General features: G+C 36.7%; 4 protein-coding genes across 16 annotated transcripts; 2 read left to right on the top strand and 2 right to left on the bottom strand.

Moving 5' to 3' along the window:
* Window positions 1-66,323: 66,323 nt before the first annotated feature.
* On the bottom strand, window positions 66,324-117,389 carry SOCS6 (suppressor of cytokine signaling 6). 6 transcript variants are annotated; one of them, XM_040077323.2, is made up of 5 exons: window positions 91,079-91,163; window positions 88,927-89,006; window positions 87,567-87,720; window positions 69,440-69,556; window positions 66,324-68,465 (listed from the first exon to the last, which is right to left on the bottom strand). In XM_040077323.2, exon 5 carries the CDS (start codon window positions 68,338-68,340, stop codon window positions 66,736-66,738), a length of 1,605 nt encoding a protein of 534 aa, XP_039933257.1. In that variant the 5' UTR covers window positions 68,341-68,465; window positions 69,440-69,556; window positions 87,567-87,720; window positions 88,927-89,006; window positions 91,079-91,163; the 3' UTR covers window positions 66,324-66,735. The 6 variants fall into 6 exon arrangements, with proteins under 6 accessions (XP_039933257.1, XP_039933265.1, XP_039933249.1 ...); XM_040077331.2 differs by lacking the exon at window positions 88,927-89,006 and having other exon boundaries at window positions 91,079-91,147; XM_040077315.1 differs by lacking the exons at window positions 87,567-87,720; window positions 88,927-89,006 and having other exon boundaries at window positions 91,079-91,190.
* Window positions 117,390-130,207: 12,818 nt separating this feature from the next.
* On the top strand, window positions 130,208-210,049 carry RTTN (rotatin). 7 transcript variants are annotated; one of them, XM_040082559.2, is made up of 49 exons: window positions 130,208-130,303; window positions 130,916-131,103; window positions 132,344-132,539; window positions 134,205-134,294; window positions 135,451-135,529; window positions 136,793-136,907; window positions 137,416-137,566; window positions 138,490-138,655; window positions 141,129-141,310; window positions 144,171-144,286; window positions 145,971-146,141; window positions 147,411-147,623; window positions 148,922-149,034; window positions 150,144-150,270; window positions 151,270-151,395; window positions 153,463-153,579; window positions 155,376-155,515; window positions 155,736-155,907; window positions 156,827-156,926; window positions 157,944-158,032; window positions 160,078-160,195; window positions 160,468-160,564; window positions 161,357-161,425; window positions 161,748-161,936; window positions 162,617-162,856; window positions 164,225-164,369; window positions 165,133-165,287; window positions 166,549-166,768; window positions 168,413-168,541; window positions 169,837-169,944; window positions 170,568-170,726; window positions 172,100-172,171; window positions 175,506-175,698; window positions 179,007-179,089; window positions 185,712-185,820; window positions 186,578-186,776; window positions 187,702-187,792; window positions 188,778-188,931; window positions 189,083-189,220; window positions 190,062-190,273; window positions 194,150-194,255; window positions 197,061-197,155; window positions 200,801-200,878; window positions 202,108-202,234; window positions 203,986-204,185; window positions 206,036-206,303; window positions 207,524-207,627; window positions 207,965-208,034; window positions 209,605-210,049. In XM_040082559.2, exons 1-49 carry the CDS (start codon window positions 130,273-130,275, stop codon window positions 209,685-209,687), a joined length of 6,693 nt encoding a protein of 2,230 aa, XP_039938493.1. In that variant the 5' UTR covers window positions 130,208-130,272; the 3' UTR covers window positions 209,688-210,049. The 7 variants fall into 7 exon arrangements, with proteins under 7 accessions (XP_039938493.1, XP_039938485.1, XP_039938503.1 ...); XM_040082551.1 differs by having other exon boundaries at window positions 153,460-153,579; XM_040082569.2 differs by having other exon boundaries at window positions 141,138-141,310; window positions 153,460-153,579; window positions 209,605-210,021.
* Window positions 210,050-228,317: 18,268 nt separating this feature from the next.
* On the top strand, window positions 228,318-252,567 carry CD226 (CD226 molecule). Its single transcript, XM_040089464.1, is given in 5 exon segments — window positions 228,318-228,590; window positions 228,592-228,650; window positions 244,282-244,598; window positions 244,601-244,621; window positions 252,422-252,567. Coding segments are annotated over 5 exon segments (816 nt in total).
* A 15,085-nt stretch (window positions 252,568-267,652) lies between these two features.
* Window positions 267,653-512,503, bottom strand: DOK6 (docking protein 6). 2 transcript variants are annotated; one of them, XM_040068295.2, is made up of 8 exons: window positions 512,392-512,503; window positions 415,661-415,768; window positions 391,941-392,055; window positions 361,893-362,012; window positions 351,666-351,855; window positions 328,287-328,425; window positions 307,343-307,460; window positions 267,653-267,996 (listed from the first exon to the last, which is right to left on the bottom strand). In XM_040068295.2, exons 1-8 carry the CDS (start codon window positions 512,455-512,457, stop codon window positions 267,857-267,859), a joined length of 996 nt encoding a protein of 331 aa, XP_039924229.1. In that variant the 5' UTR covers window positions 512,458-512,503; the 3' UTR covers window positions 267,653-267,856. The 2 variants fall into 2 exon arrangements, with proteins under 2 accessions (XP_039924229.1, XP_039924238.1); XM_040068304.1 differs by lacking the exons at window positions 391,941-392,055; window positions 512,392-512,503 and having other exon boundaries at window positions 415,661-415,704.
* Between the last annotated feature and the right edge of the window lie 64,213 nt (window positions 512,504-576,716).

Genomic DNA, 576,716 nt, shown 5'->3' with positions numbered 1-576,716 from the left:
AGGCACAAATTTTGTGGGTGCAATAACAATTACACCACAGCAAAATTTTGCTCCACAATATTGTTAACAATTCTGTTATATTACATCAAGTATGTCTTTTCAAGTAAGGACTTGACAGTAAAACTCTCAGTGTCTGTGTTAATCTGGCTTTCCTGTTTCATAACAAACTGATCACACTTGTCACATACAGTCTGACCTCCCTGAAATTTTTCACTTTCATCATCTTTGCCTATACAATTGTTCAAAACTATTCATAGGGCTGTGTTCTCCTTCTGGAATAAGTGTCTGTATGGGTTTTCTCGGCTCTTTTTTCAAATTTCCTTCATCTTTAATCATACAGAGGAATGTGATTAAATCAGGAATTTTCCTTGATCTGTGACACTGTAATGCCTATTTTCTTGCAATGAATTTCAAAAGTTTGTATCTGTCCATTGAACTGGAAATAAATTTTTATATATTTTGAAGGTCCGTAGACCAAAGCCAAATGTATGGCTCATGATTTCTTAGCCTGTCCCAGCTACAAAGTAAAATTACTTCACTAAAGCTACTGTGACAGTGATTGTTCAGCATCCTGTCCAGGATACAAGAAGGAATCTTACACTCAGTTTCCAGTAGGAGAAATAAAGACATAAAATTTGCAAAAGTATAAGATATAGGGAGGATATCAAGTCATGAGTATATTGCAGTAAAGCTTAAAATCAAACAAAAATTAATCTGATAGTAAACAAAAAGATTTATGTGGGTTTATTGCCAGATGCTGTAAACTCCCTTTAACTGTGAATTTAATTGATGCTCCTTTCCAACATCAATAGATGCTCTGGAAGTTTGACAGTGTCACAAAAAGGGCTCTGAATAGTCCCAGGGAGCACAACTAAGCATTGAACTTCAGAGAATGGCACACAGAGCAAGAGGCTCAACCTCAGTAACCAGGTTTATAACATTACACTGGTTAAAGATAATTACTCACAAAGAAAAGGATTAGAGAATCTTGTTTAAAACAAAAGCTGGCGTTGTGCTTTACAGTTATATATCCCCAAGGAGAGAGGAACAACTGTACCAGCCAACTGCACTGACCAAATGAGCTGAGGTGTTGATGTGGACTGCACCTGTCCTCATATATTGTGAAAAAAAAAAGGTCTCTAGAGACCCTGTCTGTAGAGCGGGAAAAAAACCCCCACACTTCTTCACAAAGGTCCTAGCTTATTAATGTGTTAAGTCTATGCTTATTCACTTAAACCTGTACAAATACACCAAAATCGGTAGCAATAATGGACCTGCATTTCAATGCCCTGTGAAATTTGTGCCTCTCTATCCTCTAACCAGATTTTTTAAACAGGTTTTAATTATAAAACAATTTTATTTTTCTGGTTTTTATTACTGTTTTTTTGTTGTTTATCAATCTCATCCTTGATATTACTCAATAAAGCAGAGCAATAAGTAACAAGAGTAAATATATGCAAGCTTCTCAAAAGCAGTGCAGAAAGGGAAGTCAGGAGTATACATATACATATATATAAACTCATTGGGAAAACAAAATTATTAGAAGCAATACAAAGTTTAGTATCACTGACAATCATGCAAAACAATTAATTTTGGAGAAACTGTATGTCTTTGTACAGTCCTCCCATACTTGGCTTTTATGTCCTGCAGAAACATATGTCCAGAAAATGTAATTCCAGCAACATAACGGTGAAGCTCAAGAAGAGTGCATTACCTTTAAATTACCTTAGACATTACACAAATGCATAGACAGCAGAATTCAGCAACATACTCTGCAATTACATTTGTATTTTAAGTTTTCATGATAGTCATGTGCATAGCAGGATGCTCTGCCTGGAATGTGGCAAAACAACTCAAACAGTGCTGTCTGCAAAGCTATCAGTGGTGAACTATGAGGTGGTGTCATTTTGCTTTTGGTGTTGAATTATGTTAAAACCAGCCTGACTCATCAATCCCAAAATTTAACACCCTGATATCAAGGTGAAGATATGGCAGACATGCTAAATTACCCTTATCAAAAATGCTGAGCTGGTACAGCTGGCCTGAGACATATGACTGACAGTCAATCACTTTCAATTCTGAAAGTCCAGTCCCAGTTTCAAACAGCAGGTTCTTCTTGGAGTGTGTGCAGAGATTCCTCTCTTGGGTGAGGATGCCCCTCAAGGTTGAGCAAAGGAGATTTCCCCAATGTAATTGATATGGGTGAGTAACATCCACCTCTACTTAATAATTTTTCTTTGCTAGCTTTAATATAGCTACTTTAATATAGTACCCGATATTGTGATATTCTATAATTATAGTTTTAGCTTCTATACTGTGTAGCAAATAATTCTGATTCTAAATAAGATCTTTTTTTCTCGTTGTTTATCAAAGTAAGTCATTCTTTTTTACATGATTATATCTCGTTTGCCATCCTTGATCCTACAGCACAAATTTGAACAAAGGTTCAACCACACCTCTGTAATTCATTAGATTCACACCACTGAAAAACTCTGGGTCTAGGATTGAATCCATCTGCAGCCAGGCTCCTCTCTGAGAAGGAGTTTAGAAATAGGGGGGTCCTTCCTGCACCTTTTGACTCAGTGGGTCTCTTCTCTAATAAACTTTGAATCTCTCTCTCTCCACCCACGACAATGTGATACTATTTGTTGATTTATCTGTGACAGATATAAAGTATTGGCAGACACAACTTTCATCCTCATGGCTGCTTTGCATGTCAGATCTCAAAAGAAGTTAGTAGAAGTCCTGAGTTTATTGGTGCACATGAGCTGTTCTTTTGCACTTTGCTCACTATATACTAAAAATTCACAGTATGGTATATATTTGTAAAATATATATACAAAGGCTTCGGTTGCAGACTGTATTCTGACACAGTCCAGTGCGGGTTTTTACTACTTTTTCTCTGAACTAGTTCATAGTCTAATATAAATTGAAATGTCAATACCTTGTATGACATTTACCTTGGCCTAGCAGGGGATCAAGAATAAAATAATGAATGGATTTTCTTCCTGTTCAGACTGACTCTACAGAATGAAGCTCATATTTTTAGCCAAGTGGGTTTTTTAAATACTGATTTTACTTATTTTTTGAAACCATTTTTTCTATCAAAAAATGATCTCCTGGATCAAGAAGCAGTAGCTTCAGAGACGTTGGCATAGCAGTATTCCTGGAAGCATGTGCACTAAATCACCTCTCCTATGATGAAATGCTGAAAAAGCTGGAACTGTTCAGACTGGAGAAGGCTCAGGAGGATCTGATAAATGTGCGCAAATACCTGAAAGGAGGGTGTAAAGCGGATGGAGACAGGCTCTTCTCAGTGGTGCCCAGTGACAGGACTGAGACAGACGAGGTCCCTCTGAACACCAGAGAGCCTTTTTTCACTGTGAGGGTGACAGAGCACTGGCACACATTGCCCAGAGGGGTGATGGAGACTCCCACCTTGGAGATATTCAAAAGCCATCTGGACATGGTCGTGCACAACCAGCTCTAGGCAACAGACCTTGAGCAGGGGGGGTTGAACTAGAACACTCTCTTTCCCCCTTAGATACTTCTGTAATCCTGTGTTTCTGTGAGATCTGTTAAGATGGACTGTGTTTCATAAGACACCCAAACACAACAAACCCAAGGTCTTTTATAGAACCTTTACCTACAGACCTAAATATCCTCGATTGTATGCATGAGAAGAATAACAAGAAGAAAACTAATAAAGGAGGAAAACATTAACTGGATTTTGAGTCACAGTGGAAAAATGCCATAAGAAGACAAACAGGAGTTCCATAAATTAGAATAATATATTTCATACATAGTTTAAAAGCATTTTTCACGATTCAGGATTTCTTTTTTTCTAGCTATTAGTAATAAATAGACATCTGTGGATATTAGAAATGCTATTTTATGGCTTTCAAGGGCGAAATAAAGTTGTACTTACTAAAGAATAAATACATGAAGATTGCCTACTGCTAAGTGATTTAACTTATAGAAAATTTCTGCATTCAAAATTTTATGCGTCCAAATGAGGTGGGTTTTGGGTTTTTTTTTGCTTTATTTTGTTTAATTACCAGGATGTCAATTAATTATATAGGATTCTACTAATAATGGAAGATACATCCTTTTTTATCCATATCCTTTTATTCACTGTACCTATGAAGTGCTACATTTCAAGAACTGCAATGACCAGTGAGATAAAGTACTTATTTTAAATTATTTACTTAATTTGATGTTGTATAACTCCCCAGAATGGCAACCTGCCTAACCAAAACCTTGCAGCTGCAAGATGACACTGAGCACACCCTTCTGTTACATTGAACTGCATCTCCTCCTCCTCAGTACACATTTGGAGGATTTATTCTACAAAACATGTAAGGATGGCCTCAGACGGTGTCCTGTGGACAAATGTTGATAAATTGTGAATTAGTTTAGCTGGTAATATTTCAATCCTGATCTGTGCTGTGAGCCTCTCCTAGCAAAAGCGGAGCTTTTACACTCCCTAGGCAATCTGTCTGCTGCTGAGCTCTGAACTCACAGTTTTCTCGGCAACAGGCAAGAAAATTTGTGTGAGTAAAAAAGAACATATTCCCACCTCTAGCAGGTATGACTAGAAAACATTTTAGCAGGTCCATGGGAACTTCCAAGAGATTTAATTTTTAAAACCAATTAGGAAGTTTGGATTCTCGGGGGACTTGGGGAAAGCAGTGGAAAATGCAGGCAGAAAATCACGGCTTTTAGATTCTCATCAGCACTACAGAAGCATACGGCTGCAAGTTCATAGTGTGCATTAGACTATCTTATGAATAAAAATGGCATGCCCTTAAGACATATTTGCAATTGAGCATGCCGCTTAATAATTTTTAATTTCGTTAATATCTGTAGTTGCTAAATAGATTTTTTTTTCTTATTACTCTGCGGATGAGCTTTTTCACTCTTTCCCCTATTCGAATCCAATCTATCTTGCAGTGTGTAACGTAGAGAGGGCTGACAGTCCCCCGTCTCAAATTCCCGTTTGGAATGGTTCCCGAGCGATCCCGATCCGCGTTGGGGCCGCGGCAGCCAGGAGTTACTGTCAGTGCGCAGCGCCCTCCTGTGGTCGACCCTCGGAACTGCAGGGGATGGCGCTGCTCCCCCGCGCTCGCCCGCGGGAAGGGAAAAAGGATGCTGACAGTGGCCATCCACAAGAGTCGGCAGTTTTCAAACCTCTGTTTTCCCCAGCCTTAAAGCAGCATTAATACAAGAATAGAGCACCCAATCCATTCAAACTAATTGTTTATTTAATGACTAGATAATTTAATGACAAAACACAAACTGGCAGGTTATCCAAAGCCTGCCGAGATACTGATTTTTGTTATGTCCTACTAATCACTCTTCTTGGTACATCTGATTACCAGCCACAGTAGATGACAGAAACATTTTCAGGGCTCTTGTTTCTTATAACAAGAAAAGGATTTTTACTAAGAAATATTACATGGGACATGCTATTATAGGGGAAAGTTGTCAGGAAAAATCTTCATGCTCTGATCTCCATCAGCAGGGTAAGACTGCTTTCAGGGAGGCATAAGCAAGGCAAGGGTAAATTGTCTGGGGGCTGCAGCCTCAGACAAAAAGAGCCTCAGCGGACATTTTTTGGCCTTAATTTGCTGTGCAACAGAGAAAGCAGACTCAGTCACAGCTCTGCATAATTACTTGAATTAATAAGACAGTCCCACAATTTAAAAATGCACAAATACACAAAAGAGATGTTTATTTCCAGCTAATATACCCACTTAAATCAAATCCTGGTAAGAATCTACTTACAGGGCACCTGCAGACCCCCTGGCAGAGAAGGAGAGGGTGTAGTCAGGACACATCACATCCTCATCTGTGCAGGCACCTCTCGAAATCAGCCTCAGTTAGGGACTTCTTTAAATAAGATCAAGCAAAAATGACAAGACTACTCCAGTTTTCAATATTCTCACCCATCCTCTTCCTTTTACTCTGGTGAGAGCAGCTTATTTCTGGTCCAGCTTTATTTAGATCTAACTTGTTTGGTGGAATCAGTGATGAACTCTGAAGGGGTCCAGTTCCAATGACCACGCTGTCTGTCTGCCTGGATGAGTAAACCAGCAAACAAATGGAAAATATACTCGGGTTTTCAAAGGGAGTCAGATCTCTCTGCCAAAAGAAACAAACAAGCAGACAGACAAAGAATCCCACCTTAATTTATCCTTCTTTGGGTACACAGGATTTTAAAGAAAAATACCAACCAAACAAACACAAAGAATAAAATTAAAACAAAACAAAACAAAACCACCTGAGCACACTGCCTGAGAAAGCTCCAGTGAGTCCCTTTTCTGCATGTTCTGCTGGTCCACACTCTGTTTCCCCTTCTATCTCTATTTTTACTATGCCCTTAATTACTGGCGAAACACATTAGTGCCAGCAGAATTCAGGCATCCCCATCAGGCTCTCCTCCAATAAAACAAACAGTTTCTGCATGTAAGTCAGGAGAACCTTATGAGATTTGTCCATTGCTCATGGAGGTGACCAGAACTTACCAAACTATGTTGATCTGAAGACTGCTGTTTCATGCAGAGCAATCTTCCTAGAGGCTGTGTGGAGTGGAATATCAGCAGCAGCAAAGTCAGACACAATTCCTAGTTGTTTTTAATACCAAAGTTTTATAGAACAGATAAAATGTCTGTTTGAAAAAGTAAATTTCTCCCTCATTCCTCACTTTGTTGTAACATTTATTACACATATAAACCAGTGCAGTAACCTCAAAAACCTACAAATTTTACATAGTGTCATGTTATATCAGTCTTTGACAAATTTAGAGCAGTGGTATGTCTGAAAGCTTACAATAAGGACAAGTTTACAAAATTTGGTGTTTACTCTACTCTGCTGTTACAGGACAAAGAAGAAATATTCCAGATATAATTATTAAAATGTAAGAGAAAATTCTTCCAAACAATCAATCTTGGTAATACATTTATATTTTTATCATATACATACCTGACTCTACAAGTATTTTACAACCCTTATTTTTTTTAGTATGACATACATTTTTAAAGGTAAAAGTAATACATCATATGAATTAACAAACTTCTGAAGCCCAGTATATAATTCCCAAAACTGAAGAAGCAACCTGAAATCACTTTATATATTTCACTTTCTAGAACATATTTTTAGGTTTATTTGAATGCAAAAATGAGGAGTCTATCTCTCTAAATGTGACTTACAATTTTGGTACACCTTGTACCATTCTTGCTCATTTATACCTCTCCTGGTGTCTTTAGAAAATGGTCATAATTAAGCTGAGTGCAAATACAAGCCCAGCCCTGTTAAATTCTTTATGAGGAAGTATTTGTAATCTTGATAGTGTGATTTTCCCTTATACTATTGCTTTCTCTAGGAAGATGCTTGAAGAGGACATTCCTGTTGCATTTTTCTCTGGAGACTTCTGCAGCTGTGTCTGGTGAGTTCACTCACCAAATGACCAACTAATGTTAAGCATAACACAGCACGAAAAAGATACCTATCTCTTAAACTATCTAGCTTATGACTAAAATTTCAAAGTTTTAATTTACAAGCATCAGTGCTGATTTCCACAGCCGGTAATGAGGCATGAATGTCCACTTCTCTTGTAAAGTCTTGAAAAAGTCAGAGGAAATAGTAAATACTAGTTTATCTCTCCTGGCAGATTTCAACAGCTACACAGACTGGCTAACTATGGATGTTGGTTTGCTTAATTACTGACTGTTTTCAAAGAGAAATTGAAAGCAATCCAAGAAGTCATCAAGAAATCAGATACAAAACCCATAGGAAACTAGAAACTGGTTGAGAGCAGGAAAAACTATCAAAGGCATCTCCATATTCCTCTAACCACCAGAAATGCTGCCTGGACAATGCATATTCTATATACATTTTCATCACTCATTTAAAAAAAAAAAAAATCCACCTTCCTTTTCATTCACTTTTTCAGAACTGGTATTCACAGCAGTGATATATGATCTAACAAAGAAAGGAGACCACTCCAGAAAGATATTTCGGTCTGCTTCTGATTGCTACTCAATAGACTGACAGAAAATATGATGTTCATTTTAATTGCAACTTTCTTACTGAAAATGTATGCAAGTGACTGAGCTCTGAGACAGCGTGGAACATCTGAAAAGATTCTTGATAAGACACTTTATGCAGTTGCAGTCCCGGCTTTTTGTCTTCACTCCCCCATGAAAACTCATATCCTTTGTTGCAAGTCAGCGAAACCAAACGAGTTCTTGTATGCTCTGGCTTGGGAACAATTTGTACTTAAACTTATCACAGTGATAAGATAATTATTTTTATTTCTGCTTCGTATTACAGCAAAACAGAGTCAAAGAAGACTTTGGACATTTTTTTTCCAACCCGATGCTCAACAAGTTCAAAATCTGACAGGCAATTACTTTTCGCAGATAAAATTAAAGATGAAATGGGAAGGTTTCATGCTTTGTTGTACATCTTTAAGTGCATTTATTTGCAATATAATATGTGCTTAAAAATCTTGCTCTGACTAGACCATTTTTTATTCCCACTACTGGCTTAACTCCTGCGGAATGGGCTGCTTTGCACAGGCTAGCTCTCATGTCCGAACAAAAACTCAACCTCAGATCTGAAAAGTCATCTAGAAGAAGTGCATAATAACCCAGCAATATTTCAAGGAAGGTGGGAAATCCAAAAATTTCAGCATACTTGGTGAGAAATTATCATCAGATCTGACTATATGTGATTATATTCTGTATCAGCACAGTAGCACATGCACATAGTGTGTTTCCAGAGGTCTAGTGCACGAGGTGGAATCCTGTTCCTTTTTAAATACTGTCCTTTCCAAGGATGTAGGCCATATTGCACCCATCACATAAACGAGTTATGATACATAAAAATTGAGAGGTTTGTTGGTGGGTTTTTTTCACATCTGTTTATTGGAAGTTTGCACAATAAATATGTTGTTTAATGTGTCGTTTTTGTGGGCTGAAGTATACAATTTTATGCTCTGTTTTAGATTGTTATCAAAACCAAATATTTCTGGAATCAGCAAAATAAAGACTCTCTAAACACAGAAACATGAATAGATTGTCCCAGAATACCCTAGAAATAAGAGAAAATTATTGTTTTAATAATGTTGAGCACAGAGAGCATGAGTTGTCCCATTTTCACAGGAACCTCTGACATTACACTAAGCAGTCAGAAGTAAAATGTGTCATTTGCCACTTCTGTTTTTTTTCTCATTGTTCCCAAAATTTAACAGAAATCTAGCCAAAATTATGAATTGTCTACATTTAAAAGAGCTTAAAAGTAGCAAAATAAATGTAGCCTGAGAATGTGCAGTGTGTGGAGGGGAAGGGACAGACGGTTTATCTTCAGGCTTGGGAGGCTTCCCATCAATAAGCCAAATCTATTATGGGCATGTCAAGAGTACCGTGTCTTTAGACATCTTCAGTGTATGCAAACAGAAGAGAGAATGTAAAATATTAAAAAAAAAAAAAAAAAAAAAAAAAAAAAAAAAAAAAAAAAAAAAAAGAGAGAGAGAGAGAGAGAGAATTATGGTATGAGAGAAAAAATCACTATGGTAAATTCAAAATCACTTATCTCATGGCAGGTAGTTATTTTCTTTTAAAATGCTCTTTTTCCTATTTTTTTTTTTACCAGACCAATTGTGTAAAAGAGTTTTATTTCTGGCCTATTGCAGTTGGAATTTGTTGTCAGTATAGATGCACTGGATGAATTCCCAGAGTTCATCTGTGACTTTCCAAACAGAAATACAGCAAATAGTACCATTTGCTTTCTGCTCCCTTCTTCCACAGCTGTGAAAATTACATTTTCCTGGAACATGGTTGTACAAATTCTGAACTCAATGTGACTTCCAAGGTCCTCATATGTATGGTTTAGTTTAGTTCAGTGGGTCTACAAATAGTATATCCAGATGGGTGCTGCACTATATTCTTAGAAATTACTAAAAAAAGTGTAAGGGAAAATAAAAAAAATTAATAGACCAGGTAATTTGACAGAAGATTGTTTCTACATAACTTACAGGACTATTTACTGTCAGATTTCAACAGTGTGTCAATTAGAAGTCACAGAAATGCCTGCTGCTGATAGTAAAGTCCTCGTACTTTTGGCACATTGCAACACACACACTTCTCTACTGGATCACAGCCTGAGTATGCATTCAGAAGACACACCTCTTAGTTCTGACTACTGTTTTGATAAGCCTTCTCTCATGATAATGGGTGAAAAATGCTTTCACCACTCCAGTTAAGGGAAGTATCTTGGTTAGATGTTGGATCAGATAGTAGTTTCATTCAAATGTCATTTCATCTTCAAGTCAATTTCAAGTCAATGCAGTGATTAAATGCTTCCACTATGTACTCTTTTTTTCCAGAAAATAAATATTCTTCCTTCCTGTTAGAAGAGCAGCTCCTTTCAGCATCTTCAGAAGCAACCTGGTGAGAAAATAATATAACACCCTTTTTCCTTCACAGCTTGCTTAGGTATTTTAGGTGTGATGCTCAAGTTGCTTACGACTGTGACTTCTTTCAATGCGTAGTGTCCTGTACCACCACTGCTATTTAAATTACATCTCATTTGCTGCCAATTTGAACATTCACACTGATGATTCAGACATCCATCTGAACATCCTTCAGGAAGTAGAAAATCACAAGTGAGCACAATTGCACAGAATAACATTACAAAGAAATCAATCACAGATGCATGCAAAGGTGGGATCACTGCCTGTGACACTTGTAGCAGCATATAATAGCACATAGGAAATGGTGCTTAAAGTCATTTTAAGCACTACAGTTAATGGCATTTGCCATAATACATTTCATCTGAAACTTCAGAGCACGGTGCTGCTCTACTGACTGTACTTTAACCACTAAAGCCAAATGTCAGCTCTTCGTCTGCAATCAAAGCAATGACTATGACACCCCTGGCTGAGCTAGTTTCACCCAGCTGATGACAGGAAGCAAATTTTAGTGTTCATTGAGGATAATCCCACTAGTTATTTCTTGCCATTCCTTCAAGACTCACTATTCTACTAATTCTGAAGTGTGCATTTGTTATTTTCAACAGACTGATGATGTATTTAAGATAACTATTCGCTGTGGTATTTGGTGCTTACTTGGCTTCAGTATAGAAAACAGCATCCATAGGAATAAGATAATTCTTTCATATGTTAAGTCATTAATTTTTTTAGTCATGATTTTTCTCCATGATTCACCTATTTCCTAATTTTGATAATTCATGTTATATTATAGTATTTTTACTTCTCTGAAAGAATGCCAGATACTTTTTATGGATTCCTTGTCTTCTCAGACAATTGTAGCAACTTGCCACTGTGAGGAAAAACTGTGATGAGACAAATAAAAATACTCACACTTAGCACTGAGTCTGAAGATTTAAATCTCTCACAGAAGACTGAAATCATTATTGGTGTACAGTGAGAAGCATTCACAATGAAGTGAGAGAAGAAAATGCAGTTCAAAGTCCTGGAAAATAGGTCACCTTCACTACACAATTTAAAGGACCTACAATGCAAAAAGATTTTCGGAGAGCTCAGGCCCCTGTTGTACAAAAAGAGAGAACACTAAAAAGAGAGTACACCTGAAAGCCAGAAACACACTGTCTGTCCTGCAGAACAGAGGGAAGGGACGTTGCTTGTCACTTCCACCTGATCCTGTTCACAGGTAATCTGAGGCTGGCACCACTACTTAGGCACTACTAAAGCATAACTCCAAAGTGCACAGTACTTTTATCACAAGGTGGTATCTTTATTAAAGGAAATACAAATATTTGTATCATTTTCAGGTGGAAGGAAAATAGATATCTCTCAATAACATGTCCATTTTTTTTTTTCCTTCTTAAAAACAGTAACTCTTTCCAAATACTTTTGAAAACGTTTGGTTCATTTTCAGATTGCATTAACTGAGTGCCTTTTCCTAATAAGAAAAATATTGAAGCATAAATACCAACTTCAACCTTCCTTCTATCTCATGCATTAATACAGGCAAAATTCAACTCTTTGTGGCCCAGAATATGAGAAAACTGAAGAATATATGAAATTTCTGCATCAAAAAACTGTCACATTTAACACTGAAATTAGCAAGGATTTTTCCACCAACAACTTTTACCTGTAATGACTAATTAACATCTTTTGAGAAATCTATTCAATAAAGTTAGCAGTGCCTTTTCTAAACTACTGAAATTGTTATGTGTCTGATGTCTGAGACCTATGTAATCTCTTTTCCTGCAGAACTCACCTTTACCTCCATTTTGTTCAATTAATGTGTCTCCTTTAATCTACTTGCTCTGGCGCTAGGATGTGTTAACTAAGTGTCTGTTCTTTAACGGCTTTGCCATAAATAATTCAACTAATTTAACAAACCCATGATTTTCACATTACTCTCTAAATTTCTCATAATACTATATCTTGGCATCATTAAGAGTATGCATTGCTAAGATTAAAGAAGGGCTACAAGATAGCTGGAGCAGCTGAAATGCTCATCACTATCTGAGAAGTAGAAAATGGACTGTTACACCTAAGTTCACTTCTACGATATACAGATTCTCATTTGAGGAATCTTTTTTCCTTTCATCCCCAGGTTTGAAAATATGTGCATTGGTTAGAAACCTTTCATAAGATATTGACATTTCACTGGGATTATACTCACATCATTCATCATACTGTATCACAGGTGATATGCTGTTAAATACTGATTTTGTAGGTACTGTAAAATGTAGTTTGAAATGCATTACAAGGATATCGACTGTCTACTTTTCAAGAACATTACCTTAATATATCAGTGCATTGTCATTTCATTGTTCTTATTAGTATGAATTTTTTCTCTCATATAAGTGTGGTGGTTTGAAAATAGCTTGGTTTTTGATTTATCTTCATTATTATATGCTTATGTCCAAACTCCTGCTCCTTAGTTTTGCGGTTTAAATTATTCTTGTACATAAAAGTTAAGAGAGTTTTATCTAAACATTTCCAAAATACATTTGGGTTCTGTACCTTCAAAACAATCATTGCCATAGGCCTCAATATAAAGGATAAATACTTTAGCACAAGAAATATAAAGCTGGACAATAGCCAGTCTTCAGAACTATAACATAAACTTATGCATATTGTAAAAAGTTCTGCTTAAGCCCACCTACCAATAAGTAACTGTTTTATTTTCTAATAACTGTTCGTTTGAAACCTCTACTGCCATATTCTGCTTCAGCAAAGGCTGCAGAAGTTGGAAATCCTGGGTACATGAGCAGTCATTCCCAAGCAGATTGTGGGAACACTAGTGTGAATGCCAAGGCTCACAGCAACATCCAAAACTCAGTTGTTCCCCTGAAGCATTTCTGCAGATTTTCTGTGTTGTGGTTAAAAAACAGGACTGCAAGATTTGCAAACATGCCATTTTTTTTTTTTTGCAATAATAGTTTTAAAAAAAAAAAGTCTAGGTAAAGAAGAAGAAAAAGGTTAAAAAAAACCCTACCTAGAACTTCAAAAATTCATTGTCTGTCAGTAATCCCGCACTGATATTTTATGCCATTTTGAAGTCTTGCTGACCATGGAAAGTCCTAACCTTTGAGACGATGAACACAGATTACAGCAAAGCTGACTGTTTCTGACACACATTGAATTATTTTCGCCACATACAAAACAAGTACTCAAATTACTGATTAATTTCTTGACATTGTTCAATAAAGACTGCTTAATAAAGACTTTATGAAATGTTTAGTATTTCATGTAATCTTTTCTATAGGATCCCTTCACTAAACTGGTATTAAGCTTTATCCATCTTGGGTCAACTCTGTAAAATTTTTTGTAATTAGAATGGAAGAAAGGAGGAAACTTAAATAACGTTTTGCGTTTCACCACCGATATTTAACACTTAAAAATTTCTGTAGACATATTGATGTAACGACAATCAGAACTTTATGAATACAGGAAGTACCAATTGTTTGATTAAGAGAGAAACTGGTAAAGTAAAAAAGTTAATTTAGCTAGAGCTCTACAGGGTAGATGTTGAACAGTAACCTCAGCTTTTAATTAGGCAATGAAACAGATTAGGTCAGGTTCAAGGTCAGGTTGGAGAGATGCTGTAATCATCCTGGTCTAATTGAAGATGTCCCTTCTTATCGCAGGGGGGTTGGACAAGATGAGCTTTAAAGATCCCTTCCAACCTAGCCATGCTATGATTCTATATACAATAATATGATGGACCAACAACAATGTGGACCAATCCCATTATAAATCTGCTCAAGTAGAAGTGTATCATCTTGCCCAGATATTAAATGAAATTCAGTATTTTCTGGGGTTTGATGCTTTCTACTGGATTGTATTTGGGACTCTTTTTTTTTATAATCAACCATTTTAACAGATTGGAAATCAGTCAATCAAAATCGCTAAAAAAAGTCTTGTGGGTAAGGTTCCCTGTAAATGTTTAATGTTAAATATTGCTGTTAAATGTCTCTTTCCTTACACTTCTTATGTCCTGTGATGCTGAGGGCCATTCCTGAGCCCATCATTAGTATACTTCCTGAGTGATAATCATTAAGTGTCTTTTTTCATCTCAAGGTTTTACTGATATCTTGAAATCAGAGTAGAGACTTAACTGGACAAATAAGTTACATGTTTTCTGTCAGTGTCAGGAGAAAGTAGATAGTGGAAAATAGCTGAGGATCACTCCAAGACTTTTTAACAAAAACTAAAGAGCAGGAGTTTGAAGGGAGGGCAGGATTGTCATCTATACCACTGAGATAACAGATTGATGTTGCAAATATATTTGTACTTCAGCCTTGATGGGTTTCTCAGCTTACAGCTGCTGTGCTCAAACGGGAACTCAAATAAGTCTCAGGCGGGATATGTAACAACAATTAAATGATCTCAACTTCCAAGTGTCCCAAACAAAATTGGTGCAATCTCAGTGCTGCTTATAACAAGCCTCTTTTTTGGCAATAAGCCAACTCATTTAGTATATTTCATAGATAGCACAACCAACCTGAATGTGCAGTTGGCTGGTGCAATTAATTTTATAATGTAATTCAAGTCCACACCAGCCCAAATTTAAGATACCAGAGAGATATTCACCCCTTCCTTTCTCTTTGTACCGAAAGGAAAAATTCAACAGTACCAAGAAGCCAGACCTATATTTCAGATAAAGAAAAGCTGATATTTGTGGAAGCATGGCCTCCTGCTGTTAGAAGTATAGGAAAATCAAGGATTTGCTGGAAGAGAGGACTCTTGCTTTGAAAATTAATGCCTGAAACCATGATGATTTAACAGTTCGGGAGACCGAAGCTCCCTGGTTTTTCCCTTGTGAAACTACAGAAAAAACAAAGTTGTAAGAGATCAGTCTCAAAAAAATCACCCTAAAAGCAGAAGAAGCCACCTCCTGGAAATGCCATTTCTTGTCAGATGTGTACACAGCTCAAGAACTGTGTGGGTATACTGAACTCTGTGAGAAAGATGATATTCTAGCATTATCCTAACATAGCTCCTTGGAAGCAGCTGGCTTTCCTCCTTGAACCCAAATAGTTCTGTACAAGTTACTGAAATTAAGTCTCCACAGCATTATTCATTCATTAACCCTCATTGCTGCTGCTGGAACTATTAATGCCACATTTCCATTAGTAACTGGTGTGTTTCCTTCGATGTGCTTATACTCACAAATAAACTGGAAATAGCCTTTAATTTTTCACGAGGAACTAAAGAGGATAATTGGATTTTATTAAAATAAATCACTCACAGCCTTTAATGCAAATGTGTGAGTAGCATCAAAGACACTAAAAAGCTTCTGAAAGAAATAATAATAAAACAGTGGATCAGTCTCACAAGTTTAGCTGGCAACTTTTCCCCAGCCAGAGGGTCTGTTCTATTAAAACAGTGCAAATACACAGCAGCAGAAAAAGAATAAAGAGAATTTTCAAGAGGTGACTGCAAGATCAACACCACAAGAATTTTGAGTTTTATAAAGAAATGAGATATCAAGGGTGGAGGGACTACAGAGTTTTCTTTCCTCTATAATTATCGGGGAGGGCAAAATGTGCTACAGTGGGATACAAACCAGGGCAGCCTGAAGGCAGAGTAGTGCTTGTGGTCGCAGCTTCAGACTTAGAGTTAAGATAACCATAATATCCCAATATGGTGGGAAAAAAAAGTTAAAAAAAAAAAAAAAAAAAAAAAAAAAAAAAAAAAAAAAAAAAAAAAAAAAGAGGTAAAACTTCAGAAAGCTGCAGGTGAAGACCAAGCCACCAGAGAGGTGCTAAACTTTTGCAATGATGAGCTCATCATTTGAGATTCACAAATATAAGTCAATGCCAGCTGACATTTACTGGTATTTACATGCTTTACTGAGCTTTCTGATCTCAAACTCCAAAATCTGACTCTTTCACACACTTCATGTCTTTCATCTTCTCTTATTTTTTCTTCATTTCTCCTCTCTAATGATTCCCATTCTACCAGCAACCATTCCATTTCATAAATTTGCATTTCAAAAATAAGTATAGATCAATAATTGAGGGGGGGAAGAAAAAAAAGGAGACATCTACAGTGCAAATATTAATGATTAGAACTTTACAAATAATGTAACAAGATGTAGGGAGACATTAATAAAAATTACTAAAATACTTGATAAATCAACACCATTAAGTAAATATTAATAGCTAGTTTCTTTACTCTTGCCTGTCCTTAAAACAGGTAAAGCATTTGTGTTGATTCAAAGTTTCATAAATATGCTAACTATTTAGTACATCTGTACTTTAACTCTCTTAAACTAAGAGTGGAGTTATTTTGTGACTGGTATACTAACGCTCACTTAACTCATACTATTCTATAGAATTAGGTGCCAGAAAGTTTTCCAAGACTTCAGAAGATAGACTTTGGTTTTAGATTGCTTAAAGGTCACAGAATCCTGACAGGGGGCATGGAAAAGTTGTTATTGCAAGACCATCTGGTGATCTTTGAACAACCATTGTGACTGAGAAAGGTGTCTAAGGGCAGGAAGAAAGAAAATGACACTCCTATCTTCAAGAAGGACAGTAAAGTAGACGCAGAGAATAGACCCTGAGCCTTGGAAGCTGATGGGAACCTGATGAAGTAAGTAATACTGTAAGCCACATGAACAAGAAGCTCATCAAGAGTAGTTTTTAATGGTACTATCATTGGAAAGTGTTGCTAGACAAATCTACTGATAACCTTCTACAGTGAAATGACTGGCTTATGAGGAGACAGCAGAGGATACTGGGTATTTTGACTTCAGAAAGGCTTTTTACACTCTCACCCATAAGATTCTCAGAGAAAAACTGATGAGGTATTCACCAGACAGACAGAGAGCGATGGATGGAAAACCAACTGTCACTTGTCTCTTTTGGAGCTGCTGGCTCTGTTTCACCCAGGCTAGCTCAAGACTGCGACAAGACAGGAAAACTCCCGTATCCTAAAAACCCAGGAAGCGGCGAAGGGGCTTTTTCCCCTTACCACGACAGAGAGACCTCATCTAAGGCAAAGGAAAGGAGTCAGACTTAGTAAGGGGTGAGTCCAAGGTCTTTATTCCAGTCTTTATCCCATCCTATTTGGACAGCTGCCTCCATCCCACAGCTCAGGCCAAGTCCTAGCCCAGCCTCATGGTCTGGGCTTATTTATAGGAGCGGGGGCTAAAGGAGGGGACAAACCAACACCCAATGAGGGATAAGGTGGGAGTGGAACACGGTTGGAGGGACATTCAAAGAAACCAATGGGAATATAAAGGGAGGAACCTCCTCGGGTCTTGCCCTATCATTAGATGTCCTCACCCGAACTTTCCAGAAGCTGGGAGGAACAGCGGAATGATAGACAGGGCCCGCAGGAGGGGACTGGGAGTAACTACATGGAAGAGGGGTAAGGAAAACCCTTGGAACATAACATTTCCTCAGGAGAACAGAGGAGTACAGAACAAACCATTATAACATAAAATATAAAATATAAATATTATATAAATATAAACCCAATATAAAATACAATATGAAAACAAATAACGCAACGCAGCAACCAACTGAATGGACAGACCCAGAGAGGAGGTGGTTGGTGACCCGTAACACAAACTCAAGTTGGAGTGCAATAACTACCACTGTATCCCAGGGTTCAATACTGGCTCCAATCCTGTTCAATTAATGACCTAAACAATGGGGCAGAGTGTAGCCCCAGAAATAACCATGAAGAACTGCATTAGGACTAGCAAGTCTGGAAGGAGGAAGAGATTAGATAGTGGGCAATGAGAGAGATTTAAAACTATCTGAAGTTTTGATCTCTATGGGTTGGGATCAGAATCACAAAATCAGCTGGGGACCACTTACTAGTTGCATGCTCCAAGGATTGCTGCTGGGCACTGCTGTCACTGCTTCACTAATACCTTGGAAGATGGAACAGCACAGATGATATCCAACCAAGACTAGTGGCTGATACACCAGAGTCATCTTGCCATTCAGAGGGACCTCATCAAGGTGGCAAAATGGGATGACAGGAAAATCATGATGTTCAACAAACACCAAATCCTGCACTTGAGTAGGAGTAGCCTCATGCACAGGATAGTTGAGAGCTGACCAGCTGCGAAGAAATTTTGTGGAGAACTGCTACTGCGTTTTTCCTGACCACAGGTTGACCATGAGTGAACAATGCTTCCTCTCAGCAAAGCAGACTAGAAATGACATTGGTTCTGTTAGGAAAAGCCTTTCCCACAGATCAGGGATGGCACTGATGAGCCCACATCGGGAATGGTGGACCAAATATTGGGCTCCTCAGTACAGGAGACGCATGGAAATACTGGACAGAGCTCAGTATAGGGCCACAAAAACAACTAAGAGAGAGAAGTCTCCATCATTCTTATCCACACACACACACACACACACACACACATATTTTATATATTTTATATATATATATATATATACACACACACAGACACACACACATATATATATGCACTCACGATGGAAGAGAAGAAGAAGTCAGACTCTTCTCACTGATGCTCAGTGACAGAAAAAATGCCAATAGACACCAATTCAGAGAGGAATTTCCATTTAAATGCAAGCAAAGCCTTTTTCACCATGACTGTTTTGGAATGCAGGTTGGTCAGAGAAGTTGTGGAGTCTCCCTGCTTGAGAAAATTCAAAATACTATCAGATACAGCCCTAAGCAATTAGCTCTAGGAAGTCCTGCTTTTAGCAGGAACGTTTGGCTAGACCATGCCCAAAACTCCCTTCCACCCTTAGTGGTGCTGTGATTCAAGGTATAAACACCACATATCAGGATTTCAGATTTTCAGAACTAGAGAAAATGACTTAAAAGAAAGCACCAAGAGACGAAGTTGATTTCTATATTGTCATGACTATATAATACTCACAAAATATTTGCCTTGATAAATGATTTTAAATCTTGGTATTACCTATTTATATACTGTGTTAAAACCACTTTCATTTTAGCCCACCAATACTGATTTTCAATTTTCAGTTTCTTTTGGACTTCAGAAGAAGAGAACTTTTTGCTTATCTCAGACCTGTTCAGGTGGGTATACACCAATATTACCAGAGAACTTGATGAAAATAAAGAAATAGTCCTGTGGCTAAAAAAAGATCGTCTGTTTTTTCTAAAAAAGAAAAAAAAAAAAAACCTTATAAGCTTGCCCTGCAGTTAAACTGCTATAGCAAACAGTAGTAGTCCATTCACATCTATTATAAGAGCAGTATCACCTGCAGTTTTATTGACTGTCAGAAAACAGGTCCCATTTTGCGAAACAATAAAAATCAAATTTAGTTTAAAATCTCCCAAGGTTGTAGCCTGTAACCTTATAATATCAGAAATGACAGCAGTAAGCCTTTTCTTTCCCTCCTTTCTTTTCAGTTCAGGCTCCAAAAGAAACTAAAGTTTATATTCCAGAGCAGGGAGTCCTGCAGACATAGACATATTACCACGCAGAGGCACAACAAAGGTACCAGTGTGGTCTACACTTCTAGCCAATACAGAAAGGCACAGCCTCTTAGTCTAACATTCACAGGTAAATTTTAAGGACTAAACGAAATATAAAGCATTACCAACATGATGTAATTTTGCTTTTCTTAGTCTTTAATGTTTCCCTACTTGTGTTCACACGAATAATTATGCAAACACAGTGAAAGAATATATGGGAAGTGTAACAGAACTCTTCAAATACAAGGTCGGTATATTGGATCTGCATGGCAAAATTTTGGTCTAGGAGGGGCTATGAGAGGTGTCTTCTCTGAGAATTGCCCGAAGCTTCCCCCATGTCCAACAGAGCCAATGCCACTTAGATACCTCCGTGGCTGAGCGTTTCACCCCAAAGTACTCAGTAGCAACATTCATTTCAATTCTCCATTTCACACGCATGTTGAAGTTAGATAAAAGTTCCCAAAAATCAGATAAAACATGAAGTAATAGAGATTAATAGACACACTTTAAAGGAAATCCACAAAACAGAAAATTGCACGTTTCATGGAAGAAGGAGAGTTACATTTGAAAATAATGAACCATATTTACAGTGGTGACATATTGCTCTGTCTTTTCAAACAGACAGAGAGTCTTATCTGTAATGGAAAGGTTATTTTTAAAAAAAGGAAAGCCAACTCAGAATCAAATATTTATCAAAAAGTGAAATGTCAGTGTGAGGTGCACATATAAATTTGGAGTAGTCTTTACAGACTTCACACTGCTGATTGCAAGATTGGAAATTGGTACCTGAAGATATACACACAAAATATTATAAGCTTCTGTAGTCAAGTTTTATTTTCCATCAGTCCTGACACAAACAAATGGAGAAGAACTGCATGGGAAAAAAAATTCAGACTACCCACCTAATCCCTACCTGCCTTTCTTCAGCATCCATTTTAGAGAAGAATAAACCAACTTTTCCCTCACTTAATCCAGTGTTGGACCCTTTCTCTAAACACTTTAGGATTGAGTAAAAGTTTGTACCTGAAGTAACAATTTAAATATGGATCATACACCTAAACATGCAGCTAGGATCACTCAGATAGCCCAAAGCTGTCCATCAGGAGCCATTTCTTGTACCTTTCAGAACAGGCACATTCCACTGCAGGCCTCTTGCTAGATCCCAGTTAAGTGTTGCAAGAAACCTTGACCAGGCAACCAAATAAAAATAACTCAGTATAGAAGATGGGCTCATTTGATTCGAACAGAGGTTAAAGCAGGTTATCCAATTTTAGGTTTGCCCAATTATCAGTTTGAGCGTTCTTTTTTAGCCCAGCATGAGTTCAGATTTGAGCCTTAGTCAAGTAAATAGCTGCCTCAAACAGGAGCTGAACAAGCTATCTTCATTAAAACTTCTCTACAGAGAGTTTCAGTGTTTGGGCAAGAAAAGAAAAGGAAGAGGGGAAAGCAAATGAGGCTCTCAGACTGAGAGTTCCCTTTCATCTAGGCAATGTAATGCAAATCCTTTCTATTGCACATTTTAAGATGTAAATTGGATTCAAGTTGATGTCCACCTGTCTTGAACCAGCAGGGATGTCTTCCCATTTTTATCAAAGCATTTCTCTGCCAATTACTGGCTGTTGTGACAGTTGGAGATTTTTGTGTGTGTGTGTGTGCGCAGACTTTTACAAATACAAACTCATTAAAATTAGATCTTTCACATTCTGATTGCAAGAAAAACTCACTGAAAAATATCAGGGGTCAAGTGATCTGTATAGTCTAATTACATCCTAAAAGACCTAGAAGCTTATGTTTATGAGGAAAAAAAAGAGTCCTATATCCTTTGTATTTTCCATTTTCAAAATTTTATTTTAGGAAGAGGGGAAAACATTATGTAATACAGAAAGATATTTACATTGTTTACTCACTGCAGACAACTAAGCCTCTATTCATTAATTTTATTTAATAGCAAAAAGTTCCCAATTAATTTAAGTAAATTCTCTGCCATTCCATAGGAAAATAGATGTTCATTAGAGCAACTCTACAGAGCTCATATACTGGAATTCACCAAATCATTAGCAAGAAACAAGTTCAGATCAAGTTGCTATGATACTTAACTTGTTTAAAAACACAAACTTCCCTCCACTGGGGAGAAAAAAAAAAAAAACAAACAAGTAAAAAAACAAACCAAACCAAACCAATCAATCAAACAAACAAACAAACACACAAAAAAAATACTATTATAAATTGTTTAGCAATGAAAAGGAAAACAGTGGATTTTTTTTCATCTTATGAAATTTTTCAGCAGATTGGCTTTAAAAGTTGTATTTTATTTTTCTTTTTTCCACTGGCTAAATTATTCTATTTTAGCATGAGAAACATTCATGACCACTCTCTTGCTAATGTTTTCTGTTTGAAATGAGCATTGTAAATACATTCATTTACTAAGGATAGGCACATCAGTCACAACTTTGGCTACCATGGTCTCAGAACCAATTTTCCAATGTGTTGAGGCAGATGTAGTCTCAGCATGCAGCAATATTTGTTATACAGATATGACATTGTAGATATATTTATGACAGATTTCAGCTGTTACTTTAGATTTTTTTTCTCACTACCCTTTTGCAGTCTCTCAGCAAAAAACATGCCTGAAAACTCTTGATAGGCAGGTAAAGGTGCTAATGTTAAGGGAAAACTGAAGGAAACTTTGATACTTGGAAGCACCAGAGATGGAGAGGCAGACCTTTCAAGGTCTAGAATATCTTTCTCTGAATCTCAACCATGCTGTATGGTACATACATGCTTATTTAAGGACAAAGCCGGTCTAGAAAACCTTCTGAGAGGACTCCAACATTTCATTTGGCCTTGCAATTCAAACATGCAATAAAATATCAGGAAAAGTTTTGGAAACAGCAAACTCAAAAAAATGTATTCATCAGAAAATTATGCCACAGAAGGTGGAGTTGTCTCCTTTCCCTCTTTGCACATATGTTGCTCAAAATCTGTAGGCTTTTTATTTTGGAAGGGGGAAGAGGGGGGCATGTTTTGGTTTCAGGACATGGTTTTTTTTGGTGTGAGGAGGGGCCCACATTCTCTCTCAAACATACAAATTGGCTAACAGATTACTAGAAATCATTTATCAATAATGCAATTTTTTGTTAAGATGCAAAGAAAAATCTACCAAGATGGTACTGCAAAGAGTATCTGTCGCGTTTCAAGTTCCAGCCCCAGCATGGCCTCCACCACATCCTTCCTTGTCCAAGCATCTGTACCTCCCTCCTCAGAGCATTTCCCTATTTTGTCTCTCACTGTGCACCTCCTTTGGAACCTTAAATAAAACCTTCTTGGCAAAACCTCAGGCCTGATGGAAGGAAGCCTCTGTGGCTCAGGAGAAGCTGCTGGCAGATGTTCCTCTCCATGGAGGAGCAGTACCACCTGCAGGGCTGGCATGGCTGGAGCGGGGTACCAGGTTCAGGAGGTGCAAAGGTGGTGACACAGCACAGTGGGGGAGCATGTAAACAGGAAAGGAAACAGCCATGATCCAGGAAATCTCTTTCTAAGGAGATGGCAACCCAGTTTCTTGGACTGTAATCCCAGCAACTGCAGCATCAGCTGCAGGGTGCTCCTGTGGAGGCCCCAGTCAGGACAGGACTGTACTGGGAATGAATTCCTCCACTGCCTCACAGGGACCTACTGGAAGTCATCGCAACACACATACCTGGTGTCTCATACAGTAGAAGTTAGATAATTCCAAAGTTGTTAAGATGAGAAACAGGCATTTTCCCTCATGTATCACATTTGTTCTCAGATTTGTGACCTCACCTTGAGAAATCTAAGTTAAGGAACTGAAATTCATCTAAACTAAACCTTTTCTTCTGCATTAAAAAATATATTTACACTAGCTCATCTGCAGTTATATACTGCGCTATCTGCATTAGATGTTCCCCAATGCCCACAGGATATTATTTTTTGTTATATAAACTGTAGTAGTTGTTTCTCTTCCACTGTGCCACTCCGACAACATGGAAATGTAAACACTAAACCTCCGTAAGAGGGAGATCAAATTAAGGGATTTAATTTGAACACAGGACAGAGATATTCAAAATTAAAGAATGATCACAGAGACTTTCAAAAACAGGAAGTGATTTGAAACCAGTTTCCAGAAAGGCTGAGTAAGAAACTCTAGGGCAGAATATTAGAGGTCAGTAAAAGTTATCCCGAGTTATCCCAGTGTTCCAAGTCCAGTAAGGACTGAGGTATATATTAGATACAGCAGAGGAACTGCAAATTCTAACCATGGAACAGGCTTACATAAAGCAAAAAGAAATCATTAAACCCCTCTTGTTTGAAAGACAGGCATCAGCACAGGAAAATCAAATTATTATTCTCAGCTGAAACATCCTTATGTACTCAGAGAGCAGATCAAAATTCCATCCACCTCTCCTGACTTTGTATTTCAGAGTCTATTTTCTGTAAACTCTGAAATGTGGTCACATACTGTTATTTTCAAAGCATAGCAATATTATGGAAGAATTTTCAAAACAAGATAGATCTCTACAATAGAATAAAAAATGGACAAACAATATTAACCTCTCAAGCCTTTATATGTATGTGTGTGTCTGCATGGTAAGTGTACAAATACTCACAAATGTACCTACTTAGCTACATACATACATATATATACACACACAGATACTGGCATAGCTATAACAATATAGATATGGATAATGGTTATAAACACAGAGGGGTGGGTGCATACACATATTTTAAAGCAAAGAGAAGAAATAAACATCTAACCACTAAGACCTGCAGCTTGAAGGAACTGAAACTTCAAAACATCTTTGTGCAGGAATGCCACGCATTGATAAGACACAGGTTGAAAGAGGGTGTCCAGCTGGACTGAAGCCCAATACTCATAAATGTTCCTCACAGCAACTGATTGCATTTGTCCAGCTGCTACCAGGACAAGCTGATCAGCTTCAAGTAACAGACACTAGGAATAATTTCTTTTTTTTTTATATTATATAATACAAAACAATCAAAATGTCAGCAGCAGAATCTTTTATAGTAACTCTTCTGAGATGCTCTGCCTCTTCCTGTGTCTTTCCTTCTGGTGTGCAGAAACACAGGGTGACATTTTCTCACTTTGAGAGATCTTTTTACTGTTTTGAGAATTAGAAATTGTCAAGCAATTCTAAAACACCAGTCTGATTATTCTGGTTTTGTTTATTTTTAATTTCTTCTTTCTCAGCAGTTAGTCCTAAGGGATTCAGTAGGATACATACATCCTTCTAAAGGATAATTGTGCTTCCATGAGGTGACTATGTCACTGTTCTACATCCTGCAGATTTATTTTACCTGCATGAAACTACCCTTAATCTTCACAAGGAGCATGTTAGATTTGCTATTTACTGGTACAAATTATGGTCATTTTTTGATCCAGTGGTAGTTTGGAGCACTTAAATCTCTGGCTGAGAACAAAAGGAGGATCACAGAGAAAGCAAGAATGAGAGTCCATAAATGCTGTAAATGTTCTGAGCAGTTTACTGATGCTTAGACAAGACTTCCCCTTTGTAAGTAGCTATAGCTACCAAGCAACTTAATTGCCACTAGGAACGAAATCATATTCCTCATCACTACCCACTGCTCTTGTGAGCACAAAGTAAACTTGGGATGAAGGTCAAATCATTAATAGTCATGCCAAGTCAAATTTGTGCAGCAGCTGCAGAGCAGCTTGAGCCAAGGCATTGTAGGAATAGCTGAAGACCACTATTGGAGCAAGTAGAACATTCCTTTTTCACTTTTCTTTTATAAACCAAAAGATCACAGCAAAGTCCTCAGAAAGCCCTTCATTAGCTGTACTCCTGACAGGCAGAATAAGCTTGGACTTTAAGAGTCAAAAAAATCCTATGCAGAAGAATCAAAGTTCTTCATTTTAATCTTTTCTGATGTTTTATCTGATAAATGATTGTTAAAAAAATTGATTCTTTTAAGGTCAGTCACTGTTGCTTCTTGTCTTTCTTCTAAAGCTTCCAATAATATACTAGCTTTTTCTTACTTATCCCACTTACTAAAACATGCTACCAAGTTTATCCTTTCAAGAGAGGGTTGTTGTGTTTTTTTTCCCCTACTTGTTTTGAGAAGCATATACTGTTGGACCAGTGCTGAGACTTAACTATGACTTAACTTTCTGTGTATAAAAAGCCATGCAGCAAGATGGAGCAAAAAAAAGGGTGTAGTGTCCCAACAGTTAAGGCATTGGAGTTTTTACGTGACAGCTGAAAAATTCATACACAGAAACTGCCATTTATTTTTCTAAAAAGAGTGAAGGGATGAGTCAGCCATGAAAGAATCTGAGGATCTGGCATTAGGGAGCCTTACATCCTTGAAACCAGAAGATTAAACCACTGTAACACTCCCTTGAGCAGAAAAGAGACAAAATATTGAAGCAACCCATCCAACCAACAGTGCAACATCTTTGCCCAGAAAATTAAAATAAAGAAACTCATTAAAGTTTATTGAAAAAAAGGAAAACTTATTTTAAAAGCAAAAAGGTAAACATAGACCATTACATAATTTGGAGTGGAAAGGTGCTCTTGAGGTTTCCTGGTCCCTCCTTCAGCTGAAACAGGGCTAAGTTCAGCATTAAACTGAGCTTCTTGGCTTCTGAGGGTCTTGGCAATAAATTACCTTGTTTAATTGAAACAAATTATAGTAGATGCAGACAAGATAACTGTGGAAGATTATATGCAATATAATTGAATTAATCTCTTATCCTGAAAGCATTTCTGATGGAAATTATTTGTCAGAACATTGGGTACATAGCAGAACTGCAGAAAGCAGCAACAGGATTTCTATAATTCATATTACCGGAGTACCTATTGATCTTCTTCACAGGACATCCTAATCAAAAACATAGTATAAAAACTTAATTTCAGTCCCACAGAGACTGACATATCTACATATAAGCTAGAGCAAATCAATATGGACAGATTAGGGAACAACAGCAAGACAGTCTGGGCCAACATGACAGGAACAAATCACAGCAGATAGGAGTTTGACCTGCTGGCAGGTTGTTTTTTTTTTTTTTTTAATTTAGTTGTCAATACATCCTTAAGTTGTTACAAGAGATTTGAGCACGGAAAATGTTTTGCTGCTTTGCACAGGTTTGTAAAGTGCCCTCCTCACAGACATTTTCAACATGGTCATTCTTTCAAGGGCTCCAGAAATCTTTGAAGAATATTAAACAAAACAAAACAAAACAACAACAAAAAAATTCACCAGTAATGGTGTAGTTTTTATTCTACAAGTCATTTTTTTTTCCTAGAGGCATACTTAAAGCCTCTTAAATTTTCTCTATTGTCCAAAATTTACCTCTTTGATAGATCTTTGTTGTTTCAATGCATATTTGCCCATACTAATACAAAAACACTCTCCCTCTACCAGCTGGTGTAAAGTCAGTCACTTGGGAGGGGAGCAGGTAAGCTACAGATGGGGTGGTCACAAATTCAGAAATTTTGGGACAGCTTGTCCATTTAAAGGGCAGGAAGTCACCCCTCAGAATACTTTAGTTTCTTAAGGAAGATATTATCACTAACTGGAAAAGAGAAAAATAAATCCTGTTCTTAGTTTTGCTCTAGCAATGACTGGTAGTCATAGGTTTGAGGTTTTAGAGGACCTTTCAATAGATATTATGCTCAGCAACTCTGCACCTTCTGAAACACCATTCTAGAGACCTGTGTCTAGCACCTCCTCTTTCTCTCGCTTTGTGTCTTGGATTTTTAGAGCGCTCATGAAAGAGAAGGGGCTGTGGACAGTGGGCTTGTCTGAAAACCCTGGCTGAGAGTCCTGCAAGAGCAAGGAATTAGTTACAAAACCTGTGTCAGCCCAGCTGAGAGACTCTCTCAGCATCCCCACTGCTGTAGGTTGCCTGGCACAAATGTAGCCCAACAGCTTAATATATAAAAGAGATGAGAGCTGTAGCAAGGTCCAGCAGAGGCCACAGCTAGGAAACGAAGTTGGAAATCACAGAGTAATGGGTGATTTTCTCAAGCACTATATCTAAATATAACCAATGCCAATCTCTTAACAAAAACAACAAATATTTATATAATACACAGGTAGTAAATTTTCTGTTTTATTCATAAATAAACAAAAGTCTCCTGAGGTACTGGGTTCAGTTTAAACTATGATACTGCTATAAAAAGTCTAAGACCATGGTCTGGAAATCATTTCTCATAAGAAAACAAAGAGAATAAATTTAAATAGTTCAGATTTGTTGAGGGAAAGAGAAGCAATCTGGTTCTTGAATTCTTAATAAAGTGACTGCAAAGAAATGGGAAGAATTATTCTCCATATCTAGAAAGGAGAGAACAAGTACATTTCAGTTTCAAGTAAGGAAAGAAAAGAATGTCATAGCTTTCTAAAGTTAAGAATAATAATGTTTGGAAAGTAGTTAGTGATGGCAAACTTACTCTTCTGACACTGAAGGTCCAAGAACAGGTTAGACATATCAGAAGTGGGTTAGCTATAGTTAATCCTGCTTAGGAGAATCAAATGGGTTGTAAGACTTTTTAAGGTCACCTTAGGCCTTAGAATCCTGTGAATTTGATCATTATTTTGAGTTAGTTTCAGGCATAAATTTTTGGTTACTAAAAGTTACTTTCCTACATCTGACCTAAATTCCAATTAAAATTGATCTTTGAGTAGTCCAAAGATATTTTACACTGTCAATCATACATCTCAGCATGACCACAATTTTACCTTTAAGAAACATCATATCATGCTGAATTCTACATTTAGTTCCTGTCCTACTTTCAAAGTTGGCACAGTGCTTGTTCCTTACAGTTTTCTCTTTCTGCAGGTTAAGGTTATATTGATTTAAATTCAAAATTTGAGGTTGAAGCACTTTCATGACTGAACTAAAACCCATCGGTTTACCAGCTCAATTTCCTGTATTTCCAAATAAAGTTCTTAATTTGAATTTGCCTGCAGTAATAGCATTATTTTTAAATGTTCGACAAGTAACATTTTAACAAACTGCAATCATCACTTGCTAAAATACATTTTGTACATGCCTCTCTCCATCACATTACCAGTGGCACTCTTCTGATGAAATATTGCTACTGATACAAACATGGGTTTGATTGTATTTTTTTTTTTTTTTTTTTTTTTTTTTACTTTATGATGAGAACAAGTTTGGAAAGTTTTATGAAAGCTTAACTTGAGAACTTAAAAGAAACTGAGAGTCTGCTTAGACTAAAAGTGACTGATGGTTCCCTTGCAATATCAGGGAACCATGTGGCTCCTCCACAGCCCCCAATTACCATGATCCCTAGGCAGAATAAGGGCCTTTGAAACTACTTTGTATTACAGGAAAAGATGAGAGTCTTTAGAATTCACTGTAGTTAGTTGCATCTGTAAGTTACAAGTCCTACAGTTTTTGTGAGTAAGGGCAATAAACACGGGATCTCTGGAGCAAGGTGAATAATCCTAGTGCAGAGAACAAGTTTGTGCTGGCATCACCCAGAGGAGCAGTTTTTTAAAAGTTTTTCATGCCTGAAGCCATGATTTCAACATGTGTTTTAGTCGGGTTCAAGGGAAGAAATAACAGTTGTTGAAAAATGAGGCCGTGGTTATTTCAGACTTATTTGGAAATTCAAAAAATAGTTTAATATAAGTACATTTTTGAGGGTTTCATTTAGGGCTGGAGGAAATAATCTTCTGGCTGAAAGATACAGCGTCTGAATCATTCCTTACACAAGGGGACCCCAGCTGAATCTCATCTTCACTAGAGTCTTAAACTACATTACAGGGAAACGCAGAAATGTCCATGTTATGAAGTAGTGTGAAATAAAATGTTTTCAGTTGCTGCTGTTGACCTTCTTTCATTGTATTCACACAAATGTGGTTTTTAATTTTGCAGGAAATTAGACCCTTGAGAGGTCCACTTAATTAGAAGGCATAAACTTGACTGCATTATGCTAGCATTTCTTTGTTAAGAGTAAGGCTTTGTTAATTGAGAAGTGGGGAAGGAAGGTAGTAACATGTTTGATATCAATGTATAGAACTGGCTTAAAACCAGATATTTTTAGAAAGCCAGCAGTTTCAGTTGCAATAAAAGGGTAATCTATTAATGTAGAACCGGCATATTTTTTAATAATTTAGAAAGAAAACAAATTTGATGGGCTAATATAGAAAATATTTTGCAATTGATTTGAGAAATTCCATGGATAAGAATATGTAAGTGATATAAGAGAAGAGGGTAGATATTGGTGCTTCTTTGGAGCTTTTTTCAGAGAGAAGCTTTAAAACCTTCTCTGCCATTAGCCAACTATGTAATTTTTTACCTCTCTGCAGTGTATCTTAGGTCATGCTGAAGTCAATTCCTCGGACATAAAGGCAGCAAAATAAAATTCTTAGATTAGCGTGAAATATTTTGAGTGAAATAAATACAAGGGTTTGTTCAGCAAGATAAAGCAATTTAAAATCCACTGCAAAGCAAACTATTCTAGACCAGTGTTTGTTTTGTTTCATTTCCTGATTGACAACCAGATGGAGAGATGTGTTTCTAAATAGGACAATCTGGTGACAGTAGCTCTCCACAGTCACAATGAAACAAAATCCTAATTAAAAATCTAGTTCTGTTCTAGGATGTCCACAATTACTCTTTACATAGCTGTGCATAAAGTAGTCCAGCTAAGCAGTACAGCATGGGAAAATGAAGGTAACTGTGATGGGGAGTAAAGCAGATCTTGTTTCCTTTTTCTCAGTTGCCTGAGAATGATCAGGAGAGAAGTCTAGCTGTCACCTGGCTATGGCAGAGTCAAACACTAGATAACACCTGGATGTGAGATATATTCCTTCACCATACCACTAGCTATATTTGCAGCAATTTTCATTTTCCTGATTTCAGATGTTTTGGAAAAGGAATCTAGAAACAACTTTTTTATTATTTTTTTTATTATTATTATTTTAACTTTATACTTGCATTTTCTCTCTTCTGCCCTATTTTTTTATATATATATATATATATTTTTTTTTTATTATTATTATTATTCTGCCTGAGTAGCAGATGCTTCTACACAGCTAGACAAAATTTAGAATCTTGTAGGTAATTTCAATTCAAAAGGGAAATTGATGTTAGATACAGAAAGCAACAACATTTGGATTTCCTCCTCCCACACCTCAGAAAATTACAATAGCCTGCCTTCTGAAATATGGCAGACATCACTCTAGTGTTTTCTTGCTCAGAGCTATGAGCTTCTTTTAGTCACTGTCAATCAAAACTAATCAAGAATGATAACTGACATATTTTGGGATGCCCTTCTGTCTTAGTGTTTTCATGTGCTACTTTTCCCAACTTGGCCCACTCTTCTCTAGCAGCGCCTGTCAAAATCACGCTGTCAAGGGCTCTCCATTCCTGAGCAAATTGACATTTCTCCTTCATTTTTTGGAAGATAAGAAGGGAGTACTCCATGGACTATTACAGCTGTATTAAGTAAAGATTGGTATAAAATTCCTCAAGTTCTGCACTGTAAACTAGCTGTGGGAAATTGGGATTTCCCCGTGTCTCTGGGATAACAGTTCCCATATTGATCACACAATTTGGGTGCATTGCCCCAGCACATTTGATCCCATTTCCCAAGAGAAACTTGTACTTACTACCTCTGGAGGAGTTCAGGTAGAACCTGAAATACTGGGGACAGTTCAAGTGCTTATGATGGTTCCCTGATGCCAATACCAGACCAGGTATCCAGAGAAGGGTGAAAGTGGTCATTGCACCACCACCCCTACACAGAGCAACTGGACTGCACTGATGGCCCTGTGAACTCTTCTGGAAAGAACAATACACTCAGCACTGGTAGAATAAACTATCCATTGCCTTGAGGAAGACAAATTATGAAACAAACCCCCAGACAAAACACAGCCACCAAAACACCGCCCCATGACAGACTCACATAGTAACCAAAAGTGCATCCACTGCACTGACACTTCCTGCAGACTCCAAAGGGGACAGAGGCTGTGGAAAGCAGCGTTGCAGAGGCCACTCACTCACTGCATAGCCAAACTGAGTGGAAGAGAAGTGGCCAGCCACTTTGCAGAAGCCAGAGCTATGCAGGTTGTATTAGAGTGGGATGAGGGGGAAAAGTGGCCTACAGGCCATACTGACAACTATTCCCCAATGGCAACCACAAAACTGTGTGGGAATGAATAAAACAATGGAAAACAGCAAAGGGTGGAAGTGTTAGGATAAACACATCAGGCCTGCTGAGTGTGTCAATGGGTAGCTCATCAGAGACACCGAAGACCAGTGTGCGTTCAACACGTCAGTGCACCCATCCCAAACAAAAAAAATGCAGGAGAAGAGAACAACAGAGGTGTATTGGGTCTGACTGAGACAGAGTTAAATTTTCCCCAAGCAGCCCTCAGAGTGCTGTGCTTTGCACTGGTAGCTGGCAGGATGTTGACAACACACCAGTGCTTTGGCTACTGCTGAGCAGCGTTGTCCCTCTAACATTCCATCCTCCCATCAATGGGCTGGGAGTGGGCAAGGTCCTCAGAGGGCACACAGTCAGGCCAGCTGACCCAAATTAACCAAAGGGACAGCCCATGCCACGTGACATCAGCTCAGATATAAAAGTTAAGGGAGGGAGGAGGAATGGGGATGCATTTGTTATTCTTCAATGTTTGCTTTCCACAGCCGCATGTGCTGGGGCCCTGCTTCCCAGGAAGTGCCTAAAAGTACTGGTAGGCAGTAGAGATTACCTTTTCACTTATTCATGCACAAACTTTTGCTTGTTTCTTTCTTTCTCTTTAATAAACTGCCTTATCTCAACGCACTGGTTGTTTTCTATCTTGTTCTCTCCTCCGTCCCACTGGGAAGGGGAGCGATAGAGCAGCTTAGAGGGCATCTGCACCCAGCCAAGGTGAAACCACTGCAACAGGGCCACTCAGTGTTCCAGGTGGAACAGTGCAGCAGCATGGACTTATTGCAGGGAAACACTGGCTTCTTGGCCTTCTGGAGTTCTCTGAGTGTATCAAGTAGATACGTGGATAAAAGAAATCAAGAAGACTCCTTCTAAGGGATTTTTAAAAATACTTCTATTATCAAATAAAACAGTTGCCACGGAACTGGAGGGGGGAAAAGTATTTCACAGCTTAATATGAATCAAAAGACAAGGCTTAATGAACGCTTTTCAGGATCAAGAGGAGTCAGCTGTCAAGTTCCCCAGGGAATTATGTTTGTTACAGCTTCATTCAACTTTTTTATCATTGATCTGAAGAAACCGCTGTACTGTGAAATCTGCAAGCCTGAAGCCAATTCTATTCTTCAAGGTGGCCCAGAGCCAAGTCACTGGCCCAGAATGCCAAAAGTCCTTGATAAACTTTCTCTGTGGGTAAAAAGGTGGCAGATGAATTAACAGAAAAAAGTGCAATAAGGAAAAGGCAAAACTACCCTAAATCTTGCATACACCGTGCTGCATTCATAAAAACTCAGTTGTAATTTAGGAGGGTTTTAGATTCATCACTTGCAGTTCTCTGAAATCATTGTACAGCCATAGCCTAAAAAAGCCAATAAAATATAGGACATCAACAGAAAGGTGTTCAGAGCAGGACATCACTGTGCCATTTTAAGAAATTTTGACCATGTCCTGATTGGGAGTGCTATGCCTAGTTCTGGTTTCTGCATTTGAGGAAGGAGATAGAGCTAGAGAAGGTACAGAGAAGGGCAGCGAGACAATCAAGGAGCTAGAGAGCTGCCTTACGAGAGGAGGTGGGAAAGGCCGAGAGTGTAGGGCTAAAGAGGTCTTAAGGAATCATCAAGGCTATGGAAGATCTGAAGATAAAAATGTCATTCACAAAATCCTGCAATTGGAGAACAGGAAGCTCTTGTTGAAGCACTAATAGGAAGCTTACTGAAAACAAGTAAAATATTTCTTCACCCAATGAGCATTAAACATATGGAAGACAGGAAGACGTGGAAAGGAAATTATATCATCACACACACAAAAAAAGAGATAGACTGATTCATGGATCACAGCACCAGACTAAAGTAAGAGAGATTATGGATGTAGCATCTAACACTCCTAATACAATTATTGGGAGTGCTGGGCGAGTAAAAGGGGAGTGAATGCTAAATACAGCAAACTGAGTCTGCCTTGTGCTGTCCAAAGTAAAAGAAATATGAGATATAGCCAATATTTTAGCATCTTAAAGGTAGGTTGCACTTTATTAATCAACCAACAGATGAGATATGTGTAAAAAAGTTGTAATACAAATTCCTTTTCCCCACATCATTCCTTTTCTTCATTAACTCTTTAGTTAAATCTGCCTCCACTTTCACACTGGTAATACATGCTCTGAAACGCCTTCTTGACTACTTTAGGGATAGTAGATTTTGATCTACCCCTAATAGGAAGGGAAATAGAAACATCTTTGAAAGGTACTCAGATAAATTACGATAGCACTAAATAAGGTTGTCAATCCATCTTAACCTAGAAACAGATGTTAGTAGGAGCTGGCACTTACTCAACTCCAAATTGTCAGGAAATGATTAGGTGTGCCGCACTGTACTGAAGCTGACAAAATTTGAAGATTTCATTCCCAGAGGAGATGTCAGCAAAGAGGAAAGAATCAGGAGCTGTTCAGAATCCCAAAAACAGAACCAGAAACACAGTATTTGCAAATTCAGTCTCTTCCACGCTAGTCTGAAACCTCTTATACACACCATTTCAACTCTGCCCATCACTTGGGGAATGTTTAAAATAGCTTTCTTATAGTAAGTAAAGAAGGAAAACACATGGAATGAGGTGGGAAATGCAGAACTTTGAGACTATAATGATACTGCAGGGTACACCCTTGCTGACGTTTGACTGCTCTTTTGATATTTACTGTATGTCAGATATGAGACTTCACAGGACACTGAAATTAGTAGTTTCTAGACATATATGCCCCTAATTCTCTGTGGGAAGTTTACAAAACCATCACATACATGAAAATTTGATGTGTCAGGGAACACAAGCACAGTGTGGCCACAGAACACAGTGGCTACCAAAGTTGCTGCACACAACCACAGGTCTTTTAGTGGAGAGAAAAAGAGAAATGGTTGGTTGTATACACCCTTCCAAACCATAACATGACATACATAGTAGCAATAAAAACTTAGGTGTTGTACCTCCATTTTCATTCCCCTTAATTAATAGAATTATCTTACTTTTGACATCTTCACTTTGTCAGAGTGAAAAAGCAGAGGTTCGTGCTAACTGGTTATGATTTTGGACTGCCTTAATGACATTGCAGCTTTAAGCATGTACAGTCTTCTTTCAATATACAAATCTGTTCTGATTAAAAATAGATAAATTCAGCAGAGGAGCCTGAATATCAGTGAAAAATGGTGGAATTCCGTCTCTTGTATCAAGCAAGTCTGCTTTTTAAGTGCTTTTATGTGTTGTCTAACAAGATTTAATTATCAGTTGTGTTAGACATAATGTTTAATTATTCTAAAACGTAAACGAAGTAAAACATAAATAGGCAGCAGCACAATTTCAACATACTTTTTAAAAAGATCACGTTCAACACAGATTTTCAGTTCAAGCCTTTTTTTTTTTTTCTTTTTTTTTTTTTTTTTGTATGTAACACTGAGTTTCAATGCCAGGAAGAAAAAAAAAAATAAGAAAAGCTTCATATAAAAGAATGAAAAACTGTTTTAAACTACCCATCTTTGTATTTTAATTTTGCCACAAGAATTCTTGATTCAAGAAATGGGGGAGCTGTCCCCCCTCCTCGTACTTTTCATGCCCAAAATTAATTTTTAAAATTTAGCAGGTAGAACACGTAAATATTTTTCTTTCCACAGACTGTAGATGTTAAAAGGCATTACCAGAATTTTGATCTACTAATCCGTGTGAGCAAATCAAATTACTTCTGTTAAGAAAACAATGAGCATCACCGCGAGGGGGAGCTGATGGCAAACCAACAGAACTGCTTTGCCTGATACCAGTGTCCTCATCTGATTTTCTATGTGAAAACTTCAGGTTCAGATTAGGATTTCATCCCAAAACACAACAGACCAGACATATTTGGTCAAATTTATTCAGCGAAGTCCTGAATTTAAAAAAAAAAAAAAAAAATTGAAATATCCTTTACATTTAGGAGAACAAGGATGCAAAGAAAATATTGACCCTGAAGTTTCTTAAGCGCTGATATACTGTAATGCATTTAGCACTGTTTCTCATAAATTCGCATTTACATTTATGTAGTCAACTTAAAAATGAAGGTCTTTTATTAGATCTAGGATCTTGGTGAGTAGGATGTACAGAGGAGGAAGAAAAATGCAGAAAGAATTTGGGGGGGGGGGGGGGGAGGGTGTTTAAAATATAGCTTTATTTCTTCCAGTAATTTTAGTTTTGGAAGCTCTTTAATACTAAAATTAAGTCAAAACCTAAACTAATGTAACTGAAGGAGACTAAGTTAAGATATTATTTTACTGTTAACATAAAAACTCATCCACAAGAATCAAATTGAAAAACAATTATCAAATATCTAATAATTCCTGTCAAATCACCAGTGTGGTTATATATCTTGTACATTAGTGTAGAGTTCAGAAAAAGATAAGTATTTCAAAATACAATTTCTTATGAAAGAGGTCAAGATGGCTTTTTCTTCTGGTTTTACCATTAAGATCTTTTTCTTGGCCTTCCAAAAATAAAATCATCTATGTCTTAATTATGTTAGAGTCACTTATCTTTGCTGCTACAATGCTCTTTTCACTTGGAGTTTATAGTCTTTGGAGCCACTGACTTGACATCGGAACTAGCAAGTCCTCGTGATTTGGCCAATTTACACGGCTTCTTAAAAAGAGGAGAGAAAAATAAATTTCTAACTGTAAACTAGTGCTTTCACCCAGCAAACAGAGAAACTGTCCATTGAACCTGATCGAGTACCACATGGTACTGTGAAAGTGGGGCTCACAGCTGAGCTGTGGATTAGCTCTCTGGCCTGGTGCTGGAGCAGAGGAAGAAGCAAAAATGTGATTATTAAAAAAATAAAGCCGTTTCAAAGCTATGCATGAACCACCAGCTGCCCAAAATTCAGGTAGCATACAATCTCCTTCAGAGACAGGTAAAGACAGTGCTACAGTGGTTTGGGATTTACCCCTTTGCCATCTACCCTGTTCCACTTGGCACACCACCTGCTGAGAAGGGAGCAATGCTTTCCTGGGGAAAGGAGAGAGCTAGTTAGGATTTACTAATAATTGGCATGAGGGTTATATGAACATGATCTGAAGTCTCTGGGTGTGTGGAAGAAGACTACTTTGGCTGTTCTGGCCATTTTTATCATGATTTGCTAGCAGCAGATGGAATTCACTGAGAAGCCTTTTTAAAATATTGAAGTAATTTCTCTTCCCTGCTGCAATAAAGTTTGGAAGTGACATTTATAGTCTATAGGTCAGATCCTGAGGGGTATAGTCACACACTTGCAAGAATATCTGTCCAATTCACTATATGAAGAAGAGTCCAGTTCCATAAGTCTTGTGGAACTGAAGTCCCTGTCGGGAGTTCCTTGACAGTTGCTTTTAAGAATGAAAGGCATTCAAGTTAGATTGGACTAGACTTCTGTAGGTTTGTAACTTCCTGTGGAAAGAGAACTTAGGTCTCTAAAACTGTATCTAAAATATTCTGTGTTTCTAAAGCTACCATTACATACTGGTGTTTGTAACATATTCTCACATGCATGTCATGTTCACATAGATTGGTATCAGACTGGTGTTTTCATCTGAAGTCAATTGAAATGATTGAACCGAGCCCAGAGAGACCAGCAGCAGCTGGGATGTTGCTATTCACAATTCAGTCATTGTTTCATTCTACTCAAAACAAAGCCACAAAATTTTGGTGTCACCAAGCTGGATGGGAACAAGTACTGAAACCTGATATTTCTCGTACACAGAAGGATATATATGCACTGTGTGTTTCAAAACTAAGCATAGTCTGTAACTAAGATTTATTGATGGACAAAAACTCACATGTTTCTCATAATACTGATAGCAGAAGAGTATAATGATACTTTACATACTTTCACAGCTGATGTTTGTGAGAACAAGCAAATACATCTTTCACCTTTCTTCCTCTCTTCCTCCAACCTGCCCTTCTCACTCTGCCCCATTAGCTAGGAACTAAAAGAGCTACAAATTGTCTCCTTTCATGGTTTAAGGTTTTTGGGACCTCTTACCCTGTCACAGTCCTTTCTATTGCCCAGTCCCACAACAGGATTTGCAGGCTCCCAATAGCCCTACATGTGCTGTAGTTCTGCTCCAGGATTTTTTTAGGAAGGCTTAGGAGTGGGATAGTCAGGGAGAGGAAAAACACAATTCCCTTCTCCAACCTGCTATTCCAGCAGCAATTGAGGGTGAAGAAAAGGGAAGGAAAAAGGATACCCTGCACAGAAGCAAAAGCGTTTAGGGTTTGCAATATGGTGTTGAGTAGTACTGGTAACATCAACATTAATAATGCTGGCACCTCCTCAGTATAATCTGCATTGGGAACAGTGAAAATATATACTGAGCATCAACAGAATAATGTAGTCATATACATCCACACATGAGGAAATCCATAAATTTGAATTACCCTTTTTTCTCTTTCCAGTACATTTCCATGGATAAAATTTATTCTCTATGAACTTCTTGAGAAGGTGAAGGGGACAACTGCAAAACTGAAAGAGAGAACAAATTCTCCATATGGAGTAAGCCTGAGTGTAACCACCATTTCTTTCGCTCCATGTCATAAACAAGGGATTCCAAATGGACCACTTTATCCCGTTTCTGTTTGTCAGTTTCTACATGAGCCTGCTAAGGAAGGATACAATACATCATCTCTTTAGGCTGCTTGCCTTAGCGTTCTAGTTTTTCCCACTTGCATCTCAGTTCAATCTCAAACAGTTAAGTTTCCATTTATTCAATATTCTGTTAATTCTTTGATTTTTTTTAATGTTTGTAGGATGAAATAAAAACATAAATGATATTATTTCTGTAATTCAGTTATAAGTAAAATAAACCAGAATGCTTTTATCCCAGATGCAAATGATTTATTATGCAGGTCTATTAAATTAAATAGTAAGCTATATAATTTTGTTTCCAGGATGCATATCTATATGTATTTATCTGATTATTTCTTCCAGGGCTGGATATATGTATAAGAGTGATATGCAAGTGACACAGCAACAAGGAAAATTGTCCTTATCTGGTTAGTAACACATACACTTCTGGATATGCTAAGCAAAATAATTGTAAGGACTTCATCCAGTTTGTTAAAACCTTTTATCTCTAAAGCAGGGTGAAAGCAGCAAGACTCATTAATTTCATTCTGCTTTTTAAACTAAAATCTGGCCAGAAATTATCTGCTGGATCTCCACCAAAAAACTCTGTCACAGGTGCAGCCTGATCACTGAAAATACTTACAAACCATAGGGTCATCCTGATCCAGCCCACATGAGTCACCCGTAGCTGCCTTAGAGAAAAATAAGAGAGAGACCTGGAGAAAATTGTCAGTTAACCTGAAAGAGAAACTTTTACAAAAAGGACTCCAAAACCACCAAACCCAAAAAAAAACAGCCAACCAAACAGAAATGCAGCCACCCAACCCCCCACTTCAAAAAACACAAACAACAAAACCAACCCAAGACAATCTTGACTGGGACCTCAGTTGTGAGCAGTGTGGTATAAAGACCACATTTAGGTTCATACACATTTCCCCAGTCATGCCTGTGCACTATGGACCCTTCCAGACTCTGAAATTTAATTCATTCTCATAAAAACAAGGAGTCAATATGTCTGTGTAGCCCCAGTCTCAGAAGTAGTTTTAGATCCTTCTGATTAGAACCAGGTTTGGTAGTTAGCCCTAATGACTGGAGAGCACAATCCTTGACTGTCTGCCAGAACAAAAAATAATTAAAACATATTCTGAGAAGCTTGAAATTGAAATTATTAATGTAAACCTCATTAAATAATTAGGGAGCATTTTAGATTTTCAAAATAAAGGATGAAAAAGAATTAATGAGGGAAAGATCACATGTGTGAAACCTAAAGACCTTAACAGAAATGAAGAGAAAATGAAACAGTGGGAAAATTTATACCAATAATAGCTGTCAGACCTTGCAAAAAAACCAGGATTCCACAACAAGATCAGTACATCTTACCTAGAAGGCAGCCTCTTTCACTTGAACTACTGTTCACATACGATGGTCTTGTAAGGAGTGCTGTTTGATTTTTGAATCAAAGAACCCTTGCTTTGACTGTCTGACGGCTTCAGGATAGTACACCTAAATTATACCTATTCCAGTGCAACTTTTATCTTTTTCCAACTTGCTAAATCTACCCCGAATTCGGGTGTCTTATTAGACCATCACATCTGGAGATTTAAGAGAATAAAAACCACTTGCAATATGTGAATAGTTTTATTCCTCGTGGCACTACCCTGCCAGAGGCAGCGAGGCACAGTTATATAAAGAGAGTCCTCAAGTGTGAAACAATGTCCTCAACCACAAGTTCAGGCTGAATCTAAAGCATCAGGGGCTCCCACAGCTTTAGTACCATGGCTAAACTGGTGAAAACAGACGAGATATTCACCCAGAAAGAGACATGCTGAAATTGGAAATAAAGAAAAATTGCAAATGAGGATAGAAAAGGCATAAATTTCTCTCTGATTAAATGCTCTTGAAGTAAATGGAGAACTTTTCCCAGCAGTCAAGGACTGGAAGTACCATCTTAAATCTCTTTTTGGTCCTTATTGTTGTTAGTTTTTCACAGAGGGTAACAAGAAAATATAGAAGTATTTCCAATAATTAATTTAACCTGCTTTTTTTTTAATACAGTTTCTGTAAGCAGTTAATATCCTTGAACATATTCATTTAATTAAATGTATTTATTACTTTAATTTGCTCAACAGAAGCTGGCAAGAATTATTTCATTTAATCTCTAGCCTGCACACCCACACACACTTTCCTGCAAGAATTTTAGATTTAATGTCAGAAACCTGAGATCATTTTACTTGCAGAGGGTCATGAATATTGTTTATCCCTTTTAACTGGCTCCAGTCATCAAATAAGTGTAGAGGAAAGCAGCTGGGAGTGGGAATCTCTCAGGAATACAAAAGGGAATGGTAGTAAATCTACATCTCTGAGTGATTTGAGGGTAGTAAAGACCTTCCTAGGAAACAGAATCCATTTTAAGATGGCACGCATACATAGCTGCATCCAGAACTTAATTTCTGAAACAGATTTTTTCATGTAACAGTCATGAAAATTTTTGACCTCTGCTGTTTAAAGGCTCTGGCACAGGGACCATTTTGCTGTTCTGATCATTCCTTGCACAGATACTAGAATGTCTGCCATTCACTGAGACATGAATTCTCTTCGCGTTCCTGAATGATGTTTTTAATCGCTTAAAAAGTGAATCAATCAATGCTGTTACATTTCACAGTTACATTTTGAGAGTATTTTTAACATTAGTAGAGCTTTCTACATTGCAAGTGGTTTTGTGCATTTATTGATTAATTTGTCTCTGCCCATGCCATGGCATTTTAACAGCCTGTTCTGCAAAGCTGTGATGTTACATTATTGGATGATATTTCTAGCAGTTGTAGAAAACTCACATGAATCTTCAGTTAATTTTTGAATACGTTTGCTAAAAGCCTTGATTTGCTTGTGATTTAGAAGACTGGTTTGCAGCTGACAACAAGACAGATCGAGTACCTGCACATGCCTAATAAACATCCTCACGGCTCCCAGAGGAAGATCCATTATCAACGAACCTTAAAAAGGGGCATTCAAAGGGCTCTGACGGTGACCTAGGGTGCATCTCACCAGGCTGCAGTGTGGGAACAGACCTGCTCCTGGGAGGCTGTGGAGAAACCTTGACAGAAGTAAAAATATAAGCAGCAATTTCTCTTCTGCCATGGTAAGTAGCTATGGCCTATCAGATCAAAGTGAGTCCATAGGACTGCTGCCTGTCCTTTGTGATGGACACAGGCAATGAAGGGGTTACCGTGTCATATTTTTTCCCAATTGCTGTAAATGTGGCTGGCTAAGGATTCAGGAAATATTTGCTATAGTTCTATGCCAGCACCTGATTGTGAGAGTCTGATTAGATTGAATTACCGAATGTATTGTCTGGTTTGCATAATAGAACAAAGAAAGGACACACCCTTCTCCTAATCCTATACAGAGTCCTGGTGCTGTGTTTCCACACTGAAGAGATTTGCAGGTTTTCTGCTTTCATTTACTACCCTTATTGGGTGAAAATGTAGGTTGTACTTAAAAAGTGTGCCACCACACTAAGTATGACCCTAGCTTTAGAGCTGTTTTCTTCTAGCCAATCCTGAGGTCATCTACCTCCAAGCTATAATGTTACACATTAATGCACCATTCACCTACCACAGTGTAAAAACATTGTTCTCCCTGCCTAGACAAACCCACAGCAGTAGTCCAAAAACACCTAACTAGACCCGAGCCTGGCTATATTTTACTGTGACAATATTAAATGTAGCTCAAGAAGAAATTTTAATTTTGCCAACTACAGGGGAGTGAAAAATAAACTGAGAAATATTCAAAAGACTTTACTTTCCCCCTGGTTGCTTTCAGCCTCTCATTCTCTGTGGCATGAACGCAGTTGGAACATGTTTTCACAGATGAGTGTTGTGTTTGGACTTAGAAACCTGTGAATGTATTGCACCAGTTCTTACAGACACATCTCTCAGGCACTGGGCAATTGAGTGTAAACCTATCAGATATATGATGAATATACTGAGCCTCTTAGTCTACCTTGTAATTTCTGCTGCAAAGTGCCCTGCTGCCTCAATGGAGCTGCTACTTTTGTCCCTCTCATTTGTTTAATATTTCTTGCTTCCTGTCTCATACAGGCAGAGCTGTGTCTGCTGTGATAACACAGATCAAACATTTTTGAAACAATGAAGAAACCCAAATGTGCAACGATTTATTTTCAATATATGTGATTCACAATCAGAGAACTAGGAAGTGGCAGGTACAAGTGTTAAACTGTAAGATTTGAAGTGTAGCTTTATATATCTTGAACGCAAATGACAAATGAAGCTGGGAAGCTGCAGCATCCTGGAGTGAGTACCACAAAGCCAGTCATTTATAGAAGACAGCCACAAAACCATGAATGGGTGGAGACAGGAAGAAAATCCACTGATGTGAACAGAAGAATGATGTGCTTTGGGGCACTGAGGTCATTTCATCAGTTCAAGAGGACAGAATCAAACGAGCAGGAGAAACCCTGCAGGAAAATCGTCATAACTGTAAAAATAGGAACTCCTGTAATGAAAACTGATATAGTCCAAATGACATCAGGGAGGGAGGAAAGTAAATGGGATTGGTGTCATCTGAAATCAGTCAGCTCTACAGTATAATCAATAATTTTTTTTTCTTTTTTTTTTAATGGACTGCAATTTAAAATAACCTCAGAAGGTCTGACAGCCTTACAGAAAATACAGTTGCTCTATGGTCATAATCGCTCTTTTGCCATATAACTCTCATTTTTAAGGTTCAAACCAATAATTTACGGGATAAGCAGCTTCCTACATACTGTGGCAAAACATGTAATGGCACAGTGGTGTTCATGACATGAGACTACACAAACCTAGAAAGACTCACAGAATCATTAAGTCTGGAAGGGACTTCTCAGAGTTATCTAGTTCAACTTCTTGTTCTAAAAAGGTCTACTTCATGTGGACCTCATGTTCTTGTCTAGCTAAATCAAACTCTGAAATAATGGAACTTCCAAAGATGCTTTGGGCAATTTGTTCCAATGTGTGACTATCCTCAAGATTGAAAATTAATATCTCTATTTCTTACATAGAATTATATCTGACAGTCATCACATCTAGAAGAAAGTTCTCACCACCAACTCATGTCTCCCATCTCAAAACCACATGACTCCAAGAGGAATCTCACTCCATCTTCTACACACTCTCCCACTAGGCAGCTCCAGACAGCAATAACAGTATTGTGTCTCAGTGTTTTCTTCTCAGAGCTTTCAGCTAAAAACTGGATTTTTTCAAACCCAATCCCCTCAGCTTTTCCTCATGTGCACACCTTGTGCTGCAGACCCTTGAGCATCTCACTGGTGAGTCCAAAATGGGATCCAGTACTTCAGAATTTATTTCACAAGCACTTACAGAGCGGAAGGGACGCCTCTCTTTGTTTGCTGGCTGCAGTCATGCTAATACAGCCCAGGGTGCAACAGGCCTTCTTCAGTATAAAGACACGCTGCTGGCTGACAGCCAGTTTGTTGTTCACCATGATTCCCAGGGCCTTTCTTCTGAAGCTGGATTCCAGCTACTCATCTGCAAACTGTATCTGTGCACAGGGTTATTCCATCTCACATGCAGGACTGTACCTGGTCGCGTTAGACTTCTCAAAGTACCTGCATTTTTCCAGGCCACAAAGATCCTTCTGAAGGGCAGCCCTGCCCACTATCATCTGCTGAGAGCACAACAAATATCTCCTCTGCCTCATCATTCAGTTCATTAAGACCATATTACACAGAAGCAGCCTCAGAACTGACCCCCAAAGGACATGACCAGTAAGCAGCTGTCAGACGGACTTGGTCCCATTGATCCCTCTGAGACCAGATGACGTGCCCAAATGAAAAAAGGGGCAATTATGGCTCTTCCCCTGCCTGTGACTGGTGAGAGCATATGATTGCATTGGCACAGGCTGTCCTAGGGCAGGAGCTGCTGGACAGTCCAATTCCCCAGCTGTGTGAGGGAATGAATCATCCGAGAATGACGAGACCCACACTAATCATTCATATGATGCCACACTATTCATTCTACAAAACTAGACACAGCTGAAGCAGCGAAGCTTTCTGCAAAGCTCTTATCATCTCCCTGGTAGTCAAAAACATCGTCACCTCTGATCTGGGTTCTGTTCCCAGTTTTGCAGTAGACTTCCTACATAATATTAACCAAGGCTCTCTTGAGCCATTTACTTGGTAAATATCTATGCAAAAATGTTATCACAACTTTATTGAGAAATCAAAAAAAGTGAATTAATAATAGAAAATAGGATTACTTCTTTCACTGTATGTTCCCTTTTTATTAAATGTTATTTATTCTTATTAGTGAAGACCTGAGTCTAATGTTATTTGCAAGGGGTTTGAGATACTTGGTAGAAGAGGTAAAGTGGTACCATTGTTTCTTAATCAAATACTGTGATACTTATTTCTTGGGGTATTTAGATGGATGCATTGACAAATCTCCAGACCAACTTCCTCCACACCCTAGCTCTTCCCCTGATGGTTCAGGGCTTGCAGTGCTCCCATCAGCTAGGCGGGTCCTCTCAGAAATAATATGAGTGAAGCCATCCAGCATTTCACTTTGAAAAAGGAAATACATTTTCCTGAATATGTGCCAGGTTCTACTCCACCCCTAACTCTCTGTACTCTAAGTTACTCATAGTTTAATGGCAGGAAAGCTACAGAATTAGTGATCCATTACTACTCTATCACTGCATTTTCAGTGACAATGACTGACTTTATTGCATTATATATAGAAGTATGAGAATAGGTGTAGCAGTGAACCATGTAGATAAATGAGCCCATGAATCCTAGAAGATTCTAAAACTTTCTTTTGCACCTGAAAAATGGAGAACCAATTGCTGAAATGAGACAGGACGTGTTCTAAATATCAAGTATTCAAAACAATGCGTGGAGAACCACAGAAAACATACTCTGTGTATCTGAATATTAAAAAAGAGATCGGTTTTCTACGATAATAGCTTTGTAAGCTCTACAACACTTAATTAGTAGATACAGCAACTAATATGAAAACCATTATATCCAAGGTAGACCCCGTAAAAGCATAGAGCAATGACGTACTTATAAAAAACTATGAAAAAATGCAGTAAATATGAGACGTAGCTACATAAGTTATAATTCTTCTGTGTTAGTAACATTCAAAAAAAGCCTTAATAATTCTGGAGGGGTCATCCAAAGAAATTAGAAGAAGAGGTAGCAAAGGAAGTTGCCACTGTCTCCAAATTCTGCTCTTGACTACCGAACAACTTAGGCAGAAGCTTTCTGAAAATACCAATTAATTGTATAGCAAGAGTAATCATTGTTCATCAATAATGAATACTCTTGATGACTCCATTTCATTTCAGATCAATCCAAAGCACCTGTTCATCCTTATTACCTCAGCATGATGGAAAAAAATAATAATTTCCTAAGCATTTCATCAAATCTGCTATTCACCCTATTTTCAAAGTGGTACCAAACTAAGTTTCAAAATAAGATAGTGAAAAATTTCATTTGGAGAAGAATGACATAAAATATTTTTACATTCTGAATTTTTTCCCCTCTGCCACACTGTTTTTCAGATAAAACTACATGCCAGATTCAAAATTCCTGAAAATATAGCCAGAACTCTTGTACCATCTGTTTTCTGCCCCTCTGCTGAGGTAACACCCTTTCTGCAAATTTATGTCAGCAAAGATTTTATTCAGACATATGCTGAAAAATATAGCAGTTAATTTTTCAGAGAGGCTAATCTTTAAAAGGTTTATTTATAAGAGTGAAATTTAAGTTAAGAGGGGTAGGTTGAATCTGAGGTCTCCACACAAATATAAAAGGACTAGTACGGCCATATCCATCTGAGGCACCATTGTGAAATGCCACTGACTGGGTGTTAGGCATATCATTTTCTGAACTGTGTATTTCCTTCTATAAGTAAGGTTTCCAAAGAATAATTGCAGGAGAGGGAAAAAAAAACAGAGGATATTTGTTTTTTCATTGTTTGTTTTTTTTGTGTTTTTTGTAAAATAACCTTTATTTAGGTACACACAAAAAAGAAGTTAGCTGTGTTTTTACCTTAGATAAATTTTTAAGTTAAAAAAAAAAAAAACAACACCAACCCTCCAAGTTTTTCTATCTATTGCTCATGAATTCAGAAAAATGGCTATTACTGAAAACTATTCTCTCTAGGCCTTCTCACCAGATGCATAAGTATGTCTTGTCTTAAGGCTCTATGATTTAACAGGAGCTGTGTGTAATGTGCTTCACAGAAGTAATTAATAGGTGTTTTATTTTGTAATTCAAAATTTTGGCTAAATAATCCATAACACAATGGGATCAAAAAGAAAGCACTTGAAATTGAATTTATGCCGGGAGGACACCTGAACATTTTTCCCTGTTCAGCACCGGTTTTTGAATGAAAGATTAGGAGATTTCATTTGAATTTTGCGGAGCACTTCGTTTTTAATTTTCACTCATGGACATTTTGCTCATAAGTTTGAGACTCAAAAAAGTGTCCTAAAGCATGGGACTACAGCTTTCAAGTGGTTTAACTTTCTTAAATCTTTTGGACAAGATCCTGCTTTCAATTATGAGGCCATGTTTACAATGAAATTTCATTATTTTCTCTATAATTTAGAAGATACAAGGCTATTTCTACCTGTTTGGTTTCCTCAGATGTGTCCTTTTCTTCCATATGGGATTTGAAGATTCTGGACACGTACAGGATTTTTACTGACATCCAGTAATGCCATCATATCGCATGTTTGAAAAATCGTAGGCCTCTCAGATCCACCTTGCTGCAGTGGAAACCTGCCCATGTTTATATCTCTGGAATTGGACATTCTCAGTGACTCTGGTTAAATTTAACACAAATCATCTCAGGATTGAAAGCAGTAACATTTTATGTACATGACAGTGGGATGCATGGGCTTTGCACAGATGTCATGTTTCTAGACCTCATTTACATAGGTTTGTATTATCTGTGCTTTTCTCTTGGGCAGCAGAATCCTCCATTACCCAGAAAACTGAGTGTTAATTACAGTTGGTTCTCAAAGGAGATTTGGTTTCCAAGCTCACAGGCACGAGAACAGCAGAGCACTGCCTTCATCTCCCAGAGCCTTCATCTTCTCTGACCCTCGCATCCCAGGGATCCAAACTGAGCAACAACCTTTTTATCCAAAAGAAAATTATAAATTTGATCTCAGTGCTGCAAATTCTTACACATTTAGATAATTTCACAGCTCTGATTATTTCCAAGGAAATTCGTAGCTATGGTACATCATGCCCCTAGAAGCACAGACAAAGCCTGAGTGAACCCATGATCTGGATACCACAGCTTTGAGGCAACTCTGAAAGTAACTGAAAGAAATAAGTAATTTTTCAGAGTACTGAATAACACTGCAGTTACTAATAAAAATACAAAACATAAAAAGATACGCTTTTTTAGAAAAAAAAAGATGAAGTGGTTTGCTCTAACTACCAAGACTACTACCACGCAAAGACATTTTCTGTTCTCATGTCACCAATGACAGGAAACAGGTTTATGACAGCACTTGCCACTGATTGAAGGGACAGGTAAGAAGAGGTAAAGTGAAGAAAAGGCAAAAAATGCAGCTGTGGAAGCAATATTCAAAACAGATGGAACTGAAACACTCTTCTTTCTTGGAATTTGCTTAGAAAAATCTTTGCTTCAGAAAAAAGTAGCGGCAGCAAACAAAGCTGCAGTAATTCATAGTAAAAACCTTTCTTCTAGTTTTGCAGTTCTCTTTCCTTTTCATATTCCCTGTGAATAAAGCCTATATAAGGGCCCTAAGAAACAGAAACCACAGTCTCTGATGAATGCAGTTATTAATTATAATGAATAATTATGAAGTAGTCTAGATTTGAAGATTTTATGTACACAGTCACTGAAGGCTACCAACAAGGTAATTTTTAAGATCCTATGTAACTGATGTTTTTATTAAGGACATCAGAGGAAGAGAGCAAACCACATAAATTCAGGGTTAGCTAAAGGCCCACTTGTGAAAACATCTGGAAAAAGTGATCCAAACAGTAAAAATTACATTTCTTAAGTGTGAATCTATTCCGTTGAGCAAATATGAGTTACCAAAACCTTCTATGCCCCTTTCCCGATTTGAACCTCATCAAGTCAAAAAGCTACTGCCTCAACTTCATACCCTTCCTTAAAAGGCTGTACCAAAGTTCTTACTTTTTTTCTGTTTTTCCTAGATTTTGATATTTGCATATAGTCACATTTTTCACTAACACTTATGGGGAAAATTTAAGAACACACAGAAGTTTATGCTGTGTCTTTGACAAACCTTTTCCATATGATGCCGATAAAAAATTAGAATAGTCCCATACTTCACCCTGTCAGCATTCAGATAATTTACTTATTAAGGGAAGAAGGATAAAGAAGGCAGGGGTAACGTATTTGATAAAAGGACGTTTTATTCTGATTTTTCCTTGTACATAGCAAGAGAGGTGTTGTCTTGCTCAGCCACTTAACACAGGGACTGGTCCCATTTGCCCTTTACAATGTTTTAGGTACATGCCCTGAGCCTGCTATTCTGCTTCTATGCACAGGGTATGAAGAACTGGCATTTTAAAAAATCAACAAATCCCTCTTTGCTGTCATTTCAACCAACTTCCTGCCTGATGATACTTCCCTTCCTGACACAGCTCATGCCAGTGCAGTATCAAAACCATGTTTTTTTCAGTTATGTTTGTGTATTTTCAAAAAGAAAAAAAAAATATATATAATAATCCCCACAGAGCACTAGTTATGTTGTTGCTGCGTCAGCAGGTTCTTGCTTGCTTCCTGTGATCACTAGGCAAGGAGCAGTGGCCACAGGCAGAGTAGCTCCCAAAATCAACAAACAGCCAAGCTGATGGGTAGGATCTGGTTTTGAACTGAGAGCAAAGAACTGAGCCGTGATTTAAATCAGAACTAGTAATAAAAAAATGTGGAAGATGAAAGGGAAATGGGAATAGACTCAAATATCTGGTGACCACCATAACAGCCCTCATTCTACTGCGTACTGAAAAGTATCAGGTCAGCTGATAGCAAGAAAATATATTCTAATCTCATTATTGCTGCTGAATATTGAAGTGGGAATAAGCTAGGTAAGCCTGTCTCAACCTTCCCATTTTGTGTCATCTTAACACGTCAAAGACAGAAGAATTAAAGGCTCTTCCTTGGATAAATTACCTCTTCTGCACATACAGAAATGCTGTATAGGTTACTGTCTCTCTCATTTTCTCTTCCAACCATTCTTCATCACAATCACAAATCTATGGCTAATTGTCAAATGGCACCCTCCATGACTAATTAACTATCAGGGAAGCTAACATTACCAGGAATAAAATGTTTGATAGGATGTTTCCCTCTATTTCACATTCAAATAGCCTGTTATAAATTGATGATACCACAGCTGACTTTTCTTTCAAATGCCAAAGCCTTTCCTATGTAATAGAACGTGAATTAAAAGTAGAAAGGCATTATCCTTTATGAACCGTATCACTGCAACACCATAAATCACTATTCTAAATGATTTCTGCATGTTACAGGAGTAAAATGCTGAACCTATCAATCCCTCTTGCTTTATGAGTCTCAGGACAGCACAAAGGCATGAAAGCTGAAGGAGTATGTATTAATCCTTCTGAAAACTCACGACTCAGCTAATGTAAAGAAGCAAGCATGCCTGACACTGCTCGTTTGAAAGCTACAAAATGAATAACTCAAATGGGGAAGGTAGTGCTATCACATTCTCACAAGGAAACATAACAAACGGCAATCTACTGAGTATATATCAACACTAGTAAAAACATCTGTCATGGAGGTGTCAGCACAACAAAGACATGAACCTTCTGCAGTGGGTTCAGAAGAGCCCACAAAATTTATCAGAGGGTTGCAACACTTCTCCTATGAAGACAAGCTGAGAGAGCTGGAGTCGTTCAGTCTGGAGAAGAGAGGGCTTTGAGAAAACCTTACAGCACCTTCCAATACCTTAAGGGGGTGTGTTAAAAAGACAAACCTTTCAGCAGGGCTTCTTGTGATGGCACACTGGGTAATGGTAGGAATGTCAGTTTAGATTAGATAAAATGAAGATATTATTTACACTGAGGGTGGTGAAACACTGGAGCAGGTTTCCAGGAGAGAATCCCTCATCCCTGGAAACATTCAAAGTCAGGTTGGATAAGGCTCTGAGAAATCTGATCTAGTAGAAGATGTTCCTGATCATTGCAGGGGGATTGAACTAGATGGTCTTTAAAGGTGCCTTCCAACCCAAACTATTTTATGATCCTGTGATCTTCCTCAATATATTTAACTGGATTCTTTTGTTTCACCCTTTCTACTAGCTGGTAATTGTACACTGATGTCAGGCTCCACAGTATTTGCAAAAGCTTATTACATCAAAATTTTAAAATTGCTAACATTTTAACAGTACTACTGAAATTGAAGTGATTATCAGATAAATTCCTTATCCTAGTGATATGATGGTTATATAAATATTCCTTCCCCTGACGATTACATTCCATAGTGACCAGCCTCAAGGCTTTGGGTCATCTCTTTCATCCAGAGATGAATGAAGGAGACACATATCCTACAGCACCTTTGCCTCACTGGAGAAACCTGCTAAACCTTCTTTTTGGGAATTCAGAGATACCCCCTGGATATTAGCTACACCAATTCCAAGTGTCAGTAGGAAAACCCAGACTCCTCAGCCAGCAGCTGCTAATGGTTAGCATACTTTTAAAATTTATTTTAAGTATGTCCTTAACTTCCTCCAAAGAGCAGCCAAGGTTTTGGGAGGGAAAGGTTTTGCTTTTAAAACATATTATCTTTAAAAGATATTATCTTTAATACATCTCTTATATTTATCCTAACCTGTGGAATCAGTACTTGGCCAGCTGTTGGACAGCTTCACAGAGCAGGCCCACTGGTGTGTAACTTCTCCTAAGTTTGAAGGAATCCTTGTCTCACTTTCATCTAAGAACCAGGAGACAGAGCTGTAATTTTTGATAGTGCTTCTTTAATAAAATAAACATCTAGATATATAATAAAGCAAAGACATGCTGTTCAACAGAGATTTCTCTTGGTACACTACAAAGGCTGCATAGAGCACTCCACAGACACGTAAATTACTGACATCCATTGGAGGACATTATCTATGAATAATTTATTTTCAAATTTGAAGAGTGATTCCATGTATCTACTGACCAATAGTGATCTAATAATCTTTCCAAGTACCTGTCCATAGATACTGCCTCTTTGCCAAAATATTCCAGCTGCTAAATTACATAAAAAATAAAATATACTGTACTGTGAAATTTGAAAAAAATCTCAGTGATATTCTAACACCTCTGAAGGCATGTTTGCTTTTGATTTCAATGTGAGTGGAACATGAATTCCCTCCATATTGCTTTCCAAGAATATACAAAATTTATGACATGGTGAAGTAATGAAACTCTAAACTATTTCTCCTTTACTGACCGTACCATCAAAAACTTTGAAACTTCTAATTAGGAACAAAGCTGTCTCATACTTTTATGGGATTTGACCACTTTTAATTTCTTCTGTTCAGCAATCTGGAAAAGCTAAAATGATAGACATAAATTTCATACTTTAAAATACACAAGTGAGTGCATTGTTTATTGCTTTACTTTTCACCTCCACATCACTAAAATAATTATAACCTACTAAGAGAAACCACCATTGGCAGAACCTAAGAGACAAGTTAGCCTGGCAATATGAAGGAAAGGGTAATTTGATATTTAAAATTCTTAGCAAATTCAGGTCCCCTAGAACATGTCAATATCTATTGGCATTGGAATATAATTTAAAAAAATCAAAAAACTCACTACACAGACACAAGTAGTTTCTCATATGGTCTGACAAATTAGCACTTCTGTTAAGCTGGCACAAACATTTGGTTTGAATAATTTCCTAGAAGTATATCCATTACAATTTGATGCCTGTGGCTGCACAAATTTCTCCCTTGAGCAGAACGGAGATGAGTTACTATTGATGCCCACAGAAATGTAATTGCCCCCAAAATCCTGACTAACAACAGCCTCTGAACTCTGCATTGCCCCATCAATGTTGGTCAGCTTACAATGGTTTTAAAGCAATTCACAGTTTGTCAGAACATTTGTCATTATATGAATTGTTCCTGATTTTCTAGCCAGAAAAATCAAATGGAACTACTTGTCTATGTTTTTGGTTCAAATTTGTTTTAATTGTGTTTATAGAATGCAAAAAAAATAAGAGTGTGCCTCAGTCATCAGTCATTAAGTCGTTAATATTTTTTTTCCTTAAGTCATAATAAGAAACACAGGCCCAGAAGATATTCATTCAGTAATTTAGTTTACAAGGAAAATAAGAAAAGGTTTACTAGTTTCCTGAGTTCAAGGAGTCATCTTTTAAGCAATATGCATTTCATATCATTTAGCCAAAACTTTAACTTTAGTGGTAAGCTACCCTTCTTCCTTCTCCAGAGGAAGTTTCTTGCCCTGAGTCTACTTTATACAAGAGAGATCCTTTGCAGCTTAGAAAAAACCCAAACCAAATTAAAAACCAACCAACCAACCAACCAACCAACCAACCAAAAAAAAAAAAAAAAAAAAAAAAAAAAAAAAAAAAAAAAAACAAAAAAAAAAAAAAAAAAACCAAACCAAACAAAAAGCTGAGCAAAACAAAGAAACCCTCACAAGGTACATGCAATGCAGAAACTTTAACTTTTAAGCTATTTTTTTACACTTTCAAGCTATTCATGCACATAGGCAATTACAGAAATTTCCATGCAAAGTAAACATTTGTCTGCATGTTATCATGTTGCTTATGATGGCATGAGAGCAATTCACAACTGTAATCACAACATCTTAAATGCTCCTTTGACCTGTCTGAACTTCTCCAGCATCCTCTCTCACACAGACACGAATGTGCAGAACCATACAAGCACAAAAATGGATGGACATGGATGCACCTCAAATCAAAAACTCAGTGGGAGGATTCCTTTGAGAAAGTCAACTTACTTGGATAGTTTAAGTGATCTCTTTGGAGTCTCATGCAGCCCACTGCTTGCTTCACATCCTCTCCTCAAGTAACTCATCTCAAAATGTAGTGCATTGTGTAAAATTTGTTTTCCTTTTCTATCTGTTTTTTCCAGTGGTCTTATGTTCTTGTCTGGTTGTTCTGCCAAGCTTACTGAGGCTCAGGGAAATTAAACAACTAGTGCAGGGTCATATATGTGTCAGCTAAGCCAAAATTAGCATTGAGTTTTAAAAACAAGACATTTAACTTCATACAAAATAGGAAGAAAAATGTGGAACCTCATCACTTTGAGGGTTGTTGAGTTTGGTTTGGGTTTTTTTCTACAAATAAACTTAGGCAAAATATGATCTTATCAAGAAGTGGTTCTCTTCTCCCCTTTCTCTTGGTAGATCCTTGATTGTGCCATAGAACCATCTTTTTGCTCAGAAGGAGAAAAGTTCATAACAGTTTTCCTCTTCTTATACCACCTCAGAAGGACAAGTTGTAGAAATATACTGTATACAATTTTTAAAAAATTAAAGATATAAGTGGCTGTTGGTACCTACATTAAACCCTCTGCTAGACAGCAGAGACTCACTATTTGCTGTAACCTTTCTTGGAAGCTGAGAGAAAAACAGTACAGCAGTTCACGAACGTGAAGAAAATTGACCTCTTTTTCTGTCCTGATTTTTAAACCTTCCTGCTTTATGCCTGTGAATAACTGCATTTAAGAGAATTGTGAGATGTATAATAACAAGACAAAGGTAATAAAAGGTATGAGGTTATAAAATATTTTCTGTGTTTATGTTACTGTGTGCCTAAGAAAAAAAGGAGCAGATTTGAAAAAGAAATTCAAGTAGGATCTGTGTGAGGCACGGGTAAGCTTCAGTTTGGCTCAAAAGTTGTTCAGATATAGTTCCACAATAAAACATGCATTACTATTAAGGATATATGAGGATATAATACTATACTATCTTACTACTAAGGATAGATGAGATTTTAATAATATATCACCTCTCTATATTTTAAGAATGCTTTTACTTCTTGACATATTCCCAAGATGCATGTCATCTGCCTCATGATTATTTAATATGTGTTTGTAAGTCTAAGATTTGAAACTTGTAAAAGGTCTTCTGAGGAGAAAAAAATTGTGCTCCTCCGTAATTTCTTTTATAATTCCACAACTCTGCAATATAATTTGTGTTTAAAATGAAACACTGACTAGCACCTTCTAGCAAAGGCATAAGCACCTGGTCCCAACAGATTCCTAGAGAAAGGCAAGAATTTCAGTTGATTGCCATATTTTCACAATATCCACCCTTGCAAATTAGAACTTGAGATTAGAAAAAAAAAAGTAATAAAAATTACTTCTTTTATTATATAAAAGTTACATTATTTTTCTTCTTGCAGTGCTATTGACTAGTTAATATGGAACATTTTCAGTATCCTTGACTTTTAAATGGAACAGGTGATGTATAGGCATTTATGGGTCTATATGCATAAGGCTACAGGTTTTCTTATACCTCCCAGTGCTTCAGATTTTTCTAACACCCTTTAAGAATTTAGAAATCACTCATTGTGTGTTTACTACTTTTAATTACTTCTCACCACTTAAAAAAAAAAAAAATCTTGGTGATTTTCAGTTTCTCTCCATGAGAAAACAAAAACCCTGAAGTATTTGACTTGCCCTTCAGCATTAGTACTTTTGGAATAAAATATCTCTTCCCTTTGTTCGTTATCAAAATCTATTTATATATTTCTATTGGGAAATATCTGAGACTCATAAAGCAATGAGAAAAAACACTAATCCATTCATTAGTTGAGCATTTGATCTTTTCCAAGACCATTCAGGACAAAAAAAAATTAGACTTCACTATTTTTCTTCTACAGGAATATAATCTTTAAGAGAAAAGTATCAAACCCACAAAGCTGTTTTCTGAGGGGTCTTTGAAAACATAATCTCTGAAACTCTCTGAAAGCAAGCTGCAAAATGCCTTTGAGAAGAAATACTTACAGGTGGCAAATTATGGCATTCAGACACCACATACGGGGGTGACTTGACCAGACTCAGCCACACATACACTGAAAAAATAAAAAAAATACTAAATCCCTATAATGTAGTGTTAATCTTGACTCAAGATGTCTTCAACTCCTTTAGTAGTATTTCTTCTCTTTTTTACTTGCATATAAAAATAGAAGGATGAAATATGTTTTCCTCATTCCCCTTCCCCCCTTTTTTCATTTCCCCCTGGCTATTTCATCACCTCAGCAACTTAAAACAAACCAAACTCCAATGCAAGAATTAAAATACAACATGAAAAAAAATATGTCATTATGTTTCAAATCAATTTTAAGGATCAGCAGGTCAGAATTTCTTCTGATACTAACTGATATACAGAGATTTCCACCGTTTTCTGTGCAGTTAAATATGCTTAAGCTTTGGCAAACACAGGAAAAAGAACGTAATTTTAGATTTGCTCTCGTTCTTCTTATGTTCTGAAATATTTATACTACACGGATTCTATGCTGGTTCAAATAAAATGTCTCTCTCAGATATGATATTTTTCAAAGCTTTTAGTGCTAGAATGAATCTGAAGCAGATCTTGAATTAATTTTAACACTGTCTTTGCACTAAAAAAAGTACAGAAGAGCTTCATGAAAAATCTGTTAGATGCTCCAATTGAGGACAATCCTTTGTCTTGCAAAGGCCAAATTATTTACTGTTCTGTTTAATGTTTCCTTAAAATATAACAAAAAATGTAACACTTCCCACAATGATCAAGAAGGTACTCATCCCTAAAATTCCTGCTAACCCCAAAACATAGAAACAAGAATTCTTAGACAATATTTCAAGATTTTTAATTTCTCACCCAATGAAAAAACATAAGCACAGATGTAGACTCAGACTGCAGACCCTCACAGCTCAGCATTATGTTTGTTCAGTTAGAAGCCAGTTCTGGAAAGATGACCAGCACAGGAAGTAAAAGTAAATAAAAGCAAGAAAAAAAAGAGAAGAAATACTACTAGAAGGGTTGGAGACATTTTGGGTAAAGATTAACACTAAATGACAGGGATTTAGTCTTGCCTTGCATAAACAATCCGCCCTTCAGACGCCCTCCTAGTCATCCTGTGCCATCCTTGCATTTAGCAAAACAAGTATTTCTAACATGAACTTACCATGTTCTTGTCCACACACATTCTCAGCACCTAAAAAGGCCCACGGAAAGGAGCTTCACACCTCAAGACCTGCTGTATGAAGCACATACTCCTTTCTTTTGAACCTCTTCCTCCTACTTTTCCTTTTCCCCCTAGATCTTGCTTTGGGAAAGACAAAGAATCATTGATCTCAGTTCACACACAGTTCATTAGCCACCTGAAATAATTCCTTTGTCCTTGGCCAGCAACCTGCACATTACATCCACAGTGGGCTGGTTGCGGTGACCCTGAGTAGCTGCAGATCATAACTCAGGGCAGGTAAATTGTGATCAGCAGCATTGGTGCTAAATAGAAGCTCACTTCTCTTTTATATTATTCTTATTCTTGTTATGACAACCCTTGGAAATGCTTGTTTAACCCTTAAGCCTTAATTGTGGAAGTTTTCTACAGAGACTTCTAGAAGGTAATAGTTCATCTGTTCTAACTTTAGGATAACTTCCTTCAGGTTGTCAAGCAACAACCATTGCGACGTTGCTGAAAGCAGACAAGGATTTAAGCCAGTGGCCTTGCCTGGAACCCCTTCCCAGGGCTGCACAAACCCTGGAGCAGCTGAGAGCATGGACGCCAGCCAAATAAATGATGTTTGTGTTGTGCTTCCTCTTCCCTGCCATATGAAGGGAGAGAGGTTAAGTCACATTGCAAGTTTTAATAGGAAGATCCCACATGGTGAGTTCCTCAGAGATGCCGCAAGGACAGCTGGGGGAAATGGCACCAAAACAAGTGATTGAAGCTACAGGAGAGATCGAGCTGTAAATGACCAGGCTGGGTTAATTGTGGGGAGAACTGAGTCACAGTGCTGAAGAGAACTGCTGTCTCTACACGCTGGTATGCCCTAAGGTAGGTAGGTAGATACGTATGATTATGAAGAAGTGTCAGCATTGTAAGGTATAATTCTTCCTTTGTATTTAAAAAAACAAACAAACAACAACAAAAATATACCACATAATTTTTAAAACATTGTTAAGCTTCAGGTAGATTTCCTTAAAACCTGTATTTTATGACAGAAAACAAAAATACACAACACTACAATCTCTCTTCTAAAAGGAAACTAAAAACTTTACTTCAAATTTTTATTCTAGGAGCTCAAAGCTATTATTTTTATAACTGTTTTGTCCCCTTGCATTGTACGTCACATATTCTATACCATAAAAGATTGACAGTTTTACAAGGACAATAACCTTCCCATGACTGAACACATTACCTAAATTTTAAGAAATGCTAATCTCCATTAAACTAAGCAGTTCCTTATCTTGGCTTGTGCCAAATATATCTTAAACCTTCCTGAAACTGCAGAGCTGACAACATTGGAAAAAAGTCTACCTCTACGTCCACAAAAACCCCTCTTAGGTACCATCACAAGTTTAATTCTGATGTAAGTAAATTTATATAAAGTAATCAAGAAATTTAGGTACTACCTAGGAGGCATGACATCTAAAATGTCACTCTCTTGAATAAAATCAAAACTGATACTTGGAAGAACAACTAATTCACTGAAAGTTACTTGAAACAAATTTTTATGTGTGTTGTATTCTTTTTTCAGGGTCATTAAAATTGTTTCCATTTTCAAAATATCTCTCTTTTAAATTACACCATCATTTGTATATTTAACAACTACACGCTAAGACTTCTCTTGAGCACTGATCTATTTGTACGTAATACATGCCACTGAACAAGTTTAGCTATATATGAACAAATCTCAAGGGTTTATTATTCTGTTGTAGTTCTTTCACAATCTGTTTTCATTCACAGTTATGCACAGTGGTCATGTATAAAATAAATTGGGATTTTGGGGTGTCTTGATGCAGGGATTGCTTAATTTGCTTGAAATAGATGTATTTTTGCCATTGAACAATGAGGTTAGCTGATCTTGGGAAGCTATCAGTTCATCTCAGCAGTACACTAGGGTAACATCAGTGAAAGTAATATTTAGTTCTTTCTTGTATATATTACAGTTGGAACTCCTTTTATTATAATAGAACCATATGATTACAACAGCAATTACTATTTCTGAAACAACTCTTTCAGGCTAACGCTCTGCTTCTTGGCTATCAACAGAAAACTGTTCTAGCAGTCCATTTAAAATTAATCAAACTCGAAAATTTATTGAGGTCAATGTTAATTTGAAGTTTTGACAGTACCAACTTTTTTTTACATGTAAGGAATCTTTTTTCCCAAATACCACTGTTGGAGAAAAGGTAATGATCTAATTATGAGAGGCTACGGCTTTCCTTCTGAGCAATAAATTATCTTTGTAAGAAACTTGGATATACAGTAAATTAAGTACCAAAAGATGACAGTGAGGTTATCTTCACTTTCAGTATTATATTAACCAACATGGGTGCACAATTCTTTGACGAACACGTCCTAACAGTTAACTGGTATGAAGATGTTAATGATGTCAATATTGAAGTTTATGTAACAGCCTGTAATCAGAGAGAGAAAAAAAATATCTCCCTGAAAATACAGCAATAGTAACAATATCCACCATTCTATAATTTTTCAATTTGGACTTATCCACTGAAACTGAAAAGATACATGAAGAGAAAGAAAACATAAGGGGAAGTTAGAAAACCTCAAACTGATTTTCACAGATAAGTGACAAAAAGGATCAAGTCTGCCATGAACCTGTGCTGTTATTTCCTACCTTCACTGTAGCCTAGAAAGACAGGAATTTCTCAGAACTTTGCATTTCCAAACTTCATGTTCATAAGAACTACAGAGTATCTTTGAATTTGTGGTACAATGAAGTCTTGAAACTGAGACTTTTAGAGATTTCAGCATCATCAGACTGACAGAAAACACTGCTTCACGAAAACAGTTCAGGTAACTTTTCCATTAGCTCAAAACAGGACTTTTGAAAGAGTTTTGCTTCAGGTTTGAGGAAGGTTAGAACATTCACAGATTTATTTTCTTGGAGTGATACAGAACAGACAGACAAGGAAGAAAGGTGCTCCAGAAAAAAGTAAAGTATGCTTTTCAGAGGAAACATGAGTTTCTGTTAGCAGGCACAGAAAACCTTTTGAACAACAAAAACTCCAACCAGAAACTGAACAAGACAGCTGCTGTATCCTGATGGAAGCAGAGAGCTGGGGCAAAAGAAAAAGGAAGGTATTTTATCAGGAAACAGCACTGACAAAAGTCTCTTCAGCCCAGATAGCTCCATTTGGTGTGGTCGAACACAGAAGCACCCAGTAACAGTTTAAGAAATTCAAGTTGTTTTCCTTTCTTCTTTAGTCGAAAGGTGTATAACTGAAAAGCCCTGTGAATCAAGAAATAGATACAATGATGATCACATGATAATAGATACTCTACCTATTTTACAAAGGGCTGGAGCATCTCTCCTTGGAGGAGAGAATAGAGAATTGGGATTGTTCAGCCTGGAGAAGACTGACCTAATTTTGGCCTTCCAGTACCTGAAGGGAGACTAAGAGAAAGGCGGGAGACTTTTTACAGGGTGTACAGTGTTAAGATGAAGAGGAATGGCTTTAAAGTCAAGGAAAGTAGGTTTAGATTAGCTATTAGGAAGAAATTTATTTTTTTTTTCCTTTGAGGGTAGCAAGGCACTGGAACAGGTTGTTCAGAGAAGTTGTGGATGCCACATCCCTGAAAGTGTCCAAGGCCAGGTTGGATGGGGCTCTGAGAAAACCGGTCTAGTGGAAGGTGTATCTCCCATGACAGGGGTTTTGAACTAGACAACCTCTTAAATCCCTTCCAACTCCAAGCCATTCTATGAAGTTGAACTAAGAATCTGCCCTGAGGCAGAACAACTCCCATTTCTAAGTCATTCCTCAAAGCCTAACAAATAACCAATGGTCTCCACTCTCTACAATATCCTAGTCCTACTTCAATGACAGGAACTAATTGACAGGAACTAATAGTTATTACCTTATCAGAAAAAAATCAAAGTGCATAATAAAGGTGCAAAAGGTGCCAAAATTGTCTGAACCTTATCCCTTGAAAAGGAAAACTAAAAAACTAAAACCAAACTATGAAGACAGACTGCAAGCAAATTGCATGTGCTGGGGGAAAGTAAGAGAATATTGGAATATAGTTTCCTAAGTATCAAGGACTTCCACTAGATCCTGCAGCTTTATACATTTTGAGACTTTAATTGCAGAAGGTCACTTAATTCAGCCCCCGGCTGCCAAGCCCTGCTTTGGTCCCAGGGTTGTGTTATCAGATGTACAGGAAGCATCAGGCAGTGTCTCATTCTTTATCTTCTACCACAACTATGAAGATTGAATGTGGGGTGAAAATAGCACTGTAGGCATCAATCCAGCTCAGTCAGGATCACATGAATTTTAGAGGTGGCTAAAAAATTACTTCTTACTCACCTTTCACCACTTACGGTGGAAATATCTGAGGCTAAGTTTATTTTTCACCAGATTTCTGGAGTGAATAGAACAAACATAAAGAACATCATGCAGACCTAGTAGTGAAAGCCCTGAAAGATTTTGCAGGGGAACAACCCCCAAGGGAACAACCACACAATGCACTGAGCCTAAAGCAATACCAGCCCCAGCAGCAGGAAATAGGAGAATGTGCTTTTCTCTTAAACGGCAAAAGCTATGAATTCTTCCTGGTTACTGTTTGAGGACTTAAGTTACAGAATAAATAGAAAAGTACATATCACTGTGGACAATACAAACACTAATTACTTGCTACCAAGGGTGGACTTTCAGTTTGTTTGCTTAAAAAAAAAAATATACCCAAACCAAACAAACACCACCACAACCACACCTGGTTATAAACCAAGATCTAATGCTGCTGGTATTCACTTGGATTTGAGTAGCGAGTCTTAAGTCCAAACTACATGAAAACACATGAACAATTGCGTGTATCTTAACATAGACACTGTTTGACTTCCCAGGGTTTAAAATTTCATTCTCTTTTTAAAGGGAATCTAGGACAGCATCAAGTGAATACATGATGAACAATACAATACCTAAATTTTTATTTTGGAGCTACATAAGAACTATTTGGTTGCTTGAAAGGCAAGAGGCAATATATTACCTTTGAGGCACATCTGCATGAAATGGAGACTTTTGTTACAAATTCTGCAAATTTTTAATGGAAAAAACTCCACTAAAATGATAAAAAGTTAGTTTAATATAGTACTCATGCAGACCTTACAAAAATAATATTCTAGTTATATCCTGGCAAATTTTTGTTTTGTTTTGAAAATTAGACATTAAAATAATTGGTATACAGAAATATTTTGAAAATCAACTAGCAAGGGTTAAAAAATGCAGAATAGCTTAAATAGTAATGATTAAAATTAAAATGTTTAAGTCAGATATCCAAATTTTACAGCATCTCTCAGGATTTTCTTCTGTTTTACAATGTCATTAATGTATAGAAGACTCCACAAACCTTTATGTGAATGAAATTTTTATTTACACACTGTATCCAGAAGCAGATACATAAATCCTTATACAATTATTTTTCAAAAATGTGCAAGAAATTACTATAATTTTGTTTACAAACCAAAACACATTAAAATCAATGGACTTTGGATAATTCACTCTGTGGCGTGCTTAGTACAAATAGCGCACACCAGGTCTGAAACAGAGAAAAGTGTAAACTACAGCAATCTGGATTGCAAGTATTAACTTCATGGCACTCCATCATCACTATAAAAATTCTTTAACCCAATATGTATTCATAAAAAATTCTTTTAGAATTTTTCATTATCTGTGTAGAATTTAGATCACTTTCCAGATACAACAATGTCATATTTTTTCACATTATGAACTACCATCCAGGCCATTTTTTGTTTATAAAGAATGCCTGTAATTTTTATCCTTTGCAGTCATAGAAAGATTTAAAGAAATTAAATTGGCAATCATTAATTTATCTATAGCTTAGTCGCTTAGCTCAGAATTTGAAAGTTCAGTAACAGAGAAATACTTCTCATCATAGCCCATATATTGCTGGTATGATGTTTTAAATTTATAATTCCAGTATTCACATAGATGAAATACATCAAAACAAAAACTGCTCAGATTTTACTTAGCCCAGCAGAAAATATTCACAGAAAGAAATTTGCTTTAACAAAATGCAAAGTCAGCTCATCTGAGAACAAAGAGTTTAATTAATAATTGTGTTTCTGATCCTTCTGACAGAATTATATTTCAATAAAAAGATGGCATTCACTATGTCAACAGCAGGATAAATGCTATATCCTTCAATCAGATCAAAGAATACACATCACTTTCAGTTTTTTATAACACTGGCTTACCAAAAAAACCACCAAAAAAACCCCCAAAACAAAACAAAACAAAAAAAAAAAAGGGAAAAACCAAACAAACAAACACCCCCCCCCCAAAAAAAAAAATCCCACAGAGAAAATTGTGCAAATATATTCTTTCCAAATACAAGGTGTTGTTTTACACTTCTAATTGGTAAAGTTATCAACAATGTCAATTATTTCAGACACTCAAAAAAGGAGTTTTATTTTAAAGTTCCATTTTCAAAAACATTTTTCCTCAATTCAATTGCATAAAAAGCATACCTTTTGAACCCTTAAACTGTTGTGCTGAATAAATAGCCATATTTCTACTCTATAAGGATCATAGTCTGTTAGCTTTATTCCTAGTGTATTTACTTCCAAAGGTCCCCAAAATATCCTCCATCATCTTTCTTTTATTTGTCAAGGACACTTTGTTCCTCTAATTTTACGAAGCAGAATTCAACACAAATTTTGCAGTTATTCTGAGCGCTTTTAAGTTGACTCATAACTAAATGTTACTGTGTTTCTTTTATATTAATATTTTTAATACAAAATTGTAAATATCTTTAATGTTTTCAAAGTATTTTTCTGGGTTCCTTCTCCTGACTGGCCAGACACCTCAGTATGAAAAAATACTTTGAGGTTCTGATTAAAGAAACCTGTAAAAATAAGTATTCACATTTAGTTACTACTGATTGAAAGTATTTGGAGCTTAGTAGAAATATCACCACCATTTTTTATTTGGAAGCAAAGTGCTCTAGAGTTCTTGCATCCCAGACCTCAACCACTTTTAAGTGTTCCTTTTGTGGTAGCTTTATGACAGGGTGGGTAAACGGCAAAGTCAACTTGGCCTGATTAAGTTCACAGGTGAAGAACACATCAAGGAAGGCAATTCAAAAACTAGATAGCTGAAAGAGTGTTCTTTTATTTTTTTTTTTTAAAGCATCATTTATGAGTGAACAACTGAAATTTATAAAGGCATGGGCATGAATTTTAGCATGTGTGTTCTTGCACGTTTTTCAATTCCACAATAAGACCAGGATATTATAGCTTCAAATATTTAGGTTTCAATGCAATGACTGCTAAATTAATGCATGTGGCATAGTATAAACATACGTTTAATGTATTCAATAGTGGTATTAAATGGCAAAGAAAATATTTTATATACTATAATCTTTCAAAGATTCTGTAGAATGCATAGGCCCTCTAGTATGGGGAAAGAATTTTTAAAGTGAAGAAAATGCCAGAGGTTTTCTTCCAAAAGTATGCATCTGAAGTCCATAAAAATGATTTTCTTTTTCCTCCCCACAGACAGAATCAGAACACTGTACCATACAATAGGTTATTGTGCCTTTTTGAATAAAGTTAGTGATCCTGATTCAGGGGAGGGGGGATGGAACTTGACTGGGTAGGGGGAGAAGTCAGTAGAGGAAAAAAAAGAAAACAGAATTCTCCCTTTCATACATAAATCTCCAAGGCAGAGCCAACAAATTACATGTATAGACTGTTCTAGATTATTTTCTTTTTTAAGTTTAAAACTTTATCAGACTAAAGAGGAAATCCTTATTCTCCCTCCCTTAAAAGCAAAGGCAGTCTTTATCTACCTTTGAATTTTTTTTTTTATTTTTTAGTTAAACATTATGGTCAAAAAAATAAATTAAAAAAATATAAGTTTTGTCTATCAATTCAGGCAACCCAAGATGTAGTGCTACTGCACCACCTTGCAGCAATACTGTATTCACTTCTAAAGACTCATTTTAGGGGACAGAAATGCTAGATTAAATAATGAGAAGAAAATGACCCAAACAAGAAGGATGTATCAAAGATGGACTATTTTCCTAAGGTGATCTTTACTCATTAGCCACTTCTACCAGAGATGGAGAATATGACATTCTAAAATAAAAAACAGGAGGCAGGGGCATGCAAAGCAAGGCCTCTCAGCAAGGCAGTCAGGCCTCTCTCCCAAGCCAGCCATGACCCCTTTAGCAAGTAACTCATAGAAGTGAAAGAAACATGGGAGAAAAGAAAACCAAACTAAAATAAAACAGGAAAATGCCATGGATTTACCTTTCATGATGAAAATATTACAGTGTAGAACCTGTACTCCCCACTGAAAGTCTTTTTTTCCCTACAGAAGGTTAGAATAACTGTAAGCTTTTCAAATGCCAGAATCTTTGACAGATATCATAAACACTTACTTAATTGATTCAATATTTCACATGTCAAAACATATTTCATGACAGCAAACTGAAACATTTTCTGTGGTCACTGTATATCCAAACATCTCTTCCCAGTAATTTGAAAGGCTAGGAGAATAGCACTTTAGAGATGCATTTTAAACATCTTCCATATAAAATGTTATCAGTCCTGTTCCTTCCTCCTCAAAGAATATAGAAAAAAGAGGAAAATGATCCAAAGGACATTAGTGTATTACTCTACTTCCTGAAGTGAAAGAAAAATGTAGAAAAATGGAAATGATAAAATTTCAAGTAGCTTGAATATAAATATGGTAGAAATCATCCTATTGGAAATTTTATCCCATCCCCAAAATGGCTTATTAATTTACGTTCCCATGATAACAATTCCTAGAGACTTCCTACAAATCCAGGAAACTTCCCTTCCTTACTCTGCAAGAGTAGACAGGAGGGAAAAGGAAAGAAAGAGGGGGACCTGGTAGGTGTTCATTTATTAACTGATGGCATGATTGTAAAAGGTAGTATTTTACAAGACCCCAATACCACAATTTCCTTCTTGGTACTATACATCGACTTTCATAGACTGTTTTTTAAAGGCCATTTTTGGAGGACAAAACACTGAGATGAGAAGAAGGCTGAACCAACCTTCTCAAACACAAGAGTGTACAGACAGTACAAGGCTTAGGAGGAAGGCTTTTTTTTTTTCCCAAAGATATGCTGCATAACCATGTTCTTATCACACAGCTCTGTCTATACACTGGGGAATATCTATAGAAATGTCTAATTACGACACTAGGAAACATTTTTTAACTTAGATGTAAAATCAGTAATTTAGAATACCGATATGTTCTTTATCCATGATCATTTTTTTCCAGAGGTTGTTTTAAAGGGAAAAAAAATCCATTCAACAAGTTTAATTTGACTTTTACTTATCGTTGAATACACATGAAATGTGCTTTCAATGCATAAAAATCACAGTGGATAGCAGCAAAGGACTTGGGGGAAATTAAGGAGAATTTGATCATTCACATTGTGATTAATCTGCACATTGATGAAAGATAGCTATTTCACACTTCTAAAAATAAACTTGAGATCAGTCTTTCCAACAAAACGAAACAAGAAAAAAAAGCCTCCCAAAATACACAAAACCCCCCAAAACAAACATAAATCCAAATGCATTACTTTTCTTTTACACACAAAAATGAAATATTTTTATGGCAGCAAAAGATTTTTATAATAATGAAAGTCTGTAAACTGTAATTCAATCTCTTTTTGTTGTTGTTGTTCCCAAAGTGCAAGATGCAAGATTCCCGTAAGCTTTCAGTAGTGCTTTTCCTGTAAATAATCCTTCATTTTGTTTGGCAAAGGCAGTTTTTGAATCAGGTCTATTCTGGTGTACTGACGTATTACAAAACGACACAGGTACTGTAAAGAGCGCACCTGCATAAACCGGGATACTGGATTTGTCAGTCTCACTGGGTAAGTTGCAGATCCAGGCAGCCGGGATCTCGAATAGCAGAAAGCTCCATTTTCAGAGTCCCTGATTGAATGTTCAATTAAGTCAACTATAGACGTATGTCCCTCCACATCTGGCTGTTCATAAAAACTAAACCTACCATTTGAGTGTTCAATTCTAGTGTGAAGAGTTTTTCCATGGGAACGAAAACTCAAACTTAAAAGATAACGATCATCAGAACTATCTCGAACGAGAAACGAGCCATCAGGCACATTAGCTAATTTTCCCTCTGCCTCCCAGCGTGTAATGGGGCCCCAGTACCATCCTTGTTTTGCAAGTTTTTTCAGTTCTTCTGTGAGGCTTGTCACAACCATAGGACCGCTGTTCTGTACAGAGTCATAAACTCTTCCAACTCCTGGGGCAGTGTTAGGATCAAAATTCAAATGGCAGCGCATACTTTCAGCCACATGGGCATCTGTGCCATTTAATCCATTGAAGTTCCTTTGGATTTGATTATTCTGCATTGGAGGTAGCAAAGGTGAGAGTGGAGGGACATCACTATGATTAACTCTTGGGCTTTGCAACATGACTCCTGTGGTACCAATCAACAAACCATTCACCGTCTGGTCCACAAAGATATCCGGTGCAACGACTACATCCTGATCCACTTGGCTCTCATCTTCATGGAAAGCATTTCCCCCCACTTGAGGAGAAACAGTCGAAACTTCCATGGGTGAGGAACTATCCAGACAGTAACTACGTGATCCTTCCAAAGGATACATTCCCTCATCTAAAGGCACAGTATACTGAATGTAGTCCTGAGGCATTAATCCAATAACTACAGGCACATGTTCATCGATATGAAGATGCAAGTCCCCGTTCTGAGATTCCGTACTTTTTAACGCATTGGTTTGTTCCTGGAACACATTTTCTGTCTGCAAGTCATGGAAGTCCTTTCGAACACCATTCAGTGCTGGGCTTGGATTAGAGGAATGGACCAAGGCCTTGACTTTCACTTCCATTTTGATGCAAGTTTCCTCTGAATTTGTAGGTCGAAGGGGCCACGGAGTTGGGCTGTAATGGTGATTACGGAGGGAAGTGGATCTCAGAGGTCTTTGAGCTCGCACATCTTTGAAGGTTATTGGAGCAGATGAGGAAGAAAATGTGTCATCATCTGCAGAGCTTACAGATGGTGTGCTGCCTTTGCCTTTCTGCTTTTGTTTTGCTGAAAGCCTCCTTTTTAATGTACCCATTAAACTTTCACTTTTTGATCTATTTTTGCCTCCTTTTTCATCTTCACTATTGACTTCACAGCTAGCCAAATCTTTACCATAGCAGCTGCCAAACAAGGAGTCATCTTTTCCAAATTCACTTAATGACGGTTGCTGAACCACTACAAAGTCACTTTCATCTTTACTTTTATTTAAGTTAAAGGACTTGCGAATTGTTTTGAGACTAATTTTCTTCATTATGACAAGTTACCAAGTCTGGCTGATCAGCAGTGCTTGCAGTGATATAGCCCTAACACACGAAGAACAGCTTCTGCTTCATTTAGGTGTTTTATCCAGCCTCATTTAACTTCAAGAGCCATTTCCTGGAAACAAATAAAAAACAATTAAATTCACATAAGAAATATTTCAAAAATTATCTAAAAGGGTTTCCCCCTCTCCAAGCAAAACAGAAATTGCAGTACTTTGACAACGGGCATCACATAAAAGTGAAAATAAGGAACTGACTTTGAAACAATCAGGCTCAAAAGATGAAACTCATACATCAGCCTTGGAGATTTCCACAACTTCATTCTGCTTTCAGCATGGTATTTTTTGAAACATCCACACACTTTATATCATAGCCACATATATTTAATGCATTCATATATAATTTTCAAACACATAAACACTCCTCTCTTTCCGAAGGCTCCTAAAAAATCCTCGCACAAGTAACTACAGAAGATAAAACTACAGAAAACATTCTATTCAACAGAATTCCTACATGAAGGTTAAACTGTGGTTGGTCCCAAAAGCAGGGTCTTATAAAGTTACACTTTCTCTACACAAGAAAGTTGAGTAATATTTAGAAGGTTACATATTTATAGGAAAGCTAACTATAGTGAAAAAATAGTTTCCTTAACAGCAAAGTAACATACATTTAGAGCAAGTCCCCTCCTGAACTTCTGTGAAAGAGATTTCCCATCTGTTTTAGGCACAGAAGACAAAGTCACAGGCTCTTATTGCCTAAAATTATTAGAAGTTTTCTTCCTCCAGTATTACTGCCAAGATCTAGTGGACATAGCTGCTCGAGTTCCAGTCAACTGCTCCCATATGTCATCTTGCCGAATCAGGTACCCACAAATTTGATCATTTGGATTGTTTTTTTTCTCGATTGAGGTTTGACTGTGTTGGGGGGGTGGGGGGACCTTGGTTTGTTTTATTTTAACTTTAGTTAGACCTTCCAAAGTAAACAGCTCTGCAAAGAGAAGGACAATGCATGGGAGTTAGAGAAGAGAGGGAAGTTGCTACTCGCACAGAAGTAGGTACTACAAGTAGTAGTAACTGTTATTCCACGTACCTCCAAATATGTGCGATGCTAGCAGCACAACCTGCAGCAGCAAGCCTGGCTCCAGGCTAAGCATGGCAAGCTGAAGGAGTCTAAGATTCTTTCAAGAAATCTTCCAACCTTGGTGGACTGAGGGGAAAGTAAAACAGCCCTTATAGACACACTTCCCACTTTTCTCCCAGAGCATCACAATACAAGCAAACTGAGAAAAACAGTGCAATGCACTGACATAAGTTTTATCAACTAAACAATACAGTTTTCTTAAATAAGCATTCAAAACCTGCATAAAGGCATGGAAAGACAATGATTACTATAGCCAAAAAGCAGTCCATTGCCTATTGCTGTTGTGCAGCCCAACTATTGTAGTCCTCGAGTACACAAAGGCTAAAGAATAATATCCAAAGCAAACTAAAACACAATGGGATGCATCTATGGATTCTGAACTTCAAAACACCTTGAAAAAATATAAGTAGAGCCCTGCTGCTGGAGGGGTGGACACTGCTCCATAAAAAGTAGAAGCAGTAAAGATTGATTGACTTGGATTGTACCCTAGTCCTGTATGCATCAACCTATGTCAAAGACTGGTTCTGTGTCCTTGTCATAACCTCCAGTATTTCCCAAGTACATCTTTAGAGCACATTCAGATCTTTCCACTTCATTTTCTTAATTACCAAACTAAATAACACTTTCCTTTCTTTCAATGGGGAGAAACTAAAAGGTTTCTCTTGTCTCTAAACTGATTTACTTTCTAACAGCAAAATAGAACAAACTTGACCAAACATGACCGAAACACCTCCTAGACAAAAGCCTAAGAATCAATTACTTGCTATAAATGAGTATTAAGACCCTAAAAAAACAGAACCAGAATTTTATATGTTCACTTTTAACATGATACTTGTTGTATCAGGAGTCATGAAATCCTAAAACACCATCCTCCAGTTACATACTTTCAACACAATCCTGAGTTATGGGTATGAATTTTCAAATATTAAAACACTGTTTACTTTCCTACAAGTGCAGATAAAGGGAGACGTACACATCAATTAAAAGTAGTCTCAAACGTCATTGACCTTCTATTCTTAAACCATTTGGATTTTGCCACCTTTCCAATCTGCAGAACTCTTTTTGTTGTATGTAACCAAATTAACCTACAAAATTAGTGAAAAATTACAACTTCTGGATTGCATGCTTCTCTAAACTAACAAAGTCAGAGCACTGATTCATTTGACAAATTTAACTGTGTTTCTGTGTATGCAGTACCAGAAGCCAGGGAACTGTCACATTAGCTCCAGCTGTGAAATCCAGGGTTCTCCAACTGCTTCTGACATCCACAAGCTGATCCTATTTCCACATTTCCAGAAATGTTCCCCCCTCCTCATGGAAGGTACTGTCTGCAGATACCACTCATGACAGTGACAGGACTCAAGGAAACAGCATGAAGCTGAATCAGGGGAGATTTAAGTTGGATACCAGGAAAAGGTTTTTCATGTTGAGGGTGGTTGGGTACTGGAACAGGCTTTCCAGGGAAGTGGTCAGAGCACAAAGCCTGACAGAGTTCAAGAAATGTCTACACAATGCTCTTAAGCACATGGCATGATTCTTGGGGTGTCCTGCACAGCCAAGAGCCGGACTCAATTACCCAGATGGGTCCCTTCCAACACAGTATATTCTGAATTCTATAAAATGCATGGCTTATTAGTTGTATCCTTATAAAAATTCATGTCAAGATATAAGAGAGGTTTGATAATCAATCATAAACTGTAAAGCACATAGGCGACATCCAGAATCCCAGTTCATTCATGCATGAGAAGGTGATAAAAATCTAGTGACAGTGTAAGTCAAAGCTCTCCAAAGTAAACTGAACACACATCATGACAGCAAGCCTCTAACCAAGTTGTCCATATGAGACCCACTCTACGATACCCCCTACACATATTTTATCCAAGACAGAAGTCAAATACTCTGATTGATCCCGATACTCCTCTTTCTTTGCACGTACTCAAAGAGTACCAGCTAATTCTGCATTGCATATCAATGTGTTTAAAAATGCTGTATAAACAGCCCTCAATATATGATACACTCCTATACTTGCAAGTATAGAATTCTTTGAGGTCTGCATCTAATAGAGCTGGAGCAGAAGAACCCAGGCATATACCCTTTCCTGGAATACATTGAGATGAATTATGCAACTTCTTCACAATCCTCACCACAGCAACAGCTTTGTCCGTATTTTGCATGAATTACAGCATGACTGAAGTCTCCCACCAACGTGCTCTTCCAGTGCCATCTGCTGTACAGTGAATTAGACAGCCTAACAAGAGACGACTTTAGAAATTCTTCTGGCAGATAATTGCAACTATAAACAGACTTGAACTCTACCAATGTATTCCCAAAGCCTGGTGGCTATCTGTGCAGAAACACCTGGAACACACAGGCTGAAAATGAGAGATTAATCAAATCCAGAAAGAAAATGAGATCTTAATGCGCAGAATAACGTGGATGAATGAAATTCAAACTTATGAACTTTCATCACAAATTCTGCATCTCAGAATCTTTAATATTATGCAGGTTAAAAAAATACAGGTCAGGCCTTCTGGACGAAAACTACCAGATTACTACCACCCAGCAAACACCATGTCCTCTTTTGCACATAAAAATAATGAAAACTAAATTTGCATAGCTCATTTGGAGGAAGAGCAACATTTATCAATCACATACAAATGTGAAATTATTAGTGAAGATAATTAAGGCTAAAAGTTACAGGCTGCTTCTTGGAAATTTGAAGAGTACGTCATGCAATGGTACATTAATTATTATGGTGGCCAGCACTGATGTATGAAAAATTATGGAAGTTTTAAATATATATTGGTTTCTGCAAATTTGGTTTGAATATTCCAACATTTCAGAGTAGTTTCATTTAGACAGTACAAAATGGTTTCAGTAGCTTGGAATCATATAGCTATCTTGAAGCAGTGTTTGTAAAAGCACACCACCAAAAAAGTTTGATTATACTGTCTTTATTAATTTCTGATCTTTTTCACACTTTTATGTTAGGCATACTCATTTCCTGAGACAAATACTATAAACAATGCTGCCAAAATGCACTACAATAGAAATAAACCAGGACTAACTTTAAGGAGTTTGGATAGACAACATCATACTGGAAACATACAGCAAAATGCAACTCATGTTTGAACAAAGAATTGTCCTTAAAAAGTTTAATAAAAATATCATCACAAAAATTCAAATTATTAGCCAATGCTACTTTAGATAAATTTTCTAAAATAAATGTTGATCTGCTTATTTATTTTCATAAAGTGAAAACAGTTGAGCACTGAACTTCATTTTCTTTAACCCATATCATCCTGCACCATTCCTGAAAAGTCTGTCCTTTACTTAAAAATATATAATATTTATTCTTATACTGGATCATCATAAGACTTATATAACTTACAATTTCAATCTGTTGTATTTTAACATAATTATTTATCTTAGGAAAATAACTAAAAATACCTCAAAAGTTAAAAGTTTTTGCATTCCTGGGTATGAGAAGCACTAGATTTTTATCACAGTCAGATAATGAAGCCTGTTCTAATCTGCAGAAGTACAAGGTGTCATTCTGCTTTCCCCAAATTCTCACTGAAATATATTAATGCATTCTTTGGAAGAGCATGTCAAAAACAGCATCTTAAGGTAATGCAGATGTCAAGTGCTCTATTTTGGAAATTCCTAAGTGTCTACATTTTCTCCAAAGTTAATAAATCTATTAGCATGAATTATTAAGAAGTTGCTCTCCATACCCATTTCCATCAACTTTACTTCAATACTGAAGTATGTCTGTATCACTGGAAGTTTTTCTTCAAACCGTAATACAAAATACTGACTCAAGGTATTTCCTGCTATGTACTTAAGAGTTTCAGGCTACATGAGTACAGAAACTACACATAAAATACTCATTAAGCAAAGAGATTCAGTATCTACTTCAAACACCATCAGTTTCTAAAAGAATTTCCACACTACATGGCAAACTCGCCTTTTTCACTATACATGCCATAAGCACACTGAAGATGGTGAGGTTTTTTCCCTTTGCTGATCTTCAAGAAAATTCCCACATTATACTCCTTTTCAGTAAGCAGAATCTTTAAATGAAGTAATCTAAATTCCATTGCATACTCTTATACCTTGAAAACAACAAAAAAGGTGATTTTTTTTAATAGAGGCTTGCTTGTTAATGGCTGAACACTCTCCTAAGATGATCACAAATTTTATAAAAAGCCCTTCTGACCTGCATTCCTGCTTTTCTAGTGAGTACAAGGCTCAGGCATACAACTTCACATAAAATTGGAACAAGGAAAAAACAGATGAGAAGCTCATCTGACAGTACAACAATGTAACAGTAAAACAATTCAAGAGTACTTAAAGCCTCCTATTTTTAAGCTTATTAATCAAAGACATGAACACTGAGTTATTCACCACAAATTTAAAATTCTACCCTCTAAGATTTGAGCAGCTGAGGAAAGTATGGTCAACCTCTCTACAGGACAATACAATTGAACAGGTTTTATACAGGTTACAATTTAAAACCAACCAACAGTAAATTATGTCATTTAGTCATATCATCTCTCCTATTTTTTTTTCCCCCCTCTTTTTATTAAGCTTAAACAGAAAACAGTCCATGGGCACTACTGTTCTAGCAAAGTATAGAGTAACCCTAATTACCATCAACCTTTAGCAGAGACTAACCAAGGTACACCTTTGGTAGTATGTAGAAAAGTGGGGTAAATCAATAATGAAAACTTGACACAATGGAATTCTTCTTTGTCACTTCTGATTACAGGAATCCAGGAACACAGCCACTGGAAAAGTCCAAATACCTTGACTATTTTTCCCTGGCCTGCTGTTGAAAAAGACTGCCTTTTAACATTTAGATTCCCTTCATTTTTTTCCCCCATTTTCTTTCTTTGAACACTATTTAATCCATGAGTGCTTGCAGTAACTCCTGTTCCTTCCCATATTTGGTTGCGGAATGAAATATTTCTTTCTGATTGGTGGTTTTCCTCTGGGAAGTAACTTCAGGGTGTTAAATGGCATCTCTCTTACGGTTCATATGTGTATATACAGTCTTGTAACTATAATAATTTCATCACTACAATAGCCAAACCCAGTTACTAATATTAGCAGTCCTCAGCCAGAGTTACATCTCTGTTACCCGAGGATAGCTGGCTGGGATCCATGTCTGCTCCTGAGCTACAATGGGCATACTAACGTAGGGGTGTTAAACTCAAGTCTCAAGAACACACAGGACATCAGGATACCAGAGCTGCTGTTGGAGGAGGAAACTCCAGGGAAGCTGGGTGGATGACAGCCAGTAACCACTTTAGCCATTCCTGCTAGATCTCTCACAAATTGAGAACCAACATCCAAACAGGGAACCAAGCAGACTGTACTTTTCATACATTTCCTAAAAGACAGACACAAGCACCACCTTCCATCACTTTTCTTTAAGAAAACATATGATAATAAAGCATACTGATAACAAATTGTTTCAGCATGTGGAAAAAAACATCAGGAAAATGAAACCACAGTTTGGCTCTAAGACCCTGATTAACAGCAAGGCGAAAAGGAGCAAACAAAAATAACCCAGCAGTTCTATATATGCTAAAGCACTGAAAAATAGTAAAAGTGGAACATTTTTTATGAATCAAATGGGAGAAGTCACTAAAGAAACCTGACATGTTTATGTGTTTCACTGCAGGAAATCCCATCTATTGACTGCAAATAAACCTTTTGCTTTTAGTTTTCACACAGCTGTGCAGAAGCTGTGAGTGAGAATAATGCTCAGTCAGGCTCTGTTTTCATTTCTTACTATTTTACAAGAATGCAGCAGCCAGCCTTGCAGCAGACTGTCTGTCAGCAAAAATTACGTTTAGTTTCATAAGCAAAGGTTAGACTTCCTGGGAGATAATGCGTGAGAATTCCCTTCCAATTAAGAGTCCATGTCCCACTCCATCATGACAGAAGAAAAATACACCAAAATGTTTCCCCTCCATTGTAAATTATGGGGTAGCTTCAGCACGATAACAAGGAGGATTTTTGCTTATCCAAGATATTTATGCAATCTTCTTAAACCATAACACAGTTAAGTTAGGAGACTGAAAAGTTGTAAAACTATATAATGCTCTACAAACCAGTGTTTAACAATACGGACCAGCATCACATTCTGTAAAAGGAGTAAATTTTGAAACATTTTTGCTCTAAGATGGCAAGGAACAGATTCTGTGCCTACTTATTTGAGAACAACGTAAGTGTTTGAAATTAATATAGTGAAAATGAAAGGAAGAACAGGAAAAACACAGTAAAAACAACAAAAAAAGCATTTCTGTGCTTCTTTTTATTGAAAAGTATGCATAAATAATTAAATGTTGGAAGGTGTTTTGAAAAGAACATAATATATATAATTGTATGGATGCAGGTACTAAAACCCAATTCCGAATGCAATTTGATTTCTGAATCCTGAATGATACATTTCCAAATGTAATTTTAGAAATGCTATCTATCTGTTCAAAGCATATGACAGAAAGACAGAAATAATAAAGCAGACCATTCTCTCAAAGTGATTTTTTGTGGTCAGGAATAATCTGGCTACTCTTAATGTTAGTGACAAAATAATACAATTGTGAGAAATACTTTTTCAACCCTTCCCAAAAAAAGGAAAGAAAACACTTGGCAGACATGCAACAGCTAAATACTATCACTTCACATTGACTTATATTGATTTTGGTTTTGCTTTAAAAGTTCAGGCTGGTGTTTCTACAGCAAACGCAGAAACACTGTTGCTGTGTGCAACTGCCAAAACACAAACCAAGACAGCTGAAAAGGGCCTGCTGCAAACAAATACTTCGATGAGGAGACATAAAACAGGTACCATGAATGATCTTTTCCTACTGTGTTATCAGAACAGACATTCAGCTTCTCAGGCCAAACCTCTGTCACCAATGAACCCCAGAGTACGAGTGGCACGTCCCAAATGGGCAACACAGAAATGCATCACTCAGTTAACATATAACGCTACATTATGTGTTTGTTTCCTGTTTCCAGGGGAAAAAATCACTAGGAAAAAAAAGCAAAGACACTGTGAGAAGAAAGAGGAAAATACAGAAAAAGTAATTGAAAGAAAAGCCTCATTCCATTTGGTACCATTACAGAGATGATTATTCTAGGAGGTATTGAAAAACATCTGGAGGACAACACAGTTATTTGTCACAGCCAGAACACTGTGTCATGAGAGGAAAGTCCTGCTTGTCAAACCTGACTTCTCCTTATGACAAGGCAACCCACCTATGCAATCAAAGGAAGAAAATTGATGTTACCTTTTTGGATTTCAGTACTTTTTGGTACTGTCACAGGATCCTTCTGGACAAAATGTCCAGCACACAGCTGGATAAACACAGCATGTGATGGGTGAGCAACTGGCTCATGGGTTGGGCACAAAGAGTTCAGTGAATGGCGTGACATCAGACTGGCGACCTCTCACTAGTGAGGCTCTGCAGGGCTCCATCCTTGGCCCTGTGCTTCTTTCAACATCTTTATAAATGATTTGGACATAGAACTGGAAGAGACACTGAACAAGTTTGCAGATGACACAAAATTGGGAGGAGCAGAGAGGTCCTGCAGAGAGACCTTGACAAGTTAGAGGGCTGGGCAATCACCAACCATACAAGTTTAACAAGGGCAAGTGCCAGATTCTGCACCTGGGATGGGGCAACCCTGGATATATGTACAAGCTGGGGAATGAAATCCAGGAAAGCAGCGTCACAGAAAGGCACCTGGGGGTCCTGGTACATGGCAAACTGGTTGAACATGAGTCAGCAGTGCCCTGGCAGCCAGGAGGGCCAACCCTGTCCTGGGGGTCATCAGGCACAGCATTGCCAGATGGGCAAGGGAGGGGATTGTCCTGCTCTGCTCAGCACTGGCACAGCCTCACCCCACCTCTAGTCCTTTCCAACTCAGAATATTCTACCATTCGCATTTCTGCTGAAAGTTATAAGGGTTTGCACAGCATCTTTACATATGTCACCATACTACAAATTTTTAAATATTGTCATTCTCCCTAAATTACGAGTTGTTAATTTGTTATAGTCACCTTTTTTTGCTTCTGCCTGTCCTGGTCACCTGATGTGAAAATGAAGACAGAAGAAGTAGTTTTAAATAACTATAGCACCAAGCAAGCATGACTGATAATTTTGTTTTCTTTAAGGTGCAATATGGGATACTCTCTTCTTCAGGAGCAAAAATGAGAAAACAACATATCAGAAGAGCTATGAAGTCACATTCACAAGCAAAAAAACCCAAACCTAAAACAAACAAACCCCAAAACAAACCTAACTTTTATTTTAAACACCTCACTTGCCACACCATCTAGCCAACAGGTGGCTTCATAGCCCATGTTTGTAAACCAAGTATCTTCATCAGCAAGTGGTAAACTGTTCACTTTCCCACTTACATTTATGTCATTTATGCTTATCTGTAGCACTGTGGCAGGATTGTAAAATGCTGCTACTTTCTCAAAGTGTCTCCTACAGAAGCCGCTCAGAGCAGGCCCCAGGAACAGCCATTTCAAGTCCAAGTACACATACATGCCCCAGCAGGGGAAAGACAGGAAGGGCCTCCTGTAGGATATTTTCCAGCAAGGTTTATTTCAGCATGCCAAAGGGATCATGAAAGGGATCATGAACAGAAGATGCAGACCATGCGGTGCTCAGGGGTTAAGTATGGGGTCAGTGGCCAGTGATCTGAGGGCACAGGGGTGGTACAAAGGGCAAGGCAACCTATACAGGGGTATGAGGGATGAACAATTGGGGAGGGGAAGATAAAGTGACCAATGAGGGAAGCAATCCAGGGTAGATTGGCAGCAGTTCTGCAAGACGCCATGAAGGAAATCTTCTCTTTCAGCCCAGGCAGGGAACCTCTATGGCAAAGCTTCCCAGGGCAAAGCCTGGAAGTTTCCCTGAGGGGCTTTTCAGGGTTCCCACGCTTATCTGACAGACAACCAGAAACACATGTAATTGGCCTTTATTCCTACAAATAGCATCCACCTGGCATTAAAGATATATTAAAAAAAAATCTGCACAAATTAGCTCTAGGTAATACGATTCCTTTCAAAATATCCAGATGAAAAAAAACAACCCAACCTTTTTAAAAATACACCACAAACTTAGTAATTAAATTCTTCAAGCGATAATTCAAATTAAGTTATCTAACATATTCCAGTAGGAACAAAGGAAACATTGTTAAACTCTAAAAAATAAATGTAATAGCAATTTATCTACCAAATACATGAGCTGAAACACAAGCATCTAAAGCAAGTTTTCAAGATAGAGACTGGCTTGAAAATTCACAGCACAGAAAAAGAGGATTCCGTTATTCTGTCATATGCAGCACAGTCATGTTCTGCAACTGGAGAACATGTAATTACAGGAAGATTCATTTTCCTATTTTTCTTCTCTTTCAGCTCTTCTAGAAGGCTGAACAAACAGCAGCATTACACCATCTTGTACCATTCTGCCTTGGATCTCATGACGGAGGCTGACTCCAAATTAACCTCCGCGATATAGTTTTTCACTGAGGCTGAATGACCCTTCGAACTTGTATGACTAGGTAGAATCTCGAACGTTTTTACAGCAATCACCCCCACCTGCTTCCACCAGGACACTTTCAATAAGAATAAAAGCCCTCTTTCCTTAGAAGATAATATTCTCTCCTCTCAATTCAAGCTAAGACGCAGAATTCTTTATGAGACAGTTAACCCTCTACATAAATGGAAGGATTAAATGAACCCATTTATGATCTGAGGGGAAAGAACACAGTGCCTTGATTAAAGAGAAATGAAAGTGGAAAGATCTTCCACAGCATCTGTACAGAGTTCACACATGCAGAGAAATCTCCAAGCATGTTGAGGAGGAAGAAGCAGCTAATAAGGACAATCCCCAGAATCACAAAGAAAAAAGGATTGTTTTGGGACTTTCTTCACTAAATTATCAGAGAGGAATATTTGCTACACAGATGTCACAAAGGTCCCACCATTCCCCTCCAGTCCCACCATTCCCCTCCAGACCATATAAAAATGTTTACTGTCAATACTACATACTCCTTGCCTTGCATTTGGTTGCCATACAACTCAGATTTAATAACCGGCAGACTCTTATCTCTATGGTTTTCCTTTTTTTATGCACATTAAATCAGTTCACATCTCTAAGTTCTAACAGTGGAAGACTCCATGAGAATACAAACAACAACAACTGATATTATTCATCTGTACATTGTGAAAGAAAATTTGTGAAATGATCAGATTGAATTAATTCCTTTTAACTAAAGACAGCAACATTTTTTCAAAGCAATAACCAATTGTGTTACTACAGTGCATACATGACATACACATAATTTTAAAGTGTATGCATCCTTTAAGTAAAATTCATTGAAAAGAGAAATAGATATTCAGTGAGCTAGGGAAGATCTGGGATGAAAAGGCATTGGCTACATTTAAACAATAATTACAGTTAGTCAAAGTCATTCTAATCCCTGCAATAACAACAAATGCAAAAAATACAAAAATATGCAATAGAGCATCTTATATAAAGAAAGAGGCTTCTATTCAAAAAACCAAGTTCCCTAGTCACTTCTCAAAAGTTCAAGGAAAAAAAAAGTTCAAGGGTTAAACTCACATTCAGAGACTATTGTTTGTTTTAGCATTACTTCACATAGAAAGAAAACTCAACCATGGAAGGCTTCTGTGTATGCCCTGCAGCCCCTCAAGGGCTGCCCAACCAAGTTTTATCAAATAAGCAGATAGGCAGTGTCCCAACGGAGAGAGCAGCCATGGCAGACATTCATATATTCTTACATATACAAAACTCCAAGGGCATTTCTAAATACAGGAAAAGCTTTCTCGGGAACTCAAAAGTATTTTGAAAACCAAGGAGAAAAGTGACCTGAAACAACACCATTTCTCAGAGAGATATTGTTCACAAAAACTGTTTCATTGTAACATAAAAATATTTACCTCTGACCTTAAAGATACCACCCACGTTCACTAGAAGTAAAAGTGGTTTGTTACTGTGACCTGTTTTTCAATTCTGATCAACTGTTAAAAAGAGAAAGTCTTAGGAGATACTTTTTATATCACTGCATTAAGAAAACAGTAGCACAAAATATTAAATATTAAACCTTAAAAAAACAAAACAAAACAAAACAAACTCCAAGTTCCACTGGCAAGTTTACTTCCTCCAAAATTTAAAACATCATCAATAAAATAATCACAGTCAACTTCTCTCAGCAAGTAAAATCCTTTGTGGTTTCCCTCTTGAAGAGCATAGTGAGAAAATTCATTTTATATCCTTAATCTCAACCGTTTATATAGGAAACATAGTAGACAATTTCATCAAGGTTCAAAGTCCAAGAACTCAGAAGTTGAGAAAAGCCAGAAGACTTTGCTGACCAGTTCTCTTTCTTCTTTCACATGTAGGACAAAAATGTTTACATTCATGCTGCTCTCCAACATCCTTTAAAATGTATAGTCCTACCATTTATTTAAAGTACACCAATTAAACTCAAAATTCCACACAGAATTATTAGCTATTAAGGACATTTTTGTTGTCTCTGTGTCCAACACTTAAATGCTAGTGCACAGGCATTCAATGCTCTATTCACCACTTCACGAGTCAGAACATAGAGAACTTAATTTCCACTTTTTTTAGATAGATTCATAAGCTGAATAATATGCACCATCAGGCAAAACTAAGGTAATTTAATTCTGAAACCTAAATTTTTAATTCACATAATGTGGACTTACGGGGGAAAGAGGTGGGGTTTTTGAGAAAACACCTACCTAGATAAATCTGAAATCTCCCCCACCTCTCTAAGATGGCAGCGAGTGCAGTGCCAGGAGTTACCTGCATCAGCAAATTGTCGTGCGCTGCAAGAGATCACTTAAAGCTTGTGGTCCCTTTCAGGGGGTTGCTGACAATGGAGTCAAACACACGACTCATTCAACATTCTTTTGAGATTTATCAAACCTTTCAGTAAACTTTCCATCATCTACTGCCCTGTAGTCAAGATTCAACTTCCTGACTTCCTTTAAAACTTCACAATTGAGCAAAGTCATTTCAGCCCAGTTGTTTTGTTTATCAAAGCAGTAAGCAAATATCAAAGCAGTAAGCAAATGAATAGCCCATGTTACAGTACCAAGATGTAGCAGGATGAGGAGCAGAGCATCCATCAGTGGTATGTAGCTAAAGATGTTAAGATGTTTAAATGTAGGAAAAAATAAAAACAAACCACCAAAGTTATGGAGGACAGTAACAAAACAAAGCAAAACAAAAAATCCCCTTCTCCCCACAATAACCAAAAACCTTTCAAGGTTAGTTCTAAACTATTAATTAAAGTGATTGAAGTACAACCTGCAAAGAAAGCAAATTCAGACTAAAAAATAAGCCAAGGCCCAGAGTTTAAGTTTTGCATGACACAAGCTCCGAGTTGGCTAAACTGGTGTCCCTGGCATGGCACAAGCATTCTCACAACTCCTACCCCATTCTGCTTGTAATACAACAGGTCTGACTGAGGTTGGTGGCCTGCTTTCCAAAAATACAATTGAAAGCAAAGTACATTTTGACAAACTGCAAAGGTCAGAACTGCAACTACTCTTACCTAAAATAGAGATAAGAAATCTGGCTTTTGTCCAAGTCAGGATTATTTTTTCAGTACCTAAGCATAATCAAGCCCTCTAAAAATCTACAGGAGCTGCAAGTACTTTGGGCATACTGCAAAAACCAGGTTCCTTAAAACTTTCATAGACACGCAGACCTTTGTTGTTCTTGAAAATCCTTCACATACAGGGACCAGCTTTATCTAGGAAGTATCAGAATTTCAGAGTTTGTTTGGTTTTTTGTTTTTTGTTTGTTTTTTTTTTTTTTTTTTTTTAAACTAAAAGCTCCTCAGTAGCCTTTAGTTTTATTTTTTGTATATAAAAGCAGAAGTGCTTAGTGTTAAAGGAACTGTGTATCAGTTGCGACCTTGTGGTTAACACCTTTACCTACATGTCTAAAACTGTCTATCATGACACAGAATCATGCCACATAAAATTCAGTGGCAACCACTTCTTTTTATGGGCATCCTGGTAAGTGGAAGCATGATCATAGTATTCCTCTGGATCATATATGGGGCTTGCACAACTGGAGTTGTCTAATTACTTGGACAGTGGTCCTAGACACCATGAAAGGAGCTTCTCACTCTTAAGATACCCTGCTTTGTAGCAACAGTTTCAGATGCAGGTTGAGTTTGGACAGAAAGCCAGATGCAGGTTTTCCCTCTTCAAATCAGTTGCTTACTCCACTGGGATGAGAAAAACCACACTATCTTTATCTTGATCATTTCTTTTCAGCTGTGTTAATCTTCTTCAGAACAGCTTTAGAAGAAGGAATATAAATCTTTTCACTCTACAGAGCAGCCAAAAGGCTGGTGTTCAGGGTAGTCGTCATACAGAAAGGAGAGAAGTAGAAAATTACTGTGGCTATCTTACGTTCTGAATGAGAGCTCTACCTAAGAACATTATATCATATATTTTTATATCACTGGGAAATGCAGCCTGTACTGCTTGCAGTCTGTGAAACCTGTACATGCAAATGACAAGGGAAATTTTAGCTACATACTTCTGTATTTAATTTCATATTTCACTGCAGAAACATTTTGTCCATCACATGGATGATAGGACCAATATCCATCTACTATCTATGGTCCTAAATAAGTAACAGTGACAACAATCTACTTCACTCACACACACTTGGGAATCCATTTTAAAGGCAAAAGCGCATTTAATATATCAAGCATAAGGAACCCACTCTTACACGGCTGCACCTCAATTCTATTCCAGAATACTCATACTATTTAATGAGATACAATTCAACTGAATACTATCAATACTAGTACAAATACTATCAGCTACAGAATGATCAGTCTTTAATGGCCAGGAAAAGAGATCCAATTAGCAAAACAGAAAGTAAAGGTTTATTTTACAGACAAGCCAGCACAACACAACTAACCAGAAAGCAGCGGGTGAAGGGGCAGGAACAGAACTTCCTTCTCCTTGTTTAAAGACTGGAGGGGGGTCTTCAGTCAGGTGGTGCCCAAGGGGCAACCATTCTGAGTACCTCTAATTAAGCAGCCTCTCCTGGAACACACTCCAGTAGTAGAACCTAGATCTGTCAAGCACTAAGCACTATGTGCCTGCTGATCCCCCGTGTGTTTGGTTAGGCTGCCCTTCTGAGGTCTTAGGACCCACTGTACAGAGTAATCCGAGTTCCGCATTTCAGAAAATGAGAATGCAAAACTGCTTATTTAAAATATTTCCCTTCCCCATTTCCCTAGCAGGAGGCCCAATAAGAGCAGAATAAACTAATTATCTTCTTTATGGTTTAGAGCCTATCCAAACACAGGAAACAGGAGACATGGCTGTGCTCAAAGTACTGTCAAATACACAGGGTAAATACACCTGTAGAGAGAGTATTATCTCTCATTACATAGATTAATGACATTAAATACATTTCTAAATTCACCCATTTTAGTCAATGGTGCCTTTAAGAAGGCACATACCATAACACTGCACGCTGACCAGAATAGGAACAGAATTTTGACTGCATAGGCAAAGCTGTTCAGCCATCTTTTTCATAAAGTCCTGACTTGTCAGAGTAAAACCTTTTTACAGGACAACACCAGTTCTGACAAAGCTTACTGTACATGCAGATTTTCTCATTTTGGGTCAAAATGAGAGACTTAATTATTCATGATTAAGATCAGGAAATTCTTTTTTTCTCCTACACTTACACTCTAATCACCTGCAGACAGAAACAGCTCACTACCTCAACCAATGAATCGGATGGAGAATGTATTAATTGCAGTTTTTAGACAGATATTGTTTTGTCCTGATGCACACTGAGTTGGAGTTGTCATGGGTTTTTGAAAATAATGTTGCCAGTAGCAGAAAATCGTTTTCCACTTAGCCCTAAACTATCTGATTTTGCTAATATTCCGTCCTAACCCAACAAAGTTTAATTAACTGTGAGCAGATTTTAAACTCAATGGGACTCCTCACATTGTATTCAGCTTGGACATGAAAAAAATCGTGCCCTACACTGAGCAACTACACATCAGTATATGAATTGTCATACACAGCATCAAAGATAAAATTTTCACTCTCTGTATGAAGTAATGTGCTCTATCAGATTTACACAAACTCAAAGCCCTTAAGATAGCTATCTCCAGAGCAAGGTCAAATTTCTGCAGAGCCAGGAGTATCGAAGCCTGGCTGCAAAAGCTAGCTAAGCTTCAAAGTTCAGCACAGAACACGAACAAGAGTGGTGTACATGCACACTGACTTTCTTTTCTCCCGTTCTGACATTACATTTAAAGACACGCTATAAATAAAATTAGGAAAAAACACAAGTATTAGCCCAATTAAAAAAAAATAGAGGAGATACATACTTTTCAATGCTGATATATAGAACTTTCGTTCCTTTTTCTCCCCTGGCAAACCACATTTAAAGCAGTGCAGATCCCAAAAGCACTTATTTTTGTAATATGCAGGACACATGAGTCAGTACTGATACAACAACTTCCATTCCACAACTGTCTTCTTCTGATCATCACCAGATTGAACAACAGCTCATACCAGTACTGTTGGCAGATATACTTTCTTTTATCCCTGCAGTAAGGGGCCACAGAATATTTACATTTACAGCAAGTATTTTCCCACGTAACTGGATTTTTTGTGTAAAATAATGCCAAAAGCCTATGGCTAGTATTATATTACTTCTCAGCATTACTCACTACTAACCAGCAGCTCTTTTCCTTTCAAAAGCCAAAAAGAGGAAGAAAGTCAATGTTTCAACACGCATTGATCAGCACTGGTTTTGCCTCTCTTTTTCACTGAAGAGAGAACAGGGAGGGGAAGGAATAAAAAAAGCCACCAGGCACCTACCTTACACAGACTGAGACTTAAGCTCTCACACATAATTTAGTGACTCGTACCTCTGAATGCACAAACCAAATATTCTAGAGTCAGTCTCCTCAGGCTGACCAAAATTCCAGCTTGGAAAACTCCCCCAGCACATGTTTCACCCAAACCGGTATCCCTGCACAAACAGCTTCTGTTAATGAATCCGGCGAGAATTCCTTACTCGCCCAGTTCCCACCAGCTCCTGAAAGAACATCCCTCTGAAAAGCTGCCTACCCTGTTTTGGAGTACAGCTTCCACACAGCTCGTCCTAGAAGGCACATCTTCTGTAATCAAAAACCTTTGCCCTGCTGACACTTGTCTCTGTTTCTCTATTTTATTAAAACTCCTAATCTGATACCTGATTACCAACCCAAAGGGTTTCTGAGGTTATTAAAACCCATTATGGTGCCAAAACCAGTCAAATTACAGCTTGTAACTGCCCGGTCCTGCAGCACTTACTGAGGCAAAGCCAGGAGACAGAATGCCCTAAATCAGAAGGAACAAAAAAATGGAAGGCAAGCTTGACCACTGTATTGCAGACATCTTGGGACTAAACATGCTTCAGAAACATTTGGAGTAGCCTACTATGTTCTCAACCTATTTGAGGAATGCAGACTGCTTTGGAGAAGGAAAAACAATCACCTACTCAAGACTCCTACAAGCTACTGTTTTAGCACATTTACCAGAAAATGTCAAGATTAATTAAGACTAAAACTACTCAAGAAAAAACAAGAGATCATACACAGTAAAACCAAGTCTGACTGGAATCTCATTTCCAACAATATTTTCAAAAGTAGTACTCAATGTACTGTTTCAAGCAATACAGAATATCCTTCAGGAAAAATGCACATTTAATAACTTTGGTAATCTCAATGATAAAATTAATCACTTTATCTGCTAGCTGCATTCACCACATGAACTCAAGACCATCAAAACTTTGCACAACTCCTCTTACAGGTCAGTATCATATATATCCAAATTAAATGATACAAATACACAGCTGATGATTATGCAGCACACTAAAAAGCAAAGAAAAAATACCATTCATATATCTGTGTGATTTACTTAAAAATATCCACAGTTTCATTTTCATGGTTTAAACTTTTAACTTCAGACCACTTCAACTCTGAAAAAAATTACTAACTATTTAGCCCTTCACTGCCAGAGAAAATGGCTCTCATCCAAAACTATTTTACAGCCATTAACAGCAAGATTATTTGGTGTTTACAACAAAAACCTACACATTTTACAAACCTTAGATTTTTTTTAAACTGCCAACCTATTGGATTTGGCAGATTACAAAAAGAATGTTTCCCAGAAGACAGAGCATGAAAGGCTATGTGCCCTATATATAACAAAAGGAAGCAATGTTAGGGGAGCAGCGCCTGGACAGAAATGTCTATATACAGCACTCTGTGCTTGGCTTTACCTGCAAGAAAGATTTTTTTCATGTTCCTGCAATGGAGTAACAAGTCAGCCAATGTATTCACAGCCATGCTAAACAAACACTTATATTTAACTTGCATAGTTTTCTTGGTGATGCAGCAACCAAGAAAGAATTTTTTAGGTAACATGTGGCTTACACCCCTGTCATAAACGAGGCCAGCTGAGTTCCTCAGAGTCCAAAGTGTTATGTGAATGGTTAGGGAGACAAAAAATGACAAAGTTTCCAAAGTATTTTATCTTAATATTTTCCAGAAAAAAATTCATGAGAGATAACAGTTAAATTTATCTTTTAAAAATATGTAAAGATAGGTTCTTAAATCCACGTTACAAACTAATGAAGAGCAGTTAGAGTTGCAAAGCCATACACCTCAAAGCCTCCTGAAATTGTCTGGAGCTCCAGATGCTTATTGTTTGCATGCCTGTACACGACAAAAGACCACGAAAACTGGCAGAAGGGAATACCCAGAACAACTTTTATTTAAGTGAGCTTAAGGACTTGAAGAGCTTTGATCTGAAAATTTTAATTCTCACAATAAGCAGACTAAGCCAGATTTTGCTTCACGTTGCCTATTCAAATTCAGTCTGTGTAAACCCTAGCAAAGTTTGTGTACCCTTTTTCAATACCTTAATGTATCAGTTAGTCATTACCTTATGTACAGTCAGCTTTCCAATTTCATCCAGGGCAATAATCATAGGCCAGTTTGTTTTCGGTTTGGTTTTATTCACCAGGAGAGACTGAAGTAGGCGACAGGTTTTCGTTTCAATAGCTTAAGATCATTCAGCTACAGTGGGGAAAAAACTTCTGCAACAAAAAAACCCCAAAGCTATGAGTTTCTAAATGCTTCTTTCAAAAGTAATGTACCTATTTTTAACAAAGAAATTGATTCAACTTGCATAGTACAGTGTTTTAATTCAGAAATCAATTATTTCAAGAGGAAAAAGCAAAAACAGTAATAAAAGAAGGAATGTACTGTATACCGTGAATCTTTATATTCTGCCGTGTCAAAAATATATTTGAGTGGTATGAAGCTCCTTTTAATCCTGGACAATAAATATCCCAATACAAGCACAATCATCTTATTTTCTACAAAAACATACTGTTGTATGTAACTTGACATCTGAAATCGTCAAGAACAACTTTTTAAGAACATTTTTCTTAAAGGATACTTCCTCCTCCAATACTACAAATGTACTGGGAAGCACCAGGACAGAGGTGGTAAGAACTTGGGACATTTGTCTTCTGAAGACTGATATTTATTTCCAGAAAATTCAGTTTGCAACAAAACAGAATGCAAACAAATTCTGGAATAAATGTAAGGACAGGGAACATTACCGATATAATAATTTATCTTCTGAAAGACAAAAAAGAGTAAACTCTAAGTTCTGTATTTGCTCTCAGTTTAATACTTTACAGTACAAAATATAGAGTTATATGGCATAAGATATCTCTGTTCTGTTTTTCATCCCTTCCAATTTATAATCAAGCTATTTTAGCATCTGCATTACATTCCCTTTTATACTATTTGTATCTTATTTTCTTCCTTGGAGCATCAGAACTGCTTGAGCTACCCTCTCTAATTTGTTGCTAACACACATTAAAGCTCTATCAACAAAACACTGAGGCACACACCAGCTGAGAACAGTCTCCTTCCTATCTACTTTATGTTATTGCATTGTACTGCCCAAACACTACCAAACTGGTGCTCTGCAGGCCCAAGAGGGCAGTAAAGCAAGAGAAAAAAAGGCACTTGAGCAAGGGATTACCCTGGACTATGGCCCCAGTTTTGCCAATAATAGCATAGCAAATATGTAGTGAACTCTGGGCAGCCCTGCCAAATGAAGTCCTGCCACTGTTTATGTTTAAATTACTGTAAGACTATAAAAAAAAAAAATCGTAAGAAAGAGCAGAAATAATTAACTTGCTTTGTAAGAACACCTTTTTATTAAGAGTTTGCTCACTCCACAAATTCACTATGCTAAGGAGAGTCAGAAGTTGTAATCTGCTCACAGAACAATAAGGACCAGTTACCATTTCTTCAAACCATCCCTCTCCAAGAGTAACCCAAGGTCACTGTCCAGCTTCACAATCTAGGCTCAAAGAAGTTAATAGCATAGTATAAATTAATACACAACTGGTTTTTACATTTCAGTACATCAAGTTTTTATGAAGCTTAGAATCATCCACCATGTCTCCTGAATCCATGCTAACACTTTGATCCTGCAATACATGCAGTGCAATAAAATAATGCTCATGAAACCCCTGGAAACAACAGAGCTTCTCCCTAGGTACTCCATTACCCTTGCATCTATCCAGGGAGTTAGCTAACGTAGGTATATCTGTATAACAATACGCTGTTATCACTTATAAGTATTGAGGTTTAATTTCATTAACTTTTAACTTTAAAAAAATCTACTTAAATCTCAAAACTTGGGACATAGGGAATACATCCCTGATTAAGCATGCAACAGGTGAACCTGTTTCAGGTAAAAGCTCAGTTCCAAACAGTGCAATGCCACAAACAGAAGAAATATCGAATAGGAATTGAAGACTCCATTCAAGTACTATTTAACACATCAAAACACTAAGCATTTTGAAAAAGCTGAAATTGTCTTTCATAAGTTATACACAAAACTCTGAGCTATGACTACTGTCTCATCACAGAAGACTCAAAAAATACCGACACAATCTCTAGTCATTTAGAGTCTTCCAGCTAAATAATTTATCTCATAATTGCACCAAAGCTTCCATATTTTCTGCAATCCAAAGATATATCTATTTGCAAAAACAAAAACTAGAAACAGAACAAGTTCTATTTTTTCCATCCAGAGCAGAAATGCAGATAGATGCATTATTTCTTGAGTACTTGTGAAGATAGCAACTCTCCAAGACAGGAGGCCTGCAGCAGGCCTTTTTTAACTACAGGTGTATTAAAAGGATGGACATGGCATAAACATTCCTTGCCTGTAGGAAAGAGGAGCTGGGACCTCACAGTGAAAGGGCACAAAAATTTTTAAGGAGAAGTCAGTTTCCCTGACTAAAGCATATTCTGCGAGCAACTTCTGTAATGCAGTAACCTACTCCACAAGAAAAAAAACATTGTGTTCCAAACTAAGATGATTTTGAAAGCATAGGAAGACCAAAATAAAGAGGACAGAAAGACGTAGTTAAAGTACCCTCACATCACAGAAGCCTCTGCATCTCTTAAAACCCTGTTGTTTTGCAAAGGCTTTTCTCTTCGACAAACGGGTTGGCATGGGCTTAGTTGTTTCCTAAGAGAAGTGGCATCACTAGGGAAAGAGAGTGTAAAAAGCAGCTCGAAGAACAATGAAAGAGAGTAAAGTTTGCGGATTTGGTAATGCTCTTGTTAAAGTCAAGTTCTTAAGTGCTGCCTGTCACAGAAAGGAGCCTCTCTCGCTCGCCCCTTCGGGAGCGCTTGGCGCACCCTCACCTCGCAACAACCCAGGGCTCCTGCACCGCACAAATCCCGCCAGCGGCCGCCCAAATCGCCACCTCCGGACACCCACCCGGCCGGGGACGGGGACACACGAGCCTCAACTGCAGGCGGGTTTCACGGCGGGGTAAAGAGCAACCAGCCCAACTCCGCCGCCCCCCATAACGGCACTAGCAGGCGCGGGGTGCATTCGGGCAGCGGCCCAGGGAAGCACCACGGGAGCCCGGCGGGCCCCGCTGCAGCGACTGGCGGGGGCGAGAGGATGGCCTGGACCCCCTCCTGTCACAGCGGGGGCAGGGCAGCGCCTCGCCGGCCCGGGCCCGGCGCTGCTTCCCGCCCGCCTCGCAGGCCGCGCCGCGGCCCCGGTGCCTCCGCAGGGCCTGGCACAGCCGCGGGCTCGGGGAGCCGAGCAAACAAAGGGAGCGGAGGCCGGGGCCGCGGCTCGGGAAGAGGGCGGCGGGGAAGTGGCGAACCGCACCGGCCCCATCCACCGGCTCCCCCTCCACCTCACCGGCCCTCCGCGGTGAAGGGAGGAAGGAGCCGGGCCGCGGTGCGCCCGTTGCCCCGGGGACGCTCACCCAGCGGAGGCCGCGGTGTCCCGCTCCCGGCGCGGGCCTCTTCCCGGGCACCTCAGCGGAGCGGCCCGGCCTGCGCCGGCACCCGGGCTCGGCGGGGAGCAACCTCCGGGGGTGGCGGAGCGGCACTCACCGAGGCGGAGGAGAAGGAGGAGCTGGTTTTGCTGTTGCTTTCGCGGGGCCCGGCCCGGCTTCGGCTCTGGCTCCCTCCCTCGCCGTGCCGCCGCCTCCCTGTTCCTGGCGCCGCCGCCGCCGCTTCCTCCGCCTCCTCTGCCCCCACCCCTCCGTCCTCGGAGGGGCGCACAGGGGCGGCGAGCCCGCGATGGCTGCCGCCTGCCGCAGGCACGGTTACGGCTGCGGCGCCCGTGCACAGCCCGGCGGCGGCAGGAGGGCCGCGGGCATCCCCGCTCCTTCCTCCGCCTGCTGGGCCGCCCCCGCCGCCCGGCGGACTCCACCAGCCCTCTGCGGCCCGTCTGCCCCGTAGAAGCCGGGCCCCTTCCCTCACTCGGCCGCCTCGCACCGGCTCGTTCCCGCTCGGTGGCCGCGGGAAACCCTTGGGGGGCGGCCGGGAGCCGCGCTGGAATGGAGGCGGGGAGGCGGTCTGGCTTTGTTAGCCCCGGCCCTTTCCTCGCTCCCCCACGCGCTCCGGTGTGTGACCGCTCCGCTGGACTGCAGGAGCTCATCCACCAAGTTCACAGGGAGCTGCCTCCCCTCTTGGTTCTGGCGGGGGCAGCCCCTCGCTGGTGGTGTCCGGCCAGAGGGGTCCCTCCGCTGCCCCGCCTCGAGGCGCCGGCCATGGGCGCTCCCCCCTGGGCCCGCGCTGCGCTGGAGAGGGAGCGGGAGAGGGAGGTGATTCCTCCTCCGCTTCACCTTCCCTCACACCTCCCTTGGCGTGAAAGCGACGCGCCAGAACAGGCATTACTTTGTGCTTAACTCTGCTTCACAGATCTCCTCTAGAAAAGCGACACTAAACTTCAGGCATTATCAGCTGTGCTGCAGCAACTTCAGCCGCGCAGACTGCTTTGACTGCTTGTTCTCCGGTCTCTTTTTAAAAATAAAATGCTAACTGGAGAGCAAGAAAACAATTCTTAATTTAGGATTTGTGAGACTGATGGACGCGACTAACAGGGGGCCAGGAATTAAAATCTATGGACAATACGGCTCTTCAAAGTTGTCGCAAGTCGTGTTCGCTGACTGATGTGTAGTCAGTAAAATACTGCCTTTGTTTCCTGCTTGTGGTGTATATAAGTGATGCAAATCAACAACCCGATTTGCACAGATGAGCATAATTTGCTTATCTAGGTAGTCTCATGAAAGCCAGTAAGATTATTCGTATGACTTATTCTGAAACTACTGATTTCAGGGTTAAAAATAATCCATTGTAACGCAAGATTGTGAGAATATTCATGCACATTCTGCTTGAATTCTATGAGATCAGAGGTGTTTATGAGTTGAGGTCAGTGGTTTGTTCAATTACCAAGGTTATTTGAGGTCAGACTGTGCCCTGATTGCATTCACATTTTTATATCTCAGGCATTTATAGAAAGTTAAAAACTTTCCTTGAGTCTCATCTAAGGGTTGTATGCTTACTTTTCTAATCAACTTCAGTTTCTGGCAGGCCAGGATCATTTCAGGATGATGACTCTAATCAGAGTTGCAGAAAGAAATTTTTATTTTCAAATATAAACGTTTGCTTTTTCATTTATATATAGAATGACTTATGATTTGTTAAGTGTTTTTAGATTAAAACTGTTTATTTTACAATTATTATTACACGTTATCAGTGGGATAACAAAGCTAAGAATTGCTTCAAGTGGATCACATGAAACCTTATGGATTTTAACTTTTGTTTGTAAAACTGATATTGTTGATATGAAAAATACAAATTATTTTCTAGGTTGGCAGTGATGTTCAAAGAAAGAAAATTAGACAAGTAACAAAAGATGATTTTTTTTTTTTTTTTTTTTGTAACAACATAGAGGGTTCCTTCCCGCCCCCCAATTTTTCTGCAGCTCTGTCATTTCCTCAAACAAAGAGTTTTTCTTTGTGTGTGTATATGCTCTTACCTTCTTCTTGGGCCTCCTTTTCCTTTGGATACAAGCATTTGAACATGTAATTATTTTCAGGATCCTGCTGGTGTTTGTGCTTGACACACATACATAGTATTAACTTAAGCTGTATTTTCAGCAGCAGCTGCAGGACAATAGCAGCTGTATGCGAAGAAAGCAACTAACATAAAATGTTTGTCCTTCATTTTGCTTTCAGGGAGCTTTTCCCATAGGCAAATTTTACAGTTGTTTACATTGCATGAGAGACAAATTTTTTAAATTGTCTTAGAAATCTCATTCTACAGTCTTCCAAATTATTAAAAACCACTTGAGTCTGGATGATGAGGTTTTCCAGCCCATGTGTTGACCAAAGGTTTCCATGTGTCTGAAACTGCCCCCTTGTCATCAAAGGACATTTCTGCTTTTTGCAGAAATGGGGCTGATAGACAGGAAGGTTGACGAAAAGTAATGCAAAACATTTGGTAGCTTTTTCACCCACGTCTTCCATACCTTAATTTTCTTCTCACTAGAGATGATGTTAAATATGGCTTAAATTAGCATCACTACTCCAAGTACTCACCTTCCTCATTTTCTCTCCATCTCCTTCCCTCCTTCTGCTCATGCACAGCCTTCACTTTTTTCATGGTGGCTCCAGGCCTCATTGGTCCTCTCTAAGCCAGCTCAGGTGGCAAAATCTCTTGAGGTTCATTTTCCTAACAATAAATCGTGACATAAAGAAGAACTGTTGCCTTATTTCTCACATGGCATTCTTTTCCAGAGACTACCAGTGTGCTCTCGGCTTGCTTCAGCCTTAACATTTAGATTCAACTTTAGGATAGACTTTTTCCCCTCAAAATGTGGCAGCAAGCAGCAGTATGCCAGTGAGAGCAACAGTTTATCACCAAGTCTGAGTTTGCTTAAGTGTGTTACTGATGTTGCATCTGGGATGGCAGTAAATCAGAATGCAAGCAGGGTCACGCCGATGTGTTTTTCTTGGCTTAAAAACACATACTGAACTAAATTGGGCTGTTTGTACATTCAGGCATCTTGTTTTAATGCCCTGTATGTATCACCTATCAGACTTGCCTCACAGTTATTAGCTTTTTTAAATGATGATAACTAGAAATTTTGTCTTAGTAATAAAAAATCCAAATCTTTCATATCTGATTTCCTTATTTTTGGGAGCTTCTAAAATCAAGAACTCTACACACAGTTTTAATTACTTCGGGGTTGCATGTTGATGCACTCTCTATTTTGATATGTTTATGTCTTTTTTCTCATTACACTCAAAAGTGGGATTACAAACTAGTTCATTATTTTTGAGAGCAAAATGTGTATATACAAATCTGTAGCTCAGAGGGACAGGTTGGAAACTTAAATTATGAGTGTTCATTGACAACAAAGCCAATATTATGCCCACTATATCTCTTTTTTTGTTATTGCCACCTACCTGCCAGGCTTAGGTTATCATTGCCTTCTAACAACTTCCCTGGCCCTGGCTCTTTGGCCTGAATTGTGGTGGGAGGTTAGTGCCTTTTTCTTATTGCTCTTGCAGGCATATAACTGTGATTGTATTTTAAGGACCCAAGAGCCTTCCTTTCCCATTCTGTTCTGTATATTTCAGAAAGTGCATTTGTTGTCATCTTGCTAGAATGTTCAAATTATTGTAATGCTTTACAGGAACTTGATCTTTTAGATGGTAAGTGTTCAGATGGTCTTTAAAAATAATATGCTTTTAGGGAAAGCCATATACACAAAATCACTAAATTGTTGGTCATTTTTTGTAACTGTGGCCTCATTTTCTGATTTTTTAACTCCTGTACCCTTTTCTTATAATGTGCACTTTATGTATTCCTCTTTTGTATTTTTAGATAATATTGTATATTTATATTCCTATGTTATAATATGTATTAGAAATCCTTAGATATCACATAATCACATATGGTTTTGAGACACTGTAGGTTATTTGTTCCACTTCATTTTCTGAGAGTCTTGCACATTTTCTGTTGATAAATTCAATTTCTATTATAGAAGTTAACTTTTGTAAATATTTTCAAAGTTTTTTGTTATTGTTGTTGTTTTGGGGTTTTTTGTGGGGTTTTTTTTGGAGGGACTTTCCCCTCCAGCCAGCTTAATAGTATTGTTATGAAAAAAACCCACCAAAATTAGGTGAAGTATAGAGGAAGTTCTTTCAATCTGAGACAAACCTTTTGTCTCAGATTGGAGTTAAACTGGCATCATATACTGACACTGCTGAAAGTAGTTTAAGGTATAGATGGAATTAAGACCTCTTACAGTTACTAAAGAACTGTCACACATAAAAATAATTTGCTACATTTTAATCAGAGTACTGCTATTGCTTCTGCTTCATGCCATGGTTATGTCATTATATGCTGTATGTTTTAGGATTATGGATAAAAAAACAGTCCTTATTTACTTGGGTGTTTTTCTAAAATACACCTTTTTTTGACTGCCACTCTCAACTCTTTCATTTAATGTCATTTCAAGAGGAAATAAAGTTAAAAACTATTAATGGTTACTTCTGAAATTAAGATTCTTAAAGTCATTGCAGTTTTCTACTGGTGATAGGTGTTAATTTTTTTTAGCAAGAGCACAGCTCAGTGTTACTTATCAAAGTTTTCTAACAATTATATTACAGTAGCAAACAGTGTAAAGCAAAATGACATCTCTAGTAATAAATCTTAGCACAAAGGGACTAACTTCTAATTTGTTGAGTAATGGGGAAAGGGAGGAGTCATTTTAATTGTTTATGAATAGTCAGGGAAAATTGGGCCCCACAAATTGATTGCTGTTAAAGTCAAGGAAATAAAATACCACTTTTCTTGTTGACAAAGATGCACAGCAAATTATGACTATAGCTGGCTGCAAATAGGTCTATACAGTGAGGTTAGGTTGTGTATCTTATTCATTGATCGCCCAAATTGCCCGTACAGGCGCTTGTAATCTGATTCAGGTCTGCATTGAGTCATGCAGATTTGGAGATTCAGAAAGAAAGTGGAGAACTTGTCCTATCTCAGACCTCATCTGTATAATCACTGTTGACACAAACAGTTGATCTTCTCGGCACAGAGGACTTTGACCAGGAGCAGGACATAGCTAACAAGGACAATATATATGAAGCCTATACTCTCAAAGCCAATGCATTGGTGCAAATATGCCTTGTTTTATCTGTTTGCCCATACTAGTTCATCAAAATAATATATATAGAAAGCTACACTCGTGTATTTTTCTTACAATAGTAAAGCAGAGACTTCACTGGGACTTCCTTCTTCAACTTGCAACATTTCTTCTGTTAAAATGTAAAGCATATATCCAGTAAGAATTTTGATGGCTCCTGTAGAATTATGTATTGAACATTATATTCTCCCCTGCAGCCAGATTTATTATATTCAATATCTTAATTGTTCTTTACAATGAAGTTCATGAGCTTGGCTTTTTAGGCCTTACTTCAGTATTCACAACTGGCCCAAGGAGTTTCACCTAAAGACAATTGTTTTGGAAAGCAACTGCCAAAGACAAATCTAAACAAAACCAAATGTCAGTTTACTATACTTAAACATTCTGAGCTTCGGGTCATGGTTTTGCCATAGGTCTGGAGGATCAAATGAGATTTGTGGGATTTGACTAAGACTGTGACAAGGGTGTGTGTTGCTCTGTTTTCTGGTTTGTCTGTCTGAGGAAGTGAAACCAGTCCAAAAAATCTTGCGCTTGAACTGTTTTTTCAGAGCAGAGTTCATGACAAATGTGTGCCCCAAAATTTTCGAATCTAAAACTGGTAATTTAAAAATAAACAATTTTGTTTTTCAGAAGTTTATTGTTCTTAAGCAGGACTACTTAAAAGGAAAACAACCTGTTCTTTATTTTGTCGTCTTTGAGGGGAAATAGAGGAAGGAATAGAAAAAGGGGAAAGGATTTAGAAGATTACTTGCCCTTTCCTTCTACAGGCATAAATAGTTTTTAAAACTTATGAAGTTATATTATTTTTGCATTTTTTTCTTCAGCCCACTCCTCTCAGACTTATATGAGGACTAAGCATACAGCTATAGCTAGAATTTTATTGAAAAACCTAAATATAAAAGTTCATTGACATCAAGAATCATACTTCTTTAGATGACATAAAAGAATGTCAAGTGTAGATGCCGGGTCAGAATGCTCACTGCAAAGGATAATATTAAATTTGAAAATATCTGAAAACAGTAGTAGCAGGTGTGCCTTGAAATTGATGTTCTACTTGCTGTGTAACAACTAATTGTTCCTTTTGGCTTTAAGTGTTGCAGCCATTTCCTTAGTTATGAAAAAGAAGGTCAAATGGGTTCTTTTCCGTCCTCCTCTTAAGAATATCCTTTGAAAAACATGCATAAAAGCACAATAAATACTCAGTTCATTGGCAGAAGCATATTAAAAACCAACAAACAAACAAGCCTGCTCCTAAAATGGAGGTAGGGTTGCAGGAAGTCATTTCACAATACCAGCTGAGCAACTCTTGTCGAGCCTTGATTGTCCTTCCTTCCAGTTCACAGAAAAGATCCACATTTACCCCAACACTGTAAGGCTCTGCCTGTGATGCCATGAGCAATTTCCCTTGATTTCTGAACTGCCTCTGACTTCACCTAGATCCATGGCTCCTCCAGTATTCTCATTCCTCAGGTGCTTATCCTTGCACACTTAGCTAGATCAGGAATGACTTTAATATTCTTGTTTCCCAAGATCTTATCATTAGAGGGTGTACCTGCAGCTGCTAGTTTTAATTCAACTTAGTTTGCAAATAATTTTAACCCCTATTTTTTATATTTATAAAGCACAAATAAATTTCAATTTCAAATAAATTTCAAAAGAAGAAGACTTTGGGCTGTATCAGTCAAGCAATTCACAGCCTTCCATAATAAAATTTACAATTGTTGAAGAATAAATGTTTAAATCTAGATGGCTTACAGAGGTACAAATGGAACTTCTCACATTTAGGTCACAAGTCTTCATTAGCTGCAAATTAAAACTATCAATAACTGACATCGGTTACATAGCCAATATGGAATGAGTTCCTTTCAGAAGTGGATAACTCAGAAGACATAACTGGTGAACTTATATCTAAATGCACTCTAAACATGCACACTTAAAGATGTTCTCAAAAATGAATAATCTTATCTCTCAGAAAGAAGTCAACAGTACCAACCTCTACAATTTGGCACAAAACATTTATTACTTTTGTAATTGCAACAAGTAGTAAAATACTGATGTTAAGACCTCTGTTGTATCTGCAACCTACTTTCTCAATTAAGTCAGAGTTTTCAGTTACAGTTCTTTACATTTGTGCTGATCCCTCAGTAGAGGTGAAGTTGATTGGCAATGCAGGGTGGAAAAGCCCCTTGCCCGCACTAAGCATTTTCAATAGACTTTGGTCATGAGTCAGATCACTGTAAAATCCTAAAATGGCATTGCATGTATCAGGAAACAGCCTACTGTACCTCTACACAACATTTTCAAAAACATCCCAAGGACATTTATGAGGATGTCTATACAAGTGTAGACCACAGAGTCAGTTTATTAAATTTGGGTTGTTCTCCAGAAGTAAATTTGTCAAATTCATTACATAAAGCACACTGAACATTTGAAAATTACGAAAATATTCAGAAAAGGTGAAAAATCCTCCTATGATGATTGGGTGTCTAGGTTGTTTTCAGTATGTAAAACAGTCAGGAAATACTCTTTCACCTCATCTGTCTGCTACTCGGTGACCCAAGACAGAGTGGTCGTAGTAACTGGATTATCTCTTGTAGAGATCTTTTGATCTTTTTCATCCACAAAAGCTTTTTGGATCCTTTAAGGATTTCACTGTTTTTAATTTATGAAGCAGTAAATTTTGTCAGTGTTGGTTATAGTATAGCAAAACTGTTTTTAGTCATAGCATTCTGTTCTAGGTAAATGAAACTGGAGGCATCTTTTGGAAAAGAAGTGAAAGAAAGAATCACTGACTGCAGCCGGGACATGCTGAAGATCATATCACAGCTCTCATTCCTTTCATGCAGGAACTTTAGAAAAGAAAAGAGCAGCACTGAATATGCAGTGTGTTTTTCCAAAGCTGGAAAATTATTACTGATGTAAATAACACTGCAGCATCTTCTTTCCACTGCATATGTAGTGTACTTGAGTGTGTGTCTTCATACACCACTAAAATCAACATTGGTAAAGGCACCACAAGGAACGATACTTCCTAAACTCCAGGACTGAAGGATTTCAGCTGAAATTGATAAATAAAGCTATTCTTTTAGGGGGAAAAAGAAAAAAAAAAAATGAAAAAAAAAAAAAAAGGTGAATATGTTTGCTAAATGTGTTCATGTAATGTATACACAAATACAATCTCTTTGTGGATAAAAATCATATTTTAGCTGGATATCAAATTTTGCTGTGGAAAAGAAAATGCTTTGATGGAAGCAATGGCATTCTGCTAAATAGCATGAATTCAGGGCAGATTTTCAAAGACATGAAGGGCACTTAGATACATCAGTTAGGTGCTTCATGGACTTTCATGCCTTTGAAAAAGCATCCTGTCTTGCTCTGTTTGGATTTTCTTAATGCAGAATTTCTCTTCTTTTATGACTCATCTCTATCATGTCCTTGCTGTAAATAAAACATATTCTTGGTTTTATAAATATGTTGATAGACAGCGCGGAAAACATTAATCATTGTAAAGCTGAAAGATACTTAGCAAAAGTGAAGTGCACAAATTGAGAAATATTGATTTAAATAGTATTCAATGGCTACAAAAAGCTCTATGGAATCTCCCTATTTTCTCACCAGAAAGGTCATTTTATCATACAGAAAAAAAAATAAAATTATATTTTTCCTATCTGAAAAAAAAGAAAAAGATGGTGAAACAAAGATATTTAAAAACATGTTATTTAGCACTAATATTTAGAAGTTATAGAACACATTGACAAATATAGAATACTACCTTTTTCATAATGATACCCATTTTTTCATAAAAATAAGAAAATGTTTAAATACTAGTAATATGTAAATATATACCTAGTGGGAGCAATTTTCATATGTAGATAAGTAAAGATAGATGCTCACATATTAATCAGAATTTACTATTTTATTTTAATTTTTTTGTCCACAGCATTCAGGTTCAACACTTTAAGTGAAAACCTGCCCTTAAATATAAATAATTTTAATGGGATTTATTATACTCATTATCACTTTATTTTCTTTTAAGTGCATTTAATATTAATCAAGGTCTTTTTTAGACCAGTACTATTACATTAATACTATTTCACTTGGCAAACTTAAAACGTAAAAATATTCAGTTAGTTTGATGAGACCCATGTGTCATTAAGATGTTTGGCAATTGACTAAATTTTTCTCTTTTTAGTCTTCATTATCAAAACCCTGGCTAGTAATTTTCTACATTTTTTTCCAGTCTTACTGAATACAGGGAGAAGCTCTGTGTCTGATAATACACAATATGTATGGCAGTCAGGGAGAGGAAACTTTGCAGATTTCAGTTAGTGATGAAGGCAGAATTAATTTAGGATTATCTGTTTAAGTGAAATGAAACCTACTTTTTTTATTATTATTATTTGACAAAAATACTACTGTAACTGTGCCTATATGTTGTCTGTGGTTGTGGAGTCCATAGCACCTTCTTGAACTTGCACTTGTCAGGCTTGGAGGAGGGCACCCTTCAGGACATGTGGTTAATTTATTTCTGCCCAATCCATACTTTGTGTAAGGCAAATCCAAGACCCATAAGCAGGGCTGTAATTTTTCAACTAGTTAGAATGCTGGGTGTGATTTGATTTGTCAAATATATTTCAATCAGTCAAATCCACAAACATCTCTTCATCTTCCACTCCAGGTAGTGTGTCCCTGATGCTTCCCTTGTGCTAAACCTGAAGATGATGCTGTTGCAGGGGAGAATCAGCTCAGTCCCTTATTCTTACTCAGGGCTTGCTAAGGAAGGAGGTTACGTAGTTTTCCAACAGTTCTACAGGCTGCTTCAGCTCATAATGATGTATTTGCTAGGTCCAATACAAGGTTGGGAGGGAAAAGGCAAGTACCCTCTGCCCCAAGAGTCCAGTCACACCAAGTGGGTGTGAGCTAAAAATGCATCCTTAGTGCGTGAAACCCCTGATTTACTGATACCACAATGTGAACAGATAAGAAAACCAGAGGATGAGTGGAAGGCTTTCTGCTTTGACCAAAGTTCAGTAGGACTGAAGCAGCAGCAGACAGCTTTTCAGAGTATTTTTTCAGCTGACTGTTGTTCTGCTTCTTGAACTTATCTTCAGTTAAGAGCTCTAAAATATTTACAAGAGAAATCCTATGAAGATTCTAGAAGGAACCTCATTCGTAAATATCAAAATAATTACATTAGACGGCTCACTTTATGCCAGAGGAAGACTCTTCTGGGAATGCTCAGTGATTTCAGATTTTGCATTCTACTTGTGGAGGTATGTTAAGTGGCTGATTTTTGATGAAAATGGATTAATTGCAGTGAAATTACAGTAATTGGTACTGCCAGAAAGTCTGTTTCTAGCCAATCATTTACTAACTGCTTACTGGTGAACAGTAAGTGAAACAGAAAGTGAAAGTATGCCTTGCCATGAAAACTTTCAGGTTACTGGCACATAAGATAATCACTATGGTGACTTTATTTCTCTGTAGCAAGTCATACTGCTTTACATATCACTACCTTGTGAGTAACCAGAGTCTTCCATACCATATTGTGACTATTTATATGCAGAGAATTCTCACCAGCTCTCTAAGAACCCTCTTCATATCAAAGTTTAATTTGTATATGATAATTTGCCGTTAGGTCTCTTAGCAAGATTGCCCCAAGCAAATAGGCAATGCATCTGAAAAGGGTCATTTTTTTCTCTAAGAAATTTAATAGAGCATTTCTTACAATTGAACATTCATCTGATAATCAAAACATATTTCATTCTTTTTATTTTTAGATATCATTAATTCAAAGGGGAAACTTGGATGTTTTCTCCAGCCTGTAACTCTCTTACGCAGATTCAAAAGACAAAAGCGGTATTGTCTGCTTCTAAGGAAAAACTGCTCGAGGCACTTCTTTTGTTTTTCTAATGAACACCATATGAAAACTGGCATAGAATAACTATTTACTTACATGTAGTGGTCTGCTAGGGTCTCTTACATGGTCTGCTTTCCTCATCATGACACCGAATAGTCTATTTACAACACTATTCTTTTTTTCTCTATTATTTTTTGCAATGCAGCAATTTGTTTGTTATTTTGACCTGAATTTTTAATGATGCTGCTCTGTGTAAGGGTGACTGATACTATTATATATAGTTTACCAGACTTGAACACATCAAAGAGCAATAATATTAAATAGTTTTAAATGTTACGGAGTCAGTCTTACTCATTTCCTTATTTCAAAGTTCAGATTTACTGTTCAATAACATCACAACTTTTATTGTTCCTGGTACTAGGAGTTTCTCATTTGTCTGGTTAAGGATGATTTGGAGGGCATGCTGGAAGAGGAATGGATGTTTTTATAGGCTTTCCTGTATTAAACACTGATGGCTAGATGTGGTTTTGGTGATTGGATATAATGATTTACATATTTGCTTTCCAGCCCAGCATTTTCTTCTGCATCAGTTCCCTACCAGGCAGTTTGTCTATTTTCCTGAGTCTACTGACATAACAGCACCAGCCACATTGTGAAATGGACCTTGGCCTCTATCGTTCTGCTGCCGAGCAGAGGGAAACAGTAGCTGTGTGCTAGGATACTGTTAGATGGGGGGTTTATCCCTTCACCTGTGTATGCAGATGCACACAATGAGTTGAATACAGCACTCTAAAGAACAGCATTTCTTTGCAAACATAATACATGTACAGACATATATAAATATATATATATATATTTCCCACATATATTAATTTCACTGTACAGGTTTTCTCCTTACTGCATCACTAATCTTCTTACAGAAAAAAAAAACCCTGATCTACTCATTTTAGTTAGTATAATTTTGGGTTTTTTTTAATGAAGAGTAATTTTTAGAAAACTTTTAGCTGATAAAATAGTTCCCTCTATTAAACCTTACTTGAGAAATAAGAATACACAGTCCAGGAGAGGCAGGCTGAACAAAAGCAAAAGCATAGAAAATGACTTGCAACTTTCCAATTTCTCTGAAAGTTTCAGAACAACTAACTACTAAAGATATATAGCATTCATTCTGTGAAGAATGACCTGTAGAAAACGTGCATCAAAAACCAATGAAGTGAAGCAATGATTTATGTGCATCCCAGTATCAAAAGTAAGTTTCAAAGGAAAAAGAGGTGTTCTGAAAAAATTATTGCCCCTTCTTGGGAAAGAAAAAAAGTACTTTCTATTGAACCCATTATATTAAAGTGGAATGGATAACAAATATATCTGAAAGCAATGGCACAAATATTCAGTTCAAAGAAATCATAGGTCACTGGTATGATCTGATGTGGTCAAAGGTTTTTTTCTGGTGAAAAGCTTGATAATTAAAACCACAGTTTGTATGGGATAAGTAGTCTACAGTTTTTCTCAGCTATAAATTGAGTTAAATACTTAATTTCTGTTAAGTAAAAATACTGAGACACACCTAACACTATGAAATAAGAAATAGCACTTACATTGTTGGAAGAGCATTGGCAGAAAAAACATTACATGAAGAGGTATTTTAAGTCCTGCTTCTCCCTACTTATACCTATTCAAAGACTGTAACTAATGGTGTGACATCTGGCAACCATCTTACCTCAGGCTGTGACCTTGTCAGTTCTTACAGAACTGTGGGAAAAGTTCCACAGTGTAGGCCAAATCAGGTATGGATTTTTTAAATTGTCTAGAAGCACAAAATCAAATATAGATACAAGCTCTTCAGCTCTTTCATTTCTAAAGAGCTATACCTGCTTTCTTCACAACAGATTCTGTCAAGAGTGGCATTTAGGTTTTTGTAGGCAAAGAAACCAAGTGTTTGGCAGATTTTGGTGCAGAGCAGTTCTTAAATCTTTACAGGAAGTATACTCTATTCCAAATTAATTTATATCATCCATCTTAAAGAAACATATAGCAAAAGAGAGCTGATTCTTCAAAATTGTAAAATACTATCACAAAATTTTGTAGCCGATTTTCAAGGTTGTGCATTTTTCCAATCTGTTCAAAACGAATGCTGTTTTCATTACAAAAGTGGTAATATTAAGAATTTAAGTGCACTGTTATCTGACCATGTTCAAAATCATATTTGTGTTATAATCGTAAATATTTTCTTTTCCACACGCTGTCAAGTTAGTAATGAAAAGAAGATAAACCAACACCCTCAGTCTGCTTTCTGGTAGAGGTCACTTTCTGCTAGATTGTGCTGTTACAGAGTGAGTTTCTTTGTTCAGTCCCTGGGGAGTTTGTCACAGTATTTTCTTGTTGCATGAACAATGCTCACTGCAGAGTAGTTTTTCATTTCAGAGATCATCACATTGCATTAAGCACCGTGAGGAGTGGCATCTGGAGAAAGTCCATCAGTGTAAAAAGGAAAGTTAGGAGGAACAGTAGCATCAGACACAAGTATGAAATCAGTGGTACCACAGAACAGGAAAGAAGTCTTGGCTGAGTTGGTAATCTCCATTTACCCAGAGGCCACTTGCTTTCCACCCTCAGGTGGCCATTTCATATGTTGTTTGTTTGTTTGTTCTTTTGCTTTAACAGAACTTCTCTTGGCTTCTTCAAAATTGCCAGAGAAAGTTGCTCTTTTGCGGAAGAAGCTTTCTTAATTTCTTGTTTGGCCCACTGATGAAGTGCCTAAGACACAAAGTGAGGATACAACTTTGGAAGAATTTCAGGACAGGAACCACCAGTCGGACAGCAGAAATCCTGTACCTCTGAACTTCCTTCAGTTTTGAGAAGCATCATGCTTTTTTATTCTGAAATTTTGTATAAGTAATGACTGTCTGTACTATGTTTGTCCTTTATCAAAGATATTATCTAAATGTTTAATCCTTCTACGCACATCATCACCCATTTTATTGAAAATTGCTGCCATAAACTGATACTTTCAGTGCTCTTGTGTTTTTATTTATATAAACTGGGTGAGAATAAACACTGAAACAAATAAAGCAAATCTCTTTGTTTCTTAGGATCACATATATGGGGAAGATAGGTCTTGAACAGAACTTGCAATTCTACATATGCAGAAAACCCATGGTTTTATCCAAGTATCCTTTTGGTAATGACTTTAATGTTTGGAAGCCACCAAAAAGCTTCCTCCATTTTTTGATACCTAAAAGCCCATTTAAGCTCTGCATGCTACTGTAATCATAGGACTGGGTTAAGAAGCTCTACACATTACGAAAGATGCAAGTCATTGAAATAATGTTCATATTTTGAAAATATATACTACTTTCAGGTAATGCGAAGAAACATCAGAAACATGAACCTAGAAACTGGATATTTCCTCAGAAGACATGAATCTTAGCAAAGAAGTTACCTTATCTCTAAAAACCCTAAGCCATTCCTGGATCTATGGGATGGTTGTACAAGATATGCAGAGAAGTCTAGCACTGTGGTACTCCAAAGGAAAACTACAATGGCAAAGTAATATCCAGCAGTCCTGCAAGAAATAACTCTTAAATGAAAGTTAATCAGGCAAGTTACTCTGGACACACAGTACTTCTCTGACTGCCTGTGGCAGATTGACCTTGGCAGGTTGTTAGGAGTCCACCCAGCTCCTTTCTCACTCCCTCTCCTGGAGAGGACAGGAAGAGAAAATTAGATCGAAAAGTTTGTGGCCTGAGGTAAACACAGGGAGATTGCTCACCAATAATTGCTGTGAGCCCAACAGAAACAACTTTGTTATTATTAATATATTACCTTATAAGAATAGAGTAGAATTGTGAGAAAAAAAAAATGGAAAACATCACCTTCTTTACACCCTACCCCTCCCTGACGTGGCTCTCTCTCTCCCGGAGTCCCGGCTCCACTTTTGCTTTGGCTATCTTGAGAGAGAAACCACACGAGGAAGGATTTTTTTCCCTCCAGGGTCCCAAAAGATCTCAAAGGCTGCAAACCTTTCCTTTAGAGAGAGCAGGTTCCGGTCGATGGCAAAAGGAAAGAGTCTGCCCTTGGTCCGGGGGGGAATCACGGCTTTATTCTGGGGTCCTTCCCCCACAGGGTCCAGAGCTCAGTCCAGCCCCCATCCCTGTCCCGGTGCCAAGAGAGCGATCCACGTTCTTCTCCTGGCTTTTACCCAGGGGGAAGGGGCTCGAGGCAGGGACAAGCCACTACCCAATCAGGGATAAGGTGGGAGTGGAACAGAGTTGAGTTACATTCCAGTGTGGGAGGATGGGCTGGGAAAAGGAGCAGAGACAAACCTCGTGATACATGGTGGTACAGAAGAAACGATTACAAAACCCAGTATAAAAGTGAAATACAATATAAACCCAAATAATGCACTACAACATATCCCCTTTTTTTCCCAGGCTCAACTCAACTCATTGAGTCGTAATTCCTCCATGTCCTCCTCTGTTGCCAGAGGGGAGGTCAGTCCATAACAGCTCCTCTGCTGATCCTCCTTCCTCCCACTCTTTCCCTGTTCTAGCACGGGGATCGTCCCATGTGACATTGTCCTTCAGGAACCACTGCAGCATGGGTTCTCTCCATGGAGTACAATCTTCAGGCCAGTATTGCTCTAGCATGGGTCCCCCACGCCAGGCTGCAGTTCCTGCCAGGTGCCTGCTCCCATGTGGGCTCTCTCAGCATCCTTCAGGGCATGGTTGTCTTCTGAAGAGGGAGGTCATCCATGGGGTGCAGGAGGACAATCTGCATCATCATGGTCTTGGAGTGCAGGGAATCTCTGACCTGGCACTTGGGGCACCTCCTTTCCCTCCTTTTCTGGCCTGGGTGTCTCCAGCACTAGTTCTCACTTCTTTTTCCCAGAGCTGCTTTACAGCTTTTACAGCATCTTTAACCTTTTCTAAATATACTTTTATGGAGGGGCCACTATCATAGCTGTGGGGCTGAGCCATGCCCTGGGCTGCAGCCATTTGGAACTCTGTGTGGTATAAGGCAGCCCCTGTTCTGTTCTCTCAGAGGCCACCCCTGCAGCCCCCAGCCACCAAAACCTGGGCACCTACACCCAACAGGCTGCTTCAGTGCTCCCTTAGCTAAACCAAGCACAAGCTGGGGTCTGGTGCACAAGGGTGTCAGCGGTGCACAAGTGAACAGATCAGTGCTACAACTGAAACCTGAGGAGCACAGCCATTGCTGGTGTCAGCTCTACAGATCTCACACGAGTGATGTACGCACAGTACTCCTTAAGGGACACCTTAGCTGGGCATGGCCATCTTTGAATTTGGATAGTATTTGTGATCAGATTGTGAGGCATCCCTGAGCATCTCCAGCCTCAGGTGAAGACAAGGGTGTGATAAACATTAACTATTTTTTGTTCACTGGAGATCAAATAACTCAAGATAACAAGAAGTTACTATGTTACTATCTAAGCTTATAGGCAAACATACCTTCGCCCATTTCTGTTTTCTCTCTCTACTTGCTTAATCAGCTTTAAGTTTCAGGAATTCCAGCTTACAACTACAGCCTTCATCTCTGCAACCACCGAGGGACAGAAAGAGACCCTCCTAGCAACACGTCACACATACATCATCGGAAGAAAGAAGCAAGATAAAAGCAAGACTGAAAAACCTGCCAATTCACGGCAGTTGGTGGAGCGAGACTCCCCTGCCGTCCAGCGCTGTATTTGCCTTTGCTTTGCCTGCTGTAATGTAATAAATTCCTATTAGAACTTTTCTTTGTGTTCATAGTCTATTACAATTTGGTGCCGTGACTCGGATCCACCTGCAAGATAGGACTTTTGGTTCTGCCTGGGGGGGCGCCCCGCCGATCTGTCGGCGGCCCTGGTAGACCCGATTCCTGTCTCGGTTGGACCGACGAACCTAAATTCAAAGCATTAGGCAAAGGAAGCCGGCAGACCCTATAAACTTTGTGCACAAAGGTCCGGACGAAGACGCAAGACGCGTGAGTATCTGTGTGGAAGATTCCGTTCGGTCTGGGTCGGGTATCCTGGAGTGCTGCGAGTGTGTGTGTGAGTGAGAGGAGAACCGGCAGCTCGGATTTTCCAAGTGATTGTGGACCCTCAGTAGTGCGGTTCTCATTGCCCGAGAGGGCGTGAGCCACGAACAAGGGGAAGCGAGTGATTTCCGCACCACGCTTGTGTGAGGGCACTCCAGAAGATGGGACAGGGGAAGAGCAGGCCCTCTACTCCCATAAAACAGATAGCCCACTGGGGTTCATATTAGACAATTGGAAACATTACCCTAACACAGGGGGTAAAGATAAAGCTAAAATGATCCATTATTGTGTGGTAGTATGGAGTGGAAAGGAGATTTCCTGGAATATTTTTTTGCCTATTTTTGGATCATCGGAAGATTGGGTGAGGCAAAAACTCAACTTGTGGGTAAACACTAAAATTCCTTTTAGTCAGGAAGAAAGTGAATATGCTAATGTATAGGTTACAAGACCTGGGGGTGAAGTGCTCCTGTTTCCCCTCAAAGAGGGAGGACGAAAGAAAGACAGGAGTAAAGAGGAAGAAGCCTTACTGATCCCACCTCCTTACATACCCCCTCAGAACCCCCAGATTCCGGATGCACCTCCAATAGAGCCTCATGAAGCAGGGAGTAATCCCGAGCCCCCCGAGGAAGTGCAAGGACCCATAACCCGAAGTCGGGCTAGACAGCATAACCTATATCACCTAAGAGAAATGCCTGTGGGGGGGGGCCAGGGACCTCACCCAGCGATAGGGTTTGTTTCAGTACCTTTGAGTTCTGGGGAAGTTCGAGAATTTAAGAGGGAGATGGGGAGCCTCCTGGAAGATCCTTTGGGGGTGGCCGAGAGACTAGACCAATTTTTAGGACCCAGTATTTATACTTGGGGCGAGTTGCAAGCCATATTGAATATTCTCTTCACGGCCGAGGAAAGAAATATGATTAGACGAGCGAGGATGCAGATACGAGATTCACAACATACACAAGGACCTTTAGCAGACACCAAGTGGCCTTTGCAGGATCCCAATTAGAATCATCAGCAGCAGGATCACAGAATCAATATGCAGGATCTGAGGGGGATAATAGTACAGGGGATCCGGGAAGCGGTGCCTAGGGGGCAGAACATCAACAAAGCATTTAATGAGAGACAGAAAAAGGAGGAGACACCTACGGATTAGCTAGAACGCTTGAGAAAAAACCTGCAGATGTACTCGGGCTTAGATCCTGAGACACCGTTAGAGCAAGCACTACTAAAAACACAATTTGTGGCTAAATCGTGGGAAGATATCAGAAAGAAGTTAGAAAAATTAGATAATTGGCAAGATAGAGACCTAGATGAGCTATTGAAGGAAGCACAGAAGGTATGTGTGAGAAGAGATGAAGAGAGTCACAAGAGACAAGTAAGAATGATGGTGGCAGCAGTAAGGGAGACTACGAGAATTGATGCCCCTCCCAAAACAAGTCAAGTGGCCCAGAGAAATGGGGGAGGGGTTCTCCGGGTAGAGAAAAAGGATGGAGGCGTATGTTTCTACTGTGGGAATGAAGGACACTTTCGGAGAAACTGCAGGAAGCAGCTGAGAGATGAGAGAGTCTTCAAAGAGGACTGAAGGAGTCAGGGGCTTCATTTGCTGGGGACACAGAAACATCAGGAGCCCTTGATAAAATTAAAAATAGGTCCTCAGCAGCAGGAATTTGAGTTTTTAGTAGATACTGGAGCTGAGCGATCGACAGTCCAGGTACTACCGGAGGGATGTAAGATATCAAAGGAAACTGCTCAAGTGGTAGGGGTGAAGGGGGACCCCTTTGAAGTCCCTGTTATTAAGAATGTACTGGTGGAATCGAGGTCCAAAATGGGAATAGGGAACCTTCTGCTAGTACCAGAAGCAGATTATAATTTGTTAAGGAGAGACTTAATTATAGAAATAGGTATTAATATAGAAGTAGTAAATGAGGAAATCAAAATAAAACTCTGTCCCTTGAGGGTAGAGGATAAGGAAAAAAATTAACTCAGAAGTATGGTACACTCCTGATAGTGTAGGAAGGTTGAATATACCCCCCTTCTCGGTAATCATTAAAGATCCAGAGACACCGATAAGGGTTAAACAGTACCCCATCTCCCCAGAGGGGGGTAGGTTGTTTGTAGATGGCTCATCGCGAGTAATTAATGAAAAAAAGGTCTCTGGCTATGCAATAGTTGGGGGAGAAGGACTTGCAGTTATCGAATCAGGCCCTCTAAGTGGATCTTAGTCAGCACAGGCCTGTGAACTTTATACTGTACTGCGGGCATTGCAGTTGTTAAAAGATAAATCAGGTACCATCTATACTGACTCAAAATATGCCTATGGGATTATACACACTTTTGGGAAAATATGGGAAGAACGGGGGTTGATAAACTCCCAGGGAAAAAACCTAGTTCACCAAGATCTAATCAGGAAAGGCCTTGAGGGGACCTAGGAAAATTGCTGTTGTTCACCTGAAAGAGCATCAAAAGGGATTAGATTTTAAAAGCAGGGGAAATAATGCAGCAAATCAAGAAGCAAAAAGGGCTGCTTTGCAGACGTCACAATCTACTCCCCAGAAAGATCCGAAAGCTAAAAAAAAAAAAGAGCGTGAGACTAGCAGAGGGAATTTGAAAAAGATATATAGTTTTACTATGCAGAGAAAAGAAAAGATGAAAAAAAAAAAAAAAAAAAAAAAATGGGGTTGAGAGAAGACCCAGAAGGGGAATGGCGACTTCCAGAAGATAATAGAACTGTACTGCCTAAATCCATAGCTATGGATATTATGAGGAGAATACATAGCAAAACACATTGGGGGGCACAAGCATTGGTAGATCAATTTGCCACCAAACATATGTGTATTGAGGCAGATAACTTGGCAAAGCAGGTAGTGAGGGGGTGCGTCACCTGCCTAAAGGTAAATAGGGCCAATTTAAGAAAAACCTTAATGGGGGGGACGACCTACAGCATACCGGCCATTTGCTAACATCCAACTAGACTTTACTGAGTTACCAAAGACTGGGAGGTATAAATATCTATTGGTAATAGTAGATCACCTAACCCATTATGTAGAGGCATTCCCTACGGCAAGGGCAACGGCATAAACAGTGATCAAGACCCTATTAAAGCAGATTATTCCCAGATATGGGGTCACGGAAACCATTGACTCGGACAGAGGCCCCCACTTTACATCCAAAATAATTAAGGAAACCATGGCAATAATGGGAATACAATGGGATTATCACACCCCCTGGCACCCCCAAAGTTCAAGAAGAGTAAAAAGAATGAATGGAGAAATTAAAAAACAATTGACCAAACTCGTGATTGAGACCAAACTGTCATGGGTAAAATGCCTACCATTAGCATTGCTAATATCCGGACACAACCTAGATCAGATATGGGAATATCTCCACTTGAAATGTTGTATGGAATGCCCTACAATATAGAAGAACCGCAAGATCATCCAAAGTTGAGGGATCAAAATATGAATGTATACATTACCAGCCTAATGAAATATAGGGAAAATCTATAGAATAAAGGAAGGTTAGCTCAGAGACCCCCACTAGATTTGAAACTGCACCAGGTGCAACCAGGAGATTGAGTAATGATAAAGTCCTAGAAAGAAGCAACCTTGGCCCCACAATGGGAGGGCCCTTACCTTGTATTGCTTACTACAGATACTGCAGTCAGAACAGCAGAGAAGGGAGGGACCCATGCTAGCAGAATTAAAGGGCCAGTGAGCAAACCGACTCCTGAGTAGCAAGTAACAAGCAATCCTGGAGACCTGAAGTTACGGATCCAGAGGAGAGATCATCAATGAATGGACACCGTGTAGAATATGCACCAGAACCACACTACACGGAGGAAAGATTAATTTGTAACTCTGATGTTAAGATAAAGTGTAGAGACCCAGAGTGCAATTGTTATCCCTTTGTTTGTTATATTTGTAAAATCTGCGGGGACAGGTGGTGGAGTCATTGTAGGCGAGGAACCCCTCCTAGAGGAATTTGCAGCCCCTGTTGGGTACTGCAGCGGAACATAACTGATTGAATTCTAGAATATAAAGTTAAATATGAAGGATTAGTAAGAGAATCAGAAGAGTGGTGGAGGATTTTTGCATTAGGGATTAAACCAAAATATTATTATTATCACCCTAATGAACCCATCCCGTTCATAGCTGAAATTGTTGACTGCACCTGCCGCACACGCCTAAAGGGAATCCGGTGTGATACACCCCCAGTTAAGTATCAGAACTGGGATTCCTATGTCAAGAGGCAACAGAGTCGCCCCCGGGGACCTCCTGAAGAATATCCCTGCTGCTGAGAAGATGGTACCCCCCGTGGCTCGAGGCAACCGAGTCGACGGGAAAGGCAGAGGGGTAAAAAGCTGTGGAGGAAAGAAACCCCAGGGGTGGGACAACAAAACAATATTTGAGGAATTGCCTCAGGAATAGGAATTAGAGCAAGGACCCTGGGGAGAGAGACAGGTTGCGGTCTATGAAATGGAACAATCCTCAAATATACTCCCATTCCTATGCCCCCAATGATGCTCACCACGTGACCCAGCCGATTACTTTTCTTTTGCTGATGTTATACTTAAGAGGGATTAATGCCTTAGACAATCTACCACACCAGCCCTTTAAATGGTCACTATAGCGATGGGATGACAACGAGATTTTGCAAACTGTAACTACTGTAGGAGCACCCAGTTTCAGAGTAAGATTGTGTGATCTGACCAACATAAATCATTGTAGAAAAGTACTGAACCTAACGGGATTTTACATGTGCCCAAGCTCAAATCACAGTAAAGGATATTGTAATTATCCTGGGGAATATTTTTGTGGATATTGGGGCTGTAAAACAATCGCCTCTGACTGGACACCCAGGGGAGGGCATGATAAATATTTGCAAGCAGACTTTAGACCATGTATATTTAATAAACTGATTACTATAGTGAAAAGCCGGCTGAAAGCGACACATCTTATACTTCTTAGGACTAAGTATGATCAGATACCTAAAGAAGAAAATTTAAAAACTTTAGAGTTAGCTAGACAAGAACTGCAAAGATACAGTGAACAAAAATAAGTAAAAACAAGAGAAATGGGGGAATTGTGATAAACATTAACTATTTTTTGTTCACTGGAGATCAAATAACTCAAGATAACAAGAAGTTACTATGTTACTATCTAAGCTTATAGGCAAACATACCTTCGCCCATTTCTGTTTTCTCTCTCTACTTGCTTAATCAGCTTTAAGTTTCAGGAATTCCAGCTTACAACTACAGCCTTCATCTCTGCAACCACCGAGGGACAGAAAGAGACCCTCCTAGCAACACGTCACACATACATCATCGGAAGAAAGAAGCAAGATAAAAGCAAGACTGAAAAACCTGCCAATTCACGGCAGTTGGTGGAGCGAGACTCCCCTGCCGTCCAGCGCTGTATTTGCCTTTGCTTTGCCTGCTGTAATGTAATAAATTCCTATTAGAACTTTTCTTTGTGTTCATAGTCTATTACAAGGGGAAGGACATGCAGATGTTCAACATCTGAAATTCAGACACAGGGAAAGTCAGAATGATCACTCAGACTCACTCTCATTTGAAGGTACTTATAAAAATGTTGCCTTGGAAGAGGTATAGAACAGCAACAGGAAAAAGACTCAAGTCATAACACCTCCATGGTTCCTGTAGGCCTGTTTGGGGTGGCAGAGAGGCAGCCAAAGGCCCATTCAGTCCAAGCTAGAGCATGAGCCAGCCTTTTGCCTTTAACCAGCTTGTTTTTCATTCTGTGTGTATGAAATAACTCATGTCCTTCACCTGCCTCTCAGCACCGTGGTGCAACTTTAATAAAAAGGGCAGCAAATCCATTCTGTGTGTCACACCCTTCACATGCTGCAAGTGCTCAAGTACCTACTGGAAATCCTTGCCAAGAGAATCAGTGCCTGTGGTCCGGGTGCCATTTCCATTATTAAACATGGATTTATTTAATGTCAGTATTAAACAGGCTACTAATAGCCAAAATTCACCCAGTCGTAGTTAGCATATTAAACGGAGGTAAGCTTCCCTGTTGTTATCCTTAAATCCAAAGGATTTATCCATAAATTCAAAGTAAACTTAAAAGCTTCTTGGAAAAAGAAGCTTTCATATTGAGAGTTCTAAATTCTGAACAAACTTGACAAGTCTTTTCTCTCTGTCAAATCTATATTCTCTGGAAGAAAACAGGAAAGAAAAGGAATGTCCACATAGCCAAATACATATAACAAAGAAAGCTAAGGCAAAGACCATGGTAAAATATTTCTAATAGTAATGTACAAAATAAAGTCCAGCACTATCCATATGAAACAGAGACATCTGAATTTATTATATTAAACCCAAGATCTAACCTATATAATCATACAGATGATAAGAAAATGGCATTCTATTTCACTTATACAGAAAAATAAGGACTAAGTCAAGCAAGTAAAAATATAAATATGCAATTTTACAAGCCTTGATATTCAAGCTTCATTTTTTTTTATAACTGGTGGTTCTTATCTAAAAATTAAAATAATGGCTTGTAAAATCTTCAGGTTAAAACAAAAATTCTTGAAAAAAATTCACCTATTTCATGATATCTTAAAGGCAATGTATAAAAATGAAACAACCTTTTTTCTTCTATCAGTAAATCAAGAACTATAAATTCAGTGTAGTCCACAACAAATTCACAAATGCTTAAAAATCCAAATAATCTTTAGATTTGTTCTGAATTTTAAGTGACTTTTAGTCAACTTTGGTGTTATGTAGCTTAAAGTTAGCTTTGTAAAACTTGAAAAAAATTTTCTTTTCCTCAGTATTGATACACTTTGATAATTACAGTTATGTCACTGGGTCCTCTGATGTTCAAATTCTATAAACAATTGTATAAACTGCAACTAATTGGCTATGCTTTGAGAAATAGGGTTTCAGTTAATTCAAACTAAAAAGAATTTTTCCAAAGCTGGTCTGTAGAAATTCCTCTACAATTTTGCCCCCCTTTTTTTTTTGGTGTTTTATTTTTTTAAAATCTCAGTCGAGACAGAGGTTCCAAGTTAGAGCAGATCTTGGTTGCAATTTGCACCAATGTAACCAAGTTTTGAGAAAACAAAGACATAAAGAATCAAGTGTTCTCCATGTAACAGCGGTCTAACAATAGTTTCACTTTATGTGTAGGGCTTTTGTTTCTGGATCTGGGAACAGCATATGGGCAATTCCTCTTACTCTCGGAGGTCAGATTCCATTATATCTGACCTCCACATTACAAATTAGCAAACAAAGCCATTTGTGAGCCTTCACTGCTTGCTACTGTTATTCATGCAAATCTGCTGCAATGTGCCATTTAGGACAGTCCTTGTTGTAGCCCAACTACACCACGATCTATGCCAATGACCAACAGACTGAGATACAAAGAAAGAAACAAGAAGTTATCATCGATTTTTCCAGCTGTCCACACCTGCTGGCATTAATAGCAGAAGTATCAAAATAAATGAGTCAGTCCTTGGTGGAGGACTTGGAGGACTCTGTTGTTTCTTGGAGGTCTCACCCCCAAGAAACAACAGAGAGAAGCCTGCAGGGAGAAAGGAGAAAAGGTGTGAATTCAGTTTATCAGGAGGTTCAGAGCTGTTAAAGCCCCAGGTATGGGGGGGAAGAAAAGAAAAAAAAAGTTTATATTAAGAACCAGGTATATTTAAATTCAGCCTTCCTAGATGCTCATTTATGTTTTATTTTTTCATAAGGCATACTTAAAGACAATTAAATATTATTTAAATAACAGCATTGATTGATTTTAGTGTAGCACTTTATTTAGAGTATTTTTGGTTCAAATGCTGTAAAATCCAAGGATCTTTAGAAAGGGTATGTGCTATGCCATGAAGATGCCCATTTAAAATATATTGAATTGGGAGAAGCAGGTAGGAGGACACTAGTTGTTTTGGAGTTAACCTCAAATAGCAGAATCTTAAGCGTGATTGTTATAACCACCTAAATGCAAAATCTGTAGTAGGGGCAGTCACACTACATTAACTCCTCTTTTTGATGATAACCAAGTGCTCTGTACTAGAGAGTGTAAAAAATAGTCATGTAGCAGCCAAGAGATGGGCTGTTTGATCTTATAAATTCATTCTGTATATAATTTACATAATTTTCTGTGACTCAGCAGTTGTTTATAAAACAGCTTTCACTATATAAAACTTCATAGATTCTGAGCCAAGTGCCTTTACAGCATATATCCCTTCAAGCTTGGCTTTAAATTATGGACATTTCCATGTAAAAGAAAAAATAATCTATTTTATGTTGTTAATCATAAAGGGAAAAAAAATCCAAAATTTGATGGCACATTGATGTATGTGTGTGGAACGTGCAGCACATTTGCATAACAAACGAGTTACATAATCTCTAAGGTAACAAATCAAGATAACTGCATTTCTGTTTTCCTGGCTCTTCCTGTCCCCAAGTTTTGCTGTCTTCACTATATGTATATGGGAATTATTACATGTAATATGTAGTAGAGTACAGCTAATAAGTCTCCACTGAAAGGCTTACAACCAGTTTCCTTACTACCAGTGCTTTTATGTCCCACTCTCTTTTGCTGGAAAAGTTTAAGGTGCAAACCAATGGGAAAATTTTCCTGTTTCAGTTATATAAATGTAGTTCAGTATAGTAATTAGGATTTGCTATTTAGGACCTTCTCATATGTTTAGGATTTCCAATGGAGATTTTACAAATCATAAAATCACAGGAAATTTAGAGTAGTAATTTCTATGAAAAAAATAGGAAAAAGGACAAATATTGGGACATTAGATTTTTAAAATATATAATATACAACTAATAATGAAAGAAGTATAATACAATGAACATGACTGACCATATTTTTATCTCTTTTTCCTCTTTTGTAAGTTTAATGGCCAGCCCTTCCAGTGTTTCAAGTCACAGACCCAGCAATTTCAGTGATGCATGAGAATAAACCCATCCACACAATTATAAATCTACCTCAGTGCTTTCGTAAAATATAAAACTATAAAAGTACTGTATTTTCTGCCTTCACTGAGCGCCTCTATCCCAGCCAAGGGTCAGATTGCTCTAAAAATTTGACCTTCTTTAAAAATTTGATCTGCTCCCCTGTATGCAAATAAAATAGCAATTTAGGCATAGACATTTTCTATCTGATTTAGCTGTAATTAGATCACTCATAATTCCTAAGAGGATTTTTTTTGTTGTTTAATTGTCATAATGCTATAGCCAAACTACAAGTTATAGCTGTGTAATTTATTATTGCATAATACAGTATATCTGAAAATCCACAGTACCTTGTTGTTTGTTGTTTCTACGTTTTTTCCATGCCGTTTGCCAGGAACACGCACTAAAATGCATCCTGAAATGCTGCACTGTTCATTGTAGCTGTTCTGATACACTGATGAGTTTAAACTATCTCTAATATCAATACCTTTTATTTCCAAAACTAGTCACATCCGGGCACTTAAGAGTGTTTAGTTCATCTGGGCCAGTATTTTTTTTCTTTTGAAGTTATGAACGATTTTCTCAAACAAGGAAGTTCTATTAATACAAGTTTACAGGCAAGAAGCCCATGTCTATGTTCTCCTCTGACTCATCTCTTATCAAAAGAATGAGCGTCAGCTTTAGAAAACTCTATTTTACAACTGCAGCCTGAAACTTCAAAACTGTTTAGAACCTTTCAAAGTCAAAAATTTGCAATGTTAACATCCCAGATTAGACAAAGAGTAACACAGAGAGAAAAATTCACTGGCTATATTTGTGTCATGAAATGAAACAGAGACGGGATTTATCATACCTGATCAACATCTGCGTGAACACCCTATCTAAAACTGGTAATCTATTTAAAGCACTGCCCAGTGTGGGATGCTTCATCTAAAGAGGAAGTCTCGCTACTCTCTCAAATTCCAAGTTAATTGTGTAATGCTGTTGAAAGCTTAGGAGATACAAGTATTTCCTAAATTGACCAAATACTAAGCTGAGCTCTGGGGCTTCCTTAAGGCCCAGGACTCTGCCTGAGACCATAGCCAGGATGTGGCTCCCTGGCATCCCCTCCTGTACTTGCTCCCTGTCAAATACACAGCCAACAGCTGCATTCGACTTCTCAATCAGCTCAAAGCAGAAGAAATTACTAAAATGATTCCATGAAAAAAGTGAAAACTAGAGACAGGAGGCTTTTAATGAAAAGCCAGACTTTAGGCTGAAATATAAGCAGAATGTTGCTAGTAAAAAGCATGTGTGACTCTGTGTCGGCATCCTCACTCCTGCAAGTTTTACTTAAAAATCTTTCACACTTGAGGACTGGGTCTCTTCTAGAAAGGGACATTTTAGAGCTGCTGAATGAGATAGCTTGCTTTGCTAACTATGAAAACTGTCACATCCATAACAAATAACTTGTGATGAAATATTTAAGTAACAGGTTCTTTTTGGATTTCTAGTGGCACTCTTTCAGAGAGCACACAAGCCTGCACAGACTATAAAGGCAGTGGAATTTCTTCAGTAGTGAATTACTGCTCATTATATCAGAAAGAATTGTAAATGTAGCTGTATATTTATTGTAATATTTTATCTTAGAAGTAGTGGAACAGCTGGGGTTATCTCAGTATCGCCCTACTTAGCTCCACTTTTTGAAGATGGTAATTGTAAAAAAATTTCAGCATGAATGTTTACCATATAAGGCTTTATAGCTGGAAAATATTTTTAAAATTAGTTGTAAACCATTGCTTAAATTATTTCTGACTTGATCTGAATAAAATATAAACCAAAAATATTTTGGGACTGAGTTGTACTGATGGATATTTTTCTCCCGCTGTTCTGAGTCCTAGCATTTTGATATCAGGATTTGACAGTTCTATTTTTCTGAAAGGCCAGCAAAATGTTAAAGAGAGATCCCCAAAACAAAAAAAATAGGTTCTTTTTGAAAAATAACCAATATACACCTTAGGCTGCTGTGTAATTTGCAGTGATGTCAGTGGGCTTGCATTTTTATGTATTACAGCTTGAAAATCACATTGATTAATCCTGAATTTCTTTAGAGACAGAAAAGCTTTTAGAAACTGATATTTTAAGAACAGGCATAAAAATGAATACATGTCGAAATTGCACAGGGGAAGAAGGTTTGAGACAAACAACATGCTACCCAGTGATAAATATATAGAGGGTGTTAGAATCAGAGTCTGTTGTCTGTCAGGAATGAAGATGTAAGTATGCAAAATGGAATGCAGAAAAAAAAATCATCTTTATAAAAATATATCAAGAAAACAAACAAACAAACAAACAAAACACCCACAAAAAACCCAGAGTATTTACAGAAGCCAAACAGTTGAAATAGGCTAAATAAAACCTTCATAAATACTGGACGGTACATTTTTCTCCTTTATGCAGAAATGAGCTGGAAGACTTTCTAGACTTTCATTCATTTGTAATTTCTATATGTGGGTATTGCAAAACTGCCTAGCAACACTGAGTGTCCAGTCCCTTATTGTTAACAGGATTGAAATATCTAGCTCTGTTAGCTTGTTATGAAAACTCTGAGCCCTAATCCATCATATTGTGTTTAAAAAGATACTTTGTAAAACATCTACAGACTTTAAGGAACTAAAGGATGGTTTTTATCCTCTCTTCTGTTAGTGTCACAGATCATGTATTTCTTTCTTTAATACTTAAGACAGTTACTGTACCAGTGAAGTAATTTACTTCATTACATTTTCTCTTAATGTTCCTCAAGAAGACATGCAGGAAATCAATTTTCCTTCTTACTATGGACTGAAAGTAAATTCTATGTTGCTCTTTACCTGGCGTCCCAGGTTTTGCTGCTTGCATCAGTGATGGCTGAGTTTAGAAGGAAAAGCAGGAATCTGGAGTATGCATCAGGTATTTCGAAAAACTATTTTGAAACATTGCAGAATGAACTAAAGACAATTGTTGGCTTAATAGATGAGAAAAATGTTTTCAAGGGATAACAGCCAGCTTCTGGGGATTTCTTTGCTATTCTTTCTTTTTTCCCTCCCCACTGAAGACAGTCAGTTGTGATAACACACCTAGTGACCAAACAGAGGTCGATGACAATTCTTCTGAGTATCTTCTGATGTGACTGCTAAATCATGTTTCTATCTTTTGCACATGTGTCTCCCATTTTCCCAAATTGTGCTTCTGCTGTACTTCAGTCCTCAGGGCAAAGAAAAGCAGTCTTGTCCTGTGTTGAAAGTCAAGTGTAATGGCCTGGTTGCCAAGAGGGGTGCATTAAATCTCTCCACTTTTAGAACATTGCCTTTAAAAACATAACCAACAAAATAAAACAAAAAATAGAAAAACAAATTTAAAAAAATGAATTAAAGCCAATTTTCATTAGTTGGCATGCACTGAAAACCATGTACACCACCAAGCTAGTGGGTGTACATAAACACAGCGGTGAGGCTGCAGCTGGGCTTCAGACAGAAGTATGCTGCTGCTAAAGCAGAGCAGGATCATGTCATTTTGGAGTGTACAACCTATCAAGCGGTAATTTGAGGCTAGATTGCAATTTTGACCTCATGCTAGCAGTGAGGAAGATGAGCTGTATGCTAAGAGCAGTTCCCAGCACTGCTCCCTGTTGTGCTGGGAGTGCACACAGAGCAGCTGCTGCTGCCCTCACCAGAGCTGTGCACACCCTCTCCCACAGCAGCCCATCTCCGCTGACATCTGGGTACAAACAGCATCATCACTTGAATCGTGTCAAGGCTGCTGCCTGCCATTAATCAAATTTCTGTCATCACTTTTGTCAGGTCCTGATGAAACAGATGAAGTTCTGAAGAGAGCAAAATAAGGAAACAGAAGAATGTGCTATTCTTCTTCATTCCTCTCACACATTTATGGAGAATTGCTAGCCAACAGCTTGTCATTTCATTGAGACATAGCTATGCAGTGATACAGCTTTCAGACGGTTAAATGGGTGGCTTGCAGCTAAAAGAGAAATCTGGGAAGAACAATCTGAGACCAAACCTCTCACTGAAACACCACCACCTAAATGCTGTTTCATCCATAAATAGTGAGGTGATATGAACCCACAGCCATCCTTGTACTAAAGTAAGGCCCCTGACTTGGGAGAATTACAAGATTGAGAGCTAAGAAAGTGATTTGTGGCTCATATTGGACAAAAAATTATCTAGCACTAGTCCCAGAGAATCTACATGCTCTTTTCTGAAAGGGTCATACAGCTCAAATGGATTCTTAGTAAAATTAGTTATTTTCTAATCGTAGAGCTAATTAAATTGTAAAGAGAGACCCATTGGCATTGGAAACAATATTCACATTCATCAGACACAGCCTTCTTATTAAAAGAGCTGTTGAACTACTTTAGGCTGGCTGAACCTCTCTACACCTGTCTAATTCAGGTGTCTTCCAGCATCTGTGGAGAATATTTGCCTAGCGGAAATGACATAATTTCAAGGCATGTTTTTGTGACAAATGTCTCTCTTAGGGATAAGTATATATCAGCTTCCTTCAGGCAGTGAACAACACAATAGACAGATACTGGGATACTCTTTCCTCTGCTCCTGACATTAGCAACGGGAAGGTGTATATATAGCTAAGTGACCCTTTTGCTTCATCCTACATTCAATACACAGGAATTAAATCACTAAAAATCCACAACAAGAAAAAACAAAATTAAAAACCACTCATAAACTAAATCAAAACTAAAAAACAATGAGACAAAAACCCTTCAAAAATATCATCATGTAAGGAAATGCAGATTTCTGTACCATAAAGTGAAGAAGAGAAATATTGTCCAACAAAAGCAATGCTGGGTCTCCTAGTGGCCACCATTACATTATTCATTAAAATGTCAGTGTATTCTTCTTCACTAAACATAGGGCTTTGGAACACTTAAATACTACCTGCAAACAGAATGACTTTTCTATGAAAAAAATAAAGTTAAAACATCGTATAGTTTTGTCATGGTTTCATCCAAATATGCATATTTTATGTGAAATTTGCTACTAGTTATAGATAAATGCGTGAACTAAGATGGTAAAGAATTCCGTACTGAATAAAAATATTTTTAGCCCAGCATGTGTCATATATATCGTATGTTTAGGATGCTATTAATAAAGTGTTCCTATATGAAACAAAAAAAAAAAGGCATTGGCAAGGATTGAAAAAATATAAATTTTTTGTCATTTACACTTTAAAAACCAATTCACTGATAAGAGCAGAAAGCTTTCCATATTTTCCTGCTCATGAATACTTCAGATTATTACCATCCCTTAAAAGTTTATATTTGAAAACAAATCTATGGAAAATGCATGCCATCAGACAATTGACTCCTTTAGGCAGACCTGGCAAAATTCGAGTTAAAAGAAGGTGGAAATTAGAGACAGGTGAAGACAGGCTTAGTGGAAATCTTTTCCTGGTATTACTTATACAGACATGGATACAGATATAATAATAAAATTAAAATAGATATATAAACCCATGGTGCTGGTGAAACATAAGTAGTGTTGATAACAAAGCTACAATGTTCCAACATATGACCTCTTCTTCACTGAGTGCAACTGAAGTTTCTGTGGTTTATATTTACCATGCTAACCTGGTGAAATTAAGATCAGAAAAAAAAAAAAAATACAGTAAAAGTGACAGGTTTGCAGCTCTGCTGGGTGTCTCTCTATCGGTGTCTCATTTATTCTCTCAGGCTACACATGCCAGTACAGTAACAGAGAGCACTCAGCTATCTGCAAAAGAGCACATTTCCCCTCAGCTCTCTGTCATTCATTGCCTACTGAAGACCGCAGAGACTTGATTTTGCTGATAATCAGCCCTGTAGTTAATTCTGGAGGCAGAATACAGTCCATTCAGCTCACTGCTTGGCAGCTATTCTGACTTAGCAGTGTGACATTAGCTAAAACTTATTTTTGTCAGTTCACTAACAAAATATCACTAGGTGAAGGCATACATATGGTTACATTTTTAAATTGACTTCTGAAAAATGTTCTCAGGATATTTGGAAAAATGCCTGTTTTAAAGGCAGAACTGAGGTTTAGTACAGAAAACAGGTTTTCTGCATATGCAATACAAGTGCTACAGGTGAACTTGAGTATGATGCTTTTGAAAAAGTGTTTACAGGATCAAAAAAAGAACCTTAAGAGTTGCCATTCAAAACACACCAGCAGATAGTTTTCAATTTGTGGCAATTCAATGGGAGATACAAGGCTGAGCAGGAAAACATGTAGGGAATAAAACAGAATGACAATTATATAAAAAAGTTAGATCAATTTACAGATGAAATTATCAGCAATAAATATCTTAAAGATCTGTAGTCATTAAAAAATGTACATATTTTTCCAAGACTGTTTAATTGTCTTAACAAGCTCTGAAAGCTTGCCAAAAAATTGAGAAGTCTCACATTGTTCATGTTACTGTCCAAGAACATTCAGGCAATTACAGCTCTTGCAGATGTCATGATGTCAGATTTGTGGGCAATGACAAGCCATGTGATTTTCTGCTGCCTTCACAAACACCAACTGATCAATGCGCAGTATTAATCTCCAAAAGTTACTGTGCCTATATAAAAGCATGCAGTAAAAAATGAAACAGCAACAGCAATACAGAGGTCAAAGGATGGGGTTGTGATATACTTGGAGTCCAAGATGCAGTTTCAAAGCCTATGAAGGTCACATGAGAAATCTAGAAATCAAATCTGTGTTAGGGAAATAATTATAAGTCTATAAAAAGTTATTAAAAGTAAGTCTAAATCTGTAATCCATGCATACACCACTTCAAAACCATGCTTAAGTTAGAAATCCAAATATTTTTATAATTTTTATGATCTTGATTACAGACTTTTTTTCCAGCAAATTTCTTTTGATCATAAGATAGAGAACATCCAACTCCACTGTCAAACACTTCAACATATGACTATTGTGTTTTCAACATTTTTTCAAAAGCTAGAAAAGTTGAGAACATAAAGTATGTAATTCCAGCTGCATCTCCAGTCAAATCACTGCAGTTTGAGTATTTCTTTTGAGAAATTGTGCCCTACTCAAGCCAGGACACAATTTACACTACAATAATTGCTTCAGTGATTTTTTTCCCCTCTTGTCATTTCTGCCTGATGTGAATCTACAGTGTTTGAAGCATGCAAGCCCCGTGCATGAAGAGCAGGCCACCTCTCTTTTGTGTGATGAGAACCATAATTTTGAGAAATGTGGTAGATTCTTGAAAAGACAAGAATCTTGGTTGGAAACAGAATCTCATTTCTTCTTTCTTTGGCACTACTTTTGGTTATGTATTAATTCCAAAAGAAGAATAACATTGGAGAAAAACAATAAATGTGAGGCACTAAACACTGGCTTTATTCTTCTTATGAAGTTAAACAATGGCCAAGCTTGTGAAAATGTGGCTGTGATGTGCAGGATAATGACATGAGTTTGCAAAACTCCCTTTCTGAAGTAAATAAAGAGTATTACTTAGATTGCAGATACTATTATTACTAATTAACAGTGATAATATTCAAAATTATATTGAGCTTTATTAATGTCACCCCAAGTTTTTACAAGGCCATAAATTAATGATACAAAATAACTACTTCATCAGTATTTTAAGAAATTATTTCCTGTTTTGACTTAGTCTTGGTAATTTAATACAGTTACATCAGAATAAAAACAAAATGTCATAATGTGGGCTAAAATGTGAATATTTTCCAAATCCAAAAACTTATTACTTAAATGTTTATCATTTGCAATGATGTACAGCATTAGTATTAGTAGAAAAGAGTAACCTCTATGACAATTTTACAGTTCTCAAGAATATACTGTTTCCCAGAACTGTAAAGCATCTTCAGATGTTTCATATTATCCAAGCAATAAACCACAGAGGCAGGTCCTTTTAGAATAAACTGTCTTTATGAAGCAAGTGCAGTAAACCATGTGGTAAATTATAGAAAAGTAGTCGAGAAGCTCCCTGATACAAACTAAAATGCAAGATGTTTTAATAACATCAAAGGTTTTATCAGCGGTTTATTAATTTTAAATGTCATAACCATAAACTTGTTCATAAAAAGGAAAATAGATGTGGCAATTATGTGCCCTGAGTCAAAATTCCTGTGCAATACACTGTGCCCTCAAGTGAAGCAAAGCAGTTATGTACATTAGGCATTGCATTGCCAGCTCTTTCTGTGAAGTAGATGCAGATTCAATTCATGGCTGTTTAATCCAGCCTTTTCATTTTGGGGGAAAAAAAAAAAAAACACCAAAAAAACCCCAAAAGAAACCCACAACCACAACAGCAAAAGCCCCACAAATGTGAAAAATGCCAATGTTTGGTTTAATTTGTTTTTATATATCTGAGAGAAGATGCTTGTGATACCTGTGAAACAGTAATTAAAAAATCAGATGAGAATAAGAAATGCCTTTCCAGGGGGCACTGATCTTGTTGCACTGAGTGATGACCACAGGCACTGCTGGGGGAGAGCTGCTTTCCCCTGTCTGAGTGCCCTGTCCTGCCCAGAGACCACAACCACTGCCTTGGTAGGTCACTGGGCACATCCCTGCCTGTGCTTCCAGTGCCTATGGGCCTGTTCCCATAAATTTGTCTAACCTTCTCTTTTCGACTTTACTGGTATTGTCTGCATTGAAAACCTCCTGTGCCAACAAATTCTGCAAGTGCATCACCCATAAAAAGGTGGTTTTATAGGTTTTAAACAAACACCAAGGAAGAAAGATTTTCTCAGTTAGGTTTCTTGAAGGCCTTTTGTTTTGTATTTCATGGTAGACATATTGATATTGACTAACTCACCAAATACAATAATCTGTATGAAATTAAATTGTCTAGCTATTATTTAGGTGCAACTGTTTTTTCTGCATCACTCTATAAGCCAATTGCATATCTGCATATGCAATTCAGCACAGAAGATAGATCCAGTTAAATGGAATATTAAATAGGAAAACAGAGAAATTAGAAAGTCTTGCTAGGGAAGAAAATATAAACAATAAATTAATAATGTCATAAATAAGCTTCCAAATTTGCATCTGCTCTGCTGCAAATACAAACATTTATACCACATATTTTGGTTCAGTATTTTGTACCTGATTTAGAAGCAGCAAAATTCAGGAATTTTCACTAAAGTACCTGTTGAGATCATGTCACAGACTTTAAGATAATGCAATTACATGCTATTCCTGTCTGCAGAAAAAAAGGCTCCATTGGCATTAAAAGAAAACCTTTACAAAACTGCTATCATCCTACTAATTAAGAATACTAATTTCAGGAACTTGGTAGCCAGTTAAAGCAATAAACACACAGCTTTTGTAAGCATTCAAGTTGTCTTTACTGTGAATATGCACTAGATCCACTACAGACTGCATATATAGGTAACCAACAGTTGGGTTTTTTGTTTGTTTGTTGGTTGTTGTGGTTTTAATTTCAGATCCTGATGTAATTTTTTACCAATAGTAGCTAGCAAACGGAAAAGGATGAGAAAGCTTGGGGTGAGAGCAAGAAAGGAAGGACTTCAGATTGAGAAATGATACTTTTAAATGGACTCAAACAAATTGGGAGGCAGATTAGAGAAATAGATTAACATACAAGGAAAATTTTGTTATATGGGGAAGATCTCATCTCAACTCTCTTGTTCATTTCTGCCCCCTCTCATTCCCAATACTGTGGTATCTTTGTTTTCCCTTTTTCCTTTTGGTAATTTCTTTCAGCTGGCACATGACAAGGTTCATTTTAACTATAGAAATCAGTGATGTTTGGGCATCGTAGTCCCTATTTGGTGTTACCACCAGAGAGGTACTGGGAATTTATGGAGGGTTTTTTTTTTTTTGCATTTGACATGCCCTGATGTTTCTCTGTTCAATTGCTGCTTCTTGAGATAGGTGAAAAGCCAGACAGCAGTGAATTTCCCAGAAAACTGGAAGTTGCAACAGTTAAGTTCAGAAGTACAATAAAGATACTATCACTAATGGTATCAAGTCCCTGTCAGATAGTGTGTTTGATATCTTGATCTTCAGAGAACTTTTGGAATGCAAAAGGAAAGAAGTCAGAGCAGTAAAGAAGGGAAAAAAAAAAGGTTATGAATAGACAGCTTTGAAAAAAGGATGCAGAGATAATAAGACTTCATCCTGTAATGAATGAGTCACAGAAATAATAAATAAAAAGAAGACTGAAAACTTCTTAAAAAAAACTCAGTACAAGTTTTTTCAAACTCCTCTCTCTGTATGAGATTTGAAAGAAGGGAAAATTAAAATTACAGTGCATCCTATATTGAAAGTGCTAAAAGATGGCTTTTGTAAAAGAACTGCTACAAAACTGTGAGAATTACAAAACATCCTCATTTGTGCACCTGCACTTACATGCTAAAATATCATGCACATAGATGCACAGGAATATCCACTGCTCGTCTACCCTTCATCAGTTTATTGGGATAGAACCCATCTGACACAGAAGATATTAAAAAAAAAAGTTATTTGAATTATAGAAACCAAGCTTGTGAGGAGTCAGGAGTAGGCAGCTCTTTAAAGTTCATCTTATGCAGAGTGCAGGAAGGAACAAGGGACAATGTAAATGAGATCAGTGACTAATTCTCCCAGTGGTGGAACTCCTACACATTTGATCTGCAGATCAGTAAGAATATACTTGGAAGAACAGACACCTATGTTAAATAATGCCAGTGGAGAGGAAGAAGTCAAACTGGCTTCAGAAGTAGTCATAGGAATATACAAGCTAAAGGGAGGTAAGAGGGAAAGCAAAGCTGCTAGTGTGAGTCCAAACCAGGAGATGCAGACAGAGGGAGTCAGAGCTCCCAGTAATGAGAAACTAGTCTTCCCCTGTTTAGGTCATCTTATAACGCCAGCAATAATTACTGAGTCCATCCACCACTTCTTTTCATTTTAAATATCCAGTCAACTGTTTTCTCTGTGTGTGTTTTTAGTCACTGTTTTATGGATATATATACTTTTCCCTTAATATATCACTCTTCTATTTGTAGCAATAAAAATATTTAAATTGAATAGCAGTCTTGAGCCATGATAACATAAAATGTATTGCACCAGCTGATACAACATGCCCCTGGATCAGTTTTGGGTAAACAATCATCTCTTTTCTAAAACAAAAGCAGGAAAACTGAAGCTGCTTTTCAAGGTTAGGAATATTTCTTAAAGTTTAACCTGTTTAGGCCTTCATTTAAGAAAATATGACCAAAATGGCCACAATTACAGTGCAGGAGTATACTGGCAATGGAGAGTGCATGTGTCTCCTCCATGAAATGCTTTTGTAGCCACTAACACCGACACTGAAGACAGTGCAAGAAAAATTTCACTCAATGTAGATGGACCATATTTAAAGAGGCCAGAAGAACCCAGACTGAACACTCCTATAGAGCTGAATAATGTAGCTCTTCCTCCTGAAGAAATGTTTTTATTTTGGGAAATGCCTGCTTACTTAATTCCTTCTACATGCCGCAGAAATGAGATACAAATCCACTTTATTACCATCACAAGTAACACATGGGGTCACATAAAGTTCCCACCAGTCCTATTTGGGGAAATGTGAGTAGCCCAATGAGCATCTGGTTAGAGCTCTTCATATTTCATTGAATGAGTATATACTGCACAGCTAAAAGGAATTTTTACTCAGTAAGTGATGCTTCTCTTGTAATTGCTCTTGAAAAAGCACTGATAGATCCATGTGAGTTCAGTCTCCTGTGCTAAACAAACCCTTGCTGCAGCAATCGCAGTATATTCATAATTAGCTTTAAAAAGTCCCTTTGTTATATTATTCTACAGATAGAAATACAGTCCTGCAAAATGACAGACGGTTTTGAGATACAGTTAAGAATTTAGCAAAATTTTGATAGAGCAGATGGAGGACATAAATATGAGTTCACTGTGAAAGAGTAGCACAGTGATGGTGACCATGTGGAGAAACAATTAGCCGTAAACTGAGAGGGCAGTGACATATATCCTTTAGAAAGCATTTGCATGTGCTGCACTGCACCTCTACGTTTTTGTTGGGTGCTGATAATAATGTAGTTTATTGTGCAATACATGGTATAACTCCCCCCGGTGACTATTATAAGGCCATTTGCTTTTTGCACCTGCAGTTACGTGCAAAAAATATTACAAGCATATACGCACAACGTCTATCATTCATCCACCTATCATCAAATTATTTTTTCCAATTATGATGGCAAGCACAAATTTTCAAAAATAAGAGTAGCCCTCAGATCAGATGACCAACAGTGTACCATGCATCTTTAGTACATGCCTAAGAAACTGCTTTGCGAAGTTGCCTTGCATTACAGACAAAGCAATGTAGTCCTAGAGTCTAGGTTACATAAAAAAGAAAACCCAAACCCTCTAATGATTCACCTCCTACTTCACCCCCTCATTGCTTTGCTTTACACGAGTCAGCAAAAGCTATTTCCAGAGTGCTGTCCGACACATCAAAGTGACATCAGCAAACACTCCGTAATTACTGTAAATGTAAATTGTAAAACTGTACAATGGTTTCAATTGGAAGGGATCTTAAGTATCACCTATTTCCAATCCCACTGCTATAGACAGGGCACCGTCCACTAGAACTGGCTCCTCAAAGCCCCAACCAATCTGTCCTTGAACACTTCCATGGATGGGACATCCACGACATCTCAGGCAGTCTGTTCCAGTGTCTCACCACCCTCGCAGTGAAGAATTTCTTCCTAACATTTAATCTATCACCATCTTTCAGTCTGAAGTCATTGTCCCTTGTCTGGTCACTAACGCGCTTGCAAAAAGTCCCTCACCATCTTCCTACCAGTTTTCCTTCCGCAGTGGGATGAACAAATCATCCCCTGGCGTAGCTAAAGGCTATGTCCTCTCACCCTGTCACTGGTTAGCTGCCTGAGAGGAAAGCAAGCCGCACCCTGCCCACAGGTAGCTGCAGATGCTCGGAGCTTTAGCTGCCTCCGCCGCCACCCCGCCCCACGGGCCCGGCCCCCGCGGCGGAGGGGGAAGAGGCGCGCGGCGCGGGGCCTCATGGGATCTGTAGTTCTCTGTGCTCCCGCCGGCGCTCCGCGGGGCGATGAGAGTTCCCGGCGTTCTTCGCGCGCAGCGCCGGGCGGCGGGCCCGGGGCGGAAGCAGGCGGACTACAGTTCCCGAGGTGCTCCGCGGGCGCCTCCGGCCGTTCGGGCGGCGGGTCCGCGCGGCGGTTGAATGCGGGCGGGCGGAGCGGCGCGATGGAGCTGTCGGCGCTCGTCAGGAAACTGGGTAATGGCTCCCTTCCCTCGGCGCTGGGCAGGGGTAGCCTGCGGCCCGGCGGCGCTCCGCGGGAGCCCAGCCGCCTCTGGCCGGCCTCCGCCGTCCGTCGCCGCTATTCTGCCTGCTGCTTTTCCACTCAGCTCCCCGAGACAGGCGTGGAGGGGGCTGCGGCGCTCCCCCAAGGGGACATTCTTCCATAAGGAAATGCCAAAGGCTTCCCCTTCAGACACGGTGCCTTTCGATTCAGTGGGCTTGGGTAGCTTTTTGTCCGGTTGGTGAGTCCGAGGCAGCTTTCCGTACCCACAACATACTCTGGTAGAGGTTCCGGCAGCGGGTTATGTCAGTAGAGGCTCATTTAGTGCTGCATTCTATCAGTATATCGTATAAGGGCTCATCGCTTTATAATCATGCAAACACGCTTGATTAGGTTGTTGCTAGTGAGTGTAATCATGTTTGTCTTCCCGGCAGGGAATACTGGCAGTTTATAAGCCGGCTTTTTTTTTTTTGCTGCATCTCTGGCAGTATTCTGTTTCTCCAGATAAGAAGAAGGAAAAAAAAAAAAAACCAAAAAAAAAAAAGTCAGTTAATTTATGGGTTTCTTAATCCCTTTTTCTTGGGCAGGTCATGAACTGACGGAGATAAGAGAGAGATCTTTGAAGACTATTCTGTTTAAACTAGACCACAACTTGATTTCCTATGCTGATCTGGTCCACCAAAGAGCGCTTTTTCGTAACCTTTTGGAATGGTTCAATTTCCCAGTTGTACCAATAAAAGAGGAAGTATTAAACTTTGTGAACCGTTTGATCAAGGTATAACACACTAACATTCATTTATTTTTAAACTATATGTTTTTAGAATGCCGAAGCTAAAAATAAAGCTAGATGTTACTTGACTTTGTAGCTCTATAATGAGATTTTTAGAGTGTTTTACAAAGATAGGAATAATAAAGCCACTATGTGTAGACCAAAATTAAAACAATTTCACCAACTTCAAATACGTCAGAAAGATAGCTGAGGAAAATAGTTTTTTCTGGGTTTCTACTTTAGTTTCTCTGCTTCTTCAGTTTCTAATTTACTACTTCATTTTTAACTTGGAGCACAATTTGCAGCTAAGCATCTGCATTATTCCTAGAAAGTAAAGATTTGAACATTGGTGCAATTAATTGGAGAAAATGTTACGGAAACTTTAGATAGCTTAGATTTTTACATTCTTGTGTTTTAATCACTAAACTGCAACTATGCAGAGTTTGAAAGCAACCCATCCTTAATACTGATGGGTGGATGTCATGGTTTAACCCCAACCAGCAGCCAAGCGCCACATAGCTGCTTGCTCACACCCCACCAGTGGGACTGGAGAGAGAATCTCATTGGTAAAAGAGAGAAGACTCATGGGTTGAGAGAAAGACAGTTTCATAGGAAAAAGCAAAAGCTGCATGCATGAGCAAAGCAAAATGAGGGATTAAATCACCACTTCCCATGGGCAGCCAGGTGTTCAGGCATCTCCAGGAGAGCATGGCACCCTTACGTGTAATGGCGACTTGAGAAGACAAATGCCATCACTCCAAATGTCTCCCCCTTCCTTTTCATTTCACCCCTTTTATAGAATGAGCATGCTGTTGGAACTAGATGATCTTTAAAGTTGCTTCCAACTCAGGCCTTTTTGTGATTCTGTGACAGGGAGTATCCCTCTGGTCAGTTGAGGTCACCTGTCCTGGCTGTGTCTCCTCACAATCTCCCATGTACTCTCAGATCCCTTGCCAGAAAAGCAGAAAGGCCTTTGGTTCTGTGTAAGCCCTGCTTAGCAGTAACAAAAATATCTCTTTATTATCAACCCTGTGTTCAGCACAAATTCAAAACACATCCCCCTGCCACCCACTGGGAAGAAAATGAGCTCTACCTCAGCACAATGGTCTAAACCAATAAAGGCAAAATATAACTTAAGAATTTAAATTGTTTTCCTTCTTTCCCCTGCTGCTCTCTATTCCCTGCCCCCATCCAGAGACCTTGAGACTCTTCAAGCTAACTTTGTCAGTTATTTGTCTTAATGTAGCATCCACTTGCTGCCCAGAAAATGATTGGAATTGGTGCAGTGGAATTCTTCTCACAGCTTCGCTCCGATGTGGATCCAAACTTGCAGGCCATAATTGATGGGATTGTGGATGGACTATTCTTTCTTCCTTCTGAACTCCCTTCTAGTTCCTCAGTATGTTATCAAGCTCAGTCTCAGCCTTCAGTAGATCAGCCAGGTAAATCACATATTTTGACCTGTAATTTATTTTATATTAAAAGGAAGCAAACGAAGGGGCTATGAGAAGCTGATTTCAGGCAAATGATTCCTGAGAGATCAGTGAAGTGTGTGCTAATCAGATTCTGCCAGAGACAGTAAGACCTTAGCTAAATCACCTGGTATTATTCCTGTAATGGAATTCCCTATCCATTTCCTCAGTGTATAATACCTGTTTTCTGTAATGTACAAAGAGCATGACACAACTTCCAAGGACAGCTTTATTGCAGCAAGTGGGTTCCAACTTTGAATAAATCTGTAATTTAGCCAGTATGTTTGCTGCTGTTCTTTGTATAGTAGGCTTTAGCTTGGAAAGCAATTCAAATCCTACAAGAAAAAAAAAAAGAAGGAGAAGGCAGTAGTTGATCCTAATAGAATGATTTTTGAAACTACAGTAGTTTCTTAGTATTGCACTATCTACTTAGTATTGGATAAGCATTTGTCATAGAAAAATACATAAACTTTCTTTAAAGATGTCACATTATGTGTGAAATGCTCTTGCTTGCATCTGTCTGTTACAATGATTTACATTTAGTCCTAGATGTAGTCTAACCCAGTTGGTCCTCCTCTTCTACCTTAAAAATTTTAGAACAGAATTTGGAGGAGAAAATTACATATCATATTACATTACTTCCTGCTTATTGTGGGAAAGACACTGCTGTTACACAGTGCATGTAGCAGTAATGACCACACCTCTGTCACTCATGCTGTGCAGTCACAGAGATAAAATAATTTTTTGGTGCTTTCTGCCACCTCTCTAATGCCTGGAGATTAAGTTCACTAGAACTATGTACTTGGTGATTAATTTTTGTTTTTGTTTTCTTCGTATGCCCGCATAGGAGGAGATTTTTTACCTAATGTTTCTACTGTATGAAGAATAATAGTCTTCTACATGTGGATTCTTAAATTATATATTTCTGAAACTGTTTATACTTAAATTGTATGCATGTGTGGAGGGAATAATCGTAATGCTTCATAACAGGAGAATTGTATTTTTCTTTCTGTTTCAACTTCCAGTAACTCCAACGTTACTGGAAAAAATTGTAAACTAATAACCTGGCATTATTGAGTTTGATCCTCTGAACCAAATATTATGGTCTAGAGAGATTGCTTTTAGTGTTAACATTTCTTATGTATATTTTTATACAGTTTGTAAATGAATGACATGTAGCACTATACATGCATCTAAGAGGGAAACTTTTCGGGTGACCCAAGAAGACAGCAGTTTGGTAGAAAAAGGTTTTAAGTAATTATTTTAAAAAGTTAATTTTGTTACTACAGACGTAGATTAAAGGAAAACAATTTATTTGGCTGCCAGTCCTCCATCAGGCAATACATTTTGTGTACTTGTTTTTGCTATTGTTTGTATGGTATGCAAATTAGTGTAAAAAATGGGGAAAAATGCATCCTTTACAGTTGCAGAATATGTTTATAAAAAAATTAACATTGACACACTCTTTTTACTCCATTTTTCTGATCATCTGAGACTATTTTAACCTATTCAGGAAACTGATTTAAAACTCAAGGGCATGAGGGAGGTAGTTAAGGAAAAGCATGAAAATAAATCGAGTTTTTCTTTTTCGTATGTGTGCGTTTTTTAAACTTACCCCTTATTTTATTATTTTAGTTCTGCCTCAAGAGGAATTATCCACTGGATATTTTTGTCAAAGTAGAAGTCATCTGCCGCAGTTAGAAATATCTCCCAAAAGAACAGTTGGTATGTGTAGTTATAGAAGAATATGTTAATTACCAAGAGACCTTCGAGTTGTAAGTTAGATGGAATTCTATTACAAATGTGGATAGCAAAATTGGCTCTTCCTTTTCCTTCTGTTATTCTGTGAAATCTAACACCACAGAAGCTACAATTATAATGCTTGTAAAAATGACATTCATCTTAATAGATATTTCCCTTTTCTACTAAATAGTGTAGCTCTTTGGAATATCTAGAGTACATTAGAAAGTGCTGCAATTTAAAAATCATTTAAATTGCCAGTGTTTTCTGATGATCTGTGTTTCATAATCAGAAGTTGCTTAAGGGATTAAGTACCTTTTATTTCAACTAAACTTAGTCTGAAGTACTTTCTACTTTTTAGAAAACTGGTTTAGGTGCTAGGGGAATCTTTGCTTTGTATTTAAATAAAAACCAATGTTATGCTTTGATTTTTTTGTCAAATAATATGAAGTGTTTCACTGACAAGCACAGATCACAAGTCTTTGCCTGTACCAGCATACTAGTGGCAGTTCACAGGAGAGTTTCTTATTTAAAATACAGTATGGTGCTGAGATCTGGATTTTAAAGTAAGACTTTGCAGTTACTGTAGGTAAATCACCAGTTGAATTTTTACTAGCGTATCAGCTGTCTTAGGAATTGCACAATAATTGTTACAAGCTTTAAAGTTAAAAATAGCTTTAAAGTTATTTTCATTACAAAGTTATTATGTGTCATAATTTTGTAAAAATAATAATTTCTACTACTTTAAGAGTAAAACCATGAGGTGAATTTTCCATTTTTAGAGATCATGCTAATGGGTAAAATATTGTTTAGTAGCAGATAAAAATTATAATTTGATTGAAAGCATGATGTGGCAAATTGAGTATTCTTCCATGAATGCTGTGTTCGTTATTTGCTAAAGCTTTCTTCAATAAACATATTTCATTTGGATTTGGTATGACCTTAGTGCTGGTATTAGACCTTAGTTTTGGTATTGCTGAAAACTCAAAAGCATTTGAGTTTGTGCAAGCCTGTATTTACTAAAAGATATTTCTATATAAGATAGTATGTTGTTTATAACTTTTTTACTTTGCCTTGGATGTATACAATAGAATATTTCTTTAAAATATGTTTCAAGACATCCACTCTGGTTTTTTTGCAGTGAAATGCTTGAAATTTTCCACATTTCCTTGGCTAACTCTGACTTCAACCGATAGACACGTTCTTTCATCAAATGAAAGGTGCAGTAATAGAAACATTACAATTTCCTCATAGTTTTTATTTTTTAGGAATAGTGGCCATTATTTTCTGTCCCTCTGCATCGTGAGGTTGTTCCTGTAAATAACCCAATGAGCTAATCTTTGATAAATGGTCATAAAAACTGGGCTGAAGCTGGGCAGTGTCACTCTCTATTTTTTGTGTTTAAATCAGTATATTTGGGTCTTTTGTTCATGATATTTCAGTCAGTGTTTTAAATTTCTGAAGTGGATCAAAGATTTTTTTCAGCTAATAATAGAACAAGCTGGAAAAAAACAGTATTTACTTTACCCTCATAACTGGTTGGTAGGAAAATCCCTACTTTCAGTAGTAGCTTAACTAAGTTTAGGCCAATAAGTTTAAGTTCAAAGCCTTATCGAGGCACTGAGTCATTCCAACTGTCTTTCTGCAGTGACTTTTTTTTTTTTTTTCTTTAATTTAGAAAAAGTGTTTGAACTCTGCCCCAAGGGAGAGTTCTGTAGTTGGGATTCCTTGTGAGTTGTCCCAAAGCTCTGATAGATTTCTAGCATAGTTTTTTTCTGTGTGTTTTTTGTTGTTTGTTTTTGGTTTTGTTTTTTTGGTTTTTTTTTCCCTTTTGAAAGAATTCTGAAGCTGGAGAACCTGTTTAATATTTAATTTCCTTTATTCTGGAGTATAGAAAAGGAACACAGACTTGTAACACTGGACATACTTGATTTTTTACAGTGGTTTCAGGAACAGTCGTTTCTGAAACAATTGGAAAAAGTGAAATAGACTATCCTAAAGTTTCTTGTAATTTACTAATATCATCTTAGAGAATAGGTAATAAATTTCTCCCTTTATGGGATTTCCTACTTAAGTAATACAAGTGCTTTTGAGTTATACATGAACCTTAGTAATGAAAGAAACTTTCTTAGTGGTATGAGTTATATTACTTGCTGTATACCACTGAGATAATCACTAGCTTCACAGGGAATTTCCAGTAGTTCTTATTTTAATTCCAAATTCAGAATCAATAAAGTTATTTCTCTTTTTGGAACCAAATTTTACTTGTGGGAATTGAGTTTGTTCGTTATTGTATATAGGATTCATATAGCTAAGGAATAATTCAACTGAAAAAAAAAGAAATTACAATAGAATTAGAGATTTTTTTTCCTTTAGATTCTTCAGTGTTATGATTATAACTTTCTTGTAAAGGCTTGTTCAGGCTAATAATTACTGGTTGGTTTTCTTTTAATTTTAATACATATTTAAATATGAACTTGTAGCTCTTTGAGGAGTAACAACCAGAGTTTAATTTGGAGTACATGTGAGCTTCTTCAGGATGTGATTATGCAAGATTTTCCTGCAGAGATCTTCCTTCAAAGGCCAAAGATTGTACAGGCAAGAATTCACATAAAGTTTAAAGTTTTTATTGGTATAAGTTTTGTCAAGGGTGAATTGATGCAAATGATTAAAATTGTTTTTACACAAAATAGTTAAACAAAAGTACCTTTATGCTAAGTGCATAAGAAAGGGGACATTGACTACATAATGTGATTTTTAAGTTTTTTGCTTGTAGCAATGTATATTGCTAATCAGAAATGAAGTAATACTTTGTTTCTTCTGGATAAGATAAATTTGTATGGCTGTTGTCTGCACACACTCCAATGGGCTCCCATAATGAAAGTAGTGACTTTATTGGAAATATAATGTGAAACTTAGCTTCTTCTCTAGGCCTGATAATCTTGCATTCAGTCAAAAAACAGTAGTTGAACCTATTTATTCTTTGCTGGGATTTTGGAAAGCATTTGGAAACATTTTTGTACTATATTTAGAGTAAGACTTGCTGGAATTGTTCGTGAAGGTGATTAATGTTCAGGTCTCAGTGTTGATGGTTTTGTCTTTGCAGAGCCTTTTGTCTCTTCTAAACCTGGCTTTTGGAGGAGATGGGAGACACCAGTTGGCTTTGCAGGCTGTGTCGTGCTTGCAACAGCTCTGCATCTTCTTGAGAAGTAGGCTTAACTTCCATAGAGATCCAAGTTTTTCTTCCTCAGAGCAAGGTAAGTATTTTTAAATATTTGAGATGCTGTTGTTTTTACTACAGATAAGGCTGTCTAAAATGACAGAAAAAAACCAAAACCAGAACCTTATGGCAAATGTAATCTTGTGAAATGGTTTTGCTAAAGGGATGGTGTTCAGTGCTATTAATGTTAATTGAAAAACTTTGAGTACTTGCATTGTTTTAAAGTACTTATTCAGTTTTACTTTTCTGTGATTCCCCATTCATCAACTTCTCCCAGTATCCAATTGTTGGTTTGTCAGCAGGGGAGGGATTTTTAACTAAAAGTAAATTAAATCTGTAAAATAAAAGTGGGCAAAGTTTCAGAAAAGCTTTCAAGCTATTAGTACTTAACAATGTAGTTACTAATTTCATGAGCTATGTAATCTTTCTTTTTTTATGTTGATGGTTGAAAATAGTTTAATCATTGTTTTGAATTTTGAAGTCATGAGGGCTGCTTCACAATGTTCTTAATGCTTAAATGTTGTAGATTTAATTATGTAGATCACTTATAAAGGTCTTTTTATTTCCATTTTGTCATCCAAATTGAATCAAAACTTTGTTTCTGTAAATTGGTAGTCTGCTTCTCTTCATAAGTTTGCCACTATATTTGGTGTCTTAATAAATGGTACTGGCTGCTAATTCAGTTACAACATCAACAAGTCCAATAGCCTTGCCCAGACACTGTGTTTCTATTTTTAAAATTCAGGATTTATGATTCAGCTGGAATCTTCAGTGGTTTTTGCCTTGGAATTTGGTTTCCAAACTCTGCTACTTGCCATTGATCGGCTGTTCTAGGTCATCAGTATTTACTTGGTGTTTTTCCCCATATCCTGCCTTAGTTACTTTTACTGTTTACTATGAAGTATCTTTCAGGATAATGGATACTTCTAAGGGAAAATATGTTCTTTGTGTTGCATAAAGGCACAGCTTCCCAGAATTCATCTATATCTTACTGTCAAGAGGCAAGAGGTGCTCCTCGTTCTCAGAATCCATCACCTGGAAGTAGCAGTCCTCGGCCCTCTGTAATTGGACGGACAGTTCAGCGTCCTAGAGGAGATGGTCAAGATTGGGATGCAGTATCTTCTAGGTAAATGAAACAGGAAATAACTTACACTTCAGTTAAAAGCATTTTAATATAGCTTTATTTTGTCAGCTCCTTGTCAGTGTGTGCATTGATGCAATGGTTTTGGTAACTTGTGAAGATTCAAATCATGTTTATGAATTAAACCATTCTTAAAGTGGTGTTCAGAATACATAAAATCATTGTCATGTTTTGTACCCAACCACCATTTTAAACAAAGTCTCTTCCTATCAATTGTTATTGCTTGTGCATGTATTTGTAAGACACAGAAAAGCATTTATTCAGTCTATTTCTGGAAAGTCAGGGATTTTTCTTTCTTTCAGCAGATGACCTCATAAGTTCTTTTAAGTGGAATGGCCATCCCGTAGGTAACAGTATATAGTATTGACAAAAATGCTATGCTGCATAAAGATTTCTCTTGAAGTCTTTAAAATTTGTTGTTAAATGTGACAACAAATTTCAGTTCTATAATGTAAATATTTGACTCATATAAAATGATGAATTGTCTGTATACCCTCAATATGTAGTTTTTGTGCATGGTTTTGTTGTTCGTCTTGACACAACTTAAAGACTTAAAGCTGCTGTTCAAGCACCAATGTCTTCTAGTATGTGGGATTTTAAAAGTCCTTGTAAATCTCCACTGTGTGCTTCTTGGTAGTTCTTCTGAGTCTCTGTGATGTATGGGCTTAGTGACTGAGTACTTCCTAGGTATTCAGATAGACTATGATGAGAATAGCTCGATTGTAAATGCATTTTGACAGTCATATTAAGAAGTTATTTTTATTTAAGTCTAATACATTAATTTTTTATCATGTAACTAATATGGCACTGTCAATGAATTCCAGGCTTTATGCCTTCTAGGTCCTGGCTGTTTTCCGAAGAACAGGTGTATGTTGTGCAAGAGAGAGTGATGGCTGGGCTGTCACTCTAGAAATGAAAGCTGCATAAGAATCAGTACCAGTTCAGGCAGTGATGAGACTTCTAGAAATCAGGGAGTGCTAATAGGGTCATTTTATGAGCTGTTCATGACTGCACACTTTTATCTTCTTGCATGCTGTGTGCTGCAGTAGAACTGTTCACTGCCCATGAATTTCATTTCTTACAAAAATAAAATTTAGCCTGGAGGTAGCATAAAGAACAACATAGAATAGAATAGAAGATATGATAGAGGGAAATTACAGTAATGTTGCTCTGACATTTCTGATTTTGATAAGGAAGAGCTGCTTTTAGTGAATCTTGTCTTTTTCTACATAATTGTAATGTAAATTTGTTTATCGCTATTCTATATGTAACTCTTCTTTTCCTTCTTCTTTAATCTTGAGACTCTTCAATCTATCTGTTTGTCTGTTTCAAATTCTGCCTGGAAACTTAATCTTTCCTCTTCTGAATTGTTTTTATGATTGATACCTCTCCTTCCTTTTCCTCTGGTAAGTGGAGCCAAGCCCCAACTACATATTGCTGAATTGTTCTATTTTGCTTGTAGTTTTCTATTGTCTTCTTAATTAGTCAGGATTTAATTTCTTATAGGCATCTTTTACATTTAATTAGACAATAGAATGTAACACAGTCATGCCACAATTCAGCTTTTTCAGCTTGTTTAATAATAAAAAAGGGAACCAACCAAAACCCAGTTTTAAGTAATATAGATTTTTAAAGCAAATCAAGATCGCTGAACATTGTTTGGGATGAGAAAACTTAAAAAATATGTTCTGATTTTTATTAATTATAATGCTGACAGTGGAATTAGATTACTATTGAAACAGTTGAAAACTAATACAGTTACGAACTATACAGTGTTCATAATATATGAACCATATATACTAAATTTAATAATATGTTCATATATCATAGATAACAATTAAAAATATGTCTTTCATTTAATAGCACTCTGTATAGGTTGTAATATATATTTGATTACACTTAAGGCTTTCTTGGACAAGGGAATACTTCCTGTTTTACAGTGCTTAAAGTAGTCCTAAGGAGTAAACATAGCTCATGCTTCTTAATTTTCCTTCAAAGTTTTCTTGTGGCTAGCTATATAGAAAGGTTTTTATATAGTAAGTATAATTTAGGCTGAAATTTGATTTAGTAAGTGGTCTTGCTTCAAGCAACTGATAGATTTTGTTAATTAAAAAAAAAAAAAAATCAAATCAACTAATATTTCCCATGCAATATTGTATTCATTGCATGTGTATTTCTTCCAGTATACAGCTCTAAGTGATTTTGAAGATGATTGCCAAGACATTAGGCATTGTGATGCTACCTGTTCTGTCATTTAAAAATACAAACAAAATGCCCCTCTTCCTGCAACACTGGTAGATAGCAGAGAAAGATGGGGATGGGAGGAGGGATATACTTAAGGCAGGAGTCATGAAAATACTTGATTATGTTTTTAACATCTGTACATATGTGTTTTCTCTTTGCAAGGGTTAACTGTTTCTTTTTTTAAAAAAAAAAATTGTTTGTTTTTTGTTTTAAGTGGAAACAGTACTCAAGCAAATGCAAACTCCAGAATCTCTCTGCATTCCCCATTTGATGTAGGACATATTGACCTACCGGATATTGAAAATGAGGACACTTTGGAGTTACAGATGAAGCAGCTTAGCCTTCCTCAGTTCTGCGTTTCCATCCTGGAACATGCAATACCTCTTCTAAGAACAGGTGAGAAAGTTTTGAGTTAAGTTTTTAACTTAAGTATCTTTCCCATCCTTCATGCTAGATGCTCTAATGAAGTTGGTTGATGAGCCGAGTACCTCAAATAAATAAGGCCCAGATGATTACTGATGTACTGTGGGTAGCTGCAACAGATCTTTTCAAGGGACTTTGTTCAGGCCACAAAGCTTGAATCTTCTGATTGATTTCCAGAATTGCTGCAGAAGTTTTAAGTGCTTTTTACTGACAGTGGCAGGAAGTGAGTGTATGGTGCAAAAATGGTGTGGCAGGATAAAATGTCATTCAGGAAGATGAAAAAATAACCACTGTTAACCAGAGGTGTTCTCCAAAGGATCTGTTTAAGCATAGAGTTTTCCTCCTGTTCAGGAAATAATAAACAAAAATTCTGGTGATAGGCTTGTTTTTATTCTTACAAGTGCAGTGACAAATGGTTTAAGGAACATAAGTAATGATAGTCTAATTGCAGATTTTAATTTATAGAGGTTCTAAATGACAAAGCCCTTTTGGAGGGATGGTATTTTTGCTTCTAGGTTGTCTAAAATGGTATTTAGCTGTAGAATGTAATGTAATTCAAAACAGGTATTGGTAAATGCTGTCAGGGTTCCAAGTACAGGAGCTGGAAGTATGCCTCTATGACTAGGATACTGAAAGTTAGAGGCTTCAGCTTATAAAAATTCTGTGAAATGTGTATGAAAATTATTCAGTTGTTTTTTGTTATAAACCAACTAAAATGAATTAAAGTTTTGTTTTTCTCTTTCAGAATAGTGGTATTTAAATATTAATTAGTCACAAGCACATTGATTACTTCTAGCATCTTTTATTTATAATGTAAAACTGCAGAAAATTTATTTTCTGTCTTTTCCATTTCTGTCGCCTGTCACTTCAAATCTGCGGAGTTAAAAGACAGTTTTTCTATATTTCAAGGTTCTTTCTTTCAGGTGGATCTGTCTTTGTTTATCATCCCCTTAGGTTTTTTACACTTTTTAAAACTCTCCTTGGTGATATTTCTTCATTCTTCCACTGTGTTGAAATGAGACACAGATCGTAAGGAAACTAATATTATCCTGTTCCTGTTGATCTGAAAGCCTGTGATCTGAAGGCGCACTGTGAGACAGTGTGATATTGTCAGACACTAATACAGTTTCTCATGCAGTTATATTTTGGGTTGTTATCTTTAGTAAAATCAACAGGCATTTTTATGAATATTTCAATCAACTTATATGGTATAGTGTAGATTTTATTTTAGATGTTGAAATTAATGACTAAAGGAAAAAAAAACAGTAAGCTTATTGTAAAATTTGCTGCCTTTTATTTTGCAATGTGATGTGTATCTTAGTTAAGCTTAAATTCTGTTCCTTGTAGAGATTTTCACTGTCATTTTTCTTCCTTTGTGCTGACCTGCCTTGTAAGTGAAGTCATTGCAGAAATCGGTAGTGGTGTTTTGGTTTTGGTTTTTTGGGGTTGTTTTGGGATTTTATTTATTTATTTATTTATTTAGCTAGTTAGTTAGTTAAAATTGAGAAATTTATGAAGTTAAATTGGCCTAAAATCAATGGAAAACAGAACTTTTGTGAGATAGGTAGGACCAAGCTTTCAAAAAGGCCTTGTGCCGTTCTCTGTCATTTCTCACCCAAAGCAGATGACCGAAGCTGCAAATTGTGCAAAGTGTGGTTATTATCACTACATATCTGCCACAGAGATAATTTTTTTTCCTCAAGTATATCAACAAAGCTTCTGCAGTGTGTAAAAGAGATAGAAAAATCCACAGGAAATTAATGTTTAATTATAATGAACAAATAGAGCTTTATCTTTTTTAAACAGATTATGTTTTGAGGATTTTGAAGGAGGCAGAATTTTTATCTTAGTTAAAAGATAAATTGAAAATTCAATGGTGTTGTGTGAAATCCATCTATGATTTTAAATAGAAACATACCACCAACAAGTAACTAAGCCAACAGTTGCACTACATTGAATATATAAGGGAAACTGTCACCGTATGGTTCTTTAGGATGTCAGACAGTTTTGGCATTCTCACTTGTGTGAGGTTGAAAATATTTGGTCTGGCTCCAGATATTCTGCCTTTGTGAAACCTAACTCCTCTGTTTTCTCATTATCTGGGGACATCAGGAGCATGTTTATATTTGTAGTAAATGTAGGCTGTAGATGTCTGAGCTCAGGCCAAGTTTCTTTGTGGCTGCATAGTCAAGCTTAAATTTGTACAAAGAACAAAAGTCACTGATAGACCAGATTAGCCTTGTAATTAAGAGACACTTAGAAGAAGAAATGAAAATTAATAAATACCAGCCTAAAAGCAAAGGGAAAACTGTTATGGAGAACTGAGCAGGTACCTCAAGCAGGCATTCATCTTTTTATCTTTTAAAAGATCTCAAACAAAATAATCTGTGAAGAAAGGCGTTCCTATACCAAAAATGGATATTAATGGGCATAGTTAATATATACAGAAGATTTGTAACACATTAGTTTGTGTCTGGATGGGGGAAATTACTGACTTTATTATGAACTTTAAAAAAGTTCAGTAATCAGATTTACAGCAGTAGTAAAGTTCATGATTCTTTTCTTAAATAATTTTGAGATAGATTTTAAGGAAATCAGATTTTTTTGTAAGTATACAATTCCTTTAATCTGTTGTAACTTTGGTTGTTGTCTTTTCTCATTCACAGCTATTAGTGATTGAGGACAGTTAGCATTACTTTTGTAGAAGCATATAGGAAAATTCAAATACTGGAATTTCATATGAGGAATTCTCTTGTTTATAGTGGTGTCTTCTGAATATCGAAATACAATATTTTGTTTGTATTTGAATTTGTCCTCCTATTTGTGTTTGTAGGCAGTAGGAGAGTGACAATGGAAGCTCTTGAATTGCTTGTTGAAGACATGTCTCTTATTGGTGACGCTATTTCTGAAAATGTTTGGGAAGATGACAGCCTTTTTGCATTGGAGTTGGTAAGGTTCTTCAGGTTTTGATCAGCCATATCTGTGTCCATTTATAAGCTTCTGACATTTTCTGCAGTGATTCATATATCTAAGCTTCTACTGAGCTATGTTTTTGAAAAAATTAAAGTAGTTTATTACTAGTTCTATTGATGACACTTTTTAAAATGTAAGTTCTTTTACCAGACAATACTTGGAGTTTCACCTCAAAAAAATAAGCAGCTATTAAGAGAAACGCATGTAGGGAAAAGAATCTGAGGGAAAAGCACTGACTGTAAATGTTAGACACCAATTTGATGTACATAACAACTTTCCCTTTCTTTACTCCTTGTAAACTATCTGTCTAAAAATAGGGAAATAACTGTTCAGATCCAAGACTGGAATTCTAAGATACATCCATGCTATCCATTTCCTACGCAGTAACTACAGATCTGCACAAATTTAAGATATCCTAACAATGTTGCATAGCTGGGAAAGAAAGGAGAGGCCTTTCTGGCCTAGCAGAGATTCAGAGAATTAATGTGCTGTTGACTAATTAATTTAAATTGCTGAGCACAATTGAGAGTTTTTATATACATGAATTATAAAATTAGTGAATAACAGATAAAATAATTATGACTTGCTTTTTTGAAGACAAGTGAGAGCTGAAGCATAAGCTGGCATGGCTCAGGCATGTAACAAACCTACCAGAGCTGAAGACTGAAACTTGTCTAAAGACTTGAATTAAATGTAGTCTTAAATGCACCTGACTTGAGTTAGAATTCATGAAAATGCCACTGAATACAAAACAATAATAGCTGCAATATTAATTAATCAAAATATTGCTTTAGGCTTTTCTATTTTCTATTTTATAAATGGTAATATTTATATTTATAGGACCTGCTAGTAAAATAATTTTTTCTTTGAATTTCATCTACCTATCTGTGAAAATCTACTATAATTGATCAACATCACATCAGGGCTAAAGATTCCTTGCAGAACACTTAATCTCAGAAGCTGAATATCTCTGTCTACTTGTTTTATGATCTGAATCAGTACAGTTCAATGCCTATAAATCTGTGAAACTACAGTAGAATATATCATATGTATACCATACTGATTATTATTAGTAAGATAATGTTTGTTTCCAGGCTACTAACAAACAAACCTCTGCAAATAAGGTGGGTAATGGTATTCAGTTAAATTGATTTTTTTTTTAATAGGGGAGAGGAAGGCAAAAGTTTTGCTGTTTCCATTGAGAATCAATAAAGAAAAAAAAATTCTTTGATGTTTGAGAAAGTTTTTTGTAAATTTTTTTTTTAATTTCAAGCTAAAGCTTTATTAGCAGGCTCAAAACAGGACATAATATTTCCTTATTAAGATGAAACTTCAAAACAGGTAAAATTTCAGAAGTTTAAAAGTATAGTGAGCAGAAATTAAGGTGGTGGGGGGAAGAGAGAAAAGTGGGATAGGGAAGGAGCAACCAGGAATGAGTAGTTATTGAGCAAAGTATTCAGAACTAATAGTGAAAGTAGACTGAGGTCTAGGACTAATGCATAGGTGATAAACACAATGCTATGTATTTTGCAGTGTTTATTCAATTTTAGCTTGTGTAGCATAATTGTGCTAATGATACTGCAGGTGCTGTGTAAATACTGTAAATATACAGTGATGTTTCATTTTTTTCTATTTATTGTATTTCTGATTTTGTTTTCAGAAAGACAAATTGCTTCTGGTCTTGGGTTTGCTTGGAGAAACTATATTATATCACAAAAGCAATATTAGTGCAGAACAGCCCAAGGTGATGCTGGTGCATCACCAAATGGCGTTTATTAGCATTTCACTCTTCACTGTCAGATTGCTCCAAATACTTCTCCCTGTAGAAAAGGTATGTCATCACTGATTATAAGTGATTGTCTCTTGGTTTTGCATTTTAAAAAGGCAGTAAGAGATACCTTCCCTAGGCATCGATACTGAGAAAATAGCCCCTTGGACAGAGAAATCATTGGGTGATGCATGATCACAGATGGCAGCTTTGTCCGTTCTTCAGTTACCAGTGTATTCTGCAGATTACAAATCTTGAAAGAAGCGTTTTTAATACAGTTTGTAAATGAGTTTTTGAAATTCAGTGTTCTTTTTTTCTGATGTGATGTATGGTTTGCAAAGCTCTGCTGCCCCCTGCTCGTTTATAGCATTCATGTAAGTCAGAGTAGAACTACATAACAGCTAAAATCATCACTCTTAATCTAATGGAACATAGTTTTAAGCAATTACGTTTTTTGTAAATTGGAGTGATTTTAATTGTTCTTGGCTTCCAGTGCTCCTTAAAAATCCTATTTTAGCTCTTGGGATTGGGGTTTTTTTTTGTTTTTAGGATAGAGGGGATTTTTTTTTTTATTTCAGCTGGGAAGGTCTGATGAAGTTTTCATGTGATGGAAAGCGCTAGATGTTTAAACCTGAATGGATTTTAATTTTTTGGACGGGTTTTTATTAGAATGTAGCTTTTCTTAGACATTAGTCAGTTGGAGAAGAAGATTGATTTTTCACTTACAAGGTTTTTGTCACAAATGTTAAGTACCTGAAAATAAGTGTAGATGTACTAAGCTAATGACTTCTCATAATTTTTTTCTTTTATGTTCTTGTGTACCTAATGCAAAGTTTCCATTCTGTGTATAGCAGTTGGAACAAAGTTACTGTATTTGAGGTCAAAATTTAAATTGAAAGAATGTACACTTGCAATTAAAAATTAAAGAAAAAGCCCCAAACAACAAGAAAAATCCCAGTCCTTAGTTTGCAATATGACCACGTGGAGCTGTAGACAGCTTTTTTTTTAAATACAGAAATAATTGTGGTTTGTGTATTCTCTGCCATCTCGTGGTCAGACAGTGAATTGACTTTGGCCAGCAGTGTGCGGTGCCTGGATCATACACAACCTTTGTGACTGGTTGCAGGTCTGGTATTGGGAGTGACATTTCATTACCTATGAGATTTAATGAAGAAAATATAATTCTTCATATGAAAGTCATGCAATGAAATGTGTTTTGCTAAATTTTAATAGCAGCAATAGTGATTGTTCCTGTTGAATGACTGAAAATGCTGTTGTTGGTTTTACTGTATTTTCAAGCTGTTATTCTGACAGTTGTTTTCTTTTTCAAAGGCGAGTAAAGTTACACAGAAGAGTTTGCTGAATGCTTTGTTCCTTCTCTCACTGGATATGTCCTTCTCCTTGGAATACCCAAGCGTGCATGAATCCGTTGCAGCCTATCTGGAGCAGATGAATACTGAGAACTACAGTATTTATAAGCAAGTTTCAGAAGCTGTATATTCGATTGAGTGCACCTGTAGCTTCATGGCTGAAGTTCATAAGGAGGTGTGAAACTTTTTTATATAAAATATTTCCTGTAGGGAAATTTCTTTCCTCTCTTCATTTTCTCTCTGGTAAAAATTAAAGTCTAGCATGACAGAGGAAAATCTCCAAGTATGAGGATTCTGTATGATGCAAGGTGTAGTTAATTTATATTTGTTTTCATTAATATTAGTCATGATGTTGGTAAAAAAATCTTTTCCAAAGTCAAAACAAAGAAATAAACAATTGGAAATTGGAAAAAGGCACACGATCTCTTATGGGCAAAGAAAGAAGCAGCAGCAAATACTTTGCTGATTTATACAAACTTATAAATGTATATAAGTGTATATCTTTATATATAATACATATTTATATAACACACTATTTATTTTATAGATATTAAAAGATATAAATTATATAGATTTTCATATATGACTTTTAATACACACACACATATATATGTAATATAGTGTGGTGTAAGTGTGTTGTCCAGGAGTTAAATGTATCATTCAGAAAATTTTTAATCCCAAATACTTCGGGAGTTGCAGCTTTAATAAACAACTACTAGACTGGCTGAGATATTTGAGATTTTATAAAGACAACTGCTTTATTATTTAAAAGATTTGAGCACAGTACTGAAATACTCTTCTCCGTTATCCAAATGGATAAACGATTTTGCACAATACTGGTTCCATTGATATTAGAATAAATTAATAACATACAGAATATAAATACAGTGCTGTCTTAAATCACAGTTAATCTATCCTTTGTCTAGGCAGATTCTGAAGTTAATAGAAGCAATACTTTGCTCATAAAATGCTCATTACAATGAAGTGAACTCCATTAAATTTAAATGGCTCATGTTTAATGTATTGGTAGCCAAATATGATGAAGACATATGTACTTAAATTTTAAAAAAATCTAACTTGCTCTTTCATAGTGATATGTTAAAAGTTTAATAGTTAAATCTTTTATTGTACTCCTCTCACATAAAATGCATATTGATAAAAAATAGTAATTTAAATAGTGTTACAGTGTTCATGCTGTGAAATGTTAGACATACATTATTCCTACTGAGTTTAATAGAAGTTTATTTGGACTCAGCAGCTGAAGGGCTTTCAGCTCCCCAAATCAGTTCTAAATTTTTTTATTGTTGTTGAAGTGTATTGAATTAGTTAATTATAAACTTCTCAGTGAAAGACTGAACAAAAACCTACTTAGTGTTTAATTATGATAAATTCATAAAGATTATGCAGTAATACTGGATATTTTAATTTACTAATTTTGTTAGTTTCATTCTTTCTCTTCATTTTGCTTCACAGGGGAACAAGAATCTTTCTGAATTACTAGAATTGGCAGATCAGGCTTTGACTAGTCTACCCTTCCACCTACACTTTCCCTTGCTTCAAGAATGCATTCACATATGCTCAAATATGTGAGTACATTGCTATTTAAAACTTTGCTTGAGAAACATGATTTTTTTTTTTTCTTTTGTGGGTAAGGTTTCTTCAATAGGAGCTCACTTCTTTATTCCTTGTAGGAACAATTATTTTCTTTTATCAGTCTCTTCTACCTGATTTGTGCCATTCCGTGGTGGATTTCTTGAAAACTAAATTTCAGTTGCTAAAAACTTAATGTTATATTCTATGTACAGGCTTTTATGATTTTGTATATAAAGTATGTGATTTATAAGGAAACAGTCTTCAACACTTTGATTTGTCTTTCAAACTTCTTGAAAATCCTTTGCCCTGAGTGTAATTGTGTAACTTACTTTTATTTTACTTTTAGAAATCCAAAGGGCTTATTTTATTGTCAATGCTTTATATTACAATATGGCATCTCATTTATTAAACAGCATATTTTTATTGCTTTTTCGATTTTTCCATGTCTAGTTAGAGAATAAGTTACCTTATGGTGCCTGGAAAAGTTCTTGAACAACAAAATTTTAATTTTATACTGATTCAGAACTTGACTTTAGGGATGCAGAAGACTGCATTTAAGGCTCTCCAGTAAGTGATTTTAAATTATGAAATGGCAAAATGTTTTTCAGTGTTCTAGTGCTTTTAGAATTGGTTATTGTTTAATTACCATTTCAGGCAGTAGGAAATTCAATTTTTTAACTAACATCAATTCACTTCTTGACAGTGAGATGGACTTTAACCTTGATAAAGAAAAAATCCTAAAAGCACAGGTGTTTTTAATAATCATAAATATGATCAAAGGTGTCTACTGAAGCCCAATAAAATTTTATGTTTTCAGATGAACATCTGTGTTTGTCAGGCACTTAATTTTGATGAGTTTTGAAAAACTATGGTCTTTGATTACCTACACACTTAAAAGAATAAACATATACAAACTTAAAGATTGATACTATGATTTTGGCAAATATGTCGTGATCTCTGAGCTTTTTACTGTTTTTCAGAATGTATACCATTGCATGAAGTATTTTTCAGAGATTATGCTGAAATTTAACAAGAAAATTTTTCTAGGCATCTTTAGGTACTGTAAAATAAATTAGTTAAATTAACTATTTTTCATTTTTAGTTGGAAATCTGCTGAGGCCAGCTCATTGCTTCAGGCGGAGAGTCAGAAGTTGCTTCTCCATCTATTGTCTTATCCTTTACTGAATATAAAAGCTGAAGCCTATCGTTGCTGTTTGGAAGTGGTTAAGGTTTGAATGAATGCTTACTTAACACTCTTGATGTTACACCCAGTAATGCATGTTATATGGTTTTTGTCATTTAGAAGCATTTTTAAGACAAATTCTGTTTTAATTTTTAATACAAATTCTGTTATATGCTGAAAAATCAGCATAGGCCTGGGTTTGCAGTTCACTGTTAACATTCTTGGTATTAAATCTCCTTGCTTAGGTTAGACATCACTTAAAAAGAATATGTAAAGAACATGTAAATCCTTTTATATACTCCTAATGTTGTGTGTTGTTTTGTTTTCTTTGGAGTTTTTGCCCTGTTTTGGAGCCATGTTGTGTGTGTCTTGGTTTTTTTTACATGGGTTTTTTGTCATGGCCTTAGTTTTTTGTAATGATAGCCTGAGGGATAAAGAGTACGAACTTCCTAAAAGTATGGCTGTACCCTATGCTGGGAATGGCAGTGTCATATTTATCGGGTCATTTTAGGTATTCAGTTCTCTTGGCTCACAAAATAAAAGTAATTTTTGTATTTTGATATAATACTTGATTGAAACTTTTATTTTCTATAAGGGACACAATGTACCCTAGTGTGCTTGTAACATGATCCACTAATGTATAAATATGCTGGAGCGTGTCTCTTTAAAAAGAACCCCTATCTCTACTGAATGACACTTGCCTCTTCTTGTGAGATTTTTACCAGCCTATTTTAGGTTTTTCTTATTTAAATGTAATGCCAAAAAGCATACACAGGTTTTCAAATTTTTTATCACAATTATTCAAAATAAAACCAAAATTATTTTCTGTTTCTTAGTCCTGTGTAATAACAGGGCTTTTCAATCAGTGTTCCAAAGAGATTGTGTTTCTTCCAGGACTGTCACGTTTAGCTTTCAGAACTAGTCTTCCAAAGTGCATGGAGAAAGTCTTTTGCTGCCTGACAACTTTAGGCTGCCTATAAAACAAGATGTGGTAGTGGAGACTGTCTTGAATTTTTAAACTAACTAACTTTATTTTTTACTGAAGGACTGTTTAGGTATTCATAATATTGCGAAGTCCGTGCCTTCGATCTGTCAGGGAGTACATTTTCTTCTACACCCTAAAGTGCTGTATGAAATCTGTACATTCGGCCTTCAGGAGGAGAAGAGTGAGGTACTGTGTTTGCTAGCTGCAGCTGTAAGTTGTTGTGCGTGCAGAGTAGGTGTTGGTATTCTCCATAGCAGCGTAATGCTTACCTGAAGTTGTGACTAAATACAGTTTCTTACATACAGTAAAGCTATACAATTAGTAAGATTGTAGTAAAGGGAAGCTTTTTGGGTTTTTTTACAATGAATTCAGAGGCAAGATAATATTATGTGCATAGGATGCTATTAGCTGTAACAGAGACCAATGAAAAATAAAATAAGTTATGTTTTTTACTTTTTTCCTGTAATATATGCAGCCCTAGTAAAAAGTGTGTATGAGGAAAAAGTATGTATGGTACTTCACATTTATGGGAAACATAAATTTTTAAGTCTCAAGTCTTTTTAAAAGTGATGTAACCTCTGAAATAGTTGAGGAACAAAAAGACACTTTAAATCTGCAAATTTTTGCTAAAAAATTATATTTCACCACCACAAACATCTGTATTTAAATATAGTTTTCTGAGTATTATAGAAGTGTTTTATGAAGTTATAGAATAGGACCAAATTTCCATTTATATGCATGACCGATTAACATATGTCCGCTATTTCCTAGACTGCAGAGGTGAGTAGGGAGTTGTGAGAGGAGGATAAAGTCACTTATGTTCTTCATAACAACTCCTTTTTAGCTGATCTGTGACATCCTACAGTCAGAAAGAACATTCACTAACAAATTATTTATATATTTTTAGCTTCCCTTCTGGATTGAGATTTATTTTTTTAATTTAGTATTATGCACAGTTCTATTTAGAAGTTTTTATTTTTTTTAGATATGAGCATTTTAAAGAGAGAAGTAAAAATATCTTGGAGAATGTGCTATGTGTTTATGCTTTGTATGTAATTTATCTTTTGGAAGGAAAGCATTTATTTTGACTACTCCATTGGATATCTTATTAAAAAGACTGACAGTTTTCTCTATTAGTGGTTGGTCAAGCAAAAGAAATAGATTTCAATTGATGCTGAATTTAAAAAATCAGATACTGCCTATTTACAGTTTTGTCACATTTTGTTCTCTACCTTGTAATGCATTTTTCTTATTCTTCTAACAAAATAGATAATGAAAATATCCAAATATTTTTTAATTTATTTTACTTCTTGCCATGTAACTGCTACTTAGTTTTCATAAAGCATCAGTTTCATCTTTTAGGCATGTGACAATGAGGAAAAAAATGAGAGAAATGAGAAGAACCTTGTATTTCAAGGTTAGGCTTGATATTGGCTATATGATTTTATAAAGACAGTCTTTCTCTAAGGATAGGCTAGAGTGATATTATTAAAGGCTGTCCTTGTTTTCTGGGGTGAGAGGATTTTTAGCTGTGGCATAAAATGCAGGGTTTTAGCTGCTAAAGGTAGGTCGTTTTACACAGTGTAAGAAAGAGTTACTTCTGATAAGCTGGGTTTTTTCCTATGTTCCCACTGCAGTAATAATTTTAGTTTGTAAATAATATCGCAAATTATGCAGATTCCATTCTGGATACATTAATGCAGTGTAAGTGCTGTATCATATAACTTTTTTGGTTTTGATAGTGAGCATCAGCTGAATTATGATACAGTTTGAAATATTTGGTAGCCTTCTCATTTTGACTCTTTGCCTCAGGAAAGTGAAATGACCACATAACAGGCTTTAGGTCTCTTGTATTTCTGTATCTTCAGAAGCATGTCATAGACTGGGGGTAAAATGCCCCAGAAAGGCAAGGTCAGGAAAGAAAAGAAACAGAAATTCCTTTACCTGCAGGATAGAGGGACCAATAGATGTAGAAGTTTAGGTCATGATTTATTTTACTTCAGAAAAGACATGAGTTCTAAGGAGAAATATAGAGTGCTGTTTAGGCAGACCTATTTGTGTGTTTTCTCTTGGAGGCTTTTCTAACAACTTAATATTTAGTGTAACTGACAATTTAAATGTAGCATTCTGCAGTTACAATATTTTGTCCTTGAGACGCTTTTGTGTAACACTTCCAATTCACAGCATTGGCAAACTGACTTAGACACATTGGTGGTTGCATTAGTGGTTTGGGTTTTTTTTGTTATTGAGCAGGTGAACTCTACAGCCAAGGCCATTCTGATACATCTGTTGCAAGGACGGTTGATGATGGAGGTATTGACTTGGAACAAGTTCATTGAGGCCCTCTGTCCTGTCATTCCTGTTCTACAGGTATTTCTGAGTGCTTTAATCCAAATTCGATGTATGCAATGGTGTATATCAGGTTAAGTAACAGATAGAAGTAACAGATGGAGAATAGATTAACAGTAACCTACAGACTTGTTGTATCAGATGTCAAATGAAGAAATGTTTTATAGGAGTTCCAATATCAGTAAAAGTTAGTTAGTACATTGAATTTGTAGAGACTTTTTAGCCTGGTATTACTTGTGTATGAAATTTGAAATATTGTAGTACAAATGAGCCAGTGCTGACTGGGGCTTAAAAGGTTTGAAAATATGAGGGGGTATTACAAGTACAGATTAAAGCATTCATGCTTTTTAAAATTCGTTAATAATTACTAGAATGTCCCCCATGTCTTAAATTTGAAAACTGTAGCTTCTCTGTGATGATAGTTTTCTGATCGAACACACACTCAAAAAATAGCAGTCAGTGTAAGCTATATTTTTATTATATTTAGATATTTGGGGTTTTGCTGGATTTATTTCCAGTATTATAGAAGTATTCCTTAAGCCTTAATCTTCATGTTTCCAACAATGTACAAATTTAATTTTCAGTATTTTTACTGTCAGCTTGATCTAAATGGAACATTTGCCTTTCTCAGTTGGATTTTCAGCCTAATTGCTCCATCTGGATATTTTACTGGTTTTTTACTAGTACGTGAAATTTCCTTTTTGTGGTCTGCCCATAGTCTTAGATAAGATATTTTGCTGCATTTGCCTGCTATCTGTTCTTTTGCCTTGTTTCTCTCTTAGCTAATAAATTGAAGTATATGTTTTGTCTTCATTTTCTCCAAAAAGTATCACTCTCTATAATTATACCAACTTACAGTTTCCCTGCTATGTGTTCATTAAATTGCCTCCACCTCAGTATTGCCCTAAGTTGAAAAGGCAGCTTATATAGATTTACTCTGTTTGCAAGTTGCACAAAAATCAAGGCAAAATGTGGAGAAATTGCAAGTAAGATGGGCCATGAAATAGATGGCTCAGAAAGAAAAATATGTAGAGGAAATACATTGAGAACTTGAAAGAGGTAGGAGAGGGGTTACTTCAGAGCTTTCTCAACCAGTCATTAGAGCTTTTTTGTGTTCTTTGCATGTATATCTTACATATGATTAGCATTCAAGATTAAATAGTTGGGGATCTAATATAAGATGTAAGGTAAACATGTGAGAAATTTGTGAGTGGAATTTCCCTCCATTCTGTAGCCTATTGTGGCTTTGTACAATAGATACCAAAGTAGGGTATATCAGTGGTCTCTGTTTACCTGGTACATGGAAAATACATTGTATTTTGCTCTACTTTTAAAATGTTTACAGTGTCATTACTTGACGTAACTGATTCCCTTTTGTCTCTTCGTGTGCTAAAATGCTTTGATGACGATGTGAAAATAGGTAGAATTTAATGTTTTAAAATAATTTTCTTGTAGAGACTAGATTTTATTTATTGAAATGGAAACTGTCCTTACAGAGCAGAATCATATTAACAGATTAAAGGATGAAGCTTTGGGTCAAAGCACTTCTGAGCCATGTAAAGAAATCTTTACTTTTATTTATATACAGGATCATTTATTAATTTTTAAAATTACTTTCACAGAGGAATATTCATCTGCAGAATTTGAATGTTTTCTTAAAAATAACCTCATAGGTATTTTTTGGGGTTTTTTATGTTGCTCCTTCCACACCCTCCCTTAGCCCCTAAAATAGAATTAATTACATTGTCTAATTTGCAAAGTTAGTGAGCAGATTTTTATCCTTTTGGAAATTCTTGTTTGCTGTTTGTTTCTCTTAGGGTTATGCTGACACAAAAGATACCTTGGGTAAATGCATCCTCTCTTTGAGTGAAACAACCTCTGACAAAGGAGAGGGCATTCTCCCGAGAGCCTCCAGACTACAGGCTGCTCTGCGCCTTCTCTTCTCAAAAAAGCAGCAGTAAGTAATGCTTTGTAGTGTTGCAGCACATCTTCTCATGTTGATGACAGCAATGTCTTCTCCTAAATGTTATGCTGTGTCTTGATTTGAAAGGCTGGTTAATCAATACTGAGTGTTTTACTTCCACTCCATATTATAAACTAATTAATTTCTAATTATTCAGCTACAGTTTTCCAGTATGAGGGCTTTATATATTTACTGTAAGTATTTTTCCCTGTAGGGTTCGTTCTGTAGCAGCTAAACATTTAGCATTCCATCTTCTGAATGAAGAAGGGGCAAACCTGAAACGCCCATGTCTGGATGGTAATGTCCTTTCCAACATCTCAAACTTATTTATTATAGAAGGAGCTATGGAGCTAAAATTGGGTGATAAAATGAACTCAATAATTAAGGTTAGTAAATTCTGTCTAAATTTTGCTCTTCTATCTGTCCAGTCTCTGAAGTTTTCACTTGCAGGAGGTTGCAATATTTCATACAAATTGCCTTGCTTCGTAAAAAGAAATCTGTTGATGTATTCTTTCTGTGTGCACTGAAATAGTAGTTCTTATGCTACCACTTGCAACACTGAGTAAAAATCCTTTGTGTTTTTCTTTCCTTCTTTGCAGAAAAGATTTCAGTGCAGGGAACACAGGCCTGCTCTGTTTATAACAATTTCATTCTGCGTGGATAGAGTCGGACTTTTTTCTCATGTATTTTTTCCCCAGAAAAACAGATTTTACTAAATCGTGCAGAAATAATTTTTAATATGAAATGTTTTAAAACAGATTGCAAACTTAAACTTGTGTTTACTTAATATTGCTGCCATTGCAAAGTGTAAAGCAAATCATGAGTGTATGACTCAAGGAAATACATCTCTTTTTTTTCTTTCTGTTTTCTCATCTCCCCTCCATTCTCCTTTCTTCCTTCCCCTCAATAAGTTCAGATTAATAATATGATAATCAAATGCTTAGGTGCTTGACCTTATTGTCATTAAAAAAGTCAGTCTCCTTTACAGACCTAAAAGTGTGTTCTAGCGTTTCTGTATAGTTAAGATTTCTGTAGTCCTGTATAAAATAAGCACTATTTCTTAGAAGTCTGCAGCTATGATGCACTGGAAACTGTTTGATTTTCATATTCCACTGAGGTTATTAGAGATTTGCAAAAAGATTATAACCTAATCCATTCCTCTTACACATATGTGAGCTCTAATCAAATACATTCTAATAAGGAATTTAGATGGTTTTGTTTTCTACTTCCTGTTAGGAAATTTGACTGGTTACCTTGCTTTATGAAAGCATACTGGATGCAAGTATAATATTGTTTTACTTTTAGGCAGAAACTGTTGAAAAGCTGTACGATATCTTGACTTCTGATGCTGTTGACCTAGTTTTACGGAAGTCTGCAGCTGAGCAGCTGGTTGTTATTTTAGAAGGTAAAATTCTTCAGAAGATTTGTATTCATGTGCTGGTCATTTGTGAGCTTGGAGTTTTGCTAGGTTATCTGTATGCTTGTGGTAAGGGTAGTCTTTGTAATTTTTATTTCATGCCTTTTGGTAGAAAGAAGTGATTGAATTACAATGCAAGCAAGCAACCTTAGAGCATTATTTCACTTGGTGCATAACTGTAGAGTTTCAAACCTTGATGTTTTTACTCTGTATACTCAAACTCTGATTCAATAAGATTTTCTTCAAGGAATTTGAATTCTAATGAGAGAATGTAAGTTCTTTGCCATGGGAATGTGAAATCTTAGATAGTGGTATATTAGCAATAGTATTAGTATTACTGTCAGAAACATTACCACAAAAATGCGGAAGTATATCTACTTTTTCTCAAAATACATTTACTTATGACTGCAAAATTTTTCAGATGTTTCAAAATTGAAACAAAGCATAGGATGACATTGTGAAGGAAAAGATGCATTTTTATCAGGACAAATTTCATATGAAGGATCACTTTTTAGTTATTAAAAAACAAACAAACCAACCAATTCTGAAGACATACCTTTTTGTCGTTTATATTGTTGAATATTCTTAAGCCAGTAACTCTAAAGGGTGATACCAGTTGAAAATACACTCATGGTGATTAAGTAAATACCATTTTCAATTCCGTATTAAACTGTTAAGGTCTTATAAAATATTAGAAGTGACATCCTTGTTTGACTAAAATTGAGTTGCTGGGATTACTGTAATTCTTCAATGTAAAATTCTTGTGGGAATTCATGTAATGTATTTAAGAATCTAGTGTTCAAGCAGCTGCTATAGTCAGATAAAGAAATTTTGAGGAGGCTTGCCTTGCTTGAGATCTGTACTACTGTTGATTGACTAGCAATATTAGAAACTTATTCTAGACAGCAAGAGTTTGTAATCTTACACAAAGTTTAATATTAATATTGTTTAATATTAAATGTTTGTGGAACCAGTTGTCCTTACTATCTCTGGCTTTTCCTGCAGATACCAAAATGCATGATGTCGTGAAAAAGTTGGGTGTGATAGAAAAGATACTAGCCTACCTTAATGAATGTGTACACGTGGATGGCAAGGTAAAAGTATTGTTAGACGTTCTTCTGCAAGCATTGCACAGCATGACAGTAGTAGAGTCTGCAACACTGGTCTTTGTGCATTAATGCTGTACTGAATACAAATGTTTAATAACAGTTAAATTTGCAATATGTATTTTGTTCTGGTTTTGATAATGCTGAGATTCTCTTAAATAGAGAAGGTTGGTTTGCCTACTTGTGAGAAGGGTTAGCCAGAGAATTGCGTATAGTGAGATTCTATAGAGTACCAAAACTTCCCTGAAAGCTTTCTCAGTAGGGGTCAATAAACATTTTAATGACCTTAAAAAAAAAGCATTCTGTATAATTGTCCCTAAACTTAAATTCTGAAGTAATTTATAATTAAAAATGAGATGTAATTGTATGACGTTATTGTAAATGTGTGAGATCGAATTTAAGGTATAAATAATATTTTGACCACTAGAAGATCACCAGGGAGGGTCTCTTGTTGTAGGTGATGGAGCTTTCTGTTTTTGTAATATGGGTAATCTGATGCTTGACTTTTTCTGGAATTCATTCTTTGAAATCATTTCATGCAAGCATATTTAGGCTAGAAGGTGCTCAGTGTGGGGGATAAAGTTTTTTGGCTTTCTTGCATAATACTGTTACTACATTCCAGCTGTCCAAACCTTGAGTTAATTTAAGAAACCATGAGAGTTTTTGTGTAGCAATTACTTTTTTTCCCCAAAAGTGTACAAGAGAAAAGAACTGCTTGATACTTAGTGGAATTACGTTTTTTTTCTTTTGTCAAACTAATGAAAATTACATTCTTCTTCAGTAATGGCATTTTTTTCCCCCCAGATTATCAGTATCTAAGATTATTTTATCTCTATAGCATTAAAGAATGTCTTGTCCAATTTATGATAGCTTGTATAGAAGTACTTCAGTAAACTGTTCTAATACAGTTTAAGAAATTGAAATATTAGATTCCTCAGGTTTTTACATGTGGGGTTTTTTTAATGTCAATTTTATAGTATCTTTTTTTCTTTAGAGAGAAAGTAATACAACTGTTGGTTTGGGTAGTGAGTAAATATTGCTCAATAATACAGAAAGACAATAATGAAGAATATATTGCTGTAAGCAGATCCTTCATAATCAAGTAAGAGTCTAGGATGAACTTAAAATTAATATTTTTAGCCCTTCATAAAATTCAGCTTAATCTTGGGAGGGCTCAGGCAACAACTCTCTAGGGCCTGTGACATTATGATTCTATCCTGAGGGAATCTAGTCCAGATTCTTGGTTCTCCCCTTGGATGACTTTTCTATATTTCATCGTAAAGTCAGTAGCAAAGAAAAACAAAAAATCTTACACGTTCTTAGAAAAATGGCTACTGAGAAAAGAAAATGAAAGAAGCAGTAGAAATAAAAATCAGCACCTAAATAAGGCTTTGTATATAACTGTGCAAAAGATTCTTTCCATACTAAGTAAGTAGGGCTTTTGTTTATGCAGTGTGAAACTAAAATGTATTTACTGATGGTATTTACAAATTTTAAAGGCAGAAATCCATAGGTAAAGATACTGTGAAAAAAATACTCTCTTCTTAGGAGCTGTGACTTTGGTTGTATTTTTGGCCATTCACTGATAATTTAACTTTTAGCCAACTTATTTCTGTTCTCATGATCTGATGGGCTGGGACCCAGAAAATTAATGTTATGTAATAAACTATTTGTATTTTTAAAAAATAAATAAACGTAGATGGTTATAAATACTTAGTGTTTTTTTAAATCCTTCAGCTTACAGATGTCCTTAAAATTGTATAATTTGAAAGCAAATATTATAATTATGTTATGAAGCTGGAGACCAATAAAATTACCATCAATTAATAATAAAATGAATCAACAAGTAAATAAATATTTTTTAATGAATATGCAGTTTTCATCTGGCTGAAATGTGCTTGTCTAAGGAAGTTCTAGACCTCTGTTTTAGAAATGATGGAATATATTGTTTAATAGTGTGACAGTCTGTGTTAAGTGCATCATAATAAATTATACTGATTTTATTTATTTAATCTTTGTCTCTGTTCCTGCAGCTTATGGAGTCCATAGTGGTACCATGTCTGACACTCCTACGCAAAATTGTGAGTGCTGACCCAGTTGTTCGCCTGTCCCTGGCACAGCAATCTTCCTTGCTACTTTTGCTATTCAGAGGTCAGAATTTTATTTCCACTGTAATACTCCTGTCAAACGATGGTTAGATGTTTAACCAAATATCTTCTCAAGAACTTTGGATCACTTCATGATATCAGATTCTGATAGTTAAAAGATAAATCACTGTGTGCTAGTTTTCCCATGTTGTGGCACGTATTGAAGATGTTAGCAGGAAACTGTGGAAAGCAGTTGCTTCTAACTAGGGTCCTTCTATGTATTATTAAGTATCAGTTTTTTCCTAACACATTTTTAAATGTCTTTATGTTATTCAGTTTCCCTGATACTCCAAAGTGATCGTGCTGTTTTAATTGAAGCTACAGTATTGCTTTGTCTTCTGTTGTTTGATGAAGTAGCAAGAACAGAAACATGGTATGAAAATCCACTTATTTAATAGCATATTCTCTAGACAAATTTTAAGGTTTTAATAGAAATACATTTTTATTATCTCCAGACAAGTTATGCCCCAAACTTTTATAGGTCCAAAATTGAGTATTTGTAGTCCTGATTGTTTCAATAATTGGGTTTCATGCTCTGGAGGCCTACATGGCATATTTTGCACTATGAATACCTTAGTGTATTAATTAAGTTAATTTTAAGTTTATTTTTCAAAAAACCTTGATTGGCCTGTAATCCAAGTTTTCTGTGAATAGAAACTACACAAATCAAATAGCTAGCTGTAGATGTGTTTTTTTAACTTAATTAGCTTTCTTCTGTTGACTTTGGCTTTTAAATGTTCCAGTTGTCTTTAAAGCAACAGACCTTAGCTTCTGATATCTCATTATTTAAAACCTGCATATGCATGAAAAAAATAGGCTTTTAGAATTCACACACATGAAATATACTGAAAATACTTATAATGTGGGTTTTTTTCTCTAACAGAAAAAAGGAAACAAGTATGTGGGGTTTATGTGGGGTTTTTAATGTACAGTGTATCTGCAATAAATATTGCATTTGTGTGCGATTTAAATGTCTTAATATTGCATAATTATGAAGACACATCACTGTTTATTAATACAAATTAATCATCAATGGGCTACTGAAGATCTAGCTAAAGGGAGAAATGCATCTATAGCCAAGTTAATAAGGAGATAACCTGTGTAGCATTAGGAGAAGATCAAATCTTAAAATAGAGCATGGTAACTATGACTTAATCTCTTGCAGGGCTGATTGCATAGCCAATAATAATACTGAGGTACCTCCCTTCAGTTTACCTGTTGCTGTTGTTAGAAGGTATGTGTGGGTGCTGACTGGTTGGTTGGTTCATTGGTTTTGATTGTTTTACAGTTAACTGCTGATTTGCATTTGCTGTCCTTACTGAGGTATGGAAGTGGCAGAATGAAGCGAAACCTTGATCAAAGCATTTTTATGATGATGAGATCAGCATTTTTTAATAGTTTTTTCTCCATGACTTTGTTCTCTGTAAAAGAGTTTCGAAAACTTCATTTGGAAAATTGCAAGTTGGTTGTAATAGAGCATTTGATTTTAAAATGAGCAAACAAAAAAACTCACCAACCACTTCCAAAAATTGTTATTGTTATTTGTGTATTTTTAGGTATCATCTCCCAGTCAGGATCACTGCTCATCATGTAGTTAGCCCTAATACTGTTGTGGTACCACTGTCTTCTGAGTGCTTGGCTATGAAACCTGTGTCAGATATGCTTAAGACAGCTTGGAATCTCTCATGGTACCATGGGATTGAAAACCTGCTGCAGCTGATAAATTATGAGAAGGAAGCAGAAATGTGAGCCATGTTATCTTTTTTTTTAAATCCCAATGTATCTCAATTAAATCAGTGTTTCATGAAGTTTAAATAGGTTTTCAACTTCAAACAGCAGTTCAAGGTGTTACTTGTTTGAGAATGCTGTAATTTAAACATAAAGGATCACATCCCAAGAGGATGAAGGTATGTTGTCACAGCTAATGTTTTACCTAAATTGCCTTTATACGTGAAGTCTAGAGCTTGATCTAACTTTTATTGATGGTCAGGCTAATGCCAAACAATTTTAAATGGGCTCTGTGGCTGTTTTTCTTTATAGTCATTGTGGTTTCTTAAGGAACTGAATCATTTTTCCTACTATGTAGAACCCATCTATAAAGTTGCATGACTTTTTCTAAGTTTTCTTGAAGGCTTAAATTTCAAATAAATATTCTTCTTAATGGTAAAGCTTAGTATTTAGGTATTGTTTTTCCAAAGAGCTCAAAACACCTCATGATTTACGTGTTGTGGTGTTATTTTTGATTTTTAGTTTTTTGTTCGGTGTGGTTTTTTTGAAGGGTTAATGAAGAAAGAATTGGCTAAGAAAAATAACTTTCTGAGGCTATTTCTGCTTTATCTTCTCAACTAAGGGGAAGAAGTAAGCACTCTCTGAAACAGTTTGTAAAGATACTGGCTGTTAATAATTTTTCTCTTTGCCTTTTCAGATTTTTAGACTCTCTGAAACTTTCCATAGAAGACATTCTTATTTTGAAAATAACTCACACGAACTATGGACTGCAGGATTGTCTTAGTTTGATCATTCAGGCAGCATCCCACAAGGATGTTAGAACTGCTCTCACTAGACTTAGCTTCTATGTCCTGAATGACAGACTTGCATTAAAATGCAGTTCTGGGCCTTGTGGAACCACTTTGAAAAGCTTTGTTTGGCAGAAGGCAATGGACAGGTAAGCGTATTGACTATAAGAATCAATTAAAGATTGTTATACTGAAATGGTAACGTTTCTACTTTTCGTATTTTAAATTTAGGGAATTAATTGTCTATGCATCTCTGATTCTGAGATATATGCGTATACATGTACATGTACATGTACATGTACATGTACATATACATATAGAAACTGGGCTGACAGGAACCTTAGGCAGTTGAACAAGGGGAAGTACAGAGTCCTGCGGCTGGGGAGGAGCAAGCCTATGCCTCTGGGGTGAACCAAGCTGGAAAACAACTTTTCAGAAAACGACTGCGGAATCCTGGTGGGATACCAAGGTGAAAATGAACCAGAAGCTTGTCCTTGCAGTAAAAAAGGCAGACATTATCCTGGGCTGCTTTAGGAGGAGCGTTGGCAGCAAGTTGAGGTAGATGATCCTTCCCTTCTATTCAGCACTGGTCTGGAGCTCGGGGTCCAGTTTTGGACTTGCCAGTATAAGAGAGAATCTCTTAGAGCACACAGACTGGAGAGAATCCAGTGAAGCCCCACAAAGGTGGCGAAAGACTGGATTATCTTTCTTTTGAGTAAAGGATGAGAGAGCTGGGACTGATAAATATGGAAGAAAGAAGGCTCAGAGTGAGGATCTTATCAGTTTGTACCAGAAGAGAAGGTGGGGCCAGGCTCTTTCCAGTGGTGTCCAGTGAGAGAAGCAATGGCCATAAACTGAAACACAAGTTTCAGTTGTGTTCCTGTGAACACCAGGAAACACTTTTTACTGTGAAGGTGACCAAACACAGATGGAGGCTGCTCAGAGAGGCTGTAGCATCTCTATCCTTGGAGTTACTCAAAAGCTTCCTGGACACAGTCCTGAGCAACCAGCTGTATGTGTCCCTTCATAAGCAGAGTGGCAAAACCAGGTGACCCCTGCAAGTCCCTTCCATTCTCAAAGATTATTATCTTGCCATTTACATACACGAAACCATCAAATATTTAAAATTCTGTGTTTAAAATAAGGGCTGTTTGAAATGCATAGGTAAGCTTTACTATTATTATCAAATACCAAATTTTAAGAAATTACTAACTTTTTATTTCCTGTCTGTGACCCTGCTCAGATTTCTCTAGATTTTAGTGAAGAGAATTCCATGTTTACTATATGCAAGTATATTTAAAATACACATAAATATTTTGCATAACAATAACAATATTAACATCATCTTATATGTATAATAAGTTATGCAATAGCATATTTGCTATATGTGAGTATATGTAATTTACATATTTACTCTGTATAATTAACATTTGCAGGTGACTCCAGTCCTATTAGCCTGAGATTTTCCATGCTCTTTTAAAGTGCTACAAGTATGAAAGCTTTTATTTGTATTGCAGGTTTCTACAAGTGCTTCCAGCTTCTGTGGAGGATGAAAAACTTCTGGTAGATGTCCTAAGATTTTTAAACAAATTTCTTAGGGAGCAGAAGTCAAATCTGGAGTCAGACCATCTAAAGTGGTTCTTGAAATCATTGCTTAAAAATGTAAGGATGGGTTTGTTGTATATACTTAAATGATTTGATTGACCATATAACTGTACTTGCACACACGTGTGCATACCTGCAGAGCTGCATGAGGGTGTGCTTAGCTACAAATGTACAACCTATGTAACATGCAAGAGCATCCTTTGTCTTACAGAGGATATAAATACAGTCCGCATGCACTTGCATTTTCCCATTTGCAAATACAGTCTAAGAATTTAGGGAAACATGCTAGTGGACTTAATTTCAATTACTTACAGACTACAAGTACTTCAATGTATATCGCTACCCGGGAAGCTTATAAATTTTTTAAAGTATGGCCCATTCAATACATTAATATAAAACCTTAAAGTAATTTGACACAAAGGCTTTCAGGCAGCTGAGATGTACAAAATTCAACCTGAACTAACTTTGTTACTATGTGTTTTTTGTTATCTATTTTTTATTGAAAGATATTGCTGTATTACTTTAAGTTTTCTTTCATGCTTCAAAATACACTAACTTCTTAATGCTGGGATGTTTTAAAGGCCTAAAAGAATAAAAGATTCTTTTATGGCATTTAGTAGATTCGATATTCAAGTTACTGGGAATTATAGGAATTTTTCACTGTGCTTTTTGCAGTTACTTTAGTTAAGTAATCATGGAATTTCTGATTTAGAATGTATGTGATTTGCAAGTTTTCAACAGGAAAGTGGCTTTAATGAAGGTATTAAAAGAGGATTGAAACAATGCATTATGTGACTGTATTTTTATTCTTTTCTTTTAGCAGCCAAAATCCCTTATGGGCCTTCTGGTGCGACCAGAATCCCAAGTGCAGGATGAAATGGATGAAACACAGGCTGCTGTCAGGCAACGACTGGATAAAGAACTCATTCATCTTTTTAACACGTTGTTAGTTTGTTCCATGTCAATGACTGACAGGTACAGTGCAAATGCACCTGCCTCTGTCATTCTGACATACACCTATTCATCATAACACCTATTGCTGCTGAATTTTGGTCACAATTTGAATATCGTTACATCATGGCTCAATTGCTGTGAACCGTGAAAATTGAATGTACATGCTTGAAGTAAAAATCAACATTAGATGTTCCTGTTCACAGTAAAATTAGGAAATTAACCAGGCAACTTGAAAGAGAGTGTCCTAGTGGTCACTTAGCAAATGTATAATTAAATTGATTGCATGGAGAAGATGGGTTATTTCCTTTTCACTGCTGCAAATTTGCATGAGCAAATGGTATCTTCATTGATTTTGTAGCATGTATTTATAGCAGAGTAAAACACTGAAATATTTGAAATAGCAATAAATGTTTATTTTCATTTAACTCCTTTTTAGCCTATTTGGGACAGCTACTTTTAGCATGAAGCTCCAACCTTTTTCTGCCAATTGAGCAAACACAGAAATTGATTTACATTATTTTTTTCTCCAATTTTCTCATAAAACCTTTCCCACACTAAATCTCTCCATCCAGCTGTATCTGAAGAGCTACTAAAATTGCAGTTTAAGATAATTGATTTTTTACTGTCAGAATGTAACTTTGTGAAAGTATTTTCAAAATATTACCTTTTTCATTATTTCCACCTGGCAATTTTCTAAAAATTTTGACAGTGGGAAAAGGGGCATATCATAGAAATCCCTGCTAGTTATTTACCTCACACTCCTGTATTTTTTACCTACTTAATTCTAGACTTATTGGTTTTTGCCAGAAATAATTTTAAACTTGTCTCTTGAACCGGAAGAAACATTAAGTGTAGCAGGGCATGTATTTAAGAGTTGGACCTGGTAATCTTTGTTGGTCTCTTCCAACTTAGAATATTCTAGGTCCTGTGTGATTGTAGAACTGCTGAGCTTTGCAGCTCTTCTCATTGTGTCGTCCATTGTCTCAATCTCTTGCTGTTTATTTAGTGTGTTCCTTAATAATGAGTTACATCTCATTTGTCTCTTTTTAGTTAAGCAACTTTGTTGTAATCAGATACTGTGTTTTCAGACCCTGGATGAAGCTAGAAATGTTAAATTTAATTTCAAGTTACTCTTTTCATAATGCATAATTAAGTAATTGAGATGCTGAGTCTCACAGACTAACAGTAACAAGCATGAGGCATTGGCCTTTTTCAAAATGATTCTTTGTAACAGCTTCATATTGATGGTTCATCTTTTTTTCATTTTTTATGATCAAACCAGAGAGGGCTTAGAGCTTGCTGGCTTATTCCGAACAGAGCTGGCTCTGAAGCTGCTTCAGTGCTTGAGGGTAACAGATGCACCACACTTTTATGGACTTCCTTCACTGGAGAGAGCATTACAGGGAATGGTTCATGTGACTGCACTTCCAGGCTGGAGTACCTATTCTGCTGCGGTTGAACCTGTCACAATTTGTAAGAAATACTTAACAGGTCTTCTTGAGGTGAGTAGTTTATGTTCTTACTTAGCTTTTGGGTTGAATGCTGGTAAAGAACTGTGTAACTAACGACACTATGCTTTTCACGGTACTTTTAGTGAATGTCATCACTAGCAGTAGGTGTGGGAAAGATACTTTTACCTGCTAAGTAAATAGGAATGATACGGAGACTAGATTGAGTGGTGTGTGTCTGTAGTTGTGAAGACTGGTTGTATTGCATGAGCTTTCATCATTGCTTTAAGATGCCAAGTGACAGTAGTTTTAAGCAAGGTAAAAAATAAATGTGATCTTTTTAATAAATAAAACTCCAAGAGGAAAAATTCAAGATAACTTCCCCCAGGCAAAATCCACATATTAAAGGTGGTCTAGGAGAAGATGAGCTTGTTAGGCAGGTTGTTAACACAGAGAAAGCAGAAAAGAGGTAATTCAAGATGCTGCAGTTGTTGGAAATACAAAATTTCGTTCTGTTTTTCAGTGTTCTTATTTGTTTGCCAAGTCCATGGGCATGGTAGACAACCAGCTTTTTCTCCTAAAATTATATCTTTTGAAAACCCCAGTCTTCTTAAACTTAAAAGGAAAAGCATAGTTCTACCTCTCTGTTTGTTTAACACATATTCAGTAATGTATACTCAGAAGTTTTTAGTTTAAAGTACCAATATATCTGATTAAAAAATATAGTGTTTTAGGGGTCTTAACTTGCCAAGATTTCTTGAGTAGAAAGAAATAAATGTTTTAGACCTGTTTGATTAGATGAGCTCTCTGAGTTGAAGTCTAGATTAAAAATGACGCCAAGGTTATAGACATTGTCATGCAAAAGAAAGATTATTACTGGAAAAAATAAAAATAAATTCTATGGCATGAAATCAGCTTCTGATGCATAAGCTCTTGTTCAAAAGAATTAGGTAGTTCTATTTGGCCTAAATATGAAAGTAAATGTAGCTTTCTTTTGGAGAGGAATGGAGAAAGTGGGTATAAAAAAACTTCCGTAGGCTGGGACACTGAAAGAAAGATCAACAGCAAAAATGCAGAGGTTTAAATCACCATATTTTGTGGAGAAAAGTAAATCTAGAAGTGTATCTTCTAAGGTTATTATTTTTAAAAAAGTATTTTAGGGCATGTTTTTTTAGAAGCAGCATGCCTTTTAATATGCATGGTTACATATTTGGTCAGGCAGTTTATTTTATGTTATCATCCAGTGACCTTTCTGTTTATTAGTATTTGATGCAGAAAGCTGATAAATTTATTCAAGTCACAATAAAATATATAAATGACACTTTCTCTTGAACACTGAATTTTGAAAAGAAATTTTATTTTTTATTCCAGACATAGCAAAAGAAACCCTGGGTACTAAATGAAGTTTCAGGTCCATGAAAATAAACTTTCAGGTTTCTATTCAACTTAGAGCTTGCTATTAAGATTGACTGTATTCTTCATTTGAATAAACAAATAAAAACCACAGATGTTCAGAAGTTTAAATGTATAGGAAACCATCACATGACCAAATGACTCAGAAATAAAGAAATTCTTGCAATTCAGCTAGAAATCTATCACCTTTTCATGAGTTTAAATTATGATCTAGTGTGTAAGACAGTTTGTACATTGTGTACTGTTTATAGTAAAGCTGTTTTGAACTTGTACTCCCAATCTTAGGTCATCTCATCGTTTTATGTTGAATGGGGGGGAAATGCCATGTCCTTCATGGGAAAGGGTGTAACAAAAAGCACTGTCCTTTGCTTGCTTCACTTGTCTCACGAGATGATGGCTCAAGCCAAGGATGCGGTGAGTGCATTCCAGTTGTTCTCATCACGTCACTGCTGAGGGCTGTGCAGAGAGATTTTAACTGAAGTTCAGTGATAAACTTTGTCATGGTTTAGGGATGGTGCTCTCCAGCTCAGTAGTCCTGCTAAAACCACACCACTGCTTACTCTTCCTTCCCCTCCAACTGGAGGTACAGAAGGCAAAAATGCCCACGTTGATCTCATTTGGTCTATAATCTTAGATAAATGTACAAGATAAAGTATAGTATACAAAAACTATGAATAATTAGTTCTAGCCGTACTGAAATTGTTTTGTAAATAATTCTGTGGATTTTGAAAGTCCTTCTTTCAGAATCAGTATCATTTCCTTTGTATACAAAAATGAAGAATCAAGATTTTCTAGAGGATGAATACATTTAAGGATTTATAACATCATTATTTCTTCAGCCTCACAGACAACAGGCTTTCTAATCTATGATTAAACATTCATGTGTGTAGGGCTTTCACAGCTGTGTGTATATATATGTGTATACATATGAAAGAATATGTACATACATGGAAGAAGGATTGCCAGGTAAAAGAAGCTATCATTACATACCAGGAAGATTCATATTGTGCTTTGTGTTCATGTATGTGTTTGAGAGCTAGATTTGTCAGTTTAGTAAAAATAGCCTTTATTCTGAAGCAGTTGAAGTAAAGTCAACAATTAAGCATTATTTTAGAGAATTAAAATCCAGTCTTACTATGGTCTTTTATTATGATCAAGCATGCATATAACTAGAAATTGCAGTATAGCTGCGTCTCCAAATTCCAGGTGTCTCTTTCTTCTATTCTCTACTCCTCTTTCAAGATATTAGGTACTGGAAACATTTACTAAAATGGGAGGGAACAGAGTTTTAAGTACACTGCAGGGAGACAGCAGCCTCCAAAGACTTAGATCATAAATGTGTAGATAGAGTGGACTTGAATTGATTTTTTATCAATTGTTTATCAATCATTGTTATACAGTAATATGTATAGTAGGATAATGATAAGTTTTATTTTCTTGTGTTTCTAAGTCATAATCTGTGTTTATGACACTGTTACTGTTTAGACTGTACTAATAATTTTTAGTCTCAAAGAAATTTTAAAACCTGGCTGTTGTTTACAATCATGTGATTTAGTATTAAATCCTTGTGGAAAGAGAAATAAAAAATTATCTTTCCCTGGTACAATTAGTGTTATACAGAAGTGTTTTAGTAGTAGTTGGTAGCTCACACTGGCATGGATTAAAAGATTTATAAAAATTTCTTGATTTGTTTTCTATTTGCTACTCAGGACTGGATATCTCTTTGGTCTTTGCCGTATGATAATAGTGAAGAGCAAGTTCTGTCTCATCTAGGTCTGGCATGGCTGGTTCCTTTATGGGTAGATAGAGATCCTGAGGTTCGTTACTGTGATATTAACTTCATATCTTATTTTGACCCTTAAGTGTTTGAAAATTTTTTGATTCATTAATGTATTTAATAGTAGAACTGCTGTTTCCAACTATTTAAATGTTACTGACTGTATCCCAAATATCAGTAATAATACAGTAGGGAGAGTGTTTCCATATAAACATTTAAGAAACCCTTCCTTATATCTTCTGTCTTCTGTGCTTTCATTAGTCACTCACTATCATGATTCAGAGGCAGTTTTCCTTGTCATTGCTGTAACTTAGCTGCAAAGCAGAAACATTTACATGAACTAAAAATTCAGAGCAAATGTATTTAATGCAAATCTGTTAAATTTATACGAGTTTGCCAAATGGACCTATTTTCAATTTGTAAATATGAAGAATATTAAAGACTGTCTTGCTTGGTTTTGAATATTTAAAAATAATGTTATTTTTTTCACTTAATTGTGATTATGAGTAGAGAGCAAGAGAAATATAGGAAAAGATTTTGTTACTTTTGAAATTATTCCCTTAAGCTCCAGATTCAGTTGATACAACTTAATAATAATAATTAAAAAATGTATTGCTAATTACTGTAACAAACACCAGTTTCTGTTGTGCTTATATGTACTAGGTCAGATTTACAGCACTTGGAATAGGATCAGCTCTTACATCTCTTGAAATGGGATGTATTGCCTTAGCAGAAAGCTGCCAGAATATTTCAGGAGGCCTGTGGGGGACGGTGTTAAACATCCTTCTGGATCAGTCTGAATGTAGCATGGTACGCAGGGAGGTATGTTTCTTGTGTCCTTCTGCTGTTGTAGATTGACAAGTTCTTTTTGATTATAGAGAAAAAGAAATTTTGTATTTTTTATTGTATATATTATCTGACACTGCACAACACCTGCTGCTTTCTAAGTTAAACACTACCTGATTAATATAAATGTTTGCCTCCTTATTTAGGAATTGCAGAAGAATGAACAAATACAGATTACTTATTTCAAAACAGAAATTATATAAACAATACAAGTGAACTCCTAAAAAGTCCTAAGGCTTACTCAGTTATATAAATAGCTTGCTAAAGTATAACTAATTAGCCCAATTTTAATTGCTGCTTTGAAGCATTTATGAATGCTTTGGTACAAACTCATCACCTGATTTGCAGTAAATGTCTGTTCGTTGCAGACATGAAGTAATCTAGTTTGTCTAGGCACTAAGGTTTACTGGTGAGAACTGAAAGTCTGTACTACATTACAGCAACACATAGAATTATATATTAAAGAATTTAAGCTCTGTACATTTTATTTGCAATTTTTTACAGCTCTAGTTGTAAGGTTTTCCTTCTGTTCTAATCAATAAGAAATAAAACTTCTGACACTCAGTGACTTTTTTCCCCAGCTCTACCACTTAACTAATTGTATTTTCCAAAGTAATATTAGAAATTATACCTCAAAATGCGTTTGATAATACGTCCTTCATTATTTTAACTCCAAATTGTTGTCTCTTAATTATAGTCTCTTAGTATTCACATAATTGGCAAAAGATTGACAAAATATAAAAAAAAGGAATTTCAATCCATGTACAGATATGTGAAGTGTTTCTAATATAAATTAGAAAAACAAACATGCCATGTATTCATAAAGGAAAATATTTGAAACATGTCTCTGTCCAATGTGTTAACCACATTGTCCCAATGATTTTATAATAATGAAACCCCCCAAAACATAAGGACAATAGAGTGAGGGGTCATAAGCAGTTATCTAGTGTTCCTGTTCAGGAGTTTTTCCCCTAGTACTTCCTGTACTTGCAATGCTTATTCTGTAGGATTGACTGTACCGGACAAGTGATGAAACTATTTTATGAACAAAGTGATTTGTTCCCTTGTGATTTCTATCCCATTTTTTTCCTTGTCTTTTTTTTTATACTGGCTTGCTCTTGTGCCATGCTCTAATGGCATCTCTTGTAAGTGAAGTTTGAGGGCTTTGAAGTTATATCCTTCTAATTATTTTTTCCCAACATGAACATGAGAATTCTGTGTATTTCAGCATATCTGTGTATTTCAGTCTAAAGCAGTGGAATAATATGTAGACTGTACTATTCAGTCTGATGTGGGTTTTTTGAACTGTGATGGCTAGATGGCAATATTGATGCTTTCATTTCTTTCAGGCTGCTTTTATTCTACAAAATCTACTTGTGATTCCAATCCCTACTGAAGACATGAAAGATTGTATTTGGCAAGTGAGTGACTATTACATTTGATGACAAAAGTTATAGTATCACAGAGAAATGTAATTTGATCTGAAAAGTTGTGTCAGAATATACCTATAAAATATAAACTTAAAAAATTACATGTCCAAGGTGACATTTTGGACAGCGAAATAAATGAATAGACAAACTTCTCTCAAGCTTCCAGTGAGCTCAATAAAACAACCAAATTTAGATTACATATATGTTGCATTTCATGAATGTAGTATCTTTGGGTTCCTAGGAAATTTGCTTATTTATATGGTATATCATTAATGTTTTAGGATAGAAATTGATAATTTATTTTACCCACACTTGGAATCCAGGTAAAACATTATTTGAGAGGCATGAGGAAGAGGAAATTCTGTGAATGTGATGTTTATAAAATGTTTTGAAAGAAAGATGAAGCATTTTGTCACTTAGGTCAACTTAAATGCTTCTTGAAGACAACCACTTGCTCAAAGCAAGCTGAACTAGGCCAGGTTGCTCAGGGCTGTTTCCAGTTGGATTTTGAATTTCTCCAAGAATGGAGACTCCACAGTCTCGCTTGGCAACTTATTCTAATGTTTGACTACCCTCAGATAGAAAGTTTTTTCTTAGGTTTAAATAGGATTTCCTGTATTTTAGATTTTGCTCAATGCCTTTTCTTCTGTCACTGAATACCAGTGAGTCTGTCTCCTTTTACCTTCTCTCATCAGATATTTATCAAACTGATAAGATCCTCTGGAGACTTTTCCAGTTCTGCTCTTGAGTCAGTCATCTTATTTTACTCGCAGCAAGTCTGGTTCATCAGGATATTTGGATCTCAGCTTGCAAATTTTAAAATTCTTGTGACCTTGGCATCTCTTTTTAGTGTCTATCTTGCTTCTTCCAGTGTGTGAGATTGTACTTCTATGGGAACAGTGTTTTTGAAGAAATTTGCAGATGCAGCAATATAATTTTTAATCTGTTCCTTTCTGCAAAAGATCAAGTTAGTGCTGAAAGGCATTCCAACTGTTTTATAAGGTTAAGTTATCTATGATCCAGCTGCACTCAATTGTGCTATTTCTTGCAGAGTTGAATTTTACAGAATGTCATGTCTTTTCGTTACATGTGATCATGAAGGATGATGTGGAAGCAATTTTACAAATCTGGCCCTTGTTTCAGTCTTGCTACTTCTAATTTATCAGTATAAATGGTAATTGTTTAAATTCATAATAGTAAGGGGTTACAAAAGGGCAGCCATTGTAACTTGTCAATTTAAAAAAAAATTCTATGACTACGGTGAAGTGACAAAACCTAAATCCAGTTGCACAATTCTGGATGAATTCCAGCGCAATTAAAAGAAGCATTGAGTCAATGTGATTCTTATTAAGAACTGCAATTTAATGGAAATTGCTCATCACTTAATAAGTGTTCATGCTGAAAGATATTATCAGACAACACTTTGTGGTTACTGGTAAATTAAAACTGTTCACAATGAAAACAACAATTAAAACTGTAAGATACCACCAGGATCAAGTTTTATATTTTAGAGTAACATTTTTCCCTTGCACTGAATAAGGTGATTTGTCTGTTTCCTTTGATGCCAGGAAGAAAAGGAGGGCTATTAAGTGGATCTTGGTGAATAGTAGGAATACTGTGCCATAGCCACATTAAAACATTTCCATTTTATCCCTTAGGCAAATAGGACTGGAAAAGGAAATATAAATAGAGTTTATCTTTGGCCAGTATCTTCATGAGAATGCCTCTAGTGTTACTATTGCCTAGTTGATCTGCTCTATAATATTTAATTTTGCTATGTCACTTAAAAGTTTTCCTATGTCACTCTTTAGTCATGAGTAAAGTCAGCCTGTGTTAAGTACTCTAAGAGTGCAGCAGACTGTGCTGTATAAAGATTGCTGAAGTCAGAGCACTGTCAATGTAATTGATGAGGAACTCTTTCAAGGCCCTCCCATTGTATCATAAAGTATCTGGCCTGGCTTTTGAAACTGGCAAAGACAATGTGGGAAGTAAAATTTGGACTAAATTTATCAGTATTTCCTAAGTTTGCACTTGACATAGTCAATACAGTCTATGTCTATTGCTGACAGTGTATGAGTAAAGTTTTATAATTCATCATAAATAGTTCACTTGAAATCCTGCATTCTGCTTTGAACTGTTCATCATATCTCATTCTCCACTAGTTGCTGTAAAAGACAAGTAGTGGAAAAAAATTCTGTACTACAGAAACCAAAAAGAATGAGAGTTACCATTTTGGTGATAGCTTATCTTGAAATACGAAATAGTTTTACTGCTTCTACTGTATCTGGTTTTGGGTTTTGTTTTATTGGGAAATGAACTTGTATTCAATGTAAATGAAGGGGTTGGGGGAGAGCCTCTTGGGGTTAGTGTTTTCAAACTACTTATTTTCAGTTGATCCAGCTCTGCTCTCTCCTGACTGCCAAAGAGTTTCTAATTAGCACTGGAAGTTTTTCTTCCCATAATTTTAACTAGTTTATTTTTGAACTCCTGCAGGATATCCTCTAAAACTGCCTTTCTGTGAGTGTAATTGGTTTGAATTTTTCTGAGTTCTCTGCCTTCTTTGCACTTGTAATTTTTATGGTCAGTCTAAACCATATTATGTGTAGCTTAATAAAACTTTTTGGGTTTTTCTGTTAGCATGGAAAAAAACACTGAAGAAACATTTAACAAAGGCAGTCAAACTGTTTATTTGAAATTCAACTAGAATCCATTGTCTTAAGGTATAAATCCACTGTTCTAGGAAGTTTCCCCTGATGTCAGTATTTAAAAAGAAATACTTGGAAACCATACTTCAAAGAGATTTTTTGTTGTTGTTCATGTCTTGTTTTCTAAAGAAATCTTTTCTCATAGAAGATTGACATAGCTAGGTGTAGTATAATGACTGTATACTTTAGAGAAGGATGACTTATTCTGGATATTTAGTCTTATCTGAGTATAAGTGTGCTTTTTGCCTAAGGAAAACTTTTTCATTGCTTGATATTTGTAAGTAGATGAGACATTAAAATTGTAAAGTCTACTAATACATTTATTGTCTTGAAACCACTCATTTACAGCTTTTCATGAGTTTCTACTTAAATGTTGGCACACTTCTCAGAAGATAAATAGCTGTTTGATTTTGCTGAGTCATGACAGCTTTCGTAAAATATTATGATTTAGCTCAACGTTAAAATCTGCATTTCATTATTGAAATTTATTAGTTGTAGCCTGTAAGCCAGTGTACCCACACATACACAGCATTAGCCTTAGTTAGGGTGGATTTTTCTGACAGTTTATTCTGTGTAAAATATTTCTTTAAAGTAATGATGTCTGAATTTCATGTCTTCAGGGTCCTTGTGTACATGATGAAGAATCTGGCCTCTCTCAGACAGGAATACCTGCGCTTAAAGCCCTTTTGTATCACTGCCAATTCTATGAACACGTGAATCAGATGGTGAAACACTGTTACCTAGGATGTTACATGTTTGGTTTGAATTCTTACAAGGAAGACAAGCTCAACTCAGAAAAAGGTGGTATAACTGGTAAGTGATGTTGATGTAATCTTCTGGTATTTGAAGCTTACTTAAATAAATCATAGTTTTGAGTAACTTACCTCCAGTAATTCTTAATAAAAAGGGAACGGAAAATATATAAGCCCTGCACTTAAATATGTTGTGAAGTTAAAATATTGCTGTGAGGATTTAAGTAAGTAAGTCACTAGTTTAACATATTTCAGAAAAAGATCTGTGCTGCTATTTACATCTTCAAAACGTTGAAAATGGAAAAGACATAATTGGTTCTGCAGTAAATTTTCTTGCAAAATATTGGGGGTAAAATGCTTTTAACAATTTCCACTTTATGACATCCAGTCAACTTTCATACAAGGAAAATTTGGGAAAAAGAAATACATGAACTATTTTTAAGATTCCTATTACTTGATGTGTTCAACTTCAAGGTTACATGAGTAGGAATGGACTTCAATAATCTGAATTAAGCTGCATTCTAAGACATATTCAGATATCATTTACTTCATAGACTGGTGAAATGTAATACTGAGATTGGATTTATTTATTCATTTTTAACCTGTAATCTCTTAGAATATCTCAGATCTAACTTTTATATTGACTAATCATTTATCGAGCAATATTTCTAAGACTCACCAGGATGCATTGTGGGAACCCACTTTCCTGACCAAATATATCTGATGATCATAAGTTTAGAAAACTAGGGGATTTTTCAGATATCAATTAGTTAAAGCTTTCATGGGGCAGAAAATTAATGAGGTTTTTCTTTTCTTACCTTTTTTGTGGGCCTGAGTTTCCGTATTTCCGTCTTTTAAAGGCTGCTAATTTAAATAGTTCTTTTTAAGGCTGTGTCATGGGTGGAGTAAGAATTTCAAAGTTGTTTAGAGAAGCCCTCCCACTGAGTCACAAGGTGCAGGAAGGACCCCCTTGCTCTCTAAAGGCCTTTTCAGAGAGGATCCTGGCTGCAGCTGCATTCAATCCTAGACTCAGACTTTCTTAGTGGCTTAAATCTAAGAAATTATAGAGATGTGTTTGAACCTTTGTCTACTGTTGTCCTGTGGGATTAAGGATGGCAAACCAGATATATTTATATAAAAATGAATGACTTACTACGATAAATGACGAGACAAAAAGACTATAATCAGAATTATTTACTACACAGTATAGAAGCTAAAACTGCTCGTGAGGTATAGTGTACTGTATCAAAGCAAAGCTGGCGAAAAAGAAACAATTATTAAGTAGAGATTGATGTTACTCACCCATACCAATGACCCAGGGCAAGGCTCTTTTGCTCAGCCTGGAGTGATCTTGAGCAGCATCCCCACTCCAGGGAGGAATCTCCACACACACTCTGTACAGTGCACCCCCATGCTTTTACAGGTGTTTCCATATTAGGAAAGAGTTTGAGTCTCACCCCTGAACTTTGAAGGAAGAAGAACCAGAAACTTCTATGCTCGTCTCACCATAATTGGCGCAGTGCCAAGAAAAAGGCACCTGTTGGACCCTTGAGCTTTTCTTCAAGAAATGTAGCTATTTTCTATTGGGCAGCATGCCAAAAACCCCTCCTAGAGAGAGCACAGAGATTCTAAGGGCTTTTTGAGGTGTCTTAGCAGGTGCAAGGGACTTCCCTGCACTGTGCATGGCTTTTACTTTTTTTTTCCCTTCCCTTTGGTATAGCTTATTTTTTTTGCTTTAATTAAAACTTTTTTGCTTTTCCAAAACACCTCTGATCAAGCAGTCTCACTGATTTTTCCTAAGCCATTTCTGAGAGGCTGCTGGCAGCCCTCAGAGCTTGATACGCCTTCGTGGGGCTAACAACACACCGGCCTCACGCAGCCACATATCAACACTCTAAGGGGTATTTTAGAAAAACCTGCTGTTTGAAAGTGGGACTGGACTTCCAGAGTTTAAAGTGATTGACTATCAGTCATATGTCTCAGGCCAACTGAGCCTTAGAATTTTTAGATAAGAAGTGGTAGGTATGATAAAGTCATGATGTTTAACTCTTGGGGTTGATGAGTCAGGCTGGTTTAGTATAATTCCACACCAAAAGCAGCATGACACCCCCTCTCAGTTCACCACCTATCATTTTACAGAATAAAGTATTGTTTGAGTTGTTTTGCACCTTCCAGGCCGAGCGTCCTGCTGGATTCTGCATTTGTTAAACCTGTTCCAGAGGCATGTACAGAAGAGGAATGTTACTTCCCCAGCTAAGTTATGACTTTGGCAGACCCAAGGAAAAGAAGCATTCTTGGTTAACTCACTGAGAGAAATGCCTCAGCAGTACACAAAATTCCAGCCATAAAAATCCTCAATTTCTTCAGTGTCTGCTTTTTTTCATCTATAAGTGTAATTTTTCAATCCAACACATTTTACTGCTCCCATGGACCTCTTATTTGTGCTTTTTAGTAGTTCTGTTAGCTGATGCAGTATCGCATTTAAGAGTAACTCAAAACGTAGAATGATACGACTTTTCAGTGAGCAATTGAGATACATTTTTAACATCATTGCAGAGCAAAGCCAGAAAATACAGTATTTCAGAAATAAGAAACAATTTTTTGTTTCTTTAAATAGGTGAGAACAGGACCTAAACCCTGTTGGGTTTTTCCTTGTGTGATTTTCTTACATTTTTTCAGGATGTAAAAACTCATCTGCAATGTTGTGTTAAAATAGTTCAGTTTACTGATTAGTGAGAATACATATAGGACATCTACTTTTGTGGGGCTTGCATTCACAAACTGTCTAGTCTAGCTTTATTCTTTGTTATTTTTTTTTCCTAAATATACAACAGCTTCCAAGTATTACTGACAGATTTGTGCTATAAAATTCTTGGCAATTTTTATTCTGAAACAGATTTACAAACTTAATTCTGCCTTCATTATATTTATGAATACGGGTCCTCTTGAAACTACTCTTGAAATGTGAATTTGGAGTTTTTTGAAGACAAGGACATCTTTATGTTTATTATGTGTGTTCTTTGTATAGTACTAGTATAGTACTTCAATATTTCATACTCTTGCATTTTAACTAAAACTAAATCTGAGCTATCTGAAATGACTGAAGGCTATGCAACTGCAGTTTGAGTGAAGTGTAGCTTTTTCTAGACTCTTTTATGTTGCACTGATTTTTTTTTTTTTATTTCTGTTTATTCAGGGAATTTGATGTGTAAGGTTTCATAGGTACAATGTGTGGAAACCTTTGTTCTGAGATCTTCAGAAGGATAGATGTGTTCGGCTACTTTTTCACTGAAACAATCCTTTAAAAAGCTTGTTATACTCTCTGCTGATCTTACAGTAATTTTGATTCTTATTTTTGTTGCCCTACAGATTTTGATGATTCTCTGAATCTTTGGAAGGCTCCACCTACTCAGAGCAAATCTTCACATTCTCATTCCACATCTGAAACTATGGTAACTTGCAGATTAATCTATTTATTTTAAACATAAAGTTGTTTGTGAACTGCTTTCAAGAAAATTAGCACTCTTAAATTTGTTAAAAAATCTCCAGCAAAACACAAAACCCGAAAGCAATCAGAAATTAGCTGTGAAATTAAGTTGAAATTTACTCCGATGTAGTTTCAATATGCTGAAAAAACCCTTTTGTGATTCTTAACCTGAGTAAAAATAAATAAGGGAGCTTGCCTTGAATAGCTAAATGCATAAGGCAGTAGTGAATTCTATAGCTTCCCACAGCAAGACATATTCTCTAGAGTTTACTCTGTAATTGGCTTTATTGACAAAATGCGGTCATCTCCATTTCTGGTTGTCACTTCTGTTGCTTTTATCCAAATTGTCTATTCAGAGTGAAGCTGTATTAACACAACACAGCTACAGAACTGGATCAATCAAAACCACATAAAGGCATTGGGTATTCTGTGCTCTGGATTCTGAAAATGCTTTTGTAGAATTTAAAAGTGGCACAAGTGTTTGCAGGATCCAAAACAGACATGGAAAACAGGAAGCAGGTGGCTGCTTGAAAAATTTGTTTCTGGCTAGGAAATGTCTGCGGCAATGAAAAGCTGTACACATGTGCTGTCTTTCAAGATGGCAAATGCAAAGGAGGAGAAATTCAAAGACATTCTTTCAGTTCCAGAGTAGATTTGCAATATCAGTTCAGGCTGTGGAGGAAGCTTTTATAGCATTAGTTACCTGATAAAAATAATGTATTTTTCAAAGACTGCAGTATAGAACCTTGAAAACTCTGACATGTTTCACTAAAATCCATTTTTTTACTTTCATATTCAAAAATTTTTCATTTATGAATGACCATCTAATCTGTTACTGAAGCCAGAATATCACTATTTAGAAGTTTCTTTTCTCTTAAACAGATGCATGTGTTGATATGACAAAGGCTGATAAATCACAAGACCCTATATTTTTTTATTGACTAAAATTTCTATGCTCAGTTTTGCTGTGGAACATGGTAAAAATAAAAACAGAAAAACCAGTATTGAAATTCTGTCTCAAAGTATTACACAAGTATAATTTCCTTGCTCTTTTGATTCTCTGTTATAAATTTATTGCTGCCTAGTACTTACTGATAACATTACCTTACATGTTTTTAATAATTGGAAAATGTACACTTTAGTTGTAAACTGATTTCTCATTTTCAGAAATTTTATTAACTGATTTGATTTTCATTAATGAAGACCAACAACCCCCCAGCACCTTAGGGTTATTTTAAACACAAATATTCAAATTTGAAGATTAAAACTAAAATAAATGAAAGTGCATGTAAATCAGGATTGACATGCAATCATGATTGCTCCTTAAAAAACATTTACATATGAATCTCAGATTTTTTTAAAAGTGATTGTTCCCAGATTACTTTTTACTGAATAAATTGCCACTTAGAAGATGAAAGTTTAGCAAATTTCCTCTTGTTTTGTTCATGCTACTTGAAGACAAAATTAAGCTTTTTAACAATTCTTATCAGGGCTGGGTGTCTAATCTACTTAAAATTATGCTTGAGTTTTTATGAAGAATTGGACAAGTTCATTAAATTTCTTTAACTTCAGTAGTTTAAAAAAATAAAAAAGGAAAAAAATAATTTGGAATCTACTAAATCAAATTAATATATTTATATATGTAAAGTGGCATCATAATTTAACACAAATACTTAGCTCTACTATTCCATTCAATAGATAGACAACAAATTATTAACAGTGGAAAGTACAGTGTACTACTAAGCTACACTAATTTATATCAGTCTTCCATATATTGTAGACTTCATACTTGCTAAGATTAGGCTCTTACAACTAACCATGGGAGTTTTATAGAAGTTGGTGTTTTGTTTTCCTTCTTTCCCTCACACATACAATGATGTCATACTAAGACTTTGTCTTTTCTGGAAGTTAGTTTAATTTCCATTTATCTTTCATAGACATTTTTAGCAGCTGTAAACTTCTTTTTATTATTATTAACTAAGTTTCTTACCTTTAAAAAAAATGCCAGTGCTGACATGACATTGAAATTTTCCAAGCTGCGAGATGTAGAGGCCTGGTGTTCCAATGCAACTATTAATTAGGAGAAAAGAGATGGATGGGCGGAACTTTATTGGAAGCTGATTGTGAACTGTTTCAGAGGGCAGTTACCTGAAGTGTCTGTCTAATGAAGTTAGGAAATACTTTTGAAAATTCAAACTTGTCCTGAAATCTCAGTCATTTGTAATTTATTCCCATATGACTTCAAATTTTTGCATCACAGTCTGACCCAATTTCTGTTCTGATGTATGAGTAAAGAAATATATTTATGAAGTCATTACAAAAAATTTGTAGAAGTTTGTTGCTAAATGTTGGATGTTGGATGTTGAGGGTGCCAGGAAGATATTATTCCAAACCCACCAGATGGCATGCTTTCCCCATCACAGATGGAAAGGAATCTGCAGGTCTCACAGAAGGGGGGAAATGTGTTTTAGGTCCGTTGCACAGATAGGATGAAAACACAAAGACTTGAGAATGGGCAATCAAACCAAGTAGAAATGGGTTTTTTTGAAAACTCTTCTCTGATATTTTAATAACATAAAAAAAAATAAATTGATCTAGGTATGTCCATATTGATTCCCATTCCTAATATTTTATTGGTTTTCTCTGCTTCCAAATTTCTTGTAACCAGTACTTTATTTGATCTGTCTGCTGTCATGGGCTGATTTCACATAGGGTCATATGACCTTAACTGAAAGTTGCAACTAAATTACTTTTCGGGTATATCTTTTTTCCTCCATTCCTGATTATTTTCCCCAAATTTGCAGAAAGAAAAATTGAGAAAATAAAGACAGTCAGGAATTTTGCAGAGACCATAAGTAAAATTTTGCTCGTTTTATAGGATAAAGAATAATTGTGTGGGGATGAAATCAATAATTCAGTGTAATAGAAAAAGACAGCAGAACTGGATTGTCTGTACTGTTTTAACTCATATGCACTGTATTTTGTGTCTTTAAGATCCCAGTGGATTACAGATTTTCTTTATTTTTCTGTGAACTGGAATGTGGATACTGCAAAAAGGCCAGTTCTGAGATGATTAATAATCTTGGTATTTTATAGAATAAATAGCTTAAGCATTAACTCAAATTATCATTAGACAAGACAAATGCTTACTCTTGTTTTAACCAACATGTTTGGTTTGTGTTTAGTACATATGATAAGAGATCACCAATCTGCATGGAGATACCGACTTGCTTTACACTGCATAAATATGCTAGGGCTGTTCTGTGTCCAGGACATCTTAGCAAAAGAAGCAGTTATTTAAAAACTTGAGGTAAAAATGATGTGGGCTAAAGATCTACAGACCTCTCCCAGACAACTTTAAGTCATGGCCATTCTTTCCTATGAAATCTTGCTCTTTTTTTTATAAAAATGTGTGCTTTATTTTCTGGAACCGTGCTTACCAGACTGCTATACAGTTAAGTGATTTAAACCTTTGAAAAGGGAACTGAATAGAATTAATCACTGCAAGCCTATTAAAGCAATGCCAGAGGGATTTTTGTACTAGAGGTTAAGAAAAGACCTTTCATTCCTATCTAGTAGATAAATGGCAAAACCCTCACATTTCTCCTGTGTTTCCACTCTGACAATTTTTGTATTCTTTTGAATTAGTTCCAATATGCAGTTGTCACCTCCTTCTCCACATACACAGAACATTTTCCCCTATTACACCCCCTTCCAACATTTTACTATTAACCAACACAATGCTTCATTGGTACCAGTAACAATATGGTGACAATAGTAAATATCCTTTACTAAATACTGTGTCCCAGACTTCCAGTTCCTCCTTATCAAAGGTGATTTATAAAAGACATAATATGTTGGAGTCCAGGGCATTCCTTTGGCTGCCCTGGAGGGTCAGAGACCTGGACAGGGGGGTCTGGGACCCCGGCCCAGAGCCCAGAAGGACACTGGCTTTGATCTCAGTCCATGGGAAAGGCTTCCTGCACTGCGGGAAGCATTGCAGGCCACAAGAGTGTGAAAGATAGTAGTTTAGCTTATCACAGGGTGAGAAAACAGTAGGTTTGGGTTTTTAGCATTGAAGTGAATGGGGGCAAGATGGAGGATTTGGGGCGTTGTCTCCTGCTTCTTCTTTCTTCTTCCCTCGCTCCATTTTCAGCAGTGACGGTGGCACAAGGTAGTTTAAGGAGACTGGGTCAAAGTAGAGATGACCTGTTTAGTATAAGTGATAGGTATTGGCAAGTAATGATAAATAAAGAATACGTAGCAATTAGTATAAAAGATAGCGACTGCCCAGTCCGGGAGGAGTCAACAGATGCCCGAGCAGCTGCACAGATCTTCGTTAGACACTGAGAAAATTGTAAGATCAGAAACAATAAATGAACCATGCAACCTTGAAAAATCAGAACCTGAAGACTCCGTCTCTTTCATCCGTTTGGCTCAGAGCTTTGCAGAGGGCAAAAAGACTCTAAAACCACCTGAATCTTGGAACAAAAACCCGAAAGTAATATATTTTCTTTTTTTTCCTGGAAGGCAGAACAGTGTGGAAACAACTTCATTGTGTTACTGTATGTTTTCTCTTATGACAGCAGAAAATTTTGGGGTTTAACCTATTTCCCACTATGAAGCAATTGTCAATAGATGTTCCATCAGTGCAAGAAGGTGATATTTTTATAACCAGATGAAGCTTTTGCTGATTTTTTTTTTAAATTCATTTTTTAGCATAACTAAGAACTTTTTATTTTCTTGTCCAAAGTATTTAGAGAATTGTAGAAGGTAGAGAAAAAACAGTTGTATGAGGTAGCTGATACTGTTTACTAATACGTGAAAGGTTGTATAATTCATAATAGTATCTGTGAGATGACTCCCAGTATAGTTAAAGTCCTTTTAGGGTTTTACTTCTTTCAGAAGAACCATATGGAGTGTTAGCAGTTACATTTTGGGTTTGTACTATTCAAGGAAAAATCCTATGTTTTTTCTCACCTGTTAGAATGCTTGGAATTGACATACAGTGCTGAATAAATGCAGAATTTGCCATGTGTCAAGATAGATTAGTTTAATATAAATAATGGATTTTAGTAATTATTTAAATTAACACACACAGAACTCCAAGTTTTGATTGGCAAATAGGCTTTTTGTTGTGCAATCAAAATAGAATTTGAATTTCAGTCACTTGCAGCTTGGTACTACATTTTGCTAGTAAGAAAATAATTCAGCCAAGCGTTGTCCTCATGTTTATGTGACCCAAGTGCTATGTGAATCCTGTGTTTTGGACACACCCCCAGCTCTTACTGCAGCTTGTTTTATGTGTTACAGTAATGCTCTGACTTTTCACGGCTGAGCAGGCTTAAGAAGAAAGACTCATGATTGTAGGATGAACAATAGTGGGAGTCCAGAGGAAAATAGGGGGAAAAGGAAGTTACAACAAGGAGGCTGCAAGGACACAATAGCTAGGAACAGAGTGATCTGTGATTTCCTTCCCTGCATCCTTTTTGTCTATTAAGTCACTTTTAACATTTCCTTGGGTAAAAATATACTCCAACTGTTATTCTAATAAAACTTTAAGAAAACCACAAACTTTTGAGATATTTCAGTCTTCCTTAGGAAGTTCGCTGTGAGGAACATTCTGATAACACTCTTCTTCAAGTTGTAACTCTGTTGGGATTTTGTTGGATTCACCAACATTCTGTATTCTTTGCTTTGTATAGTGACACTCATGAATAAAATTGTCTGATGTGAATTTTCTATCTAGAAAATAAAACCCAGAAGTGAAAGTGTGACTTGACATGATAGATACTTGTCCTTTGCTCTGAAACAGGTTACAGGTCTTGTGTTACGAGAGCACATCATTTAGCTGGATTCTGGGTCTTCTGATCCCAGGCTTGTGGTTGTAAACACAGTGGCAAGAGCATTAGCTATTGCTATAAGAACTTCTGAAAACAAGCAGAATTCATGATGTAAATAATGCAAAATTGGTAGGAGGAGCGTGATATTATGTCAGTAATCTACTATCATTTAAACATCTCATATCTTCACTTAAATGAGTACATTTAAGGATCACAGAATTAAAGTTAAGAGGAGTGCCCAGGGTTCAAAAGACTGAGGGATGTCAACTTTGACTGATGACAAATGCACTTGTGATATTTTTATCTGAGTGTGTTCTGTACAAAGGGCCAAGTGCTGATGTTCTCTGTAGAGCAAATAGTCTATGAAAAATTTGAGTTTAAATGCTTCACTAATATCTTTCTATCTTTATCCAAATGTAGATTGAGTCAATTAGATGGATGAAAAAGAAGGATGAAGAGAAGGAATTTCCAGTAACATGGGCATTGATCAATTTTTAACGGAAATGTTTCAGACTGTTCATATTGCCCATCTTTTAACAGTTTCAATTATTGGGTTTTTTGTCATATATATACATGTACACATAGCAGACAAAATTTAGTCAAATTGATTTTGAACAGTAATATTTACATTGTATTTGATTTTGTTGGTTATATTGGGTTGTTCCCCCTTCCCAAGAAGAATATCAATAAAAGATTAGTCTGTAAAAGCTGGAATCAACTAGTTTCCTTTTTATGGCTTTCTAGATTCTGTCTGCATCACCATCACCAGGGAGTGTTACTGAGCTTCAGGCAACAGTTCCAAGTTCAGCCACTTTTATTCCTGAAACTGTGGTTGATCGGCTTACAGCACAAGGTAAGTCAAGCTTGCGTCTTGTACTTGATGCTAAATACAGTGTATTCACCTGCCCATGTTTCAGTATTTGTCCATGCTGTACATTGTACAGCTTGCATGTTGCTGGAGCAGTTGATGCTTCTAGTGCTTGTTTTAGAAGACAGACATTAAACACTGTCTTTAATATGAGATTTGACAGAAGCAAGTGAAAATGGTACTGCTTGAAATGTGACTCAAGACTTAGGTTCTCTTCCTGGCATCTAGTCATGCTTTCAACACATCAGTCATGGAAGAGCTGTCATATACATACATGCCCACAGGAGTGTGTGTGCATGCATATACACAAAGATGTGTATAATGATTCTCTTTTATATGTAGAAAGATAAAAACTAATATAATATAAAAAATATATTTATGATCATATATGTAGAGAGAGCTGTATACAAATAAAAATATTATTCTTTTAAAGAAAGGATTGGGAATTTTTTGTCATGTCAGATTTGCTATTTATCTTTATTAAATGCCTGGTAGAGGGAGCATTTTATTTTGGAACTATTTCCTGTATCTGATTCAATTTTTTTTTCTTTCAATTCATTCCTGAATATACAGTTTAAATATAGAGAGGACTTGGATGTTTTATGAAAAAAAAAAAAATAAATAAAACCAAACAACAAATAAACTTGGTTTATGTAACTGCTGTAATTTAATCTTTTGGTTGTTTGGGTTTTTTTTTTTTTTTTTTGTTTTGTTTTTTTTTTTTTAATTCAACACAATCTAGGTCAAAGTGATACAACTATAACAGAATCTCCAAGTCAACATGATTCTCCCATGTCTGCTACACTGTCTAAACAGCGTGCTGTAGTCACACCTGCCCTTTTGTCAGCTGTTTGCAGCCTTCTGCACAATCTGCTGGTTGTCATGCCAAAAGATACTGGAATTGCTCTTCAACAGACACATTTGCTAACAACTCTCAGCAGGTATGAGATCGATAACTGCTGAACTACAAACAAGGTGTACCAAGAGATGTTTAAAAAGTCTTCAAATGGGATCTACCCATGTTTCTTTTGAAAACTGTTAAACATATTGATCATTTCTTGCTCCTTGAAGTGTTCAAAGTACTCATGTTGGTGATTCCATCTGTGGTGTATGTCTTATACAGGGCTACTCTGTTCCTCTCATGATGTTTTAGGGTTTTGTCAGGTATTTGGAATTGCAGATCATTTCAGCTCGTTTTATGATCTTCTCCTTTGAATTGTATGAAATGTTTTGAAGATGAGCCAAGGATTCTCACACTAAAGAGAGTAAATAAAACTTGCCAAATTTGGATGATAGATCCTGGTGTCTTAAAACAAGGAGGAACTGCTTTGAAGAAGTCTTCGGATTATATGCCATTCTTTCCATTTCCATTGTAGCAAATTCTTTTTTCTATAAAGAATGGTTGGGAGTGCTGAAGTGCAGCATGAAAAATTAGTTCATTTTTGGTAAAAGTTTTCAAGAGCATTTGTAGTTGCTCTTCACAGTGCAACTAATGGAAAAAATGAAACACAAACAAACATAAAACCCAACAACCCTGGTGTGAATACAGCTTATATTATCACAGAGATGTTTATTCTTCTAGAGGAAAGAAAATAAGAAATCAAATAGAAAAAATTGATTTTTGCCAGTGCAGTAACAACTATTGGAATTTATATTAGTCTAGCTATTTTGAAACAACATACTGCTACTATAGTTGCCATTGCACTAGACTTCCTTAAAATAGGGGTTTAGCAGTAAGTGTATCTGACTTTGGTTTTACTCTGTTTATTTTATATTATTCTCTTCTATAGAATGTTAAGAATGTTAAACATTCTATAGAATGTTTAATTATTTAACTATATTTCTAACCAATATATTTTGTTTTAGTCTTGTAAACGCTAATCTGGTTGAAAGATGCATCTTGGAACTGAAAGCTCCATTGGGTCATCGATGTCATATAGAACATGTAAAAGCTCAGGTTAGAGAAGCATTTGTTACTTCCTAATTTTTTGAAGTTATGAATTTAATTATGTTGGCATAATTTATATTCATTAAGATAGTCCAGACACACTGCTATAGGCTACATTCATGTGAATCTTTGTGCTTTTGACAAAGCTTAAGTGAAAATAAACATTTTATTCAACGCAGAATTAATTTCTGTTAGGACTTCAGTTAGAATGATCAAACTGAAAATCAATTGTCTTTTTAAAGTATAAGTTAAATTTAGCCATTGAAGAAATCATGTAACAATTTTTTCTGTATGTTACTGAAGTATGAACCAGATATAGCTACTGACATATTGGATATTTATTGTCTGTAACAAACCTGGCTGCTTTGCTTTGTCTCTGATCCTGCAGACCCTTAGTTCTCAACTAATTTTGATGTGTGCAAACTGTATAGGGTTACTGCTGATAGAACTACCTTTTCAGTAAATTTAGCTCGGTATATACAATGTATGGAGCATGCTGTTTCAAGACACAGAACCATTTCATAGCTTTTGCTGCTCTGCATTCAGATGTACTTTGAATAAAATTACTCCTCTAATTAAAGAAATGTTTCTGCAGAAAACTTAACAGAATAAATAAACAACAAAAAAAGTAATCTTCTGTTTTCAGGCAGACATGTGTATTCTTCAGTATTAATGCCCATTTTAATGTTTTTCTTTGTGACTTTCCAATGAATATGCTGCTGTACATATAGCAAGAGTCATGACCTTCTCACAAGGAACTTTTGCTTTGTTACTAGAAAATTGATTGCACATGTGTTTCCAGACTAGTGATTGTTTCATCTTCTACAGTAAAAATTAAGAGAAACTTTAAGTTCATGTCCTATTATTTATTTTAAGTGGTGTATATTAATTCAAAATGTTATGAATCAGTTGACATAATGTGAGTAAATTTTAAATAACATAAAAGGTGTAAATATATGTCTTTATTTCATATCTTTCTCCAAATATTTAACAGGTCTTGTTACTACTTCAGTACTTGTCATCTGTGTCCAGGCTTATAAAATCATGTTTATTGGTGGACTCTCATCTTGTAAGTCAGGATGAACTGTTGAAACCTCTCTTGGGAAATACCTTCAGGATTCTCACCATACGTCCAAAAGATGGCTTAGGTAATGAAGTACTTTGTTTCCTTTATAACCAGAGGCGGGTCTTCATTTGGGTACCACTGTGATGTAAATGGAGTGGTGTGGTCAGGCTCAGCTTTCTGGGTTTGTGCACATTTGTAAAGGGTTTGATTTTTTTTCTGTGTTATCTTTGCAGATACTGGGTTAACATCTGTACTTTATGAAACATGGGTAGACTCTTTCAGCCTTCTAGCTACATTACTGTGGAAAAGTGGCCAGATATCTTTTCCGTCTGTGACAGCAGCCCTTGCAAATCACTGTACAGCAATAATTGGTAATGACTATTCCTGGATGTTTTTTTTCCAAGCAACTAATAAACAAATAGAAAAGAGAGTCATTCCTCTTTAGATGCTATTAAGTAATTACTAATGAGATATCCACAATAAAAGCCAATGTGTCTAGAGCTTGACTGACTTGTTTTGTTTTCTTCACGTGTATGGATGAGTGATTTTAGTTGCAAACCTTAACCAAATGTGGCGTTTGTGAAGTGATCCAATGATCCATTAGCCCTTCTTTTTTTTCCCTTCTTTCTCTTTAAGTATCTTGCATAAAAGGAAAGCTAAGTTTTCAGGTGAGATGAGAGACATAGAAACCATGATTATTAAAGAGGAGTTTGTAATTGTATTTTAATTATTTTTACGTAAGGTACTTCCAAAGTTAGGCAAGATTCTGACATGCTTCAATACTGAAGCACGAACATAGTTCAGACAAGCTTGTGCATGTTAAGAGATCTAGTTAATCCAAATCCAGTTGCAAATAAAGCAGCTAATGGGTACTGTCGTTTTATTATGTAAGCTGTTGATAAAATGAGGAGAGTTCAAAAATTTTCTGGAAAAATGAGTGATTCGAGTGAAATGGAGATTGCTTTTTTGCTTTATAGTTGAATGCAGAGCAATTAATTCATTCAACCATTATAAAACTCAAACTTTTCTTACTTAGATTTTTTTTAAGACTTACAAGATGCATAGAATTTGTAGAATTCCTTGGACAGTGCACAGTATAACTGCTTCTGGGTTCACATTGTTTCTTTGATAAGTCTTTCTGTGTTCTAAAATATACTTGAGCTTTATTCATAATGAAATGTAAAATTTTTTTGTTGTTGTTTAACCTTTTAGATACCATTTCTGATTGTATTCATCTGTCTACCACATATCCTGCTTTATATGTGGCTAGTTTACAGTTCCTCTCTGTCCTTTTGAATGAGGAAGGAAGAAAACAGTTTCAGGATAAACAGAGTATATGTCAGAATCCAACTGTTAGCTTTCTTCTGGATCACACTGAAGAATGCCAAGCACCAGTAACTCAACTTACTGCATTAATTATTCAGGTATTTAAAATTTGACAATGTAATTGCATTATATATTTGCATTTTAGAGTCTTTTACCCCTTTATATTTAATCCTTCCCTTATTTTCAGGTTGGTACTAGTAATCAAAATTACATGTGAAATTTTTGTCTTGTCTTCTCTCACAACTTAGTTCTTTTATCTATGTGCTTATTTTCCTTCTTTAATTTATGTGTAGTTTGTCACTGTAACAATCATAGTGATCTGTGAATAGAATTGTAGTGTTTTTTCCAAATGATTCCATTATATAAAATGTAACTTATGTTTTCTATTGTTGTGAAGTCATTGTCTTATAACTATTTTTTTTAGTAAGTATCTTAGTACTATATTGCTATGTAAAGGTTTGTTTTTTTTTTTTTTTACATTTATTGGTTATCCATTTGGATGGTGGGTCCAAAAGAATGATCTCAGCATTCATCTCCTCTCTTTGTATGGATGCTGAATTCTTGTAGAACAACCTTACTCCTGCCAAGACTTGTCCTGATGTCTGTCACAAGCTCTGTGTTCCTTTGCTGCTCTGTTGCTGCACTGTGGCTCTATTGTGTCTATTGGGGCATGGTATTTTGTCAACTGAGAAACTGCTGTCTTCCAGGGAGGAAAAACTTCCCAGTAGGATCTTTGGTCACTCTACAGGCCACTAAAACCAGAATTCTCTGTGTCTTTGGCAATTTATTTCAGATAATTTCAGTGCACAGAGTTTTCCTGTGAGGACACGATTTTCAGGGACTCAAGCAAAACAGGGGCACTTCATTCAAATCCCGTAGTTGGCTAATATCCTGTTAGGTTTTGGTATTAATGCTTGCATATGTGCCTGAAACAAAACTGCTTGGCTCTGGCACAAAAAGTATGGTTGCATGAGAGTATGTCTGATCAAGACATGTTGTAACATTCTTCTATTTTCGTACGAGTGTCCCGTCCATAAGTGGTTATCAGTCTGTGCCAACAAAAAGGGACGATTCTTATGGTGAGAGCAGAAGAAGTTGATACAATGAAGAATGAACTGCAGCCAGGTCAATGAAAGGACGTTAGACATAGTTTGATTATTGTAAGAGACATCAGCTTTTAACGAGCATTTTAACTGTTCAGAGATGTAGACAGACATTGCATTTTGTTCATAAAAGCGTTCAAAAGATAGCCTATGCTCTCTGGGTCCTTAAAGAGATGCTATGATCTCCCCTAAAGGATAGCAGAATTAGGAAAGAAACAGTTTCAGTTTTTTAGATCAAAGTACATGTATTTATTTACACTGCCACAGTGGTCATTGAGAGGACGGTGGAATGAGTCCATGGGATATAAAGGAACCTATTAAAACAACAAACATTTAAAATCCACGATTAAAAATGAAAAACAACCCAAAAGATTTAGGACTTTTTTCAGGAGAAGCGCTTGTAAAGAGAAGCAGTCAAGCAAATAATTGGCTAATGTAGAAAAGGATGGGAGACTTTTCAAACAAACAGTCATTTCCATTAATCATCCTAAATACATAAAATGTGCAGAATACCTGATATATGCAGTGGCAAATGCTAATTAAGTACCCAGTGTGCAGGTGTGAATATTAGTAGACCAGGTCTCATATTGGAATTCATTATCACATTTAAGAAATCTATTTAGTGCTGACTTTGAAAGGCTTTGGTTGTTTTCTGTACGTAAACATTAATTCTTGTGTGCATGTGCTTAAGATCAGAAATAAAATTAAGAAGGAAATCGTAACGTATACAGAAACTCTCAAATTTTGACCCTAACATTTTGTTTCCTAGATATAAAGCTCAGAGTATTTTAGAAAGACTGTCATCTCCCCTTCAACTAACAGTAGTGCAGACTAACATAGCCAGATCTTCTGTGGATTTATAGGACATCTTAAATTTATTATGCAGCATAATTTAAAAAAAAAACCCAAAACTGTGTCCATTCTCATTTTAATACTTTTATAGTAGTTTAAAACTATAGACTCTGTTGGCACAAGGCATTATAAAATTCTAGTTATTTTTTTGCCATTCAACTAGTAGTTAATCATTAATTAATTCTTAATTACTTGCGCTACCTCTGCGTGACCTAAGTTTTCTTTTTTATTATGAGCTGCAGTTCTTGATGGCAGAGCAAGAAAAAAAATGCATAAAAGAGCATGCTTCAAGAAAGAACAGAATTTTGCCAGTGTTCAAGATAAAATCTAGTGAGATGAAATTGAAACTTCTGAAAAATATACAGATACAAGACAACCCACCTTAATTATTGGATCAGTTCTAGTCTGCCAGTTAATACTTACAGGAAATACCCAAGAGATTGATAGGCAGATATGTTTTTCATTACTAAAATATTCGTGGGTGTTAAGAAAAACTAAAAACATCTAGCAATTTAATAGGGCAAAAGCCTTTGAGTAGATAAGTCACAAAACCTACATCTCAGGCTCTGAAAGAGATATGAAACTATCTGAATATATATGAAAATACCAACTCTGATAACATATTTATAGCTATGAATAATATTTTTAATATGGTCACTTTTTCATTTCAGTAATTAAATGAAATGAAAATGCAGGATTGCTGGAACTCACCAATTTTTTCTTTCCTGGCTTATGTCAATCAGTTTGAACTTAAAGCTTTTAAGTACTCAAACATCTAAATTTTTTAATTTGAAAAGAAACCATCAGCTATCAGAACAGAAAAACAGTTAATTTACTTTGAACATTCTTGTGTTACTGTTAGATTTGAGATTTCACACCAGAGCTAATAAAAGTAGTAGCCTAAATGTAAAGTTGTGGTCTAAATGTAAAGTTATTTTTTGTTGGTTATAAACACAGAACTCAGTTCATGCATAGGTGCTTTAATTTGGTATCAGTTGTCTTTATCAATGAGGTGTTGAGATTTTTCTAGTTATTAACTTACTATTCTTTATTCTTTGACCTTCTTACCTCTGGTTACAGTGCACACTTCACTAAATTATGACCTTACAGCATACATTGATATTTTGTTGCACATGAAAATTTGAAAATGTATTAGGCCATTAATATGTGGTGTATGTAGAATTAAAATCCTTGAGATTCTATGGATAGGTACTTATGAGATTTCTGTCTAAAGTGTTTTCCTAAGATGTATTTTTGGCTAACTTCACAATATATTTTTATTTTTACTATGATCCGGCAACTGTTCTTATTTTCCTGTATTTTTCTGATTGCACTGGATGCTGTTATCTTGGATGTCAGACCTGCCATGGTGTTTTAGGGAAAATTGCTAGATAGGCAAAATTCTCTAGTGGATAATTTATAAAGCATAGACTGCTCCTTGTCTTTCAACTGTCTTTTTATATGACTCCAAATAAATATGCCTTTGAAAACACAGAGATTATACTTAAGTTATTAGAAATATGATGATGCTCACAAAGGCCTCACAAAACTAAGAGAAGCTACTAATTTTCAGTGATTGAGTATCTAAAATAGTTTTCAGTGTTTTTGTTTTTAAAAGGAATTTCACTGTATTTAATCTTTTCATCATTGCCTAGAAGGAAAGTGAGATTGCACTAAAGGCATGTCAATGAGTTGTCTGCAATACCAAGTCTATTCCTGAATACTAGGAAAAGTATGGAATGCCAGGATTTGGAATTTAGGCCTTAGAAAATTATAATGTTAAGAAAAGAGGAGTGATCTTAGGAGCAAAAGAGGAAGGATTTAATTTAAATAGGAATTAGTTACAAAAAACCCGAAGCACTTCAACACAGACTGACTATAAACATGAATATAGAGAGGGAGAACTTTATACAGGAATACAGTGATGAATCATAGACTCTGACAACCTATTTATAGGCTATGAATACTTTTTTAATATGGTCACTTTTTCATTTCAGTAATGAAATCGCATTTTTGTAGGTCTGTGAAAGAAAATCTTCAAAGGATATGCTGAAAGAAGTTGCTACAAATGCACTGTTGTCTCTGTTAGCTGTCAGCAAAAATGCCCAGAAATGTGCTTTGGAAGGTGAGCATTTCAAAATGTATGTTAAATTATATATTAATAAAATGCTTGCTGGTGTTTTACTTATTACCTTTAGATTGTATTTTTTTTTTTTTCAAAGCAGAAGACCTAGGTTTCAGTGGGAGGGTGTTTTTCTGATTTTTGCTAAGAAATCTTAATAATTAAAGTTTTAAGCTGCAGAAGAAATATTATGTTGTCGCCAGTTTAAAAGCCTGTGGTGAAGTCACAGCTCTGTGTTGGAGTAAGAGGAGATCTGTTAGCTTTTTACCACCAATGGCATATTCATCCATTAGAAACTGGAGATTTTTCACTGGAATATTCCAGTACTTTTGTAGATGAAAGTATGCCCCATGTTTTCAGTTCTGGTTGTACCTGGACAAGAGGAGACTACTTTTTCTCAGCTTTATTCTTCCCTGACTGTTTTTTTGGTCCCATTTTATAGTTTAAGTCGGCATTTCTTCACTGCACAATAGTAAACCAGCTTCTAATCAAGGGCTTCTTGTGCCCCCTAGAACACAGGGGAGAGTGGTGAATTTGCATTTCTCATGTATCATGGGCTTTATGCCTTTTGATCTGTCCAAGTGCACTTTGTCATGGGTGCTTTGCTGTAACTTATATCTCTGTTTTTTTCACTTTGTAAACCTACACTACACTGAAATAGATAGCTTAGACTGATCTGCTTAGTGTCTGACCCCTGTAGCGGTAGAAAACTCAACTTCAGGTATTAACTTTCTGCTCTTTCCCAGTGTATTGGTTCTGTATTCAGCCCTTACCTCAGTCAGGGTTCTTCTGTTGATGACTTACTAGATCATCAAAGTTCCCACATCCTGTGAAGGCACTTCCGCTGCAGGAAGTGCAACATTCTGTGCTACAGCAGCCATCAATTCATCCTTGCTGTTGTGCAACACAGGCCTTGGAAAAAAGGAAGAGGACTTCTGGGGTTCAAAGCAGTGTTCTAGAGATACCTGTAGCTCTAGCATCACCTGTTGAGCTCTTAAGGACTACTTAAAAATGCAAAGTTACAAGTTAAAAATGCAAAGTCCTGCACCTCAAAAGGTACAAGCCCTTACAGCAGTAGAGGCTGACTGGAAAGCTGAAAAGGCTTGGTAGGTAGCAAGCTGAAAGTGAGAAGACTAACAGCATCCTGGGTTGAACACAGGAACACTGCCATTAGGTCAGGAGGAAATGATTTTTTCCTCTGCATACCACTTGTTAGACTAAATCCAGAATAGTGCATCCAGCTTTGGCCCATTGCAACAAATGTCAACAAACTGGAGCAGGTTCACCCGTGGGCCATCAGCGTAGTTGTGTTCACTTGTTGTTAGAGAAGAAGCTGAGGGAGCTGACTTATGTCCATCTTGGAGAAAATAAGGTTTTGGGAAGAAGTTGGAGATAGATTTTTTTTTTTTTTTTTTTTTTTTTTTTACAGCAATACATGGTATAGGAGGATGGAAAGAATGGGAATAAATTGAATCCTGAGAGTCAAACTGCCTGTAAATAAACATTTACCCTTTGAAAGCAGTAAAACATAGTGTGTTGTCTCTGTCTTTGGACATTTGCAAGACCCAGCAGATGAAAGGTGCAGGCAAATCCGTGCCTGCTTAGAGCTTGCTCTGCTTTGAGCAGAAGGTTGGATATATGACCTCTGAGGCCATCTCTTCCAACTTGAATTACCCCATTATCATGGAATCATAGAATGCATTGTAAAGGGCCTTTAAAGGCCATCTAGGCCTACCCCCCTGCAATAATCAGGGACAACTTCAACTCTTATCAGGTTACTCAGCCCTATCCAACATGTTTCCAGGGGTGGGGCATCCCATTCCTCTCTGGACAACCTCCTCCAATGTTTCACCATCCTCATTTGTAAAAAAATTCTTCTTCATATCTAGTCTAAATTTGTCCTCTTTTAGTTTAAAACCATTATCCCTTGTCCTATTGCCACAGGCCATGCTAAAAAGTTTTTTCCCCGTCTTTCTTAAGCTCCTTTTTAGTGGAAGGCTGCAACCAGGTCTTCCTGGAGCATTCTCTTCTCCATGCTGAACAATCCCAACTCTCTCAGCCTGTCTTCGTAGATGTATTAGATTCATCTCTGGATTATTGTGGTCTGTCTCTGAACTCACTCCAACAGGTCTTTTCTGTTCAGCTTTTCTGCTACTTTCTAGGTGTGACCATCCGACCAATTCCTCCTCCACCATCCTGGAGGCTAACATAACTCTCCAATTTGGAAGGATGTTGTAGAGGACTGTGCCAAAATCCTTACAGAAGTCCAGACAGATGATGCCTGTAGCTCTTACCTTACCCACTTACATAGTCACACCATCATCTTACATTGACTTAAAGACTCTAGATCCAAAGAAAAGAGCCTAACTCAACATTTTGCCCTTTAAGTCAGGGGTTGCTTTCCTTTGTCTCACCACAGATGCAGGAAATCTGCTGTTAAGGAAAAATATGCTGGGTGAAATAAATGGATACCCTAATCTCTTGAAGTTTCACACTTCTAAGCAGCATCATTGGAGATATCCTGGAGAATTATGACTTACTATATTCTCCACCCAAATCATCTTCCCCTCTCAGTCTTACCTGTCCTTCCTTAGGGCATTCCTCTCATGGGACTTTGTTGCAAGAGGATTCAAATGTATTCTTGCTTCTTGAGAGCCTTCAAATAGATGCACTTCATCTCAGAAACTGTGTGTTACTTCCTGATATCAAGATAGCAACAAGATCATTGCCAGAAAGATACTTTGTTTTTTAATAAAATATTTTTGATTGTGAATATAATTATAAATGTTACTGGTTTTTGTCTTCCAGCTGACCTGATAGACAGCTGTATAGAAAACATGAAGCACATTCACGCACAGCTGAATTTGGATTCCCTAAAGCCTGGGAAAGGACAGAGAAAAAAGGTAGCTGTAAAAAACAGAACACTAAATAGGATAAAGCACATCCCAGCTTTCTTTTGTTTGTTTGCTTGTTTTCTTGAGGCAAATATTGCTTGGATCTGTCATGGATGACACAAAGTAAATGACAGCTTGTAGTGGATCCAAATACTGGAGCTTCTATAAGATTCAATGATTTTAGAACTTTTACTAACTTAACTACCTCACATACTCTTCCACTCGGAGGTCTCACTAGGTCTCAAGTACCTTTTACAGAACAGAGATGACTGCTTCTTCTGGAATGTCAGGCAGAAAATCACATCAGTCCATACTTGGCAGCTGCTCAGTCTTGGGTGTTCACTGGACAAAACCCCTGAGCAAGTTGTGGTGTTTTTTTCCTAGCATCTCTCTGGCCCTCAGGATCTTCTCCCATTTGCCAGATTGTTCCTCCAGCCAGGATCTTCACATTCTTCTTTTTGGGCCCATTTCTTTCTGGCAGGGACCACCTCTTTTCAGGAATCCTTCTTTTTTCCACTAACTTTTCCTTCCAGAGCTCCAAGCTTCTGTTTGCCTAAACTCAAAAGTCTACATGCAAGGTATAACACATGATCAGCCTCTGAATTACTAGTTTGGCCTCATGTCTTTTCATTACTTGGAGTGTTCAGGACGTCCCACTTTTAGTCCAGGTTACCGGAATTAGTAACTAGTCCATCCTGGCTGAAAGCATCAAATAGCAGGCTGATGGAGAGTTCAAAATTAATTTTCAGACATCCACTCACATCTCATCCTTTTGTAATCTGTCATAGTTGTAATTTGTGATATTTCTCTTATAGAGTATAGATTTAGAGTACTGTTTTCAAACTTAGTTGGACTTTCAGTCTTGACTTTGTGGCCCTATCTAATCCAGCTAATTTTTTTTTCCATCTTATTTCAACAATAATATGTTTTGTTTTTCTTAAGTTGTCTTTTTCAGTGTCTTTCAACCAGTGCTAGCTATTTTGGTTTTGTCTATTTTGTACCAGTCAATCTCCCTCCTGTCCCAAAATCAGTTCCATTTTCTTTATGCCCGTAAATCACAGCTTTTTTACTCTCCTATTATCTGACTTTCAGTTTGTTGTTGTTTTTTTTTTTCTCCTTCAAACTTGGTTGGGACAGCTCAGTTTCTTGTCATCAGACTCAATTTTCCCTAATTTTTTAACTTGTCAGTTTGGGATTGTTTTAACCTCGTACTTGTTTGTGGTCCTTCCACTGCTTGCATTCCCAGTAGCTTCTCTTTGTTCACAGTTTATTTATTTAGCCTTTTTTTTTTTAACCTTTCTTCCAGTTCTTCCAGACTCTGACATTACCCAACTCTTCTTTGCCACATTCAGATATAAATTATGTCTTACCATCATACAACAGTTTCACAGATTTTTTTTTTGCAATCTGCTTGTTTTCTGCCACTTTCATCTAAGAGAATTAATAAAATATGGGCAGTGACCTCTGCTGTCAAGTTTGCTATCTTGTCCACTCCCACATAAAGCAGAAATTGCAGGAAACACCTTCCTGTAAGGTATTTCTGCATTGCTTCAGCTAAATAGTATTTTTCTCTGAGGTTTTGGTACAGACATTAGCCTTGATTTGTGAGAGTATGAAATTGTGTTTTATAACAATGAACTCTTTAAAAAATTTAAGTTTGACCCTGACATTTGAAGGCTATCATACATTTTCTTGATATCTCCTAAACACATTTATTTTACTTTTTCCATTGTTGGAGGCTGAAAGGTGTTCTGCCATGGATATGTCCTATAAGGCTGAGATCGGCTGGTTCTTTGTAGTTTCTGGGTTGAGGAGGAATTTAAAACTTGAAAGAAATTGGAGGAAAGGAGCCTCTGAGAAAGTTCAGAAAAACTGTTTATGTTTAACTGAATATTTTTGAAAAAATTTGCTGAAGACCTTGTAGCAGATTTCCCTGCTGAACTGGGACTGCAGGTTGCTGCATCATATGTAAGTGGGCTGTTCGTCGTATGTGGTGCATAATGGACCCTGAGTCATTGCTTTCACGGTAGATTGAGCTGATCATTCACAAAACTGCCCCTTTGCCCAATTCAAGGCACAACTCTCAAAAGAAAGTCATGACAGCTTCTTTTCTTTTTTCCTTTTTTTCTGATTCTTTTAATTATTGGGAAAATATGTTTGACCTGGCTTCATTCTCAGCTCAACTGAGGTGTTTTATTTGATATTCCTTTTCTTTCAAAATAATTAGTCTGATGTTAATAAAGAGCATGAAAAGTAACCAAGTAACCAAGCTTTCAAAAATTCATGTTAAAATAGTGTCGTAGTAAAAGGCAAAATATCCCTAAAATAAATAAATACAAACATTGCTATCAATGCAATCAATACTTTTTTCCACCTCCTAGAAATTTGTACATCAAAACAAAATTGTAGCTTGTGGCATTTTAATGCTATTTTACTTATTAACTAAATTAATACGTACAGAATTCCTGAAAGAATTCTTGTCTTGTCTTGGAGTTAACATTTTATTTGGCTAGAAGTGAGACAAACCAGTTATAAAATGTATTTGTAATAATGACTTGTATGTTTCTGCTTGATCTACTACAACTGCCTTTCATTAACCTTTTTGCAGTAGACTGTTACTTCATCTCTAAATGTCATCAAATATATGATTTCTGATATTATGATTTATTAGCATGCATTGTTTCTTCCCATTGTCTGAGATTAAGTATGAATCCTATTTTACATTTTTGTTCCTTTACGTTTGATAAGACAGAAGTAGTATCCTGTGGTGGACAAGCTTGTTGGAGTTTGGTAATCTTTCAAAAGTGGTTTAGTGTGTCACCCTTATAGGAGTTAGGTCAGCCATCACTGCCCTGTAGCATCATAGCTCTGTCATGAAGATGGATTTTTTGTTCACTTGTAACTTGAATCTCAGTGTTGCACCTCACTGTCCAAAGGTCTGTATTTATTTTTGTAATTTTCTTATCGGGTTGGAAGTTATTTATAGCTTCTATATTTATAGTTAAGGATAGGAAATTAAGATCCTGGGGATATAATGATGGATTGCCCTGACCAGCTGTAGAGATCACAGAATATTCTGAGTTGGAAGGGACTCCCAAGGATCATCATCAAATCCAGTCCTTAAGTGAATAGTGTGTAGAGAGGTCAAACGCACAACCTTGACATTCTATTAGCACCATGCTCCAACTGAACTCTCAGGGTCTGCAAGACAGAACTAATTTAACCTTGTTTTTCGCCAAGGAAGAAAAGTAAATGCTTCTAGGGAGTGATTCGTGTGACTTATTTTAGACGTGTGCTTTAGGATGGAACAAACGGGTCAGAAAATTCTCACCCGTCCTTTATTAGCTGTAAGATAAATGGAGCTCGACATTACAGATTTCTGCATTTGGTCAGATTGGTGCCCCTAGAAATAGTATCTGTGGGTTATAAAGAGAGATAAGGATAATAAATTAGTGGTTTTAAGTGTCTTTCGTAAATGTGCTTGAAGCTAGCTGAGATGAATTCTACCTAAAATCAGGAGAAAACTGCTGAGCAGTTGTGACCCCAATGTTGATACCTTAGATTTGTATTTCTTCGTTTGAAATATCTTTCTTCCTTGTATGAGATTCATTCTGGTCTTACAATGATGATCTTCAATTATTTTTCTCTGGTTAGGAGGATAACCTTAACAAGGAGTTAAAGTGTTCTATGCAGCTCCTTAGAAACTGCCTCTTTCAAAATGAAGAATGCAAAGTAAGTATTCTTATACTGAAGTAATATGAGCACATTTAGTTACTGAATGGAGATAATTATCTTTTATATCCACTTCTGCCTTAAGTAAGTCAATAATTCTAATTTTCAAAGCATATAACATGAAAAATGGATGGCAGAGAAAAGTGTGGGGTCACCAGAAAAGCACACAGATACATTTCAGATCTTAGAAAGTTGTTTCCTCTCCTTACATCTTTTGCCTTTCTGAATGACAAGAAAAGCCCAAAACCATCCCAACCAAACAAAACCAAAATCTAAATAATTTATTTATTTTTTTTTAATCTGAGTTAAGTTGTACTAATCTTCCAAAACACAATTTTGTTTTCACATCCGTTTTTTATAAGATCATTTTTCTTGCTCAAAATCTTAAATGTCTTCTTTTAATTTTGTTCTTGACTTTTTCTCTGTTCTTTTCGATTTCTTTTCAACTTCCATTCTGCCTAGTTGTTTTTTATGGGGAAAATACTACATTACTTGTTTTCACTTTCCTGTGTTCTTTCTGATCACTGCTCTTCCTCTTTGTTATTGCTAATACCATTCACACATTTATTTCCACGCTCACAGTTTAATTTTTCTTGATATTGTGTTACTTGTGCCATTTATACAACTCGGGCTACTTTTAGCAAATACATTGGTGGAACTACAAGATTTCCTGATTTTCCAGGAGTACCCCTTTTCCAGGGCACGTATTGACATCCTTTTTGTACACAGAACACTTGGGGCTGAATAAGCCATCTGATTATCCCTGAAATCCCCATAACTTGGTTGTGCCATGTTCTCAGCTAAGATTATTGTGGAATGTTTTTCTTGTTTTGATCGGGATCTGCAGAAAGAATTGCTTGGAGGATTGAAGGTGGTTGCTGTTGATAACTGAAGATTTCTATCATTTGCTCTGTATACAGCTGCACTCCTGTATTTCCATGCTTTTTGAGTTCCAATAATTACTTTAGAAGTAGTTGAATAAAACTTTAGAGAGCTCTCGAACAAGAACAGTTGGAATGAATAAATCTTTACTTTTGTTTGCATGTCTTTCAGTAATTAAGATATGTGCTGTTTTTGACTGGCGTAGAGTTAAATTCGTTGGTGGTTGAAATTAGAGGATCAGTTCTCTGTACAGTCTTTTAAACCATAAGATAAAAATATGAGTTTTCTCATTCTATATTTCATTTTCAAAGGATTGATAGCATTTGAAATTCTCCTTCATATTGTAGATGGCAGCACTCAAAGCTCATCTTGTTCCTGTTCTGCATTCTCTGTGGCCATGGTTTTTAGCAGATGATTCCTCAATGCAAATAGCTCTGCATTTGCTTTGTGTCTACACTGAAAACTGTCCTGCAGGTATGAAAGTCACTCTGTGGTGGAACACATCAAAATATTTTACCAGAATAATTAAGACAGAAAAGCATAATAAAGGGAAAAGAATGTTTATTGCTTCTGTAAGAGGAAAGTGTAAAAGCACTGGTCCATCAAAGTCTATCAAGAGTTTTGATTTTAATACATTCAAGACTTCTATTCAGATCTGGTTTCAAGCTGTTGGATTCAAGCAAGGGTGCAATTGTACTAAAGGATTAAATAGCATTTAATTCAAACAGTATATTTAACGGTTATGCTGAATGTCCTGCCAAGCTGAGTAGTATATTATAGAAGTACTATTCTAGGAATTCTTTAATAGAGAACAGTGTATCAGTACTTTATATGGGTTGTACTTCAGTCCTTACTGAGAACATTCTGGTTTTGAAATAGTCAATCAAATTCCACTTTGTATTAAATTTCTTCAATTTCTTTAGGCCTTGGACTCAGTAGCTTTTGTTTGTATATTTTTCATAAGGAATCTCCTTTTCATTTGAGCAAACCTTTTCTTTCCATTCATAATTATCCCCACTACTAGAAGCCTGAACTTTTTTCTAGCATGGATTTTTCTCTTTCTATATCATGGTTATTTAGATTTAGGAAATCATAGCTAATGATTTGCAAGTAGCTTGAAGAGACACAAAAGCGACTGTTCCTTTTTTCCCTGTCAAGATACCGTGAAAGAGTTAACATGGTGAAAATATTACTTTTTTTTTTTTTTTTTTTTAAGTTAATGTCTCCAGACTTGAAATGAGCTTACAATGGCTTTTTTTCATAAAGTCTTTTTTTTAGTATGGGCCAAAGAAAGACTTGTATTAGTCAGCTACAGAGTATAAAATAAAAATGTAATGTCCTGTCCATGTGCAAGAAATCAAGCTGAATTGACTCTAAGTCTGCGTTTTTATTTTCCTTGCTGATAAGAGCAAGTGCTCTGATCAATCATGTTGATCATGTTTCTTTCTGTTTTGAATAGCTGACTTATGAGGTGTCCCAAATTTGCCTACTCTGAACTGGTTAACCATTCCTCCTCAGTGTAGTCTGAGAAATGCAATAAATGGAAATACAGTTAGACATTGTCTCATTTTTGTTTACTTTTGTCATGTAAGAAATTACCTGTTGCTGATGGCCAATGCCACTAAAAAAAAAAAAGGATACATATCTATATTTGTGCAGAAGGTATTTATCTGTATTGGGTTGGTAACATAGTTATTCCTGCTGCTGTATTAATTCAAACTTGTAGCTCTATAGCATAGGATTGTGCATTCTTCTATTGTACAGTGTAATGACAGCTGCAGACAGCGCTTACATTTCCCAGAAAAATATTCTAAGGAACTTATATTAATCCTTTCAAATTATACAGAGACCTCTTTTTCTGAACCGGTTTCAGAGGATCCCTTCAGATTCAACCGCCAAATAATTGTATAATTAGATGTATGTTCCAGTATTTAAGGAGACTTTCTGAGATGGAGCAATGGCTTCTGTTTAACAGCAGAATTGCCTCTTACATTCTAGAACAATAGAACAGTAGATGCCTATTCCAGTAAAGTGCCACATTCAGACATGTTTCTATTCAAAGCATGTCTGATTGACTTCATTGGGGCTCAGAGAAAAGATACCTAACAAATCCTTGGAAAAGTTCCATCTCAATGTTTGAGCAGTTGCACTGTTCTTTCTATATATTTTTTTCTTTTAAATACATATCTGCATTTCTAATATGATAAATGTCTCATTGCTTTAAGGCTGTGCTTCACTTTGTTGGGCCGGTGGTGGACAATCATCGCTTCCATCTGCACGAAGTGCAGCTGGCAACTCATTAATGCATTACATCTTGAAATTGGCTTCCCATGTGTCAAATGATAACAGCCCAGTTCAGCAGGTGGTCTTTTGTCTAATATCTAACCTTGCTCTGTCTCATGACTGTAAAGGCATTATTCAGAAGGTAAGTAAATGGTAACCTGTGTTTTAGCAATGGATGCCATTTCCTTTTTAATAAACCCTCTTATTTTAATATGGAATGACCTGTGATCATACAGAAATACTTCTGTGGGAATCAAATCCATTGTGTCTTCTCAGTTAGTTGTGTTACTGTTCCCTAAGAATAGAGTGTAATTCAGTTATATTCATAGTCTATATTGCTAGAGCTTTTTGTAACCTATTTCAGTGGGTTGTAACATTTTTAATACCAATACATATTGATAGCAAATCACTAGTGGATCATGGAAGTGAGCATGCTATAGAACAAACTGCACATGAACGAACAAGAAATTAAGCATTGTGTAAAGCATGTGGGAAACATAACCTTTGTAAAAGTTTTAGGAAAAAAAAACAGTGATTGGATGTTAGATAAAAAATCTATTTTTATTACACAAATGTATGTAATGTCTTTTCCTTTTTATATTTTTTATATAGAATGATCCTTACTCTGCTTTATCAAATGTGCTTGAAAAATCTGTTTCCCTTAAACTTTGATCATTTAAATAAATTCAAACCTTTAGAAAAGAAGACAGACCATGTAAAAAGTCAACTGTCAAAGTGATATGATAAGATGGGCTAACACAACAAAAATTATAAAAAGTGTGTTTGTTTCTAGCATCTTTTATAGTAATTTATTAATTGCAAAGATTTCTTTTTTTTCTCCATTAATAATGTTCTATTATTATTAATAGAACATTATATGTTCTATTATGTTCTTCTAATGTTGGACCTAATTGCCTGTTCGAAATGCAACAGGAAATAGATCTTTTTTGTGATGCTAATTATGTAAAGCATGGTCATACTGGTACAAAGTGACTAATATTCAAACTTTTTGATAGAAACAAAGAGTTTGAGATCTCTTCTGTAGTAGCTGTTATGTTCTGTGAATTGTTTTTGCTTTTAGAGTCTCCAGAGTTTCACTCTACTGTGATAGTACTTCCTTCTCTCTCTTGGGCTCTGCTTTCATAAGTGTGAGCAATGCTGAATAACCAATTCCCTCTGTGAAAATTAAATTACCAATATTATATTCACATGAAGAAAACCACAATGAGTTTGTATGCTGGGTTGCTTGCTTTCAACCAGATGCTTGTGTATGTTGTTAGGATTCAGTGATGCTGGGAATATTTAGTCAAGGACTTTTTCATTTGGGGAATTTATGTTATAACACCTCCCTCTTGCAACAGGGGAATAGATTTTTGTCTTCTCAGAATCTCCTGAAAGTGGAGGCAAGCCCTGAGACAGAGTGTCATATCAATGCACAGTTCTTTTTCTAGAAAGCTTACAAAAACAGAGGACATTCCTCTGGCTACCAGTGAAGGGAGGAGTGGTGCTGTAGGTTCTTATGAGTCACTTCCAACTCAAGACATTCTGTGATACCTTTAACATTTCTTAATAGCATGCAATATTTAGTAAGGGTTCAAGAATACATTATCTAAGCAGTGCATTGATTCACTTAAAATGTCGCTAGATTTTTTTGGGATAGGAACACAGAGTGCAAAGCAGAAAGCTTATGTAGTGGCGGGAATTAGCCTTTAAAGAAATATATTGTGTTAGATCAACTTTTATGTATCTACACTGCATAAGTTATTATAGAAGAAAATGTGTGTTGCCATATTAACTTTTTAACCATGCAGTAGATTCTTTTTCATATGTAATTTTTTTCAAAAATTTTTGACTAATAATGGGTTGCCTGTAATGTGTAAACTAAACCACAGTACTAGTGTTTGGTCAAGTATGTAGATTGGAAGGTCAAACAACAGCAAACAAGCCATAGAATACTATAAATTCTAAACCCCTTTTTCTTCCTTCTAACAGAGTAACTTCCTGCAGAATTTTTTATCTCTTTCATTGCCAAAAGGAAGTAATAAAAATTCTGGTAATGTGTCTACTCTTTGGCTAAAGCTGCTACTGAACATATCTTTTGGAGAAGACGGGCAACAAATGGTCATGAAGATAAATGGGTTTTTAGACCAGATCATTGAATTGTGTAAATACAAGCACAAGAGCAGCCAACATCTAGCACTTCTTATTCTACATAATATATGTTTTAGTCCAGCTAATAAACCAAAGATATTAGCTAATGGTAAGTATCTGAAGAGTATGTAAACTGTTGTTCTCTGGCTTCCAGAGGACTATGTTTTAATGTCAGTTTGGGTTACTGATCAAGAACTCAATGTAGTATTTTAAAAGAGCATTTTTATAAAAATTAATTTTTAGAATTAATTACAGAATGTATATTTTGGCAGAGAGACAATTACAATAATACATAGTAAAAGGAAAAGCAAATAAATAGTTATAAAAAGAAAATCATGATTCATTGTTAGGCAGATCATTTGAATTTAATAACACATTATGAATGAAAGGATTTTTGCAGTTTTGTCAAACAGCTAGTTTTTCAGGGAGGATTGAAGAATTCTTTGTGTCAGTCAGTTTGAAGTAACTGAAATTCCTGTCATCAGCTGGACAAAACTTTCTGAGCTTGTGCAAATTATGAATGTTGAGACAAACATTTTATGTTCTGTCATGTACAGAAAGTGCTTATGATAGTATGGCATATATATTTAATGTAACAATGTGTTCAGGACTTATTTCTTGGTTGTTTGTAGAAGGCATATTTCTTTGCCCCATTTATTGCAGAGAGAATGCTCCTGCATTTGTTCTAAGCTCTCAGCAAGATTTCCATAGTGTCCATACTTTTTATTTTTCCTAAGATGTAGATTTATTGCCTTAATTGAATATAGATTATTCAGTTACATAATCTGTAAATTTTTGTTGTGAAGTGAACAAGCAAAGCTGAAGAGTCTGGCTTCAGAGCAATGCTAGAAAATTAAAGCACCTACAGTGGGGTGGCAAATATTTCTCATTGGTTGCAAATCATCTGCATAATAAGTATGAAGAAAAATAGAAACATCTTAATATCCATCCTGATGTGGCTCTAATTGTAGCTACTGGGAGTTATAAAACAGTTTCACAGCTTACTCACTCCCTAAGCACAGCTGATAGCTATACATAATGTTCGTGTTGTATACTGGTTAGCTTAACTTTTTAGCATTACTTGGTTTTTGTTTTGCTGTATTGCTTTTAACACTTCTTTCAATGCACTGTGCTAATTTTATGAGCATATTGAAATTTAATCGATAATAAAGTTTCTGTAATTCCTCTGCCATACCAGTTCATGTCATAAAAATAAATACACTCCAAGCATCAATCTACTGAGGCATGTAAATATATTTACATTGCTCTTGATTATATTTTCTAGATGCATTTGGTTTCTTTTTTTTTTTTTTTAATTTGTCTCATTAGATCAAGCAATTGCAATACTGTCTGCCTGTTTGGAAAGTAACAGTCCTGCTGTTCAGAGAATAGGAGCAGCTTCACTTTGGGCTTTGCTTCACAACTATCAGAAGGTTAGTATTTGAGAAATCTGTGAAGAAACTCTAATGTTATACTTTTATGCTGTAAACAATGCAGTAATTCTAAGTAAATAATAATAAAGTTTACAATAGTCATTCAGTTTTAATTGTGTAGCTGCTGAGGCTGGGAGATTAAAGAACATGGTAGAGAAGCAGCATGTCCTTTTGTAGTTAGTGACTACTTACATAAATACAGTCTATATGATGATACAATAATGTTAATTCTAAAAACTCTTGCATCTCATGTTCTGATGAATTGTAATTTTTTAAACTTTGTTGTTAAGGTGTGGGCAAGAAAGTTCATAGTGTTTTGTGTGTTTGTGTGCTACAGGCAAAAGTGACTTTGAAGAATCCATCCATAAGGAGAAGAATAGATGAGGCCTATTCTTTAGTGAAGAAAAGTAGGTCTTAATTCTTTCTACCTAATGCCAATTCTTAATTTTTCCATCATTAAAGCATTTCAATTTATATCATCACAGTAAGTTTTTGTTGTGCTACACGTTTTTAAAAGGAAACTTTTGTCCCTAAAATCACAATTATCAATGTGGCTTATGATTAGGTATCTTATAAATACAGACGGAGAAAAATACCTTAGGTAATTGTCAAGTTTAGTTTTGAAGCATAGGTCTCATAATGCTTGCAATAAAAATGCTTTTCTCAGTACAGTTCTGTGAATCTTTAAATCTTAAATTTAGTGATAAAAAAAAATGTTCTTTTAGCATTGACTTTGCCTAACGGTGTTCAGCCTCAGAGTGTTGAGCCACAAAGAGGAGGGATCAGACTAGTGCATTGTTCCAACATTAAAATACTGTGCCATGGGTTAATGACATTCTGAAAGGTTGAGATTTTTGCTCCAGTAACTGAGCATAACTCAGTGGCTTCAATACAATAAGTTCAGCTGAAGAACATTCAGTATGAAAGGAGTTCAAACACCTGATCTGTAGCTGGAGCTTCAGTAGCTAATAATGGGTTTTTCAAGTTGGTCTGATCTTGAAAGGGTATGATAATGTCTCATTTTAAGCTAATGAGCTTTCAAACCAAGTTAAATTGCTCTGTGGATGTACTCAAATAGGTTTATTGATTGAGTGACTTATAATATCCAAGTTTCCATAGTATTTGTATAACAGATTTGCTACAAACTTTGTCCAAACACTGGACCATTGTTGGTATCCTAATAAGGAGGAGATGTATTTTTGATAGAACATCTCATGATAATTTTTCCTGTGCTGTCACCCAAATTTATTAATTTTGTGAATGCACTGTTGTTTCAAACTCAGCCTTTACTAAGTCAATCATTAAACATAATAATACATTTCATATACTGATTATATATTAATAGATAAGTTTGTATTGTTTCTTATAGCAGAACTGCCACAGATCAGAGATTTCAAAATACCATGTTGAATCAACAAGGTAGAAATGGGTACATTTTACAGACTAGCACCTCATAACATTAATGCCCATTTATTTTTGTACTGCTATAGAACATGAAGTCTCAGACTGAACTATTGATTTTTAATTCAATGAACATTTACATATCAAAATAAGGATTATAAAATATTTTATGCAACTGTAATTATTACAGTTTACAGTTGTGTAATATGTCATCAATATTGTTATTAATATATTCCTGAATTAAGGTTCTCAACTAGTCTGTGCTTGTAAAGCTTTGATCACTTAACAGTGATAATTGGGATAAAATGGTAGATTGTTCTTCTCAGTACATGTGCAGAATTTTTCAACATGGCTATTGTTATTTTACATTTCCTGCTTTGTCCTATCCAAGGAAAAAGCCAAAACAGACTTTGCAACATAAAGTATTAATATTTGATTTGCTGCTCATTTATACAGAGTTAAGGTCATAAACCAGCATGAATTCTTGCAAGGCATTTGATGCAATCTCTGGAAAAGTAATTTTATATTAAGAATCAGCTAGAAATTCAAATCTTAGGGTTTCTTTTTTCCTTTCAGGTTCTCCCCAGCCAGAAGAAGATGAACTACATGCCTACTATGTAAAATGCTTAGAGAATATAGTGCAGCTTCTTGACTCTTAATGGTCATCAGTTGACTTCTCATGTTGAAATTGAACAACTTGTTCCATGAGAGACTGAAATTTGAAGAAAGAACTTCTGCTTCACAGATCTATGGCAGCAGTATATCTGCTGTGGAAGAAATTCATGAAGCCTTTGAAGAAGAAGTTCATCACTTTGAACCAAAGAAATTGCGCTATATCTGGTTCAAAGTATTTGTACTGTAATCCCAATGGGAACTTACAATTACGCTATGTAAACTATGTACACAGAAGAAGGAATGTACAGGAGAAAAGATTTGAAAAATTAGTAATTTTCTTAAATTATGCATTGAATTTGTTACTATAAAGTATTAGAATTTCTGGTTTGAATTGTTCTTAATAAAGGAGTTTTTACCTGAGATCGTTTGCTGTGAGTGAAGTGGAATTTTTAAGATTGCAGGTGTGCCCAGTGTATGCTCAGATTCAAGAACTGAAAATGTTGGTAGTTGTGGTGTCTTAACATATACTAGATGCAGAACAGCAAGGTGCATGTTGTAGTTTTGAAGATTTCAGTTCAAATTGCTGCATGTTTTTTAAGATGCTAACAATTGAAAAAGAGTTCTCAATTGCTGATTTAGAGGTGACAGTTATGTTAATATAGCAGTTTACTCATGATACAGACTATGTGCATCATTTTAGTTACATTACAACAATGTAGAGAATATTTAAGTCAAAATCTGTTAGTTTCTAAAGACTTTGAATGTTATGCTTGGGGCAAATTTCCCCCTCTGCCCCCCTCCATTATCTGGGCCTGTGTTGTCTTTGAAGTGCTACTATATAACTATAGTTCTAAATTTTTCAGTATTCTATGCTGAAAGAATTTGAGAGAAAAACACATTGATGTCTGAGCACAATAGTTTTTCTGGCCATGGTTCTGGAGTATCTAACAGAGTGCTTTAATTTTCCTCAACACATAAAGCTTTTACTTTATGTCAGTCAGATAGAAGTGAGCTCATTCAAAGCAAAACCTGAATAACATCTCTAAGAATTATAGCAAGGCCATGTCTACCTGTAATTAGTCTTCTTAACCAGGTGACAAAAGTGTTTTCTGCTGACAGAAGGAATGTAGGTCTATTTGTTTAGCAATGCTTGTAAATTATGTGTGATTTGATATCATTCAGCTGACCATAAGTGTAATGCTTATGGCTGGGTTAAGTCATTACTAGAAATGTAATTATTGGCTGATCTCCCACCCCTCAACCAAACAAAGTGCAACGCTGGACCACTGAAATTTGATTCTTTTCCACTTACTATGTTGTGTAATTACTGTGTTTTGCAAAGCGGTTGTTAAATGCTGTCATGCTCATCCCACGGTATGTATTGCAGAATACTCAGCTGCAGGGCAGGAGACAGCTCTGCAAGTCAGCATTTGCTGACTGGGCTTGGTAGTGTGAAGTCTCTTCCACTCAGACTACCGAGTGCTGAGTCTATTCAGAGACTTATGCTTCAGCGTACTCACCCCAACGACCTTTCTCATAAATCAGTCTCTAAGTCAAAATGCAGATTGCCATTTTTTCTGTTTCAGAAAGACAAAAAATGGGAGTATTCAATGCCAAATGAATTCTGATGGAAGTAACCACTCCTGCAAGGATGGTAAGAGCTCATTCAAAGCATAGAAATACACATGGATCTCATGAGGGGAATGAGGGCTGCAGTTGCGTGACTTCATGAAGTGCAAGTACAATATAATAATGCCATAGAAGGATGCTTGTTTTCTATTAAACATTTCTATTTTGCTAAGCTGTGCTTGTTCTTGGAGAAACTATTCATATTGAATAATCTGGGCAGATTGCTAATACATTTGTTGTTACAGTAAGCCTTAGTGCTGTGTTTATCCCAAAATGAGCTATTTTCTCAGTATTCTGCAACAATTTACACCTGTGGGAAACAATTGTAGCAATGTCATAAGTAAGTACTTTTATTTGGTGTTGCTATTCTGTAAAAACAAAACAATTTTTAAACTCTATGGGCTAAAATCGATATTCACATTGTGAATAAGCTTTCCTCCTTCAAGATTAAGGAAAGGGCTTTATGTATTTATTTAAAGGACAGCACTTCCTTTCATCACATTTCTCTTGAAAACTGGGGATGTAGAGTGGCTGCATCCTGCCTTCCTGCATGTTAACAAAGGGAGTTATAAAATGTAAATGACCATGTAAATGACCCTATATTTCCTCTTCACTGGCACTTAGACTACCATAAATAGCCTCACAATAATCTTTAGCCTTAATAGCTTTCAGGAAAATAGATTTACATATTTAGACTTTGTTCACAGTTAATTTCCAAATTTTGGAGATCCATCTATCTTGAAGGATGGGGTATTTGTCATGTTTGTGTTTTTGAAGAGAATTATACCCTAAAATACCTTCAAATTCTAAGAGCTGTAAGATAATTTTTTTTTACCTTACAGAGGAAAGTGCAATTAAAGTGGAGATGGATTTCCTGAAAAAGCTACAGAATTGAAAGGGTAATATTCAACTTTCATCTAGTTTCCCTAATAAAAGGCACAGCCATGCAAGCTAGAAGTCTCTGGAAAATCCTTATCCAGGAGAATTCAATTACCATTTGCACTGACTGCAGATATATCATGCTCTTACTTGGTTGCTTTATCTTTTATGATAAGCTTGTAATCAAGAAAGAAGTTATTAAATTCAAAAGAGGTAAGTGCATAAAATCCACTAAAAATGAGGCTTTCAGATTCTTTTTTTAAGATGGATGTGTCATCTAGTGCCTGTTCAAAACTTTCACAGAAATAATTTTCACTTAAGTAGTATAAAATTGTAGATTAAGCTTAAATAATTTCGTTTTGATTGTGTGTGTTCATGCAAATAGACACATTTAGTCATGACTTAGTGATGAAGTTTTCAAACCTTTGAGTAATAGGTTTTCAAGCCTACTTGAAAATCCTCAGGAAAAATACTTCATTTATGAGAAAGGGTCTATTTTTTGCTCTTGCAGCAATTTGGACTTACGGATTCTCCTCACTCAGCAACTACACACATCCCTGCATGATGTTTTTCATTGATTCCCCTCCATACCAAACTTGCAAATTACAGCAATTACAGGCTTGTGGTAGCAGTTCTGGCCAGACTGGGGAGGGGAGTTTTCTATACTGAAACTTCAGCCCAACTTTTTTTAAGGATTTCCCTTCACAGTAAAGTAGAAACTGCTGTGACAGCTTCTCAGATCTTCTTTTCCTTCAGAGAAATGTTTTAATGTCTTCTAAGAGAGGAAAAAAACGGTTAGCAACCACGCAAAGATTGCTGTCCACTAGGGAGTCTGGGAGCACTCGACAGTTCACTTGAGGTTTCTTCTGGTTACGCAAAAAAAAAAAAAAAAAAAAAAAAAAAAAAAGTTATTCCTTCAATTCTCTCCAAAATGGCTCCTAAAGTAATCATTTGCAGCTCCACTGCTGAGATAGCAGTCATGATGCCATTGCTTTAGGATAGAGAAGGCATTGTGGTAAGTATAATTTCACAACTCTCCAGTCCTTGTAGACTCCTCTCTTGGCTCCTGGGCTGCACTGTGGAAGATGTGCATTCTACATTTATCACATCATCATCATCGTCTTTTTGTGATTACCTAATCTCAGTCAGGAATTCTGTGTGGCCTCTGAGCATTCCTAAAACATGGTTAGTCTCCCTGTGTTGTAACCCATAAGGGTTTGGTCCCATGAATAGGGGTCAGTATGTGCCCTCGGGCCTCAGTTCCAGCTAACTGAGCACATCTTATTTTTATAACTGGTATTTTAGGTGCTGAACATTAGCAGTAGGGATTTTACAATTAAGTTTGGCATTCAGGATATGTTCCCCTCCACTCCTCCTCCAATCCTATCTCAGTCACCACAACCTTTTCCAAAAAAACCAAAAAACTGGTTGAATTTTTACTGGAAGAGGAGAATTCTTACAGCACCCACTTTCATGCATCCAAAGTGGTGTGTCAGTGTGTTGAATTTACAGCAAACCTACAGGCTTAGGTTCACAAATGTCCTCATTCCTCGTAAACAAAACACATGGACCTGCTTTGAATGGTCAGTCTAGATATTATATCATCATTCCCACTTCTTAATTGCTTGCCAACAGGCCTATAATATGAATTTATATGTTTTTAGATCCCAGTCCCTACTGTTTACTATGTACAAGTAAGTCTTGGCTGAGCAGAACACAGGTTGGCAATTCCCAGTGCTTCACATATCAGGTAATACCTGACTTCATTCACATGTGTGACTTGCAAATTTCCACTGGTGTTACACATTTTTCTTTAAAAACTCAGCATTGGCAATGCTTCCTTGTTGAGAATATCTTCAGAATACTGACCTGGAGTTGAAATAGAAATGAGAACAGCAGCAGTAGGGAATGCTTTTAAATCCACATACTTTCCCTTGCCAAAATATCCTTCACTAACCCTAAGTGGCAGTGCAGAGCTTTACAGAGACAGAGCAGAACAGGAGATGAGGAGGACGTCCTTAGCTTGTGGCCTAGTATCTTTAACATACTGGGAGTTATAGGATCACCTGTGTCTCTGTATTAGACATAGATGCTAATAAAATGCATGTTATTAAGAACTTTCTGGCCAATCCAGTCTGCTAACTGAGTTTAACAACAAGATAATAGGTCTTAGTTTATTTTCTGTTATGCTCCATCACAGGCTGTCACTGACTTCAGACACCTGTTAGTTACCTGAACAAAAAAAAAACAAACAACAAAACAAACAAACAAACCCAAAAATAACTATTGAGAGAATACAGTTGTCATCTATGTTGACATCTAGGTGAGTTGAGAAAGATGCACTCACAACTGGGGCAACACCAATCAACGTGCAAGCATCAACATAGTAGTGCTTGTAACATTAATACAAGCTTAAAACCTTGTAGACAAGCTCCAAGTGATTACACTTCTGAGGTGGATTTCACCAAATCAGGTTAAGGAAAATTTTCTTCTTGGTTTTTCATTCTAGGACTCTGAACAGAGTATTTGCAGAGGGAGTTTCTTGCATTGCTGTGGCAGTTGGAGGGTGACTCACTCCTTCTCAGCCAGAGTTTTTCTTGCCCATTAGGATATTTTTCCAGAAAGTTGTCTTTTACAGTTCAGTAGCAGTACCTGAATAAAAACTTTTGGTTGCTTCCAATTAAAACTACTCTATCTGAACTTCAGAGTCTTCCTGAATCTCAAGTTTGGTTAACAAGGGTTGGACTACATGATCTTCAGAGGTCTCTTCCAACCATAAAAATTTCATGATTCTGTGAGTCCTGGAGATCTATTAACAGACTTTAGTGTCTATATGATTGAATGCTCTGCAGTTTCACAGTTCTTCATAAATGGCAAATAACTGTGAAGTTTCAAAGGCTAACACAAGCTGCTCCTGCAGGTAGCAGCAGTGTCACTGGAATTCTCATTTTTTTCTGAAAGTTTTGGTGTGTTTTTTCATCTGTTTGTGTAAATTAAGACATCAGCTACTCATTAGTCCACAGCTTAGGAGACTGTTCCTTGGAACCTCTGGTGTTGTTGCTTCATGCCTGCAAGATATACAGTTTCCAGCATTAAAAATAAGTTTAAAAAAGGAATATTAAATTCACCTGCATGCTGGTTTCTGACCTAGTAACAGCTACTCTGGAGTGAAAAATCTTGCATTGTCCAAAATTATTCTGCAATAATTAAAGGTTTGCAAAGCATCCTTGGAAAAAATGTGTATTAATACAAGAGAAGGAGTTGGAGCCTTACAGCGGGAGGTTGCCAGCAGCTGGCACAGCCTATGGGGAGCTTTTGGGGTTCTGTGCAGCCTGTGGCTGCCTCTCTGTCTCAGGAGATTTATAGGAGAAAAATTCTCTCTGCTCAACTTGGGTGTTTGTTGACAGTAATTTGCCATTATATTGTTTCTATTTATTACATTTATCATATAATGACAGGAATCCTCCTTCTCCTTTTTGAAAAGCAAACATTTTTACACAGTTTTATGGAGCAATATGATTGAGCAGTCACAGAAATTCCTTAAATGCTGTTTTTAAAGCTAACTTTCTTGGAAATAGGAAGTTTACATCCTGTAAAAATAAAATGAGAAAAAACATTGTAGCACAGCAATGGATTATAAGGATTTGAATTCTTCTATGAGTATTACTGAGTCTCTATGTGGTTAAAATGCAGTTTAACATTGTGAGATTTCTCCAATATGTTTTTCAAAATATAGTATGACAAACTGTGAGCATGGATTTTTTTTTTTTTTTTTTTTTTTTTTTTTTTTTTTTGAGAGTAACAACTGATTTTAAGAAGCAAATGACCATAAAAATCAATAGAAAAATCTAATTTTAGATGATGTTTGACTAGGTCCCAGCAGGGGAAACATTGTATGGACAAAGTCACTAGGGAATATAGCAGGAATTGAGGTCAAAATGTAATCACCCAGAACACAACTCTTTGGGGTGGATTATTTTATTCTCTCTCTGAACTGAAATACCTTTCAATGGTAACAAATCTCCTTATCCTGTGCTGGGAGTGTGTTTGCCATAATGTATTAGAAGAAAGATCCTTAACAACCTACACACTTTTTCATATGATTCTTGAAAATATTCTGTGCTTTCTCTCCAACATGCTGGAATAACTTTTATTTTCAGTTAGAGACAAAATGGCCACTTGGAAGGAGTGGTAGATGATAAGTGCTAAATTAAGGATTTGAAATCTAACTAAAACTGAACTTTTAAAAAATAGAAAAGAAGAAGTAAGAGAAGCAAAGAGCAAAAAAGAAATGTTAAAACAGGTAAAATAACCTAGTACTGTAGAAAACCAGTTCAAATGACCATAGCTGTAAACACCTGTGAAAACAGCAGCTCACTGTGCCATTGTAATTGGTTTGAATTTCAATTATTTAATCTTTATTTTCCTTTCTTGGTTTTTTCCCCTTTTTGTGTTTAGCAGCTATTTAAGAGATGTTCCATTGCTGCTGTTCTTGAAACTTTTGTTGGACCTTATTCTAAGAATGGCAATTCTGCGCCAGCTACTTGAACCTTGCATCCTTTTATGCCAACATGGCATAAAAGAAGGTCAAGGTGAGGGGTTTTTAATACCAGTGTAACATTATTAATAGTGACACTCTTACAAACCTCCCACAAAGAGGTGACTTCCATGTGTGTGTTCATCTTCTCATACATGAATGAGTGAGCCAGGCTGGCTCCTCATGGCTGGCTCTCTCTTGCCATCAGTGCACGTCATTGCTGCATTCCAAAAGAGTTCCTTTCTTCATACAGAAATTCCCCCCTCCCCCTGCAGAAGAACTACAATCTGTGTTTTGGTGAAGTCATTCCAAATTCTTACTTGGTAATTTTAAGGATAGGATTTATTTAGTTTCATTTAATTTCAGTTCCTGGGATTTTCATTGCATATATCAGTACACCAACCATGACAGCCTTTTTCACAGGCAGCAGAAGGTCATGTAAAGTGTCAGAAATTTCTGTTAGCAGGAGTAATTAATACTGTCAAAATCTTTTCAGAAAAACAAACTGAGAACTATTTAAGATGCTTTTAATGCTATCCGTCCTGTACAATGAATGACTAATATCAGAATGCCAGAAAATTTTATCTTTGTTCTCAGAAGTATTTATTCACCATTTGAATTCATTCAGCAGCCATCTTCTGTGTATTACTTTATACGTATATATTTGAAGCAATAGAATTTCTATTTTAATGCAAGGAGGACACATATGTATTTGTCTCAGGCTTGGTAAAAAATGCAGTCGATTCGGTTGTGAAAAAAAATCCGTGGAGACTGAGAAATAACATCCAGGAAATATAATTTACTGTCATCTACAACAGAAACAACAAAAAACAACACACAAAGCTTTCGATCCCAGGAATCCAGGGACAAAATACAGCTATAACAATACAGTGTCATTTTATGTTTTGAAAAGTAATAAAACCAAACAGTAATTCTATATAGCCATAGTTCCCATTACAAAATAGATATGGTTTGCAATGGATACAAACACTGCTGCAAGTAAGCTGAAAAATGCACTTTTAATCTTGGACCTCTGGATCCACCAAGATTATTTGGTGAATAAACCAAAACCTGAATTTGTGTGTGTGTGATAGTCCACCATGTGCATGAAGAGCCATCTGGCATTACATCTTTAGGAATTAACTGCCTGCTAAGTCAAGGTCTCTGGTTATTTCTGATCAACCTAAATACAGAAAACCAAGTCTTTAAATCTATCCTAGCAAGGTTTACCTCAGATTATCTGTTGAAATTCCTGTCTGCCTAATGCATACCAGATTATTCTGTAAGTCTTTGAACACTCCCACATCATAAATTCAGATCACTACCTTTTAAAAAAAATCTCTTTCACTTTAACAAAAAAAACCCCGAAAATATCCACTAAAAATAGAAAGACAAAATTGTACAAAAAGAAATCTCTGCAATTTTTCCACACTGAGTGACTCAAAAGCACAGAATCACAGAATCATTTGGGCTGGAGAATACCTCCAAATCACCAAGTCCAACCTCTGACCGATCACCACCCTATCAATTAGACCATGGCAGTAAGTGCCACATCCAGCTAGCTCCTGAACACTTCCAGTGATGGTGACTCCTCCACCTCCCTGGGCAGTCTGTTCCAATGCTTAGCAAGCTTTTCCGTGAAGAAATTCTTCCTGCTATCCAAGTCGAACCTCTCCTGGTGCAGTTTGACGCCATGTCCTTTCATCCTGTCCCTTGTTGCCTGGGAGAAGTGCCACAGCCTTCTTTCAGGTACTTGTAGAGAGTGATAAGGATTCCCCTGAGCCTCCTTTTCTCCAGGCTAAATCATACCCAACTCCCACCACTGCTCCTTGTTTGGCTTAGTCTCTAGAAGATGTGTGTGTTGTATTTAAACTGACAGAGGTTTTGCACGTGATTTTGACTAAGGTGAGTAGAATTCAACCATCAAAATAAGAGCATTTGACTGATGGCAGCATCAATATGTCAGGATAGTTATGCTGGGATAGTTGATAAGCATTTTTTGAGCACACATGTAAAATGCTTCACAGGCATTTTATGATTCCTATAGATCATACCATTTTTAAAAAATCTATCACAGATCAGTTCCTTTTGTTATGAACACACCAATGAAACAAAATATCTATTCAGTCACAATAATTCAATTAAAAGTTAAATCTGCCTAAATAACTTGTGATGATTTTTCAAGGGAGGCTCTGAAGCCCTATAGATGTAATTAAACTTTCAGCGTCTTAGAAATCGGTGAACAAAATTACAGGCTAAATTTTGGAAAACCAAGAAAAATCTGATATTTCTTCTCAAACTGAGGACACTAATTGAGAATATGACTCACCACAGCTTTATGTCAGTATAAATATCATTGATTTCTTTGGAACTACATTAGCATAAAACAGATGTAATATGTTGCAGTGGATCAGGCAGGAGTTTATGGCACAGTTATGCTACTTCTACTAAAACAAATGAATGCAGCAGATATTCCTTGGCTCAGTTTATTCACAGTTGATTGTGATACCATTCTTGTAAAAGCTCTACTGTTTTGTTTGTCTTTGTCTAAACAAATGAAGTTCTGCAAAGCAACAGCATGCATAAGAAATATCTGTTCTGAATTTTAGTAGGAAAGGGAATTGTAATTGAGGATTATTATTTAGCAGTCTATTTGGGGTGGAAAGGTAAAAAAAAGCCCTAACTAATGCCAAAAATATCCAGTTTAGTTCATTACAATAGAACAGAATTTTAATTTTTTCTTTAGATTTTGGTTATTTTTTAATTTCATTGCATATGTACACATTTGATAAGATGTAGTTGTTTTCGCATACTTTCTGTGTCTTTCTTAAACTTTTTCCAAGGTTTTGACGGGGCAGCATTAATTTATGATTCATTCAAACGTTTGCTTTTAAATTCAAATGTTTTTTTGTTTTCTATTTTGAATATATCAAAGCAGGGCAGTTTTAGGGGAAGAACTCGTTTGTTCTAAAGAATGCTTCTTTCAAGGGGCAGTTTGAGTGGTTGGTTTTGTAACTCTTCCAATATTTAAGGCCAGTCTAAGGTCAAAAAGTGGAAAAGAAAAAAGTGGCATTCAGCTGAGGCATTTTTTTGGAAACCAGAATATCAGTGTTTGGCGTTTGATGTTTGGGGTGGTCTTGTTTGCTTCTTGTTTTCTCTTTGTGTGTGTGTTTGCACGTGTAGAGGGGAGATTTTAGATAGCATTGTCTGCTCAAGTTGATCTTGTAGGAGAGATGTGCACTGTCAGAAAATGATTAACTGTCACTTTGCTGTTTACCAAGCTTTTTTCCAATAAAGGTTCACAAAAAGGGCTTAAGGAAAAGAAGATGCATGAGATAACTTTGCTAGAAGTGCAACCAGTCAGGTCCTGGATGCATAAACAAAAAAGGGTTAAGGATGCCCTATAGGAAAGATGCATTGTTCGCTCTCTTTAACTTTCTGCCTCAATTTTGAAGGCCATTTAAAAACTCATAAGCTTCTTTGCCTTATAAAAGTTAGAGGTCTTTCTTGGAGAAATTTCTGAGCTGACAACATCCTATAATTAAGGATAGCCTCAACCTTAACTGAACTGCCTCTGCAGGAAGTTTCCACATCCAGGCTGTATTTGAGGGCATTGTTTAGGAAAGAGCTCTGTAAGCCTCTGCCAGAAAGAGAAAAAAATTCAGCAACATTCATTTCCTTAAACAGACTTTTAACAGGGTTTTTTTATTAGCATGATGGACATAAAAAGAAGAGCTGAACTAGGAAAAGGATCATTCAGGAAAAATAATAAGTGTATGAGGATGGCTGTACTCTGAAACAGAAAGTTCTATTTCCTGTCCCAAAAACAGATTTTTATGAGAACCTTGAAGCCTTTCTGCTTTGATTTTTCTTTCATTAAGATGAAACTTTCATGTTTCTGTAAAAAAAAATCAGTTTTTACAAACTAATAAAATCAGAGATTTCAGCAGGAACACAAAATTTATTCTGAAAGAAATAAACAGAGTCAACTACAGGGTATTAGTATATTAAATATTTTGAGACTCAAATGTACTTTATTACTTTATTGTGAATTAAGCTTTTTAATATCTTTCAAATTTTTTCTTTCATGTTATTACTGTATAGAAATGCATAGACTACTTGTCAACAGATTTTGAATACAAATACAGAACTATCTTCCTATTACAAAAATAGAAGGATTCATAAAATATTTCTAAGGAAATTTCTGATACCTTTTTGACCTAATCAGTAGCAGACATTTACATCCAAATCAGAAAAGGCTTAGATTGAAGAAAAATATGTGGTGATAATTTTTATCATTAAGCAATCATGTAAATAAAAATATATAAGCAAAATAAATTAAACAGATATTTTATTTGGTTTATTTGTTGGGGTTTTCTCTCCTTTTTCTTAGTAGATTAACTTGTGTTTTTTTAGTTGTCTTCACAAATATCTTCACTTTTCCAACCAATTTTTCACTTTCATTTTATATAAATCCAGGGAAATAATCTGAGTGGCTGCTTTAAGGCTTTCCCCTTCACACTCAGAAACATGAGCCTCCCTCAAGTCCTCACAGGCAGACACTCCAGCCATGAACATATCAAAGGAATGTCACTTACACATTGAATTTGAAAATTCCACAAACTTTCTTATCTCTTACCGACACATCTTCCACTGGAGAATTGGTAGCAGTAGTGCTTCATGGTGTACAAAAATTGCTTGGCAGTGGTGCCTCCTCCACTGCTCAAATCAGAAGTCTATACCATTAGTATATTAGCTATCTATCACTAAATGTATCTTTTACCAGTTGAAACGACACCCATTACACAGGTATAATCTCCCTGAAAAAACTGTGAAAATGCTCTTCTCTCAGTGCCCTCTAACCTTGACACCACAGTGTGACAGCTGAACCCCATCTGGGAGCTCATCCCCACACAACCCCTTGCTCCCCAGCCAGTGGGATCAGGGAGAGAACTGGAAGGGTAGAAAAGCTAGAAAACTCGTGGATTGAGACAAGAGAGTTTCATAGGAAAAGCAAAAGCTGCGTGTGCAAGCAAAGAAGATCAAGGAATCCATTCCACCCTTCCCATAGGCAGGCATGTTCAGCCATCTCCAGGTGCATCGGGTCTGGCTGAGATGGAGTTAGTTTTTTCCATAGCAGCCCTCACAGTGCTGTGAGGGACTGATGGCATCTGCACCCACCAAACTGTACCCTCTGGGGATAGCTGGAACTTGGTATGCTGTGTGACAGACAATCAACATAAGATAAAGGTGCTGCTGTTGTCTGAGGGTTACCAGGGGGAGGTGTAGTGGTGAATTGTGTTCACACATGAATTGCTTGCCTCTCTTGTACACTTTTGTTATGGATATTGTTACTGCTGCTGTGTGTTTTCTTATCTCATCACTGCTTTCAGTAAGCTGTTCTTACCTCAACCCATGATCTTTACTTATTATGCCTCTAATTCTCCTCTCCAGCCCAATGCAAGGGAGGGGGGGAATGAGAATGCTAAATTGGAGAATACATTCCTAAACCACAACACTAATGCATTTAGGGATTCAGTGTTATGTTAAAATGAATAGACAAAAATATAAGTAATTTTCCAGTCCCAAAAATGCAGAAACATCAACATTTATTTAAGATTCTTGAATTCATATCCTCTTGCAATTTTTTTTTTTTTTTTGGTTGAAGCATGTTATCATAAAACTATGATTTATATAACATTACCTCTTGCAAGCCAGTTTGTTAAAGAATAAAAAATTATTGAGAAGTTGAGCAGGTAGATTATATTTTCTTTACTTTTCTACATTTGGAAAAGTCTTTTAGATTCAACTTTTTCTCTCCCTGAATAATCTTTATCAAGATATTCCCAAAATGTGACTATATTTAATTTACAAATATTTTCTTTCTCTTTGTAGGAGTGTTTAGTTTCCATTTAACTTCTCCTTTGAGGTTAAAGAATGAATAAGGCGTGCCTACAGATTAATCCAGTTTGGGGTGCTTGCTTGTTCAATTAACTTAGATGCAAAATAGGAAAAAGCAAATTGAATTATTGTGCTTTTATCCATCTGTACCATTTAGCCATCCCAATTAAAGAAATAAAGGACAGAGCATGGAAAAAAAAAGGCATTTTTCTCAACGGTCGACCCTCATCCATAGAGAAATAGAGACATCCTTTGTCACTGAATTTTTGTTCTGGATTAGTTAACCTGGCTTCTACAGGGTTGGAGCTAAACTACAAGGGTGCCCACAGCAGGTGTGAAATTGTTAAAGCCTCCCTCCTCCCAGCTTTTTCATTACCTTCACTGAAAAGTCATTGAAACTAAAGAGCCTTTTTGTCCTGGCCGTTTTCCAGTTGATCATATTTGCCGGTAAGGGTGTGGTAGCTGGGGTGGCTCCTGTTTTGGGCTCCTGCTTTACTGCACTGCCACACTTTAAAGGCCTTTCTTTCTGGTGGTAACAGAGTTCTGAAAGAATTTTTGACACTCTTTCTTCATTATTGCTACAGGCCTATCTGTTAAATCTTAAATACTAATGAATCATTAAAAAGGGTATTAACATATCTGCTGGCCCTATATGTGTGTCTTATCCTTCACAGTTTCATAGCAATTTCTATTAAAAACCTCATTACTGAGATTATTGTGACATGCTTTGAAACAGCAACATTCATTACATATTATCTATGTATTGGAATTTGGGAAATTAATGCACCAGGAAATGAAACTACTCGCCCAGGGTCTCTGAAGATGTATGTTCACTCATGATTAAAATCCAAACTGTAGATCTGCATTGTGTTTGCTGCACAGTCTTTTTTGCTGTTTCTCTTTTCTTTCTTTAAACCACATCACTTTTACGTTAAGCTGGAAAATTCCACTGTGCTGCTTTTTTTGTCAAACCATAATTGGCATCCAGCCAATTACTTTAGTTAAATGTGGCTGGTTTGTGAGCATTTCCTCCCCTCACTTTGGGGTTCAAATCATGGAGAGAAAATGGAATAACTGGAAAAGAAGAGCCAGGCTGTGGGGAAAGATAAGCAGAAAAATGGAGACGTGGAGACCAAAGAACTGCTCAAGTGATGGACTGACTGTGAGATGTGCTGCTGCTGCTGTGAGTCTTGTATCCACAAATGGTCAGAGTTACCTGGATTTTCCAGACTTTTGGTGTGGGTGGGGTAGGGAGAAAAGAGGGTTGGAGGTAAGGGAGGAGTGAGGAGAGGCTGTGAGGGAGCTGCACCATGGGCTTTTCCTTAAATTACCCACTCTGGTATGTCCACTGCTCAGGTGGGTAGTGTGGAGATGATGGATATTTATTTTCATAGGTTACATCTTCTGTAGGATTATGATGTTTTATGTGTCTGCTTCTGTGGCGGTGCATGTTTTGTTAAATTTATTTAAGTATTTTATATTGTAACCTGTGTTGGTTCATTCCAATGTACCCCCCATTTTCTGTAATGGTTCTTCCCCCATGAGTTTGCTATATAACAAGTTGTTTTATGTCAATCATCTCACTCCCCCACCTGTCCTTGTCAATCCCTTTTCTCTCCTCTTGGGCGCCCTGTCTGTCACTTCGGGGCCCTTCCCTGGCTTCTGGAAAGATCCAGGGGAGGCGTCGAGTGATAGGCTGGCGCCTGGGAAATCCCCTTCTCCCCTCTTCTGAGTCGTTGTTCAGAAGTTAACACCCCCTGTTACACCCCCATATTCCCTGATCGGCTGACCTGTTGTCGCCATGCCTTGGTCCTCCCCCGTTTATAAATTCATGCACGGTTCTGTTCGGGGCTCTCTCTGGGCAGCAGTTGTCAGAGGCGGAGCTTCTGGTTGCACTCCCCTTTAATAAACCATCTTTATCCCAGCTCAAGAGAGTCGGCCCTTTGTCCACCGCCACAGTCGTGACACCAACGAGTCCTGTCGCCGGCATGGCGTGACGAACCAAGGCCCCACAGGGAGGAGGTTGCTCGCCCTGCCTGCAACCCCGACCTTACTCGCGTCAGCCGCAGTGTAAGGCTGAGCTAGCCTGTGGCCAGCGCCTGCCAGGCGTGAGGGACACTGCGACATGCTCCCAAACTGCATGAGTGGAATCAGCTTTCACAGTGCCTACAGCTTTCTGATTTACGTCTTGCAGACATGTTGCCCTTGTCTCTCTAGGGGACTTGTACTGGTGTCCAGAGGGGACTTCAGTTGCAGCCTTTAGCGGGGTGATCCAGCAAGGCCCTGGTTACAGGATATTTTTCAGCAGGTATGATGAGGAATCCTGTCCTTGGGGCAGCTGCCCAAGAATTCTTGACATTTGTAGTGATTGTGTTTGTTGTAAAGCAAATAAATGTCCTTAGACATTAACATATCATCAATACTTAGTCATCATAGGGGTTAGAAATTTATTTCTTAACTTCTGTTTTCTTTCAATGCCAGATGGAGAGAAATGAACAAGAAATTCAGAGCAATAAAATTGCAATTTATCTATATAGACAGATAAGTGAAGAATAATTTTCATTTAAGAGAATATGTCTTCATTTTGGAGATGCTCTGAATTTATCTTAGCTTTACTTTGAGAAAACAGATGTGTGAAAATATTCATTTGCAATAATAATAGTAAAGAAATTAACATATGTTTATATTTTTCATTCCACTTCATCCATTTTGTGTAACACCACTCATCTGTAAACCTCTATATGCACATGTATTATTGCATAAAGAAAAATCTTTCAAGTTAGAGATGTACTTTCTTTTTTCCCCTCATCTGCAATGTGAGAACTGCTAGCCAGAAGGTTGAAAATTTAAATGTGGCATCCATATAGTTCCAATGCAGGAGATTTAAAGGCAGTAATGTCCCAGAGCATCCAGCAATCTGACCAATTTGAGTCATAAATCCTTTCAAATACACAATCTGCCGTATAGTATCTGAAGCTTCCCATTTCCTGCTTTTCTTATCAGGAATGCTTCTGTTTCCCAAGACAAACTAAATGTAAGTTAAACTTTTGATCTGTTTTAAAAGATAACTTTGTCGCGCAAATAAAATGAGGCTCAGTCTCCAGTTCAATTCTTTTCCATTTAGATTTTTATACTGAGCATCAGGTGTACTGATGACTACCTAGGTGTACCTTGTGAATCCAGATTTTGGATTGTCCATGACAATTTCTATTGCTCAATTAAAATGCAAGTAAGTAAATAAGTAGTACTCTTAGGAAATGTGAAGCTGCTTAAAAAAAAAGTGTCCTGTTGTAAGACTTTATTAATCCTCAAAGCCTGCACTTCTGTTAAGTTCCAGTACTTGAGGAAATTCCCAGAATATTGAAGAAACAGCAATAAAAAAATGCATAAATGAAAAAACAAAGTCAATAACAGTTTTAATGAGGAATCTGTTGTGTTAAAAATAACTTGGAAACCTAAGCTCAGGCTTTTAAGAAAATATTTTGCATTATATCTCTCTCTCTCTCTCTCTATATATATATATATAGAGAGAGAGAGAGAGAGATAAAATTTTGTGTGTGTGTGTGTGTGTGTGTGTGTGTGTGTGTGTAACATATCTGGTGAATCTGTGAGTGTGGCAAGGCACAAGACTAGTTTTCCCTGAAAAGTTGTGGATATCCCATCCCTGTAAGTGTACAAAGACAGGTTGGTTGGAGCTCTGAGCAACCTGGTCTGGTGAAAGGCATCCCTGTCCATCACAAGTGGGTCAGAGCTAGATGATCTTTAAGGTCTCCTCGAGCCCAAACCATTCTATGATTCTGTGATCCTATGACTCCATGAATTCAGAGCATACCTCTTCCTCAATGGAAAACAAAAACCCAATCCTGTTTAGAGGGATAGAGTATCTGCAACAATTTCACTTACCTACAACTGCAAACATGATTTCCCACACGGGAAAAAATAAGAAATCGCTTGTAAAAGCAAAAATATCACAAAGAAAGAAAAAGGAAAAAAAAAAAAAAAAAAGTCAAGGTTTATTGACATATCACACTGAAACTCAGATTTCTTCTTTCCCAAAGAGTCGCTTTCCATAAGAAGAAAATTAATAAAATACTTGAAATTTCTGTGAAAATAGTTGTAGGTAACAGGAACACAAGAATCATGTCATCTTAAGAGATTGAGAAGGGTAAACTTTATAAGTTTGTTCTAAATGCTGAAAAAAAGACACATTACTAATCATATCCTTATATAAGTATATTAGCTTTTATTTATTTCTAAAAGTATATTCAGGTAGTACAGTTTTTGAGTTAATAAGTTGTAGAGAGCAGAAATTCTTTATTTGTTTTTTGGTAGATTCCGTTTGTTGGTCAGGTGGAGTAGAAATAAGTGTAACTGTAATACTCTAGAGTCATTGGAAACATTGAAAATCATAGGATCATTTAGGTTGGAAAAGAACTGTATGTTGTATTATTTTAAAAGATACATAGAATTATACAGATAAATATATGCAGATTCTGATTCCAAGTCAGGTTGTTGCATTTTGGAAGGTGTTTTAAGCAGCTCTGATGCCGAATCCATCTCAAGCTTGTGCAGGTTACTACTCAACTGAAATACTAACTTCTATTGTAAGCTTTTGTTCAAATTACACTTATTTATTTGTTAGAGAATTTTAATGGACTGATTCAAGCTTACTTTTGACTTCAAGTTAGTCATATTGTTCCAGTTTCAAGCAGCTCCATAAAAATATGGTTTGCTGAAGTGCAAAAATGCTTGTAGTTGTCCCAAGAAAATTCCATTAAAAATGTAAGATTGAGGCTTGTTTTGACAAATTTCAACATGAGTCATGAATACTCAGGATTCTTACACCTTTGAACAAGAATTTTCAAGCTGCATAATTTTGATCCCAAAATAATACCTCATGACATATTATCAAAAATAAATCCTCAGACCTTAAGATGTTACTTGTAATTTTTTATAACTAGTCACCGACTTATGACCTAGAGAAACTGTCTTGTCATCTCTTTAGATTTTTTAATCCCTGAATAATAGATAAATGTTGAACTGTGGTGTCTGAAAAAAAAGAGTTCATTTTGGATATATAGCATGAAAAAATTCTTCTTCTGGTGAGGGACCCTGAAGATCCCTGCTTCATCAGTTATTACACTGTCCATGCATACTGCTATAGATTAATAGGTAAAGAAAACCTTATTCTGAGATAGATTTTGGTGGGAATTTAGACAGTCTGTGATGCAACTGCACTGAGGCCTCCAACTTGGTGTTTCTCAGAATGTGAAAGTAAAAAGCGCATGGTGTTTTTCATATTCCAAAAATGAAAATATCCTGTTAGAGGGGGCAGTACATGTGCAGAGATTGAATAAAATCATGTCCCAGTGTAGTCACTGATTCCATGTTCTTTGAAAAGGATCACACAGTTCTTTTTATTATTAGCCTCCAGCTTTGTGGAAGCAAGGTTGCTTTCTTATTCCTAGTTAGCATCTTTTGGTTTTTTATCATATCACAACAGAAACAATCACAATTCACTAGTGGGACTAGGACAAATTTTAACAGTTCAGTGACATTCACAAATTAGAAGTAATAATAATTTGTAGGTTTTGGGTTTTTTTTCCACAAACTTTTTTTGTAAAGTTTTGCTTGTAGTGCGACCACAGTTTTTTCTGGGTTTCTCTATGAATTTGATTTTCAGGTATGTAAATACTGAAACTGAATTTCTGTGTTTGCTTTAGCCAACATGGAAGCATAGTTTGTAGATTCATCTGCAAAATTTACTGAGAAAGTGAATCTGCAGTGCATATATTACAAAAAAAAAAAAAAAGCTATGATAATTCAGACATCCTGGATGAAAATTAATGTAACTCATAAAGAAAATACAGCTGTCTTGCATCTAATCTATGGCATACATACCAAAGACAAATACAATGGAAGAATTTATTTTGAAAATAGGGGTAAATCCTTGCCCTTCATCGATAGCACTTTGGAAGATGATGGTCTCCATCATAACTAACATTTTCTCCATTGTAACTAACTTAGATGGAATTTTGGAAAAGGTAATGGAAATTACTCAGGTGATCAAATATCTTTTTTTTTAATAGCCTTTAAAAATATTATTTTTTAAAATTTCAGATATATGCAAGAAAAAAAAATCTATGCCAATTCAGAGAGCATCTGGCATTGCAACTTCTTCTTTAAAGAAAACTTTTTTAAAGATGGGAAAAGGAAGAAGAGAAAAAGATCTAGCTTTGTCCCTGCACTGTCTGTGTAGCCGTCCATGTACTTTCCAAAAACTCTGGAATTACCTGACGACTCATCCCATTTGATTTCCCTTTCAACCCTATGACTAAGAGTAGAAAGAACTCTTTTCTAGTAATTTTCCATGCAAGCCTATTCAACATGGGTCAACTGAAAACTGAAAACTTTGAAGACTCATTATGTACATTTGACAGAACAGCCTTCAAAGGATAAGCAGTTGGTCTCATTGTTTTGTTGACTTGTTAGTCTCAATGTAGAAGAATTATACTCCTCTTTCCCATTCTCCAGAGTGAAAATAGATACCATTCAACACTTGATTGCACTTCCCAGCTAGGAAATAAAAGAGCAGAAGGAAATTTCAGGTCCTAGCATTTGAAAGGCAGGCAAAACAGGTCTATTTGGTTCAATCCCACCTGACTTCTGGCAGTGCAAAGCCCTTATTCACAATGGGTTCATCTTTTGTATAATTCTGAAAGTTAGATGCAGTAGAGATCTGGAAGATCATTTAGTCCTTCTTTCAGCCAGGACAGCACCAGCTGTTTGTCCCTAGATGTCTCTGCTCCGGTTAATCTGAAATGATGCAAGAAACAAGGCAGTCACCTTCCGGTGGGGTGTTCCTCTTCTGTACAACACATCTACTAAGCAATCCCCTTACAGATTTGAGTACCCTGTAAACCACATAAAAAGTGAATTTGGTACCAGAGGTAAGGTGCTTTTTAAAATTATTCTGTAGGTTTCAGTATTCTCAGCATGTGGGATTTATCTCTTGGTTTGAGCATACTAAAAATGAAACCTTAATCAACAGCAAACCCCTCATGCTTCAAGGATGCTTATTTAAATCAACTACAAAGGTAGATAATAATTTTGAATAGAAATTAATATTTTTCCATTAAAAGAATCATGATTTCTGAAAACAATCCTGTTCAGCTCCTGGTAGATATGTATAAACATGATCTCATTGGAAGAGAATAAAGTGTAGCACCAGTAAAGATAAATATTACAGCTTTAATCTACACTGCAAATTAAATATGTTATTAAAAACAGACTCAAGAGAATGTATTTATTTATAAGTAATCATAGTAAAACTGTTGTCAGTCAGGCTTTATCTTACTTTACCAGCACCTTTGTCAGTACCAAATATTTTAACTCCTGGGTGACGTGTTGCTATGATTAAATAAACAGTAAACTTCAAATTCACATCCATGTAAACAATATTTTGTCTTGCTACTGACACCAGATATGTACTTTTTCTTGTCTTCCACATTGTAAAATTAGGACACAGATGTTCATCTTTATAGTGTTTATTTTTCTGCACCAGTGTAAGAGTATTGAGAAATGTTAGCCTCATATTTTACTGTATATGGATTTTGTTCTAAAAGATTCACATAAAAAATAATTGTGGCCCTGATATATTAAATGCTTTTTAAGGTATCTTTTTTTAATGAAATAAAGAAATCCAGCCAACATGCTAGAATGGTCACTCTATAGGTAATTAAACTTCTTTCCAATTACAGTGTGGTGGGGTTTTTTTTAGTTAGGATTTATAAGTTATTGATTCCCAATAGACATCACTTTTCTAAAAGCATTAATTTATCTACAGTCCCCCAGACAAATAAACAACTCACTGCAAAATCCATTTCTTCTTCTTCAGTTAATCAACAAAAAGTTTAATAGACTATTTTCTTTCCTTGTGATTTGCATGGTATTTAATGCTTTGTAATTCATGCTTTTAGTTTTAAATATTGATTGGCTGAGCTAAAGTTGTGAAGTGTGTGCCTGTAAAAGCATGCAACTTTGTGGACACATACATCCAAAATGAAACTTAAGCTTGCTCTGTGAATTGGCACAATGAAGTTAAATAAGCATTATTAAGGTTTTAGTGCCAATCAAAACTGAAGCCTGGTTTACAATTTAAATCACACCACCAAGGCATTGAAAATTGTCAGGATTTATTTATAATGACCTATTACTGTTGGACACAGAGACATCCCTGCACCAACTTAAGCAGGTAGTTATGCCATTGAGGAATCTGCAGCGCATACTTCAATGACAGCTGACAGCAGAATATAGATGTAGAATATATGATTGGCTTTCAAAATTTCCATTGAAAGGAAATAGCAGAAATAAATGGAAATAATGCCATATGGCATTATGCTCATGATGGAGATTTCTTAACTAGACTAAATGTGAAATGTTCTTCACATGTCAATCATATCTCCTGGCATTTGCATAAATTTGAATAAAGTATCTTGGATTAACTTTCGCTGTCTTGCAAAACAATGTATGTTTCTGCACTCAGTCTGTTCAAAGTTGCTCTAATGCTTCATTCCTGGTAATCAGCAGAGGTTGTGAGTCTGATTCTTCTTTCCAATGTTCTTTGTAAGATTTTTAAAAGGAGGAATACAAAGTGAGTGAATTTAGTGTGATTCTGATCTGCATAGTTGAGAATCCTTGAGTTCTGATGCTTGATGAGTAAAGATTTCAAGGAGTATCTAATGGTGACAGCAGTGTCACTAGATCCAGAAACTCAAATGATAACAAACCCCTGACACTACAAGATCAAGATGTTAAAAATGGTTGGGGATCATGGCTTGCTTTTCAGAACAAAAACAGAGAGAGAAGAAAGAAATCAGGTATCTGAAAAACATTAAGCATGTTTTTCTTAGTATTTTGACAATATCTCTATTTATTTTCTTTTATAGTAAAGGTGTCTTTGTAAAAAGAATGTCCATGGTGGTTGCAGTCTTTCATATGTTGTAGAGATACTAATGAGTGAACAAGAGATCACAACAGATCTGGTCACAGAACAGCAATTCACCCCACCATGGTCTGGGTGGGTGAACACAATTCTTTTTCAATCAGGGACAAAAGTAAGGAAAAAAAATTAAGATGGCTGAGGTGGCAGAAGGACCTGAAATCCTGAGATCCTAGGAGACACTGGAGACTATAACTCTCATTACAGAGATCTCATGGTATACTGTCTTCCTTGTTGGTAGATGGAAGACCCTAGAATTGGTGATAAATCACCATTTATATATATATTTTTTTATGCAATCATTCTAGTGGTGGTTTTTTGTTGTTGTTGTTGCTTTTGTTGTTGTTGGTTTTTGTTTGTTTGTTTGTTTGTTTGTTTTCCTAGATGTGGTCTTAACTTAGTTCTGGAGATTTATCACAATTTACAATAAAAATCTTAGACATATATTGTTCCCTTTGCCTTGAATTTTGGCTGAAAATTTCCTATGCCATTTGTGAAATAGGTGAGAGAGAACTCTTGCAGACTGCACAGTGTTACCCATGTTTTCTTTATGGCCAGTGACTGAAAGAGTTACTGAAACAGACTGACAGAAAAGAAATAATATTCAGGATATTATATCAGAAACTTCACAGGTTATGTAGCTCCAGGATATTCTTACATGTGGATGCAGTGCTGAAATCCTGCACCATAATTGCAAAGAACTTGAGAGTTCGTGCTGCCTCTTTTACACATGAATGTATGGGTAAAGAACACTCTAGTTATCCCTCAGGAAGATACTTGATACTTGCCAGCTGGGTGAATCTGAGGCTTCTTTTTTTTCCTTTTTTTTTTTTTTTTTTTTTTTTTTTTTTTTTTTTTTTTTTTTTTTTTTTGTTCCTGCAGAGCAAGCATATATCCAACACTTTTCAGAACTGAATTCAAGGAACTTTTTTTTTTAATTCTCAATGTTCCCACATTTTATGAGTCACAAATCCTCTTGCACTAAGCAGACAAAACTCTTACTTTCAGAGAAAAATTCTTTACGTATTTTCTAAGATACACTGATTATGTAAAAGTAGTCAGTAACTTTATTCCATCATTCTTAATGATCAGTTTAAAACTGATCTGTAGTTTCTTATGTACAATGCTTTGGAATATGTGTCTGAAGACTGATGTTAAGTTCAGTATGAAATGTGATAAGCAGAGTTTGAAACCACTATTAAGAGAAGAAGCATTAGAACTGGAGATGTCACACAGGAATTGCTGATCATTAAAAAGATGTTAATTCATGCACTTGCTGGCTAGAAGAGAAGGTATTTGAAGCTGCAGGTGTTGAAACTTTAATTTCAAATGGAAGAGTGAGAAAGAGTGGTGCACTGGGACAGTCCATTGGATAGGGTTGTATGGAGGTGCATCCTATATTTTTCATGCCAGGTAACCACTCAAAACACATTAAACAACTGTGACATTTCCCCAATTGCCAGCCATGTATCTAAGAGTAGCAAAACCCCAGCAGGAATTCCTGCAATCCTTCTTTCTTTTGTTTTAAACTTTTGCAAAGAAATGTATACAGAGAAATGATATGTTTATAGTCTTTAGCACATCAAAAGGAAAAATTGAATTGCTTTAATTTATAAAGGTGTTGGAAAAAGTATTGGGAAAATTCCTTTTTTCTTCATACTATGTGCATTGTCTTTTCCTGGTTTGTCTGCTTATTTGTTTACCTTTGGCCACTTGAAGCATTGATACATTTATTTACTTCATCCTTTTCCAGACCTGTCTTTAGTCCTTTGGTTCTTTTCTGTTATGTTAAAGCCATCGGTACAAAAGTTACTCATCTGTGATGCGATATTTTCAAGTGTGAATAAAGTATCAGTGTACAGGAAAAGAGTTTAAGGAATTATTCTGGCCAGGAAATTCAGGTTTTGTCATGTCAACTACGTATCTGCCTTAAAGTCCTTAGTCTGTTGTTTTTCAGCCGTAGTTGACTCCATGGAGCATTATAACAAGGCTGTATAAACAGAAAAGCTAAGACAAGGTCAAGAGATAAATATTGACTTAAAAATATAATTTTCATTAATATCTCTACATCTATAACTTCATTCTTCTCAAATCTGAAATGTATCCCTGTTCTTGTTCCCAGTCTGGCAAAATAAATAAGTGATAATTTACATGCAAAATATATTACAGGCCCATGGCTCTGTTGAACTTAACAGATGTATTTTAAGCTCCCTGTACAGACACTGCACAAAACTTTCTTCCTATTGCACTCTCATAGCTGTGATGATACATGATGTACCCTTATTACTTGGTTAGAACTTTCTATTGTCATTGCCCATAATGATAATCTTACCCTTTTCTGCCTTGCCCTTATTGAAAGTATGAAGAATTTCTTTGTCAGCTGCTGTTCAGTGCAATAATTTTCCCATTTCCAGACCACTGTATTAATGCCTCCTACACAACCACAAACTATCCTCTGACTCATGCTGCATTGAGAAGTACTGATAAGTTCATCTGGCTTCATGTGCTTCACACATCCTTCCAAAACCACTTGGCCTTATTAATAGTTAGCTCTCGAGGCTGCATTACTTCAAAATGCAGTAGTCCCTGAATTGAGAGTTTTAAAGTTTTCATTGAAATGTAATTAGAATGTTGATTATTTCAAATTTAACAGAAGCAGAAATGATTGAACGATTTGTGAACAGCTTTGTGATGCAGAACTCAATCAGCTAAAATTGGATCAGAAATCTTAAAATGGATGATGAGCAAATTTACAATGTAAATTTATCTCAAAATATAAAATATAATAAACATCATTAGAGAGATCATAAACTGATATTGATCTACTAATCACCATGCCTTTGCTACATATCTAGATAGAAAATTGAAAGCTTTCAGCAGTGAAGAATTATATGATATATAGATATTTAATTGAAAACTGTCCCTTATGACAGAACAACATTGTATGTTTATCTACATTTTAAAAAATCGCAGTTATAATTACCTGTAATATTTTTGTCCTTTTTTTTGTATATTTGCCTTTTCAGAACCGTTAATTTTAACAAGAATTTCTATATATTTCGAAAACACTTTATTTTCTCAGGAATTTTATTTCAGTTAGGTGTTAAAATAGTGTTAGCTTGACTTTAAAATTTTCCATGCCATGCTATGAGTAGAATGGGAAAAATATTATTTTGATGCAGTGATTTTCATATCCACAATGTGAATTATTCAGAGTTGCATAATTTGTTGGGGTTTTGTGGGTCCGGGGAGTGGGATCTCCCCTTTTTTTTTTTTTTTTTTTTTTTTTTTTTTTTTTTTTTTTTTTTTGAATTGTGGGGTTCGGGGTTTCTTTTCTTTTTTCTTTTTTTTTATTTTTTAAATTTGTGGGTAAATTGTTGTTTCTGTCAATCAGTGACAATGAACCATTTTCTCAGGGGATATGTTGTGCTAGGAACTCAGAACAAGGATGGAAGTTCATTAATAGAGTATTTAAATGCCAGATGTACCATGAAGTACTCCCGTTTTTTAAATAGAGTGATCAACTTCTTCTGTGATAGCAAAGACAGAGCTTGTCTATTCTTAGCTAGTGTGATGATATCCATGCCACTCAGCACTTACTTCTATATTAATGCTCTTCTGCCTGCCAAAAGCAGCACGTTGCACAGCTTTTTTTTCAAGTCCCTATTCACCTGAAATAACTTGCTTTCTATTTATCTCTGTCTCAATTTAGAATGTGATTCATAGGTCTACAGAGAAAAATTATCAGACTTCTAAACAGAAGACATGGAAGCGAGAACTAATCCCGAGGGACCTCCATTCTTTGGCTCTTAGATACTGAGCTCCCCGGAGCCAGAATTATCTCTGTATCTTACATAGTGTCAGCCACATTGTCAGCACCTAATTAGAAAGCAAAGGGATGAAGACAAGTGAAGATACCTTTTTCACACTTCTGCTGTGATTATTGACCTGTTAAATGCTACTTTTCTTACTTTTTATCTTTTATGATGAACTGAAGATTGGATGCCCCTTCAGTACATAATGCTAAAAGGAAAGAAACAAACCCAGCCTTGTTGGGAGTACAAGAGCAATCTCCTCTTTCCTTTCTCTCTTTCCTTTCTCTTGGAAAAGCTTAGATAAAAAGGAGTTACAGAATTGTGGAAAACTCAGGCCGGAAGAGATGTTCCAAATTCATCTCATCCCTCTCTGCCTCCTGAGGTGGAAGAAGCATATCCTTAATGTGTTTGAGAAATTCCCATGACCTATCTCTGGGAATGTTCAGTGCCAGGCAGGATGGAGCTCTGAGCAACTTGGTTCAGTGGAAGCTGTCTCTGCCCACTGCAAAGAGGGTAGGAATTAAACCACCTTCATGGTCCCTTCCAACCCAAGACATTTATGATTCTGCGCTTCTGTGATACCCCTGCACTAAACAAACACAGTTCTTTCAACTTCTCAGTTCATGATTCTAAATTTAATCAGTTCTTGTTCTCATCTAAATTTTTTCACATTTGTGTAAAGCCCTATTTTAATAAGATAAATAGTATCAAGTCATATTCCACCTAAGGTCTTGCCATTACTCAAGGAAGCAGAAAAATGCCTTCTTTGTCTTGTATATAACTCTCTGTTGACACACCTGAGAAAATTTTTCTTTTGGAAACAGACAACGTGTTAACATTTTCAATTTTATTTGGCTAGCAATCAGAGCATCCGGATCCTTTTATTCATTTCCGAGGAGTTGTTTTTGGGTTTTTTTCCTTCCTCTTTTCTTCTTTTTAATTCTTACCATTTTGAATATTCGCTTAGTTACTAAGAATAATTATGCTATTAGGTACTTTTAGTTACTTTTTTTTCATTGGAATGTGTTATGTTAAGGAAAAAATTGTAACATTCAGTACCCACAAGGACTGCTGTGCTTTTACCAAAGTAAGATAAAATTAGAAGGTGTGCTTTATGTGTTCCATATGAGCGTTGCTTTGATGAACGTGTGTCAGATGGCTATTATAGCTATTACCTGACCTTCATCTGTTTTGTGATAGTTTGGAGATGACCCTCACATCTTGTCTGTTCATCTGCTGACACATCCTGCTGGTCTGGGGAGATTTGCTGCTGCCAGGGTGGTTTAGGGAGCTGCAGTGAGACTGCTGAGGCTTGCCCTGCTGCTTTTTCAGATGTACACCAAAGATCAGTCCAGGGGAGACCTGGAGCAGATCAGGCATGACTACATGGTGCTAGAGGGGGTGATCAAGGACACGGGCAGCTCAGGTGTTGTTGTCTTCTTGATTCTGCAGAAGAAGGGAAAAGTCCTGGAAAGAGGAGGGCAATTCCATGGGCCAAGACTGAGTTGCACATCTGGTGTCAACAGCAAGTTGCCTCTTATCAACATGGGCTCTTTTATTGATTAAGGAATGCTAGAAAGAGACAGGATCCACCTGAGCATAGAGGAGAAAAGCATCCTTGACACCAGACTGGTGAGGGGAGCTGCAATAGGAAGGTGAGATGACAACGCACATGTGAGTGAGGAAGTGGACTGGGCTGACAAGCAAAAGATGTGCAATTATATGAATAGGATTTTTTTCTTCCTTAAAAACAAGAAAACAGGGCACAAGGGTGACTATTCCAATTATGCCTACACAAATAAGGACACAAATGGAATCTAATGGCTTGAATTTTTCTCTTTTTTTCTTTGAGGGCAAGTATTCTTCTACCAATAAGCCAAAAATACTTCATCTCAGCTACTCTTCCATAATTTTATGCCACTGCAGCCACCACTTGGAAATTCAATTTAAATAAAATACGGTATAATCCCTACTCTCCAACATAACTGCTGTGATACCCTGTTGCTACATTCTGTGAATTTTGTGAGATGTTCGCAGTTCTGTATCTGAGTTCTCATGTTCGTACTATAAACCATCATTGTTTTTACATTCCTTTCTAATGAGAGTCAACTGATTGACTTCTAGCCTGGTCAGTGGGATGGAGAGGTAGTAACCTCGTTCTCCAATCCCTAGTCATTGTTCAGAATCCATATAAATGAGGTCTTGGTAAATAATAATTTTTTTTCTTCAACCTTCTTCTTAGAGTCAAAAGATTGTGTGAGTATTCATTTTCTCTTCATGTCTCTAGTGACAACACCCAGTAGTAAATACGGATCCAAGAGTTTTATAACTTTGTTTTTTGTTTCCCACATTGTAAATGTGATGGATGAAATTTTGAGATAATGCAATTTGGAAATCATCACAGGATGCAATTGTGTGGGAAAATAGAAAGTCTACAGTGACAGTGTTAAAGTATTCACAATTAAGGAGATAGTTTTGTCTAGGACAGACAGAATAATATTTTATTTGGGAAAATACAAGTTAACTTGTGAGATGAGCAGAGGCAGATGAAAAGCAGAGGATAAAAGGAATTAGAGATTCATATATTTAAACTTCCAAATACTCTAAAGGAATTCACTAACAGGTTTGAGGTCTGAAATGTTCCTCTCTGCAAAAGCTTCTCCTGCTGCATTTATTTCTAATGATGAACCTTTCTTTCAGCTGGACTGCAAGACAGGAATATAATTTATATCTTAATAAGGACAAAAAGAAATGGAAAGAAAACCTTTGCAAAAAATACTGATGATATATTGATTTTTTCTGTTTTCTTACCTGGTACCAGTCTGCATAACCAACTTATTATTGAACAAATTAGGTACTTCCTTCTTCTCCAATATATTTTCAGCCCATAAAAGAATCCATTCAAAGGATTTGAGAAGCAAGACAGCTAATTCCATACAATGTATCCTCATGTTACGCTCCTGGCTGTTATATGACTTCTAGGGCTGGGCAGCTTGGGTTTGTCACCTATCCATTGCCTTGGCACCTGAGGCTTTCACTCTTGAGAAACACTGGTTCCAACAGACATCCTTAGGATCTGGCTTGATTTTTCACACCCCTTCTCTTCCCCTCTCCCCTGCCTGTTTTCCTCTCTGTGGCTTCAACCGTGATATCCTCTGCTTTGCCTGTTGTACACCGCTGAAGAGCCTTGTGGAAGGTGTGAGTAAGCTGGGCACAAATGCACACACGACACACATGCAGGCTGTGACAGGCAGTGTCTCAGCACAGCATTTCCCTCCCCTTTTCCACTGTGAGACAGCACATGCCATTAACAGTAGGCGAAGGCTGAGCACAGTATCCTGTGTTACTCCTGTCTGCTCATTGAACTCCTGTTGCTGGTAAAATTTTCTTCATCCTGAACCAATGAAATTCCTAGACAGGGTGAAAGTCTGGAAATCTGACCTCTCAGATCTTCAAGACTCTTCTGCAGGTAAGTCTTGTCATAGTGCATTACATGCTTTTAACAGATGCCTTCTTCCCCGACGACCAAATTCTCCTCACTGGAAGATCATGAGATCTTCTTATACCTGAAAAGAGAATGATTTTCTCATTCTTATTAGAACTGTATTCTTTCTCTCTTCCTCCCTCTCTTTGACTTCTCCCTCTTCTTGCACTCTAGATAACTAAAGTTCAGCTTACAAAGAGAAAAAAATCAACAAAGTATAATAGAATATATACAAACAAACCGGAATTGGCAGGTGATTTTACAATTGTGTGCTAAATGTTCACTGTATAATGCAGAATTAATAATTTGTACACAAAGATTCACCATTTTTTTCACAATATAACAATATATATTTAAAGGGTTGTTTTAAGGCTATAGGAGTATAAATATTTCCATTTTAACTTTTATGATCTGAACAGCTGCTATTAGTAAAATACATTCTCCAAACACAACAGTACTGCTGGTATCTGGTCTAATTGTAGAACTGGTGTCAGCAACTCTTAAAACTGAAACTAAGAGGCAAACTTGTGTTTTTAGAAGCTCAACAAAATTATCTAGTATGTGCTAATACCACTGGAAGACATTAGTTTAGGTGGTAAATATACTGCCTAATTTAGTCTATTCAGGAAAGGTGAAAGGGTCACTCAAAATATTTTCTTTTCTGAAAACTGATTTTCTTGGTGACAAGAGCCCCAGAGAAAGTTTTTTCTCCTAAAATTTTAAGCCTCCTTTTTGTGTGCAGTCATTTCTTTTTGTCACTGCTTATTACAAGCAGAGGAGTGTTGGTATGCATTAATTGGGTTTATATTGTGTTTCATCGGATTTGTAATGTTTTCCCTTTCCCCTTGGAAACTGTATCATGTTGTTTGTTCTGCTCGGCCGCGCCCGTCCCCCACACTGGAATGTAACCCAACTCTGTTCCACTCCCACCTTACCCCTGACTGGGCAGTGGCTTGTCCCTGCCTCTGGGCCCGTCCCCCCAGGGAAAAAACCCCGGGATGGGCAGAGCCTAGGGCTCTCTGGCACCGGCATCCACGGGGAAAGGACTCCAGACTAAAGCTGTTATATCCCACCCGGTGAGAGAGAGCCGGCTCTTTCCTTTTGCCACCGGCAGTCATCTGGTCTCATAAAGAAATACCTCATCCCACAGAGGAGGAAAACTGTGTTTGTGTGTGGAGCTTCAGCAAACCAAGTGGGACCTGGGAATCTGACTCTGCTGTAGACATGAGCTAGCTTTGCAGTTTTGAAAAGTTTGTTAAGGTCATTAGTTATTTCTGATAGAGAAAATTACTTTCTAATGGAATAAAACAATTTCTGAAGAAACAGTATCAACTAATACTACTAGAGGCCAAAAGAACAAAACAACAACAACAACAAACAACAAAAACCCCAAAACAAAACCAAACCAAAAACCCAAAACAAACAAACAAAAACCCAAAATCAAACAAACAAAAAAACCCCCCACCAAACCAAAACCAAAACCCCAAACCAAACCCCAAACAAAAATGAAGCGGACATGAAATAAAAGGAGAAAGTCTGAAAATCTCTACCAAAGAATGGGGACATAAGAGTTATTTTGACTTCTAAGTGCCTGTTGCAAGGGTGGGAGGGGATGCAGTGAAATTATACCATTATTTTATTATTCCTTCAAAAGATTTTCTCAACTACAACTATTTCCCTGCTGCAGAATTTTAGTTTAGTTGCTTGATTTTTCGAATCCTGGGGAGTTCATTTACACTCTTTTGTACCTCTATATCCCTGATATTTGCTTTCCAAGAAAAATATTGAAAGATGATACATTTTAAAATGTGAAATCTTGAATTTTTTTCTCCTTTAAATATGTAATATTAGATAGACATGGGGACAGCTGCAAAACATGATGAGATAACATGCTGCCAAAAGAGGCTGTTGGAGGATCACAAGCATATGAGCACTTCCTTATGAAGGAGAGGTCTATGGACTTATTCTGAGTGCTGTCACCTCCTCCTACTTTCTGTTCAGGAAGAAAGATGATGTGACCATGGGCAGGGCAGACAGCAGTGGCAGTGTCTGGCACGAGCAGCAGGAAGGCAGAGTCTGTTTTTATCAGATGCAACTTTAAATTGTTATTTAGTGTTTCTGGAATGTTCACATGTGGCGTGTCACCTTGAGCTGTGCGTGTGCAGGGGTGAAGGTGTGTGGGTGTGCTTTTCTCCCATAGAAGGGTTTCTTGGAGCGGGAGGTTTTCATCCCACACATACCAGGCTGAAAGCAAAGAAACTGTGTTTAGAAAGGTGCTAAATAAAGCAAGTGATTGAACAGAGGAGAAGCAGGATGAAAGAATTATGCTGATGCTGCTGTCAAAATAAAATGGGACAATTGCTTAAAACAAAAGCCTGGAATACTTTAGTGTACTTAGAAGATTTAATTAGAACTACGTAGGCTTGATTTGCCAATGTTTTTGCCTTATATAATCATATAAATTGTTCAAGGTACCATATTGTAATAAGGGGAGATACATTATTCATCAAGAGTGAAAATACATTGATGTTGCTGCACACTTTCAAATAAAATATATATGAAAATGAATGAAGAAACAAACAAAAAGTCATGATGTCTGTATTTGAAAAATGGTTATGATAGAATGTAGAGCAGCCAAGGATCTCCAAACTGTTTCTATTTTAATTTGGCTGTTTGTACCTTGTTCTCACTATTAACATAACATTTATTATTTGTATACATGCAAATTATACAGGTATATCAAAATTTCTACATGGAATTTCTTCACTGAATTTGCAAGACAACCTTAGCTTTGTAATGTACCTGTTATAGTATATTGCAATGTTGTAATATTATATATTATCAATATAAAATACTGTTATGATCAATATATCAATATATATTATGGGGATATATTGTTTGGCAAATATAACACAAGAGTTGACTAATTAATTTTAGGACAAAAGGGATTTTTGTCTGTTTGGTGGAAAATGTTTTATCTCTTTGTTCCCCAGCTGACCATATGCGCAACATACAATTTTCTAGCAAAGCAGCAGGGAAGAAGGCTGGTTGTTATAAGGTCCTGTCATTTGGGTCAGGTGGAAATGCTCTGGAAGGTAGCATCATCATACAAAAAATTCCCTGTTGAGTATGTTTACATAGGAGAGATACCTGGAGTTCAGGGTGGTATTGTAATGAAACAACTAGGACAGCAAGGATGTACCCAGGAGAAGATGGGGAGATGTGGATAGCAGTAGGGCTTGCTCATAGTGGAAAACCAGAGCAAAGGTTGAAAAATGAAGGGCAAAGCTTCTTTGGCAAGAATATGTGGTTTGTTATAAAGCAGGTTGTTGCTGGAAGTTAGTAGTCTGAGGAAAGGATCTGACCTCTAAGAATATGGTTCCATAGAGAGGATGTGTTGTATTTCACCACGAGACTAGATGACTGCCGATGGCAAAAAGGAAGAGCCTGCTCTTTGTCCAGGGGAAAAATACTGCTTTATTCTCCAGTCCTGCCCTGCTTTGGCTGAAGACCTTCCCCAATGCTTTTCGGCCCCAGAGAGCTCACCCTTCCCGCGTCGGGGCTTTTTCCCCAGGGGGCAGGGCCCAGAGGCAGGGACAAGACACCACCCAATCAGGGATAAAGTGGGAGTGGAACAGAGTTGGGTTACGTTTCAGGGTGGGGGATGGGCACTGCTGGGCAAGGACAGACGCCATGATACAGAGAAAAAGCATTACAACAAGGATGGGTTTAGATCACCTTTTCATTTACCCCTCTTCCCTAACAGATCTGAATGAATCTGCAGGTCTGTATCTGCAAGGTATATATATGTAAAAATCACTTGATTTAATGTAGTGAATTTTGAGGGACTGTGCTCCAAAGAACCTGTTTTGTAAGTGCAGAGTCCCATCATAGCAGTCATTCAGTCCAAGCTGAATAATACTTAGACTTCCATGAGTAAATTCTTGCACGAATTTGCATTATAACTTAAATGATTATCCAGCCTTGGCAGTCAACTTCAGTAATAGAAATTTAGCTGTCTTTGGCAAGCTGTGTAAGGAGTTAATTAGCTTCACTGTGTTTTACCTTCTGTTTGGTTTAGTGAATTTATCTCTCTTCTGTCCTTGCCTGTCATTAACTTTCAGTCTCCTTGATTGCAGTCTACACGGATCTTCAAGTTCTTCATTAATTATTTTAGGTAAACTCATTAGACACTGTTCCTTTTGTCATTCTGCATTTCAATGTTTTAATCATATTTCCAGTCTCCAAAGGCAGAGGGAATGTAATTTTTCTGTGCTGTATTCCATTGATAAAAAAATTGCAGGCTAGACATTTTCTCTCTCTGTTTCAGAGACTCAGAGACTCTCTTAAGTCACAGACTCCCACTATGGAGTCTCCATTCTCTCAACGTGAATGGAATCACTTATTCCTCAGAAGCCTACTTACCTTCCAGTTGTTGTCACAGATAGAGACAAACACATTAAAAATATATTATATTGACTTTTTTTACTTTTAAAACATCTAATTTAAAAAATCACATAGAAGAACTTGAAAAATTGTTCCTTTTGCAGTCTAGGAAAAACAGTGTGATCATTAATCTTTTCCAACATTGAAGTCTTCAGTAAGATGACAGCACTCATCCTAGCTTGTGAGATACAAAGCTGACTTTAGAAATCAAGTGGCTCTGAATGTTCGAGAAATTGACAATCTTTCTATTGCAGACTTTTTAAACATTTATTTTCTAAAGTAGTAAACAGCAAATTATATTACTATAAACAATAACTCAGAGCAAAGGAATTTCAGTCAAAATTATTTAAGATATATGTATGGTTTCTATGTGGTTGAAGTCTTGAATTTGTCTAGAAGTCTTCGTTCATACCACAGACAAATTATCAGACAGATTTTTCCTAAGTAGGGTGTATGAATGAATAAGAACTTTTTTTAATTTAGGCGGTGTGAGTTCTCTGAATAGGACAATTGCAGTTCTTAGGCTGGAATGTCTTTTAACATAATTTACTAAAGGCATGTCCTGAAGGTCACATCAAACCATTTTCTTATTATAACTAGTGTGAAAGAAGAACAAGATTATGCCAAGTTTAATTAGATTTGCCCCATAATTTATGCTGCTGAATATTTGCTGAAACTGTTAATAGAACATTCATGTACTCAGAGTTTACAGAAATAGCCTTCTTGCAATGGCATCACAGACTCACAGTCTCATAAAAACTGTTTTGTCTAAATGCACAGAGAAGTATAGTCATAGATAGGTATAAATTATATTTTTCAGCATTTCAAATTATTTCAATATCCTTCTGCTATAAATCAATTTCATTAATATTTGCTGCACTGGAATTGTGGATACTAAATTTCCCTTGAATGAATCATAAGCAGGTTTTTTCTGGGTTTTTCATTTTTCAACGGATGCTTTTGAAGTGTCTTGGAAACAAAATAATTCCATGTTTACCAAACCAGGAGGAAATGTTGCTTTTACTTGCCCTTTTAAAATTGAAGACTCAGTGCAGCGAGCAATGTGGGAAAGGATTAAAGCAGATTGGGTAGATATTCTCATTCTGTGCAACTCATCAGGAAAGCAAAGCTTTGGTTCATATTTCAAAGAATGCACACCGGTGGATTGTTCTGATCAGGAAAACTCCAGGACTGTCTTTCAAAACATTACAGCTTCTGACTTTGCACTGCACTTCTGTGTAGCTGCTGGGAGAAAAAAAACAATACGATGAGTTTTACTGTGTCTGGTAAGTAAAGGAGAAAATGGTAAATGCTCTCAAAATAGGACCTTCTGAGCACTTCTACACAAATAAAATAACTCTTCAGTAACAAGTGAGGATTTATTTGAATACCACATTCCAATTGTATGTTAAAGATAGCAAAGTTAACAATAAATCTTGTTTTCCCAAAAATAAGCTGGGTTTAAGCTTGTCTGATCTCATGGACTTTAGACCTGTTTGTGAGAAACTGGTTTGATATTAAACACAGAATGGAATAGAATCATGGAATTATTTAGACTGGAAGAGACCTCCAGGATCATCAAGCCCAACCTTTGACTGGGCACCACCTTGTCAACTAAATCATTCCTGTTGGTTCTTGGGCACTTCCAGGGACAGTGACTTCATTACCTACGTGGGCAGACTCTTTCAATGCCTGACCACCTTTTCCTGATATCTAACCAGAACAAGCTGGTGAAGCTTGAGGGAGTCTCTCATCCTGTCACTGAATGCCTGGGAAAAGAGACTAATCCCCACCTGGCTACAACCTATTCAGGTGATTGTAGAGAGTGATAAGGTCTCCTCCAATCGTCCTTTTCTCCAGGCCAAACAACCCCAGCTCTTTCAGCTGCTCCTCATATGATTTATGAGAAGGAGATGGTTTGGAAGGGGTGTGTCTGCCTGGGTTTGAAGGAAGAGGTGGGTATTCTCCCAAAGAAGGCACAAGGAGAATTTTCCATCAGCATGTTGTAATGCAGGGCCTTGGGTATGAGACTGGTCCTCCAATAAAGGGCAAAGAGCACACTCACAGTAGTATTTGTAATGCAGAAATCTGTAAACTGGGCTCCACCTTGCTCAGGTAAGGGGTTTCCTCATGGAGAGCTGAGGAGCTCTTTTTGCTGTTACTATTGTCACAGTTTGCTTATAATGGCAGCTACATGTCCCAACACATAGACACTTGAAATTTCTCAAACTGTGGGTTGAATTCCACTTTACCTATACTTTCTGTTATGACTCAAAACAAAGAAACAAAACAACAACAACAAAACAAAACCCACAACAAACACTCAAAAACAAACAAACAAAAACCCAAAACAAACAACAACAAAAAAAACCCCCAACCAACTAACCACCACTAACAACAACAACAACCAACAACAAAAAACTTAGTTTGGCTTCTTCTCTGTGGGATGCATTTTGAAGACCTAATCCTTACACAGCCCCACACCTTTCTCTGTTGCAGCATTCAATCCAGCTTTCATTTCTCTGCCCTTTGCTCCTGGGGATACATGGGTGTTTCGTAGTGCTGTGACATGGTGTAAAACTCCAGAATATGTTTAAACTATGATACAGTTAATTGAGAAGTGGAGAATCTGCTTGGGAAGAAAAAAATTATGACGTCTTCACTTTGAATACTTGACCACATGTGGTGGTGCAGAACTGTTTTATTAGGTTTTTATAAGAAGTTTATGTTATGGTTCATTTCACTGTATCCCCAATGTTGTAACCCTTTTTGCATCGTCTGTATAACAAGGTGTTTTGTGTCAGTCCTCCCACCCCGCTCTCTGGGGCAGCCTGTCTATCACTTTGAGGAGCCCTCCCAGGTTGTGAAATCTCAGGGAGAGGGCTTCAGGTGATAGGCCCCCTGGGGGGAATTCCTTTAGCTTTGGATTTTAGTGGTCCAAGACTTGGGGGTGGGCACACCTTGTTACCCCCTGAACCCCCTGATTTGTTGTCTTGTTGTAACCCCCCGGAACCCCTCCCCCTCTTATGAGGTGGCGAAGGAACTCTCTCAGCTCTCAGCTTGCAGCCCGGAGCACTCTCTCTGCTCCTCATCTCTTGAGCTAATAAACATCTTTTAACCTGCTAAGCTGAGAGCCAGCCTTTTCTCTTCTGCTGCTGTTGGCTGTCACGACACAATTGGGTCCAGCTGCTAAGCTGGGAAGCCGAAACGAACTGGGAACTTCTGTGGCTGTGCTGACTCGAGCAAGCCGGAGGTCATCTGCCCAGTGCGGGACGGAACCAGACACAACCACAAAATTCCATGAAAATAAGCAGAATGTGATAAAAATACAGAAAACACGACAAACAGTTTTCACTTCTGACAATTTTAAACATTCAAATTTCAAAATCCTGACTCTATTGATATAATCAAGCATGTGGAGCAATAGAAATATTTCCTTCTTACTCCTAAGTGCAGGGCTTCTAACAGCAAACTGAAAACATATAGTTGCAAAAAATACAGTAACCTTCAGAATGATCAGTTCTACCTATACAGAATATTTCTCCTCCAAAAGAAGAGAGTTTCATTTCCATGCTTCTTTTGCTCTCAAAACAAATTCAATTTATGATTTTTATTCCCAGCAATGGCAACATAGTTGTGCCTGTTTACTGGAGAAAAAAAATGAAAACCTTGAAGAATATGAAGTACAGTATGATTCAGAAAACACTCCATTGCATCCTTTTAAAGCCTTAGCCCTGTATTACTAAGTGCATTTTGTTGAGTTTCATTAATTTCAAAGAAAGTGAAATATCAAGGATTTCCTATAATTTCTTTTCAACATTTGGAATTTTTCAGAACACACAATATTTCTGATGTGATATGGAAAAACAGTAAGTGGAGAGAAACAGCAGAACAGGCATCAGCTCCCACTGCACCCTGTGGCACAGACAGTGAAGTCTCTCACAAACTCGTGAGTGACTTACTCTACTTGATCCAACAGTTGTGCCTAGAATAAACAAACTGCTGCCAGAAACTTGCTGCGCTATTTTTTTCTGGTGTATGTTCTACCAGTTCAGTCATGTCATTTTCTTTGGCTTAGCATTACAGCTAAGCCATGCTCCAGCTCAGATTTTCTACCAAACTCTTCCAACACTTTAAGCCTGTTGATGTGATTCTGCATGGGTGAAACGATTCTTCTCGCCTTGCCCAGTTCCAGAGTTATTTTGAAATACTGAGTCTAGAAGGTGGGAGGAGAGGAGGAGAGCTTCTCTTTAGGTTTTAGGTTGAGAGAGTAAGAGAAAAGATAAGAAACACCCCTCCTTTGTTTTGCTTTTTTTTTTTAGGCTGCTGCTGAGAGGACTTCAAGAACTTTTGAAGAGGAGGAATCTTAGGTGAAAGGCTGTATTAAGAGCACAGGATTATTTTCAGAAGAGGTAACCGTCCAAAAACTGCTGTTTCTGAGAAGTGGTATGGTAGAAAGAAGCAGCTTGCTTCTTGTGTAGAGGTGAATGTATTTTTTTGCAAAGAAAAACAGCATGGAATTCTTGTTAAGAAAAAAGGGAGAGAGGAAGGAAGAGATATTCAAGCATCATGAAAGCAATTCTTGTAGTTTTATCAGTAAAAATCAGCGTGGTGCATTTAATGTTTTTGAATGCTAGTGAAAATTAAACCATGACATTAATTCAGTATCACTAAGTTTATCCACCCCATCCCACTAAATATTTTGACTGTTGTTTTCCAGAAACAGGAATTTACAGGTTAAATTGGACTTCTGCAAATATTTTTTGACCTCAAAACCTGGAACATATAAAGCAATGTATTTGTAAAGTAGTGAAGTCTTGTTGGACAATTCTTACAGAAACAGCTGAATATTACATAATTATACAATGAGTTCAAGAAATTTTGGATTAATTTCTGATATGTTCTTCACCATATCTCTCATTCTAAAAATTCTATCAATACAGAGATCAGTCATGACACCAGATTCCACATCTGAACACATTTTTTTGTTCTTTTCTTACCATGTTTTTTTCTTTCAGACAGTCTTTGAAGATGGGAAGCAGACTTGCAATCCACATACTGTTTTGGTAGATGATTAGGAAAGAGTGTGACATGTCATATGAAAAGACTGAAAAATTAGCAGGGCTGAAAAAGAAGTACTCCTGAAGACACAGACATTTTTAGAGACTTAATGAATTTTTCTCACTTTAGCAGAAAGTAGGGTAGCAAGTTCTCTTAGGTAAAGTAAAACAGAAATGTATTTTTGTGTGGTCCCACTAGATCTGAAAAACGGACTAGTGGTTATATTTACACACATGTTTAGAGTGTCAGAGTTACATTGCAGTTTGTACTTGGCCTTTCACCAGCTTTGTTTCCCTCCTCTGGACATTTTCAAATACTTCCATCTACTTCTGCATTTGTGGGGCTCAGAACTGCACACAGTGCTCATAGTGAGCTCACACCATGGCTGAATGCAGCAGGATAATCTTCATTAGCATCCAGATGAAAAGCAGGGAAGTACTGGTACAGTCGCTGGGGGTTACCATACATTCCTTGAGAGCTGGAAGGAGACAGCAGTGTTTCTGGGCCATGGAAAGCAGACAGAAAATAAGAACTGCAGTAAGGGGGTGAGGAATGAACCAGGACAGGAGTGAAATTAGCTTCCTGCTTCCTTCATGAAGTCATTCAGGATGAACACAAGGTATTGAACCCCCTCCGTGGGTCTCTACTCAACCAACCACCATTCCTTGAGCTTGAATGCATTCATGCTGGATTTCTACCTGTCAGCCATGGGGTAAACTATTTCAGTGATGCCCATTTAGGATACCGTGCACTCCAGTCCAACAAGGTATGTGACAAAATACATAAAGGCCTTGACAGAGCAGCTTGAATCTCTTGCTAGAACAAACTCTCTGGCCTATCAGTGCTTCCCCCTCAAGGAGGTTGCAAAGTGTCCCACAAAAAAAAAATTCCCAAACTTGCAGAGAAATACTAATACTTAACAGAAATTGTACTGATGCCAAAAATATACTTAATAACCTCCTGTCAGCATAACACCTTTGCTGAGAATGTAAGAGCTAAAGAGACATATGACAAGCCTCTGACATGTTTCTGCAAAATCTTGACTGGGATGTTAGTCAGTAATCACAAAAGGTTTTGTATAGTTAAAGAAAACAAATGCCTAAGGGAGGCTTTGCTCACTTCAATTGAGAAAAGGCACATGGACTTTCAGTTGTTGTTTGTTAAAAAAAAAAAAAAGAACCTAATGATTTTTCTCATCCATATTTTACTGACAGCTGATAATCTCAGCTCTCAAACTCATTAACTCAGAGATTATTATCTTGACCTGATAAAACTGAAGGTGAAACTGCAGAAAAAGAAAAATGAAGCCTGGAGCAGTTAAACTGAAGGGTGTCGATGCTGCTGAAATCTTCAACTCTATCCAGATTCACCCATCCTTGATGACAATCAAATAAAAAGATTTTTTTCCACTTGTTACTTATAGGATTTTTTTTTTTTTTTTCTGTATTTCTCTAAGTACTCACTGGCACAGACAATGACTTTCACTGGTGGATAGCAAAACAGCTGGTAAAAAAAGACATTATAATTTTTCCTGAATTTGGAGGTAAGTATATGCACCATCCTGTCACATAAAGAACACAGGAGCTGAAAACATTCTGGCAGTAGAGTGATTTCGTATGTGGTTATAACACCAAAGGTGTTGGTTTGTGTTATCGGGCAGCCTTCTCTATAGTGTCACATGCCTTCATCAGTGTAAACTTCTGAGAGAAATATTTTTTTTTTTTCAGTAAAATAGCATTGGATTCAAGAATAAGACTCTTCTGTAATCAGTGTTTTTTTGTCATCCTTTCCAATGAACACATTAATACTAAAGAGGTGTTCCTGAGCAAGCCTCATGTGGAATTCAGGACAGTCAGATAAGAACATGTGAACCTTTTTGATCCTGGAGAGGAAAGCCATCTGGTGATGGCTCAGCAGCTGGTTAGCTGGGATTACTGTCATTAGTGACACTGATTGCTTTCTTTGCCTGCAACCTAAGCACAAAACTTTCTTGTCTTCCCCAATGGAAGCACTCTGGGGCAGCCGTGGTTTCATTGTAGAGTGAACAGAACATTAAAGAAGGAATACAGTTGAGGACAGATTTTAGCTCTCATTCACCAATGAATAGCTGAGAACTTGAGCTGTGGATTACCTGTGTGACTTTGATAACATCACCTCCGTTCTCTCCTCTAATGCTTTTCACCTAAAAAACTAAGCATTACCTCACCACAGACTTGAGCACTGTAAGAATAAATTGTCTTATATCTTGAAGCCTTTTTCTTGTCTGTCTCTACCTTTAGTTATTACAGGTTGTTCTTTAGTTTTATTTGAAGATATGACTCCATTGCAAAGAAATCAATGCATTTCAAGCAAAGTTACTATAGGTTTAACTTTTCCTGCCTAGGTTGCAATTCTCAAAGAAAGCCTTTTTGCTTAGGCTAGAACAAATGTGGCAGGTTTCCTGACATCCATCATCAAGGCAGGTACAATACTGGGTGGTTAAAAAAGGGGATGATAATGGGAGAAAGTTTTGCAAAATTTTTTTTTGTTAAAAACAGAACAGATTTATTTTTGAATTAGAGCAGAAAATAACTGATATCATTGTGTCCAGTACTGAACAGAAAATCTCTTGAGCATTGAGATGATCTTCCTGGTACTCTGAAAAATAACTTGCTGTCCATGCAGATATTGGATGATTGTTTGTTATCTCCTATGGGACAACATTTACAACCATAGAACCACAGGGTCAGGTTGGAAGAGACTACATTGTGTCACCTGGTTCAACCTCCCTGCTCAAGCAAGGTCATCCTGGATGGCATGGGATCATGTCCAGATGGTTCTTGAATATCTCCGGTGAGGGAGACTCCACAACATCTCTCAGCAATTTGTCCCAGTGCTTGGGCACCCACACAGCAAATAAGTTCTTCCTCATATGCTGGTGGATCTTCTTGTGCATCACTTTCTGCCCATTGCCTCTTGTCCGATTGCTTAGCACCACTGAGAAAAGCCTGGCTTCATTAATCTTCTTGGCACCCTCCGTTCAGATACTTACAGACTTACAGGTTTGATTTGAAGATCTCAAAGTTTTTTTTCCCAATCTAGCTGATTCTGTGATCCTGTGACATTGATGATGTCTCCTCTCAGTCATCTCTTCTCGAGGATGAACAGGCCCAGCTCCTTCAGCCTTTCCTCATAAAAGAGACTCTTCATCATCTCTGTTGCCCTGTGCTGGACCCACACAAGGAGCTCCCTGTCTCTCTTGTACTGAGAAGCCCAGAACTGGACACAGCACTCCAGGTGAGGCCTCACCAGGGTTGAGTAGAGGGGCAGGATCACCTCCCTCGACGTGCTGGCAATGCTCTCCCTAATGCACCCCAAGGCACAATTGGCCCTCTCTGCCACAAGGACATGCTGCTGGCTCATGGACAGCTTGTTGTCCACCAGGACCCCCATGTTCTTCTCTGCAGAGCTGCTTTCCTGCATGTCAGCCCCAGCCTGTACTGGTGTGTTGGATTTTTTTCTCTCCAGGTTCAGGGCAATTGACCTTGTTGAATTTCAGACTGTTCTCTGCCCATCTCTCCACCCCATTGAAGGGCAGCTTTCAGACAGCTCTCTGGGGTGTCGGCTGCTCTTCACAGCTTTGTGTTAGCCAAGAACATTCATTTAAGTAGACTAATAACTTTATTAACCATATATTCAATCACTTAACATATGGACTGCTTTCTCACCAGGGGAGGGAAGGAGATAGAAAAGGTTTATACAAAGCATAGCTTTTCTTTTTTTTTTTTTTTTTTTTTTCATACTGCTGTGCTATGTTCACTCACCTTTGGTCATCCCAGTCACAACTCTGTTAGGAGCTGATTCAGCATAATAAAGGCTTTTTAGAATAGAGGAAATTGTTGTAGAGTCCGAATACTGAGCATGAGCTGTCATGGAATAATGTCTTTATATAATCATTGATTTTTCAGCTTAGTTTGTCATAAAAAGTTCATGCTGATTTATATTTTTACAAAATACCAATTGTATTTATTGCAATCATATTTTAGCAACTTGGGAACACGAATGGTTTATTACCTACATAGCTGAAGGGATTTCTGCTGCTGTTTTGGTATTAGATTTCCTACTGATCCTCTGTATCACCACTTCTTACCACAAAAAAGTGAATAACAAATCAATTTGCACAATATACTGAGGCAGGTAAGGATGGATGTGCTAACAGCTCATCCTACCATCCCCCTCAGAAAAAAGAAATATATGTAAAAAATTGGATTTTCTCACCAAAATTTTAGACTTGAAAAAACCCCTCAGTTCTACAGCCTATGAAAAAAGTTACATTTTCTGGTTTTTTTTTCCCTTTTCTTCACATTGGGAAAACAAATGGCTTTCTCAAGTTCCTTTGTCAGCTACATGCTTACTGTGGTATTAGCTGAAACAATATGTTAAGGGTGATTTTCCAGGAATAACATCAAGCTAGGCATTGCTATTCCTATTTTGTGCACAGAGGACAGGTGATATCTTGAAATCTTCTACATCTTCTAGATTTTTTTTGTCCTCCGATTTTTTTTTGTTCCAGATTTACAGCTGGATCCAAATGAATAGTTTAAACCATTATCTAAGTTTGCTGTTTTTTCCCTGCTAAATATCTCTAGTGGTCTGATCAAGAATCTCTTTTCTTCCAAAGAAAAAAAATAGCGAGCAGAAAATGCATTCCTTCCCTTACCATATTATGTGTCTTGGTTTTGAAAGACAGTTGTCTGTCAAGGAAAGCTAGAGCCTCCCTTGGAATGGAGAATGTAAACCCCCTTCCCTCCAAATTAGTATAATTTTGCAATTAGGGGCTTTCAGGCAAAGATATGAATATAGGAGTAACAGTTCTTTACTAGGAATATTAAAAAAAAAGGAAAGTATAAATGTAGTAGTACAACAAAACAAGCAAGGAAGCAATCAAAAATCCTGGAAAACCCTGACAGAGTTGGGGATACAACCTGGCACCCTGTTGGTCAGGGTGTTGGAAGCAGTCCAAACAAGTCTTCCTGGAATAACAGATGCAGGTCTGTGGAGTAGAGATGGTCCTGTACAAAGTCCAGTGGTGATGAGATGGGTCTGGTCTTCCGCCAGGAATCCAGTGGAAAAACCAGATCCCTTGTGTCCTTCCGTCCCAGTTTTTATCTAGCTAGGAACAGCTGGTTCCTCCCCCACTGTGTGGAGCATCTCCCAGTGGGATGATGGAATGTGTCATGTCACTGGTGGGCCCTAATGGCCCATTATGAGAAGATGTCCCCTGGAGGATGGAGGGGTGGTGAAAGAGATAAGAAACACTGCCCCACCTGGTTTTAATGGCTGGGCCATTATCAGAAGGCATCCTCTTCCCTCCCCCTGGAGTTACAAGAGGTAAGGCAAAAAACATCTCCCAAAAACCAGTTTTCAACAGATGAAATAGAATACACATTTTTAGGTTACATAACCCAAGACAATGAGGCTGCTTGAACTTTGGGCAACGTATTAGTATTTTCCAGAATCAAAAAGCTTTTTCAGGCTTTTATGACACAGGGCTAATCTCATGCGTGTTGCAGTTTGCAACTCTATTTGGATTCTTATTGCATTTATTGGTTTCAGTGGGAAAGTAAGCAATATCAGCATTTTATTGGGCTTAGATCTTTTAGACTATACTATCATGTATGATGCAGTTTTCTCCACTATGTTTCTGACTAAATGTACGTCTTCAGAAAGAAGGGGAAAATCACAGAGGCTTTATCAAAAGCTTTGTATTCTACTCAGATCTGGGTAAGTTCATGTGTTGAGATGAAGCTTACTTATGGTTTGTACTGTATATTTATTAAGATTTTTCTCTTCTGTGTCTACTCTTTATATTCCCCTGAATCTTATATTCTAATCTTAAACTATATAGACAGGAACAATTGAAGATTTTTAAAATACGATTACTACTATTCATTATTTTTTGATGAATATCCTTTAATGCTTTACAGCCATATTTAGAGTCTCTGTTCCGCATTATTAACAAATGACCTCTTTTGGTTTGATAGCCTTCTTATTATTTGTGTCTTTGTTAATGTCTTTTTTCCTCAAGTCATTTATAAAACGGAGGCAAAAATTTATATTCTATGATACTCTTTGTCTTATCTGTTTTTTCCAGTTCAGCTGCACTGCAATTCTTTAGGTTAGCTGTTTCAGTGCATCTTTTGTTTGTTTGTTTGTTTGTTTGTTTGTACTATAATAGTCCATGTTTTGGAACACTGACTCTTCCCCCCCCCCTCCCCCCCCCCTTAATAATCCTATTCAAGCCCTGAGGTTTAGAATTGGAAAGACAGGAACCAATGCCACTGCTTCTGCCTTGTCTCTTCACACCCTTAATTGGGGGTGTGTTTAGTGAAATGTGTGTTTCACGGTGGATGTGAGACCCCATTTTCATGGTGGATGTGAGACTCTGGGTTTCCACCTATCACCCATCTCTCTCCTGTACGACCCAGTGGTAACCCTCCCCGTCAATATGTCCTTTAATCGATTTTCTCTCATTCTGATGGTTGGGTCAATGTTTGCTCCAGGATGAAGCTCTTCCTAGAGTGGCCATCGGCTAGGGACTGGCCTTTTTCTGCAGAAGACCCCTTTCCTCCACACCAGTTCACCCAGGTGGCTGTAACATTAAGTTGTCTTAATGAAATGACTTAATTCTTTGCATAGTCAATAGCTTCAGAATAATTCATGTTTTAAGATGGATGTAGGAGAGACTGTGTCAGTATCTGAAGAGAGTGTGTGAGGGGAAGGGGGCATTTCACTGGAGCTTTGCCAGGGGCCAGATGTGAGACAGCTGGGAAACATATTCAAGCTGCAACTTCTTTTTTTCATATGACTTGAATCTGAAATATATTCACAGAAAACAAGAAGACAAGCCCCCATTTTTATTGATGGTTTCACACTTCCCAATAATAAATCAGCATCTGAAGAAAAATTTTTCTGCTTTTTCAAAGTGGTAGCTGCTTTGAGAAAAGTCCTTAAACTTTTTAGTAGTGGTGGTTTTTTTGTTTGTTTGTTTGTTTGTTTGTTTGTGTTTTTTTGTTTTTTCCTTTTAATGTTCTTCTAGCTACCCTGTAACAGTTATGGAAGGTCCAATTTTCATGGCATACACAACTGAGAAAACAGAGGAGAAAAATCATCACTCCAGCAGACAAAGATTTATGTCAACAGAAAAAATGTCTCACACAAACATAAGAAAAGACCATTAGGTTCTTTCTCAAGAATGAAGTAATCAAAGCACAGGCCTTTTATTTGCAGCATAGACTTTATTTCCTCTGTGCTGGCAAGAAGTAGAAGGTCAAACTGGCTGTGCTGGACATGGCCTGGGCTGCTTAAGCAGGCTGTGTTGTTGTATTGCAGCCTGCAGAATTACCCTACCCTTTAATTCATATGCAGGATTAGAGAATATTTGTCCTTCTGCAATTGAAACACTTTTACCTAGCAGGTGGACTCTGAAGTATCAATTTTAGAACAGCTCTAATATGCAGAATGGAGCTGCATATGTTTACATAAAGTTAATTTGGTTTGAGAAATCTGTGTGTATGAGAAGCCTATGTGACAGGGTGAGAAAGAAAGTGTGTTTGATGTTGTCTATGTTCATGGCTTTTGCATGTCAAATTGAGAGCTCTATAGAATAATAAATACCCATGATTTTCCACACAGGAGGTGTTATTTTGCTGCCAGGAAAACAGTGTTATTCAGATGACAAAAGCAAATGAATCAGTGCTTCTTGGACTTAGATTTAAAAAATGAACAGCACCTTGGTATCTGACAGTGGTTTTACAGGCTTCTTGCCACTCACCACAGTAATTTCAGTGGTTTTTTGGGGGGGATGCAACTAAAGTGTAATCCCTGCTCTCCTCCTCCACTCCTTTACCCCCTTCACTCTCCCCATGCCCAGAAGAAAACAAAACAGAAAGACTCTGTCACTGTCAGGTTATATTTAATAATTTATTATAAGGTTTAATTGCACAAAAAATAAATGAGAACATGGACGGTATATGATTAAATGATGCAAAGCAGAAGAAAGCATGACTAAGAACATTTACAAAACAATACACATACATATGTAGTTGTATGTGTGCATATGTATATATCCTGCTGAAACCTACAGAAGAAGTCACACGAAAATTGGACAAACAGACAAAAAAAAAAAAAAAAATCCTTAAACAAACAGAACTAGAAGGCAGACCTGAGAATTAGCATCTTTTGGCCTTTTACAAATCTGCTGAATTACTGAGGACAGAAACCCAGTAAATGAAAGTGTTACCATGACAGTTGATAATCATCTATGTGTGCCTACTTCAAACTGTGTGTCTGGCCCACCTATGCCTGATTCCACTTTTCTCTTGAAGCATGTGTAAAAATGCCACTGGATACAGTGTTTGGGGTTTTTATTTGGTTGTTTTTTTTTTTTTTTTTTTTTTTTGAAGGGGTTAGTGGTGGAGGCATCATGAGTCTGCCTACAAATCAGGAACCAGTTCTGCTTGGCTGGCTAGGAAGAGTATCACAGCCTGACAATGAAAAGCACATTTTGCGCAGCCTTCTCCAGTGGAAAGCTTTCTTCACGTGCACAGGAAAATAGGAGCCTAGATTCTTTTCAGAGTAACATGGACACAAGACTTCTCGTCACTATTTGAGCAATAATAACATGTAGTTATCCTAGACTTCAGCTAAAAATCTAATATCCTAAACTAAAGGGTCCTTTCAACTCGTGCTGAAGACTTAAATTGTTCACAGTGTCGTATACCATTAAAAACATCTCGTTTTGGTTTTCTGTACTCCTGAACAAGGACACATTGCAATGGATTTTTTTTTTTTCTTAATTTTGCTTGCTGAAGGTTTTCAGATATACAAATTCTTGAGTGTGAGATTGATGAGGATACACAGAACTGTACTACTAACAAGTTGGTTTATTTCCTGAGATATCAAATGTCATCGCAGATAATTCTAAGTTGTGCACAGCCTTACAAATGAAACCTTGTAGCATTGGGTAATTTCTTATGATCCACCTGATAGTAAAATGCCAAAATAACAAGGTAATGGATTTGATTACACAGAAGGTCTCAGTTGGAGTCCTGATACACAAACATCCATAAGCTGAGGAGATGGTATTGTTTTACTGCTTTTAGAGACAGTCCAAATATATCTCTGCTTTACCGAGGGTAAAAAGAGGGGAGAGGTTGAGGTTAAATATCTGGAATACCAGATTGTTTTGATTATTTGTAGTATTGCCCTTATTTCTTTTCTCTCTTGGTACTTTCAGCTTGTCTTTTCAAAACAATTGCTTATTTTTGAGATTTGAAGAGAAAACAAAATCTGTAGTGCACTCCTTTGCAGGTACGTAATCTGTTTTAATTCAAATTCCAGAAACATATTATTTCTACCAGGATAATCCACAGGAAAAATCACATCACACATAGCATAGTAAGAACAATATATTGATTTTTTGTTTCAAAAAACAATCAAAAAACATTAGCCTCATTTTTGTACCATAGTAATATCAGTGAACAGCAGCTGAACAAGTGACAAATTAAAAAAATACAAAACCAAAAAACAAAACAAAACAAAACAAAACAAAACAAAACAAAACAACAACAACAAAAAAAACACCCCCCAAAAATATCCCAAACTTATCATAATTCTCCTTTGTTTAAAAACTAGCAAGCTATGCACAAGAGAAACTTCCAAAAGCTCAGTTTGAAATGCAATATTATAACTCTTTAAATATTTTATGAGTTGAGTCTGGCAGGTTGGGAGACAGTAAGAGTTTGTTTGCTGTTTGGATTATGTAAATAGAATTCCATTGTAAACAAACCATTGTTTATTGCTGCCTAATTTCAATATTTCTCATAATTTGTCCTTTCCTTTTGGATTTTTTTTTTTCATTTCTTTTGAATAAACAACATCAACTGTCATTTGGAAATTTTATGTTGAACAGTTACTGTGTTATTTCATGATGTACCACTTGCTCAAAGAGTTAAGAGGGAGGAAAAAAGAATCAGTGGAGCAAAATGACCCAGCCATGGATACCAACCAGCTAAGCATATAATCTAAATTGTAAAATAGTTCTATGTGTTTTTTAAGGTCTTAGAAACTTTGCTGAAAGGAAATAAATATAATAAAATGTGTTGTCATTAAAAAACTGAGTGCTGAATACCTTGAAGGGTATGCTAGGGTAACTACCATCTGTGTGATTTGAAAATGAATATATGAGATTAAAAAAAATTAAATCCTTTTCCATAATAATAAAATTAATATTTTTCATTGGGTCAAAAAGGGAAATGTTTAAATTTGGTGTTCAAAGGAATATTCAATGATTAATAGTACAACTAATCTTTAAGGGGTGTAAACTCACATCTCAGAAAAAGACTTCTGAATGTGGGAAAGGGAGCCACCAGAGTTTGGATCAAAAGGATGAGAAAGAAACTCACAGTCTATGAAAGAAGGTGAAAGTCAGAACTGGTTATTTTCTTTATTCATTTCAGACACATTCCTTTACGTTAAAGAACTTCTCTGACTGTGATATGTTCTTGATATTGCTCCTTCTGCTCATCTTCCGCTCTCCCTTGGCTGTGTGTCTTGGGATAAAACAATGTTTCTATGAGGAAACAGGCTGTTTTAAGGGCTGGACCCACCAAGGAACACAAGAAGCTGGACCTCCACCTGACCTAAATTCCCAGCCACGTTCTCTGTTAGGCACCTAAATGTTTTCAAGAATGCCCAGAAATAGCTTGTTCTAACTATACTGTGCAACTTAACCATCTGGCCTTCTCTCCAGGTTTTATCCCAGGACTAGGGGACAGGAGGAGAGGACCAAGGAAACACAGCAGGCAGAACAGCTGAAGTACAGCTGCTTCCAGCATTTGTTGGTTTGCTCCTGAGAGTTCCAAATAAGAAACCTTACTTCAGAAAAAGGAAAGATTTCAGATTCAGAGGATTGTTCGAGGATTGATCTCACTACCAGTTTCATTTCTAGGGGCAGGTTTTTTTGTTTTGTTTGTTGGTGTGCCTTTTTTTTTTTTTTTTTTTTTTTTTTTTTTTTTTTTTTTTAAGGATGATGATTATTATTTTTGTAATCATAAAGATGTCAGGGCACCAGGACTCTGATTTTTCAAATTTATTTTTAATTTCTATGTGCAGCATGCCCCTTCAAATACACTCTGTTATGGAGCTCTGTGGAAGTCGAAATCAATGGTATTTATTTACAGTAGCTGAAACCCTGGCTCAATGAGTACACCATAGTGCAATTTCCTTCAAAGCTGAGATGCTCAATAGGAGTTAATCCTCTGAACAGCTTTGTAAGTCTGACACTAAGGGTTATTTCCAAAAACAGCCAGTCTGTCTACAAGATAGGTGCTAAAATGTTCTTTTAGGCTGCAGGCCCCAGGAGTAGAAGCTGTCTGCCAAGTTCTCAGACTGTATTGTTCAAGGTGTAAGTAAGACAACATAAAAAGACATTTCCAAAACACACACTTTCCATTTTGGGCTAGAGCACAAGAGATACCTTCACAGCTGTGCCTTGCTGGGGTGTGGTGTCAGGGAATGTGTGGGCTCAGGGTGACCATTGCTTCTTTGATACCTCAGGCAAGAGATCTCCACCCTGAGGCTAGAGACCCACAGCAGTTTCATTTCAAACACTAAACTGGACCAGGCTTTTCACTGCCATATGAAATGCTGGTTCATCCAGCATCATACTTGCCAAATCACTCAGGAAATGGGAGATCCTTCCCAATTCTCTCCCAGCCTGCATCAGACAAGTAAGCACACAGCCCTGCCCTCTGAAGCTGGGCTCCTGTACAGAAACAACGCATATTTTTTAGGATGAAGAAGAGCCTGCAGGGCTTGGTAGGACACTCCTCCACCAAGAGGGTCCTTGTATCTGCTTTTGTCCCTACCTTTATTCTGTTGTTGTCTTTTCTAATGGTACAATGCATTCAGAGTTATGAGTAGAGGAAGAGCATCTGCATAGCCATGGGATAAACAAGTGATGAGTTTGCCAACACTTCCTTTAAAGCAGGGGAGTCTAAGGAACACTGAGATAGCCTCAGCTGTGTGAGCTCAGATACTACTGGGGTAGGCTGCCACTGTGCCACAGGACTGACTAGTGCCACTGCTCTAATTTCTTGGCCCTGATTAGGCTTGATTTATAAAGCTAGAGATTTACCTTACTATCTGTGATATAGACTTACAGTTTTATATCCCTACATATAACTTAGAATATAATGTTTAAGCTAGAAATACCAAAGGAAATGTACAAAGCTATCTAATACAAATTTCCAAAGATTATTTCTGCACTATACACAGTTAGCCTGTATAGTTAGATAAAATAATTAATATGAATTACTAGCCATGGCTAATATATTTCTTCTAACCTTATGCTTACTTAAAAAGACAACTTTGTAATTTCAGAAAAGCATCTCAGTGGTACTAGAATGTTTAACACCTCCTTTAACAGTTTATTCAATTAGATTGTTACACTAAATAATTAATTTGTAGCATATACCAGTAAATTTTATAAAATTATTTAAATGATCAATAGCTTATCATACTAAGATATAAAAAAAAGCACAGCATCGTTCCTTCTTTCTTCAATACTTTTTTCTGTTTGTGCTGATGTCTATATGTATATTTGAAAAGGGGAAGGTATGTTAGAAATATTTGCATGTATTAAAATTCACCTCTTTTAATACCTTTCTTTTTCCTCTGAAATAAAACTGTCTTAAGCAGACATTTATTATTTTCTTTGAAATGTCTACAATTTACCCAGCAATGGTAGAATGGGAGGAACTTTCCTACAAAACTCTGTCAGAACATTTTGTAATTAGAAGAATAAGGGTTGAGCACCTTTGTATGTATTTTTATGGATCATAAAGGAAGATATCACCCAGAATTCAATGAGCTGTGAAATATTCTGAATCATACTTTTGACAATATCTGTCTGCAGTGAGTTCCACAAAGTTGTGTGATAACAATGGCGGTGCATTGTGCAAAATACTGTTTTTTCTATGCTGCATAATGCATGTTAGGAATACTGGTACTTGGTTCTCCCAGCCAGGTTATGGAAAATGAGCCTGTCATGCTTTGCTCCATTCATACAGAGTAACTCGGAGCTGGGAATTAGACTGAGCACACAACATAAAGAAGGAGAAGAAGAAATTGAATGCTATGGGAAACTGTTTTGTGCTCAACATGGCGCACTGCTGTGTGTTTGTTTGCCAATTTCTCCTAATCCTTTTAAAAGATTACAGAATCTGGTTTTATTTTTGTCAATACGTTACCACATTTTCCCCTTCCTTTCATAAATTTCTCTATCTTTCTAAAATGATGATTTTCAAAGAAAAGGTTAGCATGTATCATTCTTTGGTAAGAAGTCATAACACTTTTTTTCCCATGTGTTTTCTGTTTTTCCTTGTAACCATCTCAAATTAGAACAATTTCAAGAAAGTGGTTCCGGATATCTCCTGTCACAGCCCATCATCTATGGAAACTCAGGAAATGCGACAACTAACATCCACAAGGGTAATTCTATTTTATGTAATTTATTCTGTTTTAAGTATACTGTTTAAGAACAGTAATGAGAATAAATGTTAACTGAAACCCTTATTTTGGTTATTGGTATGGAATTGCCAAACCAGCCAATTAACTTTGTGCTATTTTCTATGCCCACTTTGTCTTGCTATTGTACAATTTTTTAAAAGACTGAAAACAATGTGTCAGCTGATTAAAAATTAACATTGTTCATGTGAAATATTCTCACAGGAAAATATCTACTGTAAAATATATTAATGCACTTGACAATCTCAGGATTGTAAGAGAACATAGTAAATCTGTTGAACCTCATGAGGACTTCTGTATCAAAGCAACAAAAACCCCCAATGAAATTACTTCTTTTGGGACATTAAATGTGATATTTAAAAAGATTATCTTCTTCATATTAGAGAGCCTATTACTTTTTGAGCTTATATTCAGTTAAAAAGGAAATATTGTCTCCATTACAGCTTGCAATTTTCATAACAATATGGATATTGTAAAATGCTTTAATTATATTTAATCATAGTTAAACCTCAGTTACTTTCATATGTGTTTTAATTATGTCTGTAAAAATCTGTCGAGCTGCATAGGTATGTAAAAATCTTTGCAAAGTGAAACTTCCATTTTTTTCAATGGCAGGAGTTCTCCAGCGGATACTAATATTTAGGTTTCAAAGCACAATGCAATTTAAATAATTGCTGAATACACAGCACCTTCGCCCATCACCTTTTACTGTCTTTTAAGGACCTGTACAGGGAGAAAAACTTCTTGTTATGACAAGGGAGTCAATATTTTTTGCGGCTTCTTTCATTCCACCATAAGCCTATCCTTGTTTCCTATTTACCTCACATTTTTATCTAAAATAAAAAGAGCATTTATTTACAGTATCAAGAACAAACACAGCACCCTTCATGTAGTGCAAGACTTTATAACTGCAGAATTCATGTATCCAGCTCTTTGATTTTCAAGCTATGTCACTACAGTGGTGTTGCAGAGTCATTATCTTCTACTTACAAAACATAGGCAGGCATTCTGACCAGTTCTTTGTGGTGAAAAATGTAAAATTCTAATATATCCTGTTGTGTAATAAGTGTGTTTGGAAAGAATCACAAGTATTTGAATCATGTATGGAAAAATGAAGTTTTCTGGTGCTGGTTGGATCTATTCTTGTAATCAAAAAGCAGCTTTTCATGCTTTTTCCACTGTTCACTCCATTCTGTGCATGGATAAAAGCCACTTATTCCTTTGAGGCAGGTATAAAAAGGAGCCAAAATACTCTGATATTAAACACTAAAGCAGAGATTAATTGGAAGTCATTACTCCTTCCTTTTTAGTATTTTGTAAATAATTCTATATTTCATGCTAAAATGCACAGCCATTCAAGACATTTTCTAATGGAAAACCACCCGGCAGTTTCTAGGCTGCCAGATGAAAACTAGCACATGTGGCTGGTGATCTAAGTCTGAGCAGAGGTTTATATGCTACAGGCTGATGGTCTTTGTGAGTTCCTAGAGATCAAATCTCTCAAAAAACCCTACTCCTCATAGCATTGCCTGTTGGACTGGAAAGCTGAACAATCATGAAGTTAATTCCTTTTCTGATAAATGCAATACATAGATATGATTAATGATTGACCTTTTTTTCTCTTTGCCGTAAGCAGGTAAGGGTCGTCACAGATTGCCTGCACTTAGCAACTTCTAAATAAATGGGTGCCTGAAGGCTGTATTTTGTACTTAAATTATTGCTATAGAGAGCACTTTAAAACACTTTTGCCCTCAGACACTCAATTTCAACCCCTCTTCCAGCAAAGTCTTATTAACTTAGAACAAAACTTGATTATGGTTTTCTGCATCCCAACAGTATTTCTATATATGTGTTGTGGAATGATGTATTTTCCTGAAATGTCATGGTAGACTTTTGACAAAGCAAAAGAGAGCAGCTATTGTCAATGCCTCAACAAACTTTTTGGTTTGTCAATACATTTTCAAGCTTTACTTGTAGCTTTTGTGAAACAAAAGAAGAAGAAAATAAACCAAGCAAAACCTCCCAAGGACAGACCTTGATACATGTGACCATGTGCCTGCCACAAAAAGTAGTGTCTAAATATTTACCCAGTAAAACAGCAAACTCCTTGCTATAAGAGCCTTCTTTCTTTTTCTGTTACAAAGGCAGATGAAATTGTTTCAAACAAGTATACTCACAGAGAATTTAAACTATAAATGATGACATGTAGCTGTTAAAAAAAATGGGACTATTCAAGTTCCTTAGCACCATTTGATGATTTATTAGCAGTCTCTCTCAATTTCACCTTTTCTGCACCAAGTGACTTCAAAATCAAAAGTACCAGCATGCATCAATCTATAATATTCACAGTTAAGATATATTAGTAACTATATTTAGTAATGCCATGTGTTATTGGTTCATAGGGGTGAATATATTGTTATCAAAGGGTGATTTAAAAAAAAAAATGTCGATCATGGTCACAGTTATATATTCATAACACATCCTCAGAACCAGAAATAAAAGCAAAAGCTTTATTTTATTTCTTCTATTTTATCACATACTAATGCTACATTCCAGTTGTACCAGCTGCATCTGGTTACCACTGAAGACATTTTGTTGCCCTTCATCCCTTCACAGCTCATTAGCTGGAAACAGAGAGCAACTCTTGGGTCAGGAGTAGACGTATTATCTGTGTGCCTTGCACAGGAAGAAAGCTGAGACTGGAACAGAGGCCCATGAGATTCCTGGGTCTATTTAAAGGCTGCTGTAGTCTCTAGGCAGGCAGCTCTACCATGTGTTCCAAAAGAGAGTTTTCCTTCTGGTGGAAGCACTAGGAGCTGCACAAAGTAGTCTCAGTGGCCATCACTTAGGTTATCAACAGGCATATGCCAGGAATTAAAGCAATTCCATGAAAACCGAATATTCTGGCAAACTCTCATCAAAGTGTCTGCCTGGTTCTCATGGAGCTTTTCTGAGGAACACCTGTGGAAGCTATGTGAATACACCAATGTTACAGTGATGTCATCTGCTGTTCTGGAATGGCACTAATGGCAGCATCCACTGGCTCCTGAATACTTCTGTGCTTCAGGTTGCCAGTTGTCTTAGACCGTGTTACGGTACATTGTAAAGCTGCATCCTCATTTTCAAATTCTAGTGTGCTTGTGTTTGGTCTCTACAAGAAATACGTTCCCAACAGGTGAGATCTGCTAGAGGTTGCTTGTATTCTGCAGCTTTTAAAAATTTTCTGTGTATTGTATGAGACCTCACAGGTCACATTTTATAAATGTACGAGTCAAGAAGATGCTTGCACTATGCAATGAAAGCAAAATATTTAGTAAAACTGCTATATATGGCCATATATATAGCCAAAACTGCTGTAAGGTCCCCTTCTCTTTTTTTGTGTGTGCTTTGTTTGAAAATAGCATCTACATTTTCATTAACTTGACGATACTCAGGTACTGCATGAGAAGACAAAGGCGCAGACAGCAACTGTTCCCCAGGAAACAGAAAGAGAACATTATATAGATCTTATGCTTTTTATCAAAATACAGCTGAAGTACTAGGTTGAGAATTTAGATAGGTTCTTAAAGTATATGGACACTGGAACTATAAAGCAGTTATGATAGTCTCCTGTTTTGCCTTTTAGCCACTTTTGGACTACATAGAATATGTAATTATTATGTGACTAGTATTTAAGTCACAGAGGAAAAAAGTTACTTGGACACAGCATTGAAACCTGTAGAACATACTGAAAACTTAATCTAAGGAATTTCAAACAAAATACATATAACTTTAGGGTAAATGAAAGAATCCCAGTTGCAAAGGAATAAAAATAACTGACCATTTCCCCAAAAGGCAAATATTTGGCAAAGCTGCACTGAGCAACAGAAATGCACCAGCAGAATATCTATCCTTTTGTATCACATTTTGCATTTAACATTTGCAAATTGGAAATCTTCCCTAAGAAAAATGTCAACCGAATCTTTTTCTTAAATGAAAGTGTGAATGAAGCTTCCTTGATGGGTACAGCTCTGAGAGTTCCATAGGTACTGCGCCCTGACAGCATGGGAGAGCAGTTTTTCATTTTAGCTCATCAAAATACTCTCTGTAGGGAGCCATTCTATTCCTGAGTATGGCAGCACTGTAAGAAGGAAAAGAGGTAGTGAGTGAGACAAGGAAAAGCGGGAAAAATAAATAAAAGTGATTGTGGTGGGGTAGAACTGTTTCATTTAAGTGGATCACAAAGCGTTTTTATTCAGCAGCCGTTCACTGAGGTGTAGAAAGCTGTAAGTCTGCAAGGTCTCTTAGCCAGGAAAATGGTTGGAGAAAAGCTGACCATACCGTATCAGTAAATGTTTAATCAAAAGCAGAAGTTTCTTCCATACCTTTTAATACATATATATAATGTGCATATATAAAACAACCCAACAGCACTTTTTCAGTTATAGTTCATAAAATCGATTGTTTCATTGGAAAAGAGTCTATGTGTCTCCTCCTTGATACATTTCCTCAACCTGTCCTGAGAAACGATCAATGAGCTGAATCCCTCTGGTAATCATGGCAATAGTTTCACACTGGGAACAGAACACAAGGCTCCTCAGATCATAGAAGAGGGCAGATTTTTCTTCTCACAATTTCAAACATTTCAGGGCATCACAAGGAGTACATAAATATTTGATAACAGTTACAAAAATCTAAATGTTCAGGATAGATAAAATTCATTCCCCACCAACAGGTATGCCTTCCAACTTATTCCCTCATTACTGATTACAAACACCTACTACAGTTCGTTTTTTAAAGGCGTCTTCCAAAGACAGGAAATTTCCATTGCGAGGTACTCATCCTCCTTTTGAAAGTAAACAGATGCTTGACACGTGATCATACAAGGTAATACAATGTGCATCTAGAACAGAAATCTAAGGAAACACAGAAAATCAAAGGAACGCTGACCAGAAAGACAAGACCAGAGCTCAGCTCCACAACGTCTGGCCCAGCCACGGCATGGGTGGTTGCCATCTGGGCAAGTGGCCCACTTTTTTTTTGTTTGAAGAACAGTTCCCACTTTTTAAAGTTAGGCTTGCAGGCATGGTTACCTAAATAATTTGCAAACAAGAAGAATTTGCAGCAGTTCTGAGGACAAGACTGTGCTGCTGATAGGGATGTTCACAGCTCTTAGGGGCATCGTGAGAATTGTATGTGTAAGGTACGAATTTCTACCCCAGGAATTTAAGATTAGAGCTGGACCAGGCAATAGCCTTAAAATGCATCAAACCCTATTTCCAAGAAAACATACCAGCCTGCTACTCCAGTATTTGTTGGTGTCTGGCTCAAAAAATACCCAACCACCCTACAGGGCAGGGAGTGAACCCACTCAGATCTGAAGGTGACCCCGGCAGCACTGACATTGCATCTTGAGTTGGCGACATTTCAGTGACTCCAGCAGGAATTGTAGGCTGTGGCAAGGACCTACAGAGGCTGTGGGTGAAGACAGGCTGGCCTGCTGGTGGGGGCGGGAAGGAAGGCCCCCATGCCAAATGTGCCATTGCAATGGAGCCCCAGAAGGGACCTTCTCCGGTCATGCAGAAACCTTCACACCAACCAACACAGTTTCATTTGTTTCCACCACTTTCTTACAACACAGACGTGTCCCCCTTTTTCCCTCCCTCCCCCCAACCCCCCAACCCTCTCCTTTCTGAACATATCGACAAAAGGAACGGCAAAATAAATAAATAAAGACTTAGCCTCTGCTTCGGGGAAGCCGCCTCTCCAGGTTTCCGCATTGGCGGTGCCCCAGCTGGAGCTGGTAGGCGTCAGTTTTCACGGCAAATGGTGGGTGCAGAGGGGCCAGCAGCTCCCGGTCCTGGCGGGAGGCTCCAGGCTCAAGTGTCCATGTTGGCCGGCAGCCCCGGCTGTCATTGCACCAGCCCCGAGCCGTAGCTGAAGGCGTAGCTGCTGGCCAGCGACAGCGACTGCTGGTGCTCCTCAGCCTGCTCCGACGGGTAGCTGGGAAATGTCTGCGCCCGGGACACCTTCGCTGAGCCGAGGTTGTGACCTGGAGCGGGGAGGCATGAACACAAAAGATGTAATTTGGCTTGGAAGCCTTTCACCACAGACACAGACTCCAATGGATTAACTCTATACTGTCCCACAGTGCCAGGCTGCCTGGAGAGCAGACTTGCTTCCTTCTGGGACTGCAGAGGAGGGCATTTACTGTGGCTGAGGGCACAAGTGGCTTACAGATTACCAGTCAAGGCAAAAAAGTCCCAGACTCAACTCAGGCATAATTTAGGGTCAGAATTATTTTTCAAAATTTCAGAGTGTCATATTTATGTATTTTCTGCTTAGTAAGTCTTAGTTATGTCTGTTAGGACTGACAAATAACTAGTGCACATATTTTTTTACCTGAAACACTGTTCATGAAAGTAATGCCAGGGGTTTCAAAGGGATTAGTCCGACAAATGCCACTTCATTTCCTTTGAACGCGATGCCAATTTGTCAGGTAAGCACCATTGTAATTCCAAAATGAACTGGAGGTGGGATATAGTGCACATGGCAAAATACTGGTTGGGAAGAGGATGTGCCAGATGCTTTTTCAGGTGGGCTTGTGAATCTCACATAACCATTGCTTTAATCAGCAAGATGGGAAACCACATATGAAAAGCTGGTGATGAAACCCAGGTAACTCTCATGACCCAATTCTATAACCTGATCGTTTTCCTACCTCGTATTTCCTTTTGAAATTGAGATTTAATTTAATTAGTAACAAAAAAAGAGAAACTTTCAAAGTGCATATCTTCATGCACTGTATCCTTTTTTTTTTTTTGGGGGGGAATGTGTATTGAAGCTTGGATTTAAAATGGTTTTACACAATGCTTTAAAAAATGTCTAATAGACTTATTATCTGTAGGAATGCAAAATCATATTTTTATGTCAACCACAGAGATATTAAAGAATAGCTGCAATGGTATAGACTCAAATACTAAAGAATTCAGTTCATGCTGACTTGTTTCAAAACAGTTAGCAGCTGGCCCAGTACTGCTGCAACCAAGGATGATGTTGACTGGATTTGAGAAAAGTTTTCCTAACTTGCATTTGGAAAAGTTTGATCATAACATGTTATTGACCTCCTCATGAAAAAACCCCATGATTCCCCCAAACATGAGACTATCAGAGCAATGCTGGGACCAAGATAGAAAAACCCCAACTAAACGAAAAGTAGAATAAAAGGTACACCTTAGTGACACCAAAGAAACCAGAATCTTAATTCCCAGTGGCATGTTAATGATCATAAAATCCCTTTCACAGCACAAGCAAGCAGGATGAACTTTTTATGTGTATTTTTACTATTCATTCAATGGGTTAAATTGACATTGGGTACCAAAACTTGACTGAGATGAAAGGTTTAAATGTTTTCTGCTTCAAGAAGCTTTTGTATCAAACAGAATTAAAATTTATGGTGACTGTGAGCTTTGAGCTACACAGTAGCTGATACTGTTTGTGAATAGTCTTAAAGGTTTTATTGCTTTTACCAACTTTTAACCATGATATTGCATAAGGCCTTTATTAATTTTTTGCTTTTATTTGGGATTACATCACAATTACTGTCACTTTATTTCTTAATCTAATGGAAGTCTAAATATGAGAAGACGAATGATTCTAATTTTTAATTTTGTGTTCCATATCTGCCACATTACCTTCTCACCTCATGTAAGATCTTGCTTTCTTTTTACCCAGAAGCTAGAATAATATGTCTTTTAAATGCCTTAAGGAACTGCTAAACCAGGTACATGATTTCCTATGTAAAATTTGTCTCTTTCCTACTAATAAAGATAAATAAGTATGTCAACTTTCCTTCATACCCTTCATGTATTTTATCCAAAGAGTATAAAACAGTCCCCATGACAACAAGCAGGAGTAGAGATACTTACCAACCACAGAGTTCCGTATACTCAGGCCTATTTGTATAATTATCTTTAAATCCACTTTTGTAGAATAGTGTAGCTTTAATACAGTGATGAAGAGTGCCCCAATACACTAATTTCTAGTCACTAATTTCTAGCTAAGGAATTCAGGCAGTGTTTTAGAATGTGGAAGATGAATTTGAACCTATTAGGGTTAAAAAAGAAATTAAATTCAGGTCTTTCATTTCCTGTACATATGCCTTAAAAGCCAGCACATCCCTTGCTGTTCTTTACAAGAAAATTTGTAGATGCTAAATGTCACAACAGGGCTGATTTTTGCCATTCTGCAACCAAAGGGGTTAAGGAGGAAGAAGTGACTTCTCTCCCAACTGCTAAGATACGTAGTGAAAGAGAAGACACAGACAGACCAAAAAGAGCCAAGATGTCTAACACTTCTGGTTGAGGCTCAAGCTGAACAGTATGACATCAATCTATGCAAATAATAACAAAAAGAATAGAGGACATTGGTTCAAGTAAAATGAGAAAGCTATGGGTAATAGAAAAGTTATGAGTTTGGAAAGAATGGATCTAGGGAATACATTTACTTTCAACTTATATTTTAAAAAAACCCCACCAATTAACTCTGCTAATATACTTCAATAAAATAGTAAGAAAATGATGGTGGCAAAATAATAACATAGTCCAAAGGTTCCAAATTGACTTAAGACTTCTAAGTAGTAAATTTCCAAAATCTAGGGCATTTTTGATCTTTTTGTTAAAATTCAGTATATCATATACTGAAAATTCTATAATATTAATTTTGTTTTCACTCCTATATTATAATTTTAATATTTATTATTAAAAATTAAAAATTAATTTTAATTTTATATGAGTCTTACGGAGCCCTAGGTACTGCAGTGTCTCCAAAGTTACATTTTGTCAGCAGTAAGGATTTTGAAACTAAAGATACGGGTAAAGTTTTTGCAGTAAAGGATTAAAGTTCCACAACTTTCTCAGTTTCCTGCTTCAGTCATATTTGGGCCTTAAAAGGTGAAGAGAGAGGAAGAAGAAGACTACTGTTTGTGGATTTTGCAGCTCTTTCGTACCACAGCTGCTTTTAAGAACACAAAGCTAACTCTTCCCTGCAATTCTTCTGAAGTCAGCATAAGATGAATTTGATTCACACAGATTTCATGACCTGAAGACACCAATACAGTTGGGGGAGGCTTTTTCCCCCCATGGCTTACAGAGAAAACCTTGCTTTTTTTTCTGTTCCAGAATAGGACTTTGGAAACGTAAGTATTATTCAGCCTGCTTCATCCTTCATTCAGATTTACTCTCAGGATTACGGAATGCAATGAAGCTTCAGTACAAAGCAATTAGATATGAATGATCCATCAAGAAAATTTAATGGAACCCTGCAAATTGCATTAAATTAGATTTTTCCTGATCTTAATTATGTAGGAAGCAGAGGCAGTATACACAAGAATCTTATTTCATGGCATGGTGCTTATTTGTAACAATTCTTTAGAGGAAAAACCCAATGGTTTCCTAGTAACAGCAGTGACTGATGTACATATAAGTAGATCGATCACAACTTCTTAGAGAAAACTTGCAGTACTAAGCTAAATGAAAAGAAAAAAAAAAAAAAAAAAAAGGAAAAGAGAAGAGATCCAGGGATAAGCTTTAAAAGCTCCCTTACTGTTGCTTATTGGGAGATGTTTCTGTTTTAGAGTCAGAATTCAAATTCTTAACCAGAAGGCAGGTGCCAGCCCTTTTTCTTTTCTAAAAGAAATAAAGGTCACTGTTTTCTTTTCCAATACAAGGATTCAAGGGATTCTCATCTGATGTTCTTTGGCTAGAGCACTCATGTACAAGTCCTGTGTTAAAATTCTCCTCTGCCTGTGGGTAAGGTTCAACATTACACTTTCTGTGGAAAATCAGCTGAAAATGTTCCATTTCTGCTCTGTACTGAGACTGCAGTTCACTGTCCCTCAGTTGAGCCGTTGAGACTGAAAAGCTGCTTTGTAGACGGAAGCTCTTTGGTCATCTGGTTTGCAAGAGCCCTACAAATCTCTGTACTGGCAAAGCTGAGGAGCAGGAACAAGCAGCCAAGGGGAAGAGATGGCAGGTCTTTTCTCAGGCTGGTTTCCCTGCCAGATGGTTTGTTTGGTGACTGATGACCCGCGAGCAATGTGCCACCAAATGCAGGTGAATGCCATCGCTACCAGACTGCTCACAGCTCTGATGCAGGAGCACTTCTGAAACCCCGTGACGAAGCTTTTCCCATACAAGATCTAATATAAATTTATGTTTCTGCAGTACAGTGATTAAAAATTAATAGAACCAGAGGCTCCTGTGTTTCAGCTTCTGTTGCAGGCCTTTAATTACTTTATATGAGATAGCCATTAGGTAAAAATAAAGACATTTGCAGCTGCACAGCAAGCTTTCATCTGGGATTTCTTAACCTCTGAACAGATGACTTTACAAACAAAAGTGTACTTCTAATGCATTTCTATCTTTCTATGTACGAAAAATAAATTTATTTTTGAAAATAAAGTTTGATATTTCCATTTCTGAGATTATGAGCACAAAATTGAAGTCATTAAAGCCAATCGGATATCTTTATTAGCATTGTGTTGTGTATTTGTGAGTCTCTCAGACTTCATGATTGCAAGAGGTCTGCAATTTGTATAGATGTTTCTATAAATGCTATAGAAAAACATGTCTCCTCAAAAGAAATTTCTATGAATCAGTGCAAGCTAAGAATAAATAAAGTGAATCAATTCTTCCATTGTAAAGCACTTGTTCCTTTTTAGAAATATTAATTGGACAATTCTGTTGTTCACAATAAACAGAACAGTCTGGGAAGCAGGGAAAAAGAGATGATGAGATTTTATCATTGCACAAAAGAATAGTGCAAGAAGGTAGGAAAAAACCCAATTAACTAACAGATGTTTCAGGAATGAAACATTAGTAAGAAGGAGTTAGTTCTATGTTGTTTCCGCACACAATTCTCACTGGACAACATACATGCAACTCTTGAGCCAGAAAAGTTCCCAAAACAAGTACCAGTCTTTAATCTAGATTTGGATTAAAGGACTTTCCCAACAGCAGTGAAAGGTCCTATTTATACCAGAGGAGGCCCAGAGATTGCACTGAGGATATCATTAGAATAGGGAAGCTTGTCTCAAAGTGCTTCAACCTCTGATATTCTTTGTAGCATTTTTGTTAAGACACAGGACAGAGTGGGAAAGGCACTGTAGCTATGCATTGAAATCCCACTAGGGAAAATCAAACTCTTACTGAAAAGAACTAAATTTCTGTAACTCCTTATTTCAGATGGAAGCTTTTATCCTCTCAGAGCTTTTGTTGGGAAAGAGACTCCATATCCATATTTCTGGATAAAGAAGAAATATTTCTCCAAAAGACTCCCCTACTTTGGTCTCAAATCAGTTAAGTGGCTATAATTGCATCAAAAAGGATACTTTCATTTATGACAGAAAATAAATGATTGCTGCTATCCTATTTATAAATTGATACTGGTTAAAATTCTGCCAACACTCTGTATTGAATATACAGTATCTTCCACTGAGCTACTGATGACAAAGCAGCTTTTCCTTTTCTGCTGTTAGATGATTGGAATAACTAAAAGTTTCAAAGCAGGACAAACTGCTACAAAGCAAAACATTTATTTTGCAGTAATGATGCAGTTGGATTGGAAGGGCATTAATTGGTACAGCAATTATTATCTGTCACTCACAAAAAGATGCAATGGAAGGCAGCAGATGGAAATGGAAAAACAGCATAAAGTACATTACAGCATATTGATTTCCATATACTTATTGAAAGTGAAACTGTGGGCCTGTTTCAGTTCCACATAAAGAAATACAAATTTTCCTTTTAATTTTACTGCAGTTGGAATAAAAACCCCAGGGAGCACATCTGGGCTCCAAATTTCATATATTCTACAATATTTTGGATTTAATTTCATCAGATACATCTATCTTTCTGAAGGGAGAAAGAATATCAAGAAACTTAATTTTTGAGACAGATTTTTAAAAAAAATGGTTTAGTTTGTTTATTATAAATACTTTTGAATAAAACTAATTTAAATTGAGAATAAAATACATAGGAAATATATGAAGAGAGTGAATGACAAACTCTCACCCCCCTTTTTAAAATATTTATTTTCCATTATTAATTGAAAATAATTTTAATTTTCTCAGCATTTGAAATAAAAATAGTAACTTTTTTCCTGTACAGCATCAAGGTTAGTAAGTACCTAAGTAGATACATATTTGTTACAGAGCCATATCACTTCCCAGAACTGCAAGACCATTATTTAACTTAAAAGTCTTTGGCATTGTCATCAAGTCCTCCTCTAAAAAAGAAGGGGCTTTACATATGCATGCAGAAGAGACTGCAGGATTTTCAGTTTAAGACCAGTAAATTTACAATATGCTGATTTTCAGCATTCCAATTCTGGCACAAGAATGCTGGAGTTTCATGAAGAGCATGTCTACATGGCAATATTTTGAAGGACAGAAAAATAGTTTCAATAACTACAATGTGAAGTGCTTGTAAATATTATGCACATGAAAAACAAGCATTATTTAATCGGTACCCCTACCCAAAGTAGCAGGTACTTAAATGCAGCATCTTGAAACATGTAATTAATACGAATGCATTGATTGAAGGCCACGTCAGCTTAATTGCTGCTGTGTTTTTCTGGGAAGTGTTTTTAAAAATTTGCTGTCCTGCTGCACTTAAACTGTGAATCACCTACTTAGACTATCACAAGTTGATGTAGCTCCTGTGGTAGCAATATTAGAACATCAACCACATCTTTCTCAAGGATGAGTAGGTTTATCTTGCTCTCTACTTTTAATTGGTTTCCATTAGGACTTTTCTTCCCTAAGAATGCATTTACGTGTATTTATAAAGGGACTTATATAAATCCCTACTACCTAACATCTCCACCCAGGTCAGGGAAAAATAAATTATTTACACATCTCACATTACCCAATTGTCCATTCCCTTTTTGCTCATGTTTCTGCAGCCAGAATCTGACACATATTTGGAAAAATGGATCTATTTTAGATATTATATCTCTTTTACTTGTGCGTAGGCTTCCGTGCCTGAATTTCAAGGAGATTAAGTAAAATAAAGTGGAGCAGCAATTTTTCTAGTTTTGTGCTCTGACCAATGTGTAGTTAAACATAATAAGCTTGGACTCATCTTTATTATGTTGTCTTCCATATAAAGACCACACCAGTCCTTGCAGAGATTAATTCATTTTGTCTTTGCAGCTTTTTACACTTGTGCTAATGTTGGAGTACTAAACCAGCCTCTTCTCACTCTCTTTCCTGAGTCCAACTCTTTAACTATGCCAACACAATTGAAGGAGGTTCAATCATGTTCCCACTTGACACAAAATTAGGCTAAGGTCCAAATTTGCTAAAAAACAAACATTATTTTCCAGAAGAAGAATCTCACAAAGAATGATTTCTGAGTTTGGTTTTGTGTATTCTATTGAAGTGAAATTTTCTGCAGCAATACTTTGAATTTTTTGTTTATTAATTTAGAAGTATTTTTCAGGGAACCCTGATAGCCTGGTATTGAACAGCCTCATTTTGCAACACAAATTGTTTTTGTGTATTCTGTTATACCATGAAATACATTATTTTCAGCCATTTTTCTTGTGAGAGAAAAAAAATCTCTATTTAAAAAAAAAAAAGTTAAAGAAAGTATTGAGCTGCTCTTCCTGACTTGCACTAAGTTAGGAGAGTTGCATGTTTCCCTGAACCATTACACAGATGATCCAAAATTTGTGTGTCTGGAGAGGTGACTATGGTCAAGGATTTTGTTTTGTACTGAAAGATACAGGCATGACGACCTTGAAGAAAAGCTTTTGAGAGGAAATGTGGGCAGTTTAATACTGAAACATATAAAAATGCCAGCAAGTTAATTAACAGCAAATAAAATCTTGAATGAGTGCCCTAAAAAACCTACCTGAAAAGGCTGGGTACTTCTTCCAGAGTGGCTGGCATCCCTGGCTTAATTTATCCTTTAAAACACAGGCTCAGTCAACCAGAAACTAATATAAAGTGTAATATAAAACATCTCCACACAGGTTGTAAAATTGAGGTTTATAATGAGAATACTAGGCGTTTCTGAACTTCTGCCTGTGCCAAGTAAATTTATTTCATCCACTACAAAAGTAAACAAAGACTAAGCATTTTTATACATAATGCGTATGGTTTCACTTTCTTATTCAAGCTCAAAACTCAATGAACTTTTTAAACAGAAACTTCACAAAGCAGACATTCCATGTTGGTAATTCTAAGGGAAAAAAAAAGGTAGAGGAGAAATTTCTCCAAGTGACAATTTCCTTCACTTCAAGGAACATTTGAATGTGATCCAATTGCAAAATGCAAGAAATAAGAAGAAAAGAATGCTCTGATCCTAAGTGTGTATGGGAAAGGCTAAAGTGGGGGGAAGAAGAGACAACAGCTAGGGAAAACTCCATCAAGAAAATTATTTTAGTGTTTCTTTTGTGCCATGAAGACATAACAAACCAACAAAAGAAAATACTCTGGAAAATTAACTTGCTCCTGGGAAATGGAAAATCAGGAAGAATATAAAGCTCGTGAAAAAAATAAACAAATGTGAAGGGTAGATAAGATTGTGTGGATTGAGTTACTTTTTCTTTAATAATTTTCTGCCATGTCTAAGTAAGTAGAGTTCCACACTTTGCTATCTACTTTTGACTACTGGGTAGAGCATGAAGTCAACTGATGGTAGATCTCTGGGCAGAAATTGATTTGGAGAATAATTTTCTTTTACAACCTTGCAAAGCACATGTACCAGAGAAATTTAAAGCTGGTAGCTATGTATGTAGTGTTATCATCCTGGTTTACTAATTTGTTAGTTCAGTGTTCATTTTTCCCTTCCTCAAAATGTTTATGTTTTGGTTTTATTACAGCCAAACTAAATGCCCAGTCAAAAGAGAGATTTTATCAGATAGATTGTTAAAAAAATCAAAGCCTAAATCTATCAGTAATGTAACAGAGAGCATCTTACTGAAAAATTCAATGTAAAAATGCAAATTTATACGCTGCATATCAGTTTGATGATATGGAATATGTCAGTGTTAAATATTTATTGCATTTCAAATCATGTTGACATTTCCCCATGGATACACTATTCCAGAAAACACTATACAGGCCTGATGAAATTCAACTGATACTACAGAGATGGAGTGAAAGAGTGAATTTCTAATTTAATATTAGAGTATCTAAGGTGAAATGAAGGCAAAAAATTACTTATATCCATAAGAAGTGCGTAGTGTGGAGAGAGTATACCGCCTTCAAAAAGGGGGTATTACTGGGGGCTAATTTATCAGTACTGTTTAATCTTGTGGCTGTTATAATTCTGCTGATCTTTAAAGTGGCCAGTATTTCCTGGCCTGGTAGTATTTTCATTATAAACACTCCATTCACAAAGATTTATCACTAGCTCATAAAAAAAATTTGCCATAAAATGAAACTCAGCACATAAGGTCTGAGAACAAAGTCAGAGAGCAAATTTGGTCTGACAGAATGGAGGGATTATATTTTTCACCACATTTTATGCAAGTAAAATACAGCCTTGATTGGGAAAAAAAAAAAAAAAAAATAGAGAAAAAATTGGCAGGCACTATAGCTTACTTTAGCTTACATATAGCACATAGGATTAAAAAATGGGGATAAAGGATTTATGCCAGCCCAAATGGGTATCTATTTTACAAAAGTCATACTTAAATGACAATTTTATTATGTGAGTAGAACGTGAGAACTAAACACAGATAAAACATAAAGTCTAAGACATTCAGGTGGTAGATCTGAGCCCTTCCTTTTGAGCTCCCAGCCAGTTTCTTTGCACACCTGAAGAGCCTGGGAAATAGGGAGATTGATGTAAGCAAAACTAACCCTTATCAAAAACAAACACAAAAACAGCAAATCAAATTGCAAAATATATTCTATGCATGTTCGATTTCCACTGTGGAATTGGATATGCTCTACTTGGGGGCTGTTCAAAAAGGCAGGAACGCCTGGAGGTTGGAAATGGTTCTGAAGTGTAACAGGACCATCATTTTAGCATCAGCTGAGCCTGAGATTACCTCAGCAAATGGTTGCACTGCAGATTCAGTCCTGTCTGAGCCATGCTGGAGCTCCTCTGCACAAAAGCAGCAAATTCATCATCTGTTTTTGATTATTTTCTTCTATGTCTGTTACAAAACTCAGAGTCATCCCATTACTGCACTTCCCTAGAAGTATCTAAGGACAAAGTGCTGTTCAAAATGTAAACAATGCTGTTCAAGAACAGGAAAAAGTCTTGGACTCTGGTAAATTGTCTTTCCTTCAAGGAACTTTGCATTTATGTTGTTACACAGGGAATTAGTCTTGCTTGTGTGTATTTTGCTAGGAAGAGAAGGAGGACGGTGGTTTGTGGGAGATAAAAACACCTTTTCCAGTTTGATAAAATGAGCTGTTTAAACTGACTAAAGATTTTTTTTTTTTTTTTTTTTTTTTTTTTTTTTTTTTTTTTTTTTAATTCGGCCACCCATGAGAAAAATTCAGAGATCTCACATTAATATATGCAGGGATGAAACAGAGCTTTCAGAAGTTCTACCTTTCAAAATCTACTTTTTTACCCATATATTAAAAGTTTTATTAAACCATTTGTTATTCAGATTTAGGCTCTCTATGAAATAACTTTTATGAAATTGTCTTTAGAAATATTCTTTAGAAGACCCTAATGTTATTTCAAGCTGCAACTGGATAGTAACAGTAGATGCCATGTAAAAGTGAAATATTGTACTAGCTGATAATTAGCTCTCTGGAAATGTTAAAAAGTTTCCTGAAACACTTGGAGGCAGGAAGACATATCATTCTACCAATTTTAAACGAGAAAGGATTTTTTTTTAAGTGCAATTTGAAATTATAGACTGTCCTTAATAAGACTTGAGACAGCAGGCACAGTACACAAAAAATGCAGAAATGGATTTCATTACATGTATTTGAGGTATATTTTGAGATATTTGGTAGCAGCCATTGCAAGTGGTTGAACAGTTTATGAAATGGATGGAATAAAGGAAAGGTTTCTGTCTGTACTGAGGGTAACAGCACTCTGAATTCTTTTGTTCCTTGCAGAGATTGCATATATAAAATATGTGGCAATAAGGCAGTTCACAGACACTAAACAAATTATTCTCCTCTATAATTTATTCTCTAAAATAAAGAAGTTTATTGATTTTTAGATTATAGAAGTTTAATTGGAATAAAGTAGATGTCTAAAACACCAGTGAAGCACTCAGGAAAGTTAATCCATTTTTCATGACTCTATAAATAATTTCTTCTAGCTGTAAAAGCCTTCAATTACCCACCAGGAAATCAAAAACAATGGCTCTAATTCACTGAGGAATGCAAGTGATTTTTTTTTTTTTCCTTGAAAGGGAATTCACTGTGATTCCGTGTGAACAAACTGTGCCATTTTTATCAGACTTGTGTAACAATAGAGGAAATGAGTGGAGGTAAATCTGATAAGAGGTGTCAAAGAGCTCGATCTGCTCGTTTCTGGAGATGGGAGGAGTCCTTTTTCCTTTTTTAGACAACAGAAGAACAGCTTAAGTCAAGACACTTCCTTCCACACCCATCTCCCCCCAGAAATAAGCAAATAAACATAATATGAAAACCAATAGTATAATAGTAAAAACCACCCACAGGCCTTCCCTGGAAATTCATTATTAAACTTGTAAATATTCTCTCCTGTGTTTCACTTTTTTTCTGTTCCTTAGCTGAGGATGGTTTTTCATTAGCATTCCTTTTGTGGCCTCTCAAATCACAGAAGCTGTTTGAACAGTGCAGCAGCAGTCCCTTCAAAAGATTTCCTAAATTCCAGCTGCTGGGAAGAGAGTCCTGACAAACCCAATTGACTGATCTGCTGAGGCAGGAAGGAGTAGAGAACTATCACCTCTTAAATGACATTCATCCTATCTCACTGCTTGTTAGTTAAGTGTTACTAAAGCAAGCCAGGAAATGACAAAAAAAAAAAAAAAAAAGTGCCCACAGCACAAGACAATAAGCAGCAATCATATCAGAACGTGACACGCACAAAGTAATTACACTTCATACAGACATTAAGAGAAAAGAGTGTTACATTAAAGCAAGGCATTTCACTGACGGTGATTTTGCCATTGGCTTCAACTGGAAAGAACTGTTAACACAGATTTTAAATTCATTATGGATGTCTGCAGTTGTTGCACACAAGCAAGAGATGCTGAGGTGAACAAAGATGAATTAATCTCCCAGGAGGGTTGAACGCTACAGATATTGGTGGTTGGTAGCAGTTTAGCTAACAGCAAGATGGATAGCATGGAGCCATCAGCACTAGAGGGAAAAAAAGGATATAGAGGATGCGCTTCACAGTTCCTAAATGAAATCTCTGGAATTTCTTACATATGGCTAGACCATCCAGTGCTCCAGTCACTTGCAGCTATTGGCAGTCACATGTGGCATGTGAAACTGCGGCTCAGACACAAAAGAGATTCAAACCAGCTTCCGCCGCCACGGCTTGCTGCCTTTCGTGCTATTATTTTTCCTTTCAGTGCTTGTTATAGCAGAGCAGCATATAATGTGGAAGCATACGATATGAGACAGTATTCCTGAGTTATGGCACTACTTCTCCATGAACACTGCAAAAATTATTACCTTGCATGTAAATTTTTAGGTTTACAAGTACAGTTCTAAAAGGAAGGAAGTAAATAATAAAATACAAGTAGCTTTCTGGCTGGCCAAAAAAAAAAAAAAAAAAAAAAAAAAAAAAAAAAAAAAAAAAAAAAAAAAAAAAGAATTTAAAGAGTTGAAAATCAGCTGTGATTTAAAAGGAAGTTAAAGTATGAATTCAGCAGAAATGACAACTCTGCAGGTACCATATCTGGTCAAACATGATATCATAGTTTTACACTAAGGTAAAATGGCAGTTTGTAAAACTGTGCTGTATGAGGTACTGGCTTCAGGTTGCAAGAGTAAAGCCAAACTAAAATTAAACATCTATATTCTCTATTTTAAGAGTACAGTGAGGACAATTTAAAGCGGAACAGCTAACAAAACAAACAAAACACCCAACCCCCCTAAAAAACAATTTCATAAAGCAAATTACTTTTGCCAGTTTTTCCAATTTATGTCTTTATAACCTACTCCTCCCTGGAGCAATAATAATCAAAAATTAGAATTTGTGAGGACTTTTACTCATCAATTTTTAAACCGAACAAAGCAGTAATACATATTTCTTAGCTGAGTCCTCAGGCTGAGGTGTGAGATAACTCTTATAGAACAGTTATGGTATTAACAAAATATAGATGGGTATTTATTCCACAATCAGAAAAAGAACTAAAATCTTTTTTTGTTATAGCTCACACCAGTGATGCATTATCTTGATTATTCAGGACACTGATTCTGCATCACAAAATCACCATATTTACATCCAATTACTAGAACTTACAGTTAAAATAATTTTCTTTATATAGTGTTGCAGCTGCAGATATGAGCACTACTAAGGCACAGAAGAGGGAGCATTCCATGATTTTTGGAGAGCTTTGTCCCTCACATGATCTTTGCATTCTTTTAAGATTTTATATTTTGCTTCATAAGTGGGAAAATGGGATCCAGTATAAGTTACTTCCACTTATGTCTCTTTGCAATGAATATTTAATGAAATACATCAGTGGGTACAGAAGCCTCTAAAGTAGCTCAGAAAATGAGGTACTACCTCAAAATGTCGGCCAGTCAGTAAAACAATGGCTTCATAAATTCACTTTGAAAAAACAAAATGAAACAAGCATTTTTTACCTTTTGAGAACAGCCATATACTAAAAAAGGAAATTTTCTGGGATGTGAAATCTGTCTGTCCATTTACTTTTGAGGATAATCTGGAACTGAATTTAAAATGTGACTGGGGAGCTGTCTAAATTTTAGAAGGTATTCAGACCTGCTGCTGAGGGCTGTGAACCATATGCTTTGTGCCTATAAATGTGTTTCTCAGACAATACCTAGGGATTTCAGTAGAAGCAATGAGCAAGGGGAAATCCAATTTTTATGTCTTTGGTAGAATGACTAAATAGCAATGACTCAGGGAACCGGACCGTCATGATCCATTACAGATCCATCCTATCCCTACTAAATTGTTACTTTAAGAGCAAAAATAAGGGAGCATTAGCAGCAAGGAACACACTGAAAAATGCAGTGTTGCTGTTTCTACCAGCCAGCATTTATTTGTCTTCATCTTAAGAATTAACTGCCTTGAAAAAGCAGCAGATATATTACAATATCTTGAATTTCCTTTCCCCCAAAAGGAAAAGGAAAAGGAAAAAAAAAAAAGGAAAGAAAAGAAATGGAAAGAAAAGAAAAAAGAAAAGAAAAGAAAAGAGAAAAGAAAAGAGAAAAGAAAAGAGAAAAGAAAAGAAAAGAAAAGAAAAGAAAAGAAAAGAAAAGAAAAGAAAAGAAAAGAAAAGAAAAGAAAAGAAAAGAAAAGAAAAGAAAAGAAAAGAAAAGAAAAGAAAAGAAAAGAAAAGAAAAGAAAAGAAAAGAAAAGAAAAACCTCTACAGGACATGCTGTTTATGTGACAACACCTTTGCAAGAAGTAGGTTGGAGGAAAAGGAAGCATTATCTTAGTATTAGAACTTTGAACTGAGTAAAGCAGGCAAATAGCATTCTTTGCAAAGTTTAAGAATAGTGGCACCATCTGACAGAAAGCTTTTCCTCCTTTCCTCAAAGTAGAACGCGGTTTTTGATTTACTGAGCATCACCTTTTGATCAAAGACTTCACATCTACTGCAGTCACTTCCGTGATTTCACACAAAATCCTTTCCAGTTCTTTTGATGCCCTATTTTTGCCTAACAAGAGTGTAATATGCACATATCTTAAACTTACCAACTAGAAGCTATGAAACCAGTGAGAATAATTTCAAATTATGACCAGTATCCAATCACTACGACGATGTGTCCCTTGCTCAATCCACCTGTGATGTAGTAGAAATAGGGTTGGGAGGATTCCAGCTTTCTAATCTTTCTGCCTGGAATGTCATACAGAGGGTAAAACATTCTTTTCATTATTCTGTAGTAGCAGCAATCACTGTGCTACCTCCTTTACTCCTTGATGCTCAAAGGTAAAAGCACATGGATGGAGTACAGTCCTTTTTAGTGACAAAAGGGAGCACCGCTTCAAACAGAGACTTTTATTTTCCTCCCATTAGCATCATCTTGTAATGGCTCTAACTTCTGCCTGACTAGAGCAACTAGAAAGCAAAATTACTACAGTAGGACTTGTCTGTTAATTAAATGATAGTAAATGAGCATTTCCAAAGACTCTGTGATGATTTTTTTCAAATCCTAATGGCTGATATAAAGTATTTATTCAAATTTTGTTTCTTGGGTCTCTCTAAAATCTGCTATTTAGTTTATTTTTGTCACTATATACAATGTTTAATATTATATATTAAGCTCAAAAGGTTGGTTTTGTTTTTAGAAAAAACAAAACAGCAAAAACCAAAACAACTCAACTACCCTCCTGCTCAAATATTATTTGCAGATGAGAGTATATTTATAATAATGTTAATTTGATAAATGATAAAAAGAGATATAGTTCACTTTAAAAATTTGAGAAATATTAATTTTAATATTAAAATATTATTTTAATTGAAAATTTAAAATACTGTCAAGCAATAAATGGTGGAATTTTTTTTGGCAAGAAGATCAGATATAACTTTTCTAAGGATTCATACAAACCCCATTTCCATATTTCCACATCATGTTTTTTAAGTATATTTCCATATTTCCACATCATGTTTTTTCATCAGTAATATCATGCATAAATATTTTTTCATTAAGCATTAGAGAGTGATTTGCAGGAAATGTAAGACCTAACATCATGAATCCTAAAAATATTGCAGTAGATTTTGAATGTTCTTGAAATTCACTATTTCATTATTTTTTACCATAGAAGGTAAGATTTCTTTCTTTGTTGGATTTATTTCATACACCTAGACTGTCTCAGGTAAAAAACCCCTCTTTCTCTGTGTTCCTCAAGAGCCTGTACATTTAAAAGGGGACTTGATAAAAAAGGATACTTTATAGAACATATACCAAATATTATTGAGGGAAATGAAGGGAAATATATGGAAGTATAGCAAGCTGTGACACACCGTTAACCATTTTATCACCTGGAATGTGTCTTGCTGGACTCCTTTGGCTGTTTACTTGTCTTAGAAACTCTAAATAAATCCATTTTTTTAAACTGGTGCTTTATCTGCTGGAATACCATTGCTGCTTAAAAGATTTTAATATCTCAGCTCCATTTATCACAGCTGCTGTCATGTCACAGCACTTAGCAGAACGTCCCACTGTCATATGAGAACTTAGCACACCTGCTGAAAACTGTGAATATTAATTGACTGTATCACAATGCAAATTTTTTTCATGCACTAGAAAAGTGTATAATTTGGATACAAAGCATCAGAATGAGAACGACCTGGTCCGACCCGAAAACCGGAATTTTTTTTCCACAAAAGATTTAATTTCCTGATAAAACAATAGTCTATTATATTTCACATTCAGCTGTACTTTTTGCCAGATCGATCCTTGCTGCGAAATAGTCAAAATCCCTTTCTTGTTTAAACATTCTTGATGTGCTGAACTACTTTTTTTCCTCCCACCACCAAAACAACACTGAAGCAGAGCACAGCTTTTTGTGCACCCAGGCATCACTCCAAGCTCCATCACTGTTCAGATATCAGCTGCAGACACGCAATTTCCCCTCCTGCAGGGGGACTGGTCCTGAATGCCACCAAAATGACTTTGTGTTTTGAAAGCAAAGGCTGATTGAGGCCCGAGTGCCGTGGTCCATCCCCACCGAAGGCTCAGAGCCCATCGTGCTGCAGCCGCACCTCGTGGCCCCGTGTGTGCTGGGGTCTGCTGTGTGACAGCCGAGTACGGGGCCAGCAGCACAAAAAAAATCCTCCTGGGCCTCATTCAGTAATTGGGGCTCTGGCTGCAGCTTCACGGAGCTGCAGCCAGTTTTCCTCACGCTGTCCACTGCCCAGATAATTGGTGTGACATTTCATTTCTCCCTTCGCCGGGAGAAGACACTCAGGCAGAAAGTTCTCTCTTGCAGCCCATGCCTCTGGCCCTGGGTAAAAAGGGCAATTATGTTTCATGGTTCAGAGGCTGACACTTTTTCCAGGCTGGTCAAGAGCAACCTTCCTTTTCTCTATCACCCTGCTGACAACGAGACACGATGGGAAAAAAACCCGAACGTGTTTCTTGCAAATTCATGCTGTTAGGTAGTTATAGGCAGAAAAAAACCCCTGCCAGTTGGATAATTAGGGATGATGCCTGTGGTGCCTTTCCTTCCTGCCCATTTTGATGCCTAAGCAGAATTTCTTGCCAAATACATGGCCTGTAGGTTTAACTATTTCAGATAAACCAGTGGATTAATACTGGCCTTCTAGATTAGAAACTGTAGGTCTGTTTGCTGTTTCTCTCTTTGTCACTTTTGCCCTTTTTTAGTCCTTGGGGAATAGGAAAATTTATATCACTGCATTCCAGTTTCATATATTGTTTTATATCTGGAATTTCTGAGAATTTTCATCTGTCTTTCACTTTAGGAGAATCTCTATATTCAAATACAAATGTAAAGGACTACAGAAATTCTGAAAACAGAAGTTAAAATATGAAACATAAAAAGTTATTTTAACCTTATTCATTAGATTTCAGTCCCAAGAAGAATTGTTGGATGTGAAAGTGCCATAGTATTCCTTTTTTAGCATTCACTGGCTGCAACAGAAGAAAAAGATTATATCCTCAACAAGATGACAGGTTCAACCCGAGTAAGAAACTTGGGAATATTGTTCCAAATAAGCATTTTTACAGTCAAGACATTATAGGAGTGATGTGATGAAATTAAATAAATAAGTAGCAGTTAAGGTGTATCAACTTTGTGGGAGCTGCTGCAGTATTGTCTTTCAACAGATCACATGCAACTTTCCTCAAATAAAGAAAGAAGAAATAAGGGGAAAGGCTTTACCCTGTAAGCTACTATAAAATGTACAAAGACAAGCTACATTCACCAGAGGGCAACCCAGCACTTTCCACCATGGTAAATGTTCTGTTTTATAAATATTTATGTGTATATAAGCCAGCTATAGTCAGATTCTCCAAAGCTCATAAACAGAACAGCAACAAACATGGCAGCTAAGCTATTTCCAAGTGAAACAAATTGAGAGCATCTCAGAATAAAAAGAAGACCAATAGGAAATGCCTCTAAGGTTTAAACCAGCATAGCAGCATTTAAAGCCTTTATTTTCTTTATTGTTGCAGATATCTGTAAGAACAGATGGTTTCAAAAAGGTGTGTTTCCATTTAGGCTTCTGCTGTACTGTATTTATGAGAATGCATAGTCACAAGACATATGCCACCTGGCTTTGAGCTGTGATTCGTTCAGCTGCAGAACTGTATCAGGTGAAAATCTGTTGCAACACTGAAGGGGTTGCTGTAATTTTGCAGGAATAACAGTCCTGCAGTTTGAAGCATTCTACCCTGTTTCACTAAGAATACCTGATATTGTGTTCAGAAGAAAAAGGAAGAAGAAAGAGTAAGTGGTTCTTGTAGATTGAGGAAGTAGTTTGTAACTTGGTTCTCACTGACAAAGACCAAGGGGAAAAAAATCTCACAATCCATATAAGCAGTGAGAAAAAATGAGCTCATAAACTCATGACATCTAGTCCTGAAGTCTCAGCTGTAACCACAGATCTAATGCACAATCCATAAAAGTTACTTCTACCCTTCTTAAAAAATACACTTTAAATACGAAGTATTAAATGTAAGAGACTGAAAAAGCTCTGAAAACAAAGTTAAAATATTGACCACACGAAGATATTTTAACCTCATACGTTAGGGTTGGCATTCAGTCACAAGAAGATTTTTTGCATGTGAAACTGCCATAGTTTCCACTCTTTCCAATACATGTGGCTCAGCACCTGCTCAGTTGCTTATTGTTATTCATTATATCTTATGGTTATCTTCTTTACGTGCAGAAAAGCCGTAAGTGCATTTTAAAGCCATGCTGTGTTTTCTTCTTTCAGTTGTAGGTTTTGAATGATGCTTTGTGGAACCTATTATTTTGTTTGAGTCCTGGAAAAGAGTGGAAGGTGACAGAAAATTAATCAAAGACTTCTCTTTGCATTAATCCACTCAGGAGCTGGTACACAATTTCTAAGGGCTGAAGCACAGACAGCTACATGAAGTAGCTGCAAGATACGTCCTGGATGGATACAACCACAGTACTGACAGAAAGAAGCAAAAGAGAGGGAAGTGATCTGTTATTTGAGTATCAAAACAAGCAGCCAACAAGGCTCTCTCCCCTCTCCTGCCCAACATTCCTCTCTGGGAATCCTGTGATCACAGCCAATTTATGGTTTTGGAAATCTGTAATGTAGGAAAAGGAGGTTTTAAATTTCTGTATTTTAAGGAAAGTTCAAATTTGATGACACATTTAATCAAGCACAGGATTTCACCGCTGTCTATCTTGCATACTTTGTGCTGTGGCCTACAGGATCAAGGAATGCAAACTGTTGGGGAAAACAAAGCAAGCTGGAAAGGTTCAATACAATGAAAAATACCCTTTACTTATCTAAGAGTGAAGAGTCATTCTTCCATCTGAAACAGCTAGAAATATATACACATATATATATTTATATATATAGCTTATTTATTCTGGTTGATTTCTTCAGTCTTGCAAAAGATTTCTGCCTAATATAACTGTGAAACTTGATGAATCACAGCTCAAAAGGGGGAAAATGTACTGACATTTTTGGTCATTGTTAAATGTACTTGACCATATTCAGAAGCGAAGAATGTTTTCACTTTGGAAATACTTGAAAACATACTTCTTTAGAAGCTTGGCTGGCAGGAAAAGTGTAAACACTGTTTTGAGATTCAGCAAAGACATGTATAGCCATTCTAAAACAAACAAACAAGACAGACCAAAGCCCAGCTTGTTTCTATTTTGATACCAAATAAATGTACAGACAACCTATGTGGAGTTTAATAGATAAGTTATTGACAAGGTGATTTGCTTTGAGCGATCCTCCACATAGTCAGGTCTTGGCAGCTTCGGGACTTTGGATTCCCTTCTAGATATATGATACAAGTCATATGCATTCAAATTAGATAATATCTTCCCAAGAGAGGTATACATATTATTAAACAGTCATATTATTATATAGAAATTCTTTAATTTTTTCCTCAGTATTCTCTCTATGAGCGGGGAAGAGCTCAAAGATATGTTAGTAAAGAACACAGAATGAATCTACTATTGTGGGCATGTCTCTTTAAATGCAGGAAGACTTCAAACTCTTTTCAAAATGTTCATTTATTTGCTCAGACCTCCATCATATACAACAACTACTGCAGACATATCTCACACTGATGTATTTTGTGGGAATCGTTACTTCAGAAATTGAGGTGAGCAGTCACCTGTATTTCCCACAACCCACTGAATGCAAAGGAACATCTTTTTATTCACTCAGCTACTACATGCTCAGACTACTAGTCTAGGTGCAGAAGTTTGTGTTTATGACAACATCATCAGCTGGACTCAATACCACCCTTCCATCAGGAATAGGCTAGGGAGAATGGTATATTTGAGGCAATTCTGGGAATTTCACCAGGGGAAAAAAGTACAGTCTGAAAAAAAATTATACATCTGTGTGCTAAATCTATGCCATTGAGGTGCATTGGTGCAGCTGGCAGCTGCCCAGAGATCCAGTTTAATGAAGATTCCCTTGACACAGAAAAGCAAGAAAATAAGGAACCTTTTTCCTGGCCAGCTCTGCTGGTTCAGGACTGTGCACTGACAATGCAACAATTCAAGCTGCCATCTTCCTAACAGGTTAAATAGTGAACATGCTCGAAAATTTGTGACCATGCAGAAAGAATATTTGCCATTAGTCCTGTGGTAATTCCCAAGATGCTGGTCATTGCCTCGACAAAAAGACAAAGGGCATGGGCATCCTTTGTTTCTGTGTTCCCCCATTCCAAATCACCACTTTTGGTGGCATCACATTTACCAAACTTAACTCACACACAGAGAAACTGCATGGGAATACAGTTTCTTGCTGTAGGATAGTTTTTAAAGACAGCAGATGCTGTGCTCCAACTTCTGCTTACATCAAGGATCCTTTCAGATCCTCCCATTGTGTATTGTACTGAGCAGCAAATCTTAACTGCCTGGGTCTGAAGCCACACCATGCTTAGTTAGAGCCATTAAAAAAAAAAAAAAAAAAAATAGTCTAGAAGTCTAGAAAGTGTTCTCTTTTTTGTTACATGACACAGTATTCCAATTTAAAATGTGTTTTTGCTTCTAGGACACACTCTCTTGTCCGGGCATGTGCAGATTCATCCATCATGCACAATCTTAGCAAGACATTAAAAAGTCTGAAAGTATATCTAATAAGGAGGACATTTAAACCCACCATTTTCTGGTATTAGTAATTATTGGTAATTTGGTCACATGATATCAGATATTGCATAAAAGTAAAGAACAACAGCGTAACAATATTTATTTTTTACTCTACCATAAAACAAGCAAGAACAATTAGAATGAGTTGTGTAAATGGGAAGTAATGAATGGTAGCATAGATGTTTTCCCCCCTACATACTTTGCCTCAGAGTAACTCTGAAGCAGGAGCACCGTATGGCTACACATCCAAACAAAACGCTACAACAGTGACACTGTCTGCTAACAGCATAGGAATAAAAAAAAGTCCCCAATTAGCAACTCGTGAGAACTTCACAACAGCTGAAAGGAGGAATTATGCTAAGAAACTAAAATGATCACTTTTATGCTCTGTTTTTCTGAATTTAAACCAAAACATACATTTGGATTTAGACTTACAAACTGCAGAAATTTTTTTTTAAACTTCTGAAGGCTTCACTAGCAAATTAATGTCTCCACCCTGCTGTTATGCTAAAATTATGGAAAAGGAACCTGGTGCTGTACGTTTAATTTTGCCAAGGAAATAACAGTTCTCCAACTGTCAGGACTACATGCAGAACTATGATAAGACTGCTCTAAGAAACATTTACTTTCATGTAAAAATTCACAGTGAATGATTTTATTCCAGAAAAAGGAATTTGTGCTGCACTTTCGACCATCACAGTGTCAAAAAGTATAGAGAAGCACATTGGAAAGTTCTTGCGAACACTAAAATATGTACAGACATGAGACATGGCCCATCTCAACAGATACCCTTGTTTCAATTAGGTCAGCGGTCTGGATGGAATTTGGTTACACCAATAACACTAAAAACTCTGCTCCTCTGTCACAACGTTTTAGCAAGAACAACCCAACTCCTCTTACAGAGTATCCTTGTGTTAAAGCATTCCTTTGAAGTTTCCTCTTGTCGTTGGGAAGGGACAGACAGAAAAAGGATTTGTACGCAGTCATCGGCACAGGTTTTTTCAGCATCCTAGACAATCAAGTCCATTAATTAGTCTGATTAAAAATTGATTAATATGGAATCAAAGTAGAAGTCGCAGAAGTTTCAGCTCTGCAGTATGTCTACTGCTATGTAATAGATCTAATTTGTGGGTTGTAAATGTACTTGTGTACGATTACACACACACACACAAACCTAGTGTTTTCCCCCTTAGCTCAGCCAATCCTGTTTTCCTTTAAAGACTTAGTTCCTAGTGGCGCTAAGATATGTCTAGAAGAGCATTTATGTCACTTCCCTTTTTCTTTAATGGAGTCTATGGATGCACCTAAGTAGTCTTGGAACTTTGTGACCACAGAATGGCATTTTCTTTACAAGCCAACTAGCTTTACCAAGTTAGGCTTCAGAAACTATTTCATACAATATTCCGGTGGCTAAGATATTTGACAGTATTTAGGACCCTGCCTTACTCATGAGCATTTGGGAGCAAAGGAAACAGCTAACACTTATTTAATAAAGGCATCTTTAATGAAAAGCTCTAGTAGAGAACTGAGACCAGCTGAGCTGGTGAGAAGGAAAAAAAATCTCTAAGAAAAATATAACCCCCTTAAATATGAGAATGAATAGCCTACCCCATTACTAGGAAAGTATTATTATAAACTATGGACTAAGAAGTTATACTGATCCTGCATTTTCAAATGCTCCTCTCATTGCACTTCTACAGCCTCTGCTGGAGGTTATTCCTTCTTATTCCCATCAAAAATCACAGAATTTCTACCCCAAGTAAGCCTATTTCAGGTCTGACCTAATATTGGCTTTTTTGCATTCACAAAAATTCAGAAGTCTCCTGAGGGCAAGAAACATTTTCTTGCAGTGATACACACTTCTTTGCAATTCAATAGCAATAATGACAATAAGTACAGCTCCTAGAGCCCTTTAATTGTAGTCCATAGCTACTACACACTGTGCATGGGACAGTGAAACTAGAATGCCTCCTGAAGGTGTTCAGGTAATTTCAGCTAAAATGTTCCTTTTTCTAGAAATAACTCATACCTACTGGTCTCATGGTGAGTAGAGAATGTCCCTGTCCTTTAGGTAAAACCTATGTGCCACTTGTTTCAGCCAATTCAGCAGTATAATAAGACTTAGTGATAAAACCCAACGTTTTCATTATAAGTACTCTCCATATTTTTGTCTGAAACCACAGAGATGTGGATGACAGGTTATGACTTTATGACATTTAGGAATATATTGAATCATCTCACTGTAAGCTTACATTCAGAACGACAGAAATGTGAATAAAGTAAAATAATTAACTGTTTCTTGCATGGCTATTAAATGTGAACAACAACAAAAAAATGCCTAACATGAAGAAAATGCTAAATGTTAAGATAAAATCTGCACATAAATGAGCATGACTATTCCCACATTCATTCACCATTTTATCTGAGTACTTTTCTATTTCCTCTTTAAAATGGTTGAATGTGCTGTGACAGTTCTAAGGTTTGTCTTTTTTACTTTTATGACAGTGTCTTTGCCTGACTTTTTCTGTACACAGTGATGGCCTTTGCTAACACAGTGAACAGAATTATAATTCTGTAATGTATTATATTTATATTACCAGGAAATTACAGAATAGATTGGTGGACCACGTGTCTCAGTTGATAGCAAGGACCTGTGTTGGAGGTCAGCATGACTTTTTCTCCTTTTTGCTTGGAAATTTCAAGGGGAAAGTAAAATAATGAAAGTATTTAAACCAAAGCTGATTAATGATCCAGATGTTCACTAAAATCTATGCATGTGATCTAATCCTTTAAGAATGATTACAGATAAGGTAATTTGTTCACAGACACAGTTAGTTGCTCTTGTCTGATAATAGTGCTTAATCTCCTTGGCATGTTAAATGCAATCCTGAAAATAACAAAGCGGTTATCACCAGAAAATATACTAACAAAAGATTAAGTATATCCATCTGTACGGAGCACCAAAATTGGTTTTGATTGTTGTTGCTAGAAGAAACGCAAGATAAAAAATGTGAATGAAATCAAAGAAAAATTATGAGGCCACTCATACATGTACTCTCTTATTTCAACAAACAAGAAAATTATGCAATATAACATAAGTCTAGTCAAAAACGTGCAGAATTGAGTTAGTTGATGCATGCATTTTGAGAAAATAAGGTTATGAGCACATATATTGTGGCAATGCATTAATTGAAACACAATATAAACCAAATTAATGCATTACCACAATATATATTACAAAAAGTTTTCCAAGTTAAAAAGCAGTTTTGAGTAAATGTTCTTATAATTTATGAAATGATTTTATTTTTAAAATTAATAAATGAAATTTGACTCAAACAATCAAATTATATTAATTTAAAAAATTGCCTAGATTTTTTCCTCGAAAATAAAATATTTTAGAAAAATAATATATAATTTTCAAATTTAAACAATGTGTTAAATTATTGGATTTCAGTGATAGTACTTCTCAAAATATTTGAAAATGTGATATTACCTGTGGCCACTATCTCATAACATCAAGGCAATAAAGTAAGGTCTCCAAAACAATTCAGAAAATTTGTATTTAAAATTCTAATTTACTGGAATAAATCCCACAATAGTTTTTAATATGCAAAACCTTCTACCAAAATGGATCCATTTAACAGTGTCTCAAAAAAGCAAATTTCTTCTTTGGGCTCCAGTTATGTTATATATACACATTAAAAAATGACCTAATATTTAGATAACAGATATAAAATTACCATCTCTGATGTTCTTCATTTTTCTAAAATCTACAGATATACTCTGGAATATGTTTTTTGTTTTCATCATTTTTGTTTCGTAGAGTTGTTAAATTAAGTGTCCTGGATTTCAGTACATAGATACCACATTTCTAGAAGTATTGCACATAAAGATAGATTTGACAGATAAAATGCTTCACCATTGTTCTCGCCAGAAGGCAGAACATACGTTTCTGTTCCTTCCATCCTGGAAAAGGCTAAATTATTGTCACTACAGTGCTTTTATTAACATTCCAGGGCATAGAACAAGATGCTTTTTTTTTTTTTTTTTTTTTTTTTTGAGCCACTATAAAATAGAACCTCATCTTCTTCCCTCTTTATTTTCCATAGGATTGCAAGAGTCTATGATATTAAACACACTTCCTCCTCTAGGTCAAATAAATAAGAGATTATATAGTCCTGTTAGAGTGTAAGCAAAAAGTAAAGTTGCTCATTGTTAGTATCTATAAGATAAGCTGTAGGTACAGTGTACTGTTTTTAAGTGATTGATAATCAGAAGAAGGAAGAGTTTAATAATTTCCTCTTTCTCCTAAAATGCTCAAGCTGATGACCAAACTGAAGCTCTCCAGCCATGAAAATACAGCAGTTACTTAAGCTTAAGTCCTAGCACACAGCTTTAGTGGGAGGGACATGCTACAATATTGATTATTCACTTTTTGAAAAGTGACCTTGCCTGATAAGAATCTCAGATAACATCCTTTCTCTCCCACCTTCCCACCCTAAGGTATCTGTTATTTTCTGTCTGTTTCTGGCTTGTTGAAAGGAAGCAGATTTTCAAATAAAATAATGAAACTGAGATTTCACATTAGTGAAAGAAAAGTTAGTAGTAAAAATGAAACAGCAAAACTATTCATATTAACCATTTCCTGAGGAATTATGATAAGAAATTAATAATTATTTGCTTGATTTCAGAATCAGACATTAGTAATGCTTAATGAAAAACACCCTTTATCTCAGTCATGTACAAAAAAAAAGAAGAAAATACAGAGGTGGTTATGTATAATATTTTTCTAAATCATCCTGTTTCTCAGTGAGGGAAAAAAAAAACCCCTAATTTCAGAGATAAAAAAGCTATTCCAATATACCACTCTCTTCCATAATACAAGAAACTGTTCTATGTCTGTGCCAGTTCCGTAATCCTGCTTCAAAACAAGCTTTGAGAACCGAGAAAGAAAGGTTATCAGAGAAAACTCTAATTAAAAATGAACAAACAAACAAAAAAACCAAACCTCACTAAATTTTTAAAATGTTCACATTTTCATGGACATGGTCTGTAAAAAAACACCCCATAGATATGGGCATCTGGAACAATTCACATTGTTTTGTGAAGCCCTTGCTGAGACACACCATCTTGAGAAGGACTGAGAGCTTTGTTAGCAATAGTTAAAATATTCCTGTACCAATACTATTCTCATAGCTGGTGTGAATTCAGGGCACTTATCTGCCTTCCCAGGAGTCACAGCTTCAGCTTGCATGAACTGCTAGAATCATATCGGTATCAGTGCTGACTTCTATTTAAGGACTCAAAACTTCCAGAGCCCCAAGGAAATGTACCTCCTGCAATATTGAGGAAGCTGCAATCTGAATCTGGAAGGTAGACTGACTGATTTAGGTCAATTTAAATGTTAAGTTGGCCCAGAGCCAGGATCCAATTACATTTTTATTCCAAACCTTGTGCATCAGCTCTTGCATCCCTGCTGGAGGTCTCATTGCTGAACATTGACCTGAGCCCCACAGTTCCTACAGCAAGGAAAAAATTCAAAATGGAGGTTTGGGTCATGGTGCCATTGAGGCACAGATGCATCAGTTGATCACACAGACCGAGTGTAGATCAGCCCTCAGAACATGAGCTTGTTTACAGTGAGCAGGTGAGAACACACAGCAGGGTGTTCATGCGAGCCTTGGACTTGGCGTTATGCCCGCAACTGGAGACCAGACAATGCCTGATTTGCTAAAATGTCTAAAGGATACCTAACTTGGCATAAAGTTTGCCTTCAAAAAGCTACCTATCAAAATATTATGAACAAAGGTGAACTATTTTAATGAGTATGTCCCATCTCAGCATTCTGAATCACAGAGCCATGGCATTTCTTTTTAAGCAGTGGCACTTTCAGACTGGAGTTACTGTTTTGTTAAATCAGTTGATTTGAAACAGTTGTTCTATTCCATGCATCAAGATGATCATAAGGAAGGAAGGCAACATTTTAATCAGGACTGCTACTACTTATAATACATTATTTGCCTAAGTTGTTCATCAAAATCCATGCAGGGACTTTTCTCCTTTTACAAATGAGCAAGCAAAAAACCCCAGACACAAAGATCTTTAATTGAATTAGAACTTGAAGACATGAAGACTTCCAACTTAACAACACTCATTAACACAACCGAATGTGGACTGCTAGGCAGACTTTCTTCTTGCCCTTCATTTCGCTTTTCATTGTACTGATGGTCACACAATATGAAAGACTTGAATTGCTTATCACCTTATGGAAAACATGCCAAAGGCATTTACATTTTGGAATAATGGTGCAATAGTGTGGTTACCATAGTTCTTCCACTGTGACCATCCAGGTCAGAAACTGTTCCTTTATGTCTTTGTGCCCAAAGTGCCTGTCCCGAGGAAAGAAGCTTCCAGTTATCATGTAGCAGCAAAGGTCTATTGCACTTTCCAAGACACTAGATTAAATGCACAGCAAACACTAGTAATATTGTTTTGCACATAGCTGTAATGCCAACATAAAAAAAATGAAGTCACAGCTTGGATAAAAAACCAAAACATCTGCTAAGCAAGGGGAATTTTAGAATGGCAAGAACAAGCTTCAAATGAAAACCACTTTTAGCACATTAAAATGATAACTATGAACCACTGAATTTATGGTATCAGGTCTTACAAGTACAGAATAATAGCAGTGTTGAAATAAACAGTTTTGATATGCTATGTAGGGTAGGCATAGAAAATATATATCTCTTCAGCAAAAAAACTTGGAGGTCTCTTTGGCAAAGCTACGCTGACCTAAAACAGATTGGGATCTGGCACTCATTTCATTTCTGATGTGATCAGAAATACTGGACCTAATTGTCAATAACTATTTGTATATCAGAGACATCTGAATAATAGGGAATAATAATCTTATATGGTCCACGAGAAATGAAAAAAATGTAACACAGAAGAATTGAGAAAAGATTTTAACAGAAATATAATGTTTATTAGGCAACTCAAAAAAGATAAATGCGTCACACAGAGAGTGTAAGGAGATGTACGAGATGCTGTACATGGTTATATGCTGTAGAAAAATAAATGTGACAATTCAATAGCTAGCATGACTTTCTGTTTAAGTCCAAATTTGACTGAATATTATTTTTGATCTAAAACACACTTCCGTGAGGAAAAACTCCTAGATGTGTTATTTAAGTTTGCAGACCTTTAGAACTGAATATATAAATTACAAGACATATAATGAACACATGCAGGGTTTAGCACATCTAGAGGTATTTCAGCTATACAGTTTAGAAGAGATTTCACACTGAAATAACATCTTTGTTACAATCTTTTATCCAAAAGTAATGTGTAATAATATATGAAACTCAAATCTTATCTATGATTATATATTTAATTTTGATTTGTGTAATATTTTTTAAAGCTTTTCAAGGTTAAAAAAATCCTGTTAACATTTTTGTATGACATTTTTGGACAAGATGTTTGGGGATATCTATAATGATTGGTACACTTATATCTATGAGCTTTGTATTCAGTTTCTGTTAGTAAAACTCCAAACACCAGGCCCACACCCACCCCTGCCCCTGACTGTAAATATCTGGAAAAAGAAAAAGTCCTCTAAGTACATATGTGCATAAGTACCTCTATTTCAGACAAAATGCTATGAACTCATTCTGAATAATTTTGTCCCAGAAAAAAAATCTCTGGAAAAATAACTCTAGGTTGATGGCTTTAGTGGCCACTTAAAGAAACTACAAATTTCAAAGTGTAGGTGAATAAACTGTAGCATCTTGGTTGAAGACCAGTGTTGGTTGTCAGATGACAGATGTCACAATAATTGCCAGATTTCAGTGATTCCTTCCCAGGTTGGTGAAAACTGCAAGTGCTGTGCAAACAGTCAGACAGTGAGTCATGCTACCTCAAAGTGTAAAGTAATTTACTCCTCTGAGGTCAGCAAAACCAGGGTTCAAAGCTCATTCTATCTATCACTTCAGGATGAAAAACAGTTTTAAGCAGCAACTCACAGAGTTTGGCATTAGTGCTCCTACTGACTAGGGGCTGTTTTCAGGGAGATAAGGGCATCATGACTCCCCTACTGTTGCGGGTGAATATTGCTCTACTGACAGTCTAAAGGTATAGAGCCATTCTCTAGTTATTAACCTGTACTGCAGTGCTATATGTTGGGACAATTTCATGCTGTGTGATGGTACTGAGAATGGTTTATTAAACCATTTAACCATTTCCACAGCTGCAATGATTTTTTTTTTTTCCTTTGTCTAATCTCACCGGTGTAAAAATATAAGAAAAAGCAATGTCTTTAATAAAGATAATTTTTAAGGCCAAAGGAAATGTGCAAATATTGTATCATATAAAATGCATAGAGATCCATAACTATTAAGATAAATATCAACTTCCATCAAAAAGGCTCTACATAATTATGTGAGCCAGTGAAGAAATGATCAGAAGTGGGGTTTCTGTTTATGCTATAGTGCTTGTGGACATGAGTTATAGAGAAAGGTTTTAATCTTGTAAGGTCTGCAGAATTTGGCTTTTTTTTTTTCATGAACAAAGATGACTTGCAACAGTGGAGGACCAATGCCTTAACAAATTAACTTCTTTTTCTTGTGTAGTTAGGAAGGTGTTCTTTTACATCGTGCATGGTTTTGCATATTTAAATAAACAAAATGAGTAAGCATCCTATAGCCATATCAGTACTATTCAAATTCTCTGTACTTTTTCCCATTTAGTAGTAGCTGTGGACTAGAATATCATTCACGTCCCCAGCACAATTCCTATTTACTGCAACATAAGCAAAAAACAAGTCACACTACAAAGACAGAGACTTAAATTGTCCCTCTCTTTGGTGAAAACCACCACTGAAAAACATATGGCTGATTCCTACAGTTCTATACAAGATTTGAAGTACAACTAAGGTAATATGTTAATAGGGATCTTGATCTGTTCTCTACATTTCTTCTGTTGTAAGACGCCTTGGTGCTGGTCCAGTCCATGAGCATAAGATGGAGAAGTTCTCCACTTTGACATGCTGGCCAGGAAATCAGGTACAAAATTATAAAAAAGCACAGAAAAATATCCCTTCTCCTCATTCTTACACTAGACGAAGAGAAGATCTATGGCCTAGAAGTTACAGGAATTTTCCATCCACAGGCTTTGAGAAGAGATCTTCTCATTGGTATCCTGGAGAGTCAAAATGCATGAAAACCAGTATATCTTAGGAGTGAGGAATCACACACTGGTACAGATAATATCTGTCATTTGCTGCCTATGACCTTGTTCCCAGTCCTTCCCCCAATTTATTTGTTAAAATTGGGTTGTGTTAGTTGATACATGGTGACAGGAGAAAAACAAGACTCTCCAGTAACAGACTGACATTTAAACAAAAACACGTTTGGTCAGAGGCAAGTGTTTTTGTAAGAGACATGAAAGGGATGAAAAACAGCTGAGCTATATCTCAGATTTAAATACCTGCTCTGATGAACGGGGAATAATGAGACAGTTGATAAGACTAAATGAAACATGTTTCCATTTCCTAACCCAGAACAGGCTATCTTTTCCATCACAAAATGCCTGTGACATCAAATGTTTGGTGATGATAAGACTTCCATCTAACAAGCAGAAGCCCTGCTAACCTCCTAAGATGTCTGGGAACAGTATAACAATAACAGATAAAAATAAATGGCCACAATCTGTCAACAGCCAATCATTTAAATTGATGCTGCATTTATAACAATTACTATGAGAACAGGATTTTTAAAATTAAAAGGTTCAACACATATAAACTGATTCTGAAACAAATTTTCAGCAACAGCATTACTTGTGAATATTCCCAGAGCCTGGGATGTCCACATATTAAAAGGTGAGATAGAAAGGACTTTTGGGTACCCTGCGTTCCTGGTTTGATGCCATCAGCCCACAATCAAGAAACTGGAAATCTGACAACCTCCATTAGAAACCATAACATAGCATGTAGCAATCTTACTAAAAAAATCAAAACTCATTCCTATTTTAGCAAAAAGGCAGGCAAGTGTATGGAGACATAGGTGCTACTCTGGCATGTGTGCATCAATATTTAGGAAGAAAAGATTTTGTTGTCTATTTATACCGATGTGTGGAAAAGTGGTGAAACAAGGTAAGAATGAAAACTTGCTTCACGCAGTTTTCACTAACTTCCATGGAAAAGATCCATACCCAGTAATGACCATTTTACAGAATTTCAGTATGGAAAAGAATAAGGCTGTTAGTTTAAATGCTTAATTAGTGAAATGTAAAAACAATGAGCAGTGTTGGAAGCCAGGAGAAGAGTGTTTTTCTTGGAAGCTGAAACCAATCAGTTGATAAAAATCCTATTTTAATTACATCTAATTCAGGAAAGATAAAATGTGGTATAGCTATGACTAACTAGCCATGTGTCTTTTTCAGGTTGAAAACACAGCTTTGCACAATTCTCAGCTAAATATTCACGTGCTAAAATAGATGCTTTACCCTGAGTACATGATAATAGTGACTATAAGCAAGCAGCACAAATTCAGCTCATATCAATCAGCTTTGGAACACCCTGCAGTGGCTGTATCAGGCTCAGCAGAGTTTGGAGAGAGAAAAAAGAACTTAGTACCTACAGGGGCAGTCCCCACCAAGGGCTGCCTGTCCCCAGGGACAGAGATGGGTTGGAGACCTTGTTTTCTGTCCTGAGTGGGGACAGAAGTACAAGGAGGACAAGTGACAGATAGAAGATGCATCCTCGGTCCCTTAATCAACACATCCAGGGCAGAACAGCCTCTCAGGCACAGGGCAGCAAGCTGTGCCTCATCCCCACAGGCTGCTGGTTCCCTTCACTTCCTGGTGCTGGGCTGAGGGGTGGCATTGCTGCACATGGGAGGAGATAGGACACTGCTGGGAACACATCCACCTGTGCCACGTTATGCCATATGCACTACAACCAGGTCAGAGAAAACAACCATGGCACCATCCAGAGCTCTGCATGTAAACTTCACCTACCAACAATAACATAAATAATTGTCATTAAAGAGAGTAATAGGAATTTTGTCATTCTATCCTCATTCTGTTTTGATATTGATCAAGTAAATTCCAGAGCGTGCAACTCTGGTTTCTACCAACTCCTTTCTCTGTTCTCTCTCTCCAAATCTGGTATTGTGCGCTTTTTTTTTTTTTTTTTTTTTTTTTTCCCATGCAGCTTTAGAATGGAATATTTCATTTGTTCTTAAACTCAGGGAAATGAACCTTTCATTAAATCATTCCCCAAAAGGAATCTTCAAAGAATTTTGAAGAATAAACAAGTATCTAGCAGATAACCAGTCAACTTGCTTCTAGTATTCAAACACAGAACTGCAAGGGGATGCAAACTTCAGTTTTTGAAAAGATAAGCTTTTACTTTGGTGGAATCTTGCTAACTCTGCATTGGGAGGACATTTCCTTTGTTATTCATAGTTCTTACTTCTGTGAAATTTATCTTAGTTTCTTATAATGTATCATTTTGATCAAATAAAAAGTTGGCAGGATATAAAAGTTCACCAAGATGAAAAGGCTTTTGATAACAAATTGAGAATGAAAGACATTGTAAGATATTTGAATTTTTTTTTTTTTTTTTCTCTACTGAATAATACTGTGATTTTTAAATCAGTTCTGCACAGCTGAAATGCACTATGGAGTTATAAGGAACATATTCTTACGGCTTGATTAAACTGAGCATACCGAGTAGAGTTTTCATTGTGCTTAAAACAGCCTTACCATAAAAATAAATAGGTCTGTACTAGCAACAGACCATATGCCATATGCCACAAACATTATCACCACATATTTTTTTCTTTGTTAGCAAAACGAGATACATGTAAAAGAAAATTTTATAGAAACTTAAGGTTACTGTATTTGAGATCTTATGAAGCTCCTTCTATAAAAATATATATTTTAAACTTCATAATAACCAAACAAGAGTCAGTTAGGTCAACATTATGTCAATTTAAACCAGCCCTTAAACATACACTTATATGATCCTATTTTATGTCATAAAGTTTAGAATGTGAAGGGAAGATCTTTATTCCACTGAAAGGAGAACACAATCAATTGCACTTGACGTGCTTGGGCTTGGATTCTTTCCCTGTTGCAACTGTCAAAGCTGGTGTTATTAACATTTCCCCATTCTTCCTATTACCCAGCCTATTTTCAAGTTTACATTGTTTATGGCTTATAAAACATTTTATTAACATTTTCTATTAAAGTGTCAATTTCAATTTTTTTTTTTTTTTGCTTTATGTAAAAATATTTAATGAAAGAAAAAGAAATATAAAATATAAACTGCAAAGAAATACTAAAGAAAACACATCTTTTTGCCAAGGCATTTTCTCCACAAGTGTGCAGGCTTCCCCTCACTACAAGTTGTCTTAAAGGGGTTTAATCATCCATGATTTTGAGTAGTAATTTGAGTGATTTGTTAGCATAAAAGTATTTCAATTTGTTTGAAATTACAAAAATGAACAGACAATCTTTTTGATTCTAACTGTGATAACATACTTAACAAAAAAATCAGATAGTCATAGCTAAAGCAGTCCAGATTTATTGGTGAAACAATTTAATAGAAAAAAGCAATTTTCACAAAATTGATCTTTGACAAGTATTTCAATTTTCTCTTTGCACTTAGCAGTCCAAACCTTTCTTCTTCAGAAAACCCAGTACTGGCTGCAAGCATCCATGAAGCTGGTTATGCCAATTCTCCCAGTACAGATTTTTTCCATTGCACTGCAGCTCTCATGACACACTGCAGGTCCTTGAATTTTACAATACAGCAGAGAGATCAAATGACTGTAGCATAACTGTAGTAAGTCTTGCGCAAAATGAGAGTAAAGGTTCCTGGTGTCACTTATGTTAAGCTGGGGGTTCTCACGCTATATATTGCTTCTCACGCTAATATGGAGAAGCTATTGTCATCACATATTTATGAAGTCATTAAGCTAAGACATAAGAAAATATTTCTACCTAAGAATCTGTGCAGTTTGCACAGAAGGACTTAGATTTGTTGGGTTTTGGAGGGGAGAGGAGGCAATCAGCCAATATTTAACTGCTCTCTATACACCATTTAGGCTTTCAGTTTTAAGTCAAGAGAACAGTGACTTCTGTGCTTTCTGGTCTGGCACAGAACAACCTCCATTGATATCTCACTGAAGGACCATCTCCCCAGAGAAAGGGAACCAAAATATTGGACTTAAATGAAATGAGGAGGTCTGAATTTGTCAATGAAATATGCTTCATTAATAATTTTTGGCTTCCTGCCTTCCCTTATTTTTCATGGTTCATAATTGCAACAACCTCTTAACTCAGCAGTGATTTACCAGAATGAATGGGAATATGCCAAGATACTGTTTAGAGCTTGTCAGTAATGCTCTTGGTTAGAGGCAACAATCACTGTGGAAAAAAATGAAGTTCTTTACTGGTTTCTGAGTGAGACACATCCCACTTCCAATATGCCATTTTAGAATCAGTCTACTGATGCACTACTTAGCACAGAAATTCAAAGCTCAAAAGGAAAGGATCTGCATAAGACTTGAAATCTACTGCATAGGACTTGAGAAGCCACATAATACAGTCATTTAAAAGAATGTAGCTCTTATGCAGTTTCTACTCAGAAAGTATCTTGTTTCAAGTGTCCTTTATTCATATCTCAAATTTTATAGGCTTCCTTTACTAATGTGAAGGTCCTGATGAGATTCAGCAAAGGAAATGGGAATGTGGAAGGCTATAAAGCATTTCAGCTTTAGCTGCTGGTAGACACTTAGTGAAAAATTACTGAGCGATCAGGTTTATATAACAGATATATTTTAACATTTTCTGTTATTCACATCGTTCAGGCACCAAGATTAGATGGGGAAATGGATTCCATACTCTATTGCTGGGCATATGAACAAACAATGGAAATGCCAAAATGACGAATGCTCTCCCATTCATTTTGCATACTTTAATTTGAGGAAAACTGCAGAAGCCCACATCAGAATTTCCTGCGGTATTAGCTTAGAGAGAGTTGAACAGGATGATTCAAACCCCTCTAAATATTTAGCAACCTGGATATTCCCCGATTATTTATAGTGACATATCAGAGTTTCTACTTCGAAAAGGCTGGAAAACTTAGTAGGTGGGTGAAATTTTTTGTATGTGACTTCTTTGTCTCCCTTTCACGCACAACACCTTTTAGCTGACCAGATTAACACTACATGTTGTCCTGCTTAAAACATTTAAAAATGCTTAGTATTTTCCTGCGTAATTTAATTCATTTGATATGGGTTTTCAACAAACTGTGGTAATAATTTGTGAAAGAGCAAGTAAAATTCATTGTAAGTAAATTGTGATAAGCAATACTGTGGGAAAAAACCAAAACCCTTTAGTGTTCTCTATTTGGAAGAAACATGTAAGATGTTATTGGTGTAATTCTTATACAAATATATGCTCCTTCACATGAGTAATCTCATAGAATGAATAACATTGGCTTTTTGGGTAGGTGTTCATTATTTTGAGTATGGATAGCAAAACCCAAGTCCAAAAAATGAGGACAAACCAGACCAAACACAACAGAAGTGACTGAAAGCATTTCTTAATTTTGAATTTCTTGGAGAAAGGCCAGGCTGTAATTAGATTTTCTGAACATAATTTCCTCAGGGATTTCAATAACTGCAATACAAAAAGCTAATTAATGTTTCAATACCAGAATTCTATTTGGTCTTATTTATATAATAATACATAAACTGACTCTGTTTAACATTCTTATCATCCAAACTCTAAAGGGTAAGAACCAGAGTTCTTCAGATAGCTGAAAATTCAGTCTTCAATTTTTTTTTTTAATTTTTAAGCTGATTTAACGCCCTAAATGCAGAACTAAAAAAAAAGAATAAAAAAAAAAAAAGACAAATTCTCTTTAATACATTTTGTTGCATAAAATCTCATGTGTTTTGTTTGTCAGTTTTTAATATCTTGTGTAATGGTGCTAAATTTTATGGTAGGCATAAACAATAAACATTGAATTACAAGGAGGGTATTTTTTACATGCTTGTATGCCTCATGTTTTTTCCTTCTTAACCATGATTTCAGTTAGTAAGGTTACTCTTAGCTTCTCATTTTTATCGTTTTTCAGATCTTGATATATGATACTGTAACATATCAATGAATGCTTATCTTCTGTTGGGCTCAAATTTTTTTAGAGCTATTATTTTTGAAAACATACAATTCATGTATGTCATACTTATGTATGCACAAAAACGGTGTAGAGCTCTTTTTCCTCTTTTAGTTAAATTACACTTTGATAAAAAATCTATTTAATTTCCAAACTGTAATTAAAGGCAATTTTTGGATTATCAATAGAAACGAACCCGTCTCATTTTAGGATATTTTGTGCAACATGTGTTACTTTAGCTCTATTATCTTGTGTATGAATCTCTATGGGTCTTTACATGTAAGTATTTTCATGGGCTAATGGAGCATAATAGACCCAAAACCCATTTATTGAACTGCAATGTAGTTTTTAAAAAACAAAAATCACAAAACCCACTACCCTCTTAGTCCATAGCATATTCATTATCAGATCAACACACACTACTAATTAAGTTAAATTTGGCTGCTAAATAACTCCCAAAGAGCCAATTTATCAAAGGTAGTATGAGCACATATTAATTTCTCCTTATAAATCACCAGCTGTCATTAATTAAATTCTAGTCACTTCAGACTGGAAATTTGAAATAATTGCCACTGTGGAAACACTTGTACTTAGCAGTGAGCTCGGATACTATTTTACTGATGTTGATAGTCACCTGGATATAGATAGACACTAATACGTTTATTTCACTTTATAGTTTGTGAGATATTCAGAAGAATGTGGGGAATTTTCAAATTTGTTTCTTGAATGTTCAAAGCTTTTTCATAAATACCCATGAAGTGCAGAACTAAGTTTGATGGACCGTTCTTTAAAGAAAACATCTTCTCTCTGAGAATGTAATGTACCTTTTGAAGCTCAGAGGAGATTACAGCAGCAGAAGGGAATTCTTCCCTCTGCAGCAGCTCCTCTCAGCTGGCTGCTCTACCAAGGTGAGGGTTGAAGTGATGCTTGCAATCTGCTTCCTTGCTACCCACCTTCCACCCACATCTATGAAGCTTCTGTGGGCTGATGCTTTGACAACCCTGCAGTGCAAAGACTATTGGTATGACAAGGTATTAGGAGGAAAAGGTGTACTTTGCACTCGCTTCACTTTCTGTACAAATTCACTGCTTTTAATTAGTAATTGTAATAATTTTAATTAGTAATAGCAGCAGAAGGTTCAAAGAGATTTTCATTACAGATAATGAATGGTAGTCTTGCATGGAAAAGTTTTGCAGCCAGTCTTCTGGATGCACTGGTAAGACTGAAATAGTCTCTCCTGAAATCAGCTACATTTTCTCAAGCTTCAGTCATCATAGTACACGTAGGAAAAATGAAAATCTTAAGTTCTGAAACATTTATTAGTCCATGTTTCAGTGGAAATGTGAATAAAACCTGCATATTTCCAGAAAGTAAAATTCTTGCATTTTTAATAGTACACTTCCAATATGATGAATCCTGCACAGCTAGGTGGTATAGACATTTTAATTATTACTTTATATATAAGGTTTTGCTTTTCGTTATTTTGAAAGTGATTTATAAGGAAGAAAAGATTGTAGAGAGTGAATATAAAACATTTACTATCTTGCTGATGAAGAAAAGACATATGAAGAACACAAGAAGAGGAAATCTAACATCTCTACAAACAAATTTCTTTTTTGCATTCTTATTTTATCCATGAAAAAATATCAGTGATATAATGAATATCTGTACGGTGATGTACAAGGATAACTTCTTTCACAAACAGCTTCCAGAAGATAATTTTCCTTTTTCCATTACTGGTATTTAAATATAAGACTATAACCATGATTAAAAATTTACTTTGCTCTACGAAGACTGATGGGAAGCAAATGCTGTACCCATTAATGACTCACCCACTGAATGCACAGTTCACCTGTTGTTGGTTTTAATTTATGTAATAATTTACAAAACAAAACATTCAATGTCCTTCATCTATATACTGCATTTCACTTATTTTTGTGAAAATATGTACTGTTTCCTTGCATTAGGTACTCTTGTTTGTAAGCAGTTTTTAACTTCCTATCTAAATGTAAATTGTTTATGCAAATGGATTATTAAGAGAGAAATAAAACAAAATCCTTAGGGCCTTTATAAATAATACAAAGCGATATGTTTACGAGGGGTTTTTTTAAAAGGTCTACATTTTAAATGCAACAATAATTTCATTTTCCTAAAAGATACAAATCAATTTCAGCTTAAGAGCAGTGAATCATCATCATCAAGTTATGCTAATTATAGCATTTAAAGGCTTTAGCAAATCTAAACATAAGAAAGAAAACCATAGACAGAAGAAGATGATTTGTGTAAGGCCTGTAAGTCAGTTGAGTCAACAAACAGTTCACATATATGATTTGCCAAGCAAATTTACCAAGAATAGCTCTTCTTCCTAGAATTACTTTGTTTTAATCTTGCAACTCATATAGCCACTTTATGTAGATTTAATTAGGCACCCTGAGGTTGCCCAAATACTTGCCCCATCTTATTGGTAGAAAATGCTAAAACAACCTGACATTCATTAGCTCCTGAGAAGCTACATTGAGCCAAATTGTCTATCCAGCTTTATGTGGTGATTCTGGAAATAATTTTCACCATTAGTTTACGAAATGACTAAAAGAAACCTGTTTTATGTAAATTTGGGAATCCTGCTGAGGTTCCTGACAATTGATAAAATGGAATGGAGAGAAAATAACCAGTGCAAATAAAAAGCAATTTGCATGAATTCTGGCGAAATAGAAAGACGCTAATGGATAGGGCATTATAAGCAACTTGCCTTGTAAACTGTAGATTTCTCCAACGCTGTTCTGCCGGGTGATGTGATGCCAATATGCACTACGAGGAAGTGAGATTGACTTGGATAAAGTCATTGGTTCAGACAGACTGGTCTGGAGCTAAAAGCCAAAGCAAACATAAATGGAAAGTCACACACAAGCATACTTGATAAATAATCTCACAACTATAAATTAAACCTATGTTGTCATGCACATACCATTTTCTGAATTACCACAGGTTTTATACTATCATTTAAACTGTGTTACATGCATCAGCACTGTGAATGCTTAGGAAAAAGCTGTATCTGGGTCTGCAGGTTCATTAGCAGATGTTAATATTAGGAATACCAGAATACATCCCTATTTATTTACAGCTATTCCGCTTGCAGCCAGGGTTTTGTTATTTCTTCTTTAACTTTATGATAACGATGGATTAACACATGCCTGAATTATAAAACCCCTCTGCAATCACATTTCCTTTTGGTCATTTAGCCTGCGTATTGGAATGAATACCCAGAAAGATGCTAAGAGAGAATCTGAGACAACCAGCAGAGAATTAGCAATGGAGAGTCATTAATCTTCTAATCCTCCTTTGAAGGGGAGGCATCTCATCACCAGTAGCAGGCTCCAGCTTCAAGAGCAGATTTTCCTTGTCTGGGGGACTTTATGTGACTGAAGTTGTGAATTGCATGGTAAGTGTCCCTGTGTACAAGAGCTACAGCACAGAAACCTGACAGCAGGAATGTCAACTTTATTACAGAGATCTGTCTCCAACAAACTATGGGAGTGAAAGACAAGACAACACTACAGAGAAAAAAGAAAGATGAAGAATTGTGCATTCTGGCAACCTCTTTGGATATTGCTGTTGTGCTTTCTGTGACTAGAAGAAAAGAGGATGCACCTGCAAATTTTTTCTATCTCTGGCTTTACAGAATATAAAATGTGATCAATAATTTTGGGGATCTAACAAATCACCATAACACTGCAAGCCTAATTTTCTCAGACGATGTGTGAAAAGATCAATACTGAATGATCAATTATGTCTGAAGATTTAGAATGAAAAACCTCTTAGTTTCAGGGGAGGCACCAGGATGGTACTCAGTAAGGGTGTGCCTAGAAACTCATTTGCAGAGAGTTCAGCTACAGAGCAGACGGTATTCAAGGTTTGGATCATTTACTGTAGGTTTAATCATTAGTTCCTAGGGATTCCTCATTCAGAATCATAATGCCAAATTTAAAAAATCCCCTTTTAACTGTACAAACTCATTATTCTGTAATTTAAATCTCTTCTCCCTCCAAAAACACCCAATATTCAGAGACAGTATCCACCCAAAGATCTAAAATTATTTAAATTTTGAGTATTAACACAAACTGATGCATGGAATATATTTTGCTTCACATCAATCTGCTGTAATTACTTCTGTTGTTGTTTTCTTGACAACCATCATCAAAATAACTCCCAGTCGACAGTTAATGTCTTTTCTGCTTATTTATAACCAAGTATTACATTTAATTTGTCAGTGGTGCAGATCATCACTAGAAGCTATTTGATATGAAGTAAAGAGCTTGCAGAAGCATTTAGTCCATTAAAAAAGTTTGAAAGCATTATCACAAGAATTCAGATTTGAGGGAGACTTGTGGGTTTAAAATGTATTGATACACAGAATTTCCTTTGTTATAGAGATCAGGACAATAACAAACCCTCTATATTATTTTACCATGTTTGTATAGCAAGGGTAACAAGGGCAATTTTGCTGAAGAAGAAAATTACATAAGATCATCTAACTTCAGTTTACCAATGATTTATTAATAATTTATATTTAATTTACTCAAAAGGTAAATTAAAGGCAAAACATTTTCTTAGTACGCATTCTGAGAAAAATAATTCCCGTAAATAGAAGCACTTTTACAGCAGTTTATTATATCAAAGCTAAATACATGGACTGAATGGAAGTGTTTAAGTGCATCATCGTTCCTGATCCGAGGTGATTAGCTCCTGCCTGATCTGACCAGTAGCGATGCAGAAGAACTTTAATTGCACACATTAGAGATTTAGGAGAATAAAGAAAAAAATCTATTCTCATTATAAAATAAGGTAAGAACTGCTCCAGTGCAGAAGACTGCACTGCAAGCACTCACAATACTTTGTTTCCTCAGATTCTCTAACTAAGGAACAACTTCCAGTATCACCTTTTGGGTAAGAATTATCACCATATGCTAACTGCAATAGGATCAGATGAACCATATTTCTCTGGGGACTCCATAGAGAAAAAAAAGATTTCTAGTTTATTATAATACCATCCTCAGAAAAAAACCCCAAACTTTAAAATAAAAGATCCATTTTATTGAGACTTTAAAATAGAAACATAAACCTTTGGATTTGAAGACCTTATTACCTTGTATGTCATATAAAGGATGATAACATTAATTTATCCATGAAGTTATTTTTACTGAATAGTAGACTATCATCAGCCACATTTTTTTCTTTTAATCTTTTTCATCCATATAAAAACCACACTGTTGGTCAAATGTAATTGACAGTGACAGAATGCTTACTTCTACAAACTGCTGTTAGTAAAAATATTCATGTATTCAAAGAAAATTGTATAATATATTGATAGAAACCCATTTTCTCTGGTGAACATCTTAAATGTTACACAATTGTTAATATACTATTAGATAGATCTTTCGTATGTTAATAATTACAAGGTAAAGCAATCTTTAAAGTACAGAGATCTACTGTTTCAGAATCCTTTCTCCCCAACTGTAAATTAAATTCTGGTAGTTAACAAAGTTAAAATAGAAAAACCAACCAACCAACCAGCTTGTAAATCAGGGAAAATTTACAAAACTGTTTAACTGTTAAATTATTAGACACTCATGTTCAAGACCTCTGGTGTTCCAGACCAGTGAAAGAGATCAAACTTTTAAGTTCAGAGACTTTGTCCTCCATGCACTTCCCTTTTGTCTTTTTACTATGCCTCATTAAAAAACAACTGGCTTCTCTACACTTTTTTGAAGCCACTAATGCAAACAGAGAACTTTTCAGTATGGAAAATCAAGTAAATAACCTTTAAATTTTCTTCTTTTCTCAAAGCAAGTAGACCATCCTGCACAGATTTATTACTGTCCTTAATTTAGCAGAAATATAACAGCTAAAAATAGATTCAAAAATCATTGCATCTATCTCATTAAGCCTATTTACCATGTAGAAAATTAAAACAACATCTCTGAATCTGCATTTCTTCTTACATAACAGGCCAATATTCAGCTGCTGTTTCCAACACCAACACATTTTTCTGTGGAGCTGGCAAAACAGGCTCAGATGCATTAGCATCAACTATACAGAAAGGGCCCATAATGACAAAGGTAACAAAGACACATAAAAGAAAGAAACGTTTCTATCTGGGAATGTATTTGAGATGATTCTGCTCCTCCACTTTGCTCTGGTGAGGTCCCACCTGGAGTATGGTGTCCAACTCCGGGGTCCTTAGTATACAAGAAAGGAGACAGGAATTTGCTGGAGCAGATCCAGAGGCAGAACTCAAAAATAATCAGAGGGCTGGAACATCCCTCCTCTGAAGACAAACTGAGAGAACTGGGGCTCAGACTGGAGATGTTCAGGGAGAAAGTTTCAGGGAGATCTTTTTGCAGCCTTTCAGTACTCTATGGGGGCCTATAAGAAAGATGGATCAGACTTTTTAGCAGGGCCTGTTGTAACAGGACAAGGAGTAAGGGGTTTCTATTAAAAGAGGGTAAATTTAAATTGGACATGAGGAAGTAACTTTTTTATGCTGGGGGTGGTAAAACACTGTCATTGGTTGCCCAGAGAGGTGGTGGATGTCTCATCCCCAGACACATTCAAGGTCAGGTTGGATTGGGCTCTGAGCAACCTGGTCTAGTTGAAGATATTCCTTCTCATTGCAGGGGGCTTGGACAAGATGGCCATTAAAGGTTCCTTCCAACCTAAGGCATTCTCTGATTTCACAGAGGGTTGTTTTGCTGTCTGTTCTGTTCTTAATAAAGGAAAGTAAAAGCAAATAAATATTTCTCAAATCTGATGAAAATTCAGGAAATAAAAAACATAATCTAGACTTTTTTCCCATTTTATGAGGTAGAAAGTGATAACAGAACTAGAACTTAGATGAAAAGTAGAAATGCATACATCAAAACCATATTAATACAGGGAATTTTGTGGTGGGAATATAAAAACCGCAAACATCGCTGAAGCACTTCTGTTATCTGACATGAAACACGTAGTAGTTAGGCTTCATCCACTTCCTCCAGAATCTGTCTGATAAAATATGTTTCTTACAGTGAACATTACATTTCTTTCCAGTATCCAAATCCAATATCCAAAGCAAAAATATCCAAAATATCGAGTCACATGAAGTCTTTGCTTTGCCAGTGACAACTTTATTATTCTTACAGGTCTATTTGATTAAAATAGAAATTAAAAAAAACACCGAAGTCTATTAATGTGTCACTGTAAGAAGTTTCGTGTATTTTTCATTATTGTTCTTCCATGAGAGGCTAAGGACTAAATTTTCTTTTAATTCCCATAAGCCATCTCCATTGAATTCAATAGATTTGTCACTCTGATATCAATAATGAACACAATTCCAAGAGTGGAGCCTGTTAACTGTATTAGGGTTCTGAGCTTTGATCCTTTTAGCCTATTATTCTTTTTCTTTTTTTTCATTAAAAAGTCAAAACACTGAAGGTGGCAGAAAATATATTTGGCTTGAGGAGACAAACTGAGCAATTTATAGTTCATTCCATTTTTTTAGTCACAATAAGGACAGTTTGCTTTTTACAGATATGCTCTGAAAATAGGTTAGTTTATTATGGATAAAACTCTGTCTCATTTCAAATTCTCATTAGTGTCTTTAAACAAATAGCAAGAGAACTAGGTCACAGAAAACTAACGAGAGTTGTAGTCCAGAAATATGAATTGAATACCATTATTTAGATTTTTTTTCCTTCTAACTTTAAAGAAGGTTACTTTGTGTGTTATGCCTTGAAGAGAAAGAGGGATTAAGAAATATATTTCACCTCACAAGTGTCAATTAGCTGAAACAGTCTCATTTCACTGGTATCCACAGTAAAAAAATTACTAGAGCTTAAGAATCACACAATCTTGTAGGCAGTATCAGCTCAGATATCACCTGAGTTAGAGAACAAGCAGAAGGAAATTTTTCAGTTTTTTAAAATAAGTTTTCTTATTTTCTCATCATGACCAAAAAAAAGGATATCATATTTGTCTTTTTTTGCAAAAGCAGCAACTGTTGTCCCGCATTCAACTTGTATACTATGACACATAGATCCATTTTACAAAAACCAGTCAGTACTGTAAAGCAGACTGCTCCTTCTTCAGCACAGCTTTGCCCATTCTTCTGTTTAAATCAATTCTCCTGCTCCAAAAAATTTTCCAATTTGTCATTTAGAATTCTGTCTTTGCATTTATCCACTTCCATACTGTTATAGATGTAAGATCTGGAAGTATAATAACTAGACTGAGCCTTGATCCTTCTTTGAAAATACTTAGTAAAACTGGATGCAGGATATAGTCCTATGAAATTCCAGTGAGAAAATTCTTTCCTTTGATGATGTGTTACTAATACTCTTTGGTTATAAATTTTCTATAGCCCTTTGTTCACCATCACTTAGCTTGCTTATAACATAGTTAGGCTCATTTATATGTAGATTACTTGGACAGTGCTCATTACATAAATATGTCCACTATTAATATAAACACTTATAGCTATCAGCATACTATTTATTTGCTACGCACTGCTTTATATTTATTTCTACATTTTTATCCAGCTTGCTGTTCCTGACAGAATACATAATATTGGCTAAACCCCCACCAGTATATGACCTGACAAGTCTTCTGAAAAAACTTGCAGAAAAGCTATCTGTAAAACTAATTTCAGTGATTTAAGCCTTTATAATATATTTCTAGCATTGAGGTTTTCAGTAGCAACTCCAAACTTGCTTTGACCTTTTGGAAAGTTACTTAATCAATTATGGACAAACAACAACAAAACAAAACAACAAAACAAACAACAACAAAAAAAATTAGTAACACTGCTTTGTGATTCCAGGGTGGAAGATGATTACTCTTTGGTAGTGGAATAACAGTGTGAATTAATAATAAAGCAATGGTGGAAGAAAAGTATTCTGAAGGGAGATTTAAAGGGATTGATTGGTTTTTTTTTTTTTTATATTCTTCTTGGCCACACTATAAAGAAAGAACTGGTTCACTTTGCTCATTTTCTGGTGGAAGTGTGTTGGGTTTTTTTCTTTTATTTTTTCTTTCCCCTGAAAGAAGCTTATAATAGATCAATGTCGCCAGACAGAACGGATTAATGTTGGAGAAAAATCAGATACATTTTACAGCAGGCTGGGATTACATTTGTTGAATGTCAGTAAGGTAGATGTCTTCACCCATATTCCATCACAAAACTGTGGGTATGTTCCTTTTGTGAAAGAAGTTTCCTGGAAACTATAATAATTTGTGTGAAGGTAGAAGCTCAGGTTCTTACAGATTTCAAAGTTTTGATCCATTTGACTATACATAAGAAATACTTTATTCATTTTTCATTGCATAAAACCATTTAATAATATGGGTGATAATGCCAACATGGAATGAGCTGAGACTATTTCAAACCTGACTATACTGCAGGTCTTAGTGGAAACTAACACAGCTAAGCTGACTTCTTCAAGAAATACATGTATGTATGTATATATATATATGCATGATAGAGAATGCAGTATTGCACAGAAGTTATTTGAAGAGATTGATTGTCCTTTCTGTTGCCATGAAATAGGAGCCAGCTATGTATGCTTGCAGCCCAGAATGCCAGCCACACTGGGCCAGCAGGTCGAGGGAAGGGATTTTCCCTCTTTGTTCTGCCTTGTGAGACCCCACATGGAGCACTGCATCCAGCTCTAAGAGCCCTAGCACAAGAAAGACCTGTTAGAGCAGGTGCAGAGGAGGCCATGAAGATGCTCAGTGAGAAGGAGCACCTCTCCTATGAGGACAGGCTGAGAGAGCTGGGGTTGTTCAGCCTGGAGAAGAGAAGGCTTCATCTTATCAAGTTTTGTAAATACCTCATAGGAGACTGCAAGGAAGACAGAACCAGGCACTTTACAGTGGTGCTCAGTGACAAGACCAGAGACAATGTGCACAAACTGAAACACAGGAGATTCCTGCTGAACATCAGGAAACACCTTTACTATGAGGTTGAATAAGCACTGGCACAGATTGCCCAGGAAAGTTGTAAAGTCTCTCACATTGCAGATATTCAAAAGCCACCTGGACATGGTCCTGGACAACCAGCTTCAATGGCATTACTTGAGTTAGGGGGCTTGGAAAAGAGGTCCCTTCCATCCTCAACCAGTCTATGATTGCCATTTCCAAAATTATAGGGGTTTTACTGAATAGGGAGAGTCCCAGATCTGTCTTCTGAACAGTGTAAAGATAAGTAAGTTGTGGTGGAAAAGAATGAACTGAAATGCACCAGTTAGAGAGATCAAAGAAAGAGACCATCAACAAAGACTTGTCTTCTTCATTTGGAGCAAGTGTTTTCTGGGTAATTAATCTTAAGAGTTACTGAGTTCCAGAAGGGGCTTTTTCATGAGATTTGTCATGCCAGAGCTAAAAATAATGAGGCTTGCTCTCAGTGCTGACATACAAGTCTTGTCCTCCTTCCTCTGTCTGTTTTTCACTCTCCTTGCTCTGCTGAGTAATCTTCTCTCTTACAAAGCTGCTAGAGTCTGACCTCAACCTGAAGTGTTCTGGCAAAATCTTCAAAGTATGAGATTTTTTTCACGGAATGACATGCCAAAAGCTATGACATATCTTAAACAGATATTTGGGATACTTGAAGTCTCAGTGTTTTACTTGAGAGTACTGTAAGGACAGCCTTTCTGACCTCATAGAATTTTGCTTTAGAACTGGTGTGGTAGAAGCCATGGCATGCAGAATGCCTCTTGGTGGAGAACAGACTTGAAAAACTCTCTCTAGCATGTGGCAAGAAAGGTGAAATATGGATGAACACAGACTGTCCCCAGCTGGGAGAACTCCACTTGAATAAGCTTGGGGCTGAAAAATTGGATTTCTAAAAAATGCTACAATCTATATTCACTGTTCATTGCACAGTTATTTGACTTTCATTATTTCTAATAAAGCAAATGACTTGGACCTCATGAGATTTCTCAAGAAGTTTTTCTCCTATTGTCTAAAACAGATCAGTAGCTTCCAATTACACATATTTGTGGAAATCACATTTATTTTAGCTTCTTCATTTTGGTATACAGAAATTGCTGACCAATGAACTTTAATGAAATGACAGAAAGACAATTTTCTGAATACTTTCTGAAACAGTAATCATCAATAACTTTTCATGAATATTCCTCATTAAGCTTATCAGTGCGTGACTCCAGTATTCAGTAACACGCATAGTCTGGCTGACCTCCACTTTCTGACATTTTCAGAAGTTAGTTTTATATGTCATACAAAGACATTTCAATTAAAAACAAGAAATAACAAACCTAGAATACATTAAAATTACTATTACGTAATAAAGTCTTCTCAGATGACTCTTCAATGTCTTCCAAAAGAACATGGTTCCTTTCTTTTAACTAGTTACTTTTAGACATTTAAAATGCATCTTGAATCACATATACTAGGGCTAGTTATATATATGTGATGTACATGAATGTAAATTATTACATTTTAGCTTTGAAACATACTGAATTTTCGGGGGTGGGAGACGAGGTAGGTATGTGCCTGCACATCTGAACACACAAATAAACACATTGATTTAATTTAAGGCAATATATTAATTAATAATTAAATATTTACTTCAGTAGCTGCATGGCCTTTAATGAATTTTTACAGATTTAAAATCAATTGAGAAGCTGGTATATAATGTGCTATTCTTTTCCACTGTGTGTCTTCGCACACAGGGATCACACCATGATCATGTGTGTGCATCTGTCTATCATAGCTAGATACAGCCAGAGCATTCTTGACATTGTTCTCCTAAAATTGAAATAAGCGATCATTAAAAAGCAATGCATACACGTCTAAATAAATATACATCATGTATATTTGGAAATACTTGGGGGTTTGTGGCCCAGAAAGAACTTTCAGTGAGAGAAACAAATCCCTGAATCACAATTTAAATTTCTGCACATAAAAGAAGCCAGTGAAACTTTTGCTTCCTTATTGATGTGTGTTTACTAATATAGCAGAAGTAGCTGCAAGTCAGGAATTCATTTTGGAAAGGGGGGAGACAGAGAAGTGATCATAGATTGCTTTATGTTTCCCTATACTTGCAACACCCCAATAAATCCTACCATTATCAACTATCCTTCACCTAATTTCATTTCCAGACAAAAAACAGTGTTTGTTTTTGGTTTGCATTTCTTGTTTTTTTTGTTTTGTTTTGTTTTGTTTTGTTTTTTTTTCTGCTGGCAAAAGTTGCTTGGCACAGTAGAAGTTGTACATACATGACCACATATAATTCAAACTTTTTCAAATCCTTAGTTGCTATTTAATGAAACAATCCTTTGCCTGTTTCAGCTCCACAAAACAAAGGAAATAGAATTATTCCCGTTGCCATGGAAATCTGTAACTCCGTTGCTTTTTTTGCTTCATGTAATACAAAATGTATGTAAAAGTGAGCCCCAAACAATATGTGGGAACACATCACAGAAATACCATAATTTTACAAAGGATTCTACATAATCTCTCAGGTAGTAGCAATTGCAACTTTTACCACTATTTTCTACAAGGAAATGGTTAAGAATAATGAAGAGAAGAACCTTTGCTGATTTATCAATGGATTTTGAATCACAAAGACTGTAGAGACGTGCATTCAACAGCCAGTCATACGAATCCATATGAATCTTGCCTGGCAGCCGCCTTTATGGAAATGGATTCTGACAGACTGAATATGCTATGAGCCTAGCAGTTTTCACCCTGAGACAGTCATAAGAAACAGAGAAATGGATGCTTCTGCCACAGCATGGAAAATCTTCATTAATTCCTTGCTCCTGAATGCTGCAGAACTGAAATATTTTTGAAGAACCTATTCCTGCAGTTGAGATGGAACAGTACTTCATTACATTTAACATCTTAATCACCAATGTGGGCATTGACTCTTCTCAAATTTGGATATGACATCAAACCAGAGGGAATAGGCAAACATACAGACAAGAGGGATTCTATTCAGAGGGATTTCAGTAAAGCACAGGGAAAGGCTGACAGGATTGTCATGAAGTTCGGCAATGACATATGTCAGTGCTGCAACTGGGCCAGGACAACTGCACACAGGTATAGTCTGGGGACTGACTTGCTAGATAAAAACTTTGCCAAAAGGAACCAGCTGTTCTGGTGATAATGTGAATGGCCAGTGTGGCTAATGACACACTGGACGACATTAGCAAAAGCATGGCCAATACAACCAGAGAAGTAACATTTCCCTCCTATTTGGCAATTGAGAAACTATATCTGGAAGTTTAGCCATGATCACAAAGTCTTCAGGTCCGGACCAAGGCACAAGAGGAATATCAAACTGGAGAGATCCTGGCAAAGAACCTCTAAGAAGTAGAATATGATCAGTGACGCTGGATTAAATGTCTAATGTTTACCCACCATGGGAAAGCAAAGGCTAAAAGAAATCTAAACCCATTTTTTTCACTTTCTTCTGAAAAATACGTGGCAGAGAAGACTGTTACCAGAGATAGACAGTGAAAGGACAAGAGTCAACAGCTCACAGGCTGTGGCAAGGGAAATTTGAGACAAACTTGAGGAAAAAATCCTTCACAGTGTGAACAGCCAAGTGCTGGAATGAGCATCCATAATCTGCATCACTGGGGGTACTCAAAACTTGATTGGATAACACCCTAGATAAAACTTCATCTAGTTTTGATGCTATACCTGCTCTGAACAGGCAAGTAGGTAAGCTGAACACCCTTCCAATGCCAGTATTTTTGATCCTATATTCAATGGGTTTGAAAACTTGAGAGCTAATGAGATGTGCTGTGCCATTGAGTCAAACTGACATCTTGCTGACTGTAGTAGCTGCGTGTCTTTGTGTAAGACAGCTATTGTGGTTAGTAAAATAATGTCAAACCAACAGCTCAGGGTCTGTAGTCTCCACTGCTGCCTAACAATTCTCCTTAACTAGATTCCTGTGCTGCTGATAAATAAAAACTCTTATCATGGCTGGCATCACGTAAGATATGAGTAGCCTAAGAACAATGACCCACAGTTGAGAGAAAAAAAGAACATAACCAACCTCTATCTGGATAGATTCTGATAAATACATATTAAAAGACTGCATGCACGTGGAAAAGTTTCTGTATATCAGATATGGCTTTTTTTGATACTCAGTCTTCAGTCTAAACATAATCAGAGAGATTATAAATAATTTTCACGTTAAAATCCCTGTCATCTTTATAAAAAGTAATAGAAGCAGAGAAAAAACACAAAATGAAGACATAGGGTGAACTTCACCTAATTTTTGTTCTACCAACAAGTACCTGATGAGCCAAAGCACAAAAAGCACGGAAGAGAATTACAAAGTAACTTTAGGGCTGTTATGAGAATTTTTGATCCCTTCTCAGATTATTACTTTTTATAATTCTCCTATTCTCTGAATAGCACTGTGCCCCTCTGTAAATCATTGATAAAGAACTTTCCTATTAATCAGAGACAAAGCCTTAACTATTCCCTTGAGTGATATAAAGAACTCCTAAACAGAGTTACTGCAACAAAGGAAGGCCTTGCTTGACAAGAGACAATAAATGACACTATAATTCAAAAGACTGATGAAAACCATGTGAAAAATACCTTTTTCAGAAATTAATTCTCCTGTGAATAAATAACTGACTATGATTCAGGATTTGTTTCCTTATTGTTTTGGTTTTGTGCTATGCCTAGCATCCAGCTAGGCATAGCCTTGGGCAATTCATATACAGCTGAGTTTGGCGTTAATCTTCCTGTGCCTCATTTTACTCATTACCATTAATATTATAATAATACCTGTCTCTTGAGAGCATTGGATAACTTCATCACCTATTATTTTTGCTAATAATAATTGAAGCTGTATAGTTGTCTCATTTTGTAAGAAACAGTTTTCTGAAAATAGCAGATATGAGATCAACACTAAATTAAGCCCCCTGGTGAGGTGGTTTTAGAATTATTTTTTAGTAATATTTAAGTCAACATAACCGGCTTCTCTGTTGAGAGAGCTCAATGACGTGAACCTACCAGCACAGTTACACAAGCCAGCTTGTTTGAAGGCACGCAATACAAAAGAAAATTCCCTTCCCTATTAAGTGCTTCTCTGAGGCTAGTTAGGGAGAGGGTTGGGCTTCAGTCAGACATGCAACAACCACTGCATAATTACAGGAGCCATTCCTAATTTATAGCTTGTATCACCCACAGCTTTTAGCAAATAAGACTGTTAAGCAAATCATCAATTTTGTTTAGGGTAAAGTTCTTCGGCTCTTTGTTTTCTGCATTTCTGGAAACAAATATGAATTTCAGCCTCACAGGGCCTTTCCAACTACTTTGTTAGCTCTGTAAACATACAATTTTTGCAAAGCACAAGTAAAGTGAAAAAAAAAAAATTACAAATTTGCTTATGTCACCAACCTTCAAATCTTCTTATATTCAAATGCAACTTCATAAAGTCAAAATAAATTATATCTGACATTTAAGAAACAGCTCTTTAAAAAGTGCCCAGAAATGTAGATAGATGGCTACAGCGATTTTTGAAGCTAAATTCTCAGGAGGGTTTGCATCTTTGGATACCTTACCATGAAAACACCTTTGCCCTGCTGCATTTAAACAAGCTAACCAGACCACTGTCACTTAAATAGGAACATTCACAGTGCAGCCCAGCTGCATGCAGACATGTAACTGAGGTGAACAGAACAGGGGCAACAGCATTCCTAGGATTCATGTATGCAGCTTCAGGATGGAATCATAGGACGGAACAAGCTCGGTGCAGATAAAAAATTGTAACATCTCAGCTGTGAGACACCTTTGCAAAGCTTTAAATACAAATTTTGGCTGAGCTCATAGTTTATATTAGCAGTAAGGCAGATTTCAATCTGAGCCTTAGGTAGCATGACAGGCAAAAAGTTAAAAGAACATGGTGACAGTATGCAAAATATTCCAGAAGTTTTTAAGGAGAAAAGAATGAGAGTAATTACTCAGTAAGGATGCACATCCATGTCCTAAGCTACTTGGGGTTTAGCCCATAGGAGAGATTTAGAGCACCTTTTTGCATTCAAGATCATCCAGCCCTATTGCTGTGCATAAGAGAAATTTCAGAATTGTGTCAGACAAAGGAAGAATTGAATTTTTCCCACCATACTCTGAATGAAAACCCACATGACTACTACCACTTTGAAAACATTCAAAACTCCAGGGCAAGTTGAGTTTCCAAACGGCAAAGCAGCATTTAAATTACATCACCAGCTACCAAAATATTTGACACACTCTTATGTAAGGATTCCCCAGCTCTGCTCTCACACCTACCCACGCCACTTACCTACACAGCCCCCAAACCTTTATGCTGTCTGCAGTGTTTGTGACATGAGGAACAGCTCTGTCCCACCCCCATCACTTCGTAGGAGCAGCTCCACAAACCCTTTGTTGCCATAGTAAAGACTTTCCCAGATCTGTGGTTTCATTCACGTACACAGCAAAGATCCAGGAATGCCAACCACCTACGGAGTTCCTTGGAGAATCTGGACTTTACACCTCACCTGAACACCTCTTGCTGACTGCAAGGTGCCATACAGGGGCACAATGAAACCCTGCAGCTGACAGAGAAAGAGGGGTAAAGAGGGTCTTGACTTGGTAAGGAAAGGACAAATGGGAGACTAGTGGCTGTGGAAGTTTGGGACAGCGGGATGAAGTATTTTCTTTTAGAAAGTGAATGACACCTTCTGAATAGTTTTTGAATGCTGCTGCAGTATTTGGATATGGCCAATAGTCCCTGAAAAAATTCCAATGAAATAAGTCTACATTCAAGACAGTATTTTCTTTAAAATCAGAAAATAAAAGAGGTTCAGTTGAAAGAATCGCTAGCTATCACCCAGTCTAAATACACACAAATTTCCTGCTTTCTTATGAAATGGTGGATGTTGGAAATGGACTTGCAATGTAAGTTTAGGAATTACTTCATCCGAGCACACAGTTTTCTAAGCCTGAAGGCTAACAAAGATTCTGGAAAAATTCTAAAAAAAAAATCTCATAGAAATCAGAGTAAAGAAAAATGTTATTATATGCTTAATGAACCAAGAATCCTATGGAAAATTACCACTACTTGTGGGAGTTGAGTTTACAAAACTAAAACCAAAAAGTACAGAGATTCTGACTTAGGAGAAAAAAACCAAAACAAATTCAAAATTCTTGGTGTTGTTAATCTTGGCAAAACTTACAGATAGTCACAAACAGACTGACTACTGCAGTGTTTCGCTGTGTCAGGGGGTGCTTAGACTGGACACTAGGGAGCATTTCTTTTCTGGGAGGACGGTCAAACATTGGAACAGGCTTCCTAGAGAGGCAGTCAATGCCTCAAGATGGTAAATCTTTTAACAGTCATTTAGACAATGCCCTCTAAATTGTGCTTTAACTTTTGGTCAGCCCTGAAATGTTCATGCAGTTGGACTATATGACCTTGTAGACCCTTTCCGATAGAAATATCCTATCCTATCCTATCCTATCCTATCCTATCCTATCCTATCCTATCCTATCCTATCCTATCCTATCCTATCCTATCCTATCCTATCCTATCCTATCCTATCCTATCCTGTTACAGAAATAAGCTTCACAACACCCATGAAAACCAAGTAAGCAACTCATCAGCTCTGTATTTCAATAAAGCAGCCAGGTTTTTACAGGGTTGTAAAATTTCTACACACACATTATACAGCAACACCATACATAGTTTCAGATGGGAAGCGCAGAACAACATTCAGCTAAGAATGTATGAATAACTGACCTGAGGCTATGCTTTAACTTGCATAAAGTACATGAGTTCATGAATCATCATATGTGTTCAGAATCTCAGTACCTGAGCTTACACATAATTTGGGAAGAGAAGAAAACATGCTGAGAGACCAATGTATCATGACATGGGATAATCTTTGGGTGAACTGTAGAATTTTCTTCTCCTTTCTCTTCAGGCATTGAGTCAACTTAAACACACTTAGGCAGAATTACAACATAAAAGAGCTTTGTTATACTAAGTAAATTACAGTGGTGAAATAAAGCCCAAAAGATATAAAAAATGTATTCAGTATTTCATATATTCCTTGGGTCAGCAGCGTCTACTAGTGTCTCTCTGAAATTCCCCAAGTTCGCAACTGGAAACAGTAGGTGATAGGCACACCATTGCAAAAAGACACCAGTAAAAACTGCAAACCAGTCAAAACTCTGAAGATGAAGTGGCAAAGGTAGGATACTTCAAATTGAAACTATCATGTTAAAATTAAAATTTAGAATATTTTATGTGTTTTTTGATATTTGTTCCTGTTCCTGTTTGATGAGTATGCATTTAGCTTGTGACCAGGTTTGAAACACATGAAGATAAAGAGTACTAGACTTGCAGAGGAAAGAAAAATTAAAAGTTCACTAATTAACTCATGCAGTTATTTCCTCCAGCCTCACAGTTGCTTTTTTTTTTTTCCCTCCTGTTTCTAAGACAACTTACATTAATACTTTTAACTCTGTTTAGATTTTTTTTTAATACTGTGTCTGCAATTTATATCTATCAGACCAGTCTTGTGAAATATCTTCCTCATCCTGTTCCTTATAAGAAAAACAAAATTACTCCCAGTCCTACTTCTCAACTATCTTCCACTTCAACATGTCTTTAAGCTCAGTTTCATTGCCTGATATTTGTCTTCTTTGGTACATTCATTATTTCCCTGCTAATAATATCTTTTTTAAAAAAATACATAACTCATTGATTTTTTTTTTTTTTTAAATAATAGAAATCTATCATGATGACTCTTTCACTTATATTGATAAAACTTGGAAATAATGAGAATAGAAATATACAGATGCAGTGTTCCATAAAGGTGCTTATTTTCTGGGAAATGTTAAAAAGATCACAATCAAAAATGGCTTTTAGCTCTGCTGTCTAAAGTAAAACAAATGTTATAGAAAACTTCCAGAGATAATAAGTTATGAAACTTGGGCCATTATCATTTATTTCTGCATTTATACTTCAGTCTTACTGATGTTTGATTAAGTTCAGCACTTTTAGTGCTATCTTATTTAGGCTTATTGTTTTACACATTGTAAATTTTTATTCTTTTGAGATTACATAATAAGTTTTTACTGGCAGCTCTTGAAAGAAGTAATTTATAGAGCTACAAAGGTATAAGTATTTCCTCAGAATTCCTCCCTCAGATGTGTAGTCATAACACAGGAAATCTACAGTTCTTAACCTCCTATTTTCTACCCTTCAACAACAGTGAAGGCAGAAGCTACATCAGAAAAATTTTCATTGGAAGTGAAATGGCAGAAGATCAAAGCTGGCATTGGAAAGGAAAATCAGAGATTAAAATTCCGATGCCATGTTGTCATCCTGGTGTAGAGGTTAGATATGAAAGTGCTGCTGAGAACAACTGTTCATACACTTGTGCGTAAAAAACTATCAGAATGCTGATCCTTTAAAAAAAGATCACCAAACCCAACATCATCTCCTGATGGCAAAGAAGAGGATACTCAGCATTTTTTTGGATGAAGCATTTATGGAGGATAAATCATGCTTTTTCTTTCTCTCCTCAGGACAGGACCACTGAGAAGATTTAACAGTTTGCTTCTGCCTGTGTAAACCAATTCAGTTCTGTAAACCTGGAGAAGCCTGCTCCTTTTAGCTAGGTGTTTTTGGTTTGTTTTGTTTTGTTTTTGCCAAACTCACAGACTGAATTGGCTCAGTCAGATAAGCACCTAAGTTAAGAGAAAGGAAGTGGGAAGAGCTTGCAGTCCAGTCTGGGGACAGGGAAGGGGTGATAGAGCTGGCTGTTTGACACCCAGACATGCATCTTCCATGTTCATCATCAGCCAGTGTGGGGGCATATGGCTCATTCCTGACGCTAACACTTTTTTTTGCACAGTGTTTCAAGACCAACAATCCAACCAGACTTCTAAATTCTCCAGAGAAAAAACAAACAAACAAACAAGGGGTCAGAGAGCAGAGATGGGAAGGGGGAGAGGAAAAAAGAGGTTTATTCAGGCAACAAAAGGAGGGTTGCTGAAACTCTCTTGTGAGTAACACAACAGCACAAAATAAAAGCATGTAAATAGAAAGACTGCCATTGCTCTTTTTAATTTGTTATCTTGGAACTAAAGCCACTAAAATCCACTGCAATATTGCCCCATCTCCCACAAATCAACTACAAAACAGAATTATCATCTGTATTACAGTGATCCATTGAAAAAGGAAAGACTTAAAAAATGAATATAAGGTAACAATTTCCCTGAAAAAAATTTCAATTTCAGTACTAGCATTGGCCCATATTTGTTATTGTCCTAAACAAAGCAAGCACAAAATATTATCACTCTGCCAATGCAACATTTCAAATTCAATCAAGAAAACCACCTGAGCTAAACTAGATCAATGTCCACTTTGCTGAATTTTTTGAATAAAATCCAGTCTGCTTTGATCTCAGTAAAACCAATAACCAGCTCAAATTCACACCTATGCCAGTGACTACTGATCTCATATTTCAGGTCTTTCTTCCAGTGGTATAATTCGAAAGGAAAATGGGCAGAAGATGAAAGTGTTCACATGACTGCCTGCTTAAACTGACTTGGCTTCTCCTGCTAGAGGTGGCAAAGAGGCAGATTTGGTACTGTACATGCTGCCACAGAACATTTTTGCTTCCAGCCCAAGCACCTTCAAAGGTAATGGGAAGAATTATTTTCCTTCTCATGTCTCTCTCGTTAACAGTTATCCAGCATGTTGCTCGGCCTGAACAAAAGATTTTTTAGCATAAAAATGAATTTATTGTTTAGCATTCTGAAACAGAAATTTTGGAGCAGGGATCTCTATAAATGCAGTAATTGTGGCCTGTGGCTGTCTGCAATACTTTTATTCTTCTACTGGAATTTGTTTCAGTGTGGTTTTTGTTTGTTTGTTTGTTTGTTTTGTTTTGTTTTTATTTGTGTGTGTGTGTGTGTGTTTCTGGGGAATTTTTGGTATTTTTGTATTATAATTTTGTATTATTTTGTTATTTTGTATTATTTCGAAAGCTAATCATAATCTACAATCATCAAGGTTGCTCTGGTAAAAAAAAATCACTTTAATTTCTTTTATAAACTGTATTCATTTTTTTATATTAGACTATAACTTATAATCTGGTAAATATTAAATTAAACTTCAGTGTATTCATTACTAAAAAAATTAACATTTAGGACAGAACACAAGTATTCACAAAAGCCCCTTTTAATAAATGACTTCTAATGATTGGAAGGAACAAGTAATAATTACTGTTGCATATCTTTGCTTTTTGTGATTTGTACGATCTTTTAAAAAAATCTCTAATTTTCATATAAATATAAATATAAATATAAATATAAATATAAATATAAATATAAATATAAATATAAATATAAATATAAATATAAATATAAATATAAATATATAAATATATTTATATTTATATTTATATTTATATTTATATATATATATATAAGATTTAATTCATTGTTGGTAAACTTGAGCTGTTCATTACAGAAAGGGTCAGGAAAGAACAAAATCCCCCAAGTATAGATCTACAGGTAAGACCCACTAAATTCCTGCTTTAAAATATTCTTTTGCTTGTATTTCAATTTCAGAATTTATGGAAAAAAATACATATAGGTATTTCCTGAGATTGTTGGAATTAAATAGATTAACACTTGATAAATGGAATGTAACACATACTTAATTTATTTGATATTTTAGATTTTGTTTCTAATATGAATAAAACTCAAATGTTGCAGATGACACAGATGATCCCTTAAATCAGCACCCCACTAGTCAGAAGCAGCAGAGTTTCCAAATCCAAACTAACATTAATTTATTAGCTGAAACACAAAATCAACAGGTTTTCCAGCCTCTTTTGCACAGCCCACAGCAGCCTGTGTGAGCCTCTCCTGATCTCCCCAGATCTGCAGATCAGAGCACAGCCTCATCCAGGGGACAAGTGCATCACACACAGTGTGGCTGATGAGTCATTTCCATTTCTCAGCCTGCTCTCGCTCGGAGTTTGATATTACGTACCGTATGGCCACAGCCTTTGTAAATATGGTGTCAAGGAAGTCATCTGATGGCAGAATGGAAATGGCTTTGCAAAGCAGCAAAGCTGCTAACTGATGGGTGGAAGAGCTGAAAGTGATGTAAAAGGAAAATCTTATCTGATCCTGGCCTAAGCTTTTATTACGGCAGCACAAAAATGTTCTAATTTCTGTTACTGGTGTAGACACTTTAAAAGCAAACACATCATAAAATAATGATGCATTTTCCTGCTTTTTTCCCCTTATTCAATCACTTTCTGCCTAGCAGAATGCAGTGGGTTTTTTTCCAGTAGATCTACTACTTCACATAGTCTTCCTTTTATTCTACCTTGTGTTGGACTTCCCAGCAATTGCTCCTTATTAACCTTGATTGTAAACTCTCCTCTTACTGAATTTCCTGTCCAAAGTTTATGCACCTCAACTATTATGCAAAGGCTCCTACTTTGCCTAGCTTTATGGAAAAACCCATCTTCTTTTTTTCATAAAGCACCAAAACCCGGCCTTTTTTATGGCTTTCCAATTCAGGTTCTCACAACAACCATAAAAAGTCTGAGAGGAACATTCAACACAGCAGACTTTTGACATGGAAATCTAAGTATTTTTCTAGTTTGTTTTTCAGTGAATAAGGAAAATTGTGTCTCTGCCCACAGTGGGGCAAGTTGGGACTAGATGATCTTTAAGGTCCAGTTCCATCCCTTAACATTCTCTGATTGGTTCACTGACTTATCTGAGAAGTGATTGAGAAAAGTTGAACACTGGGATCTTAGGTTGGTCCTTGCAAGAGCCTTTGTCTCAGCAGAGTGAGAAAGGTAGTTTGACACCGGTGGAGTGTGGGAGATAGATCCATCTAAGTTATGTACTTATATCTATCTAAGTTATGTACTCCAGCATGACTGGAGGCACGTACAGCGTGGATGAGAAAAGAAGGAAATGCCACAATGATCCTGAAATCTCTGTCTAGGGGAGAAGAAATGCAGAGAATCATGGTCATCAAGAAAAGCATGCAGACTAGGTTTCCTGGCCTGAAAGTCAGCTTTCCAGAACAATCATTAAAGACCATCTCTAAGCATACAGGGAAAGCTTTTGTTCTTGCTGTCTTAAAAGAACTCCAAATTTTTCTGTAGTAGTCACTTAAACACTGCTTGAGCAAACTGGAAATTCTGAACACAAAATAATAAAATACCTCTATTTGAACTCAATTGCATTGCTACTTATAATGTAGGGGAAGTAATTTCATTCAGGGTTTAAGAAAAACAGAACACATCTGCTGTCACCCAGAAGTGTTAATACTTTTTTTTTTTCCACCTGTGAGGCCATGAGGAGCAATTAAAACTCATTCATCAGTAGTCAACACAACAGCTAAATATTTAGTCTTTGAGTAACAGAGCCACAGTTTCAGAGAACGTAACCACGGATCTCTTGTCTAATGTTCCAAAAAGTCACCTACCAAAGGTCATTGTACAAAACACACTGAGGATCCCTGACCATGAAAATACATAAATCTGGAAGCCTGTTTTGTCTTAGCCACACAGCTGATACTATCGTTACAGCTGAATCCACTGACTTTGGTTCATTATCAATTTTTATAAGTTTAAAGACTTTTGGCAAAAGGACCTTACCCTTGCCTTCTGCTCCATTTCCATCATTAATCTTTCATGTTGCTCAGCTATTGCCAGTGTTGCAGAATGGACTTTCTGATATATCATTTCTCCTTCTCGTGTTTGAAAGGTGAACAGCCCTTCTCCTGTGTCACACATCCTGAAGGGAGATTTAAGCAGAAAGAAAAACAGTGAGTATTGTGTAATTTTTATCTATTATAAAGAGTGCATACCTTACAGTAGCAAATGCCAACTTTAGAGACGCAGCTAAACTTTGAAATTCCAAACACCAAACACCTGCAGTTATTTTTACCATCAGAGAGAGGCATATTCCAAAAGATGGGCAGAACTTCATTAACGTATTTTTTCAATTCAGTTTTAATCATCATCTGGATAGTGAAAAAGAAGCTTTAGCATGGAATAAAAACTCGAGGTAACAGAGTCAGTTATTTCTGACATCTTTTCCAAATGTCTGCACCAGTAGGTGGGAGCCAAATTTACATATTTTAACCAATTGATGCCAGAAATATGTAGTACATTGTGATTTTGAAAAGCTGACATTTTAAGAGAACACTGAGCAACTAAAATGCCATTAATTACTGCAAAGATGATGTATTGAAAGACAGCATTAAAAGGGTTAAATTATTACTGCATCTGTCAGTACATTTATGTGAGGCAGCATCCAAAGCTATCCTGGTAATTACAAAAGCCATTCAGTCCATTTGAGAAGAGTTTCTGTTGTAAAAGAAGATTAAATAATAAACAAAACCCTCCAGAACTAAAATTTATGTTCTTTTGAGAGAGCAACTGCTGTTATCCTTATCTACGATATCAGTGTGGCATTATTCCGAGAAAGAAGAGTAGTAGCCAGTAAATACAATGAAAAAAAGGTCTGGGAAATACATGAAATAGGAGTAGGAAATAATGTTAGATTGCTGTGTGACCATTACTTGGAGGACGTACATGCTGTTAACCACTGGTGCAATTCAATGTACTTACATTAGTTCCATTATATTATCAGTATGTGATTTACATGTTTTTTATAGACCACTTGCAGTTTTAGAAATGGAATTTCAAAAATCCTTTTTATTTGGTCTGATACTTTCTGTAAAGATTTTCAGTTATCTGTGACAGAAAACTCTTGATTTGAGTCACTGATGCATAACATGCATCAACAGAGAGATTTTGATTTGCTTTAATGTTCTGGATGTTTACATTATTTTTAAGAAAATCAAATTTTGTTAATATCTCAGCACCTTCAGCATGGTCCCAGAAAGCCCAAAACATGCAGAACTAAATAATTTTAGAAAAGTGTGTCCCAAATAGTTCAACAGTCAAATGGGTTTTTAAATATCTTTAGAATTTGCATCCCAGATTCTGTATGATGATTCATGCATTAAATTTTACAAAAAACCCAAAAAACCCCAAAAAACCAAAAAAACCCCATCAAATGAACATACAGATCTATATTATTTTAATTAAATAATAAAATAATAATAATAAATAAATAATTTAAATATATGACCTACATGTTTTACATGCACACACAGAGTTATATGGCAGCTTTTTGAAAAGACAGTACTTTTTTTCATGAGCCTTTTCTTTTTTGTCAAATTGGAATATGGCTTCCTAAACAATTCCATTTAAATAGTCATCTGAACAGGACTGTTGTGCTATATATGGGACTCTTGAGAGTTCAGCAGTTGCTTCTGATTTAAAAGTTGACCAGTAAAAATAAAGCCTTATTAACACTTACAAAAACTTTTCCTGTTCACTGGAGGAGACACACTACAGTGAGCCTTGTACAAAGAATTTATGCATGTCTATATTTGGGAAGAATAGAAAGTATTGGAGGAAGAAACAGTAAATAGAGGTGCTTCTGGAAAATACCTGGTGAAAATACTTCGTGATGATTAACTGAGGTATTGAAAAGAAATCCATAGTCTTAAGAATATCTAAGTAATAATATTATCCATAATTCTGGAATAATACCAGTTTTCTTCACTGAAAAATACAAATAAAATAAAATCCATTTTATAGATAGGTATTATTTGACCAGTGTTAATGTGATGTACTAATTAAGAGATTAAAAAAGAGCTTTTTGTACTAAATTCCAACGGAGATTAAGATCATTGCTGTAAACATTTAAGATATATTATATCCTTAGACACAGTCTTCCAAAGAACTTCTGGTGGAAATAAAATATCCCCAGAGTTTTGTCACATTATGGCAACAGCCTTTCAGATCCCTCAGGGCATCATATAGCCAGTACTCTGCTTTTGTGTAAAGAGATCTTAATAAAATTCAAACAGCGTGAAATGGAAAGTCTGGAAAAAAGGATGGGGTTTCTGAAACTGAAGGAAAATATGATCTTTTTGTTGTTTTCAGAGGATGAAAAATCCTACAGAGATAAAAACAAGGAAGCAGGCAATGGGGCATGATTAACATTCAGGACATAGTTGTCTGTTTTCACCATGCAAAACCCAACCACCCCCACTGCCTCCCAGAGCAGGGTCTGTCCCTGGCTGGAGGCACTGGTGTAGGCTGTGGCACTGCCCCGGCCCCTCACCACTGCACAGGACACTGCCCTGCTTCCCAACCTCAGCTGTGGCGGATATGTCACGTCAGTGTTGGAAAGCCATTGCTGCCAGCCTCCCCGTGAGGGCTTCCCTGGCTAGTGATGGATGGTATGCACACAGCTGCTCAAAATTGGAGGTGAAGGAGAATTATGGGCATAATTTTTTAAAGTGCATAATTCCCCTACCTCAACTTGAAGTTTAATAGGACTTAAAGCCCCAAAGAACAAAGCAGTTCTTACTTGGCACGTCTGAACCAGGCGAAAGCAGCAAAAATTGTGGGCATAAAATTTTCTTTCTTCCATTTAAACTTCTTATGAAAAAATCTGTCTTCCAAGGAGACAAAGCCCTTTGCCACAGTGAGGTTTTCCTGTTCATCTCCTCAAAGTGTTCTGCCTTTACTCAGGTGAAAACCTGAGTTTAGACTTTCTAGTCTAGTGTAGTCCAGTCTAGTCCTGTCTATTTTTCTGTTCTGTTCTATTCTAGTTATAAACCAAGATCAGTAGCCTCATTAGGGTTAGTTTCAGTCTTTCTAGAACAACAACAACAACAACAAAATAGAGTAAAATAGAGGCACTCCTAAGAATGATGAAGATGGACAGGGACAGAGAGAGGGTGCTCTCCAAAGCTTAAGGGTTTTGCCATAAAAGCAAAACCTTTACATATCTGGGCAACAGGAACAGACAAGCCCATGAGCTGAAACAAGACTTGTCTTGTTTTATTTATAGTCCAAACAAAGTCAGTAGAACAAAAAGCTGTTATCTCTGTGGACCTTCTAGCTGCCATATAACTGACCCTATAAAGCTCCAATTTCAGGCTTAGCCTTGCTAATGTGTTGCTAGTTTCTCTATGTTCAAAGCATACACAGTTGATCAGTTGCCAATTTTCACAACTTTTACATGCCCTAAAATCACTTTCAAGAAAAGTCAGGACAAATGTCTGGGCTTCTTTTTTCCTGGTACTGTCACAGCTATGCAATGCAGCCCTACCAACTCAGTATGACCTTCACTGTTAGAAAAATGTCAGTGATTTTGTATACTTTATTTTTTTAATGAGATACTTGCAGTCTGCGGGTGCTTGAAAAATGTCAATCTATTTCCATGATTTTCAACTTTAAAACAGGGATGTCATTAACCTATGCTTTAAGATATTTAAGGATTCAATGCATTAAAATGTATGAAGTGCTTTGACTGAAATAGGAAAGTGCCATTTTTTTTCATATATTATTACAGAATGATATAACTGGACAGACAGTGACATCACTAGATAAACAGTGCTGCAAATAGTTGCAATTTTTAAAAAAATCTTTAAATACTGCAACAGCTTTTCACAACCATTACCAGATCCAGCTCAAGAACCAGGAAACAGAATAGAGAGGATGTGAGAACTAAGCTGTTGACCTAGGACAAACTGGTTTCAGGGATCAAGAGTGAAAGTTCTTGCTTTTATTGAAGGTAGAATTTCTGTTCAAGCCAAAGAGATTTTCCCATCACTCTTGCCAGACATTTTTTAAAATTTCCCAAATTCATACAGTGGTTTCCCACTGCCTTTTCCCACTGTGTAACTTCAGCCTTCTAGATAAGGATCAATACTGTATATTAACCAGGTAGAATTCCCTTCAAAAAGGAAACTTTGTTAACTTGACCACCATTTACAAAAAGTATTTTTTCCCAGATAGAAGTTCATGATGTCATGTGAAATATTTTAAAAGTTTAACAGTGCAATATTCAGCAACTGCACGAGAAGACAAGAATTTAACATATCAGCTTCACTATTTCCTTTAGGGGTAAAATGTATTTACACAAAAATGAAGGTTGAATGAAAACTGAAATGCCCAGAAAAATGATTTCCCTGTTTTAAAATAAAGGATAACATACAACTGTAAGTAGAAAAACCTTAGCTCTTCATATATCTAAATTTAATTTTTATTGAATTTGAATGATTTCTTGCCCTTGTTGAACCTCATTTGGTTTTTCTCCATCCAACTCTCCAGCTTATCGAGGTCCCACTTAATGGCAGCAGAGCCTCCAGCTGTATCAGCCACTCCCCCAGTCTTGTATCATCATCATCATCATCATCATCATCATCAAACTCACTGAGGGTACATTCTATCCCTTCATCTAGGTCATTGAGAAAAAAGCTGAATAAGGCCAGACCCCTGGGGAATCCCACTCACTGTAGCCTCCAACTCATGACCTCTGAGCTCTGCCTTGATCCACCTCACAAGTGCTTAGCTAGCTAATGCTCATTTCCTGCATGCCAAAGAAGGTAGTCAGATGGCACATATGGGACCAGGCCTATTGCTTCTAAGACGAGTTAATAAATGAAAGTCAGCCTTTCTTTAAAGCCTTGAAGCTGAGGCTGTCAGTCATGAAAAAAAATAATCGGTATGCACTATCTAATTCTGAACTGAGACACTTATTTCTTGTATTGCTACAGCTTTGATTTTTTTTAAAAGTGGTGGAAACTAGCAATTTTGCCTTCAATTTAATTAGATTATCAGTGGACACACACAAACACTATCTCTCTTGTGGTATCTAGCTTTTGTTCTTTCCTTGTTTGTTGTTATCTTAACTTGAGCTAAGCCATTTTGACAGAAATCCTGTTTCTTCTTTGTGTGCAAGGATGATACACACAGCGTACACTAAAGACAGGCCAGCTAAGCTGCAGACTGCACTATAAAATGAATGCAAAGCTTCCCTGAGGGTCCAAATTCTTTCCTCATTCCAGCCTTCAACACATGCTAACTTGCTTCCTGCCAAAGTTGTTCTTTTCTGAGGAAAAAAAAAAAAAGAAAAAAAGGAAGGAAAGTAAATAAACTCTTTGTGGCAGGAGCATATTTAGATAAAAAGCTCACTTTATGCCTAGGAGTACTTATCAAGACAACTGAAAAATAAACTATGCATGTTTTTATGAAATTGTAAGTCAACTTCTGTGTTGAAAGGATAGAAAAACAAAGGCAGAAAAAAGAAAATCCTCACAAAAAAATTCTGACTTACTATTGAACAGGCAAAAAAGGGATACTTTGTGTGGGGAATACATACAGAAAAAAGGTAACTTCATAAACAGAATATGTATGGGACCTAGGAAAGTTCTATGGGTGAAGCCAAGAGAAGACCATTAATAGAAAATGTGCACAAAGTGTAAATGATGCAGGTATGCAATTTTGGCAGCAGACATGGCCAGAAAGACCCAAAGCTTGGACAAGGTCGGTGAAAGCAGGGAAAAAGTCCTGTGAAAAATCTGTTTGGGAAATGAAGATCGCCAAGGTGAAGCACAGCAATGATACAAAGTGCAACATTAGGAAGGAGTAAACAGAGAATCGGAGTGTGGTTTGTTACATTCCCCATGGGAGTAATGAGTTAAACTGCCAAGCCTTGCTGTCAGCATTTTAGAGTTTTATCTGGAGTGTCAAAAGGATATACTGGAAATTTTATGATCTGAGAAGAAAATCGTGAAAATATTCTGATCTATGAGGTGTCTGCCTGCTCCTCTTAATTATGGTTATTTACCAGCAAGAATATAAAACAAGAAAAAGCAATTATGCATGCTATCTACTAATTGCCAGTCATAGACATTCCTCCATGACACTTACTGTCATCTTTTTTCACTTAATCTGAGGTGGGAAACTTTACACTGCTCTTGAATATGCTTATGAGATAGAGCTAGTGGAACATCCTCGAATTTGGCCTGAGTTAATACAGGGAGCTTTGAATATTATCACACCTCTGATATGGCTCAGTAACTTGATCATGGACCTTAGCCCTGAAGATTTGTTCAAGGTCAGATCTTGTGCTTCTTGTGTCATCCTCAGTGTTTTCAACCAAATGCACTAAGGGATCTCTACTGATATGCTATCAGTATAGCTTTCCTACTAAGGCCATTTATAGAAACATTTTGCAATTCTGAGAAGGAAAGCGTTCACAGATGGAGTGGAAATGATTGATGATGATTTGCTGCCAGGTAGGTGGAACTCCACCACTCAGAGGAATCTAGCAGCCCTTCTCTAATATTACCTAGAGGATCTTAATGCATTCCAAGTTGCAAATCTTTTAAAGATCTTATATGCAGTCATGGTAACAAAAATCTTATGTGCTAGTCTGATGAATGTGCTGCTAGTCTTTCTGAGCAGAGATGTGATACCCTAAAAATTTTCCTTCCTATGGGAAGACTTATAGAGGGACTCACTTTGTGAGTGAATGGTATTTTTTCATTATAAGATTATTTCTTTTTCCGCCTAAATCAGATACGATTTAAGGAATATAATATACCAGACACACAATTTTTTTTTTCTCATGGAAACATGTCTTTCTTTGTTTTGTCCAATAGGACACATTTCTCTATAGAACTGCTGATAATTATGCCTCTTGGGATACTTTTTTTTCATTGACTGTGCTGCCTCTACAGCCACTGTCTCTGTGATAGCACATTTAGACCACTGAAGCATATGAGAGATACCAACCCATTTCTTCATGCCAGATGCTTTCCACTTTTTGCTTAATGGAAGTGCAGAAGGTGGGCTGTGGCTTTGGATTACATCAATGATTGTCCACTAGCACCATAGTCGTCTACTTCATTTCAACGGGGTTTACCCCTGTCTGTCATAGGACACTGTGGAAAAGGTATATACTAGTTGTTTTTTTTTTTTTTTTTTTTTTTTTTTTTTTTTTTTTGGTTTTTTTTTTTTTTTTTTTTTTTTTTTGTTTTTTTTTTGGTGGTTTTTTTTTTTTTTTTTTTGTTTTTGTTTTTTTGTTTTTTGTTTTTCCCTGAGGTTCAGTTTTGATAAAAAGGAGGATTCTATCTGGGACTTATTTCAGACCACTTTTATTTCGTTGCTACCTAACCATCCCTACTCTTATCATTAAAATGTTCTTGTTTATATTCATTACTTCGATATATCAGAATAAAATTAGCTGGTGCTGAAGAATGAAAGATAATAAATAATTCTCAATGCTGGTTACAGTATAAAAAGCAGCAAACTGGACTCAAAGTCAAGCATAAAAGGTGCAATGTGGAGATTGATGTGCAGTTATGAAATATGTCCATATGTAATAGTAAACATGCTGTGCAGAGGCTCTGTTTTCTGCTTTCTAGATCCTAGTAACTAAGCTATGTTGTGAAGCCAGGTGTGAACCAAAGCTGCCCTATCACTTCTCAGCTGGACGGGGGAGAGAAAATAGAAGGAAAGGTGTTTGAGTTGAGATAAGGACAGGGAAAGATCAGTCACCAGTTACTATTACAGGCAAAGCAGACTCGGCTTGGAGAGAGTATTTGAATTTACTGCCAATCAAATCAGAACAGTCTAACAAGAGGTAAACCCAAACCTTAAGAATATCGTCCACCTTGGCTTAATTTTATTCCTGATTCTCTACGTTCTTCCCTCCCACAGAGAAGGGGGATGGGGAAAGGGGGCTGCCATCCCTTCATTATTTCTGCTGCTCCCCTCCTCCTCAATGGGAGGACTCCTCAAACTCTTTCCCTGCTTCAGGATGGGATCCCTCCCACAGGAGACAGCCCTCCATGAACTTGTGCTACATAAGACTGTCCTACAGGCTGCAGGCCTTGCACATGCAAATTACCTTCTTGTATTAGTATTCAGTTCATATTATTACTCAATATATTCATATTATTATTCTTATTTAAGAAATCTATGCAGGTAAATAATGCATGTATGTATGCAAGACAACCCACTTTATGGAGACTTTTGACATTCTAACATTTTCTTTAAAGAAAAAGTCACATTTATTAAAAACAAAGAGACATATAAAGGCATTTGTTGACATGTTCTTAAATACACAACACATTTGTGATTTGACAGTTTATGTAACAGAACAGACACGAAAATGATTTTAGATAATTAGTTCTGTTAATCTGAAGAGTTCAGGTTTTGTTGATAATGATGAAATACTATTATTTGTTGATAATGGGTAATACTATTTAACACTATTATCTAATAATATTTAACTACTGGACAAGCATCTATTCTTGCCAGCTGTGTGAAAGACAAACCAAGAACTCATATATTATTATTATCATTTTAGTACAGAAGGAGAGGTTTTCGTTGGCTGTCTTAACACACCAATGAAAAAAGTTGGTCTGATAAAGAGTTTTCAAAGACTTCCATGAGCTAAATTTGTCTGGCTAAACCTTTTTAGTCACCACAGTCTGGCTATTATTTTTCATCTCACTTTTGAACGAGAAAGATACAAGTTCCAAGTCCTGGAATCTGGGATCATATGCAAATACAGATATTTCTACAGGACTTCTACAATCCTGTTAAGAGCTATTATTCCCCAATGAAGACAAATCTCCCATAACAATAGTATTCAGTTTCTTTTGGTGTCTTTAGGAGCAGTACACAGGGGATACAGCATTTAATCTACATGAATACTGTTGACTTTGAAAAATATAGTAATGTTATATATAAAACCCAAATAAGGCCATTACTGCTTAAAATTATAGTGTATTAGTATAGGAGCCCTCTGGCAGCACATCACAACTTGCTATAAGAAAAGCAATAAAATTTAGTGACCCAAGATCTTTATTTTCTCCCTTTTTATTTTTTTCTTTTGGAGCCCTTCAGTACTGTTACTTCAGGCCTATTCCTTGCCCAGGGTGTTGGGGATGGAAATTCTGTCAGATGATACTCCCTAGATTCTGCATTAATTCCGAACAAAATGAGACATAATTCTGAAGTTAACTCAATCCTCTCTCAGGAAGGAACTGTTTTTTTTAAGAAGACATCTGCCAATTTACAGATGTTAGAACAGTAACAGCCAAGGATCAAATTTGCATAGGTATTTCTGTTAATTTTATTTCATCTTTGAGAAACTTGAGATGCTTAGAAGCTGTGACCCTGCACATATTTGGAATACCTGATCATGTTCAACTTAAAAAAGTTGTTCACCTCCAACTTTACTCATACTGTGATCCTGGGATTCCAATCCTGCAATATTCCCCAGTTTTGCACCTGCACATACCTGTAAGTAGGATACCAAGAATCTAACATTTGAAATAATCTAAAAGTGCATTTGTTCTTTGTCTCACTGACCTCTTATCTATGGATTGAATGCTATTGGAAATGAACTGTGTCTTCTGTGATGCAGGCAGATGCTGTGTTTGTGTCACTTTGACAGTTAGAATGCAAAGCAGGTATTTCCTGTGTTTTGATCAAAGTATATCCACAAAAGGAGAGAAACAAAAATTTCTGGAGGGCTGAACAGGAATGAACTAATGCAATTAATATTTTTGATTGATGAATAATAGCAGGAAAATAGAAATAAAAATTATGAAGGAACTAATACAGAGCCACATTTAGAGCCATAGAAACAGGAAAAAAAAGGTGAAGCAGTCCCAGGCATAATTTTAACATGCATCCAAAACATCAATTTTCCTAGGTTATGAAGAATGAATGCTGCATTCTCTCATTTCAAAAGTGGGACACAAAAAGTGTGAAGAAATGATGAAAGTAGTACCTTGAGCATTCTATATTGAGTTTTTTGACTTCTTCAACATAAACATTTCAAGTGTTCCTCCCACCACTTCCCCATTTAAATGCACCATCAAGAGTGATTTTGGCCATTAAAGTGTTTATGGTCAGCCATTTCTCTGAAGCTTTCAGCACACTGTGATTTTATTGTGGTGGGGATTTAAGCACTGCTGCCTTCTCTCAATGTCAGTCCACCTTCAAGGTATAAGAGATACTGCTTTGACCATTGTGGCCACAGAGGAATTTTCAGAAAGTCATATGCAAATATTATGGGCACACACAGCCGTCCATTCACCATGTTATGTACATACACTAATGAGTAATTAACATATGCTAATAATATCCAAGGAGTCATCAATGCTAATCTCAGAAGTGGTGTGTTGTCAACTCCAGTTTGGAAGCATTCTGCCACAACAGCGACCCCAGGGATGGGCAATAGCACCAGGGATGAGACAAGGCAGGGATTTGTTTAAAAACCCCAAAGCTGTATCTGTCAGCCACTGAATTAGAATTGAAGATCTTGGCTGAAGCCCGTTGTTCTGGCCTGAACTTTAGCTAGACATGCATGTTGACGCTAGTGGTCAAATAATGCCTTCAGTGGAAAACTGAGTGTGCAATAATATCAAACAGTAATCACAGAAAGCGTACAACCCTCACCACAAGCATTAAAAATTCATTGAACTTGCATGGACTTTCTAAATGTGGTATTTAATTTAGTGAGGAAACATGACTTCACTCCCACTTGCTTTGACTTTTCCTCTTCGACACAAGCCAGGCAGAAGTGGACAGATTTTCCCTGTTCTCTCAATTGCAAACAGCAGCAATTCCGTTATGGATCAAACAACTCCTACTGCATTCACCTGGCATCTCTGACTCCAAGTTTGATTGTGCTTGAGACATTCTTGTGCTAGTCCTTTCCAGCAGTGGAAAATACTCTCTGTAAGGTTTTCTCATTAGCCCAATGACTAAAATCAATTTTCGTTTATGTTCAGGTAAGTGGCAGCTTGATAACATCTTAAGAATCCTCAAAATATTTCATATCCTCAAAACAGTTACCTAAAATTTTATTACATAAAAACAGGCACTTCTTACAATTACACAAGTAAGTGGGAAGGAAAATGCGTAAGTGGATAAAAGAAGCGTAGAAACAAAGAATTTGAAGAAGAGAGTCCTTCAAAAGAAAATCATCACAAATAGTCACATAGCTTAGATCATACTGAAAAAGGACAGGAAATTAAAATAAAAGGATGAAAATAAAAAGCAGAAAGCATTATGTACAGTTTACAGTTACATACTTGGGCACCCTACATATTTTCCTATAGTACCACATACAATATCCCCAGTCTAAAATGCCATGGGATGAAATGGCCATTTTCTGATGTTTTGATAAATGTCCAGTTCCACCACTGATAAATATAAATCAGTTACACTGATTAAATTATTTCTGTTGAGTATCTATGAGTCCCTTGTGAAAGTACTGATGCTGTACTGGCTATAGACACATTTTATGCTATCTTTAGTGAGGATTTTGCTTAAACTGAAGAGGTTTAAGCAAGAATGGTGAGAACTGTGGTTGTTGTGTTTACACACCATCATTTAATATTTCCTCAGATCATTTCTCTGCAGAACACTGAGGTACTATTAATTGACAAGTACTGCACCTCAACAAGTCTGCCAGAAAAGGGGAAAAACAAAGACTGCAAAACAAATTTGGGATAATATAATCAAAAAGTATGAAATCCGTCTTGTCTAAAGCATAAATTTTTTAAGCACAGCATGCTTTCTCTCTGCCCAGGGAACTTGGGGCATTGCTTGAAAGCAAAATGAAAAAAGCAATCATCCTTTGCTGTGAAAAAAATTACTAACAAGCTTCTCTTACACTGGAGTTTACTTGTCTGGTTCAATATTCCACAGTTTAGGCTTCTGCTGTTTGACACTGACTTAGCAATACTTTTGTAAGAAACTTATAACAGCCATAGAACTGCTCAGAACACTGGAATGTGCCAATTCCTTCTTGCCCATGATTCTATATGCCAGGTTTAAAAACCTAATGAACTATAGATGTAATATCTATTGCTTCACCAAAAATTTATATACAGCTACCCAAAAAGAAAGCAGTATTGGTGGCAAAAGAGTAGGCGTATAAATCCCTTATGTGCAGAATGATACATAATGTATCTTCATGGTTGTTATGTGGCAAAAGGTGACCTTGCCTTTCCCGGACACTTACACATAATAGCTAGGGCATGTTTGTGGTTTTTCATGTATGCCATTAAAGCCACTTCTAAGATCCTTGATAACACTGGAGAAGTCTTTTACAGTATTCCTCATTTTGTCAATCTGGAACATTTATATTATAGGTACTCTTTATATCATAGACAGAATCTTAGTCTCCAGATGAATGCTAATATACATTTTCATTTCTGTGTATTGCTATTTCTGCTTTTATTTCTCTGACGGTCCTTTTTACCAGCTTTTGACACTACTTCCACGTGCAAAGAGCACTTTTTCTTGGCTATCCTCCATTTCATCTGTGCTTCTAAAGCTGAGAGCTAATCGTACTGATTTTTTCTGTTTTTCTCCCGCTCTCTGAGAAATTGGTCTCATGGGCCTTGAAGAAGCATCCGGAAAAAAAAGACAAAGTACCTGTGAAGTAAAGCATTTGCAGTTGTGTTGTCAACATCTGCTAATGATGAACACTTACCCTGGTCTTCTTGCTATTTTTGGAAGTACTTTCATACTTTCTGATTAAGTATTGCTCCTTAAATGATACACGTTTCCAAACCCAGCTACCTTCTGGGTTGTGTTTTCTTTTTTTTTTTTTTTTTTTGGGGAAGTCTCTCCCTATCAATTTCTCTCTTAGCAGACCATTTGTATTTAATTACCACATTCCTATTTCCTATTCCATGTGCTTAGCCCATTCTGTTGCCCCACCCCCAGAAACTTTCCCTCCTATTTTCACCAATCTCTTCAGTTTCTCTTAGTCCCAGCAAGCCAGCTCACTTGCTGTTTTGCATTGCAAAACAGCTTCAGCACACTCCTGCCTGGGTCCTCTTCAGAGGTTGGTTTGCATCGTTGCTGTTGCTCTTTGTTCTCTGGTGGAAGCAGCAGCACTCCTAAATGAGCAGAGAGACACATGATCCAGCCTTTATATCATTAAATAAAGGATTGGCACCCTCATCTGAAAGAACTTCAGGGTTTTCCACTGAGTCATCCCCAAGACTATACAATTTTATGCCCTTAATCCCATTCCTGACCATAAATTATACTTATGGTCAGATAGTTTCAAATATTTTTGGGTTAAGTTTTGCATACTAATAAATGATACTAATTTTTTGCATACTAATAAAGTGATGATAATTTCTGTTTACCTTTACAATCAACTTGATGAAATTTCAGCCATTTCAGGTAAATAAAATCCCTTCTCTCATTCATCTCAAAATGCTGTTTTCAGAAAGTGTATCAGGAACCATTTAAAGTATCATTTTAAGGAGAGGATATTTTTCAAGTTGGACAGAGAATTATTAAAAAAAATAGTAAAAATATGTGAAAATCTGCCTAGATATACTGTTTCAAGCAAGCCATGCGAATACAATGTTATATTTGACTTTTTGGCCACTGACAGGATAATCAAGTAGATGAAGGATTTCAGTGAATTATAGCACTGACTAAGCTTTCTTCCAAAAAGTCAGAAAGATCAAACGATGTTTGGAGCAGCCAAGATTGAGAGATTCCATTAGATGCTACTTCTCCCTCCCATCTTTCTAATAAGATGGAAGCTTTTTAGAAAATACGTGACAAATGACCACTCAGAGCAGAAATAAATCACAAACCACAGACTACAGCATTATTAATAGTGCAATAATAGTAATAACTTACTGTGATAGCAAAGAAGTACCATTAGGAGGGACACAGTAGCTAATAGCATTTCCTCTACAGGGGCTAAGGGGCAAACCTTCCTTTCGTACCTTATACATAAGTGGAAGATTAAAGGAGCTGGTGGGACCAAATACCCTGACTTTTCCCGAATGCCACTAAGCAGGCACTGCCTGTAAAGTGCTCTCCATCTCCCCTATGTGACAATATTTTAATAGTTCTTTAGTTAATTTAAATTAGAGTGAGAGGATACTTAGTTGCAATAAAAGACTTGAGGGGGGTATAAAGCATGGCAATTCTAGGAGGGCTGTGACATGGTTTTCAATTATTAGCCCTCTTTTCTCCTTAGCAAAGTGCTGTGTGGAAAAAAACCCAAAGAACAAAAAAAACCCTTGAAATTCAGCACATGGATTTTTTTCAGGCACTACATAAAAAAATTAAAACAGTTAATCATGAATGATCAATTGGATAGCTCTTTCAGGTCTTCAAATTTAGTTATATACATATATGGGAAAAATATTTATTTTATACATGGTATTAAAATATTTATCTGTGCGTGTGTGTGTATTTGTCTTAGTAGTAAAAGTTCACAAAAAGTAACTTGGATTTTACTAAAGGTGCAGCTGTTGAGAAATGGTGAAGAATATAAAATATCAGAGTTATTTACCATGTTGTAAGGGTTTTAACCCAAACATCCCCATTATTCACCATTCAAGAAAATTGTCTGGTTTGCAAAATATTGTTTCCATTAGTGGTTTTAGTGTTTTTTTCTTCAATATTATTGTCTTGATTTTGATTATCAATAGCTTTTTACAAAAGAGCAGATTTTTTCTACTCAATGACATAGTGAATGAAATTAATAATTTATTAATCAATATATGAAAATATTATTTTCATGATTATTGGTTGGTTTTTGAAAGCAAAATTTGTAAAAAAACCCTGCACCAATTTAAAAAAAAAAAAAAGTTACTAACCTCCACAGTTACTCACACATTCCAACACAGTCTTGGGTGCCATGAGATCACATATACCCTAAGTATGTTGGGAAATGTGTGCATATATATATAACTTCCATACCTACAAAGCTCTGTTGGTAAGGACATTCAACTTACTAACGAAAAGTTAGCATACAGCTACTGAAGAAAAGAATCACCATGGAAATATCTAAGCTAGAATTTTTGCTCTCATACTATTACTATGTCCGGAACACGGAAGTATTTCTGGAACGGTTATCCATCTGTTCCTGACAGTAATGGCCAAAACCACTCTACTCACCTCTTTTGGAAGCAAAGAAGTTACTGGGTACCCACATTTTCCAGAAATACATCTTAATAAAGCAAAACAAAGATACCAATAGGTATTTTATAGAATCATAGGATATGCTGAGTTGGGAGGGATCCATCAAGATCATAGAGTCCAACTCCTGGTCCTTCACAGCACACCCCAAGAATCACACAATGTCTGAGAGCATTGTCCAAACTCTTCTTGAGCTCTGTCAGGCTTGGTGCTGTGATCACCTCCCTGGGGAGCCTGTTCCAGTGCCCTCAAGGTGAAAATCCTTTTCCTGGCATCTAATCCAATCCTCCCCTGACTCAGTTTCATCCCGTTTCTTTGAGTCCTGTCACTCGTTGTGAGTGAAACAATCAGTACCTGCCCCTGCTCTTCCCATTGTGAGGATGTTGAAGAATGTGAGGAAGTCTCCCCTCAGTTTCCTGAAGGCTGAACTGACCAAGTGGCCTCAGCTGCTACTTACAAGAGAGTTTATTATTTCTGAGAACAATGAATCAACACTGCCTGAAAGAACAGGGGGAATTAGGCAGATATTAGACAAAACCTTCCAAGACTAGCCTGATAAAGCAGCTTTCTCAGTTCAAGAGTAGTGAACAACAGTCAAGCTATACTCGTTTACTAAAAAATTTCAGTGTAATGAAGATTCAAGCCTGAGAGAAGAATAAAACTTCCAATGCAATTGCTTTTGCACCTGACATACAAGAGACAATTGTTAACACTAAAATGACCTCTAGAATAAACCTATGTGCCAGCAGAGCCTAACCAGAGCCCCTGACAACCAATGAAGCCCACAAAGGTATGAAACCATGCCCCTTTATGCTTCTGCAATGCTTCATATGTGCATGTGCAAGCAAGAGTTTGCACAGGTTCCTACATATTCATGAACAAGGCTCTTTTGTTGCGCAAATTCCAGCCTTTGCATTTTGATTACTTCCTCCAATGTTTGTACAGTACACAGCCCTAGCATAAAGGATACTTCAAACCTCCTCCTCAACTGACGATCCTACATTCATAAGCTTTGGAGAAAAGAAGGATTTGTTAGTGCTTAGCATTCTTGCTGGCTACATGGTTCTCCATGCAAAATGTGGCCTTCTGGATTGCCCTTTGTGAAGCGTTTAACACCCTTCCACTGTCTGTATAGATAATTAGATGTCAAGTTTCAGCATTTTTAATTAGCTCACGCAAATAGCTTTGCTGGGGGAGAGATGCAACAGTATTTCAGTGCTAAAATAGACAATTTTATTGTAAATGGTATCTATATATTAAATGAAGAACATTGCAAAATCTATTAGTATTTTGTATTTAAAAGCTTTTGAGTTTTGACATTTTTTTTTTTTTTTAAACTAAATTGTTTGGGGTTTCAAATCTGAGTCCTCCTGTATTTTCTGGTAGGAAATTAAAGGTTATTATGCCTCTTGGAGATAAAAGGACCTGCTGCTGGGGCATTTCAAGTTATCCAGACCTGCCATATTAGATTAATTATTGCTGTTGCTGACTGTGTAATTCAAAGGTTAAAATGCAGAGTTGAAACAATAAGTGAATCCTAATGTGATTAAGAATGTATGAATTATTTTGTCTGCTTCTTCTGCACTCATATATTACACAGCAATAACCTTGCTAGCCATATTCAGCTTCAGGAATATTAATCCAACAATGCATGCCCAAAGGAGAGCACAGGTATGAGAAAGAGACAATTAGAATACGGTAAGTAAATAAATCTTTTGGGCTCACACATGGAGGTAGAACATCCTGAAAGCTAAATGGTGGCTGGTCTCAAAATCTTTTCAAACAACCCCTAATTTGACTATGAGGTGACTGTGTTATGAAGGGAGAAAGAGAATTAGGCACTTCAACTGAAAGGTACAATTCACGTTATGTCAGGACCATAGGAGGAACTTAACATGCTGTCTGCTAATACGTTAGTCAACCACAATTCCTATTGCTTCCATTAAAAAGCTTTGAAACATTTCAAATAAACAAATGTATTGGACAGCTGGTGATCAGTTGACACATCACACTGATCTCTCCGTGATCTGTAAATAAAAGCCTCTTCTACAGACACCTCAGAGATGATGGCTTTCCTTCTGAGCTGCATATATGCTGTGTTCAATGGACAAACTGTTCTTCTAACTGCATGTCTTTCATTCAGTACAAATCCATAAGAAAATTGCTTGGGCAATGAGCTAGTGATGTGCTCATTGCTATCAATTTAGTATTTATAAATTTATTCATCATTATGCTGCACAACTTCATCTATGAAGCTTGGTGCTCTGTCCTAAGAGTCACTGACTTTTCAATCTAAATTGAAATCTTAAAATTAAAAAAGATAATTTTATTCTCTCAATATGTTGTTCTTTTTAAGATGTCATCGTTTTTCTCATAAAAATTAGCTTTTGCAGTGAAGAGGCTCAGGCATTCTTTTTCCATTGGAGAAAATCTTTTGTAGGTTTGTATATCATAAGAAAATTTTCAAAACAGGGCCAAAAGAGCAGGACGCTTTAGAAGGTACAATGCAACTCTTCTCTCTGCTTCCTATGGTCAATTATATGATGAAGAATTTAATTGCTATGTGAGTTTCGTGGAACTTGCTCTGACTTATCAATGCTAGAGCAGTCTGAGAGGAGCCTTGGTAGAGAGAAAATGCAATGAACACTTTATAAATCACTTACAGTGAGCTCTATAGCTTCTGCTAGTAAAGCAGTTCTTAGATTAGGTACCATGATCAAAACCAGAGTAAGAGTCCTGTAGATGAGTTAAATGCTTAACCTCTTTTTAAGTAGGGTGTAAGTGAATCAAATGACTAACATAGAACTTATTCCAGGTCAAGAATTTGGCAAGAGGCAAACTGAGAGCTGGAATGGAAAAAAAGTACGAATGGAACTACAATTACAACATATTACAGTATAACCTTGGCGCTGCTAAGCAGCAGGAACTAATGAAACCTTTTCAGTGCTAAGAAATGCCACTTTCCCTAAAATTAGAGCTGCGTCATTACTGAGAAAAAAGCCAGGATAGGATACATCAAAGAGTTTAATGGTTTTTTTCCAAGAAAGTTTTTTATTTTCAGATTTTAGCAATACATGCCACTTGTGGAAAGGATATGAGGAAGAAGTGAAGGGACCATGAGGAAACACAAAACCACAGAAAATTCCTATCATGGGTGATTTGGCTTTTTGAAAATATCACAAAGGTATAAAAGAAGGCAAAGATCCTAGCAAAGTTAACTATTTAAAGTGTGGGATACTGAGAGCTCTGAGTATATGAAGTGATAAACTATTTACTGAAGCTGCACAAGTGCTCATACTGGTGCTCAACCCAAAATTACTCACAAATTCCATCACAAGCTTATGATTTATAATGAGACTTATAATGATTTATAATATATGACTTATAATTCGATCGTAAACCATTGGTAGATAAACTTAATCCACTATTTAGATAATCCACCCGCAATCAGGAATTGCAGGCTTCTCTTTGGGGAGGTATAGACCTGTACAACAGTGTATGAAGTCCCATGACATCTGTCTCATGAGGCACATGCGTAAGGGGCCTTTTCCTACATAAGCAAAAAAGAGCATGTTCCCTGTGACTGAGCTTTAGGAGTTAATTGACTAATATATTTCATATTAACACTGAGAATCACCACAGAGGACTGACAGACAAATGAAACATTTCAGCAAGATGTAGTGCCTGAAGCAAACAGTGAACTTTCTGCTTCAGATAACCCTAGCATCTGTGTATCTACCACAGAGAAAATGAGTATATCAGTCTTGGGAAAAAAAATCTGAGAAATTCTCATGTCACCACTGTGTAATTGCTTGAGCTTAATATTTTTCTTAACCAAAGAAACAGATTCCAGATCTTAGAAGTGATAGAGAATACCTTATTTCATTAAATTTTCTCTAATGAACAAAAAAAAAAAAACAAAAAAAAACCAAAGGCAAATAAAGAAGGAATAGTTTAGTGTGGTTCAATGAGTCTCTTTGAAAGCACAGCATGAATTAACTCGGAAATATTTGAAATTGATTAAATTTCAGCATCTTTTCTATGAAGTAAAAGAAAACATTTTTCAGAAAAAGGAGTGTGTATATAGATTTGTGACTCCTTTTGCTCTCAAAAATCCAAGAAAAACCTTGTGTCAAACTCTCTACTGTGCTGGAAACTCAACAAAATTTGGCTGGAGCTTCCACAGCCGATCCCCTCATTATATTTTATCACCATGTTTAACTTGATGTCAGCTTCTTTTTGTTATATTTCTGGCCAGTTAATACAATTGACCAGACAGCCTCCATACATAGAAAATAATGTAAAAGACAAAATTACAGTAAAGCGAAAAAAAAAATTTCAAAATTAACAAGTCGTCCATATGTGCCTAATTTTCTCTGTGTCCCAATTCTGAATACTTAGGAGTCTCCTCTTATGCTCCTAAAAAGATGCCTCAGACCACTTGTTTTGCTAACAGGAAAGCTTGGACTGCTGCCTTTTGCAGTTAACACTGAGTGGAGTTAAACATGGCTTATGGCCTTTACTATGGATTGCTTGTTTTACAACATCAGCAAAATGAATCCTGTAACTTAGACAAGAGACTGAAAAGGGTGACTTCACATCTGATCAAGACTATGAAATGTTTCACCTCTAGCTGTTTTACTCCTTCTCTGGCATGTTTCTTAAATTGCATGTACTTAATGCAATCTCCTGCAAATTAAGAGCAACTCCATCTGGACAGTTAGGGTGGGAAGCGCTGTAAGGACACGCTTCCTGTTTCAGAAGCTTAAAATCAGAGAGTCAAACACTAATTTAGCCTATGTACGTGGAGCAGCACTTCCAAAAGTCTGAAGAGAAGGAAGTGCACCCATGCAGGTCAACTCCACAGTGCCTCCAACATATCCAGTATCCAAAATAATGAGAATGAGGTGTCTGAACACATCCATGAGCTGCGGAAATCCTGTGAATCATAGCTGATTAAACACTAAAACCACACTCCTGCTGTGGTTTAATCCCAGCTGGCAACAAGTATCACATAGCCATTTTCTCACTCCGCCGCAGGGATGGAGGAGAGAATCAGAAGGGTAAAAGTGATGAAAGACAGAGGAACAGGTAAAGTAAAAGCCCTGTGCATATGCAAAATGTCACAAGGAATTAATTCATTTCTTCCCATGGATAGACAGGTGTTCAACCATTCCCAGGAAGACTGTTCTCAACCACACATAACAACGACTTGGGAAGACAAACACCATCACTCCAAATGTCCTCCCTATTCCTTCTCCTTCCCCCTGCTTTATACACTCAGCATAGGCCACAGGGTATAGGATTGTCCCTTTGGTCAGCTGGGTTCAGCTGTCCTGGCCGTGTTCCCTCCCAGCTCCTTGTGCACCCCTAGCCTGTTTGCTGGTGGGGCGGAGTGAGGAGCAGAAAAGTCCTTAACTCTGTGTAAGATCTTCTCAATAATAACTGAAACATCCCTGGTTTATTACCCTATGTTCAGCACAAATCCCAAACTCAGCCCCATACCAGCTGCTGTGAAGAAAATTAACCCTTCCAAAACTAGCACAACTCCCCAGTCCAGTCCAAGACTGGTTAGTTGGAAAGCCTAGATGTTAAAAACATAAATGCTATGCTCTTACCGCACATGCTCTGATCCATTCACTGTGTTAGATAAACAGCCTTAATCTGCACGAAGCTATTACAGTGCCTAATGGAGTTGTGAATGACTGTTTTCTGATAGGTGAAGAGATTGTATGGGATTAGCCCTAATCAGGTACTTTAGGAAATGAGAATCTCTCCATCCAGCATTGAACAAAGCCTGTTTGAAGAAAGAACTGTTCTTTCCCCATATCTCAGCAGGGTTTGGATAGACAAAAAGACAGATTAAGGAAATGACTGAGCAAGGAATGTTTACTTTCATTAGTTCAATAAATAATAATAAAAAAGGATAAGTCTAGCTGCATAGGCATTTACAAACACTAATTCAGAAAAATCTGGAAGATTGAAAGAATCTCAGTTCATTCCTCCCCTATTTTAGACATTCTTCAAATTGCGTAGTCATTGCATTTCATTAGATCAGTGAGCAGCTCAGTTTTACACATCCAAGTTCATACTCCATTTAAACGAAAAGCAATATATTTATTAAAAGATAATTTTTTCAAAAAGCTTAATTTTGATCAATTTATTCAACATAGTATCTCTTTGTGAATATGTCCATTTGTGTTATTGAAGGGATTTATTTTCTCAAAGTAATACCAAAACTCAGGATGTAAAATAAGTATACAAAACTCAGCTTCTAATGTGCATGCAAACCTCATACACATATAGTGGATATCTGCTATAACACACTAAAACATAATAACCTATTTAAAAATATTTCCTTTAAAGCAATTGCCTACATTTAATATTTAAGCCTTAGGGAAAAATTAAAGCAACAACACTTTTACTGCATAACATTCTCATAAAACATGGATAAGTGCTTCACTTCTGGCAAAACAACATGCATCAGGAATTTATTGTATTAAGGTACTAGAAGATCAAGGGACAAAGAAAATCATGTTTAGAAAGACAAGAAAGATGATTTGTTGATCAAAAAATAAAAATCAAACCTCAAGCAAATCAACAACAGATTTCATAATGAGAGTTATTTTTGCCCTATATAGCCTTCAGACTTTATTGAAGGTACCAACTTTTCTCTAGCCCTATCTTTTTAACTCTATGCATTTCCAAATCAGATAGATAAAGTAGTCCCAAACAAGCAAAAAAGGAGGAATCAGATCAAAGACAATAAAGCATGAAAGATAAAGGCAGAGCTATCTCATAATAATAAAGGCAGGAAAACAATCCACTTTTCATCAGGTCATATGGTTCATGGACTGTAGAAGCAGATGATATTCAGATACTAGCATGGAATTAAAATACTGTAGGAGGCTTGAAATGGAATTAAAATACTGTAGGAGGCTTGAAATGCTAATTCATGCTAAAATTGTATATTCAAAAAAGCCCCTCAGCTTAATCATTGAAATCAAGTTGAAACATGGGTCAGCTTTGCTTATTTTTACTAAAAAAAAAATTAAATAAAAAACCCCAATTATGTCTTCATGTGAACTCATCACAGAAGACTAATGGAGAACCAAAATGGTCTAGTGACAGCAGTCTGGATATACAAATTACTCATTAAATGGAAACTCCTAGCTATGGAAATGGCAGAGGAATTTTGGCCATTATTTCCTTAGACTGAAGTGTCCATTTGATCCATGGTTTTGTTTCTGATCACAAACTCTACTTTTGCGAATATTTGTTAATACTATTGAATAAGTATACATCAAAAGACATATAAAGACTTTTTTTAACAAGAAAGTGTTTTTAACAAAAGTGTGTAAGGACACCTGTAATTTTAGAGATTGTTTCAGAAAATTCAGGCTACTCATAAAGGAGTATGATGAGTCATAAAAAAAACCAAACCAAACCGTAAAAAACAATAGTCTAGGAACCAAAAGATACAAGTTAAAACACCACCAGACAGAGAGTTAAATGCAGAATTATTTTTGTGCAGAAATGCAGAAAAGGCAGTGAACCTAATGGCAAGATATGAAATGCATTAAAAAGAGATGAAAGAGAGGCAAAACAGAGCTCTATGGAAATTTAAAACTGATCTGAAGATGGAAATGGCAATGAGGATTAAAACTGCAGGCAGGAAAAAGAGCTAGCCTTTTTATGGGTTCACAATGTTCTCTGTACTCCTGTTTGCAATTATACTCTAGGGTGGCAATCAGTCATCAGGAACATCCAAAAAGAGTAATATCCACTGTAATGGAAGTTACTCCAGCTATACTTGTGTGATGAGCCTTTTCCATGATCCAGAATTAATTTCTTCTACATCAAAAGAACTCAAATCATGCCACACTAGTGTTTAAGCACAGTGAGACTCATAAACTTTAATAATGACATTTCAATCACAGTTAAATAAAAGTCAGAGGGAGCTTAAGCTCATTTTTAATATGCGACACATTTCAAACACTGGCCTGAATATATTGAAAAATAATATTCAGCACAGGGAAGTCTATGAAGAGGCCATGTATTATGTCCTGCTGTAAAAGGAGAGGCATATCTAATTTATCAGACTGTTTATTCAAAAAAACCCACCACTTATCTATTATTTTTTTGCATCTCCGTAGCTCTTACCTTCCAGACTCAAATGTAAACCACGTTGAGTCACGTCCATATCTCCTCAAAGAGCTCAGAGGCCACATGACCAGCTTGACCTTGGCATTGTGGATGTCCCAGAGATAGATGTTTTCATGTGTGATCTGCATTGTACATTCCCCATAGATATCTAAATTTGGTGTAGGCATAAGGTATACATTGAATCGTTCTGGGAAAAAAACACAAAGTAAGACATCACAGGTTAAAGCAAGATTTTATACTGGGGAAAAAAAAAAAAAAAAAAAAAAGAAATAAAGTCTTTAGTTCTGATGATCCAGAAATCAAAGCCAAATTTCTGGCTTTAAAAGAGGTCAGGATCCATTGATGCTGAAACAGTCTTACTAGTGCATAAGAGAGGAGTAAGAGGAGAATCATCTTCATTTCATTTTCTTTATAAATGATGCAGCAGTCTGAAACATTTTTCACAGATGATCTCCATAGTCTTCTTGGACATATGTTCCCAGCACCGTTACTGAAGTCCTTTTTCACTCTCACATTAAGATCCACGATACTTTACAAATTAAAATTCACAATGACAAGAACACTGACAGAGACTCCCCTCTCAAAGAATAGAACTAAAGGTATCCTGGCAAATTATGTATGTGCAGTCATTGCCTCTTAGAAAAGCTGTCCTTGAAATTGCAAATCCAAGTTTACTTATTGAAGCTCATTAATAATTACATTCCTTGCATTCAGTTTCTGTTTATTTGCCAAAGTCATTCTTATTTTCAAAATTAATAAAAATTTCAATCATCTGTTTCTTTCTTGAAACATCTGATTCAACATGATATATTATTATGGCCATGACATCAATCACTATCAGCTGCACTTTGCTTGCAAAGTGCACTTACTGCAGTAGGAGGTCAAGGGCATTAATAATTTTCTGAAGTGCCTGAATTGCATGTGATTTAATAAGCAATGGAAAAAAAAAGTCATTAAAAAAAAAAAAAAAAAAAAAACCCAAGATGATGTAAAATACCATTAACTCATATGGAAGGAAGTAAAAATTATTAGGAAGAGAAATTTAAATAAAAGTGTGATTTTCTTTGAAGAATAATAAATGTTTCTATGAGTTGCTTCTACAAAGAATGAAAAACTCAGTTAAATTTCTGGTTGTACATTTGGAAGTGCCAGCATATATTTTAATGACACATGCATTGCAATATTAGGGCTCAATAGCATCATATGGGAGAGTGCAATACATTCACAAGTTTCCTCTCACAGTTTCTTTTCATCTTTGAAACGGGTAGAAATGCAAAATGTCAGTTCTACTGCCTGAAGGGTGTTGACAAAAAAGGTAAGAACAATTTAAAGTATGAGCATGAGCAATTCTTATTTAATAAAAATATTAGGAAAATGTTCTTTAGAGGCACAACTGATAGGAAAATTGCCTCCAATTGCTAGATAAAGTACAAAGGGCTTGATGTGGAATATTTTTCATCCACCATTGGAACTGAATTTTCTCACAGTGTCCTCATAAAAATTGGGAAGGAATTTAAATTTGAGTGAGAGAAATTTATTGCAACACTCAAAATTAGCTTCCCATTCTGTTTGAAATTCAGCATCATAGACATTATGTCTCTAATTTTTAAACATTTGATATATATATATGTTTTTGAAAAAAACAATTAAAATATTGTTAGTGAGTTAATATAAGAGATAAGTGTGCACGAGTTTGCCTGTGTGTGAATAAAGCAGCAAAAGTTTGAGGCATTAGAGAAAGCAAGGAACTGCTGGCTGAGCAATAAAAAATCCTGTGTAGCTATGAGTAAACTTGTCATCCCCAATGTTGTTCTGTTTCAGTCAATTTAATTTTGTCCTATTAATGACTCCCCAGTTGATTCATTTAGTCACAACTTCTTCTCCCAGGCCCAAGTTCTCATTAGTCACACTAACGGGTTTTAGCCCTAAAAGTTTAATTTTATGACTAGGATCACATGTGTGGAACTACAGACATTTTGTGAAAGTCTTGTGACAAACAGCACAAATAGATTATCAGAGGCTGCTGAGATCACTGAGAATTTCTCCTAATGCTCAGAGGAGTGCATGGGGCAGGGGTCTAACATAATGCCTACTAAACTAAATGGAAGGACTCACACTTGGGAGTAACGGGTCAAAGACTGCATTGGGAAGGGAATGGTGGTGAACAAGATAACTTTCACTTTGCACTGAAATTTCATATATAAATTTTTATATATATAAACAAACAAACAAACAAACAAATAAATACATAAATGCTGTCAGTTACTGCTACTTCCCTCCTCTGTTTGAAAGAAAGACGCAGTAGCTGGCCTGTCAGCTCTTTCTCTCTTGCATGACATGAAATAACAGTGTATCTATGGGTGGATGGGGTTACTATATGAGAATGAAAATCTCCATCTTCACCGACGGAATGCCTCAGACAGCAGAGAAAATGAAAAGGTACAATTATTTTTTGAAGTAAATATTAAACTGTTGTGTGGAAGGCACAAAATATTTCAACTTGCTTTAGATGTTACCAGGATAGTCATGAAATGCTCAACTTCATTGATGTGTTTGAGGATATTACTGTATGAAGGGCATTCAGGACATATGGTATCCTCAAACTGTCAGGAGACATTTGCTGACTTTGCATGGGAGGTCAGTGTCTAAGGTGAGATGTCAGGGATTAAAGGAAGTATGTCTGATTAAAGTGAACATCAGCTGCAGGGCAAAACGTAGCACCCTTGGAACTGAATCAAATTGGCAAGAAAAACAAGTGTACAAACATATGTGCTGGAGAAGATTGAGATGGATAGATTTGCTTTTGGAACAAAAACTATACTTTTGAATAGTGGGCAGCTGAGGACATGGAAAGGTGTTAGAGTGGTTATATTAAATTAAATGGTTATATTAATTAACACGCAGGGTCCAATTTTTCCATTTCAGAAAATATTTGAGCAGGTATCTAGCTAATGGTAATTCAGTCATTCCATCTTTAGAGAAGGGTTTTGCCCTTACACTTATCAAGGCAAACCCCAAAATTCATCATAGGCCAGATTTGGGAATCATAGGCCCAAATTTGGGAATTTGGGTAGGATGAGATAATAACAGTTCATTTGCTAGTAAGACTAAGCAAACGTAAGTTAATAAGGGACCCAGAAAGTAGGGAGATAGAAGAAACCAAACAAGAAGATGTGATATTGGACAAGCTAAGACTGGGAGTGAACATGCACAATTCCTCAGCATGCAGGATTCCTATCCTGCTCCCTTCTCTGAACTGGTGAGAGCAAAATTCAGGGAGTAGGGGAGCCAGGATGAGAAAAAAATGCTGATATATTGCTACAGTTATTATCCCACTCAATGTGACTGCTCTTTCCCATCTCCTTGAATAAGCAGAGCAATGCCTCATCATACACTTAGTGCATGTAAAGGTGTTTAGCATTTGGGCTTTGGCAAGAATACGACATTTAATAATGCTTTCCAGGGCATAGGAGCATAAGAGTCTTTATGAAAATGAGCATACTGACTGAGACAGAGACTTGGCAGCAACTCCAAAATGCTCTCAGCCTTCCAGCTGTATTGGGGGGGGCAAAATGACTGGAGTTCAGTGATCCTGATTCTGCCATTTTATCACTGGATTCCTTTGGTTAAATCATCCCAGCTGGAAAACTGATCAGATGACATTGCAATCTTGCAATCCAGATGCTTGGTTTAATTTCAGATTTAATGATGGGTAAAAATTACTATAGAAGGAGACAGTCAGGTTGGTGGAACATATAAATAAGTGGAAATTTTGAAAGCAAATATTCAGTTTATATGTGAAACCCCTCCACCTACGAGACTTCTGCTGCTGACCAACTGTGGCTAATTTTCAGGTGAAAAGAGAGCTTAAAGTCTTGACGGTGAAGCATTTTGTGTTTATTCATATCTCACGGTTATTAGTATGCTTCCCTTCTAGTGTACGCAGTGAGGAACCAGGATTTAATTTTTTTTTTTTTTTTCTCCCTTTGGTTGTAAATATTCTTCTTTGCATCCATTAAAAATGGAAGTATCTCAATAAAAATATAATGGTAGGTAAATACTTCAAATTGTTTCATTGGTAAGTAGTAAGGTAGAGAAGAACTTGAAGACTCACTGGATTAACATTAAAACTGTAAACACCTTACTTTTCTGAATAAAGTTGTCTGTTTTTATTAAAAACAAACCAAACCAAACCAAACCAAACCAAACCAAACCAAACCAAACCAAACAAATCTATTGTATAAAAATGGATTAAGGATAACACAAGATGAATTAAAAAAAATGCAAAGTGCTTTTATGTATTAAATTACAGAGATTCTACAGATCCTAGAAAATGCCCTAAAACAAGTCAGTTCTATGAATGTAATTACAAAGTCTCTATGCTTTTGCTGTAGTTTGTAATCTCAATATGTAGCACAAAGAAATGCCTCATAATCCTCTTCTGAGGATTCAAGGACGTTGTTCACTATGAAAAGCTACATTTTTACTAACAAGAATTAATGAGTTTTTTGCAATTAAAATCCAGGAAGCAAGACTGCTACTCCTGTGGTAGGTTTTTAAATAAAAAAAATGAAGGTAAGACCAATGTTATGAAAGAAGAAAAATCTTACAAAGGAAGTATTTTTATAAAATACTAATTTAAATATTAAGCAGGGAGGAAAAGCAAAAAAATTATTAACTTTCAAACTTTTCCAGGTTTTGAAAATAAAAATTAGGTTTATAATGGAGTAATTTTTAAAAAATAAATTAAAGCCTCAAAACACATAATTAAAAAGCTTCACACTGATATCACAGGAATGTTAGGAGTTAATAAGATATAGCAGCAAAGGATGGATCTGGCTTTTTCTTCAGCTTAGAAATTTGCATTTTAACATTTGCCCATTTTCTTCATGTTTCACATCAGGTTTACAAGTAAAGTTTAATAGAAAATGGTTTAGTACAAGTAAAGTTTAAAAGAAAATTATTTAGTACAGGTATTCAGCTATTTTAGTACTATTATTTAGTATTCAAAACTGATGTGAGTAGAGTCTTCACCAAACAGATCCATCTAATACCTAAAAAGTGAATTTATTAATAGTTTACATATAATTCTTTTTTAACCAATATTGTCTTGAATATTCTGACTTCTTTTTCACAGTAAATATAGTCTGTCATTGTATATTGCCCATTTGGATGACATCTTTCAAATTCCTTCCTTTTATAGAGAACGAAAATAGCGACACATTGGACACACTATCCATTGTGAGAATGGAGAAATTCTAGATATGACATTACCTGGGAAGTAATTAAAAAAGAACATCAAAATTTGTTTTTGTCATTATGTTTTGCATATGTTTTACATTTGCAAATGTTTCCAAGTTCATTGAAACCTGGAAAGGAAGCTTCCAATTCTTCCAAATGAAGTCAGCACTCTACATTCAAAATGTCTTCATGTAGCAGCAGCTTGAAAAACCCAAGGATTATGAAATGTGCGTGTAAGAATCACAGCATATTGCTTAGAAGATTTGTCAACAGTGTAATCAGATCCAACTTAGTCCAGATTTTCTTTCATGGAGTTATAACTGTTATTAGTTATAACTATAATTATTTGTGTTATCATTGCATATAAAGCCATTTTACTAAATAAATTTTTACTAAATAAATTTTACTAAATAAATTACCTGAATAGGATTATGAAGTGAGGCCTCTACTGCTTTTGCTTTCATACTGTATTTTAATTCTTTAGCAAATAATCTAAAAGAAATTCATAAACACTAGAGACCATGTTCAGTGTGAAAAAAAATGTAAACAGAAACAAGGTTGCTGCTATAGGGCTGAGATACACCAACAAATCATTTAGATTTGCAGGAGAGAGAAGGTAAAATGGCTGGAGAGCAACAGAAGCTCCATTTCACATCTCACTTTAATTGGAATTTGTGCATTGTTCCAAGCTAAGCAGCCATTAGTTGTGAGCCTTAAATTTAAAAAGAAAACCACCTAATAGTCATTTTCTGCAGCAGAGTTTACAAAGCAAGACTTGTGGTAATACTTCTGGAAAGCAATAATGGAGCTGAAATCCAGTGAGAAGCTTCCTGTTACTGATGTGCTTTGTGCAAGAGATGTTTAGATTCTTCTCTAGCCTTCCTACAAGGCACAGTAGCAGAGCTCTCTGCTACAAGCAGAGCAGCTCGACAGTTTGCCTTGTTTTGCTGTCACCACTGCAGAATTGCTTGGTGCTGGAGGCTCAAACAACAGCGCAACTATGGTGGAACAGATCTCACTGGCACTTACTGACCAGTCCAGAACTATAAAGGAATGCCTCTTTCAGGTGCCTTAAATTTCTATTGTCATGTGACAGAACTGCCTTATGATTGTGTGGCCTTTGCATGCCAAACAGAAGTTTTGCCAGCCTTTGGAGCAAACTGTTCTGCAAACCACATTGTTGCATTCCTGCCACAGAGAATCAGGTGTCTTCCCTTCTCAAACCTAAAGTTCACCTCAGAAGAACCACAAGAGTGAGGCTGGGGAGATAAACAGACTCAGAAATAATAAAAAGACGTATTAAATAAATTATAGAAAACACGCATATTTTCTTTACCAAGTATTTTCTGAAGTGTAATTTTTTGTGTATAAAAATAAAAGTAGCATGTAGCAATTCTAGGGGTCCCTGGGCATATAAAATAACAGTTGTTAATAGTGCACTAAATAGTTAGTTCATTTTTTTATTATATTTTACTGGGTGGTTTATCATATTTGCACACAAAAATAGTTTTATTATATTTTGCACATGGTAAGTTCTGTACCTCCCTCTGGGTTCTGGTGTTGGTATCCTTTAGTCAGTCCCTCCTTATGCCGCCGCTGCCCCCCCGCCCACCAAATTGTTTACCATTGGTTGTGGTTCCTCTCCCTGCCCCTTTCTCCCCGGGTTTAAAAATCCCTGCCGTAGGAGTTTCTCTCTCTTTCTGTTCCTCCTGGAGTTTGGGTTCTGCAATAAAGCTGTGGGACCGTTGGACCAAGGAAGAAAAAGAGCGCCTCTGTCTTTTACCTTCTGTCCATTATCAGGGTAACGCACCGGGGTCTGGAGCTAGCCAAGATTTGACCCCAAGTGAAGAACCTCGAAAAACAGTTACAAAAATTATTTCAAATGTTGCTAACTGAGGGTAGTGGCTTTGGTGGTCACATACAGGAAAAAAACACTACAAATCTACACACCAGAAAGTAAGGGTTTTTTCTAGAGAGAGACAATTTATTTGTCTGATGCATTTAGTGAATACCCTTACATCATTAAAATGTCCCTTAAGAACAAGAATGGGCAAGTAGTTGAACACATAAACAACACTGAATTTTAAAAATATTATCTCTTTGAAAAGGTAAAGCAGCTCATGAAAGAACCTGCCTTATTAGGCTAGATTTTCTAGTCCAAAGAAGTATCTTTACCAAATTTTACGCTTTTCAGAAAAACTTTAGTGAAAAGAAACTATTTGAAAAAGCCTCAGTGAAATGGAATACAATTAATGCTCAGTACACATGTTCTTTTGAGATTAATGTTACATCATACGGATCATCATGCCATATGATACATGGCAGCATTATTCAATGTCTTATAGCCTTTAAAAGTGTGAAAAAAAATTGTCAAAAACTGAAAAACCATTAACACTATAATATTTATTACAACCTGTGGTCATGCTCAAACTGCAAGAGACATCTCTTGTTCAGTGACCTGAAAGAAAGCCTTTGTATGGGTCAGGCAACGGAACTTCCACGAAACTAGATGTTGAGGCTACGAGACTCTGTTACACGCTTTACAAACTGTATTCCCACATCTCTGTTTCAAGTAAGGATTAATAAACTGACTAACTCGAGAGGAATTCAATGAAGTTGACACACTTGCAATGTTTTGAAGAAATGACATTCAAAGGTACTACACTGGTATTCAATTTTTATTTAACACAAAAAAATAAAATTATTTGGAGAGTGACACAGCTGTCATTTTCACAGAGCAAGATTTTAGACGCTTCATACACATAGCCACTGTTCACGAATTTCCAGTAGTAAAATTAACTTTGACCTTTCAGTTTCAGGTCAACAAAAGCTCAACAAGAATATTTATAAGCAAAAGCTCAGTAGACTTGCAAAAGTTTTTGAGGTATCTTTTGAATTACCATTTTTGATAGCATGTGTTTAAAAGCTGCAATATGCAGCAAATGTGCAAGAATATAAACTAAAAATCTGAAATTATTCCACCCAAGTCACCAAATGATTCCACCTTTGAACTACTCACCTTTTCAATAACACTGTCATGTGGGGAATGACACTGCCAGGTTTGCGGAATAAGATGACCAGTGTGAACTGAAGGCACCGTTCCACTCAACTGAAGAAATCGGCTACAGGAATTGGAGGGCAACTGCAGGTTCTTACAGCACAGATGAATTAACAAAATGCCCAATTTATTACCTATAGTAAGAATCTCTGCACTTTTTCCTCCTTCCAAGCTGATTAAAAGACACCCACAACAGAATTTGCTTTGCCTCTGAACAAGAAAACTTTGAATTTTAAACACGCTTATTAAAATGCAAAGTTGTGCATCAAGGGGATGAGGGAAAGATGAGGATAGGTATCAGAATTACTTGTTTGAGATACTGTAACTAATGATTTAGCAGAGCATGCTCGTTAAATGTTGGATTATATGTATTCAGTCACTTGTTTTAAAAGAATACAGCTAATGATACCCTCCACACATTATTATTCATGTGATTTGTACAACAAATACATGCTTTGCCTCTTTGTTTCCTTTCATTTATTTACTTAGAACAATAAAGATGCTAATTATGTTCATATATGCTGGTTTGTAACACTGCAATTAATTTCTAGACTAAGGCAATTTAATCAAGACTAGTTCATACAACAGAACTAAAATATGCCTCCTGGAGGTCATGTGTGTGTTAACTGGATCTCTTTCAGGAGCATAACAAAGTGTAATATTTGTCATCTATGCCCAAAAGCTGCTGGAGAGTACATGAATTCACTGCAGAAAGAGTTGGATGGATTTCAAGCTATTTTTCTGTTCACATCCCAGGCTTTTGACAAGGTTTATTTCCTTTCACATTTGTGAAAGACCTTCACCTGTTCACACAATTCTCTCTTCAGTAGCATGCAGATGAGTTTTATACCTATAGCTTATAAACATATAGCAGATGGGATGCTTTGAGTGCTGTCTGATCATTATCACTTTCCTACAACATTAGTAGCTCTCCCTTTCTTAAGTAGTTTGAGACTACAAATTGGATTCTGTCTCATAGCAGGTAAACAATTTTATGAACGTTTGAACTTCTTTTAAATCTCATTTCAACATGTCTGCTTTTTGAACAAAATTCCTTAAAGATTTCTGTACATTTTATGTTGTGTGCTATTAGGTTCAGAGAAATAATACAATAAATATAGTACCATTCATTCTATAATTTAATTACGTAATTTTGTTTATAATGATAGCTGGCTTGATATTTTATGACCACTGAGGCAGTGTGTGTTATTACTTTGTTGAAAGCTATCGGATCTCATAAAAGCATCAAGACAGTAATAATCATTGAGAGCTGTAATTTAGGGAGGACTAAATGAGCACATTTTGTGTTGCCCTCGTGTTCATTAATAGGAATTAAATGACAGGGTAATCACAGATTTTCTTTTGTTATTGCCTATTCCATCCACTAGCATTCTTCCTGTGCATGTGCCTAATCCAAATAGCCTTTAGACTTACAACTGAGGCTTAGTGCTGGCTAACATCTGCCACTGCCCTTTTCACCCATATTTGACAGCATTTAGATGACCATGACTTCAACATTCAAGACAGGTAGGAGTTTAAAGCAAATATGTGTTTTGCAGTCCAAATTGCTGTTGGTATGCTCATCGCTGTCCTTAAAAGGCTGCAAAACAACAGCTGATGCTTTATTCCTTTGCACAGAAGCTGTAATTTCCAGAAACAGAAGGGTCAAGGCCATAATTTCCCATGACAAGGAAATCTGAACACAAGGAAGACATGAAATCACTCTATATGTATTATTTGGCATGGAATTCAATCATCTTTATTTGTGTAAAAAAAATAGGCTTGAGCTTCAAAAGCTCAAATGTTTAGTTACTAATGATGTGCTTCCAGCTACCAGCAAAAGTCCTCACAACAACAGGCACAATCAAAGATGACATGGGGTATCACCTAAGAACTGATCTAGGAGCAAATAAAAAGTTACTTACCATTTTGTTCTCTCTGGACTCCAGCAGCAAGCAAATCTGGTTCCCCAAGACTTATATCATTGAGCCTGGCCCCTAGACATTCCATGCAAAGATGTTTGCACCACTCCTCTGCCTCTAGCTCTGAGGAAACAGAAAAAAAGTCCATTTGTGTTGATATTAAAAAAAAAAAAAAAAAGTGTGAAGTTAAACCAATGCTTTCTTACTGACAAAGTTTATCACAACACGCTTGTGTTGAATCATGAGTAAGTAGCATAAAGACCCACATTAATTTCTTTGCCTCAATTTACAAACTTTTAAAAAGGGTTACACTATTAGGACTGCATCTTCCATCCTCAAATTTGAGGATAGTAGGTGGAGTTAAGAAAGAAGAGGAATAACAAATTTTCAAGGCAGCATATTTCTAGTGGGCCTTCTTGAAAGAAAAAAAATGCAATTTAGAAAAATGTCACATATAATAGCTGAAATATTCTTTACTGCTTTTTAGGCAAGACTGAACTCTTCAGACACCTACTTTTTCTAAACGTTCTAGGGCATTTTTCTGAGAGCAAAGGAAATACCAGTATAAAATGCTCGTCAAATGCCAAACTTTCCTCTCTGCTGTAGCAAAAGACTGTGTCTCTCAAGGCAGGGTGAGTTATTAGTTTCTTCAGTTCTGTTCACCTTCTTTTGGTCTCAGGGCAGTTAGGGCATTTGTAAGAAGATTCAAAACCTCCCTGTCCTTTCTGAGTCCTCCATTGCATCCCATTGACGCAATGAGAGCTCCCTATCTGACAGTCCACCAAAATGTGGATGCCACAAGGCGTCATTCCCACACACACCACAACATCCTCCCATTCAACTTCAGCCTCATCCTATCCACTTCCCAAACTTTACATCATGAAATCCCTGGCATTGGTCAAACACACATCATCTCAAGTTGGAGCTAACACAGTGTGAAACTACAACTACAACCACAACCAAGAGAAATCATGCAACTATTTTGACTGTCTTTTATTTGCAGAAAGACTTCACCTAAGGGAAAGTTCCTGGAGAGCAGGCTCAGTACCACGCAGTCACTGAGCATCCATAGTCACAGTCAGTCTCTATCTGATCATCTTTAACAGTGAGTGATCCCATTAATCTAGAAATGTTTGCATTAAACTGCCAGTTTTTTCAGGGTTGTTTTTTTTTTTTTTTGACATTGGGAAAATAGTTTTGTGACAATCTCTCCAATGTACTGAAAATTGGAGAGAGAAAAATACTGCATGCAAGCCCCAAGACATTTAGTGATGATGAATCATTGGCATTAGTGAAAAATTTTATCTGAGAAAAACTCCTATAAGCCTAATTGGTACAGTCCTCAAATTCTTGCCTGGTTAGACATAGATGTCATAGAAATATTTGCTGGACAAGAAAGGGAGACAGGCACGCAGCTCCAGGTCTCCAAGAACCTTTGCATACCTTTCTTTGTCCAGTGCCTTGAATAAAACAGGAAGAGATCCATATCATTCCTGAGTTATTCCAGCTATCAGCTGACTAAGTTCCCAGACAAACAGCTGAAATAATAGCCTATTTTGGGATTTTTGAGAGTTAAATATGGTTGTTGTCACAAGAATTTGGGGGGCCTTCTTCAGAGTGTTGTGAGGAAAGTGATGTTCCTTAATCCTTCCTGCTTTTTTGCAGTCTTTGTCTCAAGGACACACATTCCCAAAATTGGTCTTCTCATAACATCCTCATCTTCTAGGGTAAGAGACAGAATATTATGTCAGTAACACACAGATGGCATTTAGCTTTTTAGGTGAAAAGAAAATATTGAGGTATGAGCACAGTTTTTCCAGCCCTGCTATGGAGGCAGCCTCCCTGATGGAAGGTAAGGAGACAATAGGTTTATCTCTGATCAGCAGTAAAAATTTACAGCTTTTAAAAGAATCAAGATGAAATTGTTTAAACACCTACTCCTAAAATTATTCTACCCATACATGAAGAAATTTCCCATATATTTTCCCTTCCTCTCTTTCAGAGTTTGCTATTTCATTGGATACTTGTGAGGTCTTTTGAACTGAAGCCATGCCTTATAAATCCCATTTTCCTTCTGAGAGGGTTTCATGCCGGGGAGACAGATGATAGAACTGGGCCCCAAGGCACGCTGCCTATTCTGGCAGCACGTGGATGGGGCAAGGGAGCAGGGCACCAGCAGCACACAGGTGAGAGTTGAGGTGCCATTCAGTTGCCCAACATCTGCTTCCAATTATAGATAAAGACAGGGCAATCAATGGGCAAAGCTGGTAGCACAAAGGCGACAGTGCAAATCTAGGCAAGTGCTGCCATGGCTTTTTTGGCTTCTTTTCTGCCTAAACTGTGTCACAGAACAATATATATGCTGACAGAATGCATAGCTCTATATAAAGGCTGCAATTTTTCCTGGAGTGTGGCCAGGATATAACATTTTATGTATTTTACATAAAAATATGTATTTTATTACTTTTTTCATTGTGTTTGCACCCAGACTGAAAGGGCTTGTACTGAAAATGTAGAATAAGATGATGGTAAACAAACACTAACCTAACTTTTCCAATATTACAAATATCTGAGAAGAAAGTGAAACACACTGGTAATTCCATAAATCCAGCTTAACATCAATATATATTCAAAAGAGAACTCATGTAAAAGCAACAAATTCAATTTATATATATTCTCACACCAAATTTCCAGTTGGTGTTTTTGGAAACAAACAAACAAATGAAGTGTTCTAAGAAGCTGTTTGTTTTATGTGCCCTTGTTTTGTCTCCTCAATCTATTTGCTTCTCTCTTTTACAGGAACATCTATGTCTTGAAAGTTTGGATCCAGAAACCCCTTTCAGAGTGTTCAACTGGCAGCTTATTTTAAGCTGCTGCCTTATTGCTGCCAGGCACTGATGATTAGGTCCAGATTAGACCATCCTCCAACTGCCATACGGAAGAAACTTATCTTAGTATGAGCATTATAACATCATGTATATATTTTGCAAAGTTTATATATATGCTATAGCAAGCATTATACTGCTGTACAACTCAAAATTTCTATCTTACAAAAATGATTGACTTAATGCTATGGGAAATATAGTTTCAATGCAGAACTGAAATATGTTCCCACAGAACTGTGAGGATTTGTGTCTGCTGTCAGAAGAATCAAAGTTATCTACAAATGTGTCTGGAAGGTCAAGGGTATGAAGGTAGTGTATGAGTTAGTCCTGCCTAATGCAGTCTGATAGCTATTGCTTACTTGCACGGAATTGCCTTCAACCTTTCCCTTGATGGACATTTGAAACCTTTTTTATTTAGAAGCAGGTGAATTAATTTTCAAACCCAAAGCCTTGATTCTCTTTTCTCCATGTACCTCAATAAAGCAATCCACCATTCTTTTGTAAAATGTCTACAAAATGTCTTGTGCCTCTGGGTAACATATTAAGTATTGTTTATGATACAAAAAAATTATTTATTATAATTTACAGGGCATAAATGTGTCACGACAGCAACCTTTAAGAATGCCAGGTACCACGTCAGAAAACAGAGGTATCTCAGGTACTCCTTTATTTTGATTACATGCATATACTGAAACAGATGAAATATTACAGTGGAACCAAGTCATAAAAAAGTGTCAGAAAAATTGTCCTCCTTAATGCAAGCAGTTTTATTGGTGGTAAATGCAGAGGTTTTAGTTGTGACTGGTACTTGTCATTGAAACATTTATTTTCCTTTTAAGATAACCGAATTTCTGGAGTAAATGATAAATTGTAAAGCATGCTTTCGCAGCTATAGATAAAATCAAAATACTTGCATTTTTATTTTTACTGTTATTTAATTATAAAATGCTACAATACAAATCTCATGAGGTGAGAAAAACAAGGCAAAGAGATAGGAGACCTTAAATAGGCACTGTTTATTTCATAAGAAATATTTTGGGGAACAAATTCTTAAACTTATTATTCAACTTGCTATTGGCAATGTTTTCCTGCAGCTGATCTGAGTTTTAGGTCATGCCTGAAGTTATATGTCATTTCTGCTTCAGTTCTCAGGTGATTACAGTGGTGCTGTACCTAGTCTGACCTAGTCTTGATATAGGTGATACCACAGGATGATGTGGGTTTGTTGATATAATAATGATGAAATAATATTGGCAAATTGTGTTAGAGATAGGAACTTGCCATAGTAAAAGTGTTCTGCTACTTACACTTTAAAACAAATCATTAGGCACAACATTCTCTATGGAGAGGGGGTGAGGAGCAATGAAATGTCACATTTCAACTCACTGTCCATAGAAATCCTCTAGATCTCTTTCTGTCTGGCCTCTAGATCCTTTAGATCTCTAAGGCTAGAGGAGGGATTGTTTTCAGACTCCTTACTTAGTAAGCATTTTGTGTGTGGACTTAACCAAACACCTTCTGAATCCTGATAACTTCATGTTCTTTCACGTTTTCCTTCTGTACTCACATGGCACATTTCCACAGTAGCATTCCATCTCCCACCACTACAAGTTGCCAGCACAGTTGGATGCCTCTAGGCTGAGATCAAGCCCTGAGGTTCTGATCCCTCATGCTCAGTCCAGTGCCCTCCATTTCGGGAGATCCTTTCCATCACTATAAGCAGCAGTTTATTAAATTTCTAAATAAAAGGGTCCAATTTATATGCAATTCCTAAAGACAGACCTCTTCTCACTCTCATGCAACCCACATAAAGTGATGTAGTTAAGAATTTAGGTTGGAAATAGCATGTGTACAATATTAGAGGGGGATAACAAACATTGTCCTTGTGCAAATCAAAAAACCTCACTTACTTCTTTGTGTTTTACCTAATGTCAAACAGGTTAAATCTGAAATGTTAGTTTCTTCATTACTGAAACATTTTAATGTATTTGCTGTACAACTTGTTTAACTCTCCTTCCTTCTAAATGATGTCTGTAAGAAGCACAGGTACAACTAAATGTTGTTACACTGAATGAAACTGGAAGATCATTCGTGTTCAGATTAGTAGGATTTAGACCTGTTATTCTCTCCCAAGAAAGAAAGACGATACTGAAAAATGTGCCAGTTTATCTCTTCTAAAAATCACTCAGACTTAATTAGAAGTTAATAAGAAAAAATATCGAATTCCCACAGGGTTGATGTGCTATAATACTGCATCACATAAAATATATGAAACAACTTAATGTATCTTTTTTTCCTAGCAAATAATACCATTGCCTGCAGGCATGTAATTTCTTATCAAAATCAATAATACCTTAAAAAAAATCTCTCCTTTATCAGGAGATATATCATCCTTTGATGATTTGAAAATATTTTGATTTTATAAATATTTAAAATATGTTATCTAACCATGTCTCTGTTACTTTGGGTACTTTTACTAGAGCACATCACACACACTGAAACAGAGATACAAATCAAAAGCAATGTGGCTATTTCATATCTTTGCGCAGAGGAACAGAGTGATAGATTATTTTGTATAATAATGTATTACTGAGTAACACTGCTACTGCATGAATTTGTCAAATTTTTGTTATGTGATAGCTGGGAAGCAATGAAGGGGGCATACATTCTATTTATTGTGAAATAACAGAAAATCATCCTGTATGTAGACTAAAGCTTCCTTTCAAGTAGAAAGGAACAGAAATAATTGGCTGCAACTCCAACAGCAACTATTTATTAAAATTATTTTTTTATTAACCAACTGTATTTGAAGGTATTTTATGACATGTGGGACTTATATAGAATTTTTCCTTGTGTTTCAAATAATACTACCTCTAAGGAAACTGTCTAGTATTTTTCTTGAACGGTGACTTTTGAATAAGTAAGACATGTTACTGGAGTAAAGCGTTCTGCTATTACTTAAGCATAAATCATTGAACGAAAAGACAAAGGAAAGTCATGATGGAAAGCCACACGTACTGTTAAATCATATTAATTTACTAAAAATGTTACATATTCTAGCAGTGGCAAAACGTATTAAAGAAAACCTGAAAAATATACTTTGAAAATATTGTTGGTGAGCCAAGATCCCCCAAAACTTGTCATTTCCACTTTTTAATACGGTAACACCCTTACTGTTGAACTAATAACAGCTGTCAAAATTCACGCATATTTTAATTCACGCGTTTTGACTATAAGATCAGCTTAAAGACATACATACCTTTCATTTGAGCTTTATATTTTTTCCTTAAACAAATACTGAATAATGCAGCAATCAAGATAAATGAAAATTACAGACTATGTATACATACTCTGTAACCTTATACTTTTTCCATTGGTATATTTTGCTAATGCCTTTTTTTTTTTTTTTTAAGTGAGGGAAGATATGGTCTAAGTATTATACAAAAAATATACAAAAATAAACTTTCATTTCCCAATTATTTGTTATTTTAAATTTGAGTTGGCATAAGGGCAGTACAATTAATTGCAATAATTACCGAAGGACATTTATTAGTTTTTTAAAACTGTTATTTCTGCCTCACTTATCTGGAAATGCAAGATTTATCAAGAATGGGGTTCTGATAATTAATCTAATTATGTACCTGTGTTAGCTGCATATGTCTGTATTTATTGAGATATATCAAAGCTGACACTTTCATGAAAATACCGCATTTGTTTCTGCAGGTCTGATAAGAAGTTTCAGCTTGAATAGCCAGCACTCAGCTATTGTCCATTGTCCTGTCTATAATACAAACCTGAACAATGTTAAGTCAATCATTTAGAAGGCAAGAAAAGTATTTTAAAAGATTTATCATATTGACGTTACTGTCCATTAAACTCTTGTCCATTCAATCAGCAAGGAGCAAAGTTCCCCATATGCAATGCTGCTTGAGAATGTAGTTTTCTTACAGAAACAGGACTCAGACTACTTGTCTGAAGAATGGAGAGTGTATGGGAAAAGGAATAGCCTACAAGGGAGTAATGCCCTTTGCTTGACACTACTACTAATGTAACCATAGGACATTTGTCTTCCCTTTTTTCCTTTATGAAAGTGGCAATTTTTGCTATTAAAAAGAAGTGTCTATCACCTTAGTCTGTGATTAGTCCTACAGAAATGGATGATGCCATTCCAGGAAGAAAATGTGATTTAGTGGATAAATTAGTCCTTTTGGGTAGATTTATAGGTATTCTTAAAAATTATGTATTCTACTTCATGCTGCGGACTAGCAGTTCATTACACGACAAAGGTTTATCCAGTCTTAGTTATGTCTCACAGATCAACAGTGAACTGACATCATTACCCAAATATATGCCAGGCAAAATTTCATTCTCAATTCAAATTTTCTTTAAAGTGAAAAGAAAGAATTATGAAAACCTGCCTAAATATAGAAGAAACATTTACATTTTGTCTGAAACTAATGGCCCAGTAACAAGAATCTGACATGGGAATTATACAGTTCCCCTCAACTGTCAATTCATACCTGTTTCAACTGTTATTAATGTTAAATTGCAATAGCATGAAAGTAAAATAACCTCAGGCAGCGTGTCTGTAGTGGAAATGGCATAAACACCATCAGTCAAGTGTCCAAAAAAGGTCTGTCACCAGAAACATAACACACAGAGGATGCTATCACATCAACTTTTGCTGCAACCCCATGACTGGCAGTCAGCAATAGCATTTCTCTATCTTAAAAATTGGTAGTGTATCAGATTTAATCTACTCCCACAACAGTTTTATTCCTCTTGGGAAAGTTATAGTGCTGTTTTGTAAATGCATGGGAAATTTAGTACCTTCTGTGCAAATGTAAAGTATGCCTCCTTTCCATTTTCAAGTGTTTAAGTTATGTTCTTGTAAGAGAATCCAATAGCCAAATAAAGTGGTGCAAATCCTCAGGTTCATTTCACTTTTCTTTTTCAATATGTTAAATTGTCAGTTTTATCATTGAAGTATTGACAAATCTTGCCACTTGAAGATCAAAAATATTGTTAGATAAGATAAATAATTTTAAAAGTATTAGTTTCCTTTACAAAATCACAGTAAAAAGGACTGGTTTCAAGAAGAAAAACTGCATACTATTGCCACTATATGCTTCAATGCCCTTATGCCTTTGAACATATGACTTTCACTCGAGCCAGCTGAGTATCTTCTGCATTAAATCAGTAGGAGCAGACAGTAACTAACACACTCAGATGGTTTTTGCAATCTCCCTTCTTTTCTTTAGCTAAACATGCCTAATTAAAGCAAGACTTCAAGCTATGAATACTTAAGATTTATTAAAAGTTGTTCAATTTGTGCTGAGCAGAGAGGGCAATGTTATTGTTACCCTCTTCTGATGTAAAAAGGCTAGGAAATTTTTCCTACATGGTACTATACATGACTTTCATAATAACAAACCTCCTGAAAGAATACATTTTTTTCTTTCTGTATTTCAATTGTCCAATAAATGCAAAATTTTCCCCCCAGTCTCTAAAACTATTGTTTTGAAGATGTGAGTCCTTGCTACTAGGAGAGTTAAGAAGGTTTTTATGGCATTGGAACTGTAAAGAAACTCATTCAAAGCAATTACAGAGAACTTCTGACTGAAATCATCTGTAAGATCATAATGCAGTATGTGCTCTACTTGATTCTCTGTTGCATAAAACTTCACTCTGAGGAAGAACAAAGTATTAGCTCGAAATGACTCTGTGTCTTTCACTTTATTCTTGGGGGTTTTTAATGTAGTGCTACCGCAAAGAAATAAATCTTGAAAGTTCATAGTCTAGAGTTACTATCAAAAGAAATATAATTAGAAAAGTCTTTTTCAGATTTTATATCTATAGAATTTAAACCCAAAAGGGATTACTTTTTCATTATCAATTTCTTACTCTCATTTTAGACTTGTATCTTTTATTCCCAGTATAAAGTGGATTTTCACATTTGATACACATAAACATTATTTAAGTTACAAAATATTTTATGAAAATACATTTTTTGACATTCTTTCCAATCAGAAAAAAACCTCACATGAATAAAAGTCTTCTAAAAAAAAAATGTATCTAAAATATGAAATTTTAGATTCCTGGATTTTTACTATACACCACTGAGATCGCTATATCATGATCAATAAGTAAGAGACACATGACTGCCTGGGAAGATACAGTTGCTTGAAGCTGAAACTCATAATCCATATTTAATTATGTTAATAGGACATTTTTTCTTTTTCTTTTTTAATTCAGTAGACTTCTAAGTCATACACTGCCAAAGACTTGTCTTCTGTGTTCCTTACTGAGACTAGGCAAAAGTTCCCAATTTCCCATGACTTAAGGTGAATTCAAATCCATGCCCGATACCTTTTAGTGGAGAAAGCAATCTAGAAAACAAATTCTACAGAAAAATGCGTTTTAACAGTAGGGATGAGAAAATGGATCACAGTCATTTAAAAAGGAGTTATTTAGCACCATCAGCATATTCAACTAATGGGCAAAAGTACAATTCTTATGGTGCCATATGCCTTTCCTATTTTCTGCATTAACGATTTTAAACCAGCAAATGGCTGACTTAAATGTTGCTCTTCCTTCTGCTTGGAGTGGCCTCCTCCTAAGTTCCACTGCCTTAAAAAAAGGAAAAGAGCCCCTCTTGATTTTGTGGTAAGTGAGGGTAAGTGGGGGTTTATTAATTTAGTCATAAACAAATAAGTATGACATTAGGTCTTTTTCCTGGATCGCAGTGTTACAATGAATCATAATAACAAGCAAGTAATAAAAGAGCAACTATACACATAATTCTGTGGGGTTTTTTTTTGTTTTTTTTTTTTTTTCCCCTTTTTTTTCTTTTTTTTGTTTTTTTTCTTTTTTTTTTTTTTCCCTGGAATTGGATAAGGGTAGGCAGGCAATTATTATTCTTTACATTTTCACAATAAACCCTAACATATGCTTTTGCATAGAATCTTGATAATATATATAATTAAGGAATCAATTTCCATGCCCCAAACTAGTATTGCAATACAATAGATTGATGCATGATTGAAAAAAATCTTGTTATAAAAATGACTATGACATTTGGGAGAAGTAATGCTTTACTGAGCTAGAAAGAGAGGAACCTTTTCTATCAGAAAAAATTGACAACTTCATTTACACCCTTGATTTGACCCCTCACAAAGCCCAAGATTTATATCAGCAAATACAAGTGTAATGCTTGTAAGTACAATTCTGAATGAAGATTTTTACAAATATGCTACTATAAATCTGTAGTTTTTCATCATGATCTCTACTAAAGAAAGCATTCATAATACCCATTAGAATTTGTAATAGCCTTCATCAGAATACATACAATTTTTCACACGCTGTCAGCTATGTGATTCATAAAGGAGATTAAAATTATAGTGGTGAAAACCTTAAAAAATAAAATTACTTAAAATCTCATAATTCATGGGCTACCAATATTTTCTTAACTTATCAGGCATGCAGTTACAAACTGCCTATAAAGCAAATTGACATAATCACATGCAGAAACATACAACTCTCCTTCCAACTTCTTCCTCCTCACATTTCTCCTACTGTGATCATAGATTTTATAAATAAACCTATAGATATTACGATACTAGGCCTTTTCACTTAGATTTCTGTCTTGCAATATTAATTATTATTATAATTATGTCTACATTTTAATTAAAATGACACATATTGATACAATATGAACCCAAGGATATATCCAGAAATCAAGAAATGTATAGCAGGGCATTGCATTTGAAGGACTAGTTAATGACACATATAGATAAATAATTAACACTTCTCAGAAATAATAAACTCTTCTCAGGGGAGGGAAAAAAAAAAAAAAAAAAACCAAAAAAAAGGCATGATCATCAGTATGAAATGCCATACGAGAAGAAAACTATTTAAATTATTTATACCCAGCGCACACTGGAAATATTTTAAGAAAAACCTAAGGTAGAGGTTACATACATATCTGAATATTGCTGATTTCTACTTTATTGCTGATGAGTACCAGCAGCAAGTACAGCATTTATTAGCAGGAGAGTGCCACTACATCCAGTGATACATGCTGGGAGCACTACTTCTTGCATCACACAGATGTCATGGACTTTGTACTAAACTTGGAAAAGATTCACACTGTCACTGAGCAGAAACTTTTTGAAATTACAGTGGCTTTTTGAGCTTCCTGCATTAATTCATTTCCATCACTAGAGAGAAAAGCAGAGATAAATGTCAGGCTGTCTATTCAATTCCCTTCTTATTTTTTTCAACAAGGTGATTGTAAGCTATAGCAAGGTTTAGGCTAACCTCCTTAAACATTTAGACAAGCTTACCATGTTGATGTTGATGTTTAAAATATAAAGCAGAACCTACACAGTAAGATATTTGGTCATTCTTACTGAATTCATTTTTATAGGAACATACTTAACACATATCTGTCTTTCCTAGACAGGTTAACTTAATTATCTAGAGGCTTGTCTATTAGCATATTCAAATTATCTTTAATTTTACATTTATTAGACATATTTATTTTATATGCCCACAGAAAATTCTCTGATTTGATTATTCCAATTTCTAGGTCCAGTTAAAATTATCAGTGACAGATGTAATATTGACTTCATGTTTTATTTATGGAAGATAAACTTCAGATACAGGATTCATTTTTCTTCCCTTGAAACTGAAACCAAATGCTAAACTACTGAGAGGTTTGGCCAGTGAAGAACTTTGTAAAGAGACAGCCAAATTCACACTGTCACTGAGCAAGTACCATTCTGAAATTTTTTACCAGGGAAAAGGACAACTCCTGTCTGAGAAATTTATTGCCACCTTGCTTAGGACTTACACCCAGGATCATCAATTACTGTAAACAAAGGAATCTCAGCTGTCTGGGAATACACTAGTTAGTCACTGGATTATCTGCCATTGGTGTACTAGTGATTCATTTGCATATCTACCATATCTGAGGCAGCCTTTTAAAATACACAGGAAAAGTGAACAACTTGAATTATTGAAATTCAGAGTTATTTCTACCTGAAATTTATTTACTCATGTTCTTAAAGGTAAGTCATGGTTTAATATGTTTTCCCCTTAAATCTTGGTTGAGAGATTAAAAACCTTGAATGGGCTGTGACAATGCATTAAGTAGCTTTTGCTCTGCTGGTGTAAAAACTGGGACAGCTCTAGAAAAATCTTACAAGAGCCACATAAAACCTTGTCTTTGCCTATCACTACATAGATGCAGCACTCGAACACATGGTTCAGAGCTGAAATTGCTTTAGTTCTCAACACTAGATAGTAGTGAAATGCCATTGTAGAAGCTTTACTGACCACCCTGGGTGCAGATTGCTCAACAGCCGGTGGGGCTGCGCTAATGCTGACACCACTAGAGGTTGTGGCAACCTCTCAAAATGTTATGAAGGTGGATGGACAGTGAACACCAAGTGCTCACATTTAGTTTGTTTAGCTATGATCTGGTTTGACTTTTTGGAATGTGCACAAGCTTGCCCAAGGTTTCTACGCCTAGACTCTACATGAAGTAGAATATCCAATGCTGAACAGAGGGTCAAGTGCACATTAGCGCACAAAGATTAGTCAAGTGCACAAAGATTTCTGTGCTCTTTTACACACACTACTCTCCTTAGGTTGCTTTCATTCAGTGACAATAGTGTTTCAAAAGACTTGAAAACAGTTAACGTGCCAACAGTCCCATATACCTTACACACCATAAGTAGCCAAATGTAATGCAAGCTGAATAGTGACAGAGAATGAAAAATAGATTGTGTGTTTTAGGTTTGGAGCAGTAAATTATCATGTTCTTCACTGAACTCTCCCCAGGCTCAGCCAACCATACATCATTTGTCAATACTCCACATTCAATCTATAAATTAATGTCATGATTTTTGTGCTGTCATTAAATGTATTCTGTTCTCAGGAGAGGTCAGAAATTGCAGAAATCATCAAATTTTATGAGGTGATACATATTCACAAATCCCAGGAGATGTGACCTATATTCCATGTAGATGATCAAAAGCCTTTTTATCTCAGCTGATACCTGGATTCCACTCCAGTATTAGCAAACTTGTGGATATCAAATGGGGTTTTACATTAATACCGAAGGGAAAGGAAGTAGAAATATGCCAAAACACAATAGCTATGAGTTAAGTAATTGTATCTTCTATTATATTTATAGAAATTTTTAAAGTGGGAAAAAAAAAAAACAAAAAACCCCAGTCTAGGATTTCACCACCTATGTATATCTCCACTGGCATATTAGTACCAAGCTAGTAATGTCCCATACCATTATGTTCCAAAAGAGAAGAATGAAAGGATTAGGAATTTAAATTAGTGATAACCAAAGTAAAGAGAGATGCCAAAATCCTGAGTGCCTTAGTACTGCTAGTCTCAATAATTAAAAAAAACCCAAAAAACCAAGAAGGAATGATGGAATGCAGGAAGGAGAAACAAAGGAAAAAAAGGGATGAAGAAAAGAAAGAAAAGAGAGAGAAAGAGAGAGAAAAGAAGAGAGAAACAGATAGAGAAAAAGAGAGAGATAAACCGAGAGAGAAAAGAGATAGACAACGTATATCTACTCCGCTCTATATCAAATATCTCTCCCCTATAGCGAAAATAGCTATAAAAGATGCGAGAACCTCTCTATCAAAGAGATATCCCCTCTATAGCTCCGACATCTCATCGAAACACTCTCGCATCGCACCGCTCGCTCGCCCCTTCTCGCTCCCTCTCTGCCCCTCTCTCCCCCACTCTCTCTGCCCCTCTCTCCCGCTCTCCCACCACTCTCTCTGCCCCTCTCCCATCCGCTCTCCCCTCTTCTCCCGCTCTCTCCCCACTATATTCGGCCCTCGCTCTTCCCCTCTCTCTCCCCTCTCTCTCCACTCTCTCTCCCCGCGTTCTCTCCCATCTCTCGCCACTCTCTCGCCCCTCTCTCTCGTCCCCTCTCTCTCCCCTATATAGCAAAGCTAGAAAATAATTGATACACGATCACATAGGATTACCTTAAACTTGCTAACAATTCCTTGATGCGCTAATATTTTTTAATAGATCTATTGGGTTTACATGGCAAGGTTTTGGTATGTTGGAGAAGTGGTTTCTATAAGAAAACAGCAGAAGCTGCCCTAACGTTGAACAGAGACAATTCCAGCCAGCTCCAAGGCAGACTTGCTTCCAGCCAAAGCTGAGCTCATCAGCAGTGTTGGTAGCGCCTCTGTGAAAAGACATTTAAGGTATGATAGGAAGGGAAACATGAGAGAAACAGCCCTGCAGACACCAGTGTGAAAGAAGGAGTGGGAGGATGTGAGCTAGGTGCCAGAGCAGACCCCTGCAGTCTGGGGTGAAGACCATGGTGATGCAGGTTGTGGCCCTGCAGCCCAAGGAGGACCACCACGGAGCAGAGATCCACCTGCAGCCCAGGGATGACCCCATGCTCGAGCAGGGGCACGTGCACTAAGGAAGCTGCAGCGTATGGAGAACCTGTGTAGAGCCTGTGTAGGAGCAGCTGGCAGCAGCTGCAGCCCATGGAGAGGAACCCATGCAGGAGCAGGTTTGTGAAGGACTGTACACAATGGGAAAGACACCATGCTGGAGCAGGGAAAAAAACATGAGGAAGGAGCAACAGAGACAAATTATGAGTTGACTGCAACCTTCACTCTCCATCCCCTTGTGGTGCTCAGGGGAAGACCTGGGAGTGAAGTTGAGCCTGTGAAGGAAGAGGTGGGGAAAGGTACTTTCACTATTTTTTTTTTTTTTTTTTCCTGCTCCCTATCTCCCTATCCTACTCTGTTGCTACTTAGCCCAAGTCTGTTTTGTCTGTTTTGCCTGTTTTGCTACTTCACAGACAACTCCCTGTACTTACCTTGACTCATTAACTTTTTAGTGCGTCTTCTCCTCCTGTCCTGCTGAGTAGTGGAAATGAGAGAGCAGCTTAGTGGGCACCTCTCAGCCAGCCAAGGTCAAATCACTACAACAAAACCACACACTCTCTGTGTTCTAGATATGAACATTGGAAGCAGGGGTAGTGCAGCTTTCTTTTACCTAACAATACAGCCTGGATATTGCCACTGAACATGCCCTGCCTCCTTGCAGGTCTGTCATCATGTTTCCCAGTAAGAGCAGGTGATCATGTTTTCATATTGATTACTGCAAACAAGATGAGAAGCTTGGGGAATTTGCGAAGACATTATGATTTCCTAATATAAAGCTGCACTATTTGCAGACTAGAGCTGGCTTGCAGCCAAGACTGATTATATCTAGGCATGAAGACATAACCAAAAAATAATTCTTTATTGACTCTTATCATCATCAGGCAATGAAAACTACAATCGTTTGCAGATGACACACCTTAACAAGGTGCTAACGTTTCAGCACAGTTTTAAGGGATAAGTCTCAAGACACATGATGATTTGCTCTAAAATGTGCTATTCTTAGAGCTGGCTGAGATTTTTCTGAGTAAATCCAGATGTATCAAGACCTAAAGGCACTGTCAGAAGACTACTCATCTCACTGCCTGTCTGCCTGGCAGGCTGCTGAAGAATCCAAAACTTCAGCATCAGGGGCAGTTGTATCATATTGATGGTGGACAGCAGCCTAAAGAGTGGGGAAGGATAACTACTCTGATGATCAAGCTTTGTAGTCTTGCCTGAATTTGAAGGAAAACATCCTGTTTGAATTTTCCTTCTACAAGAACATTTTTAAAATCTATTTTAAATTGCAATCTTTAGAACATAGGAAGTTATAGATTTGAAAGCACACACTATTCCATTTTGTAGTGCTGGGTGCTAGAAAATATCAGTCTAGGAAAGAAATTGAATCCATTTCTCCAGGCTTTACAAAAAAAAAAAAAACCCAAAACGACTTAAAATACTAAGTCTCATTCACTTTTTTCCCCAAGTACCTACCACAGCAGAGGCCCTTATAACAAATTACTCAATTAAAGAACACCACATGCATAATGGAACAGACTAACCGAGATGGAAAAGCCAGGCTTTTGTTCTAGCTTCAACTATATATACTATGCCATTCTCTTTTCAACCTGATACAGAACTCCTGATATACTTTTGTTTCTTTTAATTATGTTAAAAAAAAACCCCAAAAAAACAACTAAAGGAGCAAGACACATTCCACCAGGAAATGGCCTCAAATTGCACCAGGGGATGTTTAGATTAGATATTAGGAAACATTTCTTCACTGAAATGGTGGTCAAGCAGTAGAAACGACTACCTAGGGAAATGGTGGAATCACCACCCCTGGAAGTTCAAATGTGGTGTTAAGAATTCACTTCTATGATCAGCCTAATAAAATCAGGGTAAGATATCTAAAAACCTGAACAGCATGTGGAAATAGCAACCTTAAGTACAATGATGATGGCAAAGTCTGTTAGAAAATCCCACAGCCTTTTATGCTGTGGAAAGAAATTAAGAAATTACCTTGCTTAGTGTACAGAAACAAATACTTATTGTGGTCTGTTCTACAACCATCAGAGTGTTTAGTGAAATGGATATTTAAAAAATAAGTTTACAATGAAGACAAAAAGTTTGCTTGTAAATTTTACCCTTTTCAAACACATGTTGTTTCATGGCATGACTCCATATTACAACCCCATACATGGATATTTATTAATGTTAGATTCTATATCCCCATATATATCTATAGTCAATGTTTAATATAGAGAAAAGTCCTCTGCCTGAGATTTTTTCCAGACTTTGACACATTTGTCAACCAGTTAATGAAGTTATCCCAGTCCTTCATCTGCAAACTACCAATTACAACTCAGAATATGAAGAAATTTTATGCACAAAAAATTCATCAAAATTCTTTGACTGTTTTCTGTAATTCTTTAATTATTGCATGTGAATGCCTTTTGGCAGTGTAGAGCAGTCCAAAATTTTTAAAAACTAGGTGTAGATAGCATAAAGGCATGTTAAAATAGGTCGTGTCATTGCTTTACCTTCTAATAATATGTGTTTACAAGAGAGGAAGTACATTTAGACTTTCACACTTACATGTAGTATTGCAAGAGTTGTTTTATTAGTTTATAAGTTATTTTTGTAATGGTTCATTCCACTGTATCCCCCTGTGTTCTGTAATGATTTCCCCCCTATGAGTTAGGTATATAACCAGATGTTTTGTGTCAATCATTCCTCCCCTGCACCTGTCCCTGTCAATCTCCCCTCTCTCCTCTTGGTCGCCCTATCTGTCACTTTGGAAGCCTTCCCTGGATTCTGGAAAGATCCAGGAGAGGCACCGAGTGATAGGCTGGTGCCTGGGGAATCCTCTCCTCCCCTCTTGTGATTTGTTCCTTGTTCAGAAGTTGACACCCCCTGTTACACCCCCGTGTTCCCTGACTGGCTGACCCTTTGTTGCCACCCCTGGATCCTCCCTCGTTTATAAGTGGCCGCAAGGCTTTGATCTGGGCTCTCTCTGGGCAGCAGTGGTCTGAGGCGGAGCTCCTTGCCAGACTCCCCTTAATAAACTACCTTTTACCCTGCTCAAAGAGAGTCGACCCTTTTTCTGTCGCCATAGTCGTGACACCATCAGGTCCACTCGCCAGTGTGGGGAACCAAGAACCCACCGGGAGGAGATTACTCGCTCTGCCTGTAACCCCGACCGATCCATGTTGCTGCAGTGCAGAACTGAGCTAGCCTGTGGTCAACGCCTGCTAGGCGTGAGGAACACTACGACACTTACAATATGATTAAAAATTATTCTAACTTAATTTATGGCATAAATTATACAAAAGGATCTCCACATCTTTGTTTCATAGGACTTGAAGCTATGTGGCACGGTACTTTAATCAAAACCACTATGAATCTCAAAATGATATCAGAAAGAAATCCTGTTGTACAGAGATGCACAATATACTAGCAATTTCAGATTTCAGTTTAAGGTAAGCAGCCAGAGGCTAAGAAAAACTTTTTTTTTTTTTTTTTTAGCGAAGTGTTAGACCATGTTCTGCATTTTTATGGGCTTCTGTCACCTCACTAACACATACTTTGTTCTAGTATAAAATATAGAGCTTGCAGATACTAAAATGTTCACTGATTTTTAACAGCTTACAACCCTCCACCCCCCGCCCCACTCCAGTACCAAAATCCAAACCAACAAGTGAGCAACTATGACACTTTCTATTAAAGTCCAAGAAACAGTTCTGTAAATTTACATGCCTAAAATCCTAGATTTCAGCATCACTAACCCACCTCCACTCCATGCTTACTTGGAAAGGCAACTGTATGTTGAACTTCGAGGGCAGAGGCTTTGAGATCCATGCATTTCTCCTAGTGAATCTAAATTCTCTATTCAAGATGGTGCTGACCTTGCACCACCTACCAGATGAAGCTGAAATCTTCTTGATCTCTTCTCTTTGTCTTCTGAACTTGTTCAGTTCATGCAGGAAGGAAGATTTTTTTTTTTAAATAATATTTTACTCTTAAGAGTACATGCATTCTAAAATAGATAATTCATCATTATCTTAGCTATCTTTTTTGTTTTTGTTCCTATGGCAACAGTTTATATTTCATATAAATTTCAATATCTTGAAGTAAAACTGTGATAAGGAAAGCACTTATAGTGTCTACACTTCAATATATTTGTCCAGGACAAAAGAATAATGCTTCTCTGCTTAGGATCATAGAATGGCTTGGGTGCTCAGTAGTCACTAATTAGTAGTCACTAATTTCTACCTTTTTGAAAGATGGATACAATGCTTCTTTTCTCCCCCAGTCACCTGGGACTTGACTTGACTGCCATGAGTTTCCAAATATCATGGAGACCTCTATCTAGATACACTATGTTAGACATTATTAAAGAATCTCCAGACAAGTTTACAGTGTGTGAACAGCAAGGGCAAATGAATCCTTATCACCTCTGCAATTTACACAACTACATAATCAAAATTTAGGGAACAAAACCAAATTTCAGCCACCAAAGGTTTTGACTTTCAAAGTCTGAACTTTAGGGTTTCCCATATTGCAGTCTTAGAGCAAGTTTACCTTTGCTGCATTTAGAAATATTACAGCTTTCCTACTTATTTTGTCACAGCACCTGTGCGTGCTCCTGCTGGAAGTCAACCTTATTTCCTTCCTGTCCCACATTTGCCCTATAAACTGAGAATGCAGCAGCGTTCCTAGCTCAGGGACCTGTCTTGAAGAAGTGATGAAAAGATGGTGACCATTTTATGTGTCTACTGTTTTCAAATCTAGCATTCCACAAAAAAAAAAAAAAAAAAAAAAAAAAAAAAAAAAAAAAAAAAAAAAAAAAAAAAAGAGTTTATCTGTTGTAAGGCACCCCCCATCCCCAAGTAGGCATTTCTGCGTCAGGAAAAGGGTTTCAGCTTACCTTAAACATATAAGGAAACCAAAATAGAAAGTTCAGTCTTTCTCTTTGTAATTGGCTCAATGCCAAGAGAAAAGCACCTGTTGAATCTTGTCACTGTCTTCCAACATCTGTACCTCTCCTTATTGGCAATTTGCCAGTGGAACCCACCTAAACTATTAAGTACTAAAGGGACTACACAAATGAACTCAAAAGCTTTTTTGGGACTGCCTTAACCGTGTTAGAATGATCTCTATACTGGGTTCGACCTGCATTTCCTTGTTTGTTTATGTTTATTATTTTCATTGTTTATTAAAACTTGTTATTTTACAAAGCATGTCCAGAGAAGTTGTCTCACTATGTGATTTAAGCCATTACTCTGAATAGGGCTGGACCCTCAGAGGTGTTGGAGACCCCAATATTTGTCTACCCAAAATATCTTTGAAATGCTGAATAATTTTAGAACTAAGTCTACAGTCAATTAATAACCTAAAAGTCACTGAAAAAGGATGAAAAGCTGTGGCTTGTCTCCCGCACAGAGCCCCAGCTCCATTTTTGCCCCAGCTAACTCAAGAGACAAGCCACAGTTGGAAGGATTTTTCCTCAGGGTCTTAAAACCCAGGAGAGGCCAGGATTATTTTCCTTAGCAGAGAGAGAGCAAATCCCCGTCAATGGCAAAGGAAGATCTGCACTTGATCTGAGGGTGAAACCAGGGCTTTATTCGGTCTTTCTTCTGTGGTCCTGCCCCAGCCTGGGTCAAGAACCCCGTCCTAGTCCCCGAGCCAAGAGGGCTTGGCCACGTGTTGCTTAGGCTTATACCCAGGGAAGGGGCTAAACACGGGGACAAGCCACTACCCAATCAGGGATAAGCTGGGAGAGCAACAGGGTTGGATTACATTCCAGGAAGGGAACAATGTGGGAGAATGGGTGGAGAAAAACTTTGGGATAGTACATTTTCCAGGGGAACAGGGGAGTACAGAAGAAACCATTCCAAAACCCAATATAAAAATGAAATGCAATATGAAACCAAATAATACACAGCAACAGAAAGCAACAGTGTAGCACCTGTGCCATCAACAGCTATGTCCTGAAGATGGAGGGTAATTTTCTGCATTCATTCTGTTTGCCAGGAATACATATTACCAGTATGTGTCAGAAAATTGTAACACTGTAGCTCAGACAGATAACCATGAAAAATTAGGATCATCTGGCAACCAAGAGCAATGAGAGGCAGAATTAAAATACTTCTACTTTATATATGTTAAAGTCAGAACAGAGATACCTATTTATGGGCAAAATGAAAAAAGAAAAAAGAAAAAAAAAAAAAGAAACTAAAAATCATTATTAATGAAAAGGAAACTATTTGTCCTGAACAAAAGAATATGCATTCTAAGTAAATTTTAACATTACCATGACTCAGACTGAACTTTGCCCTAAAAGTGGATAGTGTTTCAAAATTTGTGATAAAAAAGGGAGAATGTAAGAAACAAGAGCAATGTATTTAACTTCATACAATGCCTGTCTTTTCACTCTTTTTTAGATCTCGGACACTGTGTTACATATGGAAGCGAGAGCATGCATCTGATCTCCAATGAGCCATATGCTTTATGGAGAGTGCAGGTTCCTTTCTCTCTATATATAAAAAAACAAAACCAGAAAATAGAAAAGCTAGGGTCATAAATTTTCATTTAACAATCCCTGACACCTTAACAGTGAAATATACTATGTTTCAGAATAGTTTCAACTACTTAGGTTTATTTTTCTGCATCCAAAATGTTAATTTTTGTATTCTTCTTTCCAGTTCCCAAACTGTATTTAGGAAGCTGTTCTTCACTTTCACCACCTCCATGATCCTGGAGCTTCAACATCACAAAAATAACAGCAAAAATGGGAACTTTAATTTGGTCATTTTTAAATATCAATATTAGTATTTTAAGCTTTATTTTTAAAGCTTATATAGCCATTTGTATTGTTAGTAAAACAGCAAGTATGAGCACTTACTTGCTTCAGCTTAAAGTCTCAAAGTTTCACAGTAATTTTAACGCAAAACCTCCAGGCTTCTTAAAAAAAAGGAAGTAGTAATATGAATTACATCTAATACTCCAATCATATCTGTCAAACTCTTTCAGTACATAGTGGTGTTGCTTGTGAAAACTATCAAGGAGAAAAAACCCAACATATGATAAGTAGTAATTTGCCAATAGCCCGAAAACTTATTCAATACAAACTTGAAATGAACTTTTGCCTTTTCAAATGATACTAGCACTGTGCTTTTTGTTGGTGGTTTTGTTTGTTTTCTTTGTGTGTGTGTGTTTAAGAAAAGAAAACAACACCAACAATTGGTGAGAACAGATTTAAAAAGAAAAATACCTACGAACCTAGAAGAAACCCACACTGCCATTTGACGACAACAGACTTTCAATTTCAACAAAGTAAAACTTTTTTTGGAGAGTTATGACAAAAATTGATTATCACAGTTTGACTGCACTCAAATAAGCTGAAACACAAGAACAAAGAAGAAAAAGCCTGTTTATGCTGCAGGTGTATAAAAGAGTTTTATCAAGGTAACCATCACAGAAGCAAGACATTCAAGAAATAAAAACAGTGAATTGAGCCACAAAAACCACAAGAATGGATAAAACCCCTAAACCAGAAGTTCCAAATAGAGTAACTGATAGACACTTTGCAATAAACCAATTCTATTTTCCCCGGGACTTGAAAGTTTTAAGGAAAAGCCAAAGCATAATCTCTTAAAAATAATGAACATGTTTCTTGGTTGTAATGAGCTGCAGCTCATGCATGCATGTGTGCTGGCTTGAAAGCAAAACCAGCGAGAGACTCCAAGTCAGAAAAAACCCAATTTAATAGGAGAGGGAAAAAAAAAAAAAAAAAAAAAAAAAAAAAGTAAGATAAATAAAACAAAACACATGAAATAGTACAAAGGATCACTGACAGAGTCAGAATGCAACATGGCACCGTGGTGGTAGCAGTCCAGATGAAGTGGTCTTGTTGAAGCAGTGTTCCCATAGAAAGGTCTGGTAGCTCTTGTCCTCTGGGAATCCAATGGGTAAGGCTGCCTGTGCTGTCCCAAATCCCAGATTATATCCAGGTGGGAATGCTTGGCTCCTCCCCCGGGGGAGAGTGTCTCGCAATGGGCTGATATCATTTTATCAGTCTTGCAATGGGTCCTTGATTGCCCATTAAACAGAGATAGCTCCTGGAGGGAGTTATCAATGAGTCATGCAGCAGGGCACTGATGGGCCATTAACAGAAGACAGTCTGGAGGGAGGGGGCAAGGGAAACACTGCCCAACCTAGTTTCAACAGCTCATGTAGATGGTGATAGAATACATACTTTGGGCACATCTTACATTGTAACCTAGGACAGCATGGAAAGAAGAAACCTCTTCAATTCTTCTAATTCTATACAGAGTGGGGCTTTGTACTGAAGAGAACACAGAAAAATATCAGTATCCTGGGGGTCTCTGCATTTGTTTAACAGTGGCAGTTTTAAGATTTCTCTGTGATTTTGCCCCTTACGTTACAACTCACTCTATTCTCAAACCACCAAAATCACCTCTCAGCTCTAATTTGTCTCTCTTATCTATGTCTTCATATTATTTTCAACTCCCCCTTTTTTTCTTTTTTTTTTTTTTTTTTTTTTTTTTTAGCACTAGGTTTAAAAATTTATCAGTTTTCATCAGATTCTGCCATTTAGATCATAAAATAGATTTTACACAAACCTGCACTGGAGGGGCTACTAAGTATAAAATGCCTGGGGTTTGGTATCACTTAGTATTTTGCTGTCATCACTAAAGGAAAAATCAAGCCCCCATATGGTCTGTCCCTGACTAGTGCAAATCAGGAACAGCATTTCTTGAAAGCTAGCTATTATTCAGGCACAATCCTCATCATGCTAGCAACTTCCTAAACAGCATCATAAAATTCTAGATTAAATCAGTACTCATGCCCTCCAATTTCATTTTATTGCTGGTCCTGCACAACCACCACTGCTCCCTTCATCACATCTACAAGTTTTGTGAGAGTTTAAAGGGCATTTCAGTACACCAGTCTCAGTTAAGACACTTGTCTTACAGTCGCATTACAGATACCAGGCTTGCAGGAAGAAGAGCATCTTAACAGATACATGCATCCAGGCATGGCTGTAACTACACAAAAAGTGACAGCACACCTACCTGAAGAAAAAGACCTCAACAACAATAAGAAAAAGTCCCCAACCAAAAAAGATCCACCCCAAAACCTTTTTTAGCAAAGGTATCAGGGAAAGTTAGCACGTCAAACCCACCAGCTGGAATCCAGAGCTAAAAGACCACTTGCCTCATACACTTCAGAATAAAGAAAAAATAAGCAAACAAAATTTCATAATTCTTAATTAAAAAAAAATCACAAAAAATTCTCTTAATGGTAATAACTTTCACACAATAATTTTCAGGAAGGCTCAAATTGAGATCATAACGTGTTCCTGTTAGGACAGCAGCAATTTCCAATGGTTTTACGAATTCCCACACTTTAAAGTCCATTGTAGGTTCACTGAGTTATAGACTACTTTTCAGGTAAGTGAATCAGCTCTGACTTCTCATTAGTTCACTTCCACTGAAACAATTCTCATGGTGACAGAGAACTTTAAAATGTTGCTTGCTAATCACCAAAGTCACAAGTTTCTGCCCTCTAGAGCAGATGTCAGAAACAGATATAGTGACAGCAAGAAGCTTCACTTTCTTCCTGAAGAAGGGATAATTCTTCTTTAAAGACTTGTTATCCTATACTTTTATTCAGGGAATTATAATATGAGATTGATTTGCTCTTCAAAATAGTTCAAAAGGGCTTCAGAATGGAACACATTTCTATGATTGTTGTAGATGTTGGGAGCACTGGTGGTACTGAAGTGTAGGTGATAATGAAAACATATGGAGAATTCTGATTTTTGTTTTTCTACAGAATGTTTTCGTTAGCAAATGAAGATTACCAACAATTAGATGCAACTCAGATTACTAATTTGCTGAAACTCTATGTGGAAATACAGGGGTTACAGCCCACCCAGAGCTCAGATTTGCCAGTAGCTGCCTTGAAGACAGTAAGATGAGAGACTAAGAGCTGCAGGAGCTTAGGAAAAAACCACAGGCTCTGAGCCAGCACACCCAGTGGGCTGGTATCACAGCTCTCAGGCTTTCTGGGGAGAACCAAAGTGTTCTGTATCTTTAGAGACCTATTTTAAAACAGAATAGTATTTTATTGTGCTTAATTAAGAAAGCTATGTGCCAGAAGAATGTGCTGCTTTTTGTCACTTTAAGATGGCACAGAGGAGAACGTATCAGGTCATACTATCAAAACCAAAATGATGCCATTATTTAAAATAATTTTCTGGCACAACACTGACAAACCCCTGCTTCACATTGTTCAGTCCCTAAAATCAACTCAGCTTTGAGTATTCCTTTCTCCTTGTCTCCAAAAAATGGTTGACTCTATGCTCAGCAGGCCTTTTGCAATGGGTTTAATGTTGTCTTCCATTTGCCTCTGGAAGTCAAGATGATAAGAAATAAGGTATCTGTTTCTGTATATTCAGAGGCTGCACAGCAGAAAAATGTCCACATTATGAGACTCTGGGGTCCTAAAAAATTCAAAGTCAACAGTTATGATTCTAGAAGATTTTTGCCTTCAGTCAACACCACTTGAGTGGTTTTTTGACACCGAAGCCGTGGGAAAGAAGAGGGATTAGCAATGTCATGGTGTTAACCAAAGAAGTGGCAAGATTTGCCAAAATAAACACCATTGTGTGTACATCACTATATGCTGTGAGGCTGTTAAAAGTCTATGCCTCTTCCCATATAAACCAGTGCCACTAAATAAGAGGAGAATAGAACCCATCTTAAATTAGAAGCAAGCTCTCTAAATATTCCTTAAACTCTGTTAAGTTTCATAGAGGAAAGCCAAGTACTCAGCACATTTCAACAGCAGTAAAAATTGCAACAGTTCCTTTCGAGAAGACAGAATTTACTGTGGAAATTATTTGGGTGGGGGTTTTTTGTGTTTTTTTTTTTTTCCCCCCATATATTCCTAGTTCAGAAAACACAAAAGATTTGGAGTTAATGAGAGTCAGATTTTAGTGAAACAAAACTGTGTATCTTTCACATCAGATAGATGTGATGCAATCTAAACTTCTCAGATAGACTGAAGGTGTAGTGGCATGGAGAAAGGCAAACTGATTGAAGCTCCACTATACTCACAGCTAAGATTTGTAGTCTTTCAGAAACAGCAAGATATCTGATGAATTTTGTCTTAGGTTGTAATACAAGATATACCCAAAAGTATGTATTCTATTACCAGCTGTTAAAACCAGGTGGGGCAGAGTTCTTCGTCTCTTCCATCACTCTCATAACTCCAGGGGGATCTTCTGTTAATGGGCCAGCTGTTAAAACCAGGCGGAGAAATGTTCTTTAACGCTTCCACAACCCATCTTCCCTCCAGGGGGTTATCTTCTGTTAATGGGCCACTGAGTCTCACTGCATGACTGATAAAATTACATCATCCCATTGTGAGATGCTCCACCCAGAGGGAAAAGCCATCTGAATAAAAATATGAGAGTCAAAAGACCAGGGCAGCCTGTTTCCACTGGAGTCCCAGAGGAAGACCATCTTATCACCGCTGGACTTTCAGAGGAAAACTACACCCTTCTATAGAATCATTGCTTCAACAGAACCACATCTGTCACTCCAAGAGGACTTGACTGGACTGCTACCAACACCCTGACCAACAGGGTGTCAGGCTGTATTCTGACCCGCTGGACTTTCAGAGGAAAACTACACCCTTCTATAGAATCATTGCTTCAACAGAACCACATCTGTCACTCCAAGAGGACTTGACTGGACTGCTACCAACACCCTGACCAACAGGGTGTCAGGCTGTATTCTGACTCTGTTAGTGTTTTCTTTTTGTTTGTTCGGTTTTTTGTACTACTACATTTTTTTTATTTTAATTTTCTTAGTAAAGAACTGTTATTCCTATTCCCATATCTTTGCCTGAGAGTCCCTTAATTTCAAAATTATAATAATTTGGAGGAAGGGGGTTTATGTTGTCCATTTCAAGGGAGGCTCCTTCCTTAGCAGACACCTGTCTTTTCCAAGGCAGGAATACTTCTATAGCTCCATCTTCTCTGTATTCTCAGATCATGTAAGCAATAAGATTCTCTGAACTATTTTTTCTCCAGGCTGAGCAAGTCCTCAGTCCCTCTTCAGGTGTCAGGTTCTCCTGACCCTTGGTGCCCTCCCCTGGGTTCACTCCTGTATGTCAATATTATGCTGAGTGCACAAAACTGGACATAGCAGTCTAGATGTGGTACTACAAATGCTGAACAAAGGGAAGGATCACTTTCCAGTACCTGCTGTGAAGACCCTTACTAATGGTGTCCAGGGTGTGTTGTACGCCACAACCCCAGAGCCTTTTCTGTAGAGCTGCTTCTCAACAGGGGCACCAAGGCTGCCTTGTGGCTGGGATTACCGCAAACCAGGAGAAAGAGCTTTTGTTCTTGCTGAACTTCATAAGCTTTATGTAAGCCCATTTCTCCAGCCTGTCCAGGTCCCTCTAACAGCAGCCCCACCTTCCCAGTTTGGGTCACCCCCGCCTGGTGTCACCTGCAAACCCTCCACCTCATCATGCAGATTGTCAATGACGACATTGAATGGTATTGGTCCCAGCACTGACTCCTGAGGGATCCACTACCTTCGGGCTACAAGCTTGGCTTCACAACCTTGGTTTTTTAAGTCCAGCCTAATTTCTGTCCACCTTATAGTGTCTTTACCCATCCTGTGCTCCACCAGTTTTGAAGGCTATGGAAGAAGCTACAGAGGGTGTCAAAGACCATAAAAACCAAGGTATATAAGAACTATTGCCTTTCTTTTGCCAGACACCTCTTGGCAACTATGATTTGCATGTGGGAAGTGTTTTTCTTCTACTGCCATTCACCTTGCTGTCCTTCAGGTGTTTACACGTGATTTGCTCCAACAGTGTTCTCAGGGACTGTGGTGAGGCTGACTGGAGTACAGTTATCTGGATCCTCCTTCTTGTCATTCTTGACAAGCAAGTTCCACTAATTTATGTATGAACTCCAAGTGATTTAAATTATGCCTGTCTATGCCTTCCTGTGCTGGGGATACTGCATCACATTCAGGGGCTCAAGGACCTGAGGACAAGCCTTGTAAGTGAAAATCACAGTATAAAAGGTACCTTAGCCTTTCTCATGACCCTTGTCACTATGCTGACTGTTCCAGCAAGCGACAGGGCCATGCTTACTTAGCCTTTATTTTACTCCTGATGTACTTTAAGAAACCTTTTTTATCTTGCAGTTCCCTGAGCTGGAGTTTGCTTAACTCCATTCCTATATAAATAGATAGTGCCTCTGTATGCTTCCCAAGTAGTCTGTCTCTTTCATTGTAGGCGCTTTTTTTTGTGTTTGAGCTGAGTCAGGAGCTCCACATCCATTCATACTCACCTTCTGTAAAGCTTGTCTTCTGAGAACGGGGAAAACTTGTGCTCAGAGGATGCTGTCCTTGCAAATTGGATAGGTCTCCTGGGCTCCCTTGCCCTTCAAGAATCCACAGGATCCTGCCAAGCCTGTCCCTGAACAAACATCTCCCCTCATCACACTATTGATAATCTGTATTAAGAAATTGTCTTCAATCAGTTTCAGAAATCTGGATTGCTTGTTCAGCCTAATTGGCCTTCCAGTAGTTACTGCTGAGGTTAAAATCACCCAAGAATACCGATACCTGGGACTATGAGGCTTTTTCCACCTGCCCTAAGATTGCTTCATCTGCCTTCTCTTATTGATGAGAAAGTCTAGAGCAGACACCTGTTACATCACCTGTCTTGGTCTGAATTTTGATCTCCATCCACAAACTCTCCACTTGTTTGCCACTTCACCCAGAGCTCTGTCCACTCAAAACACACCTTTGTATAGAGCCTAAAGGGAGAGCATCTCATACTGACAACCTTGTTAGCACCTTAAGGTACATGTGCCTTGTATTTACAACTGGTATCGAGGTTAAGAAGAAAGGGATGAGTGGGCCAGACATGCTGAACTTCCTTAAGTTTGTCCCTTCTTTGGTGAAAGAATTCTGAAGATATTACTTGCTGTCACTCTTTTCAAATATACCTGAACCACTGTAATTCTAGGGAAGGAACAAGATCCACTCATTAGGAAAGAAGGGGAATGCATCCGTAAGCAAATGAAGACGTTTTCACAGAACTGACTTCAGTGTTGTTGGAATATAATTAAAATGTTTTTATTCAGTAATTAATTATAATATAGAGTCACTATTAATTCTACACATTAGAATTCAAAATCTTTAATGTGAACTACTTATCTAATGATCTCTTAAACCAATTGTAGACAGACAGATTTTATCTGTGTGTCTTTAAAATTAAATTAATTAACAAACAAGCTGTCAATCTTTCATGACAGAATGTACGTATCACTGTTTGCAATATTTGATCTGAAATCTACATAATTCATGACCTTGCATGAATTACTACTTTTAACTTCCTGAACATTTCTCAGATTTTGTTTTACTGTATTTAGTTTATTATTTAGACTGTACATTATCCAATGTTTATATGATAACATTAATATAGAATCATAGAATATTCAGAGTTGGAAGGGATCAACAAGGATCATCAAATCCAACTCCTGGCCCTGCACAGGACAGTGTCCAGTGTCACACCATGTGCCTGAGAGTATTTTCCAAATGCTTCTTGAACTCTGTCAGGCTGGTGCTGTGACCACTTCCCTGGGGAGCCTGTTCCAGTGCCCAAACACCCTCTGGGTGAAGAAGCTTTTCCTAACATCCAACCTAAACCTCCCCTGACACAACTTCAGGCCATTCCCTCAGGTCCTATCACTGGTCAACACAGAGCAGAGATCAGTGCCTGCCTCTCCTCTTCCCCTCTCGAGGAAGTTGCAACTAGAATGAGGTCCTCTTCAGACAAAGCAACTTCAGTCACTCTTCATATGGCTTCCCCTCTAGGTCCTTCACCATGTATGTATAATGTTATATATATTTAAAAAAAACCAAACCAACATATATACAGTATTATCTATAAACACTTTTAAATGCAGTTTCAAATGTCACTAAAAAAGCATAAACTTTATTAGTAAAGAATTTTCCACTATTTTAAGAACTTTTTTCCTGTTAAGATATACCCTAGGACACAGATGTGTACAACTGTACTTTCAAACAAGAAAATAGTGCACTTTAAGCATGCAGTGTTCAGCATCTTGCAAGTAACTACCTGCCATTATGTACCATAATGCCCAAGTCTTATTCTATGCTAGTCTAGTAATCATGCTACAGAGTCATTCAAACCACAGACTGTTTGACACCCTGCTTTAAAATATCCTGAGGTTTTAGCTTGTATTTGCCACTTATTTGCAATGGCATGATAATTATTAGTTTAGTAAGTGCCTATAGCAAAGCTTGTTAAAAAAAGAATGATTCACATCTTGATTTAATAACATCTGATAGGTTATTTTTTACTAGGATTTACAAGTTTAGCTGGAAATCTCCATTCTTTAGACCATCTGCATGGAGAGAAAAATAATGGAAAAAAGAGCTCTGTAACACCCCTAACACCTCTCAACATATATTTAAAAAAAACCCTACCAAACCCCAGAAGGCCTGAACCCCAAAGTTTTTTGTTTACCACACATTTCTTTAAGCTAAGAATTTCTATCTGGCATTGTGAGTTAATTCATTTGAGCCAGACTTCGATGTGTAACTTGATTTCTTCAAGCTAGAGATGAAGCACCAATTGCTTACCTGACTCACACGCAAATGTCTTTGATGTCTCATCATGAAAGATAATTGCCACTGCATGCTTCTTTGTCTCCCGAGGCAATCTGGTTATGTTTTTAATATTGTGCAGCTCAGTTACCTTAAAATGAAGAAAAGTATTTTAGACCAATGTATAAATAGTACAAATAAAAATATTAAACCTAATTGTTCAACTTTTACCATAAACTGTTTTTCTCCTGTCCTAGTTTCATCCAGGACAGGGTTAATTTTTTACAGGAAGCAGGAAAGGTGTGTGGCAAGGCCCAGATGTCATTCCATTTGCCTCACTCATTTCAGGGGCTGGAGTAAGGAACTCTTCTTCCAGTGGGGAGGAAGCACGGTGGGGAAGAGCTGGGTATTGTTGCAGGCTTTTCCATGTAAATTGTTTCTTTGTCTTATACATTATGCTGCTTATGTGCTTATATGCTGCTGTCACTGTTAATTTTCTTGTCTCATTGCTGTTTCTAGTAAATCATTCTTATCTCAACCCATAATTTTCAGCTTTTGTGCTTCCATATCTCAACTCCATCGCAATGGAGTGAGAAGGGGAGGGAAAGGGGGGAGCAAGTGAGCAGCAGTGTGGTTTTGAGTCCCTGTGGGAGAACTAAACTGGGGAGTACCATTCCTAAACCCCTAAGGTTATTTATATTTATAATCTTTGCAACTGATAAAAAACCCATGTAAGATAGGTAGAGTCTTAAGTTGCAAAACTCAACTCTAATAACTCTATTTCTCTAATAAATTTCCACAAAACTCTGTTTCTTTAATGAAGTCCTGCATGGAAACAGTTTAAAATGACATCAACTCAGCCTTGGGATTTTGTATCTATTTTTCAATTTTTATACTCATACAACTTGGTTCAGTTTCAGAATCTGCATCAAATAGAAAACCTAATGTTGGAAGAAGAGTTTCATTAGTTAAGAGAGGTTACTCAACTAATATGTCAAATAGTATCACTACATTTGTAAGGATAGATCCTCATGTGACTTTAAAATGTATCTGTCACCTTAAGAAACCTCAAATTTTTATTTTATTTTCTAAGTATTTGCAATATTTAGAAATATCAACAATAAAATGCAAAATTTAGAATATCAACAATAAAATAATCTTGCAGCAAATTTACCATATAAAAAATTCAATCTATTTCCACTTTCTTTTGTTGTAAGTATATTACTACAACTAAAAAAAAAGGAAGAAAAATATGTTGTTTTAACCAGAGCTGGTGGCCCAACCTACATTAAACTGATTAACACTTCATATTATAAAGTCTTTTTCTCAGTTTCTTGGAACTCTGGGCAAACTTTATCTGTTTAAAGTTAGCTTTTTTCAGGCAGGACATTTGCCTCAGGTAGTATTAATTTCCAGAAAAGTGTCATCCGTATGAGTTTAGACATCTATGACTATAGAAAAAATGGATTGAATGTAGGTGCATTTTTTTTGTTCGATTTGCTTTGTAATTGTTATGCTCCTAGTGTACAGATCCAGCATTCCTTTTCACATGCTGAAAATAATGTTTTTAAAGCAGAAGAGATTTTATATTGTGCAGTAAAAAAATGGAACACATTGGGCCAAATACATTTCAATAAAATATTGACAGATGAGATGAGACATCAAGGCAACAAAAGAAACTGAGACAAAGCATGAAGTGGAATGTGTTATGTGCTGATGAAACTTGAGACCAGAACTGAAGACTGTTCTAGAGTCTGTCTTGACAGCTTTCAGCAAAACTCACTCCAGTTTGTCAATATCTTTGTTGCAACAGGTGGGGAAAAAATGGATGTGGTACTACAAATATGGTCTAACATGTGCTAAACTGAGGAGAATATACATTCCCTGTGCTGACTGGCCATGGTTCTGTCCATACAGCCCATGGAATTTTGCTGGCTGAGGCACCAAGGGCTCTACCTGTAGGCCTGCTCCCAGCTTGCCAATCCCAAACCTGTGCCATCGCAGGGGCTCTTCTACCCCCAGGTCAGCACCTGTTTTTTGCCCTTATTCAGTTTAACATAGTCCACGTCAGCCCATTCGTCCAGCCTGTTCAGGTTGCTGAAAAGGTAGCCTGACCACCAGAAGCATATCAACTGATCCTTCCTAATTTGCTCTCTGCACAGTTAGTGCAGCTCCCTTATTTCCTCCAGGTCTCTGATAACCATATCAAGAGAGGACCCAGTACAGACCACAGCAGTTCCACACTTGCTACAGACCTCCAAGTAGGTTATAACCCATCAACAAGACTTTCTGGGTCTGACTAGCTGACCAGCTTTACATCATCTAGACATCTACCTGCATAAATAATAACATCCCAACTTCAAATTGAGAATATCACGGGAAAAAATGTGAAAAACCTTGCTAAAGCTCTTCTCATCACATATCATAGATGGCAATCATACTCAGGCATGATTTACACTTGGTAAATCTATGCTGCCTTTGTAAAATACTATATTTCCCTTCACATGTCTGGAAATATATTTTAATATGATCCACTCCACAGTTCTTCCTATAGGCTAAAGTAAGACTGCCATAAGTTCTCCAAGTTCACTTTTGGATGACTGCCAGAATTCTCTGTATTCTCCAGGCTGACCTTTTGGCCCTTTTTTTTGGACATAGGTGCAACATTTCCCTCACCATTTGATTCCTAATCCCTTATAATTTTTACTTTCATCATGCATTTTCAGGGCTTTGTAAGAATCTGTCTATTTCATTACTTTTTGTCTTGGGGGAAAGAGAAGGGCTGAATACCACAAATATCCCTGTCCCATTAAAGAAGTTACTGAAATATATGATGATTTTCCTTGATCTATGCATTGTAAATGAACTAATGTGTGAGAGGGCTCTTATGACTCACCCAAAGCACTAATCTTAAGGAAATCCCCCAAAGGGGGAAAGAAAGCATTACTAATAAACAGAGGAGAGAGCAGGCTCTGGAATCCAAAACCTGAGGGAACAATACCAAATCCATAAGTCATTACTGAATTTTGAAGACAAAGAAGGCCCCAAAGTTAGAGACAGGTCACAGATCTACTAGTCTTGCTAAAAAGGAAGATATAAGAGCAAAATATTTAAGAGGATTTGGGACACAAATAAGTTCAGGTTATTATTAAAGAGAATTAAAAATAGAGTTGGCAGTGCAATAGGAAAGGAAAAACACCAACAGGAGGAAAAAGCTCCAGTGGTTCTTACACAAGCACTTGACACAGAAAGTGACATTTTCACATGTGTGTGCACGTGTGTCAGTGCACACCAAGCAGAAAAAGGTGCCTTAAATCTTGCTGTACTTAAATGGGAAAATTTATCTTTCTGGAATAGCAGAAAAAGAAATAGAATTGCTTTGAATAGTGACAAAAATGCATTTTAAACCTTCTTCTAACCACTGTCATATAGTAGAGATCTATTATTTTTTCTTAATTTTTGAGTGTCATAGATTACTGAAAGATCTTGCAATGCTTATAAGATAATAATGATAATACAGCCAAAAATATTACATTCTTGGCACAAAAGCTTTTGATAGTAATTTTTGTTTCAAGCATAAATACAGACATATTTGAGTACACACACATGGCTATCTGTAAAGATGTTTTTTTGAGTCATCTCATTGATCACTACATTAATCCTGTCTTGTTTAATATAGTCACATATGCAGCATCCATCACACACTTAGGAATATTGTCAGCACAAAATGTACAAACAACAGCATTTCATTTTATTTGCTAGTGGGAATTTAATGCCTGAAAGAGACAACAAAAACACTGCCAAATTCTTATGAGCTGCTTTTTGGTACCCATATGAGAGATGAAGTTGAATTACATGCAAGGCAGGTGAAAAAAATAGTCTCCATGTACAAAAAATGGTATTTGTTTTAAACACATTTTGATTTTTCTTTGTCTCTGGAATCATAGGACCTCCCTAGACAGCACAAAACTTTGTAGAACTCCAATGTGACAGACAAAGTTACATGAATTGTCTCTTCCAAACTCCCTGACTTTTACCTTCTTTCTTTAAGACAAAGCTGTTTGAGCAATTTGTAGTCTCACACAGAAATCATATCCCTCTTGCGTACACCTTTCCATAAAAAATGGAAACTACTATTTGAAATTACTATGAGAAGTTGTGAGACACTTATTTCGTTGTCAAATGCTTTAGTGGTTTAACATGGGTGGCCAAGGCATTTCTGACAGTTAAAACTTTTTTTCAAAAATCATATCTTTCTTATTGGAATGCTTTGCTTTACAAGAACTGAAGGAAATAATTTTAGCTACAACATTTTGAGGACATAGGAATTTAGAAAGATTTTAGGAAGCATAATTTTACTGGGCAAGCTAACAGAAAAAGAAATGAGAACACCTCAGGAACACAAATTTACACTAACAAGAAAGGCCATATTATCAAATAAGTCCCTCAGTACTTCTATTGGTTATGCAATTTTCAGTATCAAATAGAGATGAATATTTGCTTCAATGTTCATCTTTTCAAATTGTACCCTATGCTTCCTTCCAGGATCAGAGTAAAAAGATAGAGGCAAAACGGTGAAAGTCTATCCTCCCATTGATAGAGAATTAAGTTAATGAAATTCTGAATTCTGGATTTAATGCTAATTAAGCATGAGTCATTTCTCTACTTGCTAAACATGTGCAATTAAAAAATAAATGCCTGAGAGCATATTATCTTGTGTGAAGGAAAAAATGAACTTTACCTTGGAAACCAGATTGCTTTATCTCAGGATTTTTATAACTGTGGTTTAAATTTCATCTATTTTGGTTTTTTAAACCACAAAAACAAATAAGCATTTTTAAAAGGGGAAAACATATCAAAGCTACTGAAAAGGCAAAAAACTTATAAAAATTATACAGCTTTGAAACAAATTAAAATATCACTACACAGATTTTAAGAAGATTTTAAAAGACTAATAGAATTAAAAAAAAAAATTAAAAGTCCCTGCATTTTATGAGTAGTACATTAGGTAAATCTACTTTTTTAAGCGAGGAACATTACACCCAAATTGGCTCCCTGTGGTATTATAATGGACTTGTTGACAAAATTCAGTCTAATACATTGAAAATATTCTTGTTCTTCACCACAACAAAATATCATTTTGAAACTACCTAAGCCAATGATAACATTGTATCAGTAAGAGAAACATTAAAAAGGCAAAATTTTCTGTGCCATTATATATGTAAGAGTCTTACCTAGACTTTCCACAAAAAAATCCAAACACAAAACAAAACAAATAAACTCCACTAAACCCAAAACAACCCCAAAACCCATAAGATGAGCATTTTCCCATTGTGGGATTACACTTCACCGATGATTTTATTAATGCTGAAAACAATGCAAACCAACAAAAACAAGGAAAATCAGTTTTCCTACTTGTAACTCTCTAGAAAAAAAAAACAACTTCAGCAATGAATAAAATTCTTACAATTGCCTGTTCAGTGAGTGAGCTTGCAAATAGATTTTTTCTAATTTTTATTCTTTGATTTATTCCAGTAGGTGAAATAAATCCTTTTTTATTAAGTTATGATTATGTAGTATACAACTCTCCATTACCATTAGCATGTTAACGTAGACTTTTTTTTCTCTACTAGATATAGCTCAGTGTGGTATGGACTCTTAGCACCTGGGCCATTTCTCAGTTCTCCTACTCCTTATCAATAATTCCTGCTTCATATGTCCATCACCCAGCAACCCACACATACATTTCCTAGGGTTGTTTTGTTTGTTTGTTTGTTTTTGTGGGGTTTTTGTTTGTTTGTTTGTTTTAAATTTGGTTTCTTGATTTTTTTTTTTTTTTTTAATTTTTTGGTATCAGTCTTTAAAACCACTTTTGCTTTTTCTCTAGAAAGACAATTTCACACTGATTGATGAAAAGGTATGGAAAAGTTACTAAGCTTACATATTACCAGAATTTGCCAAGATTTCTTTCTTTTAGCTTTTTTATTTTCCCCCATATATTATACAGCTTTTTTTCTTTCTTGGTGAAGGGAGGATGGAGCTTGACATAGCTGTATCAGAGACATCCAAATCCTTTACTTCACATTAATATTTGATAAAAGGACATAGAAGCCCTTGAAGAGCTGCTAGGTAGGATAACTTCTAGGATTGGTACAGGCATCATCTTACTCCTGCAAAATTATACTAGGCTAGGCTTCTATCAGTGTCTCAAGGCTACACATCAGTGTTGGTTGCTGTAACTTGGATCCTCTCACAGTCAGGAATTTGGTTCACCTCAAAGATTCTGTAAGAGGAGATGAAAAGAAATGCACTTGATCTGGAAACAAATTGTTTTTTAATGTTGTTTACCAAAATAACATGGTTTTACAAATACATCAAGCACTGAACAAGAATGCTAAAGATCCTATAATAAGTTTTCTGAAACTATTGCTCATATATCTTGATCACTCATGAATCATCTATATATTGCTTCAAGTAATGCAATGCACTTCCTCTCATCCTCATTGTTTTTCTTTATCTTGATCTGGAGCTAAGCTCAAAACTTTAACTTGTTTCGTGCTGGTGTAACATTTCATCTGAAAGAACAACATATTCAGAGCTTCCACTTGCTTCCTTTAGTAAATGTTATATAGGAATAGTAAAGTCCATAATTATCAACACCTTCTAAATACTATCTTCCCACATATGGGTGGATCAACTATCAAAAAAATATATTAATAAAATAGAGAGCAGTGCATCAGCCTTAAAAACAAGAGAAGTTGAGAAGGACTCCTCTGAAGGAACCAACAGTTAACGAATTTCATGCTATATGGTCAAAAAGGCAAGAGGATCAGATGAAGTACTTAGCTTATGCCCTCACTTTGAAAAAAAAAACCCAAAATTTTAATTTCCTTGAAATCTTATCGTAAATATTTTCTAACCTGAGAGATTCACAGAAATTTGAAGTCACCTTTCTGCATGAAGATCCTAAATTTGACTCTAAGGCCAAATTCTTCTAATTCCCTGCTCCCTAACAGAATGTGCAAGCATTGTCAGATGCCAGGGGACTGAGTTACAAGAAATACTAAACAATGGGTCTGTATTAGTTTTAGCGCATGTCTGTGCCAAGAGACTTGGAAACTGTCCTAAAAACATCCTGATAGATTTCAGAAGTCTAACTCCACTTGTCTCTAGCTACACCAACTAATTTAATTTCAATAAAGTCGTGCTGAAGATTTCTAGTAAATAATTCAAGTGTAGGAAAACTACTAATATAAGAAAGCCTTTGGTGGCAGGTAGCCATAGCCTAAGTCCAAGCAGGATACACAGGTATAGACTGATGATCAAGGAAATTATTTAGGATTGTTATTTGGAAAATAAAACTTCTGAACAGCACACCCAGGCTTTGAAATGGTCAGTTACCTCTGTCTAGCCAAAAAAGATCTGAAAATAGATTTTTAGAAACAAACTTCTGGTCTCTCTAAAAACACTAGCCCTTGCCTGTCTATCCATCCAAAGTCTTCTTTTTGAAAGAGTATTTGTTACCTAGGTAAATAACAGGAAATAATGACAAGATCACCATTTCATTATACTAGCAAAATATTTTATATTATGAAACTGCTACTGTCAATGCATCTTAAAACAGCCATCCTTAAAAGTATTTCGGTGTTTCATTATCATTTCAGTATCTTAGCTATACTTAGATGTGAAAAGCTATTAAATTCCAAAAGACAACATAATGAAACAAAGGCTCATCTTAACTGAGATGCATTGCTTCTTAACAGTAAATGTAATTTTCCTCTTTACTGATTACTTTCTTTGGAACAATATTTATTTCTTTCAAAGAAGAATAATTGTAGGAACTATTCAATACATGTTCTCTTTAATTTACAACACTTCACTGTGGACATACACTGGACATTTTTTGTTTGCTTCCTGTACTAAAAATCTGTTCTAGCCATGCACCTGACAATCTAGGATTTCCTTTTGTATTACATGGAAATGTAAAGACTGTACATATATGACACATCGTGGGGTCTGGTGCTCAAATTATGCATTTAAATAGATGAGATAACTCTTCCACAATTACAGAAATATTACTTCCAAAATACTTATTATATTTGCATCGCTACAAAAAATACAGCTCCATGGTAAACAAGAAAGGAGGTCCAAAAGCGATGAAAACCACAAAAATCATGAATAAAATCGTAAGTCCTCCATTCGGGTTTTATCTTATTTAAATTCTTCCAAACATGTGGCTCCCATGTGAAACCGGGAGCAAAATAATTCTGCAATTCCATCTACTGAATGCTATTTCCACTGTGCAGAGCCCTGGCAATTGCCTGGGCAGAGGAAAAGGTCTGAATTTACATAAATGGGTTTCTGTTTTGCATTGCACACTACCTTTCTGCCATTTAAGTTCTAACTAGACAAAATAGAAGCAGAAGAGAGAACTATAAAATGTAATAATTTATCCTCTTATTTCTTAATAACTGCCACATAGGACCATCTGTTGTGTAATACCACGCAAACAGTAATGTGACAGAGCAAAAGCCGACACAGGGGTGAGGAGCAGGGACTCCAGTGAGTGATGCCCAGACAGTAGAAAACTATCCCAAACCAGAAACAGTCTGGCAACAATAAGAGAGTGATACAAAAAGCAAGGGCCATGTCAACTATCACACCAAGAAAAGGGCAAAGGAGGTACCAATATGCTGCTTCCAGGCTGCAAAATGAGATGTTGGCTCATTACAGATCAAAGGACCACAGACAGAATCTCAAAGCATCTAAACACCTGCCTCCAGATCAGCTTTCAGTCATGCTATCTGCAGCTAGCAGTGGTCCTTCCACATTGCTAAATCAAATTGCCACAGAGTAGAAGTTTGTTAAAGCTTTGGATGGAGCTGGATGTGATTTGGGATCTTAAGAAAAGGCAGTGTTCTGCCTGAAAAGCATGAAGACCTTTGGGACTGGGGAAAGGGCTGCATTAATGGAAGTACTGGCCATAAATCAGGGGAAGTGACTTTTTTTTTTTTTTTTTTAAACTCAGTATTCATTAGGTCACATCTATAATACTCTGCCTAGTTTTGGGACTCCAATGAAATTGATATGACAAAGTGAGTTCAGCAGAAGGTCCCCAGGACAGTCAGAGCTGGACCACTGTCGGAGGGAGAGGTTGAAGGCAGTTGCTGCTCCATCCTGCAGCAGGGATGGCTTTAGGGGCATCTAACTGCAGTTCCCCCAGTGCCAACGGGGAGGTTATGAAGGAGACAGAGCCGGGTCTTCACAGCTGTGCCTGAGGGGAGGAAGATGGACAATGGGCTTAACCTGAGACAAGAGATGTTCAGACTGCATATGAGAAGTGGTGTTTCCACCATGAAGACAGTCCAGCAGTGAGACAGGCAGCCCAGAGATGCTCTGCAATCTCCATCCTTGGAGACTCACCTGGACATTGGCCTGTGCAACCAGGTTTGCTCAGACCCTGGAATTCAGTAGTGGCTCTGATATGAGCAGGAGTTGGACAAGAGAACTCTTCATAAGAAATAACTTCTAAGTCTAAGAAAGGGATGTTAACAGACCTGCAAGGATATTTGGACCTTTGTGGGTTTGGCCAAACCCTGATGGGATTAGGCCATTTAGAGAATTTAAGATTAAACACATTTCCATGACATCAGCATATATTGCACAAAGCCAGCAATAGGACAAGGAGATGCAAGAGACTGGAGAACAGGACTTAAGGTTAAAATGTACTAAGAGGCAGGGAACAAAAAAAGGGAAAAAAAAAAACTATTTCATTAAAGAATAGCAAATCTTAAACCACAAGATTACAAGAGGAATATAATAAGGGAGAGGAGAAATCTCAAGATCAGAGAAGTGAAAGAATGGATCATAAAAGATCAAAAACAATTCAGAAAGAGAACAGAAGGATTTCCCCCATCTCTGCATGTGTATTTATCCTTGGAATATGAGTTGTTATGGCAACAACACCCTCCAGGACTTTTGCCAAGGAGTGGCATATCCACCTCCACATTATGCCTCTAGGGCAGGTCTCCAGCTGCTATTTCAGAGGAGTAAGTGTTTAAGAAACTTCTTAGCCAGAAGTTAAGAAACCAAGTAAATGTTCATTCCTCTGAGTAGTAAAAGGAAACCACGCCTATAACAACAGTAAGAATCTTGTCTGTTAACTGAAAAAGTACATTATGAAAATATAAAAAAACCCCAAAAACACCAAAACTCAGCAGAATTAATGAATATATTTAAAATAAATCAGGCTAAGTATAAGGCAGTAATGTCAGGACAAAAAAGAAAACTTTGATGGGAAGAAATATGTGTAGATCTGATAGTAGAAGGATAATGAATAATTCCTTCTTATCCTCCAGGTAAAACTGAGATTTAAAATGGAATGCTTGAATTTTTCAGCATTTTTAGAAAACCTAGATGACATTATGCAAGTTTAGATGGAATATAAAATAAAATAATGATTTTAATTTCTCAAAATTTAAATAAGTGTAAAAGAAAGAAAAATTATTACTATTTACAGCTGTAAAATGCCAGTGCACTCAAAAAATCATCTACTCACCTTCCTCCGCTATAATTGGAGCAGAGGGGGGAAAATCCAATTAAAATAAAGCTCATCAGGTTGAGATTAGGATCAGGAGAAGGGCAAAGCAGGCTCAAAATTTTAAAGGGTTTAAAGAAAACTTCTCTCCATTCTTTAAGTCTTTACTATTTCTAAGTATTAGAACATTTGACTTTCATTGGGGCTACAGCCTGGGTACCCAGTTTCATGGTCTTCTATAACAGATACCTTACCACATAAGCAGTTACAAACTCCTAATTTTGTCTCAATGAAATCTAAAAAACTTAAGGGTGGAAAACAATCTCCCCTGACTAGCTTTTGTTATGCCACTTTAAATGCTAAATTGGTTGACACTGTTGGTAAATCAAACCTACTAGGGTAGAGTAACCATTTAAAGTCATATCAGCTGCCTTTACTAGACAAAGATGTAGGGATTTTTCCAAGCCAAGTTACTTTCTCTCAAGCCATGCTGCTGTAATACTGCCAGGATTGAGCTCCTGCCTAACACATAAAATCAACCAGGCCAGTGGGATTATTCTGGTTCTGGTTGGTAGCCTGGCACTTGAAAGCAATAGGTAAAATCTGATCAGTTCATGTGTACAAGGACCTATTCCCTTAACAAACATTTTAATTAGATTTTTAAATACATACTGAACAAAATGCGTTCACACTTCATGGGGTATTTGTACAGACAGTCATTTGCTGAAAAAAAAATCACAGTTCTCCTCAAGCCCATTTCCTTGCTATCCTAAAGATCCTTTGAAACACATTTTCCCACATAAACTTTCATTTTGAAGAGCAATCTGACTACCAGGTTACTGTGTATGCATTAAAGTAAAAGGGAAAAAATACAGCCCTCTGTAAAAGTGAGTGTTAACAAAATTTAAACTAATGCCTTAATATTACAACAACACAAATTTTCTAGTTTGCAATCCAGGTGCATACTTGAAAAACAACATCATGCTAGAGAGAGATGGCGGAGGGGGAAGATGATTCACAACTGAAATAAAATAGGTTTCACAATAATCCTCTCAAATTTCAGCTGCAATTAAAAAAAAAAAAAAAAACAACAAACTTTCAATATCAAACTTCCTGCTAGAGTTTGTAGGCATGCAAACATTATTTATACAATATTTCACTATGAACACTAGATCATTAGGTGAGTGTTAATATCTTTGTGAGGCAACTAAAATACACTGGACAGTTAAAAACCCTTGCCAGTTTTCAGAGGTTTCACTTTTAACATTCCCAAAGTACATGATTGTCCAGATCTGTTTTATTTTTGACCCAAAGGTATTGGTTAATTAAAAGGAATATGTTACTGGTCTTTGAGTAGAAAGAAAAGGAGAAAAATACTTTTCCAAAACTTCCATTCAATATTCCTCTCTATTTACTTAAATCAGCTGACTTGCATTAGTTTCCAAAATTATCTTGTTATATCAGCTCAATTAAAAGTAAGTGTTTATTAACATAGACTAAATTTGAAAACAAATCACTTACATGCAGTAATCACTTGAATGCAGTTAAGAGATGTGTATATATAAATCTTCCTGCTAAGCTGCAAGTTAAAACCCTAACCAGAAAATCACTCACTGCATTGGCAAACTGGGTCAGGAGTGTTAGAGGATGCACATAACCACAGGCTTTCAATGCACATAAATTATTATGCCTGTATCTATGCTGTACATGACGCCAGTGGCCAAGCCCCAGGTGTAATTCCTCTTCCTATCTGTTTCAATCTGTGAAAGCCTTTAATTTCAGCTGTAGCTTCCTTTAGCCAGAGCTTGAAACCATGGGGGAAACTGGGGTCAGAAGCAGGTGACAAAGGCTGTCTTACCTTTAACATAACACTCACAAAGGAAAAAAAATCACAGTTGAGAACAAACTCATGATGCAGACTTTAAGGACTTCTCAGATGCTGAGTATCTGCTGAACTATCAAGAGGTATATTCGGAAAAAAATTAAATTACATAAGCCAGGAAAAGAGAAGAGACATCTTTGTCTTTGCATTCCTTACTTTCGGCTTTCTCACCTAATACCAAAGGGGAGGAATACACACAAAGCACAGGACTCAGCTGGGGGCTCAGACACACTGCTGGCCATGGACAACAGCAAGTGGTGCAAGCCCACGTGTGCACATCTACAACCACAGACATATCCACTAGCTGACACTTTCTGGTTTGTCTTGCTTTTAGAAAACATTAGTACTAACACATCCACCACAAAAGTAGTATTATTTAGGAGAACTTTCCTCTCTGTTGATTTTTAAAGGCTGTAAATTCGCCTCGGTGTCTTTAAGAATAACTCCCATCCCAATCCAACAATGCCAAAACTGGCATTTTGTTATTGTTCTTAAATATAAACATTTATATTATAGGCACTTCAGATATTCTTGAGGAAATATTAATAGCACCAGACTACCTTTGAGATCCCTGGATGCTTGTCAGGAAAATGCATTGACTAGATGAAAAACTACCAGGAACAGAGGGAAAATGAATGAGTTCAGTTTAATCTAAATTCAGCCCATGCTTGTGCGTGTGTGTGTACACTTAAAATGGACCAGACTTCTCTGTGAGAAAAAGGTGAGAGAAAAATGCAAGAAAGAGAAACTGAGGTAGAAGAAAATTGCACGGGTGAAGTAATTTGCAAGAGAAAAAGGGAATGATTCTAAACAGAAATGAAACCCTTCTTTTAGGATTATTTTAAAATAGTTTTGATTTTTTACAGACTTTATGAAATGTTTTCATTTTATTTGTTTCTAAAATTAACTCAAGTTTGTTAGCTGATAATTTGAAAATTCTTTCAGCTTAATTGTCATTGGGGATAAATTAATTTTGAGTATCTATTATGACAATTACATACAGCTACATTTTCAACTCTAATGCATTTTTAATAACCTTCATCAGCCAGTGATTTGAATTTCAAATTTCCCTCTATGAAGAAGTAAAAATTAGATAGTTTTGTGCTAATTTTCATAATTAATTGCTCTTTATTTACATTGAAAATCTTGCCTTACTCCAAGTAAACCTAAATCTTAAATGAAACTTAGTACTTACAAGACATTATATTTTATCTCCCTTTATTTAGAGAAAACACCTGTTTTCCCTCTCTCATACACCATAACCTGCTGTTTGTACCTCTCTGCTTCCTTTTATAGTGACTGCAGAAAGGGTCCACGCCTCTTCCCATTTCCACAGCAACATGGTAAATATTCCCCAGCAAAACAGACACATAATTCAGAGTGGCTTCAAGGAAAAATGTTGTCATTAGAAAAACATATATATCCTCACATAACATATTTTCTTACTATTGTTATAAACCACAGTCTAGATAATGAGGTCTTTAAGTTTCATCATCAACTCTTATTATTTATGTAGCATACCTACTTTCTACACTTGAAGAGTGAAAATAGATGCACAAAATACTGCAAAAAATTCAAATGCAGAGCCAGGTGTTGAAGGCTAGGAAAGGAAGACCTCAATATTACCTTGACTGTTAGTTCCGTATGCCTAGTTTAACATTTTCCTGTTGTTTATGGCAGTGGGCCCTGCTGTGTCTTATTTATGGCCTTCCTGCCCTGTATCTTATGACAAATAAATATCTTTATGTTTATTGGCACCTATTCTACACATATTATGATACACATTCCCATAAATATATGATTGCATTTGATTTTCCATAACTATTTTTCATCACAGTCAGAATAAATGATGAATACCATTCTGCTGAGTTGAGGTTTTATAAATATGTTTGACTGTCATAAATTCATAATGTTTTTCTGACTTCATGGTATGACTTGAGTTCTCAAGGTTCTTCTGTACTGGTCATCACGTAAGCATATTTCACACAGATGGCTTCACAAATAATAATTTCTTTTATATCTTCCTTGCTTCTGAGGCATGTGGATTATATTGGCAGGGAAGAAACAAGGAATTGCACGGTGAAAACAAAAGAAAGTAAAAAAAAAGTCCTTGAAATTTTTAGTGCAACTCTCCACAGCAAGCCCAGCTGTTTTATATTCTAGCTCAATTCGTTCTTCTTGATTTTCCCCCCCAAGGACCAATAAGGACCTGCTTCAGAGACCTCAATTCCAGTCTCTCTCCTCCTAAGTGCCTATCCCCCAGCTTCATTAGGTTCCCTGCTACTGAAACCCTCTCTTCCAACCACATGCTCTTCTTATTTCGGAACTGGCCTCTCCTGGGCCATGTCTGAGAAGCGAATACCTCCCAGCTGCTGGAACAAATGAGAGAGTGTTATTGGAGAGAAATTTACTTGGGCGTGAAACCCTGAACAATTTCTCCTTGCTTTCTGTTAATGTGCACCTGTCCTGCTGCACAGACTTTGTTTACCAGGTATAGTCAAGCTGAAGTGACAGACCATGTCCATGCTCTTTGCTTGTTTGTTCACCTCCCTCTCATTGTTGGGATCTCTGCACCAGTCTCCCTGGCTTTGTGCAGACAATTAAAATACATTTATTACTTTTAGTGATACATATTTTCTTCAAAATCTCCCCATTCCATTCTTTGCTTCAGCATTTCTCACAGCAATTATTTGAGTAGCCAGCTTTCCATCGACCTTGGTGTTTCTTAGGGCTATTCAAAGGATAAGGTGCTTCATAGAGTGCCAGAACATTTATTCCTTTATTTTTCTCCCATGCTCTAACATTTGGTCTGTTTCTTCTCTTAAGTTTAATTCAACAATTTTCCTTTCCATTGACCAAGTGTCAGAAGATATACATACAGAAAATGGCTCCATGATCTCACTTCAAACACCTGTCCCTGTACTAGTCTATAAAAATGATAAGTAGTTCTTAAAATTAATACCAGCCTTTAGCCCTGAATGAACTGGGGGAAACATATTCCATTACTCAAGAGAGAAAATTATGTGAATTTCCATCATTTTCAAAGCTTTACAGATTACATGAAACATTTTAGCTGTCAAAGTCAGAAGTGCTTCCAAAAAATATGCACAAAATGCAGACTTCCAAGGCTTTGAACTTTGTCAAAACATGGCTAGATTTCCAGGGCAAAAGCCGAATACATATAACTGACCCATAGACCATCATATCCTCTACTGTAAAGCAATAACACTAGAGAAGCTCAAAGAAAATTTCTCCTGAGACAGTTTTAATTGACACTAGGAAGATTAAGTACATTTTTTCCACCACTGAAACATACTCAGGAGAGGGAAAGACCAGTTTGACACAATACATGCAGCACAGAGAGCTATAGTAGTGACTTTAGTGACATAAACTTCCTAGTTCACAGAAAAGCCTGTGCAGGATGGAAACCCTGGAGATCATCTGGTCCACCTTGAAAGCAGGCTCTTCAATTAGGTTACAAAGGGCCTTGCCAAGCTAGGCCTTCAAGATTTCCAGTGAGGAAATACTGACCTCTCTGCTTAGCCTGCTCTCACGTTTAGTTGTTCTAAACATCAGTAGGCTATTCTTTTTTTATTCCTTGTATCAAGTTAATTTCCCCTGAAATTAGCAACCTCTGCCCATTGCCGCTTGTCCTTGCCCTGAGGATCCTTGAGAACACCTCAGCCACCTCACCAAAATTAGAAGGCTGTGATTAGTTGCCCCCAGGCCTTCTTTCTTCACTAGTACAAACCTAGTTCCTTCAGTCTTGCCTCAGGTTCTCCAGCCTCCAACTTCCTCACTGACACTCCCTGGAGTATTTTCCCTGTCTTGAATAGAGCAGTGAGGTGACCAGAATTAGATACAGTTTTACAGGCTTGGCTCCGTATGGAGAAGCCTTCCAGGCTGAGTCCTCATGCTGCTGCCCATATTATTCCCGAGGTTTTCCTGGACATGGTTTGCCTTCATTGCTGCCACGCAGCTGGTTCAGCTCAGCTCATTGCCCATTGGAATCCTCATGGCTTTTGCAGCAGAGCTGCACTCCAGACATTCAGCTCCTAGCCTCTTTTACTGCTTTGGTTATCAGGCCGCAGGTGCAGGACTTCTTGTTTAGCTTTCTAGAGGTCATGAAGCCTCCAGGCCTGGAGATATTCAATACACAAATGGACATGGCCATGAGCAATGTGATCTGACAGATGCTGCTGTGACAAGGGATTGAACTAGATGGGCTCCAGAGGTCCTGAATTGTTCTGTGGTTCAATGACATTTTGGAAGTTTTACATTGTATTTTTTTCTTTTCTCCTACTGCTGAAATTTTTAAACACTGTTCCCCTATCCCGTATTATTTTTTCCAAGAAAAAGGTTTGGTCTTCCAGCTTCTTTTAATACTTTATATAATGGGAATATAGTCTTCTATTTAAACAGCTTATTTGTAAGAGCAGAGTGTCCCTTTTGCTGCCAAGTTGTACACACACTCAATGACTACTATGAATTTACTGTACTAAAGTGTACATGGACCTTCACGTAAGAACCACCACTAACAGGTCTTCCTGTTGTTTTTTGTTACAAGCAAAGATTATCTCTAATTTTCCTACTGTTATTTCCCTCCTTGATACTTAGAGTCGGCCAGTGATGCTGCTTTTGAGGAATTCAACACCACACATTGATACTGCTTCGTTATTTAACCTGTGAATTTCCACTTCAAATTAATTCCTTGTGACTTAAAGGTTTAGCTAGATGAATGGATACAAGAAGGGACTCATAGGATCACTTATGCATTTTAGGTTCATATTTGTAGGACTTCAAAGTCCTGTCAGCATGCTCAATTTGTAGATTTCTTCCTTACACTGTTAAGGAAAGAAGATGTTATTGCCTTGATAGAATCTTTGTCAAAAAAGATTTTGTTTTATTAGTTTGTATGCTGCCCTTTGATGTGCTCAGACTCTATTAACAGCTTTATTACCAGCACAGCTCCAATATTTCCTGTAATTTGCTTTCTGGTATATGGAATGCTTACTTTGAACAACCATGTTGTTCAAATACTTCTATATTTTAAGAGGCATATGATAATTACTGCAAATCTTTTTGTTTCGTGACAGAACTGTAGCTATTTTGCTAACAGTTATTCATTTAAATGAGTTTCATTTTAATTTCATTGGCTGAGTAATGGCAGCCAATGGAAGCAATGTTCTTCATAACCTTCCCATACCAGCCACATGATTTTGCTACAAGATATTACTTGAAAGGGCTGTAAACAGATATTTGAAGATAATTGCATGTCAAAATGAGGAAATATAAGGATATAATTTTCAGGAAGATTTAATTATCTCTGCTTTGGAAAACTTGGCAAAATAGGAATGTAATAACCACACAAAGTACATTTGGGCACCTCTTTCAACCTCAAAGAGCAAAGAATTACAAAAAAAAAAAAAAAAATCCTAATTATTTTCAGATAAATACTTGAAATATATTATTCAAAACTAACAGTCACACACATACACTCATAGGGTTCATTAGAAAATGCTACATTGAGATCACAGTTTTGAGTGTTTTTGAAAGAAGTTCTGGGGAAAAAAAATCGTAACTAATATGGGGAGAAGAGGGAAAGGACAAAGTGTTCTAAATCTGGGATGATTTTCAAAGCAAACAACATCTGTGACTGTGACCAGATCTTCATAAGGTATTCCTATTAAGCTTTCCTCAAATATGAATTTTTCAGTGAATTTAACCAGATGAGAAAATAAAGACTTATTGAGGAACCATAGATCAGCTAACAAATGGTAGAAGCAGAATGGTCAGCAGAGCAAAACCACACAGGTTTTAATTTGAGATTTTGAAAAACAGACAGAATAACAATTATACCAAGAAAAAACAAAACAAAACAAAACAAACTGGCAGAAGGGGAATTCAAGTAATATTTAAATTTAGAGGCAAATCAGGTGTTTTAATATATCTTATCACAAAAAGCACAAGGAATAGGCCTAACACATTTTGGCAGCTGTCCAGCTTTCTTTTCAAGAACACCTTTGCAGCTGAGAAACAATGCACTATCATGAGAAATAACAGTAACATGCCAGATTATAGAAGTCCATAAGGAAACATGCACAACTTCTGCTTTGTAGTGAACACGAGCAAGATAAGAATCTGAAATTCTCCACAGTAAAGCAGAACTCTTGGACTAAACTAGAATAAACATTTCTTTAGCAATAAGAATCTTTATTGAGGCAACTTGGCAATGGCTAGAGAACATGAAGGAAAACAACAAGAACTGATACAAGAACTTGCGATAAATTACTGGGATTGCAGTCCACAAGTTTCTTCAGGACAACCAAGATATGAAATAAAATTGTAAGGTATCTACCATAGTGTGGCCCTGGTCACAAAATTAATCCAGTAAACTACAGTTAGAAGGCTACTGATGTTCTTTTCCTTAATAATTATCTATTTTTGTGGACACATTACATAATGTGCTTAATACCATCTGTCCCATATACATTTTTGACTGTCAGAAGTCATTGCTAAAATGTTTTGCAATTTATTTCCTTTTGCATTTACAGATTTATATAAAGCACATCATAATCAAACATAATGACTAGAAAAACAACATAAATCTAAAACTCTTATCCTACTTTAATCTTGCTAAGTTAAAACCTTAGAGATAGCTGTTGTTTATGCAATCTTAACAAAACAATCTCTCAGACTGGGGGGATTAAGTCAGTAAGTTTTGATCCCTGTGCCAGATGTCAGCTATTTATTTATTTGAAGGGTAAGCACACTAGCACTAACAGATTCAAGCTTGTCTTGCTCCAAGACAACTATATCTTGCTAAGGACAGACCCAGCTCCCAACACCTTCACTTCATGTGAAGGCTATTTAATTTGTAAGTGAAGAGGAAATATGCATGAATGGAACTAGAAATTTTACAAGGAATGAAAGAATTCTTATTTTTTGATTTCCGCTCGGTATTTATGGACTACCATTAATATGATCAAGTTTATAACACAAAGATATGTCTACAACCCCCCCCCCCCCCCCCATACCCATACCAGAGCATTTTACTTTTCTCCACAGTACACCCCAATGCAAAAATGCTTATCTCTACTCTCTTTCTTGAACATTTGCTTCATACTCTGGGGTCTTTGGCAACATTTTTGATCCTGATGGGTCAGAATCTATTCTGGTAAGTTGCTCTTCAAGCTCTACTTTGCTCTTTCTAATTCTGCTTCAACAATTAATTGGCCAACAGTGTAATGCTTTTCTAGGTCATTTGGATACAGTCCAGGTTTGGACATCTGAGCTCTCATTTCTGGTAATCTTCATGTTGCTACTTAACCATGTTGACTTGCTGTGATGCTCCTGAAAGCCTCTCCGAATGGGTTAGGCACTGGTACTGCCTGATCAGTATGTCTCCAAAGCATGAAAAATTCACTTTTTATATACCTAATATCTTAGATACATAAATAAGACACCTTGTGTATTTATGCTCTCTTTTAAGTTGGTAAAACTGTGGTGTCTGTTTTTGGTCTTTTCTGCCTGTGCAGGGTTAGCTACCAAAACCATAACCACCCCTGGCATGGATGCAGAGCTATTGATATTTTATGCTCTCTTTGGAGGGAGCAGTGGGAATCAACACAGATGCTCTGCACAACCTCCACAATGGATGTTCAAGGGAAAACAGAACAGCTAAGCTATAAACTTACCTGAGCAAGGGTACAATGGTCGAAATTTACAGTAATGAGAAGTTTTAATTTGATACCAGAAACTGCAAGGAAGAGATGAGGTCACATTTTGGCTAATGAATGTAATATACACTGCTGGTGTTAGGAGGCACTTGCCTATGACTAAAGCCATTACTGTTATCTATAGTAAGAAAATTAGTAGCGAAAAAAACCAAACCAAACCAAAACAAAACCACACCAAAGCAATACACAACAGCAATTCACAGATTTACAGAATAGCAAATAAACCCATACATAGTCCGGATACTGGGGGGGGGGGGCGGGATGGGAATTGATTTTCTAAAGAGAACAGCTTCTTTACTCACTAATGACTATTTATTTAGCATATGTAAACCAGAAAATCTCTATTTTTAATTATCTTAGCTTTGTATTATCAGTTCTGGATTTTCTTCCCTTTGTTTAGCCCCTTCTATAAATCATATTGCCCAGTTTAAAAAAAAAAAAAAAATTACATAAGCATAGGAGATATATAATCATCTTGGTAAAGTACTTTAAAGAGGAATTTCATTTGAGCCTCATTTCAAGCTCAAACATAGAAGAGTGGAAACCTTGATGAGTTACTTATATTGGGGTACTGTTTGTGATCCTGAATATTGATTTGAACACAGATAAGTCAAAGATATTAATTTTTGGTAAATTTCCACTTGAGATGTAAAATTTTCTTCTATATCTCTGTATAAAAAAAGCTAAAAAAATGCACATTACAATCTAACTCTGTGCTACTCCTAGGCCTTCTCCCAAGTTGTCTTAGGTTGCAATATATAACCAAAAGCATGTATCTACTCCCAAAAACAGTTGAAGAGGTGTTTTTTGTTTTAACTCCAGGGGGGAGGGGGCAGGCGCCTTCTGTTAATGGGCCAGCTGTTAAAACCAGGTGGAGCAATGTTCTTTATCTTTTCCATGGCCCATTCTCCCAGGGGTTATCTCCTGTTAATGGGCCATTAAGGCTCACCAAATAACTGATACAATTACATCACCCCATTGTGAGATGCTCCACCCAGTGGAGGAGCCAAGCATTCCTACCCAGATAAAAGCTGAAATTCAGCACAGCAGGACAGCCTGTTTTTCCACTGGGTTTCCCAGAGGAATACTGGACCCATCTTGCCACCTCTGGACCCTTCCACAGGATCATCTCTACTCCAACTGAACCACATCTGTTACTACAGAAGGACTTATTTGGACTGCTTCCAACACCAGGGTGTCACATCGCATTCTGACTCTGTCAGGGTTTCTAGGATTTTTGTTTGTTTGTTTGCTTTGCTTGCTTGTTTTTTGTACTACTGTGTTTGTATTTTCAATATTCCTCGTAAAGAACTGTTATTCCTATTCCCATATCTTTGCCTAAAAGCCCTCAGTTGAAAAATTATAATAATTTGGAAGTGGGGGAGTGGTTTACATTCTCCATTCCAAGGCAAGCTCTAGTTTTCCCTGGCAGAAAACTCTTTCCAAACCAAGACACAAGGTAACCTAGACTGGTCTGAAAGTTTGAAGGATATAAGTTGCTAGAGAAACACAGTGCATTCTGAGTACCCCTCTACACTAACCTCTTCTAATACTTCCAGAGAAAGTTATATAGGGAGAAGGATCTCAGGATCAATATATATAGTCTTATATGAATATTAGCAAGTAAACAGAGACTTTTGTCCCTTTATGCATGCTGTCCCTTCATAAGGAGTCAGGCTTGCAACTTATATTTGAATCTTTCTTTAAAAGTACCAAGTGTCAGTTCTTCAATATTTAATATTTTTTTCATTGATTCTCTGTGTTCAGAGTTAAACTTCAACCATTCATACTATATGCCCTCTTTAAAATTTGTGAGTGAGACAGGAAATGGAGAATTTCAAGACAGGGCTAATAGTTTGCACTGACTAGAGATAAATATGCATTTTGGACAACTTCAAAATATAATGAACCAATAAACAGCTCTAGAATAGAAGAAAGAAAATCAGGGTATTTTCATCCAACACCAACAATCAAATAACTATATTTGACTCTATAACATTCTGCATTATTCCCTCAATAGTCATGCTCAATGACTATTCACAACTCATGCACATCTACTTCACCACTATTTTATTTATCAGAATGGAGGCAACTGAGGGGAATAATCACTAGGAAATAATGAAATATCCTTGGGGAAAAAAATCAAGCCAGAGAATAAGATTCTGGGTTTCTATTTTGTGATAATATACCTTCAGAAGTTATTTCATGGCTTTATTTGAAAAATGTATGATCCAAGAGAACAGATACAATTCCTCTTTCTCTACGGCCAGAAACACATTATCCTTCTAAATAGGAAAGACTATCCATTTCTTTCTCTTTTCTTCTTATCCTCACAGAGGGGAATAAGAGGGGAAAAAACAGGTGATGGCAAAAAGTAATGCCACTCCTTTTCATTCGCAAAGGGTGACTCTTCCATCAATACTATAACTTGCAGCTGCATTGGTATCTATGCTACTTAGCTTCTCAGACAATTCCTGCATTTCATATTATTTTTCTGCAATGATGACAGTTGACAAGCAACATATAAAGTCTTTCTGAGTCCTTTAACACAGTAAGTATGCTACAGGCACAAAAGGCTCAAAAAAGAATTAAAAGATAACAACACAAAAACTTCCCCAAAGCCTTGCAAAAGAACTGTGGCTGCATTAGAAGCCCCACGCTGGAGCAAGCTCCTGGCCTGTGGACACATGGAGAGAGAAGCTCATGCTGGAGATAGTTTGCTGGCAGGACTTGTGTCTCCACAGGGGACCCATGGTAGAGCTGCCCGGCTACTGGAACTTGAAGGCCAATTTGTAGTTTTAAGGTAAAATCATCTCACCTACCTTCAAAAGATCTATGCTTACGTTCACACTTTTTCACTGCTTGCTGTGTGGCCCTTGGTTAAGTCATCTTTGTGTTTCAACTTGACAGGTTTAATGGAATATCTAATGTTGATATGTCATAAAGCTAACAGTGACTTGATCGAAGACAATAGTAAAAGCACAGATCCCCACCCTGTTTTAGGATTAGACAACATGACGTCTACTCACAGACTGGTAACAATAACTTATGAGATAGAAAGAAGAACTCATACTCAAGTATGTTGTTTCCCATCACAGAAGTGTGAGTGGTAGAGAAAGCAGGGAGTATGTCATTCAGTGAGTCCTGATTATTTATTGCTAAAACCCCTTTTTGTTAAAAGGGCTTGTAAATCTTGAGTGCTGGGGAAAACCTTACACATTTGAAGAGTGTCACCATTACAACTGAGGCATTTAGCATTTTTAGAATTTGTTTAATACTTAGCTAACAAGTAATGATTAAACATATGAATAGGAAGCCAATTTTACACATTTCCAAAATACGAGTGCTTAACTAAAAAAAGTCATTCTGCTGCTTCACATACATTAAGGGTTTTGTGCTCATCTGGAAAGAAAGCAGTGTGATATCTCACCTGCATCACTGAGACATGGAAGTTTTACTCTGCTTTTCTTGTCAGGATTAAGTTTTCAACAAGGCTTTTGCTGTATTGTTTGCAAACCAGACATAGCAAGAACACACTCCTCCCAAGGAAGAATGGTAAACAGGCAATGCTTCAGTTCACGAGAAAGGCATGACTTACCTTGTGAAAGTTCCTAAAATATGCTGCCTTCTCATCTGGAAATTTTTCTAGCCTCCTGGGTCCTTTACTGGAAGCCTTCTTGAAAACCAACCAACAACGCCTAAAAATCTGTGAACAAAATCAATGGATTCTATTAGTTTTTCTTTAAAGATGGACAATATTACAAATATTTAGTTACAGAACTGAAGAAATTACATAACTTAGGAAGAAATTTAAAATTACAGTGTTTTACTTTAAGAGTCTGGAAAATCCTGGGAGCATCGATTATTTCTACATAATTATACCAATCTGTCAATTTATATATATTGATTTCCAATCCGTTGTAAACTTTTTTGTTTCAATTTCTGTCATTACTGCCAAAATTGACAATTCTTGAGATGCAAGTAAATCCATGAACTTTGAATATGGAAAGCATTGTAAGACTGTCATTAGAAACACTTCTTTCAGAAATCACTCCATGCATTTCTAGCTTTCATATTTGTCTGTCCTCTTTTTTAATGAGAAGATTAATACCACTGAGAAATATTTCTTGCAGCTTTTAACAGAACACAGTAATCACCTTTAGCATCACTGTGTACACAGAAAATACAAGGCTGAAATAAGAACTATTTCTGGACAACAACATCTAGTTCTCTCACTTAGTTCAATGACAAACTTTCTAAGGAAAAAGTATGCAGATTAGTAAACTTCAGGAACACGTAGTGAAAAATTAAAATCCTCCTAAAAATTTTAATGAGAAACACACTAGATTTTTCTTTAAAAGCATGTTTAAACAACAAGAGGACTTTATTAGACTACCTACCAAGAATTCTGATCATATTGCCATAGCCAGAATTTTAAAACAAGAATTGAATTATCAAATAATCCTACATTTGCAGTTCAAAGAGAAGCTGATTAATGATAATCCTCTAGACTATATTACGCAAGCAAGAGATTAGATATCAATCTAGTTTTATAATCTATGACAGCAGTTTACTTCATTGTTCTCTCCAGTACTTAGATAACTCTACAAACAATACCATATGTAATTTTATGTTATTAATTCAAGGATGCATTGAAAAAAATCCCAAACACAATACTAAATGATTCCACTGGCCATACGTGCCTTAATTCAGTACAAATTCTACAAAATTTAATGACATACCACAGGAAATTGTACATAGTACTAGTAAATCTGGATCAACCATTACTCCCATTATCAAAAAATGAAAAAAATTAAAAAAAAAGGAAGTTAGAGGAGGCAGAGTGTTCCCCTCAGTCTGTTGTCTAAACTGAGAACAAGCAGAAAATGTAATGTCATTAAAATAATTAAACTTAATTAACCACATTATGATATAATACTACTGACACTATCTTGTTGCCACTATCCAAGATAAATGTTATCAGTCAAAATAAGTGTTTTCTTTTAAAGCCCTACCATTGGGCTACGGTATCAATATGTTTAATTATGAAGAGTTTTCAAAGAAAACATGGTGTGTAATTAAATCCTCTGCAAATATACTTCTTACAAAGCATACAACTTCTACGCTTTTTCTATTAAGGTTGAAAAGTGGCAACTGTAAAACCATACTTTCTATCTCAGAAATTACTCCACCTATCCTGAGGGAAAGCAAAGACAATATCATATTTCCTGATAAAAAAAAATGACATTACACTTTGGGACATCATAAACCATCTATATTAGATAGTACTTTCTTCAAATCACATCTTGGCAGTGTTGCAACTTGACTTTACCAAAGCAATACAGCACTGCTCCCACAGTTATTTCTTGATTAAACATATTAACTCTACACAGTTTTGTAGCATGAAAAGTTCCACACACAAAGACACAGAATATTCACACCATTTTGATCTTACTAAAACACAGCAGCACCAATGGTCTGAAAGGGACATATTTATTCATTTAATAAAAGCATCACTTTTAATAATACTCCTGGCCTTCTGGGATCTTGGGTGGTTTTTTATAGTTTATGTGTAGTTTCAGTTCATTTCTCTTCCTCTGAGGAAAGTCTTTTCCTAAGAAGTTCTTTATCAGGGTAAAAACCACTAGCTTAATTTCAAGTGTTTTCTCTATGTTCTTATTCTTGTCATGTGCCTTTAATGTCTTACAGTCCACAAAAATTTCTGTATAGAAAAACAAGACCAACCCAAGTGGATGACCTGAATTATTGACAGCTGGTGACAATGAAACTGATAATTTGTGATGATTAACAGAAGTGTTTCAAAGCTTGGTGGAGAGGTGTTTTTTTTGTTGTTGTTGTTTTTGTTTGCGTGTTTGTGGTTTTTAAAATATATTTTTATATGTGTATATGTGTTTATATGTTTACATGTATATATGTATATATGGGAGAGTCATATTTTGTTGCAATGAGAAGTATCAGTTAGATCCAGTACATTAGAAATATCCCTAAAAAAAGGCAAACTAGACATCACAGTCATGGAGTCAGATCTCTTCCTGTGAGGATGAGAACATTTTCTAGATCAAAGGTCATCCAATGCATACTTCAAAGTACTTCCTTTAGTGACAAATGGGCAGGTTCAGACAAATGATGGCTTCAGTCTTTTTTTCACTGGATATCAATTTGGGGCAGCGTGAAAGTGAGTTTGAGGTTTTGCAGATAAGCTGATGAAATTCTAGAGGAAGGGTTTGACCTCCTTATTACTAGGTACTACCATCAAATACCAGGGCTTGATGCTAGTTATCTTTTAGGATGCTCCTGATCAAGCCTTCTCACACATTTCAGTACCGAGATAAATTCAAAAGCTTCAGCACACAGACTGCAGGAATAAGAAGCCTTTGCTTTTAAAGAACACTGAATAGCAGGAGGAGAGAACCGAAGTTTGTCCTTAGACTGTAACTGCTTCAATTCATTGGCATCTGTTTTTTCCAGACCTTTAAGAAGAGGAGAGATCTGAAGAATGGAATGGCCCAAAGAGAACTCCTGATATTCTATGTACATATGCCAAGATATGCATTTGGATTTTATTTTTTGCAACCTAATTTTAAAGCTGATATAAGCATATAGTTCCATTGCATTTCAGCAGCGTTTTACCATTTTATGCCAACAGACACTTTGTATCTTAGTGTTTGAAAAAGCATTAGCATATGAATTTACCTATAAATATGAATAAATAGGTGCAGATGTGAGCACACAGCAAACAAACATTTGCCTTTCATAAGGCACCTCATTGTTATACAGAAGCCTACTCAATTATTCACGAACTGTGAGATGCTCTTTTATCCCTGGCCTACTTTAGGATGCCATTGGCTGTAATCAAAACTTCTGAAACACTTCTAAAGTCCTCAGATAATTGGGGAAGCAATTGTGAGAGAAATCAGCATCAGCCCTTTCAGAACTGAGAGAATTAGAACCACTCACTGTGTTGTCTCCATAATACTTAGTATTTCCTGTGAGACTGTTTTCCACATGTGCTTAGTTGAAGAAATGCCAAATATTTGATCATTTAATCAGGGTAACATCCTTGGATAAGCATTCACTGATCAAAAGATGTGATTTTAAAATTTTGTTTCAGGGGCAAAACCAACAAACTCTACCCCATGCTACTGCATTTTTTACTGGAGAAATTCAGGAAGATGGCATTAAGTACATGCTGGGTTTAGGTTTTCTTTTATTACTGTATCAACTAGAAGGACAAAAACTTGTTCATTACAATCTTGAGAAGGATTCTATTAAAATTACCTGCAGAGCCTTAGGCATAGCAGAACCTCTTTAAACAACACTCTTTCTATTTCAGTTCTACAAGATGGGCAAAGAGCAAAAAAAAAAAATTCTTCCAGATTCTATTACCCAGGATGTTGTGCAATTATGTATCAGTAAGCCATGGCAATAACTCAGCACACTTGTGGCCTGGTGAGAACTGACTAGGTTGCCCTTGTGATAGCATATGGGAATGATTGTGATTACAATGTAGGAGCTTGCAGGGGAGGGAAGCCTCTTTCCTCAAGATGGACCCTGAGCAGCCTCACCTTGTTACTGAGAGGATTCCAGAACCTGGAACAATATAACCTGATCATCCCTCCCCAAATGATTCCTGAAATCTTTCCAGTCAGAAATTTGACTTTGAATGCTGATACATTTCTATTAATCTTCAGAGATAATTTCTTTTATATTTTACTTGAAACACTGCAACAGATCAATTAATTATGAAATCACCGCATAACCTTATTTTAATACTTTTTTCTGTTTAATAGTAATAGTAAACTGCTCAGCTCACATTTCCAGCATGATCATATTTTTAATATTCTTGACTAATATATGCAAAAATTTGGCCTTTGAATGGGCCATTACTTTTCATGCTCACATCATACAATTCTGTTTTATTGTTGCCATGGCTGTTCAAAACAAATCCATTAAAATACATATTACAGAAAATCCACTGGCTAGATTTTTTTTTCAGAAAGAAGAAAATATTTTCCCCTTTTCTAAAATAATTTAAAATAATTGGTTTACAGTGGAAATCTTATGTATTATTTTCCATTTTCCAGAGATTTCTAAGGCCTTTTCCTAGTCATTTACAATAAAGGCTTTTGAGATCCACATTTTTTTTATCCCCAGTCAAAAATAAAGCTTTCCTGGTTATCACTAATATTTAGAGAAGGGATTTTTTATTGACAAGTTTTTACATATTACTTGAGAAATTTCACACTTCACCCAAATAGAAATCAGAAACAAACAAACAAACAAAAAATCACCCATGCTTTTTTTTGAAATAAAGTTACAATACTATAAGCTTTTTTCCCCACATCACTTTAGATGCTATGAATTCTCCCTGCACCTATCCAACAGACAGTACAAATGGCAGCTTTCCTGGGTATATTGGAAAACCATCTAATTTTCTGCCACTAGCTGTAGAAACATTTGTCTCTTGAGAGAAACAGCAATGAGTCAGCTCCTAATTACCAACAGAAACCATCACTGACCAGGACAGGCACTGAAGCATCACTCATGGAGTTTTTGCCAGCATAACCCATCAAATTTTCTCCCAGGAAGGCAATGACATAATAATATTCAGTTCTGCATTTACATCTCATTATCTGCAGGAAAGGCTAGTTGATTTCTCATCCCTGACTTGCCATAAGGATTGCTCTCCTGTTTGACAAGACGTCTGCAGCATATGCATAAAGAACACTAAAATATGAATGTGTTCAAGTTTACCTCACTAGTTATCTCCATTTAAAATGGATATTTCTATGGGGTATGTGAGTGAAATGTAGTTTGTTGTGAGATTAAAAAAGGTAGTTACAACTTAAATATATAGCATTCATAGTGAGAAAAATAAAAACAGTTGTCACAGTAAAGTCATATTTAACCATTGTTTTGACACCCACCATTTTTTGATTCTGTGCATAATTTGGCTAAGGGAGAAGAGAGAAGAGGTGACACCTTACCTCTTCAGTGAAACTACACTTGTCACACATTCAAGTAAAACTTAGGAGAAATTGAAACACAGTTATTATCTGTAAAAAGGCCCAGGAGGAAAATGGGGATCCATACCTCAGCCTGAAGAGCAAGTAATAGGATCTAAGCTACTGCTGAGTCAATTCAACAGAAAAAATAAGCCCTACAAACCAAAACACCTCACCGTTGCAATCCACTTACCTGAGCTACCAACACTCAAACAGCTCTGATTTTGCTATCTTTTTGACAACAGAAATGAAGTGCAGTTCCCACTGCACTAATTGGGTGCATTTTGGGTGGCGAATTCAGATTCCTATGAAGAAGCAACAGAGGTGGAGCACTGCTGCACAGCACTGAGCTCTCCCAAATTAGCACAGAGGATGCAGATTCCTGGAAGGGAATTGAGGCCAGCTCCTGCTCCTGTACCACACTGCTGGGAACTCACCTATCTCCCAGTAGCAGGGCAGAGATACTCCACAGCCATGTGATATCCAGCACCTGAACAGGTGAGGCGAAACAAATCCGTAGCCCTGCTCTGGGATGTGGGGCTGAGACTTTACCACAAGATACAATAAGCCTGGGTAGGTTTTTTGTTTGTTTGTTTGTTTTAAATTGAGTTTAACTCTTCACCTGTCTTGCCTATTTAAATGTGTTTTCTTAAATGTTACCAAACTATCTACCACAAAGCAACCAGCAACCGCAATAAAAGAAAAGGTGTTTAAGCCGTAAAGTCAGGATTAAAGAAATCCCACAAATACATATCAAAAAAATTACTAGCAGTGTATTCAATGAGAAATACTGTCTGAAGGTATGCTGTGAATGTTATCCAGCAGGGAAACATTCCTCATGTATGATAACCTTGCATATACCCTTGAGCTTCATTTCATCATCCAAATTAGGGAGCAAGGTTAAACTTCTAGTTTACAGAGCTTGGAACATGACTTTCTGCAACAATACAATTAGGTGTTAGATAATTTTAGTATCATAGTTCAAATCCTAAAATTTCTGAGCATTTTTTTTATTACTAATATTTTGCACATTGCAAATCTGCTGGCATTTAAAGTTAGGAATTGAAGAAATAAAGAAACATCTGCTACAAACTGTTTCATCTAAGTTTAGATCAATCCTTGTGAGCTTGATTGCAGTCTGACAATTAGGATGGTTAGAGAGAGATGATTAGGGCCAATTCACCCAGTTATAGTATACACACGTCATCTTTTTGCTGCCATAACATGCCATTATAGATTCATATAGATGCTTATAATATACTATAATTTATGGTGTTACAGGCTATACATGTAATCCATAAAAGGATTTATTTTATTATTAAGGATTTATGTGAAATCAAAGTACACCATAGCAATTTTCCAACTATTCCTCTACTAGCTAAAATACTCTGTGCATTATGCAAACACTTTAGTTATGGAATCTGAAGGCTTTTTATTTTAATGTGTTTAAAAGAGAGTGGAGGATAAATATCTGCAGATCTGTACCTTGTATTCCTGTGAAAAATGTTATATGATTTCATCAATCCTTAAGCACCCATAGTTTAAAACCTCACCACTGTTGCTTTGTTTTGAAGTACCATCAGGGCAATTCAAGGGCAGAAGGACAGCCTACACAAATAACACACTCTGACTCCAGCAGTCTGCAGGTCAGCAGAATTTATAACTTACATCTGAATTGATCTCACGGTTATTTTAAAAAATCAGTTGCAGTAGCCATTTCTTTTGGCTTTCTGCATCTCTGACTCTGTTTTGGCAAGACTAACTGAACTGATCCTTTTGGAGGAAAACTAATACTGCTCACTTCATGTCTGGCCTTAGAGAGCTGATGATAAAAAAATGCCCTCGAAACCAGAAGAAAAATTTGGTTTCAACAGTTGTAGCACACATCCGGCAAAAAAATCCCAGAGCTTGCAGTATTTTTTAAAAAAATTATTATGCTCAAGAAATCTCAAGCATTTCACTGAGCTTAAGCTGAATGTGCAGCACCTACTTAAGAATAATTATGTAGCCATGTATGTTGATATCTCCTCCTACACGTACTTTTCTCAATGTAATCAGAAAAAAATACCAGCAGAGAAAGTTAGGGTTTTGCAATATTTTAATATTAAATTTGAGCAAGTTCTCAAACTGAAGTAGCTACACTGCTTAACTCATCTTAAGGGTTTTTTTTTTTGGTGGAAATTCCACTTTTTAAAAAATGTTTTACCTAATTAGTTACAAGTAAACACAGTCCACTTGAATTTGAAAAACCACAAAGGATGGTTTGATATACTGCAGTGGAAAGCAATACTTAGAGAAGAAAACTAGGACCCCCTTATTTTTAATACTATAAATATACATACAAATAATGGAAATATCACTATATTTCTTTCACAGATGAGATTATTAAGCTGAAACATGGTATCTTTTATGCATATTTTGTAGACAGTAATCAGTTCTTGAAAAAACTAAAGCTATTTATTGCACCTACAAGGGAACTTAAGCCTAAGAAACAAACAAATTATTGAGATAGAATTCTCATTTATGTCTGTAGAAAACAAAATTCAGACTGATACACATAAGGTGAAATAACACACACTGAAAGATGGTATCGAACAGCTCAGATCCTTAGTACTTTATGCTAGGAAGGAAGAGATTTGTGAAAGTATGCATTAAATCAAGCACACACAACAGAACACCTTAAAATGAAGCAGCGCTTCAGAAAAAACAGTAATCACAGACATCTGTTCTTTACTACCAAGAGGAAAAACTCAAATAATTTTTACAGCTCAAATTTAGAGGGTTACATGCTCAAATTTATCTTCAGAATCTAAAATTATTCCCCAGGTTTGCATCAGCTAGATTTTCTAACATACCATGGAATCATAGTGAAGTTTGGGTTAAAGATCATCTAGTTCCAACCCGCTCTCCACACACATCCCATGGCGGGGAGGGACCCCTCTGACTAGACCAGCTTTCTCAAAGCACCATCCAACTTGGCCTTGAACACTTCCAGGGATGGGGCACCCACAACTTTTCTGTCCCTGTGCTTCACCATCACCACAGTAAAGAATTTCTTCCTAATATCTAATCTAAACCTACTCTCTTTCAGTTTAGAACCACTCCCCCTTTTCTTATCATTGCATGTCCTTGTAAGAAGCCCCGCTCCATCTCTCTTGAAGGCCTTCTTCCCCTCTTCAGGTACTGGAAAGGTCTCCCCAGAGCCTTCTCTTCATCAGGCTGAATAACCTGAATTCTCAGCCTGTCTTCATAGGAGGGTGGTCTAGCCCTCTGATAATTTATCTCTTCTCCACATTATCACAGAGAAAGCCATCTTAGCAAAGGCATCAAAGTCCTCAGGATGCTGTTGTTTTGACTGATAAAATAAGTGAAAAGTTTGCTTTGCATGGGATTTAACACAGCTGAGCGCAGCAACTAAGTGTAAAGCATTTTTAAATGTTTTCTAAAGAAAAGAACAATGAGAACTGACTCTAAGTGTCTCTGCATATTTATGTAGGAGTATAATTTCTAACAGCAATTGATCCTCAGAGTAGAATAGGAAAGTTAGAGCCTTTTACTCTTTGACACATTTTGCCATTTCAGCACATATTTAGAAAACCTTGCAAACCCAGCCACACTGATGTAAATGGGTGAAAGCCCACTGTAATCTGCCAGTGACTCTGTTAAATGCCTGCTCAGTCCCCTTGGCACACAGGCATGCATGAAGTGTGTGCATCATGTTTATACAGTGAGACCAAAGAACAGACCAATGACAGTGTAGAAGAAAAGGTCTTCAAACATATTTTGATACACTGTGCCACAGAACAGGAACAGATTTTTAAAATGGCATTTATCTATGGCATATTCAATAAACCTCTGAAATACCAGGTTACGTGGCTCAATTGTGTTGGTTTCCTACAAACCAAATTAATTATTTTTTCTTTTTATTTTTTTTTTTTAAATGTAGTTAGATATTCCATTTTGAATCCCCTTTAAGTACTATGACATGGCCGCTAGATTTTATGGAGAAAATAATCTTACATAGAAAATAAGGTGTTTTGCAAAATGAAGGCTGCAGCAGGGTTTGAGCAGGACCATACAAACAGTAATGTTTGAAGAGGATCTCTAATTTCAGCGCTGTTTTTCTAGCATTTGATCATTTACTGAATTACTGTAACCTATAGGTAAAATTTCCTCCTGACAAAGACTCATAGTTGTAAAAGATGCTATCATGCCCCAAAGACCTTCATTACTTCTTACATTTAAATTAACTGAAGGGGAGGAAGATGAAATCACATCTTGTGGTACACGGAAATAGTTAAAAGCTCAGAGTTAACAAGAATCCTCTGCCATAGAAATTAAATGGATACTAAAAGGGAGTAATTCCCTGAAATTTCCTGCCATATTTATGCACAGAATTACCTTGAAATAAAGAAAAAGAAAAAGAAAAAAACCCAACCAACCAACCCCCCCCCCAAAACTAAAACAAACAAACAAACAAACAAAGGCAAAAAACCAAAACAAACAAACAAACAAACAAAAACAAACCAAAAAAACCCAACAAACAAAAAAAAAATCAAACCAAACACCCAATAAAAACCCAACCAGCACTTGCTCTGGGTGCTGTAACTTTCAGGCAAATACAGACAGAAGATACATATTTCAAATACTGTTTCATTTGTATAAGTGATTTGCTTTCTGCCACTGCTGTGGTACTTATCTTACTTATTATTTCCAGAAAATATCTGCTTAAAAATGTCACCAGTCTGCTATTACAATGCGTCAGTTTTGGAATGAATAAAGATGTAATCCAAAGCAAGAAAAGGATGAGAAAACAAATGCTTTTACACACAGCTAAGAGGATTTGAAAGAAAAAGCTATAGCCCTTAGCTCTTGTAACTACCAACACCAGTTCTGTTCAGCTTTTGTTGCAACAGCAAATTTTTAACAGATAAAGACAGCTTTTACTCAAAGAAAAATAGCATGAAATAGCTTCCCTCAGAACACAAATGCAGCTGGTATGTTACATTCCCAGACAGTATGTCCTGTGGGGAAATAGCTACTACAGGGGATTAGGAACCATGTTCTTATGACCCCAGGGAATTAAAGCAGAGGAAAAGCAGATGGTTTCTAAATCCAAACTTCCTAAGTCCAAAAGACCAACTCTGAATTCCCTGCACTGTACCTGTAATAGGTGTCCAAAAAAATCTGTCCTGAATTGTTTGAGAGATTCACCCAAAATGTAATTAGGTGAACCCACAGAAGCCATGCTTTGGCTCAGACCCAAACTGGTAACACTCAAGTCCACATAGATCAAATATGAATTTCTTTGTTAAAGGAATTATGGTCATCCCACTAAGCTAATATCATTATCTAAGTGGAAAAAAACCCTCTCAAAACAACTTTCCCACCCCTCCCTCTACTTTCACTGACTATCACCAGCATTCCAGATCTTGCAGGAACTAAGATTGTCCTCCTACAACTATTTCCCATAGGCAGAATAAAATTATTAGTCTTCCCAGCTGATGCGATTTATTTTTACAGTCTCATCAGCCACTTAGAAATAGAAAGCATGTTAATTTTCTGCACTCTGGGGACCACCTGAGGGCACGAGTGGGTGGAAGAGGAGTAAAAAAAAAAAAAAGTTGTAGCATTTCTGGTCAAATTTAACAGAGTACAAACATCTAGCATGTTGGTTCAAGTGTAGCTAACACAAGCACCTTTTCTCACTTGCAGTATTAAAAGTGCATATAGGACAACAGCAGAAAGTTGTGTTGCTCTCTTCTCACCTCCTGACACTGCTGAGATGGTCTCAGATGTAAGATATGAAGCTGTAATGTGCAGTCTAATACAAAAGAGAAGTGGGGTGGTAGTGCTGTGCACTCACTAGTATTAATTCTACCAGAAGCAACATCTGGTTTTGCAGTAATAATTTCTACCTTAGTTGTGAAGTCTTAGTTTAAGACTGAAAACACAGGTAGCCTGTTACAGATACAGCTTTATTATATAGCGACAGCCATGAGCAAACCCCCAAATCACAGCAAGTCAGCTTCTTGTTAAGCAACCTTTCCATGTAAAAAGTCAGCAGAAAACTATGGTTAAAATATAAAATACGCAGATTTTATGAAAAATACCCAGTAGGTTTAATAGAATGATTACCTTTATTAATAACCACTCTGAGTAAGAACATGCTATGAATCATGAGCTACAAAAAAATTTGCCAAATTCTGTATGATACAGAATTCTGTAAATTCAGATACTGTGAGAGAATGAACTAACAACTTTATTATATTTTTTTAGCATCAGAACAGCTACATAAGCAAAGTATTGTGACCAACCCTTAGCATCTTCAAGAATTTATGGTGGCTTTTGACTAGGTCACCATAGTTGCTGTCTTACACATCAAGAATCCACAGAAAGTGCACCTTCTTGGCTGATTTTATTTAGAAAAAAGTCATGGTGAGAACTCCCAAATTATTTTCAATACTTTAGAATTAAAGTTTCTGATTTGGAGATGGGGTAGGAAGGAGAGACAAGGAAGCCTCCCATGTAAAATTGAATAAAATAACACTGGAAATCTCAGTCATCCTCACTGAACAAGTCAGAATCTGAGAAGTGTTTTATACTAGGTATATATTTACATTATCTATATAGCAGATAATACATGCTGAAAGTAGGAGATAAATTCTGTCTCTGGATATTAATCAACACATATTAGGGCCATTCCCCAATAGATGCATATCATAAATAGGTTTCTAAAATCACAGTTATATTTCCAGTATCTCAGAAATTAATCCAAGCAGCTCTTCAAATGTGGTCATTAAAACTCTTGCCTTGATACAGACAGGTTTAAGTCCAGCACTGCAGAGCATCAATTGCTACACATTCCTTTTTGCTTTAAAGTGTGTACTTCAATGACCCAGCTTGCATATGAACTGAAAGAAAGCTAGGTAAGAGTTGGGCATAGATGAATGAGAGAAAATGTGCAAGTCACTGAGCCCTGCCTCCTTCAGCTGCAGAGAGCCATGCAATAGGTGCCTGCTATACCTGTACTCATCACACAATTCATATCTAAAGAGATTTTTGAAGTGTGACAGTTTTTCTTCCTGCCCTTTTGGTACAGGCTCACTAGGATCGAAATAATTCCCTTTCTGAGGAGTCACAGGGAGAGAAAATACTGGACATTTCACATTCATGGTTCTTTTCCATAAGTGCTCAGTGGCTAATACATAGCCACCGTGCTTTGGAGGGAGTTTTTATTGTGACTTAGTTTATGAGCCTTGTCCCAGAGCAAATTCTAATTCTTGCAGCTAACATCAGCACAAAAGGATTTTTGCCATTTACTCCAAATCACTTGTTACAGTACATTCCACTACTGGCTTTTGAATTTTTAACATAAAATGTAAATGAATAAGTAATGATAAATGAATCTATCAGCAGAGAGCTGTTCAGGTGAAGATGTGTTAGATGAAAGAAGCATTCACCAGTGAACTCCCAGCATCAGGTCACAGCAAGGCATCCATCATGACACTCAGCAGCTGAGCATGCTGCACCATCTAACTTTTTGATGGCAGAGGCCTTTGCTCTGTTTTTCTTTAGGAGGATCTAGCTCTATGCTTCTCAGCACACAATATGTAATTTCTCCTTTGGCTCATCTACCTTTCAAATTAACTAGTCCCTGGTTCTTACTGTTTTCCCTATGGTCTCCTTATGTCTGCCCTGCTGGACTTTTAAATATCTTTCAGTAATCACTTTAAATTAGTACAGTCTTGGTTTATGATAGACTTAAGCCCTAAGACTTCATAAATTAATAAAATACTACATAAATGAGAAGGCTTATAATGGAAGATCAGCCCTATTTACAGTGATTTTTTTAACTTGTTCACAGAATTCTATGTCTCTATGGTTACTTTTCTCCTGCTATTTCTATTGTTGCATACAATGGGAATTCCTTTCTTCTGTGAACTGTCCCCATTCTTTTATTATTAGCAGCACAGCAAATAAAGAACATTATTAGCATTAGTAATTGTCTCACAGGATATGTTCCATCAGATACACTGTGCAATGCCATAGAGGAATCTGTCTGATTCTTTCTACATGCACAGCTGAAGTTTCCTATACTTAATTATTAGCAAACATCATCCTACAATTCTTGCTTAAGTGTAATGTGCTTTAAAATATTTTGTAGATCTTTTTGATGCTTCTATCCTTGTTTCTGAAGGCTGCAGAAACTAAAATGTAGTTTTCAATGGTAAAAACATTGGAAGACAGGAGGTCTATGGGGGTTTTCCTTTTTTCAAAACTTGGTCTTTGTGGAAAGTAATATCAGTGTTGACTACGTGGTTTTCATGCCTTACTTATATGAAACTTTTACCGACATCTTTTGCAGATGAAGGGCTTACTCAAAAGGGGGTGAAAGCAATATTCCCACTGACCACAGGCAGAAATCAGAAGAAAAGAGAGCAATGGTCTATCTCACAAAACCGAGCCAAGCTTGGGTTCAAAATACTGTCATTAAGCTGGGTGGTCAGAATTACTCTTAACAGATCTACGTAAATATTTCCCTGGTCTCTTTTCAGATTTTTTATTTTTTGATCACTGCTAACAAAAAATACACAATCAAAAAATAGTAAAATATTAGGAAAAAAAAGTTTTTACAAGATATATCTATGCAGATCAATACTAGAGCTGATCTTTGGGACAAATTCTTTCCATAGACACAGTATTAATATTTCAGAAGGATTAGAATTGCCCTGAAAGAATTTACACCAAGAAGTCCACTTATATTCAGTTTGTCCTTCTGTGGTCTTCAGCACCCAAAGATTGCGAGAAGGCCATGTATTTTTTTATTTTAATCTTTAGTTCTAGAAGCCTTTAAATCACATCCAATTAAAATTGAAGTAAGATAATCTGCCTAGGACCAACTAAATAATTTTGCCTAGGACTAACTAGAATATTTTTAATTGATTAACATAATGAATTTTTTGTCCAGCACAAACTTTGGACCATGTACTCAGCTTTGTTTTGAGAGTCTTATTGCTTATTTACAATGGGCTTATTTAAAAAAAGAAGTTATAAGTTCTTTCCCTATAAACAGAAAAGAATAGTTTAATTTATTGAACTCTAAGTCCTTGATGTTTTTTCAGGAAAAGCAAGGCAAATCATTAAAAAAAAAAAATTCCCTCAGTGACCATAAGCTCATTCAGTAACACAATATAACACATATTTAATTCATTTAAGGTCGTGCATGTTGTGTCATTCTACTTGCCAGTGATCTTTCTAACAACACTACACCACTTCTCCAGAGATCCAAGCCAATTATATAAGTGGGTGTTTGTTCTAAAAATACACCCACGTTTAAATGTCTCACTGTGTGTGTATACCTTTACTCAGAAGCTTTACTGGGGGAAATGTATGTCTTCAAATGAAAGTAGAGAAGATGTCAAAAATTAACTAATTTAACGAATTTATAGGCAATTCAAGAGGAAAATTAATTAGCACAGAGAATTTAAGCAAAGTATATGTTATTAAAAATACAAGCACTTGCAAGCATTGCTGCCTGAAGTTCTTAATTTCTAGAGCAGTACTCCGTAATTTTACTAACGGTGATTAGAATTTCTTAGAACTGTCGAAAGAGATGGTGCATGTGTTTTAAGACAGTGCTTACATTAACAAATCTATTTTAGTATTCTTTTCATTACTGCTGCAGAGAATTCCTGCTACCAGTGAACAGCAAAACTTGATATGATGGCAGGGATTATTTTAAAATCACATACCAGTAGTTAACAGTCCCACTCTGGGGTGTTGGACTAGCTGACCTCCATGATCCTATAAATAAGTGAATTAGTGACTAAATTCTACCTTAAATACTCAAATTTTCTCTTAGAGTTATAATATTCTCTGTGAGGAATTTCTGAGAGAAAGAAACCTGGAGATCTCTTTCTCTAAACATACAGCCTTTTCATTCTCAGTTCTGCTCTCTGGTATCTTTAAAACTGGAATTCAATGAGCTGAAGCAAAATTGGTCCACAGAGCCTATAAGAGGTTTTTCCACTTGTACAACCTGAAAGCAGGATTCTCAAGCAAAGGCAATTGTCTGTCAAGGACTACTTCTGAAACTGTGTGCTTTTCCCTTAATTTTCTCCTTCCACTTTCTTAGTCTTCTCTTCCCATTTCCTCTCCCCGATTTTTAAATTGCTACCTTCTTTTCAGCAACAAAACTTTTTATAATATTTTTGAAAAAGTAATTTAGGATGGGAGCTCTTTCTCCTTCCAAGCTGAAACTCAACTTTCTCCCTTGCAAATAAAGGATTTCCTAAAAAGCTTATGTATTGCTAACTTTAGTGAAAGCAAGGGTTTTAACCATGGGTCTTGCCTCCTATATAGAGGTAAATTATGATTACACTGTCTCAGGATTAAAGTTCATCAATTTCTAGAGAAAAGTTTAGTATTGCTTTGTCTAGAGTAAGAATATGCATTTTCTTTTAATCCATCAGGCTTTACGCCTCTGAGTTGCATAATTCTCTGCCCTCATCTCTTCAGTCGAAACATAGCACAGATCAAAACATACATGCAGATGTCAGGCTCTGAATAAAAGCTGAATAGAAATTAGACTGCAAACACTGGAATGGTGGTTTGCATTCTTCTGAAATTATGAAGTGACAGAAATTACTCTGTATCTGGGATCACATTATTACAAAAATGTGTGCTTCTACTTTCCACTGCACAATGTACTCTTTGTTCACAAGTTTTTGAAGTTTTGATCACATCATCAAGACATTCGTACCAAGATGTTTTTGGGAAAGTTCACCATTTGTACCTTTTACTTCCAGTCTAGGATAACCAGTATCCTGCACAAATTTAAGTATGATCATTTTGTTAAATTTTAGAGAGTAGTATATGGGATTTTAAATTAAAGTGGTTTTTTTCTGTAATGGCATGTGGCTCCTCTTTTCCACATCAGGTTTTAAGTCCTGTCACTGCTGTAGCAGTAGTCTGATGGCAGCATCCATCATGAAATTGCATCACAACCTAGGCTAGAGGGACCACAGGATCAAATCAATTGTCAGGCTTTCTGACATTTCAAAAACATATTTAACACCTTGCAAATTACAACAGACATTGCTGAAATTTCACTGATCTTAAAATCTTCTTAAAACCTTCTTCTGCTATATTTTAGACATTTTCATTACCAGTCCAAGAGACCTAAGTGTCTGAGACTGGTGTAATTGCACAGATGTAAATTACTGCTTAAAGAGTAAATAGAACTTACTTCTAAGCATTCCAAAAATTGGATATTCTGCACTTCATCTGCAATTAATGCTGGCTGAATGAACAAGGCAAAAACTTCTTTGTGATGACACTGAGAATGAATAATTAGACTTTATGTCTTTCACTTCTTATCTAAACAACTACAAGTACTGCTGAAGACAGACGGAACAAGTTGCTTCAACCTACTGACTTGTAGTCAGATACACCAGAAGCAATAAAAAAGTTCTTTTAAAAAATTCGATTTTCAAATCCCAATAGTAGATTCCTTGAACAGAATATGATTGTGGTAAATATATAAATAAAGTGAAATTTACTATTCTTCTTTTCATGTTGCCCTGCTTCTTTTCTCTTGCTGTGGTATTCACCACACCCCAGGGAAGCAACTATTCACAACTATATACAAACTGGAAAAAATAAATTGATTTCTGAGAATTGGAAGGAAAGGAGAACTAAATTTCTATCTCATATCACTGAAGAACCATTTTTCAGATAGAATGAAATAGCATTTAGTCTCCAGAGAAGACTCCTGGATAGTCAAAATCTGAAAACAAGGGAATTCTACCAGTGAAAATGGCAGCTGTGATTTGAAAGCTGGCACTCCAGTTGCTCATTTATGAGCAAGAATTTCACCTCTGCACCTGAAACTTTGCACCTATTCAAGCAGCAATGACTAAAACATGGAAGAGAAAGAGAGACAAGGACAGGACAGGACAACCTCAAAAAATCACTCATCTCATACATGAATGATCATATTTAGTCCCATAGGACAGATATTTCCTGTTTTGCAGTAAAACAAGCAGAGTGTGAAAGTCCCAGAAATTACTATTCCTCTCTCCTTCTGGACTCTCCCCATCCCACCACCAATTTCTTCACTTAATCCTTCCAAAACAAGCAAAATAAATGTCTGACAGAACCTTTCCCCCTGCATGTACACATAGATACCCAACCAGATACTTCAATATGATTGCTGGCAGTTCCTTCATCAATTATCTTGTTAAATTCTTGAACTTAGTTAAGTCACTTTGCTTCCAGCTTACTAGAGAACAATCATCCTGTTTCATGGGAACTGAAAATGTAGGTGTCATGGTTACCAGCAGGTAGCCAGACACCCCACAGCTGTTGCGCACTCACTGTCCCCTGCCAGCAGGTTGGGGGAGAAAACTGGGGGGAAAAAAGGAAAATTTGTGTGTTTGGATAACAACAGTTTAATAGGATAGAAATGGAAGAGAAAACACCATGAACAACAATTTGTGAAATTAGAATACACTGAACAAGTGACGCACAATGCAACTGTTCACCCACCACCCATTGGCTGATGCCCAGCCAGTTCTCCAGCAGTGGTCTCCAGCCAGCTTTATCTCTGGCTTATATACCCAGCATGATGCCATAAAATATGGAATATCCCTCTGGTCAGTTGGGGTCAGCTCTCCTGGTTGTGCCTCTCACAAATTCCTGTGCATCCCCACCCTCCTTGCTGGCAGGGTAGGGTGAGGAGCAAAGGCCTTAGTGTTGTGTAAACGCTGCTTAGCAAAACCCCAAACATCCCTGTGTTATTAATGTTCTCATTCTAAATCTAAAATGCAGCACTGTACCAGCCACTGGGAAGAAAATTAACTCTGTCCCAGATGAATCCAAGACAGTAGAACAACAGAGTATTTATGTAAGTTCTGATGTAATTTGACATCTGTGCTGAGCACCCTAATTCCTGGATTGAAATAAGTTTGTGTCTGATCAGTTCGAATCAGGTGCAGAACCTGAAGTTCTCAAAATTTAGACAAGTGCTTTAGAGATCAGCAACAGAAAAAAAAAAAAAAAAAATGAACATCACGGTATATTAAAAAAACCTCAATTAACTCATAATATTTGGTGTATTTTAATTTTTCCCCTGTATAGAAACAGTATCTTAGAAATTTCCCTCTCATTTATATCTTCGCATTGGAATTGGCAATGAAGCATAAACTGGTGGTATCATATCTATTTCCATAGCAACACACCAATTTCCCAAGCACCGTCATGGCTTCTACTCTTACTGAAAGCTGAGAGAAAAGACTGAAAAGGCTGAAGAAATGTTTGTCAAGCATTCAAACATGGAGCCAGTTTCAAGTATCCTCTTAATGTGGATCAAACTATCTTCAGCTGGAATATTAACACAAATACTTAGAAACAAACCAACAAATCCTTGGGTTTTTTGTTGTGGTTTTGTTGTTTTGTTGTTTTTTTTTAATCAATCATAACATCAAAGTCCCTTAGTTACTCCTAGTAAATTTCAAACAGTGAATGGATGTATACTTCAAAACAGACACTTGATTTTATTGTCCATTCCCATTCTTTATACCATTTGTATGAAATCACAAATTATCTAAATAAAAGATGAGCTCTTCACATGCCTTACCAGAGCAGTACTCAAAACAAAGCCCTTAGAGGATAGAAGAATACAATGTACACTGCATTTTAGACATGAAATTGATTTAAATTCTTCTGCCTGCTGCCACCATTCATTACTTACGAAACAACACTAATAGTAAATTGATATTCATAACAGCATAGGTTTCACTGTTGGTTAACAAACAAAAAAGCTCTGGAAAAAAGCTACCACATTAATAACAATCATAATTCATGAAGAGAAAAAAAAAAAAAAACAAAAAAGTACTTCATAGAGTCTTTTTTAGCAAGATATCAGAACTCTGATGAAATTTTAGAACTTTCTCAGAACAGATCTTAAATCTGACAAAAGAAATCATTTGACTACAAACATTTATGCGTTCAGACTAAGCAAATTAGTCACTCTGTGTCGGGGGCTTACCCCAACATTGAGGTGGTTTCAGGGTCCTTGCTCCTCTGCACAGCTCCCAGCCGAGCCAAAGGAAGAGACGGAGTTCCCAGGTTTAGATTTTTCAACGTTGCATACGTCGTTTATTGTTTCTTATCTTACAATTTTCTCGGAGTCCGACAAGATGTTCGCAGCTGCATGGATTCCTCACGTCTCCCCCCGAGCTGGGCTGTCCTTATCTTTTATACTAATTACTACGTATTTCTTGTTTACTATTTATTACCAATGTCTATCACTATTACTAAAAAGGTCATCTTTACTTTGACCCAATCCTCACTAACTACTTTGTGCCACGTCAATGCAGCAATGGAGTGAGGGAAGGAGAAGGAGAAGAAGAAGGAGACAACGCCCCAGATTCTCCATCTCATCCCCATTCACTTCAATGCTAGGAACCTAAAACTACTATTTTCTCACCCTGTGATAAGTTAAACTACTATTTCTCACATTCTTGTGGCCTGTAAACCTTCTCTCAGTGTAGGAAGTTTTTCCCATGGACTGAAATCAAAGCCAGTGTCTCTCTGAGCTCTGGGCTGGGGTCCCAGACCCCCCTGCCCAGGTCCCTGACCCTCCAGGGCAACCAAAGGAATGCCCTGGACTCCAACAACTCTGCTCCTATCAGAGAATTTCAAATATACTATACATTGACAAGCTGCCTACAAAATGCAGCCTTATGATAGGAAAGTAAAAAGCAAAAGGAGGAAAAATTAATAACACATTGAATACATGCTCTGTCTTCCAGGGTCTCCCCATCTTTGACAGAAATGCTCTGAATCAAACCTCCATGCTTTCCTAGTTCTTCACTCACACCTTTAAAATTCCAGCTCACTCACATACTCCAAGAGCCAGCATCAGTTTTTTCTCAAATCCGATAACCCTTTCAGGGATTCACAACAAAAAAAATGTTGAGTCTTGATGGACTTTTATAAGAGCCAAACGCTTCTAGTGGCACTCAGCCAGTTAAACAGCCATCCCACACCTAGAGGATTTAATAAACTGCTGTGACTAAAGTAAAGACCAATGTTATTAGATGGGTCTATAACCAAATTAAGATATTTGTCAGTCAGAAGAGGGTTAAAGAACAACATGGATCATCTTCCAGTATTACGTATCACACAAACTCCTGATTAGTTCTTTGAATCACAGTATCTGATATCTTAAAGGAGAAATATCTGTGTGGAGAAAAAGAGAACTGATATGATGGCTGAAAGTATTTTGAGATGCAGGTACCTCATAATTTATCTGATATGTTTTATCTGATAGTGACGGAACCTCAATAAAAACGATACGTGAAGTATAGTTTAAAAACTTTATTTTTAACTCATCAGAAACATGTCTGCAAGAGATCTGAGCTGTGTTATGAATCTACTTGTTTATTGCACCCTTCCTATTCCCCTTATCTGCTGAGCCCTACCTTCTCCCCATCATCTCAGCCTCCTTTTTCTTCCAGTTTCAGCGCACTAAGAACTCATTCAATCCCATTACTTTTGTTCTTGTTGCACTCGGGCTCATACTTCAGGCATACATTCAAGGTCCAAACTTTACCAGCTCATCTCCACTTATTTCCAATGCATTTCCTGTCTAGGAAGGCAAAGAGCAGCTGTCTCCACTTTCTTAATTGAAGGACCTAGACCTTAGATTCTCCCTCCTTTCAGAATGCTCAAATCACAAGTACCCTTTATTAATGTACACTGTGCAGTGAAATTTCTAAAAAGTGTATGTATTTACCTAAGAGATTACAGCAATATTGTCAAAGGACTAATGTTTCCAACCATTTGACTGTAAATCCACAATCTCTAACCCATTTGTAGTCTGTCTCACTTTTATAACAGTCCCATTTCTGCTTTTTATTTGCATGCTTTCAGAAAATTACTTTCCACAAGAGGGGATCTAGCAAGGCTTGTTGATATGAGGTAATTTCAGAGAATTAAAGAGAAGAATAATAGTTCACTTTTCAGTTAGGTCTCTGTACAGGGGATTGATTGAGATAACCTAAATAACGTGAGACTTCTCTTTTATTGACAATCCACTATTTCAGCAACACCTATGCTTGCTGAAGGACTCAGGGTTACGAAAATGTACTTTTTTGTAGTTGTTGTTCTTTAATGTACTTTGAGAAGAAACAATGCAAAAAGTAGTCAGCCAAATAGACTTCTTAGAGAAGAGTCTACACTGCAGCTGAGAAGAAAAGGGATTAAATTTTCTTGTGGTACTGGTGCAGACTTGACAGCAGCTGCCACTTTCCCCATCACACAATGCTCTCGGATTTTTTTCCCCGAGATTTAGGTGGTTTTAGAGTCTTTTTGTCCTCTGCAAAGCTCTGAGCCAAACGCAAGAAAGAGACGGAGTCTTCAGGTTCTGATTTTTCAAGGTTGCATGCTTAGTTTATTATTTCTTATCTTACAAATTTCTCAGTGCCCAACAAAAATCTGTGCAGCTGCTTGGGCATCTGGTGACTCCTCGACTCCTCCCGCGCGGGGCTGTCGCCATCTTTTATACTAATTGCTACATATTCTTTATTTATCATTATTTGCCAATACCTATCACTTATACTAAACAGGTCATCTCTGCTTTGACCCAATCTCTTTAAACTACTTTGTGCCACCGTCACTGCTGAAAATGGAGCGAGGGAAGAAGAAGGAAGAAGCAGGAGACAACCCCCCAAATCCTCCATCTTTCCCCCATTCACTTCAATACTAAAAACCCAAACCTACTGTTTTCTCACCCTGTGATAAGCTAAACTACTATCTTTCACACTCTTCTTGTGGCTTGCAATCCTTCCCACAGTGCAGGAAGCCTTTCCCATGGACTGAGATCAAAGCCAATGTCCCTCTGGGCTCTGTTCCAGGGTCCCAGACCCCCCTGTCCAGGTCTCTGACCCTCCAGGGCAGCCAAAGGAATACCCCGGACTCCAACACAATGCAGGCAAACCAGTGGATGCACAAGGCTGAAGACCTACCTGCCATGCTCCATATCTAATATTTTGTGATTGCCTACTTATCTCATGAGACTAAACCAACTCCTTGCCAAGTCCATGTGTCACATAGTTTCTTCATGGCAAAGGGGTAGAATTGCATTTCTCCTTCCTCTTATTTTAGCTTTGCTGTCTGTTGAACATATAGGACAAGGCATGCTTGCTTTTACTGTCTTATAGCTTTGTTGCTGCTATAGCACTAGATTTAGTTTTCTATTTTAAACATTCAGCACTGGGAACTATTAATGTAAAAACAAACAAACAAGCAAACAAAAAAAACAGCAGTAAAACCTTCACAAATTTGCTTTAGTTGTGCCTCAAAACTATACAAAGGTTCAAATATTTCAGCCACTACAGATACAATTGTAAATGTTCATTCATTTTGTCCTTTTTCATTTCAGCCTAAGACATAGCCCCTTGATTCAACAACTGTGGTCACCCAACAGCCTGAGAAGGAAGTTGGTGTTAGGTTGTTAGAGCAAGGTAGTAACTTCATGCAAAATGATTCTCACTGTTCCATTTTTTTAAAGAGCAAAATCATTAAAAGTGCAGCATAATGCTCTGTAATTATAATAAAAGTCATTTCCCCTGTTAAAAATACATTCTAATTGCTTTAAGTGAAAACACATCATTATAACTTCCCTTGAAAGGGGAACTAATAAATAGATTAGTAAAATCCTACAGTCAGTACATTAAATCATGTTTGCTCATTCAGCTGAGACTGGAACACGTAAAGTACATCTTCTTATGGAAAGACACAATTAGGGAGAATGGCTAGCTCATGGGATTAGCCAAGGGATTTTGAGTTTTCCACATCTAGCTTGGTGGTGTGAATCCTCCCCAGCTTGATGTTGACTGAAGCTTATTACCATCTGCTCCCTGTTCAGTGTCCTACATAAAATGAATTGGTTGTCTTTGCCTAATTCCAAGCTCACAGGTGTTCAGCATTATAGCAACGGAGAGCAATTAGCACACCTTTAAGCAATGTCAGCAAAGATGCAGAAGATTTAAAACATACAACAAAGATGCTTATGTAATTTGGTATAAGCAGTCTACCCAAGCTATGCTTTGAAAGGAGACAGGACAGTGGAATTACCTCTACTTTTCACTGTGCTTCTGCCAGATCAATGAGTATAGATGATTACATGCCTGCATAAAACTTTAAATCTCTAATTTCACTAGATCTAAAAATCCCAAGGAAGTAAAATGGTAATACCTTTTTTTTTAAAAAAAAAAAAAAAAAACTCTGAAAGCTTATGCTTTCTTATCTTAAAGGGGGATTTTAACAGTTGAAATATAGTTACTTTAACTAGCATAGCTGTACTCAGAATCTAAGAGGATCGTTTTGGTGTGCACAAAAAATTATTGCAGCTTCTATAATGCCTAGAGCAGCTGTGCAGGTAACCACTATAAGAAGGAAGACAATAATAAGGAGAGTTACAAATTAAATTATCCAGATTTCTTACTATTAACCTTTGGGTGAAGACCTGCTTCCTTTGGTCATTTTAGTTATTCCATATGTACCTCTGTTTTGTGAAATAAGCACTAACTCATGCAAAGAGCAAACTAGCTAAGTGTTTTAGTTTCAAAATATATAAAAACTGGAGTTTTTTGAAGTAAGAAACTGGCAATCTCTCACTTTCCAAACACAGAGATTTAGAATTAATTCTCACTGGTGATGAGCTGCTTCTGCCACATTTAAGTTGCATTTCAGGCTGCTACCATTTTCTCCACAGGTCAGAATCCTACATTGTCCATTGCATGACTCCCCACAAACATGGATCTATTTGCGAAAGTGAACGTTGCATTATGGGAGACAAATTTTGGAAAGGAAATATAGAACAGGAAAAAAAATATAAATGAAGTATTTTTTTCTACATATAACAAAACAATATTTAAAAATTAAAGTTTTTAATTAGAAACATCAATTTACAGCCATCCTTTAATTCCTTATATGAAATTAATTCCTATAAAAATTTTATTTCTTTAAAACTTATATTAGGAGAAACTTTCCAGCTGACCTCTAATTGCTGTATCTGTCAGTTCCATAAATGTCTCCATTGAAGGACTTGATTTCAGTAGTCTTTAATAAGGTAAATAAGAAAACAAAACCAGCCAGATTTGAAATCTAATTTTTTTTCAAGTACTAAATTTGAAGCTCTTCTCGGGTTTTCATTTACATTTTAAACATTCAAACTACTCAGTAGTTTTCCTTTGGTCTCTTGCATAAGGATGTCATTTTTAATTTTGCATGATCTGCACTTAAATCTATGAGAAATCTTAAATTTATTCCAAAAGAACACAATCAAGACCTTCTTGTTTGCAGGCAGAGTAAACCCTCTAAGAAAGGGCTGGAAACCCTGAAACCTTCTAATAAAGGCTGACCCTCCAAGAGTTTTAGTCTACAGAGCTTATGAGTGTGCTTTCATAAAGAAAAGGAAGGAAAAGCCAAGCTTAATTTTTCTGAAGCATAAATGGGAATCATCTTGTTCTTCAGATCCATGTACCTCTTTGGATGATAAATGACAACTATTAGGACTTTGGTTTGTCATGACACAAGCCACAAATCTCTTCACTGAAAAATGCAGATTTTTCAGGTCAGAACAGAATGACTGTGCCAGGTTCTTTGGGAGTCAAATACAGAAACTGGCACCATGCTTCCTACGTATTTTTAAAATATAATTTAAAATAATACAAAATACACATAATAATAATAATAAAAAAAGTATATTTGTTGAAAGCAAAATACAGCAAAGGAACTGTTGACTTCCTGAATTTGAAATTACTTTATCCTATGAAGCTGAGGTCCAGATAAAACAAAATTTTTGAGTATCTAATCACAACAGACAAGCCTTGTGGAAGAATATATAGAATTTATAGTTCACTGGGCATCTTTTTTAAAGAATCAGCAAAACAAAGGCAACATCAAGGAAAAGTGACTATGTAAATTTTAGTGGCTTTTAGTTGGGCATCTAATTAGTCAAAATGAAAAATAGAGATGCCAACATGATTACTTTAGCAATTTGATTTACTCTGATATGGGGTAGCTTCTGCATATTTTTCATCTCACCTCTACAGCAGAAGGTTTATCTCACCAACAGCACTTTGTGTTCACAGACACTCTTTCTCCTGCTGTAACTGCATTAAGGGCTTCTGCCGTGTATTTTTCTGTTTCCTTTTGACACATGGTTAGTAATATATTAAGTATGAAGTTAATAATGTTGAAGAGTTTCAGTACCTGAAAAAGTATGTGTATTTCCTATTTCAGCTCAGACAATGGAACTCAGGAAGCCATAGAGAAGGCCCTGTCAATATCATATCTCAGTCTATCTAGCTACCTCGTTCTTCTCATATACATACATTTGCATACAGAATCTCTTGACAGACATAAGCAGGCTTCATTTAGCTTCAGTGAGATTCACTGCAAAAAGCAGCTAGAGCTGCTGATTCAAACTTTCACCTAAAATACAACAAAATGTCACGGCAGAAGTAATTCATGCTTCAACCTACTGTAATTCTAGGGCAGAATTCAGCTCTATGCAGAAAGTTGACAGTTCAAGACTCTCTGGTCTCACTTTGACAAGCTGTTTGGAATGTAAGTTCTTGCACAGTCTTTCATTACAGTTCTTCATAGGACAGAATTTCACTTTTGGTCTGAAGAAGTGTATACATTTGTATAAAGTTATTTATGCTTAACAGGCTTTGTAGACTTTGTAGTCCAGTATTTATAGCCTTCTTAAAAAAAACCAAACAAAAAACAAACAAACAAACAAACAAAACCCCAAAACAAACAAAACGACAACAACTATCTGCTGAGTAATATATTACTGTGATGGTTTTGACTGGGACAGAGCTAATTTTCTACAGTTGCTGGTATAGGGCTGTGTTTTGGAATTTGTGCTGCAAACAGCTGATAACCTAGGGATGTCCTCATGACTGTTGAGCATCACTTACACAGAGTCATGGCCTCCTCTGCTCCTCACCCCATCCCACCAGTGAGGCAGCTGGGGTGCACAAGGAGCTGGCAGAGAACACAGACAGGATAGGTGACCCCAGCTGACACAAGGGACATTCCAGACCATATGGTGTCATGCTCAGCATGTAGAGTCGGCAGAAGAGGAACAGGGAGACGTTTGGAGTGTCTCTGTCTTCCCCAGTAACCATTATGTGTCATGAGGCCCTGGTTTCCTGGGGATAGCTGAACACCTGCCTGCCCATGGGGTGCTGTGAACTCATTCCTTGTTTTGGTTTGCTTGCCCTCACAGCTTTTTCTTTGCCTATCAAATGATTTTTTATCTCAATCTGCGTTTCTGCACTTTTACCCTTCTGATTATCTCTCTCATCCTGTCAAGGAGAGTGTGTGTATGGTTGTGTGTGGCTTAGCTGCTGGCTGGTGCTAAACCAGGACAATTATAAATTGTATTCCATCAGGGAAGGTTTAATTACATATTTTCTTACAGTTTAATTATACTGGTAAGATAAAGTATTATAATTAAGTTAGAACACGTTCATGATTAACAAGACACAAATTATTTAGACATTGGCAAATATTCAAATATTGCTATAAACAAGGCACTTTTAAATTAACATAGAAAAGAAAAAACTTAAGTCTATGATAAGACAGCATTACACAATGGATTTGACCAACATTTTCCGATGGAATTCATTCTTAAAATGCAGATGATAAAACAGTTTGTATCAAAACCCAAATACTTTTAAGATAGAATTTTAAATTGTATCTGATTGTATTCTAACATATTTTAACCTGAATTTTAGCTTGTATTTAGAAAAAAATACAGAGTTCTAGAAAATTTACAAAGAAATCATGACAGTTGTACCAAAGATGCAGGTTTTGTTGATGCTCATTATGATGAAATAAGAAAATGAAAGAGAGAGAAATTATTAAGAACTTCATAGTCAAAGCTAATTTCTTTATAAATAAACTTAGTGGTGTATGTTAATATTTTGACAGCTCTGAATATCATCCAGGCATATCCATCCTGAGCTGTAAGGAAAATATGTACGGGTCAATGTAAGTAGGTTGGAATAGGTGCCTCAGCTTTTATTTTTAAAGCAATTGAGTTTGGCTTGTGCAAAATAGTTTTCAAATAGAAAAATTACATTCTGCATTGTAAGAGGCCACTGACTTGCTGTTTGCTTTGTGATTAAATGGCACAGGCACCACTATAATGAGGCAGTCTATCAAAATCTTCTACCTGGTTGTTTACACTCTATGAGGCTGTATGAATGAAGGATATAAAAGTTTTCATTAAGTCCTTGGCTGCTGTGCATGCACAAACACAAAGCCAATTATTTTAAAGGTACATAGGATTTTACCCATTTTATCTTTCTTAAGAGGATGATTGCTGCTGCTTATTGCTTCACTGAGCAACAGAAATAGGACAAAATTCCGGTCTTTTGAGCAGTCTGTTACAATTACTTTATTTATACATAAAATATATTCTCATGTGTAGGCATCAGCACCTGAATTTGAATTTTGTATTGCAATAGCAAATTTGGGAGTGCAAGGAATTTTTAATGGAATTACATAGATATTTCATATAACAATTATTAGCTGGCTGAATATGTACATTTCTGTATACTATTTCTCTTATCAGAAACAGTTCCGCTTGGGGGGCAAAAAATCTTACCTTTTTTATATGAAGAAAAGGGTACACAATAGACCAATATAAAAACATACCTTTTTCAGCTACCCTGCCATCCCCCAGCATCTTACTTGGTTATTGTTTCCTCTACATGTAGAATGGCTTTCTCCCTTCTATTCCAAACCCTGGTCATGTAAACACTTCCACAAACAAAAACCATTTTTTCGAGGATTTGATTTAAGGAAACTATTGCAATATTTGCTGAGCTAATTTCTGAGCTGACAAGGAAGAAACATGCTGAATTCCAAAAGAGACGAGTGACTCATTCATCCATATTTTCTTCAGCTGAGGTATCTATTCTGTACCTCAAGTCTTCTACAATTTCCTAAGCAGTCCTGTTTTCAGTAGTGACATCTAGGACTTTTTAATTTTTAAACTGTTTCCTCATTTAAATGTTTACTCGGATGCCTTGGGAGGCTACCTGGAACAGAGACTAGACAGAGTCAAAGGAATAAGGCAGGTCTTTATTAAAAATGCCTTTAAAGGATACACCTTGGGCAGTACAAGAGCCCAGCCATGGCTCTGCCCAAGATGGATCCAAGATGGATGATGGATGACCAGTCATGATATCTCACACTTTTATAAGTTTTGGTCCATTTACATATTGGGGTTACTTGTCCATTTACAGCTTCAGGTTGTGAAGTCCCATCCTCTCAGTTTGCTCTCCTCAGTTTGTTGTTGTTTATACTTTTTGGGCCTGAAGCTGCAATGGTGTCCTTGGTTCTCAGGCTGGAAAAGGACTGTTTTGTCTAACTACCCTGTGAGGAGAACTGGCTAACACTTTATACGAAGCTCAGAGTCACACACTAAGGCAGTACAGAATCTGGAAAATATAAAGGCTGAACTTAAGGCAGCAACTCAAAAAAACAAAATCAAAACCCCAAAGAACTTAAAAAAAGGTGTCTTTTTTAACATCATCAGAAATCCTTTTAGAGATATAAAACAGAATAAAAAAAGTTCTGCATCATGTATATCAGAAGATGAATATTTAAAAATTCCTTATGTAATTTAGCTGCCTACTATGGGCCAAGATTCACACTAGTAAATTTGCATGGTCCAAAAACAGGGAGGCTAAATTCCAACACTGAGTTTTGCAAGAAGAGCTTAATTTGTAAGAACTTCCTTAAAAGGAAGTTAATACTTCATGAGAAACCACATACATGTATCATCAGTGAATTTTTTAAAATTACTTTTAACAGTTCTTGTTATTGTTTAGCAGAAATAAACTCTCTCAACACTCAACTGTAACACATTTGTTACAATTGAGTATTAATTAACTGCATCATCATTTAGAGAAAATAAGAATATTCTACCTATCTAAGGCACAGATTTCTGGTTACTATTTTTACCTGAGACACTGAATTTGCACTAATTTCTTATGCAACAGATGGATATAATTTGATTATGAGGGCACAAAATTTATACTGAATCCATATTTAATTCATTGATCTTAGAAGATGAAAGTAGCAACCCATTCACTTTAAAAAGAATAGAAAGATTTATCTGAATTGTAAAGTTTTCTGCCAATTTTTTTCCAATTCTAATTGAGATAAGAGGTTTGAACTTTGATATAGGGATATAGCTCATGTCATTAATGCATTTTAATGTCCCTGTAATGAAGCTGCATTTCAGAAGAAAAGAGGTGCACAACTAAACTGCATATACTGTTACTTCACATTATGACACAGGGAGAAGATACACATGCTAAAATACAAGGGAAATTTTCTTAAGTACAATTGTCCATATTAAATTAATTTTTAATACATATTTGGGTTTCCAAAAGACTTTAGGTGCTGCTTATTAAGGAAACAGGGGGAAATTGCAGGATAGAAACACATCAGTTAATACAAGTCTGGAAACCATGACCATCTGTTTTAGGAAAAGAGGGGCTTCAAGCCTCAGCACAGTACAGAGAGTTCGCTAAAAACACCTGCTCGGTCCACAGTAGCTGTCAGAAGAGTAAATCAAGTGCTAAGGTTGGTCACAAAAGCAACAGAGAAAAATGGAGAGCATTTTTGGGCCACTATGACCATGATTTACCCACACTTGAGCTCACCGCACTTTTCATTCCTCTCAAAGAAGGAGAATAGGAAGGGTCAGAGAGAAAGAAGCGTGAAACAGCTCATGTCAGAGGAGCAAAAAGGCCTCTTCACCTTGGAGAAGGGGTGGAGAGGCCAGCAGAGAAGGTGAATGAAGTAGACATCAAAAAGCAATGGGGTGAGAGAGAGCTGGGGGTAAATTATTAACTCCCTCTTCTAATAGAGGAACTGAGGGTACAAAATGAAGAGAGCAAGATCCAGATTCAAACGAGTCACAGGAGATGGTTTGTTTGGCAGTGGGTAGGAAGCCACGGATGTATTTTTGGCAGAGTTTTGCAGATGCAAATATAGCAGTGGATTCAAGGAAAAGCTGGGCAGCCACTGCAGGAGGCATCAGTTAAGAACCACCAAGCAGAGAAAGCATGGAAAGCTCATGAGTGAGAGACCTCTGGAAGTGGTTTGGGACACTGGTTAGGAAAAACATATAAATTTGTTGTGCTTTTACTGCTCACTGCATATCAGCTTATGGGCACTGATAGAGAAAAACAACTGAGCTAGATGCACTTTTTATTCTCAAGACCCATAACACACCTTCTGTTTATAAACTGGGTAAGTCTCAAGCAGCTGCTTCTCTGCTCTTGGTGAAAGTCTTGAAAGGGACATTAAAACAAAATGAAAACTTCAGACCTTATATTTAGTCAAGATTTGTAGCATAATTTCTGACAAAACCGTGGCTGAGTTTCCTGTCTGTGACAATTCAAAAGAAACAACATCCCATTTTCTGCAGTCATTTATTTTTTTTCAAATGCCTTCTTGTGCTAAATGCTACCTTTTGCAGAATTTGACAAGACTGAAGGCAATGACATTGAAAGAAGAGAATGCAAAGATGCAGAAGTATATTTCTCCACTGACTAGCCTCCCTTTTCAAAGTTGCTGAGGAATAACACTGCACATTCTGTGCATTCACAACCGAAAGTCAGTGACAACCCTTTATCACTTTCCTGTAGGTAAGTGGCTTTGTTTATAAACTCTTATGACATTAAAAAAAAAAAAAAAAAAAAAAAAATCATTCCTGACACTGCCTCATCTTACAAATCTACTCATATATCTTTTAAAAACAAGCTGGAAGGCATAGCAAATAAAAGGTAACATCACACTGCAACAAACAAAAGAAAACACCATCAGCAACATCAATGAGTAAACAAAAACATTACCATTAAAAAAACCACCCCAAAAAACTGTATTAAAAGCAGATCCAAGTACTTAGTTTCCAGCTGAAAATCTTGAATACAATGAATGCATACATTCCCACCTGTGACCTAAAAAATCATGTAAGCCTCCCAGTCCTAAAAGAAATAAAATTATCATAAAGTACTAAAATACAGTGACTAAAAGCCTGCTTCTAAACAAGAGAAACATTAGGGTATTTCTGGAACACCTGATCCTACAGAGTCACTGGACATGGGCAAGACAAACCCTCAAAGCCCATTCCATTCTCCAACAGGAAAAACAGTAACAACTCTATGGACAGAACGACACCTTTTTCTTGCTTATAATTGAGGAAGAGTAAAATATATGAACTGCTCTTTCCTATTCTTATATTTGATTGTGTAGATGTTGGGACACCTATGATACAGGAAATCCATGACTTCAAAGAAATGTTTTCTTCAGGATATTGTAACAGAAAACTTAGTTATAGACTTTTTTTATAGATAAAAGGCTGATTTTTGTTTTGAAAGGATTTTAAATGCCTTTTCCAAATAAAAATTGTTAAGCTGTATTTCTGAATAACCCTTCAATTGACAAGGATTATTCTTATGCTACAATTTTCTTTCCTGAGCCCTTATGGCCACTCCTCAGTCAGCATGTTTTGGAACGCAGTCTGAGCAATCCAACCCCCTCAAGGGACAGCCAATGAAACAAACTCTAAAATTTGGCTTTGTACTGCAGAAAACCAGAGCTGAAATTCTACTTTTCCATTGTTTAGAAAAATTCCCAACCTAGCCTTTAAAAACATGCTTCAGCAGTAGTTTTTACTTTAATTCACAAGTTCAAATACACCAACGTGCTATAAACTGATGTAAGGCACATTTGAAAATCTCCTTGTAAATCAGAAAAACAGTGTTAAGCGCTTGTTGGAAATGTCAAAGGAAAAAGAACAAAGTAAAAATGAATGAACAGGATATTTTTTACAGGAAAACAAAGCAAATAATCTGATTTTCATTTTTGCTATTAATTATCACTCTACTGTAGATGTTACTATGCAGATTAAAATTGTAAACCTGCCTGTGTGGCAAACTCTTCTTCAGCAGACTATACCACTTCAATTAAAAAAAAAAAAAAAACAAAAACAAAAAAACAAAACAAACAAAAAAAAACAAAAACAAAAACAAAAAAAAAAAAAAAAACAAAAAAACCCCAAACAAACAACAACAAAAAAACCCAAAACAAAACAAAACAAAAAAACCACCATAACAAAACACAAAAAAAACCACCAAAATTGGCATTTATGTTTTTGAAAGATAAAATATTATACCTCTGCATCCTCTATTTTTATTCCAGCTGGAAATATTGTTCGTAAAACTTCGCTACACCCACTGTAACCTTTGTGGATGTGTACGTCTTCCATGAAACAAAATCCCAGGACGTATTTGATTTGGTGAGGAGACAAGAAAAGGTGTGGGGCAGGAAGAATATCCTAGCATAATTTATTCTGTAACCGTTACTACAGATTTTATTTCTTTGTTAGCCAAAAGCATCTTTAGAAGTGTGATTCTGAATGTAACCTTCTGTGGTGTCCTTGCACGCCAACTTGTCAACTACTGCATGAAGGATATTGTAAAAATCTTTTACTTCTGGTTTGTGGTTTGTTTGCTCTGGTTTTATTAACAGATGGCAAACAATTCATGTGGGTCAATTTCAGGCACGAACTTCTATAAAATAATGTTCCAAGAAATTTGGCACAATATTACTTCAATTGTGAAATTGGAAAGTCAATTAGCTTAGGGCTTCACAAGCTTAGCGTTGGCAGAAATTCATAGCAAAAAATGAGCAGCATCAGCAAAACTGCAGTTTGTGAATTGATTGAGAAAGTTTTCATTACTAACAGCTAAAGTTAAGGACAAGCATGAGTGATCAGTCACAAATTTCCATTAACAATTCCAACCTGAAGAATATCAGTAATAATACATGGAATAAAACGTGTGAGCTGACAGCTCATAAGAAAACAGTAAAACAGTACCTCATTACTGTTACTGTATTTAATGGAGAAAGTTGGTATTGATATCCTGGTTATATACAAAATAACCTGAAAGAGAATCCTAAAAATGGTTTAAACCTCTTTCCAGTGACTGTGAAGGTGATAAAAAAGCAGATTGGAAAACAGTAAGGTAAAAAACTTTTTTTGGCTTTTTTTTAATGGAATCGTAATTTTCATGGATATTTTCCTAACTTCACATCCAAAGTGCAGATAGTGCACATATAGATAGTGCATATATATATATGTGTGTGTGTGTGTGCGTGTGTGTGTGTGTATGGTACTATAACTGATGCAGATTATTTGAACAATGATAGTGCTGACACATAAAAGCTGTGACTAGAAATGTGATTACTTCAAAGTTAGAGAGAAAATTACAGAAAAAAAAATTGTGCATCTTCTTAAAATGCAAACTGTCAACAATAAATGCTAGAAAATATCCACAGTTAAAAAAAAAAAAAAAAACCACAAAAATTACACTTTCAATCTTTTACAATGTGTTTTTCATCACCTGGAAAGGAAACCATTGTATTGATTCATGCAAATTTAAAATTTCAAGACTTCTGAAAAAGGAGATTTTATATGCGACACATATATTATGAGGGCATGCTCATGCAATGAAGCTGACCTTCTGGTATTTGTTTCTACTAGGTTGAGAATGTTACTACTGAGTCCATAAACAAAACAGTGACCATCTAAAATAAACAGAAATTCACAATAAAATAGTGATTAGAAAAAATTAGACAAAAATCTTTCTTGGTGGGAGAGAAAAAAAAAAAATAATAATAATCACAACTGTTCCAAACTACGAGGTACTATGTATAGTTTCTCTCAAATAATGAAGGCAAAATGTTACGTTTTGACAAGTTTTCTGAAATTATGCAGCAAGATAAACAAATATATATTCATATAACAAAATTCACTGCAATTAGGACTATTTTTAGCAAATAAGCCCAGACACTGTACAGGTAACATGTTACTGTCTACATAACAATTTGTTTGTTAGCCAAATGTTGTGAGTTTTGGTTGTTTATGAGAAAGAAAGTTTCTGCTCTTAGAGAAAGTACAGCAACAATGTGGGAGATGACTTTGCTTGCCTTGGCTTGGCCAGCAAAGCTTACTAATTTTCACAAGATGTGAAGGAGGAAGATTAAATGCCAAAAATGTGTCAGAGCTTCCTCTGGCATTTTTTGAAATAGTTCAGAAACTAAGCATGTATTTGCATGCTTATTTAGTGCTAAATTATTTAATTAGTGTTTATATACCTTTATTTTTCAAAATTCCTTACTCCACATCTGAAGAGAGGAATTCATGCCTGTGGAGTTATACCTTGCTCCAAATTAAGTCTCTCATCTTCCCAAAACTCCTATTTGCTGTAGTTTTAGCTTAATGATATTGAGCTAATTGATTGGATTATATATAAAAGCCAGAATAAATCAGGAACTAGGTTTCTCCCTTTGAGGGAGGTTAGGAAGCCTCCATGTTTTCAATCTGCATTTCCTATGAGCAGGAATTTGTATTTCACTTAAGGGTGCATTAATGGTAATAGAATTAAAAGCAGAAACACAGATGTGGGATCTAGGTCTCCACTAAAAAGCAAAAAGAGAGGTAGAAAAGGATAGTGAATCTGCTTGGGTTTTAAGGAACTGGAATTCCTGTGGGCAAACAGTATCGCAGCTTATCTGAAAAGGAGGTACTTGAGCAATGATCTGTGCCAGGTTTTCAATGTCTCAGTGGAAAGAGGAAAAGAAGAAGCACATTTACTGATCACAGGCAATCTTTGTACTCAGTAAAAAATAATGACTCTTTTTTTAAGGAAACAAAGACTTTCAACATGACGCCTCTGAGGTGTCAGCTTTAAAAAATAATTCAAATTAATTAAGTCGTTACAAATGAGGACACTGGCATGTTAGGGAACTTACAAATTGTGTTAAAAATAATTAGTTAAATACATTCTAGTATAGAAATGAAAAAAAATACATAGGAGGTGATACTATGGTGTTTTAATGAAGAAACAAGATAATTGAGGTTAATAAATTAAAACATTAATGCAGTAGCATTCACTTCAAAGAGATCAGCTATATATTTAAGTATCTAAATTAGTAAACTGAAGTTAAATGGAGATATTTAGTCTTTTAAAGCATGACTTAAATTTTCATAAACACTATGATAAAACATAAATTTGAATATATAGGATACATGAAGGACAATCAGAAACTAGCAGAAATAATTTTTACAATGCATTCTTTAAAAAGTGAAATCCGTATAAAACTAAAGCAAACAGTGATGAGCATAAATTTGAACATGTTAAATGTAAAGTCAGGCCAAAGAATATTTTGAGACAAAAATCTTGAAAAATAAGAATATCTGGTGCCAGTGGGGGCCTGCAGGGCCAAAAGATTATCAGTATGTAAAAGAAATGCTCAAAGAACATAAGGCTGTAAGAGAAAAATAAAACAAGCAATTAAATAAATTCTTTGCATCAATCTACCAAGGAACTTGAGTGACATCTAAACCACTGTTTTGGGTTTGGTTGGGTTTTCCCTGGCATCAAATAAGTAGCTGTCTCAGTGAAAGCATTAGTAAAAGAGGCTTTGGAAAATAATCAATAAAATGAATAAAAAAAGATTACTACAACACAACAGCAGTTATACAAGGGCTGAAAAACTCAAATGCAAATTCCAAAGATTAAGTAAAGTGAATGAATTAGCCTTTAAACTGGCCCTATTACTAGTGCAGTAAGTAGGAAATGTGACCAAAAAAATATTTTTCCAAGAGACTGGATATAGACTGTGGAAATACAGAGCAGTAAGCCTGGCTACAATACCACTCAAATCAGTCAAGAACAAAAACCAGACAGAATAGGAAAGGAGTAAGTATTGTAAAATTGTGAAATGTCAACGTAGCTTTTGGAACCAACGTTACTGCTTCTCAGAAAAGACATGGTGCAGTAGAAATGTATGGAGAAGGGAAAGAATAGATACCGAAAGTATGTGAGAGATTCTGTAATGGGATTACCTAAAACAATGGAAATGCATCAGCCTGGAAAAGGCGTGCCTGAGGAGATTGTGTAAGCACATATAATCATGACTGCCAGGGCAAAGATGGACAGGAATAAGGGCTTGCTGTTTCATGATGCAAAAAATTAGCAGCATGAGAGGAAATTTTTTTTCAGTAAATGAAATAATAAAGGAAATACTCCTCATATCCTTAAAAATAGTTTCGTGGAACTTACTGTTCTAGCAGTAAGTACCACATGTAATTGTGGACAAACTCAAAGGGATAAACACAGGAATACCATTTATGACACTACTAATTAATTCCTTAGGTCAGAAAACACTGAATATTACAATGTAAGGAAAGAAGTACCACTCTGAATTTGCTCCACTGTTTTGCTGCTAATAATATAGCAGTCCTCTACTAATTTCTCTGGACACTTGAGCTGGAGAGACAGTATGGCCATTACAGAACAGCAGGCCCCTGCTTCCCTCCCCAGTATCCATCTCCTTTGCCATTTCTGGTCTTTATTTAGCCATTTCTAGTACATTAATACATTATATTCATTTTAAATGTCTTAATTGACTCCTTAAGGATTTTGAGTCTGGAATCTGACTGTGCTCTAATATGAAATTTCGAGCAGAAAATCTGAGTAAAAAGAAACCATTGAAGCTTCTTCTATTAATGTCATACTCCAATGTCTACACTGAAATTTTCCACTAACATTTTCCTATGCACAACTGTTGGATCATATGAATAAAAGAGGTCAGTTAGCCTTCACAAGCGTCGTGCTGGAAACCAGAGGTAACACTAAGGGCTCATGGATCCAGAAATATGGCCAGAAAGGATAAATTCTGAATGAGGACTTCAGTCTCACAATGTGGATGAGAAACTTCAGCTTCATTTCAAGTACTGAGTGTGATTCACTCTCTGTCCCTTTTGAAGCCTGCAGGAGGTGAAAGACAGCTAGACAGAGAAGCATTTCTACAAAGCATGACCTAGCATTTCATTGAAAGCTCTTGCCTTTCCTCGTGGAATATATAAAGAAAGAAGCTATGATTTGATTCCTTTGACCAGTCAATAATGCTCCTTTTATGTAGCTTGAGTATAAACATCTGTGATTAAAATGGTACCTCTGAGAAAAATACATTGAATCCTTAAAGCACCTATGCTGGCAAGATGTAAATCTTCCATAAGCAAACTATCTGAAAAAATCACATTAGTACTGGTTTTAGGGGTGAGATTTGATAATATTGTGATTCCTAGAGATTATGTCTGATAAAAGATTTTACTCTACTCTCACAGCAGGTGCCAAAAACATGTAATACTTAGGGTGGCAAAACCTGGATGCTCTGAACTTCTTATAGAAAAGAAATCTACTTTCAAGAAGGCATGTTCACGTGCTCTTGCTCCATAGTTCTAGTATGGCCAGTGGTCACCTTGGAATGGGTATAAAGCACAAAAGTCTTAACAAAACACTTAGTTACTTCAGATGTTAAAGTATTAAATATTCAAATGAAAAGCCCTAATAAATATTAAGGCTGACCAAAAAAATTAGCTTTGGGATTCAAGCTTCAAATCTGCAAAAACTGTGATGAAACCATGTTTTCTTTTCTCTCTCATTAGTTTCAAATGGAGACAATCATTGATGGTTTAATACATTTTTCTATTTTTAAATTTACTTTAACCAAACACAAGAGAAAACAGATCCAGCTCCCTGCAGGGAGTATAAATATTTCTGTTCCTAATATTATTCTAAGGCTGTGTTTTCATGTTAAGATGCCCTTGGCAACAAAACTAGTTTTAGGTGTCCCTGGCTCCAACCATTTATTTGTGACCTCTACCTCAGTGCACAGCTGGTGCCAGAATACAAGAATATTTATTTGTGGAACCAGATTTAAAGCCTTATAATAAATCATTTTGGCTGGTAAGAGGAAGTGGAGGGCTACTGTACTTATTTATTATTTATGTATTGCTGTAGCAGGATTAGTTCCCTCAGCTGTCTCTCAGGTGGCAAAACTAAATGGCTGAGGAGGAAAACACAGGGAAGTTATAAAATCAGGGAGGCTTTCTGACCAAAACCAACAAGTCACTGACCCACTTCTATCATCAATACACACCCACAGAAGCCTGCACAGCCATTTATTACCAACTGTATCAGATCACCATCTCCCTTCCTTTTGCATAGTATTGAAGGCTATTTTACAGTGGAAGAGAATACAGGGGTCTTACTAACAAATATGTCTATTCTGCTGCTTTAGAACTCAAAAAGATGAATGGTAAAAGTAGGTATTTTTAAAGAAAATACCTACTACTGCTAAAATGAACTATTAAACTTTTTTTTTTTCCTGAAGAAATGTGTGAAAATATTTCAGAGTGTATTTGCATAATAATAAGACACAAAACAAAAAGCTCAAAAGCAAGACACTATAAAGAAATGGTTCTTCTATGAATCTGTAGAAAATGAAGAAAGGACATGATTCAGATGCACAAGCAGGAACTTTATGAAGTTCATAGATACCTCTTCCACTGTGATCCGTCTGGCCTCTGATTTTGTGACTACTATTTAATTGAGGAAAACACGGATAGTGTTATGACATGTTGATTTTAATGGTCATAGCAGTAGAAATAGGACAGAGAGAAACTGAAATTCTCAAGGGTATTCCAGATTACCTGTAAAAATTGTCTATTCTTTTGCAGCATTTTTTCTGTGTACTGTCTGCCATGAGAAACCCTTACAGGAACACCATGTTGATTAAGGGAAAAGATAAATAATTGCAACTCTTTCAGTTTCTCGTTCCCAAAGGCATTTAAAGTAAACTATTAGGAATTTAACGGTAATAATATCCCAGATTTGTAAACCAGAATGTGAGAGGAGACTTCTGAATTTTTAAGACAGACAAATATGGGAAAATCATTCTTGAACTAAGTCAATTAATGCAACCAAAAGACAACTCTCTAATTCTTTTTGGCATTGAGAGTGTTTAGCATGAATTAAGACTTCAAGTAGTTACCTAGCTAGCCCCTGATCTAAGCATGAGGCAAAAAAGAAATGTCAGATCATCTGTTTTCTCAAGTTGCTTTCTTCTACAAACTCAAATAACACAAGCTTTCTTTTTGTCATGTGTTGGCCATAAATAATACTTGTTAAAAAATCTGATTTGGAGACTTAAAAAATGCTGCAAAATGGAAAACAGAACATTCAAAGTCAGGCCACACTCACTAAATGGCAGTTTGACAAATCTCCCCATGCAGTTCCCTGAAACAATTCAACAAAAAAGTATCCCATGACAGCAAAGCAGAGAGAAATACAATTGGACTAGTTTTTCTAGTGTGGGGATGGGTAGTATCAACTGATTTGATGTTTATGATCAACTGAAAATCAGTCAGCTGTTTTGGAATAGTCTTCTAGAGCTGTTTCCTACCACTTTAGGGTACAAACAAAAAGCATCTACTCACAGACCAGCTTTCCCACGAGACAGTAACAAGGTGGGATGACAAGGTACACAGTAGAAAACACTCCGGCAGTTTTCTGTTTTGATCAAGTTTCCTGCTATGACTCAGAGCATCATGAGGCTATTACTCACATCCCACTCCTGTGAGGAGTGAACAGGGGAGACAAACCTCAGCTGCACTTGCAGATTTGTTATGGTCCCAGCTATGCTGCTTTGTTCCTCTGCTCTGACAGTCTCACCTTCCCGTGAAAACACCAGAACAGAGTTCTGTCAGAGCTTTGGCAGCAAGGCCACTCAGAATAAAGCAGTCACTGCCATATCTGAGCAGAGAAAATCTATTACTGAGAAATATCTTGCTATAGGATGGGGATTCTTAGTCCAAGCCAGGTATAGCTGTCATCCTAAATCAGGTGATTCCTATATGTTGGCTAAAATATGTTTGGGAAAAAGCCCAAAATCTCAATATAAGAACCACAGCAAATGATTGGGAATTCTTCAGCACAGGACTGCACTCACCCAAGAACTCTGAAAATGTGAAATTCAGAGCAGGAGATTCTATACATAATAAAACATTACAATATTGCCTCACAACTTGAAATGCATGTGTTTGGAGCTGGGTGTCCAAAATCCTAAACTCCAAGAAAGACGAGCTTGCAGCTGATGGTATGGCACTGAAGTTTATCAACAGATAACCAGTTGCTTGTCCTTAAACTCAGGATATGTGACTAAATCTACTTACATCAGATCCTTTTCATATTAAAAAAAAAAAAAATTCAGATAGATAGTAGAACTTTATTGTGACCCACTACTGCTCAGGACATAGGGACCCCTGAAGAAAGCTATTCAGTATACACTGAAGAGAAGTGGTGTCCTTTTTATGAAGTATGGGATAATGTAATGTGTCTCAGATCTGGTGAGATATAATTCAGTTTTATCAACTTCAGAACGGAATCCCACTGATCATCTCCATCTAACACTATTTTTCACTCTACCCATCAGTAAGAGAGGAATGTGCTGCAAGAACCAATGCATTTTTTTTATTTCCTAAGGACGCTATGACAGAGAAAGTGATATAAGTAGATTTTTCTTGTGGAATATGAAGTTCTCTCCTTACTCTGTTAGTGAATTTTGGCAACATTCTGGCAATGTTAAAATGTCCCCTATGATATTCAGGACCCTTTCCAAACTGGGTTGTTATTTATGTCATTAACCAAATTTCTCTTTCATCTTATCTGTTTCGGTGAGAGTACTCTACACTAATAGAATTTGATTTTTTTTCATTTAGTTCTACTGACAAGTAAGTAAGTTGTGGCTCTTGCCTTCAAAGAAATGGGAGACAATTACTCTAGAATGTGATGTTCTCTTTTCTTTTACAGACAAATTAAGAATAAAAGTAACAAGCTTGTTACAGGCAGATCTGCTCTGCAGCCACAGGTCAGGCACATAGCTCAAAAGATGAGATGAAAGATGGTAAGTTAGTAACTACAACAGCCATTCCATCTCCAAAACCAATTTTCATCCAAACAGCTAAATACTTGTACATTTTAAAACCAAATTAAACACTGTAAGACAGATATGCTGGGATTGCACTGGAAAGACAAAACCACATATTTTAATGTAACAGACGAGTGAGTTTTCTTTGCTTTTTATTTTTATGGCCTTTATTTTGTCTCTGAATGTTACAAGATAACGAAGACTGATTAGCTGGGCAGCCATTAACTCCTTTAGAAGTGATGGGATTTATAATAGCAGCAAAGCTGCCAGTTTTCTCTTCTGTCTCCTGGGTAATTAGAGAATAACCGTCTTCCAGATGTGCTGGCAGTCACACTATATCAGTCTTTCTGTCTTAAATTCTTTTCCTCAATTCAGTAATTTTTATGCTAAAAAGGAAGAATTATATTGTTTAGAAATGGTAAAAATACAGTCCGATTTTTTGGACTCTTCACAGAAAAGTAATCTATGTACACAGTTTTATTTGATACAGAAAAGTTGGATTGTTTTGTCTTTGTACTGTGCACCAAAACGACGCAAATAGAACACTCTTGAAGCCAGAACAGTAGGCCAGACTGAAAGTGTTCTGGGACATTTCCAAGTTGGCTAAAGCCAATATTCATCTAATACTTCAGTCACCCTACTTCAGCCCACTGGTTGAATGTCTTCTGAGGTACAAATTTCAACACTGAAACATAGAGAGAGAAAGATCCATTTAGTGACAAATCCCCTCCTCCCTTTGTTTTCAAGTGGTTTTCCAGCTCTTGTATATTGCCATATATTTTTGCTGAGTGTCCACATCCCTAGCCCTAGGGGCAAACAGCTAAACATTTGATTATATTAAATGTCACCACCCTCTTCAAAAAAGCTACTTCTTCTGTTTGAAGAACTCTGCTGTCTCCCTCCATACAGGCAATTTCACAAGATCACAAACCATTCTAATTCTAGGTAATTAGAATTTGGCTTTCACACATATCTATATAAATAAGGTTTTGTTAAATATAGTAAAGATGCATAATTCCTCAATACACACTTTCCAAATGACCTAAAGGTTTTTTGTTGCCCCACTCCAAAGTGCTGGTCTCAGCTTTATGTTAGTGCAATTTTTAAATTTTATCAAAATTTTATAGCATAAAATATGTAAAACTATTTATTGATAAAATCTGTAGTTTACTTGCAAAATCCCTAAGATACCATGAGCTGACAGCAAAATTTACAGCTGCAAAGTTTTTCAGTCATCACTGTGGTTTAGAAACCCAGGTCACGGAGGAAATTCCCGTTCAGGTTCAAGCCAGAATGTACATGCACATTATATCAGAGATTTCACAGTAATTTAAAAAGACTACATTACAAACCATTGTTAAGGCCATCAAATCATATTTGCTTTCTCCAATTATTTCAAAGTAGGTTTGCACACTTGACCTTTTTTTTTGTATATGTGATCCTATTACAGTTCTTCATATTTGTTTAAAATACCACTTAAGTTTTTTAAAAAAAATTATCAAATTCTAATCATACAGTTCAAAGTATTTACAGCAGCACACTGTATTGCAAGTCTAATATGCATGTTTTCCCCTCGTTTAGGTCACCAGTGAACTTCTTTGGGAGTTTGGATCTGTAACAATTCCAAGGACTTTTAATTTGTTACCTATTCCCTGAAACACTGTTTTAATAATTTAGTCCCCTGAACTATTTTGCCTTCATTTGCATACTGTGTTCAGTTTTGGGCCCCTTCCTACAAGAAAGACATTGAGGTGTTGGAGTGTATCCAGAGGAGGACAAGGGGGCTGGGGAAGGGCCTGGAGGACAAGTCCTGTGCAGAACAGCAGGGGAAGTTTGGGTTATTTAGCCTGGAGAAAAGGAGGATCAGGGGAGACCTTACCACTCTACACTGACCTGAAAGCAAGGTGGGGATCAGTCTCTTTTCCCAAGTAATAAGCAATAGGAGGAGACGGCCTCAAGTTATGTCATGCAAGGTTTAAACTGGATATTGGGACAAAATTTTTCACCAAAAGGGTTGTGAAGCACTGGAATAGCTGCCCAGAGAAGCAGCTGAGTCATCATCCCTAAAGGTATTTAAAAGATGTGGTGCTCAGGGACGCATTTTAGAGGTAGACTTGGCATTTTATGATTGTAGGATTCTGTAAGTTTTCCTCATTTATGAGACAGTATCAAAAGCATTACGAAAGTCTAAACAAGATATCAGCTACTTCTTGTACAATAGCAGCACCCAGCAACACAAGAACTGTATCACTATCACTGAAACAACACAGTTTTGATAAAGGACTAGAGATAACGTCATAACAAATAGTATTCGTAACAAGTAGTAATAAAAGTTCTTTGTCTCCATCTATGAGAAATATCTTAATGACCCTATTATATTTGTAGACTGAATGTCCTTACATTAACTGTAGATTAATAAGGAAATAGCATCATGGTACAGTAATAATAAATGTAATGCTATCAGGAAGCTACATCTCACACAACTGGGAAGAAAAAAAACAGAAACTGTATCAAAAGATACAAAATAGCAACACAAGATAGGAGAAACCTTGAAAGCATGATGTCTAATGGCATCACTGCAAATTATAAAAGATGAGTATAAAGAAAGGGTATTTAAGGTATGACTAAAGTATGTACAGAACTGTGTAGCCAACTAGTACAGCTGCTCTGTCTGTGATTGACAGCCTGAACAGAAATTTAGATTGCATAAAGCTAAGAAACCCCCACCTAGTTACAAAGGAACCTTCAGAATCAGTTAAACAGAACTGATCACTCTAATATCCTGAATTGATATACAGGTACAGTAAGTTTTAACCTATTACCATTATATATATCTGCATATATCTGCTTCTTTGTGTCTGGTACTCCAGCCTTGGTTGTAACTTGGATGCAATACACTTAATTATACCCAAATAAGTTTCACAAAAATATATTCTAAAACAAATCAGTAAATAATTCATACATATTTATAATGGTGAAGGGAGAGAATGCTTCTTCTGAAAATATGCTAATGATCTGCAGTATCATGCAACTACAGCAGCAAACATAGCTAGATTTCTCTCTAGAGAAAGTACAACTTATTTATATAATAAAATGAATTAACTGAGCATTTCTTCCATATCAGCAGTTCTCTTTGTTGCATTTCTGGCAATTCAATTTCATTTTGAAACACATTTTATTTTACTCATACCTTATTAATCCTGACAGAGGAGCTAGAGAGAACAGTACACCAAATCAACCTAAAATCTGATAGCAAGACCACCTTTGCTTCAAAAAGATAAAAGCAGAGCCAATGAAACAACGTTTGTCTCATAACCTCAGCCCTTCATAATCAAAGTGCAGCATATTACAGTGAAGAAGAAAAAAGTATGTTCATATAAGTGTCACTATTATGCATATTTTTCAACTATTATTCAGAGAAAGTTCTGGGCTGGGAGGTATCATTCAAATGTGATTCAGTTTTCAAAGATGACTATAACAGGAATTATAATAAAAATAGAATTGTTTATGCAAGAGAGCTCAAACACTCCAGATAAAACGGTTATTGCATTTAATATGCAGTATTTGAAAGAATGAAAGGATACTCGGCAATGAAAGGATACACAGCAATGAACGGATACTTATCTCAAACTATGCCAAGGGTCCCCCACCTCTACTGATTGAATGGTGGAAGGAATAAGTATAATGATTAATTTTTCACAAATGCCACTTTAGAACAACAGTTTTATGGAAATTAGAATCCATTTATATTGTTGAAACTATCTAAACTTTAGAAAATAACTACTCATAGAAAATTTTGTTAATCTTCTAAAAATATTCAAATCATATTATACATTTCCCCCATGATTTTCCTGAAACCTGTCATACATTTCTGAACAGTTCTTAAATTTCTTTCTTTTCTCATAAAATATCATATCCACAGAACTTAGGATAGGATAGGACAGGCTAAGTTAGGATAAATTTATCTAACAAATTAAGTTATGCCAGTTATGAGTATTGTAATATTAGGTCTTCCATATGTTTTTAGATTGCTTCTTCTTTTAATATCTGTATTCATAGCAATAGTTATCTCAATAAAAAAGGGTACATAGAATGTTTGTGCTACTAGAAATTTTCCAACCTCAAGAAAGGAAATAAAAGAGAAACAGAGAAAGAGAACCATCAAATAAATACCACATGGTCTTTTCAGATACAAAATCTCAGAGAAACATTACCTTGAAAATACTTACTTGAAGATAACTTACTGCTCCTTAAATCCACACTTGCTTTCTAAATTCTGGCAGAAAAGTGATTGGCACGAGTAAATGCCAATTAACTATTGCAATTAATGAAATTATTTCTAGAATAGCAGCACCCCATAACATGAATCCATACTTTTTTATCTATCTGATCAACAAAGTGGGCATCTGTATGACGCCATGCAGAGGAAAACCATTTTCTTTTTCCTGTTACTTTAAATTCTTATGTTTCTTTTAGGCATTGTGCCCCACCCTCAAAAAACAAACAAACAAAAAATTAGGTAATTATATAGAAATAAAACTGCATGAGCAACCTTAAACTTCTATCCTTGTGCACACATATTATAAAAAAGGTTTACGCTGCTTTGTGTTCTACTCAGAACTTTCAGCCTCCCTGGTTTTTGTCTCAATATAATTCTTCTTGTCTATCTAATCTATTCCTGAAGCCTACAAAGTACAAAGCAAGGCTCACTACACACCAGTGCTAATCTCTCAACTGGGAAAGCATCCTGTTCTCTTTCTTTTTCTCTGCAATTTCTTTCTGTCTGTTATCCTTCTTCTTCCCAGAACCCCTCTTGCTCACATTCCTCTTCAACCTCCTGTTTCATCACTCCAACTCCTTGTTTCAAGGTTGTCTACAAACTTCAGATTGTCTACCTATGACCTCTCTGCACTTCTGTCAGAAATGCTTCCAGTAGCAAATGTACTCATAAAAATGTGAAGCCAAAAGTGTTTCTCCTATCATTAGCCTTGGACACATCTCCTTAAACTTAGTAATCTGAAAGTTTCTTTGTTTTAATGGAGCTGAACAAGTTTCTCCTTCACCAATGCTTTCCAAAAGGCTGAACTGAAAACATTGAAAAAAGTAACTCAAAATAAGGGCTAAATTCTAGACTAATCAATATTACAATCATGTATGAAAAAATACTATAACCTATAAATATTTAAAACCAATTTTTGTAATGAGAAGTGTCAGAAAATCTAGGAAGTGTTAATAAAGTAAACTGATGAAAAATCTGTCTAATACAATGTTCTGATACTTCACTGCAAGTGCTACTTGACTTAATTTATTGATTCCCAGACTTTATTTATTTTTCAGTGTGCTCTTTCCAGCTACTTGGACCTAATTGTTCCTTTTCAAAGTTTTCCATCACTGACTGCAAGGAAGGCTTTGCTTGAGAAAAAAAAAAAAATCTCATATTTGCCCCCAGGTTTTGATTCTGCTAAAAAAGTTGGGTAAATGGTGTTGCTTCACTCAGTCAAAGCCAACATAACAACTGCTCTGCTGCTCATAATTCCATAATCAATTGTCTGCATATTTGTATTTGTAGGGGTTTGAAAGGTTTAATTCTCTTTAAAGACAATTCTTATTACAGGCCTAGCTAAATTAAAAATAAAATCAAATTAATATTTCGATCTGCCTTTTGACATCACAGATCTAATTCCAATCACATGCAATCTCTCCTGAATTTCTTGATAAGTCTTTGATTATACTAAACGATTTTTGTTTCTTTGCCAAGGCAAAAGCAAGCATTCACTAAATTATAATAAATTGAAGTATTAATATATAAACTACATACTGGACTAGATTACTTTCCTTCAGCAGTGGAGAAAACAACTTTGTACTACATGGACCCTAAAATGCTGGATTGTTTTGCTTTGTTTGGCCAATGTTTCATATGGCTCCATGCTCAAGACAGGCTCAATTGTTTCCTAAAAAAATATATTCACACATCAGAGAGTAGGTAGTCAGGTGTCAGTCTGTACTCTCTTGATAAAATGGAGCAATTATAGATTAAGCCTGAAGCAAAAGCCTGGATAAAATAATGAACCATGAAAGTTCATGAATTCAAGCATTATGTACTAGAGATCAATATTTCCTACTTTTCTAAATTAAATGATATCTTGACATCCTGTCTCCCTGCATGGAAAGATATAGCACACCTTTCCTTTCCCACCAATACAAACCCCAGATTTTATTCTGACTTTATATCTGTTTAACCTTAATGCAGAGGAAATAAAAGAGTTGCAAAAGTTTGTGACCTCCTAACCTGTGAACACAAGGAATTAGAGACTAATTACCTGCCACAATTTTTAAATCACTTTTTGCATAAGGTTAAATTATTTTAATAAGGACAATTATTAATTTCCTTGTTTGCTCTTTTTTGCATAACTTTTGCTCACAGGAAAAACAAAAACAAAAACAAAAACAAAACAAAACAAACAAACAAAAAAATCCACCTAAGGCATTCCTTTTACAAGACCTTTTACCACTGCACTTTTAATTGCAAAATTCTTTTTGAAAAACATATTTCAGAAAAACTGAACAACATGTGCAATTTATATAGACTTCTCTCTACTAAACAATACACTTGTTAGATTTCCTTCTAGTAACAATAATTCCAATTAGTATTTTGATGCAAAAATCTTTTACTTTGATTTTCTTGTAACAAGGAAAAAATCTATCTGCTTTAGAGAAATATCTGAAGAAAGGAATTTTAGAAGATGCTAAGCTCTTAAGGCAATGCTTAAAAAAAGCTATTCAAATAAGAACTAATACAGAAACTTTTTAAAGTTTTCTATTTTAAAAAAACACCAACCTTTCAAAAGGAAACACAGATACATCAAATATAGGCCCTCATTTTCTGGGTATCTGGTTCACAGTATTTTCAACTTTCTCCCTTTAAAATTCTGTATTACTCCTGTAGGGAAAACACAGTTTGGTTTGTAGCTAAAGAACAGTTTCTAAAAACTGAGCTGTTCCTAAAGAACAGGTTTCTAAGGCAGAAGAGGTCTTGAGCATTTTGTAGTTACCCAAAGCTTTAAAATCAAGGCTTGGGACATTAAATAACTATTCAGAAGGAGTACTGTGCATTATCCCTCCAACATATTCACAACAGCTCCTTTTTTTTACTAGAGGAAAATGTTTCATTTAAAACCACACACACTCCTTTCAAGACAATGCTTTCAGAGATACTAGCTATATATTTCTACTTGCCAAATATAAACCAGGAAAATCAATAGCAAAATAGTAAAAATGATGTTATGCTTTGTTTTATTGATGGGTAATTTTTTCCATACTGGAGAAGGGTTGTATTGAAGTCACTTTGCCTTTTGCAGAAGTTGGAGACTAAAACATAATGGAAATGCCAATTTCTGTGGTCTGTGTGTAAGTTATTTTGAGTCACGTATTCTCTTTACTGCTTGTAGAGTCCACATAGCACATCCAGTATCCACTCAATCAACAGAAGAGCCATTTAATACCTTTGTTATCACAAGTTCTGTATGTAATAAAAACCACCCCTCAATAGTGTCTCTATATTTATAAACATGGTATTTGTCCACTGAGGCATTGTAAAGACTTAGCTTACTTATGTTAGGAGAATTAAATTATTGTATATTCAACCTGGATATATCAAATAGCCTGGGTATAAAAAGTATTGCCCTGATATCTTCTAAGATTTAGTATATGCAGAAGTAATGGGTATTAGAGAAAGGGATCCTCTTCATTTCTCAATAATTAACTCATTTTATTGGAATTTTATGGGCTTCTTCCCATTCCACTCTTCATTTCCCAAGTCAAAAAGTTCATCCTCTTGAACTTTCAGATATTCAAGGATCATGTTTGTAGCAATCCAAGAGTATCGTAGACAGTTTTACTTAGACTACGAAAAAGCTGTTTAAAGAGAAGTACACAAAATATGAACAGTATTACAGTTCAAAATATTAAATATTTTCATGGTCTTTTTTTCTTCATTGTCACCTTCCTCTTAAGACAAATCTCAGGGAACATCAATGCCCAGGAAGACTTCGTAATTCAACTCATCTTTGAATCAGTCTAGAACAGAGATCAGTAGCAGAGATTTTGGACTGACAAAAATTCATTGACCCTTTCTCTGACAGACAAGACTGTATGGACAATTTTTTTCCTCTCCAATGTAATACTGCAGGAAAGCTCCTGAGGGAAGTCAGTGCAGTCATGTCTTTTTGAGACTATAGAAGGTGATTATTATAATACTTTTGTAATTTGAAATACTCTTACATGGACACCGCACGTCACCATGACTCCAAATGTCCATTGCAGAAGCAACCAGAATTTCACACAACTTTTGGAACAGTGAATTTTAAAGAAAGATGTTCAGAACTCATTGTACTCTCCTTCATAAATTCACAGCATGTCAATTTGTGGTGGCCTAGAAATTGTAAAATTTAATCCTGAGATTTTATTTAAAGCATTTTTTAATTAAAGGAGATTTAACAGACTTTCTATGAGCACAGAGGTTAATATTGTCCCCATCTTTTACAAATGAAAAGCTATCCACCCTAGTCTAATTCAATATACAGAATTGAAATCAATGAGAGTTCTATATAAAGAGCAAGGTTAGAGAATGATGCAAAATGTCAAGAGCTTCTATTTGTAGGTACTGAAATTCTAACAAAAAAACAAAAAAAAAAAAAAAGTCAGGTTTGAAAGGAACTGATCCTTTTGAAGTAAAAAATATTATCTTACTTGATAAACATAACGATGCAAAAGCAGAAACTCTGTTCAATGTTTTAGGCATTGTCCTTGAAACTCCTTTTTAAAATGTTTAGAATTTGAAAAGGATCACATTTCATTTGACCTTCCACAGACCATAAACTGCAGAACTTCCAGAAATTGATACTGTTTTCCTTTTATGAAGGAGCAGAGACTTGCATTAAACTCAAGCTGACTAACACGTATTGTTTATTTGTGCTCCTGTAGCAGTACCTGAGGTAAAACAATATTATAACACACTTCTTAAAGACTACTTAAGTAGCTCTTAATTAGTAGATGATATATTTCCTCTGGGTAGCAAAATATCCTATCCATCCACATGAGAGTACTTATACATTTTCACTTGAGTTTGGAATGTGGACTTAAATTACGCTTTCTAATTGAACTCAAGCCTAGTTTGCTGCAACACCACTTCATTGCCATTGGTAATGTAAATCAATCAGTGCTATAGTGTGATGACTGTAAAAGTAGAAAAGACCAGGCTGTTACTGAAAGTTGATTTTTGTATGGCTAATAAACTAGAAAACTTACAACGTAAATAAAAATTGAGAAATAAAAGTTTAAAACAATGAAAAGGCATTGGAATTGTAGAAACATGATAGTTTTGCCTTTTTTGTTGAAGTCAGAAAAGATGAATAGCAGATACCAGTTTAATATGCTTACAACAGAGGAAAGTGAATCCCCAAAGGCCACTATACTGTTTTATGTTATCTTTTCATTGCCTTTAAAATCTGCTATATTTTTCTTAGATGTATAAAAATATATTTTTTCAGATTTACTATTGAGATACTGCTATTTCATATTTATTGCTGGAGGTACACTGCAATTCTTCACGCTCTTTCAAATTCTTCCCTAAATATTTAGGGTCAGATTCCATAAAACAAAAATAGATGAACTTCACCCTAAACATTAAACCATTTCCCCAACAGTGATTATTTTTCTATGACACACTTTGGCCAGCTGAGTCCTACAAACCAGAGACTAACTCTTTCTTTGCTAGGCCTTGTGAAGAACTAATACACACAGAGACACGTGATCTAAAATAAACATATTATGATGCATGAACCCCTATTGCAATCTCCTTTTAGGTACAAAAAGGCTGCTATGCGATCTTCCTGAAGCATCTCTTCTCCAGACTGAACAACTCCAACTCTGTCAGATTTGGTTTTCTATAGTGTGTCATTCTGGCTCTCCTCTGGACCTGCTCCAGCTGGTCAATGTCCTTCTTGTGTTTGAGGCCCCAGAGCTGGACGCAGCACTCCAGGTGGGTCTCACAAGAGCAGAGCAGAGGGGCAGAATCACCTCCCTCACCCCGCTGATCACACTCCTGTTGATGCAGCCCAGGATCCAGTTGGCTTTCTGGGCTGTGAGAGCACATTGCCGGCCCCTGTCCAGCTGCTCATCTACCAGGTCCTATTCTTCAGGCCTGCTCACAGTTTTAGATGGGCATAATGCAGGTTCAGGGCAGTCTGCAGAACTGGATGACTTTTAGCAGTCCTTTGCTGTCATTGGTTGGTGGGAATCCATTTATTTTAATTGTTCCGTACTGCTCTGTGACACTCTTACTCCAACTAGTGACAGTGGAAGAGCAATTTACTGAATGTATATAAATGCCCTGAGCAAAAAGCCAGAATTTTTCTTCTAGGGATCATCACCTAGGTTAAAATTTCTTCAACTTCAGAATCCTAAAGCAACCACCCTTATTCTATTTCACATACAGAGGAATATGCAAAGTGAGCTGTAAGGTCTGAAAAATTACATCTGCATTATGTACAAAAAAATACACACAAATAGAAGGGATAATTAACCACAATCTATAACTTATTACCTTTTCTTTCCTCAGATCCAGCTAAAGGCCTCCCTCTCCCCAAACCCGTGGTTGTACCAAGGATGCAAGATACAAACCAGCTGACTAAATTTAGCTGCAGTTATAGACTGAAGTAGGGTTATTATTAGAAGGTCAAGGGCTTAAGGAAGTAAATGCCAACATAGGAGGGTTTTATACCTTGTGTCATCCACACCAGTGCTGACGGTATAGGAATGACACATAGGAGCCCTTTCCAGGGATTTTCAGGTACCAACTATTCCTCTCCGAAGTCTTGCCTGACTGGTCAACAAAGATAGGAGTGGTGAGCACACTAGCGCTTAAACTAAGAGCTCAATATCTCCTACTTCTCTCTTGCGTATCAGATAATAAAGTATTGCTTTACATATTCATGCTATCCTGAGTGCAGAACCTCTTTGCATAAACAAATTGACCCAAAACAACCTCCACTACAGCTAAATATTTTGGCTGGATGAATAATATTTGGCTGATAACAGCTTGGGATAATGTTCATGTGCTTGTATTTGGCAAAGGGAAATATGTTGAGAATTTTATCTATACTGTTATCTCCTTTGCTTAAAAACTTATGTTTACAGACTACGATGTAGAACTGCTCGTGAATTTAGGATACTGAACGATGATAGTTTACACTTTATGTAAAGAAGATATTCTATTATCTATAGCTGGCTAACACAGTGACTTTCATCCTAGCAGATTATAGACTGAGAACATAGAATGTATACTTTCCTGCATCCTAGCTCCAGAAATGCAACACACATGGGCATGAAGCCACCAACCCTCAGGAATATATAAAATTTTCACAAGAGAGCAAGGAGCATACTCAGAAAGAAAAGAAACTGAAAATATACCATATCCCCACACTGGCTGCTCACTGGACACAAAGTCTTTTTTTCTCATCTACAAGTTCATAAATGCTCAGGTCTTGGACATCAAGGGAATATATAAAGCAGACGGACAAAATACCAAGGTCAAAAGTTTTATTTCTCACACACAATGTAGGTATATAAATTGCTGAAAGAAGGGATTCATCAGAACAAGTACGATACAAGTCTGGAATTAACTCTGGGATACAAAAAGGCATGAATTTGTCATCATTTTCTCTTCTAAACACTGTAGTTCTTTATTCATGCTTCTTCTGGTACCTACAAACATCTGAAAAAAAATATTCACAGAATCACAGAAAAATGAGGTTGGAAGAGACCTCTAAGATCATCAAGTCCAACCTATGCCTTAACACCTCAACTAGACTATAGCTCTAAGTGCCATGTCCAGTCTTTTTTTAAACACATCCAGAGATGGTGACTCCACCACCTCCCTGGGAAGACAATTCCAGTGCTTTATTATTCTTTCAGTGAAAAATTTTTTCCTAATATCTAACCTGTACCTTCCCTGACGTAGCTTGAGACTGTGTCCCCTTGTTCTGTCAGTTGCTGCCCGGTGGAAGAGACCGACCCCCACCTGTCTACAACCTCCCTTCAGGAAGTTGTAGAGAGTGATAAGGTCACCTCTAAGCCTCCTCTTCTCCAGGCTAAACAACCCCAGCTCCTTCAAACGTTCCTCATAGGGCTTGTGTTCCAAGCCCCTCACCAGCCTCGTTGCCCTCCTCTGGACACGCTCAAGCATCTCAATATCCTTCCTAAACTGAGGGGCCCAGAACTGGTCATAGCACTCAAGGTGTGGTCTCACCAGTGCCGAGTACAGGGGAAGAATGACCTCCCTACTCCTGCTGGTCACACAATTCCTAATGCAGGCCAGGATGCCATTGGCCTTCTTGGCCCACCAAGGCACATTGCTGGCTCATATCCAACCGGCTGTCGACCAGCACCCCCAGGTCCCTTTCCGCCTGAACACTGTCCAGCCACACTGTCCCCAGCCTGTAACGCTGTAGGGGATTTTTGTGGCCAAAATGTAGAACTCGACACGTAGACTTATTAAACTTCATACTGTTGGACTCTGCCCATTCATCCAACCGATCTAGGTCTCTCTGCAGAGCCCTCCTCCCTTCCAATGGATCAACACAAGGTCCCAGCTTCATTAAATAGTCTAAAATAATTTTTGCACAGTTGTCAGGTAATTGAATGAACTATAGGAGAGTGCACATGACCTGCATAAAAGGATCTGGAAACCTACACAGGATGCTTTGGTGCTCTTGGTGACAGGCTCTCCCAGCCCTTTCACGTTTGTGAGCTCACTTTATGAGGTCACACTTTATGCATCAGACAAGGGAGCCCCTCACTGTGCTGTTCCTGTACATGGTTATCAACACAAGGAATGTGCCAGTGCAACTGAAAATATCACATTTACAAGACTGGCCTGAAGAATGGAGAGTTTTAAAGAAGAGACATGTTTTTAGACTATGACAACCTGCATTTCCTACGAAACACTGAAAAAAGTCTTTCTTATCTATACACAAGTTTGAGCTTGCTCATTTTAGTTACCCTTTTTTGTTAACACGATGAAGAGAAAACCATTGATCTAAACAATATAAAGTGTCAATAAGCCACAAGTTATTTTTAAAAATCTTATGTTATTGATAAAACTAAACTAAACTTAATCCCTTGTCAAGTTTTATTTTATGTATTTTATGACAATGAGCTTCTGACAGTCTTTCTAGCCTTTCATCTTTAGTTCTTCCATATGCAAACCCATACCACATGCTAGAACACACACTTGTAATGAAGAAAACCTGTTGTGATCAATCAGAGGGAAAACAAAACCACAAACTATGCAACAAAAATCAGCATGACACAAAGACGATAGATCGTAATTTAGCATTTGTTGTGTTTCCTGGGAGCTAACACAGGTCTGTTTTTATTTAATTATCACAAGAGGTAATAAAGTTAGAGGCATACCAATGGGGAACAGGTCACTACTGAGAGTTGTTAAATTCTTAATATAATCCACTGCTCTTTTAATCAGACGGCAACTAAATTAATTAGTGGTTAAAGGTTAGAAAACTTTTCCCCAAACCTAAGCAGAGGAAATTATTTCTTTCTCATATTCCACATTCTACATGCATTATAAATAAATTTATTTTATTTCAATGTATAAAAACTATTCTTTTCAATTACTGTATGAACACTTGATTGGAATGTAAGCTAAAAAGATACAGTGTCAGGTACATGATTATTTTTTTCCTTAGAAATACAAAATCTATCACCTTTTCAGTATCTATGAATTCTGTCAAAGAGTATCTTCATAAAGATGCACATTGTGACATCAAATTTTCATTATAAGTACTCAAGTACCTCCAAACCTCAACTGAAGAGTCTTACGTGTCTTGTATGAGAAGCAATTTATTCCAATGGCTATCCTGTTAAGACACGTAAGACAGTAACCAAGATTATTTTCTTTGAAAAAATATGCATAAAAATTTATGTATAAAAATTGCCTTAAAATAAACAGGAATAAACTGCCTCACACTTTTAGCAGAGTGAGAGCAAATAGGTATTGAATCAGATATAGCTTGTAGATACAGTCACACACAAAATTACCTAAGTGCCAAGGATTATTTGCACAAGATATGTTTCTGCATTAAATTTCTTATTCCCCCATTGTCACTTGTTCCCACCTTACTGTCATGTTTAACACCTACTTCTTCTTCCTTCTCCTAAACTCCTACACTCTCATACACAAAGATTCTTTCATTGCTATCAACTATTTAGTGCATATGTCCAAGGCATTTTCAAGAACAGATAATAGTTTTGGACAAGATTGGTTACATAGAAAACAACACTTTCTTCACTGCACTACTCAAACAAATAATTTTTTTTTCAATTTTTCTAGTACTGAACTTGATAGTATGTGCTATTACATGCTAAGAATGCAGCAGGTGCAACACATTTCTAATCAAGTGTACATTTCTAATACAGCAACAGTAGTTGTTATATATTTGTGTATATATAATTTGTTATATATGCATATATAACCAGATAAAAATATAATAACTGAAATAAAGCTAAGCCTCACTGTGAAGTTATAATTTGCATTCTGATTCAGACTCTCTCTATATATTTCAGACTCTCTCTATATATCTTATTATAAATAATGAAAAATAATGAACTACATAGACAAGTCAGAAATTTGGTTTAAGTCCAGTAGATGTTTCACAGAGAAGACAATATATTTTTACTCAGGTTTTACATTACAAGTTGGTAACTCCCTGGTTTTTGTCCACTGGTAAACCCAGTTATTTTTCACAGAGCCGAATTCTCCCTAGACGACAACAATATCAGAAAATACATTTCTCTTATTAACAAATAGATAAACGTAGCCTCTTTTTTTGAAGAAAAACTTTTTAAGGAATAGCAGGGTATTATTATGAAATCTCAAGTGGACTTCTCTAACCTTCCCATTAAATCGGTTTTAAATATAAATTCTGATCCGAATCTGAAATTTGTTTAAAAACGTGTCTACTGTCAGCTTTTTATAGCATTAGTTTCAGTGAACAGATGGACATTTGAATATCTTCTTTAAAATGTGTATTTATATAAGATTTTGGTGGGGGGAAAAAAAAAGAAAAGCCGCATTTAGAGAAAATATCCAACAGGAAGGTAAAAGAAAAATCCAAGAGGAGGACTGGAATTTTTCAAGCCACATTTTAAGGATTAACAAAGTATCTGTAACTGAAGATATTACTAAGCAAATACTTTGGTGAAGCTAATTTTCGCAAACATACAGGAAGATCCACACAGACCTGCAGTATGCCTTGCCAGTTCCTCAGTATTTAGTTTACCTTAATTGCCTTCCAAATTACCAGTCATACTGAAAATACACAATGTATGTCCTCAGTTACTTCATGTTCTTAGACATGAATATTTATTGGCAGTTCTCTTTTTTATTGTGGTAAATGTTGAAATGTAGGTGTTAGATCCCATTTTTTTTTGTATTGGAAGTTTTTGGGAGGTGATTTATAAAAAAATTCCATTTTTAATGACTTATAAAACTCATTATATCAAGAATACAATGGATTTCTTCAAATCTCAAGTACGCTTATGTACAAAATAATTATTGCCTCAATACTGCTCCAGCAATGTACTGGGCAAAAACAGCAAAATCATTATAACAATGAAGATCGGAATAAAATAAAATACAGAGCTCAAATCTTTACAATAAAATTAATTTCTTCCCTTCCTGTTGCACAACACAATTATCTCATGTTCACTATGTACTTAATTTTTCCTTTCCTTTATCTTTGCATTTTTATCTGCCTTTGTAAGCTAAAGAATGAGCAGTTCTAGTACAATGAATTATACATTTTCAAAGAGATTAAGCATGAATTAGTAGAAAAAAAAGAAAAAAAAAAGAACATATAAAGCCAGTTACTTTTGGCCTTACTCAATCCAGACTTAAAAATATGACTGAGCTGACTAACACTGCATTGCTGAAGGTCAGCACGATCTAATGCCTGACTGTACTGAGAAACAAATGAAACTATTCATTGTAAGCTGCCATGAACAAACGAAGGCAAATGCTTCAAACAGAAATAATGGAAAACAGTGCAGAATGGGCAAGGATATCTGCAGAAATAAAGCAGGGTTGCAACTTTTTCATACACCTCTAACCACCATCACTTCTATGTAATGTACATCCAAACATGTTACTTACTACCTACTGCTGTAAATTCCTTCAAGATATAATTCTAAAAATGGTACATGATATTCCATTAGTTAGTTCTTCTAACAAGGTGTGCTTTATCTGTCTGGGATGAAGTTAATTTTCCTCACTGCAGTCTGCATGGTGCTGTGTTCCGGATTTGTTGCCAAACATACTAGTAACACAGCAATGTTCTGGCCATTCTTGGAACAGTGTTTGCACAGAATCAAGGTTTTCTCTTCTTACTACTTTAACTCTGTCCCCAGCATGGGATGGCAAGAAGCTGGGAGAGAAAACAGCCCAGAACAGCTGACCCAAATTAGCCATACCATGTAACATAATGTTCAGCAAGAAGAACTGAGATAGAGGAAGGGCGCGAAGGATTGCTTCCAAATGCAGCTGATGCTTCGGCAACAGCTGGACAACAGCCTGCTTGTAGGAGGTGATTTCTTTGAATTGGTTTCCTCCTTCTTTCCTTCATCTGTTACTTTGCTTTTATCCAAGGAATGTATTTTTCAGTTTCCTTTTTTCTTATTCTTTCCCCCAACCTGTTGGGTGGGGAGAGTGAGTGAGGGGCTGTGTGAGTACCTGGCTGATGGCTAGGGCCAACTCATTACACGAGGCTACGCAAATGTAGCTTTCAATTCAAACAGTATTTATACACTTAATGTAAAACATCGGAACTCTTTTAAGGGAACCTTATGCTACTCCACAGAGCCCACAGTGACATGCTCTACTCTATTATGTAGCTCTTACCACACTGTTTGCAGAAGAGAGCTGAAAATCACGTAACAATTGTACAATATAAATTTCCATGCAACCAACAGCACTGTGCTTTTCATATCCAAGGATATTAGTAACTTGACTGCAAAATCATTTCTTAAGAACTCTGTCACCTCTCCTTCCCTCAGTGATATCATTAAAGCATATCAGCTCTTCCTCCTCTCAGTAACACATTATATGGACAAGATAAACAGCACATCTTTAAAAACCACATCAGTGAATGGAGTTAGCTCTTCAGTGTCACAAAATTGAAGTTTACAGTAACCAGATGATTATCAGCTGTTCTTTTGTGTGGGGTTCTTTCTACCCTACCATCTCATCTGACACTATAATTGCTCTTGTATGTGAATTCAGAGAACACATAAAATTTCAGTTTCATAAGACTCAGAGGTTTCTTTACCATATATTTGGAATGCCTGCAACACTTGGAAACAGGCAAGACAATAGAGCTCTGCAAGAGTGAACCTAGTACATAATGTTACATTTTACCCTGACGAACAAAATGCTTCTGAAAAAAAGTGCAATACAAGAAAACAACATAAAATGAAAAACACATTAATAAGAACATCAATAGAAATTGGCTAAGAGAAATTCAAAAGAAAATGAAAAATGAATTCCTAATCTCCAAAGGGAAGAAACCAGTGAGGCATGATATAGTTCCACTTCTAGAAAATCAGTAAACATCAATATTTAAACCAAAACAAAGCTCTCAATAACTGACCTGTCTGAGGCATGTCTCCTTATATCTCTGTCATTAACAACTGTTCATCTAACACTAAACATCTCTCTACTGTTACTTTTCTTTTTTTGTTGCTGTTTTTTGTTGTTGTTGTTGTTTGTTTGTTTGTTCGTTTTTAATTAATATAATACAAAAGTCACTTTGAAGGGAAGGCAGAGGAGGCATTGTAGATTTTAATACGGTTTTCCAAAAACTTGAACTACTTGTCTTGAAGTGTAGTTCAGCTTAACCAATAAAGTATCAGAGATAACTGCTTTTATTCCAGTCAAGTTTCAAGAAAGTTCACCAAATAATACCCTTTTTCTTATGAATAAAATAATTTCTAGGGGAAAGCTACTGTTCCAGGATTTCACCACTCTCCAAATGAAACTCCAGCTATAAAAGGACACACAAATATTAAACATGTATATTAATGTCTTTAAAGCTGTAGTTGTTGAAAATCTCAGTTTTCCTATGATTACCTACATTCTTTCCCAGATGACATTAATAATTGTCATTAAGTTTATTCAAAACCATAACTTATATTATGCCTTTTTACTCGAATTTCCAAAAAGAAATAAACTACTTGGATCTTCTGACTATATGTCATTTTCTATTTTTTAGACATTTGATCCCACAAAAAACAACTGTCCTAACTAAAAGACCTATTTATTTAGAAAATTAGGGGGAAGCTTACAATCTTATAAATATATTTTCTGTACAGAAGAAACCTAAAACAAGTTATTATTACACAAGAAGCTACCTGATCACATTTTCAGAAATATCTTGCAGACCAAATCTTGCAGAAAGACAAGAGATAAACTTTTCTTTAAATCCACTCCCTCTGTGTTTTAGGCAACTTTCAGGTGAGGTCAGTTTGCGCCTAGATCTGAACTGCATTAATTTCCTGAAGTACTGCTTTAGGGCAGAATATATATAGTGCAGTGGCTATGCTACAAAAAGAAATTGGCAACTTCTGCTTCAATCTAATAAAAGTGACCTGAGCGTGTCTCATAAATCTAGCTTTCCCAAGGTAGAAATGGAAGCAATTTTAATTTCTGAAACCTTAGAACTAAAGTTCTACTGGACATAAGAGAGCATGAGAACTCACAGAAAGCAGCTGTGAAAAGGGGTAGTGCAAATTACAGTTTCGTATGAGGACTCTTAGTCCTACACAACCTCTGCTTTAGGAACGTGAGGTAACTTTCTATGTGGCCTCCAGACTAACATAATTAACAGCGATCTTTTCTTATGGAAAATGCTAGGTTTTCCGAAAAACAGCTAACAACCATAAACACAGAGGAGCAGTGATAGGTGTAGGACCCTAAGTAACCTAAGAAAGGAAAATGGAGCACATCACTGGCCACTCCAAAGGCCATCAAAGGAAAACAATGAGATGGGTATCCCTGTTGAAGACACCCACTGAAGCAGGTAAACAAGGAAACTCTCACCTGGAAGCCATGTTCATTAAACAGGGTTATCAGGGTGTAGGACTTTTTACAAAAGAATTTGTGAATAAAGCAGAAAAAATATTTTATACTCTGCAACACTTAGAAAGATGTTTAGGGAAAGGACCAAAGATATCTAAAAGGGATCAAGACGGATCTGGGAAGGATAAAAGTGGGAAAATAAAAAAGGACAGAGGTTAGTGCATGTAAAGAGGTTTTTCATCATGTGTACCTGCCTGAACCTTGTGCTACACCATGGCCCATCCTACCTCCTACCTATCTAAAGCCTATCTTATGCGTGGGTACACTCACAGCTCCGAGCATGAACATATGGGAGCCAGTGAACTTCCATCTGGACTAGTCTGCAAGCACAGGGTGAGGTCTGAGTGCCAGCAACTCAAGTGGGACCATGAATGTCAGGGGTTCATAGCTCCAAGAGGTGCAAGGGGGAGCTGGAGGTTCGAGGGGTCATCTTCAGCATAGGTAAAGAGTCTAAGGCCAGGTACAGGAGAGACTTGTAATGTGTTGTGCATGTGTTGCTCAACAGTTCCTCCCCACCACTTGCTTCCCTGTCAACATAAATGAAAACAGGACCAGGACAGAAGATCATCAATGCAGGTGAACAACAAAATGTTAAATGCAACCAAAGCAGAGTGTTTCAATACAGCAGTATGCCTGTTCATGAGGATGAGGTTATTGAGATGTTATCTTGTGGTGCCATTGACTCAGGATAGAGAGGAAAAAAATTACAAGCAACGGTAGTTATCTCAGGGTCTTGCTAAAAATTAAATTTGGACAAATACGTATCTAACTGCATTTCTAGGTAATCAAATTACTCACAATATGAAAATACCCTGTTATATTTAATTACAAAAGCTAGCTTTTCCTTGCTCACATCTCTAGTGTCTGCAGTAAATCATTAATAACCTACTGGAAATGCCTGAGGTCCTCATCTGGAACATACTCTTTCATCAATGACCTGAGTAGAAAATGTGTATTCTACAAGTGTCATGATTTTCAATGGAAATTTCAGTTTTCATTTAAAAAATGTAATTTTTCTTTTAGAAAACTATTCCAAGTCACCTAAAAACATCCTTCCTGCATTTAAAACTATCCTGAAGCTGAAGTTAACAGGTTTTTCAGTCCTTTCAGTCTAGAACTAGCCTGGTGAGGAGACAGAGATTACCAAAGCTTTCAAATTCAACAGAGAAATACATTCAGACATCTCAAAACCTCAGGAACAACCTAGAAATCCTGAGAAACCTAGATATCAGGTCTTCAATCTGAAGATTAAAATCCCAGGGGCTTGATTTAAGAATGAGTAGGATTTTCAAGAAGAGAGAGGGTTTCAAAAGCCTACTTACGAGTTTGAAATTAAATTTTTTTTTCTATAAATAAAATTTTAGAATTTCAATTCTGCAGAAAATGCCAGCTGCTCCTTACACGACAGATTTTTTTTTTTCCTATTAGTTTCTGGTTTGGAGTACTGAGCAGCAGTTTCCTTTCAAACTCTGGGGAAACAGACATCTCTGGAAAATATGATCCTTTCTGATATATCCCTCAAGAGAAAATCAGACTGAAAATCTTCTGAAATATTTTCCACAGCTCTTTGAAAATTAGCTTAAAAATACATTAAGTACATGTAAATTCATAAACACATACACCAATATCTGTTCCCATAAACACATATGATATGTACACATTTTTGCCCAATGTCTATTGACTGATCCACCTGAATGATGCTATTCCTCTGTTTTGGCTACCTCCTAAAGATTTAATTTCCCCCATCCCCTTCCTCATCTGATGGAAATATGTCATCTTAGAGTGAAAAGTTCAATTTCTGTGCGTTAATGTTTGGCTATGGTAATAATTGAAAATCCACAGATTGAAGAAAGATTTATTTTGCCTCCATGGCTAACACAGAAGAGTACTGTGTACCTCCATCTATCACTGACATGAGATGTGACCTTTTCAGATATAGTTTCTTCATCTGTAAAATGAAAATTGTATTAACCTACTATACATCATAACATTAATTTAATTAACGTTTTGGGGAAAGAAAGCTTAGAAACAGTCAGATGAAAAGCACAAGTAAAAGTAATATAACTGCTACAAATCAAAAGACATTTGGAATGAATATATTATTTCAACTGTTTTTAACATTAGTATTCATGTAGAAAAGGAATACCATATTCCTACAGATTATTCCAGTCTTTTCTTAAAACATCTGGCAATTACTTGCACTTTTGGCACTTATACTTCCATAATTATATCCTGAATAATACAGAATATTTGTAGTAGCTGTATAGTTAAATAAATTTATAAACAAGGAGAAGCAAAGAGAGTAAAGCCTCTTACAGAAGTAGGCCTTCTGTTTATTACTTTCTAATAATTTCCACAGCAACATGTGGCACTTCCATAAACACAGACGTCATGAAATCATGACATCTTGGGTTTGAATAAAGGCCACCGTCCAGAAGTGGAAATGCTAATAAAACCTAACAGAAACATCAATAAAACCTGCTCAAATAATTAAATGCCACTTAAAACATCTGTAACCATTTTTGGACAAGCTCTTAAGAATTACTTCCACTTGGAGAAATGCCACTGCATTCTTATGAATCCACGGTTTTCGCATTCATTTAACAGACATTACACAAATGTTAAAGGATGATCCCTAAGTTTCTGACATGTATTATTTCCATTATTAGAGCCTATTATTGCTATTAACATTTATTTCCCAGGTTAATAAAATAATTAATATTTATTTTAATATTAAGCAATACTAAAACTTCAACATTATGAGCATATATTCTGAACAAAGTCCCTGGAAGGCTCTTCATAAGAAGTGAAGTCAAATTAACATAATATAATCAATTAAAATAAAAGTTAGAGAGTAATGTATTTTTCATGTATTATTATTTGCATGCCAAAGAAGAGCACCTTGAACCTTTATATGCAGATTCTTAAACTCCTGCTTCTCTCACTGTAACTAAAATCTTCCCTTTGTTATTGTCTCCTTTTATTTCCACTTAAATTTCACCGTAGTTTGTGTTTTGAATTTTAAAGCATGTTTGCAGATATGGAGAAAAACTGTCAGAAACAACAACAGTGTCCAAGTCCTATGTTTCATAAAGCATAAAAAGACTTCACCTTGTTCTATCTCTACCTTGGAAAGTAGTTCAGATTTTAAATATACAAATAGCATCTAAATTTTTCAGAACAAGTATGACACATATACTTGCTTGTGTATTTGTACATGTTGTTGGCTGACTACATCTAATAACAGTAAAGAAATAATTAACAATCCAAAGTGAAGGAGCATTAGTTCTTTAACAGAGCTCTGCACTTCAACAATTTATTGATGATGGGTTGGTGGGCTTATTTCAGGACCTAGAGAATAGTTCTAACAGTGGAAACTTGTCTGGCAGATTTAGTCATTTGGACCATTTCATGACGAAGAAGGAGGTGACACTGACTTCTACAGAACAAATTTAAGACTTGGTTTCTCAAGATATTTAGACTAATGAATCACTTCAAATCACTTATTTATATACCACAAAAATTAAAATTAGTACTTTCAAAAAAAATATAGGTATGATTTGTCCTTTTATTTTAAAAATCAGTTTCTCAGTTATTTGTCAGCATTTTAATTATACTGTTTATAACAGCGTCTGGAATATTTCCCAGTATACATTTTAACTGTTTTTCCTCTTAGTTTGAATGACATCTACTATGTTAATTACTATCGGAATCCAGAGGGGAAAAGGGGAAGGCAAATAGGGAGGGAAATGTAAAAATATGAGTCAGTAGCTCTAGTAAAGTTTTAATCACCAGTTTAAAACTGAAAATTCAAGAGGTAGAAAAGCTAATAAATAAAAAATGATCTTGCACTACCACACAATAATTAATGTGGGTATGCAGTAACTAAACCAAATTTCTTGAGATGACCTAAGGCAAGCAAAAAGTAATACCCAGTGTACTTTGATCCATTTTGTGAAAGTTTAGCTATACTTTTTGAGCAGAATTTAAACTTGTGCTCTGTTCCACAAGTAAAATCCAGAAGCCAAACTGCAGGATCTTTTACCCCAGGTAAGCATTAATTAAATTTTTTGAAGTAAAAAATAGCCAGGCCATCAACACTAAGATGACTTCAGACACTGCCACCCTGCTGAATTTATAGCTCCACACAACTCTGAGCAAGAGTAAGAATGATGTCTCTATTCATCATGCAGTTTCACCAATAATACATTTCTTTTCACTGCCCTGGTTTTAGACTTCTTAAACCATTGCTTCTTCAGGACCTGAAACCAAGAGCTTTTTCTGCCTAACCAATGCAGTCCCTACAATTCCACAATTTAGTGGACTGAAACCTCACTGTTCCAATTCTCTTTGGCTTTGTCTGGTTTTGTAAGTACTCAGCAGAGAATGAAAAATGTTCCTTCTCTCACAGAACCAACTTTCCTCAAAGAGCAATTATTTTGTTTGTTAGATACATTTTTATGACAGTTTTATGTTCAAATACACAAATGATAACAATGTTTTTCCTAAAACACATTTTCCAGAAGTATCTACAAAGGATAATGAGTGCAAATGATGACAAACTTCATACATGTTTACTGTGAACCTCAGAACAACTGCTTGGCACAGGCTTATTACTCTGACCAATGCTGAGACATTTTATCAGAGGTATGCACCTGTTGTTGATCTCAATGTAAGGCTTATCATCACTCCTTTGCTAAAATCTATATCCCTGTTTAGAAAAAAACCCGAAGTACCTATTGGTCTATTCAGAAGAATCAAATTGCTTCCATCATTTACCTGCAATTGTGTACAGAACAACAAAGAGAGCTAAGTATGAATCACTCTAATTATATAAAAGAGGGTAAAACTTGCAGCAGTAATGAGACATATGATAAGGAACAATAGGAATTGTGATTTTACTTGGGAAAAAATCTAATAAAAAAGTCTCTCAGAATTAAATTATAGTCTATTACATTGCACAGAGTTTTTCAAAATTGCAAAACCGCTGTCTTTATTTTATTATTCACCCTGAACTAGCAGCTCTCATAAACTTTCCAAATTCAATTGCTCCTACCCCAGCCCAATCTTCTCATCCAATTTGCATTAATCCAATCACAGCACTGAGTGGTTCCCCTGTGAGAATGCAGGCCCTTAAAAGAAAAGGCTAGATGTATTTAAAGTACTTAACAAAGGCATCCCACTTTCCTTAAAGAAATAAAATTAACAATCTAGAAAACTTTATATAGTCGAATTTTAGTGACTACTTCTATATTTGTGTGAAGTCAGTAGACTTGCTATTAATAGATTAGTCACATAAACAGAGTCAAATCAGCATTCTTGTTCAAAATTCCTATAGATTTCTAGTAACCCATGCACCAAGACAAACCATAAATAGCAATGCAAAACCAGCTAAGCCACCAAAGAAAGAATACACATGAAAGTACCTGGGGACAGGAATGGCCTCAGGCAAAGAAAATTCACAAGGAGACTATCCAGAAACACAGGGAGAGAAGCTGCAGTTTTCTGAGGCATGCTGCACCTCAAAACCCCGCAGCACTGAACTTCATCCTCAGGACTAAGTCTGACACATCTGATGAATGAGCCAATCATCGAGGTTTTTTCTCCCTTCATTCACTAATTCAATGGAATTGTAAAATAAGTACAGATGGTGCTAGAATTTGCAAAAAAGTACAACCACGTCCTTTTAAGAAGGGAGAAGTCAAACTCAGGAAAAAAGTGTGACATGGTAGGTAGTCTCATCAAAGCTTACTTTTCAAACCCAAGGATTTAGAGTCTCTCGGAATGCAAAGCAGCTGCATGTCCTGCTGGACTCGCAGAGACTGAGTTCTCCAGGCTGCCCATTGGTCAGATCACACTTTGGAAGAGGTAAAGAATGATGAATAAACTTCCAGCAATGGCTTTTAACATGTTTAGCTTCAATTTTTAACCATCTCATGTTATGCTGTTGTCTTGAGAGCACAGAAATCATGGAGAGTAGTAACTAAAGTGAGAAAAAGCAGAAGACAGTACAGACACCAGGAAACTGACACAGTCTTGATTGTACCTGTAGTTTGGTTGCTACCTAATACAGGCTAAGAAGCTTTCACAGCTCCTTTCTAAAAGAAATACTAGAGAAAGAAGAGACATTAAATCTTCCTGAATTAAGTTTCTTCTTATCCTGACGACACTGTAAATTGGAATGGCCTTTCACTCAGCCATCAACAATGACCTTAACTACTAATTCAATTTAATTGAATTCAATCTAATTGTGTAAGAAAAATGAGTATTTTTATTTGCTGCCTTGTTTCTATGATATAAATTACTACACTCCTTCCTGGAACCAGTTAATACTTGTAACGAGAGCATCCCTCTGTTAGTACTTAACCTACTGACTTAAACCCGCTCACATGCCTGTACTGTCATCCTCATGAGTGTTCCAGCAGAGAACATGTTGTGTAAGCAAAGCAGCAACCCTGGACTGAGTCAGCCTCTAAATTCTTTATACAATTACCACACAAAAAATAAAGCTCATAAAAGCCTAAAATCTCAGAAGAATTTCAGGTTTTTTAAAATAAGTAATAAATAAATCTTCTCGAGTCTTGGAAAAATGTAAGAACAAATCAACTGAGACAAGATGAAAGAATATATGAAGCAATAATGTAGAAAAATAGCCAGTATATGCAGTCCAAGAAAATGTCCACAACGGTTTGAAAAAAGTTTTCAATATGTTTTCTGTCTTCTACCTGAGTATATAATATTTCTGCCCCTTCTGTTGCTTTCTGCTGCTGAAATACTTTGGTGATGAATAAGTAAACAGTGATGTGATTAAGGTCAGGCATCATACCCGAGTGGAAAAATTATAAACTTTGTAGTACTATTATTATTCTGATAAAATTTATTTTTTGTTTGAAATCCTGCAGGCAGAAGGACATATACTGTACTATATACTTAAATAAGTATAAAATTTCACAAGAAATATTATCTTAGTCCACTACTGAATTTATCCTAAAAAGTCCTGTAGTCCTTTAATTCCAAAAATCCTTTATTCCTCTAAATGCCTAGAGTGTAAAAGTCTCAAGAAGAGAACGGGAAAAAAAAGCGCTAATTGTATTTAAGTGATTCAAAGGGCAAATTTTCACCTTGGTACAACCATTAGAATTCCTGATAATGTGCAGAATGAACAACCTTTAATTATTACTGTAACAAGAAACATACAGAAGAGAAGTAAGGAAGCACTCAGTCAAGTATCACATTCCTATGTGAGTTAGAGAAGCACGAAGTTCTAAAAAGTAGAATCTTTGAATAATACCTTTTCTTTCCCTACTATGTTTACTTTCTGTCTCACAGTCTTATTAACAATATTTCATCTAGGATTTGGTGATCACTCAGTATTATTGTCTGCATCTTTGATTGCTGCCTGGGATTTCCTATGCAATACCTGCAGAGGAGCATCTCAGAACTGTGACCTACATCTCCATGGGATCTGGGATGTAGTACTTTAGAGGTATCCATCTCTAGTTCTTGACTACAGGTTTCCAAAGTTACTCCAGGTCCTGAGAGGTGATTTACCCATCACAACTAAATGCAAGCAGCTCAGTGAGAAGAACAGAGGACTGAATATTCAGATCTGTTTAGCCTAAACCTGGGCAACCATGTATCATTCTGTCTCCAGGGACAATAAATAGAAGTTCCAATTTTGCATTTTGCAAGAAACTCTTATGGCAACAAACAGCCAAGAAAATGTGTCTGCCTTAAAAAAAAAAAAAAAAAAAAAACACCAAAAAAAAAAACCAAAACACTTTAGTATGTGAGTATAATTCCAAATATTTTCAGTGATCATATATACATATGAAATAACCCCTAACATAAACCACTGACTAATGATCCAAATGTCCTTTTCCTTCCTTTGGAAGCCTTATAAGTGGCTTGTAAAAGAGAGCAGCTCATCATTCCATGTCATTACTAAATCATGGTCCAGGCCTACTGGTATTAAACACAATTCTAACTCTAAGCCATTTTGAAGATACTCCTTCCAAAAAGGAAAAAAAAAACAAACAAAAAAACCCCACAAGACAAAACAAAACACCAAACCCAAAAGCCTCCTCTAAAACAGAGACGGAGTAATTGAGAGAAACAATCGATTTGCAAAGTCAGATAGAACTGTACACATGGAAGGATTAAAAAAAAAAAAAAAAACAAAAAAACCAAACTGGACCAGTCAGGATTTGGGTAAAAATAATCTAATGTGCACAAAACCCATATACCCAATCAGATAAATTAGTATCAGTTGAGTTTTAGAAACTTCCCACCTTTTGGAGGACTTCCTAATCAGAATTAGCATAATTCAGTATTCTTACCTCAAAACAGAAAATGGTTATCTCTGGATAAGGCCAAACATCATTTTTACAATTAAATTTTCAGCTGCTAAGCTCCAAATAATTGGCTAAAGTTGTTAACTACATTTTTAATTCTAACATGTTCTTTAAAAAACATGAAAAGGGAAGGGTTGTAATCAAAGAAAGATAAATTATTCTGTTGTTCACAAAGTTTAGGTATTTGTGCAAAGTGGCTGTATACTTCTCGTATGAATGAGTATGTTTGGTGTGGGAAGAACTCTTCAAAATCAGCTTCTAAGGAGCCAGCTGGAAAGAAATAAATGATCAAGCAAATGAAAACCAGGCAATAGTGTCACTCAATCCTCTGGCTTCAGAGAACTTACAGCACATGATTTTTAATGGCTTGGTTTCCTTGGCAAAAAATGAAATAATTGTTCAGGTCCCCAAGAGATCCATGATTTTCAATGCCTAAAAGCTTTTTAATCTGGATTTGTTGAATTATACACAGATTTGAGGACTTCATAATCTTTGAGGATTAATCACTTAATACCTAGCATAAAATGTTCCACAAATATATTAAAACATAGGCATGACAATTCATGGAGTGTTTGAATAAAAAATACAAGACTGAACAAGACTGTGAGGAGGAAAGGCTTTCCATCATTTAAGCTAATACACTGAATAAACACTTTGAAAAATACCTTTGGCATAAGTAACAAGTAATAAGGCGGGCACTAATTTTATAAAAATGTTCTTGAGAAGAAGAGACTAATTTCTCACTTAAGCATCCCGCACAATTACATATCCAAATCTCATACAAAATGTCAGCAGAAAAAAAAAAAAAAAAAAAAAAAAAAAAGAAAAAAAAAAAAAAAAGAAAAAAAAAAGAAAAAAAAAAAGAAAAAAAAAAAAAAAAAAAAAAAAAAAAAGAAAAAAAGAAGCTGCATATGATGACACAGCATCCAAACTCAGAGTCCTGTATCCCTTGTGTGAACTGCTTACATGTGCCCCTAATGCCACGTGCTGCCTGACTCAGTGAAGTGATGGCTGCTGCCTCAACCAACAGCGCCAGCAGAGTGGGATTTAGGGCCACCCCGTGACATTATGCAGAATCCCACATAAGTGGTTGCGCAGCTTCCAGCTACTCAGGAAGTAAGCAGCTGTAGGATCTACTCCACACAGATAGCAGAATAAGGCTTCTCTAAAGCAAACTAAGAAGTTATTTTATGATTGAAAGCAAGATATATCCCCTGTCTCAAATCTGCTTGATGTATTACGGCAAATGAGGAAGGATGGATTATAGACTTACTGAAAGTGCTTAAAAAAATCGATCAAATTTTTCAAGATGTAAAGTTATGACACAAGAAAATGTCCATTAAGGCAGGAAAAAATTTAAAAATCATTGATTTCTGTGGAGTTAGGATCAATCTTTTTGAGTGTGAAATTGAGTGTGCAATCTTCACCCAAGGGGCAAGCAATCTCTTTAACCTCACCTAAAGGACAACAATTCTACCTTGCTTCCAAATCAGAAAGAATCGGTTTTACTCCTGAACCTGCTGTTTTCCTAATGATGACAACTTGCTTTCTCTCTGCTCAGCTTTACAGTCCTGAGTAAAGTGAAGATCAGAAATGAATGATCACTGTACTTGCCAGAGCAAAGGAAGGATAAGGAATGCTACGATTCATCCCTGACAGAGTAGTGCTAAAAGAGAAGCAATGCTGGTGCTATCTGTCTCAAGAACATGACGGTCACATTAAGACCAGTCCGCCATACAGGAAGTATCATTCAAGTCCTCCATCAACTGAAAGAAGACACTACCCTTACACCTATGAATCATAATGAAAGGGCAAGCTGTGCTTTAGAAAAAACAAAATTTAGTTTTTCTTACAGTCATCCCCTGATTCACAACAAGCACATCAATTTTGTGCTTCTTAAAGCACCCATTGTTACTATGCCACGTCTTTTCCCCAGCTACTCGTTCAGGAGAGATACTTTTGAAGAAAAGAAATGGCAGAGAGAAAAGGAATTGGGAAACATGACAGTATTTGATCTGGAAAGACTCCTGTATAAGTACTTTTCATTGATCATTACGACTGGGAAACACTCATTAATATTGAGCTGCAATGGCATCCATAATTTCTTCTGTAAAGGAAATCGTGGTTTAAAATGAAGAAGAACCTTACACTCTGATAGTAGTATATTGATAAGCATTATTGACTACACCAGGGAATTGAAATGGATTTGGGTTTTTATGGCTCCATCCCTTTTCTAACAGTTAATTTTACCATTTGCAAAGACATGCTATTCTGCTTATTTTTTGAATAATTTTTTGATTTAAAATTAATGTTGCAAGGTCCTCAAGAAGTATCATAAAACATTTCAAAGCCAGCAGAATGATATAATTTTTATGCAGTGAGCACTGTAGCACTGCATTTCAACTGTCAGGATGATATCCTAATATTTCATAAACGTTCTTCTTTATTTTATGAATTTCACGCAGTTATCTAAAAATCAGTCTGGGTAAAAAGAGTATTTGTTGGATAACATGTTTCTTTGGCACATGCAAGTGAACTTACTGAATCAAACCCTGCAGAATTACTCAAATGTTTGTCTGCATTTTTTAAATTCTCCAATTCCAACATATTTTCCTCTCAAAATCAATTATTTCAGGTTTCTACCTTTATAGACACGCATCTGATAAACATGACAGTTAAGCATACACTTTAAAACAAATTATTTTATTTTCATTCTAATTCAGAACAACAAGAATTTTAGGACTGTGTTTAATTGTCACTTACATTCAAATCAAGGGTATTGGTTTTCTGACCACAGTACTTTATGTGGAAACATTAATTTGAGGTAGAATACTGTTACATTATCACAGAAACCAGTTGTTATCAAGGCTGAACAGGTGTTAGGCTTGCTGCAAATGTTTGTTAGGTTGTTAGTTTTGTTTTTTGTTTTTGTTTTTTTTTACTCTGTAATTAATTGCAAAGTTTTTTAAATACACAGTATAAGATGGGCCCCTAGTTAAAAGTAGAACAAAAAAAAAAAAATCTGACTGAAGCTCCTTTCACTAATACAAAGACCATAAATAAGGTATTTATATTTGTGTGCTGTTTAAAATGATGGAGTTGTCTGAAGTTCGTGCCTAGGTATGAGACAGATGCTTTTATTCCTAGCTTTAATTTTTTCTTTCTCTGATGTGTTGCAGTTAATCAAACCAACATTAGATATTTCTGTTAAAATAATTTCCTTTTAATCTTATTATATCCTAGAATTTTTTTGTGTGTGTATTTTTTTTTTCCCTTCACCAAAAACTTGCTATCTTTACACTATCTTAAAAGAGATATGGAACAACAAAAACTTTGCCACAAAAGCAATTTTATAATCTATCTGTATAGAATTCAGCAGAAACTGAAGCACAGACTGTTTCCAAGCACAACATCAGATTTTTTATTTTATTTTTTGGGTAACTTTTTATAACAAAATTAAGGGCAGCATTCTCTGTCCTTAAGCAAACAGCATTTTTCCTTTCCATACACATTCAGTGTCATTTAGCTTATTCACTCTAGCTCCTAAACACTAAAGAGAAAAATCTATAACATATGTATATTTCAACTGTGAACTTTTCAGCTTATCATAGACTTGCATTTGAAACCTTTCATCAATACTGTTATTAAATATTTTGTTACTATCAGTTTTGTTTTTGTAAATCTCTTTGACTTCTGCAAACATATTTCTGCTACTATCCCTCAGCTGCCCTTGAACAATGAAGCAAATGACATGGAAAAGTTGGGTTTTGTTGGGTAGCATATCTATTGTCCAGAACAAGTACAAATTGCAAATGATGAGCAATTACTACACTCCAAGAGTTTAAAACCGGAATTCTGCTTTGGGCTTATATATAAAATATTACACCATGAAAGTATTAGATCACTGAAATTAAATAATTAGAGTCATAATGCTATAACCCTACACTTTTATCACTGTATGCACAGCTAGATTTCTACATACTACAGAAAAGTATAACTTAAGACCTAAGCTTTGTAATGAACCTAGATTATATTTTCTAAAGGGAAAAACACATTTAGAATGTGAAAATGTATAAATACTTAGTATTTAGCACACCTTAAATTGTGCTGTTCTAATAATGACTAGAATAAACCATTAAACAGGGCTGAAATACTTTGTCTAACCATGACATAAGTGGCATAATCTCCTAAGAAGATTTTTCTCCCCAGGAGGATAAAATTTTAATTGCATTCTTTTTGTCTGTACAAAAAGTTATGGAAAACAGTTTGTAGCTACAAAAGCACTACAGACTGGTAGAAGATGTCCATTCCCAAATGTGACTAGTGGACCAGACTCTTTGGAAGTCATGAATAAAAGAATTTCATTTCACAATTTGAAAAAATCCAACATATTATATTACTGATTAGCATATGCACCTGTTCATTAAAAGGAATTGAGTATGGCCTATTATAGTACATTTATTCACTTAACTTCATGTGCTTAAATTTAGACATTAAAATCTACGCTTCTACTTTAAGATCTGCAGAGGGTTTAAGTGAGCCAGGCACTCAAGATTTTTGATAGAAGGTTCATACTGTAAGTATAGACCCTAATTTTGTTAAAGACAAAAGGCATGTTATGTCTTTTTAGCTGACATCATCTCCATTTTACCAATGAAAAGTAAAATGGAAAGGTGAACTCTGGTGATTTTAAATATTGTGAGCAAGGCACATGGGCTTCAGCGTAACTTCTGGAGTAATTATAGAGCAAAACAGAGATAAAATGATACAGAATTCTGATAAAGAAGGTATGAAATCAATTAAAGCATCACTGAGAAGTCAGGATAAAAGGAAGAAGAAATGTGAGGAAGTCAGACTTGCTAGAGAAATTCTACACCACTCTTATAAAAAGTCACCTTTAAAAGAACACTCTGTTATTAGTATTGAGGCAACTAATTTCATATGAAATACTAGTATATTACATTGAATCTCTAGTGTGAACATGATAGTTTGATTCCCATTCTTCTGTCAGCATTCTTACTCTTCTCAGGGCATCTTAAGCATGCTAAAAAAAGATTCAGTCTCATGTGAATGCATAACCAAAGAAAAAATTATCCCATTTTTGCAAGAAAAATTATATATTCCACTATTAATACAGTTGCTATCAATGTAAGGCCTACTCTCCCACCTTCAAAGCACACCTTGATGACATTAATCCAGAATTATTTCATCTGCAGCCAGGGATAAGCTTAACATAATGGAATCTTTCTGAAGTCAGGTTGATTAAAACAGCCCTATGAATGCTAACCAAGCTAAAAATAGGTGCTAAATTATTTTAATCTTGTTATCGAATAGTAACAAGACATCACAAAATGAAACCAATTTATATTATACAAATTGGTTCCTCTGCTCTAAAAGATCTCAGGAAATGGCAGGGCATTTCATTATGGGTGTGAAGGAAGGAAAAGAGTTGCAACACTTGAAGACTTGCTTCATACAACTGTGCTTTTTACATAAAAGCAGTTCTAAAAGATTCTGAGCAAACATATCCTATAGATCCTACAGATCTTATAGGATTTGGGTTGGATCCTCTACAAAAACTGGAAGAAAAAGTGAGATTTAACCAAAAGAACATGAAGTCTCAATAATTTTGTATGTCTAGGCTCAGTCACCCCTGTTGAAAGCAGTGCAGGGGATTGCCAGTTATTTGAAACATGACATGCACATGCTTAGGAATTATGTCTGGCAGATAAACACATCATTACATCCAGCATCCACTGGCACCCTCAGCACAGATCTCCCTGCCCAATTCACAGCCTGATGCCATGAGGAGAATGGCCGTCACTCCCTGCAGTCTCAGGTACATGGGAATGTGAAACGAGGCACACAACAGCTTTATGACAGTGATGGTGTACCAAAAAACACAGACAAAAATGCTTCCCAAAAATGAGCCTTTCCCCATCTGATTGCCATTCTCCTTCCAGGACAACCTGCTCAGTGCTAAGGCAGAGCTTCTAACATATAGACACACAAAGAGGTTATTTACTGCATGACTTGTCACTGAGCCACATTTGCTACACACAACACTTATAACCAATACGTAAAACATTTTCCAGCATAACCATTTGTGCAAGTAGTCTTTGAATGCCACTCCTGTAAGACCTTTAAATGTCTATCAGGGTTTGAAAAGAAGGGATGGCCAAGCTTTCTCAAACCAGGAAGACCTTTAGTTATTCTGTGCAAATTCTTCACGCAGCCTCATGGTCACCAAATCCATTGTACAGGAAGAACAACCTCTTATCCTTTCCTGTATGGTTTCTGCAGGACCACTAACAGTGGCCTGGGATTCTACATTGAGAGTCAACCTCATTATTACATCATATGAAAGACAGCTTTGTCCTCTCAGTGCTTTGCTACCTATGTGCTTGGATACGCACTGAAGTCAGCTCAGCTCTCCTTTAATTTCAGTGTGTTAGACCGATGAATTTATAATTTATATATGTATATATATATGTAAAATTTATTTATAGTTTATATATGTATTTATAAGAAAAAGACAGTGAAATAGTATATGGAACCAGAAATAGCATGTAAAAGCAGAGACTGACATAAGATTGTACTGCATCATTTCAAAAGCTTCAAGGAAAATACCCGCAAAACAATTGCATGTAGGAGACAAAGATTTTAGGAGCACTTGTCCTCTAAGAATTTAAAGCATTGAAAATACAAGAGAGTTGCAGGCCAATACCGCACAGAAATTGCTCAAAGGCCTTTCAGTCATAAATCTGTGAAGCTGGTTTATCTAAAAGCCAGGAAATGCCTGAGGTCTCAATACTCCTCAAATAAATGAGGGAAAATATTGGATCCAGGCCTACAAGTGTGCAGCACACATTAACATACTTCAGTCAGTCCTAAGCCCACATAATTCAATTTCTCACTGTGTTATTTCATAAATTCTTAGGTTCAGGTTTCTGTGAGAAGATAATCACACATGTTCCCATTTGTGATGGGAAGATTAAAGATCACATAACACAAGGAAGGAAAATCCTATCTTATGTAAGATAAAAACAGCTTAAAATCCCTCAGACTGAAGTCAAGATTTTCCTTTTATATTGGGATCTGACTCTAAGCTACCAATACTGTCATTCCAGAGGTGACTTCTCAATAGAAGTCCTGAGAAACACTAGAGAAACATGCATGGAGGAAGAAGCTTCTGCCATAGTACGTATTATAATAACTTCAGATCATTTATGATACCTTGCTCTTCACTGACTGACAATTCAGAAGTGCTTTAGATAGGTGAAGTTCTCACTATGTGGCTTATGCATGGCCTTCCAGGCAGAGTTGCAGAGACACACCTCAGAGAATTTTTCAAATTAATTAAATGGCATCTGACAATTTGTCTAAAGTAATTTTGGTGAAATTAAATATATTCCTCTACTCGATTCCTCCTCCTTTGTCATCTCTTTCACAATCTAGATGCATAGCTATTATAGTAAGTAACTTTAGAATTCAGATAAAAGTGTCAGGTAACAATTCTTTCTAATGAAACTATTAATCACACAGGTAATTTCTCTTTTGTTTATTTTTGCAACAAGAAATTACTATTTTTGTTTAACTCAACTGCAACAAGAAGTTGCAAATGTCATTGCCCTTTAATTACTACAATTATTTCTGCTTTTGTTAGAAATGACATAAAACAATTGAAAGAAGTATTCATTTAATAAATCAGCATTTCATTCAGGTATGAAAGGCCACAGACTATAAGGTAAAAGGATAAAATTACTTTTGTATTCACTTGTGTAAATGCATGCCCAGTTATGCAACAACATTTCCAACAATGTTACCAGTAAAGAGAAATATTCGGCTAATCCCCTTGATTTAGGTATCATGAAATCTGACTAGCATCTTAAGAGGGAGGACTACAAAGATAAACAGACTTACACTGTGTTTGAACTGGTGTGAAAAATAGTGTAAGTTTAGAGGAAGTCTGCACTTACAAACCTTCTCAAAACAAGCTGGCCTTTTAATAATGTGTTCAATCAACCTCCTGCTTGCTTTTCCATCAGTGTAGCATCATTGCATAAACACACAATTTAAAAAAAAAAAAAAAAAAAAAAAAAAAAATAGTGAATTTTGCTGAGCAGCCAGACTAGCCACATGAGAGGACATGATTCTCAATTCCATAAATAAGACTGTTACTCTTATCACATTTCTGCATTTTACAAATAAAGACCTTGGCATTCTTTCACTCTGCATGGGTTGTCTTCTCAGCACTTAAGTTTTGCATCAGTTCCACTTGCTGGAAGCTCCTTGTTCAGATTTAATCTAATACTGACGATTATCACCGAGATGACAGGCAGAAACGGGAGTGGGAAATGTGAACATAGAGCCTGAAAAACATTACTCTCATCCTTGATGAGACAGGAATCACACAGCAGCAAATCAAACAATGTGACTTCCTGGCACCATCAAGGCTCTTAAAAGTTTGAATGGCGAAACTAGTTAGGAAAAACTGTCCAAACAGAGGAAGAAACACATTTGAACTCTAACACTGCTGAAGAAGCAGCATGTGAAAGTCCCTCAAGGAATGATAAGCTCTGGAGACCAACTATCCCACTGAGACTGCAAGAGCTGCTATGCTCATGATGCTGACCACTTGTTAAAAAGACAAGGCCACAGGCACAAGACGTACAAACACCAACAAGATGTTGTACAGCTTATGCCACCCAAGAAAGCAATTGCTGGTACACATAGACAATGGCTATGGCATAATTTGCAGACCTGATAAGCGAAGAGCGCCTTGAAGCTCTTCCTCAACACGTATCTAGAAGCCCCTCCAGGCACACCTGCACAGTTCCCTGCTTCTGGGTAGACAGTACAAAGCCACACTGATTTACTGAACAAAACGTGTCCTAAGAAATAATGGTTGCAATCTGTGTATCACCTCAACTACTACTTCTAATAAGAAAAAGGGAATTTACAACGCTGACAAAGAGGTAGTATTTGCAGAGATGAAACCAAGAGAAGCATTATCTTAATTGCCTGCAGTTTTCAAGGCCTCCAGTAGAGAAGATATTAGCTAAGAGCAAAGCTTGAGCAGTGTGCTGGCATTCATTGAGCTCCAAAGAAAACAGTCATGCTGCCAAATGTAATTTTTCCAGCTGCCAGTAAGGCTTGGTAAATCCAAAGTCCTGTGACCTTGGAGAGAAATTAAACCCTTGCAGACGTATGGGTAGATTTCCATCAGGAGAAAGGGTGAAGAGAGAGGTAAGTAAGAACAGGGTAAGAGGGAATGGCCTCAAGCTGTGCCAGGAAACGTTTAGGTGGGACATTAGTTAGAATTTCTTCACAGAAAGCTTTGTCAAGCACTGGAATGGGCTGTGCAGGGAAGTGGTAGAGCTGCCATTCCTGGAAGTGGTAAAGAACCAACTGAACACGGCACTAGTTGCAATGGGTTAGTTCACATTGTGGTGCTTAGTAAAAGGGTGGACTTGATGATCTTGTAGGTCTTTCCCAACCTTAATGATTCTGTGATTCTATAAAATGAAAGATTATGTTGACAGAAGCTGCTTTTGTGGGGCAAACAAAAGCAGGAAGAAAATTTTTCAGAGTTTTGATTACTGGAATCGAAATAAGCTGCTGACTCAGCAGCACTGGCAGCAGGTGCGTAAAAGAAAAAGGTTCAGGGAGTCTGAGAGAATAAAACACAAATTGTAGCTGCTTATTTTCTATTATTCATCATAGAGGACTGTTGAATTGCCTTAATGTAGGTAGTAAAGGGCCAACTGAAGCCTGGAACTAAAACATGAACCTATCTTCCCTAATCTTTCCCTTTTATGATTAGCATCACTGAACTGGATGATCCCAGGCTTGCTTTATCTTTTTTGAAAATGATACCTAACATCATGTATCTAGCTATGTTTTCAAATGCGACCAGTCAAGTGCCTGAAATTTTACAGGTTTTTTTTTTTCCCCAGTTACATCAAAAATACATTATTAACCACTGCAGTTGCAAAAAAGTAAATTCAAAAGGCAGATCAAGCCAAACATTTAAATTTTAATGATTGTATTGCAACGTGTGCAGCTTATATATTACTGTGTTAATTCATGCAATTATATTAATGTGCAGTTAAAACAGCCCATGGTAGGAAACAAGTAGGACCTTTTCTCTTGAAGCCAAATCCCTCCTCCACAAGACTACCAAATATTGTGGGCCAGAAGTCCCATGATAACAAGCGTAACAATGCTAGAAACTATAAGCTGCAATTTTAGCTACACAACTTCTATTCCTTTATTCCTCATTTAGAAAATGTTTTTTATACATTATATTGACTGTTTCTAAAGTTTCCCTCATTTGCTCATTCCAACAGCTTACTTCTGTTTCATCATGTCTATTTTCTGCTGGTCCAGCACTATCTGAAATCTCTCTCCAGAGCAGTGACATCGCGTTGTGAGAGAGTGAATCACGTTAATAGCCAAGCTTGCTACATTTATGATGCATCAAAGAGTAGTAAGGGGAAAATGCAACTATGGAAACAAACGGTTTCTTCATTTCAGCCTTTTTTTCTTTCTCTCTCTCTCTCTTTTTTTTTTTTTTTTTTTTTTTAATTTTTATTTTATTTTATTTTTTATTTTTCTTCTTGGACTGTATGTCTTTGTCCAGAGAAAGCTGAGGGAAATTCTTGTGGAGAAGTAGAACTTATATTTGCTTAAATCAGATTGGATGTCTGCCCTAAAACCAAACATGACAAAAAAGAATATAAGTTATTATTCATTCTGTTTGTCTTATGCAAATGACAACAGCAGATAAAAGAACATACTGGACAAGAACTCCCAGGAAAATGTTTTAAAGGAATTGCGGAATCGAACTGGAATAGAGGCATAAAGATATCAATTGTTTCATTCTTGCTAAATATTTTAGTAGTAGTAGTAGTAGTATATTCAAATTAAACTATTTAGTCCATTGTGTTTTAAAGTAGGAACTTCTCTTTAGTCCAAAGTATTTTGCTGAAATATACATACAAAGCGAATGAGTAGGAGATGCCCCAGGATATGACTTTGTCAATCACAGGACTGCAACACTTAAGTGTAATTAACACCTGAAGTATCTACTTTGTATGTGTTATCCATGAGCTTTCTTTCTAATTTGCATAAGGGAAAAAGAAAAAAAAGCTATCAACCTCCTTGAGCTGCAAACATCTTAACTACTTACTCAAATTACTCAAATGCCCTCAATCAAATGCAAGGACCATGACCAGAACCTGACTAGCTTGGTAGAGCCCTCTACTGATTACAGAGAGGAAAGGAATAATAACAAACTATTTCACCACTGATTTCAGATTTGGCAAATATATATCATATATCATATAATTACTGACAAAGGCAGTATTTTCTATTTGAAATCTGTTTACTTCTGGTAAAGCAAGTAAAAGTTCAGGACAGCTAAAGCCTAATAACAGACCAATTTGTGGAATTATTATTGTAGAATATAAAGCAAATAATAATGTGCATTAACACACAATTTTAATGTGCATTAAACCACAAACTTTATGTTTCATAACTTTGATTTGCTATTTACACAGAATATCGAAATTACCATCTCTGTCAGCATAGCAGCAGGCAGAAAAAATACCATCATGTATATACTATAAAAAGATAAAATCAAATCACATTTTATTCTTCTAAAACCTTGTCCTCCATATTTTAACTCTGCTTAACAATTTATAAGGGGAAGAAGGTATCCAAGAAAAGAAATGGAACAGGAGATAAAGCAAAAACTTACAAGACCATCAAGAGTAAAGCACTATACAGCACTTAGCACAAGTGTGCTAACAAGTGTGATTTACTTCATAAAGTTCATGCAGGAAATGTGATTTCAAAATTACTGTTAGAAAATTAAAGCTATAACTATAATATAATATTGTGAACACTCACATCTAGATTAAATGAAAGTTACGATTTCTAAAACATTACCAAGTTCAAGAATGTTTTAGTTTATTTCCCGCTTTATCTTATTAAAAACTTACTATCTCATATTTTTTGTTTCACACTTCATTGAAGTGAAAGGAAAAGGCAGAGGAAAGCTCATGATTCGCGGCCACTGCTATTTGACAGAAGATGCTTTCCTGCATTAAGGAAGTAGATAGATACAGTTTGGTAACTGTTTCTTGGCAACGGGAAGGAAAGTGACATCTTTTTTCCTTTTCCTTTGGTGTTTTGTTGTTGTTGTTGTTGTTTGCTTGTATTGCTGTTGTTGTTTTAACCCCACAAGGAATCATACAGCTTTGGTGTTAAAGAGACCATGCACCTGTGGTACTGCAAATTATTCTGCATTTTCCACAACTCTTCTTGGAATTACATTGCTGAACAAATTTTAGTAAAGTTCACAGGATTTTGATACATTTTGCTGCATCTGTGGGTAACAGAACATCAGTAGACAATAGTAGATTCTGAATCAGATTGCTTAAAGAACAAAGTGCCACCCATTCCATGGATATCCACACAAGTCTGCCGAACAGCCTGGCAAGAAGGTCGTTCTTGTGAGCCAGACTTGCAAACCCCCAGGATTTTTGAAGGCAGAAAGATACAAACCTTGTTGATTTGGACCTGGGAGTGCCTCTCACATCTACATGGCTAAGTTTTAACCATGGCCTCACTGATGATAGGTTTGTTTTGTCTATCAGCCTTTCAAGGCTAAAACTACTGAACAACAAGGTCTGCTACAGAAGTGCAGAGCCCTGAGGAAACTCAAAACCAACCACTTGTCTGTAAAACTGTCCTGTTATGTACCTAAAATACTATGTAATACAAGTTTTAATATTTTATACTGTCATAGATCCACATGGAGTTACAACTTACTTAACCGAGTATGTTTTGAAACAAAATTGGTCTAAGGAGTAGAGAAAGTTTACAGTGATAATTATTGTGTATTTGACATAATTTCCATAACTTAAGCTGTAAATATATATATATATATATATAATGCTAATTACTATTTGTTTTCTCAGTACACTTGATGAACATGACATTTCTCATCTTCTGAACATTAACAAATATTGGATTAAAGCTCTGTGTTAAGGTATTTCAACTATCTGCTCTTTTATACACATGCAGATGAATATTTTATGAACTGTGTGAGATGCTTGGAGAATATACTCTAAATACAGTATGTCCAGTCACAAAATTAAATAGATCTTGATCATATGCAAGCACAAAATCTTTTTGAATACTGTCACATTTTTTCAAACATGAAGAAAAAAACTCATTTGGAGCTCACAGTAGCATCTGTTTTTCACTCAACTAGCATCTTACATTTTTTTCTGTTCTAAGCTATGCATGCAGTGTATGAAAAGCATGCTAAGACACAAAATAATGGCACTTCCAGAGTGTTACATTAAGTACAAAACACATTTCCATTTATTTTCCCTTTTAGCTTTTTGGACATAAACAGCCATATAACATCATTACTTGATATTTTCATTACTACTACATAAACTCAAATGCAAGTAACAATGATTTTTAACTTAATAGTTCAGAAATGAAACAGCAGGTTAGTAGCTCAAAAGGCTATTGTATTACAGTGTAATAATAATGTTAAAAATAAAATGCAAGGATATCTCAGTTCAATAAATAAAGGTCTTAATGTTTAAATACAATGGTCCTCCATCCATTCAGCAAAGAGCAGTATCATGTAAATCAGGGAGGTGAACACCATCACTTCAACTATAGGCTTATTTCAGCACTAGCTGCATGACACAAAGTTTTTCTTGCTCCTTTGCTCACAGAAAGGCCTTTCAATAGTCTCAAAGGAGAAATTTAAGGATGCCACGTGCTGAAATACCTCATCATCATTTGGTGCTTCAGGAAAGTCTGCTGTTTGTCCTCACACTCTTCATGCAAGTGTGACTGTTTCTCTCTAGTTAACAAATTTTAGCTTGCATTAAACCTTATCAGTAAACATGGCAGTACTGCAAAATCAGCAATTAAGGCCTCAATAGCTTCCACCAATTAGAGTATTGTGTGCCAAGAGCTACGGCAGAGACAGATTGTGTGCTGGCTTTATTAACTCATTCTTTTTGCAGTGGAACAGCTAAGTGCCTCTTTTCTGGCCACATTAAAGTACATATAGTTGTTTTACAGTGACATACGCCTCTGCCTTCAAAAATAAAAACAAACCCCCTAGAAGGCTGTGAATTTTTCATTTGAGAGCTTTCATATCTACACCCAAGGGTCTACGATCTCTGTAAGTGAAATATAATGTAGCATGGCTATACCTGTTGCTATGCAGACAGCACTTCTTTTATTGAACTATCCAAATGAAATTTTTTTCCATCTTTGTACCTTCATTCTTTATCAGTTCATTCTCTGATCCCAAAAAAACCTGTCCTGATGGGGACTTCATTCACGTGAGCGACCGTTTCTTCATGAGAATAAAGAACTGTTATAATCAAGCTTCAGAAATCCATTTGCATAGACAGACTGGCAGAAATGGATGATAGATTTAGGGTGAGAGAAATCTTTCAGAGAAAAAAAAAAAAAAAAATACCATGAGACTTTCAAGGATGGGTTTTTACATCTCAGATGTTGGAGCGTAAGCTCTATCAGGCAGGGACCACAATGCTGTTAGGCATTTCTCTTCTCCCCAGCACAGTTCAACAATGATTAATCTGCACTGCAGCACTAGAAGTCATGAACAATTATAAGCTGTGGCTTTCTAAAGTGCTGCATACCTTCAGCAACTTTTTTACTTAAATGCAGATAAATATGCAGACCTCCACAAAAATGTGTTAATAAAGTCAAGATTTCCTTCAGCAAGAGAACATACATTTAAGTCTAAATGCTATAAAATGTCATTCACTGCATCTGATAGGACAACCAGAATGCAATATTAACAGCAATTCACATAACAGATTCCATTTAATATGATAATTAATATTTCAGACTGAGTTTGAAACTGAAGAAAAAAGAAGAAACTAAGATGCATATGTAGCAAAATTTATATTTCATGAACCTTAATTGCTGTAACTAGGGCACAGGGATTAAAGGCCTACGCCTAAGGCATCTGGTCCTGAGGACAAAATACTACACAAGCCTTTCAATTTTGGGGTTCAGAAATTAAGTTCTTTAACCCTAATGATTCTGAAGAAAAGCTGAGGCGTGAAATCTGAACAAATCCCATTTACATGGGATGCAGTCCTAAAACTACCTGCCTATCTAGAAAAAGAATTTTGAAGATGAGGAACTGCTCTGCCTGGTTTAGGTTTTAATAGCATTTTCTGGGATTGACAGAATTTTATGAAATTGCTGTAATAAAGGACTGACCAAATGAAACTTGGTCAAAACACTGCTATGGTGAGCCCTGTGGCTGGCACGTGATACCTGCAAACACACTTTGAGAGACACTTCCACAACCAAGGGCAGATTTGAGGTCTTTCCTCTCTATTTGTTTATAAACTCACTGCAAGCCTAACTTAATGAACAAACACTAGTGACAAAAATCAAGAAACTCTTGGTAATTATGCATTTCTAGTTGAGCTTCCATTTTCACTATTTCAGTCACAATCATCTTAATGGCTATGCAGTCAGCTATGCTTTGTTTTATAGCTCTCTAAAGTTGACTTCAAAGGGTGGCTAGCAGCATTCCCCATTTCAGATCTCCCGTTTAACTCATTTCATCTATTGTGCATTCAGCTCAGCCCTGAGCACCGGCAACAGTGCCGCTGTGCCACCACTGCAGGTTAGCTCAGGTCAACAAAATCAATGTAATTTACAATTTACAACTTTTTATATTTTCCTGAAGTTAAAAGCCTGGCATGCACAGAAGGAGACTGTATTCCTTCATAAGCTTTTCTGCTTTTCTACCCACAGGCAGACATTTGGACCATTAGTTCAGTCCCTTTTAATCAGTACAAGTAAGTATTGTTTGTTTAAATGAGTATGCATATATATTCTTTCTAGTAACTTCCAAATTACAGGAAGAAAAACTGTTAGTTTTGCTATCAGAAGATCAGCTTGTTATGCTAGTCTAGGAAACGTATCAGATAAGTCAGGGGTAGAAGAAAGAAAAGATTCTGAAAAAGTGAACAAGAGGCACCACCTCACTAGTTTTAAATTCCATTTTGTTTAGATTGCAGCATAGAATATTCACCCTGAATAATCTTTTTTTTAAGCGAGATGACTGTAAGCCATAAAATGACATTATACAGAAACACAGCAGAAGATTTTCCATTTCAGAGAAGAGAGAAAAAAAATCCAGGCAAAAATTATTTTCTGACATCAAGAATTATGGAAAATACACCTCCAAAACCATTTTGAAACGTATTTAACCTCTGGGTTCTCTTGGGACATACACTGCATTATGTTATAATCATGTCAAAATAATGTCAAAAATATTTACGAGTAGCATTTACTTTCCTAGTTTCTCCTTCAGTTCAAAAAATCCCAAAGCAATACATCTAAACACTGCAGGTATATTATTGTATAAAAGCTGCTAGAGCAACATTTATCCTGAAATAAATAAACTATGAGGTCCACCAGCATAAATTTTTCTCTTATTATCCATAAATCTCATGTAAATCTATTCCACGGCTGCTTCACAGATTCCTCCTTACGTCTCACTGTAAGGTTTCCATTTTCCATATACCTCAGATTCCTAATTCCGATAGTTCAGCCAATGTTCTCTGCCAGCTGCTAAGCTGTTACCATTAGTTACAGCTCCCTTCCACAATTTGTAAGCATTACCTTCATCCCAAATGATTAGGAAGTGTCTGAAAAGACACTCTCTAATGATACACTACAGGCATTCAGACTTAATTCTTCAAAATAACCTGAACCTTCTGAAATGGCCATGACTCTGCAATATTCCATTTGGCCCCTGGGTCTTGGACAAGTCCTATAATGTGTAATAGCTCATATTCTAGAAATAGAGCATTTGAATTAATGTATCTACTTTACCTTTAAAAATACTGCAGTGTTCTTCTTTATTAAGACCTCTGTGACCATAAAAATAATTCCATTCTTGTTTTTCTGCAACAATATCAGACTACAGCAGACTGCTTCCTTTCTTTTGCTCCTTAATCCTTCTGCTACATTTTTATTATTTATCTGTTTACTACATCACACATCATTATTGAGAACAACAGCTGTCAGAGATTCTGCTCCATTGGGGAAGATAGATCTCAGAATTTTTCACTCTGCTTTTTGCAAATCTAATTTTCACTAATTCTCACTAGCTAAAATTTATGTGCAAATGCAGATTTAGTGCTGAGAAACTTTTTGTCTGTTGCACAGCTTTCCTTGTAAAAAATGTTTGATCTTACAACTCATCAAAAGAAATTAAAGATGTGCCTACACTGAGCACTGAGATCTAATCAAGGTAACTGTTACCTACACCTGAAACAGATGATCTAATTCATCTACATGCTCACACTTAAAGCCAAAAGTAGTTTCCTTTCTCTTATTTTTCTTTTGGATGGTTCTACATTAGAATTTTCATTATGAAAAAACTCCCAGACATCCAGGTTATTCAGTAATTTGAAAAATGTAATGTGATGAGGAAACTTGACTTCACTAATTACAATACCACCCACCTAAGTGTGTTGATAACGAAAAAGGTGCAACCAATATTATTAGCAAAGGCTACCCAGTACATTTTCAACCTTTTTCTTTGAGTTATGACACACTGAAGAAGTTACCAATCATTCAGTGATTTCAAAATTATTCTTCTTGTTGTTGCTGTTGTTGTTATAGGCTAATCAATACTCTGACAATTCTGATTGCTACAAATCTTCTGGAAGTGTTCACACTAGTATTACTATTATGGGCAAACCATAATCTGATTTTTCTCTTTATAAACTTATATATTTCCTCTCAATAAATGCTTCTACAGTGCTCTTTTTTAGCACATACTGTGTTGGTAGAGTTCCTCAAGAAACACTGCATTTTGTTATTTCTAGGTTCTGCAAGGAGACTCAACTGATTCACCCTACAACCTACACAAAGTCCCACAGACCTTCCTCTACAGGACCATGCAAATACATGCTCCCCATGCTGGGCTCCAAGATACTATGGGGAAAACAGAACTTAAGGCTAAGTATTAGCACTGCTTAGCAGAATGCTTCACATAAGCCTACAGAGCAAGTGGTTTCCAACTTTTTTGGGGAAGAACATGCCTTTCATACAATTTGGAGATGTGAAAACTGATGTCTTCTCAAAATCTGACCAGAGATACACTGCACTGGGAAAGAAAAAAGATGTTGCAGTAACATCTTTAACCCTTCCCCCTGCTTTAAAATAAGGTTGTTACTTTGTGCGCCATATATTTGACAAACACAGATTTTCTGCATGTCTGAGGAATTTACACCCACAACTGCAGACCAGCAACCCAAGCAGTTATGAAATTGTCTCAGGCACCCTATTCAGCTTTCAGGATTGTTCTGCCAAGTAAGATGTGAACAATTCTACCTTAAACATTTCAATATCTACTTTCAAAAGTGAAATTCTCCAACATTTTAGATTTTGTGCTATAATTCTGTCTCAGTGCCAAAGAGACATAAGGCTTATCAAAGTTATTGGCTTCAGACTTCTTGCATTCTTATTCCTGACACTTGTTTCTAAGAAGAAAACTGAAAACTGATGAACAATCATTTCTACCAGTAAGATCTGAGTGAAAAATGCACAATATTTTCCTTCTTTATATACGAAAATCTAAAATAAATTACAGAACAAATCCTGACAATGAAAAAAAAAATTAAAATGCCATAGAAGAATTCAATGAAACATAACCAAAAGTTTCTTTTCAACTGAAAGTCTTCATACAACATTAAAATAGACAGTGACCCTGCCTGAGACAGAGGTTGGATCAGGCGACATCCAGAGTTCTCTTTCAACCTCAGCCATTCCACAGTTATGAAATTCAAGTAACTAAAAACAAAATATCAATTATTCCAGTGTTTTCTATAGAGTTGTAGCACCTAATAATATTTTGACCACTGTCAGCATTAGCCAACCTATACATTTTAAAGGAGAACTGAACATGAGTTTAGAGCTGAGACAGATAAAATAAAGCAATCACAGGTGAAAAGATATTATACTAATTTTACAAACAGAAAAGCTCAGAAAGCCTGTTTCCCACTTACACTAAAAGCATTCACTATGCTGGTATAAGGGGCCTTAACACAGCTTTAGATTTAATTAATGTAGTGTACAGTGGGCTTAGTATCATTGAGAATAAGGCTGGAATGAATCAAAGTGCTCAAGATTACAAATTACATCTCTGCAAAAGACTAAACTTTTACTGAGTCCAATATGTCAGTACAAAGATTTTTGTCTTCTTGAAAGATGTTATTTCAAGTGCAAAAAGCTCTAGAACTCATTCCAGAACTACAGAAAATAAAACTCAGTAAAATATTTTTTATTTTAATAACCTTGCTACAGCTATGAAAAATTAACCTCCACCCTTTGCTGTTAGGACGTTTGCTGTCATAATATTTTATATATATTATACACATCATACACCTTATTATTATCATACTAATCTAGCAATTAATAATTGAACATATCAACTTCAGTTAAAATGAAGCTTCCTCTTCTTTTTAGGCACTGTACAAAACCAGTAATTATGACCACTCATTCAGAAAACTCTTTTGTATTCTTATTTTGTAAGACTTCATGCACCCTTTTCTCTTTGCAGGAAAAAAGTGTTTGCGTGAGGAAGGAGAATGTACAATTCACTCGGTGGACAGGGCACCTCGGGGAAAGACTGTCTCAAATAAAAGAAAAAAATCCAGGGACAAGCAAAGAAAGAGTATTGGAAGTATCAAGGGCTTCTTTCCCAAAGATGGTAGTAATTTGGTTCTACAGCAGTGACAGCCTTTCGATAATATTAAACTTTGCTATTAATTCTTCTTGCAATGAACAGGTAGGGGAAATATGCCAAAGAGCCCTTCCTCCAGCAGACACAGTGTGACTTTTTTTTCCAGGTCTAGTCAATGCTGGGTGCTTCTAATTCCTCACTGACATGTTAATGAATACAACCTTTCCAAAGTTCAGCTCAGATACGCCAGAGATGATGAGAGACATTTTGGCAACTGAACAACAGAGAGAAAGAAGATCAATCTTTTAGAAGATTTACACACTTCCCTTAATTATCTTCCTAATTTATGTGCATCTTAAGCGAACAGTAATCCCCATGAGGCTCCATTTGCATGGGCCTGTAACCTCTCAGTATGACAGAAATGCTGTGTTTCACATGTTGCAATTGTTAAAAAGCATCAGAATCTGGAAGACTTATTTTGCAGCGGAGATCACTTTTGAAAAGAAACATATTTCATTACCTGGTTACAGATTCTCCCCCTGCCCCCCCCCCCCCCCCCAGATTTCTAAGTAGATTTCAAAATTAACATTCATCTTCAAAATTCTTTCCAAGAAAGCTACCCTACCCTATCCTAGTCAGTAAGAGTACTGCTGGAGACAGCAGATTCAATTCTGATGTCAGCTGCAAATCTCACTGTTTGGAACTCTCTTGACTTGTAAAAAGTTTTCCGATAAAGTGGCGCATGAGCTGTATTTATCAATCACACAGATTTTTTTCCTCAGACATGATGTGTGAACATGTTTTCTACTAAAAACAACATTATTTGTAAGTAAGCATTTATGTGCGCAAGTGTCAAGATAGTTACTGCATACATTTTACTCTCACTAAAATCTTTTTTATGAGTTTGCAATTTTGTCCTGCTACCTAAAAACTTTCTCCACAGTATAAAAAGGTTTCCTTGTTTTCCTGCATTGATTTTCTTCAATAAATTTCATAGTGTTTAGAGTTGAAGTCTGTATTTTTTCGGGGGGGGAAAAAAAAAATCAACCAAACTATGGTCCATTACAATAATATACCACGATCATTTTGAATCTTAGAGTTCCACTGCAAGTTGCAAAGATTAAAAACAAAAATCACAGTGTAACATTTACAATTATTATTTCAAATATAACATCTATGAAAGGCTACAGCACACAGTAAACCACCCACATTTTGGTTCAATAACACATAATTAATTTAAAGAACAGTGAGGGATATAAGAGAGGGATATAATTTAGCATCCATACATATAAAATATCGCCTGCCTTCAACAAAGAGAATTTTACACTGTTTGCTCAGACTGAATGGAAGTATATTAACTACATCATGACAATTGTGCAAAGCTGTTCAGCTGGCTGATCTTTCACATAACCTAAAATGAAAGACAAACTTTCCAGGGCAATGTAGACCCCAAAACCTTTATTTTAATTTTATTATTTTTAAACTATTCATACTATTTCATAGCATGCTTTTTTCAAATGTCTCATTAGTATCTATCCAGAATATATGCTCTATACACAGCCACATATATAAACATATAACAACTGACTCACATATGCTGTTGCCTGAATACACTGTTGCCAGGCAACAGCTATAAAGCATTTTGCACTGCTTGCAAAAATCTGAATGAATGATTCAAAGAGAGATTATTTCTAAAAAACTAGGAAGAAAACGCACTACTGGAATTACATGAATAATTCCTTGTAATATTTCAAGGACTCATAGAGCATGTTCCTTCCATAATTTCCAATTTCAGAAAGGACAATTCCTTTGAGTAGGATTTGAAAGGCATTTTGCAACAAGGAAAATCATGTTCTATGCATGTGGCTAATGTTCCCACATGGACATTGAACCAAAGCCACCAAAGTTAATGGGTTCTTTAAATTGACTTCAGGGTCTTTTCGCTGTGTTCAGGTCTTTTCATCAGGTTTTAGTGTCCATTATAGGACAAAAATGACACACTCCTAAATGAAAAAACAGAAGGCCTTACAGAAGATACAATAAATTATCAATAAATTTTTACCATCTCACAATATGCAAGTGAAGGAGAGAGGGTCTTTACAAACACCTCTTTGCATAATCTTCATGTAGCTAAAGTGTAATCTCACTGAGGCCAATGGTATCACACACAAGATTAAAAACAGAAGCATCTATAATCCATTGATAACATGGATGTGATATGCTATCTACAAAAGAGAACTATTTGACTCTAAGTAAGTGCCATCCATTACAAAATTACTAGACCTTTGGCTATCACATCTCTTTGGAATTAAGAGGTGGGAAAGCACATCAAGAAAATAATTGGGAAGCACAGCGACTTCAAAATGCTTACCACAAGCCTGAGTCGTAAGTTGCTTTAATACAAACATTAGCATAAAAAGTTGTGGAATGTTTTTTTCCTTGTTTACCATGGCTGCAAGATATTTCTTTCAATATCGTGTACAATATGCTTAATCAATATAAACTGGTCAGAAGCTCAGGATGATTGTTCTTTCCATAATAACCAAATTGGAAATCCATGTATTTTCCTTTTAATTCTTCAAATCCATTCAGATAACTGTAGCAAGAAGACTGAAAGCAGTAATTATTGGTATTTTAAATGATACTTTCAGTATTAAGTAGAGAATGTGACTAGCTTCTTTAATGGATTATGGTGAAATCCTTTTAATTCCGTATCTCAGGTTGCCTTGAACTATCGTGAAAAGGAAATGCCTTTACGAGGAAGGAATCTGCAATCTAAATCCTGTCCATCTGGAGCTTTATAAAAATTAAAATGAATTTATTATAAATAGGAATTAAGCTTTTATAGTTTAATTTGAATTATTTTCATACTTCAAGACATAACTCACAGTTTGTATCACCGGTCAGAATGCAGCTATATAAAAGGCAATCCCGGTGCTTACAATCAGGCTGAGCACCTTTCCCACAGATAATAATATAAAATAATCTATGGAAAGGATATCCATTCCAGGTGCACCACTTGCCTGTACTTTTTCATGTGTTTGTTTGTTTCTTAGTGTAAGCTGTGGCAACTCCAAGAAATAGACAAACCTCTACTTTGCCCTCTGTATTCATCATGACCCACTTGCAGAGCCAGTGCAATCAATCAATGTAATCTCAAACCCAAGAAATTTTGCAGGTCCCTTTGCTTTCTTCACCCAAAACATACACACAAAATCAACTGAATGTTAGGACTTTTTAAGATACGTGTTGCAATTATTTCAAGAGGAACCACACTGCAATCAGTAGTTCATATTCACAGCATTGTTAGTCCTGATTGATTGAAGACGGGGTTAACTGGAGAAGGAAAAATACTGTGTTCATTTACAGAAAAGGTACCTGTAATGATCTAGAAGTATGGTTAAAAATAGGGGGAGGTTATACGGTAAAACTCCTAATTTGGTGACTAAGAGCAACCTACTATTTATTACTCAATCAAGACTGACTGGCAGGTACAATTTTCTCTTCAGATAGTTGCATTAGAGGATAAACTGAAGCACCCAGAAAATAATTCCACTTAGTATGTGGAAACATGGAAAAATTAGTAATTATTAACAAACAGAGTGAAAATTTCCAAGAGATAGGATTCCTTCATTCCACAGCTGAGGCGTGACAAAAAAAAAAGACAAAAACAAACAAACAATAGGATTATGACTTCAAAGATTGATATGGGTCAAAACAAGACTATCAAAGTGACGCAATGTTCATTTTTAATTAGACTTCCTAATGTGACACCAAATTGATTTTTTTCCTAAGAAACAGAACTTCAGCAAGGGATGAAATCCTCACAGCTTAGTTTATTAGGAGGCAACAAAGGGATTCCAATCTGCTACAAGAAAGTTTCAGCCTATAAGCACAGCCAGTGCAGTACAAAATTGTGTCATATGAATTTTAATGTGACACAAGTATGAAAGATTCCAAAAGAACAAAGGCAGCACAGTCCTGCTCCACACTACACAAATGACCTATTCTGATCTGAACAGCACACCACATTACAATCAAATTTATTTCAAAGGAGGGTCACACAGGTCAAATGTAATGGCTGCAAAAATGAGTATTTCCTTTATGTAGTATAAGAGAAAAGCAAAATATCAAACAATGCAGGAATGCCAGGGCACTGAAAAGAAAGGCATATTTAGGCTGCAGGGAAACAGTTTTAAAAAAGATGTTTTAATTACAGTCATCCTCAATGACTGCAGTTTCTAAGTTTCAAAGACACTGTGATACCTTGATAAAGATGTGACATACAGATGAGCTTGCCTACTACATAGCCTTTAACATATATTTGACATTTTAAGGCACCAGAGAAAAGTTTCATGTCACATCATTCCTAAGAAAAGTATGGAGACAGGCTAAGTGGTCAGACTGGCTGGATACCACTTTATGGCCTGTTATCTCCATGGCAGAAACCATGATATTCCCAGAGTCAGAATTCAACAACAGAGAGGCTGGTAAAGCTCCTCAGCTGACTATCCAACCTTACAAAAAACCCCCAACTTTTACATCATAAAGGTATCAGAACAATGAGGTCTACTTGAAAATACTGGAGTGTCAGAAGAATATAACATTCAATTTACTTATTAATGAATTTCTGTAAACAAGCACTTAAGAATTACAGTGAAAAGCAGGGAAAATAAAAGTTAATGATCCAGTATCACTAAATAAAAAAATAAGGACAAATTCTCCCAGTTCTTCTTGCCATGCATTTCCATCAAGATTTAGGCATAATTTTTGTCTTCAAACCACTTTTCTGAATAAAATCAATTACTGATGGGAAACAGCTCAAGTCCTGACTTCATGAATACTATGAACAGAATTTGAAGGTATGTGGGGAGTAGGCAGATGGGCCAACAAGGACTTAAAGCAAGGTATAGGTATAAAACATCAGAAGGAAACATTATACTGTGTTAAAAAAATTCAAATATTTCTATTTTGCAATTAGATAAAGATTTACTACTTGGGTTTTTGTAAATTAAATTCTTGAAAAAGTAAATTCTACCAGAAAGTTCTCCCCAAATGAAAGCTTGTTGTGGTGGGTTTTTTTAATAAAATGAAAATAAAATGTTGAAGTATCTTCCATTTGATTCCTAGCCAGGGCTCCCTCAGTCACAAAACAAAACAGAATAAAAGCTGAATTGGAAGAATTTCTGTAATGAATTGGCTACCAGCCTAAAGGTTAGAATTAGTTTTATTGCCCAAGTCTAGCACTAAAATTAGCATTAGACACCTCAGCTCTCCAAGTTTTAATCAATCTGCTTTTCAGGAGACTTTGAAATATTCAAAGAATGTAGGCTAATATGACCAAAAAAACCTACCCCAGTAACTTCCAGTGTGTAAGAATGAAACATAGCTAGCAAGAGATAAAATTCCATTGCCATATTTAAAAATTACCTTAGCCTTAGTTTCCAGAACCCATAGCTCTCTTCCCTCTTTATACAGTATTTTTGGGGTTTTTTGAGGTTAAAAACATTCATTTGCTAGCAGACATCTATATCCCTAAAAACTTATTGGTTCACCTACATTATGACGGCTCCAGTGTAAGTCATTAAGATTTGGACTTGGAGACAGGCATAAAGGAAAAAAAGACCAACCTTTAATGTTTCACTCACTTGGTGAATAAAAATTGCATTCATTTAGATATTCAGTCACAAGAATCCAATTAGCTACGGATATATACAAACATATTCATACCTTTCAACCATCACACTCGTTTGAATTTTGATGTTATTTTCTGTAAAATACAATCCCTTTTAAATTGTGTTGAATAGATTTATTCAGATGTGCATTTCCATATGTCATAGTTAAGCTTATACTACCACCTGCCTGAGGCTGTATAGTCTGAACTGTCACCCTCACACACCAGTAGGAGAAAATCCTCCACAGACACTGTACGAACTATTTCCCTTCTGCTTAGGGCAGAGCTACGATACTCATTACGACCATGGAAAATATCCATGCAAAAAAAAAGTTTTATGTATCCCCCTTAAAAAAAAAAAAAATCAGACTAACATCTTCAAAACAAAATATTCACACTACATAAGATATTTTGCAATGAAATATCCCTCTCTTCACAATTTTTTTTTTACACAGGTCAGCAAGTATCATCGAAGATTACTGTGACATGAGCTCTACATTTGTTGCACATACGCCACAGACATAGGTATATAAAAGTATTTGCATATATATAATTTCACACTTAAAAGACACTTGAGATGGCTTCAAATCCAGATTTGCACACCAAATAGATAAACTCTTCTTCCAGCTACTAACATCAAGGTGACAGGATACCATCGTCTCTCTGCTTTGTGCTGGGCACATCCAATAACACTGCTGAGCAGGGGAAAAACTGATGAGCAAAGGTTAAGCAGAGGACTGCCAGAAACAAATGAAGGCTTAGAAATTGCTTCTTCAGATAAGATTAATTCTTGACTGATGCACAGAACGACTTTGGGGTTGCAAAATCATTAATAAGAGCAACCATTCTCTTTGGATTTACACCATCTCTCAAACATTTGTAGTTGAAGCTATTAAGGGTTTGGATCAAACTTTTCTGTGCTCTTTTGGAATTAACAGCCCTGTCAAGTCACCAAAGTACTCCAAAGGTCAGTTTATGATTAGTGTCCCACCATCCTGAACACTGTGTCTGCAAGCAATTCATAGCATCTGGGGGGGGAAGGGAGCAAGGGGGAGGAGGAGATAAATATTAGCACTGCGATAAGCTCACAGAGCACGACTTGGAGGAGGGCAGATTTCACACGGTCCCTGCTGTTAGGTTTCAGGGGAAGCAGGGACCATCTCCCTGGAAGGGAGAGCTGGCAGAGACCCTGCGCTTTTCTGCACACCTGAAAAAAAACTAAAAGAGTGAACATAAAGAACATCAAACCTCCTCCCAGCCTCAGGGACTTGTACCTTTCGGGATTATTGGCAACATCAGTAGCTGTGCAAGCAAGCATTCCTGTCCTCTCACAAAGGGTAGGAGAGAGCCCAAAGCGATGACTGCCGGGACCGACTGAAGTTTAGAAAATCCTGACCTCTGCACGCACTCTGCTCAAACTTCACTGCCTTTTCAAGATTTGCTGCATCCCTCGAGGGAAAGTGCCCACGGCCAATCTGACAGCACACACGGTGTCGCTGAGCATCCCGGTGGGCACTGCGAACAGCCACCCTCACCTAAGAGACTGCCCCTAGTTTTTATCACTGTCAGCCTCCGCATCTGCCTTTAGGTTCATGGGGCTGTCACCCCATTGCCTCTCTGCCCATCCCCGGTGCTCTGCAGGCTCCCATTCCCCAGTGGCCCGTGCCACAGGGCAGAGCACCATCACACCTCCACGCCCGCTTTCCTCTGTTACTCCGGCGCCAGCAGAGTGTTTTCTGACCCTACCCTGATTGAAAACATAACTCTCTGAAATGGGAGGGATATAGAGAGGGAGAATCTGTACACAAAGTTTGCAGCTCTTGCCTGCGCCTTCCTCCCCCCATCCAAGCCCTTGCCGGAGGCAGCAAGGCGAGGGACAGGGGAGCGCAGGGACGGCCAAAGTGGAGTGCCAGCCTGGGCTGGGGAACTCGAGGAGGAGGGGGACACGGGGCGCAGCTTTCCGCGGACAGTGACCCTGGCGGGCGATAGCTCAGATAGAAGGGAGGAGCGGCGCCTTTCCGGAGAGGGAGCAGCCGGCTCTCTCCGAGGCGCAATGGCAGCGCATCCCCACCGACTCCTCCGGAGCTGGGAGCCAAGTGCAAGCCCCGGCAGCAGCACCAGCGGTTGCAGCAGCAGAGGTAGCCCCAGCAGCAGCGGCAGGAGCAGCAGCGGCAGCAGCAGCACCAGCAGCAGGTCGCCGCGCCCCGCGCTGGCGGCCCCGGCCCGGGGCACCACCGCCCCCCCAGGCCGACGAGGCGACACCCAGCGCCTCGTCCCCACCCCGGGCAGGGCCGGCGAAGGGAGAAAGAACTCACCCCCAGCTTCCTGCTGCGGATTTTTACGTAGCCCTGCTTGACTATATCGTTAAAGTTGGAGGCCATGGCAAGCGCTGCCTGCTTCCTCCCCTCCGCGCCCGGAGTCCTCCTCCGCCGCCGCCGCCGCCGCCTCCTCCTCCTCCTCTCCCGGGCCCTCCCGGGTGCTGCCGGCCGCTAGCTCCAGAGGCGCTTCTGGCATCCAGGCAGCGGCAGTCGCCGCGCTCCGCTCCGCCCGCGCCCCGCTCCTCCCGCGGCCGCTCCGCTCCGCTCCGCTCCGATCCGCCGGGCGGCCGCTCCGCCCCGCTCCGCTCCTCCGCCGGCCCCTCACTGCCCCGCTCCAGCCGCCGCCCGACCCCGCTCCGCACCGCTCCGCCCGGCGGTGGCTTCGCGGCTGCCCGCGCCTACGGCCGGGAGCGGGCGGGGCGGCGGGCGGGGCGGAGCGGGGACACCGCCCCCGGCGCCGCGGCCGCGGAGCCCGCCCCCAGCGCCGGCGCTGCCCCCCGCCCGCCGCCGGGGCCCCGGGGAGGGGGCCGGGGGCGCCTCGGCCCGGCACAGCCCGGGTACGACACGGGGCGGAGCCCGGGTGGTCTCCTCGGCCACCCCGGTGTTGCCCGCTTTTCGCCAGGCCGGCGGATGGCTGCGGCCGCGACATCCCCGGCTCGGGTCGCAGATCCCTTCGGAAACACGGCCCGGGAGGGCATCCTTCAGCCTCGTGCGTTCAGGAAGCCGCGTAGACGCCCGGCAGCAAACGTGGAACTGTTGTGTCCGTACAACAAACTTAATGAAACAAATATCTAGGCTACAGCAGTGAAGGAAGAAAAGAAGGAAAAGAAAAATAAAAAGGCACAAGTCCAGCTAAAGTTGAAAAATTGCTTGTCGCACACAGACTTTCTGTGCTCTCCACGGTGATGTCCATGTGTTTTAATTACTGCTCACTCATGTGGACCTAGCAGAAGAATGCCTTCTGAAGAAAGCATGTTTAGGAGACACTAGGAAGGGGAAAAAAATCAAAACCCAAACAAAAACAAACACACAAAAACCCAAACAAACAAACAAAAACCCAACCAAACAAAAAAAACCGAGGATATTGTGTTTGATTTAGCTACTCGTAAAATAGGGATGGAGGACAAGAATGGATCTAAGCCACTTGAGGGAAGAAAAACTACAGATATATGGGACTGACAAGATAGTGCATGACTATTGTTACATAAAATTATACTCAACAAACGCTTTCAGAGGAAAAAGTTTGATTGGTGTGATAAGCTTAACGAAAGCTTCATGTGCTCTTTCGCTAGATATCTACATTCAACTGCGCCATTGCCCTCAAGTTTTCCGAAACAGGAATTTGCAGTATAAGGTGTGCTGCAGACTGGGGTGATGGAACATAATTATATCGCTGAAAGATTGTTAGATTTATTTCTGATTTTCAAAATCAATAGACAGCATTAGAGATTAGCCTTGAAGCAAATACGAAAGATACAATCTAGAAAAATTATTGCAGTGCTTGGGTGATGGAATTATAAGGAAAAACTTAATAACTTTATAAAACTACCTGCATCCATCTCTGGAGCTCTTAGCATAGGAAAGACATGGAACTGCTAGAGAGGGTGCAGAGGAGGGCCATGAACATGATCAGAGGGATGGAAAATCTCTCCTGTGAGGAAAGGTAGAGACAGTTGGTGTTGTTCAGTCTGGAGAAGAGAAGGCTTCAGGGTGACCTTGTAGTAATCTTCCAGTACGTAAAGGGTACTACAGGGTACAAAATTATTTTTGCTAGTCCACTATCAACGGGGCAGGGTATCCCATTTAAAAATAACAAACCAAAATGGAATCTTAACATTATGGTCTTGCATCTTCATTGACTGCTTTTAGCTTTGCATTCAAGTCTAATGAGTGTGAATATTACGAGACTATGCCAAGAGAATTCCCTTTTCTGAGAATAACCCTTTTTATTTGTTCCCAAACTTTTTTCCCTTAATCAAATAGCAATTAATGAAGCTCATGGAAGTTTACCTATCCATTTAGTTTCTGGCAACCCAGTTCCCAATTATACAAATTTCAGAACAACTGCTAGGAATAGAGATTCTGCATTATTTCTATCCAAACAAAAACTGCTATATAATTACACACTTTTTACTAAAAGATATGGTCATCTGAAGGAATAGAGAAAAATACTTAGCCTATATATAATTGTGGCTTCCTTGGTATTTCTAGTGAAATGTCAAAAGGATGAGTTTGAACTCCTAGTTTGGGGCAGAATATTACTTCCTCCTTAATTTCTATTTTAAAGATATATCAAACCAGAATATTCAGTGATTTTAGGGAGAAAACTGGGATATGCCTGCAAGAGAATTCTTTCAAGACACCTTACCACTTATTAAACAAAAGCTTTGTTCAAGATGAGACTAGTGATTGTTTAAAGTACAGAAAGCTCTTGAAGGATCAAAAAGGAGAGGAACATTTCCTTTCAATTGCCAACCAGAAAAATACATAATCCTATTCAATTAACTGACAAAAAGACATTTTCCTTACAGATTAACCCTGAATGATTTGTAAGTTTGTAGAATTGGTTTTGCGTGCAGTCCCTGCCCCCTCTTCACCACATCTCAGCTACCCAAAAATGGACTTGTAGGATCTGAGGAAAATTATATGTGCTCTCAAGCAGATATAGAATTAATGCAAATTTTTTTTTTTTTTTTTTTAGATTGCTCTGTTTATCATTCAGAAAGAGCAGCAGTTTCAGAACACACAGCATTCCTAGGCACTCTTTAGTTTTCCAATTTCTGCAGTAAGGATACAGCAGAATTTGTGTCACCTCCCTAACATGCATGTCTTGTCAGAATTCTGAACAGTGGAAAATTTCTTGCCAATGAAATTGAAGACAGTGCTATATTTCCAAAGCTAATCATCCATTTATTCTTGAGTATATTGTTTTATCATATAATATGCATGGAAAATTGTTTTGATTTATAATAATCATATAACTAATAGTAATTTTCAACAGATTTTTCTGCAATTATTATTGTTTCTGTATTTTTATTTAAAATTCATGTATGAATTGTATTGTTATTACTTGTTTATTACAACAAAATACAACAGAAATACAATAAAAGATAAGCAAAATATGTGTAAAATACAAAGCATTTTCATTCTACAGTCTCCAGAGTGTAAATTAGGCAGCCTGAGCTTATAAAATGATCAGTCTGGTATTTATTTTCAGCTGCTTTGGATAGCACCAGACAGAATAATCAAATATTCATTTGCATATGAGTCCCATGGGCAGCTTGGGGCACAAATGCATAGCAAGGCCACTCTGAATCACAGGAACACCGACAAACTGTCTTGTTACTTCCCCACAAAAATACTCTTGTGTTCACATGACATGCCGTCTTGGTTTGAAAAGACAGGTATCTGCTAGGGAGAGGCAGGCCTCTCTAGGAATGGGGAATTCCAATCCTTCCCTCCGTGTTATAATTTGGAAGATTAAAAAAAAACAACTTTTCAGTCAGAGCTATGAGGAAAGGAATAACAGTTCTTTACTAGTAAATATAACAGGACAGACAAACAACAACAGCATTTATAATAACAGTAAAACAGAGCCAAGAACCCCGAGGGGCTTTGTCTCACCAGCCCCGGGCAGTCTGATCTCTCGGGGCCCCGAGAGCACCAAACCGAAACGGTGGAAACTTGGGGCTGGTGGCTGGAAGTGGTGGATTGTCCTCGGCAGACAGGGAGGTGTCCTGGCAGGCGAAGTGAGCAGTGCTGGAGGAGCCGCGGCGGCTGGACCCGGGCTGACCCAAAATCCAGCAGGGCAGGCGAAAAAAATCCGAATTCCTGGGTGCTCCAACAGATGATAGAATTCTCAGGACCGAACCCCTCCGTTAACTGTGGAATCCACGCAGCTACCTGTCGTTCAACCATCCTCCTCCCGGAAAACCGAGAGCCGAAATAAGAACCCCCACCCTCAGCTCCCGGGAGCCTTTTTCCTTCCCCACAACTAAGTGATCAACTTCCATTGTCCGGGTTGAGCACCCTTTAACTATTAGTATTTAGTCTTCTAGAAACTTATGGGGGGGAAAAAATTCCACAGGAAAACTTAACCCCCAACGCATGCATACATTGTATTTTCTGAGAAAGTCACAGCATACAAAGGAAGATTCCTCAAAGCAGCCACCCCGAGTGTTCTGTCTCTTCAGAAATCTCAGGAAGTCAAATAGTCTCAGAAACTCAACAGGTACAAACTCAGTGGGCAGTGTCAGGGAGGACAGAGTATGATTCCTTCTGAAGAATATATTCCCATGAGTAAATGCCTTATATATTTGCAAAAATATTATGTTTTTTATATGGCTGCTGGTGTGAAATCATCATATGGAAAGGAAAATGATTCAGCAGGTAATCAAGTCACAAATTATTTCAAGCAGAGAAGTTAATTTTTAATCTATCTAACATAAGTGCAATCAAATCTAATACTATTTTGGACAGATAATATGTATTGCTGTTTACATCTGACAGAAAATTAATTTGAATGAAATTATCTTCACCTGTGCTTACTTGACGAAATGAACAAATTTAGGCAGTATATATTTTAAATCTGAAATTATGTGTCCACTGTTTGTGAACGATTCACATTCATGAATCATTTTCCAGTGATGGTTATCAGTGTTTGAAGTTTCTAGCCAGGGTGCACTTTTACCACACTTGCCAAAGACATGCACAGAGAGCTCCTCTCAATTTCTATCTGTTTCTCCCTCTACTTCCCTGACCAAATACCACCTGAGACTAAAGGAAAAGCTCTGGTTAAAAGTTTATCAGGGAATGGCAGTTAAAATTTATTCAAGACACCTGATAAAAAACATGTTCTCAACTAAAGCTGTTTCCAATCTAAAATAAACAGTCATTTTTATTATAATAGAAATTTGCATAGGCAATGCCAAGAAAGAAACATTAACTGATGTATTATTAATGTGTTGAAAGCCTACCTTCAGCTAGGCTTCAGACAATTATTTTGCTCCAACCATAAATCACATACTAACCAGAGTCCTTTGTGAACTAGCATGAAATATAAATCATGTAGATAGACAATATTAAAAAACTATTGTTTTCCATGGGCATTAAAAAAGCAAAGCCATTAGTTCCTGCACAAAACCACATGCATATTTATTACTGGCTTTCTATCCAGACCAATAGTACCTATTTTTTTATCCCCCAACTATAGGTTAGATATGTAGGTTTGCTCCCAACCTGTGTCAGAAAGGTAAATTTTAAAAAGAGTCACTTCCTGGTTTATAGAGTGATATTTTACAGCTGATTAGTATGGTTTTGGAGATCAGAAAAGGGAATATTTTCACCTCTGCTTTTCTATCAGAGACCCAGTAAGAGTCAAAATCTCTGCTCCTCCAAGACTCTGACTTGGACACAAATCTTTTATCACTTTGTCCCAAACCGAGAAGCACCATGGGCATGACTGAGGCCCCTGAGACTGTGTAGGCAAACTATTTTTTTCTTGGCAGATGTGCTCACTCAGAGGTAACTACACCAGCCAGAGGCATTACTTTCCCCAGATATCTGCGTTGGTCTGGTTTTGGAGAGCAACACCCTGCAGCAGTGATATTAGAAGAATTTGTATACCGACTTTATCATAAAGGGCTTAGGCTGATATATTTGACCATGAAGTGTAATACCCAAGAGTAAGGTACTGTGCTTCTGCTGGCGGGGAAATAATGTTTCAAAATAAGGCAGCTAAATCTTAGGCAACCCATTAGACCTAATTCCCTTGCAAACAAATATAGATATAAAAATATTAATTTTTTGACTGGCTTCTGCCAATTTCTAAACATGAAACATGGTGAATAACACATAAGCTTTCTATTTAAAATAACATATTTGGCATTTTACCTAAAATGCTCTAATTATCTTCAGAAACAGCTCCATGAAAACTTTTAGGGAATGAAATCCCATATTGTGTAGAATTATTTTCCATTAAAATTGCCTTAAAAGACTTGAAGGTTAAAACTTAGCTAAGTGCACTTAAGATTTAAGAAAAACTTGAATTCTAATTCATCCAAGTTTTCTAGTGTTTCTGCCATGGGAAGTCCTGCATTAAATATATATATATATATATATATATATATATATATATATATATATATTCCACCTACTTACTACCTTTCTTTGCATTTTGTATGGTTTTCTAATCTATAAATAGTCAGAGCTATGGTCTGTTAATGAAAAGAACTGCAGTGGATCAAAAGCTACCAAATGCATTCTAAGCATGTTCTTTTCCTACTATTCCTCCTGTCTTACAGAGAAGTTATTATATTTGATTGTCCTATCTGGTTTGCCACCAATTCTATCCTCTCAGGTAGCATTTGAGCTTGGTCTTGTGACAGAGACTCCAAAAAGATAAATTTAATTGCAAGCTAAACCATGTGATATTGAGAAAGAGAATGAATGTAGAAAAGAGGTCTATTCACATTGTATTTCTTTTAATAGAAAGAACAAGGTTTTATGAATGTGTGTACAGAAATATGCACAAGGGGAGAAAAGCTGCCTACACCAAAGAATGTGGAAATGAAGAAGTAGGATAGAACTGTTAATGGAAGAACCTTGAGAAGAAAAGGGAGTGACACAAGGAAGTGTCTCAGTGCCAAATTTCACAAGCAAAGTCTTCCAAAACACATGTGAAAGCTAGGACAGTATATCTTAGCATATTTTGTCTTAGTGTTGACCCATTCTTTCCCCTTCTTACCCATTTCTATGAGAGAAGGCAGCAAGAGCCTGAGAAAATAGAAGGAGATCTGACTCAAATTCACGGGAGATTTCAGCTTGACCTAACAAAAAAAGGAGTGGAATCTAGCCAAAATGCTGAGGAACAAAATGTGAGTATTGTTAAATATAGCCTTCATCACAAATTTTGTTGCCTTATTCTTTTTCTGTATTTTTGCTATATTGTTGCAACTCCATGTTTTAAGGAAGTTGTGTTCTCATGGCCTTCAATTTTGTCTGTTGGGGAAGCTGACTCTTAGTGGTGATATGCAAGCTGATGTATTTCATTATGACAGCTGTGGTGAGTCTATTGTTAAGATACAGGTCTTCAAATGTTTTAACATCCAGCTTTTACCCATACTGTTCCAAAATATCTAAACATGTACCTCCACTTGTAACTCTAGACCAGCTGGGAGGTGCTGGTGTGGAGATCTGAGAGAAAGAGAATAACCAGAGTTGTGTAGGATAGCTTTGGATGTACAGGTAGGTACCAGGAAGCATGTCTAAGTAGGGACCATCCTTGAGAATATGCACAGGATACTTGTGCAGACTGACATAGCCTTGCAGGCTGACCAGCCACGTAGGAGTATGAAGAATTGAAAGGTGGGTCGTAGCTTAGAAATTCTGTGAATAGTGATGTCAGGTAAAGAACACAGACTGTGACTTGTCTTATCAGTAAGGGAAGGCAAGTAAAGGTTCAGCTATCACATATTCAGCATTGCTGTTATCTTCAAGCCAATCCCTGTGATCACACTTCTGGACTATACAAAGCATGAGTTTCTTATGTCCAGGTGTTGCAGGGGACAGTGGGTAAGATGTAATTACTGAGGCCAGGACATCTAATAGAGGAGAAAAATCACGGATCTCTAGCAGTTCAGAGTTCACTGGTCTTGTACACAAAATGGCTTATTTAAAATCCAGCTGTACTGACAGACCACCAGCCCCTAACACTGCAAGCAGCCCTGCAGCAGAGAAAGGTGTCTGGATGCATAACTTCTCCAGGTTTTCACAGCCTTCACTAGTTCAAAGAGTAGTCCTGATGGATATCACATTTCAGAATATAGCAGTGTTGGTGGTAGTGGAGGAAGCAAATCTCACAAGCCCGCTGCCTCAGCATCACACCTCACATTATTTACCACAAAACGTACTGAAGCTTTTGAGAGCAGGATGAGGCGCTTCCTTCAGGTGAGTGTACAAACCCACAGTTTTATAAACCTTTGTTTTTCTGAGAACATCCCAGGTAACCATACCCCAAACCTGTGCACACTCCACTATTGTTTGGGTGTATCTGAACTGACTCTGAAATAGATGTCAGATTTGCAGAGATATTCCATGGTTTGCTGTAACTTTCGCAGGACAAGACTGGGACTCACAGAAGTGTGAGCTCATAGGGAGGTCTAACTTTCATGGGAATGGCCCAAGATTTGGGGATTGTACTTCATTTACATAATCCGGAACATGGCTGTGCCTTAAAATCCAGAGAGATACCAAGCATCACTCTTTTGAAATCTACAGAAATCATGACTGCAGTCTGCATTTTCCCTGGGCTGACATTGGCTTGTTCTACTCTGCACAACCCCAGCAATTCCAGCTTGGGTCCTTTGCGTGGGTAGGTGGAGAGTGACAGGAGGGAAAATCTATTTCAATCTTCACAGACATGTGCTTTTCCAATGCAAGTGGAGCTGTTTTTAATGTGTTACCAAATCATCATTCCTCACCCTCCATTGCCTGTGATATCGGGTAGAGTAGGCGGTAGGCACCCCTTCAGGGAATGCACAGTGTAAAACATAAATATTTTCCTACTTATCTTCAATCACATATGTGTATGATTTCACAACTTAATCTTACCTGAGTACCTTTGCAGAATGCAGAACTCAATATTAACATCACAGACTTTCTGTAGCTCTTTAGAAGTATTAAGGCATTGTGTACATGGCTAATTGCCCATCCTTTATCCTTTAGAGTTAATACTTATTACTCTTTTATTGTAGTTAATGTATTTTTTCCTCTGTATAAGCTGCGGCTTGAGAAAATACAAAATAGTTGGACATTATTTTGAAAAAATGGAATTTGCGATTTTTTTTCTAGGTCAAATAGTTCAAGAAAGGCTTTTCAGATGAGATAATTTTTCTCTGAAAAATTGCTCTCTTATCACATTTGAAAAAAATTGTGACATTTTAGGCTGAATGAGAAAATCTTCTCTACCATGCATTAATTTGCCTCTAAATGTGCATGTTAGGATGTGTTCATACACAAATAAATGTAGGGTCCAAAGTGTAACTTATAATAGAACTGTTATCTGCTCTCCTGCCCTAACAGCGCAATAAAGCTCTTGTGTACATGTGTAAAATGGAGTTAAACGTTTTATGAACGTTTAAATATCATCCAGGAATCCATCAGCTTCTGACTTATTTGACCACAAGGGGTTTTTGGTTTTGTTTTTTTTTTTTTTTATAGCTTCAATTTAGTTATGTAGACCTGGGCACCTAACTCATTCTTTTGTTCCAAAGACAGTAATTTTAAAGGAATACTCTCCACAAACCTACCAGTTTGAAGCACTAAATGTATTTTCAGGCATCTGTAATAATTTGATAGAAGTTTCTGAGTTGACCATTTGTGATTGTCAGATATGCTATTACTTGCCTATCATCTTTTATTAGAAGGAGATTTTAATTTGCTTGTTCTTTGCTGCGTGTATTTTTATTTTTTTAATACATATTATCCAAGTTTTACCTTTTAAATATGACAGACTATTTTAATCAGGAACCAACATTATTATTCATTTCAAAGATGAGATAACTGCAACTGTTACACAATTTCCAGTAGCTATTATCCTTATTGAAAACTGAGATGTTTTTTCTTCCTCCTATGAATCTGAAATTTGTATTCTAAGACCAGCACTTTCTGGAATTACTCCTTTTCTGGAAGGCATTTTTAGCTAGAAAATATTTATTCATTAAAGTTTGATACTTTTTTTATAGTCTCCAGCTTGTTAATTTTAAACATACTGAAGACATTTGCTTTCATCCTCTGTGAAGGCCACGGCTTTTTGAAATGACAACAAGCACTGTGATGGTTAAGCATCTGCTAAGATTAAAAATAAGGGGAACTTAAAACAAGGTTTTCTTTTCCCAGAATTCAACAAATAGATATTAATAGTGGGTATGAGATTGTATTTGATATTTTCAGAGCCTGGTGGGCAGTAGAACAACCCTAAATGTGGGTGACATAATTACCTTAACAACTAGATGACATTACATTGAAAAGATTCTAATTAATTCTTCATTGTTTTGCTGATTCCATTCCTGCCTGGTCACATTAGGATTAGGAAGGAAAGTCACAGCAGAAAGCCACCTAAGCAGAAACCAAGTGGAAAATTCAACATTCTCTCTCCTTAGAATCAGAAAAGTTGCTTGTTTACCTTTTGTGCTCAAACAGAGACCAGAAAAGAGGGTCATATAACCCCCAGAAATATAATTTTGGTGAAACCTTTGAAGAAAGACTTTTGAACTCATTCAGTGTATCCTTTATATCTTATTTAATATTCCTTCTTAATGAGTATTACTTAGTATTACTACACTTAGTATTACTTTAATTAGTATTACTTATGTTAAGCTATCAATTTCACTTGCTACACACATGCACAAAAATATTAACTATATATCAGCTTCAATTGTAATGGCTTTACTATTATTACAGCTAACTCTTGCATTTCACTTCCAATTAAAAACATATCTCACAACCAATGACATTCTACCTTTGCCAAAATACTGTGGTTTGGGATTTTTTTTTTAAATTTTAAACTTAACCAACAAACTCACTACTATTTATTATTAGAGAATCTGGTACTCAGAATAGTTTCTATTGATAAGTATGCTTACAGAAAATTACCTTCTAATAATAAAACATCATAGACATCTGAAACTAAATCTTCCCTCCTCTGCAATATGAAAATTTCCAACTTAGGTCCACAGTATGTAATTGATGAAGGCAGGTTTGACAGACTTTCTTCACCCCAACACCATGCACTTCCTGTCATCATACCATCCCAGCCAATTAAGAGAAATGGAAAACAAAGTCTCTTTCTCACTCCTACCCTGTTTAACGGAAACTCAGTGAAATAATTTTGTTTACTGCCTGCTATTAGAAGTACTGCTTTTTTTCTGTGGTTTTGTTTTAGTTTTGGTTTTGTTTTGTTTTTAATGAAGAAATGTGGAAGATACCATCTTGACTGAGCCCAGTAGAAGCAGCCAGAGATGAAGAAGTCATCAACAGTCCTAGGAAACTTCATGCCTCCACACAGAGCTGGGTCACTGCAGAAATGAGAAATACACAGTATGTTCTTCAGCATTCCCCTACAAAACCAATGACATTAGGTTTTCACGGAGAAAGTACACACAATCCAGTAACATAGGAATGCCAGCTGGAAACAAAAAGAAAATATAAAACCTACTTATGTATCATCAAAAATATGTATGGTGCTACATGAAACCAAGAAGAAAAGCTCAGCATTTCAAAATCTCCCTGGAGATACACTCGTTCTTTCAGGAGAGAGTGACCAGAAGTTTTAATTGCTGGCATTTTTCATTCTAGGCTTTCTAAATCAGGAAATGTCCAACAAGTATTCAATGGCTACTGTGACATTGGATCAAATCGTTAAAAAAAAGTAACAGAGGATCTCCTTGAATACTCCTAAAAATTGCTTAAGATCCTTGATGTGTAACTAGGCAGGTATTCAGAAACCCTAAATGGGGATCCTCAGAACAACTGAAAATCAAACCTCTGTTAGGATGTAGTCCCAGTGGGGTGTCAGAGGAAGGAGTGTCTTCACACCTTCCTGTTTTCATAGAAGGCATAAGCAGTTTGAGTTTTGCATAGGACTGACTGGGCAGGTCTAACAAATGAACTAATTCTTTTACTAGTTTTTCTCTGGTTTTGTAAAAAAGTTTGAAATGGTGTAAGCTGGCTTTCTTCTTTTTATTGCATTTAATTTTATGGTTTCTTCAGGGGTTTTTTCCCTTCTATTTAAGTTATATAATGCTTTTATGTCATTTTCCTGATGCATTTTAAACAGCCTACATACTTAAGTACAGATTTATATGTGTGTATGTATTTATATGTATTAATACCTTCCTAAGGATCATGTCTTACTACAGCTCTGCCACACAGCAGCAAGTGAAAATCTCTCTCTCTGCTCCATAGCAGTTACAAAGCCCTTTAGTGCTCTACCATATCTCTTTCTAATAAAGCTGTGCAGCTGGAGGCCTATTCTGCTATCACCAGTGTGTGTGAATGCATTTGGATTTTGAGTAGGTCTAATGTATAACTTACAAAAAGATAATTCCACTTACATGCTGAAAAATGTGCAGTCCCTCATTTATATCCTATGTAGGACACTGCTGAGGATTTTTACCTCATAAAATTTCCCTTTAGGTTATGGGATTTTTTTTTTGCCTTGCATGTTTGCATAAGAAATAAACCTATTTTAGAGAGATGTTTTCAGAAAGAGTTACCAAACAGGACTTCTTTGAATCTATTGGTACTATTTTTTCAGCTTTTCAATGCTTTTTTACTTGTTAGTTGATTTTTAATAGTGAATGACACATTCTTTCATGTGTCAAGACTTGAGTTCAGAAACCTTTTCCTGAATATTATAATAGTAGCTTGTTAGAGCTTATATATTCAAAATGTCTGATGCTTTCCAATTTGAAGTTTTTCAAAATGCGCACATTTCTGCTATTTGCCTCAGACTGAGGAGCATGAAGGGAGGAAATCTGTGAAGCTGACAAGACTGGGTTTTCTCTTTTTGTGGAATCACATTCACATTTGACTGCAGGTACAAAGAAATGAAATGTCTCTTCTCTTAACTTCCGTTCTTCAGAAAAAAAATCTTGGCTGTATGCCAAATTCACTCTGGCACATTCCCAGACCAGATTTATACTACTGCTAAGCAATGTATAAAGCAGCCACACCAAGTACCCCATTACTGCAAAAGCAGGAGAAAGAAGAGAATTGAGAGATGGATTTGGAGACATCAGAATTCAGGTTGATTACAGTGTCAAGCCACCTCTTTTCTGAAATGCTTGGTAGTACAGCCTTTAGTTACTTCATATACTACGGATTTTCACAGGGAGTTTTTAATTGTCCTTGCACTATGTGCAATGACAGGGAGTTGTACCTTGTGTTAATTTTCAAACATTTCACTCTGTAACCTGAATAACACAGGGCTGATACAGAGCAAATTAATACGAGCATTGGCTTATGTTCACATTTTTAACAAGCCTTTGAGAAGGAACTCAGAAACAGTGCATTAGATACTGGTGCAAATAATTTAACTATGATTTTAAAATTTTTTACATTTCCCTCCCTTCTGTTTATAGTTTTTCTGTTAAGATTTTTTTTCCAGTCGTATTTTCCATGAAAAAACATTCCAAAATCTTCTGTTTCAGTTTTTTACCCCAGTGTGATGAGAGAACAAAAGCCCATTATTATTCTTCCAAAATTCTGTAGGCAAAGGAAGTCAACAGGCTATTAAAGCATGCATAAGAAATAGAAAAATTTCTTCTGAGACCTAGGGATTAAGGGAAAAAGTTGAGTTTTGTTCATTCTCTACTTTATCCATTCTAGATTGCATTTGCTTTAGCCTCTGCCTATTTTCAAGAAGATCAAAGCATGAACATTAGTTACCCTGCTGCATAATTCAATTGAGCATTACTTCGGAAGTTTTTTAACATGTACTGAACTTACTAGTATGAAAGTGACCTCAAATCCTAATTTAAATATGTTGTTGGTCACTTTAAACATAGAAGAAGACTCCCTGAAGTAACATGAAGGAATGTGAAAACAGAAGATTGCTTAATTTTACTGCTTTTGCGTCTCTTACATGTTACATGTTTTAATTTTAATAGTGTACTAACCTTGAACAAAGTGAAACTTGCACAGCAGTGTAGGTTAAGATTAGCTACACAGTAGTACAATAAATCAGAAAAATGAGCATGGACTTTCATGTTCAAGGCCTGAAACCTTTCATTTCTCAAGGTGAATGGTCAGAACAGAAGAATTCACCTTTTTATTGATTTATAAAAAATTTATAACAAACTTTAAGAACTTTTTAAATGCAAATTTGGCAGGTATCTCTGGTCTCTGTTTATTATGAGTATCTGATTTCAAAGCTTGTATTTAGATGCAATATCCATTTACTATGATAATTCAATATTATTTCCTACAGAGACGGTAATGCAAAAAAAGTGTTATTAGAAGTTTTGATAAAAATAAGCATATTTTCTGATGATTTATTTTAAATATAAAAATAACACTTTGGTGGAAAAGTCTCTTAAGAATAACTCTGCACTTTTCATAACACAAAAATTGTAACGAAAGAGTTATGACCAACACTAGCCTAAATAACAAAAATTTCAAAACAACTAATCTTTTAAAATTTGTGTACTTTTTACTTTCAATCAGCTCCATCAATAGCAAGCTGGGAAAACAACCAACCAACCAACCAACCAACCAACCAACCAACCAACCAACCAACCAATCACTTTGTTCCAAAGATTTTCCAGTCTTTCAGGTTTAACCCTGGTGGACCGTGATGTGCTCTTCATACTAAGGAAGACTGGGAAAATGAGAATTTGATATGTAAACTGAGTAGACCCTAACCAATAAAAACAATATTAAATTCAGTCTTTCCAGGTCCAAGAGCACAACTCTTCCAGTCTGTTGGATAAAACAAGAACTGCTATTTTATTTTTTTTTGGAGGTTGGGGTGAGAAAAAAAAAGAAGCATAAATGAAATAAAATGAAATTGATTTGTTCAGCTAATTGAGCAACTTGGATAAGGATTCATTCTTAGTTTTATCTGGCATAGCTTATATTCGTAGCAGCCTGCCAAGAACTGCAGGAATAAGCATTTATAATACAAAGATAAGAGTGTTTATTTTCTTAATAAAAACAAACTGTCACTTTTTTAATTTAAATGATTGCATGTGGATAATGCAACTGCATCGGTCTCTTTGAGATTGCAGCACCCTTTTAACATCCCTTTTAACATTTGGAGGTGGGAGGGACCCTACAATGACTTAAATCTGAAATGGTGGAAGTAGACCTGGAAAGCTCCTTTTTAGTGCCACTTAAGCATACATGGTGGTGGAGCTGAACACAAAAAGAACAGATAAACTTCGAGCAAGTAGAGGGAAGAAGGGACATGCAAACTGCAACAAAAGCATATTGTCTAGAAGGTATTCAAAATATAATGTTAGGAGAAGTGAAAATCAGTACCATCTCATCACACCCTCAGAGAGCCCCACATTCCAAATTTGTAAAAAAAAAAAAGTTAACTGTCAGTGAGTGTGAAGCCCATCTACAGCAGGCAAGACCCATGGAACTGCTGCAGTGTAGATGTGCTCTCTCATGTGTTACTGCCAGACTCACCAGACATTCACCCAAACAGTGAGTGCCAAGGTAACCAGAGACTCTCAACAACCAGAGTCTCAAAAACCAGAGTCTCAACAGAGTCTCTCATTCTCAACATGGAATGAGAACTAAGCAGAAATTTTAATAATGTTAATGGTTTTACAAAGACTTCAGCTAAAGCATGCAATAAGTATACCATTATCTACTGGGCTGGATGAACATTTTCGGAACTGCATTTCTTTGAATGGCAATTTGGTTTTGTTTCAAGTGCAGTCCATAATGCCAGAGGCCTCTATGACAAGAGGAATGGGACTTTGCCTATAATTTGATGACAAAGACACAAGAACAGAAACAAATTGTCTGGAGGAGGAGGTTTACTCGTAGTACTGACTAAAGCTGCTTTTGAAAGCCAAGTGTATTTCTGAGAGAAGTTGATAAGCACTGAAAGTAATTCTCTTTCTCATTGGACCATCTTCTGTAAATTTGTTCATATAACTCACCTACAGTCAGACTGTCCTGGTGAAAGAGATTCAGTGTGTGCTTAAAGGATAAGAGCAGTGGTAGATTGTGAGAGAACCTTTGTGACTGGCAGGCTGACCAGCACAGTCGGAGAAGGTAATTGCTTGAAAGAATACATGCTAATACATTTTTTTTGCTATGAAAGAGGAGTGGGGGGAGAGGGGAGAGTGGTGAGTGGTTGGAAGGGAAAGCTGAGAATATATTTTCTTTATTAAATCTTTTTCTCTATTTTTTTTTTCTTCTGGTTCTCTTTTGACCAATAGGACTTTATTACCACCTGGCATATCACAGCTATGATTCTCTGTTTATGTATTGTCTATTCCAAGTGCATTATACAAGTAAGTTAAATATTTTAGATAGCAAGATTATCTACAAGATGCTTTCTAGAAGAACCTTGAAGAAAATGATAGATGGCTTAAATTAAATAATTGCTACATGCTTAAATAAAATAATTGATGGTTTTGTGTTTTTTTTCAGTTCAGAGGCCAAATACAAGCAAAAAGAAAGTGAGGAGGGAGAAATCTGCTTTGAGTGAAATGGAGTGGGAAATTGCGGTCAAAGGGATGGAATTGCCCAGCTGGATGACTAGACTGAAGAACTAGATGTTACATACTGATCCTCCAAAGCATTCCAAAATAAAATATATAATGAGTTCTGCCTTTACATGAAGAAGTAATACAAAAAATAGTAATAAAAATCCCCAACAAGTTATAGGAGAAACATCTGGAATTTATTACATTTTGCAGGTCCTGAACATGGTTTGTTTTGTTGTTGATGATGAGGTTTGGGAATATTTCACTGTAAAAACAGAAGTTAATTTTCCTTTAGAGGAAGTAGTTATTTTATTCTTTCAGAAGAAAGTTTTAGGCAGTATTTTCTTGCACAATTCAGAAATATATTACCCTGATGTTAAAAAGTCACAATGGCAGTCTCTGAAATCATCTCATTCACATCCCTGCCTTCTTTTTTTATTAAAACTCAATGCATGTTCAACTTTTATCAGCTCACAAAGGCAGTGTAAAATGAGAACAGCGCACTGAGCAACCACTGTAATGCTAAAGGTGTTTGAAAGTGAAAAAGCAAGAGTGTGCTAGCTTTTGTACAGACAAGCCTTGAACACTGTCTTCCTCCTTCACAACTGAGAGCAAAGGAGCACCACATATTTCAAGGCTGCTTCCTACAGCACCGTTCATGCCACCAAACTCCATTAAGAGCATTTGTAACTCATTCCCTGTAGAGAAATCAAGTGTATGAGGTTACTTACAATCTCCATGTTGGAAAATGGATTCATTAATATTTTCATTTTGACATTATACTCACCTGCAAGATCTATTCCATTCCATTCCAAGGTTATGTGGTCTTTTATTCAGATACTCAGCCTTTTATTAGAAGCTGAAGTAAATAATTCCAATGAGAAAAACATAAAACACACAGAACCAAAAAGATCCAGTTTCATTATACGAATACAATTTGAACATATGAGATCTTTCATGCAAATGAAGGGATTTTTGTCATTGTATATCCCAGCTGGCTTTATTTTGAACATCAATGATACTCTAGTGTTGTACCTAACTAATCTAGTGTCTGAATAACTAACTGCTCTTAGAGTCCTCTAGGAAATTTGTACTTTCTGTCTTCCTGCAGTGTTCAGTCTGGGCAGTCTCTTTGGCCTGTATCCACCTCTATACTCTTCCTGCTTAGGAAGCCATATAATCTGTCTCATTCCCCATTGGCAGCACTTCTTAAAGATCTCACACAGGGCCCCTTTTTTCATTAAGTAAACACAGTCAAACCTGCAGAAGACTCAGAAAACCAATATAGCTTACCTTTTCCTCTAGTCTCTGAATAAGCAGAACTTCATAAACACATTAAAAACATAAGAAATATTTCTCTAAATAGGGCACAGCCCTCATACTTAAACTCTTGTAGCCTCCTCTTACTCTGCCTTTCAGTACAACCTCAGAATTTATAAAATATTTTCCAGAAAACAACGGAGAGAAGTTACATTACATTGATCCCTGATCACCACTAAAGAAAAGGCTGTCTCTTGCAATTGCAAACATGTCCTTCAGTAAAATGATCTCTCTAAAGACAGATAGTGTCAGTGAAGAGGCCAAGAACAGTTAGTTATGGTCATGCAAAATTAAGTCAAGCCCTTAAAATTCCACCATTTTCTGATGCAGGAATCTACTAAAAGAAGAGTTAGGAAAGGCAGTTACATTGGCCCCCTAAGTATTCTGTGAAGTGTATTCTGCTTTAAAAAAATGAGCTTTTACTTTAATTGTAAAGATTTCAAATGTATAGTTGCGTTTCAAGCATAGTGTTAGCTGAGTTCATCCTCATGGACTTTAGTCTCCAAACTAACAGGCTTTGTAAATTTGTAAATTTTTTTGTGCATAAAAACAATAGCACTAATTAGTACTGTTTAAAAGGTAAGAAAATTGTTATTAATCACTTTCTGAGAAGCACATCTACTCCATTATATATCTAACTGCAGTGCTAAGACACAGCGTCTGCTTTACAAAATTGTTAACATATGCCTCCAGAGCATTCATAGGTTTAAGACTTGGTCTTAAAAAAGTATATTAAGCCCTAAGTAAATCTTCCCTTTCATTTTCATACTGTTATAAAGAGATATTTTATTTGGTGTCATTTAAATTTTGACAAAAAAATTTATATCTTTTGAATGAAATAGAGAGAATTGCAGAGAGAACAAATGACAAGTGAAGTCATAAATACTTCTTCTATAAATTTTCATTGTTTTTAAATATTTTTTAATTGTTTTTTCACTCCAAACTATTGGCTTTTCCATGTGCTGAGAGGTTCTCTGGGTTTTTTAAGCTTAGAAACTAGGCTATTTTTTCTAGAAATTTTGTTAAAATAAAAACAGCTTCTGGAATTCACAATAAATGCTTTGTCATTGACCTTGAAAGTACTTTGGCAAGCAAGGGATTTCTGTGCTTTGCCAAAAAAGTAATGGTGATAGTGAAATCTTTTTGCAGTTGAAACTACAATAGTTACTCCATTATGTTGTTGGTAGCTTCACCTATCAGTATCCCCAGTGGCAATATTGCATTTCAGGTGTCAACTGGCAGGCATTTAGTGTTGGAAGAATAGGGATTTTAGAGAAACAACATCACAAGGAGCTGTATAATGTTCTTGAAACCTAATATTTAGAAATCCTTATTTTTCTCATGTTTCTTATAGTTCTGTGAACAAATAGTGCAGGATGCTTGAAAATACATTTCCTTTTTCTAAATTAAGAAAACTGAATATAATCAAACTTATTTCAGTACAATGAAATATTTTTGTCATTAATCTCAGGCATGTTTTGAACTAAATATGGAACTATAGAACTATAAATTAAATAACTCTTATTTTCCATCAAAAGTTTTTTGTTTTTTTTTTTTCCCTCCTCATAGGTATATATTAACCTTATGGAAGAAGAAGGCAGACTATTAAAGTTTTAAACTGGAAGAAAGCTGTTTTTCAGAAATTTCTATGTAATTTAGGTAGGGTTAGTCATAATTTTTTGGTCTGAAATCCTTTGCTACAAACAAAACAAATTTTTAGGCCATGCAATGTGAGTGACAGGCATTATTTATATTTAATTGAACTTGTCTATCACCTCCATTCCTCTGCCTCTTTGTACAAGAATTAAGGCAGTATGCTTGAAACCCTGGATCACATATTCATATTTGCAAACAACATAGGGAAAGATTTTGACACCCTTTTGCACGTGTGGGTCCAGATTTCTCAGGACTGATAATCCGCCAGTGCATCAGCACACATTCCTCTCAGTGGAGCTGAGGTTACTTGGTACTTCCAAAGGCCTGGTGCTGTAATTGAGCATTTCAGCAGATAACTTCTGTGGACATGGCTGCAAAGCTGATGAGTTCATTCAGTGTGGAAAGTCTGTCTGTCTCTCTCCCTGCTCAAAGATTCTGGGGCTTTTTCTGCTTAGGAAACAGAAGAGACCATTTCAGTGAAGACTCTTAAGTGAACTGCACAGACAAAAGTTTTCTTGAGGAAAGAATCATGCTGAAGAAGCAAGGTAAGTTTTCCCATATGGCTAGACCTTGAAACTAGAGCAGAAGGAGCCTCACCTCCCCTGCTCCCAAGCAGAAAGTGATGGAGCCATGACTCAGAGGAAGCTCTGAAGTAGCTGAAAGGACTATGTCTCATGCTACAGAGAGAGCCAGAGCATCTCTGAGGACAGCAGCTGCATGAGGTGCGCTCAGGTACACAATCTGCTCAGCCTAGTGGAGGAGCTGAGAGAAGAAGTAGAAAGACTAACAAGGATTAGGGACTCTGAAGAAGAGATTGACTGGTGGAGCCACATTCTACTATGCCTTAGAGAAGCTCGTTTACCATCTGCTTCACAAGAAGCAATGGATCCTCCACCCTTTCACCACCAGGCAGAAAGAGGGGACCTTGAGAGATTGAGGGGAATGAAAACTGGTGTCTGCTCAGGTTACCAGGTATATCCCTTTCCAACCTACCTCCCATTCACAAGTGAGTTTATGTAGTAGCAGGCCCTGGAATCTGAGGAGCAGGGAAATGAGAAGGTGGCGGAATGTCCATTTGATTTGGACAGGGTCACCTACAGCAGAACCTCATACCCCGTTGTATCACAACATCCTCAGTTAAGGCAAAAAGTGGGGGGTAGTCACTGTTGACTGCATTCTGAGACAAAGAGAAGACCCAATGTGCCAAACAGGTCCAACCCATGGGACCTGGGGGAGGTGTGTTGCCTTCCTGGGGTCTGGGTAAGGGACATCACCAAGAAATTTCTCAGCCTGATATGGCACATTGATTATTGCCTGCTACTGGTTTTCCAGGTGGGCTGCATTAAGGTGGCTTCGGGAAATAAAGACGGACCTTGCGGTGTCGAGATTATTGTCTGAGGGACCTGGAACACATATTTTATTCTCTTCTGAACTGTCAATGGCCATTTCACATTTTGATACCGCATCTTCTGTTTAAGGCATGTTTTCAACAGCCATCAGAAGTTCAAAGAAATGGCCTGTCATGCTCACATATTCAGCACGGAGTTATACTTTCCTGTATCAGATAAAAAGGAAAATTTTTGTCTATGAGAACGAATATTTTTAATACTATGCAGATGAAAACTAGTTAAAAAATAAGGACTTAGTTATTCCCCATTTTGTCTTCAACATTTTACATTTTTTTTCTTCTATAAAACAGTAAGTGATAAAGAATTCAGTTGGTATAATACAAAATTTCTGTAATGCAGTCATTAACTGTTACATTTTGGGAGCAAAATACTGCTAAATCAGCCTGTTCTGATTTCAGGCTATTGATTTAGAAATAAAACTAAATGTATCACATTAGCATGAGGAGCCTTCTATATATATAGCCAGCTATAGCTGACAACAAAATCAAGAAAGAGGAGAGGGAAGGGAAGGGATTTGTATATGTAAAAATATTTAAAAGGCTATTTTTGTTATGTTTCAAAAGTATATGGCACTATACTGATCAAGTATATACTGGGGAGTACCATATACATGTAGCCAATTGCTCTAATATAAGTGCTGGATTATACAGCTCTTAGATTTAGCGATGGCTGCTTGACGGGAAAATGACATCCAGGACTGAGATAAATCATTGTCCTAGGTTACAGTGTAAGATGTGCCCAAAGTATGTATTCTATCACCATCTACATGAGCTGTTGAAACTAGGTTGGGCAGTGTTTCCCTTGCCCCGTGCCTCCAGACTATCTTCTGTTAATGGCCCATCAATGCCCTGCTGCATGACTCATAGATAACTCCCTCTGGGAGCTATCTCTGTTTAATGGGCAATCAAGGACCCATTGCAAGACTGATAAAATGGTATCAGTCCATTGTGAGATGCTCCGCCCAGAGGGACGAGCTGAGAATTCCCACCTGGATATAATCTGGGATTTGGGACAGCACAGGCAGCCTTACCCACTGGATTCCCAGAGGACAAGAGCCACCAGACCTTTCTGCGGGAACACTGCTTCAACAAGACCACTTCATCTGGACTGCTACCACCACGGTTTCAGGTTGTATTCTGACACTGTCAGTGATCTTTTGTACTATTGCATGTGTTTTATTTTATTTTACCTTTTTTTTCCTCTCCTATTAAATTGTTTTTTCTGACTTGGAGTCTCTCACTGGTTTTGCCTTCAAGCCAGCACAATCATCATGAACACAGTAGGTCCTAGGAGACCAGACACAGTTCCATCATGCAACACACATAGTGGATCATCCTGTCCCCACCCCAGAACAACTCAGAGGTATTATTTTCTTTATGATGATGAGAAAATGCTTGAAATTGCAGAACAGCTTGTGTAGTAGTTTCTCAGATTTTCTAATCCCACAGAGAAAGAATCCAATTTAAGGGGAAAGGCCATCACAGAACAAGTACGTGCAGGAAGTCAATTTGTATGAGAAAATACTTTTAAAATAAAATTTAAGATTGATCTTAACGTCAGCTAGGACACCTGTAAACAGTCAAAAATATAGTACATATAGAGCTGGAACTCCACATGCCTTTAAAACCTTTTTACTATCCATGATATGGTAGAATCAGTGAAAATGAAACTAGGTTTCATACAGAGTCATGTCACATCTAATCTCACTGAGATTGTCTTTGTTCTAGCAAAGTCTGAGTTCAAAACACTCAACTCCCCATAATGCAGGGAATTCTAGTGAAGTCTTTCACCTTTGCCTGTAAGATACTGTCCTGCAACTCAGTGAAAATATCTTTGAGACCTATACTCTTCAGCCAAATCTGGTGGAACAGAGACATGTGAACACACCTGTCACATATGACTAAATGCCTTAGGAATCCAGGACAGCCAATTCAAGTTTTCTATGAGGAAGGTTCATAACTTCTCTAAACAACCCATTTTCATACTCCATTATTCCTGTCCCTCACATCGATCTGGAACCTCCCTTGCTGGAATTTAAACTTCTTATTTCTTGTCCTGTGACTACTGAGAGCAATAGTTTTTTCAGCAATATTTTATGCATGAGAAGATTTTTGTATCTCCATTAGATTATTTTTCAGACTAAATATCTCCAGTTCATCGAAAAGCCTGCTTTACAGAGCATGCTCAGAGGTCTATGGCATTATAACCATGACTTCCTTTGGTCTCTCTCTCTCAGGCACCACTTTCCTTGAACTGGAATCCTGATGTTAGGATGTAGGTAAATCTTCTCCATCATCTTCCAGATGTAAAGAGTATTTTCCTTTCTCTGTGGCCACATTATTCTTTATGCTTCCAAGGAAGATATATACATACTTGTCCTTTTTTGCATCAGCATGACGTTACTGGTTCATAGAGGTTTGTGATCCCTGTAGCTAGATTTTTCCTAGTAATCTCCATGATATCTTTATGTAGCTACTTCGTGCTTGTCATAAAACACTATGCTTGTCTCTACTCAGGACTGTCTTGTCTTTCCATCAGTCAAGACTGCTTGGCATTTTTATTAAGTCTCTTCATTTTTCTTAGTCCATCTTATCTTGCTGGCAGCTTTGAATTTCATAAATACAATTCAGTACATTAATAAAAGTAATGAAATATAATTGCTAACAGAAAATCATTCTGCTGCTCTAGACACTCAGTCTTTTAGGTATCAATATTGCTGCTTTTGGAAGAAGTTTATTTCAGGAATTTTTTTGTGTTTTAAAAGAATACATAATTTAACAGATGGAATGAATTTTCCCCTAAAGCTTTTCTTAATTTCAAAGAGAAAATGTATTCAAGAACATTAATAGCATTTTTTGTCTCATTTTTTTTCCTTTCCTACGTTTCTTCTTTGTCCTGAGTGCCGCATAAGTAAGAAAATTCTGGAAATTTTATCATTACTTTTGCTGTTACTTGTGTGTTTATGCGGCTGTGTTAAATAAGAGCAATGATTTTGCATAATCTATATTTTGTATTACACTTTTGAATTGTTCAATGTCATATCTACTTGTGTCCAGCTACCCTTTCTCTCACACTGCAGCAGGTAAAAATGACAAATGGGAATCATGAGAGGTCCTTCCTGGTACTACTGAAATTTCCTTCAGTTGTAAATTTTTATAAATTCTGTCTCAATAATGGCTAAAGCTTCATAAAGAAATCAGGAAATGTATTCTCAATCACAGAGCTATGATGTCTCTTATTAAAACATAACAGAGTTGTGATAGGACATTAACTTCTCACTGACCTTGAAACTGACAAAATTAAGAAGCAGAAAAGCAAGGAGCAGATTTCCCATAAGATCCATTACACAGTCCACCATTTTCAATATCCCCGGTGTATCAAAATATGACTGAATGTGACTTCCATTGATTATTTTCTACTGCAATGTGCTAAAACTGACATTAGCACTAAATTTTTGGCTCATTCAAACTGATCCCATTCTACAAAGAGAAAACTAAAAACTTGTCTGAGAAATTATAGTGGATGATGCATTTGTAAACTTATTAAGAAACAAGCTATTATCTTAAAAGGTTTATTTTACTTTATAATATGGATAAACATATAATTACTGCAGAATTCAGCAGTAGGCAATCAGATGTTATCTTCAGATTAATGGATAATTATCCACTTAAAGTGGTTAAATACTATAAAACTCTAATGCCCAGGTAATTGCTCCTTTTATATTATGACAACACTGTATCTTTGATGGTAGATGTGGAGCCACAGATTAACTATTGAGAGAGGCGTCTGACACGGCTAAAGGAATATTAGCACCTTCTGGTGCAGTAGATGTGTTTCATGTCCTGAGACAGCAGCAGCTGCTTATCTTTATAAAGCAGCTGCTGTCATTGGCATGGCTATTGTAGCCATCCTCTCTACCAGACACGTATGTGTAAGTGAATACACACACACAAACTCATAGACGCACGTGCTCTCACACACTCAAAGGCATACAGATATACACAAGAGTTTGCCTATTTCTTGCCAAATGATGTGAGAAACCATCCCTTTAAAGCAGTCTATGATATGTTGCTTTTAGTTCCAGATAAGCAGGTACCAAATATTTCAGTGTAAGACTAAAATGTTGCATATGTTTGGGCTTGTCTCCACTGAGCAGTATTATTGACAGTTTTCTAACAAGCTAAGATACTGCACTACACATATGCGATACTTTTTCCAATTTGACTTGAAACTGTAATCCTCTTATTTTGGTTTAGCCTTTCATCTGTCTTTGAATTGCTTTTTGTTTGCTTAATTGGTAGGGGATTTCAGCAGCTGGTTTTCTACTACACCATAGAATTATAGAATGGTTTCCTTTGCATGCCCTTGCAAGAAGTTGCACTCAGGTCTACCCTCTTAGGTACTGAAATGCTGCAATGAGATCTCACCGAAGCCTTCTCCAGACCTGCGATCATCTTAATGCTTCTTTTCTGGAATCACTCCAACCTGTCCAGGTGTTTCTTGGCTGAGGGCCTCAGAGCTGGAGCAGTACTCCAGGTGAGGACTCCTAAGAGTGGAGTAGAGGGGCAAAATCACCTCCTCAACCTGCTGATCACACTGGTTTTGATGCAGCCTAGGATACAGCTGTCTTTCTGGGCTGTGCCCAGAAATTTCTTTCTCCCAGTGGGCCAGGAGAGTGTGCATAAATACCTTTGGAAAACTGGCATATTTTATTGACAATGTTCACATTGAATCAAAGGCTGATGTCAATCAGTCACAGACCACAGTATTCTGGCAGTAGAGGTTAATTCCTGGGGTCTGTACATGTACCCATCCCTGGTGTGCTGCTGCACAATGCTCCCTCAAGATGGTGTACAAGCTCAGAGCCTGATGCTGGCAGCAGGATGCTTCTGCTCCAGTGTTCCCATGGTGCAGGGGGACCAGAGAACCCTGCATGTAAGAGCCCTATGGTTCCCTCTCATTTTATTTTAGATCAAGACACTGATACTTCCAAGACACTGAAATTAGTAACCAGTTCCAACGATTTTTCATTACAGAATCACAGAATAAACTGAGTTGGAAGGGATTCTCAAGGATCACAGAATCACAGTCCAACTTCTAGCCCTGCACAGGACACCCCAAGAGTCACATCACATACCTGAGAACATTGTCCAAACACTTCTTGAACTCTGTAGGGCTTAGTATTGTGATCACTTCCCTGGGAACAAAGGAGCCTTTCCAATGCCCAACCACCCTCAGGGTGAAGAACCTTTTCCTAATATCCAAGCTAAACCTCCCCTGACACAACTTCAGGCCATTCCCTTGGGTCCTGTCGCTGGTCACCACAGAGAAGAGATCAGTGCCTGTCCCTCCTCTTCACCTCACAAGGAGGTTGTAACTCCAATGAGGCCTCCCCTCAGTCTCCTCTTCTCCAGGCTGAACAGACCAAGCCACTCCTTATGCAGCTTCCCCTTATGTCCTGGTTTAGGGCAAATTTGGGAGGAGACCCCTGAATGGGGTCCTTCTGGGGAGCAAACCCAAACAGGCCTCCCCTCAACCAGTCCAGTAAAGAACTTCCTCGGAGAAAAGTGGAAAAAATTATTTTACTCAACAAACAAAGTGTCCACAAGTACAAAGAATTAATAATATGAAACGATAAAACCTTTCATTCTAGAGTGAGATGGCAAATTGAGAAAGTTCTTGCCGTGGGTGTAGCTCAGCTCTCTCTCAGTCTCTCCTCAGTCCCAGTCCCTCTGGCGCTGCTGGAAAATGCCGAGGTCCAGGCCCCGGTGGGCCACAGGTGCAGCCCCCAGAGCTCCCCTGGGCTGGTTTTTTTTCAGTCCAGAGCAGGTTTAAAGAGTCCCAAGAAAAAAAAAAAAAAAAAAAAAAAAAAGGAAAAAAAAAAACATTCCAGGGAACTTCTCTGCCCTAGCTAGCTGAAACTAACTAAAAGCAAAAAGATCTCTACCCTGCAGTCTCTCCAAGCCTCTGCTGAACACCCCGTCCGGAGAAGAATGTGTAGGAGTCAGGCAGTTTTCTCAAAACAAACTCCGCGCTTCTCCTTGCTCTTAGAACCAGTCTTGAAGGCACAGAACTCAATATACAGCACAAACAGAACAGATGACTGGGGATACAAGCATCACAAAGTCACCCTAGGTCACCTTAACCTTCACCATCTTCATTGCCCTCCTTTGAACACTCTCTAATAGTTTAATACTTTATATTGTGGCACACAGAACTCCCCCCAGCACTCAAGATGAGGCCGCTCCAGTGCAGAGCAGAGCAGGACAATCCCCTCCCTTGCCCATCTGGTGATGCTGTGCCTGATGCCCCCCAGGACAGGGTTGGCCCTCCTGGCTGCCAGGGCACTGCTGGCTCATGTTTAACTCGCCATCAACCAGGACCCCCAGGTCCCTTCCCACAGTGCTGCCCTCCAGCCTCTTGTTCTTTAATCTGTATATACATCCAGAGTTTGCGCATCCCAGGTGCAGAAACAGACACTTGCACTGGATAAACTTCATACAGTTGGCGATTGTCCATTGAGATTTTTCTGGAGGACCTCTCTGCCTTTAAGGAGTCCACAGCTCCTCCCAGTTTTTTTGCAGGGCACATGGTGGAGACAGTTTTCATCCCATTCTTTGTCTGTTTGCATTCTATTGTTCTGCTTTGTAGATGAATGGTAAAAATGGTAATTTCTCAGTATCAATATCTGGCTGAGAAGCAGTACATAGGTATCTGGATAAATCAGAAATACACATTTCCCCTTCACCAAAAGGAAATCATACTTGACCAATCTAATAGCCTTCTATGATGTCAAGGCAGGATGGGTTGAGGAGGGGAGAGCACTGGGTGTTGCCTACCTTGACCTTATCAAGGGTTTTGAAATGATACATAGCAGCCTCATAGGTAAGTTCAGAAAATGTGGGTTGAATGAACAGTGAATCAAAAACTGGCTGAACGGCAGAACTCAGAGGATCATGATCAGAGGAGAATGCAGTTGGAGACCTACAGTGAGTGGGATTCCCCAGGGGTCAGTACTGGGTCTGGCCTTATTCAGCTTGTTTCTCAATGACCTGGATGAAGGGATAGAATGTACCCTCAGTGAGTTTGATGATGATGATGATGATGATACAAAACTGGGGGAGTGGCTGATACAGCTGGAGGCTCTGCTGACATGAAGTGGAACCTTAATAGGCTGGAGAGTTGGATGGAGAGAAACCAAATGAGGTTCAACAGGAGCGAGTGCAGGGTCCTGCACCTGGGGAGGAGTGACCCCAAGTACCAGCACAGGTTGGGGACTGACCTGCTGGAGAGCAGCTCTGCAGGGAAGGACCTGGGAGTCCTGGTGTGTGACAAGCTGGCCATGAGCCAGCAGTGGCCAGGATTGCCAGTGGGATCCTGGGGTGCATTGGGAAGAGTGTGGCCAGAAGGCTGAGAGAGGTGATCCTGCCCCTCTACTCAGCCCTGGTGAGGCCACATCTGGAGTAATGGGTCCAATTCTGAGCTCCTCAGTACAAGAGAGACAGGGAGCTCCTGGAGAGGGTCACAAAGATGATGAGGGGTTTGGAGCATCTCTCCCATAAGGAGAGACTGTGGGGGCTGGGCCTGTTTAGCCTGGAAAAGAAAAGTCTGAGAGGGGTTTGCATTTATGCATATAAATATTGCAGGGGTGGGTGTCAAGAGGATGGTGCCAGACTTTCTTTTTAGTGGTGCCCAGCAATAAGATAATGGCCATAAACTAAAATACAAGAAGATACACCTCAGCATGAGGAAGAACTTCTTCACACTGAGTGTGGCAGAGCTGGGCTGGTTTGGCCTGCTTAGGGTGGAGTCTCTTTTCTGGAGACACTCAAAACCCACCTGGACGCCTTCCTGAGTAGTGTGCTCTAGGTGACCCTGCCATGCCAGGGGGGTTGCATTAGATGATCTTCAGAGGTCCCTTCCAAGATTAACAATTTTGTCATTCTGTGATTTTTTCCAATCTTTCATCAGTTCAAGAAAGATTTATTTCCCCAGACACCTGTTCATTTCTATTAGAAGAACCAGAGTTACAGAAGATGCTTTATGGATCCAAGCCACATATTGAATGTTTGTGCCAGATCTGTTTAACTAAGATTTTTCTTTTTAGGCATAATATTGTTTATTGCAGTTCTCAAGGCTCTTGCTAGAAATATTTGTTCCTATTGATTTCTGAAATTATTCAGTAGAAATATGATATTGAGTTTAAAGAAAATCTGATGAGTTTTTCTTTCCATTAAAAGCAAACTTATCTATTGATTTAGTCTTATTTTCTTGATCTGAGCTGAAAAATGGAAGTTTTCAATATCTCTTGTCTTAAATTCTCTGTCTTCCCTCACCTTTTATTCAGACAGATAGTTTCCACAGTCATTTCTCCCTCCGGACAATTTTTTTCCTGCATTCTTTACTCAGCTCACTCTAAGCAAGACATTTTTCAATGGCCAAAGCTTTCCACTAATTTAATTTTTTTTTCTTTCAGTCTCTCCCTTCTTTATGACAGTGAAATTGCTGATGGTTCTTTAATCTGATGTGTACACAGAACTGAATTTCAGGATCTGTCAGATGCTTTGCAGCTTTTCTGGGTGAGCAGAAGTATTTTAAGTCCAGCTCTGTGGATCTGCAATCTGTCTACAAGCCATTCCTCAGGCAAATGATTAGTTTAAAATTAATTTTAAAATCTTCCTCAGTTCTCTTTATAATTTCTCTAAGATGGCTTCAGATACTCTTTTTGATTTCTCTCCTTTGGAAAGATTTTATCAATATTTGGACAGTTTAAATTTTTGAAATCTTACGTCTTTTATAAATGAAGTAGGAGCTTCACAGTACCTTTCACACGAACACTCTCCCTCCAACTAGATGAAAGCAGTCACAAACTTTTCTATAAGCAAGGAAAAATAAATACTAGAGGCTTTGCATTACTTTTTAATTTCAAATTATCTGCACAAATAACTCAGTAAAGCAGGTCACAAAAGAACATATAATCCAATGTCTCCTCAGGAATGTAAGCAGATGTGGGTTTAAATGAGGATATTGCATGTTTCATTGCACTGTAACATGAGAATTTATTGGTATTTCAGCATGAGACATATTGATACTAGCATTTCATCGATTTTTTCTTTTTTTTTTTTACTCTATCTTGCTGTATTTAGAGACTAAGCTTGCACGGTGAAACTAGTCACCCACCAGAGAATTAATTGCCTTAGAGAGTCCTGAATTTTATTAATTATCTGCTTTAGAGGAAGTTTAATAGTATGAAATTTTAAGAACTAAAGAATGCATTTCAAATAAAATGAGATTTGCATTGTAGTCTGAATATTAATATTAATATTCCAGGTTTAAAGCACATGTTTACTTTTAAGTGTTGGTATTATTTCAGATGTTGTATTTGCATAAAAGCTATTGATTTATTGTCTTTGACTTCTACAGTAATATTAACTGCACTATTAACTCATTTAATATATTTCATAAAATCAAACATGACAATTCAATATATTTATCAACTCCACTGGTATATGTACACCAACAAATATGTCATATAGGCTTAGTTTCAGAGGTGCAACTATTAATGCATTTCAGTTTCAGTAGCAGCCTTCAGAAACCACTGCATTACACTTAGGTCTGAGACATATAAATATATGTATGTATATCACACACAGGGTAGTATAGGTCTTGGGATGGAATTTAGGGTTACTTCGCATAAGAGCTTTTGAGAATTTAATTATGTTTTAGGCAGATTAGCATTGCATCTATTTATTTCGATTTTTATTAATTGAAAATTTTAATTTAATGAAAAAAGTTATGACAAAATCAAATATTATGTAGGACTGATGATGATGATGTTGATGATGATGATGATGATAAACTTCTCCAAATTCTACAGATAGTAAAAGTTTTAACTAATGCATCTATTTATTTTGGGCTGACAGAAAAAACCCATATGGTCTCTTTGCCCTTAACTATTTATGTCTTTCAGTTATCATTACTTTGGAGCTATTCTGAAGTGATCTTTCTGAAGGGCTTAATTGGTAATTTTTAGAAGCTGCCTACTTATCATAATACTGGTTTTGCATTTATGGCATCTTTATTCCTCCTGATTGCTGCCACTCTTGTGGACTTATTACAGAAATAATTATTCATTCATTAAGTAAAAAAAAATATAGGAAACTACTATGCTTTCATCATAGTTATTAGGCGCTACCAAATTTAGTGTTCCCCAGCCCACTCTGTACTATGACTGGCTTGGTAGATGAGGCGATTGCAGCGGATATTGTCTACCTTTACTTCAGGAAAGCTTTCAACACTGCCACCCATGAGATTGCCACAGAAAAGCTGGTGAAGCATGGGCTGGAGGAGCAGCCCTGTGAAGTGGGTTGAAAAATGGCTAAACAGATATTCTGAGCCCATGGTGGCATGAAGTTTAGTTGAAGGCCAGTGGTGCATTCCAGGGGTCCAATCCTGTTCAGCTACTTCATTAATGACCTGCATGATGGGTCAGAGGGAACCCTCTGAAAATTTGCTGATGACACAAAACTGGTGGGAGCCCCTGATACACTACAGGATTGTGCTGCCATCCAGAAGGTCATCAATAGGCTGAAGAAATGGGATGACTGGAACCTTATGCAGTTCAACAAGGGCGGGGGTGGGGTACAAAGTCCCCCAGCTGGGGAAGAATTACCACTGGCACCAGTACACGCAGGAGATTGTCTGGAAAGCAGCTTTCCAGAAAAGGATACTGGAGTTCTTGGTGCTTAGCAGGAGCGTAAGCCTGCAATATGTGCTTGTGGTAAAAAAAAAAAAAAGACTAATGGTATTCCGGGATGCATTAAGAAGTGTGTTGCCAGCAGGTCAAGTTAAGTGATCCTTCCCTTGTACTCAGGACTGGTGAAGTGCTGTTTACAGTGTATACACACAGCTGAAGGGAGGGTGCAAAGAAGATAGAGCCAGACCCTTTTCAGTAGTGCCCAGTGACAGGGTCAGAGGCGATACTGAAGCGCAGAAGATTCCGTGTATAAGTGACACTGCTTGAACAGCAGGTTTGAACTATAGGGCCTCCAGAGGTCCCTTCCAACATCAACAACTCCATGCTTGTATGGATCTACCATGCATAGCTTTTTGATATTGTGTTCTAGCACTAGCTTTGCTCCTGCTTTAAAATCTGAATCAATGTTAACATTCATCTAAGTAGATCAGAATCACAGCTATAGGCAAAAAGAAAAAAAAAAAAAATAAAAGTCCTTTATGCTCCTTCCATTTTCTACCAAGAGAATAAGAAATGCTGTGGAAAAAAAACCACTTCAGAGTTCATAATCTGATGATACATGTGGCTGGACTTCCCTTTGGACTGTAAAACTTTAAAATTGAACTATGAGTAATCGAAATCATTTGTTAGACCAAATCACCATTTCTAATGAAGTTCCAGTGTGAGAAGAAGGAACATGGAGAAACAGAAGTAATTTCCAGGCTGCAAGTTTCTCCAAACAAATTGCATCCTTCAAATTAATCTTGAAATATGTTGAAGTTCACTGAATAGTGAAAGCTAATGAGACAAGGAATAATTTTGTCCCATAGAAATAGTTTGTTAGAATAAATTAGGGCCAGGCTTTTCAGCTCATATGTAGAAGACAGATATTATTCTATGAAAAAAGGGGAAATCTGGACCATCTCTTATGAATTAATCTGATTAAAAATTTGAATTTTTCTGCTCTGAAATAAACTAAAATACTTCAACATTTATTTTTGTCCCAAATAGTACTGAATTTTGTTATTGTCCACAGAATTCCAAAAATATAAGCATCAAATATTGAGATGTCCATTTTCACATAAGCATATAAAGCCAGATATATATTTTCTTTAATTTCTAGGATTAAAAAAAAAAAAAAAATTGCCTTTACTTAATGCACTGAAATTTTTCTACCAATGGTAAGATAAATTCAGGGATGTTATTTTGTATGTTTCTTTTTCCTCAGGAGATGAGGCTACCTACTGAAAATGCCACAAATTAGCATTTAGATCAACCAAAGGGGAGACGAGTATGTCACAGAAAATACATTTCAAATGCAAATATTGGCTTAGAGAAGAGCCTGGAAACATGAGACAGAAGCTGGGGTGCTGTGGCATTCAGGGATTCACTGGTAGATTTCCATTTGATCAACTCTAACAGATTCAAATTAACTAATAAAATGTCTTAAATGAAGTTAACCTTATCAAAAATTAAAGAAAGTAAAAGACTGAAGAAGGGCAGAAAAAGTATCAAAAGAAGGTAATAAAGCATTCAGAAGTTATTTTCTAAGACTGTGAAGCAAGTAAAATCATAGGATAAAAAGATAATTTTACATTTTGATTTTCAATTGAGTTTATTTTTTCACCCAGTTCAAATGACTCTTTAACATGAACTTTATACTGCTTCAAGTTAATTAACTGCATCTTATTGCAAGTGAAATCAACATTTCAATGCAACATTACAGACTGATTACCTTTCTAAGGAAAACTGACATTCTCTGCATAATTGGAAGCAGCTCAGCTCTCACATAGAAAGCAACTTTCTGTTTTCTTAATATTGCTTAAAATAATCAACAGTAATCAACAATGTAAGTAATACAACTAGGAATATAGAACATGACTCCCCCCTCAAACACTGGCCATTAAAAAAATGATACAACATTTGCACTGTATAAGAAGTACAAACTGATTTAGAATGCATCTAAATTCAATTTTTGTACTGCATGTTTCATACCACATGGTTTGCCCTATTACTTATAAGAATTTTTGGGGACAGCTGTAGTCCATGCCTAAAAAGTGATCCTGTTCATGTTTTCATCTCAGCCCCAAATTTTCCCATGCCTTCTTCTTGTTCAGATACAGAAGGTTCTGAATCTGGCCATTTGACCAGCCTGAGAATTCAAATTCTGGATGAAACTGAAAATAGTAAATGTATAGATATGCTCTTTTGAAGTCCAGAGTGCTTTTGTTCTACTGTTCATTGATACATTTATATTCTAGCTTTCTAGTGGATGGCCAGAACCATAACCTTACATGTAATGTATAATTCCATCAAAACCTACTTTTGTATTGATTACCTGCATTGATGATTACTTGGCTTATATGCAATTAAGTGGGTGAATAAACCTTTACAGCAGCAAGACTGCAGGATTGCTGAAGTAATCATGATTTGAGTTTAATAACCACAATAACCCAGAGATGGCTAAACAGAGGACCACACCTCTGCCCTTCTAAATTATTTGGAAATGGAAGTGCCACTTTTTAATTAAAATAATATCAGAACAATATTTCTTTGGATTTGTTTTCTCCATGGACACTTATAGGGAATAAAGATCCTTTAGAAAATGATTTTTTTTTTTTTTTTTTTAAGTATTAGCTTTCTCTTTCAAACACAGACAAGTTGACAAGAATGCAGCAAGAGACAGTGAGAATACTAATGAACTATAATAAAACCACTGATTGTATTCAAAGAGAAAAAGACAATGAAATTTTAGAATATAAATTTTGCTGTTTGACGCAAAGGTCAAGGTTTTCCATACTTTTACAAAAACAGTTCCAGCATTTATTGAGTACTTAAATTACAGCATATCATGATTGATTGAGATTAGTCATCACTGTTGTTATAAATCTATCATAACAGATTTTGAATTCTCATTTTGTCTTAGTTACAGAAGACCAGTATAATGAAGCTATAATTTATGCTTAATTTAGTGGTATTTTCATTTTACTGTCTTTCAGTTTATAGAATAACATAGAGGAAAAAAATGCAATGACAGAACATAGTTTACAATAATGATGATCTATAAATTTCAAATTTTTTTCTTCTCTTTGCTCATGAATTTGTTACAGCACAACAGAACATGTAATAGTCTCCATGGATTTTTCTATCAAGATTAATGCTGTCTCTCCAAACCACATAAAATATTTTCTCTCTTCAAATTAACATTTAAAAAAAATTATAATTTGAAAATTTTAATGTAAGTAAGTCAGAGATCTAAACCCCTTTGACATCACTGCTTAAAACTTGCTAAACTAGAGAGCGGAGAACTTCAAATATTGTAAAGAAAATAAATTCTTGTAAATTCTTTTATTGCTTATGATTACAAAGGTATTGCAAGGATTAAATCATATAGGCCCCTGCTCCTTGTAGCATAAGGAAACCATGTGCTATGTGGCAAATGTTAGTAAACATTTGATCTTTATATTATTTCACCAGAAACAACCATATTAATCTCAAAGCCACCTTTTCATTACAACTTTCTGGAGAAGAGGGATGGAGCATCTGAAGAGAGCTGGGATGATGAAGTGACATCTCTTGAGACTTTGCCCTAATACTTCCAATGAATGAATCCAAAAAGAAAATATGAAGAAGGCTCCAAAGTTTGTTTCCAAAACATGTTGTTTCTTATGAGCCTTTGAGGAAACAAAGTTACCTTTCTGCATTGAATCTCCGAGGTAAAAAACAGGAAGGCTTAGGCAACTTAATGGTCATAAACTGCACACACACCTGATTTTGACATGATTTGTGCAAGATATCAATACTCTGTACCTGTTTCTGGAGTCAGTGATGATCATGGAATTAAGTTGGAAAAGGCCTCCAGGATCACTGATTCCAACCATTAACCCAACACTGCCAAGTCTACCACTAAATCATGTCCCTAAGCACTGGGTCTACACATCTTTTAAATACCTCCAGGGATGCTGACTCTACCACTTCACTGGACAGCTGGTATCAGTGCTTGACAACCCTCTCCTTTTGACGTTTTTTCTAATACCCAATCTAAACCTCTCCTGGTAGATCTCGAGGCCATTCTCTCTTGTTCTCTCTCTTGTTACCTGGAAGGAGAGACCTCTCTATAGTCTCCTTTCAGGTAATTGTAGAGAGTGAAAAGGTCTCACCCAACCCTCCTTTTCTCCGTGCCAAGCAGCATCTTCAGCCACTTTGCATAAAATTTGTGCTCCAGACCTTTCACAATATTTGTCGCCCTTCTCTGGACAAATTCTTTGGTTCCACTTGCAGAGCCACATACCTACAACATGAGGGTACCTGAGTAGTCACTGGAGAGCTACATGTGCTGCAGGGGAAAGGAACTTGTCACTATTGCCGCTGTGATGGGAAGGAACTCATCACCATTGTCCCCTGTCCCTTCAGTCACTCACTGTGTTCACCTGATCAGGCAGTGGGACAACAGGGAATCTTCCATATCATACATCCTGTCTGTCTCTGGGACCCGTTCCAGGGAAAGGTGAGTGTGGTTTTAGAAGTCTCTCTTTCTCACTCCTTGGTAGTCCTCACCCACTTCCTTAACTCCTACAGCTGTGCTTGCTGCTGCTGGCTGAGTCTCTTCCTGCCAGGTTATTCTATGCTTTTATTGCTACTCATTACCTACTTCCGAACCCATAGTTAAAGGGTCAACCTGATGGTTCCCAGAAAATCTGTGAGCAGGAGTTGACTGGTGCATGGTCATAATTTTTCTTGTCATTTTTCTCTCATATCTTAAAGAAGTTTTTGGGAAAATAATTTATCACAGAGCTCAGGTTTTTAATCATTGCTTAGGGTTTATCAACGAAGTGAACCAAGTCTAATGTCACTGAGAAGTAAAATGTTGAATTAATTTTATTTTCCTTTTCTCTAATTATTATTTTCATTTCCTGAGTTCCTTTCTCTAATATTTGAAATGAGAATTTATTATTTTAATATGCTCTTGTCCTAAAGATTTTTTTTCATTTAAAAATAATTATATAATGCAGAAGCAATGATTTTGTCACAGTGTAAAGCAACATAAATCTTGTTAGCATACCTTTTTTGAGGAAAAATGGAAAAAGGTTGCTCTAAACAAAATTTTTATAGTATAATTAAACTTTTATGTTACATAGAATAAAGTTGTTGTTGTTGTTGTTATTATTATTTTGGTTGATAGAAGAGGAAAATATTCTGGTCTAATTATAATAAATATATACTGTAGGCTGTAAAATAACTTACCAGAATTATATTCTTTATTTTGTCTCGATATTAGATCCAAAGACAAACAGTCTGGCATTAAAGGGTTTGTGGAGTTTTTTTCTGTTTTTATTCTGGTTTTACTGTTAAATATTCAGCAAGTGAGAATTTTGTCTGAGAATGACCTCAGGATTTTCAAATATAAACATAAACTTCCTGCTATTGGTGCTGAAAACTGAGAGGACATTGTGCTTCCACTCTATGAGATTCAATGACTGTGATTTTCAGGACAGAATGGAGAGGAGGGAACTGGGAATTTTGGGAAGCTAAATGCTTTAATTTATTACTTATCTAATGTTAAACTTTAATTGTCCTGATGTGCACTTCACATTAGTCCTTCCACTCAAGCTTCCTGTTTGCCACCAACTAAATAGTGCTGCTTATAGACAACTCTGAAGCTGCTGAGAGTAATTTAAGACATAAATGTCATTTCAGTCCAAAGTCAGATCTTCTTATAGCAAAAAATATATTTTGTAATGATGAAGCAGGGGCCAAACCTTATGATGACCAGAAGATGGCTGTCTTCTGTATAACCCCGGGAACCAAACATTGTAATGAGCGCAGTCAGCCTCTGGATGGCACGATACTGTCACACTAAAAAGGACAAAAATCTTTTCCCAATCAGTTAAAAAATGGTTTAAAGAAAATGTGCTGAGAATGAAGTCTGAGTTGGGTGGTCATCTTATGTTTTACATGATACCTGAGAATATTACAGACATATTCTATATTTGTCAATTCTTTCATAACTGGAATTTTTTGTTTTGGTTTGTTTCTATTTTGGTTTTTGTTGTTTTGTTTTGTGTTTTTTTTTTTTTTTTTACACCAAAAAGAGCCACCAGCCACTAGTGTTTATGGGTTTAGATTCAATCCACTTTAATTTTTTTTGGTTTTTTTTCTTTTGTGTACTGTCGGCCAACATTTTACTATGCTGGACTTCCAAGCTAGTCCTACATAATATTGCAGTGCATCTAAACCCATGAAAATAATTTAAAGATGATAGTTCTCTGCTCTATGGACATAGTCCATTGGTGATATGACTGGAGAATATTTTCCTTTAATAAAGGAAACTTCTCCATGAGAATACTAGACCCTTAAATGTTTTTCTTTTTTCATATCCAATATTTAAAATGCATATTTCCTCCTAGCTCTGTTTCTAGGTGAATTAATGCCATATATTACTCCAAATAAATCCAGGATCTGCATCTCCATGGAAATGTGCATTTGCAAAAGCAACATCAGGTGATTTACTTAGGTTTTTGTATCGTATTAAGATTACAGTATATTGCTGTTATTAATCCAATGCTGTTGCTTTTAAAGGCAGAAGACCTTCCTCTCACATCTGGTAATAAATAAATATTTTACTGCTTTGGTAGAGCTATACCATTATTTTGCCTTCTAAAGATATATAAGCTTGAGGTACAGAAAAGCTGTGGGCCATTATGAAAATGAGTTTGTTGCTTTAATTTCATGCAAAGCATATAACTTGGATGTCAGGAACTGGAAGGATTTTAGTAGCTCTACAATTTGTAGGCTCTGATATAAATATGGATAACTATTGCTCTGTTATTTAGGTTTGCCTCATAAATATTACTCTAAATCTTTCAAAACGGGCTTTTATTTGTGAATTATAAATTTGGGAAGATGTGGTTTAACTACACAGCAGGCACTGTCACAGGTTCCTATGGGCTGTGTCAGCAAGCAAGACTAAAAATGTGTGACTTTTGTTCTAAGTGCTATATAGGTAGTGAATGATCTGGCAATATTTCTGTAGCAGGCAGAGCACTGTATAAAGTCACCAGGCCAGTATATATAATCTCTGTTCCTTTTTTGGCCTTCCTTAGGTAGGACTTCTGAAACTAGGGAAAAATTAGACTGGGGGGAAAAAGTGGCACAGTGATGTTGCTTTCTAAGTTTACAGAACTGTGCAAGTATAGAGAAAATTCCAGTTATTTTTCTTCTTGTCAGGTGGCTAGTGGACTAGTGTATCTGCCTGTATTTTAGTCACTCCTCCTATTTGTCTTGTTCACTGCTTTCCTTGGTTTCTATTTAGCCTGATCCTCTTCCTATATCTCCTGTGAATGCAGGACAGCCACAGTACTGCAAACCATAAGAAGCCTTTCTTCTCTACGGAAATTATAATTCCATGTAATTCCAATAATCAGTTAGAAATTCTCCCACAAGAACTGTACTGCTCTCTCTGTGGAGTGCTCTGGTTGTCCAAAGGCTTTGACATGCATCACCAAAAGCAAGCTGAGTTGCTTTTCAGCAGGATACATATTTCAGCCACTTACATGGGTCCTTGTCAGCCAACAATCACATCATCATCTTGTTAAAATTTCTTGTGGATCCATTTATGTGCCAAACTGTAATTTTATAGCTTTGGATGATGGTGGGTCAACTTCATAAATTGTACTTAAGAGTATTTATTGCTCTGCATACCTCACTGGTTCTGCATGTTTTCTTACAAATTAGGGCAAAGTCAAGAAAACTTAAATGAAACATACCTTATTCCAGTGAATGTTATAAAAATAGAATATTAAGTCACAATACCATAATATAATGAATCTTCATGCAAACTGCATGAAAATATTTAATGTATTAAAAAGATAATGCATATATAGGTATTGAACAGTTAGATACTGAAAAAATCAATTCAATTTTTTTTCTTTAAGGAGAACAACTTTTTTTACAAATTAAATATTAAACTAATCAGAATAATTACAGAAATGTTGTATTTTTATATATTATACCTATAATTTGCAAATGCCTTATAATAATTCTACTGTTGTTCCTCTAGTCTATTTTTTGTGTTACCCTTTTCGAAAGTCTGCCAGACTTTCATTTATAATAATAATTCTTTTACCATATTTTAAAAAGAAGATAAAGATAATACATTCAGCTGGAAACAAACTGGACTGCCTGGTTGTGCTCTGTTCAGCGAAGTTGCTTACTGTACTTTTTGTCTTAGTCCTTCTGTAGTCAATCTGGTGGCATTGACCACAACAAGTGTGGCCACAGTTCTACAATGTGACTTGGGCAGAGTAAAATAAAAAATGTGTATGAAATTCATGCTTTTTGTTCACACTGTTCAGTGCCTCTGGTGACATATAGAACTGATTTATTATGTCCATAATTACTGCTCAAACAGTTTGCCCCAGATCGTTTATGAGCACAATGCAGTTAACCTGTGCTCTAATTACTGTTTCTATTTTGCACATTTTGTACTTGGTATTTTCAACAAATATCGAAGGTGGGCCATTGTTTCTATTTGTGTTCAAGAAACCACTGGCAGAATTTTTCCTGTCTCCCATTATAAGAATTTATTTTCTTCAGTGTCTTTGCAAAGGCACACCCACTCTACCAGTGTGTGGTATCTAAGATGCCATCACGTTTCAAAAAGTTCTTGTCTGCTTGAAGCTCACCTTGTTACTTGTAACTTTTAATAGCAACATCAACATAGAATCAAAATTCCAGTGAGTATGAACATTCATTTAAATGGGCTTTGCGTGGAAATAACAGTAGAATCAGTAAAAGGTCTCTCAACATACTCAAAACTGGCTGAAGGTGATTTGGATCATATGTATATTACAATACTTACATTCCTATAAAAAATAATCCCAGAAGGTGAAAAAAACCCTTCTTTTATCAAAACATCAGTGAAATTTTCTTCACCATTCAGGATCCAAGGTTAGGAGGTTAATTACAAAGCATGGGAAACTAATAAATTAAAAGAAACAGATTTCTAAGTTAGTTGGACAGGTCATATCTTCCCACTAAAAAGAAGAGGAACAACAAAGAAACAGGCTTTGATGTTGTGCAAAAGCATTTGCTGATGTAGACAATTTTTCACTTGAATTAATTGCAGTGGGATCAATGTTTGATGTGTGGCACATAGTGATAACCTTTGTCTGTGCTATCACTGATAAGGCATTCAACATTCACTTATTCTAAATACTCATCAGATGTGCTATTGATGCTATTATCCTGAAACATTTAGCAGTGATTGAGATGCTCTTTTTTTTTGTTGTTTTTTTTTTTTGTTTTTGTTTTTTTTCCTTGTCTCATAAATACGGCCTGTCTCACCACTTTTTTTTTGCAGCTGTGGAAGAATTGCCTGAATGAGTTTCTCATCACAATAACTATGAGGATCAAAACCAACCAGATGGTTCTTTCAGGCTCTTTAGGCAAATAAGATACACCATAGTAGGAATATCCATTCTGTAAAGTCAGTTTTACAGATAGACATGAGACAGCTCTGCTCTCATTCAGAGCAGGCTAGGAGCCACTTACTTTGGTTAACCTAACACTGACAAGGTTTGGAAATTCCACATTCACAGACGGCCTGTGGACAAGGGCCTATATGTGAACCTGGCACTAAAGAATTTTCACAAATGTGTCCATTCTTGTAATAAATGCTTCTGAAGTGCCATCCAAATCCTTAAAATGTAAGGAACCTCACCAAGTGGACTTGCTGGAACTAGAGAGGAAGCTGACTGACAATGTCAGGAAAATATAATGACAGTTATATTATCTCCTTGGAGAGGCTCAAAATTCTGTTGGTTGAGGGGCTGAACAACCTGATCTAACTTTCTAGATCCATGATCCAAGTTGGTCATGTTCTGGGCTGGAAGGTCTCAGAGGACTCTTTCAAACTAAATTTTTCTACAGATCCATGATTAAACATTTTAGCAAGCTTAACAATTTTGGTCACCAAGATTTTGTGAAGCTTTTTCTGAGTGTCTTTGGAGCAACCATTTATGTAAGAAGTTCTGATGATAAAATTTAATCTCTGAAATGTGTGATAGAAATTAAGCCAAGATTGCTGTTTGCTTGGGGTTGCAGACAGAAGAATTAGGCTGGAAAAGATCTATGAGATCATGAAGTCCAGCCTTTGACAGAACAGCACCAGGACAACTGGACCACCTCCCTGGCAGCCCATTCCAATATCTAAGCACCTCTTCTGTGAAGAAATTCCACCTAATATCCAGCATGAAACTCCTCCGGTACAGCTTAAGTCTACGTCCTTTCATCCTGTTTCTGGTTGCCTGGGAGAAGAGGCCAACCCCTACCTGGCCTCACCCTCCTTTCAGGCAGTTGTAGAGTGATAAGGTCACCCCTGAGCCTCCTTTTCTCCAGGCTAAACAACCCCAGCTCCTTCAGCCACTCCTCACAGGACTGGTGTTCCAGACCCTTCACCAGCCTTGTTGCCCTTCTCTGAACATCGGAACACCTCTTCAATACTTCCAGAGAGGGTGACTCCACCACCATGCTGGCCAACTTATTCCAGTGCTTACCCACTCTTTCAGTGAAAAAAAATTCTAATACCTAATCTGAAGCTCCCCTCATGCAACTTAGAGTTATTTCCTCTCATCCTTTCACATGAGACATGGCTGAAGAGACTAGCCCCCATCTCACTACGACCTTTTTTCAGGAGGTCTAGAATAGATTCTTCTGTGCTTTACAGATGTTAAAATAGATTGAGTAACCTGGTCTAGGGGAAAGTGACCCTGCCATTCGCAGGGGCTTAGAACTACATGATCTTTAAGGTTTCTTTCAGCTCATAACATTCTGTGATTCTATGATTATCATTATATGGAAAAGAGCTGAATTATTTAAACTGGGCTTTGGAATGTTTAATTCACAGATAAAGTTTGGTACACAGTTAAATGAACTCATAATTTAGAAACAGAAGTATTAATATGAAATTTATGCTGCTCAGTCATTGAAGGTTTTGAAGACGTTTCAGCCAGTTTACAGACTGTTTCCAACATTTCAAGCTGGACTCATGTAAATTAACTACGGGCAATTAAATTTCTTATCACTGTATATTCTTTGTGATGATATCGGTTGTTAACTCATACCCTGGTTAACAAAAAACCTATACTAACGCTCTCCTGTTGTAAGATAGTTCATAATATATTAACCAAGCATAGAATATTGTCCCAGTCCTGTTGTAAAAAACATCCTTTTTTCTCTCAGCATTGTACAAATTCTAATAAATTTCTTCACTCTGGAAGCAACTTTCATTCTGCTAGATGCTTTGATCTGTGTCTAAGAACAAAGAAGACTTCATAAAGGTAAAGATTAGGAGAGATTATTCCAGTTTTCTGAGATCTAATGGATTAATATTGTTGCTCTACTTACTCGTTACTGGGAATTGATTGTCCTCAACAATCATGAATAGCAAAATTTTGTCCATACGTGGTTAAACACCAGCTTTTGAGTTTGTGAGGAATATTTGTCAGAATATACCTCTTTCAGAAAAGGTCAATTTATCACAATCAAATTCAGTGATAGGAGAGCACTGTTGTCATCCAGCTAAATGCAAAAAAGAAATAAAATTGAAAACTGTATTTTTCATATCTTCAGAATAATTCCATTCTATTTTTTGAGTTGGAAAAAAATTATCCCCTGACACTTACTTAATACCCTGAATTAATTAAATTAAAATAGTATTCTAAGTAATTTTATATAAAAAATCTTGATCTCAATAAACCATTTCCACTGTTTCAGCAAATGCTTCATATAATTTATTGCTGGGTGAATAATTTGCAAATTTTAAGATAATAAAATTTATCTGCTTAATCTTTTCTCTTAAATAGTTAGCTTTAATGCCTTAAATTGTAGTAAATGTCTTAAATATCTTGCATAAATATCTTAAATATCTTCCCAGCTTCTTTAATCTAAATGAAGAATAGTTTTATACTAAGAAAGTATGAATCCAATTCTCAAAAATGTCACCAGGATTAATTTTTCCCATTAAAATATTTCAGCCATGCCTGAAAAGAAATAAGTGACAACATTAACAGCTTTCACAAGGACAAAAATAATCTGTAACTCAAGGAAGTGAAATCAATTTCTTCAAAAATTTGAAAGGATCATAGACATTAAAAATAAGGAAATTTGCTTTGCTATTCTTGTCTAATTTGCTGGTTAAACCAAAAAGCTGTGAAAAGAAATATTCTGTTATTTTTGGCTGGCTTCTTTTTGTGCATTGTAATGTAATCAATGAACAAATGTGAATCAGCTTTCTGCTTCAGGTTTGACTCAAATGGAATATGGATGATTATTTAGGGCTTTGTTCCTGCAGAGTGCTCAGTTTCTTCTCTTCCCAGGAGTCACTGATAACATTTATGTACTGTATATAAAGTATACAAGCCTTAAATCCACAGCTCAGCTGGAATGACTGTGAGCAGCACTCAGGTTCTTCTCTGGCTGACTATAACAGTGATGGATGGCTTACAGGAAGAGGGTAGATATGCCCATGTCAGCTTCTGGTTTTAGGACTGAGACTGAGAGACACCTTTGGAATTTTACTAACTGTTGTTGTACATATAATCAGTAATTCTCCTAGTCTTCACTGACCATAACATTCTGTTGCCTCCTTAATGCAGCAACATGAACTCCATCTCCTTTATTTCTATCAAACCACTTTCCGTCAAAATATGTAATTCATAATGTCAGCAAAGTGGGTTTTTTTTCTTATTTCTTGACATTATTTCTTGGTACAGTGGCCTCTTGCTTTTTTTCTCAGTATCTCCCATTATTCTTGGGTATGATGACTATTACTAGTGTAGCTCAGTATATCATCGTTTATTGGCATGAGCTGCATAGGTGCTGCTAGAATACAGATTGAGTTTTGATGCTTTCATTTGTTTTATTTTTTTTAAAGATGATGTAGTATTTTTTTCCTTCAGTGATTTCCACTGTCATCACTACTTGTAACTGATGAGCTGACTTCAGAACTAATGAAAGCTCATCTAGCCGGCAAGCAATTAACTCCGTGATTGCCTAATCTGAATGAAGAGCAAGAATGTTCTAATACTCTACAGCATGAACTGCTTCATAATGTGGCAATAATCTGTTCCTAAAAATGGTCTGTTCTACATGCTCCCTGGTACTTGTTTCTTGTTTGTAAAAGATAAAAATAGCAAGAACATTAGTTTTGATGGATCCATAATTGCTTAGTGGCAATTAACTTTGTGGTATTACTGTGAATTCAAGAGCACAGTAATAAAAAAAAAATTATAAACATGGCACGAATCTGGCTTTATCCAAGGAGGTCAAATGTTCCTTTGTAGTCTTCTAATTGAACTTGAACTATTCCTTCAAAAAATGGCCAGTGAACAGACAAGAAAAAGCTGGCACAGTCTGGAAAAATAAAAATTTAGGGACCTGGTCACCTCTGATGATTGCATCACGCTAATGCCAGTACCACAGTGGGTTAACAAGTAGTGGCATGGGTGACAGAGCAGAACACATGTGGTGGCATGAGGAATAAGAAGCAGGGGGTAACTGTTTGCATGCAACACATTTTTCTCTTTTTTGTTGTAGACTGATACACTGAATTGACAGAGATGTTGCTAGGTAGTTAAGTTTTCATCTTCTGCTCTTAAAAATAAGGCTATAAATGTGGTTTGGGATTTTTTGGGGGTGGGGGTTGTTTTGGTTTTTGGTGTTTTGTTTTTGGTTTTGTGTAGGAATGCATTTCCCACACCCAAGGAGTTGTTTTCTATATAAGGGAAAAAGTTTCAGCTTACCTTAAACATATAAGGAAGACAAACTAGAAAGTTCTGTGCCCTTCTCATTGTAATTGGTTCAATGACAGCACAGGGTCACTAGTTGGATCTTTAGGATGTTTCTCAAAACCTGTAGCTGTTTCTATTGGCAATTTGCCAATAGAACCCTCCTAGGTAATTCAGTTCTTAAGAATGAGCACAGAGGTGTTCTGGGCTTTTTGGAGTTTTTTTAGCAAGGTGTCAGAAGTTTCTCTGACACCTGTGCTTGGCTTTTCCTTTTTTTTTTTTTTTTTTACTGTTTGTTACTTTGATTTTATTAAAATATATTGCTTTACAAAATACCTCTGAAGAGCCGTCTCGCTATTATTAAGGCATTCTGAAAAGTGCTGGACACCCTCAGAGACTCTGGACACATGACAAGAATTTATCAGTTTTTGTTTATTTGTTTGTTTTTTAAGTAATTCAAAACAATAAAAACATCAAAAGAAAACAAATAGGAAAAACATCTGTCAACTCTAGGTGCAGAGTTAGACTTTCTTTGCATTTAACATTCCAGCTGACCTCATCTAGAGATGCTGAGGACCCAGAGCTGAGAACAAGGCTTGGACAGCCTTTATAAAACACAATGACCCTGCTGCTCAACCTCACCACGATGGAGCAGAAACAAATGTAGGGAGTCATATCTTCAGACAGAAGGATTAGGAGTTAAAGTGGACATGATACTAGACAGTATAAGTCAGGGGGGCACAGGTGAACAGCTGAGAGTGCAATTAGGGTGAAGGACAATTGGGGTGCCTAGATAAAAACAAGAAAGGTCTAGTGTAGATTTTTATTATTGGGTTGTAGGGTGGTGTTTTATAGTCTGTGGTGGTGAGGAAGAAGGGAAAGACAGCACTGGAGGAAGTGAGAGGAAGGAGAGAAGGTGTAGAAATGCCTCCTCCTGCTGTTGCTGAGGACTCCAGGACGGTGTAGATAGATGTAGACGAGAGATCTCTGAGGTTAGGTTTTAGAAGAAGAGGTTTATTGTATGGAATGTGAGGCCTTGCTCGGAGCCGCCAGGCGCAGCTGTAGCTTGGCCTTGGAAGGTGGGGGCAGTGAGAGATAAAGAAATTCCAAGAGCAAGATGCAAGAGGCAAGAGAGAGGAGCAAAGGAGAAGAAAACAAAGAGACAAGAAGCAGAAGAAGAAGAGAGGCTCACTCTCGCAGCCCCCTGATAAGGGGTCTCGAGGTGGGCTGTAACAGGCTTGTGCCAATGGGGTTACAGATACTTGATACTTCAGGGGGGGTGACATGTGTGGGATGAATCATACATTGGGGGTTGTTTTCCTAGACATCCAGCAGCTAGGACATCTCAAACATCAAAACTTAACTTTCAATTCTATCTCAGTTACAGGTTTCACATTCTCAGAATCTAAGCAATCATATTTATAGGGCTTTCTGGGTTCATCCTTCCCAACAAGAAGGGAATAGATTTGTTGCAGAAAATACACCCAAAGTCTACAGCTTTTCAATGGTTGTGAGTACAACCTTGTAGTAGGTAGAAACACCCCCCTACTAGAGAAATTCAGAGAAAAGGTTAGAGCTCGTCTCAGCCTCCCATCAGGAAAGAGAAGACTGCAACCCAAAAATGGCAGGTAACAGGAGATAAAGAGCTTGAGTAGACTAAATGGGAAGCCCATAGCAACCATGCTGTTAGAAAGTCTGCTCTTTGAAGAAGTCTTAAAATGCCAGCCAAGTAAGAATAAGGACATAAAATAGGTATATGCAAAGGTCTCCAAAACCAAAAATATTACTTCTCTTTGCTTGAATATTGTCTGACAGTGGAAGGTCTGAACAAAACTGATATTGAGCATGTATGACTGTGTGTTTGCACACACATATGATAACTATGTTAATAGAATAAAAATATAAAACTAAGTTTAAGTATTAATTGTCACAAGGAACATAAAAAGTCACAACCCATGGAGAATACTACTTTTTCTTAGCCCAAATTTAATTGAAAAAGAAGTGTGTAGAAAGTAATGGTTGAAAGCATCAGAAGGACATCTTGCCTGGTCTCCCCACTGTCTTGCCACAGACATGGTTAAATGGTTAAATGGTAATGAAGAAGGATCATAGAGGTGGCAGATATGCTCTATTAAATTACAGAATGACACATTTTTATTATTGTGGGTTTTAGTCTTCATTGGATAGAAGTACATTATTGTAACTATTTCTTTCAAATGAAAAATTTAATATTCATGTATATGCATCACAGATCAGTTTAAAAATACAGTTAATTTCTGTGTGACACTTTGAATGTAATGTGTTTACTCTTGAGAAAGATGTTTTATGCTATTTAACTCAGTTTAATTTTCTCTTTATTCAGATGTTATTGAGAAATTGTTGAAGCATCTCAGAATCTTTGCAGAAGAAATTCAGTATTTTGACTCAATTTTTAAGATGAAATAACACCTAGTTCTTTATCCAGAGTTCTGAAAATGTTCCATTTAGCAGTATAAATTCAGCAAGATGACATAACCACCAGACTTTTTGCTGTGATGTATGAGTTTTCTGTTTGATGCTGCCAAATAAACGTAATGAGCAAAGTGGCTCATTAGAATTTTCGTCACTACCTAGCATTGAAATAGAATGAATTCTGTTCAGTGGAAATGCAGTTGGTTTTATTGCACTTTTCAGCACTAAGGAAGCAGAGAGAGGAACAAAAGATTCCTATTAAAAGCACACAGATAATCTGCAGTTCTCTTAGAGATTAGACTCCTTGAAGCTCAGCAAAATTGCTTCTGAAGCTCTACAGCACAGTGCTTTACATATACTGCCATCTGGCTCACTACTGTAAGCACAGGAAGAACTGAAGAGTGTGTTCTCATACAACAATGGGGATTTGTGCTTCTTTGTGTAGCATTTATTTTCTGTCTTAAAGTTAGTGGTTCAAAACAAGAAGTTCCGTTTTAAAATATGGGCACTTTAACAGGTTATCAAAATCTCACATTTAGGGCCTGATTCAAAGACCATTAAAGTCAATGCAAGAGCTGGCTTTCACTGACATTGATAGGCTTCACAGCTCACCTCTGTACTTATAATCAGCTTCAACATGTTCCTCAGGAAGAATTTTTCTTTCTCCTTATGTTTTCAGACAGGTATTGAAGCTATATGTTTTTCCAGAAGCTTCTTTGTAGAGAAACTTTTATGTAATATGTCCTATAGAAATGTACTCAATTCAATGAGTCAATTATAATATTACATTCACAAATTAGGGCATTTTTGAGGTTAACAGAAGTGGTTGGTCCCCATTAAATGCTGAGATAACTTGAATGTTTTTGGTACCCTTTACTAGTAAACAATAATGAAATATTAGTGTATTACTATTGTATGTTGATGGACAATCATCTGTTAATACAACTTCTATAAGAAATATGCTGGTATTCCCTATGTATTCCTACTTCCAAAGTAGGAACTCTTTAGAGAGCTTTTCATAAGCAGATGACAGGCAATATAAGAGTGACAGACTTCCTACAAAGTTCAACCTTGACCATCTGAGAATTTTATGGGAGAATAGGTGGCTTAAAGCTATTTCAGTCTGTGACTATTCCACTTAGGCCAGAAAAGGGTAATTTTATGGGGTTGCTTTTTATAGTTAACCTACATCATCTTTGTGAGAAACTAGCATGAAAAGATTTTTGACAGTATATGATTAATGTCATGGGCTGAAGAAACAAATCAAAATGTGTTTTTGCCACTGCTCATTGTGCCACATTTTAAATGAAGAATGCCAAGTGTAATAAACTATTATTTTGTTGCTGGATGAAGGTTGCAGAAGGCCACTGTGTCATCACTATTAAATTTATCAACCAGAGTTCTGCAGGTGGACATTAAATCTCTTGTATTGTCAGCGTGAAACATCCATGATCTAATTGGCTTGACTGCAGACACTCCATGTAGCTGCAACTTGGAAAGAAAGGTCAGAATTCAAACAACAGATGGCAACTGGGCTAAAGTAATTAAATGTTGAAATTCCAGTGCTCCTTTACACATTTTGCACAGAATGTTTAATCGGAAGCTTGACCAACAAAAGCAGGAACTCAGTATTTTTCCCCTTTTCTGACTCCAGGAATTCAATTTCTACTAGAAATTTAACATTAAATGAAAATGAATATAAATTTATAGCATTAAAAAAAATTTGAATATATTTAGAAAATCTCCTAAATAAGACAAGAATCCTAATCTGCAAAAACCAACTATTTTTGTTTAGAATGTTGTTTGCATTATGCAAAACATTCCTGCAGAGAATAGCAGACATAGATAATGAATTATTCCATTATCATTTGTCCTTAGCACCTTGTCCCTCAATTCAGATACAATAGATTATGGTTCTAGTTATAGCCACACAGTCAGTAAAATGAAATGTCAAATTACTGAGAGAGGAACTAAGTCAGGATAATTTAAGTCAAAACATCTGTGACCATAATATATCTTAAAACACCAGGAAAAACCGGTCATGTTAACACATCTCCTTGGGCAAAATGTCCTTAACATGGGTAAGTTTACTTAACATAATTTACTGACAATTAATGCAATGTTTCTTTATTGATTCAAATATAAAAAGACAGAGTCTGTTCAATAAATATTTAGGAAGTCTCTTACCCCAGGTTCAGCTCCCATTGGTTTTGCTGCATTTTGTGTTTGAGCCCTCCTCAGAACCCAGGGGTGTTTCTGTCTCGGCATGGGTTATCCACAGCCAAGGTGGGAAGATATTAGACATAATAGAGTGCCTCTCTTTATGACCTTGAGAAAGCTCAGTTTCTAAAAGAGGTTTTCAAATAACAATTTTTATTTAAAAAAAATGAATGCTAGAAGGAGAGCTTACTGCACAATTTTGAGAAGAAGCAGAAAATTTACTCCTTATAGTTTAGATGCTCCCATCACGCAGCCCCTGGCCCACCACTGTCCTGTGATTAATGAAGTGGAAGGCAGAGAGAACAGTGCAAGACAGCAATTAATGGCTGCTAAAAATGCAGGCATGCAGGTTTGACTTCATAACACCAAATAAACAAAGCTGTTCAGATTGCACAAATTTGCATTAAAAGTTTTGAGGTATATTTTTACCAGAGATCAATGTATGGCTTTTCTGCTATGACAAGTATGTATTTGTCATATGCATTTCAAGGCAGTGTATTATCTCAATCAAACAAACCTGACTGACTCACAAGAAACTCAACAACAGGAAAATTCAAACTTAAATTTGTTTTGTGAAGACGTAACAAAGGGTATCAGATATTTTGATGACTAATAATTTTGTGTAAATCTGTTAGAATTGCACAAATATACTAGACGTCTTTTTTCATGCTTGAGATTTATAAACGTGTGTTCTGTAATGAGTTCTGGTTTGATTTTTTTTTTTTTTTTTAATTTGTTGGTGAATTAAAAAGCTGACTTAATTTTCTAAACCCTCAACTTCCGCACAAAAGTTGATCAAATAGTTGCAACTTCAAAACCTTTGTGTATTCTTTATTGCTCCCCATTGAGAAAGGGAGCATGTATGAAACAAATTCTCCCCCCTTTTTCTTTCTTGCTTCTACTTCTGTAATGAAAGAAAAACAGAAAAGGATGGGAGAAAGTGTGCATGCAGGAATTTGAAAGTTTATGTTAGTTTATAGCTCATAAATGGATTTCTATTTCTTTATTGCTCACACTCAGCTGAGTGATTCCTGATTGCCTAATGGGTGCAATTCTGGCTTTTTTTACACTAGGGGATCTCATTGCTTGATCGAACAAATTAATATGCATCAAATACAGACTCATTATACTTGATCTGTAGATAACTTTCTTCTCATGTGTTAAGGCTCAAGGATGTTTCAGCTGACTCTTTTGGTTTACTGTGGTTTCACTTACTTAAAAAGACATAAACCACCACAGTCTTCCAAAACATTGCTGAAACCTTGGAGAACTCTACAAAAGTGTTATGTCTCAAAAATACAGGGAGAAAAGAAGTCAGTTTTTTTCATACTAAGAAACCTACCAGTGGCCTCTTATAACACCTAAACTGTGAACTACAGACTTTGACAGACAATTCTTATGGTTCATTCACAGTTTTTGCTCTTCTTGACATAATCTTACTCAACTTCTTTTAGGTGAGAAATGAGAATTGTTTACTCTTGGAATCTGAGAGAAGCTTAACAGTGTAAAAATAACAAAATGTTCTTTACTTTTTTATTAAATTAGAAAAAAGGAACACTTAACAGTAACACTTTGTCTTTTCAATCAGTCACTCTGTCTCTGGCACAATTTGCATGAACATACTTCACACTTCTTTTATTATTTGGCTTTTTCTGTGCCTTCCAAAGCTATGTTTTCTTGACAGTGAACACAATCTATCATAAACATCATCCAGAATATGAGAATCATTTTTTGAATAAAATCCATAGGAAAATCAGTCTTCAAATAAAGTTTACAAAGAAGCCAGTGCTAATAGGTAAAACCAGACTACAGTTAGAAACTAATATTGTCTCCAGGTCATAGCATCAGTTTAATCCTTTTCTGGTTATATTTATTATTATCTTAGTCCTTTGAGCCAAATCTTGTAATGAGGCACTTTTAGGACACACTGACAGTTCTGCAAAACAGAATTAACTGAAGGAGAGAAAATGAAAAACATGTGAATATGGAACAAAGGAAAGACTTAGCAGCAGCTCTTATCTGATTCTGCGGTTCAGAATCTACTGTGAACTGTTCAAGTGGCATGGTAAGTATGAAATTATAAAATTGGTTGGAAAGAACCAATTATTTGGTTCCTCAGTAATCTGGCTCTTATATTACTCTACTGATCACCACTTCTTCCTTAAAACCATGTGGGCCACAAGGTGTGTGAAACAGGTGGCAAATTTCTTCTGTGGGACACTGATATTTGATGCAAGTTAATTAAATTTATTTCTAGGACAGACAATTTTCAAAATGTATAAATCAGTATAGTTCCACTGGAATCAATAGAATAATGTTGCTTTGCATGGTTTGCTTCTCCCTAATCTTATTTGTTTCTATGGGTTTCTTCATGTTGGATGTATAAAACCCACGTTTTATTCTTCAGACTCATGTATGTTGAAACCCAAGCATATGGAAGTAAACAGAATGATTGTCAATGACATTCCTTGTCTTTGAAAGAAATCCAAGATTAAAATAGAAAAAAAAAAATCATAAGTATACCTTTTCAGAGGAACACGTACTGGTGTTTTAGTTTTGCTTGGTACTGTAGATAAAGTACTTCTGAAGAAGGATTATAGACCAAATTTTTGAAATCCTGAGAAGAAGAGGTTACCAAATGGCCTTGCATTGTCAGACAGAAGGTATGGAGAAGAGACAGAGTTAAATGAGGTTGGAGAGCAGATATAGAAATGAGGCTTGGCAAAGAAAAATCTTGTGAATAGCAGAAGTGTAATGTGAGAAAATGTAAAAAGAAGAAAAAAGGAAAAAAAAGTCATTATAATAATTTTAGACTATAGAATGAGAACATTCATCAGGTAGATGATACCAGTGCTAAAGGAATGAAACAGAATTGTGGTCACAGGATCACAGAATCCGCTAGGCTGGGAAAGACCTTTGAAATCTTCAAGTCCAGCCTATGACCAAACACTACCTTGTCAACTCAAAGGCTGTCCTGGACTACCTACTCAGAGGTAGCTGACATTCCAGATTTCCTTGAGCTAAATTAAGGCAAAACAACACCAAACAATATTTTTAAAGTTTTTATTTATGGTACAATGGTTGAAACCTTTTGATGCATCAAACAGCTTGTGGCAGCAACGATTTAAACATTTCTGAACAGCCTGTGGAGTAAACTTCCTGGATAGCACGTGGTAACAGGGATTTCTGAACTCCCCCTGGCAGAAGCAAATTCAACTTTAAAGAAGAGGAAAAAAGAAAGAAGAAAAGATAGGAAAACAGAAGTAGAATAAATATCCAGGTCACCTCACAATGTTCCAGAGCCATTCTTGGTCCAGTTCCTCCGGATGGTGGGTGCATCCTTCTCAGCTGTGCTATTTACAGACTTGTCTTCATGCAGGTGCATCTTCTTATTCTCAAACCTTTCAGAAGAGGCTTCGGGGGTGAGGGTGGGGGGATGGGGTGTCTCATGATTTCAGTTCCTCTCCCAAAAATAGATTCAAATGCACTGCTGTCTCAAACTTGCTTTTTAGCTATAGCTACCAAAGATAAGGAAGTTGGTCCTAGAAAATCGCCATCCTGCCTCTGCAAGACTCTAACTGCACCTTATCTCGTTGGCATGGTAACATTCTCTTCTGCCAGTGTTTAAGACATTAAGGGTTTCAGGTTTACATTAACTCTTTCGGGCTTTCATTCTCTCACACCACCCCTGGGCTCACACAGTCAGTCAAATTATAATATTTCCATAAAATGCTAATTTTAGAAAGTGTTCAGTTTGAATTTTGATCAACCTTGTAAAGGAACACATTCCTGTTTGCAATCCATGATAAATGAGATCATATTAGACCTGGCAGTGGAATGCAATGACATATCTTTTAGAGGGGTTTGCAATAGGTCTTTTGAAGAAAGTCAGTTATTATTTTCAGCATGCATAAATGCTTCAGGTTTTTGTATAGTGTCAAATACTATTTCGACAGGGTATTACTCTTGAACTTTGTAATGAACTGGAGGCAGTTTCACCTTTAATGATTTATGAACTAATGGGATTGTTGCCTTAAATGTTCTGTTGTCTGCACCTATAAACACTTAAATTACTGCTTTGTCTTAGAATTTTTAGTGACTTGTGAATGCTGCTGTAAAATAGCCCTTATAGCACAATATATCACAGGAAGGTTACACTGTAACAGCTTCTGTGATTTGTTCTCCACTTCTGAAGCTCCAAACTGTCTGCAGATCACAGGCAAAGGAATCCTACAACAGAGACAAACCCATTTTGGGCTGAGGTGCATTGCAGCCAGGAGTTGCTTTTACAGAGTTTGTTATGTTTCCTTAGGGGCATTGGGAAGGATTCTCCAAACTGCTCAGATGACTGATGCCTCTCTCACAAACCAGATTTTGATTCAGGAGAGCTGAAGGCAAACCCCTAGTATTCAAGACTTCTTCGAAAGGGAACTCAGCGCACCACTGCAGCTGGACCAGCATGTGCTCTGAGAGCTAGGAAGTGAGAGTTCATGCATTTATGTACTCCAGATAAGTGCAGACACTTAATAAATGGAAAATGCAATAAATACCTTTCAAAAGTTATTTGCAATATGAAGACTTGCCTAAAGTTCCTATGGAAGAATATTTTTTTTCCTTTTCAACCTTGTGTGATATTCTTTTTCTACATTACATAAACATAAAAAACACTGATGGCAGGAACCCAGAAAAACAGATCTTTGCATAGAGCAATTGTTTTTCTATTGCTGAGGTAGAAAATCAATAGTGCATCAAATCTGCTTTGTTCTTGAATCACTAAGGGCTTTGGTTCCAGATGGGTACATAAAAAAAATTACCTACCTCAGCTTGTATGTATATATTACAAAGAAAAACCCCAATCAGATAAACAAGCCTGCACTTTAAAGTATGTTTATCTAAAAAAAAAAAAAAAAAAATTCATCTTTTACATTATACACATCAAATCTAATCTAACCCCAGAAGCACTGCTTCATTTTCCATCAGTAATCTCTGCTCATTAACAATGGCATATAATCTGGTATTTATGTTTGAAGCTTTTTTTTTTCCTATCATTAATACACACTTTAAAATTTAGTATGATCATAGTAGAGACACTGAGAAGCCTATCCTTAATTTTTTCCAATGCTTCTATAAATACTGTCTTTCATAAATATGTCAGAAGGAAGGACAGAGAATGTAATAAAGAGGCTAGGGTGTTGTAAAACTGAAACTTGATTTTAAATTCATGAGTCTGTGTCCAGTTGCTAAAAGTAGCTATTTTTATCACCTTGGTTAATTCATTACTGATTTGAAACACCTAACTGGATTTGAATTGTCAGAAGTTATGTAGCAGATCTTTAATGAATTGTCCAGTTCACTGTCCTAAACTGGGAACTCTACTGAGGGGACTAACATTCACCACTGTAAGTCTGACCCTAATGTAAATGTTTCAGTTTTGATAAAATGACCTAAATATTTGGCTTCTTGTGAATATTTTATAATTAAAAATGCTTTTAATCCCAAAGAAACCATAAGGTTTATTTCTTGTAGAAAGCACCATTTTCTACGAAATTCAGCAATCTAACAAATGAGTTAAAAAAAAAAATAGGAGTGGAAATTATAGCTGCAATATTTACAGTGAATATCGTTTTCTGGGATTTTAGTCTTAATTTAATCTATGATCTGGCTTACTTTTCATGTATGTCAATGGAATTAATTTGTCTTCAATTCAAAATGGTTTGTACTTCAACCAGGCAGTATTTGGAATTCTACCTAATGAATCGGCAAGTACATGTTTGTATGCTGGAGGAGAAAGACCATAGATCTTTTTACAAACTCAAGAGTTACTGCAATTAATACACCTAGGTGAAGCCAGTGTCCTATGAACATGTTTGGAATTTTCTTTTTCTCAACTTCTATATATCTTTACAGGCTTTTTTCTTTTCCCAGCTGTCCTAGGTTACAGTGTAAGATGTGCCCAGAATATGTATTCTATCACCATCTACATGAGCTGTTGAAACTAGGTTGGGCAGTGTTTCCCTTGCCCCCTGCCTCCAGACTATCTTCTGTTAATGGCCCATCAGTGCCCTGCTGCATGACTCATAGATAACTCCCTCTGGGAGCTATCTCTGTTTAATGGGCAATCAAGGACCCATTGCAAGACTGATGAAATGGTATCCGTCCATTGTGAGATGCTCCGCCCAGGGGGAGGAGCCAAGCATTCCCACCTGGATATAATCTGGGATTTGGGCCAGCACAGGCAGTGTTAACCAGTGGATTCCCAGAGGACAAGAGCTACCAGATCTTTCTATGGGATCACTGCTTCAAGAAGACCACTTCATCTAGACTGCTACCACCACCACAGGGTATCAGGTTGTATTCTGACCCTGTCACTGATCTTTTGTACTATTGCGTTTTTTTTTTTTTTTTTTTTTTTTTTTTTTTTTTTTTTTTTTTTTTTTTTTTTTTTTTCCCTCTCCTATTAAATTGTTTTTCTGGCTTGGAGTCTCTTCCTGGTTTTGCTTTCAAGCCAGCACACCAACTTTCTTCTCCAGCTAACAAGTATTTCTATTGCAATGTAACTGCCATTCTTACCAGTGCTTCTGCTAGTGCTTTTCAGCATACTCAAGGAAATTTGCTGAAGGAATGTGCCTTCTGGTTGAGGAGACAGCAGGTTTTGTTTATTGCATTAGCTGTAGGAAGGGCAACAAGATGGGATCTACTTGTCTTTTCCAACTGAGATATAAATTTCATTTTCTTACAGACATTCTGTCTGTACTGTTACTCTGCAGTAACAAAATCAGATGTACACTCTTAGGTCACCCAGCTCTATTTATACACTAGTTGCAATAATAGACAACACAGTTAGAATTGACTTACCTCTAACCTAATCTGCCCAACAAATAATCTTCCTGCTTTCACATTTCCCGTGATTTAGTGTACAGAAAGAAAAATCATGGTTAGGTTTGTATTCAGACTTCACACTACAACTTCCAAGGGGGAAAAGGGTTATTGTCCAACTGAGAAGTGAGAAATTAGAAATCTGACATTTTATTTTGTGTGTTTTGGTCACCACTTGCTTCTCAAAAATGCCCTAATCCCAATTTCAAAATCTATTTTTACTGAAATCCATATTCTTATGCATAATACTTTACTGCATCTTAAAGGCTTGTATTTGCAGACACAATAGTTAGTAATGAATAATTGGAAAAGCCAGCCTTTGTGAGAAAATACAAACACACTTTCAGAAAGGTGAACAAACACATGGGCAAGTGAGCATGGGTCACCACAGCGTATTATGTGAAGGAAGGGAAAGCTTGAGGAGAGGGCTATAAAATCCTGCTGAGATCAGAGTAGAGGGAGGAATGTTTATGTTTATGAACTGTGAATGTTTATGTTTACAAAATACCCTCCCCTCAAATATATACATCTTGCCCTGGTTTCTGGCTCCCACTTAATTCTTTATGCTCACTAAGATACCCTAGACTATTCAGACACACTTCAGATACTGTTTTCTTCCTTCCCATCCCTCTCCATTGCTGGCAAATTCAACCTGTCTTAATGATTTTATTAAAATGAAAACAAAAGGAGGAAGGAATAGAAATTATGAAGGGACATATTAGGGTCTGCTTTTAGCTTTTGTATAAACGGCTGTCTTGACAAAGATCACAAATTTTCATGAACATCTCATCTTTACTTATTTTCTAGCAATAAATGAATGAAATAAAATGGAAGTTACCAGTTTAAGGACACTCAGAACAAGAGATCTTGATTAATAAGTGAATATTGCAGTAATTAAAAACACAGGGAAAATGGAATTATCAGAGAATTATAGAAACAGAACATAATTCTGGACTTCCAGATTAAAATGTATTTGTATATATTAGTGAATATACGTCAGCTGGTATGTAGGTGTAGAAGAGGGTCGCACATGTGTATGTTACAAAGACTTAAGGTTGGGCCTTCAAAGTAACTGAGAACAGAGTGTCATGAATCACTAGTGTCTGACACATAAGAATTGACATGCTTGTGAAAATACTGTCAGAAACTTCATCTGAAAGATAGGCATGACTAATAAAGTTATAAGATCAATACTTCACCCTTAGAAAATGAAATGATGCAAAGAATATTTTGTCTGATACTAAGAATCAGAAAAACATTTTTGCTAGAGTTGGGAACTTACTAACTTTGTGGATAGTGAAAAAATCCTGTGATTAAAGATTAATTAAATTTTTTAAATTATTTTTTTTTAATTGAAAGAGAGAGACAACTTAGGTCCATGCATCCAGGTTAAAGAGGGCAGTGGATTTTTCCATAAAAGGAAATGAAAATTGCATATCAATAATTCAGCAGAAGGAATTGGAGTAGAACTGAAGGAATGGACCACAGGACAACGGCAGACCAAATAATAATGTAGAGGAAAAAATTTAAGAAATAGGAATATTTGTTTCCCTTATGCTGAAAGTACGACAGGAAGATCTAAAGAGACTCAATACTTGCACAGATGGAGGATGCATAAATTTCAAGTGAAAGGGAAGATATTTGTAGCATGTTTTTAATCTCTCTGATGACCCTCTAGGTAGGTAAAGGACTCTCTCATTACTCTCAAGGAAAGTAAACTGCCATTCATTCAACTGTTGCCATTCCAGCTAGATGCCTGTAGTCTGTCAGACAAGAAACAAGAGATGATATCCTTTGTGTAGTAATTAACACACTGCAGTACCACACACTGCTGACAATACCTAATTGTCATACAAGGCCAGAATATCCTCAGTGCAAGGGAAAAAGATGATCAGTAATGATTCAGATTTGCAATGTGGTGCCTTGAAAGACAATTCAGGTGTGAATGATACAATGGCATCAGCTCTTAGGAGGAGCAATGCTTATAGTGAAAAATTTTCATACCCTCTGTAGTGCCTGATCACCTAATCATAACTACAATCACAAGGTCCGTGTACTCCAGACATGCAGATGTAAGCCATTAGAATGAAGATGCCACTGTGCATGCAAATGACTGCAACACATGATTCTGAGAGTCCAGTGGAGCTGTGGCATGAGATATAGATGAGGAAAGCCAAGACTGCTCACAGATCCATCATGTAGGTAGCTTTCAGTCTAGCATCTCTTCTTAGGAGGAAGATATGTATGGACAAGGAATCACAAGTTAAGAACCAAAAAGAATAAAGAGTAGTCATATTTTGTTATTTCAAGGAAAAAATATTCAAAGACAAATTATTTTGGAACTTACATTCTTTTACAAGAAATCAAATGAACTGCAAGTAAAAGTTAGTGATTCCCTTTAATAGTCTTGCAAACTTAGGATATAGTAAGTATTTTCACCTAATCTGGAGAAGTGTGCTGGGCTAAGACGTGCAATGGCTGGTCAAAAATTTGTCATGTTCAGCCATATATATGAATAATGAAAAGTGTTCAGCAGAAGAAGACAGTTTCATTGCAGTGTTTAGTATTGATATATTTTGAAGATACAGGTTTTCTAAGGAAACAGATCAAAAATATTTTAGTGTGTATGTTCCTGTAAGTATAGTGATGAAGCAAACTGATAAGGAAATAAAGTTTCTGAAATTATGCTGGAGGAATGAATATTTTCACAGCAATAGAGAATACTGCATAAGAACTCAGAAATAAATATCAGTAGGCCAGGATGAAACATATAGCCTCTTCCAAGCTCTCGCAGCTGTTTAACTAAGAGAAGATCTCCGTTCTGTTAGTGAAGGAGAAGAGGCAGGCAAGGTACAGATATTTCTGGACTAGACTATCTTTCTAACAAGAATCTAAAACTTTCATGACTCCTTGACTAATAAGAACACCCAAGTTGTATATTAATAACCTTTATTGCTCAGAAGAAAAATCTGATTCTTCATGGAAGACTGGCCATTTTGAAAATGCTCAATAGACTTTTTAAACTATACTCCAGTTGACTTTCATTTCAATGAGTAATATAAATGACATTGAAAAGTAAAACTTCCTACTTAACAAGATAGAACAAGCATATCACATCCTCATAATGCACTTAGAATAGTTCAATTTCAAATTCATTCAGGTAATTTGGAAAATTAATGGATTTGAATGTTTTCACACATGGTGGCAAGATTTCCTCAAAAAATGTTTTTGCTATTCAAAACAATTGAGCAGTTTCACTTATCTTGCAGCACAGAAAGCAGTTTCAGAAGAGTGCTTTCACAGTAATTGTGGGTTGTGGTAAGGAATATAATTGCCATAGAAAGGGGTTAGGTTAGAGTTAAACCTTGAAAATAAGCAATTTAATTGGGTGAGCAGCTTCGTGCAACAGCAATATTTGCATAGAGAAAATGCTCCAATCTTGCTGGTACTGTTGTACACTCTGGGCTCTGAATTGTAACCTCAGATTTCAAAGTGATGGATGCCACCTCCATTGTTCCATAACACTCCATGTTGTGCTGCTTATACACCCATAAAGAGGTGCTATTAGGTTTCAAAAAGTACTACTCTGCTCAGAGCTGGAATGAAAGTAATAAAATACTCTCTTGGGAGGAAGCTCAGGAGCCAGCAAAAAGGGACAGAATGACATGGAAATTGTCTATGCAAAAAGTGGTTCCAAAAGCATTATACCTATTCATTATTGTGCATTCCAAGGAATTATCTGTTTTGTATGCACAAATCATAATTTACTTGCATTGATGGTATGATCTGTGTTTGGTGTTTTCCCAACCTCATTAATTACCTCACTTATTTAAAGGTGACTTAGATGAACAGCAATTGAATATGAATGTAATTTGTTAGCAGCATTCATTTCCATCCCTTCCTTTCAAGAAGATTATTTTACAATTTGACATCATGAGCAAGATACTCTCAAAGTCTGTGAAAATACTCTTCTGTGAAGCATCTGCTTTTGAATTGGATCCAATAATCTTCTTGTAGTTTGATTGGGACTATCAGATTTAGGTTCTTTCCTAAAGTTAGTACTCTCACAATGTAGTAATATTATAGATTTGAAAGGGAAGACCTTTTAATTTTTTATAGATCTGGATCATCTTTTAAAGTCTATGCAACACTTCTTCCAAGTGATTTCTTTTCCCATTAAAATCATAACTGCCCAGACAGCGACATTTTATCAAGTGTTCAGTGTTTTGTCCAGGAACATTCCTTTATCTTTGTTTTACTTCCAGTGTTGTACACTTACACATTTAGTTTCACTTCTTTGGTCTTCAAGACTCGTTATTTTGATAAAGTGATTTCTTCTCTATCTCTAAGCCTTTCAGTTGAACTAAAATAAAAAACAAAAGCTAAATAAAACATCCCAAACAAATCAAATAGTTTTTATGTCTTGTAGTATTACCCCACGAGACTAGACACCTGCCGATGGCAAAAGTAAAAGTGTCTGCTCTCTGGCTTCGGGTGGGATTTTACGGCTTTTATTCTCGAGTCCTGCCCTGCTTTCCTGATGACTCACTGGTGCCAGAGAGACCTGGCCCCTCCCCTGTTGGGGCTTTTTGCCCAGGGGGCAGGGCCCAGAGGCAGGGCCCAGAGGCACAACCCAATAAGGGAGAAGCGGGAGGGGAACAGAGTTAGGTTACATTTCAGTGTGGGGGATGGGCACTGCTGGGCAAGGACAGATCACATGATACATAGAAAAAACATTACAAATCCGATAACATATAAACCAAATTAATGCATTACAACATTTCCCATTTTCTTATTAAATTAAGAAGGAGGAAGGCTCGGTTTGTGGGAGATGCTGAGAGTTCGGATCCTGAGTACCTTTAAAGTTGCAGAAGAAAAATGACCTTTAGTGCAAACAAACTGTCTAGAAAAACACTGTTAAGAAATAATGATAATTAGAAGGAGATTAGAAGGCACTTTCTCCTCCTCCAGGCAGCACTGGCCACTTGTGGGGCCTCTGCAGGTGGCTTTGCAGTTTTAGGGATGAACGGTTTCAGCCGCTCAGCTGGCACCCACTTGAGATCTGGGGAAGTGGACACATAGGCGTACCCACGGCCCCAGGTGACCTGATCATGAGGACTTTTTGTTTCTCTGGTCGCTGGATCCTTTACTATCCTATCTGGTGACTTTTGCTGAAAGGCAGAACTGGTTAAAGCAGGACTATTTAGTTTAATATTTACTTTTTTTTTTTTTTTGGAAAAATTCCCTTTGGACCTCTGAGATCTCCCGCCCACATTGTCCCAAAAGTCCAGAAATTGCTTCTTTAAAGGGCATTGAGATAACCAGTGTACAGCCTGATCACACAGGAGACATGTTGTTCTTCTCTTGGGTGGTGGCCGTGGCACAGGTACAGGAGGCACGGTGTCTGCAGCAGCAGCTTTTTGTTGTGGCTTGACTCTGGAACTGTGGTTTTGATGAGCTTTTATGAAGGGAACCTTTCTTAGCACACACCTGGAACATGTCATGTAAAGTTGGAGCTGGTTCTGTGGACAGGCTGAGGATAGCTGCCGTGCACCATTCGTTTGCATCGGCCAGAGCCATCTCCTCCAGGACATGTTCCTGGGCTCCTTCATTCTTAACCTATAACTTGATAGCTTGGGTTAACCGCTCCACAAATGTACAAAAGGTTCTGATGGAAGCTGTTTTATTTTACTGTAAGGCTGGAAAAGCCCATCGGGCTGGGTTGCTAATTGAATTGGCAAATTCTTATTATCAATAGCCGTTTCAGGATTTTGTCAAAGCTCCGGAAGCAAATCTTTTTGGAGGTCAAAGGGAACTGTAGGATTCCTTGCTAAATTTGCTTTTAAACGGTTGGAAAAGTATTCTCTTTCATATCCAAATTTGGCCTGAGCTTTGCATAAACCCTGAATCGCTTGTTGGGGGAAGGGCTCCCAATTACTGTGGACAGCACCCCCTCTTTTTGATTGTTGATATGTGACAGGGGTGGCAGAAAAACTGGGATTGCCTCCTGCTTCCGGGTTCCCAGCTCCCCTTGCCTCCGGGGCACGGGAACCGGGACTGTGGGTGGGGGAACCAGGGGCAGGGAGGGGCTGGAGGCTTGAGTCACACGGGGAGGAGTCGGAGGGCAGAGTCAGAGGAGAGGGCAGTGCCAAGTGCGGCACTGAAGGGAGGGAGGGGTCTGGGGAGAAGAAGGAATTGCGGGAAGGAGGGACAGACAAAGGGAGAGACTCCTCGTGGCTCGAGAGCACATGGCTTCGGCCATTTTGGACAAAGGAATCCCCTCCATCTTGTGACCCCCCCACCTGGGGATCACTAAGATGGAAGGTTTGAGCACTTGGACTGCCTGCAAAGGTACAAGCTGGGGAAAATTCACCAAGAACTGGCTTTTTTTCCTTTTTATTTTGCTTTTGCAATGCAAACTTAATTTTTAAGATATAAAAAGCAAAATTTGCATTTTCTTTATTATTAGAGGAGCCAGATTCAACTATTTTATTTGCATCAGTTTCCCAGAATTCTGAGAAGCTTATTTGCTCTAATGATACATCTGAAAATTGAGAAAATATATCTAGAATTATTTTTTTTCAACTGTCTCTTTGTACAATGGGTCCTGCCATTTTCCAAGGCACTTAAAATTTGATAATAGACTCTTTTTTGAGACACAGACATCCTAGCACCCATTTCTGGCTCAGATTTTAAGTTTCTGTGTCCCCTTTAACTGTGACTGGGAAACCAAAAGTTAAAAAACCCTCACTGGGGAGAAAAAAAAGGCAAAAAGGGGAAACTGTTTCCTTTTCCACCCCACCCCTCCCCAGGCTGCCGAAAGAAACGTGGTATTAAAGCACCTTGAAGGTTTATTCTGAAAGCAAAAACCTTCCTTGAAAGGAAAAAAACCCTTTTCCCTGAGGATCAATGCCTCTTAAAGATGTTCCCTTAGAAAACCGAAAGTGGTACTCACCAAAATTCCAGCATTCCTTTTCTCTTTCCAAATCACTCCTTTTGCCTGAGACTGACCCTTTTTGGTGCAAAAAGAGCTTCCAGTCCTGGATCCCAGGGTCATCTTTCCACAAACATGTGGTCACCTTCTCTGGGAGCAGCCTGCCGGTCGGGGGCTTCTTTGTAGCACTCCGATGGGTTTTTTAAGTCCAAAGGAAAAAAACTAGAGCCCTGGACTGTGGAATCCTGTGTTTCAGAGACTCCACAGCGAATGCCAAGCCTGATGGGTCTGTCTCTGCATGGGTGGGCTATGTTTCATGACTCACGTACCTGCGTGAGATTCCTTGGCCACATGCTCCCTGAGTGGTTCTTCCAGCTTTCTGGGAACCCCTCGTGGCTTCGAGCCGCATGCTGCACACCAGATGTGGTATTTCTTTATGAGACAAGATGACCGCAAATGGCAAAAGGAAAGAGCCTGCTTTCTCTCACTAGGTGTGATATAACAGCTTTATTCTTGAGTCCTTCCCTGCCTTGCTAGAGCTCTTTTCCGGTGGCTCGCCGGTGCCAGAGAGAGCCTGTGCCAGGGCTTTTTCCCCAGGGGACAGGGCATACCCTTTCTCTCTTAAGTTCATTTTTACTGAGTTCATAGGTTCTGTTTCATATTTCAGATGATGTTTAACCCAGATGAATTACCTACTGCACATAA

Source organism: Hirundo rustica, chromosome 1 (assembly GCF_015227805.2).
Source record: "Hirundo rustica isolate bHirRus1 chromosome 1, bHirRus1.pri.v3, whole genome shotgun sequence".
In the NCBI taxonomy this organism is placed as follows: Eukaryota; Metazoa; Chordata; class Aves; order Passeriformes; family Hirundinidae; genus Hirundo; species Hirundo rustica.
This window is presented reverse-complemented; position numbering and strand designations above follow the sequence as displayed.

Excerpts from the sequence above, each read along its gene's own strand:
- SOCS6 (XM_058420824.1), bottom strand. The coding sequence starts at position 68,340 with ATGAAGAAAATTAGTCTCAAAACAATTCGCAAGTCCTTTAACTTAAAT.
- RTTN (XM_040082551.1), top strand. The coding sequence starts at position 130,273 with ATGGAGCTGTCGGCGCTCGTCAGGAAACTGG. Across the intron at positions 153,580-155,375 it reads CTGTCATTCCTGTTCTACAG|GGTTATGCTGACACAAAAGA; the intron begins GTATTTCTGAGT and ends TGTTTCTCTTAG. Across the intron at positions 202,235-203,985 it reads CACTGAAAACTGTCCTGCAG|GCTGTGCTTCACTTTGTTGG; the intron begins GTATGAAAGTCA and ends CATTGCTTTAAG.
- DOK6 (XM_040068295.2), bottom strand. The coding sequence starts at position 512,457 with ATGGCCTCCAACTTTAACGATATAGTCAAGCAGGGCTACGTAAAAATC. Across the intron at positions 328,426-351,665 it reads TTTACATTTGAGTCTGGAAG|GATGTGTGACACAGGAGAAG; the intron begins GTAAGAGCTACG and ends ATCTCCCTTCAG. Across the intron at positions 267,997-307,342 it reads AGAAATCTACAGTTTACAAG|GTCACAACCTCGGCTCAGCG; the intron begins GCAAGTTGCTTA and ends TCCCCGCTCCAG.